This window comes from Crocodylus siamensis, chromosome 5 (genome assembly GCF_052110815.1).
Source record: "Crocodylus siamensis isolate JL-2025a chromosome 5, ASM5211081v1, whole genome shotgun sequence".
NCBI classification, from domain to species: Eukaryota; Metazoa; Chordata; order Crocodylia; family Crocodylidae; genus Crocodylus; species Crocodylus siamensis.
Window position 1 is genome coordinate 122,231,921 of NC_143399.1, and position 512,138 is coordinate 122,744,058.

General features: G+C 42.0%; 1 protein-coding gene across 4 annotated transcripts; it reads left to right on the forward strand.

Moving 5' to 3' along the window:
• Positions 1–31,310: 31,310 nt before the first annotated feature.
• On the forward strand, positions 31,311–481,942 carry ELMO1 (engulfment and cell motility 1). Of its 4 annotated transcripts, XM_090050152.1 has the most exons (23): positions 31,311–31,492; positions 32,837–32,909; positions 114,886–115,036; positions 136,920–136,960; positions 139,628–139,700; positions 153,712–153,762; positions 172,336–172,505; positions 186,532–186,567; positions 195,014–195,113; positions 203,540–203,691; positions 204,318–204,396; positions 207,797–207,847; positions 210,399–210,521; positions 210,820–210,951; positions 249,229–249,333; positions 266,854–266,962; positions 331,874–332,010; positions 440,771–440,934; positions 447,751–447,863; positions 461,439–461,546; positions 465,419–465,501; positions 475,733–475,810; positions 480,632–481,942. In XM_090050152.1, the coding sequence occupies exons 3-23, from the start codon at positions 114,959–114,961 to the stop codon at positions 480,830–480,832; spliced, it is 2,184 nt and encodes a 727-aa protein (XP_089906278.1). In that variant the 5' UTR covers positions 31,311–31,492; positions 32,837–32,909; positions 114,886–114,958; the 3' UTR covers positions 480,833–481,942. The 4 variants fall into 4 exon arrangements, with proteins under 4 accessions (XP_089906278.1, XP_089906279.1, XP_089906280.1 ...); XM_090050153.1 differs by lacking the exon at positions 32,837–32,909; XM_090050154.1 differs by lacking the exons at positions 31,311–31,492; positions 32,837–32,909; positions 114,886–115,036 and adding an exon at positions 128,055–128,081.
• Positions 481,943–512,138: the final 30,196 nt, after the last annotated feature.

Genomic DNA, 512,138 nt, shown 5'->3' on the forward strand with positions numbered 1-512,138 from the left:
CCTGAAAAGCCGAAGGAATTTCTAAGCTCTTGAATTATAAATATGAATCAATATCTTTTTTTTAACCGCAAGGCATCCATTCCTAGTCATTCTAATTTATTTTTTTTTCAAATGGCAGATATATAACATTTGTATTTAGTAACAAATTAAGTTGGCAGAGACCCGCTCTTCCCAATGTCGAGACTCACCTGCTATTGATAGTCTGTTGGTTTAATACTAATGTGAGTTATGTATTTGACACTGCTTCCTCCCAAATCCCCATGTACACACTGGGGGAAAATGACTCTCTAAGTCAGATTTCTTTCAGGATCTGTTTCTGCTCTAGGGTCAGGTTGTGGTTACAGCCAGAGAGTTGGTGGCTTTTTCAACAGCAGGTTGTAGTAGTCAAGTGGTTTGATATCAGGGATCACCATTCTACCACAGCACAACTTGTCTGGGGCTACTAGCTATCTGATCTTTAAAGTAAAAGGGAAAAGCCTATTGAACTATCTCCTCCACTTACTTCCAGTCCAGAGTTGCTCTCGATAGTGTCCTTTCTAGTGCTATAGCTAACCTCATTTTAAATGACTTAATAATTGACGGAGTTTCCACCTCTTCTCTTGAAGTACCAGTGCACAGTTTATCCATTACTATTAGGAAATGTTCCCTGTATTTTCCACAGAGGGAAAAGAAAATAGATTCACTGCTGTAGTCTGTCTAAAATAGTGGAGAATGTGGAAAGATTCTGTAATACTGTTATGAACAAAATGCATGACTTGGTTTGTGCCTACCCAGGAGTTCCTTGCCTTCTGGGTTTACAGTGGTCAGCTCCCCTCCAGGAACAAGGGATTGGATGGTGGCGTCATGGTAAGAATATGTTAGTGGGAATCATCAAGGACTGTAGATATGAATTAAGCAACACCTATTCAGGTGGAAACAATGGATTGACTAGAAACGGGAGAAAAGAGTTCACTGAACTTTTTGAAAAAGAAATGAACAAAGAAGAGAACAAATGGACAAGATGTTGATGCTGGAACTGAAAAAACATCACACACAGATAGAGAAAGACAGATTGAATTTTAGGAGAAGGGGGCATGTAGGGCTTGTTGATCTGGTTGCTATTTAAGTTTGTCTTGGCCACAGTAACCTAAAGGTGCTGTATGCTGTAATCCCTTGGACTGGTTTGTTTTGGAAAGGCTGCCCGCAGTGCTACAATTATTTATGATTGCAAAATTTCACTATAAACCTAAGGGCCTATCAGGACTAGGGCTAATTCTGATTCACTGCTGATCTATGTAGACAAACAGGAGCCATGAGGCCCAGTCTCAGAGTTAGCGGCTCTCCCGATTAATTCATGCAGGCCACTTAGAGGGGAAAAAGGCAAGGACTTGGAGCAGAAAAGCCTTGTAACTCTGTGACGAGTAGACTCAGGAAAATACAAATGCATTATAATTATCTGGGATAGCCAAAGTTCTGATATCCTTTGGGACTGATGAAACACTACCTGTACTTTTCCAACATCGTGCTTGGTAAAACGATGGAAGTGCAGCAAGTCCTGGAACCATAGGTGGCTGTTCCCTGAAGTTTTAATTCCACCTCATTTCATGTGCAAGACACCCATTGACATCACTGAGGTTGAAGACAGTATGGGGGAATCATGCTTCTATTAAAATACCATTTGACATCCAAAGCCTGCCTGAAATTGGGAGTTTTAAAGGATCAAGGTTATGTTGCACATGTCTTTTAAGGCTTAGTCTTATAGTCCTTTATATGCGTGGATTTGAAAGAACTGCTTTATAATTCCTGAGCAAATCCTCACAATATGCCAAGCAGAAATTATTACTCACCTTCTTGGAGGGCTGCACAGGACATAATGCAAATGGTACTCATTAATTCCCAGAAAATGTCAGCCTTTTAAAGGTTCCTTTAAAGAAAGGAATGCAGAATACAGCTGGGCTGCAAGAATTAAATCAATGTTTCCTCCATACTGCTGGTCTTCACTAGAAATAAGGAGGTAATTCAACAGACAAGGGGGTACCTGCCCTGAGCCATTGCTCTGTGCAATGACAGGTCAAATCCTAGACAACAGATCAAATTCTAGACAATCTTATGACCAGGGATGGCCAAACTCGCTCTCATTGCCCTTCACAATGCAGGTGAACAAATCATGTGGTTGTTACACAGGTGTATAAGGCCCAGGACCAAAGGAAACAGAATCTTCTTCCTGGTAGGTATAGACATAAGCAAGGCAGATCTGGCCCAGATCATTTCCATTGTGTTGGAGAGGATTAGCAGAGAGTCCCAGCAAGGTAACCTCAGCATATCTTGTCACCACATAGGCATTGCCATTATGCCTGCCTCCACAGGACAGTGGAAGAGAGACAAGTTTTGCAAACAGTGGTGTAGCAAAGATTTCCATATATAGTATGGATTGATGTGTAAATTGATTGATAAAAACAAGCAACATCACTACTTAGTCCCACTGCAAGATGCATTACCCACCCATGAGCTGGTGGCATTGGTGCCCTGGCCCTTTAATTTGTCTTGAAACTTAAGACTCCTTTGTCTGGCCCTAATGTGTTGCATCACAAAGGTAAGCAAGCAGTACTTGTGCTTTCAAAATTGGGCTCAAAGGGACCATGAAATACATTTTTAGCATAATGCATGAAGGGCTTAGATTAGCAACTCCAAATGGCACTGATTTTAATGATCCATGGTCAGATAAATACATGGGCTAAATGTTCTTTTTCTGAAACCAACGAGTTTCTTACATGTTTCCATGATAGGCACCTACACTGATAGCCTGTCACTCAAACTGCACACAGACAAGCTCTAAAGGTTACAGAGTTAGTAATAGGAAGTGAACCAAAATAAACTGCCTCTTTATCAGCCTTTTATTCCCTAACAGACTCACAGAACATTTTAGTTTCACTCAGGGAAGGGAAGTTATATGTAGTTAGGTATCTGGGGAATTATCTGGCTTTGGCTCAGATAATACATATGCTAGGCCTCCTCTCCCACATCTGCTTTCTTTCCCACCTAATGCTTGGCATCTTTTCCTTCTGGACCATCAGCACAGTTGGTCTGAAAGAGCCAGATTGCTTCTTTCTGGCTGCAAGTGCATATTGCTACAGCCAGTGCTGTTTTTCCCCCTAATTCTTCAAGGAATTTCCCTCATGGGGAAGTGATGTGTTCAGGCAATTCACACTTCCATAAACCACTGAAACCCCCCATGCCCCTGAATTTAGAGTAATGTGACACCATCTGGACTTAAGAGAAATTTCTGAAACAGAACTATTTTTAACCCATAATCTGTTTAAGAAATTAGTATTTATAAAGTTTGCACTGTACAAGAATACTATAAATAGGTTTAACTATCCATCTTTTGTCAGCTCATCTGAGCTCACCTGCTCTTTTACTCCTTCACACTTGCTGGAAGGGTGGCCTCTTTACAGGTTTCTAGCTTTCATCTTAACAAAATAATTAGGTCTTTATTTTTTATGTATCTTTGGACTCACATTTCCCTCAATCTGGATTACTAGGGCCTGGATAGAACTAAGTTATATATTCTATCTCCCTGGTAATAAAGAATAACATGCTGTTCTTAACATTTCATTTTTGGGTAGCTGACTGTATATGTATGCATACAACCCTCCCCCCCACCCCAGACAGACAGACAGACACACACACACAATACACTAAAGCAATACTGGTACTACCTGTTAAGGACTGAACTTTCCTGCCCAAAAGAAACATATAGTAATTGCAGAGTTCTAAAATATATGATGCATTTAGAGACAGTGTAACGTAATAGATCAGGGATAGGCAAAGCCCAGCATGCTTGCCAGAGGGTGGTATGCAAAGGCATGTTGTTTGGCATGCATGCCTTGGTACAGATGATGGGAGATCCATATGGGGCCCGATCCCTGTTGTTGCAGTGCAGCCCTGGCTCCTTCCCCACTGTTCACCTCGAGGTGTATGTGCACCTGCCACTGGCAACAAGCTGAGCCAGGGCTCCACAGACCCTAATGCAGCTTCCTTGCTGTCTGCTGCAAGCAGCCCAGGCTGCACAGCAGATAGCAGGGGCCTGCCTAGAGTCTGGGCTGGCTGTAGCAGGCAGCCAGGAGGCTGCAGACAGCTGTACCAGGGTTCACAGAGCCCTGGTCTGGCTTGTTGCTGGTGGCAGGTGCATGCATGCCTTGGGGCAGATGGTGGGGAGGAGGCCACGGCTGCATTGCCACAGCCAGGACTGGGCACCCTTGTGGTTCCTCCACCATCTGCCCCAGCACACCAACATCTTATAAGTCAAGGTTGTAGGTGTTTTTGGCACATTGCCAACCCCTGCAATAGAAGAGCCCAGATTCCCTGTACAGGTGAGCTTCCAAGCCAATACATAACAGAAATGTACAATGGTTAAAAAGAGTGCAGCTCTGGAAAAACATGTTTTGATATATTCATAACATTGATCTGCATCAAATCACAGAGTGAATGTTCTAACCTAAAGCTTTCTTCAGGTCTTTAATTTTTTGGGTCTTGAAAATAAGCATTGTGTCTGACGTTTTTTTAGGTGTGCTTTTCTGCTTGAGCTATTCAACAAAGCTCTGAGGAATTATTGTAGATGACCACTGTTGGTGAGTCATCCTTGTATATATTCAGAACCACAGTAACCGTAAGCATTGTGTTTTTCTCCAGACCCGCAAAGAAATGAGACTCAGCTCTGACTTGTTTCCCTCTCTGCATGCAAAGTACAGGTCAGTATCACTTGTAGCACCACCAACAACCTTCTCCTGAGAAAAACAGAGATCTGCTGCAGACTGTTTTTAAATGTCTTCCCCATGATCTGACAAGCACACTGTTATGGTATGCTACAAAGTTTCTTCCCTTCGTATGCCTTTGCTATGATTGCGGAAATGTATTCAGTTTGACTTTGGGAGGTCCTATTTTTCTTGTCTAATTTTTTAATTGAATACACATACTGAGAGAATGCCTGGTGGGCAAATTCTACATGAATCTTAACTTTTGAATCAAACTCTTAACACTTAAATAAAACCTACTGACCTGGTTTGTAGATGGCCACAGCAGGAGAATAAACTTGATTGAGTTGGGTGTAGATGCAATGAATCTGTGAATTCCCATAGTAGTCTTTGCTCTTGGCCATCCCCTGATACCTCAATTATACACCAATGCTTTTGCTTTTTGGGGACAGAATAGTAAAGGCAGTAGTGTCTTCACTCAACTTGCCTTGCTTTCCATGAATCTGGCCTCCTGCACCTCCCCATGGCAACAACAGTGATTCTCGATCACTCTATCCTACTCAGTGAGTTCTTTCTCCTTCTGGTGGTTTGACTTTGGATGAGGTTAAATATTATGCAGATAAACAGGTATGGAACTCTTGAGAGACAGGAGAACTGGCTGGTGTAATATGCAGTTGTGGTCAATAGAGAGCCCTTACTGATGTTTAGTAGAAGATTTCTCTATGGTATAGTTACATAATAGCCATAATTTCACAGGTCTTAAGTTATTGAATTGAGTGGCTGTAGGGCCACATATGAAATCATGTGGTGAAAAAATGACCTACAATTTCATATCAGTAGCTACTGAACATGGGAGTTAGGGGTACAGCCGCTGAATTAGAACTTCCTAGACCTTAAAATGCTGGAGGCTGCAAGTGAGAGAGGAACAGAGGAAAAACACCCTGGTCATATCCAGCTCAGTCTCCCTTTCAGCATCTATTCTCTGTCAGTGTGTGCCAAGGATACTGAGCAAGATGGACCTATGGTCTGACCCAGTAAATAGCAATTAAGAACATAAGAATTGTCATCTCAGAAGTTTGGATCTTATTCCATCTTCATCTCCATTGTAGTTTGGCATAAAATGTTTAGATTCATAGATAGATTCATAGATTCCTAGAGTTGGAAGGGATCTCACTGGGCCAACTCGTCTGACCCCGTGCCCCTGGCAGGCAAGAAAAGAAACACCAACCCTTAAATGGAATTAAAATAATTGTATATTCTAGTAACATTGAAGGCTTAGCAAAAGACACACTAAAACAGGCCAAATGACATAAATATCTCAAGCCAGTATGCTGGCATAAATGGGACAAGCCCAGTTGCGACAGGGAATTTCTGTTTTAAGCCCCTTCCCCCCACTCTGTAAAGTCTTATTATTTGGCAAAGCTCTTAAGCAGCTTGTTGAAAGCAATGCATTTATGCATGTGCTTCAGTGATTTCCTTAATTGGGACCCCAGAGAATGCCCTTATTTTTTATGAATTTTGAATTTATAATGTTTAAAAGGTAGGTTTTGATGTGAATATTGCCACCTTTTTACTCTGCGAATCTTTCCCCCCCATCAGTATATTTCCCTATTTTGACTTAACTAATATTTTCCCTATCTGAAAATACTACTGTATCTGTATTTGCAAATAGGGAAGAAGCAAGGACTTCTGGATGGGAGCTTGGAGACACGGGTTCTTATTTCAACTCTGCCAATGATTCACTGCAGGACTTGGGGCATTCTGTCTCAGGTTCTCTATCTATGAAATGGGATAATAAGATTGGCTTTGTAGCAGCTGTATGCGATGCTCATGATTAGCAGTAAGATCTGCTACTCATACACTGAGAAGTAGCTTATTCATCAGAAATCCCTGAGTGGGAACTGGTTATACTAGCACTGTATAATGTGCTATGCCAGTGTAAATTAGGGTTGCAGGATCTGGCCATAAACAATTGTAGATTTAGAACCCTTTGAGTTCTTTGGATGAAGGCTGCTGCGGAAATACAAATAGTTCATTACACTGTGATTTCTTTATTCTGTTTCCCTGTTACAGTGAATTGGATCCAGCATCTAATGCAGTCCCACAAAAATCAATGGGATACAGTAACTAATGCATTTACATTGATTTCTCTGAAGAAGCAGTAGTTATTGTACAAGAAAGTGAATGTCAAAAATGTTATTAAATAGTAGTTAGCCTTCAAGTAGAGTAACATGTTTTTTGCTTCAGCATAAAATCTGGCTGATTCCCTTCATTTACTGAAACTGTGTGCTGGAGCACGTCAAGTAGCATTTGGTCCATTATAGCTGGATTACCCAGAGCAATAGCATAGATTGAAAAAGAATCCTCAGTGCCTGGGAAATCTGGTATCTTAAACATCAGGGTTTTTGTTTTCTTTGGAGATGAGAAAAATGCTTCATGCAACTGTTATTTTTTTTCCGCTTAAAGCCACTTTTAAAAAGATTTAATTGTGCTCCTGTTGTACCTCTGCATGAACTGCTCTTTGTTTCCTCATCAGTCTGCAACATGCTTTATTCCCTTCTGTATTCTCTCTCCTGGTTTTCTCAATGCAATAAGCTGTTTTTAAAAAGATCATGGCCTTCAAAGATTTTGTTTAGCCACTTATTTATTAATATGCTCCAGATACAGATTAACCGTTTGGTTATTCATCAAAGATGATTCTAGTATTGAATATTTATTAATGTTTCATCTGCTTCAAAACAGGGAACAGCAAGTTCTTTGATAAATAGAAGAAAAGGTTGCCTAATTTCACTATAGCTTTGGGATATAGCTATGTATCCTATGCCCTTGCTGCTCTCATTTAATAACTTACTGTAAAAGACCTCTGCATACCTCGGGGATAAAAAAAATGGATAATTCTGTAGCTTCTATCAGAATAGAACACATACTGGATTATTTTTTCTTTTTTATCTGAAAGCAGAGGGAAATTCTCACAGATACTTTGATGAACCAAAGCAATAGGAATTTCTATTAATGAAAGTGCAGAGATTCTAAATCGGGGTCCTCAACTCCTGGCCCACAGGCCAGGATGTGTGATCCAGCCTACAGGGTTCCCAAGGGAGTTGCCATTGTTCCTCCCTCCCTCCTGCCCCCCACCAAATTTCCAAGACTCATGGGCCAGATAACATGGTTTCATCACAGGATCTGACCACAGCAGATGGGGCCAGGGCAATGGGCCTGATTCAGTGTGCACATGACTGGGGTCAGAGCCAGGGCTGGGGTGGCAGGCCCAATCCATGCCGGCCCAGGGCTATGGGCATGATATGCTAAATGGGCATGTGTTGGAGCCAGCCCTAGCTCTGTACATGCCAGATGGGGTCCATGGACCCCATCTGGCCCATGTACTGACTCTAACTCACTCTTCCAGTCTGTAGGGCCAATAGGTTGGGGACCACTGGTCTATATAGACCAAAACCTTACTTCTGTGACTGAAGCCCCATTCCAATGTACACTGAGGATGCCGGGAGTTCTGCACTACAGGATCCTATTAGGGGTAAGATCTGAAAATACTCATTCTTCTTCTTCTTTTATTATTTGCCTCCTATTTAATATATAAATACAACCAATACATTCAGCCTAGGGGGAAGATTAACAAAATTAAATTATAAATGCCTGAAAAGAAATATTCTTTTACCTGTAGCACCCTCAAGACACATTAGAACGAATAAACTAGGAGATCAACCAAACACTTCTCTGACAGATGACAGATTTTAGTAAATAAATGACAATGGTAATGATAAAGTCACAACATAAAATACAAATGAAATATATGCATTAACAACAACTTCATAAAAGATCTCAGTACCGTATATTCTAATTCAAGCACTAATCCTACAGACACGTCTGGGCTGGTAAAGGATTTGTCTGTGTGAAGGAAAGTCCAGGTGAAAGGTCTGTGTTCTTGGGTGTTCAGGACTGGCTCCTTCCTTATTCTACTGAAGTGACTGGGATTGTTCACGAGTTAGAACAGCAAGACATTTCCATAAAGTATTTCTGAATATGTATGTATGTATATTGTAGCAACTGTTGTTTCTTGTTAGTCCTGTTTTTGTATTGCAGGGCACCTGAAGTATTGCATTGGTAGGCTTTTTATTTTAGTATATGTATACAGAAGGGATGTTGACACTGGAGAGAGTCCAGTGGAGGGCACCAAAAATTGTTAGGGTGCTGGGGTGCATGACTTGTGAGGAGAGGCTGAGGGAAGTGGGCTTATTTAGTTTAAAGAAGAAAAGACTGAGAGGGGATTTAATAACAACCTTCAACTATCTGAAAGGTGCTTATAAGGAGGATGGAGCTAGATTGTTCTCAATAGCGACAGATGGCAGAACAAGGAGCAATGGTCTCAAATTGCAGCAAGGGAGGTTTAGGTTAAATATTAGGAAAAACTCTCACCAGGAGAGTAGTAAAGCACTGGAAAAGGCTTCCCAGAGAGGTTATGGACTCTCTGTCCTGGGAGATTTTTAAGACCCAGCTAGACAAAGCCTTGGCTGGGATGATCTAGTTGGGGATGGTCCTGCTTTAAGCAGGGGGTTGTACTAGATGTCTTCCTGAGGTCCCTTTCACCCCTAATTCTCTATTATTCTATATCAAGGGTGGGTAAAAGGTGGCCTGGGGGCCAGATGCAGCCCACCAGGCCATTCTATCTGGCTTTCAGGGCCCCTAAAAAATTTAGAAAATTAATATTAATCTGCCCTGAGCTGCCTGTCATGCGGCCCTTGATGGCTTGCCGAAACTCAGTAAGTGGCCCTCTGCCCAAAATAATTGCCTGCCCCTGTTCTAGATCTACCATATCTTCCTAAATCCAAGACTACTTCAAAGTTAAGATGACCCCCAAATAATTAGATTCTATATATGGAAATTAATAATTTTGTTACAATTTTCTGTGTATTGAATCTAATTACTGGAAAATTTATTAAATTTGTCCCATCCACCCCCACCCCCACCCTCATTGCTAAGGCAAGGAAAGAGCAGTGTGCAGGGGGCGGGGAGGATGAGGGGCCCAACCCCCACCCCTGGATCTCCTTCCCTTTGTCCTCATCTCTTGCCCCAACCCAGTCCTTATTCCCCCTGTACCTGCCCTCTGCCATGCATTCCCCAGCCACAGGTCCCTCTGTGCCTATGCCTGCCCCCCTGACCTACCCCCTGCCACCTATGTCCCCATGGCTGTCCCACCTAGTCCCTGCCCCACCCTCACTTACCTTCTGCTCCAGATCTGTTCTAGTTTTTTAACAGCAGCAGCCAGGGCCCAGGCCCAGTCAACACAGCCAGGTAAAGAAGCAGTGACAGCTCTTGGCTGGGTCAGGTAAAGGCTACAGAGACTGGAGTCAGAACAGAAGGTAGGGGGAGAGGGCAGCTGGTGTGGGGAGTAGGGGGTGAGGGAGGCAGAGTGTGGGAAGAACAGATACAGGCATAGGGTTTGGGGGTCAGGGAGCAGGCTGCAGGTTCCCCCCACTCTATAATCTCTCCCACATTCCTCCCCTCCAGCTGCATACTTCCTCCCCTGCCAAACAAGCCATTCCAGCCCAGCGTAGGCAGTAGTTGAGCTCCAACTTTGGTCCTGAGCCAATGGTGAAAGCCAGAGCTGAGCTGCCACCCGTCCCTGGCCAGTACTTGAATCCAAGACAAGATTTTTTTATTCCCTATGCTGTTGTTGTTGGGGGTTTTTTTGCAGGGGGCACCTTTTCTTGGATTCAAGTAAATGTAACATGTACTTACTAAAATTTATTAAAAATGTGAGCACATATGCAAATCTATAGATTTATATATGAGTATGTATTATGTGTATATATACACACACATGCACTTATATATATTCACACACACACACAGAGGGGACCTGGTAGCAGCTTACCACTACATTAGGGGAGTACATCAAGGGCTCGGTGAGCAACTGTTCAACATTTTTAATAGAAACTTCATGCTACAAAAAGGAACAGAAATGATTTGACAAGTGAAAGAAGAAAGGTTTTCAGGATAATAACTTTTATTGGATTGACTATATAGCTGGAGGAGATGTTAGACTAGCTTTTGAGTACAAACTGCCTTCCCCAACAAATGGAATCAGTATTAAGATTAATATCTATTTAGGAATGAATTGCCCAGCATAGCTGCTGCTTAAAGCAAATTGGGAAGAACAACCTTTGGGCAAATCTTGCAAACCTGACAAACCTGTGGCCTTATCACTACAACATATCCTTAAGGACCAATGTCATTAAGGTTGGCTAGATTTGGCCTTTTAAAACAAATGATTGCAGGGGTAAAGATAAGAAGTATTTCAGCTGATCACTAAAGGAGTCAGGAAAGAATTTTGTCCTTGCAATGAAGCTAGTTAGACAAGGGCATTATGTAGGGTTTTATCTTTTTCTGGAACATCATGAATGGTTTGCTGTCAAAGCTAAGAAACCAGCTAGAGTCTTATCTAGTATGGAAATCTTATCTTTATTTGAATATATGCATAAAAGAAACTAGCTTGTCAAAGCTCTAGCTGTAATATGTTCTTTTGATAGCATGTTCACAAGATGACAGGTATTTAGTACAGAGTTACTAACAGGACAAGAAGAAAGCTAAATATGCCAGCTGCCCTTGATAAATATGCCAGCTGTCCTTGTGACTCTTTCCAAGCAAAAGATGATCAAAGTCTGAAAAAAACCCTGCTTTGTTTTCATTCTTTTCCAAACAGCTAGAGTATCCCAAATTCTTCCAAATCATACTAGACATCCGTTGCGATAGATGTAGACTTCAACAAGCTACTGCAAAAGTAACTTATGAGTGCCTTTTAGGCAAGCAGTGGGGTTACTATATTTATCTGATATCTTAATTGTTTACAATTTAAGAACATAAGATGAGTTCTTAATCAGCTAACTATCAGTAATCCAAGCCTGGAGCTCAATGCAAATGTACCCCTAGAAATGCCACAGATAGGTTAACTTGCAAACATACATATGCACTAGTCTCCCTCACTCTGAATGCTATGAGAGGCTACTACCACCTATTCTTGAAATTAAACCTGTTATTTTACTGTCTTTTCTACAGCAGAAATCATTCTGATCTCTTCAGGGTCAGACAGGGAATCAAAAGAGAATTTCATATAGACTACTCTAGTGAAACCAGGAGATAGACTTTATGGAAGTGACTTTCTTTCTTTTTCACTTTCCAGAATATCTATTAAGTAACAGCAAAGTCATTACTCCATGACCTTGGTGCAACACATGTATCTGAATGCATCTTTTCCAATAACTTAAAATGAGGAAAGGTAAGAAATATGAAGATTGCTGAACTGGATATTATCTATACACATTAGTCCTACAGATAATCTGAAAACAATGAAACACAATTTCATTATCCAGCAATGACCTCTTATAGTGAAATCTTTATTCCCACACAGAGCAGCTCCACCATAAAAAGATATTTGCTGGAACAAGAATTATAGTCTCCTTACTATGCTTACTGGAAAATAATTTGTGATTTTCAGTTTCACAGTAAAAAGTTTCACTGTACCTGATGTTGCTACAAAGCAAATCTTGCTGTCTGCTTTGCAACGGCAGAGCACCTCCACAGAAGTTTTGTGCGGGGCCTTCCTGTATACCACTGGTTGTATGTAGAAGCAAGGCGGGAGCTGGGGATCCACACAATTTGAATATGATTGCCATTTTCTCCTGGACAACAGGAGGGACTGTCCTGTTTTGATGTTGCTGTTTGAAGGTAGGATTTTCTCTCTCTCTCAACTGAAATATACCCTCAGTGTACATCCCTTCTGGTAATATGATGCAGCTGGGCCAGGAGTTTCAGTTTTACTGGGGTCTGTTTCTCTTGTTTATCAGATGAGTAAATAAATGCCTTTAGGTTAGTGCCCAATCCAAATAAATTCCTCCTAACTTTCACTAAGGACACTAACTTTCCCTATTTAATGACCAGAAACTCACTGTTCTAACAGTTTTATTATTGTACTAGTTTTACACTGAAAGACAGTATGAAAACAAGAATTGATAAGAGACAGCGTGCTTTACTGGAACAAAATAAAAGAGCCTTAGAGAAAGCTTTCATTTATGTCAGCTAGTACATCTCACCTCAGCATTTAACAGAAAAAAATCCCAACATTTTAAATTTTGCTATAGCCCCAATTGGAAGTGTAAAAACAGTAGGGACTAAGTGTGTGATACAGCACACTTAGGCTAGGGATACAAAATTACACATAAACCAGTAAGTGATCAGAAACTGGTTCAAACCTGTAACACAACAAAAGATCAGTGCACATAAATTGTTTTTAAGATGGCTGAAACCAGTTTAAGATAAACCTGGATGGACGTAGTATCAGACCTAACTGATTTAGGTTAAATTGGTTTATTGAACTTCTGTCCCAGGTCCCCTCCAGATTCAAATTAACTCACAGTCCCCCAACATCTCAGGATGCTTTGCACTTCCCCTGCAAAACCCACCTCACAGGGTGGGTGGGCTTGCCTTGGCATAAGCTGTCTGATCCAGCTGAACAGGGAGATGTGCTCTTGTGCCCCCTGGCTTGTGACCTGGGCCACTGCAAGCATGTGGCTGCATTTCCAAAATCAAAATGAATGTCTGTTTACTTGCTTATTGGTTCAATCTACGCAACTCAGACTAACCTGCAAAGATTGAATAGATTCAGCCTCAGGCTTTTTGACTTTCTGTATTTAGCCTTAAGGAGCAACTCCATTTTACTCAGTAAGCATCCTCTAGACTGATATCAGTGGAAATGAGAGAAGAATTCAGTCCCACGGATTTCATTTTTTTCTGTTTACTGTACTGTCAGGACCTGGGCATGTGGGTCATTTGTATATATGTTTCCACTGCAGCACCGGGCGCTTTTAAAAGCACCCAGTGCAGTGGAGCATGCATTTGTATAAATGGTGAAATGTACATCAGCATTGAGAAAATGGTGGCCGTGCACTTTTGACCTAAAACACATCAAAGGTGTTTTGGTTCAAAAGTGCACCGCTGCCATTCTCTCAGTGCTGACGCGCATTTCACCATTTATACAAATGCATGAGATGCAGTGCTGGGAGTGTCAGCTCATGTGGGGAGCCATCGTGCCAGATTTCTGGCACAACAGAGCAGACAAATGTATATGTATAAATGCCCACAGTCATTTAGGGTGCCTATAGATGTGCGGGACACCTGCTGTGATGCGCTGTAATCCCAATGCACCACAGCAGATTCAGTTCATACAATCTGCTGGACTATGCTAATTAGCAGTCTTGGCATCTGGTGCATTCCATGCCCCCACACTTCAAAATGGTGATGGGGACACTTTAACTAAAATTTGTTAAATGAACTTTAGTTAAAACGCCCCCACTGCCATTTTGAAGCATGAGATGCTGAATATATGAGATGCTGTGGGCACTTTAATTAGAGCGACTCCTGAGAGCCACTCTAATTAAAGTGACTCCCTTTCCACCCAGAGCATGTGTAAAGACACCCCTTGAGCCTATCCATATAGCAGTCTGAACTCTGATTTTTGTCACTGGCAACATAGTTTTCAGGGCCTGGATGAGAGCTTTTTCAGATGTCTCACATTGAGCCCCTACAATCACTGGTAATATTAACAATAGGGCTATGCAGAGCTTCAGTCCTCTGATTCAATTCAGCAGATTCAGCCCGATTCAGTGGCCGAATCACTGAATCTGAATTGGATGAGAAGACCCTTTAATCTCTATGAATGAAACCAAGGACAGTGATCTGAACCAACAAATTGAATCACTGTCCCTGATTCGGGCAGAATCTGTATAGAATAGGGCCTGCTTCTCACGCCCCTAGTTAACAATGTTATTGGAAGACCTACATTTCCTAAAGTACTGATCCCTACTTTTTTTCTTTTTTTCCAATATCAAATGACAAAGCAGGCACTGAGGAACTAACCCTGATCCTCTCACGGATTTCTTTGGAGCTAGAATTGCACTTTTGATGTCTGTATTTTCTTTATGGAGAATTTTCCTTAAGGAGATTCTGCGTGTGCTGAAATCCAAATACGAGTTGGTAGGGAGCCTTATCCTTTGAAATCTTTTAAAAGTAGAAATCCTGATTGAGCTGAAAAACAGCTTCTCTTTCCAAGTACATCATGGCATCCTTTGGCTTGCCTGTGCTGTGAATGTACATGTTCCAGTTGGTGCGATGAGCATTTATCCACAGGAGAAACAGGGTGAATGTCTTCTACTGTTAAATATGTAGTTATGGTTCCAGGGATTGAAAATCTCATCACTTTATTTGAATGTATAATACTCCCCGCTCTTGAGGTTCTGTAGATTAATTACTAATTGTTTTCAACAGCACCCACCTGTGACCGTCATGATATGAGCTGGAGTCAATTAAGGTATCATTTCAAATTACACAGAATGGAACATGAGGTTAGGGTAGGACTGAGGACCTTTGGGTTTTTACATTTAAGAGTTACTTTTGTGTACACTCGAACTATCTTTGAAAAGTCTGTGTAACTGCTGCATTTCTTTAGAATGAGTAAAAATAAATTGTGAATCCTTTTCCTATGTGCTGTAAATCTCATTCTGCTAACCAGTTGTGGCTGCAAACTCATTGGCTGCATAAATTCAGCTCGCTCCATCTTTTTTTTCTGTCCTCAGCAGCCTTGCTTATATTATATAATTTAATCTGTTCTAGTTTCTAGTCCCCATTTTTTCCCAGTTCCTATTTCCCCACCTTCCCAACATCTAAGAAACTGTCCCTCAAACAGTCCCTTTCCCAAAGGATTTTACAGGACTTTTGTGTCATTCTTTCTGCCTTGCAGGGAGATGCAGATTGAAATGTAAAGCCTCAAAAGGAATTTGTTCTGAATTGCTCTCACTTAGTGGAAATATACAAATATGTTCTTGAAAATAAATGTGAGAGAGAAACTTGGCAGTCACATAGCAGATGTGGCTGTGCAGGTACTCCTAGGATACAGCTTTTGGAAAATGCATTGTACACTGCTGAAAAATAAACAGCTGCAAAATTGAGATCTTTTTGGCTGTATATCGTACTTTTTAGGTCAGAGGGGAGCTCTGTAAATCTTTCATCCTGAAAAAGACCCAGGAGACTGTTTAGTGAATAGTTTTGATTTGGAATAACAACATGATTCTCCAATCAGATGGAAATAGATTTTCTCCTTCTTGTATATGTTACCTGACTTTAGTCAGGTCTTTATAAGACCTGTGACTTCTACAGTTATCAAAGGCCAGATCCTTAGCTAGTATAAATTGATGTAGGCCCCATAACTACAGTAGAGCTATGCTGAATTGCATCACCTTTGAATCAAGCCTCCTGTTCTTGAGATGTGACCAATTACTGCAAATAATTAAGTATCTTCATCCTTTCCAGATCAGTTTTGTAATTTATTCTTAGTCCTCTTTGTATAGAACAGTCCGTTATCTGCATCCTAACAAAATAATCAGAAACCACTTCACTATCACGTTCTTTATCAAGTAACAGCTTATTCCTATTTCCAGTCTCACCAGCTGGCTAAAAAAAAATCCCAAGAGTTTTGATTTGTAAATAGTTTTGAAGAAGGAAAATAAATCTTTCAACTTCTTTATGTTTCAGAGAAAGCCTTCAGTTGTTCTCTCTCTCCCTTTTTATTCCTTATTAAGATTGCTTTGAAATGGTTGGAAAACCTGTAACAAAGCAGCCTAATAATGAGACTTTACAAAAGAACAAAAGTCCAGTAACTGTTCGCCTATTCTATCTCAGGGGACAAAAGCAACAATTTCTAAGAACAAGCCACCACACTTCTGTGCCAGGCACTCCATGTTAATTACAACACAGCTGGCATCGTTCAGGATCACAAACAATCTGCAATATGCAGTGCATCAAACCACTTAATATGAATGATTATGAACACTCTCTTCCTACCTTTTTTGAATTGCTTGTGTCTTGACACAGAACACAGACTAAATCTGTTGGCTATTTTTGCTTTTAACATGACAGCAGAACAACCAGCACTAGAAGAAATATATATGTGTAATATTTACATATAAATCTATACACTTATGTATACCATATACATATATGTTAGCGTAAGTATGTATATAGTTATTTAGATATTATATACATATTGATGTAGGCCCCTTAACTTCAGTGGAGCTGTACATATACACATACATATAGGAACACATATTTAAGTTTCTCTTTTTCAAGTCTAAGGTTGCAATGTTCTGCTGTGACAGCTAAAAAGGGGAGCATTTTGCATGCATTGAACCCAGTGTTGAACTTCTTAATTGTCTGCTGATCCTGGGAAGTAAAGACATGTTTCTTTCTGGTGGGGATAAGCGTAAAAGATATACTGGAAAAAAATGGGATTGAAATATAAAGACTCTCCTGTTGTCTTGTGTGGATTTATTTCCTCCCTTCACATGTCAGGCAGCTAATTCTAAATCACATGTAAGATGGATTTCCTTGAGGACTGCTAATTAATGCTTTCTGTGACCAAGCTGATTGATTGATTATTTTTTTATTTTTTTATTGCTGAGAATTATCAGGGTGTGCATATGACATTTCAAGGATGCTCCAGCACAAGCTCCTGGGTTTTTTGTTTTTTAATTAAAACAGATGATTCCTACAGAAACACCATGGGCAAGATGTCAAACTGAAGCATGAGGATAAAGAGTTTCCATGCTAGATAACAGCAGCTCGAGTGAATGGTCGAACCAGAAGAATAATTCAGGGGAATTTTAGTATAATAGCCTAAATCCTGTTACACCTAGTAAATGCTGGGAGTAGCTGGACAGAGGAGACATAAAGGAACTGTGCAACGTTCTTCACTATGGAGTCTAGTTCTGCATCATCCCTTTGTGTGGCTACATGGACTGGGGAATCCCTAATAAAACACAGTGCCATGACCCCATATAGTGGGGAATCCAAAATGGGTCAAATATAACTCGCCCTATACTAACTGATAAATTTGTACACTGGGCACGTCTACGTGTGCAAATGCTGTGGGGTGGGTTTCCTCTAGAATAAATTACTCTAGAGTAAACTCACCCTGGGCAGGCATCTACATGTGCAGGGATACAGGAGTAGATTTGCTGCTCCTGGCACCAGTCTATTCCCACCTCCTCCGGCCCTGCACTGGCCCCCTGCAGCAGCCAGGGGGAGCTGTAGGCTCTTACTGGGTGCTAGTTTAGGGTCTGGCAGGGAGCATGTGGCCAGGAGATTGCTCTCTGCCCCAGGGAGCTGCCTGCTGCCAGGGCAGGCTCCAGTGGTGGAGCTGAGGTGGGGACAATGTCCCCCTTCCAGCAGGGAGCTCCTGGACCTGGCTCCCCAATCAGGGGAAGAGGCTTGGAAAGAGCTGCAGGGGAGGAGCAGATCCCAGCCCCCTGCCCCCATCTGTCAGTTGGGCAGCTAGCAACAGGTCCCTGGCTGGGTGGGGAATCCAGGAATCCCTATCCAGCTGGGGACTCACTGCTAGCTGGGACCTACCCCTCCCCCAAAGCTCTTTCCAAGTCCTTTTCCTTTGATTGCCCAGTGGGGGGCAGGGGCCTGCCAGCTGCCCCTGACTGGGACAGTTCCCAGTCAGTCCCAGGAACAAGCTCCCAGTCCCCGCTCCGTGATCATGGAGCACAGGCTGGGAGCTCCCTGGCAGGGGGACATTGTCCCCACCCAGGCTCCAGTGGCAGAGCCCACCCTGGTATCAGGCAGCTCCTGGGGGTAGGGAGCAATCTCCCACTGCTTGCTGCCTGGCTGACTGGGAGCAAAATTGTTTCCAGCTGACTGTCTACACACTGCCGAGTAGAGGAAATTACTGTTCAGGAAGGGTCAGCATGTGCAGACAGTCATGGTTACTATGCAGTAATTAGCTCTACTGCACAGTAAAGCATCACATGTAGACGCACCCACTGAGGACAATATAGGAATGTTTTTGTCCCCTTGCACAACTGTAAGGGTAGAGTGGAGACTTAATTTGGGCCAAGATTTCACCCAACAGACACATGAAGAACCAGCTAAACTTAGAGTAATTCTACTGAAATCAATAGAGATACTGTTGCTTGAGTGAACAAAATTCAGTCCAATATGTTGACTAGTGAAGTTCTATTTAAGTTGATGACTAGTGGCTATAAGTTTTCAGCACTGTACACCTATGTGAGGAACTGCTCAACTGTCATCTGAAAAAGGTCATCTCAAGGAAACTCCAAACAGAAGCATCAGCCCACCTGAGGAGCCCAACAACTGGCCTGTAATTTGAAAGTGGACCGTGTCCAGAGAAGTGGTTTGAAATAACCTAACTACAGTGTCATATATGCTTATCAGTTGAAGAATGGTCCAGAGATTCAGATAACTAAGCAGCTGCCAGAGAGGCTGGCTGAAATCCGGTTTATGAAAGAATACTTGCTCAAGTGTCCAAATGGCAGCATTCAGAGCTCATTGCCACTGAGCAGGATGCTTCTGCCGATGCGTGGGATGAGCAGAGAGATGCATTTTATCAGCCGTGAAGACATGACTTGGTTGGATTTCATGTTCTGATGCCTACATCTTGCTATTTGTTGACGAGCACAAGTGTCTGAATGTAACAGCTGATATAACGGTATGGAAACAAGTCATGGGAGGGAGAGAGCTCAGGAGAAAAGGAAAAACAAGGATGGGAAATAAAATTAGATGGTACTTATCAAAACAACTGAGACAATCAGCAACAAGACTGCAAAAACACAAAGCATGCCACATGGCTGCTGCTTTTAGGAAAAAAAGTGTCTCATCATCATACCAAAAGCTTAAGGGTTCAAACAAATCTAAGTATTGGAGAAGAAAAAGGCAGATGGCTTGAGGGCTGGTAAAATACAGAAAAAACTGAGAACCCACTTTCCATATATTTGGGGAGACTAGCATGAGGGGAATGATTTTGCTTTCATTAACTTTGGTGCTGAGCAGAAGTAATCCCCCTGAAATCAGTGGAGTTAGCTTAGTTGAAAGAAAAATGAACCTCAGAATATATTTTCTACATCTGCTTTTTGAGGAATCTCCCAGACAATTCCAGTTTTCATCATCTAACCTGCCTGTTGCACAGTTCTCTCCTTTATTTGCTTTTAGTCGGAAATACAAAGCTACTTACAGCACTAGAAAATGATAAAAATTGGACAGCATCTAATTCACATGGAAGAAGGAGACTTGGAAACTAAGCAATGATTGGAAGGATTCACAATTGTATTAATCCAGTTTTGCCTTAGTTTACTCCACTGGAAGCAAAGCCAATGCTTCCAGAAGGGTTTCCCAAAGACAAATATAGGATGCAGGGGCTGAAATATTGATTGATGAAGTTGTGCGCATGTCTCTACTTGAGAAGACCAGGGAAATACACCAGAAGAAGGGGCAAAAAAGCCCAGGACAATCAGAACAATTATGGGGAATGTGGCTTGTGGAAAGCTAAGTGCACTTTGAGAGTAAATACTGACTGGGAAAGGTCTTCAAAGTTCAAGGAAAGACACTCTTTCTTGTTGTTTGATTCCTGCTGTGGTCAGGGAAATGGGACTTTGTGCATTCTTTGTAAATAAATGGGATTGCATTGAAGATCCTAGATCCTGTCATCTATTTTTCCTACTACCAGAAAAAAAAAAGCTACATGGTCCTACGTTTTTGGCTAACCACTTAGGGCAAAAAGAGATATCGGAAGTCAGAACTAAGAAGGTACAGGCAGACAGGAATAATTAAAAGGCACTTTGTTATGAATATGAAAGTCTGGTCAGAGAAGCTTACAGCTGGAATCCATGTTATAAAATCACAGTAAATTTAATATTCTCTCTGTGAAGGCAGTGATTTTTCAAGAAAACAACTTGCCTGATCTCTCACTATAACAGCAGCGAGGTGGAGAGGGTGATCATGCCATAGAAATTTGTCTTGTCTGAAGAAATACAGTCCAGTCCCAAGAAACAATAGATGGTGTCTGCAGTATGACTTGATACTGAGGCAATGGGATCAGCATTCAGGGACTCTCTGAACAACAACAAGCATTTTGTCCTGCAGCCAGACTGTTGTCTAGTAGGTGGCTATCAACTGATACAAGAGAAAGTTGGTGTCCTACAATATCCTAGATCTGTTTATCTCCTGCTGTCTCTCTTTCTTTTTTACAGTGCTTTCCTGGGAGATCAAACACCTCAATAGTTTCTTCAGGCACCACTTCCCTTTACAAAGGTTAGGAAAACCAGTCAGGGAGCACAGATCATATTTCATACTGTATGGTTTAAGAAAGTGACTACTGAATTCTACATAGGTTTCATTCAAAGCTAAAGTTGTAGTTAGCAGTTCCTGAAATGTACATACCAAGCATTTCCAAATAAGGACAAATTTGGAAGAAAGTTGCCCCCACCACTACAATTGGTTTGTAGCCCATTTGGAAGCAGAAAAAGAATCACATTTAACAGATAAATTGCCCCAAATGACCAGTTTTGATAACTCCATCCAAGGACACTTACATACATACTTGACAACAGATATTCTTGAGAAAAAATTAATTCAGTTATCAGATTTTATCATTTTCATTTTTTGTATCAGTAAGTAAAACCTTGATTCATCCTTGAGAAAATTTATTTTAATGTTTAATAATTAATCTAATATTTTGCAGATTGTGGGAGCTATCCTAATTCTCTTTAAACTTACTTTATTTCACTAAAATTCTTCTTGTTATAGCAGTTCTAGCAGTTAAGCACAAATATATTTAGCAAATTCAAGCTGGAAAATCCTTCCTGTATTTCTCCTAATTTATCTATCTGAATTACTCTATAAATCACAATTGACATGTAAGTATGACCCTGGGTTTTTAATGCAAAATAGATCAGCATGGCTAAGCCAAATAATAGAGGACCAAGTAAGTCTTATATTAAGAACAATCTTTGCAGTTAAATATCACAGGGTGGAGTTTATCATAAATCATTAGTCATTAATTATTACTTTTATCAAAGCCTTGACAGCTTGCTTTATGAATTGCAGTGGAATATTCCAAAGGATGGCAAAACAAGTATATACTCAAGGATCTATATAAAGGTTGAATTGCAACAGGATATAAGGAATGATGTGGAAACAAGGTTTAGTAGAGGCCTTTCATTCACTAATGATCAACACAGTTCTCCACAGCTTTGCATTAGATAAAAGCTTCCACATCTTTGAAAAGATAATGTGATACTGCTATGAGTATGAGTGTGAAGAAGGTACAGATCTGGTAGCATATTTTACACTGCAATAAGGCAGTGGCCTTTGGCTCATAAACTCTATGAAAGTTAACATTTCCTGTCTTAGAATATTCACAGCAAGATTAGTGACTGCTATCCTATGATTCTCCTACACAAAGCAATTTAAAATAAATCATCTGGTATTTGTGGACAGTAAAGAGAACAAATGCTTCTACCAAACACCATTTTTTTAAAATAGGCCTTCAAATTAAACTCTGTAAAACTGATGTACTTTTGACCATCTGTCAGGATAAATCCTAGTGTATATATATGCTATTCACCTTCAAAGTGTTTTACAAACATTAACTGATTAATCCTCACAATGCACTGGGCCTGATTCTCCCAACTCAGAACATAAAATCAATGGAACCTGTTTGCCTCTGGAGGCAGGAAAATTAGTCTCCTTGCAAAGTAGGATGCTTGTAGGCTTTTGGTTCCCCATTTTTCACATGGGAAAACTGAGACAGAGAAAAGGCAGTACACCAAATGTATGTGTGTAAAGTTTGGCACTTCTGTCCATATTGAGGTACTTGAAATAAACAAATGGCCTAATTTTCACAAGTGCTACACAACCGCCAGCTCCTATTGACTTCAGAAATGCTGAATGCTTGATTTTAACAGGAGCTGCAGGTGCTCAGACCCTGTAAAATATAGGTCATTTATTTAAGTGTCTAGTCAGAGCTATGCAAGTAATTTATTTGTCAGTTTGGTGGCCTAACCAATATATTTTTATTTTAGCATGACCCCAAACAAAAATGGTTGTGGAAACAAAAACCTGAAATATTTTAATTTTGGGAGTTAAATAAAATGTCTCTTGTTGCTGTTGCGGTGGTGTTTTTATTAAACAAGAAAGTGTTACCCTTAGTTACACATAGTTTTGAAATATTATTTTGAAAAGAACATATGGAAACATTTTATTTCAAAATTGTCAGAACAAAACTCTGATTTTTTTCCTCAAACATTTTTCTCTCTTTCTTGACTCCCTGATGCACTTAATACACACAGAGCTTGGATGTGAATTCTCATTGGACTAGTAGCTACTCCACAACTTTCTCATGTGGACTCTTAATGTGTGCTGGGTAGGGGACAGCTTATATTCTGCTTTCAAAGTGCAATAATCTACCTGGCACAAAGGCTACTATGACAATTAACTATGGCTCTAAACAAGAGGGAGGCCAGAGAATAAAGGACAACAAATGTAAAGGTTATGTCTACATGGTACAAACTGGTGCAGTACTAAGGTAGCTGTGCCCATTCTGACTCCTTAATAAGAAGCCACATAGATTCCATGGTGTTGCTGCAACCAGGCTAATTTACTTTGCCGAAAAGCAGGGCTTGTTACCTCCATGCAGTCTCATGAAAGTTTGCATGTGCTGCCTTTTAATGAGTAGGTGAATCCAAAATGTATATGGGAAACTGGAATTCAAAAGGCGGCAATATGTTGTAAATAAAATACAAGAAAGGGTAACCTACGGCGACACACATCTTTAAATGCAACTTCCAGATTCACGTCAGTCATGGTACACACATCCGTGGCACAAGGCAAAGCATGAAAAAAGGCATAAAAGTAGATGTCAAAAGAAAATGTATCTGAAGTGATGGATAGTCGTAGAAGAGAAACATCAAAATTGGATATTATGGAAATAGAGAATTGCCGTGATTTAACATTCATGCCACAACATATAAAGAGGCAATTTAAAATTATTTTTGCCTTAACCTTGAACTTCACTATCTAGCGACAGACAGTTCAACAAAAGCTGTAAACAGACAGCATTTATTATTGAAAATCTTTTTAATAGCTTCTCTTCAGGATTGAAGTAGGGTATTTTAATAAAGAACTTGATTCTTATTTGCCTAATGTTTTTTCTTTCTTTTATATTCTGCATCAATGTCACTTAGGCTTCCAAGTTATCTTAAAAATGTGTGTGCATTGGTTATGCCAATTTGAATAGATTTTCCTTTATAACCAGTTCAGTAGCTTTGAAAATTTCTTTGGCATGGACAGGAGTTTTCAGCCATAAGCATTATCTCCTTTAAGAAAGTACAAAATAAAGCATGACATAAGGACAAAATATTTTACAGGCAAAGTGACATTTTGTAATAGTAGGATAATAAATGCAGAGAGGAGAAAGGGTAAGTTCAAATGCAGACGTGCATTCAAAGGTTCATTCATATTAATTATGCAGCTGTTACTCAAATTGGGTAACACTTATTTATGTGAATTCACTCAACCAACTATTAGCAATCAATCAGCTAGTTATGTGTGTGCTAAGACAAAATAACTGTGGATAAGGAGTTGATCTCTTCATGCTGCGTTGCTGGCAACAATTACTGCCTAACAATTAATATTATTAAGAGGCTAAAATGAGTGGCAGAAAGAAATTGTGTGCTCAACAGCAAGGAAACAGCAAATCATGCAAATGAGCTGTAGAGTTGAAACAGGAATGCTAGTGGCACATGCTTCTACTCTTGTGTAAGGTGGGATGTTAGGCAGAGTGTTGTGATGGCTGTGCTGGGAGTAGCTATGTATTGTGCTACTGTTGTTCAGTCCTCCCTCCATCCACCTGTTAGAAAGTCAGTCAGTGAAGCAGTTACTATAACTTACCACATGTTTGTCTGTCACCTAACTGACTGGCAACTTTAACTAGACAACACTTCTATAAACTAGTGAGTTATAAATTAAAAGCAATAAAAATGATTACTGCTAAACAGGACAAGCACAGTCATTTCTGATTACATATCCTGAAACTCAACTACATAATACAGTCTATAGATGGATTATTTTGACTGAAAAATAGGAGTAAATCTGATATCTCTTATTAGACAAACTAAATAGTTGGAAGCATCTGTAGATGCTTCCTGAGCCTGATGAAGGGTTTTTAAACCTGAAAGCTTGCTAAGAAATTTTTTTCCAACCTAATAAAAGATATCAGATTTACCCAAAGAACTTTGTCTGCGTGTGTCTTTATACGAACATGGCTTCAACCTACACCACTGAAAAATAGGGGCACTTTAAAGGTTTATAAGCCAGGAAAGAAGCAAGCAGTCTATCTTTTAGAGTAATGTGCACTCCCCAGCAAAACAACAAAGTAGAAATTAAATAAAATTACAAACTGGGATTAAACAGTAGAAACATCTGTCCAGATTAAATCTACCCCTGAACAAGAGAGGATTGTTATTACTGTTAACTTGATTACAGTAGTGTTTCAAAGTGCCAGCTGAGATTAATGTTGCCGTTGTGGAGAGCAGGTACAAACACATAGTGATAGCCAGCCAGAAGATGAGAGGGAGACAGGCACAAGAAGCGACTTGTTCAAGGTCACATGTATCAGGTTAGTGGCAAAGCCTAAGTTATCTGACTCAGTGACAAATATGTTGTTCACTAAGTGAGCCTCCCTCAGAAGATGACAAAGTATAAGCTTCCAGCCATCCTTCCACGAGCTATGACAACAGCAGAAATGAAAGGAAAAGTGCACTGATGTTCAAATGCCCTTGAGAACAAGTGGCAAGCTATCATGAAGTTTCAGTACCATGACAGATATGTGGAATGCCACCATTTGATGGAAGACCCAACAAAGAACATATAACAGATAATTGTGATCACTTCCAAGAGAATGGCTTTAAAGATTTCTTTTCTCTCTGCAGTGGTTTATGTATGCTGCAGTCTTGCCAGGCCCTATAGCTGTTGAAGTATTGTATTTCTTTTGTTTTCTGTTGTACCCTTTTTAAAACATGAGTTGATAAACAGAAATGGCTGGTGGCAACACAGCATGAGGAGGATAAGCTCCCTGCCATCAATTGCATTCATGCTGTGAGGAACTGTTAGCAGACATTAGAGAGAGCAAATCCCTACATCTAAGGGATGCTGGAGAAGTACCATGTTAAACACTTCAGAAAGGAATGAGCATCACAGCTGTCATCAGCATGCATGATGAAAAGTTGTCAGCCTGACATGCATTTATAATCTAAAATGATCAATAATCAACTTTCTCTTCTGCACTTCACAAACACAGTCTCTCTCCTTGGTCACCTGGGGGTCTAATCTGGTGCCGTTGCTGTCACTGGAAGGATTCTCATGTCCTTCAGTATATTTTTAAACTTAAGCCCTTATGGAGGGGGTAGCAGCAGGGAGGAGACATCCATCTATGATGCTAGGTCTCATCTTGCATCTGGTATAGATGTAGCTACTGGTATTAATTCTTCCTTGATTTATTGTCATTTGGCCAAGCTGAAAGGCCATATGGTAAAGGCTGAGTAAGTGTCTTGCTATTAAATAATGCCAGGAAGTCTTGGGTTCTTAGCTGGACCAGCTTTCTTAGATTCATAAATTTAGGCCAGAAGGGACTATGGGGATCATATTAGTCTGATCTTCTATATAACATAGGCCAAAAGACTTCACTGAATTATTTTGTGCTTCAAGTATAGCATTGGTGATTGAACTAGAGCACACATTTTCAAAGAGAGTGCAGGCTTGCTTTTAAAACATTCCAGTGATGGATAATTCACCACAACTCTTGGTAAACTGTCCCAGTGGTTAAATACTATCAGTTTTTAAATATTTGTGCCTTACTTCTATTCTGAATTTGTCTCACTTTACGTCGCAACCATCGGATCCTTTTATACCTATGACCTTTGCTACATGGAAATGTCCACCTAACAAATTTCTGCTCCCCGCAAATAAACACTAACAAACTATAATCAAATTGTCCCCTGGACCTTCTCTTTGATAAACTAAACGGATTGAGTTCTTGGAATCTTTAAGTGAAAATCAGGGTGTATCTACTTGAATTTAGGCTTCCCTTGTAGCTATATTGTTATTTAATTAGCAAGTAACACACAGCATCTTTAAAATTTCCTCTTCTTTGGGACATTGATGTCTGTATAACAGTAAAAATAATTTGTAGTGATGTACCTTTCTTTTAAGCATAATGTGTTTTTTATTATGTGCTCCATGTAAGAGTTATTGTTTACCTATTCATTACCTTAGTTTTATGTGCTTAGATTTCATGAAGGATAGGATGTGTATGAACAGTGATGTCACTTAGCAACCTTAAGGTTCTTTGAAAAAAACCCAACATTTTCTCCTTTAGGAAATGTGTTGCAATTCTGTCTCAATAATATGAGAATGGCAGTATGAAAGTACTTAAGAGAGAGGAAGACTTAGGCTGTTTTTGGTTAATTAAAAAGCTATTACATACGTTTAAAAACTGGCCATTCTACAAAGGCCATAATCTCTTCCATGGCATTTATTATACACCTGTAAGAACACTATAGCAGATTTACAGTAGACATAATACTGAAATGGCTTTAGTCACAATAGCCTTTATAGTCTTTGATGCTCTTATTTAAAAAGCACTTCATTTAACATGCATTTATCTAACTGAACCAACAGCCATGGTTTAGGGATGTTTTAGAATATATGCAGATTTTTAAGCATGCTACAATACAGGGGATGAAGTGCAAGCCTCACAGGCAGCCTCTTTTAGAATGATTGTCATAAGTGAGAAGCACTTTAGGTCAAATTGTTAAAATCTATCACAATTTGTGTGCAAAGGCACTTTACCCAATGTAACAGCTAGCTATTGCTGCAGATGCACTAAAAGAAGATAACATGATTTACAAAAAGTCAAATATAATAATAAGGCTGACATTTTATAAAGCAACTAGCATCCCAAAGTGCTTTCAAAATTGTGAGCAGGATCTTGAAAATCCTTACTTACTCAAAGACAACAACACTACTGGCATGATGGAGGCTTCATGGAAGTAAGAATTTACAAGACTGGCCTTATGTGTATACAGCATTGCACCTATATCCCACTGTCTGTGGAACTCAGGGGAGCTGGACAACTGGATTAGTCATTTTTGAAGGTCTTGGCCTTATATTTAAGGCCACCACCATAACAACCACACAAAATAACTTGCACAGTTCTCAGTAGCTTATACTCCCTTTTCTGACTTTGTAGGACCATTTAGCAAGTTTGTTTTGTTCATGGAGTCTAATCCAAATTTCACTGAAATGGGAGTGATGTGAGGGTACAAAATCTACTATTGCAACTGGTATTAAAATGCACTTTTGGTAGCAGACTCAACAAAAGGGCTAGCATTTAAGTAAACATTAAAATGGAAGCGCTCTTAAACCAGTATGAGAGCTCATTCCAAGTCAAGGTTGACTAGGAATTCAGAGGACCAAATTTCCTCTGTACTCCATCATGTGTGGATAAACTGAAGATGTGAGTAGCTTCCTCTCCCAGACTGCTTCTCAGGCTTTTTTAGGTTGAGATTTTCCATGCATCATAATATGGATCAAAATAAATGTTGACCCACAACCTATGGCCAACACAAGTTCTTCTAGGCATCCTTTTCTAAAAGTCAACAGCAATAAATGTATTTTGCGTTAAAAAAACCCATGCTCCTGCAGTGTTTCAAATCTAGATGTTGAAGCAGTAAGAAGCTGAAAAAAATATTGATTTTCATTGTCCAGCCTGAGCAAAATAGGGAAAACGTGTAAAGAAATAAGTGGTAAAAATGATGAAACTGTGCACTTATATAAACATCTGCAAAATGGGGGACTGAGTTGGTGTGGGTAAAATGAGTAAACAAATATTATTTTTAAATTTGCAGCATTCCAGTATATTTACTTAAAATTAGAAAGTAATCTTTCCTTCTCAAACAACTATTAAATGATTTTTAAAAAGCACAAAAATCCCTGCTTAACACATCTATCTAAAAGTGGTTCAACTGTAACATGAATCTGTGCTTCTCTAGTGCTGACTGTCTCATCTTGAATAAACTTGAGAATAACAAGAAGAGGCTCTTGGATTGGCTTTATAATCCTTTTTTCTATTCTCTACAGCCCTTCTACTATCTTGGTTTCCTTTTGATTATGTCTTAAGTACAAACCAGACATGTATGCCTAGCATTTTACATCTGTATTTTTCATATATAGTTTTATGCATTATAGTTTTAAAGTTACAGTATGCTTAAGTTGAATACAAAACCAATGACATTTCTACTTGACACCTGTACTGATACATACACATACAAGTTGTAGCATTGGGCTAGATCATTCCCACTTTCAATAAATGCATCATGGGGAAGGAAGTACCAGTGAACATGTAGAAGGCTTTACTAGGAAACTGACAGTGGGGAATTCCCACCATACAAAAGAGAGATAACGCAGTTGTAGGCTTCCTGACCTCACCCAGTGCTCAACTTTTTATTCTCTGCCCCAAATTGCCCAATTCCCATCTCTTTTAGTCACACAACAAATCCTGCCCTTTGAGAACATTTTCCTTAGAGTTTAGGAGAAAAAAGTAGGGCTGCTTCCTTGCACGTGAGGAGGATAAGATTTACATGTAAAAGAGAGTTTCTGTGTGACCTGGGAGGTATGATCTGGCCAGTGATGTCCCAGATTGTGACCTGAGTCCTGTGAACATTTTCTTCTGTCGGTTACTTTGTTCAGGGGAGCAGGGAGATTGACTAAGTCACAGAGAATCTTGTGATCTGCTCTAGCACATGGTTGTTACTGAGAACTACATATCAACAGTGAGCATAAATGTTATTTCCTGCTTTGGCAAGTCCCACCATTTTTATTTGATGTGGAGGACCTATGCTGTTGTGGTATTTTCAAGAGCCTGGAGGTTCTCACACATTAGGCAATGTTTTACAGCTTTTTTGTGATCACAGGCCCCAATCCTGCAAGCTTTTATGCAATGTGAGAAATGTAAAGAGAGGCAGCCCTGTTTGTCTAAAGTCAAACAGAAGGCAGGGTAGAGATGCTTCTTATTGGATAACTGAATCAGAGATGCATAAGCTTTTGTGGGCAGATCACTTCACCAGGTGCATCAGATGCAAAAGAGCTTGTGGAATTGGGTTCTGTTATCAAGATGAAACTAATATTTTAGTTACAGCAGATGCATCTAAGCGAGCTCCTGCCCACAAAAGCTTACGCAGCTCCAATTCAGTTATCCAATAAGGTACATCCCTACCCTGCCTTCTGCCCGAGTAAAGCAAGTTATCAGCCTAAGTGCTTGGAAGATCAGTAGTATTTGTTTGGCAAATTTTTGGCATTTATCAAGTAAGTATTTCAAGCTCCCATACTATAAAAATAAGTGTTATTGTACTACATGAATCATTACATCTCCACCACTTCTAACTGGTACTACTGCGAATTCTGGATAGTCACAGATGTGTTACCTTGGACTTGAGCAAGGTCTGAGTAGCTAAGGACTCATGATATTTGAGGATAAGGTTTGTGAAACCGCAGTGAAATAGCTGTGGGGAAGATTTTCAAATGGGGTTAGTTTTTGGGCGCACCAGTTTGGAGAAGTCCAGTCAAAACTATCAGCAAGCTGGTTTTTGAAAGATTGAAGTCAGACACCTAAATAATACCTTTCAGGAGCTGGGCCTCAGTGCTCTCTGAAAACTGGACCACATCAGGTTTCTTAAACTGGGCATTCAAAATGCCTAATCAGTTTGTGGGGTATGGGTTGTAGCCACATTGGTCTAAGGACATGGGCAGACAAGGTTGTTTGGCTCAATCTGATATCTTTTATTAGACCAGCTCAAATAGTTGAAGAAGAGCACACACCAACTGCAGATGCTTCCTCAGCCTGACAAAGGGTATTTAAACCCAAAAGCTTGCTAAGAAGATTTTTTCCAACTATTTGAGCCGATCTAAAGAAGACATCTGATTGACCCAAAGAACTGTCTCCCTAACCAGTTTGCAAAATCCTGGCTGTTGTGAGTCTAGACCCTAGGGACTTGCTCTGGCTGGAGTCTCCACTGCTGATCTGTTTGGTTCACAGGTGTCCAAGGGAAAGATCAGAGCGATTCCTCCTTTTCCTCATGTAGTAGAAGCTGGTGCTTTACAGCAGGCTAATCTGAATCCTGTTTACCCTTTCTTTGAGTGGAAATTGTGAGCAACACAGTGACAGCTGTGAGGTTGGTGGGTGGTCATAGATCTATTCCAAATTTGGTTTTTGTTTCATCACAGAGACTCTGAGAAGTGCCTAAAAACTGTTAGAACAAAAGTACTGACAGGTTCTCTCTTTACATTATTTATAGTGTAGTCAGTTTTGGGGGGTTCCCCCCCCGCTCCTCTTCTTAAAGAAAAAAAAAAAAAGAGGTGGAAAATAGAGGAAAGAAACCTCCACCGGCGGTGGCAAGCACTTTGTGGGGCCAAGCCCAAAGGGGCTCTTGTGTGCAGGTGCTTGGCGAATATTTTGCCTTCCTCAAAAGAGACTTCGCAGATTATCTGAGGCGGGGTGCGTGTGTATGTGCATGTGTGGGGCTTTTTTTTTTTTTTTTTTTTTTTTGCAGATGTAAATTGTGTCTCTGGCCAGCAGGAGGAAGGAAGAGGAAGTGAGAGCAGCAAGCGGCAGCGAGAGTGTGTGCGCTCGAGTCTGAGGATGGGATAGAGTCTCTCCTAACACCAAAACAGCAGCGGCAACTTCCATGGTGGCAGAGGCGTGTGCGGCAGGGAGACAAACTTTCCCCGGGGGAAGGCGGCTCGTCGGGGGTGGTGAAGGTGCCTGAAGCCCGGCGCGGAAGGTACTTGGGGACCTGCTGGGAAGGAAGCGGGGGGGGGGGGGGGGGTGGCGGCGTGCGCCGAAGGGGCGCGGGGGATGCTTGGTGCGGGGGGTGGGGGGTCCCTGCACCTTGCTCCCAGCCCGCCCGGTTCTTGTAGCTGAGGGGGTGGCTGCAAGCACCCAAGCGGGGGGGGAGGAAATTGCTGCTGGTGCTGTGAGGAAGAGGAAGCGCAGCTCTTGGGCTGGGGGAGGGAGCCCGGCTCTGCCCTGCCTCCAGGTGCCCCCAGGAGTGAGGGCTGCCCCCGCTCGCCTTGGCGCGTGTGGGTGGCTCGTGTCGGCCAGCCCGCGGGCTCGTCCTCTGCCGCTCCTGCCTTCATCTGCCGCCCCCGCCAGCCTGCGGGAGCAGCTGTGCGGGGAGCCCCGCCGCCGCGGCACATCTGACCAGCTGTGTTTTGTGTCTCCCCACCCCCCACCCCCCCGTGTGGGGTAGGCGCTGGAGAGTTGAGGCGGCCTTTTTTTTTTTTGCTTGAAATGGGGGAGGATGAGAGCAGCACCCTGCGGGGCGGGGGTTGGTTTGCCCCGCCGCGTTTCTTAACGCGGGGCAGCTCCTCTGGACCGCCCGGGGGAAGGGGGGCTGTGTTTGCCGCCAACTTCTGCTCAGCAGCCGCCGGGCTGGGACCTGCCTCGGCCGCACGGGCCGCTTCCAGCTGGAGAGCACCCGGCTGCAAAGTTAGCGCACGTTTGGGAGGGCTGCCGCGCTAGCTGGCCGGAGCTTTTTGTGGCCGGAGGGGTCGGTTGCAGGAGGAGCTGGGCTTCAGGCGCTGGCCTGAGTCAACCAGCTCGTTGCACCAGACCTGGGAGGTGTAGAGGGGGCCTCGTGCTGAAGGCGGCAGGGAGGGTGCCTGCTCCGATCAAATGGATGTGCTCCACGGTGGGTGGTAATTAGGCCGAGCCACGATGCCTGAGCCCTTAATCTTAGCAGGAAAAATAGAGTCTGACTCTACCTGTCTGTCTACCTGCCTGCCTGTGTCGATCAATTGATCTATCTGTCTGTCTATCCACCTGCCTATCTATGGATCGATCTACCTACCTGTCTGTCTGACTGTACCTACTTGTATCTGCTTGCCTGCCTGTCTGTCTACCTGCCTGCATATATGTCTGTCTGTCAGTCGGTCAATTAATCTGCCGAGCCACCTGCCTATATGTGTATGTATATCTCTATATGTGTGTATCTAGCTCTCTACCTACCTGCCTATACGTGTATATATATATTATATGCACAACTCTCTATTGATAGGTGCACACGCACACTTAGTGAGGGCTGCTTCCATTAAAAATCTCATCTTGAACGTCTTTTTCCTTGCAGAACTAATGCGACTGTTTGTTTGCCCCCTGAGAATGGCATAAACAACATTTTAGAAGTTCCTTATAAAACAACAGTGAGTACTCTTGGGAAGAAATCATTTTACCATCAATTATATAAGCTTACCAGGGCTAGGAAGGTAGAACAAAAAACCCCGGCTAGAGAGCTGGTGATAACAGTCATGCCAAACATTTGCAAGGTGGTAATTTCTGTAGGATAAACAACATTGTAAGGTATGTTTCATGCTGCAGCGTTTATGCTGCAGATACACTTCAAAATATCTTTTTAATGCATTCATAAGCAGATGATTTTCCCTTCTTTGGTTGAACTTGATCTGCAAAAATGGTCCCTTATTAAAATGCTTATCATAAAGAAAATATGGAGTGTATTAAATACTTTACTTTCAACTTACTTGATATAGGACCAACTTGATATGGGTCAGGGAGTTGGATTACACATTTTGTCGTCCCCCTGCCTGTCATCAACAGTAATGTGAAACCGTGCTGATTCTAGATATTACAGATCATTGGCTATTCATGCCAATTCCTTTCTTTGTATCGTATACCTGGCAGGTTAAGGTACCTGTGCTGAATTCTTCACAATGAAGATAAATACCTGCTATTATCTGCCACAAAAAGCTCAAAGCAAAATTAATCCTAAATTGAATTTTTCTAAGGATCATGAGTATTCTTTTTTTCCCTTTACCTTCCCCCAACTATCCAGTTCTATGAATGAAAAAAATATTAAATTCTAGAGGTAGTACTAACCCAGTAATCTGGCTGAGTAATAATCGGGTGCGAAGGAGAAAGAGAAGTAGTGGCAATTTGTAAGCATCCCTGTGGTATAGTGTTAAGGAAGCACGTATGACAACGCACAATTTATGGTGTGATTAAATTGTCTTGCAGCAAGTTTTAAAATCCAGTAGAGTTGGTTGGGTAAAACTAAAGATTAACATCATATTGCTGCATTAACCATATTAAGCAAACATGTTTTGCTGGCGAGTGCTGCAGTGAGTATGCTCTTTGATTGTTTGGTATGACTTAAGTAGTGTTGAGGCATACCTAATAATTAGTTTATCTGTGCAGTGAGACTGTATTTAAATGGGCTAATCTTTTTTCTTTCAATACTTCTGAGAATTGTAGTGCTGTATTGCAAATCTGCTTTCTCTGTAGGTTGCAGTTTAGGTATGAGTGTAGCTGTCTGAGTTTCTTTACTAAGAAGAAAAATCAAGGCTTTCTACAACTAGTTTATTTGTTCAAGCATTATAATGCAAAAAATCATGATATCAATAAAATTGAAGTGGATTTTGATGAGTTTCTGGGTGGACTGATTTTATATTAGAGCCTTTTAATTTTATCATTGAAAGTACCTGCATTTTTGCAGTGCAATTTTATACTTCATTACGCAGAGAGACCAGGCAGTAGATTGACACAAAAGAAAACAAATATTTCTGTTGTCATCTACTTGGTTCTGTTTTCTTACTTTTAAGTGATGTATACTGTCTTCATGGGATTGATAGAGGTGACTTATTTTGGTTCCCTTCCCTCCCCTTGTTATCAACTTGTAATTTATTTTGGTCTTAACTGTTAGAGAATAAGTAACTAGTCCTAGAGGTATAACTGTTGCTGAAACAGGGCTACATACATGTCACTTCCTTACAATCATACCCTTCTGTGCACACTGCAGTATTGTTGCACTCCACCCTTCCTTCCGCTCTTTGTTTACTCTGCCCAGTAGAAATCTGCTTGGTTTTTTTCAAAGCTTTGAGCTCGCATATTTTTTTTGCTGTAATGTCCCAGTCTATTTAGAAGTGTTAGGATATGATATCATGTTTTCCATGCTGAGACACAAACAGCAATGGCTTCATATTTAAATGTGATAACATGGATAGGTTTATTTCTAAAGGTGAATTTAGTGTACGTGAGAGTGAGAGGTTGATAATTCAGTTAATAGCTAGAAGTAGTAAGTTTTCCCCCACAGCTATGCTGATGCACCTACACGCTGACATGCAGCACCTCCCTCTGTTAAATAGGTTGCCAATCATAGTACTAACCTCTTTTCTGGTTCTATGATTTTAGATAAGGCTCTGCTTGTGCCTAATGTCCTCAACAAATACTAATTATTCTCTCCAGCTGCGACACTGTCATCACTTGATTTCAGGGCTCTAGAAATAAATTGTATGTAATAGTTTAGGAACCTTTTTTTTTGCTTTTCTCAGGATTGTGTGCATGCTGTATCTTTTTATACATATATTGCCTATCAAAGGCAATGGAGTTTTAAGAATCCAAGAGACTGAACTATATGGCTCATCTGCAAAACAAGCAATAGCAATGTAGGCTTTTCCAGTCTGTCCTGCTGGTTTACTTTGGCCTTCTTCTTGGGGAAGCACACCTGCTGAGAAGAGAGGAATTTAAGGATGTGTGTCTATTTTATGCTTCTCCAGTTTTATTAGGATATTACTTATAGTTACAGGCTTTGTGGTCCAGACACCTGTACACTGGAAATTAACTGAAGCTTACTAATTTGTTTTATGAAAGCCAACAAGCCATTGTCTGGTAAAAGTGACTTTTATGTGCTCTGTATCTTTAAAGATTTCTCTGCCATGAACGAGTGTCTGAAAAAGGTATTCATGGCAGAAAAGGAACATGCCAAATACACATTGTTAAACCTTTGTCAGTTTAAAGAGAGCAACTGTTTAAACGTTTTTGGATAATTTTTCCTCACTTTGAGAGTGTAAGTCAGTTTGTTTTTTTTTTTTAATGTTTTTGTTTCCATATATGAAGCGCAGAAGTCAACAGGAGCTGGCAGAAAAAATATAGTGATAGTTAAAAGAAAAACTATTCATCTGGTGTCAGGTTTGCACTGAACAGGCAAGTGAAAGAAAATTCGCTCTTTGAGCTCTGAATTTGTCATTTTCAGCTTGCTGTATAAAATCTATAGCAAAGGTCCTGTTGCAAGTGATCTTTCATATCGCACGTTTTGCAAAACAAAAAGGGTTAATTATAGATGGCCTTTAATTCCTTTGTTTGTTTTTTAATATAAATTAAGGGCAGAATTAATGAGACTCTGAGGCCTGAGAATTTATAATCATCTTTTTTTGGTTCGTATCTTGCTTAATTTGACAGAAATACTTTCGTTTTTCTTATGGTTTTCTGTGGTTCCCAGCAATATAATGCTAGCTGGTAAGCCACTGATTTACCAAACTATGATCTGTGGATCACCATTTAGGCTAAGTACAGACAGTCAAAAAGCCCTAGACTGAATCAATTCAATCTTTGCAGGTTGGTCTAAGCAAGTGTTTCCCAACCTTTTCCAGCCCAAGGCAAACTTACATTGATAAAAATTTTCCGCAGTCCACCTGTTAAGGTATTTTTCATCCTCATACCTATTGTAGTGCGTTGTCATGGCAAAATTCCACGGCATACCTGTTCAGTGCTGACGGCCCGTTTTGGTGCTGTGGCACGCTGGTTGGGAAACACTGGTCTAAGCTGTGTAGATTGAACCGATAAGCAAATGAACAGACCTTCACTTTTGATTCTGGAAACGCAGCCACATGCCTGCAGTAGTTCAGGCCAGAAGCTGGGGGTAGGGAAGGTAGGGTACTAGCACACACCTCCCTGCTCAGCTGGAGCAGACAGCTTTGGGCAAGGCTAGCCTGCCCAACCTGCATGGGTGAGGGGTGTTTGTGGGGGAGGTAGAAAGCATCCTGGGATGCTGAGGGACTGTGAGTTAATTTGAATCTGGTGGGGATCTGGGACAAAAGTTCAATAAACCAATTTCACCTAAATCAGTTAAGTTAAGCTGATTGACTTTTATTAGTAGATGTTTTGGATGGGGAATCCAGAAAAAAGATGACAAAGCTGAGATGGAAATACAAAACGCCCGAGCAAGGGACTAACAATCGAGGGATGGGGAGAGGAGGGGAACGTGACTAGGTTACAAGCAATACAATGTTAGCCAACTAAGGCTGGGGGTGGGGGGATGTGGGAAGGGGGAAGAGGAGGGAGGGGTTCGCAGTGCTGAGAGAGAAAGGAGATAGATATGCACAAACCCGTTACAGTGGTCCTACATCCATCCAGGTTCATCTTAAACCAATTTCAGGCATTTTAAAAGCAGTTTGTATGCACTGACCTTCTGATGCATTGCAGATTTGAACCAGTTTCTGATCACTTGTACCAGGTTACGTGTAACTTTTGTTCCTAGGCTTACTATAAGCACTTGCTAGAAGGACACAGAGTACAGGCATCTTCTTGCTTGCAGTTGCCTTTCTACCCTAATGGGCAGCCTTCTTTGTTCTGTTAACAATGTATAATATTAATGCGTGCTTTGGAGTTGTTAGTACTTTAGGACAGGGGTCAGTAGCCTTTGAAGGCTGCAGGCCAGATTGAGTCAGTTAGGATTAGGTGAGGGATGGGGTCTAGGACCCAACTGCTGCTGCCACTTCCCTGCAGCAGCACAGGGAGAGGGCCTGCAGCGGATGTCTTTTCTCTGTGGAGGCAAGAGTAAGTAACTGCTGCTGAAGTCCCCCTGCCGCTGTGCACTTCTGAAGTTCATTGTCCACAGGCCAGATCAAATGGCTTTGAAGGCTAGATCTGGCCCCTGGGCTGTAGGTTGCTGATCCCTGGTTTAGTAGAAAGGCTAAAGGGATTGAACAGACATTCCAAAATGATGATAGTCAAGAATCGAGCAGAGGTGACTCCTGCAAAATAGGTTTGTGATGTGGTGGCATCTCTAAATGAATACCTCTTACACCATTTCTCTTTTCTTTTTCCTCCTTGTTCCTTTAGATCTGCAAGTAAATTGGGAGTTTGTCACTGCTTTTTTTGGATCTCTCCATTCATTGCCATACTTACTTCTCTGTCCCCTGGAACTTCTTATTTTGGGTTACTATGGCAGTCTGTGTTGCCCTTTTGAGTTTTTTAATAGACCTTGGTTTGGCTAAAAGGAAACTTGTGTGTCTGGCACATGTGTAAGGATTTTAGAATCTTCACTGCCATTCTGAGGTATTCAATTCTCTTTCTTTTTCAAGTAAGCAAGAAAAGACTAAATTATTACTGGAGGGAGATGGATGCATCTTCTTTGGAGAGAAGGGTCATAAAGTAGGCATAATAATCACCTCTCTCAACTGGCAAGAGTGAGGTCCATAATTCATTGACCAAAAAGCATTACAAATGGCCACAACAGTGAAACCTATAGTCTAAAAAGAAATCTGGGCAGCTTGCAAATGTGGAGAACCCCCCCATCCCCCAGAAATGGAGCTTTACTTTAAACTCGTCATGCTCCAGCACTGAGCTCAGCACATGTCCAGAAGAAGCAGCACATTAGTTGCAGCTGGCTTTCCCAATGTCTGAATAGATTGGGCTCTCTAATGGGGCTTTTCTGGTGCTTTTATTTGATAGCCAATTGAATGCGCTTTAGATAAAAGCTCCAAAAAGCCCCACCAACGCGCCTGATCTATACAGATGCTGCAGAGGTGGGTAGAGTAACACACTGCTTCTTCTGGTAAAGTGCGTTCCCTGTTTTCCCCCCCTAAATGCTTGTCAGCACTCCTGGTGTCTTTATCAGGATGTCGTTTACCTCTGTCAGAGATGAGGCTTATATTACAATGCAGTCAGGGCCAGCCAACAATTTTTTGGGGCCCCCTGATGTGAAGAGGCTGGCAGCAGTGTCAGTGGCAGGGGGGGTTTGGAGTGGGGGTGGTGAGCAGCCGAAGAAGCCAGTAGCAGTGGCTGGTTGGGGGGGTGGCGAGTGACCAAAGAAGCTGGAAGTAGTGGCAGAGGGAGGGGCGGGGGGGGCAACGGTGGCAATACGGAGTGGTGGCAACCGGCTGCACCCCCCCTTGCTACGGCACTGATTTGGAATGTTCACGGTCACAGGGAGCCCTTGACCGCAGGGCCCCCTGCAGCCGCAGGTTCCGCAGGATAGGATGGGCCACCCCTGAATGCCATTGCTTAACAAAAAAAATTAAAAATTAAAAATCTTGAGACTCATCATTATTTGCACTACAATTTTAGCTGTGTAGAAGCTGCTGAAGCTGCATGAGTGGATGCATGCTAATGGTGATTTAAGGGTTTAATTATTTTGTCAGTGTAGATGTGGCCCAGAACACATGAGGTGACATGCTCTTACAGGAACACTGGCGTTGCCCATTTAGTAAAGAGAAGAGCCATGGGTGAGGGTAAGGGAGCGAGGGGTAAAACTACCTTTAGTACAGCCTCTGGTAGCACCATCAGTTTTTAGATAATGTACTTTAAAAGAGTATTTTAGAGTCCTTAGAAATTTTTTGGTGTGAAGTCACTACTCAACCAGTTCTCACCTTTTTCTGCCTTCATTAATAATGCAGAGCTGTGCATTAATGTAGGTTGACATTTAACTCCTGGAAAAAAATTACATTACACTAAATCTTTATTTGCAATCAATGGGGCATTTGCTATTGTTGTTCCTTCTCCTGATACTGCAACCTACTCCTATTATTAATATGATTACCTTATCTGTAGCTTTAAATTCCAGACAAGTTTTCTTTGTACTTAAGTGCCATAAATATATAGAACCAAAAGATGGTTCTTACTCATAATGGAACTTAGAGATACAACAGCTAAGTACTGACAGAGATGACCGTGTTGGTCAGTGCCACTGGTGACCTACCTATTATCAGGTTTTATTGTAATCATCAGGGCAAAGGAGAACTCAAAGGAGGATTTGAAGAAGTATGTATACAAAGTGAAAGCAAAGCAAAGGCAGAATCTTCCTGTGCTTGTGTTGCTGAATAGAAGTTTTTTTTTTTTTTTTATATTTACTTTTACAATGAAGATATATCAGTTTATCATATATTTTAACACTTTTTTTTTTCTCCTCAGTGTATATGCTCATGGGTACTTTAAAAAAAAGGGTACTTTTTAAGGGTACTTTAAAAATAAATAAATAAATAAAAGGCTTCTGAAATCTTTAAAATTCTTTTAAATTATTTTCTATTCCATTTGACTACCATTTCCTTTAAAGCTGTTCTTTTCAGATTGTCAAGTCACTCCATTTAAGATAGTATTTTTTTGCCATTTTAGCTTGTATAGAAATAACCAATTTTGCTCTTCTTGAATATATTTTTTTTGTCTCAAGTAATCAGTTAATCCAAATGGTGGTGTTCATTTGTTTGTTATTTAATTGCGTAACTTAATTTGCCCCCATACTGTTGTTGTCTGCGGATTCGTCACACAAGTCTTGAGCTATTACATGCACTCTCTCTCTCGCTCTCTCTCTCTCTCTCTCTATATATATATATATACACACACATCTTAAGGCTAAGTACAGACATTCATGAGGTTAAATTGGGTTCAAAATGGCCACCCAACTTAAACTTAGCTCATCCCAGTATTCACCTTATACTTACAGACCTGGTCTTAGTGATCAGCAGTCAGTCTAAACCTGTAACAGAACAGAAGTTACATGCACAAAAAACAGTCTAACAATTGTAGAACCAAGTTTAAGATAAACCTGGATCTATGTAGTATCAGATGCATTCAGTTTAGATCAAACTGGTGCATGGAACTTCTGTACACATTCCCTGCACAGCCCCAGGTCTGGGAAAATCCAGCCACTGGCCCTAGCCCTGGGTCTGCTCTTTTCACTCTTATTTAACTCTCCTTTCTAGTTAAAGCAAGTGTAAGAAGAAATGTTAAGTGTTTAACGTATTTCTCTTAAAAGTACCACTGCCACAATTACTCAGCCGCTCAGGATGATGCAACATTTCAGACGTATGTACTTCTAGCTAAATACAGATACTCAGGTGCGTTGGGGGGTGGTTTAAATCAATTAAAAATGTCTGGCCAATATCAGGTAAGTCAGGATGGGGGGGGGCTACCTGGGTGGTTGGGGGTCCAACAGGATGGAGGGGTTTGAGGGTCTGCCAGAGGATGGGGGGCACATGACTTGTGGGTGGGGTAGGGGGAAAGGTGTGACTTTTGTGTATTGGGTGGGGGTAGCAGGAGTGACCTATAAGGGTTAGAGGGAGTAGGTGTGACCAACAGGTGGGGTGAGGGGGCAGGCACAACCTGCGAAACATAGGGGGAGCAGGCACAGCCCACAGGTAGGGTGGAGACAGCAGGTGTGACCTGTGAGGGATGGCTGCATGGCCAAGCTAGGGAAGAGCTTCCATGTACTGTGCTCTGGGATGGAGCAGCCTTAAGCAGTTTCTGACAGTAAAGGGGGTGGGGGGGAGTGAGGGGAAAAGGCAGAGGTTCGGAAGTTATGGGGGGAGTTTGAAAGTGGAGGGGGTGCAGGTCTCAGGGGGGCATGAAGGCTGCAGGGGGGAGAAATGGGGCTACTTGGCAAGCCCCCCTTCCCTCCCCCCAGCCACTGCTTTCCCTGTTGTAGCAGGAGTGGTCTGCTACAAGACAGGTCTCCAATAATTAAATTCTGTACCTGTATACATTTGTTGTAATTTTCCATTTTTTTTCATATATAGAATTTAATTATTGTGGGTCATCTTATAATCAAGGTTGCCTTATAGTTGAGTAAATAATAAGGTATCTACCTTACCTCTACTTTTGGTTCTTGCGCTATCCTTTTAGCAGTGGTGAGAGCTGGTGGAGGGATGTTAGTGGTGAATGAGGGGTTTTATTCTTATATCAGTGTAGATGCAGTATGAAGTTTTCATTTTTGTTTGTTGTTTATTTTTGACTTTCTTTAAATACATTTATGAGTGCTTTTTGGGGGGGCTGACAGTTTCATTTTGTGAACTTTTTTCTTTTTTTCTTTCTTGCATTGTTCCAGCTGTAACTATTAACAAAATACTTTTTCAAAATCTAGTTTTAAATCTGTTGGATTTATAAAATGTCTGTATTATCAGTGTTTTAAAATTAGACAAAAAAGTGCAAAAGATGTCAACAAGCCATCAAAGAGTCTTCCAGGATGAAAATCACATGCCTCTCCTCAATTTTTCTTCTTTTACTTATTTTATAAGCAATGTGTAAAGCTTTGTTTTCACTGAAAATGTTTTAAAGTCTTTTTTGTGTTTTGTAAATTTGTCAGTTTCACTTTTTTCTGATCATAAACATGTGGGCTTCAGTTCTGCCATCACTGACAATCATGCTTAAGGCTAGGAATGGAATGAGTTCCAGTAGCTTTTCTATGACTATACACATACTGAGGCTAGGGACAGAAATTGCACACAAGCTGGTATAAGTCATTGGAAACATTGAGTTCAGATATGTAACTCAACACAAGTTCAGCGCACATAAAAACTTTCCAAATGGCTAAACCCAGTCAAGATCAACCTGGATGGATGGAGTATCAGACTTAACTGATTTATGTTAAATCGTTTTTTTTGAACTTCTGTCCCAGATCACCTCCAGATCCAAGTTTAACTCATAGTCCCCCAGCATCCCAGGATGCTTTTCACCCCCCCTGCCAAACTGCCTTGCAGGGTGGGTGAGCTAGCCTTGACCCAAGCTGTCACCTCCAGCCAGCAGGGAGGTATGCTCTAGCATTCCCTGCCGTGTGGCCTGTGTCACCAGAAGCATGTGACTGGATTTCCAGAATCAAAAGTAAATGTCTGTTCACTTGCTACTCAGTTTAATCTACATAGTTTAGATTGGGGCGGGCAATTATTTTGGGTGGAGAGCCACATACTGAGTTTTTGGCAAGCCATTGAGAGTCATATTACAGGCAGCCAGGGGCAGCTATATATTAGTTTTTCTACATTTTTAGGGGGTGGATAGAATGGCCTGGTGGGCCACATCTGGCCCGCAGGCTGCATTTTGCCCACTCCTGGTTTAGATTAACCTGTGAAGATTGTATTGATTCAGCCTTGAGCTTTTTGACTGTCTGTACTTGGCCTGGAAGTTAAACGTATATTTAGTGTTTGTTGGTTGGGGGGGGTTTATATAGTTCCTTCTAATTTTACCCTGTCTTCTGTTACTGTGAGAAGAACTGAAAACATTATGAAATGAGAAAAATACGTTTTTAAAAACCCACAAAAAGCGGTAGAAGGATTTGTAGGCTTGCATGCAACTAAAAACTATTTTAACTTCATGAAACAATTGAGGCTTATGTTGACAGTATCCTTTTAACTTTGTTCACTCTATTAGATACTGCTTTGATTAAAGAATAATCTTGCCTAATATTATTTCCTGTCTCAAACTCTTCCTTCAAATACTCAGAAGCTACAGTTCACTTGGACAAAATTGTGCGGGTTGCATGGGGTGCTGCGTTCTCATGAAATCAGTGCAAATAACCATATTGGTCCTTGGGTTGGTAGGACTTGGCATAGATGCTGACTTTTTTATTTTTGCTGTGGGCGGAGATACTAAGATGATGGACATGTGGAAAATTTTATGCATTTTAGGTTTCCTGAAGGGGGCCAGTGCCCTCAGGCTCTCAGCACCTCTGGAACTTGAAGTCTTCTGTGTACTATATTGAATGCTGTTAGTGTGATCAATATCGAGGGTAAACCTTCAAAATGCTATTCCATATTTTGAGATATTGATAAATATGTTGTTTTTTAGATGCCATGGCAATAGGGTTTTCATAAATACTGGCATAGAATCCTCTCTTCTGCCTAAGCTCTGCTTTATTAAGGCAGTGACTTGTCTTGCATATCTCTTTGACCACAAAGAGGAAGAGAGAAATAGTTATGACACAGCTGGTATAATGCAACCTCCAGCCGTAGTGGTGTGGCACCTATTTATTACATCTAACAGCATCTTTTCCATCACTGTTTTCTGGAATACCGTCACACATTTAGTTTTCATAGCAACAGTTGTGGTTTCAGCTGGAAACCTGATAAATGTTGGTTCAGAGCTACTGAAACAGTTTATCCAAATGTCCATGTATAGAGCCAAACCAAGGTTATTTTTCTTTTTTTTTTTTTCAAAAGAACCTTATACCCCCAAACATAAATAGTAGTCTTTTCACTTAGGAAATGTAATGAAATATGTTATTTGGTCAATAGGCCTTCCAAGTACTGAACTGTTTGGGGTTTGTCCTGTCCCTCCCCACTCTCTCTACAGTTTTTTTTTTGTTTTTGCTTTTCCCCCTTCATGTGTCAGGTCACACAACTTGTTGTTTAGCTCTACCCCCTGTGGATACAAGTGCATTCCTCATATCACCCTTTCTGTGCCTCCTCACCTCCCCCACATGCTCCAAGACCCTGCTGCTTAGTAGGCTCACAAAATTAATTTCCTGGTGTGGGGTCTAGATCTAATTCAGGTTTTATGGATCTATAATCCCTCTCCTCTACATTACTGCTATACATGTCTCTTCTTGCTGTTAATCTTCCTTCCTTAAAGTCTAAACATTGGAACATGCAAACAGTTTCTTATTAGTCAGCAAAAAGGGAGAATTTGACTATTGCTAACAGTGGTAGTTATAGCACAGGGGATGTTTGTGGAAAAGTTACAAAACCCTCAAAAGTCTGATTTCCCCTTATTTTGTTTAAATGTCTCATAATTGGCCATACCTGTGGCAAAACTTGGAAAGTCTTCAGTTTTTGTCATGTTTAGCAAAAAAAAAAAAAATTTCACAGTGAAGCCGCATCTGTTTTCTAGAAAAGATTGTCTTTGGTTTAATAAAAGTGTCTAATTTATTTTTAAAAAAAATTACAGCCAAAATCATAAAAAATTAGATTGTGTGGTGTTATTGTAAAGGTACTAATTTTGAGGAAGCTTCACTTCAAATAACAATTTCTGACTGATGTGAAAATAAAAATTAATTTGTGAAACTTTGAAAGAAAAAACATTGTTTGTATGCAGTTATGTTTCATGACAACATACACAGCTCATTCCTAATATTGCCCTGCTCCCTGTCACCTTTATTTGGTCCAGATCTCTGGCTACTTCCCTTCTGTTTCTCTTTTCTAAGAAATGATGATATCTTCAGTCTTCATTTCTTTTTCCTATGTTTTTGGATGTATTGTGCATGGCTCCTCTCTCACTTTTCTGATCTGTCACTTCTTATATTCTTATTACCCAGCTTGCTAAAATCAACTTCTTTTTCATCTTCCTTAAAAGTTAGCTTGTTGGAAATACTGTTATAACATCAAGAAGAGCCGTGATATGATACTATAGCACCCTGGAAGGCAGAGGTTTCAATACTCCTTTCCCTGAAACTTGGAATGAATCAAAAAATGCATATGAAATAGGAAAAATATTGGGGGGGAGGGGGGGAATAGGTCTCTAATTTTAAGCCCAAATGCTTAATAGTTGGAAATTTAAGTTATAGTTTCATAGTTGGTAGGGTCAGAAGGGACTGAAGCAGATCATCAAGTCTGACCCCCTGCCACAGCAGGAAAGTATGCTGGGGTTAAATGACCCTGGCAAGCTGATTATATAGCCTCCTTTTGAAGACCCCCAGGGTAGGAGCAAGCACCACTTCCCTTGGAAGCTGGTTCCAGATCCTAGCTGCCCTGATTATGAAGTAGTGCCTCCTGATATCTAGCCTGAATCTACTCTCAGTCAACTTATGGCCGTTATTCCTCATTACTCCTGGTAGTGCTTGGCGGGGAACAGGGACTCTTCCATATCCTGCTGGTCCCCCTTGGCCAGTTTGTAGATGGCCAAGATCCCCTCTCAGCTTTCCCTTGTGGAGGCTGAACAGGTTCAGGCCTCTTAGCCTCCCCTCGTAGGGCCTGCCTTACTGCCCCCTGATCCTGAGTGGCTCTCCTCTGGACCCTCTTGATGCTGTCCACATCCCTCCTGAAGTGTGGTGCCCAGAAATGGACACAGTACTTCAGCTGTGGCCTGACCAGTGTCGCATAGAGGGGGAGGATCACCTTCTTGGACCTGCTCATGATGCATCTGTGGATGCATGACAAGGTGCGGCTAGCTTTCCTGATCACGTCCTCACATTGGCAGCTCATGTTCATCTTGGAGTCAATAATGACTCCAAGATCCTTTTCTGCCTCTGAGCTGACGAGAAGCGAGTTTCCTAGCCTGTAGGTATGCTGCTGGTTCTTCCTCCCCAGATGCAATACAACAATATACACATACAACAATATAAAGAACTTCCCCAAAAGTATCAAATAAGGAACTAACAAACCAGGGTGAAAAATCCAGCAGTTTCCCCATATCCTTTACTTACAATTACCTGCCATTTTTCAAGTGCCTCCAGCCTCAAAATCTGCGTAAATGGGTAGACATTCAGTTGTTGCTCTAAATAGTCTCACTTAGCCTATTGCCTATCAGGAAAGAAACCCCAACACTTTTTCATCTTTCCCACTCCACACAGTTGATTAGTAGGAAGGGCATGGGGGGCGCGTTCCCCCCTTCCCCCCCCAAGATTGGCCCCTGACTTGGCACCGCTCAGGAGGGGGCAGTTTTTTTGCTGTGCAGGCCAGCAGTGTGTTTGGCGGGGGGGCACTAAACTGTGACTGAGAAATATAGTAATGGATATGGGGCTTTTGGCCTGCCCACAAATTGTGCCCCACCCCAGACTTAGGAGGCACCAGTCACCCCTGCAACTGCCCACCCCCATGGCTGAAATTATAAGTCGCGGGCCCCATTGTGATGAATGCCTGTCAGTAGCAGCATCTTTTATAACAAAAGCTTCAGCTTCAGCTTTTGTAGTAGGAAGGAGAAGGAGACTCCCAAACAAATAGGTCCAAAAGTCATTTAGGCCAGGGGCAGACATTACACATGACCTGGTTTAAGTGATCAGAAAGTGGTTTAAATCTGTAACAGCAGCTGTTCCATGCACATAAACCAGTTTGAAAGTGGCTGAAACCGGTTTGAGATGAACCTGGTTGAATGTAGTATCAGCCTTAAACCAGTTTGAGCCAAATCAGTTATGCAGTGTCCCAGATCCCTTCCTGGTTCAAGCTAACCCAGAGTCCCCCAGCACCCCGGTTGCTTTGCAACCTTTGGTGGGGCTCTGCTCTCTGCTCCAGCCCAGCAGGATTGGCTCCGCTCCTCTGCTTTCTGGCTGCCACTCCAGCAGAGACTAGGTACAACAGTGTCTGCCTGGCTTCCTCCTGCACCACCTCTCCCTGTTCAAGCAGAGATCCCCCCACCCCTTTGTCTTACACAGGCACCTCTCAGCATTAGCTAGCATGAGAGATGCTGGTTATGGTCCATGCTGTGAGAGACGGGACAAAGGCAGATGGGACAGTGTCCGCTTAGGGCTTTTTGGAGCTAATTGACAGGTAGCTGGTAATTTCCTTTGGTTCCTTCCTTGGAAAAAAGTTGTTTAAGAAGAGGTTGAACTATGATAGAGGTTTTGTTTTGTTTGGGCTGGTAAATGCTAACAACTCCCTGTGTAACTCCCTGCTGTGCAACTAAGTGTTCTCCTATAAACTCCCTGCTGGCTCCCTCCCAGTCAGGAGGCGGGGGCAAATCCCCCTAATCAGAGCATCTTGCTGGGACCTGGATACTTCCTTCCCTCCCCACCCTAGCTTAGCAATGTGGAAGGGAAGGGAAGACACACCATTCAGCTCTAGCCTGAGCCACTGCAGGCATGTGCCTGCATTTTCTCAGCACAGAGGGGATGTCTGGGTGGTTACAAACCAGTTCATCTTAGCCAGGTTAAATTAACCTGCAAAGATTAATCAATTCAGGCTCAGGGTTTTTAAAGATCTGTCCCTAGCCTTAGTGCTTTACAAATCAGCATGTTTAACTCTGGGAACTAGAAGCCAACCAGTACAGTTCTTGGAGTACTGGTGTCTTCTTTTGGTAGTGAGATGCTTTCTGCTCATCTAGTGGGCTAATGCATTATACTCCTAGATCAATTTCTGAGCTAATGTGGAACCTGCATTGCAATAGCAGAGGGGTGTCAAAATCACTTTGTGATTTAGCCTGGATCTGAACCATTAGGCTCCTCGCATGCTGAATCCAGCCCAGGGCATGAGAACCAATGGCAGTGGTGGTAGCAGCAGTAGCTCTGGCTCTCACTGTCACCTGGAGCACATGGTGGTAGCCCCAGCCTTCACTGCACATCCCATGCTAGCCTGACACGTGTCCTGTGCTATAGCAGCAGTTTCAGCTTTAGCTCCAGCACTGGGATCCAGTGGGGAGAGAGAGGGTCATATCAGTGGCAATAGGTGAAGCAGCCAAAGGGCAGGTAGGGCTATGCCAGTCTTCACTTGCTTTCTTGTTGCTGATCACCTTTTTATACTAGGGCATGAGGGTCTTGGATTCTGCAGTAGACCGCTCTCCATGGTTATGACCCCCAGTTCTAGTGGCCTGCTGGTAATATGGTGGACTTCATAGAATGGCTCAGTGGGACAGATCTGGGCTGTGAGTCATCTGTTTGACATCCTGTAGCAGGATAATTTTCAGGTGACAAAGCCATGAACTAATAGTAGCAAGATGAACATCTGAAAGACACAGCTGGTCTGGATAAAGACTGGAACAAAGTCATTTTTGTCACTGCTGCTATGTAAAGTAGCAACAGTAACAGTGCTGAGCAGGGAAAGGAATCCAGCAGTTTCTAAATTCTAGTAACAAAGGGTAGCCGCAGCTCCTCAGTTACAAGGATATACGTTGTTTATGGCATCTTTCAGTCACTTTTCACAAAAGCACAATGGTCCATGTCTCTCTTCCATCCTTGTTGTCTACCTTGACAGTTCTGTATGCATGCTGGAAAGGAGGGAAGACATCGTTTAGAGAGCAAAGAGCCTTTGTTAACTATTGCACCCTGGAATGGATCTATTGTAGAGGAAGAACAAAGCCCTAAAAGAATCATCTGGTTCCTGCCAATTTAGGTTAGTCAGAGAATCCATAACAACCCAGCAGCCTTGGTAGTGAAAGCAGCTGATACATCAAATAGAAACAGCATGGACAATTGATCTCTATCCATTATCTGGAGAAGATTATCTACAAATGCTGCCAGGTCCAGGTCTGATTCATACTGAGAAAAAACAAATGACCTGAGGCAGCCAGAATTTTTTGGAAGTTCTCTCTGTAAGTTTCTCAGTAATTTTAAACCAGGAATGAAAGATTAATATTAGCAAGTAGTCAGTCAGATTGCAAACTTCAAGTCATTTATTTAAGTACGCCACTGTATAAAGAGCTTGCTTAGCTTCTCCTAAAGCAGACATAGGTGATGTGTACTAATGATGGGAAATCTGTTCTTCCCAACTACTCTTCACCATCAGGAAAAGGTATAGATCCATCGCACAATCGTGAAACTTTTCCTATGCCTGCAGTGCCTCAGCAAGATAGCTTTTCTCTTCTAGAGTTCAGACCAAATGTGTCTTTTTCAGATACTGACCTACACCTGTGGAGGCAAGCCACTAAGTTTTACTTGCCTAATTTTATCTGCAAAATAATATGAATTTTTATCACAATGGGGGAGAACTCTTGTCCCCACCTGCATTAAGATGGTGAGGATAAGCTAATTTTTCCTGTACTTGTACTAAAAAAAATCCCCAGATTTAAACTTGGGGGAAGGAAACCACAGTGAAGACAGTCTCTTACTGTAAGGTTTAAAAAAACAGAAGCGGAGGAGGAAGCAAATCTTTGAGATCATCTGTTATATTTAGATTATGAGGTGTGCTGCTAGCTTCTAGGTATGTTCCCTCCTCCAGTTGATATAGGTCATGTATAGGTAGTAGTGACCCATGAGGCTGAAAAGAGAGTTACTCTACTGCAATTCAGTTTTCATAAAATGTGAGGTAATAGCTGGCACACAAACCGTTACTGTGGAAGAGCTGCCTCTTTTTAACTTGCTGTAACTTGTTTTGTTAATCAGAACCCTTGATTCCGTTAACCTCTGGTTTAGAGCATCAAAATTGCTTTTTGCACTGATAGGAGATATGCAGAAAGGAAGACTTGACAATGGGCTATTCATAGCAATTGCCTTGAAAGGTAACTGTGCTGCACATTTGATTAAAACACTTTGCTGGACTGGAACTTTTTATGTTGTTGAACAATATGATGCAGCAACATTAATTCTTCAGGTGCACATTCATGTTTTCTATCTTTCTAACACTTCAGTGTTTGGGAGCAGAAAGCAGGCTGTGAGCTCAAGAATTGGTGTCTCTCTTTTGATGAGTCAGTGCTTTATCTTTACCCTTTTTATTTTGGATTTGCAGAGTGTTTTGTTTGAAACTACATTGGTGTGTGTTAGATTAGTGTTCTACAGTAAAAGTACTGGTACTATCTTGGCATAATGCCTTTTACCTGTAAAGCAGTAGTGCTTGATGTTTTAGTTCTGTGGGCTAAATCAGGTATGGGACCAATCATCCTAGTGCATTGGGACTGGGCTGAGTACAAGGGGAGAACAATGTCCCGGTATTTGCTTGAGAAGCATCTTTGGATGCAAGCCAATGTTTTGGTCGCTTTACTAGCTGCAGCATCGCATTGCAGGCTCATGTTCATCTTGTAGTCAATGATGACCCCCAAGTCTCTTTCTTCCATAGTGCTAGCTGGCGTAGCACTGCCGAGTCTATAAGGATGCCGCAGGTTTTTCTTCCCAAGGTGGAGAACCTTGCATTTTTCAGTTGTCAGAACCAAATTTTTTATTAAATGCTGACAACACAGAAGAGCTGAAACTGACATGCGCATTTGACTCTGTGGTGGAAAGTTCCAAGGCTCACCCAGCCCTTGGCCCCTGGGTGACCTGTGGGCCTGTCAATCATTGTTGACCTACTTTCCCCACAGATCCATGCTCAGACTGTCAGCTTCTGACTGAGAGCATGCTCAGTCAGAACCTGACATGAGGTAATCTGACTAGAAATTTCTCTGCGGAGAGCGTTCTGATTGGCCACTAAATTCAGATAAAAGTTCAGTGAGCCCCTCCCTCAAGGGGGAGACAGGGAGAGACCAGACCCAGTGTGAGTACAGAGACTGCTCTCAGCAGAGACTGTCTCACAACTGGGGGAGATCGCGCTAGCTGGGGACAGAGGCTGGTATTCCAGGGACTGTCTCTTAGTCAGGCTTTGGTGCCTATTGATCTCCTTTCTCGCTTGGCGTTTCGTGTCGCTTGTTGCTGGTGTATTGCGGTTTTGATTTCCTGGCATCTGACCTATCTTGGCATTGACCATCGACCACGACCCAGATCATCCCTGCCGGCTTTGACTACTTCTTGGCTTTTGACCTTGGCTTTGGATACCACCACTTCTCTTCGTTGTCCTTAATGGACTGGCGTCACGACCCCGTTCTATCCGACGTGTTACAGTTTTGTTTGTTCGTTTACTCCAATTAATGAGCTGTTGACCAGCCCTGGGACTTACGGAGTGGGCAGCCACCCCTAGCCCTCTGGGGTTAGATAGCAAGGGCTCACTCCAGAACCCCGTGGGCCAACAGATCCCTTTGTTATTGTTTGCATTCATTAACTGTAACTGAAGAAAGAACTGTGCCTCCACTTCAAAGTGTGAGTAAATAAACCTATCTAATTTTGAAACCAATACGCTTCCCGTGCCGCTCAGACTCCGCTGCCGCTAATCCCACCTGTTCCGTGATCCAATCGCCACCCCGGCCCACCGTGACCTTGGGGTCCGATTCTTCCGGATCTGTGCCCCGACATTGGTGTTAAACACCATCAGTCTCTCGTGCGCCCATTTGCTGAGCCTGTCCAGGTCAGCCTGGATCACCTGCCTGTCTTCTGGTGTGGATGCTTTGCCCCAAAGTTTGGTGTCATCGGCAAACTTGGCCAGTCCACTTCTGACTCCAGTGTCCACATCATTAATGAAGATGTTGAACAATATGGGTCCAAAGACAGAGCCTTGGGGGACCCCACTGGTCACAGGGCACCATGACAATTGTCTTCCATCAATTACTACCCTCTGGGTTCGACCACGGAGCCAATTTCCCAGCTAGCGGGTCGTGGTGGACCCAAGACCACAATTGGCCAGTTTCACCAAGAGATGATTATGGGATACCAGATCGTAGGCTGGTACCTCTGGTGCTTTCTTAATTGGGTGATAAACACTGTTATTAATTACCTGCTGGGCTAATCACAGCATCCTGCTAGAGCCTGGCCACACCCCCCTCAGCTCTATGCTGAGGAAGGAAGGGAGGGCTGCTCTAGCGCCCCCTGGCTTCTAGCCTGAGCCACCACAGCATGTGCCTGCATCTCTGGGATATCTGTCCAGTTACAAAACTGATTTAGCCTAGCCGGGTTAGACTAACCTGCAAAGATTGAATCAATTCAGGCTTAGGCTTTTTGAATGTCTGTCCCTAGCCTGCAAGTTCCCAAAGAACTACGTCTATAGGCATCAGTATTAGTAGATTACAGTTTCCTCTTTGTGTAAGCATTTTCCTCACAGTATGAGCATGAATTTTGAGAGGGAGAAAAATGTAGTCAAAGATGGAATGGGACCCCTTTGAATTTGGTGCCAAGTTGTTTCAGCTGTTTCTGGCACTATTGAAGAATATAATAAATCAGTGAAAGTTAAGGAATGCATGCTACACTAATTTGGGGGGTCCAGCACTTTCATTTTTTGCAGAGCAATCCTGATATTGTAAGAAAATGATCCGTCTGCTTGAATCTCATTAATATACTGTTGAAGTGGAATCATTGCATTCAGTAAGGGGAGTCGCTACTAAAGTAACTCTGTATTCTTAGGAAAGGCAGTTTCCTTATTATTATCATGGTATACAATGAGATTGGGGTGCTGAAGTGTTTGCATAATATAATGTGTCTTTTGGCGGTCATTTTTTATTTCGGACAAAAATATTTATTATCTTTTTTTGCAGCCAACAGTGGCTTTTGTTGTACTGCTGTCAAAAGGGGAGCAAGATTATTGGCATGAACTGTAAGAGATTTGTAGCATTAGCCCCCAACATTTGTTTCTTCAGCAATAGGGTAGGGTTGCTGGAGGACTAGTTGACATTGGTAGGTGTATGAATTCCACAAAATAATGTCTTTTTCTACTACTCTGCAGCACATTTACACTTGGAGGAGGAGCAGGTACTCACTGCTGGCTGATTACCACTCAGTCAGTTGCTTGCACTTTAGTAAGGGGATGTATTTTAATTTCAAATGGCTGGTGCAGACATCACTGGTTTCTCCCCACTCTAAAAATCCTTGCCTTGGTTTTTCTGTCTCTGTAGATGAAAAAAAAATCTGTCTTGGTCGCTTTGTTGAAACTGGGCTTGCAGAAGTTTGCCTCTAGCATTTTTGATAGGAAATATTACTTTTGAAGGTGCTGGTTGATTTGAGGTGGGTGTAGAGGATGGGGGCAGGCTGGTAGCCAAGAACACAATAGGTATATTATGGAAATTTTGAAAACCTGAAAATACTATTTAAAACTATGTAAAACATGGAGGGAAGTGGGGCATTGGGAAAACAGAAATAAAAGTGAAAGGGAAGCTGGAATTGCAGTGTTTTAATACAAGTATTCTCTTCAAAGTGAGTTCTCAACTTTTTCTAGTCCCCTTGTTAGTAGGGCTGTGTGAAGCTTCAGTCACTGATTTGATTCAGCCTGATTTGGTGGCCGAATCTCCAAATTTGAATTTAATCAGGAGACCCTTTAATCTCTCTGAATCTAATCGGAACCCTCTGAATCAATTCAGAGAGATTTGGAAAGATTTGATGATTTGGACATAAACATAGCTTTAAATGTTTTTTCTACATACCTCAAGGTACCAGGCTGCTCATGAACACTGAGATGGTGGGGCGGATGGAGCGTCGCATGGGATCCCTAGTGTGCTTGGCAGTGGACCGGAAGTACTTCTGGTCCTCTTCTGGGTCGGCTGGGGAGTGCATGGGGGACTCTTCCCTCCCCGCCCCCCCTGCCACCTAGCTTGGTGACTGGTACCTCCTGCATCTGGGAGGGCACCCGGGGTCCCCTGTGGCTGGTTGCTGAGGCGGGGGAGTGCAGGGAGGGGGCACGGTTTCCCTGCACGCTCAGCGGCAGACCTGGAAGTGGACCAGAAGTGCTTTTGGTCCACTTCCAGGTCTGCTCCGGAGTGCACTGAGGACCCTCCTGTGCTCCCATGGGACATTCCATCTGCCACACCATTTCAGCTGTTCACAAGCTGTGCCTGGTACCTCAAGGTATGTAGAAAAAACACTTAAAGCTGTGTCTAAGGCTGAATCACTGATTCTCTGAATCAGCATCAAATCTTCAGATTCGGATTTGGCCTGATCGTATCAGGACGGTGGTCTGAATCAATGAATTAAATCACTGTCCCTGAGCACCCCTACTTGTTAGTTTTCTTAAGGCAACCCTCAAAAATGCCAGCTTTTAGTTTTCACTATTTTTTTTTCACTATGGAAAAATAGAGCAATCTTTCTGTTATGAAGAACTCAGAAAGACTACAAAAAGTCATGATGTCTTTGATACTATAGATTTCTACTTAAAATCTCTGGACACTTTTACACATTCTTTAGGTGTGGTGCTGCAAGAGCCACTCTAATTAAAGTGCCACAGCATCTCATGATAGCAGCTGCCCCCTTGTGCCTCTCCACCAATCAGCACAAGGCGCAGGGCTGCACAAAGGGCAGCCAGCAGTCAAGATGGTGGCTGCCTCCTCCCCCCGAGATCTCTCTGCCAATCAGGTGCTGAGGGGCTGGGTTGCCTTGAAATGACTGTGAAATTGGCTCTTCAGGCTGTGACCAAGCCACAAAAATTGCTTTCTCTTGTTGTGAGTTAGATTCCTATTTATAGTCCCAAACTGCATTCTATACTATATGTGTAATATATACCTGCACACTGCATTTCTCAAAGTAAAGATCCTTCTATTGGGATTTGGACCCAACTTCTTTGTATGCTTGTACTTTCATCTGTGGATTGGCCTGGTAGGTGCAACACAGAATTTGTTGTCCATGGAGTATAAGGCAGCTTTTGTCAACCTTTGTGCTGTCTTAGTCTTAGACTGTTCTGGAGTATGGAGAAGCCCATGATATAATTTTCCTTTTCCGTCAGGATTGTGCAAGTCATAGCAGGAGACCATATTTAGGTTCCAGAATGATATTGGTGACTTATGCTGTTATTTCTACCCCTGGCACTTCCTTGTTGCACTGTTTCAGCACCTGTGTGTGATTCCCTGGAATTCAGCCTTGTGGTTACATTTCGTGCTGTCTGCTCTGGGGAAACACTCCCCCAGCGGAAGACTTAGCTTTATAAGCCCATTTCAGGTCAGTCTAGACCCTTTTACTCCATATAAAGGGGTCAGAATGGAGGTGAGGTTCTTGCCTGCTGAATTCAAGTGGATTGCACACCTAAGTATTTGGAGGAATGGAAGAAAGTTTTTTGTTAATAATTTTGCTTATGTCATGCAGGCTAATAACTGTATGTTATTTGCAGTACAAGCAAAGTAGAAAGAATATAAACAAGGATCAGATTTGTTTGGCAAGAAAGTATTGTTTTGCACAGTCTCCAGACTATCCTCACTCTTTAAACAGATTCTACAGAAGGTCTTGCTATGTAGGAAACTGGATCTGAATTTTAAATTTGAAGTTGTATTCAAAAAGCATTTCTTTACCAGGGGGGCTTGGTGTTTCCATATATTGGCACATTGTTGGCCAAGTCAGAGATCCTGTGGTGTTTTTTCTTTTTTCATTACTGTAATGCAAGAGATGAGCAATTAATGTTTGACCTGATACTAAGCACCTGCAGTTTAATGGGATTTGGGGGTCCCCAGTACCTCAGTAAACTAGGTTCTTTTATTGCAAAGTTTTGAGGTGTAAGGATTATGTTTATAATCTGAGAAAGAAACGCTATGATTGTAACTATACTTTCACCTGAAAATCTTGGTATGTAATTAAATGTGTAGGCTGCCATGTAGCAGTAGTAGATAATGAGCTATTTATTTCAATAATCCACTAAAGTACTGTGATATATTAGTAGTAGCCCCTAAAGTGACACACATACTGCAGTAACTGAATGCCTTAGGTGTGTTGTGAGGAATATAGGCAGCATCAGACTGTTCACAAATGCTGAAAGTACTCTGCAGTTGGCCTTGCTCTTCCCACTAGGCCTTTGGCATGCTATTATTGGACCTTGATTTCCCTGGTTTATGCTGCTTTTGTAAAACATCTTTTTCCCTTTGTGCCCATGAAAAACAGCTGAAATAGTAAGCTTTCCTATAGTAAGGATTGATTGATTTAACCTTTTTTTAACCGTGAAAGGCTATGAATAGTAAAGGGGTAATGTGAAATAAGTGGGAGAGTCTTAGAAGCCAGTGTACCTTTGACTTTTTCTTCCTTATTGAAAGAAGTGATGAGTTGTGAATAATAGAGAATGCAAGTGAATGTAACTTCTTCCCAACTCAAAATCATGCAGCCCCTGTTGAAGTTAGTGGGGTTGCATGAGCTTAAAGCCTTGTCTACACTTGCTGACTCTCTGTCAGCAGAAACTGGTGGCAGACAGCAGCTGTCACTAGCCAGCTGCCAGATCTTTCATATCTGTGTACTTCTGGCAACTCTGCGAAGTCCCACTGCAGCAGATGTGCCAGCAGGGCATGAAGTATACTCTGGGAAGTCAACTAGCAGGCGGCCTGGGAATACCGTCATGTCTTGCTAATTGGTAGTAGAAGACTTTTTGGTTGAAGAGGAGCTATAAGCAGGAAGAAGGGTCTCTACAGCTTCAGAGGAGCTATTAGTAGGTGCACTAATAGTTCTGCCAGCAAAATTACGTAATGTAGACCTAAGAGGATAAAATTTGGTTGTTTAACTGCCAGGCCATACACGAAGGGGAACATGATACTGGTAGAAGCCCAAATGTGAATTTAAGCTAGAATGTGTATGCATGTTCTGATACAGCTGTCTAGTTTATTTATCACTTGGGAAAGAGTTTAAACTAAATCAGAAAAACCTAAACCTGATGATATGCTCTTATTCGTTAGTCCACCTGGTGGAGGGTCAGTTTCATGTAACTGGTAGTCTTGACCATAGGTAGAAACCTTAGCATAGAAATGGAAAGAAACAGATGCATAATAAGTATATGTTTTTTGTATTTCTGAAGTGTTGTTATAAATATTACTGGTGTTACAGAGCTGCAGAATCCTGTATGCAGTCTTCCATTTCCTCACAATTGAGGCCCACAGCAGAACCCAGATGCTTAGTAGTAACTGCCTAGTCATATCTATCACACCTGCATGTGCCTTTCTCCCCACCCCCAAAAACCATTAATATTCATAAGAAATTATTAGACCTTGATGAATAGAATTCAAAAAAATTGTTCCAGTTCTGTCATCCTCTCTTTCCCTGACAAGTGTTAACTTTTGCTAGCTCAGCAAACTTTCATTTAAAAAACCAAAAAGCTAAAAAATCAGAAAAAAGAGAAATTAACTCCCCCCCCCTTCAAATACATGGCTGAGCTTAACTTTTGAAAGGAGGCGGGGGGCTTTGTTTGACAGTTGTTTGCTATTTATACCTGGATTTAAGGAGTTCAAAAAAGTTCTAATTTTTGTTTAATTTCATTAACATAACAGGATGGCTAGCAGTCAAAAGAATCTGTTCCTCATCCCATTTTGAACTTTATAGGCATCTTTCCACTGATGATAACGAAAGCCGGATGAAGGCTCATTGAATGTGCTCTTTCCTTATCTACCCTTCCTTCATTTTTATGAAGAGTTAGTTGACCCTCCTCTGTTGCTTTCTTTTCAACCTTTCTTATACTTGATAGGTTCTTTTTAAATAAGTTTTGAGCAAACTTTTAAATCCATAGTCATTCTGAAGCTCTTCTGTATCACTCAGTTCCCTGGAAATGTTTGGCCTGGCTGATTGTGTGGTTTGATTTGGCAGATTGGTGAATTGTAGGGACAGTCTGGTTTCTTTTGGAAATTCTCATCCCTGGACATTTTTAGATGTGCAAGTACCACAGCGCCAGGCACTCTGAAAAGCACCTGGTGCTGCAACGCTTGCAGTTGTATGATCGGCTGCATCAGCACAGAGAAAATGGCGGTGGTTTGCTTTTGAACTAAAACACCTTGGAAGTGCTTTAGTTCAAAAGTGTACCATCACCATTTTCTCTGCGCTGACGTGCATTTTGCCACTTATACAACTGCATGTGGCACAGCACGGTGCGTGTCAGCTCCCACGTGGATCTCTGGCACGTCCGAGAACTAAAAGGTATGTGTATAAATGCCCCATGATGCTAGAGTGAATTTGAAGTTTCCTGGAAACATTTCCTATTGAACAGAAGGTAGATTTAGTGTGAAGCACTGACAGGAGTACTAGTAATTGCAAAATTAACTGTCAGAATGATAGGCCAGCCGTTGCTGGTATATTTACAAAATGAGTAATTCTGACAAATGCTAGTGAATAATGTGGGTGTATACGTAGAATGATGAAGTCAGTAAGATGATGGACAGGCAGGTAAGGTGAGAAGGAGAGAGTATGTAATAAGGTCTTGGTCATGTACACAGTACTTTTTGATGCTTTTTTCTTGAGTTTTTCCTAGTTACAAGCAAAGTTCTTTCTGGCTTGAGCCACTCTGTGTTGCGCATTAGGTTTGATAGTAGGAACTGAAATTATAATATTAAATGCACAAATTCCTGGAACCTTTTTATGTTAGTGGGCCTATGTTATTCGAAGAGCCTATTGTGACATCACTGATACAATGAAACTGCAAGACTGGTAACTGTCTGCCAACTGCTTAGTTTGATTTATTGTTTTCTTTTAATGCAAGACATCTGTATTTATGAAGAGGGAAATTGTAAAGACAGAGTGAAGAGAATTCTGAAGACATAAGAACAGCAACAGCTACAAAATAATTTAACTTGATTTTTAACTTGATTTTAGATATTTATCTGAAGTATCCAGTATATTATTATTGACCCCAAATCTCATATTCTCCTATGATTGAGAACATCTCAATGCCAAAAATGGAAGATAGTAAGCATCTGGTGTAAAAGAGAACCACAGGTGTGCATTTCCCTATTTCTTGTTGTTTAGTGTGTTAGTGTAAAGATAAAGCTTTTAGAAGAGGTTTCATTTGGCAACATGCTACAGTGGGAGGTAGAAAGGAAGGAGATAAACATTTGAAATTGTACCCATCCCAGTTTTTTGCTTCTCTTGTGCCTACATATACATGCACTGCTGCAAGTGTTTGAGGGAGAGAGGTCCTTATTATGCTTCTAAGAGAAATGAGATGAAAGGTCTGATAGCTAGGGAAGAATTTGTCAAATCACAGTCTATTTAACATTTAAACATAAAAACTATGAAACTATAATGATTCTTATCTACACCTAAGTCTTCTTTCCACTGACAGGATGGTAGAAAGGGGTCTTTGTGGAAATGTAAACTGCAAATTTTCCTAAGCATTTAAAAATATATATATTTTTGGGGATGTGGCTATTTCATGCTTAAACTCAAAAATAAAACTCAACAGTACTTCTTATTGACTGATAGGCATTTCTTTGGTATTTTTTATCTATAAACCCGGTGAATTTACATACTTGGATCTGTACCATCTGGCACAAGTTAATGCACTGTAGCTAAACAATAAAAGAATAAAGTGATGAATTAAATCCTTAATAATGTCACTAATATTATAAATGTGGGATGTTTAATAAAATCATGGAAAGAAGATATACATTATTCCTTGGTAGGGTAGAAGGAATTGTGAAATAGGAAAAACAAAATTGCAAAAAAGTACAAATCCTATTTGTAGGGAGAGACTAACTGAAGAGATGTTTTAAGTAAAGGTATAATATGGACCATGTCATATTGGTCTGGTAAAGGAGTTTTACTAAGGGGTTTATTTGTATACAGCATTTAAAACTAAGTGTCAAAATATACTGGTAGTACCTGGTTTTGGAAAAGTGGTCTGCCCCAAAATGGGGAGGAGGGAATTGAAATAAGGTGTGGCCTGTGGTTTATACAAATAGTTTACAACTTCCTTGATAGCTGTTAAAGAAAATCAGTGTTATGTGTTTCAGAGGACAATGATTTATTCCTTCTTCTAAAAGGAGACAGCAGAGATGACCAAGTGCTCAAGGATGGAAATATTTACCAGACACTTACTGGCCAGGGATAGGTATGAAAGCTGATGTTAAAGGAGAGAGCATTTGCCATCATGGGATAGTTCCAGAACAAGGCATTTAGTTCCTTCTTGGTCTCCACTGTCCACAGCATTGGAAGGAGAGGAGTTGGTTCATTTACTGAGGTGTTGCCATGGGCTTTGCTTTCTTGTAGACCCAAGGCTAATAGGTCATAATAAATTTATAGTGCTATCCTCTACAGCTGATGAATGAGAGAAGCTCTTTGTTCTTTGTTTTATATCAGATGCCATTATTGTTGCTGTATTCCAATAGTGCCCATACAGCATAATAGGCAGTTTCCTCACATACAGAGGAAGAGCTTGTCCCTTCTCTGAAGGATTTATGGTAAACTAGGATTTCCTGTCCACAGTAAAGGAAGACTTTTTTTTTTCTGGATGGAAAATGGTGAGAGGTATTGCTTTCCTAGTGGGATGGAGAGATTTTTCCCCTTTCTCCAAGCTTCCTTTAAACATTGCTTTCTCATGTGCAAAACTCTATTGCCTGTTGCTTTTTATTGTGTATGTTTAGGAACATAAATATTGTAGTTCAGTCTTCTCATGTTAGTGGGTTTCTTCCTCTTCCCAAGTTTTTAGCATATCTTCTCTATTCAGTTTGGCGTACAACTTCATTCTGGCATTTTGTTTAATCCCTCTCCCCTTGTCCCCAATGTCCCCCCCCAAAAAACAAAACCAAAAACAAAACAAAAAACAAACCTATTGGTGATCCATAATGGCCATCAGCTTTTTTGTGTCACCATGATTAATGGCAACATTGGGCTTAGAAAGCAAAGCCCCTGATTAAAATATACATAGGGGTCTACTCAATTCTGGGAATGTCTGCAAAATCAATTAACACCCCCCCACCCCAATCAAAATAAAATACTGGCTCCCCAGAGGTCCTTGCTGTCACAGTCTGGCCTCGCAGCCCACCCATGGTGGGAAGGGGCTGAATGGCATGAAGGGCAGCAAACAAGATGGGGACTATCTCCTGGGCCAGGGCCTCCCCACCAACCAGCACCAAGGGTTGGCGGAGAACACCCAGGAAATACCTGCAAAATTTGCTCTTCATGCCATGACTATTTCATGAAGATTGTTTAGGATCATAGAGATTTAAGTAGGTCCGTAGTTATGTGGGATCATCCTGAACATTTGCCGATAAGATAGAGGTAATGAACCTATGGTGGTCTGTATTCCATGCCAAACATGGAGTTGTAAGAGACACTGGATTTTTCCACTATACCCATCTGCTCCCGATATAGGCATTGATGTTTTGATCTTAGTTGCTGCAAGTATTAAATTTTGACATTTGCTTAACTTTATTTCCAAGTTATTTTTGAGAGGTGTCTGTGTGTGTACAAAGTGGTTTGGCTCCTATATTTTATGCAGTTAGTGTACCTACTAATATCTTTAAGTAGTCCATACTTTCTTGTTCCTCTAAAGAGAAAGCATTGGTGATAAACTCCCTCCCACGAAGACATTTTTGAGTGGTGTAATATGCTTATATTCAATCCCAGTCAATGATCACTCTTGTCACTGGATTATGCATCTTTTAGAGAAATTAATTCTGAGTTACTGTTTCTGTGTCACTCCTGAATGGTTAACATAAATCAAGTTATTCTGGACTGCTGGTTTTTCCCTTTAAACTGTGTGCTGTGCTATCCCTAGCTAATGAAATGCATCTTTATTTTGCACACATTGGTCCCCTCGCCTGATGGCATTTAGTGGCATGGGGTAACAGAAAGAGATTTCTCTATACCAGGAGCCTGTAGTGTGGTTGTTCAGTACTGAAATGTTTGACTGGTTTTGTTCTCTTGAATGTTTATTATTTAATTTAGTTTCTCCCTTTCATTTTAACTTTGTTCTCCCCTATGTGCTATTCTGTTGTTTGCTATTTGAAAATCTAGTCTGATACTACAGGCTCAGATGGATAGCGTCTTAAGTTAGAAATAGATATCACCAATTAAGTGCATTAACTGTGCTGGATCACATCCTGGCACAGCTGGTCCACTTCATTGAATGAAACATGTTGCTTATTGTACTGCCTGTTGATGGTGCTGGACAGTGGGCAGTGTGGTCTCTCAGGGTTTGAGGGCCTCAGTCCTGTGCACCCCAGGATTTCCCTGGAAATGCCTGCCTGGTTTTTCCCACTTACTGAGATGTGCTACTGGGATCTCTGTAGTGTGTCTCCATAAGCAAGGGAGAGTGGGGGTTTCTGTGCTTGCTGAGACACATTTGTTGCTAAGACAGAAGTAATGAACCTTTTGGAATTTGTATTGCATGACAAACATGAAGCTGTAGGGGACACCTGGACTTTTCCACTGGTACCCATCATTTACTGATAGGCTTTGAAGTTTTGATCTGGAGAGCCTGGTGATACGTTTTGGTAAACGGGGAAACCCCACCATTCCCACTTATGGAGTTACACCCTGGGGAGTCCCAGTAATGTGTTTCAGTAAGCAGGGCAGGCTCTCCTAGGCTAGGGACAGACACTCAAAAAACCTGAGCCTGAATTGATTCAATTTTTGCAGGTTAGTCTAACTTGGCTAGGCTGAACTGGGTAGTAACTACACCTCTGGACTGAGGAAATTCAAGCACATGCCTGCAGTGGCTCAGGCTAGAAGCCAGGGGTGCTAGAGCAGCCCTCCTTTCCCTTCTATAGTGCTCAGCTTAGGGGCGTTATGGCCAGGCCCCAGCAGGATGCTCTGATTAGGGAGGGCTTCCCCTGACCCCCCATCCCGTTGATAACAGAGCATTTATCAGCTCTGTTATCAGCATTTAGCACCCCATCAGAAAGCAAGGTCTCTGTCATTAGTTTAAGCTCTTCTTAAACAGTTTTTTCTGAGGAAGGAATGGAGGGACATTACCAGCTACCTGTTGATTAGTTCCAAAAAGCCCTAAGTCAACACTGTCCTTTCTGCCTTACACAGACACCTCTCAGCATGAGCTGGCATACCACATGCTAGCTATGGTCCATGCTGTGGGAGGAGGCGGCATGGGAAGCCAGGTAGGCTCTGCTGTGCCTGCAAGTTGCTGCCAGAGCTCCAGTGAGGGAGCAGAGGGGAGGTGACAGCCTAGCTCTCTGGAGCAAAGAGCCCAGCCTAGTCCAGAGAGAATGCTGGGATGCAGAGGGACTCTGGTTTAACTTAAACCAGGAAAGGGTCTGGAACAGACATTGGATAAAATGGTTTGAACCAAATCAGTTATGTTTGATACTATATTCAACCAAGTTTATCTCAAACCAGTTTCAGCCATTTGCACACTGGTTTATGTGCACTGAATGTCAGTTCTGTTACAGGTTTAAACCAGTTTCTGATCACTTAAACTGGTTTATGTGTAATGTCTGTTCCTTTCCCTAGGGCTTGAGGGGCCCAACACTGCAGGGGAATTTGGGAATTCCCTGCAGTGGAGAGCATGGGCAGCTCTGCTTTTGTCATAAAGTAAATGGATATCTACTGCACAATAGAGGCACAGATTGATACCACCACTGTTGCAGCCACAAATTTTGGGTATTTCTTGTCTAACAAGGGTTACAGAGATCTGTTTGCATGGCCTCTGTGCCACCATAAACATGTTTATGATGGTACAAAGATGACATCTGTTTCCAACCCTAGTGCTAATCAGTTTGTTGAATGATGGGGAGAACCTAACTCAATAACATATCTCACTTTAACTTGTCTACTAATGGAGATATGTACCCAGGATCTGTAAACTCTGTCAGACTTGGATTCTTGGGTTAATGGAAGTGATGGAAATACTTTAATATCCCATTTTGTTTTCCTTTTGAGAATGTTGTGGCCCAAAGTTATAAAAATCAACAAGTTGTCAGGGTTTGAATTCACTTGCATTCAGTTCAATAGCAAAATACCTGTTGACTTCAGAGAGTGGAGGAGGAGGCTTAAAGCATGATGACTTCACTGCTGCATCATGTAGGAGGAGAGAATTCACTGTGAGGGAGACAACATATGTTTAAACCTAAATATTGGATAATTAGTAAAACTGGCAAGGGAAACTGTGAAAAACATAAGAAATACGTAAGTCCGTTTTATGGTGGATTTTAAAGCATTCCCCCATGCAGGAGTTGTTTACGCACTATACTGTTTAAATGTTTCTAAACTACTTGTATTAAGCTTCCTACACGGGTATCAATCCAGAGCAAACACTTGCAAACGAGAGAGTGACCTTCCTTTTTTTCCATCTCATTGCATAGATATTCATGTCATTGTGCTAGATATTCACCTGGTATGAAACCATCACTGTCTGGGGGGCTCAGCCTAAAAAGACAATAGGTGCAAAGGATAGGAGGGGAATGATTTCAAAGAGAAGTGACTTGACTTGCTTAATGTCACACAGCAGTTCTAGAGCTGAGTCTCAGGAATAGGTCTTTGGTCTCAGTTTCAGGGTACTGAAAGGTAGTTAGCTGGGTTTAATCTGGGGAATGAGCAAATTGCCTTTCAATGTATGCATGGATTTTTAGCATGGCAGATAGGTATACATAATTTCCCACATATATACTCTAGCTCTGTAGTAAATGAAATGAAAGAAACGTAAGCTAACCTTTTACTGCAGAGTAGTTGACACACTGTAACTTTGCACTGGCCTTGCAATAACTTATGCAGGTGTGTCCACGCACTACTTGCCTGTCCGTCAGACTATTTAGTTTTCTTTTATCATCTCTGCTACCAGTCCAAGGAACTTATTGTATCTACCTCTTTATAAGATGGGGAGGAAAAAGAGAGTTTGTTGAACTGCACAGAGATGGAGATTAAATTCAGTTCATTTGTGTAAACCACAGGAGTCTGTTTCCTCTGCCTTATGACTAGCAGTATCTATTAATGGGAAGAGAACTTAAGGCTGCAGGCTGAAAATTCTTTAGCACAGTGATCTTTTTACTATACGTTGATGGGGGATCTTCTGTTGCCCGATTTAAGAAACCTCTGCTGTGCTACAGTTTGTACAGGAGCAGCTGTCAACTTCCTCTGTCTTGGGTGCAAACTGTGCTATTTGTTGTGGATGTTGTCAGCTTTCTTTGCTACAGCCTGACTTGCAAGGTAGGTTAGTGTCTATGTCTTGTGGTGAGAGTATCACCTTATTTAACTTCAGTCACTTTCCCAAAATAAACCTCCCCCCCCAACTTAAGATTCATGTTTAAAATTTGTCAACTTGTCCCACTTTTGGATGGCTTCCATTGAAGCTGTCTGATCACTCCGTCTTTCTGCAAAAAAAAAAAAGTTGCCAAGGGATAGTTCTACCAGTTTGCTTCAATATATGCAGCAGATTTTTGTGCTCACTGATTAATAGAATTCTTTTGTAGTGAGGACAGATTGCATAGCACCTTTCATATTAAAAGCTTGAAAAAGAGCTTTGCAGAAATCCACAGAAAGGACTTTAATTTAAGGTTTCGTGTGAATGGTGGCCTTTTAAGCAGTCTTTCTCTTCAGTAATGGTTCGGAGCATGAAGCATGTTCCGATGTGGGTCCTGTGATTAATAAATAAACTTTACTCTCATTCTAGCAAGAGGGAAGTGTGGTATTTCTGGCATTACTTTTAGGAAGCTAGCCCCTGTCTAAGATGCATATAAACTGTCTAAACGGACAGCGTAACTTTACACACATAAAATTTACCAGTAAAATTGCTTGTGTGCTAAAGAAGATCATTTGAATACTAATCTAATTTTGACATTTTCTTTCTTTTTAATATCAAACTCTTTTTCTCCCCTTGGTTTTCAATAACTGAAACTTTTTTTTTCAGTTGTTTCTTTGGCTTCTGATTCCCAGTGTCTCTCTGCTTTTCAGTTCCTCCAAAATACAGTTGCTCAGATTATTGTTCTATCCTGATATCAGCTCTGTCTGTGATTTTTTTTTTTTTCCCCATTCTTTCTTCTGTTCCTCACTTTTAAATTTTAACTCCCTGTCCTGACCTTAAGAACTCTTGTCCCTGACTAACATTTACTCCTCCCTCTGCTATTATCCTTTCTCATCTCTGATGGAATTCCAAACCTTACCCATGAGCCTTTCTGTTCTTCTCAAATGCATAAAATGTCCTGCCTATATGGATAGACCTGGACATCATATGGCCCTGCACTGAAGCTCCTGCTAAATCCTTGATGTTCATGAGAAGGGGTAAAATTGAAAGCACAATGGGAGGTTTGTCATTTACCCTTGACTTCCCAATGCATCTAGTCTAATTTAGTCTTTTGTTAGTTCATTAGAGCATTAGCTATCTTTCTTCCTGTTTAGTACAGCACTGGGAACATGGAATAACCTAATAAACATAATCATGTATAACAATGTAATAGTTTGGTGCATTGGTTGCTTTTTATACCATTCATGTATACTTGTGTCTGGCTTTCCCCCCCTAAGGTTTACTCAGTGCACTCTTACAGCCACAAATCTAGTGCCTAAATCTTAGATGCTTGATTCTGAACAACGGATGATCTTGAATATTCCCATGGTCCTATGATATTTGTCATAAAAGTTTGCTTAGGCAGGTTGTTCCATTGGGATGGGATACATTGTTGCTGACCCCATACTGTATGCATTGTAATGACTTTTAGCTACTAAAACACCATTCTTTATTATACCAGCATGAGTTCTGTGTGTATTAATTCTGTATATTCAGGTGTATTGCTATAGGGAGCATTCAGGGACTACTGCTGCTTAATTCTTGCTGCTTTGTGTGCACACAGCCTTGCATTACTGAAACTTTTGCTGCTTTTCTCCTGGCTTGGTCTTGTAGACCCCTCTCAGTTGACCTTATTCCCTATTATTGTACATGACTGGATCATAACCTTGCATACCTTGCCTGCACTATTTTCAGATTACTGTAAGAAGGCAATGAATAGCAGCATAACAAAAAGAGATATGCTGATGATTCTACTGCAAAACAATGTCTCCAGTGATATTTCAGACGGCTTGGAGCTGAGGTTGTGGACTTAGGTTGTGGACAGAAGTTGCACATAAAGGCTAGGGCCAGACATTCAAAAAGCCTGAACCTGAATTGATTTCAGTCTTTGCAGGTTAGTCTAACTTGGCTAGGCTGAACTGGTTTGTATCTGTACAGACATCCCCTCTAGTTTGAAAACATTTAGGCACATGCATGTAGTGGCTCAGGCTAGAAGCCAGGGGGCACTAGAGCAGCCCTCCCTTCCCTTCGAGTGCTGAGCTGAGGGGTACGTGGCCAGGCCCTGGCAGGATGCTCTGATGTCCTGATTTCTCCCTCCCCCCTCCTCTTCTGAGCAGCCCAGCAAGGAATGTTAATCACTCCTAATTTAGTGTTTATCAACCCATTAAGAAAACAAAGGCCCTCTCCATTAGTTCAAGTTCTTCTTAAATGCTTTTCCAAGGAAGGGCATTACCAGCTGCCTGTTGATTAGCTCCAAAAAGCCTGCCTGCCTTGTCGTGTACCACAGCACGGACTGTATCCAACACGTGGTCTGCTAGCTAATCCTGAGAGGTGTAAGGCAGAGGGGCAGGGGGAATAATCCCTGCTTAGCAGGGAGAAGGCAAGCAGATGACTTCAGTCTCTGCTGGAGCTCTAGTGAGGGAGCAGAAGGGAGGGGGGAATTCCTGCTTAGCAGGGTGTGGGGATGGGGAGGAGCAGCCTGCAGTCTGTGCTGGAGCTGTAGCCAGGGAGCAGAGGGGAGGGACCAGCCCTGCTGTGGAGCAGAGAGCTCTGCCCAGCCCAGAGAGCATGCCGGGATGCTGGGGAAGTCTGGTTTATCTTAAACCAGCAAGAGGTGTGGGACAGACATTGCATAAACCAGTTTGAGCCAAATCAGTTAAGTCTGATACTACATTCAACCAGGTTTATCTCAAACCCATTTCAGCCATCTTCAGACTGGTTTATGTGCACCGAACATCTGTTTTGTTACAGGTTTAAACAAGTTTCTGATCACTTAAGCCAGTTTATGTGTAATGTCTGTCCCTAGCCAAACTGGTAAAAGTGTTTGGAAACTGGGTCAGAGCTGTAACACAGCAGAAGTTCAGTGCACATAAACTGTTTTCAAAATGGCCCAAACCAGTTTAAGATTAACCTGGATGGATGTAGTATCAGACTTTACTGCTTTAGGTTAAATCTGTTTATTGAATTTCTGTCCCAGATCCCCTCCAGATATAAATTAGGTCACAATCCCCTAGCATCCCAGGCTGCTTTGTACCTCCCCTGCAGACTCCCACCTTGCAGGATGGGGGAGCTAGCCCTGGTCCAAGCTGTCTGCTCCAGCTGAGCAGGGAGGCATGCTCTAGCACTCCTTGGCTTCTGGCCTGAGTCACTGCAGGCATGTGGCTGCATTTCCAGAACCAAAAGTGAATGTTTGTTCACTTGCTTATTGGTTCCATCTTTGCATCTAGATTAATCTGCGAAGATTGAATTGATTCAGCCTCTGGCTTTTTGACTGTCTGTACTTAGCCCTGCTGACAGATAGATGTATCACTGTCCATTCTTTGTTTCCATTCATTTTTAAAAGAGGAGATAAATAACATGCTCCTCCCATTTGCCTTGTTCCATGTGGCAAGTTGTATTGCTCTACTTTCTAGCACCAATCCCACATGTCACTGCGAAATTCTGATGAAGGGAAAAAGTATAATGTTAGGGAAAGGGTGAAAATGGAGAGAGGGAAAGAGGGAACTTGGATGAGGGACAAAGAGAAAATGCTGAAGAAGAGAGAAGGACATAAAAGAATAAATAGACATTGATGCTAGATCTTTTGGCGGCAGTGCATTGGAGAGAAATGGGAGCTGTACTTCAGGAATGCAACAAATATTTAAAAAACAAAATCCTTGTCCATGTGAGGAAAACTGGATTTAAGAGAGAACATACTGAAATGTCAGGAGAAAAATAAAACAAACCCCAAATCAGAACAAAAAATGGAGAAGAGGAAGGGAAAATAGAACTAGTGGGAAATCCATATCACCACTACATTTTAGGAAATAGTAGGAAAAAAAATTGCTTTGTGTTCCTTTCTCCATTGTTTTCCAAAAAACTATATATAAAATCATATGCTAGTTACAAGGGCTATGCAAATTTTTGACAGGTGTTTCGTTTCAAAGCTGTTTCAACATGCTTCAAGATTGAAACAGCAAAATTAAAACAAAACAAAAGGCTTTGAAACAGAATGATAGCACTCACAATGTTTTGAAACTTTTGAAATGTTTTGAAGCCAGGCTAAACAGAAACTAAGGAGAGGGAGGGGAAAGGGGGGTGGGTGGGAAGGACTGCTCTCATATTGACATGTGTAGTGTGATCCTTCCCTGAGGTCCCAGTGACTGTGGTCCTTCCCTGAGGTCCCTTCCAATCCCAGTGCTCTGCAGGAGGGGTGGAAAAAACAACATAAAAAGCATTGTTTGAACTGAGCTTTCTCTGTGCCTGCATACTTGCAAGTGACACGAGTTTTGCTCTGAACAGTTTGAGGTGCAGTTTCCTAGAAACCCCTGCACCCATCTCCTTGAAACCTGTTGGGCTTCATGGCCTCAACAAGGGCTACCATCCCTGCTGTTTTTATTCAAATCAGGAAACAAATGACAAAGTTATAGGCATTTTCATGATTCTCCGTTATAGCCTATGGGTGAAACGTAGAAACAGTGAAACAATTTTGACAAACCTAAACAGAACAGTGCTTCAAAACAGTGCAACAAAAGACTGTCCTTTCAAAATGGCAAAATGGAAGTTGAAATGAAATTGTGCTGTTTCACACTGCCCTAGAAGTTACAGGATTGCCTTTATCCTATGAATACTTGTGTGCTGGAGTAGTCCCATTGAATTCAGTGCGAGTAATCTTCCATTGAGAGCTGTGTGCTCACAGAATTGAGGCATAGGAGGGTAAGCTCTATCTCTGTGAAAAGGATTGGGAGAAGGATTCAAGTGGTTTGTAGGTCTTGACCTGGTCCTCTGTTCAGACAACTATTTCATTCCATCCTTGAAACTTTTCCACAATGGACAGGGTACCTCTGGTATGTGCGTTGATTTGGTTGGTTACAGGAATGTGTTTTAGGCTTGTTTTACAATATGCCTATACAGTCGGCACAAAAAATGCGCTCTGATATTCAACCAGCCATTGTGTGGGCTGTATTTGTGTGTGTGGCGGGCGTTTTAATAAGATGCCTTCAGGTTCAGAGGTCGTGCCCATATCTGGTATGGCACTTTTGTGTTGTGCCCATAGAATGGTTCTATGAAGTTTCCAGTGCTCATACAATACAGCTTGTAGTAGAATTACAGGCACATTGCATATGACATACAAGTTAGATTCTGATCTCTGTTACGCCAGCATAATTCATATTTGCACTAGTGTTATTAGTGTAAATATGAATTACACTGGTTCTACTGAAATCTAATGCATGTGGATACTAATACGTTTTTTGTTAATTCTAGGGTTGGCAGATTGTTTAGTTGACTGATCAATTGCCTTTTTCTGCTGGTCAGTGAACTAGTCAAATTGAGTGCATTTTTTTTTTGACCAGTCAAAGATATGTTAAATATTGTAGGAAGACTTTCTGTGATGATAGCAACTAGGGATGTAAATATTGTTTAAAACAATTAGCCACTTAAACTAAGATGGCCGCCCATCCCTAACTGGGTGGGACAATCATGGAATGAGAACCACAAGTCCTAGTCTTGGGCTGCAGGACTCCAGGACAGCATTTGTTGATTCATATATATTTATCTGAATTACATTTTCATTTTCAGTCCCCAGATCCTGCTCCCAATTTTTTTAATAGGTAATGGGTTCTTTACATTATGTTTTAAGATGTTTGTATATACCAGTATTTTAGAAATCATATAGTTTCAGCCTCTTTGACTCAGAGTTACATGTACAAGAGTAGTCAAGGTGGGGCTGTTTAGAAGTTGGTAGGACTTCTGGGTAATTGTTCTAATTTGCACATAGTGAAACATTTGACTACTAGCTAATATATGCTGCCTCTGAAATTGAAGAACTTGTCCGTTCAAATGCTAATTTGTTTGATAAATTCCCTGCTTTTCATATACTTAGGACGCCATGCGGGGTGCTTTGATATACGGTGCTTATCTTCCTAGGGAAACAATAGGCAAAATTTGATACTAAAATCACTGTCTGACAGGGATATTGGGAAAATAAATACTTAGAAAATTGTGAGGCCTTCACTGCTGTGGTAATGGGGCTAAACATGCATAGGAGTCTTTTTCATGTATTTAGTTAATAATGGATGCTTTTAACTGATTTGGAGGCATTTAGATAAGGGTGCTGCAGTCTACCGTGGCAATTTATTTTTTTCAGTATTTGCAAAGGTAGCTATGTTTGAATGAATATATAACATCTGTTGCTATTTTGTATTTAAACTGCTTCTGCTGTAATGTTCTCAAGACCTATTGCAATTTGCCAAGTAAATAAATAAATAATAAATAGCAGTGGTGATGCATTGCAAAACATTTCCAGTTTGACAGTCAGAGTTTTGTTTTAATTATGTGATACTTCATAGAGATTAGTCAATGTTCTACAGCTTATTGTGAAAAATAACAACATATTTTAACAAATATCCACTAAGGATGGTTACTATTAATACTTTTCTGGGAAAGAGAACTGTTTTGCCTGTTACTAGTTTTGCCTAGGACATTGCCTTCATTATGGAAAAAATGTGTTGCCTTTAATCTGAGAGAAAATCCTTGAGAACACAAGGCATTTCATAGCTCTTGCAGGGGAACTTGTTGAGGTAAAGCTTTGACATCCTAACACTTATAACTACAAACTGTCTGGGTCTCACAAGTTATGTGTAGACTCAAAAATGAGACTATTTGATAAAGCCTTAACAATGAAGAGTAGGCTCTTATACACCAGGTTGTATATTATAGGCTTACTGTAGGCTGGGTAGCATAAATCATAGAGCTGGAATAGTGTATAAAGCAATTGTGTTTTGAGAGTGGGATCTTCAACTTGGAGTACATGCTGACACTGTTGGATTCCAGTCTTATCTGTATACTGTTTGAACAGTCTGAATAACTGTATTTTGTTAAGTGATGATTTCCACTGTGATTTGTTGCTATTTGATATTTTGCTACAGTTTCTATCCAGTATTAAACACTATGCAATAAAGTTTCTCAGCAAGGTCTTTTTTTTGTTTGTTTGCTTTTTTATATTTAATATTGCTGCTTTATTTCATTTTAGTTTTCTAGAAAGAGAAAAGTTTCCATCTGAGCCAATATTGGCCAAATACAGTAAGTTATCATTACTTCTAACTGAGTATTTACATCAAAGTGAAATGAATTGGCAATACCTCCCTAAACCTCCCAGCAAGACAGAACCTAAGCATCTGCTACAATTATACAGATACTACAGGAGATTTTGGAAAAAATGTTTTTCTACCATGCTTCTGAAGGATAACTAAATTTGGCAGGAGTTGGAGGAAGCACAAGCTTAACCCAACTTTCTGGCGGGAAACCATTAGTGTGAATAATGGCAGATACATATACGGGTGAAGTTTTACCTGGAATCCTTCTGCTATTAGTTTTAAGAGATGGGAATTGGGAAATTAGAGGCTTAGAGGAATCTGAGGCTTAGAGGAATCAAGTTGTGTGATTGAACCTAAAGATCAGTGCACGAGACCTTGATGGTGTTTAACACTGAAAAATGCAAGGTTCTCCACCTTGGGAAGAAAAACCTGCAGCATCCTTATAGGCTCGGCAGTGCTATGCTGGCTAGCTCTATGGAAGAAAGAGACTTGGGGGTCATTATTGACCACAAGATGAACTTGAGCCTGCAATGCGATGCTGCAGCTACTAAAGCGACTAAAACGCTGGCTTGCATCCATAGATGCTTCTCAAGCAAATCCCGGGACGTCATTCTCCCCTTGCACTTGGCCTTGGTGAGGCCGCAGCTGGAGTACTGCATCCAGTTTTGGGCTCCACAATTCAAAAGGGATGTGGAGAAGCTTGAGAGAGTGCAGAGGAGAGCCATGTGCATGATCAGAGGTCAGGAAAACAGAACTTATGATGACAGGCTGAGAGCCATAGGGCTCTTTAGCCTGGAAAAACGCAGGCTCAGGGCCTGCCTATAAGTTTATCGGGGTGACCACCAGGATCTGGGGGAAGGTTTGTTCACCAGAGCGCCCCAAGTGATGCCAAGGTCAAACGGTCATAAACTACTACAAGACCATTTCAGGCTGCACATAAGGAAGAATTTCTTTACTGTCCAAGTCCCCAAGGTCTGGAACAGCCCGCCATTGGAGGTGGTTCAAGCACCTACATTGAACACCTTCAAGAACAAATTGGATGCTTATCTTGCTGGGATCCTATGACCCCAGCTGACTTCCTGCCCTTTGGGTGGGGGGCTGGACTCGATGATCTTCCGAGGTCCCTTCCAGCCCTAATGTCTATGAAATCTGTTTTTGTGAAGAGTGCCAAATGAAGATGCTGCATGGTCTGAGCACAGACTGCAGCTTGGGAGGCCTTGGTTCTATTACTTGGAGCTTATCCAAAAAGGGAAGTTACTGAGTGGTAACCTAGGTTGTGAATTTGCTTCTTTGCATGAGGTAGCTGGTGATGCACGTGCTTTTAGGCCTTGTTGAAATGACAATACTTTGCTGGCAGAGTTACGTCAGTGAAGGGTGTCAAAAGATAGAAGCAGAGCTGCTGGCAAAAATGCTTTCACATGATGAAGGGGGTTCTGTCACCACAATAAAAATGGTCACAAAACCATAATGCAGTGGCCTCCAAACTTTTAAAGTACCAGATCACTTTCTGAATTAAAGTCTAATCCAGGATCTATTGCATGCCACCTTCCCCCCACCCCCAGCAGGTTAGGCCCCCTCATTGAGAGAGGGAATGGGGAGAGGCAGGGGTAGGAGTAAGTGGGGCTCTAGCCAGTCCAGGTGGTGGGAAGATTGGTATCCAGGCACACGGGGGTGGGAGCTCCTGCCACTGCACGGACTCCAGCAGAGGCTGAGCCTTACCCTCTTCCCACCAGGTAGCAGGATGCATGTGGCATTGCACCGCTCCAGGGGCAGCTTCAGTAGGGCTCGGGGTACAAAGCGTAGTATGCAACAACTGTCACTTCCTCCACCCCGCATACAAATGGAGGGCGGGGGCATGTGCCCTCTGGGCCTCCACTGAGGTGTGCACAGCAGCAGGAGCCTCTCACACCCTTGAATGAGCCACCTGAGCTCTGATCATCTCACCACTCAGCCTGGCTGGGACCCTGCTCATCTCAGCGCCTGCTCCTGCCTGTGTGTGCCCCGCTCCCTCCCTCACCACAGAGGCCTGACATGGCCCACCCCCTTTTCCCATAGACTGACCTGCTGGGCTGGTGGGGGGTGGTGACATGTGCAAAGGTGCCCACTCAGCCCCCCCACCCTCCCAGCCTCAGATCAATTGGCAGAGGCTCCACCATCGACCAGCTGATCGTGATAGACTGGTTGGTGACCAGTGCCGCAGCGCATCTCTAAGCCTCTCTTGGAGATGGTTAACTCCACTTTAGAAGTGGCACGACTGCTTTGCATTGAAAGCACACTAACGGCCTATCTACATAGGAACACTAAGGAAGATTAGTCTGAATTAATTAAAGGTATGGCTTGAAATTATAAAGATTTTCTATGCATTGGTTCAATGCATTTAACTAAATCACCATTTAAAGTGACCTTAATTTGATTTAGTTTGATTACTTTCAAAGTGAAGTAAGATAAATAGAATAAAGGATGTGTTCATTCAAAATAAGATTGTCTGCACAGGGTTTGCAAGTAGTTTTAACAAATCGCACTTAAAAATGAGTGGTCCTGTGTAGGGAAATCTTGGGCAGGTCCATACAATGTGGAATAGCTTATACATTGTGAACTCGCATCTTGGTTTCCTGTATACTTCTCATTGTAGCCAAACCCTGACTGCCACTAGCTGGCTGAGTGACTTCAGGCAATTCACATCACCCTTCCAAGCATCTTTTCCCCTCATTTGTAAAAGGAACCCCCTCCCTCCTCCTTTCCCTCCCATTTCAGGGTGCTGGTATGATGATTAGAGGTTAAAAATCTTAGGCTTTGTTTCACTAACATAAAGGTGTTAAGAGGTGCTTTTGGCTTAGTTTTGGTTTTGTGTTTTATATAAACCGGGGAGATCAGGCACCTGTTGTTTTCATAATGTGGTAGCTGGGTGAGGTGAACACTATACTTTCCACCCTTGGTTAACTTCTTACAATTTATCTTTTGGTAAAAATACAGGTTATAGCAGAATAGGTAATATTTATTAATTAAGATATAGTAAAAGCAAAGACAAAGCCATTAGGGAGTTTATGTTGACTTGACTTATCTTTTAAGCTCCTGACAGTTACTGGGACTTTGACCTTTTTGTATATGGTGTAGCACCCAGTACGAATTGAGTTGCATAGTTGAAGTACTTGAGAATAGCAAATGTTGTTGGGCCTGAATGCAAATGATTGACTTGAAAGAATCCCACTAGAATTATGCCTACAGGCACTTTAGCAGGAGGCACTGAGAGCCGTTAACACCCTTATACGCAGAGACAGACAATGTCTGCAAGTGTTTCTTTTGAATATGGAGAGTAGTGGTTTCTGGGATGTTTTTCTGCTGTCTGACCACATATTGCAGTGGGAAGTTCTGCATGATGATGTAAATGATCAAATGATGCATTTATAATCAGGTCTGTAATGAATCAGCTTTCTTAGTTTCCACCCACATCCCATTGAAAAGGGAAGCATACTGAGTTGCAAAAACTATGTCAAATATGCATTTAAATGCCTTGCCATTCTGATAAGTTTTTTTTTTTAATATATAACGTGACTTAAAACAGGAGTGCCTTGTACAACACTATTAGAATTAGAAACTGTTTGATCTCTTAAACTGAACAAATATATTGCTTAATGCTAAGCAAATGACATTTTAAAGTTACAAATTGTTTTCATGCATTTAAAAAAAACCCAGAACACACGTGGTTTCCTTTTCCTTTTGGATTTACAGTGGAATCACAACAGATAAGAAAAATCCCTCCAGGCTGAGACTGAATATGTAAAAGATGGCAAATTGTGTGTGTATATATGTTAAGTCATTAAAACCAACTATTTTCTTAACTATTCAGCATGTGTCTAATAATAACTGTTAACATTTAACAAAGAAACTTAAAAAAAACCTGTTTTTAAAAAATTTTTGAGTTAAAACAGACTGGAATTAGCAACTTCTAGAGTGACCTTTTTATCTCTTCTTTAATTTTTAAAACAATTGGAAGAGTAGTGTTGGTGGCAAGCTGATGTTTATGCACTTCCCTGTCGTCTTGCTCGGGATGAAAGAGAGAACATGGTCTTATTAGTAAAATAATATGCCACAAAGTTGGAGTAAGGGGTTTCTGTATAAAATTACTTTGAAGAAATACACATGTGCACAGACAGACACATGCACACATTATCCTCCCATACTTAGAGTGGCTCATAGTGTATTTTCTATTTCATGTGTATCCAAGGGCAACATTACTGAGATGCTGTCTCTTGAATCAACAGGTATTTGCAGGAGGAGCAGGTAATAGGTGCTGAGCCTAGTTTAACTTTAGTAGAGACGGTCTTGGGTATGCTTAGCCCTGTTATGGAAAACTGTCATTGAAATAGGCTCTGAACAGAGATATCCTGCTCTTGTCAACTTGAAACCAATCTGGTGAGCAGCTCTGTGATAAGACTTTTTCCCAAAAGCTATTGCTTCTCTTTTTTTTCTGTTTTTGGAAAGCCTTATATTGAGGGCAACAAACTGGCCAATTTCCTCTGGATAGTTCTGTAATGTGAGCAGTGAAGTGAGAACTTGAGAAAAATGTAAATTCTCAGGGAAGCTGGGTATACTGTAAGATTTTCATCACAACTAGTATTTAAGATCTCTTACAGAACTTTGCCTGCAAAAACTTTCCTTGAGTTATTTAAGGTGGATTTTTGTTCATTTAAAAAAAAAAATTCTGAAAATGGTGGCAATTGTCAGTCCTCCTGGATCATGGTGTATGCATGAGGGCTACCCAGACCTTCAATGCATATGCTTGGCTAGGAATTTTCAGAGTGGTGGAGGCTACCCAGACCTTCCATCCTCCCTTTAGGCCACTGAGACAGAATCCAAATACCAGTCTGAGTCCAGATGTTTGGTGCCTCCATGGCTGTAGTTCCATAAGTGTCTGGGAATCAAACTCAGGTCTCCTGCATGCTAGACAAAGGTTCTACCACTGAACCACAGGGGGCTTTGATTAAGAAAGCAACTACATTTTATTCAAAAAACAATCTGACAGGGAATGTTGTTTTTTTGTGGGATTTTTTTTTTATTGGTCATACTCCTTCACTCCCACATGTTTTAGTGTTGTCACTAGAATCAAAATCTTCTGGCTGTAGTGTAAGTAGTTGTACAGGTGGTGTGAAATTCTCACAGCCATGAAGCTAAGACACACATCTAATTGATTTCAGTGGGGCTAGGACTTTTCATGGGTTCCATTCAGGCTCTGCCAAAACCAAGTTTTGTAAACGCGGACTACATATATATAGCAGAGTTGACATAAATGACTGTAATTTGCTTCTAAACATGTTGGTTGAGCTAGCTTAGTGTGTGAGCAGCCACTCTGCAAAACCATACTCTAGTTATGAGGGTTACTAGTGTTGAACTCATCTTTGTGTGTTACTAGTATTCTGGAGTGTCTCATCCCATTGTTTTTGTTTGAGTAAATTGAACAAGTTGATGATTATTGGCAGGGGGCACACATTGTCTGGCTTTCTGAGAGCATGGTGGAAAATGTAGGAAGACACTAGAATATGATCAATACTTATTATTAGCCTTAGTACTTGGTGTGCAATTGGACTAGGTTACCATTAAGAGCTGGACCCAAGATGTAACTTATGCCCCTGCCTAGCATTGTAGTCAAATTTATGTCCAGATTAGCAGGTTTTTTGAGGGGACAGAACAAGGGATTAAAAGCAACAGCCAAGTAAAAGACTAATTTAACTGCAGCGAACATGTATCTGGGGTCAATTCACGTAACCTATTTGTGAAAGAGAAATAGCACGTATCTATGTAACTCAGGAGTCATTGGCCTTTACAAAAGATTTTTAAAGCTCATCATCAGTACAATCAAAGTTACAAATTCTTGTTTTTATTTGTCACCCAAGTTTTATGGCAAAGATTTCCTAAAAGATTCAGACTCCATAATTGTAGTCAAATTGTGTCAACTTCTTTACTTGTTTTTCAATAATGAAATTTTTAGCTTTCATGGTTCAGTTAGAAAATATACTGGTACTTCTGTTCAATTTTCAAGCAAGGAAATGAGAAGACAAATAAAGAGAGAATATTTCCTCATTTTTAACCCAGTCTCATGGTTTGTGTTTGTATTTTTTTTGTTCTTTTTTTTTTTTGTTTTTTTGTTTTTTTTGAGGCCTAACATGATTTTTTTAATGTTCAAATCGGCAGTATTCTGTAAGGCAGTTCCAGTTTTGCTTTCAGTAAAAAATGTGCTTCTCAGTAAAACATTTATGTCCTGTAAATGTCTTTCCAGAGAAGGTACAGTTTGAGTATCTGTAGCTGGCAGGAATGCGGATGTTCAATACAGAATTAAGCAAGAAAAGAAGCTGAAGAAGCATCTTACAGTTCCATCCTCAACATTTTTAGTCTTATGAGTATCTCTGTGAATATAGTTTCATTGAACTCAGTGGAATTGCTCATGTGAATAGGAGTTTCGTATGAATAAGTGTTTCTTTGATTAATCTCTTCAAAATGATTGATTTTTATGGATGTAGTGCTGGCCTGAAACATGATGCATTGGTTTGCTTAAATAACAGTCACAGACTTACTTCAGAGCTCTTGCAAAAATCCTGAGAGATTAAAAATATGTTTTTTTGAGAAATAACCATATGAAATAACAAGCAAAACAAACTAATTACTTTTGTTTTGTTCATGTGTTTATTCTTAAATAATGAGGACATTGGAAATTTGGCTGTAGTGGAAAGGAGAATGAATGCATGATGATCAAGAAAGCAGTTCTGACTCATGTTTAACTATTGAAAGACTGTTGCTAAATTCGTAATTCCTTTTTATAATGTGACTTAATATCTCTCTAGCAAGATAGAAGGGAAGAAGAGTCTAGAAAGCCCTCTCCTTCATTCTTCATATTGTGAATTCTAGAGAAGAAAGTCTTTATCTAATTTAGATGGATAAACCTAGAGTGCTTGTCCTTGTGGATGTCTCTTGTGAGAGCATATGTGCCTTAAGCACTCAAGCTCAGAGATCTTATTTTATTTTTTATCCTAGCTTGCCTACTCACTGTGTGTATACTAGGCTTTTCCATGCACTCCATACACCATATTTCTAGAAATTGCAAGTCATTCACTTCCTAAGCCAGTAATTCTCAGTCAGGGTACTGTGCGGCCATAGGGTGCCTCAAGATCCTGTCAAGGATGCCATGGGGTACCACATAGTGTTAGCACTGTTGGGTATGCAAACATGATTCACAAGATAAACACAGAGATTTCAGACAGGAATCCATAGTCTCAAAAACCCTGACCTGTTGTGGCTTTTCTGAGTTCTTTGGAACAGAATTGCTCTATTTTTCTGTTGTCAAAAATGAGTGCAAACTAAGGGCTGGTGCTTTCCAAGGGGCCCTTGAGTCTAAAAAAGTTGAGAGCCACTGTCATAGGCCATGGAAGAGTGAAAAGCTGGGTACCACCTTTACCCCTTGGGTAGATGCATAGGACTGTTCTCTGACCCTTCGATGCGGTAGCCAGAACCGTATTGTGTATAGAACCTCTGGTGGCACAAGTCCTGTACTGAGTGAGTGCCAGACAAGTCTTCCTCCCATGAGAACCGGTCTGGGGCTAGATCCCTGTGCTGGGTTTTCTTGAAGATGCTTTTTCCATCTTCTTATTCCAAAACTTCAAAGTTCAATAGAAACCCTAGTGAAGCTCAGCAGACTTGTAGCACCCGCACCCCATACCCAGCACTAAGTTCTACAGCATACATCTCTTTGAATCCTAGAAAGCACAGGGATAAGCACCGGAGGTGCTCAGGAGGCCGAGAAGCCAGGAATCATCACAGGTCTGACACACTAGCACTAACTTCTACCTGGGCGCTAAGAATTTCAGCTCTGGCACTGAGTACTCCACCAAGATTTGGTGAAACTCAGCAGAACTTCTGCTCCTCCATATGCCTCTGTGATCTAACAGTCCAGCTGGAACCAGAGTTTTTGTTGCTTTCCTTGTCCTCCATTGGCTACTGTCATGGATCCATTAGTTTTACCAGTCACGTTCCTGTCAGGGAACTGTCCCCGGTTCTGGCTTCATAGACACAGCCAATAAAGGCCATCTCATCAAACTGGTTCTTCAACTCTTATGATAACCACTCTTTGCTTCCTTTTCGGCTATGATACCCTGTCAAAAGAAAAGCATTGGACCGCTGGTCTTCCACTCTATGGGTTATGGAGCTCTTCTACACTTGCTCTGTACCGTCCTTTCTGGTGGTTATTACAGGCAATGAAAAGGTGCAGCAGTTATGTACCATTCCTAGAAGCAAGCTGCTGTATTCACCAGACTTGCTGGAATGAGAGCTGTATTCTGCTGGTTTGCAGGAGGAAGCACTTCTGTTACCCCAGTGGGACTCTTCCTGTTGCAAGCCCTCCTCCCTCCCCCCAATATCCTAACTCAGTCTGTTTCTTGAGTCCCGAAACTGCAATGTACGCACAGGGTATTTTGTCATCCTTATAGATAGGAGTTTTCTTGGAAGAGTAAAGCCGTGGAGAGTACTGCATGGCCAATGTGTTAGGACTAATGTCAAAGGAAAATCAAAGTGGTTTTACAAATATGTGTTTTAAGTGTGATGTAAGTTACACTAATGCAAGTTATATACTCCTCTGAGGGGAGACAATGAAGTTGAAGGAGCAATGTGTACAGAAAAAAAGCCAGGAATGGTTTTACTGTGGTTTTTTCTTTTGAATAAAAAAACCCCTATTCATTTAAAGTCTAAATCTGTCTTCACTTTGAAGTGATGTGAGGTTTTGTTTGCAATGCAGCTAGGAACTATTATTGTATAAGAAGTTTGCGTATTGGGTGGAGTTGTAAAAGGAGCTGACTTTTCTTCAAAGCCTCAGGAAGAAAATATTTCTTTTCTTTTCATATGAAGAATCAAGTTATTCTGCAAAGGAGGCCATCAAAGCATTCAAAGTCTTAATTTGTATAAGTATGGCCTGAACTTTAAATGTGTATTTAATCCCATTGTTTTCAATGAGACATAACCATGGGCTGAAGCACTTTGAGTGGGGGCCTATGGCACCAAACAAGCAAAGGGCTACAGTGACCTCATTCAAGCTACTTCCAGTTTTACAGTTGTAAATCTATCCTGCCTTCTGCCTGATTAAGTACCAGTTAAATCAGTGTCTTTGTCGGCTAGAGGACCAGTTTATAGGATCATTGTTTCATGGATCAGATTATTTTTGCAATTCTAAATGATCTTTAAATTCATAATTCTTTAATTCACCACTTCTAGGGTATTTTTTATGATGCAGATTAGAATACCTTTTTTAAGTACGATTTGAAAAGTATCTCTTGGTAAATGAAAACAAATTCCACATAGTCAGTGCCCCTCTCTTTCCTCACTTGCGCTCTCTCGGTCACTCGCGTGTGCTCTATCTCCCCCTCCCCCCCATGTTTAAAATAACTGTTAGATTGCTTAGAACATAACACAGACATTTTACTTAAAAAGCTCAGTGTATAAATCTGAACACATGAATAAATGTCAAGACAAGTTTCTTCGGGTAAATCCAATATCTTTCATTAGACCAACTTAAATAGTTGGAAAAAATGTTCTTTGCAAGCTTTCGGGTACAAATATCATTCTTCAGTCTGAGAAAGCATCTACAGTTGACCTGATGTAGGGTATTTGTACCTGAAAGCTTTGCAAAGAAGAATTTTTCCAACTATTTGAATTGGTCTAATAAAAGATATTGGATTTACCCAAAGAACCTTGTTTGCCTATATCCTTAGACCAGTGCAGCTGCAACCTGTGCCCCTGAATAAAAGTAAAATACTTTTCTGGATTAATTTCAGATGCTAATTTGTAGATGACCAAACAACCATGTGATTACTCCATTACCCATACTGGTCCCCTATGCATATTCCTTCTGACTTCAAGTGGGTGAGCTGCTGAAACTAATTTTTGTTGGTTTGTGAACTAATTTAAGGCCTCATCCTTTAAAACTTTCTCTCCACTAGTCTCATTGAATCGAAAAAATTTCTCTTGTGAGAAGAGCTTCATGGTTGTAGCATTTGTTTTGCAACTTGATTGCGATGGACATTCTTGTGACCTGCTTTGCTGCTTTTGTATTTCCTCCTTTATGAAGTCTTCAAAATGCTGCTAAAAAGGTTTAAAATCTGTTTAAAATGTTGGGTGCGCCTATTTTTTGTGTTTTCAGACTGTAGCATGTTATTGGCTTTTTGAAATGGTGCAACGTAGCAGAGGCAAATTAATTACTGTTGTGGTTTACAGGCATGTAGGAGTTTAAAGAATTATGGAGTTTGTGTTGTGCTGAATTAGAGTGATGAAGTACAGATAACAGGGCACAGCTGTGGCCACAAATGAGGCCTCTTTAATTTGGTGCTGTAAAGTATTGCATTATAATTGCTCTGCTAGGATTACAATGTGAAAAGCCCAGTGAACAGAAACAGAGCTAAAATAGGAAACTCGAAGTTCCTAAAAATGTATGCAGCTGTGAATACTTACTGGGAGGAGGGGAGGTGGTTGTAGTGAACTATGGTGACTTTTTCTCTCCTGAATGAGAACAGCACTCAAGGGTTTAATGTATTTTAATTACATTAATTGAATTAACATAACATTAATGTTTGGAGTGTCTTAGTGTAGACAGGTTCTCATTACTCCGTTTGCACTGTAGATAAATATGACTATATTTTTGGAAGAGTTAATGCAATTTTTACTCCTGCTTGTATATCATAAGTAGTATTGTTACCTAAACTGTAGATGTTGAATCTTCACCCTGAGCTGTTCATTTTAGTTGCAGCCTGCTCTTATATCTTGTTATAGTTTTTGTATCTGAAAGAATGTTTCTTCTCTTCTGAGCTGTGTGGCTAGTAAAACAAAGAAAACACTTAAAAAAAAAAATGTTAAGCCATTATTAAAAGAGGAGAGGTCAGATACTCAGTTGGCATAAATAAATTTAGCACCACGTAAATTGTTTAAAGTTGTACTAGTTCAAAGCAGCAAAAATTCAGAACCAATATATCTGCACTTGTGCAATTTTTAGAGTTATTCAAAATGTAATTACTATTACAAGTTTAATAAAGGTTGCATCCTAAGTATAAAAAGAATAAACTAAAATGGGATAGATGCTTTGAGCAATTTGTATTGTGTGTGTGTGTGTATGTGTGTAATTCATTTCTCCTCTTAATAAATATACAAACTTTATAAATAGGAGGGTTCCCTGATCTTCTAAACTGGGAGGGAATACCCTAGCCTAAACTAAATGCATCTTGGATGAAAAAGTACTGCACTACAGTATATAACTCATCTACTGCATATAACTACAGAATATAACAATACAGCGGTGTCATTTATAACAATAGAAAAGGCTAAAAACTTACTGCATTTCAGCAAGTCTGCAACTGAAAACAAAATGAAGAAAATTATCATATTTGCTCAAATCCAAGATGACCATGAATTTAAGACTACAGCCCAATAATTATATTCTCTATGTGGAAAGTGTATAGTTTCTCTGTATGCAATCTAATTATTGGGAGTCGTTTTACATTTTCCCCCTCCCCTACTGTGGCATCAGGGCAGGTGGTGAGTGGGCAGGCAATAGGAGTCAAGTGGCTTGTCCCCCATCCCTTGCCACCTTCCCATCCCCGCTTCTACTTGCCACCTTGCTGCTTGTTTACACTCAGCTGATGTGTGAGGGTAAGTGGTGGCATGGGAGGGCAGTGGCTATGGCTGCAGCTCCAACTACAATCCTGAATCTAGGTTTGGATCGCAGCCACAACTGCCTGCCCCTTGCCTCCCCCAGCCTTGTACTCTAAGACAAGGAATTTTTCCCCTATTTTGAATGGGGAGGGGGGACCTCATCCTGGATTTGAGTAAATACAGGAACCTTTTCATGACAGACCCCTGAAAATACTAGAATGCAAGATTCTAGTTGCTCCTCTCTCTCAGTTCCTTCAACTTTTTCATCATTTTATATTCCAGATATACAAGGAACACTCATGATGTCTTGTATTTCAGTGCTGGGAAATGTTCTTCATGCCTGTGCTACTTTCAGTATGGGTTGAAGAAGATTCACAGCTACCACTTCTTTTTAGGTCATTAATTCTTCAAAAGGTGTTGTACAACTATTTTAATGGCATGTTTTTTATTTAAATGTTATGTGATTCATGTATTCAAATTTGAGGTGCATGACTACAGGGTAGGGATGGTGCTCAGATGCTTTTGTAAATTATCTTAACCTTTTTTCCTTTTTATTATTTTACTACATGTTATAAGTTGGAGGGCCTGGTGGCAATGTGGTGGGGCTACTCATGGCAAGGTGGCGTCTATAAAATAGCACAATGTTGCAACCTCCAGAGCAAGGTGAATATAGGGTGCCTCAACCCTAGCCGCTGCCTTTTGTGTACTCCTTGGTTGGAAAAAGGCTGGAAAACGGACATCAGCCTGACATACTCATTGAGGTGTTAGGCAGTCAGCAGCCATTCTTATCTGCTGTTCTCTGGCAGAAGCTACAACCATTGAGGCACTGAACATTTGGACTTGGTCTGGTCTTTGGATTCTGTCAGTGGTCTAAAGTGGGGATGGTAGGTCTTGGGCAGCCTCCACTTTGCCATGCTCTTGCCTACGCATACATATTGAAGGTCTTGGTCTGATGGTCACAGGCCTCCACAGAAATCTGGACCTGTCTTTTCTGTTACCCAGTGTGCTGGAGGTGGGGCTTATGTCTTGCCATGGCAGTGAGGATGGGAAGGGAAGGATTGCTGGGCTCTCTCCTTAGATAAGGGGGAGGAGGAATGACTACCTGGGAGGGTAGGTCAGGGGTTTCCTTCTTTTGGTGGACTGGTTTCTGGGATAGGTATACTCAGCATGACACTTCTTATGGTCTTACTCTCATCAGTTATGGTGTTGTATGCTTAATTACAGCAGCAGAAATCAAGTAAATAGTGCACATTTTTATTAATATTTAATTGGTGTTTATATTTTCTAAATGTTTCAGTTTGGCAGTGTTGCCCCCTCCCTCCTCCCCACATACCTCTTTGTTGAATACTGAGTGACTTTTACTGCCACAAATATTCAGTGAATCCACGTGCTCTGAGAACTCCTGGTTACATTGGAGTGTCAAGGCTCCTTGTTCCAGTTTTTGAGAGCAAATCTTCCATATGCTCTCAAAATGTCTAGGTCTCCCTTGTCTCTACTTTTTTTCTTGATCAAGTCAGCTGGCTGACAAGTCATCCTTGTGTGGATGGACCATTTGCAAAACAATCAGCCCAGTAAACAAAACACTAAACTAACTGTCTGCCAATTGCTGAGTTCCTAGGACATTGGCTGGGACAATTCCCCCAGCCCAAAGTATATGAATCAGTGACAGTCCCAGCCAAGTAGGACTACTGGAAGCTCTATATGGATCATGAAAGGACTATAAGGTATGTGCTAGAATTGTGGTAATGTTAGATACTCAAGGGAGACTGTGCAACTCCCATCTCTACAGCTCTGGTCAATGAATTTGAGTTTTGACTTGCAGCATTTGCACCTTGTCCTACTGGTAGGAGTTTCTTGAGTAGAAAGTAGAAATGAGACAAACTTCTTGATTTCAAACAAATATTTAAGGAAAGGGATTTTGCTGGAGAGGATATAACTCCATTCTACTTGTGGTCTTAATCCAGTTTTTCATTGTAGTGAAAAGTTTCAAAGTTGGGGAGCAGTATTGAATGTAAGAGAAAACACTTGAAAGTGTATGATTATTCCTTTATTTGAGGTCTATACACACAGAACTGAAGAATCCAATAACCTCTGACCTTTTGAAAGGTTATTTTTTGATCTTTCTTTTTTTGCTTTAATGCCTTTCAAATGCTAATACATCTGACCTGACATTCTGTATATAGGAGCAGTAACTATACTTTAAATTCTGGAGTCAACATTTCATCATTTGTATCAGCATGTTTTTTGCAACCTTCAACCTGGAATTCCCGTGTGATCATCTGAACACAGACATATATTTTATGGAGAAAGATTAATGGCTACTCTGGATATCTGGATCATAGGAATTGAACAATAAATTGTTTTCTTCTGAAGTTATCTGTTCCACATTACTTGCATGATCTTGAAAAACAAAAACATTAATAAATCAAAGTGGGTTAGAGATCAGGCACATGGTTTTATCTTAATAGGGGATAAAGCATAAATCTTACTGAGTGCTCATTGTTTACCAGTTGTTCTCTGGGGTGTATGATACAGTGCCTTTATTGCTAATTATTAAGTGCTTTCATTTGAGGTTACACTTTTGTTGGAAAATCATGTCTGGGATAATACTGGCATGTGTTACTTTTGGAGTATTCATCAGCATGTGAAAAGTTGAAACTAAAATGCAAATCTCTATTTGTAGCCATTTTAAAAATGAAGTTTTGACTTAAAGGTGGTTTACTTCTGCTTTCTATACCAGGTCTTGGTACAGAAAGGTGGTTTTGGTGGTGGGAGGTGGCTACAGTCCATACACAGACAAAGCGAAGTACATCTTGTGGTTGCAGTTACACTGAAGGTTGTACCTATCTTTCCAAAGGATCCACGGAAAAGCACTTAACAGTCTGCCTGGGAGACGCTGCCAGGCTAGGGACAGACATTCAAAAAGCCTGAGCCTGAATTGATTCAGTCTTTGCAGGTTAGTCTAACCTGCAGAGGGTAAACCAGTTTGCAAGTGGATAGACGTTTAGCACATGCCTGCAGTGGCTCAAGCCAGAACCCTGGGGGTGCTAGAGCAGCCCCCCCCGAGAGGAACCTGAGCTGAGGAGGCAGGGTGTGGCCAGGCCCTGGCTGGCCTGCCCCAGGGGCTTCCTGACAACTGGGATTTCTGGCACACAGCTGCCCAGCCCCAGAGGGGAACTCTTTCCCCCTCCACTGTCCCCCCACCACCACTGTGGGGAGGGAGCTCCTGTTCAATGCTGGGGGGGCCATCTCCTCCCTCCTTTGCCCCCCCCATTGGGGTGGGGAGGGGGGCTCTGTGAGACTGCCTGGACCTAGAAGAGGACTCTTTCCCCAGCTTCTCTCCCATTGCTGTGGGGTGTGGGAGGGGGGAGGCTGTATGGGATGCTGCCCGGCCCCAGAGGGGGACTTTTCCCCCCACTCTGCCCTCCAGGGGAGGGGAGGCTCCATTCCATGCTGGGGGGGAAGCATCCTCCTCTTCTTCCCCCCAGAGGGGCAGTGGGAGCACAGAGCTCAGCTGGGCAGGGTGCAAATGTGTGGGGTGGGGGGGGTAGGGACCCCCACACACTCCGCCCCCGCAGCCCCCCCAGCATGCAGCCCCTGCTGCCTGGCAGCAGCGGCAGGCAGGGAGGTTAGAGTGCTTGTGCCTGGTGCAGGTGCGGAGCCCCAGGGGTAGAAGTGGCCATGCTGGCTGCCTCATGGCTCCGTGCCACATGCCTGCAGCTTTGCATTTGCAGAGGGGAAGCCCTGCACTGGAGTCTGTGAGAAAGCAGGGAGCACCTTGCAGAGTGTGAGGACCTACGTGGCAGAGAGCGGGGGAAAGCAGCTGGCTCCAGTGTAGGGCTTCCTCTGCTGTAAGTGCTGGAGCTGCAGGCTTAGAGAGCCCCAGGTATAAGGCAGGCTCTGCCCCCTGTGCAGCACTGGCCAGAGCTGTGCCTGCACTGGACACAAGCGCCCTGACTTCCCTGTCTGCTGCTGGTCAGCGGGATCTGTATGTCATGGGGGGAGTGTGTAGGGTAACCCTACACTGCATACCCTGCCCAGCTGAGCTCTGCATCCCACTGTCCCTCTTGTGGGGGGAGGAGGAGGAAGAGTCCCCCCCAGCATGGAACAGAGCCGCCTCCTGCCTCCTCACTCCCACCCCCACTCTGGGGCCAGGTAGCATTGCATGGAGCATCCCCCCTCCCAGCCCTGCGCAGTGTGGGGGGGAGGAGGAGGAGGAAGAGTCCTTTTCTAGTGCCTTACAGAGTCACCTTCCCCACCTTAGGAGGAGGAGGAGGGGGAAGAGTCTCCCCCCAGCACAGAACAGAGCCCCCTTCCCCACCCTGTGGGACAAACAACCCAGCAAGGTCCTGTTAAGGTGAAGGGGCAGGGAGAAGGGTTAATTTTGCCCTCTGTCTCTGCCCTGCAGCTGGGGTCTGCCAGCTCCAGGAGCCACCACTGCAGACCCCAGCTGCAGTGGGGAAGGAGGGAAGAATTAACCCCTTCCCTGCCCACTTTGCCTAATGGGGCCATGCCCGGGGCAGTCCCTGCCCTGGCTAGAGAGCGGGGACTGGGGTCAGCCCTACGGCAGGAACAGAGAACCCCACCTAGCCTAGCCCAGCCCAGAGAACATGCCCGGATGCTAGGGGAATCATAGAATCCATGAGTGGGAAGGGACATAGACAGATCATCTAGTCCGACCCCCTGCCATGAGCAGGAGTGGGATGGGTCATAAGACCCCAGCCAGGTGCCTGTCCAGTCTCCTCTTGAAGATTTCCAGGGAAGTTGAGAGCACCACCTCTCTGGGAAGCCTATTCCAGGCTCTGGCCACCCTTACAGTGAAGTAGTTCTTCCTAATATCTAACCTAAACCTATCCTCCCTCAGCTTGTGGCTATTGTTCCTGGTGACTCCAAGGGGGGCCCTGGTGAACAGACTTTCCCCGAGTCCCTGCTGGTGGCCCCTGATGAGGTTGTAGGCAGCCACAAGATCCCCCCTCCGTCTCCTCTTGCGGAGACTGAAGAGATTCAGGTGCCTCAGCCTCTCCTCATAGGGCTGGCCACGGAGGCCCTCAACCATACAAGTTGGTTTATCTTAGATCAGCAAAGGGTCTAAGGCAGATATTGCATAAACCGGTTTGAGCCAAATCAGTTAAGTCTGATACTACATTCAACCAGGTTTATCTCAAACCACTTTTGGCCATTTTGAAACTGGTTTATGTGCACTGAATGGCTATTCTGTTATGGGTTTAAACCAGTTTCTGATCACTTAAACCAGTTTATGTGTAATGTCTGTCCCTAGCCCCAGTGTGGATGAGTTTGGGGGATGAGTAGAGCAAGTACTCTTACCTGTCATTCCTTGTACTTAGTAGCCACAGTTATAATACTATTTGTCTACATGGAGCAAACAACAGGAAAAGCCCTGGTGTCATGCTGTGAGGAGGAGGAGTTGCTAATAATAAGGCTGAACTAAACCACCCATGTAAACCCCTCGCTTTAGCTTTTATCATAATTGTTAAAGGAAGTTGCTGCATTAAGAAACCAGCTTCCCTTTTGAATTTTTAACCTTGAAACCTATTTGAGATGCTGTTTTGGATTCTGGGCTCCAGTGTTCTTATAAGCATAATGATTCAGAGAATATGCAAGAAGTAAGATTTCTCTTGGACCAAATAAATAGCCATGAGAAATGTTAGAGAAGTTTTTGTATGGAAAATGCCTTTTGCTTCTATAAAAGAAACAAGGACAGCCTAAGCTAAATACCATTACTTATGTTTAAGCATTTTAGGGTTAAATCTTGTTTCTTTAATATTAAGGACCATCAGAAATACAAGCTAAGATTTCATACTCTTTTGTAAGGGCTCCAGTTACCATTGCAAGTTTGCAAGAAATCAGAGAATCACACCCTGGACAGCTGCTTTCTTTTATCCCATCACTCTCTTTCAGCATTGTGAAACACACTAGGGCTTACCAAGGTGGGAGTAGGCAAGTACAGGGGCCTTTGGAAAAACTCAATTAATAAAAACCTGTAAAATGGGAAAGTGGAAAAAATATGTAAATTGTGGGGTGACAAGGAGCACCAAAGACTAGAAGAAAATATGGCAGCACAGAGGTAAGAGTCAGATAGAATGGAAGTAGATGAAAGAATTACTGCTTGTGTGTAGGGAGAAAAATGTACTTGAATATTTTTCTCTGGATTAAGAAAGAATTCCAATTAAAAATTTTAAAAAATGATTTTTCTACTTCTTCTCATTGTTTAAAAGACCTGAGTGAAGGGAATGCAATGAAAACCCTGACATTATCTGCTTTTTGAAAGATTTGGTTATATAAAACCTATCTTAAATCCAAAAAAGCAATGTAAGTATATTAAAGTCTAATCTATTCCCTTTGTAGGTTTTAAAGTACTAGTCATCTTAACAGAATACAGGCACAAAAAATAGCATCTAAAACCCCACTAACCATTTTTTTTCTCCCCTTGATGCTTACATTGCTGATGAAACACATTTTTTAAAAAGGGGTATCAAGGTGAAACCATACTTTTATATAAGGTCCAATCTAAAATGCTTGAAAACAGCTTTCATTAGTGTTGTTGCCGGTTTTGTATACAAAAATATTTGAAAGCTTAAAATGCAAGTTTAGAGAAACCTTACCTGATGGAGGCTTATGGGGGTTTCTTTCTCCTACCATTTCCGCGTTCCATTTAATTTGATAGCAATGCTGCATGCATCATCATATCACCATACAAAGAAGCAACATGCTCCACAATGCTTTATAGTCCTCTTTAAGCTAGAAGTAATCTCCAATCTTCAGCATAGTGGCTTTTAATTTTGATGGTCAGTACCAGTATGTATTACTGTTAACTGAACCTGTGGTATAAGAAGCATTTCCAGGTTGTTTCATTCTTCGGAATTTAAATGTAGATTAGTTGCTGAACCAAAGAATCCATTGGTATATTACTGTTTTATATACTATAAAATCTAGCAAGGATGACTTTTATTTTGATTTTATTGATAACACTTGGTTTTGGTTTGTTATAAACTGATGCAGCCTTTGCAAGAAGCTTTGAGCAGGTTTCTCCAGAACCTTGTATTGGAGAATGTTGCTATCCGTTCTTGCAGTAGAATCTTGCCCTTACCTGTGGCATTTATGTTTTCGAAGCAAGAGACAATCTTCTTTAGTGTACAGCTGTCTATCCCAATGTCTGTATTTCTACTTTAGTACATTAGATGACTCAAAGGTCCCCTCTACATATGCAGGTAAAGGAGCAATGGGATCTAATACATGATTCACACAATCACACATTAGATTCCATTATGTTTTATGGTGGTGCAGGGGGAGTCCAATTGTGGGCTCTCCCTGCACTGGCAAGAAGCAAGCTTTTGCAGCAGGGAGCCCTCTCAGCTGAGGGGCTCCTAGTTGCAGGGACATCCTATGTAACCCCGGTGGAATCAGGGGTGGCTTTACATAGCCTCAGGGTTGGTTTCATGCAGGCCCAGACTGGGAAGTTGTCGCAGCAGCAATCTCACCACTCTGGAGGTTTTGTTTGTCCCCTGGTACAGGGAGGTCATAGTTACATCCTCCTGGCACTAGGAGGCATGCTGCAGGGACCCAGCATCTGTAGCTGTGGGACTCTGGGTCCCAACAACTGTGGGGTGCCACTAGGATCCAGAGTCCACAGCTGTTGGGGCTGAGAGTGCTCAGCAGTTGTGGGACTTGAGCCCCAGTGGGGCAAAGTGCACCATGCACCTGTGTAGCTGAGAGCCCTGACAGCTGATGGGTCTGCTACATGTGCACGTTAAAGCTCAGCAGCAACCAGCTATAAAGTTGGTACACATTTTCCAGATCTAATCTTATAACTGGTTAGAGTTTTTTATTGTATGGCAAGTATTTTTCATGTGTAGGTGCTCTCAAGGTAATTGCACATTTAACTAGTTAATTGTATGACACCTGTAACTTGTAGAGGGGGGAAAGGGAAAGAGCAGGGAAGGTCAGCAGCTGCACACTAGTTTTTCTGAGTTTGATTAAGAGATCATTTGGGTGGGAAATAGATACCATCTCAGACAATGGTTTCCTCCTCTTAAATATGCCATGTTGATAATGAGGCAGTTATTGATAATGACCATTGAATTCAAGAGCCAGATGACAGATTATTTTTATGTGGTATAAAATTTTGTCACAGGATAAATGTTTAACAAAATTTTAATTGTAGAGCTGCTTCATTGAACAATTCAAACCCAAATTAAAATAGGCTGAAGAACGTGGTTAATAATCAAGTTGTTTGCTCCCTCAGTTGTGCACAGAGTATTTGCATTTTGACTGGCTCAGGTTTCATTTGTGTACCTCAGATAATCTGGAAGAGGGAGATACATTCTATTTGTAAATAACTACTGAAATTACACAGGACAGGCTTGTTTCCCTCATGCTTTGTGTTTTATTAGTTTAGGCTCAGTCTCCAATGAAGTGGCTTCTATCATTTTGCATGGAAGATTATTCCCCTTATCAGTTTTGATTTTTGAAGTCTAAGATCTGTCTAGATGTACACTGGGTGCCAGGATGGCAATTTTAAATCTCCAGTTCCCAGGAATGTTACCCAGCAAGGTAATACAATTAGAAAAAAATAACACATCAGCCAGTGATGTCAGCAACAAAATACTGGTTTTACCTTCTACCCTACCCCTCTACCCTTTCTTGAGCACGTGTCTGAAAAATGACTCGCTGCATGCTCTGAAAGGTAAAAATGCAAGCCACTTTGGGCCAGTGCAGGGAAGTTTTCTGTTATCCTCTTTTAACAAAGGGTGTCAGGACTGAATGCATCTGTTAATTTCAAGGATGGTAATAAGGCATTGGGAAGCAGGCAGTTCCCAAGCCACTGGGGGGCTGAAAAGATCAAAATGAATGCTTTAAACTCCATCCAGGGATCACTCCTGCAACCATGATCAGAAGGCTGTTTAATGGTGCTGTTTTCATGCATTCCCAGCAAGATACAGCATTAAAGATGTGGGCAGGCACAGAGTGAATAATTTTGTCAATTTGATTTACAGATGGAGGAACTGAAGCTCACAGAGGCTAACAGATAGACAGCTTGGGTACTTGGGGGCACTTATACACACGCAGTGAGGCTGATCGAGTAATCGAGTCTGCTGGAGCGTGGTAATGACTGCACTCCAACAGACTCCAGCACCATGTGTATTAGCATCCTGGTGCTGAAAAATGGCTTTTGAACTTTAGTTAAAGTGCCCTGCCACCATTTTTCAGTGCAGGAATGCTGATACACAAGATACTCCAGGCACTATAACTAGGCTGTTGCTCTTATTAAAGGTTCCCCCCACTCCTGGAGCACATGTATGAATATCTTAAGTGCTTCTGCTTAGGCAGTGCAACACCTGGAAGTGAAGGTCCCGGCCCCAGGAACTGTTACAGAAGGCCAGGGTTAAGAGACTGGGAACTTTTATATGGTCAATAGAGTAACTTGGGTGTCTCCAAGCAGCAGTATAGCCTTAAGCACCTAGACATACGGAGAGTGGGGAACGTCTGATGCTATGAAAGGATCATTTTAGATGGTGTAGAGGTTTTTATGGATAACCAGTGCATGGAGGGGAAGGGTATCGTAACTCTTTCCCTCCATTGGAACTAAAATGCCTGACTAGGCACCTCTGTTTAACTGAGATCCCAAATGTCTCATTTAAGGGATCACTAACTGGGTTGCAAAATATGCCAGTGAAAGAATTTACCTGGGAAGATGAGAGACTTGGGTCCTAGGCCTTCCTTAGCCATATCTTCCATTTGCTGGCAGCATGCCACAGCCACCAGGCTGGAGAATGACTTGAGTGGGGCTGAACTCTCTCCTTCCAGTTGCAGCCAGGAAGGCAAAAAGCTTGGGATCAAGGAAACGACAGACAAGAGGGAGCCGGACTCAGTAGTCCAGTGATGCAGGTACTGCCTTGGCAGTGGGGAAGTCTTAATTTTATTTGTTTTGTTTTTTAATCTAATGACAGCCTAATATAAAATACATAAACATTATTTTGGCTGGAGGGCCACTTAATGAGGTCTGGAGAGCCTTTGAGGGCTACATGGGTAGCCCTATCCTTTGACAGTTGCCCCACCCCCTGGTCATCATCTTGGAACTGAAAGTCCAGTCCCTGCCCCCCTGACCTTTCCCACCAGAAGTCCCTCCCCTTGCCTCTGGGAAATGCAACTTTTGGGAGGTGGGTCTTGCCATCTTAGAACCAGAAAAACAAAAACAAATCATGCACTAAAAGTCAAACACCTACTATAACATATTTTAATTGTATTACAAAAAATATTTTTTTCATGGTTTGTGTTTGCATACTGTATATAGAAGTGATTACATAACAACACAAAAATAAAGTCCTGAGATCAGGGACCAGAATCCAAGACCCCTCCTTCCCAGGGTATGCCTTGATTGTGAGGGCTACAGAGGTAATCTTACATTTATTTTCACGTTTCATAGATTTCATAGACATTAGGGCTGGAAGGGACCTCGGGAGATCATCGAGTCCAGCCCCCTGCCCAAAGGGCAGGAAGTCAGCTGGGGTCATAGGATCCCAGCAAGATAAGTATCCAATTTACTCTTGAAGGTGTTCAATGTAGGTGCTTGAACCACCTCCAATGGCAGACTGTTCCAGACCTTGGGGGCTCGGACAGTAAAGAAATTCTTCCTTATGTCCAGCCTGAAACAGTCTTGCAGGAGTTTGTGACTGTTCGACCTCGTCATCCCTTGGGGCGCTCTGGTGAACAGATGTTCCCCCAGATCCTGGTGGTCACCCCTGATAAACTTATAGGTGGCCGTCAGATCACCCCTGAACCTGCGCTTTTCCAGGCTAAAGAGTCCCGTGGCTCTCAGCCTGTCATCGTAAGATCTGTTTTCCTGACCTCTGATCATGCGCGTGGCTCTCCTCTGGACTCTCTCAAGCTTCTCCACATCCTTTTTGAATTGTGGAGCCCAAAACTGGACGCAGTACTCCAGCTGCGGCCTCACCAAGGCTGAGTACAAGGGGAGAATGACGTCCCGGGATTTGCTCGAGAAGCATCTATGGATGCACGCCAGCATTTTGGTCGCTTTACTAGCCGCAGCATCGCATTGCAGGCTCATGTTCATCTTGTGGTCAATGATGACCCCCAAGTCTTTTTCTTCTGTAGTGTTAACCAACGTAGCACTGCCGAGCCTATAAGGGTGCTGCAGGCTTTTCCTCCCAAGGTGGAGAACCTTGCATTTTTCGGTGTTAAACACCATGAGGTTCTCGTCTGCCCATTTGCTGAGCTTGTCCAGGTCAGCCTGGATCACCCGCCTATCTTCTGGCGTGGATGCTTTGCCCCAAAGTTTGGTGTCATCGGCGAACTTGGCCAGTCCACTCCTAACTCCAGTGTCCACATCATTAATGAAGATGTTGAACAGTATGGGTCCCAGGACAGAGCCTTGAGGGACCCCACTGGTTACAGGGCACCATGATGGTTGACTGCCATCAATCACAACCCTCTGGGTCCGACCACGAAGCCAATTTCCCAGCCAGCAGATCGTGGTGGAGCCAAGGCCACACCTGGGCAGTTTGGCCAAGAGGTGATCATGGGATACCAGATCAAAAGCTTTTTTGAAGTCAAGATATATGACATCAATCTCTTCTCCCTTGTCCAGGTGATAGGTCACCTGGTCATAGAAGGAAATGAGATTGGTCAAACAAGACCTACCCGCAACAAACCCATGCTGGCTGTCCCTTAGAATGTTAGCCTGGGCCAGTCCCTCAAGGATGGCCTCCTTAATAAACTTTTCTAAGAACTTCCCCAGGATAGAAGTCAGGCTAATGGGCCTGTAGTTAGCCGGATCCACTCTCCTCCCTTTCTTGAAGATCGGCACCACATTGGCCTTCTTCCAGTCTTCGGGCACTACACCAGAGCGCCAGGAGTTTTCAAAGACCCGTGCCAGGGGCTGGGCTATGACGCTCGCCAGCTCCTTGAGTACCCTGGGGTGCAGGTTGTCAGGGCCAGCTGACTTGAAGGTATCCAACTTCTCAAGGTGTTCCTTCATGAGGTCAGCATTGATGGAGGGTAGGGGATCCCCCTCACCCAGATTTCCCTGTCCCATAGCAGGCATGGGCATCCTGTGTGACTGATGAAAGACTGACGCAAAGTACCTATTTAATAGGTTGGCTTTTTCCTGGGCATCACTTGTCAGTTGCCCCATCTGGTTTAGCAGGGGTCCAACATTGCCCTTGCTTTTCCTCCAGCTCCCCACATATCTGAAAAAGGACTTTTTGTTGTCCTTGATGCCTGAAGCTAGTTGGAGTTCAGTTGCAGCCTTGGCTTTCCTGGTTTGCTCCCTGCAGGACCGGACCAGCGCGGAGTAATCCTCCTTGGAGGTGAATCCCATCCTCCATCCTTTGTAGGCTTTCCTTTTTAGCCACAGTAGGTCCGCTAGGTCTCTGGAGAGCCAGGGGGGCTGCTGTGCCTTCTTGCTGCCTTTCCTCCGTGTTGGAAAGGATTTAGCTTGTGCACTGAGGATCGCTTCCTTGAGAAGCAACCACTCTTCTTGAACTCCCATCTCCCTAGGGTCATGGTCCCTGAGGGCCTGACTGACTAGCCTCTTGAGCTTGTCAAAGTCGGCTTTTCTGAAGTCAAGGACTTCTGTGTTGCTGACTGACTTGCCAGCTTTACGGCGGATGGTGAAGGTGATCAGCTCGTGGTCGCTGTCACCCAACTTCCCATCGATCACTAGGTCGCCGATTAGGTCATCCCCCGTAGCCAGTACCAGGTCAAGCAGCGCTTTGCCTCTCGTTGGCCCATAGACCTCTTGGGTCAGGTAGAGGTCATCCACGCATGAGAGAAAGCTTTGCGCCTGCTCAGATTTAGCTGAGTGATCTTCCCAGGAGATGTCCGGGTAATTGAAGTCACCCATGACAACCAAGGTCCTGGAGCAAGCGGCCTCAGTCAGTTCTCGGGCGAACTCCTGGTCAAGCTCAGGACTTTGAGTGGGAGGTCTGTAGCAGACTCCCACCGTTGTGTCCCCTGTGCCGAATTCCCCACGAATTTTTACCCAGAGGGTCTCTAGCTGTCCATGCCGGTCGCCAACATCAGCTTGCAGGGACATGTAGCTTTCCTTCACATAGAGAGCTACACCCCCGCCCCTTTTGTCAACACGATCCCTCCTGTACAGGGTATAGCCCTCTATCCCCGTGGTCCAGTCATGGGTGGAGTCCCACCAGGTCTCTGTTATCCCAATGACATCATATTTCTTTGCAGTGAGCAGGAGGACGAGCTCGTCCTGCTTGTTGCCCAGGCTCCTGGCATTAGTGTACAGGCAGGCAAGTGTGCCCTTGGGGGCTCTTGCCTTGCCCACAGATTGTGCCAGGGCTGGGGCAGGGGTGAGCTCCCTTAAGTGCCCCCTTAAGTGCCTTGGTCCGCTGGCTTTGCAAGGGCCGTTCAGCGGGCCAGCAGGGGCAGTAGTCCCCCCATCCCCCAGCAGGCTTAGTTTAAAGCCCGGTGGAGCAGGTCAGCCAGCCTGGCTGAGAAGAGCCTCCTCCCCAGGGGAGAGAGGTGGAGGCCATCTCTTCCCAGCAGCTCGCTGCCTCTCTCTCCAAAGAGCGGGCTGTGGTCATGGAAGCCAAAGCCTTCCTGGTAACACCAGCGCCGCAGTCTTTGGTTCACCACGTGGATGCTCCTCTCCCTCCTCAGCCCATAGCCTGAGACTGGGAGGATCGAGGAAAACACCACCTGAGCTCCCAGACCCCTAAGCCCTGTTCCCAACTCCCTGTAGCGCCTCATGACCTGGCTGGGGGTGCTCCGAGCCGTGTCATTGGTGCCCACATGAATAAGGAGCATGGGGTAGTGGTCTGTGGGCCGGAGGAGCTGCGGGATCCTCTCCGCAATGTCTCGGATGCGGGCCCCCGAGAAGCAGCAGACTTCCCGGGCTAAGGGGTCGGGGTGGCAGATTGCCCCCTCAGTGCCCCGCAGTATGGAGTCTCCCACAACAAACACCTTACGCTTTGTCTTGGGGAGAGCGGGGCCAGTAGCTGCGGTCGAGCCTGGGTTGCCTGCGGGAGCTGGCAACTGCGTGGGCTCTGCTGGGGCTGCAAGAGGTGCGAACCTGTTGCTAAGCTCCAGCGGGGCAGTGGCCTTGGTGTGGCGGGCCTTGGGGCCCTTGACCACCTTGGTCCATGCCCCTGACTGGGCAGAGCGGGAGGTCCCAGAGTCCTCCTTAGTCGTGGAGGGAGACGGAGCTCTCCCCTGCAGCTCCCGGGGGAGAAGGGCCTGGCAGTAGGAGTCTATCTCCTGCTCGCAGTCTCTGATGGCACGCAGTCTCTGGACTGTGGCCTGGAGCTCCTCCAGCTGGCGCGCCAGAGACCCCAGTAGGGAGCAGACCCCGCAAGGGGAGGGGGCCATGTTCCCAGGCCCCGGAGCCTGAAAAAGGGACAGGCAGCCCCCGCAGCCAAGAGCCAGGGGCTCCGTCTGCGTGGCCGTCTCTGAGGTGCCCAGTGGAGGGGCCGCAGAGCCCGAGGGGAGCCTCGGGGTGCAGCGCGTGCCCATCCGTGTCATGCCTCTGGTAGGCTGGCTACGGCTGGGGCTGGCTATGGCTGGGGGGGGTCGCAGGCAGGGTCTCGTGCCCTCCCACCCCCTCCCCTGCACGAACTCCGCGCTAACTCGAGCGCCTGTTTACGCAGCCTGTTTGCGGGGCTCCCTGGGGGGCTGGGCCAAGTAGGGGCCTGGGCAGGGGCTTGACCCGGCCCGGCACCAGGCAGCGGCTTCCTCCCAGCAAGCGAGGAGTTAACCCCTTCCCACCATGAGCCCGCTTACCTCCGGCTGTGCTGGGGGTCAGCAGGGGGCTCGGCGGCTGCTGAGGGGGTGTCTGGGGGGCTTCGGGGGAGTGGGGGTGCAGCGGGCTTCACCCGCGCATCTCTCACCGCTCCAGAGCCTACGTTTTGCTTCTCCCATTTGCTTTTACACTTTGCTGGTCCAAGGACTCTTGCATTTCTTTCTATCCAGAGACGCAAATGCAACAGGAGGAGGTGAGGGCTTCTTTACAACCTCCAGTTCTGTGAACATACCAGTTCTACAAAACAACATGCTAACTTTCCAAATCAATGTGGAATGGTGTTCTCCATGTGCAGTGAAACCCTATGAATATGTTCATGTTTCCTGTATGTAAACTAAAAACAGTATTTAATGTACTTGGTTTTTTTAGGTTTGTTTAAGTGGACTAAAACCTGTAAACTACCATTTCCCTACACAGTAGCTTCCTTTTGGTGTGCATGTGTGTGTGTGTTGGGGGGGGGGGATGGGGGGAGGGCGGGTGCAGGGTCTCCCTCTGAACTCACCTCCCATGACTTGGATTGAAAGAAAAAGGATGTTCAATTTTATTTTTAGGGGTGAAACACCACAGACCACCCAGGTGATGAACTCACACCATGCATTTTATTCCTAGCAGTGGATTACAAAGTTGTGTTCACCTCACTAATTACCTCATTAGCGAGGGAAACCAATATAGCTGAGGAGGAAACTCTGGAAGCCTGAGTGTGCCCTGGATGCCTTAAGCTAATTCTGTACTGGGCTGGGCCTTCTCTGCTCATTGACTCATTAGCAGGGTGCATTCTCTGTGCCTCCATGGGTCCCGAGCAGGAAGCTGCCTCCCTTGCTTCCTCCCTACCTAATAGCAGATGGTAGCTCCTAGCTGTCCTGGTGGGGCGACTGACTTTATGCCATTTCTGCTTCCCGTTGGCTGCCCTGGAGCACTTTCCCTCAGAGTTCCCCTGGGAGCGGTGATCTCCTGGAGCCCCAGTTCTTCCCAGATTCATCGGACTAGCTGCAGGTCTCAGATGAGTACCCTGCTTTCTTACCAGCCAGGCAGGGTTGTCCTAGGGTCTGCAGTCTCAGAACTTCCCTGTGTTGTGGATCAGGTGTCTCTCTTCTTTTCTTCTTCTGCAGTCCTCCCTCCATCTTCCAGTGACCAAAGGCAAAGCGTGCTTGCTCACCACCAGGTTTATACTGGCTGCAGCAGGCTAATTATCTTAACCTTCTCCCAGTGTGTCATTCCCCTCACCTGTGCAAGGTGCTCTCTATAGTTATGCACTCCCATGGCTATCCTAGTAACAGGGCTCCTGTCTGAGCCCCTGTTACATGATATATGGGAACCCAGTACTAGAAGCTGTCAAAAGGCTCCTGTTCTGCTGTTAAATAGTTTGTTTAATAGCTAAACTATGTAATTTGAACAGTCAAGATCATCTGATTTTACCACTTAACATCAGCTGGAAACTGGTTCATCGTTCATACAGGGCTTCTGTGTTTCTTCACACAAATGACACTACTTCAAGATGAGAGCCTCCAATGATGTTCAGAATTGCATGCTTCAGTTGAAAACTTTTATTTTGAAACACCTCTCACTGGATGCAACTTCTGAAGGCTGTGCTAAATAAACAGCAATTTCTTTCAAACACAGTGGCAGAACTTAACTAGGAAAATCCGAAAGCCAGAATTACAAAAAATAGCTTAATTGAGAAGGGACTTGACAAAATTCTTGAAATACAAGTACTTACAATAATCCATGCACTAAAAATTGTAAGAGCACTTTATCCAAATACTTCAATCTTTATAGTGTGAATGTAATACAAGTACATTCGGTAATTGATTAATTCAGTGCATGTGGATCATTCCATTCTGTGATATGGAATCCTAGCTGCTCAACCAGATATCATAAACCTTGTATAGCAAAGGCAGGAGAACCTTCTTCAGACTTAATCCAGAGATCTGTTCTTGTGGATCACAAAGAATTACTTCAGTTTTGTACAACTGCAACAACAGTGGAATTCTAGATGGAGTTATTTCTAATTTTGAAATATTTTATGTAATGGTTAGGGTGCTACATTTTTAATAGTATAGCTCAGGGTTTGGCAACCTATGGCCCACTAAGCAATTGTGTCTGGAAGGTGAAGCTGGGCTGTCATTGGCAATTCAGTGGCACTGTGGTGGGAGGGGAAACAGTGGCAGCAGCCAGATTGGAAACAGAAGTCTGCCTTTGGACCTAGCTCTATTAAGTCTGCTGCTCATAAAAGGTTGCCAGCCCCTAGTTTAGAGATGCATACTTCACATTTTATTTTGACTGTTCTTTCTCTGTCCACATGAAGACATTGAATTTCTCCTGGGGAAGTTGCTGCTCTCCCAGGAGAAACCACAGGTGTACAGATGCTCAGAATTTTTCTCCCAAAGCAAAAATGGCCACTCCAAGAGAAATATAACCAAGTAACAACTCCTGGGAGTGTTTCTCCTGGAAGAGCAAATATCTTTATATGTTCTCTTTTGAGAGAAGTCACAGATAGATCTCCAGCGTCTCAAAATGCTTTGTTCCCATTCCTCTCCTTCCCCTTCCTCCAGCAGATAGTGTCATTCACTGGAGTCCACTGCTTTAGTTGAGCAGGGAGCAGAATGTGCCCCCTTCACAATTTCCACATTGTGCTGCAGGGAGACACAGGTAGACTCTGAGCAGTCTAGGTCAGCTGATCAGCTGTACACTGCTGCTATCTGTCTCCAGGCAGACTAATGAACCCTGCAGAGCATTCTAAATTATGTTTACAGGGGTCCCCAACTGCACAGTGTCAGCATTACAAGCTCTCTGCTATTCAGGGGCTCAGTATTTGAATATCTGTGGGTAAGTTTTTCTGCCAGGAAAACAAACTTGGAGAGATTCTTCCAGATCATTCGAGTGTGTTTGTACAGCATCTCTCTCATCTCCTAAAAAAAAAAAAAAAAAAAAAGCGGGGGTTTTATATCCCGCCTTGTATATTTGTAAGTACCAGACAGGTGAAATATTTGGTCACTGAAATCAAGAGAGCCCTGATCTAAATCACTGAAGCATTCTGTTTGTTTTTGTGATAGTATATAAAGTTATTATACAACCACTGCTGGTTCATGTTAACTGGTTTGATCCAAGTTGAGAAAACAGTACTAGCAATCAAGAGTGATTAACATTCTGGCATCTGAGAAGAAGTGCTTCAAGTAATTTTGTAGAATAATGTGGCTGGTATTGTCTAGTCCTCTGCATTTCGTGTGTACATATTGTGGAGAAGTTAAGACTTGGTTCTTTTAATCAGCCAGTTTGGAAACTCAGTGTTTTGTTCACTCCTGGCAAAGCTGCTTGTGTTTTCCAAGGTACCCGAAGCAGAAACTTTGCTTTGAGTTTGGAGACTGGGAAATATGGCTATGTAATCATCAGCTTGTCTGTGCATATTTGCTATTGTATGTGGGGGATGTTTCTAATTATAAGAGTTAAAAGCATAAGCTAGACAACTGGAAAAACAGAGACACTGTGGTAACAAGTACACCTTTTATTTAATTGGAAAGAACTATTTGAAATATTGTAACAGAAGTAATAGTGCCTAGCTTTTGTCTAGTACTTTTCATCAGTGCATCTTCAAGCCCTTTACAAAGAAGGTCTGTATTAGTATCCCCATTTTACAGATGGAGAAACCAAGGCACTCTCCATTTCCCCACTTCAGTCATTCAAGGTGTGCGATATGGAATATTGTTTGAAGTAAAATTGCAAGAAGGCTATGCAGTATTTTTGAGAGAACTTGAAAATGACCTATGACTCTCATCATAGTGTTTTATCTAGCAGAAGGGTGTGGTTATAACCCCTGAAATTTCATGTCTGAGTTATTGAAGATTGGGAGCATTCTTGATTGACATCCAAGAGCATCTCATTCAGGAAGGGCAATAGGGTATGATGTTCTTGGCCTGCATAGAGCAGGTTGGCAAAGGCTGCTTGCTACAGAATTATCTCTGTTGTACAGCTTCTCATCCTTCACATTTTGCACTTCCAGAATTACAGAATTAAAGGGAAGCTAAGACTTCAGAACATGATTTTGTTTAGAGTCTTTGCCTCAGGAAAGTGAAGCTCTTGTATGTGGAAAGTGGGCAAGGCAAACTCAAGTTCATTTATATATAAACATAAAAAAACTTAGAGTGTGTATCCACTCAATCTTCAAGACTAAGACTTTATTTTTGGGTTATTATGCAATCACCTCTATATATAGTATGCAAACACAAATCATGAAAATATATTTTTTGTAATACAGTTAAAATATCTTATAGTAGGTGTTTGACTTTTAGTGCATGATTTGTTTTTGTTTTTCTGGTTCTAAGATGGCAATCCCCCGTCCCAAAAGGAGCATTTCCCAGAGGCAAGGGGAGGGACTTCTGGTGGGAAAGGTCAGGGGGTAGGGACTGGACTTCCAGTCCCAAGATGGTGACTAGGGGGTGGGGCAACTGTCAAAGGATAGGCTCTCCAAACCTTGTTAAGTGGCCCTCCAGCCAAAATAATTGTCCACTCCTGTCCTAGTATGTAATGAGCAACGTGGAAAGATGAAACACAGTTTTGTTTTGTTTTTCCAAGGATGGTGCCATCAAAATTAGTATAGCTGGTGGCTCCCTTTCATTCTTGCTCTAAGTGCTAAGATGGTTGCATTGCCTGTAGTCTCTCCGAAATCAGAACACTTGCTTTGTCTTGAGTTCTCTTTAACCTCCCAAGTTAGCATAAAGCATATCACAAAAGAAATAGAATTTTACAGTGGCCTGAATGTATGAATTCCTTAGGGTGCTTTAAAACAGTAATTTTCAACCTTCTTGGTTCCATGGGCTACTTTCTCCCTCCTCCAAAACAGCCTCAATTGCAGCCCGAAGATAGCGTTGGCAAAATTCTCCCAACTCTATGCATAGCCACAGAACCCAGCTCCATCATGACCTCTTTGCTGGGCATGTTGAAGGGACACCCTGAGCTTATCTACACAGACTAGCTCCAGAATGGAAGCAGTATAACCACTAGGGCTGTGCAAAATTTCACCTGCTGTTTCGTTTCAAAGCCGTTTTGATGCATTTCGAGTTCGAAATGGCAAAATTGAAATGAAACTAAGCCTTTGAAACAGATTCAAAACAAAACAAGAGAACTAGAAACATTTAAAAAGTTTTGAAACATTTTGAGTTTCAAAGCCAGGCTTACTGGCTTCAGTGACAGTGCCAGAAGGCAGCACCTGGCTCCTGTCATCTGACATGCAGATCAGGGGCTTGCCCACACCCCCAGGAAGGCTGTGGGGGCTGTGCTGGAGTCCTCCAGGGGGTGCATCCCATCCAATCTGCCTGCCAGATTACAGACCAGTGCTGGGTACAGCCCACACCCAGCGCTGGGAAGATTGATGCTGCCGCTGGCCCCGGGGGGAGCACCTGGCTCATGTCACCTGGCAGGCAGATCGGGGGCATGCACCCCTGGGAGGACTCTGGCACAGCCCCTGCAGCTCTCCCAGGGGTGCCGACAGGCCCCTGATCTGCCTGCCTGCTGTATTTTATGTTTCCCCATAATAACCTATGGGCAAAACATCAAAATAGTTTTGACAAAATGAAACAGAACAGTGCTTGCAAAATGAAATGAAACTAAACTTGAAATGAAACAGCACCGTTCCAATTCAACTTCTGTTTTGATGATTTGAAGGAACACTGTTTTGCACAGCCCTAAACCTGTGGGGACAGCCCAACATCTAGGTTTGTCAGTAAAACTGTTCTGTCCTCCTGCATTGCTGCACTAAGGTGACTGCTGCTTTTTTTGAGCATAGGTATTATATATTGAACAGAATGGTGTTTTAGCACAGTTTTGCGTGGTGCCATGGGTATATAAGGAGAGGCTGGCTGACTCCCTTCCCATTCTCTCTTTATGGCACACCCACGGCATTTTCCACAGTTAGCCATTTGAGGACCACTTCCTTGAAACATTTTTTAAATGTTTCTAGCTTGATTTGGGCTATGTACATCATGATACTCCATATCTGCTTGAAGCTCAGGGCCTCAACAAAACTATGAGCAAGACAAATAATTCCATGCTTTTTCTCTGTATTGTTAGTCCAAAGGGAAGGAATTTCTGTTGTAGCCATTTCCTTGTTAAACCATGTTGGTGCCACCATCTTGGAAGGTTGGGGGAAGTCACTGATGAGGTTTAAGAGAGCATGCAATAAGCATTGGAGGGAGGAAGGCAACAAAGTTGCTTAGTTAAAGGAAAAAATAAAGATTGGTGAGTTTAAGCACTCTCCAATGCCTCCATTATTTTAAGGGAGTGCATGTGTGTGCATGCATGCATATGTGTTGTGTGGTACAGAATGACAGCCTGAAAGGAGATGGGCAGAATGAAAAGTAGTCCAGGCACCTTGACAATATCTAGAACCAAGTTGCTTTAATCCCTTCATACAATTCTATTGTGATAGGTCACACAAGACTTATTAGAAGTTGTCCTATTTTTATTTCCATTATTGAGCTTCACATATGATTCAGATGTATCAGTATTCTCAGGCTTGGGTTTCAGGGGGATGCAATTTGGTCTATGGTCTTAGAGACACTGAAATCCTGGATTTCTGAGTCAGGCTGAGCAACTGGAATTTCTAGCAACAGTCCAGTTCCCCACAGTAGCTATAGACTATGAACACTCTCTCATGTGTTCTTCCTGAGGTCTTTTGTATTTTTACAAAAGACCTCAGGAAGAACTCTTTTGCCCTCCTGAAGCACTGGATTGCAACTGCTTTCCAAATGGATATAATAATGCAGGTGATGGTGTAATGCCAGGTCATTACAATAAAAATTGGGGGCAGGTTACTTTACTGCAAAATAAATTAATCTAGGATAAATTCCAAGGATGATGGATAAGCCCTTAGTGTTAACTGTGTCACGTTGTCTTCTATGTTCTCATTGCTACTCTTCCCATCTTGGCTAGGGACAGAAGTTGCACATAAACCAGTATAAATGTTTGGAAACCAGTTCAAATATGTAACGCAACAAAAGTTCAGTGCACATAAACTACTTTCAAAATGGCTGAAACCGGTTTAAGGTAAATCTGGATGGATGTAGTATCCAACTTAACTGATTTTAAGTTAAATCAGTTTATTGAACTTCTGTCCCCGATCCCCATCGGATTCAAGTTAACTCATAGTCTCCCAGCTTCTCAGGATTCTTTGTAGCACCTCCACAAGCCGCCACCCCCTCCAGGGTGAGCAGGCTAGCCTTGGCCCAAGCTGTTTGCTCTGGTTCAGCAGGGAGGCGTGCTCTAGTATCCCCCAGCTTCTGGCCTGGGCCACTGTAGGCATGTGGCTGCATTTCTGGAATCAAAAGTAAATGGTTGTTCACTTGCATATCCATTCAGTGTACACATTTTAGACTAACCTGCAAAGACTGAATTGATTCAGCCTCATGCTTTTTGACGGTCCGTCTTTAGCCCTTCACAGTCTCTCTTTGTTTTTGTGAATGTATTTCTTTCAGAGCTCAGGCTATCCAAAGTTACCAAGTGAAGATGTAGATTGAAGAGTCAATGGGTGAGAGACAGGCTGGGGGTGGGGGTGAATAATGGAGAGATACCTGGGGAGTCAGATGTCAGGCAGGTTATAATGTGTTATAAATCCAATGTCTATATTTAGTCCATGATTTTTAGTATCCAGGAGGTTCATGAAGTGGAGTTCATAAGCTCATCTCTGGGAAGTGTTTTGTAAGTTTCCTTACATCTTCACTGACTACCTGTCTTGTATGCATACCAGACCAGCCTCTGGCTTCTTTACTTTTCATTCCATCCAGGAACAGCACATACCAACTGCAGAAACTTCCTTAGACTGATGAAGGGTTTTTGAACCCAAAAGCTTGCTTAATAATTGTTTTCCAACTATTTAAGTTGGTCTAATAAAAGATATCAGATTCACCCAAAGAATCTTGTCTGCCTATGTCCTCAGACCAACACAGCTACAACCAACACCCCTGCAATCATACATTGTATTTACTCTGGTGGCAGAAGCCAAAATGAGTCTGACCCTGAATGAAGCAGGATTAAAATTGAAGCAGTTTTGCTACTCTTCTATTACTATAGACCCGGGGTGTTCAACCCCTCTCCCATAGGCCATATTTGGCCCATGAAGCCACAGCATCTGGCAGATGGGGCTCATCATGGGTCTGAAAACTGGGAGGCAGGGGAGCAATGACAGTTAATACTACCGCCCTCCCCTGCTGTCAAATTCCCAAGCCTTGAGTGTCAGGTTTGGGGCTGGGCCATGCCTCCTCCCCTGCTGTAACTGGATTGGTGCTGGGGTGCTTCCTGCCTTTGTCTGCACAGCTGGCTTGGGACTGCAGACAGATCAGGTGCTGCCCACCCAGCCTGCAGGGGAAAAAAGGTTGAGGACCACTGCTACAGACTCTTGCAGATGTAAGTTGTATCAGTATCAAATGATACCAGTTGAATTTTTACATTTGTCTGTATCCTTAGCCTAATTAATGGGACCAGTTCCCAGTTATCCTAAAGTAATTCTAGACTGTCTGAGCTGTGCAAAGAAGCCCTCCTTGTGAGTGAGAATCAAAACTAAAAATTAGATCTATTCTGTCCCCATTCCTGGAATTCCTATTTTGGTCTGCTGTTATTTACTAGTTAATTCTACACTGCCTGGTACTTGCTCCTTCCTGCATTCCCCTATCATCCTTTACAAGTGCTGAAATTATAGCAGCAATATTAGGTACAAATGGGGTTTGCTCTCTCTCTGTTTCTCTAGAGTATATTTAAATAAGAACTGAAAGTGTGGGGTTTCCTTTAAGTTCTTTTTCTTTCTGCTTGCTTTCACTGTAGAAATATCTGGAATATCTGGTTTGATTATTAGAGGTAACTCTCAAAGCAAAACAGCACATCTTAATAGACTCTGAAAGGTCAGAACTGACTGTACGGTCTTATCTACTGTAAAAAAGCCCCTAGATTAGTCTGATCTTTCTTCTTTGTCAGATTTTGTAGCTACTCTTTAATTTGCTGAAGATCTCTCTTAAACATCCAAGTAAATGGTTTGGGGAACTATCAGTCTTTAAAACTGAATGATTGGTTCAAGAATTCTTTAAGAGAGATTTCTTCTTCCAACTATTTCTCAGGCAATTTTACACACAATGATGTTAATGAAATCACCGAGTTTTCAAAAGAGTGAATAATTCAAATTAATCAAGTTTTTACTTCTGTGATGCCATATTTTTTCTAGTAGCAGTTGCTTAATTGTCCATTCTGTCTTCCAGCAAACATTGGGTAGACAGGATGTGAATTTCAATTCCGTAAAAAGAAAAAAAGTCAGGAAAGAGAAAATTCAAGTCCCCTGCATCCCTGAACTTTCAAGTTTTTTTTCCAGAGCTTCTTTTATACCTAATATGAAAGAACATACAATTGTCCTACTCGCCCCCAAAGCGCACACACATCTGTTTTGCTTTCCTTTGCAATTCACCTTTTAAAAATGAACTTTCTATTTAAGGACTATGGTTTCTTTCTCTCTTCTTTTTTTTTTATAGCCATGCTTTCAGAGCAATAGAAAATGAAAGCATTTGTTTTGTCTTTCAGTTCCAACTATATGGAGCTATAAGAGTAGTGTGGGAAAGTGCTGTAATGGTGTGAAGAGTAGGAACACAGATATCCAGCAGGCAGATTAACTATTCAGATGTTCTTATTCCTTCCAAGCCAGTATCAGTGGTTATAAAAAGTCTCCCTCTCCTATTGCATTTCATTGCCATCCCATTCTCATGCAAATTCCTCCAAGAGCAAATTATAAGGATCTGTTTTTTTCAGTACAAAGATAACTGCAGGTTTATCATGTTATGCTAAATGGTGTATTTGTACACTAACTCTTGAGTTGATTATTTGGTGCGATATACTTGTTATCAGAGACCTGTCTTGGAAATTAAGGTCTGGTGCTGAACTTTGTCTCATACTTTGTCAAAGTCTCTTTGAACCTTGTTGACCTGGGTCTGTTGGGACTGTGTGCCTTGTGTCAAGTTCAGAGGTGAAAGGCACTGAGCTTGTAACAAAGTGGAGGTCAACATGAAAGCCTTTGTATATACATACAGTTTAAATTTAACTTACTGCCTTCAGTACTCTTTTTTGCCTTCTGTCAGAGAGCAGATGATTTACAGCTCTTTAGAGTTAACTGTTCAGTCATGCAGTTTTAAATCCAAAGATAGTTCTTTTGGGGATATTAATTTAGTGTTGGATTATTTTTCTCAAATTGTTAATCAGACTTGGTCCCCAAGGAGCCTTTCAACTAAACTTGCCACTTACCAGTAGTCTTTGTTTGTCTGGGACTCCAGAGCTCAGCAGAAGAAACTGATTAGGTTTGACAAGACTTGATTATGTAAGATCCCAAGAGGAGAGGAAGTTCTTTCTTTTTTTTCCCATCTAAATGTTTCCTTTAAATGACACCCTTGTATACAGCTAGTTCTGATTCCATTCTTTGCTCCTTTACCCATTATTTGAGAGGCACAACAAGAGTCCTGATGTATACCCACTTGTTCATTCAACCAGTTTCATCCATGCTTTCTTTAATAAATGCCATGGATAAGCTTTGTGGGATCAATTAACCCAACAGCCACAGCATTCTCCAGCTCCATGCGATTCTTGATTATTTTGTACATCAGAAAGAAATACAGAGTGTACTTTGCTATGGAAAATTATCAAATGCATGTGGTTTTGAATCATTAACTTCTTTACTTTTCCTGCTCAGGAAAATACCCCACACCAGCATTAGGACATGAAATCTTCTATGTAAAAGAGGAAATATGGTTTTGTAGATGAACAGAACTGAGAGTTAGGAACCCATGCTGATATTCTCAGGCTGCTTGTCTCTCTTTCTTTCTACGTAGGCTGCTTGTCTCTTTCCCCATTTGTAAAATGTTAATAGTTTCTATGTTGCTGGGGTGTTGTTATAATTATAAATAATTAATTGCTCCAGGTCCATTGAAATCCTTACACAGAGGGCACTATAGAAATGCAAAATACATATTAAAGATTCTAGAGGGGTACCCACCTCAGAAAAACTAAAATCCTATCTTCTGTGTGCAATGCACAGATGTAAGAAAAAATGAAAAAAGAAAAATTCATAAGTCAGTGACATAGCTGTGGATTTTATGCTGTACTGACTCACAAATTGAGTTAATCTCTCAGAGCCAGGTAGGTAAATTGGGATCTTGAGTGTCAGTGCTAATGCATTTTGCATTAAACATTACATCAGGGATATTCTGATTTCCAGCCTGAGTGTTAATTACTACAGCGTAGTAGACCATCCAGTGGGCTGCACAGGGTGTTTCAAATATACCATGCTTTGTCAGAGGACATTAACTTCTGGAATTTGCACTTTAATGGGCTAATTTTGCATAGTGTCAAACTTTATTGACATGAAAGTATTTGTTTTGCCAAATTATGGAATAGTGTAATGCACAATTCTGAAGTTGCACTACTGAAAACTGATTTAAGCATGCAAACTATCTAGTGTTCTGTTTAAAGTGAACATAGCTGTCTTCCTTTTCTTCAAACCTATGTAGTACCGGACACACCTTCTACCTCCTTAGATTTTGTCCAAAAATGTACCTGTACAAATAATTCCCAAGGTCCAATTTATATATCAGCTGATCTCTATGTCTGTGTTGTTCACTTTGCAGATTTGAGACTTTACTCAAAAGACTTTAAGAGAGGTTTCTAATTTTTGTGAGTTAAGTATGTTCTAGTTTCTGTTAGCACAGCTAAGTATGTATAACTGATTTAATTACTCCTAGTGGTTCAACATAGGGCTAACCTTGGGAGAAGTTAAGAGCTTTCTAGGCTGAAAAATAATTTTGGTACAAGGTTACATTGCTATAAACTGGCCATAGACAAATTTAGATTGAAACTGAGAAGATTTCTAACTATCATAGGAAGGGCATTTTGAAATGCACTTCTAAGTAAAGTGGTGGTAGCAAGGAACCTGCATCTGTTTAAGACTCAGCTGGATAAAATGTGGAAGGTCTGTAATGAAGAACAGGGAGTTCTGGCACACCAATTGTTGTTTGAGATATGGAGCCTTGTAGGTAGGTCTTTGGTGAGAAATGCATCTAGTAATCCCACGTATCAGGGCTTTTCTGGTCACTGGTTAAGGCTGTGAGGATTTTTTTTTTCCTGCTGTGAATGCTGCTGGTTTCTGCAAGGTCTCTTCGCTTGACTTTGAGAAGTTGGGAAGATGGCCACAGCTGAAACTGCAGGTTTTAGATGGAGATGTGCTGTGTTCCTGCTGGTACTTATAAACCCATGGTTTCTTGGCTAGTGGGGCTTGTTTTGTTCAGTCGTACCAAATGCTAAATTTGGGGTCAAGAATGAATTTATCCCCTAGGGCAGATATTTTGGTGGGAATGGAGATTGACTTCTGTAATGTGGGGAAGGGTTCTTTTTCTAAGATCTTCCCTGGAGACTAGCCAGTTGTTTCCCTGTCCATTCAAAGCCTGGGTATTACCAGTACCTTCCCAACTTCCGGCATGTATTGTGCCTGTAGTGGTAGGTAAGGGTGTGAAGTGCTAACTTTGGGGATTCCTTTGGTTAACAATAGCTTGTAAATGCAAGGGACTAGACTGAATTACCCCTTCCCAATCCTATGTTCCTATGAGGATTAATTTACTTGCAAAACACAAGCATTTCACAGCAAACTGGGTCATCTGTATGGACAGTACACAGCAAGTTGTGAGTGTTGCTGAAGGACAGGTAATGAATATTAATTCATAAAAGCAAGGTGCATCCCAAATGTGTCACTGAGGTCATATTTTGTCTGAAGTCAAAAACATGCAACTGATGGTCTAAGTTGATATCTTTAATATTGGTGATACTTCATGAGAAGGAATGAAACAAGCCTGGGTTTCAGGTACTACACTGAGTTTTTAATAGTAGCAGATATGAAAGATGCACTTTTTTTTTTCTAATTTGCCCACATTTCATCCAGAAGCCATTGAGGAAGAAAGGAAGCTTTCAATGAAAATTTTAGAGAATGGAACTGCACTGTAACATCTTGGTAAATTCTCAGTTGTTGGAAGTCAATCAAACTTCTCCAGTTCATATCCACTGAAGATCTACTCCACGTGCTGTGGGGGGGGGGGGGGAGCAGCATTTCAATTTGAGCAGCTCCAAGAGCTGATCTAATTAAAGTGCCTTTGCGTCTCTTGTATTGGCATCCCCATGCTTAGAAGTGGCAGTAGGAGCACTTGAACTGAAGATGGTTAGGAGAGTTTTAAATAAAGGGCTCCCACCACCATTTTTAAGCATGGGGATGCTGATACATGAGATGCAGGAACCTGCTGGAGCACAGTAATTGCCACACACCAGCAGCCTCAATTAATTGAGTCTGCTCTGATGTGCTGGAATTCCAGTGCATCGCCGCAGCAGCCTTCCTGCTCATATATAGGCTCCCTAACTGATTTATTTTCAGCACCTTAATTATGGTGGGGAACTTTTTAGTCCCAACCTTTTTAAGCAATTGGCAAAGATTTGGCTCTAACTTGGGCTACAAGGGCTCATTTCTTCCCCCCCACAATTAAATGCATTTCATGTAAGAACAACAACATATACAACTGAGAGCAAGACAACTTGTCAGTTCTCTTTTCTCAACTGTATGCAGGATTGATTTTCAGATAAACATTATTAGAAAACTAATATCAGGAGTTAGTTTCCCCATTAATACTCAAGAGCCTACGTTGATTTATTGCAGTGCTGTTTTTGCTTGGTAGTCTAAATTCACAGTCATGAATCAAAGTTTCCCCAGCATTCAGGGCTGGCCTTCCATGAGTAGGGCTCAGCAAAATGTGGCCCACGGGCCAGATGCGGCCCACCAGGCCATTCCATCTGGCCCACGGGACCCCTAAAAAATTTAGAAAATTAATATTTATCTGCCCCTGGCTGCCTCTCATGTGGCCCTTGATGCCTTGCCAAAACTCAGTAAGTGGCCCTCCGCCCAAAATAATTGCCCGCCCCTGCCTTAGAGCCTTTACTTCAAGCAGGCAAACTTATAATGAGAAAACAATTGCTGGTATTTTGTCGTGTTACTCCTACAGCCTCTAGGATATGACCCCATTGTAGTCAGCAAGACCTTCCTTTCCTGTCCCTGACCCCCTCAGTTTACTTTTCATGTTTTTAAATCTAGACCCAGCCAGAGAGCAGGTACTCCTTATCTGCACCCAAGATGTTAGGCGATAAACTCCAGGCTAACCCTTACCTCAGGGTTAAGGGCACTGAGAAGGCTTCAGGCAGAAGTCTGACAATAAAGAAGGGAGGAGGAGACTAACACATTTAAAAAAAAAAAGTATTGGTTTCTGTCCTCTTCCTAAAGCTTTCTGTAATGATGGATGAAAGACGGCTCTTCCTATGTGCCTTTGAGTAGCAGGGTGATCAGCTGCCTTGTTTTGTTTGTTTAATCCCGGATCCTCAAATCTCCCTAGCGTGTTTCTGTGACAGCCCAGATAGAAGAAACACCAAACTTCTCCTTAATTGTATTATTGTTTCTTTCAAGGTGCCTTCTCAAATCACATTATACCATGTTGCCTCTGTTTATTGCTTTACATTTTGTTTTGTAGCACTGCTTGTTCCTCCTAATACAGTGGTTGGTTTAATGTCACCAATTTTGGCAATACTGAATCACTTGAATATTCATATTAATGCAACACTTTCATCAGTATCATTTCAGGTATTCAATTTCATATATAATGTCCAGGGAAAAGATACTTACTGGATGCAGTGGAATTCTTGGAGCTAGGTTCCTAACTTCCCCCTGCAAATATGAGAGTTTGTGATGTATTGCTGCAGAGGTATGCAGAACTGCAGCAATCAGCTGCACAAAACCGTTGAGATACTCCAGCTACTTGCTGTGGCTTTCATTTCAAAGGGTGCAGCTTCTCTGATCATCTATGCAAGACCAGTGATAAGCTTCAGCCGAGTGAGAAAGCAGCCTCCTTTGATGTAAAAGTAGCAGCGAACAGCTGAGAGTCTTGTCATTACTTTGGCAGTCTGACCTGAACTACTTGGAGAAGAGTGATCTGGGTTCTGCTGTTCTTGGTAGCCAGGGAACTAGCCTTCTCAGGCTGGCCAGTAGAACGGATTCAGGGAGAGAGTGAGACTAGGGCTGGAGTAATGGCTAATTGAAATGGAAGGTGCAGATATTCTTAATAGGTATGTATTACTCTGTGGCTCTTGGGTATCTAATACATTCTTACAACTACCACCTTTCTTTAGGTTTTGGAAAGAACTTCATATATGCTGGAAGTGTGTATTGTGCGTATAATGGGTGTAAGTGACCATGTGTGTACATGCACACTTCTCTCTCTCTCCCTTCCTCCTGAATAGGTAGGGTTCTCTCACTGAAGGTCCCTTTTTTCTTTTTAGTAAAAGTTTTAGTGTTGTAGAGCAGCAACAAAAGTTAAGGCTCTTTACAGACCATGTCTGTAGAAGGCTTAGAAACTGCAATCTAAATGACAGGCTTGACAAACAATTAAAAGTATTATGCAATGGAAGAAGGAGAAAAGGTGAAGTTAGGTAGGTTATGGAAATATGATCAACTGGTTATTTCCAGTGCTTGTTTAGCTTCTACTAGTCAGAGGGGGAGTCATTGGCAAGGTCTGTCTCCAGACTCAGGGAAACAGTTCTGTACTAGTTCACGTTTTAGATCTTCTGTATTGAAGAGGTTAGAGATGAGCACAAGCACATGTAATAAAATAAGCATATAAATTAACATATATAATAAAATAAGAGAATCTGCAAGAATGGATTAACCTTGTTGCTTTCCCCTCAAAATTCGCGTCTCAGACCATTTCCCACAAAACCTTGGTGATAGTAATACTGTTGAAGATGGTGAGGCTGTATCTGATTACATACGTTGTGAATGTCTGTTGATATATTCCCAGTACCTATTTGCAAATTTCAAGTTTGCCTCATAGAAAAGAGCTTTTATGCAGGGTGTTTCAAAAAGTTAAGTGAGGCATTTTTGCGATTTATGAGTATAAAAACTGCTGTGCATTATGCCTTCCTTCTGACATCCTGGTTGCTATAGTGCACTGATCTATTTGTGAACACATAGAAGATCATTGCTGTAGTTAACAGAAACAGTGTTTCCTGGCCATAACTTCCTGGGCAATCTTTCCTTCTGGAGTGCTGACTTAAGCTCTAACTAATTTAATATACTTCTTGGATATCCGGAAGTGAAATATAACATCAGCCTCAGGTAGCTTGTAGCTTTAAACCAACCATTTTTAATAATATTTAAAATAGTTTTTCTGTTTAAATGTGTCCAATGCACGACTGTTATTCACAGTAGGTTCCAGTGCTTCAGCCATCTTTTTAACAGATTGCCTAGTTGTGTAGTGGGTGATAGCATTGTCCTGTGTTTGCTTTCAGAATGTGTATTCTCACTCTCTTGCACATTTTCATGCACCTGCCCAGCCAGGCAAAATATAGGAAATGAAAGAGCATTGTTAGAATTTTGTCTGAACTGCTGTGTTTTTTTTCTCTCTCTCTCTCTCTCTCCCTGCAGGTGTGAATGAAACAGAGTCTCTGCAGTATTTAGTGTCCAGTTTTACTGGCTTTGAAGAACAGCGGCATTGACAATGCCACCTCCTGCTGATATAGTGAAAGTGGCCATAGAATGGCCAGGTGCCTTCCCCAAGTTAATGGAAATTGATCAAGTGAGTGCTTATTTATCAATGCTGCCATGTATGTATGTGTACAGAAGTGTATTTGTATGTTGAAAGGTGTATGCTTGTGCATACCTGTGTGTTTACTTAAAGGCACATATAGGTTTATTTGAATATCTGCTGTATAAAATGTGTGTTGCTTATTTTAATACTTTTTTGACACATCGGCTGTTTTTCTGCCTGTTACTTAAATGAGACATTCATTAATTTATTCTGTCATCTACTTAACAGTTGTGCCTCAGCTTGCTCATCTGTAAAATTGTGATAATGCTGCTTTACTTATTAATGTAAATTGCTTGAAGATGAAAAGCACTCTATTAATGCAAGGTATTGTTATAGTAGATAGCTGCAGCAGGCTTTAATTTCTGGATACCTGATTGGTAGCGTGCTGTGTGGACAAGACAGTTTTGTTGCTCTACCCAGATGTCACTGAGGCAGTGACCTGTTCAATTGGATGACTATAGCTCTAAGTGAGCAACAGCTCAATACATAATATGCTGTCAGGAAAATGCTTTTTAAATTTGGACACAGATGGGCTGAAGGGATCCAGCAACAGAGGTGGACTGTTAAGGCACTATATAAAGAGAAACGTATTGCCTGTGTAGAATAAAAATATTTTGTTGCAGTATATTTGGAACAAAACTAGAGGGCACTTACTTGAAACCTATAGAATTGTAATGGTTGATGTGTGGAACTTGCATAAGATACTAAATATGTACATATATCAATATTAAAGGTGACCTCGTTCAATATATTACCATTCATTTACAATAATATGTGGAAACATGTAACATCACTTCTTTAGAAAGCCACATGGTGAAAAGCCATGTGGTGATTATTTCAGGCAAAAGAAAATGCTTCAGAATTTTTCACAATACATTTAATCTCTGATGCCTCCAAACACTTCACTAGCTTTTAAATAAATGTGTTCTGCTGAACTGGGATACTAATTCTTTGCTTAATTTTACCCTACCCTACTTCTCATCAATTGCATTGAGATATGCAGCTATCAGGCATGGCTGCTGTCATTGCAGAAAAATATAGTACTGTAAAATGGACAAAATAATGACATCTATAACTGCTTCCATTAAAGTCAGTTACCAGTGTTTTGCTCTTTGGAAATTCAGTAAATCAGACCTCAAGTTGTTGCTGCTGAAATCTTTCTCTTTCTCTTTTTTTTAACTTGACTCCTGCACATCAAAATCCCCTTCCTTGACTTCTGAGAGAACCTTTGCCTTTTTAATTATTTATGTTACAGATGCGAAACATGGTGCATTAATTAGCTGAGAAAGGAATGTCTCAGGTATTGTGCTGCAGGTACAAGGAATAGTGCTGCAGGTATTGAAAAACTCAGTCCCTCAGGAACAATATGGATAAAAATGAAAAAATGTAATTCAATCTTCTGTTGAGTAACAACAAAGCAAAACATATCCCGATTGTTGGATTCTCAAAATAGAGGCACTAAAATTAAAGAGGCACTGAAATGGCAAGAATTGCACATTAAGGTGTTTGTCTACAGTTGCAAAGATACTTTCTAACTATTCTTTGTAATAATGTTTGGAGACTTCAAACAAGATCAGTAAGGCTCTGTGAAGCTTTGGTTCCTGATTCGACTCAGCAGAGATTCAGCCTGATTCGGTGGCCGAATCTCTGAATCCGAATCAAATCAGAGGACCGTTTAATTTCTCTGAATCAAATTGGAACCCTCCGGATCAATTTGGACACAGACACAGCTTTTAATGTTTTTTTTCTATATACCTCTAGATAGCACGTGGCTCTTGAGTGCTGCGATGCTGGGGCTCATGGAGTGTCCCACAGAAGTGTGGGGGGCTCCCTGGTACACTCGACAGCAGACCCAGATGTGGTCCAGAAGCACTTCCTGTCTACTTCTGGGTTTGCCAAGGAGCAAGTAGGCCCCCCCGCCCTGCACACACGCCCCCAGCTTGGGGAAGGAAAGAGAGGCACAGAGGCAAGTGATTTGCCAAAGGTCAGGTCAGTGGGTAGAACCAGGAATAAAACCCCAGGTGTCTCTAGTCAGTCTGGGGCTCAGCCCAGTAGACCAGGGATTGGTAACGTTGTTTCTGGTGCTTGGCCAAATGACCCAGCTCAGATCAAAGGTGGACTGGTGCTAGGGCCTGGCTGCCACTGCTAGTGCTGCTTCTTGCCACCACTGCCACTTTTTCCTGCTAGTGCTTCTCTCTGTCTCCTAGCTACAGTGCAGGATGGGCAAAGTGCCTGGCCACATTGTGGCATGGGTGAAGCCCCCCATTGCCGAATGCTGCTGAAACCCCTGTTCAGTACACTAGATCTAGGGGCTGTCAAGCCAGATCCAGCTTAGCGGCCTTAGGTTTCAGTAGATGTTACCTTTCTGCAAACTCTTAAAAACCCATCCAGCTTGCAGAATTAATTTGGTTGAATAGCTTTTTCGTCCTGTTTATCACATGGAGACATATATACAACTTATCTTCGAGACAAGAAAGTATGTAAAAGTGTGGAGCTGTTGTTGCAAATTGCTCATCCTGTTAAGTCATAAACTTTATGGCAGGGACTTTGTGTGGAGAGCACCTAGACATTTTTGAGCACTATGGAATTATAAATAAAGAAAATTGAGAGAAACTAGAGAAGAAAAAATTGTGCATGTTAAATTGCTTGCTTTGTCCCCTTGACAGCAGTTTATTTATAGTCTGTTTCATAATAGCATGTACTATATCACCCTTCCTGTGTACCCTTTATTTACACGCAATTAGAGAGTAGAAAGTGGCATAATAACAGAGGAAAGTGATTGCAAACATCACAGCAACTGTCAGTATGACTTAGGTGCTATAGTATCTGAAAAATATTTAAAAGCAATTTCCCCAACAATGTACTGAATTTCAAGTTTAAACATCCCTCTTGAGAGAACATCTTCAGGGCTTCATATGCTGTTATACTCTAAGGTCAGTAATTGTGTTATATGTCTCTGTTCCTGGGAAATTGATATTAATAATAATCACCATCATAAGAAAATGTTCAGCACATGGATGAACATGACTTTCTGGGGAGGAATTGGGGAAATAATGCCTTACCAACCTACTAGAGTTTTTTGAGGGTGTCAATAAGAAGGTGGATCAGGGTGATCCAGTTAACCTAGGATATTTGCTCTTCTGAAAAGCCTTTGACAGGTTCCCCTTCAGAGGCTCTTAACTAAACTAGGTTGTCATAGGATTACAGGGAATGTCTACTTGTGGATTAGAAATTGGATTAAAGTTATTTCTATCTTCTGTACTTGTGCAGAGTGAATATAAATAGTCAGTTTTCAGGATGGAAAGAAGTAAACAGTGGTGTTCCCCAATGATCTGTGTTAGGACCAGTACTATTTAACATATTTATAAATGATCTGGGAAAGGGGGCGAGTAGCAAAGTGGACAGATTTGCCGATGACAACAAACTGTGCAGAGTGGTAAAGACCAAGATGGACTGTGATGAACTACAGAAGGATCTGGCACTATTGAGCAAGTAGGCAACTAAATGGCAGTTGAAATTGAATACAGATAAGAGTAAAGTGATGCACCCGAGCAATAATAACCCAAACTCTACCTACATTGTGATGGGCTCTACATTAGCTGTTACCACACAGGAAAAAGGTCTGGGAGTCAATGTGGACAGTACACTAAAAATATCAACTTGGTGCTCTGCTCAGAAAGGCACACAAAATATTAGGAATTATTCAGTATAGAATTGTGATCAAAAGTCAAAGTATCATTATGCTCTTTTAGTCAAAGTACAGGTGGTCAAAAAGCCTGAATTAATTTAGTCTTTGCATGTTAGTCTTAAATGCAGAGATTATATTGAAACAGAGGTGAACAGATATTTACCTTTGAATCAGGAAATGCAGCCACATGCCTGCAGTGGCTCGTGCCAGAAGCCAGGGATACTAGAGCATAGCTGTCTGGCATGTAGCCAGCATGGGCTGTGTGTTTGCTTCCTCTTCCTGTTGCCCCTGAAGTTGTTGGGATTTGTAGTCCAGACTCACAGTAGCAGGACTCTACAGGATTGCTCATCACTTCCTCTTTCTACTTCCAGGTGCCTCTGGGATTTATAGTCCACAGTCACAGCCAGCAGTAAGTGTGAGTGGGGGCAGGGGTGTTTAACCCCCCTCAGTGGCTGTCTCAGACCCCAGCTGGGGTTTGCCGGTTGCATCCCCAGCTGGGTTTGCCCCCACGCCCCACCTCTTGTCAGATAGTCCTCACTGCTCCAGCTAGGGAGCAGAGGGGTGGGGCTAGCACTGTTATCTGGAGCAGACAACACAGCTCAGCCCATGGCTAGAAAGCATATTGGGGTGCTGGTTGGGCTGTGATTTAACTTGAACCAGGAAGGGGTCTGGGACAGAAATATTATAAATCTGTTTGACCCAAATCAGTTAACTGATGCTGCATTCAACCTTAAGCCAGTTTCGGCCATTTTGAAACTGATTTATGTGCACTGAGTTTCTGTTCTGTTACAGGTTTAAAACAGTCTCTGATCACTGGTTTAAACTGGTTTATGTGTAATGTCTGCCCCATGCCTTATAAATCCATGGTGCACCCATACCTTGAATACTGTGCCCAGTTCTAGTTTACACACCTGGAAAAGGATATAGAAAAACTAGAGAAGGTCCAGACAAAGGCAACAAGGAGACTAAAGAGACTAGGCCTATTCAGTTTAGAAGAGAGCTGCTTAAGGGCAAGACATGATGAGAGTTTGGGATTTCCTACACCTTAAATGCTGGAGGCTGCAAGTGAGAGGAGGACAGTGCAGAGAAAACCCTGGTCTTGCCCAGTTTATTCTCCCTTTCAATGTCTACTCTCTGCCTTTGTGTGACACAGACTATTGGGCAGAAAGATGTACCTATGGTGTGACCCAGTAAATGACTGTGCTTTAATGGCTTGTCAAGAGGTTTGATGTATCTATTTTTAAACATGTGAAGTCTCAGTAAACTTCATGAGCCAGGATCTTGGTTTTCTCTGTTTAAAAATCCCAAATTCTCTGATAAACACCACCCCCAAATTTGTGTTTTTTCTGTTATTAAAATGAATGCCACTGTGTGTGCTTGTGTGTGTGTGTATAGCTCTGTGTGTGTGTGTGTTATATGTACATGTGTATATATATCAGTTGAACACAATGTTTTATTCATATATTTACAGTTTAAAAGCAATTTGAAAGCCTACCAGTGCCTCAATCATGATAATAAAACCTATATGTATAGGTTTTATATATATATTGGTGTTAGAGTTTTGTTTTGTTTTTTAAATCCCCCCAGGCATGTCTGTGCCCCTCACTTCCAATCCACAACACCCCTCCCCCCAGTGCCCCTCACTCTTGACCTACAGTCCCCCCAGCTCTGCTGGTGCCCCTCATTCCTTACCCACTGCCCCCTACCCCAAGGCCTCTGACCACCTGTGTGTAGGGACCAAGGTGGCTGTATGAGGAAGGGGGGATGTAGGCACAGGTAACACATCCAGAGGGTGGGTGGTGCATATACCTCCCCCAGTTTTCTGCACCCACACTGGGGTTTTGACCTGTCTGGACCAGCTCTGGGCAGGAGCTGCTTCTTCAGCCCAGCTGGCAGGACCTGATGCAGGAGAAAATGCCACATTGCCATGGCGACCAAGGTGAGACATAGCGGCAGTGTGGAGTTGTGCCCCCTGCCCACCCAGCAGCAGCAGGGGGGTTTGTCACCTTCATGGTCATGGTGGCACAATGCTCCCTCCCAGCCCCATGCCCTGCTGTGGGAGCAGAAATCTCGAGGGGTGTTTCCAGCCCCCTGGAAACATCATCTGTAGCCCCCTCACCTCCATAGACTTCCCTGGAGGGAACTGCAGAAGCCGCTCTCAACCATTCTGCCTGATTGCCATGCGCATATATGCGAGCACAAATGCATGTGGCACCCCCTACCCCATGTGTCCCACTTCCCTTAGCCCAAGCAGCCCCTTGCAGACTGGAACTCTGCCAGCCTCCAAGGGAAAACCCACTGTTCCCTGCCTCCTTCACCTTAAGGAAGAAAATCCTTTTTTTTTCCTCTTTTAAAGGGGGAAATTTGTGTTTTTCCATGGCAAATGGAATGTTTGGAATAAATGCCAAAAATGTTTGCAACTGTGTTTTTCCCTCAATATTGTTTTTGTCAGATGCTTCCCATGTGTCAGATGTATAAATCCTGGCAATGGGTAACTTCTTCTCAAATGTTAAAGCTGTAGTTTCATTTTCATTCTTCTCTTTCTCCTCATGGATACAGACTGGTTATGTCGACATCACCAGGAAAATATACCCCACCCACTTGCTTTTGTTCCACATGCCAGAAAAATGTCATACAACTGCTTTCTTGTGTGGTCCCAGGGCACCACCAGAATCACTGTTGTCCATGAGTATGCTCATGAACAGAGATCCTGGTTTTCTCTGTTTTAAAAATTGCAAACTCTTTGATTTAAAAAAAAAATCAAATCAAATCCCAAATTCTCTGATAAACCCCCTCCATCTGCCTACCAGTTCCTCAGTCATTATAATAGAATACATTCTAAATACCTATATATTTTGGCAGTTGATTTTTGGCTTTTTTATCATGGAAAATCAGAGCTCCCCCTGCCCCCTTGGCTCACCAGGAGCAGGTCCAGCTGTGCCTATCCCTCAGCTGCTTTGTGGTGCTGAATAGCCCTGATATGCCAGTGCTGTGCCCCTGCCCATGCTGGTGTCCCTCACTCCCAAGCCATAGCCCTCTGGCTGTGTCGATGCCCCCCCAATCCTGGCTGGTGTTCCTCATTCCTGACCCGCAGCCCCCTGGCCCTGCCAGTGCCCCTCACTCCCAGAAGAAATCCCCAAAATCCTACACATACTGGTTTTTTCTGGATATTAGAAGAGTGGGAAGGAGTTGTCTAAATCTGCACTGAGATCTTGCAAAAAGCTGTACATAGGATCCAGGATTTATTTGGTAGAGTGAGTGGAAAGCGAGCGGATTTAACTTTATGGGTTAAAACCAGTTACCATTACAAACCCTACAAAACTGTCACTTACAGTCTGTCAGTGTTTTTCCTTTGCTACTAAAACAGGTTGATCAGTACATAATTTTTAAAAATAAAGGGAGAACTTCTGCTTTCATTTATGCTAGTAGAAACTTGGAGAAATCCTTGCTTCTTGAAATTACTCTAGATATGCAGTGATACAACAAAACTAAATTTGTACTTTATATATACATTTGTTTCTTACATCCATAATCCCACAAATAAGAAACCTGAATAAAAAATATTTAGTATCACATATTTCAAAAATCTGGTACTGTTGGCAAAAGCTACGGCAGCCTTGTCAAGTGAGGTTTTTTTTATTGACACAATGTAATGAGGCACATCACAGGAACCATATGTATTAGTTTATACTAATACCTTCTCTAAGCTTTGACTTCCTAAGTCTCATCAACAGGCTTATTCTTTCTCAGTGGTTTCCTGAGTTTTGGAATAGTGCTTTTTTTTTTTTCTTTTGCATCATCATATTACTCAGGAATGCCACAGACTTTAATTTCAATGGATTCTCCTTCTTCCAGAGAAATCTGATTTTTCTGTATTGTGCTTTGTCATAAGGCAGCAGTTGAAACTGTATTTTTGCAAGATGACTTTTAGGCCAGAAATTTGGGGCCAAATCTTCAGCTTGTGAAATTGACTTAGCTCTGTTGAATTAAAGTGCCTGAAGCCAATGGAGCTTTATGGTGATTTATACAACTTGAGCACACAGCCTTTTTTTTAAATAATGCTGCAAGTACTTTATTTCCAGTTTGATTTTCTGTTGTGTGAAGTGAGCAAAAAACTTCACTGAATTAAAAAAAATTAATAAATAAAGTAGAAAGTAACCAACCTATATTCATTACTCAACCTGAAAGAAATCAATAAACAAACAGCAGAGTAAAAATAATTAACACTTCTAAAAGTATTTCTGTTTTAATCCCATAAGGGCTTATTAATAGCCCCGATAAAGAAATTGTCAGTTTAATTTACCAATTTGTTCGTAAGACTAACGGGAAGCTTTTATTTTTATGTTTCTTTCTTTGAGCGGCTGTCCTGCAACAAACTCTCATGGAAGAAATGATCCAAATGCTTTATGGTATTGGATATAATTCAGTGGGTTCATTTTGTAGTATTGTATGGCATTTTGATATAAATCAATCATTATTCAATTACAGTGGGTGATGAAAAAGTATTAGTGCTGCAGAGCTGAAGTGGTCAATGCTAGGGCACCAGAAATTCTTGGCTCTGGTGACGGGGAGCCATTCTGGATAAAAGAAGCAGTACTTGCATCCAAGTATTAAATTTTATTAGTCTGGCTGCATATTGTCCCGGCCCACACTGATTGCCTGGTGAGGACTCTTTTAAGACTATGAACCAACTTCTAGTGGTGCAGAGCTTGGAACTCATCACTGAAAATCCAGAATATGCCTCAATCCCTTAGATTAGATATGGACAGACTAGCAGAAATTATCAGAGGAATAACAGTAATTAAAATTAGACCAACTGTATGAAAGAGAAGTGTGGGATTTACATTTAATAGGTTAGAATCAAATACTGTAATAATTAGTGATAAAAGGATGGACATTAGTAAGCTACTTTTACTAAGTACTTTTTAGCAGTAGCTTGCTTCAATTTCCAAGGATTCTTTCCAACCCCAGCTGCAGGTTCTACCGAGTATAAATTAGTCCGTGTACTGTCAGTTGGCTGATCAAGCCAATTGGCAGAGGAAATAAATGCCAGAGTGCACAAATCCAAAGTTCTCCAGAAAATGTGCACCTACATTTGTACATGTGTACACACACACACACACACACACACACACACACACACACACACACACACCTCTCTGTCTCATTCTTAGTCACTTTGCAAGTTACCAAGGAAAGTATGCTCTGGATTACTTTTGATGAAATACTCAATAAAGAAATTAGATTGTGTGCGCAATAGTTAATTTTTAACCATCAATGCTTTTCGGCAATTCCCAGCTTTCCTAGGTTGTTCAACACTTTCTTGCATTTCTGGGTGTGTTCAACCATCAAACAAGCCTTAGTTTTGGGGTCAACCCTTTCCTACCACCTTATGAAGGCTGAACCTCTGACTCAGCCAGCATTGGGATGTTGAAAGCTATTATGCCCTAGGAAGAATGTGAGATGGACATAAACCTATTTGTAATAATATAATAATGGGCCTTGGACAATGGCAGTCACCAGAAACTGTTTCTTTTCATCCGTGTTGGAAGATTGTGGCTATCGCCAGATCTTTCCTTTCTAGCCCTCAGACTAGAGAGAGTGCAGGAATGCTTTTAGGAGAAAAAGAGAATCTGGTTCTAGTAATGTGTTTTCAAATTCAGTATTTGAATTTGTTGGTACTGTACTGTTTGCTGAGAACTTCCAGTAAGAACCTTGAAGTTGCTATATATCTGCATGTATGTTATCACTGTACCTCTTGAGGTAGAGCTAACAACATTAAGATGGTAGTGTATGTATGTGCACTTGCATGTGCAAAGAAACAAAAGCCCTGGGATAGCTTGCTTTCTAAAACAGCAGGAGTCCCTCTTGTAGCCCTTTAAAGTTAATTCTTCTATATTTATGGGAAGTGTTTTGCATACTAATGAGCTACTTGGGGGTATACATGAGTGAATTAATTACCAGGTTACCTATTAATTACCTAATTCACCTTCTGGCCAGCTGGAATAGCTGCAAGTACCTTATCATTCAATTATAACCTTCCTCTAGGACTTTAGAATCATATTCCAAAAGAGATAACAATTAAAAAAAAAATCAGCTTATTCGATTCCTTCATCCTTCATATAGAGACCCCCTGTCCTGCTGTCTAGTGCTTACCTGGACTGATCCAGTGCATTGCTCATGGAACTGATCCTAGCCCTGCTTTAATTTGGTTTGGGTCCTTCAGCAAGGAAGCCGATTAAATCTCTCAAGTGCTCTTAGTCCACTACTGACCTATCCACAGTTCTGAAAGAACACGGTGTTTTTCCTGCATTTGACGCAGCTGGCTAGGGGGAAAAAAAATCTTAGAGCATGTTAGCCCAAAGAGCCCTGGGGTGTAACCCTCACAGATGAATGCACAGGCAGAGAGGATATAGAAGCTGTGGGTAAGGCTGTGTAATGGTGGGTACTTACACCAGGTCTGATGATAATCCACATGTCCAGATACAGCAGCTGATCATCCTTTACCTGTTTAATGAAGACAGAACTTTCTCTGTCGAGAATGTGAAAACATTAATGCTTGTAGTAGCAGTGGTTATGTTTTATGGTTAGTTGTGGGCATAGCCACTGTGAGCATGTCGGGTGATCTTAGTGTCGTCTCTCCTCTGTACTCACCTGCCAATACTTAGATTGAAAGAAAATGGGGGAGATCAGTGATTTTCTGAAGGCTAGTGATCAATAAATGCCACCCAGATGGAACATTCTCACTGTGATTTTATTTTCTCAAAATAAAGTAGCTCCAGCAGAATAGCCTCACTAATTACTCCATTAGCAAAGCACTTCTGAGTTGCAGGACAGCTAACTCGGTGTCAAACACTTTACAGATACAATGTAGCGCTGAACATTTCAAGCGCTGATTGTCTCATTAACGAGGCATGTTCCTCGCATCTCCCATATCTGCCGCTTATCAGGAGCAGTACTGGCTGTTTCCCTGTTTCCCACGCCACTGCTCTCGGCAATGCTATCAATCTGGGGGTCAGGGTCTGGCATAGGCTCCTCCTGCCAGCCTGAAGTCTCGGGGTCCCTACTGCTGCTCAGGGTTTCCCTGCCATGATGTTGTGCCCAGCTCCAGTTCTTCCTTCACTCACTGGAGCTGCTAAAGTTTACAAGGTACAGGGCTTGCCTGGCATTTCTCAGATTCAAATCCCGGGGTCCTAATGGCTCTCTGAAGTTGTCAGGTGAGCCTTTTGTCTTTTCTCTCTCTGTCTCAGGCTTTGGCTGCCCCTCATTGTCCTCTCGTGCCTGAAGGCAATGGGTCTCTCCCCGCTGCTAGCTTTTATGCCGATTTTTTTGGTGGGCTAATCACCTGATCCTTTTTCAGGTGTGTAAGTTCTTCCACTGGCAGGGTTCATCCTCAGGTCAACTTTGCCTAAGTAACAGGGCTCCTGCCTGAGTCCCTGTTACAATCATAAATGCTTTTCTATTTCTACATCGTAGACCAAGCAGCTGTTACGTGACAAGTTCCTCAAATACCTCTTGTTTGGATTGGAACCAGTAATGTAGGCTATTCTTGAACAAAGTTGTTTCTGAACATGTTAACTGAAGAGTTAAAATCAAAGTATACTCAAAGTAATATTTTTTGAAGGGTTAGGTGGTTGGGATAGCCTAGGGCTTACCTTGACCAGTTATGCCATGTTAATATTGCAGCTTGCTTTAAAATAAGGCATAGTATAAGCAGGTTGAACTAATGTTAGTAGTATGTTTACAAGTGTGCTAGGTGGTCTCTTATGTTCTCATGTATATTTAAAAATAAATGTATTTTTATCAGTGAAAATCAGGATCAGTGGCAATCTCTCACAGTTGAAGATGATTGTCTTCCATGATTGTCTTATCTGTGGGTCTGAAGATGGTTGACAAGGCCCATCCAAGATCAACAGATTTTCCTGCAACTTGTGCACATTTCCTTGTGGGGTGGGTGGCTACAGATTCTTGATTTGGTCTGCGACATGCTGTTTTTGCCACTCTCCCACTTTTCCATCTCCTGTTGTTGTGAGGTCACAAAGTAATGAGATCTTGCAACAGACTCTTCCTCTATTTGGGGCAGTTTTGGGTGGTACTCTCCCATGAGTTGATGTCAATGTTGCATTTCTTTTTAAGTTGGCCTTGAGGATGTCCTTGAAGTGCTTTCTCTGACCTCTCCTTGAGTGTTTATACCTTGACTGAGTTGGGAAACTAAAACTTGCTTTGGGAGTCTGGACTTGAACATCTGGATGATGTAGTCAGCCTGGTGAAGTTTATGTTGGATGAACATTGCCTTGATGCTCATGGTGTTTGTTAGCGCTAATGTTGGTTTGTCTGTCTTTCCCACTGAACGGGAAGGATCTTCCACAGGCAGCATTGATGGTACTTTTCCAGTGACTTGAGGTGTCTCCTATACATTGTCCATGTCTCAGCTCCACACACTAAGGTAGGGATCATGACTGCTTGATAAATCATGAGCTTGGTTTTGGATCTGATGTTGTGATCTTCAACCACCTGTTTCCTTGGGTGTCCTAAGGCTGCACTTGCACATTTGAGGTGGTGTTGGATTTGTTAATCAATGTCAGCCTTCTGCAAGAGACAGCATCCGAGGTATGGGAAATCGTCAGTGTTCTCCAGAGTCTCACCATAAATCTGAATTACCAGAGCTGGGGACTGCTCGTTAAGAGCTTGTTGATAGAGGACCTTAGTCTTCTGAATGTTAAGCATCAGTCCCATTTTCTTGTGTGCCTTGGTAAAGATGTTCACAATTGCCTAAAGGTCTGCTTCTGAGTGACAACACACAATAGCTTCATCAGTGTAACTGGAGCTTGATGATTGAGGTCAGGATAGTCTTGGTTTTGGCTCAGTCAAGGATTAAGCAGTTTACCATCCATTCAGTAATTTAGCTCGACTCTGACTGGAAAGTTGTTGGTGGTCAGAATTACCATCACAATATGGCATATTGAGAAGAGTGTCAGAGTGATGACAAAGCCTTGCTAAACTCCTGTCTTAACCCCAAAGGGATCTGTGAAAGATCCATTACTGAGAATCACCATACATACTGTTATGGAGCAGGCAAAAAATGGTAATAAATTTCATTTGGAATCTACACTTCAGAAGGATTTTTCACTGCGCTTCTTGGTTGACAGACTTGAAGGCTTGTGTTAGGAGGCCATATAGAGACGTTTATGTTGTTCCTGGCATTTTTCCTGCAGCTGGTGAGTGGTGAAGATCATGTTGGTTGTACCTCTTGATGCCCTAAACCCACACTGAGATTCTGGGAGAAGCTCTTCAGCAGGAGGAAGTAGACAGCTCAGGAAGGTTCTTGCAATGATGAACAGCAAGGTGATCCCTCTGTCATTTCCACAGTCAGACTATCTCCTTTCCTGAAGATTGTCATGATCTTGGCATCCTTGAGGTCATCTGAGATTTTCTCATCATTCCAGATCCTTAAAATGAGGGCATGGAGCTCTGGTATAAACTCCTCTCCCCCTGCTTGAAGATTTCAGCAGGGATTCTGTCAGTTCCAGATGCATTGTCATTCTTCATCTACTTGATGGTTTTCCTCACCTCATCAAGGGTTGGATGGATTACAAGATTGTATCCGAGTGTTATGGGATGGAGTTGGGAGCACTCTTGTCAATAACAGACTCTCAATTTGAGAAGGTCTTCAAAATGCTTCTTTCCATCAAGTGTTGATGACTTCCCTTTCCTTGGTCAGGTCTCTTCCATCCTTAGAAGTATACAGAAATTGTTTGCTACTAAATTACTGTATGAAATACTGTTCCTGATACAGAAAAGTCTGAGATCTTGGATCGTGTTCTTGTAATCAATCATTAAACCAAACAATAATGAAGTGGATTTGTCTTTCAGAAATACATGCACAGTAGTCATATTTAAATTCAGTAACATAGATTCTTGAGTTGCATAATTAAACAATGGTAGATATAATGATTCCCTTTCCCTTGACACCATGCCAGTATTTTACAGCTAGATTAGAAAACTGGTACACTTGGAATGCATTGGGCAAAAGTTACTCTGGAGAAAACAAGAGAGCCTTTTTGCTGTTAATTTGACAGGGGAAAAGAAGTAGCTTCTATTGGCCTTCTATCACAAATAAGGTACTATCTGTACAGTAAATAGCAGTCCTGTAATTGTTGGTCTGAGCATAAAGGTTCTTCTTACCGCATGTAATATCAGGGTGCCAGAGGAATTCTTAACACACTTGTGAGATAACTTGGAAGAAGAGAGAGCAGTGAAGTTATTCCCTAACTCATCTGTCACTTTCAAAGAGAATAACTCTTCTGTTGGTCTAGAGGAATGTCTTGTGTGCAGAGCTTGTTGTAGTAATACTTGCATTACACTTTTGATATGTGGTCTGCCAAAGCTTTCCCTGCAGCCATGAGTTACTTAACTTTACTAGAGTGATTTCATGGGGAGAGTTGCAGCAGCCATCATATTTTTACAACATCTTGCTTACAGCTGTGAACATTTGAACTGGTGTCATTGCATCTGCCTTGTATGAAATGGGGAGAGGATTTTTGTCCAGTGTTGTTCATTATTATTTAGTGCAGCTAACAGAAAGAATGTGTTAGTAGATTATTAGCATCTTACTATCTTGTATTTTAGATTGGTTAATTTATAAATGCTTGTTTTACTAGTATCAAGTTGCTTTAGTGTGCTATATGGTAATTAATGGGTAGGGTAATATTTGTATTCTGGTGGAGTGCCAGTTATTCATTTTAGTGTTAACTAAGTTCCTCTGACAGATTTCACTAATACACTTCCACTCTCATGGCAGAAGCCATTTGTTTTTAAGTATTAGGGCCAAAGGTGACCTGAGCAGGGTGTGGGACCTGGGGCAAATCAGCCCATGCAGGGCCCCACCCCCGCTCCAATCCCAGACCCGAAGAAGCTGTTGATGCCATTGTAGCATCAGCAGCGGGGCTGGGGGGGAAAGAAGGGAGGGAAGTAGTGAGTGGCTGGAAGTGGAGAAGTGGAGCTGCTGCTCTGCCTGGCTCTGCGGGCCCCCCTAAAGTTCAGGGCCTGGGACATTTGCCCTGATTCGCACCCCTCCTAGGAACAGCCCTGACTGACTTCCTTTCTAACTGGTGCACAAGTCTTGTTACCTTATATTTATTTCATAGTTTAAGTATCAAATGTCAAATTAATTTATATAACTAAATGACCAGTGTGCAGTATAGTGAAAGTTGTGGTGGGCTAGTAGGGGGTGCTTCTGTGCTAAGCCACCCGCCTCACTGAGCCTGACCACCTTCCAGGCTCTGAGTGCCTCCCTGGGGGTGACTCATGGCTTGCCAACCCCCTTCCTGGTGGTAACACCACTTCCACCAAGGGTCTGGACTAATTTTGGCTCTGTGCCCCCTGGAAACACAGGCCTAGTAGTCCTTGAGGGGTACTTGACTCACTGCAAGAACTTGGGGTGGTTCCTTCTGTCTGAAGCGCATATGGTGGTCTCCCTTAGCTGAATCAAGGGGACCCCAAGGCATAATTTAGACTCTCTCCCAATAAATCTCCCATGCTAGGTGTACAGAGGAGGACTTTATTGGTTACAAGGAATAGGTTTGGAATAGGGTACAGGGTAGAGCAATATCAGAGAAATACCTTGGAGCAAACAGTGGCATGGTAGTTTTTGATCATGCATCTGAGTTACTATAAGCTATATATCTAATTAGATCTCAAGTAGCTCACTCACAAATACCATCCAGAGGTAGGTAATGATTCCCTCTGGAAGCAAGCATTTGATTGAACATGAGTTTCAAGACAGAGAGTGAGTTTTCAGTTGCTGCCCCTCCTCTTGGGCAGTCCTTAACTTATATAGACCTTATGACCTCATTTACCTGATCCAGTGAAGGCCAGCAGTTGTTGCCTGCCAGCCAACCAATTTGAAATGCATCACTGGTTGCTGGGTAGACTGGCAGGGTCTGTAGCCCCCTCCTGGTCTTGACAACATTGCTTAGAACAGGGGTGGGCAAAATGCGGCCCGGGGGCTGGATGTGGCCCACCAGGCCATTTTATCCAGCTCATGAGGCCCCTAAAAAATTTAGAAAATTAATATTTATCTGTCCTGGGCTGCCTGTCATGTAGCCCTTGATGGCTTGCCAAAATTCAGCAAGCGGCCCTCTGCCCAAAATAATCACCCGCCCTGCTTAGAATAATAGGGAGTTGAAGCCCCAACCCAGGTGTGTGAGGCCAGTCACATAGGCAGATGGAGCAGGTTTCCCCGTCCCACAGGAATGTATCCAGCTCAGTTTACAACTCAGGGTTACCTGAAGCTGATGGGGCCAGGGATGTCTGCCTTCTGCAGTGATCAGGGCAACCAAACTGCAGATTGATCATCAGCCTGGGAAGAGACAGAGATGGCATTCTGCTACAAAAGTCATGTAACTAAATTGGTTAAACCAGTACAACCCCAAGTATGGGTACATATATATTATACCGTATATTAGTGTAGCCTATGCCAGTTGAGATGGTTAATAAGTCATCTCAAAATTTATATAAAACACCTTAAACTCAGTGTAAATCTGTATGCACAGCTTCAATATTAGTGGTATAACTAGTGAAAGGACCTGTTCTTTGCCTGAATCGTTATTTTTGTAATTGCAGTGTTTGTTTATTTTCAAAGAACTTATTACAACATATTTAGGTAAAAAATTGTTTATTTTTAAAGAACATAATACAACATTTTTAACATTTAATATTTAATGTGGAGTGACATTTCAAATGACATCCAAATGACTAATCTTCATTGTAGAACTTCTTTGTAAACGATGTTTGTAGTGTTTCCTGTTGTAGCCAGTTATAGACAACCCTCTTCAACTACCACTTGTGAAGCAAGCCACATATAACTGTCGATGTAACCTGGGAGATAGTGACCATCACTTGGTAGAGTTCACTGTCCAGCAAAGGGTGGGAAAAATATCCAGTGAGGCTAAAGTGTTAGACTTCAGAAGGGACAACTTTAGTAAACTTAGAAGGCTAGTTAGTGAGGTAGTGAAACTCAAGAGCATTGAGCAAATGGGGGTCCAGGAAGGTTGGAGGTTTCTCAAGGGAGTGATCCTTGGGGCACAAAAGGATCCATTTATGCAGGAAAAGGGGTAAGGGAATAAAAAGCCCCCTTGGCTAAACAGGGAACCCCAAAAAGACTGGGGGAAAAGAGAGAGATTTATAGGTGGTGGAAGCAGGGGGCAGCCACCAAGGAGGAATACACCTCACTGGTGTGCTGTTGCAGGGAATCAGTTAGTTGGGCGAAGGCAGGTTTGGAGCTTAGGCTGGCTACAACAATTAAGGACGATAAAAAATCCTTCTGAGGATACATAGCGAGCAAAAGGAAGGCACAGAGTAACATAAGGCCCCTGCAGGACAAATCAGGAGAATTGGTAGTTGACACAAGGAAAAAGGTGGAGCTCTTCAATGAGTTCTTTGCTTCAGTATTCCTAAGTACTGACCAAGACAATCCCCCCACCTTGAGCATAGACAGATGTACAAAAGGCACCAGACCACCAAAGGTTAGTGCTGACTTAGTTAAGGAGCACTTGGAGGGGCTGGATGGGTAGAAGTCAGCAGCCCAGATAATCTCCATCCACAGGTGCTGAAGGAATTGGCCAGTGTCATAGTTGAGCCACTGGTACAGCTGTTTGAGCATTCATGGTGCTCTGGCCAGGTCCCTGAGAATTGGAAAAGGGCCAGTGTGGTGCCCATTTTTAAGAAGGAGAGAAGGGATGAGCCAGGTAATTTTACGCCAGTCAATCTTACCTCTATCCTTGGGAAAATACTGGAAAAAATAATCAAAGAACGCATTTGCGAAAGCCCAGCAGGCAAAATGATGCTGAAAGGAAACCAGCATGTGTTTGTCACAGGTAGATCCTGGCTGACAAACCTTATAGCCTTTTATGACCAGGTCACACAATGCCTTGACACAGGAGCTGAGGCTGATGTCATCTGCCTGGACTTTAAGAAGGTTTTTGACACAGTTTCGCATACTATTCTCATAGGGAAGATAGCAGGCTGTGGAGTGGACATTTACACAGTTGGGTGGGTGGCCAACTGGCTTAGGGACTGTACCCAGAGAGTCATGGTGGACGGGTTGTTCTCAGCCTGGAAGGAGGTAGGCAGTGGAGTCCCTCGGGGTTCGGTCCTTGGATCGGTGTTATTTAATATCTTCATCAGCGATTTGGATGAGGGTGTGGAGAGCACCCTCTCCCAAGTTTACAGATGATACTAAGTTATGGGGCAAAGTTAACACACTGGAGAGCAGGGAGGAGATACAGGCTGATCTGAACAGGTTGGATCAATGGGCAGAACGAAATAGGACATAATTCAACAAAGATAAATGCAAGGTATACTCCACCTAGGGAGGAGGAATCCCCAGCACCCCTATAGGTTGGGGGATGACCTCCTCAGTGGCTGAGAGGGATCTTGGTGTCATAGTTGACTCCAAGATGAATAGGAGCTGGTTGTGTAATGAAGCCATCAACAAGGCCAATTGCACCTTGTCATGCATTAGCAGATGCATGATCAACAGGTAGAGGGAGGTGAAGCTCCCCCTCTATGCAGCGTTGATCAGCCCGCAGTTGGAGTACTGTGTCCAGTTTTGGGCACCGCATTTCAAGAGGGACACAGAGAATCTGAAGAGGGTTCAGAAGGAGGGCCACTCTCATGATTAGTGACCTCCGTGAAAGACCCTACAAGGGAAGCTGAGGGATCTGGATCTCTTCAGCCTTCACAAGAGATGTCTGAGGGGAGACCCGGTAGCCGCCTATAAGTTTATCAAGGGAGGACAACAGAGAATTGAAGATGAGCTATTTACCAGAGCCACCCCTAGGAATAACTAGGAATAATGGGTGCAAACTAGTGGAGAGTAGATTCAGGTTAGACATAAGGAAGAAATTGTTTACAGTAAGGGTGGCCAGAATCTGGAATGGGCTTCCAAGAGAGGTGGTACTATCACCTAACTTGGAGGTCTTCAAGAGGAGGCCTGATAGACACCTGGCTGGGGTCATCTGACCTTGGTCCTCTTTCCTTCTGACTCTACAATCTATGAATCTATGAATGTGGAAAGCATTGCTCCATTAAATAGTCACTGGAAGCCCCAAAAAGGGTCAAGTGAAAAATAACCTACCTATAATTTTCCTCAGGTGGTATTCAGTGATTTTTGGAAGGTTTAGAGTAGATAGGACGAGCCATTCTCAAGTTATAAGTGAACATACATACAGACATACACTTCATTTTATATATAGATATAGTAAAAGCTCTGTTATCCGACATCTATGGCAAATGGGGGATACTGGTTAATCAAATATGCCAGTGAATCAAATATGCTGTGTCCATCCCCATGCTTTGCCCTGGGCCGTGTTCCACAAGGAAGAAGTGGGACTTGGCTTGTGACGAAACTAGAAGTGGGAACTCCGGTTTCACTTTTGCCGCGTTCCTCGGAAGGAAGATTTGTATCAACACATTCTGGTTAGTGGAGCGTTCTAGATGGTAAAGTGCCAGATAACATGGCTTTTGCTGTAGATTAAAGTGCCTCAGCTTTCTTCATTTACAAAAGCTGGAGTATACAAGTTCATGGGGTAGCTGGCCAATGTGATTGCAGAGCCACCAGCCATTACCTTTGAAAACTTGTGGTGATAGGGGGAGGTCCCAGACAATTGGAAAAGGGCAAATATAGTACTCATATTTAACAAAGAGAAGAAGGAGGATCTAGGGAACTACAGACCAGTCAGCCTCACCTTAGTCCTAGAAAAATCATGGAGCATGTCCTCAAGGAATTCATTTTTAAGGACTTGGAGGAGAAGAAAGTGAGCAGGAACAGTCAGCATGGATTCACCAATGGCAAGTCTTGCCTGACCAACCTGATTGCTTTTTATGATGAGATGACTGGATCCTTGGCAAGTTCATGGATGACACCAAGGTAAGGGGAGTAGTAGATATGCTGGAGGGTAAGATTAGGGTTCAGAGGGACCTAGATAAATTGGAGGATTGGGTCAAAATAAATCTCAACAAGGTTCAACAAGGACAAGTGGAAAGTCCTGAACTTAGGACAGAAGAATCCCATGTACCACTACAGGCTGGGGACTAACTGGCTAAGTAGCAGCTCTGCAGAAAAGGACCTGGGAGTTACAGTGGACAATAAGCTGAATATGACTCAACAGTGTGCCCTTGTTGCTAAGAAGGCTAACAGTATACTGGGCTGCATTAGGAGGAGCGTTGCCTGCAGGTCGAGGGAAGTGATTCTTCCCCTCTGTTTGGCACTGGTGAAGCCACACCTGGAGTACTGTGTCCAGTTTTGGGGTCCCTCACTATAGAAGGGATATAGACAAATTGAAAAGAATCTAGCAGAGGTCAGCGAAAATGGTGAAGAGGCTAGAGCAATGATATCTGAGGAGAAGCTGAGGGAACTGGGCTTATTTAGAAGAGAAGACTTGAAGGGAGATTCGATAGGAGCCTTCAACTACCTGAATGGTGGTTCCAAAGAGGGTGGAGCTGGACTGTTCTCAGTGATGGCCGATGACAGAAGAAGGATCAATGGTCTCAAGTTGCTGCAAAGGAAGTTTAGGTTGGATATTAAGAAAAACTTTCTAACTAGGAGGGTGGTGAAACACTGGAATGGGTTCCCTAGAGAGGCAGTGGAATCTCCATCCTTGGAGGTTTTTAACGCCTGGGTTGCCAAAGTCATGCCTGGGATGATCTAGTTGGGGCTGGTGCTACTTTGAGCAGGAGGTTGGACTAGATCAGTGGTTCTCAACCTTTAGTACCAATCGACGCAAAAAATGTGAAACCAGAAGTCCCACTGTGGCACTTCTGGTTTTACTGCATGAACCAAGTCCTACTTCTTCCTCACTGCCTGGGAAAGCAGCCTGCATGGGGCCCCCCTCCCTGTCCCCTAGCACACTGATGCCGGGGAGTCAAAACCCCAACATACTGGATACGACGATAGGGGCGGTGGCCAGAATTTTCAGCCCAAACAGGCAGACTTCTCTAACCTGTCCAGTGGGGGTGTGGTGGGAAGGACCAAACTCGAAACACAGCACCCGCCTACCCCCTGCTCGTGTCTCACTTGCCCCAAGGGGTGCATGTACCATGGGTTGAGAAACAGTGGACTAGGTGACCTCCTGAGGTCCCTTCCAACCCTAATTTTCTATGATTCTATACACAAATTGGACATTCAGGAGCCATTGATAGTATGTGAGACTTCCATGTGAAAATTTCATCCAGAGCCTTTTTTTAAGAAACAAAGGTTTGATACTGCAGTCTATACAGCCTTTTAGTAGAGAGGAGGTGAGAAATGCTACAACAGTGTTTCAAAAATTAGTTGAAGCCCTTTTATCTTTACCCACAAATACCAACTGCTTCGCAAGTGGCAAACACTTATTTTCTTTCAGCTGATGGTGTCTCTTTTAGAGATGTACGTTATGCCTGTAAAAGCATTCAGAGTATTGCAACATCACCAAACTAGACTGTTCCTTCTATTTTGGGAGCTAAAACAGTAAAGCCAACTTTATTTAGTCCATATGGTACCACACACAAATGGTTACATTGCAGATACATTATAAAGGAGAATTCACACAATTGGAATCTTAGCACCTTTCAATGGATGTGCTTCAGGGATAATGTCATGTGTACTTAAAAGGGAGCACTGCAGAATAAATTATGTTCTTTTTGCTGAATTTCCCAATCAAAACATGATTTTATCATCACCCAATATTGGTATCTGGAAGCAACAAAAGCTGCTGAAAAATAAAAAACAAGTTGCAGCTTTCTCCATGCATCATTCCTAAAAAATGCTCATGTTGGAATTTGAACATTCTGTCTCTGTTAGACCATGAGATGCAACATATACAACAATCACTTGATTCTTTTTTCCATCCAAAAAGCTTATATGATACTGCAGGGTTAAAGGTGACCAAAATCTCTCTTGACTCATAATGCTAAACAGCTGTAATAAAAAGGTCATTGTGATGATACATAGTATTAATATATGCGTGGGTCAGGTGCCCAAAATGCCAGAAAAAGTTCTTAATGTTATCAATCTAAATATTAAAAATTAATTACTATTAACTTCCATTATTGAATTGAACCAGAGGTATACATTTTGTTAAAATGCATATTTAAATGCAATGTTTTGATGTTTCAGTTCAGTGAATTTTCCTTTGTTTTAAACAGAAAAAGCCATTGTCTGCAATAATAAAAGAAGTCTGTGATGGGTAAGTTCTGCTCTGTATCTAGAAACTGGATATTATACTTTCTTTCATTGCTAAAATAAATAACAGGCATAGGTTTTCTGCAGGATCATTCAGATGTCCATAGATACTGCTGATTAGTTTAATAAATTTTGAAGCTGTTTTATCTTTAAACTTAGAATAGGTAATATCTATTGAATCAATTGCTTGAAAGGCTGTGCGTTGGCATGGACTTATATTTATTTCTGTTAAGATGGAGATTTATTTCTATGCAGAAAGCCAACAAAATGCCTATGCGTTGTACCAGTGGGCGTGTCTACATAAGATATTTACTGGGCAGTAGACTAATTAGCTCTGCGGTAAATGTCACACGTCTACACATGTGCCTCTATTAGGCTGCAGTAAATTAATTTACTCTGCAGCACGATAACATTTATAAATACAAATCCTATCCTGCTGCAGAGTAAAAAAACTGCAGCAGCACATATGTAGACACTGCCCTGGCTGGCTGGGGCATGAGGGCACTTCAGTGAGGGGGTGCCTGCCAGCTAGCTCTATGCTGAAGCACCCTTGTGCCCCAGCCAGCCCCTCTGCAGCACAATGAGCCAGGCAGAGCAGTCCCAGGCTGGCAGGTTGACCTGTTGATTCCCCAGCCACCTGGGGCTGCTCTGAGCTGGTTCAACGTGCTGCCATCCTGAGCGCACATGTAAATTCATTCCTGGGATCAATAAGTACTGGAGTTTTTTGCATTGCATTAATATGTAAGTGTAGCTGTGTCCAGTGAGTGGTATTAAGTGGTGAAGGGAGAGAGTTTACCTTAAAACTTTAGAGTGCACCTACTTTTATTGCCCAGATGTTCCAGTTCACAATTTAGGAGATTACTGAATAGACTGCAATATGTATTTTTAAGCTTAGCTGCTGTAACTGCTGTACAATTGTCTATTTCTTGGTAATAGTAGCATGGAACTGAAATATTGAACATAATAATCATGTTGCCAAGCTGGTGTAACAATCGAGTAAGAAGCAGGAGAAACTGTAGCATTTTAAATATTTAAACAGCAGGTTTAATATGTGTAAAATAATGCTCTTTTAATTAATTTTATCCAGTATTATAGCAGAGCTGAAACTTATTTACAGTCATTTAAACTATAGCTAAAATATAGTAAAAACTAATTATTGTATTATTATTTTATTATCTGAATACTAACTGTGTCCCTAGCACTGAGAATAACAACCCAAATTTTTCTTCAATCATGGTTCCAGCATAAGGGTCTGATATTATAGAAAAATGCTATTTATTGTAATGACTTCAGTAGGTCTCCCATGCTGATGAAAACTACACATAGCGTGCTTCTATACGAGACATTTTACTCTATTAGAGCCAATTACGGTGCAGTAAGTGTCACTGTCTACACATGCAGATGCTTACTGCATAGTAATTGGCTCTAATCATGAGTACTTTTGCTACCTGTAAATACAAGTAGCAAATCTACTCCTGATTATCTATTGTTCAGTAGTGAATGTGTAGACAGCTGACCAGGAGCAAATGTGCTCCTGGTCAGCTGGGCAGCAGGAGGTGGGAAATTGCTTCCTGGCCCTAGGAGCTGCCTGCTGCTGGGGTGGGCTCTACCACTGGTGCCTGGGTGGAGGCAATGTCCCCCTGCCCTAGCAGCAGGGAGAACCCAGCCCCAGCTTCATGATCACAATCTGGGAGTGAGAGATGGGAGATTCTTATCTCCTAGCCCTAGCTCTGTAGTTGGGAGGGGGGTGGGCTCTGGCTATGAGATGCAATTCTCCCAGCCCAGGCCCTGCAACTGTGGAGTTAGGGCTGTGAGATAAGAATATTCCAGCCTGGACCCCACGACTGTGGAGCTATGGCTGTAAGATAAGAATTTTCCATCCCCAGCCCTGCAATCACAGAGCAGGGGCTGGGTGCTCTCTGATGCTGAGACAGGGGGATGTTGTCCCTGCCTAGGCTCTCGTGGCAGAGCTCACCCTGGCAGCAGGCAGCTCCTGGGGGCAGGGAGAAATGACTCAGACGCTGGCAGGAGACAGCTGTCTCTTGGCCCCGTGTTCCCTGCCAGCCCCTAGCCTAGCATCCAGGGGGAGCCTAGAGCTGCTGGGGCCAGTGTGGGGCTGGTAGGGAGTGATCAGCAAATCTGCTTCCATGTCTCTGCACTTGTAGATGCTTGCCCATGGTGGGTTTACTCTTGTAAACTGTGGAGCGTTTGCATGTTTAGATGTGCCCATAGTGATGTTCATAGGAATGAGCCAAAAACTCAGATCAGATATCTTTTATTTTAAACAATGTGCTGCCATGCAGAATTTAATCTACTTCATACTTAAGCAATTTTGTCCCCACAAAAAGTTTTATATTGAATTTTGGTATTTGAAATAAGTCTTTGCATTTGTAGCATCTCCCTTAGTCTAACCCATGTGAAGCTTAGGTCTTTTGGTTTCAAATATTCAGACAGGGAGGAACAGAACTATATTATATTTAGCACTGGTGTTTGTTTTTATTTCTCTCTCTCTCACTTTCCTTTGTTCACTGGACCCATTTAAAGCTATAGGTAGATGTAAGAAGCATGCGAGTCAAATGGACTCTTGCTTGACGGCTGTAAATTTCTATAATGCAAACATTTCTTTCTTTTACCTATCACTTTCTGATTCCTTTATTTTCATATTTTTAAGGTGGTCTCTTGCAAACCATGACTATTATGCACTGCAACATGCTGATGGTTCTAATTTCTACATTACGGAAAAGGTATGTAAACTAATCCACCTTACTTCTGCATGTTCTATTAAAATGAATTTTGAAGCTCATATACAGAGGAGGAGGAAATATTTTTCTTTCTAAGTACCTAGACTAGCCAGGTTGGAATGAGTCAGCCTTGCATCATTCTGCCTAGCTGTCTGAATTCTACATGGAAACGTAATAACACATTTCCACATCAGAACTGCAATACAAATATCTGAGTGCTTTTCAGTGGAATTTCCCATTAGTTAGGACTGGTCAGTATGCTGCCACTGATTTCTTCTTATTAACTGAGATGACTCTGATCTGTAATTTCAGAAAATGTGTTGCATATTTAGAGCCACTAAACTACTGCTGCTATCAGTGGGATGGTACAAAATGTAAAACAACACAGAATTTGGCTCAGAGCCAAATAAGGATTATAGTTTAAGCTTGGGAGCTAATCATGACAACCTTTTTTGCTGAGTAGAGGGGTCTGTACACTTTGGCTATACTAGCAAAATATGGCCACTGTAGTTCACTCCTGCCGGTAGCATTTTTACCACTGACCCTGTAGCCCTGGTTAAATAGCAATTGTTGGATGGTTCTATGTAAAAACACCAGAGATGATGATTGTTGAATAATGACATAAGATTTTGTGTACTTTCTGTAAGAAATTCCAAGTCTAGGGAATAACATCATCCTAAATTGAAATTGACTCTTAAGATTGCAGTTCATTGGATATATAGCGTCACAGATTATTTAGTGCTTGCGTGAGCCAGTTCAGATAAAGGTAAAGTTAGTATTATCTTACACTAAATTTAGTATGATCTCTGAGCTTTGCCAGCTTGTAATGGTTTGTATAAAAACATTTCCATTTTTAAACACTGTTTTTAATGTGTACACATGAAATGGAAGGAACGGGAGTTTGCAAACTTTAAATGCTAAAGGGTAAGAGTCAAAATCTTGATTTGAACCTTACAATGTACTGCCTACAATGTACAAGGAAGATTTCAAGCCTCATTGGGAGCACAGGGTATAAATTAGTGGTTTCCAACCTTGGGTCCCGCCCAAATGAGGGTCACGGCGACAATGCTGGTGGTACCACACACAAAAGCGCCCCATATCGGGAGCTCCCCCAGCCCCAGGCCGCTGCCATCACCGCCGCAGTCCGCTCCCAGCAGTGGGTCACAGAAAACAAGGTTGGGAACCACTGGTATAAACTAACGTATATATTGTCCAACAGCATACACTCGATTAATTAAGAATTGCCACTCATCACTAACTTGTCAGTTGATTAAAATTTGTTTGGTTGTTTTTAGAATTGCTGGTGTAAATATTTAAAAAATGTGAAATAAGACTGCTGTTCAGAGCCTTGATGTCTATGAAGTCTATTCAGATTGCGGACATTCAATCCTTCAGCCACTGGCATGTGTACATAGTCAATATGCTATCAGGAGGAAGTTTACAGGAAATTAAAATATATAAGAAGACAGTACTTGTAGGCTAAAGAAAGCTTCAGCACACTACTTCTGTTTTTTCTCAGTAGCTGATCTAGTTGAAACTAAGTGCAAGGACTGTGTAACGCTTGCCACCTCCCTATTACAAGCTGCATTTCCGTTCCAGCATTGTATATGTTATTCTAGTCCAAATTTTTTAGATCCCCAGATGCCCTGGCAATAAGTGATTCACAAAAATAAACAATTATGTAAGCATAAAGAGTAATTAATTATTGTAGCTCTACTAAAACTGGGATATGTAGGCAGAAAAGGATATAGTCATTTAAACATTTCTAGATTCTACATGTATTTCCAGTGTAACTGCTGAGCTTGTTAAAATTACAACAATGAATTTAATCTAAAGCTTGCATGTGCTGTGGTGCTACAAAGATGGTATTCTTAACCTGGGCAGAAAAGGCCTGATCAGAAACTTGCTGAAATAAATAGGAAGATTCCATGTTTTCACCAGAGGACTCTGGAACATGTCCTGGTGGAGCTGCATAGATTTTTTTTCTAGCTGTTTTCTTAATAGCAGTTTGGTTTTGCCCCAGCTGGGACTTCTGAAGAATTGGGCAGATGCTCATTGTACGGTCACCAGCTGCTTAGTGTAGTTCCAGTTGGACCTTGAGCCCATTTTACTTCCTCAACATAAAATAGTGGGGGGATGGGGAAGAGGAGGAAGGTGGAAGAAACTTTGATGACAATTAAATGTGTAGAAAGACTGAATTTAGCAAGATGGTAGAGAGGCTGCCTACTAGATTGATTTGCTTATACTTTTTAAACAGACCACTTTCAGTTTTTCATGGAAAAGTTGTCACCCCAGGCAACTTTCTCCATGTCCCCCAGGTGATGGCGGGACCACCCTTCTTTTCTTTTGTTCCTCTTTAAAGATGTAAATGGATAACTACATCAAAGGGTTCTATGAAGGAAACTGTTGAAGTAGTTAATTTAGGGAGTGGCTGTTGTTCTTCTCTCTTCCTGAATTAAATAATGTGAATGCTTTTGTAAATCTAAGTAAATTGTGACACACATTTTCTAGCGAACAAGGCACAACTGAACTTGCTGATTTGCACTTAATTGCTCTGTGTTTTAAAATGCTTCCAAGAAGCAAAATTTGAGCAAATACATCAACTATCTGGGTGGATGGAGTTGGGGGTACATTTATTTACACCGAACTCCTCAGTCTCACCTCCACCCTGCATGATTGTGTCATGAAGATGATTCATGAGGGGTATCTGTTCTGTTCACTAGGAAGTTTAGAGATTTAAAAATGTTTTTAGTTCATCTTAAGGCAGGGAAGGGACTAACAGTACTCTTTTGGGTGTACTGAATGAAGATTTTGAGGAGTTCGTTTATTTCATCTTGGAAATATGTAGCGTGTCTGACGCTGAGTCACAAAGATGAGAGAGAAAACAGCATTAAATGCCACCAGTATTACTTGATATGACTGACTTCAGTAAATGTTGTTCACTGTTTATCACTGCCCGTTGGATGAAGGCTGTAAAGAGAGGCTGGTGCCCCTTCTACGTGGTCTACCCACCCTCTTCTTAGGAACGTGCTGTTCCTTCCCCAATTAATGCAAGAAAAACAATAGGGGTCATGCCAATCCTGTTCTTCAGGGAAGCTAATGAATAGCTGGACTAAAGCACTGATCACTTTAACTCTCATGCTGGACAATTTACACTTAACTCTTATGGGAGGTGAGCACTAAAGCAAATTATTTTGTACCTTAAATAAAGATGAATCCTGCCCTGTATAGGTGTTCAGAAGTCATTTTTGCAGGTCATATTTGCTGAGTTTGTTGCTTGTTAATTTATGACCTTTCTGCTCTAGATGCCTATTATAAGACTTGCCATATTTAAGTTTTTGGAAAGAAAAGAAACACAAAAGTCTATATGAAGTAACAGGAATCTTTTTGTTTCATGAATATGAGACTGTTCATGGCTACAATTATTTTTATTTTTGGGTGGTGAGTAGTACATAGGTGCCTTGGTTGTTATAAGGAGAACTCATATTTTTATATTTGATCTTCATTTTGACATGCTGCCTTTTTAAAACAAAAAACAAACAAGCTCTCCTTCCTCCGCAGTAGAGTTGCTGTATGTCTGGGTTTTCCCAGGCATGTCCTCTTTTTTTGGCCCCTTTCTTCATGTCCGGGCAGGTTTTTAAAAATGAGATCAAATGTCCAGTTTTTTGCTGTTCCTCTGCTCTCCTGGGCCGGCTGCAGGGGCAAGCTGCTGCGGGTTGAAAGTAAGGGGGTACTGGCAGGGCTGGGTGGCAGGGGGCTGTGGGTTGGGAGTGAGGGGGGCTGGCAGGGGTTTAGGAGTGAGGAGCAGAGGCAGGGTATGGACATATGATTGCCCTCCTCCCCACTTTTATATGCCTCTCCCTAAGATCACTAAGAATAAATCACTATGCTTCTCCCCTGCTGCTTTACACTTGAATAGCATACTTCCCCCAGCATACCTTGCTAGAAAGGTTGCTCCTGTTTTCTGCCTGCTTCTCTAGCACCAGCAGAGAATACCAGTCTCCTCTAACCCCCTGTCCATGGCCTCAGACAATGGTTCTGTACTGTATGTTTGACATGAATGGCTATGACTAGGGTCCTGCCAACATTTTGGGTAGGCCCTGCAAAAAAGCATGAGCTCTGTGAAAAAACATGGGGTCTGCCCTTTCGGCAGGCTCCATTGGGGGGAAAAAAAAAACCTCAGCTAAAATAAAATACTGCCTTCCTCTGGGTTTCCAACAGTTCTTGTGGCTGTTGTGGCCACTTGGACTAGTATGATAAAGTTTGTGGCCGGGTGGTGAAGCCAGCCATGGCGGGGGTGGGGGGTGGTAAGAGGTGAATGGGAGAAGGGGAGCTGAAGAAGAAGTTTGTTTTGCTTGAACTGGAGAGAGGAGCAGGTATAAGCTAAAGGAAAGCAAATCACCCTTTTATTTAAAAAGACAAAAAAAAAAAGTTTCTCCTGGAGTTTGTATCTTCTTTAAACATAATGAAACTTCATTCATTCATTTTTGGCTGCAGTCAGGTTTTAGTCAGTCACATTTTTTTTGTTGCCATCAAGCTTATTTCTGACACCTGCAAAGACGCCCCATTTCTGTTTCTTTTGTACCACCTACGGTTTGCTTTCATTTGTAAAAAATTCACTTACGAACATCAATGCATGAAAGAGGGAGTGGGCAGTGGGTTCTCTCCTTTTATTTTGAGAACATTTTATGTTTGTATTGTTTTGCAATAATGTCAATACCTTGTTTTTCAACTTTTTGCTCCCTCCCCCCAAGTAGTCAGCTCCATAGTCCATTTGCAAATGCAATGCTCTGTTTTGTGAAATGAGTATAGTAACCAGCATTCCTTTTGTCTTAAAGGTACTTTTACTTGTGACCTATTTTTCAGTGAATAAAACCTGTAATTGTATATTCTGGTGAAATTCCACCACACCATTGTAAGCTCTGTGTGTAGGAGGCTATGCAAATGATAGAACAAGAAATGAACCTTTTTGTAGTCTTTACTTTTTCATTACTGTTTCTGTTGAGCTGTATGCAAATTTGCTGAGTAACAGTGGGTTTCAATGGTTGACCTAGGACTTCCTATTCATTTTTAGAAAAATCTGAAAATGGGAGACAGCATGGAAATTATTTAGTCCTAGTTATCTAGACCAGGATATCTAGTCTTGCCCTTTCAGTGTTACTGGCTGCAGCATATTCCCCGGAGCATACTGTTAACTGCATGGTCCAGTTTGTATTACAAATGATAGGAAACAATGGGGGTTTCATCACTTCTTGGCAAACTGTGCCACTATTTGAGAAATCACTTTTAAAATTCTTGCTTGTGTTCCCCCTACAATTTCTTCTAGAAAAAAAAATCATTCTATTACTTGGACTAGTATGAGCAAGTCACATTCTTCCTGTTTTTTTGCAGCTTCTTAATGATTAGCTACTTGATTAGCTTTTTTAGCATCTTGGAGGAGGAGGTTGTTGTGGTAGTGGTGTGGATACATTTGTAAGCCTCTGTTTCATGTTTACTTCACCCTCATACACCAACCTTGGTAGTTTGTCATTTTTCCCTCTGCTCTTTGACTGGGTGTATCTTTCTGTTGCTTTCTGGTCCAACATTAATGCAGATGTGCGCCCTTGATTCCAGTTTATTCCATTGAAAATTTCAATAGAATTAACTTTTGTATTTATATATGTAAATCTTTAATGTGTGGAAAATTGTCTAATATATTGAATATTCATGTTAAATGCCTTGACCTTTATCTTTTAGGAGTTTTACCTAGGTTGATAAGGAACTCTGCCTTATTGGCAAAATTCTGTTGAAAATTTTCACTGATAGAATATTACCATTGTATCTGCCAATATATTTTGTGTGGAGCATGCATTTTCCACTTGCTTTGAAAATGTACTTATCCTTTATTTTGGATGTATGTGCAAATACTGTTTTTATCTCTGTAGACTGCTGTACTTTAAATAATAAAGCCCTCCAAATCGTTTCCAATTCACACCTAAAACCAGTCCTACCAATGCCACAAACTTACTTGGGGGAAGGGGAAGTCTTTCCTTAGCAGAATGGTCCATCCCTTAAAGAGGGAACAATCAGTTTTGTTAAGGAAACTCATATGGTCACATTTGGAGTACTGTATCCAGTTTTGGGCCTCCCATTGGCAGAAAGGATGTGGAGAAATTGGAGAGAGTCCAGCAGAGAGCAGTGAAAATGGTGAGGGGTCTGGGGGACACGACTTCTGAGTAGAAGTTGAGGGAACTAAATGTATTTAGTCTAGAGAAGAGAAGACCGAGAGGGGATTTAATAGCAGCCTTCAATTACCTGAAGGGGAGTTCAGAAGAGGATGGAGAAGGACTGTTATCAGTGGTGGCCTATGACAAAACAAGGAGCAATGGTTTCAAATTGCAGCAAGGGACGTTGAGGTTAGATATTAGGAAAAACTTTCTCACTAGGAGGGTAGTAAAACAGGCTACCCAGAGAGGTTGTGGAATCTCTATCCTTGGAGGTTGTTAAGACATGGCTAGACAAAGCCTTCACTGGGATAATATAGTTAAGGCTTGCCTTGAGCAGGGGGTTGGACTAGGTGACCTCCTGAGGTCCCTTCCAACCCTAACTTTCTTTGATTCTCTGATTTGGGTAAAGAGGGAGTATCTCACTGGGAGTTTTAAAAGCTCCCTGAAGAGAAAGCAAGCTGTGAAGGGAACCGTTGGCTGCAAGGCATAGTCAGGCTGCTATCGGAGCAGAAAGGAGCTTTTCTCCTAGTGTCTAGGAGAGGATACAAGGATGTTGTTGTTGTAGTTGTTCTGTTTATTTCTTTGCTCTAAGATTTGAATTTGCTTTGGAGAACTGGCTGAGGATCTCATAAGTGCTCAAACTCTTCTGCAGAAGCCAGCAGGTAAAAATGACCCATTTCCATGGACGTTTTAAATGACCTTGACTCTGAGGCTTACCTGAACCAAATTTTGGAATCAGCAAGATGGGAGAGGAGATGATATGAAATGATGAAAATACTTTCAATAGAATAGATTTCAGTACAGAATTTCTATGTGGATTGATCTTGCTATAAGTAACCTGCCCACTTTTTTGGCGCATGTTGGAAGTTGTATTTTTCTGAAATAACTGCCTTATTATGTAGTGTAATCTTAAAAAGACATGCTAAAACTTTTTAAAAATGTACTTGTATATTATACCACTGTTGCCCCTGTACAGAGCAATGAATAGTTGTCAACTTCCCATTGGATAGTAAATCAATGATTTAAAGTTTATGTATGTTCTCGTTTACTTTATCCTACTATAGCTGTTCTTGAACAGCTGTGGACAAATGGCACATAGACAGTTTACCCTCCCCCGACCCCCTTTAGAAACCTTGGCCAAATCACTGATTTTGGTTCTCAGAGGAAACATTCCTCCAAATGTTTCTAACCAGTAACAAGGTAGAAAACTTCTCTTCCTGTTTGCAACAGCTCCCTCAAAACAAAACTTTACAAAATGAGTAATATACTCATTTCTTCTCATTTTGTGCATTGCTTGTATGCCAAGAGAAAGAACTTGCAATTTATGTGGGCCTCTCTTAACTTCCAATGTAATAATACCATAGATTGATTAAAAAAAAATCCACAAAAAATCTTAGAAAACCTAAGTTAGTGCAAGAATGATGTTGTACCTGTGATTTTTCCAGAGAAACCTGTCTGTTGTTTTCAATTTATACTGTTTGATTGCTATTGCATTGTGTTCCATTTGGACACTGAACAGTGAGAAAGTCGTGGAGACATTCATTAAATATATTCCATAATCCCTAAAAGTGAAAAATGCTTTAGCATTTTGGAGAGAAGCTCAGTAAAAAGAAAAGACCAAACAAAGGAACAATTATTATTGGCTGTAAATGTATAAATTTGTAAATGTGTAAGTTCGGGATTTCTTAAAGCTGATCATAAAATGAGCCACGCTCAAAAATGTTTGCTCAGTTCTGAAAAATGAATTGAATGCTGAGTGAGCTATACCACAAGAACCAAAGTCTTTAGGTGGCTTTCCCCAAATATGCTAGGAAAGCATTCCATTCCAACCCGTTGCAGCAAGTGAAATCATGAGGCATTTAAGAGATGCAAGAGATTGATAGGACATTTACATGACAAAGTAAACATTTTGTTTGGCTTGGCAAATTTTAAGTGTCTTTCCAGCAAAACCCTTTCTAGATAGCTTGGATATTTTGATGGCATCTGAGTTCATATCTTCATCCTGTTCCAGGCTGCAGAGTCCACTTTTAAATTCCCCTGGGAATTCTAGGCATTACCTCAACTAAAAAAGCAAACCTAAGAACACATGTTAAAGGGATGGCACAGAAGAATAATGAGCATGGTAGCAGAGAAATTTTGAAAAGAAAATTTCACTCATTTGCTTGTGTATTCTTCCTTTGAACCTTGATTATAGCAAATGCAGTCTTATTTAGACCCCTTATACTTATGCCTATTTTTTAAACTGCAAGAGAAAGATTAAAACTTAAGATACTATTGTGCCCATCAGGGGAACTTGGCATTTGATTCCATCTGAAACCTGAAGAAATCTCTATTGGACAATAACATGAAATAAAAAGGCCAAATGTTTACAATATATGTAAGCAAAATATGTTCTGATATGTCACTATACAATGATACATACATTCCTCTTATATCCTGAATTCAAATACAAGTATAGTGAAATGAAGCTCCTTCCAAAGTCACTTTTTACATATTTTAGTTGGGGTATTCACATACATGATGACGAGAATAGGGATTGTTAGGCATTGCATAGTAGTACAATAGAGGGAAATAATGTACTTGCAATTAAGTCTTTAGTATGTCTGGTTTCCTAATAGATGTTGTTGTGTAAAAAGTGACTCCTTGTTTTGGCTCTCACATGACTGACTTACTTTTAGGTGACCATTTTAAAAAATCTCTTGCTGTCGAAGAATATTAAACTTCTTTAGCATTTTTTTTAAAAGCAATCTCCTCACTGACCAAGTTGCTGTTCTAATGTGGGTCAGCCATCTTAATGATATTATGAATCCAGTACACAGCTGAGAAACAGATTGTTCGTTTTCCAAGAATATCAAATGCATTTTACATTTTAGATTAGTGGCATATCCTGCCTAGATAACAATGACACTTATTCTGAGTGCCAAAGCCTGGATGTTGTGCTCAAATGGCATTCTGTTATCCTGAATGAAAACTCCATGAACAGCCTCCCTAGCACTAAGAAGATTAGCTGTATATAAATGTTTCAATTGAAATTAACTAACGGCATGATGCAGTACTCAGTATGCTAATGTAGAAAATCCTCTTGGTTTAATTGTGAGTTTACAGACTGTTTCCTTGTAGGCTCTTAAGTCATTATATAGAATGGATAAACAAAATTGGATTTTTGATTGGCGTATATCTAGCCTTTCTTAGGTTTTGGCCAGCCTGCTGTGTTTTTATAGCTGGTGCTTTGAATAAATTCAGCCAGGAGGTGTAAGCAATGTTCCCTAAATCCTTGTCTACACTGTGATTTTACAGACTACTAATTGTCAATACATATAGCTCTGCTAGTGATTGCACCAATACAAGTTGTAACTTAGGAAATGCACCTTGCTCTAAGAAAGATGTGATGGCTTTGTGTTAAAAATGTTTTTTCTTCATCTAGGCTACAGCTTCTGAATACTCATTGGGAACTTTTGGATCTGAAAACTTAGTGTAGGCTCAGGTTGATCAACAGGTAGAAAGGTGCAAAACAAAATCTCTTGTAGTACTTCTTATGTGGTATGGTCTCTCTCTTCTGTAAATTTGTTTCTTGTACTGATGCACATTTTACTTCAGCATATATTTACCTAATTGTTTTTTCCATCTGTACGACTATAGTCTATGAGCTGCACCCAGGCATCTAAAAATCATTTCAGCAATCACTTCCTGTCTTCAAAGACCATAAAAAAATTACTTGATTACTTGATAATGGATTTTTTTTTCTCCTGGCTTGCATGTTGGATTTTGGCCTTATCTAGGAAAAAATGTGTACCTGAGCATGAACTGATTCACTCTTTGCAGGTTAGTCTAAGCTGTGAAGCTTAAACTGATTAATAACTGCACAGACATTCTCTGTTAAATCAGGAAGTGCAGGCATGTGCCTGCAGTGGTTGAAACCAGAAGCCAGGGGGTGCTAGAGCATGCCTGCCAGCCACTGCCAAAGGGAAGGGTAGAGAAATGCCCTCCAAGACTCTTACCCCTCCCTGCTGGAGCAGAGGTGGCATGGCCAGGCACCAGCCTAGGGCTAGCACGACACAAGGGATGCCAGCCACCAGTCTGGGGGTAGAGTGGGGGGCAGAGCTGCTGCCAGACTGAGGAGTGGGTGTGGGGAAAACTCCTTTCTCTGAAGCAAGCATATATTGAACACAGCAATTTGCAAAGCATACAACAGGGAACTACCAAAAATCTTTGCCTAAGCTGAGATACTGAGATACAGCCCAGTAAAACACAGCATATACAACTTAATCTATCTTCAAATGTAAAGCAGGAAGACAAGAGAGAACAGTGCATAAGTCTTATTAAACCTGAGGGCAAAGTGTCTCCTGAGAGCCAGGCATTCAGAAATGTTTGTTTAGGTTTTACAGGTTCCGCTTTATAATGTATATGTATTTCTCTGCATTCTTTGGTCTGCAACTTCCAGCCAGAAGCTGTCTGCAACTTCCCTTAACTCCATCTCCAGCACATATGTGTGATGATTGTCAGGTCTTTGCCAACACTTCCCACCTCTTAGTCTGGTCCTGCAGGTCTTAGCTCTGGGATCACAGGTGCAGGTCTTGCCTCTCTCCCCTGCTCCAGGACCCCTGTGGAATTAATCCCCTCCCTGGCTGCAGGCAAGATGGACGGGGGGAGGAATTAACTCTGTCTTTGCCTCGCTGCAGGAAAGCTGTGGAGGTGTGTCTGGGACTGGCAAACAGGCTTTGCCAGCAGAGGGGAGAAGAGATAGAGGGAGGAATTTGCCTCGGGGGCCATGACAAGCCAGCATCTGGCTACGCCCCACACACAGGGGAGCAAAGGGGATGGGCCATTGCTGTTGTGGAGCAGAGCACCCCACCCAGCCCACAGAGCATGCCAGGATGCTGGGGGGGTCTCTGATTTAACTTAAACCAGCAAGGAGTCTGGGACAGACATTGCAAATAACTGGTTTGTGTCAAATCAGTTAAGTCTGATACTACATTCAACCATGTTTATCTCAAACCGGTTTTGGCCATTTTCAAACTGGTTTGTGTGCACTGAATGTCTGTTCTGTTACAGTTTTAAACCAGTTTCTGATCACTTAAAACAGTTTATGTGTAATCTGATCACTTAAACTGGTTTCTGTTCCTCAACTTCCTAGGCTAGGAGGTTGCAGGACAGAAGTGAGATTGGTGGGGAGCATAGAACTGATGTGATATGTAAGAGATGGAAAGGTCTAGGTGGTAAGGATAGTCAGAATTGAGTTTGTGGTTGGAAGGGGGTGTTGGGCAGATGTGTGGGCTGGGAATAGGTTGAATTGTTTGGTCAGGGAACAGGATGGGTCTAGAAGTGAAGGGACAAATGAATTGCTGGTCCAAACACAGTCCTGGGTGGTGGTGATATATAAACACTCTGAATAGTGTAGTATGGGAAAGGCAAAATCAACAGACCAAAACCATATTTTAGCTTGCTCATGTTCTAAAATAAAATTAGAAAAGAAAAAGGAAGGAGGGAGGTGGTGTGGGGTAGAATCCAACTCCTGAGCCACATCTGCAAGAGCAGGGGCATGCATTCACAACAGCATAAATAGTAGGAGCATAAATTTGCGCCACTGCTTTGTGCCACAGTACATGCCCCTGCCCATGTGCATTGCAGCAGGAAACATTGTCCCACTGCTCCATGTGCTGTGGGGGGAGTGGGTGAAGCTGGCTGGGGCACAGGGTGCCTCAGGTGGGGCTATCTAGCAGGCAGCCCCCATACAGAGGCACCCTGTACCCCAGCCAGCCTGAGAGCAGCATGTGGACACGGGAGACCAGGCCCAGGGCTCCCCCGTCTCCTCATGCTGCGGAGTTTCTGTGCTGAGGCACCCTGTGCCCCAGCCAGCTGCTCCCTAGCTGGCTGGGGTGTAGTGTGCCTCAAGATGGGGGAGCAGGCAACCCTAGGCTGGCTGCTCTTCTGAATCTTTCTGCCTCATCGTGGAGGCTGTGCTGTGGAGCCCCCATACTGAAGCACATAGAGCCCCTGTGGAGCAGCTGGCTGGGATGCAGTGTGCTTCAAGACAGGAGAGCAGTCAGCCCAGGGCTGGTAGCCAGCAGCCCAGGGCTCTGCAGTGCAGCCTCCGTGCTGAGGCATAAGGAAATTGGCCAAGGGCTGCCTGTTCCCCCGTCTCGAGGCACACTGAACCTCAGTCAGCTGCAGAGTGGCAGGGTGCCTCAGTGTGCGGGCTTTTTAGCATGTGAAGACATGGGAGCAGTCAGCCCTGGGCTGCCTGGTCCATCTCCACATTTGTCTTGGCACATGCTGCTTTGGCATGCTTTGCGCTGCTTTTTCTTCAGGGTTGTTTTTTGTTTGGTTGTTTTTTGGGTTTTTGTTACTGAGAAATCCCAGTAGCAAATTTGTCCTACTGCTGCACATTAGCAGTGCTGCACACAGTTTAACATGCAATGTGTGCAGTTTGTGGTGTCATTTAGGTTTATAGCAACGCAAACTGCATGTGGCTGCATGTCTGGATCTGGCCCTGATGTTTTGATCTCTTGAGGTGTGGCAATACTGGCAAGGCCTCTTATAAAAAGTAGGCACAATTTTAAACTGAATTGAGTTTTTTGAAGAGAATAAAAATGTCTGCTAGTTTAACCAAGAAGATAAACTTTACACTCAAGACAAAATGTACAATATTGTTGTGTAAACTTTGTGCTGAAAATGGCAAGGTTGGAAGTGATCTCCTACAAGAATGAAGGACATAGTCCAGCTATAACTTTGTAAAAGTGGTCTCCAATGCTCTTAAACCTCTCCCGTTATTCAGTAATGTAATTGTTGCAGTGAAAAGTAGCTGTTATGGAAGAACCAGCTCTTGCATGGAAAGGTGAACTCATGGTAGCTAACGCCAATTTCATGGAGGGCTTTGAATACTGGGAGTGAAACTGTATACTGGAGTGTGCCTAGGAGGCATTTTTGATTTGATGTGCATTATATGGGGGTGAAGGGAAATTGGGGAGAATCACTTTGAAATAAAAATCAGATTGGTTTGTATTGTAAGTCTATGAAACCATCTGTATCACACTTATTAGAACCTGCTTCTCTGGGACATATTGGATTTTTGATCAAGGGAATTGGATTATCACATATCTTTCAAAAACTGTTATGGAATCTTCAGTTCCCCCGGAAGCATCGTTTAGTTTAACATATTATAAGAGCTTAACCCAAGGCAAAAGTTTAATGTCATCTCTGTGTCTACCAACAGTTTAAGAGAATGACTTGCTGTATATTTCAATGTGCAGAGTAGCAATGGATACACATTGTGTTGTCTTAGCTCTTCAATATGAACTCTCTTTCTCTCCGTGAGGGTGGGTGCAAAGTCGTGGTGGGCAGAGCTCAGTGGTTGGTTCCAGTGGTTTAAGTCAGCATGTTCTTGTTATAGGAAATTGAGAGCCAGTGGGATAATTTTTAAACAGTGCAGATGTTTAATGATAGGTTTCAGCAAACTTACAAACTCCTCAGCTATGCAGTCCAAAATTAGAGCCAGACGTCGTGGAAAGTTATTTATGTATATTACATAGTATATTTTAAAGAAATATTTAAAATTGCCAATGGAAGCTAAATTCTGCAATACATGAAGTCATTCTTAAAGTCTGAATCCTAAAATGGTTCAGATTTGTGTTTGATATATCATTTGTAACTACATGCATACATGGGAGAGCATATGTTTATGCTGGGGTGGGTAGGTATTCATAGGCTTATATACAGAGAAAATACTGTTGTTCATTTAATGTTGCATTCAAAGTGTGTTGCATCTCTGGTACAAGTCTGAAATAAAACTTTTGGATTTTCTCTTTCAGAATCGTAATGAAATAAAAAATGGAGCTATCCTTCGATTAACAACCTCTCCAGTAAGTTACCTTTCCATTCCCTGTCCTTTGGCTCTTCCTTAGTGCTGTTTGGTTCAGGGATTCATTGTAACCTTGGGGTTGTCCAGGGAAAATTGCAATGAATTTAAGTTTGTTTTTTTTTTAAATTGAGAGCCTAAAAACAGTAGTTCTCTACCTTTTTGGGGGCCTGACTCAGAAAATGGTGTGAAATAGTGCCCTGTGACCACCATGTGCCATGGTCCATCTGGAAGGGACTGTGGGAGTTTGGCCACGGAATTTTTTTTTCTTTAGCCATGAAGGAAACAAACCTGTACATGAAGCTAGCAGAATAACATGCAGTTGGTTCTCTTTTTCTGGGTGTTTAGCCTTTTTAGCCTTGTATCGTGCACCTCTCCAAGGTATTTGAGCTTCCAAGATCTGTTAAGTTAATACTGCAGGCTCCATCAGAAACATTCCCTCTGTTCACAGCTGGGAAGGAGGGCAGGAGGACTGAATGCAATGATGGTGGAGTGATGAGGGAGGAAGGTAGATTGAGAGAGCTGTTCCTTAGCTCCCTTGCCTTCCTTGCTTTGACCTTGTGAGAGTGAGATTTTTGTCTTATTTAACATACTTCAGTGTCTCAAATGATGGGGTTGACCCTTGATACTTCGGCACAGAAACTCTTTATCTATTCTTTTTTTTTCCTTTCTGGGAGCAGGAGAATAGATTGAGAGATATGTAGAGCAAACTTTGTATTGTACACCTGTGCCACAGATACAATACTTAGCACATTGCTAGAGCTGATGAGACATTTTCACTTTGTTTTCCTGTTTTGGATCTGGATGAAACTGAGAATGTCTACAAAAAAGAAAAAAAAATTGGAAGTGGGGATGGAGGGGGGAAGGAAGTCCTGAGAGAGACCCCACTGAGAATAGATTTCATAGACATCAGGGCTGGAAGGGACCTCGGGAGATCGAGTCCAGCCCCCTGCCCAAAGGGCAGGAAGTCAGCTGGGGTCATAGGATCCCAGCAAGATAAGCATCCAATTTACTCTTGAAGGTGTTCAATGTAGGTGCTTGAACCACCTCCGATGGCAGACAGTTCCAGACCTTGGGGGCTCGGACAGTAAAGAAATTCTTCCTTATGTCCAGCCTGAAACGGTCTTGCAGGAGTTTGTGACCGTTCGACCTCGTCATTCCTTGGGGCGCTCTGGTGAACAAATGTTCCCCCAGATCCTGGTGGTCACCCCTGATAAACTTATAGGTGGCCATCAGATCACTCCTGAGCCTGCTTTTCCAGGCTAAAGAGTCCCATGGCTCTCAGCCTATCATCATAAGATCTGTTTTCCTGACCTCTGATCACATGCGTGGCTCTCCTCTGGACTCTCTCAAGCTTCTCCACATCCTTTTTGAATTGTGGAGCCCAAAACTGGACGCAGTACTCCAGCTGCGGCCTCACCAAGCCTGAATACAAGGGGAGAATGACGTCCCGGGATTTGCTCGAGAAGCATCTATGGATGCACGCCAGCATTTTGGTCGCTTTACTAGCCGAAGCATCGCATTGGAGGCTCATGTTCATCTTGTGGTCAATGATGACCCCCAAGTCTTTCTTCTGTAGTGCTAACCAACGTAGCACTGCCGAGCCTATAAGGGTGCTGCAGGTTTTTCCTCCCAAGGTGGAGAACCTTGCATTTAATCGGTGTTAAACACCATCAGGTTCTCATCTGCCCATTTGCTGAGCTTGTCCAGGTCAGCCTGGATCACCCGCCTATCTTCTGGCGTGGATGCTTTGCCCCAAAGTTTGGTGTCATCGGCGAACTCCATTCCTGACTCCAATGTCCACATCATTAATGAAGATGTTGAACAGTATGGGCCCAAGGACAGAGCCTTGAGGGACCCCACTGGTCACAGGGCACCACAATGAGTGACTGCCATCAATTACAACCCTCTGGGTCCGACCACGGAGCCAGTTTCCCAGCCAGCAGATCATGGTGGAGCCAAGGCCGCAACTGGGCAGTTTGGCCAAGAGTTGATCATGGGATACCAGATCAAAAGCTTTTTTGAAGTCAAGATATATGACATCAATCTCTTCTCCCTTGTCCAGGTGATAGGTCACCTGGTCATAGAAGGAAACGAGATTGGTCAAACAAGACCTACCCACAACAAACCCATGCTGGCTATCCCTTAGGATGTTAGCCTGGGCCAGTCCATCAAGGATGGCCTCCTTAATAAACTTTTCTAAGATCTTCCCCAGGATAGAAGTCAGGCTAATGGGCCTGTAGTTAGCCGGATCCACTCTCCTCCCTTTCTTGAAGATCGGCACCACATTGGCCTTCTTCCAGTCTTCGGGCACTACACTAGAGCGCCAGGAGTTTTCAAAGACCCATGCCAGGGGCTGGGCTATGACGCTCGCCAGCTCCTTGAGTACCCTGGGGTGCAGATTGTCAGGGCCAGCTGACTTGAAGGTATCCAGCTTTTCAAGATGTTCCTTCACGAGGTCAGCATTTATGGAGGGTAGGGGATCCCCATCACCCGGATCTCCCTGTCCCATAGCAGGCATGGGCGTCCCATGGGACTGATGAAAGACTGACGCAAAGTACCTATTTAATAGGTTGGCTTTTTCCTGGGCATCAGTTGTCAGTTGCCCCATCTGGTTTAGCAGGGGTCCAACATTGCCCTTGCTTTTCCTCCGGTTCCCTACATATCTGAAAAAGGACTTTTTGTTGTCCTTGATGCTTGAAGCTAGTTGGAGTTCAGTTGCAGCCTTGGCTTTCCTGGTTTGCTCCCTGCAGGATCGGACCAGCGCAGAATAATCCTCCTTGGAGGTGAATCCCGTCCTCCATCCTTTGTAGGCTTTCCTTTTTAGCCGTAGGAGGTCCGCTAGGTCCCTGGAGAGCCAGGAGGGCTGCTGTGCCTTCTTGCTGCCTTTCCTCCGTGTTGGAAGAGATTTAGCTTGTGCATTGAGGATCGCTTCCTTGAGAAGCAACCACTCTTCTTGAACTCCCCTCTCCCTGGGGTCATGGTCCCTAAGGGCCTGACTGACAAGCCTCTTGAGCTTGTCAGAGTCGGCTTTTCTGAAGTCAAGGACTTCTGTGTTGCTGACTGACTTGCCAGCTTTATGGCGGATGGTGAAGGTGATCAGCTCGTGGTCGCTGTCACCCAGCTTCCCATCCATCACTAGGTTGCCGATTAGGTTGTCCCCCTAGCCAGTACCAGGTCGAGCAGCGCTTTGCCTCTCGTTGGCCCATAGACTTCTTGAGTCAGGTAGAGGTCATCCACACACGAGAGAAAGCTTTGCGACCGCTCGGATTTTGCTGAGTGATCTTGCCACGAGATGTCCGGGTAATTGAAGTCACCCATGACAACCAAGGTTCTGGAGCAAGCGGCCTCAGTCAGTTCTCGGGCGAACTCCTGGTCAAGCTCAGGACTTTGAGTGGAAGGTCTGTAGTAGACTCCCACCGTTGTGTCCCCTGTGCCGTATTCCCCACGAATTTTTACCCAGAGGATCTCTAGCTGTCCAAGCTGGTCGCCAACATCAGCTTGCAGGGACATGTAGCTTTCCTTCACATAGAGAGCTACACCCCCGCCCCTTTTGTTAACACGATCCCTCCTGTATAGGGTATAGCCCTCTATACCCATGGTCCAGTCATGGGTGGAGTCCCACCAGGTCTCTGTTATCCCAATGACGTCATAATTCTTTGCACTGAGCAGGAGGATGAGCTCCTCCTGCTTGTTGCCCAGACTCCTGGCATTAGTGTACAGGCAGGCAAGTGTCCCCTTTGGGGCTCTTGCCTTGCCCACAGATTGTGCCAGGGCTGGGGCAGTGCCTTGGTCTGCTGGCTTTGCAAGGGTTGCTCAGTGGGCCAGCAGTGGCAGTAGTCCCCCCATCCCCCAGGGGGCTTAGTTTAAAGCCCGGTGGAGCAGGTCAGCCAGCCAGGGGGGAGAGGTGGAGGCCATCTCTTCCCAGCAGCTCGCTGCCTCTCTCGCCAAAGAGCAGGCTGTGGTCATGGAAGCCAAAGCCTTCCCGATGACACCAGCTCCACAGTCTTTGGTTCACTACATGGATCCTCCTCTCCCTCCTCAGCCCATAGCCCGAGACTGGGAGGATTGACGAAAACACTACCTGAGCTCCCAGACCCCTAAGCCCCGCTCCCAAATCCCTGTAGCGCCTCATGACCTGGCTGGGGGTGCTCCGAGCCATGTCATTGGTGCCCATGTGAATAAGGAGCATGGGATAGTGGTCTGTGGGCCGGAGGAGCTCAGGGATCCTCTCTGCAATGTCTCGGATGCGGGCCCCTGGGAAGCAGCAGACTTCCTGGTCTAAGGGGTCGGGGCGGCAGATTGCCCCCTCAGTGCCCCGCAGTATGGAGTCTCCTACAACAAACACCTTTTGTTTTGTCTTGGGGAGAGCGGGGGCAGTAGCTGTGGTTGAGCCTGGTTTGCCTGCGGGAGCCGGCAACTGAGCAGGCTCTGCTGGGGCTGCAAGAGGTGTGAACCTGTTGCTAAGCTCCGGCGAGGGAGGGGCCTTGGTGCGGTGGGCCTTGAGGCCCTTGACCACCTTGGTCCATGCCCCTGACTGGGCAGAGCGGGAGGTCCCAGAGTCCTCCTTAGTCCTGGAGGGAGACAGTGCTCTACCCTGCGGCACCCGGGGGAGCAGGGCCTGGAAGTAGGAGTCTATCTCCTGCTCGCAGTCCCTTATGGCACGCAGTCTCTGGACTGTGGCCTGGAGCTCCTCCAGCTGGCGCGCCAGAGACCCCAGTAGGGAGCAGACCCCGCAATGGGAGGTGGCCATGCTCCCGGGCCCCAGAGCCTGAAAAAGGGACAGGCAGCCCCCGCAGCCAAGAGCCAGGGGCTCCGTCTGCGTGGAGCCTGGAACCATGGGCTCCGTCTGGGCAGCCGTCTCTGAGGTGCCCAGTGGGGGGGCCACAGATCCTGAGGGGAGCCTCGGGGTGCGGCGCGTGCCCATCCGTGTCATGCCTCTGGTAGGCTGGCTACGGCTGGGACTGACTATTCTGGGGGTTCGCAGGCAGGGTCTTGTGCCCTCCCACGCCCAGACAGAATAGTCTGTGGACAGCTAATTAGGGCACTTGCATTGGATGTGAGAGAATCAGGTTCGACTGCCACTTGCAAGTCATTCCAGGTGAGTACTCTAACCACTGGGTGTGAGCTGTTCTGCTGAGTGAAAATACCTGTTTTGGATCCCAAAATTCTATCCTAACCCTTAGAATTTCCTGGTACGTTTGCTATCTATTCTAGGCTGTGGACTGGCTTTCATTTCTAGTGATGGAAAACTTCTACCATTAGAAATTCTTCCAAGACAGGAATCTGTACAGGCATTCAGCCTGCATCCATCCCCTCTTCCCTGCTCCTCACACCTTTCCAAGACTGGGGTTGTCTTGGTCTGGGGAAAGCATGGGAAGCAGTGACTGCTGCTGTCCTCCCAGTGGGGCAAATCCTTCCTCTTGCCTGCTCTTCAGACTGGGGACTCCAGGCTGGAGAGCTGACAGAGAAGCAGCCAGCTGCTCCTTTGCTCACTTCCTAGTGGTACCTCAGCAGGGTAGCAAGGGGAAGCCAGCTGGGGCTAGAAACCAGGCTTGGTGACAGCCTCTCCAAGCCTGATTTGCAGTCCCCAGGCTTTGCAGTCTGACCTCCTACTGCCCAGGTATGTGGTAAAGGCAACAGAAAGGGTTGGCAAAGCCCATTCCCACGTCTTTTCCCAAACTGGTGACTGTTTGGTTTAGAAAGGGATGGGGAACACTGGCTGCTTCTCCCATCTTCTCCCAGACCAGTCCAAGGAAGGAAGAAGAGCAACAGGGCAAAGCCCCCAGCATGCTCCTCAAACCGAGCAATCCCTGGTTTGAGGTATTATTGCTCCCATCCCTTGTTGGGGCTGATCAAGAGAGGCATATAAGCATTCACTCTTGAGAAAGAAACTCTCCCTCGAGATATCTTTCAGGTTGAGACCAGAAGATCTTTCTCCCGCAAAGGGCATGTTTCCCATAGGGGAAATTCAGTGAACACTTGTATGCTTCTCATTTCTACCAGGAGAGTGATGATTCTCTCAGTAGAAATGCAATGCCTGTACATGGCTTTTGTCTTGACTAATTAGCATTTCCTGACACGTGAAAAAAATTATCCAAAAATTCCTGACTAGTTTTTCATGTTCCATACAGCTAAAAATGCCGAAGTCTTTCCAAATGTAATTTAAAATAGTTGCCAGCAGGCTGGCATGAAACTGTTAAATGGAAAGGGATGTAAACCATTTGTTGGCTGATAGGAATAGTGAGATGACTGTTAGGATGTGGTCTTTTCTGTGGATACCTTGAATCATGTAGGGACTGTGGACTTGCTTGTGGTCTGTTTAACTGTAATTTTACTGTTTTTTAACTACAATATGTCGTTCATTTGAGCAGAGCAGCTGCTTTTAACTCCAGGTGAAAGTTGTGGGTCTTTTATCCCTACAGCCAAACTGCTTTTGTGGGAGTGACATTGAAGATTCCTTTAAATTAAGACTAGAAATCTTACATACTGACTACCAATTTTCTTTTTATTTTAATTGCCGCAATTTTTAGTTTACTTGTTTTATACTTGTGTGTGTGTGTGGGGGGGGGGGGGGTCTGTAACCTGAAGATGTACATAGCCTTTTCCCTAATTCATTGTACCATTACCATTACTTACAGCATGTTGCTAAATCATTATAAATGCATTCTATTAGAGATTTTTAACTTGTCTATTTTATATTTCATTCAGTTGGAACTTTGCAAATACAAGTTATCAGAGCTGTTGTGAATTTGACCTGCTTCTTTGTTTCCTTAGATCTGTTCACTAAGTGCGTGTGATTCTTTGAAGGGCTGTTTTTCTAAACAATGTTGTGGGTTTTTTCCTCCCCCACTCTTTAAAACACTTGTGTGCACACATATTCTGTTTCCTAGGTTACTTGAGTGTAGATTGGATTTCTTGCATATAAACTTTGCTCTCATCCCAGCTTTCTTATTTATTTTTACCTTGATATTACCTTTCTCAGCAAATCTTTGTAGATGCCATATAAAATTTTTGCCATTTTCCATGACCCGTTTTTTCCCTCATGACTCCCTTTGTGTTCCAGTGGAGCTCGTAATCTCTGTTTTGTCTACCATTTGTCTCTTTTATGTCTCTTCCCACATATTTGAGACCTGAAATGTCACTTTGTCAGATATTGACCATTCTCAGGTGTTTCTTCCCTTATGATTGGCAAGTAGGTTGATGAATGAATTGTAATCTTTGTATAATGTCAGAATATTTCTGAAGACAAGATGTTTATCCTTGCAGCAAGCCTAATTACCTGTAGTCTTTGTAAATGATGATTCATATATTTTATGGGATGGATCCTGAAAAATCATGTTCTAATGATGAACCCTTCCAAAAGGTGGGGGAAATAGTAATAGCACTCAGTTTAAGTAACTACTTTAGTATGTTTTTGGCCTGAATTATTTGCAAACAATTGGACATCTGTGTATTTGTTTGTTCAAAATTATGAAACAGTTTTTTTATAAAAACAGGGCTTGCTCATGAACAATAGTTGGTATAGATTTTAGTATTTGTTTTAATCCTGTGCTAGTCGTGATGTACGATTAACAGCTTTTCTCATGTGGTGTATTTTTGGCTCCCTGAAGAAGATTTGAAGAGTCCTGAACTTGCAAAATTGCTTTCAACCTGGCTATATTAACATTAATATTCTAAATGCACATAAGAATACATGTCCACATGTATTTATAATAATTTGGCATTTCCATGAGTGTTTTTACAAATGCAAACAACATTTACTTTGATTTGCACAAATTTTTCATAAAAATTAAAAAGGTTTCTTGACCTTTTTGCCCATGTGCAGTCCTTAATCATGTGTGTAGGCCCAATGTTTTTGCAGGGATGACTTAAGGCCCTCCTCATACATACTTGTTTTGATTGGGGTTATTGCCAAAGTAATAAAGTTAAGTACCTGCATATAGGTTTGCAGATCAAGGCTTCAGATTGTATGATTTAATAACGAACTAATTATTTAAAGGCAGCTATACTGGCAATTGTGATTAACTATCATAATATGCAATACACTACTTTTGTGTGTCTGCCTGCATATGATGAATGGATAGAGGTTTGTCTTAGGGTTAAGGTAAAAGCTTCATTTTCAAGTCTTTAAGGCAGGGGTGGGCAAAATGTGGTCCGAGGGCTGGATGTGGCCCGCCAGGCCATTCTATCTGGCCTGCGGGGCCCCTAAAAAATGTAGAAAATTAATATTTATCTGCCCCTGGCTGCCTGTCATGTGGCCTTCAATGCCTTCCTAAAACTCAGTAAGCAGCCCTCTGCCCAAAACAATTGCCCGCCCGTGCTCTAATAAAATTAAATCTTACAGAAATAAAACCTCTTGGGGTGCGTCCAGATGAGTGCACACGTGCCTCTTGCCCCATCTCAAACCCCTTTGAGACAAGTCAAGAGGCACATGTGGGAATGAAAAAATGTTCCCTGAGCTGCAAGTTTGGGGTGGGATGGAGTTCCACATTGCTTTAACACTGCAGTTATACCAATAAAACATTGCCCAACTGATAGCTGTCTCTGTCTTGTGCTCTCTCTCTCTTTATAGTGGTCTTTTGTTTTAATTGTGGAGGAACATGGATTTCGGGTATTTTACAGTGACTGGTATTTTTTTTAACAGGGCCTTTTCAGTTTTCCAATAGGGAAACACCAGAATTGATGCTAGGGAGGCCAGTAGCAGGACCCTGCCTGCTCAGAGTTGGCACCGTGGACCCAGCTGGAGGTGGCTGACCTCCTGGCCAGATAGGGCCAGGAGGACACACTTTGACAGTTCAAATCAGACCACCATGCCCAGAACATTTTCTGGGTGATAGCTGTCCAGATGGCCAGGCAGGGGGCACACATGGCAGTAGTGCTGCACAGAGGCCAATTCTGCAGCCACAGCCCACTGGCAGCTGGCCCAGAGAGGCGGATGCCTCTACTGGCTGTACAGTCTCCATCCAGGTCTGGCAGGTGCGCAGCAGGTCACAGCCAGGCAGCAGCCCCCACTGCCAGACTGCTGCAGTGGGTAAAGGGTGCAGGGAACTATTGGCTGCTTCAGCAGTCCAGCTGGCACAAGGGGTAGTGTCCCCAAGTACCAATTGGCTGGGCCCCAGAAGCTCCTGAGAGTGAGTAGCCCTGAACTACTTGCCAGGGCAGGTTTTTGTACTGCTGGGGACAGCACAGATACTGTCCCCGGGCTCTAGCTCCCCCTGGCTGAAGGTCTGAGAGAAGCCAGGCAGGGTTATTTTGCCCCAAATGGCACCATTTGCTCCACACCAAAGTGCACATCCAAGCACGTGCGCTGAAGCAAAAAGCCCCAGCTCAAATTTGCGCCACTTCTATTTAAGCTGCTGCAAGTGCACGTGCTTGCAGGTGTGGATGCGCCCTCGGTGTGTGTTTAATAAATGTAAAAAAAGGTGGTTACTGAAATGCCTTTAAGCACACATATTCTTTTCTGTGCTAATGAGCTACTTCTTCAATGCTTCTACCCTCTCATTCACTGTGTGACCTTGATCTAATCTTTTCTCTTCCACCTCAGTTTTTTCCTTTTAAAAACTATAAAATTATGAATATCACAGGTCTGCTTTGTGGATTATGTTTATATAGGTTGCTGTATGTATACATTCTGATTGCTAGCTATTATTATAAAAAATCTTAACCATTTTGTTAATGCTGATGCAAACTGAAATAGAATCTCACTGCTTGGTTAGCATAAGGTGCCAGTCAGTCTTATGTCAATTGTTGGACCTATTTTGCATATAGTAAAAATGAGATGGGATGTCCAATCAATTAGTCTTTTCTGGAGTGAATTGCGGTTGGGTAACTGATGAAGTAGTAGCATTAACACTAAATTTTCTTGCTTGGTTAGTTCATGTATTAGTCCTTAATGACCTATACACAACTTTGTTCCGGGGAGGTGAGCCATTCAGATTTTATTTTTTTAGATGGACATGATGCATCTAAATTTATCTGGGTAATATGCTGAAATCACATTTTACTTAATTCTTTAAAGGTTATGTCTTGAAAGACAAAGGGTAAAATTCTGACCCAGTTGAGTTCAGTGAGCATTTTCACAGTTGGGTCAAGGATTTCACCTCAAACCTGTTAGCATGTGACACTGTTTACAAAATTCTATTTCCAAGCCCAGCAGTCTTCATCTTCCTCTTCTATACAGATGTGTATTCATTATTATATGGTAAGTAAAGAATTCTTTGCTAGAGGAATGAGGATTTGGGCTCTGTACAGTAATGCTGTTTATCTGTGGCAGTCACTGGAGTCTTTTGTAGGATAACTTCAAGGTTCCTAACCTCTAAAGGGTTGAAAGGTTTTCTCTGCAACCACCCATCTTGAACTTAAATTGGTTCGTTTCTTTCTTTTAATCAGACTACCCTGTCAAGCTACCCCTCTTTTTAAGTATCACAGTTCAGACAGAGCAGCCTTTCCCGGCTGTCCTTGGAACAAGTCAGCCAAAACTGAAGAGGCATTTTAGGACTCTTGAAGGCCTTTTGAAATACTTAAGCTTTGACAAAGAACATCTTACCAGCTTCCTGTCCTTTCTTAAATTGGGAAGTTTATTTTTTTATTTATTTTTTTTACAATCCCCACTTAATTTTAAAAGCATTATTCTTGCTAATTCCCCTCATTATGTTTCCCAGTCAGAAAGGATTTATTTTTTGTTCCTACCTAGATGGTATTTTAATAAGAGCAGACCTGGCAGCCAGCTGTACTATTCTTTAATGAGTTGTGTTCTCTACTGTCCATCCACTGATGGATTATAAATCATTAAAAGAACTCACTGGTTACCACTCAGAGAATGCATCATCTGGGTTTCATTTTTTTAATACATTCATAAGCGAGACTCTACATTCCATAAGCACATATGAGCACTATGGCAACAAGAGCTAGGAGATTTGCAGAGAGTGCATGGGAAGTGTTTTCCAACAGGCACATAATGACAGTGGCCAGCATTACCTTTGGCAGGGTGCCATGTGAGACAAACACCAATATTTTTTACAAGAAAAATATTTTATAGAATCATAGAAAATTAGGGTTGGAAGGGACCTCAGGAGGTCATATAGTAGATGTTCCTGCTCAAAGCAGGACCATCTCCAACTAGATCATCAAAGCAAGACCATCCCCAACAAAGGCTTTGTCTAGTCAGGTGTTACAAAAGGTGTTACAAAACTCCAAGGATGGAGATTCCACAATCTCTCTGGGTAATCTGTTCTAATACCTACCTTCGTGGTGAGAATACTTTTTCTTAATATCTAACCTAAACTTCCCTTACTGCAACTTAAGACCATTGGTCCTTGTTTTGTTATTTGCTGAGAACTATCTGGTTCCATCCTCTTTGTAACCACCATTCAGATCACTGAAGGCTGTTATTAACGCTCCAGATGTGGCCTCGCCAGTGCTGAATAGAGGGTAATCATCCCTTCCCTTGATCTTCTGGCAACACTCGTACTGATGAAGCCCAGTATGCTGTTAGCTTTCTTCGCAACAAGGGCACGCTGTTTCCTAATATTCAGCTTATTCCACTGTATTATTTAGTCCACTATAACCCCTAGGTGCTTTTTTGTGGAGCTGCTGCCTAGCCAATAGTCCCAAGCCTATACCGTTGCTTGGGATTGTTCTGTCCTAAGTGTAGGACTTTTCGCTTGTCCTTGTTGAACTTCATAAGATTTCTTTTGGTCTGAACATCTAATTTATTGAGGTCTCTCTGAGTGCTAGCCCTACCCTCTATTGTATCTACTGTTCCCCCTAGGTTGGTGCTGAGGGTGCACTCCATCCTATCTTCCAGGTCGTTGATGAAAATATTAATCAAAACTGGCTCCAGAACTGAGCCTGCGGGCACTTGATACCAGCTGCCAACTCAACATCGAGCCCTTTGAGCTTGATGATCCCCAGTTTTCTATCCACCTTGCAGTCCATTCTTCCTTAGTTTGTTTGTGAGAATGTTTTGGGAGACTGTATCAGAAGGCTTGCTAAAGTCAATGTATATCACATCCACAGATGTTTCTGGATCCACAGAGGCAGTCATCTTGTCATAGAAGGCAATCAGGTTGGTTAGTCATGAATGATTTGTTCTTATTCACCTTCTTCTTCTCCAAGTGCTTAGAAACAGATTCTTTGATGAACTGCTCCATAATTTTTCCAGGGACTGAGGTGAGGCTGAGTAGTTTGTAATTCCCCAGATCCTCCTCCTCCTCTTAAAGATGGGCATTATATTTGCCCTTTTTCAGTTGCCTGGGATCTCTCCAAATCACTGTGAGTTTTTAAAGATAATGGACAGCAGCTTTGCAATCACATTGGTTAACTCCCTCAGCACCCTGTAGTGCAACACGTCTGGCCCTGTTGACTTGTACTTGTCCAGCTTTTCTAAATAAACCCTAACCTGTTCTTTTGCCACTGTCAGCAGCTTTCCTCTTCCCTGGACTGTGCTGCCAGGTGTGGTGGTCTGGTAGCTGACCTTTCCTGTGAAGACTGAGGTAGAAAAGGCATTTCAGCCTTTTCCACATCATCTTTTACTAGGTTGCTTCCCCCATTTCAGGGATGTTGCTGATGTACTTGTAGAAACTCTTCTTGTTACCCCATAAACTTATCCTTAATCTGTTCCTTTGCCACTGTTAGCTGCTTACCTCCTCCCCAAACTGTGCTGCCAGGTGTATACTCCTTAATCACAATTTGTTTACTCCTTAATCACAGTCTACTCTGCCAGTATGTGTTCTACTCTCTTTCTGATGGTAAAAGGATTATGGGTTTCTGCACATGCTTGATTTGCAGAGCTGTTCATTGACTTGCATTTAAGCATTCCTACTTAGAGACTTTATCTTTTGACCTCTTAATCATTGAGGTTTTCCAGGAAATCTGCCTGCGACCACTGGTCTTCAGCTAGCTGCTCCCTGGCGGCTCTGGTCTCTTGGCGGATGTCCCGCTCCTTCTGGGCTGGTTTGTCATCATGGTAATTCTTTCCTCCCGCATTGCCAAACCCGTTCTCGTCTGCCACATCTTGGTGTTCTGCAGTGGGCAGGGTTAGTTAGCAGGTCCCTTGGTGGCCCAGGTTAGGCCCGATGGTTGCTCATGGGGCTCAGCCACCCCTACACCCTGGCCTCAGGCCTCCGTTGGTGGGCCGCCTCGTTATCATGCTGCCTTCCTTGCAGATAACGCTCGCTCTTGGGGGCTTCCCTATGACCCGAGCACAAGAATGCCCCTACCAAACTCAGCCCCAGCTTGGGGTCCAACAACAACAAAAAAAACAGTGCACCTCCACCAGCCCCACCACCTATTCCCTGTCCCTGGACCCTTAAAGAGAAGGAAGGCCTCTACACTCTGTTTGTCGCCCCCAGGCCTCATTCTGATCCTTCGCTTGACCTCCTTGGTCCCGGCGGCAACCCCGCTCTGATTACACCCCCCGTCCAGGCTGTCCCTGGGTCTTTGCCTCTCGGCATGCCGTCTTCCACACCCCATCGTCCCAGCACTCCCACCTGTGTCCTGCCTCCAATCCCCTTTCCCTCAGCCAGCCATTCATTCCTCTGGTGTCTGGCAGGGGTCTTCAACGGGGTGCTCCTCTCCCTGGCCAACTTTGCCACCAGCTCGTTGGTCTCTTTGGGGTCTGTCCCTGGAGCTCCCCCTGCTACCGGTGTCAGCTGCAGCCTTGCCTCCTGGCCATCTGCCCCCTCCACAGCAGTGGCCACCATTTTTATTTTCGCTGGCTGGCATCTGACGCTGACATCACCAGCCGGCCACAGCTGTACATAGAGATGGCTAACAAGCCATGAGGGTTCCTCTCTCCCCTGCACGTGGGCTCTGTCCCAAGCTTACTTAGCTTCCCGGGACACTACTATAATGTTGCACAACTGCTAATGTGGTATTTACCTTGGAGTAGACAGATGAAGGTTAGAATATAACTGAGTTCTCATCTGTAGAGACAAAACTACTTTTAACCACCTTTGCATCACAGAAAGTTACCGCATGGTATGGCTACTCTATCTAGAAAGGACTTTGCTCCTGGGATTAAATACTGGCCTCACTGAAATCAATGGCACAACTCCTGTTGAGTTTATTGGGACCAGGATTTCACCTTTGACCTTTACAAAGCTGTAGTTTGATCTTGCTCACATTATATATACATCTGCTGAGGCATTAGCAAAGGATATCTTGTCATAGTAGGTTTGGAATATACATAACTTTTCACCTCTACATTGACTAAACTTGGTTAGAAAATGGGGTTATCCTCAGTCATGCAAACCAACCATCTGTCGAAAATGCATTTATGAATCTTTGTCAAACTTGTTGATTCCGCCCATGTGGATTGAGCTGTAACATTGTAGTTTTGTGCCTATTCTTGGAGCAGTAGTGATCAGAATTGGCTTCAAGGGTGCTTCAATGATGTCATCCAGCTGAATTACTTAGGAGCATTGAAGACCTGTCAGAGTGACCATTCTGTGATAAGTAAGAAATTGGAAGTTAAAATTATTTTGAGAGCTTTTAGTGGATGTAAATTCACACCAGCAACTAGACTTTCTTTGTGGATGTAATAGTATGAAATCTTAGGTGAGAGAAGGAAAAATTTAATGAAAGGTTGGTAAGAAAGGAAGTGATTTAACTTTTGTTTGAAGTAGATAGTCCTTGCACCCCCCACCCGATACAGACGATGTAAATTGTTAGTGCTAAAGACATAAAACAATATAGATTAGGGGTTGCCAGTCTGTCCTACATGCTATAAGTGCATAGGCAGCTTTTACATGTGACATGCAGCGGATTGGGGAGGATGCAGAGAGCGGAGCAGCAGCTGATTTGGGGAGCACAAGGAAGGGCTTGAAGAGCAGACCAGCATGTACAGCAGAAAGCAGAACAGCAGATCAGGCAGGGAAGGGGATCAGAGTGGCATTTTGGGAGGCGGGATGGTGGTGGAAATGCCTTAATTTGTCACACCTGCTGAAAAGTTTAGCCTCCACTGGTATAGATAATTATGTAGACTTGTGGTTGGCTTTGGCAGTGTTCTAGCATTGGGGGCTTCATTTGTTTCAGGGCTAGGCAGCAGGGAGCTGCACCCATGCTACAGCCAGGGAGTAGGAGAAACAGTGGCACTGGCAACAGCTGGACCACCTGTCTTTCTCAGACCTGAGTCAGGTTCTAAAACATTGCTGTCTATAACAGTATTATAGACAATTTGGCTCCTATTGGCAAAAACTTTTCTTTCTTGAGGGGCAGAGGTGTATTTTGTAGGAAAGTACTTATGAGATTTATGTGGAATTATGAAATGGGGTTGGAGTGTTGTTGTACCTGTGATTGTCCTGGAAATGTCAACACTTTTTTAAAAATGGTTTTGTTTAGCTCAGCTATATAGTTGAAAGAGCTGTTGGGCCAGCTTTTGAGCATCAAGTGCCCTTGTGAGACTCAATCTCATCTCTGCCATAAACTGTAGATTTCATGAATAGGATAGAGAAATCACTTAAACTCTGGACTGGCTTGTACTTTAAAGGAGGATGTCAGACACACATGAATTAGTGGGCAGGATCCAGAGCGCTGGGCTTCTCATAAGGCTGAAGACACACCCAGATCTGGCTGATTAGAGTTTTCACCATGGCTGTTGTACCTCAGCATCAGCCAAGGAGTTAATAATGCCTCCATTCAGTCCCTGTCCCTGTGGCTGCTGGATCTGCAATGTTTGCCTGACCAGCATCCAGAGGGTGAATGCTGCCAATTTTTAGTTGCCAGCATGACTAAAACCATTAAATTCTGCACCCATGTTTACTTCTTGGGTGGGTCGTGGCTGCACTGACACTGCAGCTCCAGCAGCCATGGTAATGGGGCTTGAGCAGCGGCAGTGTTAACACCTTGGCTGGTGGCACCTTCAGTAAAAAGCCGTGCAGGCCAGATGGCCTACCTTTGCAGACCAGATCCAGCTGACAGCTATATATCAGCCTTTAAACCCTCAGTAATACCAACTCATGAAAAAGTCATGAGACTCCCAACTTCCAAGTCAAATCAATTCTGACTCATGATCTCTGGATAGAGAGATCAGATCTTGGGATTTTTCTTCTGGTGCATGTAGAACAGTGCTGTGCTGGTAAGTCTGTGGAGGGGAAGAGGTGGTGGGGAGTGGGAATGAGTAGGGGGCAGTTCCAGGCCCCCATGGTGAGGAAGGGAGTGGGGCAGGGGCTGGGGTGAATGGGGCTCTGGGGCAAGGGCAGGATGTGTGACAGAGCTGTGGGTGGCTCATCCAGGAGCATCAGAGTTGCACACTGGCCACACCATGTGTCCCCTGCCTGCCCAGAGGCATTTTGCAGCTCCTGGGGCAAAGGCAGCAGGGGACAGAGAACCAGTGAGCAGCATGCTTTTGCTCCATGGACAAATCAGGGGGGTCATATTTCCCCATGCCTCCCCGATGGTGTGTGCAGTGGCAGGGAGCACACACCTGTACTCTTAGTCAAGCTGCCTGCTGCCTGTCCTGACCCGTCTATGCGCATCTGTCTGTGTATGTGTCTGTTTGTGTGTCTGCCCCTCATTCCCAAGCCACAGTACCCTGTAATCTACCAGGGTATGCAGCAACACCCCCTCCCCAGGTTCTAAACCCCCACCTTCATAAATAACCCCCCTACAAGCACACACTTCAAAAATAGCATTTCATGATTTACATTCCAAATCTCTTGATTTTAAAAAGTTTGTCTCATGATTTTTGACAAGGTAGGGTTGGCAATACTGAACCCTGCTTTAAAGGGTTTGCTGGTACACATGTGCTGGTGAACACCTCTGTTAGAGTTGCAACTTTATAAGAACACTCTTGCCAATATAAGGTAAACCAACACCTGAAATGGATAAGCAATATGGGGAAAAGGGTTTTGTGGTGGTTCAGTTGTGTCTTCAGTGAGACTTTCTATTATAGTCTCACCAGCAAGGCAACTCAGAGGTTAACTGATTTGCTATGTCTTTTTATTGGCACAAGTTGTGTCTACAGCTTAGGGTTTTTGCTCAGAACTATATCAGTTAGGGGGTACCAGCTTTTTACATTTCTAACTGACATATCTGTGCTTGAAAAACCTATTTAAATATAGACCAAGACTGTGTGTTTTAATTTAGTCATCCGGAAAATGAGAGGTAATGATCTGTGCCTACCTGGCAGGGTTGTTGGGACATTTACTGTATAAACATTAATAAATTAGTCTCTGATCCATGTATAGAAAGACTTGTATAAGTGCTTATTATCATTAATTAGTTCCCATTTTCCCCGTTCGAGAATGTTCAGTTATAATAACACCTTCCACTGCACATCTTAAAAGGTACAGCATGCTGTCCTTGAGGATATAGAAGGCTTATTGTATAGAAAAGGAATTGTCAGCCAAAGCAGCTTCTCCCTTTTTTCCCTTTTCCCTGCCTTTAGCTAAGGAAGTGTAAATATACCATTAAAGAGAGTAACTGTGCAAGACCCTACCATTAATTTGGTTTCCTAATAGCTTGCTGCTTCAGATTCACGGTTTGTTCAGTGCACGTCAGAAGTGGGCAGTAGGAAACTGAATAGTACAGGCATCTGAATAAAGCAGAGAAGACTCTTTGACAATTGGAAATATTGGTTTGTTATTAGTTGAAGTTTTTCGGACTTTGTGGCCAGGCAAATATTAGTTAGTGCATCAACTAAAAATGTGAGACTGATGTGTGTTAAACGATTTACTTAAATGAACAAAATGGATTTATATGGATTTTGGGCATTGTAATGTTTTAAATAAAAAAATTTTTTAGCTCTTTATTAACTATTTGGCAAGAGTGCTAATAAAGCATTGAGGAAAAACATTTTAAATGATATTTAAATTGAGCTAATATGAAGGTAGCTGTGAGATAAACATCACACACTGTAAGAGGAATTAATTTCCACGTTTCACATAGAGAATATTTGTATTTCTGGAGATCTGAGAATGAAGCAGAAGGAGGTGGGGTAAAGGAATGGAGGGAGAGAAGGGAAAAGAAAACAGTAATATGTATACTCTGCACACAATTTAGATGCATGAATCTAAGTACATTTCTGTTGGTTAAAAGAGATGGAAAAGTGCACAGAATGGAATAAGTATAGATTGAGAGAACCTTTTATTGTCCAAATTATGGTGAGATTACATTTTTTGCCATGTCTGGGTTTTTTTTGTTTTTTTTTTCTTGGGTTTTTTCCCCCCACCATTTACCCCCTAGCTTTATTATTGTCATTTTAGAGGTGTATAAACTCTTCAGGGCAAGGGCTGTTTTCCAGTATGTTAGCTAACACAAATGGGTCCTGGGTTTCCTGGAAGCTACCAAAATAGAAACTGTAATAAATAATAATAGTGGGCAGTACATTTTAAATAAATATTATAAGTAACCCATGGATGGTTATCTAAGTAGGAAACAGATGCATAGATTATGTGTGGTTAACTAATAATGTGTTACTTAACCACTTGTTAACTTATCATGAACTATGGGGAAATGCGTTCTTAATATTAAGTATGATGATTGTTACTATTTGTGCACAAATGTGTTCACTGTTACATTTATAACTAAGGTTTTGGTGGGTTTTTTATGTTTTCTTTCTGTCTCCAATGAGGCTCAAAATGCACAGCAGCTGCACGAGAGGATCCAGTCTTCTAGTATGGATGCCAAATTAGAATCACTGAAAGATTTAGCCAGTTACTCGCGGGATGTTACGTTTGCCCAGGAATTTATAAACCTAGATGGTATCTCTCTCCTTACGCAGATGGTTGAAAGTGGAACAGAGTAAGTATGTTGTTTGAACTGTCATTTTTTTTCAGTGCATAGTTGTTTTCTCTGTCCTCTTTATTGTAGCTTAAAGTATTTCCTTACAAAGTACTCGGTCTTATTCTCCTGCCATCCCCTAGAATTTAAAAAAAACCCCCAAACCTACCCCCTGTCCCAAAAACATCAACAAAAACCCCCACACCCTCATTTGTTAATAGTTCCATCTGGAGTCTGCTGTTAAATGGTGACTGAAGATAACTTTGTTTAAATATATGCTCTTTAATACAGCACTAACAATCCACTTCCTTTCGTTTTCTTCTTCTTTCTTAACTATTTTTTAAAAACTTTTGTGGTTGTGGATTTGTAAAGAACAAAGGCTAGTTGGAATTTTGTGGCAGTTGGGCACCTGACCCCCTCAGGGTATTTTAAAAAAACTCAGCCTTTTATCCTGGTGTTAATTGACCTAATCCTGTTCCATTAAAGTAAATGAGTTTTTGCTATTGGCTTTAACGGGAAGAGGAATGAGACATTTATTGTTAATACGGATGTTACAGGAAGATTTGCCCCAGCAGCCTGATCATCTTTATGTTAACTACTGTTTTAATAGATGTTATTTCTCATGGGATTTTGAGATCCTCCATTAAAAGATGGTGTTTCTTAATGCTTTGCAGTTACTGTATCAAGATCTACATGTGCTGTTGATGTAGCATCGCTGCCACAGGCACTTGGGAGGAAGCTAATACTGTAGAACAGCCTTGTTTTGTAGCCTATGTAGATGTGTTAGATCACTTCTCTCACCCTAGCTATAGTGAATTTTGGTTTGATTTTTTTCCACTTCTTAAATATCAGTTTTTCTGGAGTTACATTACCCTAAGGCCTTGTTTGCAATGAAGAATTCTGTACTGGTATAAACCATGCTGGTCTACAAACACAAGTTCTACTGGTTTAATTAAGAAAATTAAATAGATTTACTTTTTAGCATCCTAGCTTAATTTAATCACCAACCACACAAGCTAACTATGTTTAAATTCACTTAAGTTTCTACACAGTGGAATTTAACTAAAACACATATGTTTTTGGTTTAAAAGAATAGCTATAGGTAATGAGGTTCAAGTGAGGTTCTCAATCAGGGTACTACAGCATCCTGTGGTATCATGAAATCCTTTCAAGGGTGCTGTGGGGTGTCATATAATGTTAGCATTGTTAGGTGTGCAGACATGATTCACAAAATCAAATCCAGAATTTACAGGTAAGAATCTTACTTTCCTAGGAAAGTTCTCTGAAATCCAAAGTGTTAAAGATTTTTACCTGTTGTGGTTTTTCTGAGTTATCTGCAACAGAATAATTGCTCTAGCACTTTTCTGTAGTCAAAAATTTCTGAGGAGTGTCTGGAGTCTAAGAAGGCTTCCCAGAGTCTAAAAAGGCTGAGAGCTACTGCTGTAGGAATGTACTGTGGAACTCTAGCACTAGTAACAAAACTAAAACAAGTCTTCCATTAGCTAAATGAATTGCATTGGTACAAATCACTTATTTGGGGAACCTGTCTGCAATACAAGTTTGCAACAGTATAGCAATATTGACATACCTATGTGCCTGTAAAAAAGTCAGGTGTTAGCAACCTTAAAAATGATGTTACTTAATAAGGAATCGGGAACCAAATAATATCTGACAGGTTCATATATTTGACCTCTAGTTGCTCGCTGCATTTTTCCTACCCATTTGGCAATTTGGAGTCTCTGTAATTCACAGTGGTAACTGAAGTGAGTGTTCATTTTGTTTTTTGAGGGTAATTGGAAGGCAGGGATATCTGCACCACACAGGTTATAAACCTAATCTAGGTTTATAACACAGAACAGAAAATCCTCAATAGGCATATACAATGAATTTTGGGTATAATGGAAAGAACAAGTTCTGTACCTTACAACACACATACCTGAGCATAATTTCTCCCACATTTTCTAGTATCACTTCATTATTGACCTTCTTTGTTCTTGTTGTAGGCACATCCTCCTGGCAAAATTACCTCCACACTAAAGTTAATTTTTCCAAGTTAGCCTTGTGCAAATGAGAGGAGTCGCACCAAGATTAAACTCAAGCTGGGTATCAGGTCTGCGCGAAGCAGAAAGTATTCACTTTGGATTCGGAGGGACAGTGATTCAATTCGGTGATTTGAATCACTGTCCTGATTTGATCTGGCCTAATCCAAATCCGAAGATATTCAGTGCTGAATCTTATTTGGCCATAGATTATACAGATAGGTGGTGCTAGCAGGAGCAGCTGGGGGAGCAGCCACACAAGCCCTAGCTTGAGTCAGTAGTCCTGGGAGAAGCTGTGGCTCCCCTGGCTGCTCCCCCAGCTGCCCTCCCACTGGGGCAAGGCTGGCAGCCCTGGCAGAAGCTGCAGGGGCTGGAGGGGATGATCAGGGAGTTGGAGGGAATGATCGGGAGCTGGAGGAATGAAAAGGGACTTCCCCCTCACCTCCTGGTTCGATCCCCCAGCTCCCAATCATTCCCCCAGCCCCTGCAGCTTCTCCTGGGGCTGCTGGCTCCAGCTATGGCTTGTCTGGATGCTCCCCTGGCTGCTCCCCTGCCAGGCTGAGGCAGACAGTGCTGGCAGCCCTGAGAGAAGGCCCGGAGACTGGGGGGAATAATTGGGGAGCTGGGGAATCAAATGGCGAGCTGGGGAGAACCCCCTGTTCGTTCCCCCGGCCCCCAATCATTCCCCCCAGCTCCCCATTCGATTTCCTGGTTTGATCCCCACTCCCAATCATTCCCCCAGTCCCTGCAGCTTCTCCTGGGGCTGCCAGCACTGCCTGTTTTGCTCCAGCAGGGAAGCAACCAGGGGAGTAGCCAGATGAGCTGCGGCTTCTCCTGGGGCTGCTGGTTGAAGCCGGCATTTGTCCAGCTGCTCCCCCAGCAGTCTATGGCTGAATTTGTCCAGCTGCTCCCCCAGACAGTCTATGGCTGAATCTCTGTGAATCAATTCAGAGGCTTCCGATTTGATTTGGAGAGATTAATGGGTCTCCCGATTCAATTCAGATTTGGAGATTTGGCTGCTGAATCGGGCTGAATCTCTGAATCAAATTGGCTACTGAAGCATCACACAGCCTTACTGGGTATCCCTTCTTCTAAGACTACAGTCAAGACTTCTGGAGACACACATCTCCAAAAACCTGAGCTACTCCATGGGTTCTTTGACAATGAATTGTGGAAAAATGTGTCTTTTTTTTTTTTCTGAGCACTTGATAATGATTAATTGAGGGATGGCACCAGAGAATTAAGGACATTCAAATAGAGTTAGTCTGCACCCACAGAGATGTGTTAGCATTTGATGGTTTGTGCTTATTCTAGCTTTAGCCATGTCTCCTAATAGGCCAAATACTCAGCATCATCATGCTCATGGTAAGGATTTCTGTCTGTGAAATCAAGGCAGGGGTAACACTTATAATGCAGGTTAACTCTACAGGAATGATACATCCTTATTAACCTTCAGTGGACAGGTGCTGGATAGTGAGCACCTGGAGGTGCTGGAGGAACCTTTTAAAATCTTTATAGCTTATTTCTCACTCGTTTTGTGACAGTTACAACTCAGTTTTAGTGATCAGGTTCATGAGAATGTACACCCCTAGGTTTTACAGGTAGCTCTATAGTATTTTTTTTTAGGAATATAGTGTAATTTTAAAAAAAATGGCTCCTACTTACGTTCTCACATGTGTGCTCTACGTATGCATAGTATATTGGTTTAAACAAATTAGAAATTATTAGTTTGCTGCATAGCCTGTTGTAAGTGATGGTGGTCCATACTTTTGCAATTCCTGTAAGTTTGCACAAGTATTCTTTATAATGCTGCATAACGACCATAATTCTGCCAACATTTTCCATTGAAGAGTTTCTCGGTTAGAATAAAAGAGCTGTAGGTTCTGGATGTGCTGAGGTTTAAAATATGATAGTTACAGCATTCTGATCACAGTGTGGACAGATCCATAATGAAGCTGCAAATGTGTCCTGTTAATATCAATATTTTTAGGGTGGTTGCAGAGTATGGCATGTTTAGGATGCCTATGTCTAGCTGAGTCAGGCAGAGAAGGAGACCATCCTTCCGTGCAGTCATTTCTATGACTTTGATCCTGAATACAAATAATTTAATTGTTTTCAATCACACAAGTGCAAGAAATTATATACTCAATAAACATACTAGAGAACATGTTTGTTTTTTTTAAATTAGCTATTCCATCTGGACTATGATATTGCCAAGGGGTTTGTATTATCTTGTGCAAGCAGCGCAGATTGTGCATATAGCCATGGATAGACATGTAAGTGAGGTTCTGTGCTTTGAATACACATTTGGAAGCACAAAGGGGGCTCATATTAGAACAGTGGTCACCAACCAGTGGATCTTGATCCACTGGTGGATGTGAGGCCTGGGTGGGGGGGGCTGAGTGCCCTCATGCATGCATGCGTGTACCCCAGCCCAGCAGGTCTGTGGGAGAGGGAAGGAGTGGGGGTCAGATCAAGGCAGAGGGAGAAATATTATTTGGGGGCACGTCTCCCCAGCAGGTAAGTCCCACCTGGCCGGAGTCCCTCTCAACTTACCCCTGCTTGTGCCTTTGCAGCACTGTCCCTCACTGCTGGGGTCCCAATCTAGCCCCCGCATCTTCCCTCCCCACAGACTTACCTGCTGGGTGGGCAGGTTGGCAGTGGCACACAGTAGACCTTGGGTTGCTTTTAAATGTCAAAGGTGATCTACTTAAAAAGGTTGGTAACTACTGTTTTACAAGATAGGAATAGATGGAAATGGATCTTGATAAATTGGAAAACCAGGATTTGCACAAAAGAATAAAATTCAACAAAGACAAATGTAAGATGCTATAGCTAGAGAAGAAAAAACAAATTTCCACGTAGAGCACAAAGGATAACTAGCTGGGCAGTAGCACTTCTGGTGTGTGTGTCTGTAGAGAGGTCACAGACTCAACGTGATGCATTAGCAAAAAGAGAAAAGAAAACAAATGTGATTTTAGTTTTCACTAGCAGGAGTATTTTATGTAAGACGTAGAGGTGATGCTACTACTTTATGTGATGCTGGTTAGTGCCTGGATGGAATATTATGTCCTGTTCTGGGCTCCATGTTTTAAGAATGATGTAGAGAACATGGGGACACTCCAGAAGTGAGCAATGAAGATGGCAAAGGCATTGGAGTGCAAGCTTTTTGAGGAAAGGTTGAGATAACTAGGTGTGTCTAATATGGAGAAAAGGAGATTAAGGAGACACGGTAACAATTTTGTAATGTTTGAAAGGCTAGGCTACCATAAAGGAGAGGCAGAACCTTTGCCTCAGAGTGCAGGGCATTAAAACAAGGGGCTTAAACCTTAGCAAAAGACATTTGAAATAAATATCAGAAAAAAACTTCCTGGCTGTAAGAATAGTGTGATAGTGGAACAAGTTGCCCAGGGAAGTTATGGCATCTTCTTCACTGGAATCTTTTCAAGAAGAGTGTGGATAAGCATTTTTCAGGGCCAGTCTAGAAACAGCATATCCTTTATTTCTGCAGGGAGTTGGATTTTTAAATGATCCACCTTCCAACCTTATGTTTCTACTTTTCTGTATTGATGGTTCCAACTAGCAACAATTATATTAGCAGCAACAATTATATTAGCAGCAATTAACTTTGTTATGAAACTGTTCTATGTTTGTCACAATAAAAATTACTGCTTAGGACCCTGGTCACAACATAATCCTTGCAAGCATTCTAGCAACAAATGTTTCTAAGCTGTGTTTCAACATGGCTGCAACTAACATGGTTTCAGTTATACCATGGATAGGTATGTAATTGTTTTTGTGGAGAGATCAGAGAAGGAAATTTACTTCAGTTAACTACAGTAGAGGAGATATGCCCTGTCCTGACTGGAAATTACAAATGGAGCCAGACCGGATTAATGTGAATTTACTTTTAAATTAATATTTTAAAGCAATAGAAATCCTCCAGTGAACAAGTCAGACACAGTGTTCATTTAGCTATTATGTTATTGAAAATATATGAGATAACAACCATTCATGAGTTAAGCACAAATGAAACAAGTCATATTGTTCAAGAGCTGGCTTATAGGGGAATTTTCTAGCTCTTGTCTTCATTTTCAGGTTGTATGCCAGAAAACGCCAGTTAAAAAAAAACCTGTAGGAAGTATAGGTCTGGGAGTTTTCCTCTTTTTACACTCTTTATTCTTTTTTTTTCACCCTCCCCTTTTTGTGACTCACTAGAAGGGGCATTTATGTCAGAGTGATCTAGAAGTTGCTGTACTTTTAGTGCCCCTTTAGTGACAGGAATGCATGAAAAAAGCACCAGGCGGAATTGTCTTTTTCTAAAGTTGAGTGATCTTTTTACAATACAAAAAGAACAATAGTAATAGAAGAGAAGGGGGGAAAAAAGTCATCTGCCAGTTGTTGTTATTACTATTATTAGTATTTGCAATTGCTATATAAAGGGAATAGAGGCAGGGCTCCTTAAACAGAAGAAGTAATTTTGTTTGGGCTGTGTTTTCAGTCTAGTTCCTTGGATTCCCACACCCCGCCTCCCCTTTCCCCTTTTACAACCTGGGCATTGTGAATGACAGGAAAAGTCTGCTCTGCAGAATGAGATGGCAAAGAACAAATCCTGGAAGGAGGGGGGCTTTTTTTGTCTCTCTCTCTGTATCTATCTCAAATTTAAAATCCCCAAATCTGCTTTTTCATAGATTTGGCCTGTGGGTCTCTAGTGCACATGAATATGTGGCTTCTCTAAGAGTGCTGCTGTATATGTAGGAGTAGTTTTTAAAACTTCACCCAGTAATTTCATAATTAGACCTCTGGTCAGAATGTTTGTCAGACATTATTTTGCTACAGTATGTACGATAGAAAAAAGACTCGATACAAACAGAACCAGTAGGCATTTTCATATTTTTCTTTGGTTTTGCTGCTGCCAGGCAACCATATTGCAGGGCATTTTGCTTAGATTTCTTGTGTTTTCTATATTTGTAGAAGCTAGAAAAAATATGGGGCAAGAGTTACTATAACAAGAAACATTTCTAAAGCATAGTTTGATTGTCCTTTTGGTTTTAAACAGCATCAGCTATCCAGAATAGAGATACCTTGATATTTACCCAAAAAGTTAATGGCTTGATGCAAAATCAGTTTAGTTACATCCTTCATCATTCTAATATCAGATTTATCTGAATTTTCCTCTTTCCTGATACTGAATCCCCTCAGTGGTAGGAGCTTTTTCTGTGTTAATTACAGGTGCACAGATATATCGGTGGCATATCAGATTGGCACCAATAAAAGGAAAATTAACATTAGAAGCTATTGGCTTTTCTTGGCCAGTGTAGCCAATAATGACTGATAAATGCCTAAATACACGCTCTGCTGCCTTTCCCTTAGAAGCCCGGTGCTGGTTGCATAAGGGAAAAACAGCAGGGCGGAGCTGCAGGTGGGGATAGTGCTAGGAGGCTTTTGGGGGGCTATAACTACCCCAAAATTCCACATAGTGCCCCCATAACCCCACCACCACTGTCTGCCCCATGTGGCTTCTGCAGGAGCCTCCCCAAGATTCAGGAGGCACCAGTCGCTCATGCCGACAGGGCCAGGAGGGGCAGGGGGCTGTGAGTTGGGAATGAGGCTGGGGGTGGGGTACAATGGGTCAGGAGTGAAAGACAGCAGCAGGGTTGGGAGGGGTGGGCTGTGGCTTAGGAGTGAGGGGCAGAGGCAGGGCATAGAAATATCACCTCCCCCACAGTCATATAACCCTCCCTTATCCCTTACCCCCCCCATCTGGTTCCCCCTTTCTCCCCCACACAGGTGTCCTCTTTTTTGATACTGAAAATATGGTAGCCCTACCCTCCCACCCCCAAATACCTAAATAATGCAGCTTTTAAAAACACTGGAAGCCACGGAGTATCTGATCTGTTTTAGCACTCCCAAGAGTTCCCACAGCGGCAAAACTTCAGTTTCACTATCAATTGGTGACATTTTCACAAAAAACTCCCTGATGTTGATAAGCTCCTTTTGCATCCTGTAAATTGCCCTGGCTGAGGTTCAGATTTGGATCCTTTTGATCCTTAGACAGAAGTTTTATCACATGACCCAAAATGGGGTTGATCCAGTAGGAGCTGCACTAAATTTGTCTCAGGTTCAAGCTACTCTTGGCATATATTATAATACACTTTCAGCAAGCATTAAGGCTGTTTGGCTTGGGGAATGCTAATAGAACTGCTGCTGTTTGAGATTCAGCAAGAAATTTATCACAACACTGCTTTAAGGAAACATACTGTGGTTGCAGAAGTTCTCAACAAGTAACTTCTTGTTAATTTTTTAAAACATTTTGTTCAGCTTTGTGCTTTCTTCTTTTATGGAAATTACGATCAGGGCTCATGGTAGAGGTTTTATCATTTATTAGAGCAACAAGATTTTTGCAAAAAATCTCTGCAAAACTTACAATCGCCACAAAATTTTGAAAAAATCTTGTTGGTGTAATAAAAGATATCCCCTCTACTACAAGCCCTGATTGCCTTTTCCTCTAAACCAATGCAGCTATGACCTGGATACCTGGCTTTATGGAAATTAGTATGATAAAGATAAAGTACTTATGTAGCTCTCCTGACTGTTATCTGCACCCTTCACAAACATAATTCATTTTCCCATATAACATTTCAATGAATAATGGTGGTGATATATTTCCCTCCCATTTGCTTCCAAAAAGGCAAATATCAGCACCTAATTCTTTTCCTAACGAATAAGATTTTCAGCATAAGGCTATCACAAGTCCGATTTGTCCCTGTCTTTGAATCGCATCAAAACAAGTGTGGGGCAGGCCTGTATACATCTCTCTTGAATGACAATTCACTTGAATTAACACCCCCTCTTCCCCAGCTGTCAGCAAGGTGGGAACAGGGGGAAGAGTGTTATCTTGATATGTTACAGGTACTTAAATGGAAATCCTGTGAGTGTGTTCACTTAATTAGCAATAAGTTTGAACTGTGCATCCTGCTTTCCATCTGATGCAGTGACAATGCTCCCCAAATCATTTACAGTCGTAGATGACATCTCTTTGTGACAATCCAGCACCTCATATCTCTAACTCAAATCTATCCTCAGCACTAGGATTCTTATAAACTGCCATTCTGGTTTTAATCAGCTGAATGAGGAACTAAACGGAAATGATCTTTGACAACTCCTATTAACTACCAGTGTATTAGGTGCCTCTCAGTCAAGGAATGGTCTAAGGTCACATTTATTGTTCCAGGTGATGGATACCAACCGTCTGTAAGCAAGAGAAGCACATCTGTACTCCATCCTGTACAATCTCTTCACATTTGATGCAGTTGATCACAGTTACAGGCTTAGCTCCAAGAGAGATCAGGGATGAATAGAGGTATTATCCTAAAATGGCTAAGTTCCTTCCTCAAACTAAAATGGTCCTGTTCCTGGGTTTTTTCAATGGTAGGGTCCTCAGAGTCTTCTTACTCCAAAATTATTTGACACCTATGGGCTGGTTTATACAAGATATTATCTTGATCTTATATTAATTGATCACCATGTAAGTCTGTTTAGTTAAGGTTACATGACTACTTCCTAAACAAACATTTTGCTGAAGAAAAGTCCTTTGTCCATGAAGCACCTGTCAAGTATAGAAGATAAAATGTGCTAACATTTTCCTCACCCCCTCCAGCCTCCTCAGTGCTGTGTACATTTATAAATTAATCGTGGGTCATTTAAGTTAATTGCCAAACACTCTAAGAACAAGCCTGTTGCAGAGATAGCAATGCAGTTTAGGAGGCCTGTGCCATTTGTGTTTTAATATGGGTTAAAACCCTGAACGGTCATGACAACCTCAAACGAGACCCCTCTTTACAGCCTCTATGCTTGTCTTAGAGCTTAGCTCTGTGTGTGTGTGTGTGTGTGTGTGTGTGTGTGTGTGTGTGTGTGTGTGTTGGGGGAGCAGGCGAATCAGGATATTAAAAAAACAAAACACCCTGTTGATCAAAACAAGGTTCGAATTTGAAATACCATCAGTATGCAAAGCCCAGCCAGCACTAGATCTTGTTTATATATGTAAAACAATCCTATCTCCTAGTTTATTCATTACCTAATCAAAATCAACACTAAAATAGAAAGCTGCTGATTTAAAATTAAGCTGCAGTACAAAGTTTAGTTGCCAGAAGTTGCACGCACACTGGTCTTGCCACAAGTGTGTGTCCATCCTCACACAGGTTAGGTGTGAGCTGGCAAAGCATTGTCTTTGTATAACCTGAAGAACAAACCCCTCTTCTTTTAGGATGTAGCAGCTGTAAAAAAGGCCTATGTGAAAAGCACCCCATTGACACAGCAGTGTTAGTTGCTTTAAGACCTGCGCGTCAGTCCAAGGGCACTTCACATTCTCTGGTACAGTCTCTCAAGTCGAGGATGTGTGCACTGGCTAGAGTAGTTCAGCATGTATGCACTTCAGCAGCATGTGTTAGGTATCCAGATTGTATCCGTATTGGTTTAGACTAGAGGCAAAATGAATCAGAACTCATAGTAGAGCTGATATCTTTTATTAGACCAACTAGATTTTGCCAAAAAAAACACTTTATAAATAAATAATAAATACATTATAACTGAATACTTTTTTTTTTTGACAAAAATCTAGTTGGTTTAATAAAAGAGATCTCCTCTACCATGAGTTCTGATTCCTCAGCAGCATAGCATCTGTAAGCCTACAAAACTTCTGGCAGCCTAACTTCCTGAAGTAGATGTGGCCAGTCAGAAGAAAGAAGTGTTTAAAGAAACCTGCTTCCTCTATAACTTACCTACCTTCCTCTATAATGTACCTTGCTATTTAGGGATTTCCCTTCCCATTGATAAATTGACATACTGCATTGGGTTCCTTCTGGAGTTTTTCTTACTAGAAATGCTAGAAAACTAGTGTGCCCTAATGTCATTAGCCTGATGGTCTGTGAATCTTGAACAGACCTTTGATCCAAATAGTCATAACTGTAGAAGATTAAACAAAAATCCAGGAAAAAAAAGTCCCTTTTTTATTACAGCTACTAGGCAGATTGTGCCCTGTTTTAACAGACACATACCCAACCATAGTGATGCACTCTTTCAGCATCTCCAGGCTTGATTATTTCAGCTTCTTTCCAGGAGTGAGGCTGCATGCCCCCAAAAATGTCAAACTGATACAAAACTCTGTAGCTCATATTTTACGTAGCAGAGAGCGTTGTGAACACATCTCTCCTGCTGATATTCTTTTTATACTCTCTCCCTACCGAAAACAAGCATCCAGTACAAAGTTGCTTTTCTGATATGCACCAGATTCTCTCTCATTGCCTGAGAAATCAAGCCCCCTCTCTGCAACCATGACTTGTCACAAGGAACAATGAATCAGTCAAGCAATAGATGGAGGCTTGTACTTGCAGAAGTCAGAGAATTTGCATAGGAACTGAACTCAAGCTATGACACTCAATCCTTCAATTGAAAAGAAAAAGCAAGGACCTTACCTGTTTCAGGACTAAATCCAAAAAACATTTGTCTCAGCATGGCTCCGAACATGCAAAGAAACCAAAACAAACAAACAAAAAAAGACCCCTCCCTCCCCCTCCAAACCCACCCTTCTCTATTTCTTGCATGAAATGGGGGGGAAGAAATCAAAGGGGCATTTGTTTCATTTGTTTCTAAATAATCAGAAGGTGTTCAGATACCGTAGTAACAGGGGGTTATAAATACCTAGATTTTATAAATGGAGAAGTGACCCCCAAGGAAGTGAATGGAACTGCCCAGAGCTACACAGGATGTCTCCAGAGCTGGGATCTGAGTTCCAGTACAGGGTTTTAACCGCAAGGCCATGCTTCCGCTAGAATGCAGCTCTACTATAAATGTTGTCTCAGTGAAGAAAGTATGTCTGTCTGACTCTGGATGGGGGCACAAGCTGTCTCAAGAATGAGTTCACTTTTTATACTTCCCCTCGCATCCCTTGCTTCAATGACTGAAAATGAGAAACTTGCCCAGAAGAAATATAACATCGTGACATGCACACGAATGCTTATGTTTAACATATTGACTTTATGATTGGATATAGTGATGTGTGTACAACAGTGATCATATCTGGCAAGAAGCACTATTTATATAAGAGTACCGTATACACCCAAATCAAGATATAAAAGGAGAAGAGGTTGTGCATTATCATTGTATAGATCATCAAAGTTAACTCAATTGAAGTGTCAAAATTATTACAGACTTGGAACTGAATACTATTTGGATAAAAGCAATTGGGATGTTAGGATTCATCAGCATAGGTGGCAAAGCAGCTGATAACATTGTTCCAATCCCAACCCAGTTAATACCCCTACTGACCTAAATTGACATCCCTGTATTTCTTCTGCCAGGTGGCTGGGTAAAAGGTTGGCCCTGTGTGGATAGGTACCGCATTTTAACATGGAATTTGTCTTCCTTTTTCTTTTCTTTTTTTTAATTGTCTACTGGAATGAATAGTAGCTGCCTTGTGAGGATAACAGAATTGGCTTATCAAGCACCTTAGAGTAATTTAGGCTGTGGGACAGTGTATATCCGTCCAAATACAAACATGGAACAGCATCTTTACAAATAAACAAAGGTGCTCCCAAAAAGAGGATAGAAGGGATTACAAAGAAAGGCTACCGAGAACTACAAAATCAAGAGTTCTTTTTGCCAGTCGGATGAGGTATCTGTGCAGGGAAGAAGGCTGATTTTTGTTCTCTGGATTCTATGAGGTTTTCTTTTTATTTCATTTTGTCTGGTTTTGGATATCTCTGTCATCATTCGTAGCTTCTTTACCTCTTTTAGTAACATGATCAGCAGTTCTGGAACTGGTCATTAGTGGGATGATGATCTGCAAATCATGATTAGTGAACTATGGTTTTGAAATGCTCTTATTATCTTTCCCCCCAGTCCCCCTTAATATTTGCCTGTCAGCATCCTAAGTATAGTAATGTGATGCCATAGTTTCTGGTTTACTAATGATGCACAGTACCGCATGTCTCAGAAAAACAGGAAATGTCTAAATAAAACCCCCTTGGCTGTGGTATATAAACCTCCTCTCACAAATAGGAACCAAGTGTTTTTCAGAAGTTTGGAGGGAGAGGGGAGGGTATCCCAAAGGTTATAAGTGAAGATGGGTCCAAGTGTTGGATTCTGAACTCCATAAATACATTTTTCACAGCTTTCTGAAATGGGTTAATTCAACATCCTGGATTTTGTCAGGAATTTAGATGTATGAAATTTGGACCTACAGAGCCAGCTGGGATTTCAGAACCCTTTTTTAAAATAAGGCTCAGCGATACTAAAGCCTTGTGTCAGGGGAGCTGGCTACCATGTGGTTTAAAGATGTTGCGTAGACATGACCTAGTTATGTCCCTATAACTAGATTAAAAACCTAGGGTAAAATTCTGACCCCAATTTGAAGTCAATGGGCTATTTGTCATTGACTTCAAAGGAGTCACAGAATTTCCCCCCGGTCATGTTTTCAGAACAACGAGCTCCTGGCTACACCTCAGCTTTCAGCTACTTCTCTACCTGAGTATCATATGAAGTAGAGACTGAATTTAAAAAAAACAAAACAACAAGCCCTTGATTTTGTTACAGTGGCTTTCATTTCATAGCAATGCTAAGGCAGGAGGTATTTTATATGTAAACTTTGTATTTAGTGTTGAAGATGTCTCTGAAAGAACCCACAATAATGATGTTTAGATTTGTGTCTTTATCATTCAGGAATCTATATGCAACTTATCTTTACCTTGGAAACTGTTACTTTTCCTTTCCAATGGAGATTGAAACAAGTGTTTGAGACAGATCGTTAAAAAAGTGTTTTGAGTTAACTGAAGCCTTTTCCATCACCAGATATAGAACTGTTTCCTTTTTGAATAAATTATAGTAATTTACTGCTTTTTATTCTATATGTCTGTCCCTCAGGTGCATAAACATATATATATATTTATAATAGCTGAGTTATACATGTTTTAGAATGTATCACCTCACGTGGAAGTTTTTAAATTTTACAGACGATATCAGAAATTGCAGAAGATAATGAAGCCCTGGTAAGAATCTGATTGGATCATCACTTTGCACACTTCCTCTTCTTTTGCATGATTAAATCCAGGCCTTCATGCTAATTTTTTATATAAATACATCTGCGCATATTGATTCAACAAATCTTCAACCTCTGTTTCCTGCTTTTTGATGTTACCTGTCAAAAATTTCCTATGGAGCTTTTGTTTTTTTTTTCTTTTGTGCTTTGCTTGTGGAATGGGCACTTCATTTCTATAACTGCTTAACCTGTTATGCAGGAGTTCTGCTATTCTTTATAGGTTTGTTTGAATTTGGGCAAGCACCATTTTTGTCCTTTTAATGTCTGTGGCTTGTGTGGCTGTTCATAGTTTATGAATGGCTTTGCTTATTGATGTTGGTGGGATAAATTAAGATCAGTCATGTTGGTTTGATTTTTCTGGTGTTTGCTAGTCCCAGGTAATACAAGAAGGTTTTAATCTTTTCATATCAGAAAACTGAACATGTGTTGCTCAGTTAATTTCAAATGGGACTGCTTTGTAGGGCCGTACTTAAGCCAGGCTTTGCTGAATTGAAATTATACAAATTATTCTAATCAGTAGATTAGGCCACAAATGTGAAATGTCAAATATAGCTAAAAACCAGCCAAGCAAAACAACAACAAAAAATCAGTTAACTGTGCATCTGCTACTTCAGTAGCTTAATGTAGTTTTCCACATAGGAAATGCAGTTTCCCATTGGAATGAATGGTAACTCATCATTTCAAAAATGTCATTAAGAAAACTCTTGTCCATCTATAGTTCAGTTATTTCTAAATGACTGAAGAAAAACCCCAATCATCATTAACAAACTTGAATATATTTGAGTTCCCTTTCTTGTTCCAGTATAAAATACCAGTAAAATAAAATAATTCTGAATGAAATAATTAGGCTGTCAGAATGGCTTAAAATCCCAGGAGTTACAATTCCTGCTGACAGGGTGACTCTCATGCATGGAGATGTTTCATTCTTCTCACTTGTATTTGAGTAAGAGCTGCTGTTATGGTAAGAGTCAGTTGCATTTCCTGGGCCTCAATCTGCTTCCGAGCTGGCAGTCTATTTTCATGAAGTTTTGGCAAAGATTCTAATTCTGCACTTCCTCCCCAGTTTTTACATTAGACTGTGTATCCTGGCATCTAAACAGGTCCCTACAAGAGGGCTAAAGCATTACTCTGGACTTTCATCCAAGGTGATGACCTGTAATGTAAATAACTTTTATCTACAAAGTAATCACATTAACTTGTAGGAGTGATCCTTTTTACAGTAAATAAATCCACACTGGTATAACTATAGTGATATAATGGGAAGAGGAGATTGCTCCATTGAATTTTGATAATTCATGCATTTATACTACAACAGTTTAAGGCCCATTTTACATCAACCTAATGTGTTTTACATTATGGGTTTCAGTCAATGAAAATAAAATACACTTGTGAAAATTTTTTTAATATCCTAAGAAGAGGAGAAACTTGCTCTGTATGTCAGTACATACTAAGGTAAACACCAGAGTAGTCTACCTAAATCAAAGATTCATAAGCTTTAATGAGTAATGGCTCACTTTCATATGCTATCATAGCTGTTGCTTGTAAAAGCTTGGGCATCTCTGATTTCACTTTGTTTATAAGGTGAAACTCTACCCTGCCTTCTGCCGAGCAAATACAGGCCTACTTGTTTTGCACATTCAGACTGCTTGTTGCAGTTTTTATTTAGCCATCCACCTGATAGGACGAGGTCTAGGAGTAGGCATTACATCTGGAGACAAATTTAACAGCCAGATTTCACTATAAAAATTACCCTTTTCATACTTACAGCCTCTACTTCCTATCCTCATGACTTTAAAGTAGTCAAAAACTAATTTTAGCAGAGAGTCATATCTGCTTAACAGGATGGCTTGCTATTTCATAATATACTACTACTTCATTTTATCACTGACAGTATCCTGTACAGGCTTAGGGCATTGTTACATGTTGTATTTTGAGCTGCTCAAATGTTGCTCCAGGTTAGTTGCACTTTAAGGCTAAAAACCTCTGACTGTCCCCCACCTGCACAGCTGTGACTTGCCACTAGGGCTAAGGACAGACATTACATATAAACGAGTTTAAGTGATCAGAAACTGGTTTAAACCTGTAACAGAACAGATGTTCAGTACACATAAACCAGTTTAAAAATGGCTGAAACTGGTTTGAGATGAACCTGATTGAATATAGTATCATACTTAACTGATTTGGATCAAACTGGTTTATGCAATATCTGTCCCACAACCCTTGCTGGTTTAAGTTAAATCAGAGGTCCCCAGAATCCTGGCATGTTCTCTGGACTGGAGGGTTAGTTGGTTTGGTGCCAGAACTTCCCCCTGGGGAGTAGAGTTCAGGAGGTGGAAAGTTTGTTCATACAGAACAGGAGGGTGGGGAAGGCAACACTGCATCCTGGGATGCTGGATGACTGCAATTTGGATGACTCATCTATGGGGAGTGGCCACACATTAATGCAACACAAGCTGAGTAACACAGATCAAAGAGAAACCGGTCATGGAGTGACTTAACTTTTAAGCCACCTAAAGCATGCCTTAAAACTAGTTTCGGGTATTAGTGTGTGGACAATACAGGGCTTAAGAGCTCCAGGAGCTGCCTAAAATGAATGTGTAACAAGGCCCTTATTTAGGGAATGTGACACGATTAAAAATATTCCAATGCCCTGAGAAGTTCATATAATATTTTTCTTCTCTGAATTATTATTTTTTAAAGTGGATTGTATTGCCTGTGTCTAATCAGCCCTGTTGGCAGCTTTCTTATTTTCAGAGCATCTTTACTAACATTTTGAAGGGATAAAAGTAGTTCCCATTAAAACAGCAATATACACTGACCTTCAAATGGAACACTATCATGGAGTCAAATCACTAGTATAAGGGTGATTCCTTTTTCTGTGTTAAGGACTTGTGTACACAGAAAAGCTGATTAACACTGGCAAGTCAACCTGCTCTGATTTATTTATTTTTTTTAAGAACTGCACACACGACACTGCCCTTAACAGTAATTTTGGTCTTGGCCCTATAGTGTCATTTAACCCTGAAAGAATCAGGGCTACATTTGTCAGATTTTCAAATGAGTATCTTTCAGTGCAAGGCCTGATAGTTTCTGATGCATTTAAATGCAAAGCCTGCTTATTTGTGTGCAGCTGCTAGAGTGCAGCTAGCTTTTGGTTTATGCCTTGAGCATTTCCTCTCTGTTCACGTGTCCATAGTTTTAGCTGAGTTAAAAAATAACAGATAGAGCTTCCTTGAAAGTTTCAGCTAGGTTCTGTATTGGTTGAATTACAAGGATTAGTTATAACTTTGTGTGAGATGCTACTACTCTAGCTTGTAGTCAGCTGCACTACTGGTCTTATCCAGTTGGATATATTGCAGGGATAACTGCAGGAAAATTGCCTTGCCCATTTAGTCATTTTCTCCTGTATAAAGTATTTCTGTGAAGTGTTCCTGTTCCAGTTCGGTAGAGGTTAGGATTTGTTTTGAAACCAATTGATTACACAGGGTACAGAGTAGAAAAGAATAAGGCCTGTGAACTGTGCAGTTAAGTCATAAGAACATAAAATAGGACAGAGGGGACCTACTGGGTCACCACATCATTTCAAAATTCCATCTCAAAGCCAGTTAAGTATTTTTGCCCCCACTTCTATAGGAAGCCTTTTCAAAACTTCACTTCTTTGATGGTTAGAACATATTCATAGTGTATTTATGCCTATTTGTCCCTGTGCCAGCACTACCCTTTAGGCAAAAGAGCTCTCATCCTGCTCTGGTGTTAACCCCACTGAGACCAGATGCTTCCAGAGTTTTGCCTCAGGGTATTAAATATGTCTGAGATGTTGGTACTAATATGTATACAAGAGGATTCTATCTTCCTACTCTGTTTCAGTATGAAACACTGGTTGAATGGTGCCTACCATTTATTTTCTTAAATTACTATTGTTCTGAACAAACTTGGATTACCATGAAGTTTCCACAAGTGATGATACTACCTGTCTTGCTTAATAGTATGAAAACATATGTGTGAGTCTATATGTATGTGAATATAGTAACATAAAGTTCCAAAAGTAAATTTAATATTTTTAACATAAAGTTCCAAAAGTAAATTTAATATTTTTGTTTGGAAGTTGAAGTCCATTTCCACTTGCAAAAGTTGACTGCCATTTTGTAAACTTAAATTAATGATCCAGAATACACTGATCCTATTTTAACTTGCTGATTAACTGATTGCTTTCATTGCTTGGCAGTGCTATTTCCGATGCTTCTTTATTAAACTTACCTTTGGCTGATTGGTTTTTGGATAATATTATGCTTTTACTGATGTATGTTATATGGAATTCGGATTTTTATTAATTCTACTTGGTCAGTCCCCAACATTACAGTTTTATTCCAGTATACTATTTACAACAATGCTACAGTGACATCTGGTGGAGGTCGAGAGTTTTGTGGTAGAAGCTTCTACCTTCTGTCACTTCATGGTTAAGGAACAGGTTTATTAAACAAAGCACTACCAATGTTTTTGGGGACCAAACTTTACCCCTACTTCACTTTCCACAGGTGCAGATAGGTCTGGATTAATAATAACTAGTATGCTTTTAATAATTAATTTGAAAGGAACTGGAATAAACCAAATTAAGGCCTATACACAGGAGATGCTCTATGGCTAGGGACAGACATTACACATAAACCAGTTTAAGTGATCAGAAACTGGTTTAAACCTGTAACAGAACAAACATTCAGTGCACATGAACCACTTTGAAAATAACTGAAACCGGGTTGAGATGAATCTGGTTGAATGTAGTATCAGACTTAACTGATTTGGGTCAAACTGGTTTATGCAATGTCTGTCCCAGACCTCTTCTTGTTTTAACTTAAACTAGAGTCCTCCAGCATCCCCGATGCTTTGCAGCACTGGGTGGGGCTCTCTGCTCCACAGGAGGACTGGCCCTGCCCCTCTGCTCCCTGGCTGGAGCTCCAGTAGAGGCTGTAGGCACAGCAGGGTCTGCCTGGCTTCCCTATGCCCCCACCTCCCCCAACTACTCCCTGCTCAGGTAGGAATTTCCCCCTCCCCTCTCCCACAGCAGGACTGTAGCCAGCATGTGGTATGCTAGCTGATGTGAGGTGTCTGTGTAAGGCAGACAGGCCAGGGCTTTTTGGAGCTAATCAGCAGATTGGTTATGTCCCTCTGTTCCTTCCCTGGAAAAAGTTTGTTTAAGAAGGCCTTGAATGAGCGAGGCTTTTCTTGATGGGCTGATAAATGCTCTGTTATCAATTCCCTGCTGGGCTGGTCAGGAGCATTGGGGGGGGCACCCCTCCCTAATCAGCATCCTGTTGGGGCCTGGCCACACCACCTCTCAGCTCAGCACTGGAAGAGAGGGAGGGCTGCTCTAGCACCCCCAGCTTCCTGCCTGAGCTACTGCATGCATATCCCTACATTTTCTCAGTCCAGAGGGAATGTCTGTATGGTTACAAACCAGTTCAGCCTAGCCAGGTTAGACTAACCTGCAAAGATTCAATCAATTCAGTCTCAGGTGTTTTGAATGTCTGTCCCTAGCTATATGCCTGAAGAAAGGTGTTTGTGCCTGGAAGCTTGAAAACAACAATTTTTCCAACTATTTAGTTGATCTAATAAAAGATATCACATCTACCCAAAGAACCCTGTTAGCCTGTACACATGTATGTACACTAGTATGAAGTAGTTTGTGGTATAGGTTTACACCCTAGTTGCTTTGAAGTAACTTGTTTTTGGGTCCATAAACTTAGTTAATTCAGATTCTCTCCTGATTTGTCCTCATGTTAGGTAAGTCCTTATTATACCAAATATATAACTAATTAGTGGAAACAACACTAATATTGTTACATCCTCAGTTTAGGACTAGAAGAGTACCCTTTAATATATTTTCTTGACATTCCCATAGATGTCCTATTGAGCAGGTCGTTTCTAACTTGTGTTATGAAATTTAAGTTGGCTCCAGACATTGTAATTCACTGGGGTACACTGATATGAGGACATGGATGGTGTTTTGGAAACAGTTTTTGGAAAACTAACATTTCTCATGACATTAGTTTTAGTTACCTGATAACCAGAGTATCCTCAGTGCAGCAAGGAAAAGGTGCAGGAGGAGGAGACAGGCACTGAAGTTTCTTGCACATCTCAGCTGTTTTGTTTGTATTAAATTATGACAGCTATAACTGTGTTGTCATTTAAGATTTTTTAATCTGATGTGATTCCCAAAATGCAGGATGCACTGTGAGGATGCCAGTAATCATCCTTGCTCACTACTGGATTTTTAAAATTGTTTTGCATCTGCTTCTTTTTGCTATAGTAGCAAGATCTGAAAAAGATTGATAGCATCAAAAAATAATGCTTGACTTTTGCTTGAAATATCAGGAATGTTAAATGTAATATTCCACAGTGTTAGTGGAGTACTACTTGGAGGGAAGTTTGGAGATGAGCATTGTAAGTTTTCATGCCTGAACTGAAGAGGTAGGTGGCCTGAATCCTTAGCAATGATATTTTTCTTCCCAGTGCCAATTACATCCTGACATCAAGTTAGATGTTAACGAAGGGAACAGAAACTCCAAAGTTTTCAACTCTTTTTTTCCCTCAATGACTTGGTTTCAACTTATTTGTGATACAATTTCTCTATTTTGCTGGTTTTCTAGTTTCTATAAAGGCACCCATGGTAGATAAGGTAACAAAAAAAAGGGAGAAAATTCCCCCTAATTTATTAATGAATGACAAATTATATACATTATACCTAATCTAAGTCATAATATCAATAATATGATAAAATGTATTAAAAACTTGGGCTTGTCAGTTAGAATATATACATAATATCAGAAATAATTAATAAATGGGCTCCTCACTTATGGCTGTGGTCTCTATAGGTAATTTAGCCCATCTCTAATAGTCATTGATAATGGGTCCCATTTTAATGTTAGGCTATACAACGAAAAGGGCAAAAGAAGTAGCAGTGTAATACCACTACTACTATGTTAAGGCTAGTGGAGCTGTAATGCCTAGTGCTTAAATGAAGTGTCTCCCAGCTTTGAAAATGTAAGCACTTAGTCAAATTTAACAGAACAAACTGTTGTCCAATTTTTTGAAAAATTTAATGTTGTTCAATTTTTTCAACTTCAGAATCTAATGAAAGCTTTATATTTTTGAAAGTGGTTTAGTTCTGGATTCAGACTGATGTTCCTAGCATTCCAAGTAAAGGATGAGTGATGGCCGCAACAATGACCCTTCCAACAGTTTTTGTCTCGTATCCCTCTGTACCAAGATAACTTTCCATTTTGAGCAGATTTGTCCTAGGCTGGTGCAGGGTTTGCAAACTAACTTACCCTGTAAAGGTAAGGAATTGCTGTGTTCCTCACTATTATTTGGGTATTAGGTTCAGTTCTGCACTCTGCTGAATATGGTAGATCTGAACCAGTAAATCTCTTAATTATGCACTTTGCAATGTCTAAATCACATTAATCCCATCATATAGGGCACAGGATTCCTATCACTCCGTGCTTAGCCTTGTTCAAACTAGGGGAATGGCTGATGGACTTGGACTTGAAAAATCCATTTTTAAATTGCTAATAAATGGTGAAAAACCTTTCCTAGCTACTCTCTTACTTCAGTTTAAATGTGTGGTATTTGGGTTCAATTTAAACCCATGCCTAATTGAACAGATATAAACTAGGCTTATCATTTCAGCTTGAACATCCGCACAGCCTTTTGTACTGGTTGCACTAAAACAGTTTAGCAGTATAGCTTCAGTTAAATTGCTGCAGCTTTGGCTCTAGACTGCTTCTGAGGTACTACTTGATATGAGTAAAGGGTAGTATTATTTTCCTTTTAGGCAGCTTGGATACATGCCCTCCTCCTGTAAATAGATTTTTAAATGTTGATTATTGGAAAAATTGTTGCACAACAAAGATAAAAAATATTTAGACTGTGAGTCTTTTTCTGGTAATAGAAAGCATTAATAATTACTAATTTGCTGCCAACATGCTTGCCACTCTGGCATGAAAGCAAGATGATGTCAAATGGGAGTGTCCACATAATTGGCTAATAGACAGCTCAGCTAGCTTTTTTCCCTCAGCTCTTATACTGTGAAATGATGGAAAGGTTTGATCTGTACTAGCTGACTCTTTTTTTCCTTTTCCCTTGGGTGTTGCATGAAGTTTTCTCCCAGTGATGGGTGCTTTTCTTACTGAACTGTATCTTTTTCAGGTGACAGTTTTTTATATCTATGCTAAATTGTTCTGGAGCATCTTTGTTGCACGGCCTCTTTCACTCTGCTGCTGCCTCTTAATACATACCTGGCTTCGTTGTCTTGCCTTTCTAAAAGCTTTCTGCCACTTTTTCCATTGTCTTAACTGTGCTGCATTGCTGGTAATTGTTATGAATCTTGTTTCTTCTAGCTTTGGAGACATGTTGTCCTTTACACTGACTGCCTTTGTTGAGCTGATGGATCATGGGATTGTATCATGGGATACATTCTCTGTGGCATTCATCAAAAAGGTAAATTTGTATCTGAGAATGTGTCCATTTAATGTCCATTTATCTGTAGATTTTAATAATTTGGAGAGGGTTTCTTTTTTCAACTAGCTCATAATTATCTGGGCAAAAACCTGTTTCTGAAAGTGGGGAGATCGATGGTGGTATTTCAAGCTATAATATATTTTTACTGTAGCTCTGATATGATTTCTACTGAATTCAGTGTGTGTGTGTCGCTCTAGGTTTTGGTTGAACAAGGTGAGTTCCACTGTGCTTTCTAACACGTTATCAATATGAGAAAAAGTTTACTGATTTTTTTAGGACCCCTGAAAGATATTACATTAATTGTACAGTTAACTGTAACATGCTGCAAATTTAACCAATTTATCATCTAATAAAAATGGCAAATGAGTCACAATGATGATCTGCTTTTAATATGGAGCATCTTTGTGGGTGTTTTTTTTATCATGGTTTAATTTGCACGTGTGGCATGTTAAAGGGCTACCATGAAGCCTGCCCTGGAGCTGCTCCTTGTAGCTGGACTGCCCAGAAGCCTGTTTAAATTTCCTAGTGCACAGAGAGTCCAGGATATGGGAGCTTCTCCCTGGTCTTTCAAGCATTTGCAAGTTTAAAGCTGTGCCATGAAGCTCAGCATTGGAGACTGATTCCTAATATTGAGCTGCTCAGTATGACTTGAAAGATCCAGATATGCAATGAGATCTGAGGAATTTTATCCCAGATCTTGAAAACTGTGTGTCCAGCCATGCCATATCTTGAATATCTGGTGTGGCAGGATGAATTATTTTTGAGATCTGAGATAAAATTTGTCATATCCCACTGCATGTTTAAATTGACATCTGCCAGGAATCATTTTAGATTAGGAACTGACACCGTTAAATCAAGGCAACTCCCTAGTAATGAAGTTAATTTTAGTTTAATTATGAAATTGTGATTCATACCAACCTCACTTAATGGAAGTATAGATAAAGCTCTTTTTTACTTGAATCAAGAACAGTGTTGGAATGCTTTCTTTTTTATTTTTTTGTTTTGGTTGGGTAGACTATTTCCCCAGAGGGAGTATTATAAATGGAGACTATTAACATAAAATCTGGTCAGTTTGCAAAGTGAGTTAAAAGTCATTTGGGAATCTAGTACACCAGTTCAACAGAGAGCCCTGTAATTTTCTAACATTTTCCTATTTTCAAAAGTCTTTTGTCCCAGAATTTAAAAAACCAACAAACAAAAAAACTAGCTAGACAATAAAAAGTTGTTATAAAAAGGAATGTAAAATACACTAATAGAAGAGACAAAAATAGAGCATTTTTCTGCACAAATCCTTTTTACTTGTGACAATCTTGTGTCACTTGTGCCCCCATAGTTTAAGGAAAGCAGGCAGAAGTGTGGGGCTTTTTTATTACAGTGACCATGTCTCTTTTAAAGTGCTGTCAGGACAAATTGGGTCACAAATTTAGCTTTTATGAAATCTAAGACTAAAAATATTTTTGTGAAATAGCAGCAGGAGCAATAACATTAAAATATCCCATGGAACAAGACCTGCTCTTCTATCCTCTTCTTTCCAAATAAATATTTTTCTGGTAGTGTTTGCAATTTAAATTTGGTTTGAAAATGACTATCACTTAAGAGAAGATGGACTTGGAAGTTTGTTTCCAAGATGGAAGTAAAAAAGCAACATACAGAACTAGGATTTTAGCATTCAGTGGGCACGTCTACACAAGACATTTATTGTGGAGTTGACTAAATAGCTCCTCGTTAAATGTTGCACGCCTACACATGCACCTCATTAGGCTAGAGTAAACAAACTCCAAAGGAGGGTAGTGCTTATAAATACCAGTACTACCCTGCTTCAGTTTTTCACTCTTCAGTACCCCACACTGAAACCCTCATGACCCAGCCAGCCACTCCGCAACACATTGAGTCAGTGGGCAGCAGCCCTGAGCTAGCAGGCTGACCCCTGGGGGGACCTCCTGCCAGCTATGGCTGCTCTGACCCAGCTCAGCATGCTGTGGATCTGGGCAAACATTCAAATGGACCGCCCAGGAGAAATAAACTCTGGCATGATATGCACTGGAGTTTATTGCTTTGCATTAATTGCATGTGTGGATGCACCCAGCTTTAATTAACTTCTAATTCAGGTTGGGATAGTTGGTTTATAAAAAATATGGGCCTAAGCCTAGTTTTTTGTGGGGTTTTTTGGGGGGTTTTTTTGTTTTTTGGTCCTGTGGAACGTCACTGAAGGTAATGGGGTTAATTTGGTCTGTATTTCATGTACTAGAGAATATCCTAGGGAAGCATGACCTGTCCTTCCCATGTGTGCCCAGTATACCCAAAAGGTATGTAATATATCTGCCTTTAGTGCTGCCCTAGTCATATGCCAATAAACATATTCAGTGACACAGTAAAGGTGTTACATTGCATCTCTTTGAAGCATACAACACATGGAGTGAGTTTGGTGTGTTTCACTGCATGTCTATTGTCAACCTGGCATGGCCTGTGGTGGTGTAGACATACCTGCAGCAACTTCTTCAGGGAATTGCTGGAGTGTCCTGTTTGGATTGCTGTGTATAAATATTTATAGATAAGTGTGTATAGATACATATCTTGAGTATATAGTGTTGCATATTTTGCTTCTTTAAAAAAAAAAAAGACAAAAAATCCCCAACTTGATGGTTTCCAAATAAAATTATCAATTTCCTTTTACAACCCCCCCTCCCTGCCAACACCCTTCCCCTCAAAAAACCCAGCTGTTCATAAACACTTTGTCAAGGACAAGACCAAGTACAGTATATGCTTTTGGCTTGGAGGAGCCCATTAATACTTGTATATGAAAACCACAGAAGGATTTTTAAATGTTATCATAGATATCTTTGTCCAATCCTGTCACATCTTTTGCTTTCAGGGTAAAAGTAATTACAGGAAAAATGTGTAGGTATGCTCCTGAAATTGGTACTTCCCCATTGTTTTCAGTACTTGGCATTTGTATAAAGTAACTCTCCCTGAGCAGCCTCGTTTAAAAAGTAGAGTTGCATCTTCTAATGCTTCGTTGCATCATCCTGGCAAGGAGAAAGAGGAAAAAGTTATCAGGGCAGTGACAAACACAGTGAAGAAAGACATTGAGAAGACAGAAAACAAAAAAAGGAGGAAAAGGGTAGAAACAGAGGAAAAGTGCCTCTTCTGTTGATCTGGCAAAATATTTAAAGAGCTCTGCACTCATGTGGAATTTTCTCTGTCGTTGAAACCTGCTGCTCTGTTCTCCCATGTTAAGCCCTTTAAAGTTGCTGATGGTCTGATTCAGTCACAGAGGGTGCTGGTAAGGGGGCTGAGAAATGCTCCTACCCTTTCCCTACCAGACCGGGACCAAATTAATAATTATAATGAACGGCAGCATGACATTCAATGGAGTGCATACTTTAGCACCTGTCAGCCTACGCTTTGTATGGGTTTCTTCCAGTGTTGGATTTTAATAATCATTTCCCTTCATCCACTTCTCTTTTTTACTCCAACTGACAGATGAGTTCTTTTCAGCTGGCCAAGCAGCAGGGAAGATATCTCCGTATCTTTTACAACTCACAGTTTGCTTATCTTGTGCCAACTGGCACAACAGTCCTTTATAAAATAAAATGAAGCACATGCTTGAAAAGTTTGCTCGGCAGTAAGACTTGGCATGAGAACAATTCTGCATTGGTCTCTTTCAGTATCCCTTCAATGACATCAAAATGTTCCAGGCCAGGAAACTAATGAAGAGTGCGCTGTTTAAAGAACCAGATGCATTTTGCTTTCTGTCACCATTCTGTTATAATTGTCTTTCTTTTGTGGGGGTTTCCCTCCCTTCCCCCATAGCTGGTGATGGGATTAAACCATGGGGCAGTGGTTCAGATGATGTGATCCAATTTGCTACAGATTTTCTGTGTGCCTTGTGGCAAGACATTAAAGTCTTCATTATACAGGGCAGATTAATTGGCTTAATAAAAGATACCAGATTTACCCAAAGAACTTTGTCTGTCTATGTCCTTAGACCAACACGGCTACAATCTACACCACTGAAACAGGATGGAGTAGACACCTCAGCAGGACTATTCGGATGCTGATGGTTTTACTGTCTTGCTGAGACTTTAAACACTGAGCTATCCTTCCCCGACATGCGTAATCTAGAGCAATGTGACAAGCTTTTACTGAAAATTTAAAAACAATTGAAATTTTTGCCTATTTTCTGTTTGATGTTTTCCACTAGGACCTACTGTTTTATATAATATGCTTTGCATAAGCAACATTTTTGATAACTGTAGCAATTTTTTTCCACATGCTTTGAATTTGTCAAACTACATCCTCTGTCTGCCCCCCAAAATCCCATCTTTAGGTACAGAGTGGTCATCACGCTGTGTTCAGCAAACAGTGGCAACCATATGATGAATATTTTGTATACACTCAGACAGCTCTGTTTTCAGACAGATATTTTGGTGAATTCAGAATTTCAACTATCCTAATAGAGAGGACTGCTTTTGTTTTTTGCTTATTTTTATTCTCCTTGTCTAGTCCTAGAAATCTGACATGACTTATTTAAAGGGGAAAAGGAAAATACATTAGTTCAGGATTCACAACTGAGCAGCAGCTATTTCTGGCCAGCATGAATACGAATGGCTTTGAAGAGTGTATGCAAGTTGCCTGTCCCCCAGGGAGCATTGGGAACATAATTTAATGCAGTCTGTGACTGCAAATGGGCAAACCTGATTTATATGTTTCAACTCTCCCTTTGTGGCAATACAAAAATTAATAGGTCTGCCTGAGACTTTGTTTTCATTGGAATTTCACCTACCTGTATAGCTGGACTAGGTCAAATGCCTCATTATTTACACCAGTGAAACATGATTTGAATTGCTGTGATTTCAAAATGAGGTTACAGTAAAATGGAACAGGCTATATTCTGTTGTACTGATATATAAACTACATCATCACTTGCAGTTTGCAGCAATGGCTGAAATCCTAATGTAGGCAAGGGCTACTAGCACTGCTGTTGCTCCTACTCTTGATACTTCCTTATACTTTACAAAGATGACTACAAAGGTCACTTCCTGCCATGCTGATCTGCGTTCTGACTACTGGATCTAAATTCCATCATGCACACTTATGTTCCCCTCACTTGAATGCAAAACAATTTAAAAGGGCCTACACTCTCTTTACTGCCTTCCTGAGGAGCTGAGGAACTCAGATGTATGTATTAATCATTTAACCTCATACATTTGAGTCAGTGATCAGACTGCTATGTAAGGAGGAATGTTGCCCATTATGGGCATGTCCAGATAAGCACGCATGTGCTACCAGAGCATCTCCAAGGTTGTCCCCTCGCCCTGGTGCTGAAACACGTGGCTGGCAAGGTCGTGTGTTCAGCAGCAGGGCTCCAGTGCCGGTGAGTAAGGGATCGGCAGCTCTGCCCACTCCCCCAGCCCCCTGATCCCTGCCCTGCTCAGTCTCTCCCCCCGCCAGGCCCCCAACCCCTCAATCCCTGCCTGGCCCCTCCCCACACCAGCCCCCCAGACCCTCCCCGATCCTTGCCCAGCTGGGTCCTGCCACCCTCAGGGTCCCTGTACTGCCTGGTCGGGCTGGGCCAAGGGCGGCAGGACCCAGCACGGCACACAGTCCCCACATGCCATTCCCAGCCAGGCCCTGTTACCCCTGGGGCCCCTGCGCCACCTGGCTGGTCCAGGCCCGGGGCAGCAGGACCTGGCATGGTGCACAGGGACCGCGTGCCATGCCTGCTAGCTCCTGCCGGCCTTGGGGCTGCTCCTGGTGCCCGGCCAGCACATGCTGCACTTGGTCCTGCTGGCCTGGGCCTATCTGAGCAGCACAATGGCCCTGAGGGTGGCAGCACCTGGCTGGGCCTGGCACGTGGTCCTTGCACTCAGTCCTGCTGCCCTAGGCCTGGCCTGGCTAGGTGGCACGGGCCCCGAGGGTGGCAGGGCCTGGATGGGCCTGGCACATGGTCCCTACACACTGTACCCGATCCTGCCACCAAGGACCCAGCCCAGCCAGGCAGCACAGGGACCCCAGGGCTGGCAGGGCCCAGATGGGCTTGCACACGGTCCCTGTGCACTGCACTGGGTCCTGTCACCAAGGGTCAAACCCAGCTGGGCAGCAGAGGGGCCCCAAGGGTGGCAGGTCCTGCCACCAAGGGCCCGGCCCGGCAGCAGAGAGGCCCCAGGACCCAGTTGGGCCTGGCACGCAGTCCCTGTGTGCCATGCTGGGTCTTGCTGCCATGGCTCAGAGCACCTCCTGCTGTTGCTGCTAAAGGTAAGTTATGGGTCCTGGGTGGGGAAGCTAGGGCCCTCCAGGGGGAGCTGGGTCCCTGGGGGAGGGGGGAAGGGCTGTGGTCCTCCAGGGTGCCTGGGACCCTGGGTGGTGGGGCAGGGGCCCTGTAGGGGATAGGGGCTGTGGCCCTCTGGGGGGAGCTAGGGCCCTGTCAGGGGGGGCTTCACCCACCCTTCCTGAGCAGCCCCCCCACAAGGTTCCCCACATCTACAGTTCCCCCAGCAATTGCCCCACACCTACCCAAACACCAACCCACATCCCGCCACCCACCCCCCTGCCTTCCCTCACACCCCTTCCCAACCCCTTCCTGCAAACACCACATCCCCCCCATCACACACCCATTATGTGCAAAGAAAACCAAAAGTACACCTCAACACACATAGGTTTTTAGAATTTATTTTATCATGATGATAGAGACACTGGTAGGCTTCCACATTACTTTAACATTGTTAACATACCAATAAAACATTGCCCAACTGATTGCTCTGTGTGTGTGTGTAGAGTGGTCTTTTATGTTAATTATGGAAAAACATGGATTTTGGGATATTTTTAAAAATGGATTTGGGGTGCTGCTGCAGCAGTCCACCTGGCATATGGGTAGTGTCCCCAGGTACCAAGTGGCTGAGCCCCAGAAGTTCCAGAGAGTGAGTAGCCCTGAGCTGCTTGTCAGGGCAGGTTTTTGTACTGTTGGGGCCAAGACAGGGCAGCTTTTTATACTGCTGGGGACAGCACAGGTGCTGGCCCTGGGCTCTAGCTCCCCCTGGCTGTAGATCCGGGAGGAGCCAGGCAGGGTTATTTTGCCCCAAGTGACACAATTTGTACCACAACAAAATGCATGTCTAAGCATGTGTGCTGAGGCAAAAAACCCCAGCTCAAATTTGCACCGCTTCTATTTCAGCTGCTGTAAGTGCATGTGCTTGCATGTGTGGACACTCCCTATGTCAGGTGCAAGTGCTAAAACACATGCAGAGAGGAACAGGAGTCTGTAGCAGCAGGGACAGTTCCCACATATACTAGATTTATTTTTTCTCCCTTCCTTTTGTCTCTAAGTCTGTGACACAAGTTTTAAAACAGCAGGTTTTCCACATCTGTTTCCTCTCAAAATTTCGCAAGCACTAAACTAAGATTCTGCCCTTCATAGCAGCTTTTAATTGCAGTTGTGTAATCCAAGGCAGACACCTCATTCAGTTAAAGCTGAAATATTTAGTATATAGCTACAGAACAGCTGTTCTTCTACCCAAGCCTCGTTTGTATTTCCACATGGGCTGTTTTGCTAAGACATGTTTGTCAGTGCATTCTAGGAAATTGGGGAACTTTTTGAACACCTCCTCAGCAGAATGCAATGTTCCTAAAGACTGTGTACACAGTGTACCATCAGGGGTATCTGGTATGGTACACTCTGATGTGCTGTACTGCATAGCCAAACTTTTTATATGGCTTGCTAAAGGGTATTATGACCACACTGCACAAAACCAAGGCAACTGTTTTAGTTTAAGCAGAGATTAAATATTTACTAAGGGTGGGGAGCTAACAATGTTTTAACAACTTTGTACTATCAAACATTGTCTGGAGCCAGGCTTGGTTCCTTGATTTGTAAGTTGTAGCATGTAGAATTTTTCAATTGTTATCATGACAGTGAGAGAAATGTGCGTGTGTTATGTTAAAAGGAAGCAGCTTTCACTGGGGAGTTTGCTCTTGCTTTAGAATGTTCTGACCGTTAGTTGCTTTAATCAGTCATAGTGCTATTAAGAAAAAAAGAAATTGGAGAAAAATAACCACATTGCTCATTTATTATGAGCAATGTAAAAAAAAGTAAAAATCTCTTCTCTCTCTCTAAAATTTTCCCCACAAAAAAAAAACTTTTTTGATGGTGATTCATTTTGTATATGATGTCTGAATGTTTGATGAAATAGCTGGAGGAAACTGGGGATTTGAATCAATATTTGCTACAGAATGTTCATATTTCAGAGAGCAGATTGGTTGATCACTTTCCTGTATTCCTTCGTGTATGTTTAAGAAGTTGCTGCTACATAAACAGTTCCTTTGCTTTTGAACCTTGTGTTTCCCCCTTCTCTCTTTTCCCCATCCTCATAACAAGATATGAATTATCTGTGTATTTACATTTGCAGATAGCAAGTTATGTGAACAAATTTGCAGCAGACATCTCTATCTTGCAACGGTCATTAGCGATCCTGGAATCCATGGTGCTCAATAGCCATGATCTATACCAAAAAGTAGCACAAGAAATTACTATTGGCCAATTAATCCCACATCTTCAGGGGTGAGTATCTTGGATACTGTCTGATTCTCAAGTAAACTCAGTGTTTTAGGGGTAGAAATGAATATTAAAATAAATTAGCCCCCTCAATAGAGTTAGTTAATCTGTTAATCATGACTGAACAACTTGTAACCAATCCTGTAATATTGTTCATTGTGTATAACCGGGTTTGACCAAACTGACTATGCAGTAGCTGTTTACAAGGCTGAACAAAAGGGAGAAACCAAATGAAGAGATGATATTCCAGTTAAGGTGGGAAATACTGATTAATAGATAGATAGGTGCATTTACCTACCATTCTCTGGAAAACTGAGCAATGTCCCTTTTTGAATGCAGATAAAAGAGGAAAGAGTTTTAAATATGGCTGTGCCTTGTGTAAGTAATGGAAGTTTAGGTAGAACCTGTCCTCCATGATCCTGCATATTGGGTAATTTTTTTTTTTGTTGCAACACAATTTAGGAGCTTTCAGTCTAGTTAAAATAAAATATTTTAGTCATTTGCTATCTGGCTAGTTTAAAAAACATCTTTTCACTACAGTTTAATATACTGTTGTTCCCAGAGAAATATTTCCGGAAGAATATCTGTGTGCATGTCATCTGCCTTTATTATTACCATTTTGTTCCATATAGGACAGATCAAGAAATCCAAACATATACCATTGCAGTCATAAATGCACTTTTCCTCAAAGCACCTGATGACAAGAGGCAGGTGAGTCTTGGGTTTTGGTTGTACATCTACAGGCCTATGCTGACTATTTTTGGTTGCTTACATTCATCACTGTTATGTCTCATGCCCTTTTGTTGTTATTGGCTGGAACTGAGGAAGGGGCTAATTTTGAGCACACTCACACTTGCTTTACACTAGTAAAGAGTTCATTCACTTGCATGCAGTTACTTCTACCTTGCACGGGCATCAACAAGAGGCAAATCATGCTTTTCTGGCTGCTTCCTGCTGCAATGTAAAATGTACTGACAGTGTTAGGAAAACCACACAATATATTTCCATTTGCTGCTGTGAGGCTGGCTGTGTTAGTTGGTGCACTGAGTTTTTTGCCAGCAAACCCTTGCCTTTTTGTGATTTTTTTTTTTCAAAAGTGAAAGCCTTTTCATACCAGAGTTTTAAAAGAAAATATCCTGTCATATGGGAGTTCCTTAAATGTAGTAATGTTTCACTTAGTTAACTCAATGCCAAAAATCAGAAGCCTCAAATAGAACTATTTTAAGAATGTGAATGTATTGCATAAGGGAGCCATTTTATTCATTTAGATGACAGTTTAAATATAATATTTTTGTTGCTGGGGTTTATTTTTGTTTTTTACATCTCTTATTCCTCAGCAATGCTGAGCTAGGAAATAACCAAGGAGATCTATTTAAATAAAATCAAAATATTAGACTAGAAAAATATGGAAAATGTTCACAAGAAACAATTTTGGTAGTTTTTAAAATACTTTCCTTTTTAATGAGTTCTACTTGATGTGGTTGTAGGATCTGATCTCACGTTGTTAAAAGGGGAATCTATTGGTCCTTGCTTCTTAACAGTTCAGTTCCATGTTTGAAACCTAAAATTTAGGTAGAACTCAAGCTGAAAAGATGCCATTTTCATTTTCCAGGAATAAAAGCACCTTCATATATTTTACCTGTGACTTTGCATGCTTCTGAAATCAGTACTTCTACATAGTCATTCCATATATAGTGCCTTGTAGATGCCAGTTGAGTTTCACAACATCCCTGTGAGGTTGGTCATAGGTACAGGAGTTTCCTTTCACCCACTTAAACTGCTTCTACCATTGCAGTGCAGCTTTGCTTTTCTCCTTTATTACATACCGGGAAGGAAAAAAATAGCAACAGATTCATATGGAGGGTGTGTCTCAGGTGTGTCTCCATCAAAAGTGATGGAGCTGAAGTTTTAACACCCTGAAATACTTGCAGAAAGTGTCACAAAACCGTTAACAACTAAAAGTAGACAACATCTTGCTTTTTGTATCTTCTTAAGCATTAGGTTGTACATCCAAAAGTTTCTTCTGACTTTGAGTTATTGCATTCTGTTTCTCCGGAACAAAATAATGAGGTGATACAGTCTCAGCAAATTTAATGTTCTGCTATGAGGACTAAGATTTGCAGGTCAAATACCTACTGCAACTAGCTGATGTGCGAAGCAGTGAACTGAAAAATTATATTGTCAAAAATAGAAAATATACAGGTACAGTGGTCGAAGGAGTTTCAATAAGAATTCTCATGCCTGTAGTCTAGAATTTATACTGGGCTCTATAAAAGAGTGCTGCCTGGCTCTTCCTAATTGGCAATCACATACAGTGCTGTGACCTGGAGAATGTAGGAAACGCATACTAATTGTCTGAATATTTCACTGTAGGTTCTGTAAAGGGATTGCAGTCCACAGTTGTATATCAAAATCCTGCATGATGCCAGCAGCTTTGGCTAACGCTTGTAAACTGCATTTTTATGAGGATCCAAGACTGTAGTCAGCTACACTGTAATCAAGGAACAGATCTGAATTGCTGCTAGATGCTTTTGTGCTTTTATTGCTTTTTCCCCTTTCTTTTTCTGGCTCTGTAAGGAAAATGAAAAAAAGAAAACTCCTTCTTAATCACAGTAGAATAAGTAGTGTTAGGGGAAAAATAGTTCTTGCTATAGTAAAAGTCTGAAACACAAAGCACACATTTAAATAAAACTGTTTAAAGTGTAATATTTTCTCTTCATAGTCCACATTTATGGAGGTGATGCTGCAGAGAACTAGGTGGAGAACTTTTGTCTAGCAAATCTTGTTCACTTTTTTCACTATTCGAGTACCAGATGAAAGACCTCAGGATATTTTTTACCTGAGCCAGCCACTCAGTAGGTATAAATTTTAGCAGGTTTACTGAAGAGGCCTGATGATTTATTTCAATAACATTTTCCCAAACCTGTAAGGTAAAAGCAGTGACCAGAAAGAAGAACCTAATAAAAAATACTCCACCTTGGGTTAAATCTGGGAACTAACAAACTTTAACGAAAGCAGGTGTGCTGCTATCGCATGTTTTTTGCAATCATTCCATGATTTTCCCTTTGAATGGGGAAAGAATTATTCAATGCATTCCTGCTATGGCCTTTTTACTTATAGTGGGCAAAAGTTCTGACTAAACTGTTTTTTGCCTCATTCAGTCTCTGCATTGTGAAGCACATTGTAAGGCTAGCACTCCCCCTGCAGTTCTGTTGTACTTTCTAAAAAGCATCAATAAAAGCATTGCTATAATTTGAATGGTTGCTCTACTCATGGTCTGTTGTGTTAGCAGACTCTTGCAAATAAAAAAAACCATTTTTTGGTCTTCCGCCACTTTTTTCTTTTCTTAATTCTGCTGTTTGTCATAATGCCATTAGCTTGATGAAGAGAAAACTGTTAGCATCTTTAATTACATTCTCACTGTAAATTAGAATATTCTCTCTTTGTTCTCATCTAGGTTTTCTTCTAACACTTCTAGTACCTTTGTTTATGCTGCTTTGAACTTGCTGATGCATCTTTCCTGCAGTTCTCTGTTTCTCAATTGTCTTATTTTCTAGCTTCTATATTTTAATAGAAACTAAACAACTTATATTCTGAAGTCACTTTTATCTGTATAGGACCCTAGTGAGCATAATGGTTTTCTTAAATACAAAATATCAGTACAAATGAGATGCATTTTGTAAAGGAGTGACCTCTAATTTATGAGAGAGTCTCTTGACTTCTAGATTTAACCCGCTGAGGTGTTATCTCTTATGGAGACCACCTTTCTTATCCCAATGTATGTGTAAATAGTAATGCAAAAGATTTCACCCATATTATTACATAATGTATTTATGAAAAAAAATAGGTTTAAAAATATATGGAGCCATCTAACACGCAAATGGAAAATCATAAAAATACCCTGAGCCCCCTTCCATATATATATAATTCTGGAATCTAGATACTTCTAAAATGCCAACTTCATGAAGTTCAGACCTCCAATTTGTCGTCTTGATGACAAGCACTAAAAATATGCAACAGTAAAACACATCAGTAAAGAGAGTCAGCCTTTTTGTGGTTACAGCATGGAAATATATACTTCTAGCTAAATCTTTATGTTTTACCAATACAGGAGATGGCAAACATTTTGGCACAAAAACAGCTTCGTTCAATCATCTTAACAGTAAGTATTAGCGTAAAGTTTTGAAAGATTTTATTCATCAACATGAAGAAAAACCCAAGTGCAATTTTTTTGATAGGTGAAAGAATAAACATACCTATTTCTGTATTTCATTATGGTTTTTTGACTTGCTACCCTAGTCAATCTGCTAATGAGTAAGCTAAAATTTTTCTGTGAGAGAGGTTATTTTCCCAGCTTGAGTACATTTGGCATTTACACCACCAAGAAGTAATAATTGGGAATGGGAGGAGGGGGAAGAAGAGGGAGGCTCTGGCTCTTCTTTTCATGGAGGTTGTGAGCTCTATCATGAAAACCAGAAAAGGTTTCAAAAATGTGTAATGATCTGGTGTTAGTAATGCATTTCTAATAACAGGGCTTGAACCAACGACCAAGCATGCAAGGATGCACAGTTCTGCATGTCTTACCAAATCAGCCACTATGCTGATTCTATAGCTAATTTTTGCGTATCTCAGTTTAGATTATTTGCAGCCTGATAGATTGTTTGTAATGATGGTACTTAAATGGAAGAAACACAATACATGCTTCAAAGAGGAATAATAAACTTAATAATACATGCTTGCTCCTGTTCTCCCTGAAAAATCTTGGGAGTTTTGCCACTGGATGTTAACAAGCCCACAAAAAGGGAAGGCCAGGCTAAAATGTATGAGTGCAGCATCTGACAATAGGCAGGCTAAACAAATAATGCAGTTTGGAGATCTCTCTCTCTGTGTCTTTCAGATGGTCATTGTGGGAAAAGTAGACTGCTCCTATATATTTTTCCCTAAATGGCTATGTACATATTATACTAGATCTAGGAATAGATGCTTTTCCTTGCAGGGAGATGTTTATGTAGAAGAGACATTCACAGTCAAAAATGTTCTTCTGTATGGAAGAAAGAGCATCCTGTTTTTCATTGCTGTTGAACAGTACCATGTTGGTTAGCATACCCATTCTTTTCTACATTAGTGTGCTGACGGGTGGTGGGGATATGTGATTTATAACTTATGTGCAATCCCTTAAAATGAAGATTGTATCATTTAGCATCATGGATGTTCTTGTCTGCCTCAGTGAATTTTTAAAATTGTCCACCATTTTTAGCACCTGCATTGTAACAATAATGACTTCTTTTTGTGTTTTATGGGTGTTTAATTGTAATTTTAGTTACATTTTAAATCATTTTCCTCATGTTGAATGAGCTAGCCTGATAGAGGTAGGACTGCAGTGCTGCTCCCTTGCAGCAGTAGTTGTAATATTACAGTTATATCAGCAAGCTATAACCACAGCAGGAATAATATTAGGCTTAGACACCCATTGTCTGTTTTTAATATGCACTTTGCACATACCCTCTTGATGTGGATTCTCTTTAAAAGGATGCCCTTGGCTAGGGACAGACATTCAAAACACCTGAGCCTGAATTGATTTAATCTTTTCAGGTTAGTCTAACCTGGCTAGGCTAAATTGGTTTTGTAACCAGATATACATTCCAGAAATGCAGGCAAATGCCTGCTGTGGCTCAGGCTAGAAGCTGGGAGGCACTAGTGAAGCCCTCCCTTCCCTTCCACAGAATTGAGCTAAGGGGTGCATGGCCAGTCCCCAGCAGGACACAGTGATTAGGGAGGGGTCCTTCCATCTCCCTTCCCCCCCTCCTCCCCCCCCCCCCCGATAACAGAGCATTTAGCAGCTCTGTTCACAACATTTAAACCCCATCAGAAAACAAAGCCTCACTCATTACAAGCTCTTCTTACACAGCTTTTTCCAAAGGAAGGAATGCAGGGACATTACCATCGGAGCTGGTGATTACCTCCAAAAAGCCCTAAGCAGACACTGCCCTATCTGCCTTACACAGCATTAGCTAGCATACCACATACTGGCTATACTCTGTGCTGTGGGAGAGAGGAGGAAGGGATCCTGCTTAAGTAGCCAGTGGTGAGGGAGGGGGAAGAAGGGGGCACAGGGAAGCCAGCAGATCCTACTGTGGGCAGAGGGGAGGAGGGCAGCTTTGCTGTGGAGCAGAATGCTCTGCCAAGCCCAGAGAGCATGTCTGGTTTAACTTAAACCAGCAAAGGGTCTGGGACAGACATTGCATAAACTGGTTTGACCTAAATCAGTTAAGTCTGATACTACATTCAACCAGGTTTATCTCCAACCAGTTTCAGCCATTTTGAAATTGGTTTATGTGCACTGAACATCTATTGTTACAAGTTTAAACCAGTTTCTGGTCACTTAAACCGGTTTATGGGTCATATCTCTCCCTAGGTCTTGTTACTAATTTCTGCCCTTTACATGTGCAGATGCATATACTGTATCTAAGGCATTGGAGGAGAAGATTCCTGTGTACTTCTGTCAAGAAATTTAAGGGGAGGGATACACTATACCATCACAGTTCATGGAGTACCTGTGTACTTTGCTAGCATAAGTTTTACCTTTTTTTTCCTATGTTAAACTTATAGTATTACTTATCAGACACGGGAAAGGGAATACCTGAGCCCAGCTGATGGGAGGGGGTGATAGGAACATAGTAGGTAGTGCTCACTTGTTTATCTTTCTTTCATAGCACGTTATCAGAGCACAGAGGGCCATCAATAATGAAATGGCACACCAGCTTTATGTTCTGCAAGTGCTCACCTTTAATCTTTTGGAGGACAGAATGATGACCAAAATGGATCCACAGGATCAGGTAAGTATCGATCACAATCCAGTTAGAACTGTTAGAGGATAGCTATAATACCAGGCTTTGTCTCTATAATGGGGAAGATAGATGCATCATATTGACACTCCTTGTTACTCAGTGTTGTTCTTTTGTGATTGTTTTAAAACAAACAAAATGTGCATGCACTCGAGTACACACACATGCACTGTTCATCCTGGACTCTGCAGTTAATACTACTTTTTTTGTCATTTGTTTGAAAAACAAGGGACATTTCTTTCTTTCCCGTTTTTAACTGACTTTGTTTTTTTACGCCACAACCCCCCAGGCCCAGCGAGATATCATATTTGAACTCCGAAGAATTGCTTTTGATGCAGAGTCTGAGACCAACAACAGTAGTGGCAGTATTGAGAAACGCAAATCTATGTATACCAGAGATTATAAAAAACTTGGATTTATTGTGAGTATTTTCTTTCTTAAAACCAATTGTATTAACCTTTTGAATCATGTTTAATACTTGCTTTTGTATGTCCTTAATCACTCCATTCCACTATTGCCTGACATGTCAGATGCTTCTTTTTCTTTCAGTTAAGTGGAAAGTTAGTAAAATAAGTTTTAGTTTCTATTTGTTCTCATACAAATCTGATTAGCATATGAACTGTATTATTTTCATAGCATATAAGTTGGTGAAAGTCAGTTTTAGAAGACAAAGCCGACTATTTGCTATTTAACTCTAGTATTTATTATATGAAAAAATCTATTAAGGATATTTTGAAGAAACAAACACAACCAAATATAATTTAGTGTCCATGGAGTAAATAGCTAGTGACATAAAAAGAAGGAACACCATAAATTGCAAGGAGTGTTTTGTTTAAAGAAAAGGATCCTGAATCTGCTTACCCTTCTCTTTCTCTTTGTTTCTTACAACAAAAGGGTATAGGATATCTAACCAGCTCGTAGTCAAAGGAACAGGAGTTCTGTTGTTGACCTCAATAGGAGCAGGTTTAGGTCCAAACTACTGTCTGTCTAAAGTGATGTAGTATAAATGTATGCTGGGGCTATGCAAAATTTGGCAGATGTTTCATTTCAATACTGCTTTGACTCATTTTGAGCTCAAAATAGTGAAATAAAAAAGAAACAGAGGGCTTCAAAACAGCCTTGTAATGAAACGAGGCCAGTTGAAACCTTTCGAAAATTTCAAAACATTTCGAGTTTCGAAACAGCAACCGGTGGTGGAAGACAGGGGAGAGCCAGGACTGCGCTCAGAGCTGTTCCGTGCAGTCCCATGTGGCTCAGCCCAGCAGGGAGCGCAGCCCCGGATGCCCTGCTGCCTGCTGTCCGGATGCCCTGCTGCCTGCCACTGGGCTGCACTTTGTAGGGCTGGCAGAGCCTATTGGAGTGCCTCCCACTGCTGGGCTGCGCCCTGATCGGCTCCATCAGCCCCATGGAGCTCAGCCTGGTGGTGGGAGGTGGGCAAAGCCAGGTCTGCATTCCACCTCCCACCACCGAGCTGAGTTCCATGGGGCTGCAAGGTGGAGATAGGTGGAGTATAGCCCCAGGGCTGCACCCCACCTCCCTCCAGCAGGCTGCAAGTGCCTGGAAACCGAGCTCAGTGGAGGTGGCCCAGGAGGCAGGCTCCTTCCACCGGGCTCAGTTCCCAGGCACTTGCAGCCCGGTGGAGGGAGGTGGGGCACAGCCCCCAGGGCTGCGCTCTTCCCACCTCCACTGGGCTCGATTCCCAGGTGCTTGCAGCCCAATGGAGGGAGGTGGGGCACAGCCCCCAGGGCTACACTCCACTAGCCTCCACTGGCCTTGGTTCCCTGTGGCTTGCAGCCCAGTGGAGGGAGGCCGCTCCACCCATGTCCACCGGGCTTGGTTCCCAGCCACTTACAGCCCCGTGGAACTGACCCTGGTGGGGCTGTGGTCCACCTCCCTCCACTGCTCAGCTCCCAGCGCTGGTCACAGGCAGCAGCAGCAGCCTCCCGCCTGCACCCCTGGGAGGGCGGTGGGGCCCTGCCTGACTCCTCCCCAGGGTGCGGGCCCTTATCTGCCTGCGATCAGAGGAGAACAAGAGGTTGAGGGCACAGCTGGGAGGTTGGAGCTGAGCAGGCTTAAGTCAAGGAGAGCTAAAGCCTGGAAAGGGACAGAAGCCCAAGAAAGGCAGAAGACAGGCCAGGGGCCCAGAGAAAAGAGTCTTGCCAGGACTAGGCACTTGGCAGGCTGGATTTTGGTGGATTTTGTTGATTAACCAACAGGGCCATGAAGACCCATGGAAATTTTAAAGAGACATCTATAACTGAGGGATGAATGAAATATTCCCTACCATCTTTCCCAGACTGAAGGGGCAGAAGAAGGCTGTGACTAGCCCATAAGGCCTCTAGTGCCATAGGGGCATGGACTGGGCCAGTAGAACTCCTCTTAAAACTCGAAGGGCAAGATTGAGATCAGCTGAATCTGGGAGGGACTCACTGGACAAAGAACAGAAAAGGCTCACTCTGGGACCCTGGGGCAGCCTCCCTCTTTTAAATCAAATTATTCCATATAAGGCATGGCAGGAAAAGGGAAAGAAGGTTATCCTGCCCAGACAAAGCAGGACAGGAGCTGCATGGCCACCAAAGAGCGTCACGGGCTGCACAAGCTTGTGATGCTTGAGGTCTGACTCAGGAATTTTTGCATACTTGGGACTAGGCCTCAACCTCAACAGTTTGTCTGTTTGCAGTGTAATAATTCTTGCCTGGTGCATCTAATCAGTTCCAGGCTTTCTGGGATGTTCTGGACATTAATCAGCATAGGCATTTTAATTTGGATGCCAACCAGAACGCCAGGAAAGCTTAATTCAGAGGAAGATTACACCCCTGTGTTGCCTTGTGCTATAGGCAGGGAATCTCACTCCTGGCACTTGATGCTGGCAACAGAATCAGAGACTGTAGCTTAACCTGTGTGTTTAGCCTTGACTTTAACAGGAATGGAAGAGCGTTATAGAAACTGTTTATGGGGAGGCAGTAAGAATGTTGAAACAGTAAGAGGAAGTAGTGGAGTAGGAAACAGGGATGGGGAATGGAGTATTGGTAGTATGGGGGGAGGCAGGAAGGAAAGCGGGGGTCAGGGCAGGAGAGAATTGGGAACATTGCTGGTACTGAGAGCCATGATCTTGAAGAGAGGAAAGTAGATGGGTAAGTGGCACTGCAGGGACCCGTAGGGTATTATGTGTAGGAGAAAGGGATAGAATGGTGCAGATAGGGGCCTGGGTAGAGAGGAGTGGGTGGGCAGGTTGTCACTGAGGTAGACCACCAGGGGTAGGGATGGGAAGCGTTGAAGAAGGAAAAGTGGGAACTCAGGTCTGGGAAAGGTGGTAGGGAGTGGGAAATGGAGGGAGCAGAGATCCTGTTGGTGAGGAACTGAAGGGTATGCAGAGCTCCCAGTGGGGGCACACACAAGCTCATGCCTGGGTGATGGGCAAGGGATTGTAATGGAGGTGGGGGAACAAAAGACAGAGACCTGGCTTGTGGGGAAGAGTGGGATTTTCAGGGAGCTTGAAGGTGGAGAGAACTGTAGAGTGAAAAGAGTTCCTGGTGCATGTAATGAGCTCAGTCTACAGCAGAGCTGTCCAGCTGGCAGCTTGCACCATGCTGTAACTGCCCCTCTCGCTCTGGTTGCAACAGCATCTAGAGTTGTTGGGCTCCCCCTCCATCCTCTGACTTCCATGTTTTGTCTGCTCCAGGGGACAGTGTGCTGCAGTGTGGTATGGCACAGGGCACTTGAGGTGAGGCTGGGGCTATGTAGTGCACTCACAGGGTGCCCATGTGGGCATGAGCTGCAGTGGTATGGAGGGGAATGTCTATACAGAGTCACTGCAGAGGTCACGGGGTTGGCATATGCTGCAGTGGAGGGAGAGCATCAATGTGGTGTGAGGTCTGGTGGCCTGTGACCCCACTGGTGTTGTCTGCAGGGCATGTGGTCCTCATTAGTGCAATCTTTTGAGTTGAAACTACCAAGTATTTGACTTCCATAACACTGTATTTCATATCTGTAGACGTTCCACAAGCTGTTCTGGGTACAGCCACTTTTACCAGCATTCACTGCCGCCTGAGCCAACCAAGCAAGTCCCAGCGGGGGAAGGGGCAGGAGGTTTGCTGGAGAGGGCCCACCCCATCTCCCCACCCAACCCGTGGGTTATGCCTGCTTCCCCTATCCTTCTTGGGTCGCACCTGCCTCCCCCACCCCATACGTGGGTTGTGCCTGCTCCCCCTGCCCCTTGCGGGTTGCACCTTCTCCCCATCCCCCAGCAGGACCTCCTATCCCTTCCAGCCTGCTAGACCCCCAGCCTCCCAGCTATGCTTACCCCTCCCCCTGCAAATCCTGACTTACCTGATATTGGGCAGCCATTTTGAATCAATTTAACTTCCCCTGAATGCCCCCAAATATCTGTACTTAGCTCTGCTCACTTGATGCATTTATGTGGCCTATAAACAGTGCTCAGATTTTGCAGACTTGAAGGTTTTTCCTTTGTAGGGGGAAAAAAAAAAACCAAACCTTTTAACCCATGCATGCATGGTTTAAAGAAAATCTTCCAGTTGCAATTTAGATGCAACTGATAAAATGTCTGCCTGAGTTGGGAAAGAGCCTTTAAAAGGCTTTACAGTGTCAATTCTCCTCCAACTTCCTTATTTTTGTGGGGGGTTGTTCATTTTAAAAAGTAGTGAAAACACTTTGCTGTCAACATTTGCTGTTGAATTGACAGTAATTTATCAGATGAAATGGGCAACAAATCCCTTAATGAGGTATAAGAATTGGAAGTCACTTAAGTGAAGGAATTGCAAGGATAAAGTTGAGGAGACAAAAAGATGGGCAAGGTGGAGAGAAAATTAAGAAGCAGGGTACAAGAAGAGAACCATAGCAAGGATCCCAAGGGAAAAGTGTGTTTTCTCACTAAGTGTTGCTGAATGAGACAACAAGGTATTGGACAAATAATGGGCAATGTTAATTCATAAGTTCTGTAGTCCCCTCTTGGTTTCTAGGAAAACGCCCATTGCTGCCATCATAAAGCTTGCAAATGCTCTGTTAGTTTACAGGGAACTACCACATTTCTGTATCAGTCAAAAATGGAATTTGTCCCATAGGGCTTAACAGAGGAAGGAGGAGCCTGTCAGGGAGCAAGTTACAGTTCTCAAGTTTTCTTCCTCAAGCACTTTTGAAGGAGTAACTTCCTTCTCAAAGAACTGTATGCCAGCAGGAGATTGGGAGCGTACATTGAAACTGGGTTCTGTTACTCCCTACCTTTTCCCAGGCTACCTCCAAACCGCTTTCTGTTTTTTAGAGGGAAAGAGATATAGCAAACTTATTTACCTACTCTGTGCCCACAGGGAAGTTATGAAAGGGTTCCTTCCCCCTATATTTGCTACTTGCACGTGTTGCTCAGGAATTGGGCTCACGGCAAAGACTGTGCCTTGGAATGCTTCTTTTCTCTCTACATATGTATATCCTGTAAGCATTCATCCATGTGCCAGAAAGGTAGTTTCTTCTCCCTCATTAATTGACTAAACACTTTCAGATACAAAGAGCAAAGTTATGTTTCACCAGTATTACATTTTCCCTTTCTGTATTTAGAATGCAAGTGTACTGTGATGTCATTTCTCTGCCACGTCAAAGTTTTACCACATTGTGAAAATAGCACAAACTTGGGTTCAGGGGATTACCACAACATCTGTAAAACAGCATAGTCAGAAACCCACATTCAGTTGCAGAAGCCGCAGGGCCTTTACAGATGTCTGTGCTGGTTCAGATGACCTCGCTCTCTTTGATTACATTTCAAACAGCAGCAATCAGTAAAAAAAATAAAAAAAGATGATGTACAATACAGGACATCCTTAGTGGTCTGAATTCCATTTCTATCAATTTGTTTCAGACAATGAAATTTCAAACAAGAAGCAACAAAGCCTTTGATAAGTTTTTCCACAGTTTCAAAAAAAAAGTATGCATCAATCATAAAAAGACAATTAAGAGTTACATGCCTAACGTCAGGCCCATCACTGAGAAATTATAATACAATTGTTTTCTTATAATGAGGTAGCTCTCGCCAGGTTCCAAGACATTTCAACTGATCAGAGTGATTTGAGCTGCTCTTTTAGGGCCAGGTTTTCAATTTTTTTGGAGTGCAACAGCTCCAGTTGTGTTTTGTGCATTTATATGCTGTGATTGTAAATAGCACAAAGCTGGAGGCATCATTAATACAGAGGAGGATTGAATGAACATATGGGAAAATCTTAAGGATGACCTTGAAAACTATCATAATTAAAATGAAAGGGCATATAATTACTAGGGCTGTTTGAGGCTTTGGTTCCTGAATCTAGGTAGCAGGGGCTCGTGATTGTTGTGATGCTGGGGTGTATAGAGTGTCCCACAGAAGCATGGGGGGCTGTCCAGTGCACTTGGCAGCAGACCTGGAAGTGGACTAGAAGCACTTCTGGTCCAATTCCGGGTTCACTGGGGAACATGCTGGGAGGCCCCCCAGCACCCTCGTGGCTTGGCGACTGGTGCCTCCTGGGTCTGAGGAGGCACCTAGGGTCCCCTTGCGGCTGATCGCCAAGCCAGAGGGTCCATTTCCAGGTTCACCGCTGTGCATGTGCCCCGCCCCACCCTCCGTGCTTCTGTGGGACACTCCATGTGCCCCAGCATCATAGCAATCATGAGCCACACTGGTACCTCCAAGGTATGTAGAAAAAACATTTAAAGCTGTATCTGTGTCTGAATTGCTGATTCTCTGATTTGGACAGATTTGGCCAAATTGAATCGGGGATAGTGATCCGAATCAAATCACTGCCCCCAATTTGGGCCAAATCCAAATTGAATAGGGCCTGTTTCACACACGCCTAATAATTGCATCAAAATGTGAGGTTGTGCACATACAATAATGCAAGAATGTTGGCTATCTAAGCTGGGAGCTCATTGTTTGGAAGTGACAGGGTAAGAGGAAGGTTTGGGTATAGCTCGTACAGCAACTAAGAGCCGCCTATATGTTGTGAAAAATATGATTAGGTGAAGTATTTCAAGTACAGAAAGAGGCATATTAGTACCATTGTATTAATGAGACCTCATCTGGAATGCTGCTTATAATTCTGGTTTTACCCACTTTTAAGAAAGGTGAATTCAGACTGGAGCAGGTGCAGAGAAGTGCTATTAGGATGATCAGTGGAGTGGAGAGCCTGAAAGAGGAGAGTGGAAAAAAAACAGATTTGTTTTGTTTAGCAAGATGAAGGCTGAAAAGTGAAATGATTGTTCTCTTTAGACAGGTTATGAGGCGCAGCAAATATCATGGAAGCAGAAGAGCTGTTTGAAATAAAGAGTGGTGTCAGCATAAGAACAAATGGGTTATGACTGTTCTATGAATAAATTTAGGATGGAAATTAGAAGAAACTTTCTAACCATCAGAGCAGGCTCTGGAAAAGTCATTGCATAGGAGTCAGAGATCAAATGCTAGAGACAGACATTACACACAAACTGGTTTAAGTGATCAGAAACTGCCTTAAACCTGTAACAGAACAGAAATTCAGTGCACATAAACCAGTTTGAGAATGGCTGAAACTGGTTGGAGATAAACCTGGTTGAGTGTAGTATCAGACTTAACTGATTTGGCTCAAACCAGTTTATGCAATGTCTGTTCCAGATCCCTTGCTGGTTTAAGGTAAACCAGACAGCCCCAGCATCCTAGCATGCTCTCTGGGCTGGGCAGAGCTTTCTGCTCCACAGCAGGGATGGCCCCTCCCCTCTGGCTGCAGCTCCCCACCACCACTCCCTGCTAAGGAGGAATTCCTCCCACCCCTCAGCCTTGCTGAGGAGGTGTCTGTGTATTAGCTGTCAGATCACATACCGGCTATGGTCCTTTCTGAATCAAAAGGCAGAATCAACAAGTAGCTAGTAATGTCCCTCTGTTGCTTTCTTAATTGGGTGATAAACACAGATATCAGTTCCCTAGTGGGCTAATCACAACATCCTGCTGGAGCCTGACCATGCTTCATGCTGTGGAAGGAAGGGAGAGCTGCTCTAGTGCCCCCTGGCTTCTAGCTTGAATTACTGCAGGCATGTGCCTGCATTTCTGGAGTGTCTGTCCGGTTACTGATTTAGCCTTGCCAGGTTAGACTAACGTGCAAAGATTGAATCAATTCAGGGTCAGGCTTTTTGAATGTCTGCCCCTAGCCAGAATATTTGGACAAAGTGGCTGGGAACTGAGGGGAAAGATCAGGAGCTTTGGTGTAAGAGGGGATGTTAAGATCAAATGGCATTTATACACATGCTCTGTGGAAGGGGGGGAGCTTTAATTAAAGCGGGTCCAAGAGCCGCTCTAATTAAAGTTCCCTAAGCATCATGTGTATGGCAGAGAGGTGGGGGAATAGTTCCTGCTTAGCAGGGAGAAGCCAGGCAGATGCTCCGTGCCTGCAAGTCTCTGCCAGAGATGCAGCCAGGGAGCAGAGGGGAGGAGCCAGCCCTGATGTGGAACAAAGAGCTCCACCCAGCCCGGAGATCATGCCGGGGTGCTGGGGAAGTCTGGTTCATCTTAAATCAGCAAGGGGTCTGGGACAGACATTGGATAAACCAGCTTGAGCCAAATCTGGTGCAGCGGGGCAGGCCTTATGAGGAGAGGCTATGGGACCTGAACCTGTTCAGCCTCCACAAGCGAAGGCTGAGGGGGGATCTAGTGGCCTGTTACAAATTAGTTAGGGGGGATCAGCAGGCATTGGGGAAGTCCCTGTTCCCCCGAGCACTGCCAGGAGTGACCAGGAATAACGGTCACAAGCTGGCAGAGGGTAGATTTAGGTTAGATATCAAGAGGCGCTACTTTACGTCAGGGAGGCTAGGATCTGGAACCAACTTCCAAGAGAAGTGGTGCTGGCTCCTACCCTGGGGGTCTTTAAGAGGAGGTTAGACAAACACCTTGCTGGGGTCATTTGACCCCAGTACTCTTTCCTGCCATGGCAGGGGGTTGGACTAGATCTATTCAGGTCCCTTCCAACCCTAGAAACTATGGAACTGTGATACTACACTCAACCAGATTTATCTCCAACCAGTTTTAGCCATTCTTAAACTGTTTTATGTGCGCTAAATTTCTGTTCTGTTACAGGTTTAAGGCAGTTTCTGATCACTTAAACCAGTTTGTGTGTAATGTCTGTCCCTAGCATTTGATCTCTGACTGGCAATGAATTATAAATGTTAATACCACACAGCCAAGTGGTGCTTACTGTGCCTACCAGTGTGCCAGATCAGGATCACTGGTTGGATCCAGCATGACTGGGCACCACCAATCCAGCCTGCCAAGCAGAAAGGTAGAGAGCACCACTGCTTTAGTTGGATCAGTTTAGCTGAGAGTATGGACAAGGGCAGATCAAGCTTGGCATTATTTGAGCCAACTAAATGGACAGAAAGCACTTGCATTTCTGGGGAATTATATAAAAATGTCAAAGGAACTGATGTATGGATGAAGCAGAGGGATATAAAGGATGGCAAGGATTTAAAATACACCAGCTGCTCTGTGGCAACTGCCTATGAATACTTACCCCAGAGTAGCTTCCCCTTTGATGAAAGCGGACTAAGTTGACGGAGGTCAGCTTTCATCTACTGTGGGGTAAGAGGATGTGTGCTGGCAGCTGCTGCAGAGCAGCTGCAAATCCCACCCCTCCTTTTCTGGTAATTTGTTGATGTGTCCATGCCCTAAACAGCCAGTAATTTGTAAATTTGCCATCTTTATACTTCCTTTACATTGTTACTGTTAATTGCATTTTGATGAGGAATTAAGTTTTGCCAGTTGCATATACCCATATGTTAATTTGCACTATCCCACTCCTCATCCAGTGAAGGGCTGACGACTGATGTGTTTCCCTTTCTAGCACTCTCTAGCAAACACTACAATAAATATCCAGAATTGCTAGCTATAACATTTACCAAAAATTGGTGCACTGGCTTGGTGGTTTACTTCAGGGGTTGCTCTACCCAAAAGCTTGAAGCTTTTCCAAGCAGGTGTTGTTTTCTGGGCATATTGTTGCTATCTGATTTAGATTTCAGTTATGTTGCTGTAAATTCCCTGAAGCCAGTGTTTTTTTACTCTGGATTTACTTTTGGCTAACTGATGCTGCAGTCAGTCTCAGAGCCTGCCAACTGAGAATCTCTCAGTACCTCTAGCAGCACAGGGTATACTCAACAAACTTTTGTTCATATTACCAGTGGTTGTTTGGGAAGAGGTTTTTTAGAACAGTTGGGTGGGGATGGCACAACTTTTCTGGAAGATTGTTTCATGCCAGGGGTTCTAGGCGAGGCCTAATGTCAAAGGCCAAGTAATTTCAGTCACACTAGAATGATGTGTGTTCACTCTCTAAATTGCCCTGGCTCTGCAATTACTATCTTGAAGAGGGAAAAGTCAGCATCTAATTAAATCTTATTCTGGAGCTAACTATCACAGGAGTTCTGGCTTTACTTTTCCACTCTCCCTATGAATGTGGGGAGGTGAAAGTTTCATTGTGACTTAAATTTATATAGCCTGGTTAGAACTAGACTTGGCCTCAGTGTCATAAATTCATCCTATTAAATCTCTCGTAGGAATTTAAAGAGTTCATCATGAAACAGCTGGGAGGTTCCACCCCCTCATCCCTATTTCTACAACATGCTGATTGTAGATGGGAAAAGCAGCAGCCAAAATCTCAGTTCTGGAGTTTATTGGAACCAGGCCTAAGAACAGCTGTACATAGCAGAAATAGGTGACTAAAAGAAAGCAAAAATCTTGTTCCTTTTAATGATTCAGACAAGAAAATATGAATTGCAAAGACTAATGGCTGATCAGTCTCAGAGCTGCAGGCCTCTGTGTTACATGTCTGCTCTTCTTTGCCTAGGCTGTTCTGCTTGGAGAAACAACATTTGTCATCGTTGTGGAATGTAGCTGATCCCCATTTGTCATGCCCATCTCCTATGGCCTGACCTTTGCTGGTCCCTTCATTTTTCTTCCGTTGATAGCTTTAACACTCAGCAGTTTTCTGCTGCTTTTAAGAAGGAGAAAAAATTGGGGGAAAGGAACACTTATTGTAGGATTTAACTGTACCGAATTAGAAACTTGAATGTAACAGTTGAATTATAATCCAGAATGCTATATGAACATCCCCAGTTCATTTTCCCCATGTCATTACCTGTTTCATAAATGGCTTTTTCCATGCCTGGGTATAGCTACAAAATAAGTCCAGCTAAGAAGAAATGCAAGCTGTTTACCAGACAGGCTGAGATTGGTTCAGTGTATTTGGGACACTGAATTTTTTTTTTTTGTCAATCTGTATACAAATAGAGAGATTCCATGGATAACGTATGCTTCATCTATACATCAATGCCCTTAACTGCTTATAAAACAGTACAGGAAACCCTCACTATTTGTGGATTCGGCATTCATGGTTTCAGATATTTGTGAATGCCGAACCCGCATTTTAAATACACTTTATACACTTACAGGGGCTCCTCGGGAGCTCTGCGCTTGCTGCTGCTGAGCTCCTGCCACCGCAAGGCTCCCACTGTGCCCCCTACCCCAGCCCTCGGGGGGAACTTTATTCATGAATGCAGACTGGATTCATGAACGCAATACCTTATTCACAGATTTTGCCATTTGCGGGGGATACGAGAATGTATCCCCTGCAAATGGTGAGCGTCGCCTGTAGTCTAAAGGAAGGAAATAAATATAAAATACTCATTTGCTCACTTTTTAAATAAGAATATTGAACAGTATTGTTAATGGTCAGGGTGGCAAATTACTCGGAACAACTTTAAAACAACCTCTGAAACAAAAATAGACATAAGTATGTATACAACATCAAGCTTAAGAAAAGTCAGCTTATTTTGGTTAATGACTAAACTTTGATAATATGTTAACCACTGTAGAATACAGAGGAGGTTGTAGGCTCTGATTTGACAGACTTTTAATTTAAAAGATGTAAAATTTCTTGTGCAGATAATAAAATGTCTCTTCTGAAAAAAATAGGTCTTTTTTTGGTCAGTGAAGCTCTATTTAATGAACAGTACCATACCATCCAAGTCAGACAAAAATATTACTGACAAGCATTTGGTTTCTATTTTTCTGACCACTAGAGATTGCTCCTTTAGATTCTGTAGTGCAAGATTTTGGTTCTTACATACTGTAATCCACTACATGTTATAATGGAACATGCTGAGTAACGTTATCTATAGGTGACATTGTTCCAGCTGCAATAATGCACATTTCTCTAGTTTTCTTTTGCTTTTGACTGTTAGTTCACATGTTGGTGCAAAGTAATGAAACAAGCTCACAGTCAGTGAGGATCTAGTTAGGGAACTTCTGGTGGGACTAGATGTGTTCAGATCAGCAGGTCCTGATGATCTGCACCCCAGAGTGCCGAAGGAATTAGCAAAGGTCATTGGGGGACTCCTAGCATGGCTTTATGAGCACTCATGGTGCTCTGGCAAGGTGCCAGAGGACTGGAAAGGGGCCCATGTGGTCCCCATTTTCAAAAAAATGAGGAAGGAAGACCCAGGAAACTATAGGCCTGTTAGTCTTACCTTGATCCTGGGGAGGCTCTTTGAGAAAATTATCCAGGTGCACATCTGCGAGGGGCAACTAGGGGAGCGTATGTTTAGGGGCAACCAACATGGGTTCATTAGAGGCAGGTCCTGTCAGACCCACCTGGTGGCCTTCTACAACCAGGTCACAAAAACCTTGGAGGCAGGTGTCGCATTGGGCATAGTCTATCTGGACTTTAGGAAGGCCTTCGACACTGTCTCTCACCCCATTCTCATTAAAAAATTAGGTGATGCCTACACAGTCAGATGGGTTGCCTATTGGCTGGAGGGCTGCACCCAGAGAGTGGTGGTGGATGGGTCATTTTTGACCTGGAGTGATGTGGGCAGTAGGGTCCCCCAGGGCTCGGTCCCCAGGCCCACACTGTTTAACACTTTCATCAGTGACTTGGACGAGGGGGTGAAAAGCACCTTGTTCAAATTCATAGATGGCACGAAGATGTGGGGAGAAGTGGGCACACTGGAAGGGAGGGACAGGCTGCAATTGGATCTGGACAGGTTACAGGGGTGGACGGATGAGAACAGGATGGGTTTCAATACTGAGAAGTGCAAGGTATTGCACCTAGGGAGGAAGAACCAGCAGCATACCTACAGACTGGGGAACTCCCTTCTCGTCAGCACAGAGACAGAAAAGCATCTTGGAGTCATTATTAACTCCAGGATGAATGTGGGCCGACAATGTGGGAACGCAATCAGTAAGGCTAACCGCACCTTGTCATGCATCCATAGATGCATCACAAGCTGGTCCACAGAGGTGATCCTCCCCCTCTGTGTGCTACTGGTCAGGCTGCAGTTAGGGTACTGTGTCCAGTTCTGGGTGCTGCGCTTTAGGAGGGATGTGGAAAGCATTGAGAGGGTCCAGAGGAGGGCTAATCACATGATCAGGGTGCAGCAAGGCAGGCCCTACGAGCGGAGGCTATGGGACCTGAACCTGTTCAGCCTCCACAAGAGAAGGTTGAGAGGGGATCTGGTGGCCATCTATAAATAGACCAAGAGGGACCAGTAGGCAGTGGGAGAGTCCCTGTGTCCCTGAGCACTACTGGGAGTAACGAGGAATAATGGCCATAAGTTGATGGAGAGTAGATTCGGGCTAGATATCAGGAGGTGCTACTTCACCGTCAGGGTGGCTAAGATCTGGAACCAACTTCCAAGGGAAGTGGTGCTCACTTCTACCCTGGGGGTCTTCACAAGGAGGCTAGATGATCACCTAGCCAGGGTCGTTTGGCCCCAGCATTCTTTTCCTGCTCATGGCAGGGGTCAGACTTGATGATCTGCTCAGGTCCTTTCTAACCCTACCAGCTATGAAATGATGAAGCTAATTTAATACTGTTTCTTTGCCTTCCTGAGAGAGCAAAGAGGTTTGGTTTAATTTATATGTATTTACATTTTGCTTTTTATGAATTGGGCATTTCCCACTTAGTATTTTGTTTCCACTTATCCTAAACATCCTGTTCTAATAAAACCCTAGAAGTGGTTTTGAATGATTTACGGCCATGTGCAACATAATGCCAGGAGTGCAGAGAACAGGGCACTTTTCTGGATGAGTGACTGGTTCCTCCTGAATCTGGGGGGGCACCCACAGAAGCTGCCAATGGCAGCGGCTCTGTTAGGGGGGGCACCAGCCCTGCCGACAACATCAGTGTCAGCCATTGTGGGGGGGGACACCAGCCCTATCAGTGGGGTATATGCACCCCCTACCAGTTGCCTATGATTTTTTTGCAGCATTCCCAGTGTGTATCCCAAAAGACAGAAATTGGCATGTTAAGCTTTGTAAGGCTGGTAACTCCTCTATAAATGTCTAAACTATACTCCAGAGCTTGACAACTCTGTAAAGTTTAGTCCGTATGCATATACCAGTTGAGCTCTGCCAGTAAACTTCCTTCCTTCACCAAGACAAAGTACACACTAGCAAAATAACATTTTGTTGATACAACTGCACCTATGTTAGGTTTTATTAAAAGTATGACTCCCCCCTTCCCCTCTAACTCTTAATTGACACAAGCAGGGTAGTAAATCTTTTAGAAGTAAACTAAGGATCTTGTTACATACTAGTTTTAGGTGGCTCCTGAAGCTGTTACCCACTGCATTGTTCCCCACATTTAACACTTGAAACTAGTTTTATGTGCACTTTAGATGGCTTAAAGTTATGCCAATCCAGGGTAGATTTATCTCTGCTCCATGTTAGCAAGCACCCCTTCTATTAATATATGGGCACTCCACATCAATGAGCTGCCCAAATTGTAGTTTTCCAGCATCTCAGGATGCAGTGTTCCCTCCTCCACCTTCCTGTTTTATGGCTTAGTGGGTGGTTCTGGCACCAAGCCAACTCCCCTTCCTGGAGTTTTCCAGGGGTGCAGTCCTGTGGAAACAGTCTACAGAGCACTTGCCAGGTAGCCAGGTTGTAGGACATGTATGAGTCCAAGAGTGGGATCGGGGGGAGGGGAGAGAACAAGATAGGGAGCTGGATTTGGTCCCCATGAGCTAAGGCTTCCTTCCTGGGGCAGTAACTCCCCCAAAAGTGCCTTCCTTTACTTTTTCCACCCCCCAGTCACCCTGGGAACCATGAACAGCACCCCCCACACCAATCCTACATCTCAGTTTATTAAACCATGAGACCTTCTTTATTTCTTTTTAAATTCTTTTTAGTTTAACTTTTTTATTTTACCCTTCAGTAGCTGGCTGACTGACTTCATTTCAGTACCCTTTCCAACTCCTATTTCATTACCCACCCCCATCCCATTAACTCTCTGCCTCCCAGCTTCACGTCCCTTTCCCCCTCCCCCCCCCCCAAGCCCATCTCTCATACATCTCCACATAGAGCAGGGACAGAAGTCTGCCCTTACTTATCAGCCCTGTAGTGGCATCTCACAGCTGTGATTCCTAGTCAGGTCCCTACTCACCAGCTGTCTATTGGCAAGTCACAACTGGGCAGGTTGGGGACAGTCATAAAAAGTTTTTAGCCTTCAATTATGACTGCTCCAAACTTGAGATAGCACAAACACCAAAAAACATTTGAGCAGTACAGTGTGTAACAAGGCCCCAACAACAAGTACAAAGTGTCGCAGACACCCCAGTATGTGATGTCCTTGCATGGGATAAATTGGATTGCAATATGCTTCCCTGATCTTGAAAAAGGGTGCCCTTTGGCAAACTTGTTCAATACAAACAGGTTCTTTTTCTTCCAGGATAGAGTGGGTGTGGAGAAAGTGCTATCCATTTTGCCTGGTGAGGATGTGTCCAGATGTGTGTGGATGTTTGGTTCCCCAGGGACAAGTACTGGCGGTGCACCTTTCACCGCTGCTACTTGTCCATGGGGAGTGTCCATGCCATGCACACTTTGGTGCACAGCAGCTTGCTGCGGGTGGGGTAGGGGAGGCTGAGGCCAACACTGGGCTGGCCTCAGCAGCCTTACCTGGGGTCCTAGGGCCTCCTGGAGCTGCAGCTGCAGTGATTCTGCCATGCAGAGCATGGCTGTGGGAGGCCTGGCTCCACTTTTCAGCAGTGCACATTGCCTGTGCTTGTATTGCTTCTTTTTTTGTTGTTTTTTCACCTTTTTTTTTTTTTTTTTTTTACCCCTGGATATCCAGGGGATCTTTTAATTTGAAAGCTGTTTTTCCATTCTATTGTGTACAAAGCAAAGAACAACATTTTAACTTCATTAGTTTCCTATTTAAAAATAGGAAGCATAATATACTTTTCCACATCATGTTGTCACTTTCCCTGCCCATTTTCATTCTGGAAGTGGATTACTTCAGATATTACTACAGATGTAATTATGTTACAGATTATAATACTGTGGTTTTAAATGCAAGATTTAACCTTATTTTTCGTAGCTATCACTAGAGGGCACCAACACCACAATAGATTTATAGTGTGCATAGGCACCATCAAACAGATCATATAGCATTTGTTGTACAACATTGTTTCAAATATGGTAGGAATTGGAAACACTTTGGCTGCTGTAAATTGTTTACTCATCTGAGCACTAGTAGGTGGTGGCTTGCTATTTATCTGGTCTACATTAAATGAAAACAAACTTGTACTGTATTCATTTGAATGCAACAAATATTTTTTCTTCTGGAACATTAATTGTATTTGTGGCTTTTGTATCAGACTTGTTTAGATGCAATATCAGATTCCTTCTGCTGCAGATTGGATTTTCCTTCACTGCTTTGTATATAGCATAAAATAAATTGAAATACATGAAATAATATAGGGACATGAGTTGGGTATCACTTGATAAACATTAGAGGTATCTTTTTAAAAACAGCATCTCTTACTTCTTGGTAACAGTAAAAGATGAGAGAGAGAGAGAAGAAAAAAAAAAAACCCTTGGTGGAGCTCTTCCTGGGTTAACCAACATCTGAAGACAACTCACTGAAGTCTCAGTTCAAGGTTTTGCTGCTGTTATGAATAATTAATTGTTAAGAATGGTCTGCTCTGAAAAATGGCCTTGTAAAAATTATGCCAGCATCCCCAGTGTATATCCCTGAGGCTAGGGACAGGCATTACACCTAAACCGTTTTAAGTGATAAGAAACTGGTTTAAACCTGTAACAAAATGGATCTTCAGTGCACATAAACCAGTTTGACAGTGTCTGAAACTGGTTTGAGATAAACCTGGTTGAATGTAGTATCAGTAAATCTTAACTGATTTAAGCCAAACCAGTTTATGCAATGTCTGTCCCAGACCCCTTCCTGGTTTAATTGAAACCAGAGTCCCTCAGCATCCCAGATACTTTGCAGCCTTGGGCAGGGCTCTCTGCTTCAACACAGCAGGGCTGGCACCACCCCTTCTGCTCCCTTGCTGGAGCTCTGGCAGAGATGGCAGGCACAACAGCATCTGCCTGACTTCTTCCTGCCTCTTCCCCCCACCACTTCCACCATAAATACTACCCGCTCACACAGGGATTCCCCCACTCCCCTCTCCCAGAACATGGACTGTAGCCAGCATGTGGTTTACTAGCTAATGCTGAGAGATGTCTATGTAAGACAGACAGGACAGTGTCCGCTTAGGGCTTTTTAGAACCAATCAACAGGTAGCTAGTAATGTCCCTCCATCATTTCTTCCTTGGAAAAAGTTGTTTAAGAAGAGTTGGAACTAATGAGAGAGGCTTTGTTTTCTATGGGGTGTTAAATGGTAAGAACAGAGCTAATAAATGGTCTGTTATGCGGGGGGGGAGACCCCTCCCTAATCAGAGTGTCCTGCTGGGGCCTGCCCCCCACAGCTCAACAGTGTAGAAGGGAAGGAAGAGCTTCTGTACTGCCCCCAGCTTTTAGCCTGAACCACTGCAGGTGTATGCTTGCATTTCTTCAGTCCAGAGAGGATGGGTATATGGTTACAAACTGGTTCAGCCTAGCCAGGTTCGATTAATCTGCAAAGATTGAATCAATTCAGGCTCAGGCTTTTTGAATGTCTGTTTCTAGTTTGAATGTATTCAGCATGAAATCTCCTTAATTTAGGGATGAATTTTTTAAAATTTCTTTTCACTTATGATTACTTAGTAGGACACTTCACCTGAGAGACAGAGAGAGAGATTTTCTAGTCATTTCTGTGCATCATCCACAGAAATGCTTATTAAAAACCAATAACTTATGTTTGTGCAAACGTATTGAAGAAAACAGCCAAATCTGGCTCTTAGAAACTCTTGCTGATGGCAGTCCAGTAGATGAGAAGAACTCGGGCTTAATTTGTAAAGTGTAAGTCCAGTTCACAGTGCTGGCATTTAGAAAACTTCATTTTTGATTTGTAAATCGGTGTACACTGAATAGAAAAATCATTGCAAGATTATGATGCCCTCCAGTGCTGGGATACTTGAATTGTTTCTGTATGTTATTTATTATTGCATTTGCCTTATTGGTAGCATATTGCATGTCAGTACGTTTAACTGAATGGTTTTTTTTTTTTATTTTAATACGCTCTGTGGCACAAACAAAGTGTTCCTCACCTTTGTAACATTCAGAGTTAAGTTGCACATGCAGAGTTAACTTGTGGGATTTTTTTTTTAAATACAGCAAAAGCTGTGTTAACTGGCACTTTATTAGCCAGAAAACTCTACTAATTAGTATCCGAGGGACACAGCAAAAATGAAACCAAAAGTCCCTCTTCCAGTTTCACTGCTGCAAGCCAAATTTTTATTTGTCACTTCTTCGGCCCATGACCTGGGGACAAAGCAGCCTGCTCAGGGCCCCCTCTCTGTCTCCTAGCACACTGACACAAGGGAGTGCATCAGACGGTGCACATTTGATTAACTGGCATATTTGATTAACTGGCATCTCCCATTCCCAGGGGATGCCGGATAACAGAGCTCTTACTGTACTACATTGTATTTGAGAAATTGCATGATTAAGGATTGTGCTAAAATATGTAGAATTCATATTGTAGCTTCAGTGACAACACTGGTATTTTCTGTGTATACCAGTGTTGACACTGGTTTGGCTACCACAGGCATTTCTCTCTCTCTTCCTCCCCTATTCCCCTTTCTTTGTATGAAACTTGAAGCTATATACATATAATTATTCTCCTCTCACTTCCAGTCCTCCTTAGGGGCACATTTATTTTGGAATGTGTGGCTTGGCTTTACTTTTGGTCTATTGGGAAAGGGTTAAATAGCAATAATAAAAAAGCTCGTATTAAACCAAAAATAAGAGAAACCAAGAGTTCAGCTTTATTAGCATAGCTGTCATGCTTTTCTATGTAAACAAGGCTAGAATGTTTTTACATTTCATTTTCTAGGTGGGATTCTGTCCTTTCCCTCTTCCCCCCACTTCCTCTCCTCTCCTTTTTTTCCTCCCAAGAGAAAGAAGTAAGGAAAGGAGGAGAAAAAACACATTAGGAACTTATTCTCTAGGACACACAGAGAAATAGTTGCAGTTAGCATATACAAATTCCACTCTCTACAGCTGTTTAGGTGAATGCCATCTAATTCTGTAATTCTTGAACAGTCACAGGCACCCTGCTGCCCTCAGCTGCAGATTCTTAACTACTGTGGAAATATGTAGTTTAATCTTTATTTGGCAGGTTTTTTTAATTCTATGGGTTTTAAGTCTACCTTTTGAGGGCCTTTGATTCCAGTCATCTGTTACTGGGATTAATTGAAAGATCCATGCGCATTTGAAGAAACTCAGTGGAAATTTACATGAATAAATGAAATTTACAATAATGCAGAAATGAAGCCTTTGAAGTTGAAGGGAGAATCTGAGCTCAGAGGATACTCATATGGGTTCTGTCTCACTTGAAAACAAAATTTGTTTGGTTTTTTTGGTTTTTGTTAAGGTTTATCAAGAGTTTGTTGAAGGTGGCAGATGAACTTCATGGTGTAGACACATAAAATTGTACCAATAATAAATGATAACTGTAGATATCATTTATAATGTAAATCTTAACAACTTAATGTGCCTATAACCATATTAAGGTTAGTCATTTTAACTGTAACAAGCACTGGATAGACTATCAAGATGCTCAAGAAGGCTAGATTTTGTTTTATGAATCAGAAGAGATGTCCATTTAATTTGAATGCCTGCAGGACTAATGAAACAGCACATTTTGATTATTTTTATCGACTTTGTTGTGTTACTTTTGTAATACGATATGATTACACATTACACTATACCACATTCCAATATATAAATATTTGGTTTTGCTTCAATCTTAAACTGAATAATATATCCCTAGGCCACTAGCATATTACTAAAGCCTCTAGTTTTTGTAAAGTGATAAAAATACAAAATGTATTATTTGTAATGATATACCACACCATCTGAACACCCTTTTCAAAATCCTAGATCTGCCCAAGGTTAAAGGTAGTGATTTGAATCATATGTGCTTATACATGCAAATGTAAGGGTCACTGCGAAAGAGAATGCAAGCACCTGAGCATCATCTCCTGCCCCTGTGCTGAAAGATAGGTCTGCCCCCAGTTTCAGTACACTTAATTTGCAAGATCCTGCAATTCAGGATTGTACAGTATTCCGTGTTTTGACAGTAATGACATTGTAGTAAATGTGGGACTGGGATTTGGTCCAATAGGAAAAAATAGTGTTGGCTACCTGATTACTTTTATTTTAAATTGTTTTGACTTGCTGTAATCCATGTGTTAGAAATAGATAATGAAGTTGTATAAATTATTCCTGCCCTTTCTACCCATCCTACATACTGTTTAAAAATCCATACTCAATCCAAAAGTTTTCTATTTTATTTATTTAACTCTAGAAAAAAATTGTTGGGAAATCTCTCTCCAATTGTAATATTGAAATATATATTTCAGCTGCAGTTTGAATTCCTGGACATATCTTGTGTTTAATATTGCTAACCACTGTGTTCAAAAGTCAGAGGCTATGGCCTAAAATTGAGATTTTTTTGAATCTCACAATTTTTCAAGTGTGTGTGTGTGTGTGTGTGTGTGAGAGACAGGGAGAGGGAGAGAATTTAAGGTCCTGATTCTCTGTAGCAATCAGGTCTAAATACTTCCTTATTTTATTATTTAAAAAAAAAAAAAGGAAAGCCGAGGTTCTCGTTTACTTATCTCACCTGGAACTTTAAAAAATCATTTAATTTGTTAAGGCTGTGATCAGATCAGCAGATGATCATGAAATCCAGACAAAAACATGATGTGATTTTCCGTGAATGCGGCATCTATTTGTTGACCTAACTGGTATTAAAATGACAAATGGATGTTTGACAGTTGTGGGCTAATGTAAGATTTCAGGTACATCATAGAATTCTAGAAAAACAAGGACAGAAGGGACTTCAAGAGCTCATCTGCAGCAGCTCCCCATTCAGGACCCCAGTCAGCTATGCGCTAGTCTAAAACATCTTTGACAAATGCTTTTCCAACCTGCAATTATCATTTGCAAGCACATCAATTCTTCTTCTGTCCCTGGTAGGCATAGAGAACAATTGATTGCTTTCCTCCTTATCAAAACTCTCCTATTTTGAACACTTATCAAATGCTTTTCCAGTCTTTTTTCTAAACAGTCTCAGTTCTTTCAATTTTTCTTCATGTGTCAATTTGATGGATTTCTAGTCATATTTGTCCTTCTCTGGATTCTTTCCAGTTGGTCCTCATCTTCCTTGTTGGGGCAAGTTTCTCTTGTCCCTTGAAGTTTATTTTATTTTAAAAGATTATAAAAATACATTTCAAGGATGGAAAGCCTAAGATTTGTAAATCTGCTGCCGTCTTCTAGTACAAGGTTGTTTGCCTTTTGTCCCAGTGCTAACAATATGTAAAGCTTTGAGGAGGAGTTTCTGAACTAATAATCACCTGAAGGGAAGGTTGATGGTTCAGAAATATTGTTGCTAGGACTGATGATCATGGCTAGAAAATCCATTTTAAAACCATTGGTTTTGTTTACCATGCAGCTGCATGCAGTTTGCCAAATTGTGTGCATCAGATGGAAATGATCAACTTACAACTCGTAAAGTAAATCATTAAAATAAACCATTCTTTAAGCTCATGTTGATGATTCTCGGTAGCTGTGAGTATTTCACAAAGGAATGGCTCATTTAATTTTAGCCACAGTTTAATGTTGCATTGTGTTGAGAATAAATTCTGTTGGAAAGAGAGATGCTGATGTGTTGCCAGTCTGCTGTAATCTTATTTTTACTTTAAAGACTACATTAAAAATAATGAGATTTTAAATATCTACAATTTCATCTTTAATGAACATTTAACAGAAGTCTGTTCACATAAAGTTGTTCTTTGTGCACTTTTGGTTGTTTTAATTCTTCATTTGATTGCTTTTGGACTTTTATGAATATTAGGTGAAAGCATCATTTAAATTGAGTCAAAATTATAGAGCTTTTTAATGGAAGAAAAAACCCCATGCATTTTGTTGGAGTAAAAATACCATTATCTTTGAATATTTAATTCATTACTCATTATGAGTTCTGCAGAAAAAACATTAAGAAATTTAAAATTTTTATTTGATGTAAAGTATGCTTCTTCTAAACAAAAATAAATATGAATGTAAAGAAGAGTAACAAAATTAAAAATGTTATGATGTTGCTATTTTACACGCATACCTTTTGTTGCCTTGTTTACTTTACATGATTTCATTGTATGCTTTAACACTGTTTTTGTGTTATCCTATCTACAGTACAGCTACAGCCTTGTTGGAAAAAATATGACTTGGATATAGTATCTTTTGATATGGTATAGATGAGAGACAAAGTTATTTTCCTATACAATCAAATAGACATATTGCTCATCTGTGACAGCATGGTAATTTCTTAATAATTTTCTAACCTCCCAAAGTTAAGAATACATCTTGGAAATCTCTCTCAGAACTGTAGAATATATTTTTCAGACATGGCATAAGAGTGAAACAGTCCCTCAAAATCCATTAGTTCTTAGTTTTTACATGGAATATCAGCCTTACTTGTCTTGCAAGACTTTTTCATCACTGATGAAAGTATCACAATTATCCAAATATTCCTACATCATTTCCCTGTGTGTACATGAACACACCTCCCTCTCTGTTAACATCAGAGAAATGTGAACACTTTACCAAGAACAGTGTTTTGGGTCATGGTTAGATCTGAAGAGCTTTGTCAGGGTGAGAGAAAAAAATCATCTTTAATATTTGTTCCCAAGCTTCAAAACTTTTTGGCTTGAACAGTAATTAATAGTAGGGTGGGAGGAAAGACGGATACAGAGAGACAGAGAAGAAGTGCAATGTTTTTGTTAATTCAGGAAACTTCATTTCCAAATTCCTAGTACTGTGCTTTTGTATAGTCTGCTCAGTTAAATATCCCAAGGGGCCAATAATGGAATACATTCTTCTAAAATGTTTTATAGAATATCCTATATACTATTCCAAAATGTAGAACAAATCATGTTCTTTCTAATGTCTGGAGACAGCTGTAGAAGCCCTGGTTTTCCAGTGTCTAGGCTGCAGGAAACTCAGGGTGAAGGTACATATATGTTACAGAATCCTGCTGTATGCAGGACCTATCTTCATTCTTATATGGTGACCAGGAAAGAGGACAAGGTTAGGTTAGTTGAATTCAACAATGCATCTGACACCTTTGCCCGTTTGCCATGCCCTCACATCAGGTAGGCATAGTTTCTTGCACAACTGGATACCCAACTCCGGGCCCATGGGCCATATCTAGCCCTGGGTGCATTGTCATCCAACCCACAGCATTCCCCATGGGGCCCATTGCCCTGCACCCTAGATCCAGAGTGCACGGGAACTGATTTCAGCATGTGGGACTGGGCAGGGGCAGCACCGGCCCCCCAGAGCTTGATCCCAACACATGGAGTCAGGCAGAGGCTGTAAGATCCCAGAACAGGATTTGCCCAAAAGAGTAGTAGTTTCATATAGTGACTTAAAATCAAAGCTCCTTAGGATGTCATAGGTTTTGATGGTTACTTTGTTGTAGAAGACTTTTTGGCCTGTCTTTCTTAGTCACTGGAAAGTTGACTAGGTCACAGATAAGAAAATAAATGGCACTGGGTGAACCACATGCTTTGTTACCTTTTAGGCTTTGTGTCGGTATGTCTAGCCATGGATAACATTTTAACTTGGTTGCCTGGTTTTGAATTTTGACAGCTGCTGTATCCATCTCCCAGGCAGCCAGTAAATTCACATGGCTGATTCATTTTAAAATGAAGTATTCTGAAGTACAGGGCTGACATATCTTTGAACTTTTGTTACAAAGCAATTTGATCCATTACTTTTGCACACAACAGCAGTATTAGCTTGCTTGCAATAAATAGTAAAACAGAAAGAAACCCCTCTTCCCCCTCCCAAAATAAGAAGCCCCACCTTACCTTTTCTTTGCAGAAATCTCTGAATTTTTGTGCCAATTTTTATTTTCAATAACTGTCACTGAGCATATGGACATATTTTGCAAAACTCAAGCAGTCTAGAACAGCAGTTTTCTACCTGTGGTCCATGGACCCCTGGGGGTTCTTAAACTATGTCTAAGGGATCCGTGAAAGATGACTATGATCAATCAAAAGTTTGTGAACACCCACACCTACAGTTCAAAGGAATCCATATCTTCATTTAAAATTTCCCAAAGAGTCCACACTGCCATTTGAAATTTTTTTAAGGGTCTGCAAATTAAAAAAGGTTGAAAACTGCTGGTTTAGAACATCTGGATTAAGTGTTCTCCAAAGCAACACTTTCTTTCCAAAGGAAATTCAATCCTGTGACAAATAATAATCAATAATATTCTGTGCTGCATTTTGTTCCATGCCAGTATAGTGCTTAGTAAGTTAAGTTTAGGGTCCATCATTGAGGTTCTCAGTGAAGGATAGTAGTAGAGGGATATGATCAATCCACAACAGACTTGTATCCAGATTCCTGTTCGTTAGCACTTGGAAGAAAAACAACTGCAGCAATAAACCTGTACATTTCCTTTGTGAGTTCCTGATAGATATGTGCCTTCAGAAAAATTATAATTATTAAATTTTACCCTTGGTTTGTTAGTACTAGCATTTTAGCCATTTTTCAGATTTGACATCACTGTGCTTGTACACTGAGAGATGCTGTTTATACAAAATCTTAATTCTCTAACAATAAATAATCTCAAATATATTCAACTAGGAGCATTACATTTAATATACAAATAAATGATCTCTACTGGCCTCTGTCCCTAAATAATCGGTTAATTGGAGGGCATGGTTTACTTCAGTCAGCATAAAATTTATATTAACAAAATCCAGAAAAGGCTTTCCTCCTTCAGTCAGATTAAGCCCCCAAATCCTATTGAATGTATTTAGATTCACTATTAGATTATATTTAAACATACATTTAGTTGTGCCCCACTTGACCCCCTATTTGTTATGAGTACTTACATACTGTGAATAAATATAGTTTAAAACTAGATAGTTTTACCATGCCTTTTTCCTCTGCTCTTGCTGATGATGAGAGTCGCACCATATGTAACTTCCAGCAATGGTATATGTTCCTGAATGTATCAATTATGGCAAATGAAACAGAATCCCAGACAGGGATCTTGGCAAAGAACCTTTTTCCATTGCCTTTAACATAGTGAGCACAACATATTTCCTTATCTAAGGCATATTTGAAAGAATTTTGGTTTTCAGTTCTTGAGGTGATATTATTTTAGTGAAAGTCTGAGATTCCTTTTCTTGAGGGGAAAGTAAGGGTTGAGGTATTAATCTAATTTTTGTGAATGTTTTTACAATATAATGTATTAATTTAGAATAATGGGAAAAATATTTCACCAATTATGATTCCTATTGCCCCAGTCAACATCTATGCTCTTCCCTTGGAAAAGCTTTGGAAAACAAGTAGGCCTTGCAGCCTAACCAAGTGGTGCTATGAAGGACCAGAGAAAGGAAGTAGACTTCAGAGCTCTCTACTAAAATACCCAAATAATCCATCTAAAATAGGCAGATGCTACTACAAGCAGATGCCGAAGAGCTGCTTATGGGAAGCCATTTGCCAGTTCAGAATGTTGATTTCTCTGAACCATGTATACTGATCTCTCTCTTATAGGAGATTTTAGTACAGCCACGTTATTAAGTACCTTTTCTCAGATGCACGGAAGGAGACAGAGCGAGTGAGCACCTCTGAGGCAGGCAGAGCATAAGCTCTGTGGAGTTTGGTTTACATGAGATTTGCTGGTTATCTCTGTGACACTCTTGTTACCATTATGATGATTTTTTTTGCATCCTGTTGGCTTCAAGTCTTTGTTGAATCAGAATCAAACCATATAGGAAACTGGGGGAGGGGTTTGAAACAAAGAAAGCAAGAGGCAGTTCTTTTTCTTCAGGTGTGAGTTCATCTCTCAGGGTGTACACAGTCCATCCTTGCCACATGCAGTCTGTCAAAATACTCACCTGAATTATCCTGTAAATGTTTTTCTGAGGAACAGTTTTGACACAGGGTTGCAGCAATTAAAAGAAAACAGATGTAAAGCAGATTCACAGTTGAAGTTTCCGCTGTGTCCACTAAATTTAAATCCCTCCCCTCAACCTACACTAATTCTTTGGTTTAGGATGATATGTTAAGTCTTCTCTAGAAGATTTCTTCACAAGAAATGTACTGGTATAATTACAATGGTATATGTAAAGCTAGATTTAGTTACAAGTAAAGCATCTCCTCTAGTATGGACACAGTTGTCACATCTACACATGCATTACTACACCACAATTACTGTGCAGCAGTGCCAGCGCACATCTTTGAAGTGATGCTAATGTGCAGTAGACTAATTCTACTAATGCATTAACACAGCTTTTGCTGTGCTAATGCACAGTCACATTAATCTACTGTACTTTTAGTGTCTCGTGTAGATGCGCCCAGTTACATCAACAAAAACTACTTATATTGGCATAGCTATTCCTGTATAGGAAAGGCAATAAACAATACTGGTGTGAAGCACCTGTCTACTAGAATAACCATACTCACTTGAGGGGCAATATCAGTATGATTACATTGAAAAGACTTTGCATCTCTAATCAACATAATTGCAGGCATCACAAAAACTGTGCAAGCTAGATCTTAGTTACTCTAGTGAGCTCAGTGGAGACTACTATGTGTTTAATGATGCTGCTTTATGCTAATGAGAAAACAAAATGTAAATGTAATGGAGATGACCCTTGATTTGCTTTGAACGTCATGAGAATGCGTGAGCTGAATTCAGTCTTCCTTTCAGTGAAACTAGTTGTTGATTTGAACATCAAAAAGCCAGTTCAGATGGAGAGTGCAGGTGCCTGTCAAATTCTAGAAGTCAGCCATTTATTTGCTAACAGGCAGATGAAAAGGTGATCAGTAGCTTTAGCATAAAAGACATGGCCACGTGAGTGAGCAGAAGTCCCATCTTTTTCTTTTTAGAAGTTTTGTTGTAGTCAGTAAGTTTAGAAATCCCAAGACCCAGAAAGTTAATTCAGCATAACTGTAAAACGATAGTATAAATTGTGTGGACAGCTGAACCCAGGCCAAAAGAGAGTTTTAAAATGTGCTGATAAAGTCAGTTAGCTAAAGTCAGAAACCTGCGCAATGCTCTTTGACCTGCACTAGCATATTTTGTCAGATGGCTCTAGAACCTTACTTAGATCACGGAAACATAATATTCATATTTTCAGAACTCTGTTCTCTTCTCTTCAATTTTCAGTGGGCATTACATGATGAATCTTCATGTATTTCTATGCAACTATTCTGACTTACGTTAGAAAAGACTGTAGCCCAATGAATTGTAGGATTTCGGATGACAGATTTTCAAACTTCAGTACTTTTTGTGGGGGAAAGATGGTGGTGTCAGTCATGGTAATGCCCTCAGCAAATGAATGGTCAGTATTGTGGGTGTGGACAAATTGAAGAGAGTCCAGTGGAAGGCAACAAAAAAGCTGTGTGGGATAGGGCACATGACTTCTGAGGAGAGACTAAGGGACTGGGCTTATTTAATCTGGAGAAGAGAAGACTCCAGAGGACAGTTTTAAAGCAGCCGTCAACTACCTGAAGGGTGGTTCCAAAGAGAATGGAGCAAGGCTGTTCTCGTGGCATATAAAAGAACAAGGAGTGATGGTCTCAAGTTGCAGAAAGAAGTTTAGGTCAGATATTAGGAAGAACTTTCTCACTAGGAGGGTAGTAAAGCACTGGAACAGGTTACCCAGAGGTTGTGGAATCTGCATCATTAGAGGTTTTGAAGACTCAGCTAGACAAATCCTTGGCTGGGATGATCTAGATGGGGATGGCCCTGCTTTGAGTAAGAGGCTGGACTAGATGACCTCCTGAGGTCCCTTCCAACCCTAATTTTCTATGATTCTATGGGAACTCTCACACAGATTTACCATCCCAGATAGAGGTAAATGAAGGGCCAATTGATTTCTGTGATTCTACTGAAGAAAATAACCATGTTCTACTTGTCTTTAAAATGTCCTTGTGTAAGTAGGCAAACATAATTTTTTTAAGTCCTAGATAAAGTTTTATCAATTAGGAACATGGGAGATTGCATTTCATTGTACATCTGTGCACACATGGTCATGCATAACTACTGTTAAATAGCTCATGCTAAAAGTATCTTAACAGAGTTTATAAATACATAATTTAAAATATTTTTAGATGGCTTCAAGCTCATTTATGATTTTTATTTAGTGGTCCTTGAGGTAATTTATTTTTTATTGTCAGATTGTACAAATGCAAAAATCAGATAAAGCTTTGAAATATCAAAGTACACATTTGCATAGTCTGAGAGTTGATAAGAATTTTCTCTTGATGTTTCTCATTTTCATTTTTCTAGAATGTTCAGAGGTTAAAAACTCTGATACTGCTGTCACATCTCATTACATTGAATAGCGAAACTTGTGCCTGACCTGTTTAAGTGCTATTAAATAAAAAGCTCTGATTATTTCTTCCTTAAAAGCTTTAACTAGCTTTGCACAAATACATTTGTATGTCATATGTTCTCCAGAGCTACATTTCCTTACTACAGTCAATATACTGGTGTGGGATGTATATCTAGGCAAAGGGTAATTTATGGAATTAGAAATTCATTGATAGTGTGAAATATTCCCTATGCCATTATATCAATGCACTATAAACCTAATTTGTAACATTTGTACCTTCTGTGTTCTGAGCTCTTCCTTAGCAAAGATCAGTTTGCAACCATGTGCGTGTCAATGCTTTTCTTATTTTACTTAATAAACATTTGAATGTAGGTGCTTCGGCAATGAGGAACTGATTAACTCTTGTTTCCTTCTTATTTCTTAAACATTAGCTTGGATTCGAAAGAAACATAACTAGAAAAAAATTAGGATGAAGTGGGGAGGGAGAATGATCAGCTAATTTTCACAAAATGCTAGTCAGAAAATGAGCTATTTTAACCATTTTTAAAAAGACAATATACCTTTTTCAGTAGGAAAAATAATATCAGTCTAATCCATAACTAACAACATATTCTTCTCAAGGGGTTTGGTGGTTCCATTCAAATTAGACCTCTAACAGTTTAGGCTCTTATTTTGAAAAGTCTTATCCTTATATAAGGGCTGTCCAACTTCACAGTGGCTGAGGGCTTATGACCTGTGTAGCATGCACCCTGAGACCCCCTTCTGGGTGCTGTCCCACCTCTCTCTTCCCTCTCCGTTCTGTACCATGTGAGCCTCTCCCCCACCCCCCAGTATTGCTGCCAGCACTGCATGGATGATACCTACTTCCCAAGCAGTATGAGCTTCTTCCTTGCTGCTGTTTGAGCTACTCCCTGCTGCCACCACCACATGGATGATTTCTCCCTCCTGTTGGTGCCACCCAAGCTTTCCACTGGTGCCATTATATGGGTAGCGAGGTCACTGGGCCTCCTGCCATGCAGTCCTATTTTATATAGTGACTTTACTACTACTACTGTCTAGCTTCCGCCCTGGAAAAACCCCATAGCTCATCTTTCATGTCTCCCTGTTCCCACCAAACCAACCTTTTTTTTCTTGAAATGAGACAAACTCAAGCCTGGTCTTCATGCACAATGGTGATAGAGTCCAGCACCTCACTCAGCCAAACTGCTCCCTAATTCATATTTAATTCAACCTGGGAATTGATTGCAAGAAGTGAATAGCTCAATAAGGTGATGAATTTTCTGATGGTTCAGAATTCATGGTAGCTTGTCAAGTGGGAAACAGCTGGTCAGTCATTGAGCAGAATCTGAATATAGGAAAATAAATTATACATTTAACTGTAAGGTAATATAGGGATAACATAAAGAACTAGAGGTAATAAATGATTAATAGTTTTTAGTAAACAGTATACCATGTAGTTATGTATGCCATGTGTAAGGATAGATAATCAGGTGTTGGCAACATGCCTACTTGAGGCTGAAGGTGATTATTTTAAAAAAACAAATTTATGAAATACAGCAGGTCAGGCCAGGAAGTGTGGACTACAAGAATTTAGACTACAAGAATTAGGCAAGAATTTGTCCATTATAACTTGCATCTCATGAAAAATGGACTGGAACTCTTAATTGTATAATTAGTCAGGATTTGGGATTTACATCTCTTTGAGAAGATAGCAACGCCAGTAGCACTGTACATTATTAAGCTAACAAATCCTCAATGTTTTTAATATTTTAGCATGTACAGCACACGTTGTTAATGCTGAAAGTTATGCAGATACATATCTTTCAGGGGCTGATAGATGCTCTTCAGTCTATTATCCACAAGTAATAAATGATCTGAGATACCCTAGGCTACAAAGTAAATAGGTACAGTGTGTGCTTCTCACTCTTGGCTCTCTACAAAGAATAAAATGCAATAGACTTTATGCAAAACAGATGTAGCTAATGTGCCTGGAGCATTGTGTCCTGTATTTTTAATAAATAAACTGGATCTTTGCATACTTTTAAATTATTCACTATGCTATTTTGCTCAGTATCTTCAGTTTAAACCCAAATCTTGTTGGGTTTTTATTTCATCCATAAACAGGCATTATGTTACTGTTTTTAAATAAAGTGCCAGCTATACTGTTTCCTGATTTTAAAGAAATGATTGAAAATAATACACTGTTTCACACATGCCACATTACCTTTCTCTTTGGCATCCTCAGTTGTTGTCAGTTGCCTAGCTCCAGAGATTTGTGATTTTTCTCACGGCTAATAATCACGCCTCATGTGTCCTACAGTCAAACGAAGAGAAAGCTTAAAAATTAGGAACCCTAGGTTAACTGAGCACATAGGTATGACTCAAAAGTAATAAAACAATGAGTGATAGAAGCCTGGCTGTGTGACTGATCAAATACTATCAAGTGATGCTGTCAGGAGAAATGAGCCATGAGCATAAAGTGTGGTGAGATTTTTCTTGCTTATGAGTTCTTTGCTGCAGTCTCCATGTTGTTTAAGATCACAGAATAAGGTTGGAACTGCTTTTCCACTTTGAAAACTGATTGTAAAAATGGCACTTTATGGTTTCTGCTTATGGCTTCTCAATAACTTTCCAATTAAAAGTGCTAAGTTTAGCTGTACAAACATTTCCATGCACATACGCTCTCTCTCCCTTCCCTTACTCCCCCCTCATCTCCCCCCCACCCCCACCCAAAGCACCAGTTCTGTAAATCTGCTTTAGGATATGACATTTAAGACGTGTTCTCCAGGGCTCATGTCTCCTTCTGCTCATGTGGAACAGTGTAAAAAGTGCAGTTGAGATGTTCATTACTTCCTTTTGTGCCTTACACTCAGCTACCGTTCATGGTACTTAAATTTTTCCTGTACGTCTGCCAAAATTAGGCTTACAAGCAACATCTTATGTAAGGGACTCCTTAACTCAGGCATGGAAGATACTGAATTTTGCCATTTGAAATGGAAACTTCACAACATGAAGAAGAAAGAAGCCCATCTCAACAGCAACATGTATCTTCTCTGATTCTTACTGCCACGCATTTGCATTTTCACAGACCTGCATTTTGCATATTGACTTCTATTCCATCCAGGAGAACACAAAACAACAGCAGAGTCTCCCTATGCCTGAAGAAGGGTGTTTGTGTCAGAGAGCTTGCAAAAAACAATTTTTCCAACTATTTAGTTGGTCTAATAGAAGAGCTCATATTTACCCAAAGAATATAGTCTTCCTAAGAACTAGGCAGGTCAGGCTTCAGACACTATCCTTTATTTGTTCGCAGAGGCTGAAGGCTCTTTTGCCTGTCTACAGTTGTCTCTGTGAAATTACCAAGCAGTAAGCTTGCATGAAGTGGCTAGTATTTGCTTCAGTATCGGCTGATTTGGGGGACAGTGATTCAAGTCGGTGATTTGAATCACTGACCCAAATTGATTTAGCCAGATCTGATTCAATCAGGCCCACCCACACCTGTTCTCCCAGCCCTAGCAATGGCTGCCCCCCCCTCCCCCCACCCCAGCTTCTGGCACTTTGAAAAAAAAAAAAGCCCCAACTCACCAGGTGCTGCCAGGCAGAGGGGCATTCTCCACTGGTCCACACTGTGTGGGGGGCTCTGCATAAGACCCCCCCCGACCACTGCTGCTGTCCCAGACTCCCCCATGGCTACCCCGCCTGCCCCAGCTCCGACCCTTTAAGGAAAAATAAACAAACCCCAGTTTCACCAGTTCCTGCCTCAAGGGGGACAATCCCTGGTGCCCCCATTGTACCATGCCATGTGGGGGGGCTCTTCCACAAGTGCCCCAAGTCCACTGCAGGAGCTGATGAGTTTGGGGGGGGTGGTTTAAAGGACCAGAGCTGGAGCTGGAGCAGGCAGGGCTGGGGAAGTGGTGGGAGAGGGGATCGGGGGGCTTGTGGCAGAGCTCCCCATGCAGCATGGGGCAGTGGGAGACAGCAGGGATCACCCCCCCAATGGGTAGCACTTGGTGAGTGGGGGGGTTTTTTTGGGTTTTTTTTAAGCACTAGGAGCTTGGGTCAGGCATGGCAGCTATGGGGGGTGCTGGGGGAGCAGGTGGGGGGCACTCAGGGGAGCTGGGGAAGCAGGCAGGGGATGGAGCCTGGCAGGGGTCCCCCCATGGTCCCTTCCCCCTCTCCAGCCCCCCCTCCCCTGCCCCCTACTTACCAGCTCCATGTCTGGCTCGAGCTCACTGCTGCAGCGGCTGGGGATTCTGAATATTTTCCGAATAGATTCAGACCTTTTTATTGGTCCCCTGATTCAATTTGGATTCAGAGATTTGGCCGCCAAATTTGGTCAAATCTCCTTCAAATCGAATCAGCACCCAAAGCCTCTCACAGCCCTACCAAGCAGTAATCTCCAGTTTTTATACTGGTTTTTAACTTGCATATCAATTTAGTTAAAGCCTCACAACACCCTGAATTTATACCAGCATAAAACAGTTTATCTTAATACAACTTATTTCTCTGAATTGGCCCAAGTAAGATAGCCATGTAATGGTATTTCTGCACTGCCCATATTGGATGGAAAGGCATGGAGTTAAATCATGAAACTGCACCTAGGTTGTAATATAACTGTGCTTACTCTGGGGGAACCATGCCTCTTTAATTCCCTATTGAGTAAATTTAAATTGGTAAAAAAATGTTTGTAGACAAGACCTGAGACTCAAGGGGTCTAAAAATCTGACTTTATACATAGCTTTAAGTCCACAAGAATGCATTTAGTATGAAACTATGCAAGGTTTTTCTACCATTGTCCCCTTCAGATTTAGCTGGCATGACACAGTAGTAAGTGTGTATGTGTTGTCTGCCTGATAAAAGGAGGATAAGGGGATCTGTTATGGTTCTCAAATTGAGGGACTGGCACTTTAGATCAATCTGTAGCTTGCTTATGCTTTTAGCACTGGATATCCTTCCTCTCTTCCCTGGTGTTGGCCCAAGGTCATTGCTGTTATGTGAAGAAAGCAATTTTTCCTTTTCTTCCTTATGTCCCTTTTGGATATTCATTTTGTCAATCAAATTTTCTGCCTCTGCCTCTCTAGCTCAGTCTTCCATAGTCTGTGACCCTTTTTTATGTTAAGAGAGAGCCAGAATTCATTATCATTCAAATAGTGGAGGTTACTTGTATCAACATTTCAGAAATATCATATTTGATCCAATGCATGTTTTGTAAAGAGCCAGGAAGTGTAAGAAGGGGAGTTGGTCAAAAATAGAACTTTTATTGCCATGACAATTTTGTCCTCATTTCGCGTCAGTTATTAAAAAAATTAAAGAATAAATGTAGCCAAAAAAAAAAAGAAGCATTTTGGAAAACTTTAATCCGATATCCTAACTATCTTTGTTTTTGATGCAAAGGTTATTGCCTTCTGTGCCAAGATGCATTCCCTCTCTTCCTTCCGCTTTATACTGCTTAAGGGATATTTCACAAATTCCTTTTTCATTTTAAATGTCCCCTTGATCATGCACATTACTCAGCCTAAAATAGCAGCTGACTAGATCCATGGGTGCATTTCAGTTGTCTTGGGCTAGGGGCATGAAAGTGATTCAATTTTTGTGTCTTTACAGAGACACAATGGACATTTTAATATATAGTTTCCTCTTGCTAATAGTTCTGCTCTTATACTGAATATGAATTATTGACAGGTTAAAACCAACCTGTCAAATATCTAAAGACAAGAGATTCTGCAGCTTGAAATTAGTTCCAATGATGCATGAGAGTGAATAGAATTCCATCTCAACCTCCTGTAGTTTTATTGGCCCTGCAGAACCAACCAGAATAAAAGTAGTAAAAACATGTTTTTGTCAGTAAAGTTAGTAGATAGGACTCTGAATACACACAAGGAAAAGATTGTTGGGGTAAAAATCTATCCTATTCTTATATAGGCACTTTTCTGATAATAAATGCACTTTTAAAGTGTCTCACAGCTGGGTCTCACACAATGAAAGTGCGATTGCTGAGTGACTGGGGACATCTCTGCATGTCAGAATGATGAGTGGAGATGAACACTGAAAAGGCGATTCTGATAAGAAAGTGTGTAAGGCAAGATAAGAATTTCAGATGAATCCATACCCCTGGGTCTTGGTCTTTGTGAGAGATAGCTATGCATGTTGCTTTTAAGAGCCTGTTTAGAACTGCAAACATTGAGCTGCATGAAATTCACCCTAAGCAGATTTCATACTATCTGATCCAAGGCTGGATTTGTTAACAAAACTGTTGAACAAACCTGGGGCAGATTTGTGGTTTTGCATCTAAGGGTGCCTATACACATGCAGCAAGGCTGTAATTACAGCACATTGAAGCAGACTCCATCACATTCATCAGCATCCCCATGCTGAAAAAATGGTGGTGGGGATGCTTTAACTAAAGCTTATTCAATGAACTTTAGTTAAAGTGCCCCTGCTGCCATTTTTCAGTGCAAGGATGTTGATACATGTGATGCTCCAGGTGCTTTAATTAAAGCGGTAAAAATGCTTTAAGGACCTTATTGCACAGTAATTTTGGGGAGCTCTTAACCCTTGGATTGTCCAGACATTAACACCTGAAACTGGTTTAAGCATTCATTATGCAGCAAAATCCTGCCATTTCAGGGCAGGATTTTCTCTGATCCATGCCATCCAGCTCATGCTACACTAAAGTGTATGCAGTCTAAGTTACACCTTAGTATTGGGCCTGCTTCCCCCTCCCCCCACCGCCCTCCCTAATACTCCAGATCCTTGCTCACTGCCCCTTTTCCACTCTTCCTCCTCACTTGTGGCTGCTTGTGCTGTCTGTCCCGGGGGAGCAGACAGGGAAGGGCTAACCTGCCACTAGCTCTCTGGGCAAGCTCAGCCCCTAGAAGAGCAGCAGGTTGGGGCAGCAGGTTAACCCTTCTCTGCCTGCTTCCCCTTGGATGGAGAGGCAGGCAGCTACAAGTAAGTGACTGTGGGGTGGAGGAGCAGGGAAGAACCCCAAGGAGCAGGGGGAGATCCTCAGAGGTGATGGGGTGGAGACCAGGGGGAGGGTGGGAGGCAGTGGGAAAGTCACTCAGAATGGGGGTGAGGTGTGGGTGGCAATTCTTACCTTTCAGTCCTCAAGGTCCCCACTGGCCTGAAGTGTGCTGCAAACTAGAGAGAGCACTAATATTGGGCACATCTACACATGAATTTAAGTGCGCTTAAATTTAATGCACATTAAAGTAATGCACATTAAGTATTTTTGGCAGGTGTCTGTCTACATGTGCTGGAATTTGAGATTAACTTTAGTTCCAAATTGCTCCAGCCCTGCCAGGTGACCCTATGACCACCATGGGAAGCTCCACCCTCAAGACACATAGCTGCCAGCACTTAGCAGCCATCTTGAAACCACACCCACTGCACTGTTGCCTCTGGGCTGATGCTTCCTATGTCAGAGCAGCAGCATGGCACAGACACAGGTAGAACATACCTGCCCTGCTCTTGCCATCCTGTGCTTCCCATCCCTGGCTGCCCCAACTCCTGACCCTGGCTCACCTGCCACCATTCTGAGTGCCTAGCGCTTGGCCACCTTGCGCCACCTGCCTCCTCCACCCACTTTGGCCACTGGCTGGATGACTAGTATATAGTGTTCTGGGGCACCCACTGCTGCACAGTTGCAGCGGCCAGCCACAGTAACCACAGGCTCCAGGATGCCCCCTCTGGGACTGCTGTCACCCTCCTGTCCCACAAGCCCCACCACGCCAGCCAGGACTCGTGGCAACATGTTCTGCTGCAGGAATGGGATGATGACTAGTGGGTCAACACATTCTGGATGACTTGGGTGACCTTTGAAGACCTGCTGCACCAGCTTCAGCCCTACCTGGAGTGTTAAGACATGGAGGTGCACCTGACTGTTCTCTCTGACACCTGCCTGCCGCACTACCCACGCACACCTTACCCCCTGCCCACCCCCCAGCACTACTCCAGGAAGATTGGATTGATGATTGAACTCAGTCATGGCCACCCACTGTGCCAATAAGACCTTGGTCTTCACACGACTTGACAGGGATGATGTGCTGGACATGCTACCTGCTTCAGCATTCTGGGCCCCTGTGCAGCTGTCCCTGCAATGATGCCCCTGGAGGGTGGACAGGGGCATGGCCAGGGACAGGGAGCTGTGCAGCAGAGATGCTTCACCACAGTGCCTGCAAAGAGACTGCTGGGGTTGTATAGGAGCAGGGAGCAGGGCCAGCACCCCTGGGGGAAATCTCAGGGCTGGGCAAAGGATGCAGCAGGCTGCAGCCCTTTGCAACATTCACCTGTAGCCAAGGAGCAACTCTGGCTAGGGGACAGGGTGGGCACAGGCTGCCTGGGTCTTGTCCAGGGGAGACAGTCAGGGGTTGGTGGTCTCATGCTGACAATGCTGGCTCCTTCAGGATACCTATGCTGTATGCCCCAAGGCACAGAATGGGTGGAGGCTTTTATAGCTCAGCCCTGGAGGAGGAGGAGAAAGTCAGCCAGGAACTCTGGCTGGCCCTCTAGTGGCTGGGCAGACCCAGCACTAAAGTCCCTGCATTAATGTGCATTAACACATTAATGTGCTTTAATTAATTGCACCGAAATTTGATACTCGCTTTATGCAGGTATCAAATTTAGGTGGGATTAACCTAAATTTGCCATTTTTAAGGTGCATTAAGGGCACGCACATGTAGATGCACACTCTTAATGTGCCTTAGATTGGACTGATGCACATTAAGTGTGCATGTGTAGACATGTCCACTAATCAGCATTTGTGCAGCTCACACTGTAAGGTGCAACAAGGTCCTAAAGTCCCTGAAATTACAGATTTTTACAGCTTGGTCTAGAAGCTTCCACATTTTACCTAATTTCCATTGCCTTGCCATGCATTCTTGGGTGCAATCAAAGCCAAAATGCAAATTTGAAATTCAGGTGTGTAGAACTTCCCTAAATGAAATTGTTGAATTTTGGAATACTTTGCTTATGACCCTTTACGTCAGGGGTGGGCAAAATACGGCCCAGGGGCTGGATGCGGCCTGCCAGGCCATTCTATCCAGCCCATGCGGCCCCTAAAAAATTTAGAAAATTAATATTGATCTGCCCCTGGCTGCCTATCATGCAACCCTCTATGACTTGCCAAAACTCAGTAAGCGGGGCCCTCCACCCAAAATAATTGTCCACCCCGCTTTACCTTCAGAAGTCCATGAGATCCAAAACAGTTTATATATGTTACCTTCTGAACTCAGTTACTTTCTGTGCTCTTCATTGCACCTTTGATATAAAACAATATGTTCTATATAGATAGATATTTTGCTGTGCACGTACGTAGTATGCAAGTATTTCCAATTTCATGTTCAATGTAAAAATGATACCATGGGTGGGATTTTTATAAATATCCATGTAACTTAGGAGCCCATGTCCCATTGACTATAAGTTTTGTGTTCCTGCATTATTTGAGCTTTTGAAAATTTACACGGTGAAATTTATGAAACTGATGGATCAATATGCCCACCAGATAATAATTGTACTTAAGCTTTTCAGAACATGGGTCATCTCGTTATTTCTATACATTACTTAGTTGATTCTGGACTGGCACCCTAGGGTTTTACTATGACCCCTGCTACACATGACACATTACGCAATTATGTGGTTAATCATGCAAAAAAAATTACGCTGGTGACATGTACAAAGTAATTATCACACGATAAAAAGAACTATCCAGTTATAAAAAGAGCCAACCAGCTGTAAAAGTAGTGCTTGAAAATGTATAACAACTCTGTAGCTGGTTTCTCTGCATCTTCAATTTGAATGCATAGCAGGGCCTCATGATACATTTATTAAAAGATAATAGTAGATACTGATAACTTTAGCACAGATGTTTACAGAGTAGTCTTTATTATCTTTCCACAGAACCATGTAAACCCAGCAATGGATTTTACACAGACCCCTCCAGGAATGCTAGCCCTTGACAACATGTTGTACTTCGCTAAGCATCACCAAGATGCATATATACGGGTAAGGTTTGTTTCTCATTTAACAGATTAGATTCCCAGTTTACATGCTTTATATAATTTCTGCGCATAATTTCAGGAAAATAGATGGGATCCTGACACCGCGCATAGGGATTAACTACTGGAAAGAATACCTGACAGCATAAAACACCACCATTTTAAGCTTTGGGTCAATGTTCTACTGTTTGTATAACTAGTTCAGATAATCTAAAAAACTCTTTATTTTCTAAGATTATGTACAAAAAAAGGTGGGGAGGTGGGAATAAGCATGTGCCTTATGTGATGTATGAAGGAAGGCTTGAATGATAAAAATATATGTATGTATTTTTGCATATTTTTACACATAGCAGCATGATTCTGTGCCCTTCTCCATTCCCTTTACCTAGTCAAAAATGCACCTCATCTCTGCAGGTAGGAATTTCTCCAGTGCTTGACTAATAACCACCTTGTCAACTGACCTTATCAACAGTGTCCTAAGAATGAAGATAGTCCTACTGGCATGGCATTGGAAATGATGCACTTCATTTGGCAAAGTGGGAGAAAAGGAGTATGATTCACTTTGCACACCCTGCTCCTGCCCCCAGTCCCTGCCCACTCCTCCTCCTACATTGGTTATTTTAAAGGCAGTTTGGTAACAACCGTTTATATGTTGTCTCCTTATGTAAAGAGTCATATAACGGAATAATTCCAGCATCTAAATAGAATCAGTTTTACTGATTTTTAACTGAAACTGAATATTTTGCCTTCAGTAAGCCTTCCTAGTATGAATGAGAACAGAGGATGTGGAAATCAATTTGGTAGAAGACCCATAAGTCAAATGGTCCTGAAATAGCTGGGACAGCTAAATGGTGCAGTTCCAAGGGGGTTTGGGGATGGGGAAAGAAGTCTATTGAAGTCTTCCTTAAATACATCCAGAAAATAATAAATGTATAAATCATTGCTGGTAATTTTTTTACGGGAGCGCTGTAAAATATGGTGCATAAAGGTGCTAATAAAATGTGAACTTTTAAGTTATGTTCATTACCCTACAGCTGTCACTCAAAGAAGATGCCTTCAGTTGTTTGCAAAAGGGCATGCTGACATCCAGTCCAAAGCAGACCCATAAGCAGAATGTCACCATAATTGGAAACAATAAGGATACTTGTCAGATTTGCCCTTTAAAGACCTCTCATACACAGCTCAGCTCTAATGTGGCCATTAAAGAAGCAGGGGTAGCATGCAATGCAATGACTATTATGTCTGTATTTTAAAAAAAAAAAAGAAATCAGGACCATTATTATATATTAAAAGATCAACTTTAAAAAATGACCAAACAACTAAGTTGAATTCTATTTTCTTTCATCGTCTAAGAGAAGTAAATACTCATTGTCTTTGAAATGTATTAGAAGCTGGATGCTACTGTCCATAAACTCATTTTTGAACATCCTGATCTTGAGAGATGAAATACTCTTTGCTGAAGGAGCACAGCATCTGTTCCCAGTTGAGACCAGGCCAATTTTTTTGAATGTAGGAGTAAAGTAGTACAGTTGGAGTGGTATTGTGGCCATGGTGGTTTGGGGAAATATATGAAGCAAGATTTGTTTGGTGATATCCTTTCACTGGATCAACTGTTAAGTTGGGAAAGGTGTTAAGTAAGCTTTTGGGCACATAATGCCATTCCTCCTTTCTCACTTCCCTTTTTCGTCACATGATGCCCCATCATCCTTTCTTAAGTGACTGTTTTCATGTACATAATGCAATGAAACACAAGGTTTTTTTTTTATTTGCTCTTTCATATAGAGCCACATCTGTGTCTTTCCAATACCTGAGGAAAGCATTTTGTGCTGAAAAGCTTGTTTAATATCTCTCCTGATTATTAAGTAGGTCCAATAAATTTTTGCAAAAAAGGCTCTTGCTACTGAATAAAAATCATCACGAAATTTCATCTTTTTCTTTAAATTCATTTTTGCAAGTACTTAAGAACTAGGTTTGCAAATTCACCACTATTTAAATGCTACTCAGCTTCTTGGTCATGGCTTTACTTGATTCTGCAATGTAAATTTTTTTCTAATACCATTCTGATTGACAGGAGTCCTTGCATTCACTGTATACATTATTCCCTTGTATATGCGTGCCTGTTTGTATATAATCTATGTTATTAGGGTCACTAAATGCTTCTTGTGCATTAATAAACTTGTTCTCATGGCACCTTGAGAGGCAGCAATTTTATTCTCATTTAATGAACAGGGATTTGTTGTACAGGGTGATTTAAATGACCTGCTCAGGTCATAAGAGTTTGCAGCAGTTCTGGAAATCCACCCCAGACCTCATGAGTGCCTTCATCACTTGAACACTGTCTCTGCCATCCCAGCTAACCACATTGTTCCAATGTACCATGTTAGCATTGTGCCCAAACAATTCTGGGATCAAAGAGTTGGGAATGTAACTGGAGTGCTGCAACTCTTTGATCATAGGAAGACATCTGGCTTTCATGTCATTCATCTCCTTGTCTCACAGACCCTGATCTATCCCAGCAGGCCACATTCGTCTTAGCAGGTCCCTGTTGGATCTTCCTGTTTAGCTCTTGCTTGCTTGTTTCCTTCTCTTTTTGCCATCCTCATGCTCTTTACATGTCTTTTAACATGTTATTTCACAGCTGTTCCTGAACTTTGGCTTCTGGTGCTCATTTCTCTGAGTCTCACTTGTACGCACTCCACTCCTCAATCCTGCCAGACGTGATCAGTCATAACCCTACAATGGATTTTTATGTGATCTCAGTAACCATCTATTCCCAGCTGTCTCTTCAAACATACCTCTGCTTCCCCACACACCCCTTGCTCTGGAATTTAAGAGAAAATGTCACAAAAGTGGAGTTTAAGAATGTGATGCTCATACTATAGATGAAAATCTTTAAAACTCCTCATATATGAAATTCAATATTAATGAACTGCACTTCTGTTTTGACATCAACACTGTATACATGTTATCTCCCCTTGCAGATAATAAGGATAATAAGCTGATTGAGAGCAAAAAGGAATGGGGAGGGTATGAAGAAGGGTGATAGAAGGAAAATAAAAAGGAAGATTTTAATACATATGGCTTGATTTTATGCCCATTGAAGACAATGATAAAGCTCCTTATGATATTAATGGTTCAAGATGAGGCCTGTAGTTACTCAGTCTTTTAAGTAGCTGAGCCAGTGTTCCTAATCCAACAAGATAATTAAGGATATATTTAGTTCCAAGCATATGAATGGTTCCATTGAAGCCAATGACACAATGCACATGCTTAAAAGGTCAAGGTACATTTGTACTATTCTGGATTGGGGCTATTCTCAGCACCTTACAGGATCATCCTGAACCCACAGTGAATGTCTGTGGTCTCAGTGACATTACGTGAGGATTCGGAGCTGAATTACTGGAGTGTAGGTGACATTCACATCCATGCCTTACAATTTACTTTGTAAAATTCTAGCCTTTGCTGATGTACCTATGAAACTTTTATTAGTAGCTGCAGTCCTGGAGCCTGTTATGATGTCTAGAGGAGTCTCGTCCTTGGTTATGTGGTAACATTCAGGGACACTTAGAATTGTCAGCAAATAAAAATATCCATTGTGGCCAATGCTTTTTTTAAACCTTCCTACATTATGATTGGAACACAGTGTCCTGGAAGAAGAAATTTTGTAAAATTGCCCTTTGTAACAAAGTTAATTACTGTACATTGGGTTTCATTGAGGGAATATCCATGCCCTGGACTAATTACAATCTGAGGCTCGCAACCAGAGCTGATGAGAAATAAAGTTACAAGCCAGACAGATTCTTATCCCAGGATGTGGGGAATTAAAAGGTGTATCATCAAGAAATTGTGCTAGTTATACTGAGGGCACCTTCTTCCTATGTCCAGCGTTGTGAGTGGCTTTACAAATCCCTGAGCTCTAAATACACTTTATAGCTCCCCATCAATATGGCTACAATAAATGTATTCTCCTCTACTTACTCCCTTCCTCCTCAGCCTTCTGACATTGCCTGTGTCCGGTTTCATTTGGTGATTGAAGGAAGACTAATTTTTCTTCCCTTCAGTGAGTAATCTGTTTAGAATTAAACTGTAGGTAACAAGTGGAATACCTGGGTGGAAAGCTAAATTGGCTATGATTATGGGTATGTCCCTGGGAAGACTAGTAGCTAATCAGGTTGCATAATCAGGGTACATTTTGTACAGTCCTCAGCTGATTACAAATCTCCGTATTCTCATTAGTAATGGATGGTAGCCAGCCAGGGTACAGTGATTTTTATAGCTGTGTAGTTATTTCTCATCTGTACTATGAAAATGCAAATCAGTAGCTCTCATGTACAAAAATTCCATGTTTTTTCTCCAAATAGATCTAACCTCAGCTTGTCCTTCCTGGTAAAGCGGAAAGCTCCAAAATAAACCCAGTATTTAATGTGCATGCACATATCACCATAAGTGTGTGGTACAGTCCAAAGGGCATGAACAACCATGTCTGTAACAGGAGGAGCTTAGTTGCAAAAAGTCACACAAAGTTTTGCAAAAGCACCCGCATTCCGCTCATGTTGAGCAGATTCTTTTTGGTATTGGTTGGTGGAACTGGAGCGTGCTCCGTCCACTCCATGCATTCACCTGGTATTCCAGTGCTTCCAGGACCGGTGCAAAAAAACCCAAAAAACAAAAAAACAAAAAAACCCCATTGTTTAAGGGAAACTGCACGGAAACAGCGCTGCTGAAGTTGATGATGTTAGCCTGATTTTTTTTTCAGATACTTTGCTTATGCCTCTCTTCATGCATGTAAAGCTCTCCAAACATGCTTGTGAACATATGGAGCTATTGAGACAGGGCAGAGTAGAATTTATAGGCCTTGTGCTTCGTGAAAGGGTGGAGGAATGATATGCTGTGTCAAAAAAACCCTTAAAACAAAGGAGAATGCCAGGTGATGCATGGCAACTGCAGATGGAAGAGATATAGTTGTATCTTAAAGGACGAAAGAATCTCAGGAAGAAAACAGGACTGTCATACTACTGAAAGAGAAAAATTAGAGACAAACTTGAACAATAGTTTATTGGAGTCATATTGCCCTTCCTTTTACCCCTCTCCCCCATTCTGCATTCTTCCTTGCTTACTGTTCAGCAAGACTGTTGTTACTCCAATAGCTGTAATAAGTTTTTGTCGATGTTTTATCCAACTCTCTCTCTTCCTCCTTTCCTCCAGTTCAGTTTTTAAGCTCTGAGTTGGTTTTTCATTTTGGCTTTTATGTTAATTGTTCCAGAATCTTGCTGTCTGTTTGTTTACCATTTAAAATGATTGTGGTCTCCAAGGGGGAAAGGTTGTTTAGTAGAAATAAACCCTGGTTTCTCTGATTATATGGTTTCCTAGTTACCTTATGGTTTTGAGAAAAAAAAGTTTGCTGCTGAATTAGCTTTTCTTTTTTCTTTTTTTTATTAATTACTTTGGCAAGATTAGTGATTTAAGTGAAGCACACAGCAGTTATTCATGTTCCACTTAAATCTATTGCCATCCTCAGAGGGCCTGCTTTTAAAAGGTGCAGACACATAATAAATGCTGTATGCACCAATGGAAGTAACACTGAATCTCTGGAAGAAATTAAAGAACTTTTAACATTCCACAGGAAAAATTGGCAGTTTCCCAAGCTACATAATTACAGGACAGTTCATACTGTATAATTAAAGTTAACAGTGAAGCAAATGATTGGAATAAAGCTTTGTGACAGATATTCTTTTTGTTCTTGTGGAGCAGACAAGTTCTTTCCCCCTCCCTGTTCAAAAACCACTTCAGCAGCAATTTTGACTAATTTTTAAAAATAAAATTGTAAGTTACCATTTAAATGCATGCTATACAGAGCAGAGATTTTTTTTTTATTAGAGTGGCAATTTTCCTTACAGGGAACCTGCAGTAATATAGATCAGAAACTTTTCTGATGTGTAAAAAATAGCTTGATGGAGAAACCTTTCCTTGAATTTTTTTTTTTTTGGTGTTACAGCCTTTGTAGTTTATTTAATCTTTCCATTACCATTGCGTTGTCAGAAAAATTCAAACTTTCTCTAAAAACATTGTTCTTCTGGATACACTTAAGAGTGAATCATAGAGCTTTGTGTCCATTAGTATACACATAATTGCATACTTGCTAATATTAATAAAATGAGGACTATTGCTTTTCCTATAGTCTGTCCATGCATATTGGTAAAACTGAAATGATTGTAGGCTATTGCAAGGGATAGTAGTATACAATGGACTGACCTCTCTACATGCGTGACATTGTAAAATACGATGATCACTTATTATCCTCAGTTACTAATATGCTGGTTTATTTTAAATCATTCTCATGCTTCACTGTGGGTGTATGAGGAAAAAAGTCCTAAGCTGGGACTATTGTGGAATCACAGAATGATCTTGGCTCCATGATGGTGTCCATAAGTTTAATCTAATGCATGTGTTTTGGGTAATGTGCAGCTTTTAGAAATGGTTTGTACTTTTTTCCTCTTAGATTATGAGTTAGATTTTCATGGCTTCCTAAGCTCAGATTGTGTCTGTAGAAGGCAAATGCTATGTCTCCTTTGTCCAGATTTCAACAGGTCTCACTGGTGGATGGGAAATTAAGGCTAAATCCACAAAAAGACTGAGGTGTCCCAGTGCTGAACTTTGCAGTGCCTAACTTTTAGGGGCAGCTTACTACAGACCTGAATTGTATACCTGGGTTTTTTATACAACACCTGGGAAGAGTTAGGTGCTTCAGAACTGGATTCACAACAACCAGTACTCTGAGTTGGGACATGCATAAGGTATCTAGCAGGAAAGTCAGAGGCGTAAGCGTCTTGCTCTGACCTTCAGGGAGACACCTCCTGTTCACTAAGGATTCATTGTCCTGAACCACCTCCTGGAGGTAAATGCCCAATCTTGCTCTTCCATAAACTGGGGGGGTGCTTGCATGTATGTGCAAGTTCTTTGTATTTAGCTACAAATGGTGGGCACAATGCCACCCTTCTTTTATCTACAAGCTTATTGGGTAGATCCAGGTTTTGAGAGTCCTCAGTTAAGTTTCTTCCTCTACTTGTTAGAGTCCAAATGCATTTCACTGCTCTCAGGAGACTGCCCTGCTCATCATACAGTAGGCTTTTCTAGGTGCTCTTAGTCCCCCTGTTATTGTTCCATTTTACTTGCTATGCTTCAATAGTTATCAGACCAAAAAGAAAAAGTTTCTAGCATCTGCTCCAGTAACTGTTGAGTTATTTTATCCAGTGTCAATTTAATATAAAATATATCCTGAGCGATAGGAAATCTGAGTCCAAGTTTCTGTTCCAAATCCAGCAGGAGGGTTAGAAACCAGATCTCCGAAGTGGCTTGATGTCCAGGTTAATCACTTTGCTCTGAGGAGGCCATTCCTATCATCATTTCATTGTGAAAGCTAGCCTTTATTTTCTAGATTTCCTTGGCTTTTCATAAAAGTGGTCAAAATGCCCCAAATCAAGGGGGCACATTATTTTTCATTCACAATGATCCCCACCCCCTGCCCTCCCATCTGCTGAACGTTTCAGTAACTTTAAGTTTTGGGCCAACCTGATTTTTTTGTTTTTTGGAACTGCCAGTGAATTGACAACTCAGGTATTCACACACAGCAGTAATACAGATGTAATCTTTCTGGCAAGCAGTTACTTGAGTCACTTTTTTCTTTTTCTTCTTTGAGCCTTCAGAAATGATGTGGAGGAGTAGGTGTCATTTCTGAGCCACAGTGATGCAGATGAAGATTCTATGCTGACATTCTATGAAGACCATTCATAACTTTAATGGGTTGAGTCAGACTGTGTACTGTATATTTTATAACCCGTACATTTGTTGTATAGGAGGCTGCCTCCACATCCTTCCGCCAATTCACAAGTCTCCTTGTGCCTACTCATCTCACTCTGATCAAACATGATTAGTCCAACATATAATCAGAGCAGTTTCTCAAAGTAAAATTCAGGTTGATTCCTTTGATTTTTTTTTTTCCACCTGCCCCCCTTCTCCCCCCCCCGAAAGGGATGCAGTGTATTTACAATTTGTTCAAGTCAGTAAGAAAAACAGTCTTTATTGCATGCATTTTTTCTTGTATCACATTAGGGAATATGATTTAATATATACAGCCTGTTTTCTAGGTTAGTAGTTCCCAATCTTTTTGATTCTATTGCTGTCTTCAGTCCACTTCACTATTTGCTTTTGTCTACTCTTTTCCTCTCATCTTCATTTTATTTATTTTTCTGTTATCTATTTTTTTTGGACATTTCGCAAGGTTTTAGATGACTCTTCTTCACCCTAAAAAGCTATTTTACCTACTCATTCCCTCACTTATTAGAATGTGTCTCCCACTCTCCACCATTTTCTTGTTCTGGTCTCAGCAGTGCATGCTGGACAGCTGAGGGTGCAGGGACACAATTCTATTTTTGTTAGAGCTGTCCCATTTTAAACACCTGTCTTGAGCATTCTTCTGCTTCACCACATTTCCTTTAAGAAGCTGACTGCATGGCAGCCTTTGTGCAGTACATCTATATCCACCTGGACATTGTTTCCAGTATCCCTGTAGGATGATCCCTCACATTGCTGCTCAAGCATACCCTTAAATTGGACTTGTTATTCATTCAAAGCAAGCCTCCCTAGTTATGTCCCCTATGGTGGTCAAAGGCTCTGCTTCCTTGAGGGCTGATCAGCCTTTCTTTGTTTCTGCCCTTTTAATCAAAAACCTCAACTCCTTTCTCCAGCTGCTCTAGCTTAGAATCAGTGGCTGTGATTCAAATCCTTTTCTCTAGGAGGCGGTATCTGCTTTTTTTTGTTTGTCAGAATTTATGTAATTTCACAGGAACATACAGTAGAAGGCAAAGAAGGAAAGATGTGGACCAGAAGAATGGGAGAGAGAGAGAGCACAAGAACCATGGGACAAGTACCAAGGAAGGCATGGTCAGAGAAGGCAGCAGGAAAGGTTTAGAGGGGGCACTGGGTAGAGGAACAAGTTTAGAAAGACATTAGGGCTTCTCTAAAAACAATAAATAAATAATAGCCTGCCTTTGATAACAAGAAAATTGTGAAAATGGAAAGGCAGAAAGTTTAGTCTTTTTATGATCTCTTATTCTTCTCAAGTAATAAATGCAGCTTCTAGAGAACTCAATGGACATTGCAGGACTTATGGAAAAGCCCACCACATACCAACTGTAGGGAAAATTAAAAAAATGCAAAAACAAAGAAGACAAGACAAAATAAAATTAGGTTTCTTTTAACATTTAATATGCTCCCTAATTGTTCTGTCCTGGATCTAGGGAGATGGATGTTGTTATTTTAACCAACTCCCAGAATATTTTGAAATTTGCCTATCACAGATTGTAGTAGAAGCAAGTCTTAGTATAGGATCAAAGCAGGTACAAAACTGTTAAAGAAGTCTAGAGAAATACTAATTTCTAATAGGCAGTGAAGCCTGTTAAATCCATCTGCTTTGGGACTCACTATAAGTATAGTTGTAGTGGATCTTGTCATTTTTGACTCTGTTTTTTCTTCCCAATTGTAATGAATCTCTGTTGTATTATCTAGCTCAAAGCTTGGTGCGGAAATCTAAGACATACACCAGCAGTTGCTTTGGGGCATATCTTGGCTAAGTTTAGTGTTGTTTTTAAGATCATGAAATTATATAGTGAAAAAATTTGATTGAGTCTTATCAACAAGACCTATATCTTGTTCTTCAACTTAATGGGCTCAGTGGAAAATTCAGCTAGGAATCACAGAGACATAATGTAAAGTTTCCTGCAACCATATAAAGCAAATCAGACAAAATTTTATTTCCTCTTTGTTGCCAGAGGCTACATTATTTCCCTATGATCTGGCATTAACTTGAGTTTTTATTATGTATGATTTCTGAAATTTTGAACTTTTTCCTGCAAGTATTGATTTCTTGTAAAAGGTCTTTTTTTGTTTTGTGTTTTGTTTTTTTAGGGGTTCTGGGCACAGTTGTAATGAAGATTTCTATTTATTATGATATACTGTAAAGTGTGTACATAATGGATATACAGAAAGTCATATGTACTGAGAAAAATATATTTTTTTCTACATGTTTCTTAATCCCTAAGTTAATTGCTAGGGAAAAAAATGTCCTTTTAGACTGTGACAGCATTTACATCTTTGGTGTAGTTGGCTCAGGGCATGGGCAAATGACATTTTACATTGGTACAGTCACCTTTGCCATTTTACCAGGATAAAAATGTAGCAGACAGATAACAAATCCCAACCCTAGAGAAATTTTGCCCAAACTGGTAGAGAATAGACCCTAAAAAATCAGAGGTAAGAAGTACTCGACTGCTGGTCAGTTACACTGGTGTAGGTTTTGTCTGTTTTCATCTTATCCTGGGGTTACTGATTCCCAGGTAAGCAGGCTGTTGCTTGCTCCCTTGTCACTGAGTGGTTAAGGACAATAATAGGAACCGACAGTCTGAGTGACTTTTAGGGTAGTTGCATTTCTGTCCACTGTATATCATAGTGTGATTTCTGTTGGTGAACAAATCTGATGCAAATTTTGTTGGTGGAAATGTCATCTGTTTGTGCCCTCTGTGCTGATCAAGTCTTAGTTGGAAGCATACATAGTCAAATGTATGGCCAGCACCAAGTCAGCTAAGCCCATTGCTGTGGACCAGAAGCTAAAATGATGCTATTTCCTAATGTTGACAATGCCTTCATTACTATTTCTGACACCCCTTAGTTTTGTTTACTAATTATTATGAAACCCTTGCAATAAGCAGACCACAGGAAAAGATGTTCCACCAAGAATTGAACAAAAAAGCAGTTGTTTTGCATATAGACCTTCCAACCAAGAAGGTGGAAATATACCATCTAAGTCTTTTTTCTATAGCACTTCGCTATCTCAAAGGGCTCCCTCTACACATTACATGAAAGGCATGATTAACCAAGCAATCGCATCTTAAGTGTGATATACAAGCAAAAAGCTACAAAGTTATTCCACAAAAAATGTGCATTAACTTTGTTGCTTATTTTAATTATGTCATTAATTGAACACATGTCTAGGTGCTCCCTGGTGGCCAGGAGCCCCCAAAACTGAGGGTCCCCCTGCCACAGGTGAGCACCACTTGCCCCGCAGCTAAGAAGGCTTGCAGTGATGGCAGTGTTGTCAGCTGTGGGGCTTGCAGTGGGGAGAATGCTGCCCCCCTGGCTGTAGGGCTTGCAGCCTTCTGCTGCCACTGCAAGCCCTGTACCTCAGCATTCCCCGTACCTCAGCATTCCCCTGTGCTGCTCCTGCTGCAAGCACCATAGCCACCATTGCTGCAGGCCTCACAGTGGGAGCAAAGAGGAGAATGCTGCCACTGCTGTGGGCCTTGAGGGGTGTGAGCTGCTAAGGGGCAGCTATGGGAGCTGGTACAGGGAGAGTTGAGGATCGCAAACCCCAGCTCCTCCTACACCAGTGATGAGGCATGATGGGATCTTAATGCACAATCAGCCCTCCTGCCATGTATGCATGGCATGCCAGGAGGCGTAATTGTAAATTGTGCATTAGATTCCACCCTGTCTTTCCCTGCACACGTAGAGGGGCCCAAAGAGTCTTACACAGTGAAGAACCATAATTATCCACTTTTATAGATGGGGATAACTGAAGTATACTGAAGGTTAATGAAGTTGACAGGCTGACTTGTTTAAGGTCACTCATTGGAGGAATATGACTCAAAAAAGATCTTTCAAATATCAGTCCAATATTCTAGCTCAGCGGTGCTCAGCCTCCAGCCTGCAGAGTCATCTTATCTGGCCCACAGGGCTCCCCAGGGGTTTGGACATTTGGCAGCCGGGGAGCAGGGGTCATTAAGTTGGCCACCTTCCTCCCTACCAACAGTACTATACCTACAGTCCTGGCAGCCCCAGGCAAACTTTTAGTATGGGGCTCCCCTTCACCAGAGATAATGATAATAATAATCAGACAACGGGAAAAAAAATTACCCTTTTGGTTCCCCTTTCTATCTGGGCCCAGATGGCTGTCCAGTTCATCCATGCAAGTGTCTGGATCTGGCTACCAAATTCCAAGCACCGTGCAGGTCAGGTCCAGGCCAGAACCCCTTCCCCCACGGGACAGGGCCATGCCTCTTCCCTCCTTCTGGATTGGGGCTGGGCCATACCACCTTCCCTGCCTTGTTCCCAGCAGTACTGGATTTGTGCCTCTTTCCCTTTCTGCAGGCCTGTGTTTGGACCTGGCTATGCCCGATTCTCCCACAAAGCTTCTCCCTACCCCCATGCAAGGCTGGGACCAGCACCTTCCCTCCTTGCAGGGCTAATCTGGGGGCTGGCCATGCACCCTTCCCTTCCCATAGGGTCAGGTCAAGCTCCTTTCCCCTGTGGGGCCAGCCTGCCCCCGCCACCCTCCATGCAGCCAGATGGTGCCTGCCATGCCTTCCCGTGCACCAGATTGGGAACACCTCCTGGGTCTGGCCAATCCAGCCCACCAGGCAAAAAAGATTGAGCCACCACTGTTCTGGCCCTGTGACCACACCACCTCTCTGGGATTCAAAATTAGGGTGAGGGAAATGGTAATTGCTGTGGCAGAAATAGTATTTAAAAATCCTCAGCGTTACAAAGTAGTAGGAGACCTATCTGAAAAAACAATATTCTCTAACCTTTTCCTTCCTTGGCTGTAATGTATTGTTGCTTCCCTAAGAATTGCTGCCTCTTGCCCCTTTTTACATTTATTTTTTCCCTTCCGCTATCCTTCTTCCAGTTGCTCCTTAACTCATTTCTCTTATGCTTTTTGTCTTTCTGTCTGTGCTCTCTTCTGTATTCCAGACTGCCACCAATGCTCCTTTCCCCTTCTACCTTTTGTTATTTCTTTCCCGTCCACTTTATTTTTGTTCTCCCTGGTTCCCCATCTCCCTCCCACCCCACTTCTTCTGTTCTGGTTTCTTGGGCTTGCTTTTTCTCTTTAGTGTTCTCTTCTGCCCTGGTCTCTCTTTTTTTCCCCTTTGTATTGATCTCACCATTTTTCCCCTCTACTGTGACTTTTTTTTTCCTCCACCTTTTTTTGTTGTTAGAGCATTGTTCATTCCAGTTTCTCTCCTCTCAGTCTCTGTAGCTGATCGGGGGGGCGTGCGAGCTGGTGATCAAAGGGACTGTGAGACCAGAATTATCAGGGTATAGCACTCCTATGGGTGTTCAGCACCTACCACACTGAAACCTCCAAAGCATGATTGAGGCCTACGGGTGCAGTAGCAAAGCAAATCCTAAATATTCACATAGATAAATATTGGTGGAGGTGTTATCAGACAGTGAAAGGAGATATCTGCCAGATAATGCAGGGTCAAGATTGAGGCAAGAGAAGATGCAGTTAGCAGTTAAGTGGGGTGGGTGACATCATTACTACTAAATTTTTCTTGTAACAATAATGCCATAAAAATGTCATGTATCAGACCAGATTACATATACTGATACAGAAATATTTTTGGTTGTTACAGCTGAGCTTTCTTTCCTTGCTAGTATTTTCAGCAACTTGCTAAGCAAACATGCTTATTGTCTGACTCTTTTGATTGCTGGCATAACCAGGAAGATCAGGGAAATAAAGATAAAATAAAGTTATTATCAACAGAATGTATGGCATTCTGTTTTGCAGCAGGATAAGATTTGCTAATCCATAAAAAGTGTATTATGAATATACTAAGGAATGTATAGAATTAGGAATTTTTTTCTTCCTTTTTTTGTAGTAAAATCAAACACTTACAGTAATCAGTGCCTCTAAAACATCAGTTTCTGTAACTGTAAAATTTGCATCCACAAATTTAGCTTGGCAAAGCCTCTTCCATCTTCTCTGCTTGTAAAAACACAGTATGTGTCATGCCTTCCTTATTCTGCACAGTGCATGTGAAAAGACGGATGCTAGAATGGAGGTAGAAAGAAGAGCATTCTACAGCTGTTTTCATATTGATTACTCAAATTGCCATTTAATTTGCTGGATAGTACTACACGGTACCTTAACTATTTTTCATGCATTCTTATTGATTGTAGTAATTGTGCCTTGCCTTATATGCATATATGGTGTCACCATTAAATATTTACGCACTCATGAAATGTTAATATGTTGAGTTAATATGAAGCTCAAGAAAACATGTTTTCCAAGAGCAGTGATATTGCTGAGAACAATGCCCTTCCTCCCCCCTTTTCATTTTGCCTCCTCATTCATCTTTTTACCTGCTCTCCTTAGCTGTATCTAAATCTGTGTGAGAACTGTCCCCCCTTCTCACTTATGCAGATTTCATTTTGTATGATAAGAGAAGAAGAAAAAAAAACATAAGTCATTTCAGTGATGTGAGACATAGCGTTGCAGTTTATTTACATCATTCTACCACGACTCCTATACTTGGGTAAGGGAGTGGAGTGCTTTTCCTTTGCAAAGATCTCTAAAGCAGGATGACTCATCCTCAGTGCACAGTGGAGATGTTCACATGTTCCTGAAAGGTGGCTATAGGAATGCAAAAAAGAAATTGCAGGGGTGTTTCTTTGATTTAGTACAGCTGCTATCCAGGTATTATACTGAACAATTAGATGTAATTTAAACCCCAACTTTTAGCATAAAAAGTAATTCCACTAGGCAAAGCACCGAACCACTCAGTAGCCAAGAGACTGCCTGCCTTTCTTTCTATCTACCACTGATACTGTCTCAGTCCTGTTAGGGGTCATAAACAAAAGAGTCTGAATGCCTGGAGGGATGTGGGAGAGTGTTTTTACATGAGCTTGGGTCCCTTTTTGTAGATTTAGGGTTGGAATCCATAGAGTTCTATAGAAATTTTAATAAGAACCAATATAATCAATGAAATGTAGGGTTTGTCATCCTACAGTGTTCTCTGGCTTCATTCTTTATATATATACACATATAATTTTCTATGAGGGCAAGGTGATACTGATAGATGTTTTTTAAGATAGGAGGCAAGAGTGAAATCCTGCTCCCTGCAAGTCAGTGGAATTTTTGTCATTGACTTGAACAGAGCCAGGATTTAATCCCTAAATTCTTGCCTTATATTCATATATGGTATATATGCATATACACCCTTCTCCACTTGTCTGAGGGTGGCATGGTTCTTTGGGTAGACGTGATATCTTTTATTAGACCAACTAAATAGTTGGGGAAAAGTTCTTTGCAAGCTTTTGGGCACAAACACCCTTCGCCAGGCATAGGGAGACTGCTGCTGTTATGTGTTCTCCAAGGTAGAAAAGATTTACAACATGCAGGTTTGTGAACATACTCAGAGAAGTGGTATGATTAAGGGGTTGGACCACTGGACTGGTGCTTAAAAGACGTGTATTTTGCTTATGTTCATGACTGGGTGACCTTAGGCAAGTCACACCACTGTACCTCTGTGTCCTCCATCTGTAAAAGTGGGTAATTATGGTTTCTCAGTGTTTAAGACACCTTGGCTAGAAAAGGACATTGACAAATGAAGCATGTCAGCTGGGCTGGGATGTGTCCCAGCATTGGAGGTGATCCACTTTATAGGAGGAAATGCACATTGCCTTTTTTCCTTCCTGGTGAGGCGAGACAGGGCTTTAGGGGCCCAGTCCTGTAACCCTCAAGCCCAGGAAGTTCCTGCCTGGCTTTCCCCATTTAGAGACATGCACCTGGGATTTCCAGGGTGCATCTCCATAAGCAGAAACATTCAGGGTTTCACCACTTAAGGAGCCATGCTCCAAATATCCCAGAGATGCATCTTGGTAAGAGGGGAATCTTAGACTTTCCCTGCTTATGGAGACGCATCCTGGGGAGTCTCAGGGGCGCATCTATGTAAGAGGGGGAAAGCCGGGTAAGTGCTCCCAAGTCTTTAGGGGCCCAGTCCTTCATGGGAGTTACTGGGATGTGCAGGATTGGGCACTTTGAGCCCCCAGAGCACCTACCTGGGTGGGATGCCTTCAGAGTGCTGGCAGCTCAGAACTGCGACTGCCCTTGTGTCATAAAATAAACAGAGGTCTGCTGTTAAATAGCAGCACAAATTAAAAACCTTTTGTCATGGACACAAACTTTGGGCATTTGTGGTATGACACGGGGTGTGGATGTCTGTTTGCTTGGCCTTTATGCTCCCATCAAAATGTTTAGGTCAGGAGAAAGGCGACCTAAGGCAGCTTCTGTTTCCAGCCTTTGAGATCTACTGATGAAAAGTGCTATATTGGCGGTATATTTCCATCTTCTGTGTTGAAGGGTCTGTGTGAGAAGCAACTGGTTTTCTGTTCATTTCTTGATAGAACATCTTTTTTTGTGGTTTGTGACAAAAATAGTCAGGGGCATGGTGCAGTTGCCACACCACAGACATTGAAAAGGCTAAAAAACTGCCCTGTGCTATTTTAAAGAAGCCTTTTCAAACAAGGGACATAACAGATAAGATGCATTGGGTGGGAAAGTGAATTGGGGAAAACACTACCAAGGGGAGTACAGCAGATAAACACCTGTTTATGAAGAAAATTCACAGGGCCTCTGAGGTCCTATTGTACTTCAGAAAAATCTGCTTTTGAAGTATTTCTTCCTCTAGCCATGCAGCAGCTATTCGGGACATGTGCTTTGTTTCTTTGTTAAAGCTTGTAGGAGAGGTTTTATCACAAAGCCAATGCTTAGTACAAAACCTACTTTGAATTATTTTCTTTTCATTTTCAGTCCTTAATCTGTCTTCCCTGTCTTGTACCCAAATGAGAAATGAGCATCTCATAATTTAGGCAGACTCCATGGTATATTCAGAGAGAATACCTTTATATGCTGGACAGTGAGATCCTTGGTTGATTTGCAGGAGTGGGGCAGGTTCTAGCCCAAAGAAAATAAGTTGCTTAATTTCACAAATGCTATGTTCTGTTGTTTTTGCACAGTTATCTTGGATATAATAAGACTACTTGTTGAAGTTCGATTTGCTTACATCCATAGCATTTATACAATTACAAATGTTTTGTGCATCAAGAAAAGGTTTATTTCACCATAGATGCAATAAGTACATCTTCTTACCCTGTTACCTTGTCTAAAATAGGATTTTTGATATGTAGGCCTTTTAGATTCTAAACCCAGGTATATTCTTATTTTTAACATTTCTTTCAGTTTATTAAAACGTAACTTTTTACACCTACCACAACATTAGATTGAAAAAAAAATCAACTTCTTGCTATTGACTTCTATCTCAACTTCTTCATGCAGGGAGATGGAACCAAAGTATCGTGTTGCACTGGAGTGACATGGCTTCCAAAATACATGTCTGTACATTGAGTGATATTCCATGTGTTTTGTTCAATCTACCAGCTCCATGAGGCAGTGGTGGTGACACAGAAATAGGGGGATGTCTTCCTCCCCCTCCCTCTCCCCCGCCAGAATTATTCATGACATTGTTTTAACTTCAATTTTGCAGGAAGATTCTTAGCTTATGATAACAAATTAACTTTATAATCTACACCCCTAATACAGATGCTTACTAAATATCCTGAAGAGAGAGACTAATTCATCAATACCTGTATCTTCTGCATAATTTAACTTCCTTTCTGATTTCCGTTTTAGATTGTCTTGGAAAATAGTAGCCGAGAAGACAAACATGAATGCCCATTTGGCCGAAGTAGCATTGAGCTGACAAAGATGCTGTGTGAAATATTGAAAGTAGGAGAACTACGTAAGTCTGACCTGTTTGTTTGACCAAATTTTGTTTCTGTGGTGATTATATGGTGCCGGATAATCGTGGAATAGACTGAATGGTGCATGAATTGAATTCCAAGAAAAGGTTTGCATTTGTTTTGTATGTGCTCATATGTAGAATGTTGCTTGTATTCCAACTTAATATATTATTTCTTGTTTTTGACTAATTGTGGGTATTATCAAACGTAAATCTAGTGGGGCAATTTTGCACCCTGGCTGTGAAACTTTGCTGTCTGATGCAGTATGATTACCAGCTTTTCTCCAGAGATGAGTACATTTCAGGTGCTGTGGGCAATATTTATACTCTCCAAATAGGTGGCGTAATTTTTTCATCCTCAGGTAGATTGATGACCATTTACTTGTGTGAGTTATCCCACTGAAATTTGTGGTTCCCATCTAAGTTTGCACAAGCAATTCCATCATTTGTAAATTCTTAGAGTATTTATTGCTCCACATAAATGTTATATATTTTGTATGTAAATTACTTGTAACTATGAAATGAAAAGCGACAAAATAATTATACAAAAGTTAGCAAATTTCAAGTTTCAATTCGGTTTCAGGGGTGTACTTGATAGCCGTGTTGGTCTGAGACAAAAAGACATACATAAAATTAGAACTCTTGGTTCCAAAATGATGCCTTTTATTAGACCAACTGGAAAATGGCAGGAAAATTGTCCTTTTCTGTAAGCTTTCAGGATCAAAGGCCCTTTGTGAAGCTCTGGGAAAAGTACAGATGGTACAAGATGGTAAAAAGTCCCCATAGTTAAGAAATAAGCCTCATTTTTGCATAGAGGGAGCTGAAGATGGAAGGCCATCCCTCTGGGTCCATGAGAGTGTCTTTGTGAGCTGTGTTGAGTAGCGATTTGATGTGTTGATCAGGTAGAATTCCTTCCCTGTAGGTGTCAGATGGCAGGCAGGGAGGTAAAAAAAATTCCTTCTTGTTCTGCTGTGAAGTTTAAAGTCCAAAATAGGCTAAAATTCAGCATCTTCCATGCTTCAGGGGTGTACTTGGTAGCCATGTTGGTCTGAGACAAAAAGGCATACAAAAAACTAGAACTCATGGTAACAAAATGATACCTTTTATTAGACCAACTGGAAAATGGCAAGATGGAAGATGGAAAATGGCAAAATGGAAATACCAACAGCCTTCCATCTTCAGCTTCTTCTCTGCAAAAATGAAGTTTATTTCCTACCTATGGGGACTTTTTACCATCTTATACCATCTATACTTTTTCAGAGCCTGACAAAAGGGACTTTGATCTCAAAAGCTTGCAGAAAAGGACAGTTTCCTTGCCATTTTCCAGTTGGTCTAATAAAAGGTATCATATTGGAACCAAGAGTTCTAGTTTTTTGTATGTCAATTAGATTTGAGCACCCTACCTTGATAGTATCTCACTCAGTATATGTTTGTTTTTCTCATTTCTTAGTACAGTGTAGCAGTATTCAACTCCTAAGTGTATATGTATCACTGTAGTTACTGATGGCGATTATCACTATTACTGTCCTTGCCAACACATATTGCCCTGAGTTTCAATTCCATGCAGCACAATTTTGTCCTTTGATTTCTTCTGCTCATGTTCTTTCTGCAATCTCTGTGATTTAAGTCTTTCCTCTACCCTTGTCCCTAAGCTCACTGCAGTTATATGCAACCAACCTAGACGCAATGGAAAGGAGGAAATCAGGAGAGGTAACGTTTTAGGTATTGCTTTGGTTCAAATGTATGATTTGGGTGACATTTCAGCTAATGCTTCTAAGTGCAGCAGGCCAGAATAGTTGTTTACCAAAGGCAAAATTATCTCCTGTGCAGCGTGGATGCGCGTTACTAGAAACGTTCAGAAAGTAACATACTCAGAGGAATAGCATGGTGATCAGTTTTGAATCGCACCATAAGAAGGTCAGTAATACAAGATTGGGGGATAGTAAATGAAGAGTTTACTGAAGGGAGTTTAATGAAGGGACTGTGTTAGACGTACTAAAAAGACATAACAATGGAGTGGGATATGAGATAGAGGGTGAGTGTCTCCTCACAAACAGTTTTACTGGTGATGGCCATTGCATATTTTTATTGTACCGCTCCTGATGCAAAGTCTCCTGCTTTTAAATTTTGGGAAAACCACATTGTATATGTTTTGACGGTGTTTCTCGTTCTGTACCTTAGTCTCATCACATGCAGTTGTTAGCCTTCTAACAGCAAGTAAAAATCATGTGCAATAATATCAGTGACTGTTAGCACTATTATTGCTCCTCCTAACTGTGCTGTAACCACTCCAAAGCAGTCTAAAGGTATGGGGCATTAAAAAAAAAACTTTTAAAGGTGGTGGTGGTGGGGTGCATTACAACAGAAAGAGGACAAGTTTTTCATTAATTTAAAAGCTATTTAATAATAATTAATTAAATATTTTGAGAGATTTTTCAAAGAAGCATGCATCCATTTGGTAAATATTGATAGGAGAATGTTTCAGGAAAAGAAAAATACAGAAGAGAGGAAGTAGTGAGGGGTCTGAGCTGGCAAAAAGCTTAACAGAGACTGGCTAGGCCAGGGGTAGGCAAAATGGCAGATCCGGCTGGTGGCTGGACTCCATTTCCCAGCAGCCCCCTGCCTGTGTGGCTCCCAGGCAGTCTCCATGGAGACCCTAGGAGCATGGGGTCATGACAGTGCGAGGCTGCAGAACTGGGGCTCTGCCCCAGCCCCACACTCCTGGGGACTTCATGGAGACTGGCCAGAGCTGCAAGCAAAGGACATGTGGCTGGGAGGGGAGCTGCTTCAGGGCCAGGGCCAGGGCCAGGGCCAGGGCCAGGATCTTGGTGTGGTGACAGCATGGAACCCAGGTCATGGCAGAGTGGCAATCTGTTCCACACACACCCCTGCCCACGGCATCTACACTCATTGCGGGGTTTTGCAGATCATGACTCTGTCCCTGCCCCAACCCCACATTATCACCACCCTGGCTTCACTTGCCCATCTCCCTCTTGGCTGCATGCCCATCCCAGGTGCCCAGCCTTGCCTGCATGGGTGCCAGTCCTGGTGTGGGTTGGATGGGCCGTGGTGCTTCAGCAGTGGGGCTGGATGCAGTAATGGCAGCCAGAATGAGCCATCACCACAGGGGCTTCTGGGAAATGGAGTCTGCCACAGACCTGATCCAGTCCATAAGCTGGACTTTGCCCACCGCTATGCTAGGCAGTAATAGGTGTAAAATATCTATAAGGAGGGTTAAGAACTGGAACAGATTACATGGGGAGGTCATGGGATCCTTTTCATTGGAGAGTTTGAAGACAAATATCTTGATCCTGCTTAGAAGCAGGGGGAATGGATTAAATGTCCAGGCAGGCTGGGTCCCTTCCATTCCGATGTCCTAGGATTGAATGGGAATGTTTGAGATGGGAGCTAACATGTAGAGGGGCGTAGTGGGGAGCAAGGCCAATTTTGAAGGCTTACAACTTTGAGTTGAATTTTTCAGTGTCTGGGGTTCCTTTGTTCATGAGGGAGTGAAGTTTGAGCAAAAAAAATTTTCTTTTTTTCTTCAAAAAATCAGCCTTTATGTGTATAAAGGGAACACATTGTTGTCATCTTAAAAATAAAAAAGGCATCATTTTTTTGGAGCTGTAATTATAGTTTAAATGTGTGGGGGTATAAAAATTAGCATTTGTACAAAAATAGCTATGGCTGAAAGGAATTACCTTTTAAATTTTCTAATGAAATTTGATTTTGCTTTGGCCAAATAATGACCTCATTGGAAAATAGATACTGTGCACCCAGTTTGAGTTTGTGCAAGTCTCTTTGCTAAGCAAGCAGCCAAAGTCCAATATTGAAAAACAAAGAATCAGTTCTTCAGTATATGGAGATCAGAATAGCACCAGTGTCATCAATTAACTGAACAGTTTATACCAATCAAGGGTCTAGTCCAGGAAGTGATTGCATAATTAGAGACCGCATCATAGTGTGTGCCCACAGGGGCCAGGGTAAGGTGGCCTAGGCAAGCTTAGATGTAACATTCCTTGCATCTTGAGTGAGTATGTATATATGTATGTAGAGTGAGTATGTATATATGTATGTACATTCTTTTAATGTGCTTTGTTTATGTTGGGTACATATATGTCATTTTCAAAGATATGGTATCCAGTTTCTAATAATACCATATTTACTTGAATCTAAGATGACCCGGAATTTAAGTCAACCCCTTAGATGCCACACAAGAAAAAAATAATTTGGTATTTTTAAAATAATTTTGGTATTATTACTCTTTTTATACCTAGTCAGCCAATACCTATTTTTATACCAGACCTACTGACAAAACTATAGCAATACCAGTAAATTATCAACTTCAATTCAATTCAAACATTAACTTAACTTAACCTATATTAGGTTCTGTCCAGAACCTGGGAAGTGCTACAACTCTTAGATGCTGCAATTTAGGACCAGTTTTGCATGCATCTTCACTCTTCACTGTTCTCATCTTCTCTCTCATCTTCCCACAAAACGTTTTCTTTAGTTCCATCCATGGCACTGAATACACAGTACTTTTTGAACCCTTTGATAATGGATTCTGAAGACATCCTTCCTTAAGAAGTTGGAGTCCATTGGTAAAGCAATGCTATGGTTGGCTTAATCTTCCCACCAGGTGTAAGTGCATAGTTCCCTGCCAAGAGCCAGTCCCAGTACTGATACTGAAAATGGCCCTTAAAGAGCTTATTCACTGGCATTCAGTACTTGGAGTTGAGATGTCATACCAGGAGGTATGACTACAAGATCACAATTCATTGACCAAATTTTTGCTTTTACATCTAACACAGAGGGTGTTATACGCCCTTTCACTGAATCTGACACTAACACTCCTTTTTTCTTTAGCAGTAGCCCAGGTCTCCATTTCCACATAACATCTAACCAGTCATTCATCAGTTCACTTGACATCTGTCCTTATTCCTAGCATCTAGCCACTATTCCTAGTGGCAGTTTTTATTATGGGAGAGTTCTGTGTTTCAGAAACATATACGGTGGCAATTTTCTCCCATCTGCCAATACTGCTAACATCACTGTAATTTGTAACTCTTCATTTCTTATATTTCTCATAATTATGGATTGTGCACCTTTTCATGGATGGTGACATTATTTAGCATGTCAAAATAGATTAGAGTTCAGCAGGTAAGGATGAGTTTTGCATAGACCAATATCGTACCACTGGAATTCAACAAGTTTTTTACTGCAATCTGATGGTAACTTTTGTGCAAGTGATGTTCTTCATCTCAGTCGCATCATTCAGATACACCACCCACTACTTACTTTGCATTTTTGAAGGGGAATGTTCAATTCCTTTCTATTTCTAATACTTTGAATTGAATCACTTTGCAGGTGATTGACATTTCCTCCTTTCTCTTTTCTTGAACACACTTGACAACTTGCTTATCACTTTTTCATAGATTTCATAGACATTAGGGCTGGAAGGGACTTTGGAAGATCATCGAGTCCAGCCCCCCGCCCAAAGGGCAGGAAGTCAGCTGGGGTCATAGGATCCCAGCAAGATAAGCATCCGATTTACTCTGGAAGGTAGTTCAATGTAGGTGCTTGAACCACCTCCAATGGCAGGCTATTCCAGACCTTGGGTGCTTAGACAGTAAAGAAATTCTTCCTTAAGTCCAGCCTGAAATGGTCTTGCAGTAGTTGATAACCGTTTGACCTTGTCATCCCTTGATGCCAAGGCATTCTGGTGAACAAACATTCCCCCAGATACTGGTGGTCACCCCTGATAAACTTTTGGTGGCCATCAAATCACCCATGAGCCTACGCTTTTCCAGGCTATAGAGCCCCATGGCTCTCAGCCTGTCGTCATAAGGTCTGTTTTCCTGACCTCTGATCATGCACGTGGTTCTTCTCTGGACTCTCTCAAGCTTGTCCACGTCCTTTTTGAATTGTGGAGCCCAAAACTGGATGCAGTAGTCCAGCTGTGGCCTCACCAAGGCTGAATACAAGGGGAGAATGACATCCCAGGATTTGCTTGGGAAGCATCTATGGATGCAAGCCAGCATTTTGGTTGCTTTACTAGCTGTAGCATCACATTGCAGGCTCATGTTCGTCTTGTGGTCAATGATGATCCCCAAGTCTCTTTCTTTCATAGCACTGTTGAGCCTATAAGGATGCTGCAGGTTTTCCTCCCAAGGTGGAGAACCTTGCAATTTTCAGTGTTATACATCATCAGGTTCTTGTCTGCCCATTTGCTGAGCCTGTCCAGGTCAGCCTGAATCACCCTCCTGTCTTCTGGTGTGGATGCTTTGCTCCAAAGTTTGGTGTCATCGGTGAACTTTGCCAGTCCGCTTCTGACTCCAATGTCCACATCGTTAATGAAGTTGTTGAACAATATGGGTCCAAGGACAGAGCCTTGGGGGACCCCACTACTCACAGGGCATCATGATGATTGACTTTCGTCAATTACTACCCTCTGGGTCTGACCATGGAGCCAATTTCCCAGCTGGCAGATCATGGTGGACCCAAGACCACAACTGGCCAGTTTTGCCAAGAGATGATCCTGGGATACCAGATCAAAGGCTTTTTTGAAGTCAAGATATATGACAGCAATCTCTTCTCCCTTGTCCGGGTGACAGGTCACCTGGCCATAAAAGAAAATGAGATTGGTCAAGCAAGACCCACCCACAACAAACCCGTGCTAGCTATCCCTCAGGATGTTGGCGTCGGCCAGTCCATTAAGGATGGCCTCTTTCATAAACTTTTCTAAGATCTTCCCCAGGATAGGGGTCAGGCTGATGGGCCTGTAGTTTGCTGGCTCCACTTTCCTCCCTTTCTTGTAGGCACCATATTGGCCTTCTTCCAGTCTTTGGGAACTACACTGGAGCGCCAGGAGTTTTCAAAAATCCATGCCAGGGGCTGGACTACGATGCTTGCCAGCTCCTTGAGCACCCTGGGGTGCAGATTGTCAGGGCCAGCTGACTTGAAGGTATCCAGCCTCTCAAGGTGTTCCTTCACAAGGTCAGCATTGATGGAGGGCAGGGGATCTCCCTCACCCAGATCTCCCTGTTCCATAGTGGGCATGGATGTCCCATGGGTCATTTTGAGCTGTGTGTAGGGTTTCCAGCCAAAGGGTACCAAAGAAGCTTGGCACATGCTCACAGGGAGCATCTTGGAGTAACCGTGCACCAGCTGGCCATGAACCCTGCACGCTAAGGGAGCGGAGGTGCCCTGCTGGCTGGCCATATGCATTTTCTGGTTTTATGTAAGTTGCATACGATCATAAGACAAAGCTTCATTTCCTACCCCGCTCCCCCACCCCAGGTTGAATGAGGAAAAAAATGCATTTCATTATCAAGTGAATACGATACCTACTAGATTACAAAATCTGCTAAAAAGAACATAGAAAGCTGTTAGGGTGACCAGCTGCCCCTGATTGGGCAGGACAGTCCTGTAATGAGACCCTCAAGTCCTGGTCCCAGGCTGTAGGACTCTGGGACAGCATTTGTCCGAGATTTGTAGTGTCCACAGGGATTGGGAAATGTAGGGTTTCCCCTCGTAGGCTGGCAGTGTTTCAGCCTGCAAGAAGCTGCCAGGAGCAGGATCCAGGGGATGTTATGTGCATGTATGCACCTGCACACATGCATGTGGCCAGTAAATACAGCCAGGAAGTATAGAGAGCAGCTCCCTGCATGTAAATCTATGGGGGAGGGAAGGTATAGGAGGGTGGGAAGGGGGGCAGATCAAGGCCCCCCACAGGGAAGCAGAGTGGGGCAGGGGCATGGCATGCTGGTAGGACCAGCCAGAGCAGTGCATGGGGCTGGGGCAGGGAGCAGGACAGAGCCATGGGCAGGGGACATGGGGGTGGGGGGATGGGCAAGTGCCTCCCCAGATTTGTGTGTGGGGCAGGGGACCGATATAGGCTGCCCACTGTGCTCTCAGGGCTCCCCGCCCTGCCTCTGGGGATGATATGCCCCCTGCCCACCCAGCTGCAGCAGGGGCAGCGGTGGCTTTGAGTTGTGCCGGCTGTTGCTGCTGGGCATGCAGGTGGTGCATAGGTGGTACAGGGCTCCCAAGGGACAGGCAGCAGGGTGGGCAGCCTGTATCTACTGTCCTACTCTGCTAGGCTCTCATCCAGTTGTGGGGGTGGCAGGGGTGGGGGGAAGGCAGGCATGTGTCCTGCCTTCCCTTTTGAAAAGGTGGTCACTCTAGAAGCTGTATGTGTCAGCCATCAAGACACAGATCTGGTTTATCTTGTTAGAAAGTACAAACTAGAGATGACATTTTTGGAAAATGCATATAAAGCTTTTCTTTGATTGAAAATAAAGGCTGTTGCTGAAAGAGATTGTAGTCTTAAAATCAGCTGCTACAGTTGAGGGCAAAGGTGGCTCTGACAGTTCTTATGTTTTATGTTTTAAACTATACATTCAGGCTGTAACGGTTTCTTTAGAAATTCATAGCTAGCCATTATTGCATTGGAACATAGGATACTTTTTACAGTTGCTGAAGTGTATAATTTAAAAGGCACAATGAATTACTTTCTGTTCATGAAATATTCAATAGTAGAAACTTTCTTAAAGTGCAAAGTCGATGAAAGCTGCTAGACTGCATTATTTATTAAGAATGTTTTAATGCTGATTATATTCTTTTCTCAGCTGCATTAAATACCACAAGATGATCAAAAGGCAAATTTTGTATTTCTCAGTGATATATTTTAATATCATCCCGGTAGGTGTGGTGGTAGAACAGTTAACATGCAGCTCAGCGGATCCAGAGGCATGTTTGAACCTGGCTCCAGACTCGGCCAGTTGCCCCTCTTCAGTTAATTAAGTTCTAAATAGGTGTTTGATCATCTAAGCAGAGGAGGCAAAGGTATGCAGATGTGATGCTAACTTGGTTGCTCCCTTCTGTGCCATAGGTACAAAAACCTGAATGTTTTTAACCATGGAAACTTTATGGACCACTGAGATTAGGAATGGGCCTCTGAATTTGATTTTTGATTTGTTCCAGCAGAGATTCAAGAAAGAGAGGGCTAAGGGCATGCACTGTTTGGCTTTCGCAGATTTCCCTATTCAGATATCCAGTTTTCTTTTTTCTTTGGCACCAATCTTAGAATGACTTATGACTTCTGGAATTAGTCTCCATTTTAGTAATACTGAAGTAAACACAGGTTGAGCATGCACTTCAAGTTCAGCACATACTAAGTGCTTTACTGCATCAGAGCCTCAAAACAAAGTAACTGAAATATTAATAGAGCTAGATTAGCGCAAATATGTCTCTGTCCCCATTTTTCAGTCACTTCAATGATGCTTAATTACTTGCTGGATTGTAAGAATGGTGTCTAGGCTGCATTCCTGAATAGGGGTAACTCTCTGAAACAGGGCTACAACAAACAGGGATATTTTCCATTAGTTGTTAGTCTTAGATTATTGTTGCTTTTAAGGGAACTGTTAAGATTCTAAAATTAGACCTACCCTTGATAAGAACTATGGTAATTTTTGAGTTCCTCAGGAAGCGAGTTTCACAGATGTGAGTCAGCCATGAGAAAGCTCTCCTAGTCTTACGGGCTGCCACATGTCTTCTATAGAGAAATGAGTAAGAGAGATCAGATGGAAGGTAAAAGTCCCATCTAGCCAAGATGATTGTCATTTTTCCCCTTTTGGTTCTATGCATCTTGGAATTGCAAACAGACGATAACATTCCTAAATCTGGCAATCTCAGTAATCCGACCTGGTACTCCCACAATATTTGCTAATATTGTTCTAGACTCTCAAATAGATTTCAGATGAGGGATCAGGAAGAGCAGATGAAATTATGTATTTCCCATTTTCTCCCCACTGGTTGTAGAGGTTGGTTGAACTCCTTCGCCAGCTCAGATGGTGAAACACAGCCAAAGGAAAGGAAACTTCTTTAGAGTTTAGTTTAAGGTAGGAAACTGTTAGAAAGAACAGATTTGGATTTAGTAAATTAGTGAAGATTAGTGGTTTCTTAAAAACCTAGGATTTGCTTCTAGCAAGGTTTACATACTGAACATTTTGTATGGAACTTTCTGCTTCTATATAGTACAAACATTACATAACTTTTCTATCTTATCACCCTATCTTGGTAGATTTGGGTTTTGGGTAAGCAGGATATGCTCGTTGCTAAACTCTGTCCTCCACAAAAAAAAAAAAAAAAATTGGTTGATGCTGGGGTAACCTGTGCAATGTTTTACTATCCTCCTGGTGAGAAAATTCTTCTTAATATCTAACCTAAGTTTCCCTTTCTGAAGCTTCAGACCACTGCTTCTTGTTCTGTTATCTGCCACCACTGAGAATAGCCTAACTCCGTCCTCTTTTGAACCCCCTTTCAGGTAGTTGAAGGCTGCTATTAAATCCCACCTTGGTCTTCACTTCTCTAGACTAAATGAGTCCAGTTCCCTCAGTCTTTCCCCAGAAGTCATGTGCCCCTGCCCTCTCACCATTTTTGTCACCTTACACTGGATTCTTTCTAATTTGTCCGCTTCCTTTCTGTAGTGGGGGGCCCAAAACTGAACACACTACTCTGGATGTGGCCTCACCAGTGCTGAATAGAGGGGGATAATCACTTCCCTTGATCTGCTGGCAACACACCTACCAATTCAGCCCGGTATGTTGTTAGCATTTTTGGCAACAGGGGCACACTGCTGGCTCATATTCAGCTTACTGTCCCCTGTAGCCCCCGGGTCCTTCTCTGAAGAGCTGCTGCCCAGCCAGTCAGTCCCCAGCCTGTACTGGTGCAAGGGATTGTTCTGTCCTAAGTGCAGCACTTTGCACTTATCCTTATTGAACCTCATGAGATTTCTTTTGGCCCAATCCTGCAATTTGTCAAGGCCACACTGAATCCTAGCCCTACCCTCCAGCGTATCTACTGTTCCCCACAGAAACCGTCTAGAGCCCCTACCCCTCTTCCTATTGCCTGCAGTATGTCCTGGGCCAGACCTGTACTCACCTTCATGCTGCTGCTGTGGAGTGAGGTGTTGGTCCTTCTTGCTGCACCATAGTCCCAGTCCCAGCTGGTGGTGCAGGGCAGCATGTGGTGCTCCAGCTGCTGTCTGTGCTTCCTCATGAGGTGTGCTGCATACACCTCGTGGTGGGAACAGCCTCCAGCACGTCCTCGCAGACCACCATCCTATGAGTCCACACAGAGCTGGATGGTGTGGGGGGCTGCAGACTGGGCATCACCATGGCCGGGGGTGGGGTGGGAGACTGCAGGCTGGGAATGAAAGGCACCAGCACAGCCAGGGGGGCTATGGAGAGTGAGGGGCACCAGGGAGAGGGGGCTGTGGCTTGGGAGTGAGGGGCACCAGCAGGGATGGGGGGCTGTGGGTCAGGAGTGAGGGGTACCAGCATGGCTGGGGGGTGAGGGACTGTGGACCAGCAGTGAGGGGCGACTGTGGGCAGGGGCAGGGCACCAACATATCAGGGCTGATCAGCACCGCAAAGCAGCAGGTGGGACAGTCAGAGCTAGATCTGTTCCTGGTAATCAAAAAGGGTAGGGGGAGCTTCTGATTTTCCACGATAAAAAAAACCAATATGAAAGGCCACAATATATAAGTATTTAGAATTTATTTTATAATAATGATTGAGGCACTGGTAGGCTTCCAAATTGCTTTAAAATGGTAAATATATCAATAAAACATGGTGTTCAACTGGCACCTGTATATAAAGTGGAGTTTCATTTTAATCACAGAAAAACACACATTTGGGGGGTTTTAATCAGAGAATTTTGGATTTTTTAACAGAGAAAGCCAGGTTCCTTGGTGATAACTTGCTTATTGGACCAACTGCATGATTGGGATAGATTTAGACAAGCTTTTGAATGCAGAACATTCTTCTTCTGGTCACCCAGATATCACCCACAAAAACCCATGCCTCTTGCATTATTTCATGGACCATCACAACAACATTACTCCAGTACTACCGCATTTATAAGCAGTTACATTCTGACCCTTTTAATTATTCTGCAGTTAAGTCTTGTCAAGCTTGGACTACTTTTTGAGTGTGTTGTAACAAGAGACAGATGTTGTCATTTGATTGTTTTGGTGAGTGGTGTTCAGGATCTTTATTAAAACATAAGCATAGATCTTTTATAGAGGCCATGTGGGTTTATAACCCTTGTGGTGTATGTCATGTGGGAGCTTGGGTTGAGCGAACACATTTTTATTGTTTCTTTTCCCCCAACTTTTTCTAAGCCTTGTTCAGTCTATAGCAGCTGTGCTCAACCTTTTGGCCATGTGGGCCAGATGAGTGGCACGAAGCCCATCTTCAGGCTGGATTGGGCTATCTGTGAGCCAGGTGGTGGCCTACGACCACCTCTTCACTGCCCTGTGCTCTGGGATTGGGTCCCAGGGGGTTAGCACCACCCCCACCCTGCTCTGCATGCTGGGTTTGTTCCAGGGGGCTGGCAGTGCCCTATCTCACCAACTATGCACTGGGATTGGATCCTGTGTTCCAGGGGGCCAGCACCTCCCCTTCCCATGTTGCATGAGGATTAGGTCCTGGGGGCCCAGCACCATCACCTTCATGTTAGGATTTGGTCCAGATGACCTGGCAGCACCCTGGCCTGGCCCCCACACCAAGATCTGGTATGTAGACTGAAGGTTGAGCATCCCTAGTCTATATATATATTTCCCCTTAACAAAGCAGGCCTAAGTCTCAGTATATTATAATCCCCTTCTGATGTGAAATTGGTCTTGCTAGTTCATGAACTTTTAAGAGATTTCATTTTAGCAGTTATCCAAGCTAATGGAATTCCACATTGCTGAACTGCAATGGTTTAGAAATTCTTTCAGATCATTATCCCTTTATCATATAGAAGGTGCTGAGTGCTTAGGAGGTATGCAGTAGTATACATGATTATGTAGGCTGAGTTACAAAGGAAATCAAATCTCATGCTTCAGGGAGTAAGCTGATTGCTGCAGGGGTCAGGAAGCAATTTTTCCTCTATGCACAATTTTTCCTCTGCGTTGCACAATCAACAACGTGCATTATGATTGTATTTTTTCTATGTTTGTCTTTGATACATAAAGTTCTGGTCATTGCAGTAATTAGCACACCCCACTTGATGGTTTGATTTCAAACAGCAGATCTTATTTTTAAAGCCAATGCCATGAATTTTAAGTCTTTTTTTTCTTGCTTGTAACCTTTTAGCTCCCCCCCTTCTCAATGGGAACAGTATAAAATCTCCAGAAATATTAAAAAAAAAGGGGGATTCTTAGTGTTCTCATATTCCCTCTTGTAATTATGGATCCAAGAGGCTATGAAATAATATGCAAGTCCATAAATGTTTGTTAGTAAGGCAAAAAAAAATCTCCTATTGGAAAGTGGATGAGGGCAGTGAAGCACTTACTGGTTTCATTTTTGAGTTCTTAGTTATGTCACTTTAGCCTGGTGAAGAGGAAAAAACTCTAGTACTATTTCTTGCTGGGTTTTGTTGCCAATTTATTTGTATATCTACCTATTGTCCAAATCACCATAGTATCAAGTACCTCCAAGCAGTAGCAACAATTTAGTAGTAATTTAAGAACAAATAAACCAAATTAGACTTGTCATAGTAACAGTTACTAACAGCCAAGAACATGGATAAACTACAAAGTAATCTAGGCTGAGCCTGCATTTGAAAAGTTTTTCCCAGAAATTTAATTACAAACAATGTAGCCATTGTGGATTGTTTAAATCAGTGGAGGCACCTGTTTCAGTAAGCATGCCCCAAATTAGCCTTACACCTTCCCTGAGTACCACTCTAATCTCTTTCCTCTGTCTGATACGCTGCTCTATTTTCTGCTTTCTCCCTTAGGCTCCCTCCCCAGTCTGCTGCGTTGCTTTCTCCTTTCTTCCCTGTACTCATTGCCACATCTGCCACTCTGCTTTCTGCCCTATACAGGCATACCTCATTTTATTGCACTTCACTTTATTGCGCTTCGCAGATATTGCGTTTTTTACAAATCGAAGGTTTGTGGCAACCCTGCGTCAAACAAGTCTATCGGCACCATTTTTCCATCAGTTAGCATTTTTTAGCAATAAAGAATTTTTTAATTAAGGTATGTACATTGTTTTTTTTAGACATAATGCTATTGCACACTTAATAGACTACAGTATAGTGTAAACATAACTTTTATATGCACCAGGAAACCAAAAAATTCGTGTGACTCGCTTTATTGCGGTGGTCTGGAACCAAACCCGCGATATCTCCGAGCTATGCCTGTATACCTCTATGCTGCTTGCCTGCTCCCTCTTCTGCTGCATGCCACACAGGGTCTCTCTGCGCAGTAGTTTATTAACTTGGGTTTTATCCAGCATGCTGCTGCTCACTGTTATTAGACTACTGCACAGTTAGCGTCTCAGGTAGCCACACCACGGAGGCTTCCCATGTCACTTGTGACGCACATTCTGCATGTTGACTCTCTCTGGTTTAAATGATTCTGAGGGGAGTTGTCTGTACTAGGACGCTTGAGCACCCCCCCCATCACTCCCATCTCCATCTGCCGACTGGCTTAAGTGGTAGAAGTTTGCCAGAAGCTGCTTATATTTGTCCCCAGTGCCCATTCTCAAGCCCTCAGTTTCTACTGGAGCTATGATTGGCTTCTAGGAAAGAGTCTGCAGTAGACTCGCAGGTGAGGTTATGGCTTTGGAATGGGTCAGAGCAGTGGTGCTCTGCGGGCCACATGAGTGGCATGACGTCAGTCTCTGGGCCCAATCCTGCCCTGCCTGGATCTGGCTGAAGGCCTCCCACTGCCCAGATCTGTCTGTGTGCAGGTGTAATCTGGTGTGCAGGGCCATGTTATCTGAACTACAGGGCTCCTCAAGTGTCCATTGGCACTGCTCCCCTCATGCCAAATTCTTGAACCCTTGGAGAGCCCTGTTGGCTAGATGATCAGCTTCCCAGGATGTATCTGTCCTACAAACCAAGGGATTGAGTCCCCCTTGGGTCAGGACATTTGGCTATGCAGGGTATGCCCAACCCTCTACTGCATAAAACCCATTACTGACCCAGTCTAGAAAAACCCTTACTCTCTTGACCTTTTAGTTTTGCTCTGATGTCCTGCTGTCATGCTATGGTGAAAGGGTCTGTGTGATCTTTGGATGTATAAACAGGAGAGTTTTGAGTTAGAGAAGGGGGTCAGTTTTTACCTGTGGACACAGTTGGTTAACCAGATGCTGCATTCACATCTAGTATCTACATTTTAGGCTGTGATGCCTGTGACAATTGTTGGTTTGAAATTTCTTCTTGGCCCCATGCAGGATCCAGAAAAGCCTGGAACCACGGGTGTCACGGCGCAGGGTCCTAGGAGCAGCTGTGATCTCTCCTGGCGCCCCCTACCGTGCCAAGTTGGTGATCAAGCACTCTCGTTCTCGCCCGCCACGTCTTTGATGTTATCTAATTTTATAATGGAGGCTGCCTTTTGTCCCCTTGGACACAGTGCTCTTGTTTATCCTGGCCCCTGTTCTGTATGGAGTGACTTGGTGCACCCCAGCCTTATGGGCTATGCGTGGCTCCTACCACCCCTTATACCATGCCCCAAGCCTCTCAGGTGTACCGGACGTTGTTGGGTCAACTATTGCCCGCGCCCTTACAGACGTCCTCCAGGCCCATCTCTCTCTGAGTTCGCGCCCTCTCCGGGGCTTCCCTGTACACTCGCACCCTCTCCAGGGCTTCCCTGTACGCTCGCACCCCTAGGCTATTTGCCTGACTTCTCCCACGGCTGCTGCCCACCCTGGGCCTTTTCTCCACGGTCTATGTATGATCACCCTCCCGGGGCTTGCCTTTATACGATCGCCCTCGCTGGGGCTTTTCCCTCACAATACTGCCCACTGGGGCATTGCTCACGCCCGCACCCGCACTGGGACTTCCCACAATTGGGCTCAGGTGGCCTCGGCCTTACCTGGCCCTTAGTCCACCGCACTCCCCTCTCAGGGTTGGGGTCGGTGCACCCCCTGACTACTGTGCCCTGTCTGGGAACAGACTGCTGTGCCCTTTCTGGCACTAGGAACCCCCACGCTACTGGGGAGCTCCTATGAGGCCACCTCCAACCCCTTATAGCCTCATCCGGTCCTCCGGTGTAACAACAAACAAGCAAACAAACGGAATAACACAAGCCCACCGGCTGTAACTCAAATGAAGCCTCCTGGCTAAAACGAGACCCTAAACCATCTGGTAGTTTATCCTCTCAAATCCCTACCAGGGTTTCTTCCTCACCCAGGAGGTGTTTCAGGCCCTTGGGCTTCTATAGGCTGCAGTGCTTCTGCAGAGCTCCCACTCCATCAGCTGCCAGAGGAGAACTGCCTCCCTGGCCTCAGCCTGGGCTATATTTATAGTTCAGGCCCTGCCCCCTTCCAGTCAGCTGACCAACTGTTGTTGCCCCGGCAACTGGCACCTGTATCCCTTCCTAGGTGCAGGGCACCAAAATGCCCCTGCGACAATGGGAAATACCCATAGGAGAGCATAGGCATATCTACTTCTATATCATCCCTGACCAACGCTTGTCCAACCTCTTCCTGAACTCCTCCAATGACAGAGGTTGCACAACTCCCTAGGCAGTCTATTCCATTGCTTCACTGTTCCTTTCTTTGCTACAACTTCAAGCCATTGGTTTGAAGTCCTCTACAGTTTTGTGTCATCTGCAGACTTGCTGATGAAACTTTCTGTTCCAGCATCCAAATCATTAATAGGCACATAGAATGGCAATGGACCCAGGACAGACTCCTATGGGACTCCACTTGAAACCATTCTAACACAGACCCATTTATAATTATCCTTTGCTTACAGCTATTGAGGCACCTTACAGTAGCTTAGTCTAGTCCACCTTTCTCTAATTTATTTATAAAAAGGTCATGCAGGGCTTTGTCAAAAGCCTTGCTAAGTCTAAATTCTCTGTGTCCACTGCATTCCCTTCTTCCACCGATGTAGTTACTTTTTCAAAGAAGGAGATAAGGTTGTTTGGTGCAATTTGTTCTTAGTAACTCCATGCTGGCTGCTTGTGATAAGTTTTACCTCAGCCACATGTTTCCAAATAGATTTCTTTATATGCTCCAGTAACTTTCCAGGTGAGTCTAACCAAGTTATAGCTCCCTGGGTCCACCTTTTTGCCCTTTTTAAAGTGGGGCACCATGTTAGCCCTTTTCTGGTTCTCTGTTACCTCAAGTGTCTCCCGTGAAGTTGTAAACATGACTGAATTCTCCTTTGCTAGTTCCTTCAGTACCTTGGGATGAATTCCCAAGTCAACAAGCCCTGCTGACTTGAATTCATTCAGATCCATCAAAAGTTCTCTGACCATTTGTTTTATCATCTCATCCCTCAGCTTATTGCATTCCTTATCTAAATAATTCTCATTGGGTATCTGCTTGCAGCTTCACTTCTTTGTGAAGACTAAGGCAAAGTCGCTGTTGAGTAGCTCTGCCTTCTTTGCATTTTGTTCACCCTGGCTATTTAACAGTGGACCCACAGCTTCCTTGGTATTTCTTTTCTGGACAGCATACTTAGCATACTCCTCTTGTTGTCTTTAAATTCTCTCAACAGGTGCTGCTCATTTTTTACCTTTTCCTTCCTGTTTTTTTCCCCTGCAAGTCCTGGATGTTTCCTGGCATGCTTTCTTGTTGCCCTGTCCATCTTTTCATTGCCTGCATGCTTTCATTTTGCATTTGAGGCAACCTAGATTCTCCTTGTATAGCCCACTGGACTTTTTATGATTCTTTTGCTTCCATCAGTTTGGAACATTTTCTTGTTGGGCTTCCAATACCATGCCCTTTAGAAGTTTCCAGTCCTCCTAGGCACCTTTATCCTTCAATCTGTCTTCCCATAGCTTTAATAGTTTTGAGATAATTGAAACCTGCCTGGAATAGGGACATCTCCAGAGGTGGCCATAAAACCTCTGGAGTCCCTTCATCCCTTACATCATGGGGTGACTGCCCACAGAGACTAGAGTGGGTATTTACTTATATTATAAGGGAGGCTGCCCAAGGGCTTTCCAATCTGCTCTCATCCTAATGACCATCAGGTATCTGTGGTCATTGACTTATGAGCTCATTGAGTGGCTCCATCCACCCCTACACCATGCCCTATGCCTCACAGGTATCATCACTCACAATGGTTACCTGGGACCCACTGTCCAAAAGGGCTGCACATACTGTGATTAATTTCTGAATTTAGTGTTATTAAAAATAGTCCAACTCTCCATATACTTTGCAGCAAGATGGAGCTAAAGTATGTGGTTAATTCCAAGGATTTCACTGCATTTTTTTTTTATGCTGGACTAGAAATTTTGTGGCAGCTTCACTTTTAGAATAAATCTAGTTTGCTAGTTAATTAAATGTGAAATTGAACAGAACATTCTGTACAGTAACCTCCTGTTGTTTAAAAAATTAAATTTAATGCATTTTGAGGCTAATTTGGGGATATCAGACATGTTATATTAACACACAAGTTTTCAAGGTAGGAGGTGAAGGATTTACAGCTGGATAGAAGAATCTTGGGACTCCTGGTATGTGGGAAGGCATGGAGCACAGTTTGGTATTTTGGAGCAAACATACTAGTAGTTGTTTCTGCTAAAATGAATATCAGTGTAGTAATAAAATGTGGATTCTGGTGCACAGCTTTCTGGTGAAGAGTGAATTTTACAGCAAATTTTGGGGCATGTACAAGCCCTAAAAACAATCCCAGTTTCAGTGGCTTGATTTCCACATCACACAAAACACTTTTGCAGTTGGGCCCAGCTAATGGGCAACCTTATCATGTATCTCTAGATCTGCAGGCACATGAAAAAAAAAAAAAAAGGTCTACTGGTTATCATTGGATGTAGTGCTTACAAGATAAGCTTCAGGCATGTTTGCAGGACACTGCAGGAACCTTGATGTTTGCAGGAAACTGTAGGAGCTCTGTACATCCAATGTTTGTGCAATAACTGTTCTGGAAAGGGAGACAACTTCACTGTTTGAGGTACTTAATCTGGCACTATAGCTTAACAGACCATGCATGAGAGATGTACTAGATAATTTTATCTTTATATTTTCAGGCAGATCGCTGTAACAATACCATAGTAACATTTAATAATGATATTAATTTATTAAGCAAATGTCTTAATTGACATATTTCACTTCGTTTGAGTTGTAATCTATGGATTCCTTGTGTTTACATTTAAAATTGTGGTGGGATGAATTTGTGACTGATCAGACTGGTGACAAGAGTTTATGTTGCTTGAGTGAATAATGTCAAAATTTCCTGCATTAGACTCTCAGTATTTTTATATTTTTCTGTTGACCAATATAAATATATTCATTTTCCAGCCTCACAATAGATTGTGACTACAGCAAATCATTTACAGGATGATTGAACAGTGATTAAAGGCAGTAAAAAGATTCATTGAGATTTATTTATTTATGTGCAATGGGTGTTATGTTTTCTCTTGACTCGGTTACCTATCTGCTAAATAATTATTGTAGTTCTTTCTGTTTCCCAAATTTGGCCTGTCTAGATTGCATACATTTTGTGATATGGGTAGTCTTTCTACTATGTATGTGTTAAATGCCTGGTACAGTGGAGTGAAAACTTGGTGGAAGCCTCTAAGTGGCATGGTAAGTTAAATAAATAATAATGAATAGCCTTGAAATTTTGCTCAGTGGCTAAGTACAGAAAGTCAAAAAGCCTTGGGGTGAATCAGTTCAATCTTTGCAGGTTAATCTAAGCTACATAGATTGAACCTACAAGCAAGTGAACAGACATTCACTTTTGATTCCAGAAATGCAACCACATGCCTGCAGTGCCCGAGGGTAGAAGCTGGGGGACACTAAAGCATGCCCCCTTGCTCAGCTGGAGCAGACAGCTCAGGCCAAGTCTAACCTGCCCACTCTGCAAAGGAGAGGTTTATAGGAGAGGGTGGGGGGGTGCAAAGCATTTTTGGGTGCTGTGGGACCATGAGTTAACTTGAATCTGGAGGGGATCTGGGACAAAGGTTAAGTAAACTGATTTAACCTAAATCAGTTAAGTCTGATACTATATCCATCAAGGTTTATCTTAAAGTGGTTTTGGCCATTTTGAAAGCCATATATATGCACTGAACTTCTGTTGTGTTACAGATTTGAACCAGTTTCCAATCACTTATATCAGTTTATATATAATTTCTGTCCCTAGCCCCAGTAAATGTTTTTATTGGTATAATATTCAAAGAGTTCAGAGAAGGAAGTGGAGACTTACCAGATGTTTAAAAAAAAAAAGACTGCAAAATTTGAATATATTTTCCTTAAATTATCTTTCATTTGGAAGCAGTGCTTAGTTTTGAAATACTATCTGACCTTCATGGCTAGGGACAGACATTACAAATAAACTAGTTTAAGTGATCAGAAACCAGTTTAAACTTGTAACAGAACAGTGTACATAAACCCATTTAAAAATGGCTGAAACTGGTTTGAGATAAACCTGGTTGAATGCAGTACCAGACTTGTCTCAAATTGGTTTATGCAATGTGTCCCAGACCCTTTGCTAGTTTAAGGTAAACTAGACACCCCAAGAATTCTGACATGCTCTCTGGATGGATGGGGCTCTCTGCTCCACAGCAGGATCTGCCTGGCTTCCCCCTGCCCTACCTCTCACTTGCTGCTTGCTGGACAAACAGGGATCCCCCCACTCCCTCCCTCCTATCTCCCACAGCACAGCCCCCAGCCCCATGGACCCTAGGCATGTAGTATGCTAGCTAATGCTGAGAGGTGTCTCTGTGTATGCATTTCACTGGGACAGGCAAACAGAAGAGTGACCCCTTAGGGTTGTTTGGAGCTAATCAACAGGTCTGCCAGTAAGCTGTTTAAGAAGAGTTTGAAGTAATGGAGATAGGCTATTTTTTTGCTAATGAGGTGATAAACACTGTTATCAACCTCTTGCTGGCTTGCTCACCTTTCAGTTTGCTGCAGACAATATAAATAAGTAGGGAGGGAGATTGAAAGCTCCATATAATCAAGAGATGCCTGCACTGCACACACCCCCTTGCCCCAGGTTGTTAGCAGGTGTCTGGTGTCTGGCAACATTCCTGCATCTTGAGCAGCAAGTGGGGAAAAGCTTGGGATGGTGCAGGCAGACCTCTCTAATGAGGGTGTCCTGCCTGGGCCTGGCCATGCCCCCCCTCAGCTCAGTACTATGCAAGGAAGGGAGGGCAGCTCTAGTGCCCCCCGGCTTCTAGCCTGATCCACTGCAGGCATGTCTGTGCAGTTACAAAGTGATGTAGTGTAGCCAAATTAAACTAACCTGCAAAGATTGAATAAAGTCAGGCTCAGGCTTTCTAAATATCTGCCCTAGCTCATGTGTTTATATTGTTAGAATTCCTTGACAATACATTTCTTTGCCTTTGTGAGTAAGCATACAATAGATGAATAATCTGAAAAGTGGTAATGTACCCTGAAAGTAGCATAGCAATTAGCCTGAATTCTTAGGTCTAGGACACTGACATTATAGTATATATACTGGTCATCTATCATTTTCATTTCTGACACTCTTGCAAATGAAACGCTTAAGAAAATTAGCTTTTAATGATTAAACTTCACTTGCCTTTCTCAAGGATCCATTGATCACTGTTAGCCCTGATACGAGAAAGTTTTACCCTCAGGCTTCTACCTGCCATAAAGATGTTCATGTTCAGCTTGCACTTCATTTTTTGTTTTTTCCTTTTGGACCTTTGAGCATGGGATTCAGAACACCAAGGCTTGTGTGATTTCCCATTTTAGTATTAACTCCCTTTTTTTTTTCTTTTTCTTCATATCTCCCACCCAGTCTCTGCATTTCACAGACTAAGACTGTCAGTTAGTAATTATAAATAGGACTCTGGTTCAATGATTTCATGGTAGTTTTGAAAGAACATAGTACTAATTCATCTCTAGAGAATATACTTTCTTTCATGCCAGCTGCTCCAAATATGTCATTAAGTATACACATGCTTTGAGGACAGGCTGTCAAGTACAGAAGGATCTCCCATAATTCTGTCTTGCAAGCCTTTGGGCCCGAGAATCAAACAGAGCTGCACCCCAGATAAGCATTAGATATATGACTGGCTATACTGCTAAGTTATTCGAGAGGTATAATTATAATTTGCCTACTGCAGCTGCCTCTCAGAGTAAGCAATATATCCAACGTGTGTGCCTGTACATCCTTTCACTCTCTCCCCCAGTCTCTCTCAAGGGAGGCTGTCAGAGGAATTCATGCTTCTGTGATTCCTTCCAAGCATTAGGAGATGAGAACAAAACAGAACTGAAACAAAACATACCCTCTGGTCAGTTAAAAAAAACCTGTGCCCAAGAAATACCTGATTTAAGCCACCAATTTTTCCTCCTAACAGAAACAATTGAACAAGGCCCCAAAACTGGCTAGCTGTTCAGCCGAAGTGGCATCAATGCATTCATTTGTACTTATATGCAGCAAAACTTCTCTGCAAGTATATATAATGCTCTATTATTATAATGTAGAGGCTACTTTTGCTTGGGCTCACAAAGAGATGACAGGATTGACACTGAACCAAAGCATGACTTTTTATGAAACTGCTGTGCTCAGCTGGCAGGGCAGGGTGACTGTTCTTATTTGTGAGAGAAAAAAATTAATATGGCACTTCAAAAATGACATTAAATTTTAATTAGAGTTTAGTGCTATGCCTTTTGGTTTAATCTTTGTACTCTCCCTCAGCAACCATTATTCACTAAGATATATGGCACAATGATTATACAATACAGTCCCAGCAGTGGCTAGCTGAAGGTACTGATAGAGCCGTGAAATAAAGCAGTAAAGAGGATGTAAACAAGGATAGACTGGACCTGGATTACTGCAGTCAGGCATAATCAGCATGCAGGCCAGATACGTTGCTAAACTTTCATATAATAGCCAGTGATGAGGGAAGTCTAGTCTGGAGAGGTCAGGTAAATTGACCCATCATCAGCTCATGCTGTTATTTCATTTGTTGTGCTCTTTTTAATGTATTTAATACATTTCAGGAGATAGTTTGGGAGGTTTCCCTGGCCTTCATTTGCAGAGGGAACAACATATCACTTCAGAAAGGAGATTCACAAAGAGGAATCCCAGCAGCTTTTTCTCCATATAGTTAGGAAATCTTGTTAGTTTTCAGGAAAACAACAACCTATTTAATTTAAAATGCAAACCACACGGATACAGGGTTTATAATATGGATTCTGTAGAAATATTCAGCTCTTATACTGCTTGATCTGCTTTAACAGTGCAATATTAATGTTCTGTTAAAGTTTTTGTTTAACAGCATGTGTTGGTTTTTAAGAACACTGGAGCGGCATTTCCAATCTTTAGGCTAATATTTGCATATTAATGGAATTGGGAAACATTATGTAAATCATGCATGGTGGTGAATATATTATCAAATCAAATAGCCTTTAAGGGTAATTATAGAAGATGCTATCAGCCAGGGAGCTGAAACTTGACCATGTTTAACATTTCAGATTGAGCTAAATGTTGATGGCTAAGTGTTGTTTTGGTCCCTGGTATTGCCAATGGAAGGTTTTAATATTGTACAAAATAAATACATTAATTTAATTAGAGAGGGGATTGTTTTTAATGTTTTTCCTTAGATTTTTTTTTTTACATTGAGGGTTTAAAATTACTCTTGGATATGGTAGCTTTTGCTAGGTCTTGATCTTCCAGTAATCAAGCCTCTTTTCTTCTTTCTTTCCTTCTTCCTGCTTATCTGCTACCCCTGGAAATTTCTTTTTCACAGCTGTACATACTGTTCTTAAAAATCATTGCACTTGTTTTCCTCCTAAAACCTGAAGAAGAATGCTTGCATTTGAAAGCTTGTCTAATTTTATCCCAGCTATACAGTTGGTCTCCTAAAAGATACCACCCAAGCCTTCTCTGGCTAACTTGTGAATTGGAGACCAATAGTTTAGAAGCTAGATAGAAGAAAAAGTTCTAATCAAATTCTAGCAATCAGGGCTCATGGACAGAGGTGATATCTTTTATTAGACCTTCAAGATTTTTGCAAAAAAAAAATTTAATTGCAAGCTTTTGGACACAAACATCCTTCATCAGGCATCAGAGAAAAGAATTGTAAAAGTTCTCCTGGGTAGAAATTAAAGTTCACTTTTACAACCTTTTCTCCAATGCCTGATGAAGGGTGTTAGTGCCCAAAAGCTTGCAATTAAATAATTTTTTTTTGCAAAAATCTTTTCAGTCTCATAAAAGATACTATCTTTATCTACAGGCCCTGATTGCTTTTTCCTCTAAACCAATATGGCTACAACCTGGATACCTAATCACATTCTAAGCATTATATAAATTCAAATCATGAGTGCCATCTCAGCAATCATTAACTTAAAAAAATAGCCAGAGAATATTTGCATGCCTCCCAATTATGAAGCTTTTGGATACATTTGTCATATTTTTCAGTGGCCTCTGCAAACGAGATATTTTGTTACTTTTCTAACAAAAGCTGAAAATACCATGCATTTATAATCCTGAAAAAATGGGTTTTAAGGAAAACACTAAATATCATGGCACTAGAACACAGCCATATCATGGGTAGAAGTAAACCATGTGGTTTTTTACTGACAGAAAGATAAGGGGTAGGTGGTTTTCAAATGCAATTATAAAACTTAGAAGCATGAGACTGAGTTTATATTCTTTGGTCTCTCATGAGGGCTGTAGTCACAGCATTACCTTCATTGTTTAACATAGTGTTGGCTGACTTGTGGCATGGGCAACCTGTGTGTGTGGCATGTGATAGATCTGGGAGGGGGCAGGAAGCAGAAAGCAGAGCAACAGATTACACAGAGGAAGGGGATGAGAGTGAAGCTCAGAGAGGTTTTGGGAAAAAAATTGTAGCAGCCTGCCAAAAAGGTGGCTCCCACTGGTTTAATTGTTGAAAGAAATGACCGAGAGGTCCTCAAATGAAGAGGAATTTGCACATCATCTCAGACACACCGGAAGTTTTATTTCTTTTGTTCTTCACCAAAAGTGAATAAATAGGCAAGCAGTCCCATCATGAGCGTTTTCTTTCCACCTCCTTCCCACCCCCACGTTCCAGAGGTGGGTGGTGACAGCTTGAAGTGATTAGATGTATTTTCAGATACCTATTCATTTTGATGATTCAAAGAAAAAATGCACTGCTTCTACTTGTCAGTGCTAGATGATGATAAGTTTTTTTAGTCGCTTTGGTAAAACTAACTGCAGTAGTTATTGTTGACTAGAGCTGAGCAAATACTGCTTTTTTCCATGACTCTTCTCTTAAGTTTAAAAATAAATTGCCTTCAACTGTGTTCATGCCTCTTTGTTTTCCCATTAAGTGAACTTTCAAGTGATTGAATGTTACTTGTGCCAGTGTTAATGGAAAGCAAATTTTTGAACACTCATGCAGTGAGACAGGAAGTAATATATTTCATCGTGGATGGAACACAACTTGACAAAGCAGGGGACAGTGTTCCCAAAACGCTTTGCCAAAGGCAGACAAGAGCCTGACTTCATTCTTAGCAACAAGGGTTGCCTACATGCACAGACATATATGCCTCTACTTTATAGGAGAAAATTAAAAATAAATATTACATTAGCCCGATATTTCTGGGTCATGTAATCTTTACATAGGAGAGCTACTAGAAGGTTAAAGTGGATTAAAATGCTCTGTTTTTGCTTACTATTATCTCCACCTGAGAAATGCAAAGCCCCAGAAGCTTCTTCTTTGTCATTTGTAAAACTTGCATTCATCCAGCCAGGAAAGATGATATGTATCTCATGACTTGCATGTCTAATCAAACCTTCAGAGCTTGCATAATTGTTGGAAACCACTTGTGACCAAACCATATAGAAGTAAAAATTTGCCCTTACATTTCAATAACCAAATCAAGGAAAATGTGAGTTATTCATAGACACTAATGAAGCAGTAATGTCACTAAATTTAATAAATTCTCCTCCCATACTTCCCAACCAACCAAATATATAAATAAAAAATATATAAATCAAACTAATAATAACAGTAAAGAAAAAAATTAACAAAATGTATAGGGACTGATCTACATACACAATAAAAATACTACTTTTAACTTAACCAGTTTAGTTAAAATGGTACACAACCATGCCTGATGTGCACAGTTATATCAGTATCAAAATGCTTATACTTGTATAGGCTGTTCCAGAAAGGGGAGAGCAGTAAACTCCCCAAGCATCAGAAACCTTTATACCTTTATAACTATGTTCATAATACAGGTTATACCAGTTTGACTGTTTTGCTTAAGCAACAATCACATCCTTAATGTACAATTATATGTGTACAAAATCTCTGTGCACACCAGGCCCATTTTATCAAGCCTTCTTTTAGAAGAATATGTTTCTGCAAATCATCTCATTAGCAAGTATGCATCTGCTTACGCTCTTATCTCCAAGATAATGCATTCAAGCTGCTTCTCAGGGCGCCCAACATGGCAGATAAGCTCTGTCAGGTTTTGATTCTTGTTAGGTTTTTAGGTAAAGAAAAATGGGAGAGGAGGCCAGAAATAGAGGACTGATTTGGGTTAAGGTGGGGTTGGGAGCATCTTTGCACAGCTTTTCTAGAGCAAACTGCCTTCCCTCCTGTGGATCCTGCTCACTCGTAATGTTAAAGCTCACCTAATTGCATTGTTGAAGTCATATTCTAGAGGAATAACAATAAATAGCACTGTGAGCTGATGATGGAGTAAAATGGTTGTTGCTATGTTTGCTACTTAAATTAAAGTTTCTTATCTAATTTGGGCCTTTCATATAAGATCTTGATTATTAGTAGTGAGGGTTACAATAAAATATTTGTTAATATATCTACAGTCTTGTAGAACTTCTATAAAAGCAAGTGATATCAAAGACACTTGGATGGCTGTACCCCTTTTACTGTAGAAGAAAGTTTTCCCTCAGAGATTTGGGGTATAAACATTTCCCTCCTTTCTATTCATTCATATCTGTCTACTTTAAGAATAAATTGAATAAAATGGTGCTGAAGCCTTTGTTTATTTGTGCTTTTATTACTTGGACATTTTAGAGCTGATTCCAGTTGTGGTTTGAGAATTCCCAGTAATAAGAATGCAGCATTTTTCCCTTTACCACCTGTGCTCCTAAACTTCCTATTTTATTACAGTCCTATTAGAGGTCTCATGAGTTCCATTCACTTTGAACAGATTGATTACTGTTTCTACTCTGGATGATGTGGTCTAAGGAATATGTATTTAATTTTTTGCTTGTGCATGAACAAAGAGAGTGCTGTGCTTTCAGATACAGGAGAATCTATTCCATGACAATACATTTAATGTTGATGAACAACCTTTGTACCGTGCTCACAGATGTGGTATCTTTTAATTACAGCTTGTTTGCTTTGTTGGCTGTGAAACCTTAAGCCAGTAAGGTCAGACTGAGGACATGTGCAGTTAATCATCTTTGGTATTACTGTGTTAGTTTCTCTGTGTAAAGCATGTCTCACCTTCTGAGACCTACTTCTAGAAAACGAGAAGTTAGGTTACCTATCTCTGTCAGTCATGATAGGCAGAAAAACATGACTGGGCTCAATCCAGTTCCCAGAAGATGTGTTCATATCACATAAGCCATGTTTCTACAGTCCACTACCTCACTGGGAGGCCATGGACTGAAACAGAATCACCTGTTCACTTTGCAGAGCATAATAGGTAGGGTATGGTCACTCTTTTTAAGGCGATGGTAAGGATGCACAGTCAAGTAACTAAAAGTCATGCAGTCCTAAAGCTGAAGTTGCACCTGTCCCTTTTTGTTGCATTACCATTGTGTTAATTATAAAGAAGTGATTGTTAGTGCTCTACTGAGAGATAGTAAAACATGCTTGTACTATACTTGGTATGTAGCTACAAAATTTTCTGTATACAAAAGGCTAGGTGCTTCGTAAGTATGTACACACAAAAGCATGGTCCCCTCTTGTACATCTAAACTCTTATATGGTGCATGTAAGTAAATATGCCTACAAAGGCCTAAGCTTTTACATTGGACTGAACTCTGAATTCTGAATTGGGAGCTGCCTACAAATCAGATTTTGACTGGTATAAAATACTGTACATTTTTGTATATTTGCTTCTAAAATCTGGCCTTTTAGTATGCATGGACAGGGCATATTTTTTGACATTGACATTTGTCATCTTCATAATACATTTGCTGTAAGTGCAGTTTTTAATCTAGCAAGAGTTTAACACTAAAAATATTAAAGAAGATGGAATCATTTCTTTTGTTGGTGAAGTACCGTCATTGTACCAGATTGAAATCTTACTGCTGAGACATCACTTTCAGGAAAGATACATGAGCTTGTCAGTATCTCATTTCCTCTTGGCTGGTGAGAAGAACAGATCCTATAACATATGGAAATGTCCTGGATAACCCTAGACACAAACACTGATGCTATAAATATTTTGGGGAAGAAAAGGTGTTTGTGGAGGGATGTTTAGAGAGGACACATGCTTAATTATAAGCCTTTATCCCTATTGACAGGTGTATATAGCAATGAAAGGAAGCTGCTTATACCTTTATTTTTATTTTCTCTTTTCTTTCCTGTCATCTCCTGCTTGTAAAATGATTCTGTTTTGAAGTCTTGGTTGATCTTTTGGCTTGGGATATTGATTTCTGCAAGCTGACATAGCCTTTGTGCAAAGTGAAAATGGATTGGACTGGATAGACAAGGATAGAAAGGAAAGAATGACTGGCAGGTTTTTAATGGTGGGAATAGAAATCAGATTAACCTGTTCCATCCAAAATAGAATAGTGAGATCAGCAGGCATGATGGAGGCACATCTGGAAGAGTAAATAATGTAAGTAATGACTGGGATGGCAAAAAGGAAGAACTCTCACATGAAAACACTGTAGTTTTCCTAATGCTGGTTGCCTTTGTTTTCTACTAGATTTGTTGGACAGTGTAATTTGCCAGCTTGAGCCCCTAAATTCCATCCCACTAACAAAACTTTAAAGTGTTTTTGCATGTGGCTTTTAATTGGTGAATATATACCATTCCTGAAACGGGCAGTCAATGGCAGAAGCCAGATGTTGCTGAGGCAGGTACTGTGAATGATGCTCTCAACTGAATCTCAACTGCTTCTGCTGCAGTACTACAGGAAATGGTGTACATTTATATAATGATTTCTGAGGAATGTGCATGTACTACCTATTGTATGCATTAGCCTCAGACAGATGATATGGTAAAAATGCCCAATATTGGGCGTGTCTGTGTAGTTGTCTATGCTACAACTTCCCTGTTGCTACTAGTGTAGCAGGTCAAAAATTTCCAAGTGTTCTCAGAATAAACACTGCCTTTTAACAAACATGTTTAGAGTTTTCATCTTTTCAATGAAAATAATTTAAAAAGATAAATTTTTCATTTTCACCTAAACTTTTCACAAAAAGAAATAATTTCCTCAAGGTTAAATTAAGAGATGATGATGACCACTTGTACAGCACTTTCATCTGTTTGTCTCAGGAGTTAGAACCATTATTCCCATTTTCGAATGGAGAAACTGAGACGCTATGAGGTGAAGGTCTCCTTGCAGGTCAATTCTAACTCTGTCACAGGATGTAGCTATACACATGACCCCACCATGGTCCAAAGAACTTAAGGAGGAGTTCTGCACTCTCCAAGGTCTAGGCTTGAAAAAAGATATATTTAGTAACATGAGTTGGAGGCAACACTCAGAAAACACATTTCCTTAGTTTCCCAGGGGGCTCTGAGCAAATATAATGGAAAATGAAGAACCCATGAGCAATTCCTGGAGAGAATTGTATATTAAGGGTGTTTCCCAAAGGTGCAGTGGCAGAATAGTTCATGTGTTTTGCTCTGGCTCCAGAGGAATGTAAGGCCCCTCTACACATTACAGATATTGAACAATTAGCTGGTTAATAGGCCTGTGCAAAGTAGCTAGTATTCACTTTGGATTTGGATTCGGATTCAGCTGATTCAGGGGACAGTGATTTGATTCCATGATTCGAATCTCTGTACCGAGTCAATTTGGCCGAATCTGATTCTGCAGTTTGGCTGCTGCCAAATCAGCCAAATCTCCAAGTCACACAGGCCCCATCCCCCGCCGCTGTACATGGCTGCCCCACCTGGCCCCAGCTCTTCGTGCTTTAAAAAAAAAAAAACCTGCACTCACCAGTTCCTGCCAGGAGGGGGGCAATCCCTGCTGCCCCACACTGCCCCACACCATGTGGGGGGCTCTGCCATGAGCCCCTTAACCCCCACCCACTGTCCCAGCCCCCTCTGGCCATGGCTGCCCCATGTGCCCCAGCTCCTGGCCCTTAAAAATATAAAACCCATTCACTGGCTGCTGCCTGGCAGGGGGACAAACCCTGCTGCCCCCCAGTGTGCTGCATGGGGAACTCTGCCATGACCCCTGCCCACTCCCCCAACCCCCCCGGTCTCCCTCCTCCAACCTCCACTCACTCCCCCCAATCCTGCCATGGCTACCTCACCCACCCCAGCTCCAGCCCTTTAAGAAAAAACAAAAATCCCAGACTGACTGACTGCTGCAGTGGCCTTGGGACTTCTGGGTGCTCATGGATGAGTCCCCCACCCAGCGTAGGGCAGTGGGGAGTGCTCAGGGGGGCTGGGGGATCAGGCAGGGGATGGGGTCTGGCAGGGGCCCCCCGTGGTCTCCTCCTCTAGCCTCCCCTCCACTGCCCCCTACTTACCAGCTCAGAGTCCACATCCAGCTCCCTGCTGCATCAGGTGGGGACTGCCCAAATCACCAAAGCACACCAAATCTTTTCTGAATTGATTCGGAGAGCTTTGAGTCAATTTGGACCTTTTAATTGGTCCCCTGATTCAGTTCGGATTCAGAGATTCGGCCACTACATTGGGCTGAATCTTCTCCAAATTGAATCAGCTCCTGAAGCGTCGCACAGCCCTACTGGTTAATTCTGCAATTAACTGAAACCAGCTACACATGCAAAGTACCTATCACTCCATTAAAAGATCCAACCACCTATGTAGTTAGACCTAAAAATGTGCATTGTGTTGATAGCTGGTTGCTATCCATCTGTAATTTGCATGTGTACCAGCATCTCCCCTATGGCTGGGTTCCCAGCCACAGGGATGTACCATGCCCAGTTTGGGTGGGAGTCTTGCAAATGAGGGGACTCTCAGACCCATCAGCTATGGATGCTGGTTCCTAGCAGCATGTCTCCCAGTGCCAGGAACCAGCTGGGTCCTGACAGCCCAGCTCTGGGGACTTCATGCATCCCCAGACCTGGGAGATTGCAGCAGCTGCATCTCCTAGATGCAAGGGTGTGTGGGGCACCCCATTTAAAAAGGACCATGAAGAGGTTCTCTAATACCTCTCACTTTGACACTTTAGATATGCCCACAGTATGCATGGGAGGCATTGCCAGGACCCAGCGAACCTTGTATGGGAATTTTGAAATATGGATGCTGTGTAGGTGATTTTTTTTCATTGGTATGGACTGTTAAATGTATTGCAGGAGTCGTGTTTGTGGATGCTGCCTGTCCCACACATTTTATAAAGTGCATTGATGGAGAAGGAGGAAGAGATGGATGGGGGGAAGTCTATGGAAAAGTTACAGAAATTATTTGCCCAAATTCATTTTATAAACAGGTTTGAACCTCTGTCATCTGAAATGTCCCTAGAAGGAGAAAATAGTAAATAGTGAATTTCAAACTGAAGTGATGCTGCCCTAAATAATTGACTGCCTCTTCAGCAGAGACAAATACAAATGTAGCATTTAATAACCATTATGGAGACAATGAGAAAAAGTATTATTGTTCAGGTATTAAAAACATTATTAACAGTCATAAGGCATGGAAATGAAACCTTTCTCAAACTGAATTCCTTTTTAACATTTTTTTTCTCACTAGTAAATATAGTCCACTGCCTTTTAAAAAAGCAAAAACCTATATTCTTTTTTTTCACATTCTGCTCTAACTTGTAAAACTTCCTTGAACTATACTGCATGAAACCCTGGACAAAATAATTGCAGATAAGAAAAATTCCATAATGCAGGGGGAGAGCGGGGGCAGGAATTTGTAATTCTTCAAGTCCTTTATAAAAATAAAGGAGGGCATAATTAAGGAAACTCACTTCGGATTAAATCACAAACTACATGAGTTTTGCTTTTATGGCTACTTACTAGAAGTACTCTTAACAAGAATGCATCACCACATGAGTAACTTTTAATTATCTAGAAAGTATTGACTTTTAAATGAAAGACAGGAACTTGTGGAAGTTTGCAACAGAGTTTGTAGGATTAATTTCATAATATGCAGTTCTACACAGCAATAATGTTATTTCCCTTAATTTTAGAATTATTTGGTGGAATGTTCTATAATGTACTCTAAATAGTACAGCATTTAATGATTGTATATTGTACTATACCATACTAGGTAAAATATTTTTTAAATCACCAATGCAGTCAATGTCTATCTTTTGTACTCATATTTAGGTAAGTTAAGAGAAGTGGACTGATATTTTCTCATTCCTTTCAGATGTCCACATATCAGCAATGCAAAACTATTTTTTTTCTTTTGCTTTAACACAAAACATTCTCAGAAAACCACAACATAGTGGGCCAGATTCTACCATTCCTCTCAAAGGGTATTACCACACACTGCAGTCAATCCACTGAAGTCAGTAAGAATGTTCACAGAGTTGAATTGTGGTCTGGGCCACACAGCAATATAGAGATGCAGGAGGATACGGTCATCTCGTTTATTTATAAGCAATGGTAATCTACAGAGCTGCTACATCCCCTTCTTGTGGAGGAAGAGGAGGGGTGGAGTGAGTAGGTGTAGCCTTAACTGTCCCCCTCTATGGGTGCCTGTAGACATGCCCAGAGGCTGGTCCAACGCACTGTAAAACGCATTGGAGCTGACTGAATTCATTGAGTCTGCTGGGCTAAGTACAGGCAGTCAAAGAGCCTGAGGCTGAATTGATTCAGTCTTTGCAAGTTAGTCTAAGCAGAAATTAAGCTAAGAAACAATTGAACAGACATTCACTTTTGATTCAGGAAATGCAGCCACATGTCTGCAGTGGGTCAAGCCAGAAGCAGGGGGGCACTACAGCACAGATCTCTGGCATGTAGTCAGCATGGGCTGTGTGTTTGCTTCCTCTTGCCCCCAAGGTCTCTGGGATTTGCGGTCCAGACTTGCAGCAGCAGAATGCTGAAGGGTTGCTCATCATTTCCTTTTCCTGCTTCCTGTTGCCTCTGAGATTTGTAGTCCACAGTTGCAGCCAACAGTAAGTTTTTAGCAAGGCAGCTCTATACTTGGGGGAGGGGAATTTTAACCCCCTCCCTGGCCCCAAAGCCCAGCTGGGGTTTGGTAGAGATGGCGCAGTCCCTGCCTCTGCCCCCCACCCCTTCAACCTTTCTCTGCTAGAGCAGAGAGAACAGTCCAGGTGACTGTGATTTAACTTGAATCAGGAAGGGGTCTGGGATAGAAGTTCCATGAACTGGTTTGTCCAAAATTAGTTAAGTCTGATACTACATTCAACCAGGTTTATCTAAATCTTCAGCCATTTTAAACTGGTTTATGTGCACTGAACATCTGTTACAAGTTCAAACCAGTTTCTGATCACTTAAACTGGTTTATGTGTAACTTATGTCCCTAGCCCTGGAATGTGGTAATTAGTGCACTCCAGCCAGCCTCTGTGTCTCATGTATCAGTGTCCCCACACTTCAAAATGGCAGTGTGGGTTGCATTAACTAAAGCTCATTGGAGCTTGTTGAACCATACATGCCCAGTGATGTAATTCTGCTGCTACTGTCAGGGTCCAGGTAATAAAATCCCTAGAGCATCAAGGAGGTATGTGTGTGTGTGTGTGTGTGTGTGTGTGTGTGTGTGTGTGTTTGAGAGAGAGAGAGAGAGAGAGAGAGATGGGATAGATTCGTAAAGTGACAGCCCCCCTCTTGTATTGCTATAGGGGCAATATGCTGACTCTAACATAGATTTCACAGTAAAGCCACAATGCAGCTCAAGAATATGGTTTTGTTGTAAGTTAGGATAGTGGAATTTGGTCCCGTTTTATTCACTTGTACAAAAAGGACTTTATTCCTTTACCAAGAAATAGATATTTCTAGATGCACAATTTTACATTGAAGAGTATATGGGTGACTGTGTTTATTACTTATTGTTTGCATACAACAGAATACTGTTATTTTTGTGCACTTGCTTTATGCAGCCCTAAAATTACTAAAAACCTCAGGAGAATTGCGTTAGGCTAGTGATGTAGAAATTCTAAGTACTAATTCTAAATACTGCAACAGAGAACATAATCTGAAATTGTAGCATGGCATAGATGTAGACAATTCACTTTCAGTTCTAACTGGCATCTTATTTGCAGAAATGAAAATAAAGCCAACAATGGAATTCTTTAAATTCAGAGGTGGGAACATTAAACACGGAGGGTCCAAGTTGCACATTAGTAATTTATTCAGGTTCCAATGAGGCTTTTGTGCATTTTAATGAATTCATTTGCCCCCGGTTTCAGTCTAGGAAGGTTAAAGAATACAAAGGCTAAATGCCTACCTAATGGCTCTGTGATTTGAACATCAAGATGGGATTTGCCTTTCATTCCAAAGTGCAGAAAAAGATATACCTGGTGTTTTGCCATACAAAATGTTGAGGCAAATGCTGTTGTTTTTCAAATAGTCCATCTTCATATGCTGACATGCAGCTTTTATTCCCTCCCTTGACAGCAATATTTGGATTATTCATTTGGGTCTAATAAATCATATTGTCCCATACATTATAAAGGAAAGAGAATGCTACAGAAACCTCAGGCATCAATTCTTGACTTGTATTTTACAAGCTTCAGCAAAGAGCTGCAAGACAAAGCTTTGTCAGTATTCTCCAAGATTTAAGGGCTACTTCTCATGTGATATGTCTGAATTCAATACAGGAGAAGACAGCAATGTTTAGTAGTGCTAAATATACTTGTCCTGTTTGAGTTTGCATGTCATGTGCTCCAATTATCTCTTGTGGGATTACAAACTGCTTGCTTTTGCATTTGCTGATGTCTGAAGGAACAATGGGCAGGCAAAAATCTCTAGTTGACCTATTAAAAGTATGTTCTGGAGTTACTGAATCAGGCCACACTTGAAATATACCAAATTGTGTCCCGTCCCACCCCCACCACACACTTCTTGCAATTTCCTGAGTTTAATTCACGCTAGAAATTCCAGTTTAAACCAACTTTTATATTGTAATCTTAAAAATTTTAGATACTATGTTAATTCTTTTAGTAGAATTTGCAATTTAAAAAAACACTTTATTTCTGCCCTAGGATCCCTGGGCCCAGCCCATTATCCTACATCCTGAACAAACGCATAATTAGTGACAATTCCTATCCTGAAACACTTAGCGTAATTATACATTAAGGACACAATTCAAAGTCTATCGAAATCACTACAGAAGCTCCTTTTGAGTTCTATGGGAACAGCACAACTCAGAATCTACTCTGTTTTACAGGACCATGGGTATTTCAAGACTTAGTGTCCTGTGTCTGTCTCTCTGGAGAGCCGAGGTAGTTAATCTATGAATACTAGGTGGAGGTAGGAGGTCCCTGGTGAAGTTTTTTTTATTACTGAAAGGTCCGAAGCCTTCTGCATGCGCAAGAATTTCAAAGAAATGTGCTTTAGGGCCCAGCTCAGGGGTATCTGGGTTCTTCAATGTAAGTTTTCCAGGTAGGAGTTTTGCAGAGTTTGCGCTGGGCTGTGGTAGTACATAAAGCAAAACCCCCAGAAGCACACTTTTTAAATAATATGCTGATTAAGATTAGCTCTAGCTTCTCCTGTTAAAGAAAAAAAAACCTCTTCCATCTTAGAAGATATGTAAATGTTAATTAGGTAGAGGGATTGTAATACTTTATGAAATGCTTGGGGTGGGCAGGAAGTCTAGGGATCTGACAATTAAACTGGATAAAATGAAGGCAATGTTGGCAGGAATGGAAAGTCAACTGGAAGACTGGGCAGAATTTTCTACTTTCCTCTTTCATTGAGGATGTGCAGCCACTTTGGTTGCTTGTAGTTTTAGGGCAGATTTGCCAGATGTTGTTGGAGCAGTAACCGGAGTAACAGATTTTCATCATTTGAATATGCTACCAAAACAATTTGTCTTGGATGCAGACCTTGGTATTGTGATCCGTGCATTGGTTACCTCCAAATTAAACATTTTTGTGCACAAACTTGAAATATTCAACCCAGAACTTGAACAGAATGAAGATTTTTTAGATGGAAAGTGAAAAAGAAATGATTATTTGATTGTTTGGAGACTTCAGGGCAATATTTAGGTCTCATAATTATTTCTGGTTGGTTTTCTTTCTGACTTTAGACAGAAGGCTAGTTTTATTTTTAGTATGGCTGTTTTCAGTGATGTGAAATACACCTTTTATTACCGATTTCAAGCATTCAATAATACTGAAATTTGCATAAAAATTAAAAAAGACATAATTCTGGGTTCTTTCTGTTTGTCTTCTAGTTTTTGAGTCTCTAACACTTATGTTTTCAAATTTTTCTTAGCAATTACAAGGACTAAAAATTAAAAAGGAAGACGTTATTCTTTAAGTGTGGGCTTTATTTAAAACACCAATTATTGCCAAATTAATAAAAGCAAGAGAGTTTATAATCTTTACTATTAAATTGTAATTACAGAATAATTACCTAAATTGTATACCTTTAGATAACAGCTTATCAATCGAACAGTACATTTTAGTTTTTATCAATGGTCCAAATGCCTACTTTGAAAAGAAGAAAGTATATTTTTGTTAAGGCATGATAACAGACTGCAGACTGCCAAGTTTTCTGGTTATGTTTAAGTAGAACCAAACCAACTGTTCAGCCTAGCTTTTCAAATATGTTCTCAGAGCAGTAATGCAGGTCTGGTGAATATCAACAGCATAATTCTCAACCTGTAAGGCCTACTTGTGGAACAGTGTATGAAAAGACCCAAAGCAAAGGATGCAAAATAGTCATGTACATAGGAATCCTGAAACATCAGTGGAATTATCTCCCTTAGTGTCATAATTTCTATGGCTTCAGTTTCATCAGTCTCCATTTCTGCCCTAGATAGATTGCATCAAAACAAAACAAAACAACAAAGTACATGGAAAGTAATGGGATTAAGATGAGCGATGTTTCCCAAAATGAGTGGTAATGAGTGATATGCACAGCAATATAAGGATTAAGATGGAAGGGGAAATGATAGAAAAATGCTGCCACAGGAAAATGGTCTGTTAGTGTATCGATGCTGAGATATTTATAAGTAATTAATGTCAAAGCTGAATTGAGATATTTGTGTTTGGAAGAGGGAGGTATTGATCCTATGGTACTGGACTAGCATACAATGACTTTATTTCCCTTGTTTCAGTTCATTGACGTACACTTTGCGTTTTATCTGGTGGATGTTGATTCAACAGGGTGACCTGTTGACATTCGCATTTCAATCCGTTTAAACCAACCTTGATCTGTAGCCAATCATAGAGTATCATCTGTAAAAGTACAGTTATTATATGTTGTAGCTATGTTGGTTAAGGACGTAGGTGGACAAGGTTCTTTGGGCAAATCTGATATCTCTTATTAGACCAACTCAAATAGTTGGGAAAATTCTTCTTTGCAAGCTTTCAGGTACAAATACCCTTCCTCAGGCTAAGGAAGCATTTGCAGTTGGTGTGAAGAGCAACTTCAGATGCTTCCTCAGCCTGACGAAAGACTATTTGTACCCGAAAGCTTGCAAAGAAGAATTTTTCCAACTATTTGAGTTGGTCTAATAAGAGATACCAGATTTACCCAAAGAACCTTTTCGTCCTTTTATTCAGGCATTCCATGTTGGTGATTTCCCCGTAGAGCCTTGTTTGGATTTTAAAGTGGCCTTCCTTAGGCAGCCTCCCTCCTCTGTGAAACTGGTCCTATGGGGCAAATCTCATTTGCTTTGTATCTACCTGTACATACTTTAAGGGAGTGTAGATGCTGAGATAGGGTACACACATTTTAAAGGAGCCCATAGGTCAGGTCTACATGTGATAAATAAGGTCTTCATACAGTTCAAGCTTATGGCTAGATGCTGACAAATGTTCTTCATTATTTCTAGTATTTTTTCTCTTCCTCTTAAGATTCCACAGGCACAGCCAAGGTCCTTTATGCAGCACAGTTAGAGACCTCTTTCCTTCCACACCTGCTTCAATAAGTGCTGTTGGCTCCCTTCAGGCACTTTCTCCCATCAGCCCTAACTTCCGTTTGGCTCATGCTTGTCAAAATATGAGAGTTATGTTTCCCAGCTGATAATAGCTGTGAGAGTAATGTTTTAAAATCCTTGCTCTGCAAGCATTTTTTTTCTAGTGAAAGAACTGTCCTTTTAAAAGATGTAAGCAGCATCTTCATGACTGGCTTCTGAATGACCCAGCCAGATATGGAAACCATTTAAGCATTTGTAGACAAGTTGAAATTTTTCCTGAAATAAGAAAACTTCAAAAAAATTGGAAATGGAATGATTTTCAAACATTTTTTTAAGATGTTGTTGAAACATTGAATCTTATCTTAATTGGAATTTGGTAGCCCACATGGTCTCTTAAAGTCCCATATTCCTATGAAATTTTTAAAAAGTCCTCCAAGGAACAATATTTTTGACCAGCTGTACTCAGAGGATGTTCACTGAGCAAGCTCCAAATTTAAATTGTTTCAAATGTTAATGAAAATATATCACTTGCCCATGGTATTTTGTTTTATGGTTTGTTTGACAGATTTCCTGTACATAAATTGTATCTGTTCTCTCCTGGCTGGTGTGTGATGCCTTTGCTACTCATCCTGATTTCAGTGAGACTTCTTCAGTATGAATAAAGGCCTGAAATCTAGATCTGTGTAGTGTGACTCAGGTTGAAACAGTAGCCCACTGTCTTCATGAAGGCTAAGCTTATAGATGAGAAGCACTATAGAGAAGGTACCTTTTAAAGAATTTAGACCATGTTTTATTTGCAATAATCCTTCATCTCAGGGTTTGTGAGACATGGAGTTGGAACCAAATACACGGCTAGGAAAAGGCCTGCATGGATATGTATGTAAAGCAGTGTATTAATCCATTGCTTTTAGGTAGTGTTGTTACCAATGGACCTTTTGCACTTGTGAATGTATTCACGAAAGCCAGGTTTTTATCTGAATAGTCTCTTTTGATCCCTGAACTGTCTCTGAATTAATTAAGAAAAGCTTCCTCTGAACATGTTTGTAGGATTTGCTGTTTCATAACAACAGTTCTGATTGGGGCCAGATAAAATTTCGTTCACCCTTCCTTTGTCCTATGTCATTTCTTCATAGCTTGTCTTGATTTTTCAGGTCTCTATCCACAAATGCCCACCCATGCCATCTGCTGTTTCCTTCTGATAATTCTATATCAAGCAATACCTTTTGCCATGAATAACTGTCTGTTGTGCCTGCTGGAAGAGCTGTGTAATTATTTTTTTAATGTCTTAGCCAGGAGGGGTTGACTCATAGAAATGGCTTGTATCCAGTAAGTAAACAGATCACTTTCTTTTTTTAAAGTGAACAGAGAGAAAATAGGAAAAAAATTAAATATAGTATTTAGGAACAGATAAAGGATTGAAAATGACCTGGAAAAAAGGAAGCATATCTTACTCCCCCATCCATACAGCTATTAGTAAGATTATTGCTAATGTCTCCTGGGTGCTTCATGAAGCATGTCCAAGACTTAGCCAGCACTAAACAGTGGGTGAAATCCTGGCTCCACGATGCAAATTAAGGCTGTAAATGTTTTGTGATGCTAATTTCTGGCCTCCAAGAAATCAAATAGTTTATTAATTTGCTAGGTGGATGGCCATTATTTGGTGAATTTCATTCATAGTTGGTCTTGTGTGCAGATTTCAGTGGAGTATTGCCATAGAGTTTGGGGGTAACAAAATGCACCAAAGGAAAGAACCAAACATATTTCCTGCAGCTCTGTTCCATATAGCTTTAGTAACTTTGATATTAAACATACTTAGCCACATGTTTATCCTCTAACATGGATCCTTTTTTTGACTTAATGTTACTCACTTAAAGCACTGGCCAGTTTTGATGTTGTTTTTTGAGACGGGGACTACAGGGATCTCTTCCAGGAGAATGCTGGGATTTTGACCCCAGGGGGTAGATAATGTGGGTGAAGAGGTTGAGTTTCTTTACTTCTAAGAAAACAGCATGGTGTGGCAGTACTTAGCACTTGGATTGAGAAACAGTCAAGAAAGAAGGGTGCAGGCAGGAGCACTGCAAGAGAGGAGGTGAACTAACTCTGTAGTAACCTGTAGCAGAAAGAGCTCTAGTTCCAAATCCTACTTTTTAAGTGAATAACTGTCACTAGGCAAGAATCCAGGGATCCTTTCAGACTTGTGAAATCTTCTTAGTTGTTGGGTCTTAGGCATGCCTTTATGGTACATTTCTAATAGAATTCTTAGCTGGGACTGATCATTCACATTGTAAAAGAGGAAAGAAACAAATGCCAACAAGGTAAAAAATAACTGGAAACTGTCTTTTTAAATCAAGTTCTCCAAGTTCCTTTCCAAATAAGGAAATTTTTGATTTCAGAGTATGTTAATGCCAAAACAGAGCAGGTGAAGGAAAAGCACACTAGGAAAAAGATCTGATCTCTCTTTTCAGTCCAGACAGTCAAGGATGACTGTAAGTGGGCCTGATTTTGCCTCAGGCAGGATATCTCTTTTAGCTAGAAATCTTGTTTCAGTTGACTTCTGACAGATGTCTGAGGGTGTGGGGAAGGAAGATGGATCTCTTCAGACCTTCTTTGAGCCTCAAATGACAATGAAAAGCAAAGAAAAATCTCTGACTTATACACGTGGCCATTATAGAAGCCGCCCCCAAAGACAAAACACATAAAGTTTTGTTATTCCACTTTCTTTAGAAAAAGATCCAGTGAGGACTATCTCATCTTAGACATCAGGATGTTGAACAGGTCAGACTAGGATCATTTTAACCTGGACAGTCACTCTAATCTCTCAAGGGGACATTCTGACATTATAGGATCTGCCAGAGCTTTAGTTGCATATTCCAAATCGACATTTTCATCATAGGCAGTTTCTTCATTTTTGCTTGCAGAAATTATCACTGTCATTAGAAACCTTTACTGTTTGCCTTGATCTCTGCTCTTGGGGTGCTCATAAGGGTACACATGATGATGATAGCCTTACTGAAGAGTCTGTAGACCCACCTAAATCATCCCCAAAAGCAGTGGTGCTCAACCTGTTTGGCTAGCAGGCTGGATGGATGGTGTCTGGTCTCTCTGTGAGCCAGATCTGGTTAGTGGACCCAATCCAATGTCCAGGGAGACAACCCAACCCTGATTCAGCTGTGTGGGGTAAAGGGGCATGGCCCAAGTCCAAAGCAGCTCCATGGAGGGGATGGGGCATGGCTCCTCCCTGTGGAAGGAAGGGGGAGTGGCTGAGTCCCAACTTGAGTGGGTGGGAGGGAAGGGGGGCTGGGAGGGGGTGTGGCTGGGCCCCAACCTGACTGGGCAAAGGTAAGGGGGTGTGAGCTGGCCCCAAACCAGCTGTACAGAATGAGGAGGTATGGCCTGCCCTAGAACCAGCTGTGCAGAGGGAAGGGAGCATGGCCTGGTCCTGATCTGTGCATGGGGAGGGTTGTGGCCTGGCTCTGACCCACCGTGTGAGACTTGGATTTTGTCAGTGGGGAGGGGTGGCAGTATTAACTGCCACTGCTCCCTGCTGCCAAATTTCCCAACCCTTAGGGAGCCTTGCAGGCCAAATTCCAGGGTTCTGCAGGCTGCGCTGCTTTAAAGCATCTACTATTTGACACTGTTGGAGAAAGGGTGTAGGTTAGATGGGCCAAAGTCTGATGCAGTTCAGAACTGTTTCTGTTCCTGTATGTACTTGGCTCCCCATGCTGGGAGGGGGCTTGCTTTTGACAGCTTGGTTAGAGCATGGTGACCAAGGTCACAGGTGCAATCACTGGTTGAACTACATTATTTCTTACAGTCCCTTCCAGCTTTAGTTCTCTGTGAAACCTGTGTTTTGATCATATTACAATACCATCCCTATTGATCTTGCAGGAAGCTCTCTGGAGGACCCTCTTCAAGTGGACAGGTTTCTGATAAATGTTAAGAACAATTATCCCTTATCCTCTGTGAGATAATGCAACCTGGCTTCTAGCCTGAGTCACTGCAGGCATGTGCCTGCATTTCTGGGATGTCTATCTAGTTACAAAACTGATTTAGCCTAGCCAGGTTAGACTAACCTGCAAAGATTGAATCCATTCAAGCTCAGGTTTTTTGAATGTCTGTCTCTAGCCACAGAAAGCAAGAGTTTTCTGGGCACAAGAAAAGTTTGAGAAGACCCAGATACTGATTTCAGAGATGGCATGTGATGACAGTGAAACTTACTTTCAGCTCCTAGGCCTTTTGGACCCACATGTAGATTGATACTACTGTTTTTAAGGAGTGAGAAACACTCTTGCATCCCACATTCTTCTCACCTTGCCTCTTCCAGATCAAGATATTTCAGCCACAGTGAGAGATTTCATGTTCCTAATAAACCAGGGGTGGGCAATTATTATGGGCAGAGGGCTGCTTACCCAGTTTTGGCAGGCTGTTGAGGGCCACGTGGGTAGCCCCACCCCTTGACAGGTGACATGGCCCCTCGTCACCAGTGGGCCCAAAGCGGGGTGCAGGCTGGCAGGGGTCTATGGAGCTGGGCTGGGCTGCACCAGCAGAGAGGGAGGAGCTGGCCCAGCTTCATAGAGCCCCTGCCAGCTGGGACCCCATGCTCTGGTCCCTGCTGGCACTGAGCCTGGGGCATCAGTGCAGGCCCCATGCTCCCAGTGGCTCCCCGCCCACTTGCACCCAGTGCTCCCCAGCCTCACGGTACAGACAGGGAGCAGCGCACAACCCCAATGCCCTGCCTGCCAGCAGGGAAGAAGCTGGTGCTAAGTGCAGGGAAAAGAGGCCCCTTGCCCGCCGCTCCCTGCTGCAGGTGCTTGCAGCCTGTCCAAGGCTGTCCAGAGCAGGCACGGGCAGTCCCAGGTGGGCTGCGAGAGGCTGCAGTGTGGGGTACCGGCCATGGGACGAGCGAGGGGCCACTTTTCCTTGCTCTCAGCACCAGCTTGTAACCCGGCCCCACTGCCAGCCTGGCAGTGGGGCCGGGTTACAAGGTGGTGCTGAGTGCAGTGGGAGGGAGGAAGCAGCCCCTCACTCATGCCCAGTGCCCCACACTGCAGCCACTTGCAGCCTGCATGGGGCTGCCTGTGCCTGCTCGGGACAGCCCCGCGTGGGCTGTGAGTGCCTGTGGGTAGAGAGCACTGGCCATGGGGTGGGCAAGGGGCCACTTTACTCCAGGCAGAGAAGGAGGCCGGGGAAAAGTGGCCCCTCCTCCACCCCATGGCTGGCACTCCCTGCTGCAGCTGCTTGCAGCCTGCACAGGGCTGTCCGGACTGAGCACAGGCGGCCCCACACAGGCTGTGAGCAGCTGCACTGTGGAGCACCTGCCACAGGGTGGGGAAGTGGCTACCCTCCCCCCACACTCCTTCCCTGCCCGGGGTCCCCCCTGCCCTTCTCCCTCTCCCACTTACCTGCAGTTCTGGCACAGGGCAGCCACATGCTCCCAGGCGAGAAGCCCCGGCTCAGGCTTCCAGCGGGGGGGGGGGAGGCAGGGCCAGGTGGGCTCTGCTGTTTTTGGATCCCGTTGGGCTTCCCCTGGGTCCTACTACTCTTGGTTCCTGTCATTTTTTACAGGAATCAAGAGGAGAGAAATATTTATTTTCTACATTTTTTAGGGGCCTCATGGGCTGTATTTTGCCTACCCCTGCAATAGACAATATGTTCCCTGATATATCGTCCTTCTCAGAACAACCTCTCACTTCATTCAGCCTGACCTGAAGCAAGTATTTTGGATGCTTAGATGATGGGTCATATGATTGTATAATAATATATATTAATATAATGGTTGAATAAGGTGCAACTCTCCACCTCTAATCATATCCTGATATCCTTTTTTTGTATTTGGACATAGACTTAGACATACTCATCTGACATGAAACTGGAGCTCCTGGAACAAGTCCAAGTTGTTTCCATTATTTCAAGGGCAAGGCTTATTCCAAATGTCTGTGAATGGAGCTTGACTCCTCCCAGAATGGAAATCAGATGACAACTTTATTGCCTGCTAGTTTTGCTGTATGCCAAGTATGTATAGTGGTTTAGGAACCCCATAACAATGGGGTTGTACATGAGAAAGAGGAATAATAATGAAGTCCAAGTCATTAACGCTGGACTCATCATTATCACATACACTCATAGGGTTTTCACACTAATAGAATATTTCTGACAGTGACTCCTGCAGGGCTGGGATCAGGAACCTACATAATCAAAAATGGCTAATAAGATATTTGAAATCAACGTAAAATGGTTTTCTTCATGGTACAAAACATGACAGTCTCTTAATCTTTTTATATAATAAGCCTGTCATAACCCAGATAGTCCTTTAGAACATAAGCACACCAGAAATTTCAAAAATAGATTGAATATATGAATGTATGGATATGTTGTTGCTAGATATGTTAACCAGGAGCTGGTTAAGAAGAAGTTTTCCCACTTTTATACCTATTTATTGCAGACATATGTATTTATTGCAGACCAGATGTTCCCCTGTGGTGTTTAAAACTGGCCTCCCTTCTCCTGGTTTTATACGGTTTCTTTCCACAGCAGCTATTTTAAGACCCAGCAAGTATTTTGTTTCTCATCTTTCCCAACCTGTATAATCAATGCAGGATAAAAACTGGGTCTGGTTCATTTGTGTAACTCAGCTCATGTAGGCAGTTCAGTTGGAGGCAGGACACTTAAAGCCTTGTAATGACTCTTATCAGCAGGATCATTTGTGGGCACAAAGGTGGTTGTATGATGCATCACAGAATTGTACAATAGTCTTGCATCTGGTATCTGCATACCTTGGCAATGGAGGCTTCTGGTGGAGTGGAATCCTTGGCAAGTACTTTGATTTTCCTCTTTTGAATCTAATCTTGAAGTAACGTACATAAATAAAGCACTCATCCACCTTCTCAACTTAAGTATTTAATAGATTGAATTATGTAAGTACATGGGAGCTGCATACTCTTTCAGTCATAGAAATCTTTTTCAGCAATCTCTTGGATGACAGAAATTATTTTTGAGCCAGTTCTCCTTATCAGCAAGTGTCTAAGTTTAAAAGTATAATTCTCTTTTTGCATCCTCTTTCTGGCACCACTGAGAGCATGATATTCAGTATGTATACGTTCGCCTGCTCCAGCAGCATTTGAACTGAGTTACCTGACCCGAAAATCAAGTATAATGGTCTATAACACATAAATAACCCATTGTCATTACAGACATTTTACACTAACACACTGCTCCAGTAATGACATCATCCTGAGCACCTCAAAGCATTCTGCAAGTTATGAACTATATCTTGCAAGATTGCTGTATTAGCCCAGTTGTATGGCTGGTACAACTGAGTCTGCAGAAGGCTGTACTTTGTGCAACATCATACAGGAATTCTGAGAGAAAGCCATGAATCGAACTAAGTTCCCCTGTGGCCAGCCCTGTGCTTCAACTCTGCGCCCCCACCCTTCATAAAAGCTTAATATTTGCTGCTTTCTGTCATTCCCTATAATGGATTTTGTATGGCAAAGTGTGAACTAATAGACCAGGGGAAACTGATTGATGGAATGCTGGCTCGTCTTTTGCAATGTTTAATTGGAATTTCAGCTACTTCTATTAAAAGCATATAGTATTGATTTCTAGTAATAGGAAATCTCCAGGTACAAGTATTTTAAATGGAGCTATGGGAAAAAAAAATATTTAAACTTCTACAGTGAGGAAAGAAGTGACCGGGTAATATTTAGTTTTATAACTGAATTACTGCAGTGTCAGTTGTTACTTTTTTTTTTCCGTGTAGTTAATTTTTCTCTCTTGTGTTTTGAGGTAAGCAATTGCCTTTCATTAGAAAAACATATGCTGTAGTCACTATCTAGACATGTTTAATAAGATTCTGTCTCTAACCTAATTTTTCTGGCCAGAGGTGGAATATCGTGAGTAGTATGTTTGTTGCATTAAGCAGCAGAAATGTCCGGTTATAATTGGTGAGAGTTGTTGAATGTAGAATGAGGAGCTTCTCTCGTTTGAGAGAGAGTGAGAATGCTCCTCATATATCTACAATAAATTAACACTGTCAATGAAATTAGTCCAGAACAAATGAGTGGAGCGTTTCCATAAGAGTAATCACTAAACGGTAATCAGCTAACATTATGTAGTTGTAGTTTGTTATATGTAGTTGTATCAGGAAAGGACCTCCTAATATAGTGAGTCCAGTCCTCTGCTATCACAGGAAACAGTTTTGAATCCAAAATCAGGTATCCACATTAAGTGACCCGCTCCTTAAATAAGCTAAGCACTTTTAGCTTCTACAGTAGTTAGTAAAAAATTGCTGAAGCAATCCATATTTGGGAACATACATTTAGAATCACAGAAAAGTAGGATTGAAAGGGACCAAATGAGGTCTAGTCCAGCCCCCTGCTCAAGGCAGGATTGTCTCTGATTAAACCATATCAGCCAAGTGTCCTAACCTGCTTTTGAAAATTTCCAGGGATGAAGATTGCACAATTTCTTTTGGTAGCCTGTTCCAGTGCTTGACCGCCCTCATAGTCAAAACATTTCCTAATCTCCAACCTAGATTTCCTCTGCTGCATTTTGAGGCCATTGCTCCTAGACCTGCCCCCTATAGCCACAAAGGATAATCCATCTCCATCCTCTTTATAATTGTCTTTCAGGTATTTGAATAGTGTTATCAAAATAACCCCATAATCTTCTCTACTTCAGACTAAATAACCTGAATTCTTTCAAAATGTCCTTTTAATCATGTTTTGCAAACTTCTAGCCCTTTTGGTCACTTTTTGCTCTACTGTGTTCATATCTTTCTTGAAGTGTGGGTCTCAAAGTTGGCATAGTACTACAGGTAAGGTGTCAGTGCCAAATAGAGCAGAAAAATCACTCCCCTTGATTTGCAATAGCACACCTGTTAATACAATCCTGTATACTGTTGTCTTTTTTTAAGCAATCAGCAAGAACACAAATATGAGCAGTAGCCTTATATTCATCTTATGATCTGTTGTGACCCCCAGGTCCTTTTCTGTAATATGGAATCCTAGCCAGTCATTCCAGAGTCTGTACTTGTGCATGCAGTTATTCTGTCTTAATTGCAAGATTTTGCATATGTCCATGTTGAATTTCATCTGATTGATTTTTGGATTGTTTCTCCAGTTTATTTAGGCTATTCTGGATCTTAGCTCTATCCTCCAGAGCAATGATTCAGCCTTTATAGACTTGAGATGCTCCTTATTTGACTCCAAGCACCTTTCTGTAGTTTTTATGGATTGAGCAGCACACCTTTCAAAAACTAGTTTATTTATAACAGTGGTTACCTCCTTGCAGTTAGGAAGTGGGGCAGTGGTTGGGCAGGAACAAGCCTTTATCTTCTCATGCCACCTTTCAAAAGATATTGTGGCATCCCAGGGTGCCCCTGGTTGAGAAGCGCTGCTACCACTCTACACAGCTTGGTGTCATCCACAGATTTGCTAAGCATGTACTCAGTCCCATTCTCCAAAGCATTAACATGGATAAGTGGATCTACTTAATATGGATATGTGGAATTTAGGTACCTTGACACATCTTTATGAAAGTACAAACTAACTGAGGCCTTTTATGGATACAGGCACTCTTAGGCTAGGGACAGACATTATACATAAACTGGTTTAAGTGAGCAGAAACTGGTTTAAACCTGTAACAGAGCAGATGTTCAGTGCACATAAATCAGTCTGAGAATGGCTGAAATTGGTTTGAGATAAACCTGGTTGAATGTAGTATCAGACTTAATTGATTTGGCTCAAACCGAACATTATGCAGTGTCTGTCCCAGACCCCTTGATGGCATGCTCTCTGGGCTGGGTAGGACTCTCTACTCCACAGCAGGGCTCCCCTCTGCTCCCTGGCTGCAGCTCCCCTCTCCCCCTCACCACTCCCTCCTAAGCTGGAATTCCCCTCTGCCTTGCTGAGGAGGTGTCTGTGTATTAGTTCGCAGACCACATGCTGGCTACAGTCTGTGCTGAATCAACAAGTAGTTGGTAATGTCCCTCTGTTGTTTTCTTAACTGGGAGATGAACACTGTTATCAATTCCCTACTGGGTTAATCCAAGTATCCTGCAGGAGCCTGGCCACACACCCCTCAGCACCATGCTGTGGAAGGAAGCAAGGGCTGCTCTAGCACTCCCAGCTTCTAGCCCAAGCCACTGCATGCATGTGCATGCATTTCTGGGATACCTGTCTGGTTATAAAACTGATTTAGCCTAGCCAGGTTAGACTAACCTGCAAAGATTGAATCAATTCAGGTTCAGCCCTTTTGAATGTCTGTCCCTAGCTGTAATGTCACCCACTATCAAAGACAGAGAGCTCTGATGAAGAGAATTCCATCACCTGAGAGAAGATAATACTGAGTACATCATACAGAGTACAACACTGTCTTACAGATCCATGTGCTTAGCTAGATTGCTATATGCTCCAAACTGGCCATCTGTATTAACAATTCTGAGAGAGAACTTGCACCAGACCCAGCTACTTTTCATGATGTTGGATATGAGCTGCATTCTTATGTGCATTATTAACTGGTTTGTTAGAAACTTTGAGTCTGAACTAAGGCGATTCTTAAAAATCTTTTAAAAGGAATTTACCTCCTATTTTCCAAGTTATGTGAAAAACTAAGTCTGACAGGTTAACTACTTGATTATATCCACTGAAGAACATAGATATATTAGGGTAAAAACAGATGTCATCAAATAGAAGTAGATGAACTTCACTGGTAAGATGTGTCCAGCTGCAGCTGATCTACTTTATTAAGCAAAACATGCTTCAGAGGCCCAATGCAGGACAATGGGTGATGTGTTCCACTCGCCCAGAGTTTCCCCACATCCTTCATTGCCCTCAGCCTCCTTGCTGGGTCCCATGCCACCCTCTTTGTTATGCAGCAGCACAAGTCAGTGAGGGTCCCATTGCAAAATAGCAAGGAGTAGTATAGGAGCCAGAGAATGCCTGGCACCCCATGCTTCCACACCAAAACATGTGCTGACTTGTACTTCACATGAAGGCATAGGGCAGCATGAAGGCATGGGTTAGTCAATCAGGGAGCTTCCTGCCTTCATGTGGGACCAGTGCCGCCTTGTGAAGCACAGGGTTTCTCCATTTACCAGACATCCCCACAGAATCTCAAGAGAGGCATGTGTGTAAGTGGGGACACACCAATTTTCCCTGTTTATCCAGATCTCAGAGATCCCAGGAATGCATCTGAGCAACCAGGGAAGCCATGCTCACCCAGACATGTCCTTAGATATCCTGGAGGTGCATCTTAGCAGGGAAAGTCAGGCAGGCACTCCAAGGGCTTCAGGGGCCTGACTCTGCCCAGGAATTTCAAGGGTATGCAGGATTAGGTCCCTTAAGCCCTTACAGCAGGCAGCTGGAGAGTACAGACAGCCATAAGCAAGCAGACATCCACTGTATTAATAAAGTGGCACAAATTATTACTAACTTCTGTCTGAAGGATTTTGGGGGGCATTTGTGGTGCAATAAAAGGTAGGGGTATGTATTTGTGTTCACTTTGTGCTGCCATAAACATTTTTGTGGCAGCACAAAGCTGACCAAATGTGACGTCTGTTTCTACACTTAGTACTTCGTTAGTAGGTACTTAGCTTCTTCATCACAATACTAGATTGTATCTGTTCAAAGAGGAGTGAGTTTTCACTAATTTTCCAAACTCTGGGAGAAAATATTCACTTTTTCTCATGCTATTGGTCTAGTAAGAGCTGCTTTCCACAAGGAAGGCAAGATCTGCCGTTTTGAAACCAGTGTTTCTAATCTCTCCCTTTGGTTATAAAAGCTATTTCAGTATTTCTAAATTAGGCATTTAAATCTCACTTGCTGCTATTTTTTGTTTTGAAATATTGGTATTTTAAATTCTTATGACAGCCTCTGAGGCAATTTTTTCCCTTCCTTCTAGTGATGTTTATTCTTAAGATTTTAGTAGATGTTAATTACTTATACAAATAGGTTATTCATACAGTTGATTGTTTCAGTCAAGAGAGAACTGAAGGACCCTTTTCTAGTGGAGTAGTGGTTTGATTTTTTACGTTTCAGGATGTGCAAACTCTAAACCAATTTGTGGAAATGTTTATATGTAAAAGCAGGTTGTCTTAAATCACACTTTCACATAGTACTGAATTTTGAGAACTAATTTGAATTTAATGTAAGAACAAGGAGAACCCTGGTCTGAGATGGGTTTCATTTTCTCTGTCTGAAATTGCCAAGTGTCTGCTGAGTAATAGGATACAATTTCTAAGCAACTTAACTCTTAATTCAGATAAAGCTTAATTTTGATAGGGAATTTTTAACTGAAGGTTCTTGACTCGTATGTCATTTAAGTTTTGAGGAATCATTATTTTCATCTTTGTTTCCCATTATTTTGTGGTACTCATAAATACTCTTCCCAAAGTGAATTGTAACAAGATGTGGAAAATAAAATCTACAAGGAAAATTTAGAAAACTTTGTGTGATCAGAGTGAAACAGAGATGTGCTTACACATGAATGAATGAGACAAAGATGACTGGGTTCGGTTAGTCCTTTTAGTTAAGAAGCAGAAAACAAATAATGGGCCTGAGACACAGTACAGAAGGAGTAGGTCCAGTAACAAAAGAGACTTTGAGATGTGATAAGCAATAGAAGCAGCTTGTGGCAGAAGTTATGGAACTGCCTCCACTACAATCTTCTGTCAAGATTGTTTTTAGAATAATGAAATTACTTCTGCTGTGTTGCAAAGGAAGGATCTGTATCAGTGGTGCATCAGGTCATTTATTTTCTGGACCACTGTTTCTCAAACCTTCGCTGAGTTTTTCTTCAAGACGTTTTGTTCCCTCTGCAAGGAAGAGTGAAATGTGCTGCTTAGATCATGGTTTAACAACTGAACTATATAATTCAGTAAGCTTCCTTAGAACCTAAGTGCTTCTGCAGTTATAATGCAATACACACATTCATTTTACTATTCACTGCATATGCCCCAGGATATAGAAAGCCGGTAACTGTTTAAAAATATTTGCTCTCTCTCAAATACTTTTGAGGCAAGAGATTAGTTTCCTGGATTGAAATATAACATTTTAAAAAATTGCAGTAGTATGACTAAAACATTGGCTTAATGTTTCAACTCTATAAAGAAAGGCAGTAAAATAAAATAGAGGAATATTACAGCCCAATTAAGCATCAATATGCACAGCTATTGACTACTATATCTTAACTTATCCTAGGGCATATGCAAGAATATATTCCAAGCAGCTGAGAGTAAGCTAATGACTGAATTGAGATGAAGTGTTTTGTGAATGGAGTGAGCCTCAAAAATCTGTAGTGAAAAGGACTCAAGGGCAGTTCAGTGTATAACCTAATTAATATGCTTTTCTACAACTCTTTCAGGAGATTAAGTTTTACATTGGAAGAGTTAAAGCTAACTATTGTTTTTCAACTGACTGATTAATGTTTGCAAAGCCCTGTAAAGAAGTAAGGTACTGCCTAACCACTATTGTGAGGCTGATCTCAAGAAAAAGTATTAACTATGTGTAGGAGATTTCATTTATATATATGTAAATACTATATTTTTTTCTTGGCACTTTGGTCTCTGCTGTTGCCATCCCCATGCCTTGTGAGTCATGATTATTAAATCAGAGATACGTTACAAAGTCTGCTTCATCAGTTTGGTTTTGTTCTGCTGACCTAGCTTTTAATTTCATAGCCTGAATAATTTGAAGTACCACCTGAAGATTATAACAGTTTGTGGGAAAACTCTTCACCATGCTATGGCTTCCCAAAATGTACAGTTGAGATGACAACTGAGAGGCAGTTTCCTTTCCCCTCAAGAAGATGCATTTCCAATCCTGACAGATTTCACAGATGAATTTAAGGTTTGCCTTTCCATCCTAATCACTTCCCCAAACTTCTTTAATAATTAGGCCACTGTGATCAAATATTAACAGTGCCAAAAAATGGAACAGTAGGGGGACTTCCAGTCAGAATTGTTAGTACATTGGCACAGCTGAATGGGGAATCCTGCAGAAGACTGGCACATGCTATACTACTGTCCAACCAGTAGTTTGTTTTTTTTAACAGACATTTTACTTATAGCAAGGGAGAAAAACCTATAAAAGGAATTTTGGAGTGAACATTTTTTGTGGGGAAAGTTGAAAAGAGGAATAGGGGAAAGATTAAAGTTGCTAAGATTAATCATCTTGATTGGAGCTCTTTCAACACACCAGCAGCCAGCTCATATCTTCAAAAGCAGGGATTGGTGATCTAGGGCACATAGGCTGTATTAACCCCGCTGAGCACTTTTACTTGGTCTGAGACACTTGGATATGGATGGCAGTTCAGTGGTAGGGGATACTGCAGTGATTCAGCAGTAGACAGCTTCGGTGGTGTTTGCCAAGTCACATTTATGGCAGTGATATGGAGAAATAGTAGCAGCCAAATTGGAAGTGCTGACCTGTCTTAGATGAAGCTGTGTCCTTTAAGCCCATTGTTCCTAAAAGGTACCTAACTCCTGTTTGGGGAGATCAGATGCGAGTAAGTGATATTGGTGGATCACAGCTCAGAATTATACCTGATGTGAATGAGGAGCCACCAAATGGTTTAGGATAAGAGCAGTGTGAGATCTCCCCATTCTACACTCCAATTAGTATACTAATATACAAGTATACTAACTCCATTAGTATACCAATACTACCAGACTGAGATTTTCTGGGCATTTTTGTCCGCACCTAATTCCATTATTTCAGTGATGCTTTAACACTCCAGAATTAATTCTACCCAAGAAAGTGCTTGAGAATTCAGAGGTTTTGTCCTACTACACTTCATAGAGTTTCTATAATGAAAGAACAGCTCTAAACCATAGTGGAGGCTCCTTAGGATTCCTTCTGGCGGAAGGTGCTTTAGTTTTATGCTAAATCTGTGTATTCATGCTCAGGTATTTTCCCTAGTCACTGCTGTTCACTTCTGGAGACTGCTGGTTGACCCTGAGCAGACAGGATGTTCAGGCACACTACAGCCATTCCTTTACAGCTACAATTCCTGGCCTATCAGATGTCTTGCATGATATGTGCCAACACCAATCCTATGGAAGGTTTATGGCAGTGGGATTCCTGCAACATTTTGTATCATTCAGTTGTAACTGGTTTTTTAAGAGATGACTTTGAATGTTTCCAGGAAAAGTGTTCTCTTCCTTCCTGGCTTGATTGCTTGTTTGTTGCCTTTCCCATCTGCTCATTTGTTTTTCCTGTGTGCAATTCTCCTGCTGTTGCTCACTTATAAAATATTTTTTTATTTGTCTCTATTGTTTTTCCTGCTTATTTTACATAGTGGCCATATCTGTTTTACACTGACATTTTTAATAGGCATTTTTAGTAGGGAGAAGAGGTGGATGGGCAATAAGGGAGGGAGGGACTGGACAACAAGGCAAAGGAATGGACTATAAAATGCCTGCAAAATTTACATCTTCTTTGCAGAATTCCTTTACAGGGGGAAATGATAAGCTAGTAATGTTGAAGCTAGTCAGGTTTTCAACGTGAAAAATCTCCACTCCTGTTACTAAGAAAGATGAGATGTATGGAATCGGGATGTGGAAAGGAAGGCAGACTGGATTGTGTTAAATATGGTCTAAACAGAGCCTCTGGATTTGTATCCCATTACCTGAACTAGCTTTATAAACCCTATGCAACTCAATGAGTTAATGACCGTGTTTATCCCTATTGACCTATTCAACCTACCTTTACCTCTCTCAGCAGTAGCACTTCTCCTTATCCTTTCTTCTTAAATTCCCTTCTGTTTAGAACCCCTGCTTTCTGCAAGTCCATTTGTAGCAGCTGATGAAGTACGCAAGCTTATACCTCTCTGAATCAGCTTGTCTAAAGTGGCATCCTTCTCGTCTTCAGCCTAACATGGCTAGCTACCTAGCCCTTTATATAGTTACTGAGTACTCTGGAATCCATTACTCTTTTGAGTTTCAGCAAGCACTTGTCACAGTAGTAGTATATCTTTGCAGCTATGCCTTTTTTGTATATGTGAATTAAACATGATTACATACAAACCCCACTGTGCTGCTGAGGTTCTTACATATTCTAGATTAGAGGTGTAAAACTTATCTAGCTGTCTGGGCTGGATGAAGGTGCCTGGGCTAGTCTACAGTTTGGACCAGGACCAACCCCTGTGCAACATCCTCAATGCTGGGTTCAGCCCATTCACTGCACAGAGCATGCACCAGCCCTGGGGCTCACTGTGGCCATGGAATGGTGTGCTTGCATATGGCATATAAACTGGACCCAACACTGCAGGTAGCGGTGGGTTAGCCCAGTGGGGTACTATATGCCATGTGTGGAGCCAAGGCCAGCACATGGGGTCAGTCCAATAACTCATGGGCTGGATCATACAGCTCCACAGGGTAGATCTGGCCCACAGGCAGTATGTTTGCTACCCCCCATTCTAAATCTTGTTTAAAGAACAAGGGACACAAAAGTGAGGTTCATAAAAACTGTCTGAGGGTAGGGGGGGAACCATGTTTTCTAAAACAGTCATAGAGGCTTGAATAAGCCCAGAAAGCAAAGATATTCATGAGTTTCAGGAACACAGCGGTGCCAGAGTGATATTGGAGTAAAGAAACAAAACCTTACTCTATATGTACCTGAGCACGGACACTTTTGTAACTAGTCTCTTCCAGTCCTACTTCTCAGCTCTGAAAAGTACAGTGCAGTGAGAAAGTCACCACAGTGGTCATTCCAATGTGTATTCTCTTTGACTAGGGGCAGACATTAAAAAAACCTAAGCCTGAATTGATTCATTTTTTGCACATTAGTCTAACCTGCCTAGGTTGAACTGGTTTGCAACTGTACAGATATTTCCTCTGGACTGAGGAAATGTAGGCACATGCCTGCTGTGGTTCAGGCCAGAAGTGGGGGGAGGGGGGGGTGCACAAGAACAGCCCTCCTTTCCCTTCTAAAGTACTGAGCTGAAGTGCAGGATGGCCAAGCCCCAGCAGGATGCTCTGATTAGGAGGGGTTTTAAACTCCTGCTCTGGTCTGCACAGTCTCAGGCTTTTTCCCGCTCACTGCTCAAGGGGCAGGAGTGTTGCCAGACCCCTGCCCTGGACTAGCATTCTGAAGCAAAGGATGTGTGTGCAGTGCATGCATCTGTTGATGATACTGAGCTGTTCAATCTCTCTCTCCCTGCTTCTTCATACTGTCTGCAGCAAACCTGAAAGGTGAGGGAGCTGATAACACAGCCCATCAACAAAACAAAAACCTCTCTCATTAATTCAAGCTCTTCTTAAACAGCTTTTTCCAAAGAAGGAATGGAGGGACATTACCAGCTGATCTGCTGATTAACTCCAAAATGTCTGTCCCTAGTCCTTCTGTCTAATCATACAGTTCTAACCAAGTTAAATCAGGGGTATCCAAGATACAGGCAATGGAGCACTATCATGTGGTCCATGATACTACCTGCCTGCTGACCCAGACCCACAGGCCAGGTCCAATGTACAAGTAGTGTACAGGGCCGGATCCAACATGTGTACAGTATGTGGCAGTGGTACATGTAGCATGTTACACACATACATCTCATGTGTGGGGCTGGTGGCCAGGCCCAATCTGGCCCAGCCCCACACTACTCATCTGGACAGTGGGAACTGATGGGTTTGACACCCCTGAATAGCTACCCTACCCTAACTCTCAAATTAAAGTTTCTTCAGAGAGTACGTCTGACAATCTTTTGTTATGAGTTAGATGAATTGTAGCACAAGGACATGGGGCCAGGTTCTCAGGAGGGACATTTGTATATCTCCACTGACTTTAATCAAGCGACATGCATGCCCACTAGCTGAAGACCTGACCCTTAGTACTTGGGGTGTCAGACACGCATGTCCAGTGTTCCACAATTAAGTAACTTGTTGTGAAGGGGGAAAAAAGAGCAATTCAAATTCAATGAGTAATTTATTTCACTATAGCTAATTTATAGTAATTAGCTAAAGTCCTCCTAAGTTTTTATTCATGAGTACTGTAAATTATGCTGGGGCAGAGGATACTGTGTTCCTCCTAACAGATTTTCATCTTGATTAGACAAAACAACTCCAAGTCACTGTTTGTCACTCCTATTTCCATTCTCTAAATGGCCTTTCCATGTCATAGAAAAGCATGACTAATCTAAATGAAACGTCCCCTCATCCCTGAAAGCAAAACTCAGATGTCCACATCAGAGTTTAAAGCCATATTCTTTATTTATAAGTGTTTTTACACTCCTGAAGTGCTGAGGGGGTATAGAAGGCAAAGGAATACTTTTCTGTGTGGCTCGCACAATGCTCTGACATGTAACAGGCAGTTCAGAATTATTTATCTCCAGTGGCTGTCTCATTACAAACAAATTTTTCAGGGTGTAATGAGAAACCCTTAGCAAGATGGTATTGGTCTTCCTGTCTCTCTTTTCTTATTGACATAAACTCTTCAGAATGTAATGAATTTTGTCTTTGTTCTAAGGCTTTCTGTCTACAGTTCTGAACTAAAATTTTCAAGTAAGGTTGGTTCAACTGGTTCTAGATATTTATCAGTATCTACAGACTGAATTCTTCTGACAGAATATGCTTAATGTTGTGGACTCCTGATTTTCTGGATTCCTTTTAATTCAGTTTTGGACCTGTATGTGACATAAGAACAATATAGATTTTATCCTTTGATCTCTGAGATAATGGACAAAAGATAAAAGGTGGTGCTTAATTTTTTTTGGAGCCTTGATGCAGTCAATTTCTAGGTCCTGCTGACCCAATCTTTAATCTTTGATGTGGTAGGTGAGATGACTCTTGTGATAGTTTCTTTGTGAACTGTCAGAGAAGATAATTTTGAGTAATAACTCTTCTGTCTTATGAAATGTTTTGGGACAAGTTTCTAGTCTGACAGTATTCATCTTCAGTGCGTGTGTGAAGCTATTTGAGAGAAGTAGTGGGAATGGGTTTACAGCTCATAACCTCATTCTATCAGATCTGAGAGTATGTGACATATCTATCTTGCATTGGCTGAATGAAGCTGAATCTTAACTAAGACAGAAGAATAGGGATGCTAATGGTGGGGGGTGGAATCTACTGACTAGTTAGTTATTTCAGTCCCTTCAAGTACAGCTAAATACTTTTTGATGTAGCAAACCTAGGTCAAATCTATTCTAACCCAGGCTTTTTTCTGGGTAATTTGGTATGGAATGTTCAGTAAATATGCTTCTTTTCTTTAATTATATTTATATATTTATCTCAAGACATGTTTTCTGTTTAACCTTTTCCAAAATAATTGTGTATGCAACTTTTTTGGCTAATTGAAATGGGAAATCACTAATACAAGCAACCTGTGGTGCATTTAAGCATTGCACAACCTTCTCTAGCCTCTTGACTATTTTAGACTGATTCTCTTTTGGGCAGAAACATATAGTGATAACCAGTATATTGGTGCTTTGCTGATGAGAAAAGGAGACTAAGATGAAAGAGCATTCGTACTTTTCATCTGAGAATTTGAAGCCAAAGTCCAGATTCATTACTGCTGTAATACAGTGCAACCCTACTCATATCAACAGAGTGTGGCACCTTCTTAGATCTGTTCTGAGATGGGTCCCAGATCTACAGTCGAAAAGCTAGTTCAGTGACCTACTGAACCAGCTTATCCTCTGTGTTTCATATCACAGAGAATGACACCTCAGCAAATTATTTCTTGATTTGGATTTAACCAAACCAGGTTATCTATTAATAATATTTTGCTCTTTGTTTTGTCGTATGCTTTTATCTCATGCTGTCAGTTTCTAAGGAAAAGATCACTGGCTTTTGTTCTAATGGCAGTTGAGCCTTCTAAGTAATGAGGTTCCTAGGGAAAGGAAATTACCCAATTGGCAGTGATATTACTACTTTATTATAGCTTTTCTGCCATAGCCCTGTTGCAGTGACCTTTCCTTGTCTTAAATTACATTGTTTTCCTGTCATGTGACAGAAAGGTAGCAAAAGGTTTACTGCAGAATTATTGCCTATAGACTACAAGGAACAGCAGTCTATCTAGATAGCTTGACATATTGCAATATTCCTGCAGTATTAGGTATGTGGGTTTTTTCCTCTTACGTATTGTATGTGTTATTAGGACCATTTTCAATATTATGGGTAACAGCTGCAACAGCAGTTGTTATTTTAACAATATCTTTTCTTCAGGAAAAAGCAAAAAAATATGATGCTCTTTCTCCTGAGTCAGCTGCTCTTCAGCTTGTATGCTGTTATTGTCAAATGTTCTCCAGAAAAGCAGGCTGTATATAAATACTATATAGTATATATTTCTCATTCATGGATCTTGCTGCACCTGAGAAACATTTGTGGAGTCTCCCAAAACCTTTTTCCAGTTAAAATATTGCCATTGTGAAATTTCATGAATTGGAAAACTAGAAAAGATGTACAGGGAGAATAAATGACCTGTCCAAAGTCATGCAATTAATCAGTTGCAGATCTGGGATTAGATGCTATAGAGCCTAGTCATCCTCTAGCCCCTTTACAAATCTTCATTCTCCCTTATTGCTGAGACTTCTCTCAAACAAGTTTTCCAGCATCTTGTTCTGGCTTTTCACTCAGCTCAACAACTTGCTGATGAAGAAAAGTTTAGCATATTTCTCTGACAGACGTGATGAGCTTCTTGAACAAGGGATCCATAAATAACTGGTCCCAAGGAGACAATGACTTATTACAAAAAGTATCTCTCACCTTTTGAGGGTGGTAACATGAATGTCAAATGATCATATTTATATGGCTGAGTGAATGATTTGACTGATTTAACTTCTCTTTTTGGCTCTTGGAGTATCTGTAAGGCAATATCAATTTTATCAGATTTCACTTTTTATCCATATGCTTTCAGTAATTTTTTTTCAATTTATTTTGTGGACTGATTGTGCATTCTCTATATTCAAACTGAGTAATTTTATGTATGATTAAACTTTGATTTTCCCTCCTGATATGATGGGTATAACCATTACAGTCTGCTGGAGAGTTTGAGATAACCACTGAAACTTTTGGCATCTCAGGGGAAGTTCAGCTGTGAAGGGAGAGGTTGCAGATATATTGGATTATGAATTTGACAAAACCTTGAACATTTTCTGCCTCGTATACTTTGTCCAATTTACCATTCCTGGAAGAAGTAGACTTATATGTAGTGTCTGGAGGTAGAATTTTAGATTTTAAATCTTTATCCTCCCTACATTCACAGTAGCAAAAGGGGGTGAGTGCAATGTTAATGGTGCTGTCAGCTCCATATTTAACTTCTGTAAGTGCTGCTGTGTACTGTTGGGTTTTGTTGTCTGTTTTTGTTTTGTTTTTGGAAGGGCTTGGGAGGTCTCTGTCCTTATGTCTATATTGAATAGCCAAACATAGAAATAGCATGGATATGTGAGCAAAACTAAATGGCAGGGGTTTTTATATTTTAATATATATTTGTGGGATCTTCTTTTATCAGCATTCACCTCTGTCAGCTTTCTGTTCTAATATAGGAATAATACAACCTTCAAAGTTATTCTTACTTTTTGGTCATGTTGATTTTTCTCATTCCATTAGAAGACACTCTTCCTACTAGTTTATTCTGCAGAAAGGAAGGAGATGGGGAGGAACTGAGGCACTAGCCCTGGTTTCCAACCCTGGGAGGGTGAGAGGGCATAAAAACAGCAGGAGCTGTGCTGCTGGGCCAGCTGCTGCCAGCAGCACAACCATTGACAATGTTGCATGTACTGCTCAGGGCAGTTATGCCTCTGTTACTCTGCAATATGGGCAGTATAGTCAAGATTATCATAAGCGAATAGCAATTTTGGATGTCCAGTAGAGTCATATGCAAGAGTCGTTGCTAGTCAGGAGGTTCTTAGTGAGTCCTTTTGCAAAGTGCTGACAAATACAATCTGAAAAACAAGCCCTTTCAAATTGTCCCAAGTTTGTTGCATAGGGTGACCTATGAAAACAATGGTCTGTACATTTTCCATTGGTAATGCTTTCTTTACATGCAGTAATAATATATTGCTCTTATAACACTTTTCATCTTTGCAAAGACCTTCAATGTTGTTATTCCCATGTTTTCTTGTGGGGAAACAGTGGCACATGGAGGGTAAGTAACCCTTGCAAGGTCATCCAACAGATCATAAGTTTTCTAAGCCTTAGTAAAGTATCCCATCCACTTGGTCATACTGCTTTGTCATTGCCCAGTGGTTGGTTTGGTGCTTACTTTTCTATTTTCTGTCCTAGTATTACTAAAATTATACAAGTAATAAAAATTTCTGCCATCCTCTCCTCACTCCAAAAGAAAGAGAAAATCCTGTTATGAATAAATTTATGCAAATAGTTTATATCCTGGGGGGGGTTAAATTAAAAAAACTCATTTAACTGGTAGCCCTATAGCCTACAAAAGTACATGTATTTATACAAGATTGGTAGCAACTTGTATTAAACTGATGGGCTTAGATTTAGGTTAGTTGGAGTTGAGAACCAGTCATTTTCCTGTTTCCTTGCTTTCGCTTTTTCTGGAAACTGTCCAGGGTGCAGAAATGTATAGGTCAGCTATATTTGCAATGCAAAATGGTGGTGTGAAACATGTAATGCTATAAACACCATCATTCTAAAAATAGGCTGGTGTGGACATGCAGATATCTACCTGTATTTGGTACGATTAAGTAAAACCAGGGCCCTTTTTTTTTTAAATTTATTGGCTAAAAAAAAAGTTGGAGGTACAGTAAAACTTTTTTTTCATTTTTCCTGTTTCCTTTTGTTTTCCACAGAGAGACAGCAGAACACAGCAAATATGTTTATAGTCTGAACAATCTGAAATGCCTGTCTTTTTAATATAATTTCACAAATGAACTGACAAACAGAATGTATGTGGATAGTAGCTCTGAAAAAGCCAGAGTGTAAATAATACAACCTCCCAGGTAGAAATGAGCAGCTTTCCCAAGGGTCATTTCTCAGTGAATTAGGCATGCTTCCCTTCCTGAAGTCATAGTCCTAGAGAAGGCAGTGGTTTTGAAGGGCTACTTGAATCCCAGTAGGTGGCACACAGTGCTACAACACCAAGAATTGTGCCAAAGAGAGAGAGATACTAAGATCTTAGCCTGATTTATACTCACAAGCCTTTTCTTCTGACCTGTCTTTCAAAAGTGGTCTTTTAGGGGTATCGTAAGGAGTGATAATGATATTAGCGTTCAATGAGGATAAGCAATCATGATGATTTAAGTCCCTGAGCTATAGCCATATGCTTGTATGTTTTTGTTTTGTTATAAATTTGGTTAGCTCCTGCTTGTGGAAATGAGATTTTGACAGTGCTGGGCTTTAGGCCAGAAATTTTGCAAGTAGGCTCTGTAAGAGGTTCCCTAAATTGTTCAGGCAGTGTGCTTCAGTTTTAACTCGCAATTAGAGCAAAAGGTTCTTAATAAAATCTTTAAATTTTCCTATTAAAAATGAGCAGGCGCTGATAAACAGAGACGCCATTAAGGCACTGACCTGGGACTCGAGAGAGCTCCTTTTTTCTCCCTACGATGTGAAATGTGGCCAATGTTGTGTGTCACTTGATTTCACTTTGCCTCAGTTCCCCAATCAAAAATGAGGATAATAGAATTTCGTTTCTTCCCCTCCTTTGTTTTTATTTGCTGTTTAGATTTAAAAAATGTTGGGAGAGGGATCATCTCTTACTCTGCTTTAAGCAGCACTAAGCAAAATGGGGTCTTGACTTTTGCTGTTTGGATACTACTGTAATATGAACTGATTTGTGGCACTTCCATGAACATAGATTTTTTGCACAGAATTTTCCAAACAAGCAAAAGATGTATCTGAGGTTGTGTGTGTATTTTTTTTATGCTAATTGATGTTGGAAAATTTTGAAGAGCTTCTTTGGGATAGACATTGAAATTTAAAACATTGACTTTGGTCTTCTGATTGGATTATGCTCTCTGCTTTGTTCTTTCTCTGGGTTGAGAAGATATAGATAGAGAAGCATTAGGTTCTCCCAAGTCTTTTGCAGTTAAAGAAATTATAGAACTTGCAAATGATTATCCTGGGTAGTATGACTGAGAATTGGTCAAGTTTCTGTGAATCCACAGACTTACTAATTTTGCTAGATTCAGTTATACAAGGAAGAACAGACTCTGAGAAGAAACAGAGAGAGAGGCCAGTCTATCTCAAGGTTATTTCCTTATTTCACTGTGTGATTTATACAGCCAAAGTACTGGCTGCATTCTCTTCTGTTTGACACTATTTTATTTCTTCTCATCATTCTGGTATTTTATGACTTAAGGGCAAGTGCCCTCTGAGAATCTGTTCTGCTGAACCTCTGACATTATTACAGGCTGGAGGTCTGACTATTAAAAGTGCTGGGCACTGGTAGCTTCAGTTGAAGTGAATGGAAGCTGAAGGTGCTCTGAAAATCACATCCATAACATTTTAGTCTTTTGGGGATTGAGTCATAAATTTAGGCCACTGCTTGGACTAATTTCCCCTTGACTATGCTGCTGTGAAAAAAATGAATGGAGTTTGTTAGATTAGAATGAAACTTGCAGTCCTAAATTAACTTGTGCCATTGTTACATAGCCAAGAAATTGATTAGATGTTAATAAAGCTGGCTTTAGAATTAAAACCTCATATGTATAATTAAGCTTCAGAGATTTCGTAGTAATTGGAACGTTGCACCTCTGGAAAGATCAGGGACCCTTTTTCTTTGAGGCATAAAGTGTTCCCATGCAGGGTATGTTCTTATGGCAGCAGCTGTTGCTGCAGGAGCTGCAGCAGGATGTAACAAGCCAGGCCCAGGAGAAGATGCACATCTTGTCAGTGGCTAGCTCCTGACTGGCCGGGAGTTGTTTACAAAGTCCCACAGAGCATCTTACATCTAATTTGCCAAGTTTAATCGGGAGAAAGAAGTTGTTTAAGGATAGTGAAATACGGGTTGAATCATAGGCTAGGGAGCAATTGCTCCTGGTGTAGAGGCTGTTGTTCAAGTTGAATGTGGAATAGGATACTTATCGAAGCACTAGCCATTTGTTCTTGATGTAGGTTAGAATGCTGGAATGTCTGTGAATTGCTAATGAAGAAGACCAAGAGGACATGAATGTGGAGGAAAGATGAGGTGAATTGATATAAAGGTTTCATGAGCTCAGATTACATGACGCATGAAAGGAGAGGGTAGGTTCAGGCTACAGAAATAGTCAACAGCTTAGTGGTACATGGCATTCATAGCATGCATATGTGTGGTAAAATATCCTGTTGGGCATTCTTCTGGTTGGTTAGTGACCAGATTTGCAACAAAAAGAAGTGCTCAGTAGCCAGTGGCTTCTATTGACTCCATATTTGCTATCAGATTTTGGAAATTTGACCATAATGCAATTTATTCCACAGAAGAGAACAATTTTCTTTTAACAGATTTTCTTCCTTTTGGTGTCTCATAGGCCTTTATGTTAAATGTGTTAAATGTCTAGTTTATTTTAGGGCTAAGGAAGGATTATAGCACAGAGAATTTGCATTTATCTCCTCCCAGCACACTTTTATGTCAAGGCAATGGGGAAGGGATCCATTTAATACTTTCTTTCCAGCCATTGTTATTATACACATTTAATCATCTAAACCTTTATGTGAAAATTATTGTCTCTGATACCTCTGTGATATGCCTCCATAAACTTGACAGAGCAAGGCTTCTCTACTTATTGTTTGATTATACATTGTCTTGTTGCTCTGTGACTGCTTGAGTTCACTGTCCAGTCCTCAATCAGCAGAGCTTTGGTACACATGTTACTTAATGGTTGGGAAGGCTCTGTTATTTTTTATTACCAGGCTTGAAGATTTGCTTATGTTTTTCTTATCCTGCTTGGGATATAATCAGCAAACACAGGTAGTTTGTTGTCCTGTCCTTCCTGCAGTTTTCCTGGAGGAAGATTTTATACCAGGAGTCAGCCACATTTTTGGATCAGTACTGGCTACATTATACTTGTCAATCACATAATAGGAAAATACTCAATTTATGGTCAATAAACAGCTTGTGATTCTACCAAACATCTCAGCTTCTTTTCAGTATTTGATAATCCCTTAACCCATCGATTGGCAACATTTTTGGGCGGAGTACCAAAATTACCTGCAACCTTGACTTTTAAGATTTTGGCATGCCAGGTGTGGCATGCCACAAGGTGCCCATTCCCTGTTTTGGCAGGGCAGCCTCAGCCCTGTCCCTGCCAGCCGCCCATGCATGTGCAGCCACCGCCAGCAACAAGCTGAGCCAGGGCTCCACAGACCCCGGTGCAGCCACTTGCAGCCTTCTAGCTGCCTGCCACAGCTGACCCGGGCTCTGGGAAGGCCCCTGCTGCTAGCCATAGAGCATAGGCTGCTCTCAGAAGGCTATGGGGAGACTGCAAGCGGCTGCACCAGGGTCTGCAGAACCCTGGCTTGACTTGTTGCTGGCGGCAGGTACACATGCACCTTGAAGTGGACAGGGGGGAAGGGGCCAAGCTGCACTGCCACACAAGGATTGGACCTCTTGTGACTCCCTTGCCACCCATCCCACCACGCAAAATGTCTTTACAAGCCATGCTCTGGCATCTGTGCCAGGGTCTGCCTACCCTTCTATACTGTCTCATGTTTCCTTTCAAGTTGCAGACAGCTGTTGGTTCAATGGCATAGTGTATGTCCCACCTCCCCGCCCACCCCCCCCCCCCCCACACACACTTCATCCTGATAAGAAATATAAACCCAGGGGTTTATTGTTATTTCCAAGTGTATGTTTGGGGTTTTTCTTTTGAGTCCTGCCTGTTAACATTTTCTTTTCCCTCTGTTATGTCTTCAGCCAGTGAGACCTGCAATGATTTCCATCCCATGTTCTTCACACATGACAAATCATTTGAGGAGTTCTTCTGTACCTGCATCCAGCTGTTAAACAAAACGTGGAAGGAAATGAGGGCAACCTCTGAAGACTTCAACAAGGCAAGAGAGAGGGGCAATAAGTTGGCAGAATTGGCAGAAATAAGGAGCCGAAATCCTGAGACAAGAAGTCTGTGCACCTTTCCATTGAGGCTTCAGGGAATTGCACATACCCATTTCACTTAATTCCTCCAAATTGTATCTGCGTAAATTCCTTTGCACATCAATGGGTTACCATTTTGAAACCAAAGACTAGGGAACAGGAGGGGCCAGGGAGGTTGTTTTAAACCTTATTTAGTTGTTTTACACCGCAGACTCTGAAGATAAAAATGTAGCTTAAGGGTAAATTCTGACTTTTTATATGTTGTTGTTATTCTGAACTGCTGAAGCCTCCCAGGTTGTAAATAATGCAGGGAGAATATGCAGCAATGATCCTGTGCATCCTTTCATTTCTTGTTGATGGCCTGAAAGCTAAGGTGGTAAAATATTCAAGCATGGGCATGGTCCTACTGCACCTTCACATGTTGTGCAGCTCATAACTTGCAAGTCAAAACCTTTTGAAAATATTTTAGCATTTTAAGCTTTGTTATTAGAAGATATTTGAATTTTGAAATCTTGGAATTTGTGCTCCAGCCAAAATACTGTCATGCAGCAATGCTGTAGTAGCAAGAGCTGGATTTATGAATGATCCTAGATATCCCAGCTAAACCCTTTTATCTGTCAGGAAGCTGGGCAATGTCTTTGGGATGTTGCAGGAATAACTGGCTCAGACTTTGGCTGCCAGCCAGCATTGTCTCCATTTTTGGCCCCTTTCATTGACTTCTGTTGCCCTTGCCTAGGCTGGGAATGGAGAATTGAATGAAGGATTAACACTGAAGCATCTGAACAATCCCAGTTTTCATTACACAGATTCATGTTTACATCAGGCATGGATGTTGCATGCCTGATGATTATGAACTAATAGTACTTGGTTCATAATGGATAATTAGTTTCGCTGGAAGAGGGAGTTGGATGTTCAAGTGAGGAAAATAAAGCCCACCAGACTGAAGAAGAGAGCAATCCTCAGGGCCCAGTGTGGACAGGACATTATTTACATAATTTTGGTACAGGTAGCTGCCAGGCAGGACCTATGACCTGGTAAGAGGAGGAAGGGACATCCACAAGAAAAGCATATACTTTCCTTACACATATGAGATTTCCTTGACATGATTTGTAAACAATCAGCCAAGTGGTACAGAAGGTAAGTTCCCCCAAAATCTAAAATAAATAAAAATTCAATAGAAAGGCAATTCACTGGATAACAGACAGACTTTGAACTCATGAGTATGCAGGTGTTAATAACGTTTAATGGGTGTTTTATAATGTGTGGGTATGTGTTTTGTTTTGCTCTGTTTGTTTTTTATTGAGCCATAGTATTGTCATTTCTAGGTCTTTTAACTTAGTGCAGAAGGGATTTTGTGCACGTAATTCCACACACATTGAGTTGATTATATACCATTACAATCCTAAGAGATAAGCGTAAGAAAGCAGTGTCATTTCTAACAGCAGACAGCCCCACAAAAGATTTAAGGGAGGGTAGAAATTAATAATTTACTTTTTGGTATTATGCATTGCCCTGCATTGAAAGATCAAGCTGAGTTTCATCTGTTTTCTACATGCTATTTATGCTTTTTAAAGGGACACATTTTAAGTCTTTAACAATCTCTCCTTATTATTCAAATACCTATGGGCACTTTACCTTGTTATAGGAACCCAGCAGCTCTTATAAGCTAAGCAGGGGGGACTTGTTGAATGGAGGACCTCCAAGAAGCAGATGCTGCAGGAAGTTATGTTGAAGATAAACCTTAACCCACTTGTACAATATTCAAACAATTCTGCACTATATTAATAAGGGATACTGGGGTGGAGCAGGCGCTGTATCTTAGATGAGCAAGATCTTTACCAATTGATATCTGTAACAGTCCCATAATGTTTTTGTAAGGGGTAGAGGTGGTGAACTCTGGTAACCTGGCCATTTGCATACTCTGCTAATTAGATTCTGCTGACCTAAATTCTCTCTTATAGTTTCAGATAGATTTATGCTCTTATGCACTTCCCACTTTAGTGACATGGTATGGTAATGTACATTATTTTGCTTGACCTGTAGATTATGCTGAGCTAAGGGGCTGCACTCCTGGTGTGAGTAAAGTGACATTTGCAAACCTTTTCTATATTCTAAGGTTGTGAAATGCTTTTGGATTTCTGAGGGAAGAAATGTTATGTATTATCCATGGTTTCCTATATCCAGGTGGAGCACCCCTTTGATACCAGCTCCAGCACTGCTGGTTTCTCACAAATCAAATAGTAACATTGTCAATTGTTACTATCTGGTGACTGCAGTTATCAGCTCATGCCTGCAAATGATCTTCCCTGCATCTTTTCCCCTGGCTAGAAATACCCATTTTTAATTCCTGGGTTCTGCCTCTTCTTCTGAAGACTGGGTTCCAGCAGAGACCATCTGAAATAGGGACCTTTCAGCTCTCTTTTAGGAGTGAATACTGCTTTGGTGTCATCAGAGCACAAAAGCAGTTTCTTGGCATCTATGAAAAATTCCTCATTCTTCCTTCCTCAGTCTTCATAAGCTTTAAGATAGGTTCTCACTTGCAATAACTGTGTTGCCAGGGTAATGCATACAGTTTGTTAGTCACTGGAGTAATGGGATTCTTCTTCCTCAAGAACACCTTCACTGGAAACTCGGTATATTGGATTGCAACTCCTGAGGCCTGAAGTTTCTGTTTGAAAACCTCCCTGTCCACAGTGGTCTTTAATCATAACTGAAGAGGGGAGAGACCGTGTCATTTAAATTTTCATTAATTGAAGAAAATTGCCCATTTTAGATGTTTTACAGTACGGTGGAATCTCTGCACATTGGTAGATTTATTTCCCCCGTGTCTTGCCCTGTAGCATAGCTTCACAGTAGGACTGCTTGAGGTGGGTGTAGCTGGGCACTCCTCACTATTTCCCCACTGGTTCATCACTCCCTTCTTTATTATAGAGAAAGATTTCATGTTGGGGGCAAAATCTTATACTGAGCCACTGATCATCTGCACTCCATGTTACAGAGATACTGCCACTGTTCATTTATTTTAAGATTATTTTAATAACAAAACAAGAAAAGGTATCTTCTAGATTGGTTGAAGAGTGTTATGTTTCTATGAGATTTAAGATTTCATGCTTTTTCCCCTTTAAATCTCCTTCATTAAAGCCGATACCTTTTGTCAGCTCTAGGTATTACACTAGTGTGTATTAGAATGAAACTCGACATCTTAAGGAAGGTAGGATGGTGCTGACAGAAGTAAAGACTTTTCTGTCTTTCAGTGTATCCATAGATGTTTTCATAGAATAATTCAGTCAGGCAGCTAAGTTTCTATTATACCTTTGTGACATTCTAGGGCATGCATTATTCATACTTGATGTGTGTAGTAGAAGAATTAAAATGCAGCTGGATAGAGACAGCAAAAACTCCTGTTTTCTTGAAGCCTTTTGTTTGGTAGAATTTGAGTGCACAGGTGATCAAAGGGCCTTTTACATGTGTTGCCATCAAGAATAGTTTGCACAAGTGTTATGTTGGCTTGTCATTGTGTAACAGACTGGAAGAGAAGGGATAGTAACCCATAGGGGGTATCCTGCAGTGAGCCTACACCAGGCTGAGCCTGGGAGATTTTTGGCCCCCTGAGGACACCAGAATGAATGGACTGGAGCAATTCTGCCTTCAGGCCCTGGAAATAGGGTCCTTCTCAGAGCCCCAGAATTTGGCAGGAGTGGCTGGCGGCCAAGATCTGGTGTGGAAGGTCGGCCATTGGGAACAGTTGGGGAGCTGAGGGAAGGACAAACTGCCGGGGGGATACTGCTGCAGGGATCTCACTGGGGGGCAGGAGTGGCAAGTGTGGGAGGCTGCAAGAGCGAGCCACCTGTCACATGAGTGAGGGAAGCTAGCAGAGCCCAGTGGTGAGCCCCAGATCTGATTAAAGGGGAAGCACCCAGGGCTGGGAGTTGGTGAGTGGACATAGCCCTCTCCCCTTGTAGCAGACCTTGCGTGGAGACCAGCCTCAGCTAGCGAGAGCGCAGATGAGGACAGTGGGGGTGGGGAGTGCTAGAGAAGTCCTAACTCTGAGTGTCAGAGGGCTGTGGGAGTGAGCAACCAGGAAAGTAGATCCACCAGCCTGTCTGAAGGGCAGAAAAGGGTGTCATGGGGAGGAGGTTGTTTGTGTTACAGGAGGCCGAGCAAGGGCACCAGCCGTTGTCAGGAGCAGAGCCACAGGGCCATCGAGGGAGCATCCATTGCACTTGCACCTGACTGAGTACACTTGGCTGAACTAAGGTGACTTCAAGTCAACAGTAGCCAACTGAAAGGCTGTTATCCTGGCTGTCTGTGACAGGCCTACTGCCGCTGTATCATTTTTTTACAAAAGAGGGGTGTCCCTGTTTTGCTTTTTAGGGTTTTGGACATATATAAGGTTGCCTGACTATATAGGAAATAGACCTCCTGTTACTCTACTGGGGGTGTGATCACCTACTTACATGTGTATATATGTTGTTGCAAAGTTATATATATTAATAAGCATTGAGTTCATTAGTACTATTCTATAAGTTAATTGAGTTACAAATTAAACCTTAGAATAGATAGTGGTGCATGTATACATATATACAAATCTGTATGTATGTAAGTCCCTGAATGTAAATTCATATGCATCTATCTATCTATCTATCTATCTATCTATCTATAGATATCTATATATAGATATATATAGTAAATAATAAATATTGTAAATGGCTAGGTGTTCTGTCAGGGTGCTGTTACAGGAGGTATCACCGTACCAGGACCCTGAGGTTCCTCGTTAGCCCAAAGGAACCAAAAGGACGGGTCTGGTTGGTGCCCCAGGTTGCACAAATTGCCACTGGCAGCAGTTAGCGCCCCACGGCGGGGTGTGGCCGTTGTTTTTAGCTATACATAAATCATACATGGTCAATGGAAGGTAGTGTCTCAGCTTTCACCCACTTGTGTGGTTAATGCAAATCAGCAGCAGAAGGGTTGAGGTGGCCAGGTGGACTAGACTCTTTCATCACCAGGCTGCAGGTTCAAATGGGGTTCATTCAGTAGGGACTAAAAGTTGTATCCGTTTAACACAGCTGTTTGGTGCCTTAAATGAAAGATGTTTGGCTCATATTAAAGCACAAGCAAAAAAAAACCCCAGCCGTGAGAGCTCGTATTAATCAGTCCCTTGTTGCTAGAGACTGTCTTTGTTGCTGTAATTAAACGAGTAAATATATAAATAAATGTGTGTCCTTTACGTCAGGATAGCAAATTCAAGATGACTTCGACTGTGTAAAATCTCAGTGGAGAAACATCACAGGTAGTTTTAACTTCTGTGTATGCAACTGAAGTAAGCCAGTTTGGGACTGCAGTGCTGACATCAGTAGGTTACATCCCAGTAACCTTTTCTTAATAAGGATTTTCCATTGGCATAACTATCTTGAAAAATCTAGTTTTGTATGAAGATAAAGCAAGAGAAGCTAGGAATACAGAGTTTGTGAGGGAACAGAGTAGCCTCTCTTATAATCTTCAAGGCTTTCTCTCTAATTATCCTTTTTAGAGACTTCAGCTTCATTTACTGTCATCCAGTAATGCCATCAGTTGCAGTCTTTGTAAAGTTTGGTCTCAAGTTGTGTAGACCAAAGGTCTGCCCCGCTGCCTTGTGATCCACAATTAGCAGGCCTGCATAGCTGTGACTGTATTGACATCTGTTTATCAGGGTAATCCTTAGTACTAGATGCCAGTGCCAGGAAAAAACCTAAACTGATAATTTATTTATATGAATATATAATGATATATATTACAGGCATACATCTAAAAACTTTCTGTGTTGTACAATAGTAAATGTAAGTAATGACATTCACAGCAGCAGCAGACACAAGCAATAAATACCTTGTGTGAGTCCTATAATTAAATCCTAAAACAAATACTAGGGCATTTGATAACCACAGATGATGTTTATTGTTCACACTCCAACCGTGTGAGCATTTTTCCTCATTTTGTGACAAGATAACAGAAAAGGCAATGGCTCTTAACATAAAAATATTGGGGGGAGGGTGTTGTTTGTTTGTTGTTGTTTTTTAAGAGGGCTTGGAAGTGCTGTGCTACCACCTTCCCTGATAACTTCACATTGTAGGCATCATTAGGATGAATAATTGCTCCAAGCAGGTTTAGAATATGACTAAGTGTTCAAGGGCAGGATTTAAAAATGAATAATGGTTTACAGTGGTATTGTGTATGGAAACAAGTTCTGGGGTTCCTCAGTGAATACTAGTGTGTTCCTTGGAAAGTGGTGTTTTCAAATGCTGAGTCAATGTAGGGTGCTTAAAGGCAGAGGTCCGGGGGGGGTGATGTTAGCAGCCTCATGCCATTGTGGACAAGGAAGGTAGATTGGTCATTGGGCTTAACAGGCCTTCTGAAAGGAAAGCTGTTACCAGTGCACCATTGGCATTGAGAAGTGAGATGCACAAACCTGGTCTGAAATCAGAACTTTGCTTTGAACTTCTTGGTGAGTGCTAATTTCAGAAATAGGATGACAACAATGGGGTAGTCCATCTAAAGGCAGCTTGGTTCCAGTTTGCATTCCATCTTCCAGCTGATGGAGAAGATGGGGAAAGGCACATCCACAAAGAGATTTAGACCCATAACCTTGTGGACCAGTAGCAAAAAACAGATTGTCTCCTTATGTTCATCTCACTAAGGCATTGACATGACTGGCCCCAAAAGGATGATTCAGAGTACCAGAATTAGGAATGAAGAATCTTCCTTTTCAGTCAGTGGGGATTGTCTTAAGGGGTGATTCAGAGAATTTAGGAGACCGTAAGGTACAGGGGGTATCTGAACTCAGTTTAGAGGCCTGAGTCAGGTCTACACAATAGGTATTTCCTTTAACTTGCCACCTAGATTGCAGAGCCCTCTTCTTAAGGCAAATACAAATGCATAAGTATTTGCTTTAGAATTTTGTGGCAGTTCTCACTTCTTCTGTAATTCCCTAATGGTGAGAACATTTGCCCAGGAAATGAGAGGATCTGGATTTTTGGGGTGATTTAAACTCATATCTTTGGCTGCTTATAAGTGCCCTGATTTCATTGGTATAGCATAGTTTGAGTGGGAACACCTTCCACCATTCATTAAAGCTGTGCAGCAAAAAATTCAAGTGTAACAGGGCAAGAAAGGCAGCAGGCAAGAGGCAACAGCTTGCTAGAGCACTTAGTGTGGAGAGTTCCAGTCCTGCTTCCAGGATTATTTCACATTTCGATCCAATGACTGTAATGTAAAGGCATGACCAGTCCTGGGAACAGAGCCAAGAACCCAGGCCTCTTCCCTTTCAGCTAAGTACCCTAGCCTCTAGGCTAAAGATCTGAGCTTCCTCCCATTTCCTATGTGATATTAGCAAGCCAAGGGCAGAGCCAGGAATAGAAAATAATCTCCTCATCCAGTTGCTGCTCCATTTCATTACCCTTGCCAAATTTGAGGCGCAGCCCATTCTTGTAAAGGGGTGCAGTGGAAGAGGTTTGGAGGTACCTTGCTATGGCTTCAGATTCATGAATTCAAACGTCATGTTGAAATTGGGCTGAAGATTGCCCCAGTAGTTAATCCAGTTGAAAATGGGTACCTGGGTTGGGAAATCAAAGGTAGTTAGCCACATCACCGTCTTAGGAGTTATCGCTATGTGAAAGGGCAAAACATGCTTTATTGGGCAAATAGAAACTCAGAAGTAAAATCCACTTTACAGAAGATCAAGCAGGCAATCTCTTTCTTTTCCTCTTCAATAATGGTGCTGAGTAGCTCTTCACAGACGTTTATAGAAGTGTTTATTGTTTTTTTTTATAAGCATCTTACGGTTAGTGAAGTAGGTGAATGTGATTTCTTTTTGAGAGAAGACCTTAGAAAGGGCATTTTGTTAGCATTTACCTAAGGGAAATCCCAGGAAAGCTGAATCACCACGCATTTCTGTTACTGTTGTTAGAATATCATTTGGCATTGCTTTGTTTATATTGATCAGAGATGCTGAAAAATGAATAATTGTCATGTAGAGTAAATTTTGTATTCCTCAGGTTTGAGCAGACGAGCACAAATTACATTTCACATTAATCCACCTGGGGCTGTTAGCGCTCTATTAATTTTTATTGGAAACAGATAATTGCTATAAAGATATTGTTTCATAAATTGTGTGATGCATGAATTTAGCTACACTATTTTTTTCTGGTAATTATAACTCATTTTGCAAGTATTCTGTATGGCTTATATAGAGGGTATGAATTTTTAATTGAAAAACCTACTATAAAAATACAGCAGAAACCTTTTTAAATGGTATAATTGAGTTCAGTGAGGTTATCAGGTCTATTCCATTAGCAACCATTTGCTTAAAAGAGCTTTGTTGTTAAGATGTCACCTTGATGTATTCATTCAAGAAATTTCTCCTTGCAGATGGTCAATGCCTTATTGTATCTATCATACCTGAGTACTGGAAATCTATTCTTTTAGCAAATTTATTCTCTCACCAAAGATTCATTTAAAAATAGCTGTATTGCATCTCTTCATCTGTTTGAGTTTATTCACGCTGTTTTGATCTCCATATATATCACACAGTATAGATCACCAAAAAAAAAACCCTCTATAGAACAGCAGGAAGTTGAGGAAGGAATTTTTCTTACAATTTTCTGGATGGATTTTTTTTTTTAATAGGTTCAATGGAGCTGTAGCTGTGTTCCCAAGCATGTGGGGTACTAAGACATTTTTTTCCTTAAAAATAATCTAGGAAGCCAGAACACTTCATGACATCTGCATCCAGTTGCAAAAAACTGAAGAGAACTCTGAAAATGGAAGAATACCACTTTGGCTTGGGTTACTGACTTGTGATATCTATGTCCTACAAAGTCCTTGCAAATATCCTCCCTTGGCAAGAGAAGATTTTGTATTTCTAAAGTGGCTGTAGCAGGGCAGAGGATAAGTTGAAAAGTCCTGGATGCTATAATTATCAGAAAGGAATAGCTTGGGGGAAAACATTTTAAGGGTGAAAGTCAGTGGAAGGTTTGCTCCTGATTTTAAGAGATCAGTATTTTCTCTTTTCCTTTTTTGTCTATTTCACCCATAAATTAAATGGCGAAGAGGAAAGAGAGAGTATAAGGAAATGTTTGAGTAGGGACCACCAGCATCTGTGGATTTTTCTCCATAGATAAAGGTAAGTAAATACATCATTGGGTTCCACTGAATGAGGTGGGGTTTTTTGAGAGAGACTGAGCTGGTTGATTATGAGCACAGGCACCATTTAGAAAGAGGTAGATTTTCTTGAGCAGAGAACAAAGGGCATGGATCAGCAAACCTTCTTGATAAACAAGGCATGAGGATTAATGAAATCCAATCTTTGTTTCAGGCGTTCAGTATCGTGCTTTGTTTTTGTTGGCTTACTATGCTTATTGCATTATATTTATTTTTAAATATTAAGTTTATTATTTAGTTTCTATTAAAAATCACAGTGGTCAACTAAGTATATGAACCTGGATAAGATGGCATATATTTAACTCCCCCCCTCCTGCCTTGCAGTAGCTCTGATTCAGCACCAAAATCTTGTACATATTTGCAAAATGATGGTAGATGTAGAATCCCCTGAATGAATGGATTTTGTCCTCTTGTTCCCTAATTAAAACAATTTGTTACTATAGTTTGCATACAGCTCATTTTAACACCTTATCAATGGCAATTTTAAAAACTGTTTGCGCTTCATATTTTCAAATCACTCTTCATTGTCATCTCTGTGGGTGCAAATAGGATCCATAAACATCCTCTGCTTTCTGTAAGATGATTGAATGAAGAACAGGGTAGCCAGTGGAAAAATATTGGGTGTAAGTTACGTAAGCTAACCACAGACTTTCTTCTGTATATAAAAATGCTTTTACATTTAGGTAGGGTGTATTAAGTCATTAAGTGAAATGATATAACCTAACTATAACTGTCACCAGAATAGAATATTTTGTGATATTGCCAATGTCATTCGTTGTTTAAAGCACTAGTAATAATCAGATTCTGGGAACCCCTCTTGTCTCGGTACTTTTATTTCTTCTTTCTAATATGCGTTTTCATAATTCAGTTAAATCGAGGTGCATGGCATATGGCTTTTTGCTGCATGAATTGCTGCTGATGGAAATGTCAGTAGGCATATAATACCAGATTTTCATTTCGTGAATCACAATGCATGGAATTCAGCCTGAAAGCTCCCTAGACTATAGACCTTATTATAGGCGAATAAAAGCGGGGTTGGTGGAATGATGTGTTGGAGATTTTGTTTCAGTTAAAATGAGGTTATCCTGATGAACGATGCAGCTGACAATGAGATTTTTATAGCATCTCTTAGCATAGCAGAGAAACTCATATTGTTTGTTCACTTTAAGTAATTGTAATCTAAATAGCACTGTGGTTGAAAAGAGTGAAAATATTTCAGATATTTTTTCTTTTAAACAAAGCACATTTTTCCCCCTGCTTCATTTCTTTATACAAGTGTCCTTGTTTGTCATCTGAAATTTACCTCTCTTGTATTGTCTTGATTAAATATAGGCCCTTGCTTAGATGAGGCTGCCTTTTTCCATCAGAGGTACTGCGGTGTTTCCTGTTCTTAGAGCATGAGGTAACTGCACAGTGTTTTGAAAAAATAGGCAGCAGGACACCCTAACCTTATCGCTGCTCGGCCCCTAGTACCGTAAGGTAAAAGGGTGTTAGACACACAGTAGTCTAACTAAGGCTGAGAGAGCAGCTGAATAAGACAGTGAGATGTCTGAGTTAACCCACTCAGAACTACGGTTGTGTATGTAGGCTTATTAGGTTCCTATACACGTTCAGGGAGGCTGCTTCAATGTGCTGTAATTCCAGCGCGTTGGAGGAGACCCAATTGACTCTTATGGAGTATGGTAATTACTGCTCTCCAGCAGACTCCAGCGTCACATGTATCAGTGTCCCTGCACTGAAAAAATGGTGGTGGGGTGCTTTAAACTAAAGCTCATTTGACAAGCTTTAGTTCAAGGTGCCCCACCACCATTTTTCAGTGCGGGGATGGTGATGCACATGATGCTCTAGGCACTTTTAATTGGCACAGCTCTCTGAGCTCCAGTAGCTGAAGTGCCTCCCAGAGCACATCTGTAAACCCCCATTGTTTCAGGATAATAGTCTCAGGCTATAACTACATTGCAGTCCAGAGGCATGACTGCTATATATGTACATATAACCAAGCCAGCCATCATTTTGCTATGCTACCATCAAATACCACTTATATGTGGTGCCAAATATTTTGATCATTTTGTTCCCTGCCACCTTGGAAGTTTAATGTGTCAGTTCAACTCTACTTCTGACACTCCATCCTCTGCCATGAGTTTATCAACCTTACCATGTAGTCCTGTGTGTAACGCACTTTTGAGCAAATCCACACAGAAAGGATGACACAAAGACCATTTCAGGTCATTGGAAAGTGGAAATCTGATTGGATATCAAAATTTTTCTATGAAGTACAAGAACTCTGGGTTTTTCTGAATTGTTTAACTTTTTGATTATTTTTGCAACCATCTTATTATATGTTTTACTAAGGTCCACTTACCTGTACAAATACGAGTACTATATATCTGGCATCAGTGACAAAACACAGTATTGCAGGCACAAATGTGTGCTTGTCTCCTCCCCCTGATAAAACTTAATAGCCTTTTGAACAATAATACAGATATAAAAATAACAGCAATAAAGATGTAGATTTTTAGTGGGATCACCCTTAAGTCTAAATTCCTCAAGAGCTTCAGCGATGATACCCACGTGTCCAGTTCTTAGCAAGCAGCTCCAGTCAGCATCTGAAGTCCCCCTGTGATTTTTTCATTTTTCAAATAAGCAACATTGTTTCATTTTCAGTGAGGAAAAACCACAGCAGAACTGCACATGGCCACCAGCTTTGCCACTATGTCCCAATAATGACTCTTTTGGAAGTGTTAACTTTGGCAAGTGCTGTATAAAGGGAATCTATTTTAGCCTGGCATTTGTGCTCCTAGCCCATGATGCTATTTTATTTGTATTGCACTATTGTATAGAGGCCCCTGCTGACATTGTAGCTTTGTTGTATGAACTGGATGTGAAATATGAGTCTAAATAGCTGATAAATGTAAACCCGTGCAAACCATGACTGTAGCAGGGGACAAATTATAATACAGTATAACCTCATAAATCTGGCATGCTCAGGACCAAGCACCTGCCAGAAATATGAAAATTCTGGATGTTTTAAATCAGACTGGTGGCTAGTCACAGTGGGGGTAGTGGTGGCCAATCCTGGAGCAGTGGCTGCATGTGGAGCAGCGGTGTGTGGTGGTGGATCGTGGTGGCAGCCACTGCTACTCCCTGATCTAGTGTATTTTTAAGAAATGTTAGATTTTTGAGAATTCCGGATTTTTAATATCCAAATTTATGAAGTTATACTATAGTTTGATGCCACATGGATTAATTGCCCAGAGAACCAGAGTTAGGTACAGAAGTAAATACTGAACACTGTTAAAATAGCTGTCATGTGTCCCAAAACATCAATTGAAAAACTTACTGGGTCATGAAAGATGATAACAATGTGACCATGAAAATTGAAATATTCATGGACTGTACTTGCCTCAAAGATGTTAGACAGTTCAGCAGTTTCAGTTAGCAGCATGAGGAAACAGCTTCCACATGTGTTTTATTCTTGTGGTAGATAATTCACTCTAGAGATGTATCTTATGCTCTTCATGTCTGATATACATCGCTACATGACTGACTCATTGCTTTTTCCCTTGCCGTTCTATTGACTCTGCATGAATCCTTATAATGAGGCCTTGAAAACCAAAAGTGAGTCTGGTCTCTATGGACATTAAAATGCTCCTGGCACTGTTTGTAAGTGTATCTACCCCATTATATTTGAACAAATGTCCGAGGAAAGTTGAGAAGCACATTTTATCCCAAGGAAAGTATTAGGATGTTAGTCACCTTCTAGTGCTTGTTTTAAAAGAGCTGATTGAGTTTGCTTCATAGTGAAAAGAATATCTGAGAAACACCAGATAAGCTACTGCAGTATTGTTATAATTTGCAAACATGATATAATGTGTAATAGGGTATAATTACATAGTTGTCAATATTTTAAAATATTTCTGAAAGACTCTTCTCTAAGTCAGTGTAGGAAAACTGCCAAAGGGCTCTGTGCCCCTCCTGGTGAATTTTAGGTTGCTTCTAATCTGAATTGGTCAGATTAACTCATTGCTGATGCCAAGTCTTCATTCTAAACTTCATTCTGTGATTTTTTTTATAAAGATGTAAAATGCTAGTGGTTTGGAATTCAAGATGTTCACACCAGAAATTCAGGTACTTTTCTATGCCTTCTCTCCCTATACGCCACGCTGATTTCTGATAAGTTTCCCCCCGTCTGTTGCTGTCTTCTTGAAGGAGAGGATTTGCCTCCCATCAGGAAATGCTGCACAAGATTCTTCTCACACTTTGTAGATATTTGATGGAGATATCCTCTGAACATAAGAAATACCATACTGGATCAGATCAGTGGTCTAACTAACCCAGTAATCTGTCTCTGACCATGGCAGTAGGGGATGCTTTAGAGGGAGACCATATGAACAGAGTATCTCTAGAGTGATCTGTCCCCTGTAGTGTTCATACCCTCCTGGGGTATGAACCACTGTTGGTGGTTTAAAGAAGTCAGAGGATACATACCAGGGAGACAGGGAGGAAGGTGTTCCTTTTTCTTGCTCTTTCTCTCTCGTGTGTGTGTGTGCATGTGTGTGTGCACGTGTGCATTCATGCCGTTCCTCCAAGTGATTCTATGCATCCATCCTTTTCTACACTCAAGTATTGTCAGGTAGAGCATATGAGGGACTCTGCTATGTCACCTCTGCTGATGAAAGCTAGGAGAGACCCTGTTGCAGCAGCTGCCAAAGTCTCTGTGACCAAACATCTGAGCCCAGGTTAGCTCCAGCCAGGCTGGGACTGTGGCAGCTGTGCATTTTCATTACTAGCAAGGAACTGAAGGGTGTTTTAATATATATTCAAAGACAAAATAAAGAAAATATTATGAATTACATCTTCCCAGATATAAACTTGGCACATGACCAAGCAAGGTATCCCTTAGGAGTATCAATATGCATAGTTCCTTCCAATAATAAAGAAATAGAATAAGCTCTTCTTTTATGTAGCTCAAGGCCAAATGTAGAGACTGTATTTGTTTGAGGACAGGAACTTTGCCACACAACTTTTGCATAAATCTCAGGCATATGATACTACATCCACCCTGCAAATGGATTCAGATGCACCCAGTGAAGACGACTTCCCATTTTCTAAAACATTTAGATACCCAGGTCAGGAAAACTTTTTTTAAAATCTCTCTATAGAACTTTGTTTTACTAGTTTGATTTTTTTGGCTTGCTGCCCCTAAGCTACAAAGAAGAACAGAACGTGTTGTAGCTGCTCAATTTGCTTTAGTTATTACCATTTGAGAGAATTTGATTATTCTGATTTCCTTCTCTTCGCTTCTTGATTTTAGTACTATAGTAACACTTCAGTATTGCTTATTGATTTTATGATGGCCAGGACTTTCTAATTAATTTCCTGCTACCCCCCATGCAGTGGACATACAGTCATAAGCTACAAATTGCAAACCTGCAAACATTTTAATTTCACTTTTGCCAAGTTAATAGTAAACTTTGCATGCTGCCAATGCTTACAAGTTGCTTACTGTTTTTAAGATCAGTGTGTGTGATAATTGTAAATGGTTTGTTGTCAAATATGTAACGAACAAATAATGTCATCTATTTATATGGAAACAAGTAAGACAGATAAGTATAGGATGGGCCAATCCCATGGAAATAGTCTAATGGAAAGGAGGGTGAGAAAAGTCTGCTTCTGTTCATTTAGCCACCATACTAGAAAGTCAGCATTTTCTGAGCTACTGCACAGTGGCATCAGAGGGCATGTACAATCATTATGTAAGTGCCCCCTCCAAGACTGATACTTGAAAAGTCTCCCCTGAGAAACCAAGTTTGTCTTACAAGAATAAATACTTATAAGCTCTTCTACTCCTCCATGTTCAGGAGGAGACGAGCAGCAGCTTCCTCTGTGCTTTCTCCAGACTGGGGTTCTCTGGTCTGAGAAAGGTAAGAGAGCGTTTACTACAGTTTGACTCCTCCCAGTCATAGAGGAGTTGAGCTGCTGCTGCCCCCAAGCCTTTCCATGACTGGGGATACCCTGCTCTGGGGAAGTCATGGGGTGGGGGGTGCACAGGGTGTACAGTGTGAATTAAAAACAGGCAGGAATAAGGCATAATGCCACATTTATTGAAACATAAAGCATGCAACATAAAAAGAATAAAGAACAGTAAGTTTATTTGCTTCACTCATTCCCATGCATGTTCATTCATTCATACAAAAGAAACAAGCACACACACACACATAGCTAGACAGTCCTGCAAAGATTAAGGTGTTATCAAGTTCTAAAGTTGCTCAGGTCTGTCTAGTGGCCAGCCAGACTGACCATGAGTGATGGAGTCAGGTCTTGTTGGATGTGCCCAAAACTGCTTCTTGCAGGTGGAAAAGACCCAAAGTGTTGCCTTTGTGTTCATTCTTCACAATCTTAGCTATCCATACAAGCCTATGGATTCCACTGAGTCAGACACAAAGGTCATCCTCCTTGAACTGTTGGCAGGCTGGGATTGGTAGGACATGATCTTCTGGCTTTGTGGTCTGCAATCTGCAGGGGGGGTTGTTGCTTGCAGTCTTCAGCAGTCAGGGTGAAGCATGATCTAGGATTTGCTAATCCTTAACTACTGACTTGACATTGCTGCAGCCTTTAACTGTTAAACCATAAAAGGCTATTTTTACCTGGTGCAAGAGGACTGTCTTCCTTCATGTTCTCACATACATACATCATTCACTCTTTTGTTACCTCTTTCCACATATGCCAGACCTTGCATAAGCATTTTCCTTATACTAAATTTAGGTTCTAAAATCATGAGACCAATTGGTCAAATATATCTAAAATCATGAGACCAGTATGTCCAATATATTTATGCTAAGCAATAAGAAATTAAAAATAGATGGTTAATTCCAGAACACTAATAATGACTGATCAAATTATTATAAAAAGTAAAATATAACAAGATTAACTTTATGTTAATGGTATATTTCATTATATGAAAAAGAAAAATAACAATATAAGCAATCAAAGCAATTACAGTTGCTGCAAAACTACAAAGGGGTATTGCCCCACTGCTCCACTGCCCTCCCATAGACTGGGAAGGAAGTGCAGGACCAGCTGCCTGCTGTTCCTTGTCCCTTCCCCAAACCAAGCTGTCCCTGGGCTAGGGAACGTGAGGTGGGGTAGTGAGGGGTATTGCCCTGCTGCTTCACTCCCCTCCAGATCCAATCTCTAGGAGAGGAGTGGTGGGGAAAGACTCCTGCATGTTCACCAGATTAGGGTTTTCCCAGTCTGGTGATGCAGGGGAGTTTCTCCTTGCTACTTCACCTACCCCCATGAACAGGAGGAGTGGAGCAGACACTGCTCCCCAGGCCTTTCCCTGATTGGGGTTACCCTGGTCTAGGGAAGATGTGGAGGCCAGAAAGAGGGGGCAGCTGCAGGCTGAACTGCTTCCTCTCTCAAAAAGGATTCTAGCAATGGAAGTTTCTGAGAAATTTCCACTGCTAGAAATGAACATCGTCTGTTCATACCCTGAAATTCAGTTCTCATTTACACTTAGAACAGGATTCTTACACAGCAGCTGTATAGTAGGAGCTGGCAAATGTTGATTTATGTGTTTCTATTGTAGCCTGGCCTTTGTGTTCCCAGCCCAAACCATTATTTTATTTGACATCATGGTTTTGCTGTGCTGGGTGTAGTACAAGCATACAAACAGACATGGTTGTGTGCAGGTACATGGGAAACTTCATGAGCCATAGAGAAGATACTCTGACTAGGCAAAACAAATAAAGGATGTCAGAAAGCAAGTATCATTATCCCCATTACACAGATGGGAAGAGAGAGAACAGTTTGCTGAATGCTATTCAGGCAGCCAGTAGCAGAGCTGGGAATTGAATCCAGATCTCCCTGAGTCCCTGTCTAATTAAATGTTAAGCACAAGGCAGTCTGTCTGTATTTTTATTTTACATATTCTGACCAGCAGATATTTATCAGCATACAAGAATTTTTTTTCTGTTGAGGCAACACCCTGAGTATACATGTAGAATGTTTTCCTTTATTTGCATAGCATTTAAAATTATGCAAATAATCTATCAAACCAAGTTGACAGATGCAAGAAGCTGGATTTTTGTTGTAAGTTTGCAAAATGATGATGTGTTGGGATTTGGAGAGCAAAAGAAAATAAAGATGAGGAAAAAATGAAGAGAGAGCACTCATAGTATCTTTCAGCACATTATCTTTCTTGAACAGCATGTGTAATCAGGGAAAATCAGAGGGTACGTGCAAGAGAACTTGAGCTTGCAAATTAACATTTAGGTTAAAATGTTTTTCTCTATTTTTAAAGGACTATGAAGAGTATAGTTGTAAATGGCAAATCAAATATTTATACACACATGCATGCATGTAAGCCCATTATATGCTTGGCTGTAACACCAAGACTCCACCCACATTTAGCTATAGTCCTACAACTGGAGTTACAGAGACAGACCCCTGCGTCTGTCATTCACAGCCCTACTGATGTACACTGATGCTGTGTGGGCCTAGGACTCCATTGCCAGATTAGGCCCTTGAATTAAAAGGGCAAACCTGCCAGCTTGCCTCTCTTGTTTGCCTGGTTGTGATGCAGATAAGGTTTTAAAAGCATAAGGAGAGTGTACTTTCACCTATCTAAACAAGGTGCCCCACTCTCAGAGTGGGTTATGAAGATTGATGCATGCTGTCAGTAAATGTATCAGGCCTGAGTAGATAGGACAACTCGGGTGAATAAAAAATGCAGGAAGAGTTGAGTAAAGGTTGCAGGATCTACCCATTGTTGCTATTTCAGAGAGAATCAGAATTGTAAGCTATACATTTTAAAAGCAAACAGTCTGACTATTAAAATGAGAATTGAAATACAAGGGCTGCTCAAGAGTTGCAAAAGCAGCAAATCATTTTTTTCCAAAACAGTGCAAAGTAGTATTGGAAAAAAATTCAGAGTTGCTAAAAATAATTAGGGACTGGAGGAAGAGAAGCAGGCAGGAGAAAAAAGTGCAGGCTCCATTAAGCTATAGAAATTTTCCTTGAACACGTAGCAGTACATTTCCAAAGCAGCATATGGGGGTTTATTCTGGTGGCTCTAATTTTAACATGAATGGGAGTCACATGGCATACTCCCTTGCATGCTGCTTTGAAAGTATACCCCCAAATGGGGTTTAGGAAGATTGAAATCTCTTTAGAACAGGTTGTTTTTTGTTTTCCGGGTTTTTTAAACCAATTCTGAAATGTTTATAAATGACAGCATGAATAGAATTAAAGCCATCCTACACAAAACACAGTGCTAATGTAACAGGTGGAAAATGTTTGACCAGGCTCTTTCAATATGCTGGTGTTTCAGTAACTGGAAGCTGAAGCTGGTAGCATTTAACTTGTATGCTATTTCATCTTATGCTACTGTCTCTGCATTCAGCTTGAGTTTTTAGGGAGCCTGTTTCCCAATCTTAAATGAGTTAATGATGCCTGTATACTTTTGTAAAGGGCTTTGATACTTAGTAATGTATGGCTAGGGAAAGATTCAAAAAGTCTGAGCCTGAAATGGTTAAATCTTTGCAGGTTAGACTAACTTGGCTAGGCTGAACCAGTTTGTAACTGTACAGACATCCCCTCTGGCCTGAAGAAATGCCAGCACATGCCTGCAGTGGCTCAGGTTAGAAGCTGGTGGGGGGGAGCGGCGCTAGAGCAGCCCTCCTTTTCCTTCCACAGTGCTGAGCTGATGGCAGGCATGGCCAGGCCCCAGCAGGGCATTCTGAGGGAAGAGTCCACCCCCACCACCAGGAGAGAGCCAGCAGGGAGTTGATAACAGAGCATGTAGTTACACAGCAGGGAGTTACACAGAGAGTTGATAGCATTTATCAGCCCATCCAGAAAACAAAAGCCTCTCCATTAGTTCAAGCTCTTCTTAAACAACTTTTTCCAAGGAAGGAACAGAGGGACATTACCAGCTACCTGTTGATTAGCTCCAAAAAGCCCTAAGCTAGCACTGTCCCGTCTCCCACAGCACGGACTGTAGCCAGCATGTGGTATGCTAGCTAATACTGGGAGGTGTCTATGTAAGGCAGAGGGGAATGGGAATCCCTGCTTGAGTGGGGAGTGGTGATGGGGAGAGGGAGCAGGGGGAAGTCAGGCAGACCCGGCTGTACCTGCAGTCTCTGCCAGAGCTCCAGCCTGGGAGCAGAGGAGTAGAGCCAGCCCTGCTGGGTTTGAGCAGAGAGCAGAGCCCCACCTAGGGTTGCAAAGCATCTGGGATGCTGGGGGCTCTGATTTAACTTAAACTAGGCAGGGTCTGGAACAGACATTGCATAAACCGGTTTGACCCAAATCAGTTAAGTCTAATACTACATTCAACCAGGTTTTTCTCAAACTGGTTTCAGCTATTTTCAGACTGGCTTATGTACATTGCACATCTGTTCTGTTACAGGTTTAAACCAGTTTCTGATCACTTAAACCAGTTTATGTGTAATGTCTGTCCCTAGTCCATATATTCAGAACTGTATGCCAGGGCAATTTCACGGTCATCATATCAATGTATCCTGGTTACTTTCTGTAGTCTGCCCCACCCACGTTCACAAAGCTCTTCTTGGGGAAAAAGAATATTTGTGTTCTATCTGCCTCACCTTGACATCCTTCCTTTCTTTAGTTCTGGTAAGTCTATAGGTGACTATAGCAAGGGGAAAGGCTGCAAAGCAGCTGCCAGGTTACCCATATTTCCTGCTTCTCTGAAGTTCAACTGAAGGTTTCAGTTGACTGGACCTGGGTCCTTGTTACAGTGTTATGTTCCAGTACATCAATGTAGCTTTGTGCACTGGTTATATTAAATTGAATGTTTGCTGTGTGATGAGAATGAAAGGGTGGTCTTTCAAACATTTTGCATTACTGTAGATATAGATCTTAAACAGTTGTAGTTATAAGACCTCCAGAGTATTCTGACTGATGATTTTAAAAGCTGGGTCATTTCAGATGTCCTAAAGGAAAATTCCTAGGTCATCATATGAAGAACTAAGATTTTCCAGGTACATTTGGACTGTGCGGTCTCTCTATACTGATCTGGATTTACTATGTGAGTGCTTGAACTTACTGTTTTAAAATATCAGCTGAGTGCAGCCTTTAGTACCCAGGAGTGTTGCTTTTGTTATTCTGGTCTCAGAGGACTTGATATAGTGCTTAGATCAAATGTTTTGGTTAACAAAACCTGATTTTATAATCTCAATGGCTAGGGACAGAAATTACACATAAAGTGATTGGAAACTGGTTCAAATCTGTAACATAACAGAAGTTCAGTTCACATAAACTGTTTTCAAAATGGCCAAAGCAAGTTTAAGATAAACCTGTATCAGTGTAGTATCAGACTTAACTGATTTAGGTTAAATTGGTTTATTGAACTTCTGAACCAGATCCCTTCCAGATTCAAATTAGGTCACAGTCCCCCAGTATTTCAGGATGCTTTGCATGTCCCTCAACGCTCCCCCCCTCCCCCCCACAGGGTGGGCTGGCTAGCCTTGGCTATGGCTGTCTGCTCCAGCTGAGCAGAGAGGTGTGCTCTTGTTCTGGCTTCTGGTCTTAGCTCCTACAGGCATGTGGCTGCATTTCCAGAATCAAAAATGAATGTCTGTTCGCTTGCTGATTGGTTCAATTTATGCAGCTTAGCCTAACCTGCAAAGGTTGAATTGATTCAGCTTCAGGCTTCTTGATTGTCTGTATTTAGTAAAGAGCTTTTTTTTCTTTTTAAGCATTCACTCATATACAATAAGAAAGGCAGGAAAGTTAGCAACGGCAAAAAACCCACAAAGCAGAGAGTAAAATCTTCGTAGAAAATTAATGCTATTAAATTAGATTCCTGTAAGTGCTCTTTTAATTTTTGATGTCTGCATCTGCAATCAAGAATGGCAAAGAACTGAAAGCAGAGTAATTTTAATGGACTACTTGCTGCTTTGCCAACTGAACCATTGACATCTAAATTAAAATAAAAAATCTTTCTGGGGAAACTCTTATCAGCAAATGGTCACATGGCACATACAACTGACACGCAGCACCCAGGAATACAGCATACATCTAAGCAGCATAATTCTTTACACTTCAAAGGAGAAGCATTTTGATTGAAGAGGAGTGAATGTATGAGGTAGGGTTTGCCTCTGAGATGGCAGACCTGGTGGTGCTGCTGCAGTGTTGATGGCATCTTTAGCATGGGGATGATTGAGACAGAAGAAAAATGCACTCAGAAGATCAATTAGAGGAAGACTCATTATCTGGAAGGAAGTTCTGAGCAGACGCGACAGCCTTGACAAAATGAGCCAGAACGCAGATAGAGTTGGGACTGGTGTGTGGGATGAATGTGAAATAGGTTTGTTGCAGAGCAGTTTCAAGGCATGCTTTCCAACAGTGAGTCCTTCCTACTAGTCTTGAAAGAAACAGTACCAATAGTTGAAATGTTGATTTAGAGCACAATAACTATAAAAAAAAATATAACAGTGCATAAAGCTGGTTTTATAGTTAGTCTGTGCAGTCAACAGTTGTATTTCCAAAGCACAGTGGAAAGGAGGGAAGTTTGCTTATTCTTCAGTACCTTTGAGGAAACGCAGCTTTTCTCTTTCAATGAAGAATGTGGGATTTCTTTTTTCTTCTTAATTTACAAATTTTGCATGGGCTTCCACACAGACTGCCCCATGATTTCCTCTAGGTCTTTGGGTTGGTTGTTTTTTCTTTTATTATTATACACTTGTAATTCTGTGAAATCAACAAGATCAATTGCTTTTTTCTTTTTTTCTTTTTTTTTTTTTTTTGATTTCATATTATCTCGTTGGTTGAGGACATGCCCTTTACCCCTCATATTTCTTTGTTTTCAAAGCAGACTGTCTCTTTCTCCTTAGTCCTTGGCTAGGGACAGAAGTTCAACATAAACTGGTTTAAGTGATCAGAAACTGGTTTAAATCTGTAACAGAACAGAAGCTCGGTGCACATAAACCAATTTCACAATGGCTGAAACTGGTTTCAGATGAACCTGGCTGAATGTAGTACCAGATTTAACTGATTTGGTTTATGAAACCAGTTTATGAAACTTCTGTCCCAGACCCCTTCCTGGTTCAAGTTTAATCACAGTCTCCCAGCATACTTTACAGTCCTGGGCTGTGCTGTGCTGTGCTGTGTGTTCCAGAGAACAGTACTTGCCCCACCCCCTTGCTTCCTAGCTGGAGCAGTGAGGGATGATGGACAAGGGGGTGGGGGGGAAAGCCCAGGTGGGGATGCAACCCAGTCTTCATGGGGGAGAACTTTCCCTCCCCCCAGGCAAACCCTGGCTGGGGTATGGGGCCAGGGAGCAGGGTTAAACACCCCTTTCCTGGCTCAAACTTGAGGAAGTGATGAGCAACCCTACAGAATTCTGCTGCTGTAATTCTAGACTACAAATCCCAAAGAGCTCAGGGCAGCAGGAAGAGGAACTGAACATGCAGCCAGAGATCTGTACTCTAGTGCCCCCCTGGCTTCTGGCCTGAACCACACTGCAGGCATGTGGCTGCAGTTCCTGAATCAAAGGTAAATGTGTGTTCACTTCTGTTTCAATTTAATCTGTGCATCTTAGACTAACCTGCAAAAACTGAATTGATTCAGCCTCGGGCTTTTTGACTTTCTGTATCTAGCCCTTAACTTTCCCTAGACCAGAGATAGCTAGGACATGGCCCAGAGAGCTGTATCATCTGGCTCGCAGTGCTGCTAGTCACATGCAGCATTCTCTGGCCTCTTCCCCACACACTGTATGTGGTACATGGAACTTGTCTGGGATGGGCTGCTCATAGCACTGGGCTGATTTGAGGTATGCAGGCATATGGTGCCTGTGCTGGACCAGCCTTGCGTGCTGGATCTGTGGCCAGTCTGGATAGGGCCCATAGACCAGACTTGCTTACTGAATCTCATGCACAGGACTGGTCTGGTGCAGACACCACATACTGCATGTACTGTACATCAGTGCATGCTTCATACAGTACATGGGGCTGGAGTCAGTAGTGCATGCTACAAGCAGCACGTGCCTGCCCAGCCTAGTCCTGCAGGCTGGATCCAGCATGTGGGACCAGTCTGTGGGCCTGATACAGCCCCTCCCCTAGACCATCTCTTACCTAGACCAGCTGTTCTGGTTGCAAGTTCCCGTTTTAAAAACAGAACACTTTAAGCCATATAAGAAAAAAGGAAGTGCACAGAGGAGTAGACATGGATAGTTGCATGTAAATAGGCATGTATGTGCTATGCTCATGGACATTTATTTACACATGCGTAAATATTACTATGCTGGGGTTGTTTGAAAGGTACGTTGCTATTACTTATTAGCAAGTTAATCATTGCTCTTTATGATTTTAATTCAGTACAAACCTTTTCCTCTGTAGTACAAATTTAATAAAGAACCTAAGTTTTAGTTGGTGAGTTGTATTATTTGACATTCAGCTTGTTAAGCATTAATTGTATTTGTAAGGCAGAGGTTGCAGTGAGAGCGGGAGCTTTATTCATACAGTAGTTTCATAACTTTTAGAAAAATACTGTTATAATCATTCACAAATCAGTGAGGAAAAGTTCTAGGTTCTGTTTCCAGCTCTCCCTGTAACTCTAGACTTGAGTAATCCCTTTAATCTTTCTGTGCCTCAGTTTATCCTTTCAGGTAAATGAGATTAGTGATATCTACCTACCTTTTCAAAAGCAGTGTCAGGTTTCCTTAATTTCTAAGTCTTCCGGTGAAAGGGACAATGGAGGGGCAAAGCAGTGGTGTTAATGAAACATGCACAATCACTCTCGCATCATTTCTCCAAAGGTTGCTGAACAGTTGATTGTTGCTTTTAAACATGGAAGAACCTAAACTGTTGACAGAAAAACAAATAAACAATTTATCAGAACCTTCCTTTTTTCAGCATTCATAATAGAAATATACGTGAGATTTTGAGACGTCAGAGGGCATGCATTGATGTCGTGGCTGTTCTGAAGGTTGTGCTAGGTTAATACTTTAAGCCTCTGCCTTCAGGGCTGTAAAAATTCTCGCACTAGGAACCTTTACCCTCTTCCCCCCCAGAAAAAATGAAAGACTTCTGATCAAATAGATGTAATGTTCTTATATAGTAGATGTGCTGACACCTGGACTGCTGCAGTCTATTGGGTGAATAACCTACTGTTTAAATGGTTCCTAAGTACATATTTATGAAATTAACATATTAAAATATCCATAAATGATTATTTTCTCAGATTAGCTTCAGAGTTAACTCAGATACTTCTGTGAACATTTTTTGTTTTTCTCATCGTGGATAAAGCATAATAAGTAAATAGCATCCTTTTGCTGTTTTACATGACTGAGGTAACATCAGCCTCATCCTCAAGATGAGCATAACATAATGCTCAATGGAATAGATGGTACTGCTTACAGTGTTTACCCATATCAAACTTAACACTTAGCAAGAAGGCATGTGTATGTGAGAGGGAGGGTGAGTAGAAAGTGAATATATAGCTTATTTTCTTGCAGTGCAACAGCATCAGTTCAGCATTAGCATCTTGTGTACTCATAACTTTTTATCTTGCCAACATTTAAAGGGAGTTCTTAAACTATTTATAGTCCATGTAAATTTTGTCCTCATCATTAACTCAGCAGCCTGGACAAAGGGAGCATTAGGGGGCAGCGGATGCCAGGTGCAGCATACAACATTGGTAATTACTGAGGTGCCAGGGGACCAAAAGTCCTCTGTATTGGCCAGTAGTGTTCTGAACACAGTGAGTGAGTGAGGTCAAGGGATTTTTTTTTACCTGATTAACAGTCTTTCTAAATATGGTAGTGAATATTTTGGTGATGACCAAATTTACATAATAGGTTTAATCCAGAAGCCCAAGTACAGGAAATGATTATTTGGAAGCTTGGCTTGCAGCACAAATAGGGAATGTTTCAGGTCCTGTAATGCTGCAAAGAACATTTCCATTGGCCTTGTAATATTCTGTTTAGAATATAACCTAGTGACAGAAGAATGGATGATGGAAGTAGAGAGAAGTATTTAAATGTGTTTAGTCTGAAATCAGTATTTAGTCTGACATCAGTCAGAATGCAGGGTAGATATGCACCTTCATAGGCTAGCTAAATAAGAGAGAGAGAGAGAGAGTACAAGCTTTTATAAATCTAAAGGCACAGACAGAAGAGCAGCTCCCCATTGTAATGCATGGTGCTAAACAGGAAGTGCCATGAGTTACAACAGTCCCCCAGACCCAACAGAAGTTTAGTGTTGGGTCCTGAGGGTTGGGGAATCCAGCAGCTGCTGATCCACATACTTGGATTGATTTTTCATTCATCTGTGGTTCTGGAATGGACTGCTATTGTATATTATTGTGACGGCTGGGTTGTGATTCCCCTTTCTCAGGTAGTTCTAATCCTGTAGGTAGATGTCACTATCCTCTTGGGACCGCTTCAGTATCAAAGCAGCTCTCTTTCGCCCAGTCCCCGACCTTGTTCTCGCCCACCACAACTTGATGTTCTACAGTGTCAAGGTCGGTTCGTGGTACACTCCGTGGCTCAGGTCCCTTGGCGGTCACATCCCGGGGCTCTGCCACCCCTGCACCCCGGCCTCATGCCACCTCTAGTGCGTTCTTCTTCTGTGGGTCCGATTTCTCGGTGGTGGGGTAATATTCCCTCTCCGCCTGGCCTGTCCCTGTCAGAGTGCTCACCAACCAGCTTGACCCACGTTCCCCCTTTCCTTCTCCCTGTTTGACCCTATACGAGGTCGCAGCACAGGTTTGGACTCACCTAAAGCACCCTCGACCCTATTTCTATGAAGATGCCCCCTCAGCTATCCCAGCTAAGGCATCCGCCATCTGGAAAACAAAACCATAAACAAACTTAAAGACCAGCTCCTCGGCCCCTCTACAGGCTGAGGATCCTATCTGGACCTCCCCAGTCCTCCTGGGCTGTCCCTGGCCCCTAATCTCCCTAGTGCCCCTACAGTTTTCCTGGCATGGTGGCTCGGCGGCAATCCCCGCCCCGGCTACACCCTCTCAGGGCTCTCCTGGGTCTTCTCCCCCTTTGTGTGACAGAGTCTCTGCACCACTGCCCCGGCACTCCACCTGTGGGTCACGCTGTCTTCAGGTTCATATCCCGTTGGGCCCTCCGTGGCCATGCTTCCTGCTCCTCTTCTGTCAGGAGCAGCCTCCAGCCACACTGTCTGCCTCTGCTCCTTCGGCACCCCGCTGTTGGCCGCTGCCTCAGCTTTTCTCCCTGGTAGAGCCGGTAGCTGCCCCTCCCTGGGGCTCCCCACCCCTCTCGCCGGCGGAGCTGTTAATTGCTCTGTCCTGGGGCTATCCACCTCTTCCGTGGCCACAGCTGCCGCTTTTACCTTCCCCAGCTGGCGTCCTTCCGTGACGTCACCAGCTGGACACACCTGTATAAACAAGCGGCTGACGCACCGCGCGGGTCCTCTCAGCGGCGTCGCATGTTCCTCCTCGGGTTCTGCAGGTAAGCCCAGTTTACTAGTTGTCTCCCCAGAACAATTATATATCACCATTTTGTGTATTTGAAATGGCTAGACTTAAATGAACTATAGAAATGCCAACCTAAGTCAAAGTTGTTTTACAAATAAACATTTGATATGTCATTTGCTCAGGTTAGGCACCCTCTTCATTAAGCCACACCCAATATTTAGTGCCAAAATCCACTGAACTTACAATTCAAACAATGTGAAATGGAATATCCATCATTTAAGGATGTAAATTTCTTTCTCCTCCCACCCCCATACACAACCCCCTTTTTTTTTCTTTGTCAATACTTTGCTTCATTCTGTTATGTAGTGTATTTATTTCTTTTAATCTGTTCATTATCTACTCCTGTTACTCCAAAATCTACCCTTAAAAGATGTTGTAGGTTTCTAGGCAGTGAAGTCGTACATTAATCAGGGCATGTGCTCTCAATAGAGGTAAAAAGTTGAAGAGTATACTTGTTTCTTATAGTATTGACCAAAAACAACCTAGTCTTTCCATTCTTCTTATTAATAATAATATGACTATTAATTTTATAATTCCTTTTTTCATCCCAGGATATGTGTATTTCAGATGATGACAAGTCATGAAAGACCCTTTCTAGATGAACAAGTATTATTTTTCCAATGTATAGGTGAAGAGATGGAGATATAGGAATGAAATGACGTGGCCTAGATGATTCAACAAGTCAGCATTGGGGATGCAAATACTCTTCCAAATTTTCTCATAATCAAATATATTAGAGATGAGAAATGCCTAATAGGTGTTTATGCCCATTCCCTAGCCAATACAGGATTGTTTGTTATGGTCTGCTTACTTATAGGATCTCAGTTGTCAGAAAAGATGAAAAAACACTGAAGTTTCAGAACCACTAGGCAGACCAGGTTCATATTTGTCTAAAGTCTAAACAATGTCAGCTTCTGAGAAGGTCAGAGATCAACATTAATTTGCATAAAATTAAATGAGTACTCTTCAATATGAAGCGTTCTTTGGAGGGTATAAGTCCCTGCATCTGAAGGGAAGGCTGCACTGATTAAGAAGTGCCACATAGTGGGCATGTCTATATGAGCTATGTAGTCATTTGAATAAACTCTGTAGCTTATTGCTTTGGAGTTTATTGCTCCTGAATGCTGTGTCTGCACATGTCTCCAGGAGCGTAGCGCATTGCGCCAGGTTTGACCAGCCCTGACTGGCAGGGGCCTGGGGGATCAGCCTGCCAGCCCAGGGTTGCTCCCTCCAGTTCAAGGGGCTGGTTGGGGCACAAGGGTGCTGCAACATGGGGCTAACTGGATGCAGCCCTCACACTGAAGCATCCTTGTGCCCCAGCCAGCCAGGGCAGCATTTACACATGCACTGCTGCAGAGTTTTTTACCCCACAGCAGGATAGTACTTGTATTTACAAGTGATGGCTGCAGTATGGATCCAATATGCACATGTAGGTGCACAATGTTTACTACACAGCTAATTAATCAACTGTGCAGTAAACATCTTGTGTAGATGCACCCAGTGAAAATAGTAAGCTTTCAGCAATAAAGTAAACTGGAGAAGGGAGGAGCTGGCCCAGTAATACAGGAACAAACTGGCACACACACTGAGTTCTAAATACTATACTTTCCAGGGTGGAAGCCTTGAATCAGTGGATACTGGGTGCAGTCATTTGTCTCCCAGTAGAAAGGTACAGGGTGATCCAAAGATGGTAGTGCAACCTTTCCATTCAGTGCTAGGATATTAAAGGCTCTGTATCTTTGCAGTTCCCATGGACTTTACCGGAGCTATGGTTACAGATCACCTCTGAAGGTCAGGTCTAATCTTTGCAAAGCTGTATTTGTGATTGTGCTTTAGACAGTTTATATGACCAAATACATTGGCCAACTCAGATGCACACATTGTGGCTTGTAATAGGGCTGACCAAAAAATCAAGGTGAATGTATTATGCCAAACACACATAATAATTAGAGCTATACAAAATTGGTGAATGCAAAATCTTTGTGCAAGCAAAATTTACAGTTTTGAGGCCCATGTTCCTTCTCTTCCTACTTTTTTGTTATATTTCATATATTCTATGCTAAAACCTTAAGTTTTAGTACAAAACTAATGTTTGTGTGAAAGGAAATTCTAAGGATTTCACCCAAAATCAGAGCACTTTTGGTATAAAAAATTGTCCATTTACAAGTGAGAAATGGAGGTTTTCTTCATGGATTTGGAAGAAGCATCAGGAAATCAAGCACAATACAAAAGTGTCAAGCTTGAATGCCATTGCTATGTGTGTAAATGTTTCTCATATTCTTAGTAATTAAATCCCCTGCTCAAGAAGGGGTAGAAAGGTAAGAACTGGTTTTCTTCTAGACTGAATATTTTAGATGATATCTCCTTGCATATAGATTGTTGGATGAGTGAAACATTCACCCAAAATTTGCAGGTCTATCTACTGTCCCTTTGAGAAGAAAGAGCTTTTTTCACCACAAAGGGGAGAGAGAGAGGCATAGTCAGAAGAGTTAGCAGGTTCTGTGACTACTGAGAAGCCTGTGTAGATCCGAGCTCATCCCAGTAGGTGAATATCATCTTGTGTGACTACCTAAGCTTCTACATTAAGACACCAATAGGGGTTGTATTCCATTGATTGCACCCTCTGCTCCAATGATAACCTGCTGTCATAGGGTGGGGAGACGGATATGAGAATTACTGCTGGATCAACAAATTGTAAATTGTTTTTCCTTGAAAGCCCAGTGTCTTGCGGGAGTATTCCATACAGAGCCATTGCTATCTAATTCTACTCCATCCCATTTAAAAGACGTGTTTCCTTTCCCCAGCATCTATTTATTACGTGTATTCAGTATAATACATTCACCTTGGGGTTTTGGATAGCGTAGGGCATAATGCATTCATGAATCTCTCTTATATTGCATCCATTACTGCACTATTGGAGCATATCACAATTTTTTATGTACTTATATCACAGTTTTTATGTACTTATCCTTGCAACACCTATGTGAGGAAAGAAAGTGCTATTATCCCCATTTTCCAAGTAAAGAAATGCTAAAACTCAGGGAGACAGTGTGAACTTGCCAAAGGTCACAGCAAGAGACTGTCAGAGAAGGGACTAAGTGTAAGTCTTCTGAGTCCTACACTGATTTCCCTAATCAGTAGCACTCTTTGTTCTCATCATAAAATAAGTGGGAATATTTTTGGAGGGGAGAGACCAAAGAACATCAAAACAGCCCAAAGAAAGGTACACCACATACATTAAACAATCTGATCATCATCATGTTTGCTTCCAATGGCGGTTTGTTAGACAAGCTGAGAGCTAATTAATGGTTTTGTACTCTGCATATCATACCATGGTACTGGCAAAGAGAACAATTTATTTGATTAGGAAATTCTCCAATTTAATATTGCCTTAAACACTAAATTACTGTGTAGAGGCTCACTAAGAAGGTGGCAGAAGATTCTTCTTTTGTCTAATTGTGTTTATTTGATATTACTGTGCACTTGTTTATTTCTGTTCTGCACATCCATCTGCAACTCTAGGGGCGAACAAAGCTTTAAATTCATACTGTCCATAAAACAGCAAAAAAAAAAAAAAGAATTGAACTACTGACACTTGTGAATAACAAGATATGCCCCTTCATCCAGTTCCCTTTGCCCTCAAACTACTCTGTTCCCAAATGCCTGGGGAAGAAAAGATGAGGTTTTCAGCAAATCCTGACAGCAAGCAAATTTGGGCTATAAATTAGCAAATTAACTACTTTCCTCAATTTAATGGATTTAAAAACTAAAAGACCAAACATAAATTACTAAGATGGCAGGAGAAGGATGATAAAGAGAGTTGCCATCAAGAAAATGACAGGATATCGTACCTTATGTGTCTAGTAAAACAGATGCTGGAAAAATATTGAGATGTGAAATTCAGAGTGATACATTTTGTACAGAATTGTGAAGTAATTCTGACTTCTTTTGTGACCTTAGGCAAACCACTCATCTTTTCCGTGACTCAGTTACTAAGTCTGCAAAATGGCAATATTGGATATATGCTGTCTATACACCCATGTCTATACATTGACTAAGATATATAGATGTGGAACCAGGGGGTGGCAGAAACTCAGCAGTGCTCTAGTGTATATTGAATACAGTGAATACATTTGAGGAGCAGGTCACTAGAAGTAATACACTCACACCTACAACCATGACTGAAATAAGTGGTTATTTGAGAAAGTTGGTCAGTATTAATAAATATCCCAAGGTCATGTTGTGGATCCTTTTTTATCCTTGTGACTTTCCCAGTAATATATTTTGTGGCTCCCGCAGAATAGCTGGAAAGCTAAATCTAACACTTTTATAGCCTGTGGAGTTGATTTGTGCCAGAATGCATACAAATGAACAGGACCAATTATCAGTGTATACATATCTAAGCTGAATATACTTACCAGGGGTTGACTATCGGTGTACCCATGTGCATATATACATGCCAGCACGTCACATGCTTATACATGTGCATGCAAAGAGAAAGCAAACCTGCACGTGTGTGTATCTGTATACGAGTGTGTATTTCCACAGTGTGCGTGTGTGGGGAAGGCAAACTCACAATCAAATAAGTAGTGAGAGTGGAGGAAAAAGATGCGATTGCAGTTGATTATGAGTCTGGCAGCAGATGTTCTACACAAATCCAGCTCGCTGCATCCAGTCTGTTTCCATGGTGATGGAATCAGTAATTGTTGAGCTCCAGCTTTCTCCCCTCCTCTTCTCCCAACAAGGTAGAAGCTGGAGATGAATCTGAACTCCCTTAAGACAATTGCCAGGCCCCTTAAAATAAAAAAGGGGGGTGGGGGAGAGGACAATGGGGAGACCCAGAGACAGGGAACTATTATTTTCCCCATTATGATACTAAAAGTGAGGCATTCTTCCTAGAAAATATGGTCTCCAAAGATGCTAAATAAATGAGCAGGAGTTTCCCTGAAATGGAGGCTCACTGTGATTGGCTGCTGTTCCCTATGTTCTTGCCAATCGGAGCACAATTGGGCTTCAGCACTCTAAACATAAGCAAAGCTACATGCTTATTCTTTTGGACTTGAACTGTACACCAGGCAAAGGTGAGCTAAGGGGGGGGGGTCTCCTTTCACATGGCTAAACTGAAAACGGATCTCATTAAAGAGCTTCATCGGAGACCATCTGCCATTCACACACATTGTTCCTTCCACAGAAAGCATTAAGTCATTTTCTTGCTGTAGTATAGGAGGCGATTTGTCATCCGGAACTATGGAGCTACAGGATCTCTGTAAGTAAATCTCTGTGTATACTTATCGTGGTATTTTCAAGATGAGAACAGATCAATAAAGTATGCATCTGCCAAGAATGATGAAGGCAAATTAGCTATAACTGCAAATAGCAGCAAGGTTTTTTTCTTTCGCATCTAGCTAGGTAGGTTTTTATTAATGGATCTAGAAACAGTACTTATGAGATGCTTGTTTTGCCTTGAGTTGTCTTTTATCCAAATTAAGATTAGTACATGGAAGGGCTCTGCATTTTCCTAGGCTATTCAAATTGTTTCTGTGTTTATTTAAAAAGAAAAGTAAATGTTTCAACCCAATTCACATGTAACAAAACTGTAGGCACAGGATTCTGAGCTGCCCATATGTGGTCACCAGTGCTTTTATTGTTGACAGGCACATTACTACAATGGGCTGTAAAACAGACACTCAGCTAGAAAAGCATTAATTGCTGATCATCCGCTGTTGTTCCCAACACGGAGAACTGTTGCTTTCTTGCCATTCAGTTATTTTTAAAAATACATTTCCCATGTTGGAGGGGCTCTTTTAAAAGCTATAATACAGAAGCCCTTTGTGTCTACACTGAACAGGTGAGTGTAGTGCAAGCTCAAAGAGTTTCTTTTCCTACCCCCCAAGGTAGGGGCGTAAGTTGGAACTTGATTCTCCTACCTGGTGTAACTCTCTGGTTTAGATGCTCTCTGGTTTAGATAACGTAAAGCATAAACCATACTTTGAGAGGCACTAAGGCAAATCTTTCCCTCCTTTGAGGTTTGATTCATGAATTTGGCCCAATGTTCTTTGCATTTGGTTGGGTATTTGCCATCAGATTGAGAGCACTGCTACACAGAGCTCATGAATGAATCTTTCAGGTTGACCCTCTCAAAGTGTGTAGTTCATTTTTTCCAGTTGAAGCAGTTCATAGGAAAAACGATGGAAACAAGAGGAATTGGGAAAAGTTTTATATTTTTGCTATGTGGCTTTATCTGGCCATGCACTTTGGGGGATATAATAACCAGACTGCAAATACAAGGTGAAGTTGAGGAAGAGCCCAATTTGGGTATAGTGTGTCCATATGAGAAACTAAGCACAAAACTTCCTATCCCAGCATTGGGATCTGCTGGGAGTCTGCCTGAAAATTTCATCCCAAGACTCTCCTTTTTAAATGTTGCTAAACCAATTGGTTTTGCTCTCTAGATATTTCCTTGCATGTTGTGGCAGGCAGAGGCACTGTGCAACTTACTCCTTCAGCTAAAAAAATAGAATCCAACAATGTTGATGCTGAGAAAGGAATTGCATGCATTAAGAGCTCTCTGATTAAGATGACATAATTATATTTATACAGTCAAAGAGTCTGTTAATGAGAGGTGTTGTTGGCTCTTGGAATTATTTGTTGCATCGCCAATTCAGGAAGACTGCTGGTTAAGTATGAATGATTGTTTTTTGTGACCACTCTCTAAATTTACCAGTAATGCTTGGGGCACCTTTTGCTGACATAATGGTCCCTGATATCCTAAGACAAATGACTAAAAGCTAAATCACTTCCTAATCTGTTCAAAGAGAGGGATATTCTGTTGACAACCGTTGGCTATTATTGGGAAATATTAAGCTGCTGTAAGTGATGAAAATTAAATCCTTGAAATGAGGCAGTAATTTATCTGATATGCTACCAAGCAGTATATTCCCTTTTACTTATTGGTGTTCACATTGCTAGAAAAAAGAACTATAGCAAATAGCAGTCCAAGCAGAGACACCTACCACTCAGACTGAGAGGGGGACTCCCCAGGTCAGGGCTAATACATATTAGTGGGACACTTGGGGCATGCTTACACTTCCATTGCCTGGGGCATCTCTCTCCTGTGGAGAGACAGCTCCAGCCTCCAGGGTTATTATTTTGTGCCCCTTCCACAGGCATCAAAATGAACTTCTAATTTAATGCGAGAAATTAATTTTGTAGAATGATGGCTTTAAACCTTTTGCTGTGTCTGCTGACTGATTGTACTTGGATTGAGAGAGAAATAGATCTGTAGGGTTAATGTAATACTAAGACATGATTTTAATTCTTACTAATGCTCTAGGGATATAGTTCAAATGAATGTAAATCTGTCAGATTCAGTCTCCTTCATTAGCCAAATACTGTTTGACTGGTGGAATGCCTATTTCTCCTATAACCTTGTTTGGAGGATTTGTTTACTTGTCTATCCCATGCATTAGCAGATAAAAGGAGAGGGAAAGGGGTGAGAAAGGGAGTGCTTTTTAATTGCTAAGCCATGGGTAGTGCATCATATCTATCCATTTTATGGCTTTAATCTGAAGTGCTGTCCAAATCAGAAAAAAATTGGTAATACAATTAAATTCACGTTTGAATTAGATTTTTGGCCTAATGATGTATGAAACAATTTTTTGAGATCAGAACAGGTAAGGTGGATGGTCTCTTAGACTATAAAGAAACAACTGCAGAATCACTGACCATAAGGATTCTACCAGCAGAACAAGGAGACTTCAGTGAGATTTGTGACATATTAGCAACAATCAGGACATGCAGTAGCTGAAAAAGGCAGTGATAATGTAGCTTTAATTGTCTGCATGCATTTGGAAGATACTTGCTTCAATGAGCTCTTTTATTCTTTTTGAGGGAGGGGATCAGATCCCTAGCTTGATTAAAATTTGCACAACTCCAGTGACTTTAGTAGAATGATACCACCTTCCTCCAGGTATGAATTTCACCCTTGTTCTTCTGCTTACATTTCTCTGGGGAGACAGAGGTCCTTACAAGGAGGATCGATAATTTAATTCCACCCCCATCCCGTAACACCTTAACCCAAATAGAATAGACATTGTACGGCTGATTTCTCTTAGCCGTTGACTTGAGTTAGTTTGCTGTAAGCTATGTGCCATCTACCTTGTGACACATTTCTCTATGTTTCTGGGACACTTGCAGAGCATCGTTTATATAACTGTAAACTTTAGTGGGAGAGTACAGCAGAAGACTAAGAGGGATGCTTTCTTTACCAATGAAATGATGGTACAGATGGTTGTAGGTTTCAAATAGTACCAGGCTAGTCAGAGATTATTTATTTGGAACATTGCATTTTTCTTTGGAATTTACCCTTTTCCTACTTCAGTGTAAGCTCTGTTGTCAGTTGAGGTGATGCTAATACCAAGACTGTTATTTTCCCCCTAAATCCATATGTTCATTTTTTGTCCCATTTATCACACAGGTTGATGTAACTTGCATGTAGCTTTTCATAGTCAAATTCCAATTGCTGGGTCCTTAGAGTGGGTTTGCATATAGAGACTGGAGGAAATTAAAGATGTTAACTCTGTTTAAGGTTGCCATCAAATTAAACTGACTTCTTATTTTTGCTTATTTTTGTGGTGGGAATTTTTTTTAGGGAAAAGCTACTTTTGTCTAGTATTAGGACCTGGCTAAGGAAAAATTTGAAATCTAGACTATTAACAAATCATTCTCCCTTTCCACACAGACACACACCCACGACACTACCTCACGGAAATAAAATGAAAATGAAACACATAGAAAAAAAGTATGATTGAATTATGAAAAACCATTGGTTAGTTTGACATCCATTTTGTTCAGCATTTTGAAGTGTTAATCTGAAAATTCTGTGCATCACAGAAGTTTTCTGAACAATAGGAACTGTCAACTCCAGCAGATTTTACAGAGTTGCCATTGTTCCTCCATTGTTGTGAAGCTCTAAGTGGCATACAAAAAGATTTTTGGCAGTTGTTCAGGAATGGTCTACTAAAGAGGTGTCACATGTGGCCTGCCTCACATATGTTGTCATTTGCAAATAGAATGTAGTTAGCACAAAACCCTAGGTGCATGGCTATCCCTGTCTCATTGTTTTATTTTACAGCTTTCATCTAATTTATCCTCAAAAGCTCATTTTGGACTTTTCTTAGTTACAAAGGTGTGTGTGTGTGTGTCAGAATTCCAATATTTTCACCCACATTGGGTCTGATTTCCCTCTGAGATGTGTTTGACAGTGATGGGACTCCACTGATTTCAGTGGAACTGCCATTCATTTACAAGTATGAGAAGGAACTGATGTTCTTTGATGATTTTTTGAGGGCAGAAGACCACACACCTTTTTGTTACTGATCCATAATGACCTCCACCCATCATTACCACCTCATGGAACATCAAGTTGGCACCTGCTTTTTGATCATCCTAAAAAATACAGTCTGTGTTGTGGGGTAGCTTAAATACCCCATGCACTTGCACAACAAAGAAAAGCTATTTTCTATCAGCCTACTGTAATAATCCAGAAACACAAAAAAACAACTCATAGCCCCATTCAAAGAAAAATGTAAAAAAACAACAAAACAAAATAATTCTTGGACCTGACCATTTTTCATCCTGATCCTCCACTCTGTCTTGCCCTACCTTTCACCAACTCAAATTATTTTGCATCCTTTCATAGAGGGCCTACCCATTGCATTAGTAAATACTGTCAGGGCGCGAGAAGCAGCAAACCTAGTTTTATGCAAGGAAGTATGGTGCAGTAGTAAGCCATTAGCCAAGATTTAAGATACCTCAATTCAAGTCCTTGCTCTGGTGTCAGGGGCCATATAAGAATTTTATTTTATGGTGTTTATCTTTTTTGCAACACTTCCCAGTGAGCTATAATATGTATATATACCATCCAAAAATATTAAGTTATCCTCCAATATAAATAGGGACGTGACATGTCTAATGCCAGACGTATTTGGTATAAGTAACATGCAGGGTTTACAAGCTCTGCTGGGGAAGTCACAACACTTGCAAATTCTGAAGGAGAAATCCTTTCCCAAGCAGACTTTATCTGGCTAAATTAACCACTTAAACCTTCAGTGCATAAATGTTAATGCTTAGAAAAATATGCCAAAGTCCCCCTTTGAGGGTCATATATTGCCTTCACATAATCATAAACTTTGATTAGCTAGTGTTTGGACATGCAGGACTCTGCTGTAATGTTCTAATTCAATCTTGCACTGCAGTGAAAAGGAAAATCTTCATATTAATATTAGTTTACTGTCAAATTGATATATCAAATAATGTCCTCTTAACCTGAATTGGTGGACTGCATTTGTCAGTGCTATTGATGTAGTAAAGAAAGTGTTCATTATATGGCTGGGAACCATAGTCTAGTAGTCTTCATTTCTTTTTTCTGCTTCAATTTTCTATATATAAAGTAGAGCATCATTATGGTGAGATCAGCTTTTATACAGGTATGTGCTTCGAGATTCACACTCAAAGCATGTCAGATGCTACATAAAGGATTTTTTTAAGTTAGCTTTTCAAATATAGGTAACCTTCCATCCTGACCTATGTATTCACTTCCCGCTTGCATTTCAAAAAAGGTTGCTGCCCACATACAGTTACCTCTGATAAAAGCACAATTAAACACCATGTCTGCAGCATTGCCATTTTATTCTGACATCCAGAAGAATGAATGGTTAAAAGTGGAGAAGATGGTGAAAAGATTTGAATGAGTTCCCATTTATAAAAGGAAGGCACCCACGGTTCCTGGAAATTAATGGAACAGCTTCAAGATAAGCTACAGCTCTCTTACACAGAAGCGACAGAACATTTCTTTCTTTCTTTTCTTTTTAACCATAGCCTTACCATGGTAATTTTACAGTGTTGAAAAATAAACAGCAAAGCATTTCATATATCCTTCCAAATGTGATGATGGCAAAAGTATATTCTGGAAGGAGATAGGAGGCTAACTTTGGGCAGGGCCATCCATTTGTGAACCTAACCTACTGTAAGGGGCAGACTTATATTATACTGTTCTGAAGTCACCAAAAAAGCCATAATTTCCCTCCTGTTCTAGGAATGGTGACAATTCATATACCCTAAAGCACTGGAATAACCACTCGGGCTGTGCAAAACTTAGGTCCCTGATTTGATTCGGTAGAGATTCAGCCCAATTCGGTGGCCAAATGTCCAAACCCAAATCAAATCAGAGGACCCTTTAATCTCTCTAAATCAAATCAGAACCCTCCAAATCGATTCAGAGAGATTCAGAAAGATTCAGAGGTTTGAACATAGACACAGCTTTAAATGTTTTTTCTACATACTTCTGGGTATCAGGTGGCTCATGAATGCTGCAATGCTGGGGCGCCTGGAGTGTCTTACAGGAGTGGGGGGGGGGCTCCCCAGTGCACTCAGCAGCAGACCCAAAGGGGACCAGAAGCACTTCTGGTCCAGTTCTGGGTTCGCTGGGAAGCACACATGAGGGACCCCCTCTGTGCCCACCCAGCTTAGCGACTGGTGCCTCCTGGGTCTGTGGTGGGGACATGGCCAATCGCTGAGTGCTATTCTGGGTTCACTGCTGAGCATGTGGAGGGCCCCCCTGCACTCCTGTGGGATGTTCCATGCGCCCCAGCATCGCAGTGTTCACAAGCCAGGCTGGTACCTCAAGGTATGTAGAAAAAGCATTTAAAGCTGTGCCTGTGTCTGAATCGCTGATTCTCCAGATCAGCATCAAATCTTCAGATTTGGATTCAGCCAATTCGAATCAGGGACGGTGATCCAAATCAACAAATTGAATCACTGTCCCTGATTTGGGCTGAATTGGAATTGAATAGGGCCCACTTTGAACACCCTTAATAACCACCCCTCTTGGGAACATGTAGACTGACCCTAACTTTCTTCCTTTCTCAGTCATCTTCATGCCAGGAGAGATAGTGACTCTGCAGAATCAGTTTACACCTTGGTACAGGAGGTGGATGTTTGGCATAAGGGAGTAAAGTGTGAATGAGTTGCTTACTCATTTGCATCAGCATGCCTGATAAGAAACAGTATAGCCCTTTGATTTCAACCATTAAGGGGGAGGCAATGTGTACTATAGATGCTTTTCCAGTGGAATATATTTGGAATAGTATTGCCATATTAGGGACAAATCTTATATGCTAACCAAATCAGAGATGCATAGCATAAGCTTTCATAAGTAGAGGGCTTACTTTAACAGATTCTGTGACCTCACAGCACCTAATGAAGCTGCTTACAAAAGCTTATGCTGTGCATCTCTGATTTAGTCAGTCTGTAAGGTGCAAATCTAGCCTGCCTGATGCCTGACCTCAGACTAACACAGCTAAATACTTATTGCAGTATTAGTCAGCCAGGAAAAACTTGTCTGCCAAGCATACAGTTTGAATAAGCCCATTAGGACTTTGGGGCACTCTGTTACTATATGCTCAGCAACAGCAAAGCCACTTGATGACCCTGACCTTAGCTTAAGTAGTAGAAATATAGCTGCTGTGGTTCTAGTGCCAGCTCTTCATCCAGCAGGAGGGAAGGAAGCAAGGACTTACCTACCGACACTCTTTATGCCCCGATTCATGCCCTACCTCTGTGTAGGAAAACTGAAACTGTATTCCTGAAACACTCTATATCTGAGGAGAGGGGATCAGGATTTGCCTGTCTGCCTGTCTAGTTTTGGGCTTTCATGTCTGGTGAAACTCTCAGGCTTACATGTGAAATATGTGCCCTCCACATGTATATGTTGTGCCCCTAAAACCCTACACATTAGCACCACTGGTGCTCTTGTACACAAAGTGAGCAGGCACATGCAAATGCAGTTTGCACCAGAGGTATTTATGGTTGTCTGTGGCTGTAATTAGAAGCTATGTAACACTGTTGGACTCTCTCCAATTTGTCCACATCCTTTCTGTAGTAGAGGCCCCAAAACTAAACACAATACTCCAGATGTGGCCTCGTCAGTGCAGAATAGAGTGGAATAATTATTTCCCTTGATCTGCTGGCAGTGCTCCTACTAATGTAGCCCAGTATGCCATTAGCCTTCTTGGCAACAAGGGCACACTGTTGGCTTATATTCAGCTTATTGTCCCCTGTAGCCCCCACATCCTTTTCTGCAGAGCTTCTGCCCAGCCAGTCAACTCCCAGGCTGCTGCGGTGCATGGGATCGCTCTGTCTTAAGTGCAGCACTTTGCACTTGTCCTTGTTGAACCTCATGAGTTTCCTTTTGGCACAATACTCCAATTTGTCTAGGCCACTCTGAATCCTAGTCCTACCCTCCAGCATATCTATTACTCCTACCTAGCTTGGTGTCATCTTCAGACTTGCTTCCATGTCATTGATGAAGATATTGAACAAAACTGGCCCGGGACTGACCCCTGGATTGTCAGCTCCAGCCCCTGATCTTACCCAGTTTGACAGTAGCTGACAATCAGCTGATTGTCAGCACTAGCTGGACCTGCAGGCACTCCTTTTTTAACTTGCCAGAGCTGGGGGAGACCAGGACTATGATTCTGGGCTCCTCCTGTGCTGGCCAGCAGTAATAGTACAACTGGGATCTGAGCCCAACAACTGAATGTCCTTCCATGCACATAGGAAGTGTGATTGTTGGGACTAGGGATCAAATCCCATTATACCATTAAATGATTATATGCCAGGGGCCTCAGTGTCCTCACTAGTGGCAGTGGCAGAATTCCCATTAACTTCAATGGACCCAGGAGTTGACCTACAATCAAAGGCTTTTCTTTCCTGTGAAGGAAGGCAGTTGGTTAGTACAATACAAAATGCCAAACTATATTTCCTGTTAAAGCAAAAGGAAGGTTTGGAAGTGTTCAGTGTTCAATTAGTAGTAAAGCAACCCGTAATTTTTATAATGAATGAAAAAAATGTTTATTTTGCCATTCATAAAGGTTTGTAGTGGCTATTCCTCAGTGCAGAGAGAAGGGTGGGGGCGGGGAAGTATTTCCAGCCAAACTAACGAATATGATTTAGTGGCATGGTCAATCAAATTGCTTCATCATCCCAACCAGTTTTTTAATTACATTGATTTATCTGGTCCATCTTTGCAATTTTCCCTTGTTGATGATTCTGGTTTTGCCAAGGGACAAAACCTTGCTGAAACACACGTGTTCATCTTCCTGGCAGTTGATAAGAGTAGAGCAGAAAAGAGTAGAACTTTTATTGTTTGAATCAAATAAAGATCACTGGCATTAAAAACCTTAGAGGCTTAGGAACCTTTGTGGCAAAAAACCTCTTGCAACCAGTTTGCTTGAACCAGTTCTAATGTAAACACCTGACAAGTGATCATCCCTTGTGCCTGAACTGTAGAGTGCATGAATGCCAGCCAGGCAAAAAGCTGTAGAACCTAGAAGCTGTTAGAAGTCATTGGCTCAAACAAGCAAATTCCGCGATGTCATTCTCCCCTTGTACTTAGACTTGGTGAGGCCGCAACTGGAGTACTGTGTCTAGTTTTGTGCCCCACAATTCAAAAAGGGCATGGAGAGCCTTGAGAGAGTCCAGAGGAGAGCCACATGCATGATCAGAGGTCAAGAAAACAGATCTTACGATGACAGGCTGAGAGCCATGGGGCTCTTTAGCCTGGAAAGTGCAGGCTCAGGGGTGATCTGATGGCCACCTATAAGTTTATCAGGGGTGACCACCAGGATCTGGGGGAACCTTTTTCATCAGAACGCCCCAGGGGATGATGAGGTCAAATGGTTATAAACTCCTGCAAGACCATTTCAGGCTGGATATAAGGAAGAATTTCTTTACTGTCCAAGACCCCAAGGTCTGGAACAGTCTGCCATCAGAGGTGGTTCAAGCACCTACGTTGAACACCTTCAAGAGCAAATTGGATGCTTATCTTGCTGGGATCCTATGACCCCTGCTGACTTCCTGCCCTTAAGGCAGGGGGCTGGACTCAATGGTCTTCCAAGGTCCCTTCCAGCCCTAATGTCTATGACATCTATGAAATCTAAGACTTTATTGGTCAAAACAGAGATAATCACATAAGCAATACAGATGTATATTAAATAACGAATTTTACTTTTCATATTAGCTTTGTTTTCAAATAGGAACTGCTTATGAGCATCAGAATCTACAGTCTCTCTAGTACTTACTCATATGAGATATTTTTCTGATTTCAATGGGAAAAATGCTGGCCAACATGAACGGGGCTCTAAGGAGGATAGATGTGGTAACAGTGATCAGCAGAACCACATGTGAGACACAGAGCAGAATTTGCTTTTACTATAGTTTTAGATTGTTGATTTCCAATGCAGAATTGTTTAAAAAGTATCTGCCTCATACTTCATGACAGGGAGAAAGAAGAAGAAAGGCGTTTATTAAATGCTGTGTAAATGCTATAAATAATCTGTTTATATTATATGTTTTACTTAGTCCTGGAAGTGTCCTTATTAAGATGCATGCTTGCCATCAGAAATTCAAACTTATGCAAAATATATAAATCTGTACCACTGCAAGTTATTTTTAGCAGTCTTTTTCTTTGCAAACACAAATGTGCTAGTAGGACATTTTTTCTAATATTCTCTTTCTTTAAGAGGCATCATCTAAAAGAGAACTTGGTTAAAATAATGTTAATGAAGACTGACAAAAATATAAATTAATTTAACAGCTTTCACAAAGAGCCAGTTACTAGCCATTCAACTTGTTTTGTTTCCTTGCTAATAACAGTATTGAATAACAACAGTATTGAGTGCTGAAGCTTTTTGTGCAAGGTTTATGTTGTTTGCTAAAAAGATGGGAAGAAACAGATAAAAAAAAGTAGAATTGTACTGTATGATGTATATTTGTCAGGGTAGATGGAGCTGATGATTTAAACATGTTTGACAGCAGTATTACACCAGTTGAGTGAACTTTTATCTGTGCTGCTCTTAATCCTGTGGTAATTCAGAACGTGTAACTACTGATTTACAAGTTCAATAATTCAAGCACTTTATGGTCAGTGTTCTCTTTGGCTAGGGACAGACATTCAAAAAGCCGAAGACCAAATTGATTCAATCTTTGCAGGTTAGTCTAACCTGGCTCTTTGTGCCTTGAAGACTAAGTTTATTGTAGATGGTTCTGCCTTTTGTCTCTAAGAGGGGAAGAGGGACCAGGACAAGCCATCTCTTCCTAGAAAATCCACTTCAGCTGACAGGTTCAACCAGTACCATGCATAGAGGCCATTAGAGGAAGGCTGTTTCCTCCACTTCCTGATCTGAGGATCACCAATGGCACTGGGGGTTATGCCAGAGTAAGGGGTTTTTTCTTTGGTTGGTTGATTTTGGCAGGTTTTGTTGCCATAGGAAAAGGCCACCACGGAAAGGAGAAATATCGGACAGTGATGCATTGCCTAAATGTGCAGGCAAGAGCTTGATTGTATATAACCCAACTAGCCTTTTAATGCCCACAGCCTGGCTGTCCATCCCAGTGCTTTTGTTTGAGGGAAAGAGGATGAAAGCAGGTGATAAACATTGAAGGGACATATACATTGCCAAAAGCCCTGGTTAATAATAAACATTCTTGTCATGGCATGAGGGCACAACCAAGAATAGAGGTGGATAAGCCCTGAAAAACTTAAAAAAGAAAAAAATGTCTCCTTAATTACTGTTACCTTTTAACAACTTCTTGTAAGCTAGGGTTTTTTTTAACATGTCTATTTCTGATTTGCTGGTTGCTGGATATGTCTTGATATTTCTTCATAACAAAAGGAGAGCTCAGAATTTCATATACTTAGATTGGCACCCCCAGTTGACACCCCTGGTTTTACCTCCCTTCTACAGGCAGCATCCCCTGCCTCCCCCCCCCCCACTTAACATTGTTTCGTTTAGTGCTATTTCACTATAATGCTCATTTTAAATTGATACGTGATTTCACTTAGTGCTCAGTGAGTTTCATTATAACACTCGCGGTTGCCATCTTGGGTCGTCAAATACTTTTGGTTTCGCTTAACACTCATTCGCTTAATGCTCGTTTTTTCAGGAACTAATTAAGAGTGCTAAGCGGGGTTTGCCTGTATTGTGTGCTGTAGAAGAGTTGGAGCACCCAAGGGCAGTCAGCAGGAAGGGAGTTTGTGGTATCCTTACACCTATCATGGTAGCTTGAGGAGTCCAACTTCCTACAGCCAAGGAGCAGGCTAGCATCTCTCCAAAATACTTTTTTTTAAATCCCAAAGTCCTGACCTGTGTAGTTCTGATGAACTATGCTTTTAGGAAAAATCAGTGTTCAATCCTAGATTACATTTTGCTTCTGTTTACTTTTTCATGTCTATCTTGGCAAGGGAAATAGAGAACTGCTACAAAGGGAGGGAGGGAGGAATTTCTTTCTACATTTTAGGTCCCTTAAATTAGTGAGAGAAGCTTTATGCATTGGTAGTAGAGTGGGTGTCCCGGTTAGCTGGAAAGTGGCTTTATCAGTGATACTATGAAATGTGTATGAAACCTTTACTTAAATACTGAAGTAGGTTATACATGTATATCTCTTTAAACATGACAACATGCAAAAATCTTCTACATATTTATTTTAAACTGTCACTGTTGAGGCAAAGCAAGTTAGGTACAGAGCAACAGCTATGCTCTCTAAGTCCAGTGTCATGCATTCTCTTGTCTTCAGCCATGTCAAACAGGAGGAGTAAATGACAGAGTTCATAGTAGTCTATTTTAACTTCCTGCTGAGGTCAGTGTATATTGGAGAGGCCTCAGATTTTTCAAATGGACACTCAAGAAACCCTGTAGTGTTCAATTTTGGCATTACATGCCTGTAGGGGATGTTACTTCATGTGCCTGCACAGGAAAAACTATATACCATATATTATACTATAGGTAATATACTTTAAAATATGATAGTAGATGCACATATAATGCCGTATTTCAAAATGTTTATACATTATATCCTTGTTGTGTATTTTGCAACAAGAGGTCCACTTCCACTGGAAATTTCTAGTTGTGCACACTTATTTTCAGCTGGAAACCACTATTTAAGTGGAGCTTTCTAACAATGTAGAGCCAAATGCAACATGTGTTGGATTTAGGAGACTTGGTTTCATTCCCTTGCTTCAGGGCACACTTCTGATGTGTCCTTGGGCAAGCTATTTGTTCCTCCAAACCTTAAAACAGCATCCATAGCGTGGAATAATAACACTTTTCTACTGCACAAGGGTATTGTGAGTATAAATACTTTAAAAATTCAGGAGGCTCCCGGTGCAAAGAAACCTCAGTATAAGAGACGAGGTATTGGATGTCATGATATAAAGTACTGTAGGCAAGCAGAAATATAATGCCTGTCTGCATCTGCTTTCTTCCCTGCTCATCCACATAACTTCAGGAAGTATAGCCAAAAGTGAGCCCTTAAAGTTGACAAATTTCATGTTATAACCAGTAACGGTTTTTTTCAACCTTCTGATTGTGATTGTGATCTATTTCAATTCAAGAGTTGGGGAATGTTCATTTTAAAGCAGTAGCTGTGTTGACTGATTAAAGGGGATATGAAGCTAGCCTTGACACGAATAATTCCACCGAGAAACAAATATGCTTACCCTCAAATCGTCCTGCATGTTAAAATTAAGCTCATCTTTGTTCCACATTGGTGCAGCTGTGTGCAGCACTTATTTAAAACTATAATTTACCAATTTTAGAGAGGTCAAAGTTGGAGACAGAAGTAATTAAAACATGTGAAACTAGACTGCACAGAATGCTTTAAAAAATGCTACAGAGACTATTCCTGCACTGATTAAAGGATTATATTAGATGACTGTTGAATAGCCTTTTCTATCTTGCATTCCAGTGAGGGAATGGGCTGGAAAACTTTACTCTTTAATCAGTTATGTTTTACAGACCCTCAATTTGTTCTTACATAAAAATCATGTATTAAAGGATGCTGCAGCTTCTCAGTTTTGTTGCCAAAGTAACTGTACTTAAGAAAAAATGAATGAAATTATAGCAGTACAAAAGGAAGATGAGATCTTTGTGTTTGAACCCATGGGGTTTCTTCCTTCAACTCTTTATTCCCCACCCCATTTTTTTGTTGTTGCCTAACAGTAGCAGTTGATATACTACTGGGATGCTGCACATTGTTAAGCCTAAGGTACACAGTCAGATTTAGAACCTGAGAGCTTTATCTTTCCAGAACAGGAACATTGCTTGCCAGCCTACATATGAAACAATTAACTATAAAACAGAAAGCTGCTTCATAAAAATGTAATTGTTCTCCAACTAAAAGAAATGTTTTTAGAATTTGGCAAAAGGTTTTAAAAAGCAAGTAAAAATTAAAAAAATAAAGGTTAAAGTGCTTTGTTGTGTAGCCAAATTTCTTGGGCCTATGTTTCAGGATCTAAAAAGTCAAATTACTTATATGAAAATCATTTGAGCTTGTAAAATAAAAGAATAGGCCACTACTTTGATGACCCAGACTGATGCTGCCAAGTGAGAGGCAAAACATAAAAATAATGATGTGACCCTGTGAACCCCTACTAAAAATAGCAAGCAAAAAGAGAAGCTGACACTCATTTAAGTTCATGTTGATCTTTGGTTTCTCTGTCTTATGAGATATTCTGCTGTTCTTTCAACCTCCCTTGACTTTTTTGTGGGATCAAATCAATCTCTTGCGCAGTTCAGCTGAAAATAGTGGCGTAAGCCCCCCTTGCCCACCCTCCAGGTGAAAATGTAGTCCTAGGGGCCCAATCCTAAGAGGTGCAGAACACAGACAGTTTCTTTTGTCTTTGGGCTTTTTCATTTGTATTTGGTTGATAAGGACAGCACTAGTTTCTCGCATTAAGCCAGTGGTTCTCCACCTTTTTAGACTCAAGGCACCCTTTGAAAAATGCGAGCTCTTAGCTTCCACTCAGTTTTTGCCTATAGAAAGAGAAATGTTTCTGTTTACAAAGAACTCAGATACATCACAATAGGGAAGAATATTAACACTATAGATTCCTATTTAAAACATTTGAGTGTACCTTGTGAATCATGTTTGCACACCTTACAGTGCTAACATTGCATGGTACCCTGCAGTACTCTTACAAGCACCTCAAGGCATCTCAGGGTGCTTTGGCACACTGGTTGAAATCGCTGCCCTAAGCTCATGCTCTGTTGCCCTCAAAGCCATGGAGTTTCAGGTGTTCTGTACATGGTGGTTGCTGCAGATGAGCACCAAGGTCCTTATCAGTCCTGTTTGCTTCTGTGAATGGCTGGAGGTTTCACTGGTTGATCTTGCTTGCAGTTGCAGCCCTCAACTTCCTAACTGTGTGTTCTGCTACATCATTTTGGCTTTTTAGGGTCTCCCCCCACAATTATTCATTATTTACCTTGCTTGGAGCTATATTTATTGCCAACATTCAGCTTTGGTCAGGAAAAAGAATGTTTTAAGGAAGGAAAAGAGGTTTTTGAATATTTTTCAGTGCTAGATGTGATTTAAGCAAGGTTTTGTTTTCTTTTGGGGAGGGTGTGTTGAAGGGCAGGGTTGATTGTTTCTGAAGGAGTGTTGGGGGATAATATCTTTTATTGGATCAACTACATAGTTGGCAGAGATGTTAGATAAACCTTTGGACCTCACATGCCCTTCCTCAGAGTACTTTCATCTTGCATATTTCCTGGATCATCATGACAACAGCATTGCTACCCTATTATATTACAGATGTGATTTAATGCATTTTAGCGTTTAAAACAATTTCCCAAGACATTTACTAGCACCTTAGCATGCAGGTGGCTCCTCTTGTCTTCAGGGTGTCCTTTACGGGAATAAAGTATTACTTATGCAACCTGAGTAACATAATCAGAAGTTGACCCAAAGTAATATTGGGCATTTATACATATACTTTTTTTCCAGTGATGCACTGCAGATCCACTGCTTTGGAGCAGACTCAATTAAACAAGTCTGCTCCGTATGCAAGGTGAAGCGAACTGCACTGCATCATGTGCAGTTGTATATGCGGCAAAATGCGCGTCAGTGCACAGAAAATGGGAGTGGTGGACATTTAAACTAAAGCACTGCCTCCATTTTCTCAGTGCTGACATGCATTTTGCTACTTATACACCTGTATGCGTCACAGTGCTGGGCACTTTTCAAAGCTCCCGGCACTGCGATGCATACATGGGTAAAAATGCCCATTGACATTCCTTGCTAACATAACTTTCATCAAACTTTCCATAAAAGAATGTACTCCCTTACTGTCTGCCCCCAAGATATCTCTTTCCTGTTTTCTTCACTCTGGTTTCTCTCCTTTCTCCCCATATATTTTTTCTGCATCAGTTTTTCCTCCTGATACTCTTATAAACAGTTGCATTTAAATGTTATGTTTTTTTCCTTGAAGACTCATAATTATCATGCTTTTATGATTCTCCACTTTGTTGATGTTGTTTTCCCCTTTTTTTGTTCCTCCCCATGCCAATCTCTAACTGCCCAGCAGAGGATGCAGCTGGAACTCCTATTCAGGTTGATTAAGGCCATATTTTCTGGTCTGTCCTCTGCAGCTTGGCGGAGAATGCAGAACACTAGTTCTGTAGAAGGAAGCTACTCATATTTGATCAGTCAGTGTAAGGAAGGGTGTGGCTCTTCTAGTAGGGTGCATAGACAAAAAGGGACAATTTCCTGCATTTCTACCTACCATTAAATTCTCCAAGACTTACATTACCCAGATTTAAATAGCCAGTGGGTACGAATTTTTCCCCAGCTGATCAGAAGTTTGATATTCTTACATTTTCATGCAGGAGTTTTGTTCAGAAACAACAGAGACAGATTGAGAGGCAATGGTTGTGTACAGGTGTTACATTTCTACTGGGAGAATCGCTATTTTTCTGGTGGAAATGACAGGCCTAGAAGCTTTCATTCAGTTTCTCTCAAGAGGAAACATGCCCCTTTCAGGAGAAGGATCTTCTGGGTGTGAACCTGGAAGATCTCCCTTGTAAGAGACTTTTGCAAGAGTGAATGCTTATATGTTCCCCTTCTGGTCTGGTCCAGGAGGGATGAGAGCAGCTCCCTGCATCTTCCCCAAACTGTGCAGTCCCTTGTTTGGGGCTGAGGCTTTGCCCCACCATTCTCCTCCCCTCCAGTCCAGAAGAGGTGTGGAGCAGCAAGCACTACACCCTGTCTCTTTCCCAAACTGGGAATTCCCACACTTGCAGAAGAGGAGGAGGGCTTAGATCTGCTCTGCCCCCAAGGGCTATGGGCACATGGCTTTTTAGTGCTATACAGTGGAAAGTTTCCTCTTCCTGCCCTCTTCCAGCTGGGGAAACTTTCCTCAGCTCAGTTCCCATCTCCACAGGCTTTAAACACCATGCGTGCCACCCATGGACTGCATGGTCTGGGAAACAGGTTGGGGGTTTTGCCCTGCTAAACCACTGCCTTCGACGACCAGTCTCTGAGATTGTTTGGAACAATGGGGAAAGGCTCTCCACATATTTCCCAGACCTGGCTGTCCCTGGAGGCCTTTCCCCACTGCTCCACTCCTCCATCCCTTCCCTCAGGGGGGAGTGGAGCAGCCATTATTTCCCACATATTTCCCAGCCCAGGTTCACCCTCTTCAGGAAGGCACAGAGAGCCGGGCAGAGGGGGTGGCTGCAGGCTGAATACCTGTACTCCTTCTCCTAGAAACATTTCTAGAAGTGGAAATTTATCAGCAAACACCACTATTTGCTACTCAGGACAATGAATAGCTTTTGACAACTCAGTATCCCTCAGAGCTAGTAAAAATGGTTAACTTATAAATGGCTTTGAAGTTTGAATAAGGTTACATGAATTTTATTGTCAGTATAAGTCTGCGATCTCCACCGAGTATTTCCAGTGCCCTCAACAAATGCCAGTGATGCTGTTTCATCCTTTGGTTGCTGTAACACATTATGTAGCCAACCTGCAGCCTCTGTCATACAGAATAATTTTTAAAAGGAGTAGGCTAAGCAAAATGTTGTTTAGAGCTACATTAGGGTCAAATATGTTTTCTGGTGATTCTAGAGTCTTGATTAGTTTTAGTCATTTTCATTTCTTTTGTGCTGCAACACATGACTAAAGTCTGTAATCAGTCCAGTACTGGAGCTCAGTCTGTTTTAGAGGTCTGAGGGTTAAGCAGTATATTCAAGGTGGCAAGGCCCTTGCTGACAACCTGCTGGTCAAAATCATATTGATTCTAAAAAAGAAAAAAAGGTTAAAATTGTTCTGGGAGTTGTTTTGTACAATGGGCACTATTACATCCGTCATAGTTGTTACACAGGTCATACCAGAGACTGCAACTGAGATCAGAGCCGCATTTAGCTAGCACTACAAAAACATATCATTGGGACCAGTATGTGCCTTGAAGCACTTATAATCTAAATAAATAAAACAGACAAAGATAGGGAAAAGGTAGTGTTTCTCCCAGATAAATGAAGTGATTTACATGAGTTTACACTAGGCATGTGTAGTCAAGCTGTAAATTGGACCTTTGTGCAGCAGGTTACATAAAAAACCATCCTTCTACCCAGTCACACTGAATGAAAGTGTCTGGGGCCACATCCTGAATAAGGTCCTTGCTTGGTTTTTGACTCGGTCCTTATTCAAACAAGGAAATTTGTTCATACCATGTAGTCTACTTTTAAATCGAATTCCCTTGAAGTTCCCAAATGGATGGCATAATATAGTGTAAAAGCAGTATTGACCTTGGGATTTGACTTCTAATTTTGGAGCAGACCCTGAACCTTACCTCAGGGGTGTCACGGCCACTTACATACCTCAGGATATGCCTTCAAATGCTATTAAAGGTTAAAGTATGCCCCATTGTCATTACTTGCCCCAGTAAAGCTAGTCCTTCATGAGAGAAGTTCAATATTAAGAGCATTCCTCAGGGTTGAAACATATGCTGAACATCTCCGGTTCAAGTCCAGGACTGTCTTTAATTTGGCACTAGTTCCTCCTTCATCTCATCCTGTACCATGGATTATCTCTTCATTCTGTTCTTGCTGCCAACATCTTAGCTATCATTTTGTGTGTCCTGTGAAGTACTGAGTGCTTTCAGGTCTCACTGACGTCAGTAGAAGTTACTTTTGGTTAGTTCTTTGCAGGATCTGGGCTCTCAGTGGTAGAATTGAACTGACTCGATTTTTTTTTTTTTTTAATTTATCAAATCCATGGTATGTAATGGAAACCAAAGATTTGAAAATCTTTCAGCAGATCCCAAACAGTAAAAATCAATCTCTACAGTTGCCTAGTATGGAAGACTGAGCAAAAAAGAAAAAACATAGAAAGAAAAAGGGCTCTTGTGTTGTATAACTATGATGGAAACAGCAGTTCCCCTAACTGAGCCATCCCTGACTTCTTGTTAGAGGATGTAAAACATGTCATGTCCCCACTTGCCACAACAAAGTATTTGTTTAAGAAATGGTTTTCCTGTGGACTCTCTAATATGTGTCCTGGGGCAAACTGTACACTTCATCTAAAAGCAGAAATTGTTTTGACATGCTTTATACATAATATTGATGAGTAATCCAAAAGCATACTATCCAAGTAGCAACCCTCTTATGCATCTCAGTGAAGGAGAAATGTACTCAGCACGGGTACTAATTTCCTTGTGCTAATTTCTGCCTCTGCTACTATTACCAGATTCATTCCCAGATACTCATTTGAGTAAAATAACTAATAACTAATATTAAAACAAAAATAAAGAATGCAGATAGAGCTTGTTTTGCTTTTCACTGTCCCTATATACCTGTGGTCCATCCTTTAGAGGAATCTTGTGCTGGAATGTTTGTACCAAGCCCTGCTTACACTGACATTTTTCTGCTGATCATTGGCTATACAACTAATGTGACAGTCATTTCATCTCTATTTTTAAACAGTTTTTAAAATGCTGCTGTTGCTTCTATCCTCATCCTCTTTATCCAGCCTTAGTCTCTGAGATCCCTGAGTCTATAAAGATTGCTAACAGGTAATGTGGCACGATGCTTACCTACTGGTATCAGAGAGCTCATTTAAATCTGAAACTGCAAGAGCTGGTGGTGAAACATTAGCTATTACAGGATTGTTGACAGCATTTATGATAGCAGAAACAAAGCATGATAAAAATTTAGCTGGTTTATACTGATTTTCATTCATTATAAATCTTCTTCTGATTTACAAAATATTCTTCTGGTGAAAATCCCTGATTCTAAAAGGGTCTGAATGATTAGTCTTGAGAAATGAAGCCCTTCGGTTAACCAGAGTAGAGAGGAAAGGCAGGTGTACCCTACAGTGCTTCATCAGTGTGCCTCAGCCCTGACTTGAAGGGGCGATGTACAGGGGTGAGATTAGTTCTTTCCACCACATTCACTTCATCCCAGGCCTGGTGTCTGGAGTTCTCAGTACTGGGGATAGCCATGTGTTTTTCTGATGCAGGCACCTGACCTCTAGGAAATGGAATGAGATCAGGGACTCGTCTATTTCATTCCCACCCCTTTCTTTCAAAAAAAATTTTTTTTCCAGATTTTTCTTTTTCACAGGCAAATATGAGCGAGTTTCTCATGAAAGTTTCCTAATATGAGAGAGTTTCTCATGAAAGTTTCCTCTGTGCTTATGCTTGCGTTACTATGGCAGTGTACTCAATAGTGATGACAGTAGTCAGACTTTCAGCAGAGAAAACTCTCTGGGTTTTTCACATAGAATCTCAGTTCGGTCTTGGCAGGGAAATGCCATGGAGCTGCTGTTGCTGCAGAAACAAGAGGGGAGTGAATTAGCCTCTAACTTTGACGGCACTTAGCTTCACAGCAATTTTGAAGGAACCCAAAGGTCCTGTGGAAACCAGATGCACTTGTAGTGTAACAATTAATGTGACAGGCCTTGTGGGGAGAGGACGTGTGTGTGTGTGTGTGTGTGTGTGTGTGTGTCAGGATGCAGGGGGAGAGGGGTTGCTACAATATTTTCTTTAGGAAATTTCCATTATTGATATGAAGAGTAGGAGAGTAATGGCAAAGATGGATTGCAAATTTTGACAGCACCAACAGGTAAATATTGGCTTTGTGCAAACAAGTTTCTATAAATAAACCGTCTGCTCCAGAAACTCCACAGATGGCAGCAGGGCTGCTGGGGTATTGATTTACCCAGTGTGCTCAGTGCAGAAAAGCACAGCTGTCAGCTTTGCTGTTCTTCTCATTCAGAGGGTTGCTGCTGCTCCTGCTGAGCGTTGTGTGCCTGTTCACCATCTTTCTTGGGCAGGTAAACATAAAGATTAAGAGCCCAAAGCAAATAATTTGAAGGGAAAAAAAAAAATAAAACCCCCAAATAAACGAGCAAGGGAATACTGTCTATATGGTCTATGGACTTAAGGCTTCCAAGAGCCTATCAATAACACCTAATCTATGTTAGGTAATTCAAAGCCTCTCACTGTGGTAGACAAGAGTCTATTAGGCTACTGGTATTAAGAAGCAAAAGGGCACGGGGAAGCGGAAGGGATTTCAAAGGGAATAAAAGTTAGTGGTTCAGTCTTAGAGAGTACAGAAACTTGTGGTAGTCCATCCTGGGCCTCGCCCATGAATACACGCTCTTCCCAGAGTCTTATAGCAGTGGGATCTGACTGGCAAGTGAGTAGTGGCAAAACACACGCGGCACGTAAATTGTTATTGTCAGGTTTTGGCCTATACATCCCATTTAGGGGAGCAGGACCAGCCAGACTTTCTCTTAGACTGCATACAGACATTCAGGGGGGTTAGGTGGAGGTTACACCATGTTAAAAACGACCACCCAATCTAACTTAGTATGCCCAAGTGCGGACCTTACACTAGTTAGGTGGATCTAGGTGTGAACTGTACAGAAGGTGAAAACACTTAGATCGGTCTAAAAATGGCCACCCCTAAGTTAAGTTAGACTACTTCAGAGCTACACTTATCTCAGGTCTTGCCTGGGGCTGCGCTTTTGTTATCCCTGTCTCGCCCTAAGCTATTTTTAGCCCCCAGCCTCTTCCCCCTACCCCCAGATGTACAACCCCTCCATGGGCCATCCACCTCACCCCAACCCACCAAACCCACCATCCTGCAAGCTGCTCCCAGTACCAGTTTTATCAGCATTTACCAGGAACTGAGGAAGTAAGTAGTTGGGGGGAGGCATAAGGAGGTAGGTTGTTTAGCTGTGGGTGGGGGAGTCAGGGGGCTAAAAATAGCCCCTGGTCCTAGGAAATGGGGGAAGAGAGCCTCTCACCAGACCCTGTGAGCCCCCCCGATCCTGTCAAACTCTCTTGGACCCCAGTAACCCTCCTGAAGACCCCACCTTCCCTCCCAATCCTCCTGCAGACTCTACCTGCCCCCTTATCTCACCACTTGCCCCCCGATCCTGACTTACCTTAGATCGGGTGGCTATTTTTAACACTGTCTAAACTCCCTGAATGTCTGTATGCAGCGTTTGAGTTGCAACTTCAGACTGCTGAACTGTCCAGCCAGCCCATCACTAGATCATTAATAAAACTTTACAGATGTAATGACTGAGCCTTTACATTTTTTAAACATCATAAACCTAAAACCCCAGTTCACTGAAAATGTTTTCTTTACTGTAATCAGTGGTCCTCAAGATCACTCAAAGGACTTATCTATACCACTGTGTCAGCAGAGATCCCTCATGGTGATGCATTCTCTGCCAGCATATCTATGCTGACTTCCCAAACAACTCAGCCAAGCCAACCAAAACTCCTTCTGTCAGCATAGCAGATTTTGTGAGCATAGTAATGTCAGCTGAAGAGATTCTTTGTTTTCCCTCCAACCCTAGCCAACATTGCTATGCTGGCCTGAATTTTTCATTGTGGACTGAAAGAATTTGTTAAAATAATTTTTCCTTTTTGTTTACTTTGTGGATTTTCCCAATGGTTTATTCCCAGTTAGTTTTATTCATTCTCCTGTAGAATATGTTAAGCCTCATTGTAGCAAAGAATGTGGTAGCACTTGCTAAACTTTGAACGTGCAAGTAGTCCTACTGTCTTCAGATTGCTCAGTGTAGTTAAAGTTAATGACATGTTTTAGTGCTTTGCTAGATGGAGGCCTGAATTAGTCAGCTTCTTCTGTTGTTTTTATGGGGCTTTCACACAGCAAGAGGAAAAAAAGTGTTTAAACATAGAAAAATATATAGCAATGTTTTGTCATTTCTTTAATAACTGAGTTTACTTTTTTATCACTTTCTCTGAAGGAGTCCTAGCAGAAATAGAAAATGCTGAATCAGGAAACATTACTCATATCAGGAATAGGAAAGAGCCTTGTATATAAAGAAGGGCTAAAAAGATTGGGCTAAGGGAAGGCTTATACAAATAACTTAGTAAGAGCATTTAAAAGCAGTTGACTTGTATATGAATAAGAATACTATCTGAATCCTCAAGTACTTTCAAACACTTGTTGAAAGGAAATTTTTAGCCAGTCTATAGTGACATTTACTATTAGACTAAACAGAACATTTCCAGGAAAACTGTTTCTATGTTTTACTGGCTTTTGGTTTTTCATACACTAAATTGGTTGACAGGAATATTAATATGTATACCTTAAGAGCTTTCTCATCATGAAATTCTACTTTTAATTTAATTTTTTAAAAAGCAAGCAAAATGTAGAATCTTGAAAACATAGGGATCAGGGGCTCCACAAAAAATGAGTCCAGATGCACAGATCCATACTGCATACTTACTTGCTTCTGTAGTTGTGAGCCCTGTTGAACTTCTCTTTCAGTTTCTCAGAGACTTGTCCCATCTTCATCACTTACTGCCCCCCAGATCTACACAAATTCTCAAGCTTCTTCTTATTTTCCTTTGGGATAAATCAGTGCCCTTGACCCAGCGAATAGCAAGCTAACCTCGGTTGTACAAGTATATGCCCCAGGAGGTCTTTGAGTTCTCTTCCCAGAATTCCTTTCACTTATCTGAGTTCATTGTTCTCCACAGCTGCCTCTTTTCGTGATATGTCACATTTCCCAGGAAGACGCTCATCAGCCATTATACCCAAGCTTTGTACCGTTCAGTTTCCTAAGGTTAAACAGCACAGTTAGTAGCTTCTCCTATCTTTCAGTTCCTGTGATATCTAAAAAGTCTTTGACTTATGTAGGATGTACTGAAGGTGAAAATTAATCTAATAAATTTATTTCAAGGCTGAATGCATCATACTGCACCTGAAAACATTTCAGTTTCTTTCTCCAGATTTTTGTACTCATTCTGTATAAATGTTATTTTAATGTAACCTACATGATCACAAGCCACCCCTGAAGTCAGACTCCTTTTTCTCTTTTGAAATCTCACTTGTCATGTTACAAGGTTCTTCAGAGGAATAAAATACCACCCTATAACTCCCCCGAGATGAAGAAAAAATGCATCTTCTAAAACTACAACACAATGTGATGTCAGTTATAACTACTTTGGGCTAATTAGAGGTTTGTTCACAGATATTCTAACACAACAATGTTTTTCTTCTAATCTCATTTTAAGTAGCATTTATAGCATTTTAAAACTAGGTGGAAGAAACTTTTGCAGAAACCAAGGATTAAATGAAAGTACCTAGATATCTACCATTGATTGACTCTCTTACCATGTTGGCTATCATATATGTTTTTCTTAAATCTAATTTAGGGGTAGGGAGGCAGGGGAGGACTTTGTTCAAAGAATATTAGATGTAGTGAGTCAAGTCTTTAGCCGGTATACACTGTTGTCATTGGAGTTATGGTATTTTATACCAGGGGAGCATCTGTCCTAACAAATACATGCATGGAGCAGATGTGGAACTATATTTAGGAAATAATTTTGTGATTCTTAGTAGATATTAGTTCACAGTCCTGGATCTTTACATTTGGATACAATTCACCATGTTTAGCAGTCTCAGAAGTACTTTGGGAAAGCTGATGTGGGTTATCATTGAGATGTCATTCTGGAAAAGCTCCTCAGGAAAAAAGTCCAAAAGAGTAGGTAGGGACTGCTTTGGGAGCACTTGCCTGTGGAGCTGTACAAGATTGCATATAATTGTTAATCCCAAATGGAAGATTGTTGAAGTGCTGTGGACTTCAGATTAAGGACACGAATTCATCATCTCTCTGCCTTTACTCCAGCCACCAGCTCTACAAGTGCCCAAGCAAGTTAAGCACTTAAATGAAGAGTAGCTTGTTGAAATTAAATCTTGATAAAGCAGAAACAGAGATGGCAGGAAGAGGAAATTGTGTTGCTGACTTGTAACTTTGCACCGTTTTGCATCCATCCTGGCCCAGAATAGCTATTGCACACTAATTCCTTTTATAGGCATGCTTCATCCAGAAAGAGTGTTTCCTTACAAGAGGTTAATGCAGAACAGCTCTTATACCTTAAATTCACACCCTAACTTATTCTGCAGTAAATTCCCCAGGTAAACTAACATTCAGTAGAATTACTCCTCTTTAATACTAGTGTTAAAATAGAATATTTAAAAAATGGAAAAGGAATTAATTCAGTATTGGTACAGAATAAAGTTCTCATTTTAGTGGTCCTTAGTTTTGAAAAGTCAGACTCGCTATTTAAATGAGGATCCTGACACCCATTATAGTTGCATCATAATTTACATGTTAAACGCACCATAAATGGCAAGGGTGCTACATGTGCACCAGTTTAAGGTGCCATAAAATGGCAAACCAACCATAAAAATATTCCACATGCAATGTGGAACATTTTCATGGCTGATTTTGCATGGTGCCTTAAACTGAATGTATGCCATGTCCACACACTGGGGCTGTCAGGGGTGAACACCCAACAATCAACGGATTATCAGAACCAGCCCTGGACAGCCAAGTTCTCTAACCTTCAGTGTCAACAGTCTGCATGGATGTGAGATTAAAGTCTTCTGGTAAAGGGAGATGAAAAACAGGGCCTCTGCAGGGCTACCAGGCCCTGGGGATCAGAGACAACTCTGGCTCTAGTGGAGTTTTAGGGCACAAGTTTTAAAGTCCCCAGCGAGTATAGCCCTTGGACTGTCTGGGGCTGGAACTGACAATCAGCTTTATGTCAGCCTAAGCCCTGGACAGCCCCAGGCCTCAAACCATCTTTTTGACAATCATTTGACAAGCTTTTTCACAATCACCTGATTATCAGCACCAACCTCTGGTTTGGAATTAGACCTGGAACTGTCCAGGCCCAATGCCAACAATTGCCAGGTTGTTGGCACTGGGACATGACAGCCCCCGGTCCTGGGACTACCCTTAACATGATCCCCAGGATCTGGTTGAGGGCAGCCTGGCAGGATTGCAGGATTTTGTTGGGGGCTTCTCTGTAGTGGTGTGGTTGGGCTATTCCAAACATTGTACTTTCTGCCATGCATGTCTAGTGCGTTCGTTTGATCCCAATCACACCATTGTTTTCATGTCCACCAGAGGCCTGAATGTATTGCTTCCATCTTTTTATGTAACAGAAATTCAGGCTATAGTTTGGTCACATAAATAGCTTATTGCATTAAGGAACATTGGTGTTGGGGCATTGGTGTGTTCTAAATGCGTATGTATTATCAATGGCTCTGTATTATCTCAATATTTTATTTCCTTGGCAAACAGAGTGCGCGATGTTTGTCCATCAAAACTTGCTATATGTAACAATAAGATAGTGATTAAGCTCAGAAAACATTAATCAGCCTGTATATTTAAAAATATGTTGCCATGGGCACTGTAATGACAGATTTGGAAAATGATGTCTCACTCTGGAGTTGAGAAATGATTATTTTTGTGTTTGGTGTTTATTCCCCCAGTTACAAATGAGGTTAAGGGGACAAAGAAAAATATCCATATCTCTAGAATTTCATTGTAAAAACATAGTCAATGTGTATTTTTCTCTATGCAAATAATAATAATGTTTCATATATGAATTAAGTGTAGAGTTTCAAAAGGGAAGGGAAAAAAAAAAACATCCTCCTTACTGGTTTTTGCATTACCTTACCAGATTGTTTTGCAAAACTTACGTTCTTAGATATAATTAGAAAAGAGATCTCATTTCTTTTTCCTTACTCCAAAGGAGCAAAAACCATTTTGAGTGTTGCTGTCCCCTGTGTTTTATTTATAATCCCACCACCTTAAGTTTTATACATTTCTAAAAGCAATATCACCTTGTAAGTGCTTCATATTGAATTATTTAGGTGCACAGATTCAAATCCAAGACTGACTTTTATTCTTTATTCTATTTATTAAGTTAAAAAAATCATGTTAAGATTAAACTATATAAATAGGAACATCAGTATGGTTGCTTGTACTGGCATGTGTGTTATGATGTTTAACCTACATTTCTCCTGCCATATTCACTTGGCCTGTATCTGGGCAATAAATGTCATAAAAACAGGATGCCCCCTTTTTGAGATTCCTGAATGTTTCTTGTATAAAAGGATTTGATTTCAGTTTCCTCATTAGATTCACCTTGAATTCATAAGGTCCAGAAGGAAAGGCTGAGATATAGACAAGTTGATTATTTATTCAAGGCTATTTAGAAACTGTTTGCATAAAAATACATTGCTTCTGGATTCCTTGATTAATAAGCCCATATATGTCTACATTGGGTATGCACCTCAGCATAATTAAATATTCAGAAAATCGTGGCACCTATGGGCCAGAACTTATTTCACCTATAAAGTGCATAAATGCAGTTGTTGCAGTCTGCTCAAGTCCCTGAAGAATTTTTGTCAGTGTAAAAGGTGCATAGGTCCTCTTCCTTATTGCTGCTTTTTTGTGATTTAGCCGTAGAGCTAAAAAAGGAGGCATACACCCAATGGAAAGGAGGGGCCATCACCAGGGAGGACTATACCTCCGTTGCTCGGGATTGTAGGGGGGCTGTTAGGAAGGCCAAGGCAGAGATGGAACTGGGACTAGCAACCCGGATCAAGGATAACAAGAAATCCTTTTTTAAATACATAGGGGGTAAAAAGAAGGTTCCGGGTAATGTGGGGCCTCTGCAGGACACGCTAGGAAATTTGGTGGTCTCACCAGATGACAAAGCTAACCTATTTAACAATTTCTTTGCCTCCGTTTTTCTGAGCAAGGACCAGATCATCCCCCCGACCACGATCCCCAATGGTCCCAGAGGAGGCACAGCCAGGCCCAGGGTCAGAGAGGACCTAGTCAGGGAATTTCTGGTGGGACTGGATGTGTTCAAATCAGCAGGTCCTAATGATCTCCACCCCAGAGTGCTGAGGGAATTAGCAGAGGTCATTGCAGGACCCCTGGCACAGCTTTACGAGAACTTGTGGTGCTCTGGCGAGGTGCCAGATGACTGGAAAAGGGCCAATGTGGGTCCCCATTTTCAAAAAATGGAGGAAGGAGGACCCAGGAAATTATAGGCCTGTTAATCTTACCTCCATCCTGGGGAAGCTCTTTGAGAAAATTATCCAGGTGCACATCTGTGAGGGGCAAGCAGAGGAGTGTATGCTTAGCGGCAACCAACATGGGTTCATTAGAGGCAGATCCTGTCAGACCAACCTGGTGGTCTTCTATGACCAGGTCACAAAATCCTTGGACACAGGTTTTGCGGTGGCCTTAGTCTTTCTGTTCTTTAGGAAGGCCTTCAACACTGTCTCTCACCCCATTCTTATTAAAAAAATTAGGAGATTGTGGTGTCGATGCCTACATAGTGAGGTGGGTCAACAATTGGCTGGAGGGCTGCACCCAGAAAGTGGTGGTGGACAGATCATTTTTGACCTGGAGGGATGTGGGCAGTGCTGTCCCCCAGGGTTCGGTCGTCAGGCCTGCACTGTTCAACATCTTCATCAGCGACTTTGACGAGGGAGTGAAAAGCACCTTGTTCAAATTCACAGATGACACTAAGATGTGGGGAGAAGTGGGCATGCTAGAAGGGAGGGACAGGCTGCAGTTGGGTCTGGACAGGTTACAGGGGTGGGCAGATGAGAATAAGATAGGATTCAACACTGACAAGTGCAAGGTGATGCACCTAGGGAGAAAGAACCAGCACCATACCTACAGGCTGGGGAACTCCTTTCTCATCAGCACAAGAGGCAGAAAAGGATCTTGGAGTCATTATAGACTCCAAGATGAACATGGGCTGCCAATGGGGGGATGCAGTCAGGAAGGCTAACCGCACCTTGTCATGCATCCCCAGATGCATCACGAGCAGGTCCAAGGAGGTGATCCTCCCCTTCTATGTGACACTGGTCAGGCCACAGTTGGAGTACTGCATCCAGTTTTGGGTGCCACACTTCAGGAGGGATGTGGCCAGCATCGAGAGGGTCCAGAGGAGGGCCACTAGCATCGAGAGGGTCCAGAGGAGGGCCACTTGCATGATCAGGGGCAGCAGGGGAGGCCCTATGAGGAGACGCTATGAGACCTGAACCTGTTCAGCCTCCACAAGAGAAGGCTGAGGGGGGTCTGGAGGGGAAACTGGCCAAGGTAAATCATCCATAGATGCTTCTCAAGCAAATCCCGGGACGTCATTCTCCCCTTGTATGTTATGTATGTATGTATGTATGTATGTAAGCTGGAGTACTGTGTCCAGTTTTTGGCTCCACAATTCAAAAAGGATGTAGAGAAGCTTGAGAGAGTCCAGAGAAGAGCCACGCGCATGATCAGAGGTTAGGAAAACAGACCTTATGATGACAGGCTGGGAGCAATGGGGCTCTTTAGCCTGGAAAAGCGCAGGCTCAGGGGTGGTCTGATGGCCACCTATAAGTTTATCAGGGTGACCACCAGGATCTGGGGGAACGTTTGTTCACCAGAGCACCCCAAGAGGTGACGAGGTCGAACAGTTATAAACTACTGCGAGACTGTTTCAGGCTGGACATAAGGAAGAATTCCTTTACTGTCCGAGTCCCCAACATCCGGAACACCCTGCCACCAGAGGTGGTTCAAGCACCTACATTGAACACCTTCAAGAGCAAATTGGATGCTTATCTTACTGGGATCCTATGACCCCAGCTGACTTCCTGCCCTTTGGGTAGGAGGCTGGACTCAATGACCTTCCAAGGTCCTTTACAGCCCTAATGTCTATGAAATCAGCAGGCAATGGGAGAGTCCCTGTTTCCCCGAGCACTGCTGGGAGTAACAAGGAATAAAGGCCATAAGTTGACGGAGAGTAGATTCAGGCTAGATATCAGGAGGCGCACTATTTCACAGACAGGACAGCTAGGATCTGGAACCAACTTCCAAGGGAAGTGGTGCTTGCTTCTACCCTGGGGGTCTTCAAAAGGAGGCTAGATAGACACCTAGCCAGGGTCGTTTGACCCCAGCATTCTTTCCTACCCATGGCAGGGGGTTGGACTTGATGATCTGCTCAGGTCCCTTCTGGCCATACCAACTATGAAACTAAGATGACAACTTGTTACAAAGGTTAGATATACTAATTTGCAGGAACTCAAGTGGGATGCATTAGGATTACATGTACCAAAGTTCACTTAGATGTCTAATAGGTGGAACCAAAGCTGACCTTACATCTCCTCTGAAATGTTAAACATTTTCCTCCCATATCTAAAACACATTTGTAGAATTAACAAATCAATCTGAGGAGTGAGGCAGCATTTCCTGGACACTAAAGAAAGTTCATGCCAGCCTCCTTATGAGAGCTTTTTGTAAATTAATATTCTGAAAAGGGTTGTGTACATCCATTCATTTCTACCATAAGAAATTTCTTCTGATAGAAAAATAGTTTGGAAGCTGGACTGTACAGACATTGCTTCAGCCCCCTGGCTGGAGAGCTTCATGGGCAAACTCTCCAGCCAGTGGGCACTAGAGGACTGCTCCCTGGCACACCCCTGCCATTAGGGAAGCCTATTAATTGACACTCTGTCATCTCCCCAGCCTGGGAAGAGGGCACGTTCTCAAGTGACAGTTGGCAACTGCAGAAAAGCATCAGCTACTACAGACAGCTGAGGTGGCTTCCCACCCTGAGAGAATGCCATCCTTCCCTCCCATCCAGCCAATCAGTTGATTGGCAGGAGTGGGGCTTTCTCATGTGGTGGGAACCCTCCCAGTTCTCCCCCCCAGTCCTTGCACTTCTCTGAGCTGACCTGGAGGAGTGATTGGTAAGGAAGGAGCACACAGCTAAGCAGAAGCGCAGCGCCTCAGCCTGGGCTGACCCACAGCATGTAGGGTGAGGCAAGGGCGTTTTGCCACAGTAGCAAGGCTGTCAAGCTTTGCTGCTATGGTACAACAGCCTGCCTTGTCCTATGCTGCTCTGGGTGAGCTCAGTGGCAGGGGTGGTGATTGGGGGTACATGGGCTTCACCCAAGCAGGACCCCTAGCCACTCCAGTGCTTAAATTACCTCTCTGCTGCATAGCTGAGTTGCAGAAGGAGACAAGAGGAGGCCGCGATGGACAAGAGGAAGCTGGCATGGGTTTGCAAGTCCAGCTGCCAGCCATTCAAGCTTTCCATTTGCACTCTGCTGCTCAGCTGAGCAGTGATGGGGCAAGGGGAAGGAGGCAGAGGACAATGCTCCCTGTGCTTGGCTCCCAATGTCCAGCAGCCAAGCAAAGGTAGTGGCACAGCAAAGCCCTTGCTTACTTCTCACACCAGGAATTTGGGTATAAGAAGCAAGCAGGGAGCAGGCAGGAGATGCTGTCCTCCACACCTTCTCCAGACCAATGACCCTGGTCTTGGGAAGGTGTGGGAGCCTTTTCCCTGGCTCCACTCTTCCTGCTCTGCAGGAGTTAAGCCGAGGGAAAATATGCATACACTCAGTCTTTCAGGAGCAACCCACCCAGGAGCAATTTAACCCTGGTTTGTTGTGGGGTATTTTTTTCTGGAGCAGCTGTCTTTGTTTCAGGAGAAAAAGCCTGAGTGTCTGCACACTTTTATTTTCTACAAGGAGAATTCTGATTTTCTGGGTAGAAACTGAACATCTCAAGGCTCTGTCCTGGAACCTATATTATTCAACATCTTCATTAATATTGTGGACATTAGAATCAGAAGCGGACTGGCCAAGTTAGTTCACTGATGACACAAAACTCTTGGGTAAAGCGTCCACACCTGAGGACAGGAGGGCAATCCAGGCTGACCTTGATAGGCTTAGGAAATGGGCAGATAAGAACCTGATGGTGTTTAACACCAAAAAATGCAAGGTTCTCCACTTTGGGAAGAAAAACCTGCAGCATGCTTATAGACTTGGCCATGTTATGCTGTCTAGCGCTACGGATGAAATGGACTTGGGAGTCATGATTGACCACAAGGTGAACATGAGCCTGCAATGCAATGCTGCTGCTAGTAAAGCGAGCAAAATGCTGGCTTGCATCCATGTTTGCTTCTCAGGCAAATCCCAGGACATCATTCTCCCATTGTACTCGGCCTTGGTTAGGCTGCAGCTGGAGTTCTGCATCCAGTTTTGGGTCTCCACAATTCAAAAAGGATGTGGATAAGCTTGAGAGAGTGCAGAGGAGAGCCACGCGCATGATCCCAGGTCAGGAAAACAGACCTTATGATGAGAGGCTGAGAGCTATGAGACTCTTCAGCCTGGAAAAGCGCAGGCTCAGGGGTGATCTGATGGCTGCCTATAAGTTTATAAGGTGTACTTACCAGCATCTGGGGGAACATTTGTTCACCAGAGTGCCCCAAGGGATGATAAAGTCAAATGGTCACAAACTCCTCCATGACCGTTTCAGGCTGGACATAAGGAAGAACTTCTTTATTGTCTGAACCACCAAGGTCTGGAATAGACTGCCACGAGAAGTGATTCAAGCACCTACTTTGAATACCTTCAAGAGAAATTTGCATGTTTATCTTGCTGGGATCCTATGACCCCAGCTGACTTCCTGTCCCTGGGGCAGGGGCTGGACTTGATGATCTTCTAAGGTCCCTTCCAGCCCTAACGCCTATGAAATCTATGCAACCTGTACATAGCCAAAGTTTGCATTCAGGAAGCACAAACTCAAAGGTGAGTTGATACATTCCCTAGTGATATATTTTCTCTTCTGACAAGAGTGCTAAAATGATGAACAGGGGAAGCTTACATATGTAATCTCCATTAATGCTGCTGGTTTTTGTGCGCTGAAGTGAGTGTCTATATTATTGTTCAGAGCTACTGTTCCCCCACCTTGAAAATTGCTACTTGCAAAAACACATTTTTGAGAGAGTTTTCCTTTGACTCATTCTTGTGAATTGCTTATTTATTTTTTATCAAGATCCTCTATGTTAAGGGCATGTGTACACACATATGTTCTAGTAAATATGGGGGGGGGGAAATAATTGTATGGTTTTGTTTTTAAATTATTATAACATTTATGATCTACTTTCCATTTTTTTCTTTAAAATTCAAATATTAAGATTGAACTTGTTTTTAAAGAATGCAAATATTATTCAAGAGGACTAGCTGTTTATGTCACTGTCTTTCTCCTGGGTCAAGCTATTTTCAAACTTTCCTTTTCAGTTGAAAGGTCAGAAGTTTGATATTTCTAGAAATGCATGCTGATTAGAATCTGTTACAGAACAGTACATATACCGCTGGCAGAAAAATGTTCACACCTCTGAGAAATTGGTAAAAGTGGTCTTTTTCTTCCTCCTCATATTTATGAGCTGGCACCAAAATAAATAAATAAATAAATCATTTAATATTAATATTAGAGACTTGTTTCTTTTCTTAGTAATGTCCAGGAAAGATCTTCCCGCCTTGATTTTGAAAGAAGAGAGAGTCTTTGAAAGATGTAACCTGAGATGGAAATCAATGTATGCTTACTTGTTTACTTAATTTAGGATTACTAAATGTTGTAGTCAGATTAATAGCTCTGTTTTGTTTTTTAATCTGACTCCAGAGCCATGGTATATCATTTCTAGTGGTCTGGGATATTGTACTTCCTTGCTAGCTATTAATAAGAATACATCCTGAAAGACATTGGCTAGTGAGTGAAGATGTTAAGAAAACAAAGGGAAATACCTACTCTGGGGACAGGAAAGGGTCTCAAGGAAATTTTATTTTTGATGGTGTTGTATATGAATCAAAGTAATTTATAGCAATTGTAATTTTAAAGGGGGGGGGCTTCCCTCCTCCCCAAAAGAAAGTTTACAAGAAATTTTTTGTCCTTTTTTGACAAATTTGAAATTCAGAACTTTTCTACCAACTTTAAATGTCATGTTTACAATGCTCCTTGGCATTTGCCAGCATGCATTGCTACAGACAGGTAAACAACTTGTCAGTTGTCTGTCTCTCTTTTCGTTCCTCCCTGTTTTTCTAGCGGACTTCCATGTCAGCCTGAAAAAAAACATTTTCTCTCTACCTTCACTGAGGTTGATTTTCACAGAATTTTTTCTTCAAAGCAGATATTTAAATGAGATGGCCCACTGGTCATTGTAGCACTCCTCTACTGGGGAAAGGTTTGCCCAGTTGTTTGTGTTTTGCATTGTAATTTATAAGAGTGACGCAACATATATTCACCCTCATTTCCTTGTAGCAGAATCCAGTAGCTGGGTTCCATTTATTAAGACTATCTCTGATTTGACTTGGGCAGGCTTTGTTTCTGAGTCATGAGCTGCATTGTATCTTCTGATCGTAATGTTCCTTAGATAGGGGGAAGAAACGGTCCTCTTCTCCCTTTGACACTCCTCCATATCCAACAGTGATTCCATAATTGCCTTATCTGAAGCTGTGGATCTGAAGATGCCTGATGAGGCTGATCCAGGATTGACAGACTGCTGCAACTCAGGCACAGGTTACCATGCAGCATGGGTGGCTCTGGATTCTTGATTCTTGCACTGTTTCTATAGCTTCCATTTTTTTGCTCCTGTTATGGTTGTAAGGTTTCAAAGTACTGAGATCCTTACAACAGACTCTGCCTCCATTTGGGGTAGTCCTGGGTAGTAGTCTCCCATGAGTTGATGTTGATGTTGCATTTTTTGGCATCAAGTTGGCCTTTAGGGCTTGAGGAACTTTTTCTGCCCTCCTTTTGAGCACATACCTTGACTGAGTCATCTGGATGACATGCGTGGCCCGGGAAAGTTGATGTTGAATGATCATCACCTCAAGTCTTGTGGGGTTTTTTTGTGAGAGGAATGCTAATGTTAGTGCATCTATCTTTCCCACTGAAGTAAAAGGATCCCACTGAAGTAACAGGATCTTCTTTAGGTACTGAATGGTACTTCTCCAATGACTTATCCACATCTCATTTCTGTACATTAAGTTGGAGATCAACTGCTTGATAAACCATGAGCTTGGTTTTGGATCTGATGTCGCAATCTTCAAACACCCATTTCCTCAGGTGTCTGAAGGCTGCATTTGCACATTTGAGGCAATGTTGGATTTCTTCATCAATGTCAGCCTTCTGTGAGAGAGAACTTCAATGTACAGGAACTAGAACTCTCCAGTCTCACCCTGAATCTGAATCACCGGAGCTGGGGACTGCACAGTAAGTGCTTTTTGATGGAGAATCTTAGTTTTCTGAATGTTAAGCATCACCCCCATTTTCTTGTAAACCTTGGTGAAGACATCAACAATTGCCTGAAGGTCTGGTTTTGAGTGAGCACACATGACAGCATCATCAGCATAGTGGAGTTCAATGACTGAAGTTGGCGTGGTGTTGGCTTTGGCTTGGAGTTGGCTAAGATTAAACAGCTTACTATCAATTCAGTAGTTTAGCTGCACTCCGACTGGAAGCTTGTTGGTGGTCAGATTTAGTATCATGGTAAGTGATATTGAGAAAAGTCTTGGAGCAATGACACAGCCTTGCTTAACTCCCATCTTAACCTCAAAGGGATCTGTGATGGATCCATCATTGAGAACCACCACTTGCATACTATCATGGAGCAGGCAAAGAATGGTAATGGATATTGGTAGGCATTCATGCTCCAGAAGGATCCTCCACAGTACTTCTCAGTTGACAGCTGAAGGCTTTTGTGATGTCAAAGAAGGCCATGTAGAGACGTTTATGTTGTTCCTGGTATTTTTCCTGAAGCTGGTGAGCTGTGAAGATCATGTCAGTTGTGGCTCCTGATGTCCTATACCCACACTGAGATTCTGGGAGTTGCTTTTCAGCAAGTGGAAGGAGACAGTTCAGGGGGGTTCTCACCATGATCTTTTCTGTGGTGGACAGCAAGGCAATCTTTCTATAATTTACACAGTCAGACTTGTCTCCTTTTTTGAAGATTGCCACAATTGTGGTGTCCCTGAGGTCATCTAGTATTTTATCACCTTTCCAGAACCTTAAGATGAAGGCATGGAACTGTGATGTGAGTTCCTCTACCTCCTCTTTGAAGACATCCATGGGGATTCCGTCCACTTGATATGCTTTGTCATTCTTCATCTATCTGATGTCTTTCCTCTCCTCATCAAGGGTTGGAGGGATTCTGAGATCATCTCTGAATAGATGTTGCAGGATGGATTTGAGAGCACTCTCATCAATAACAGAGTTTCAGCTGAGGCGGTCTTCAGAATGCTCCATCCAATGGGCCTTGATGGCTTTCCTTTCCTTGATCAGGTCTCTTCCATCCTTAGGTCTCAAGGGAGTTGGTCCATGAGTGCTCAGACCATAGATGGTTTGGTGACATTGAAAAAACCATGCTTATCATGGATGGCAGCAGGGTTTGAATTACACTTTGACTTTTGGGGGTAGGATCTGCAAAAAAAAATTGGTCTGCCCATCACGATGCCCTAATAAAATTGGAGATTCCCCCCCAGGTTATGATTTCAAATCTTAGCAGATGAGAGCCCCTCCTGTATGGGGGGGAAGGGAGAAGGCTCACTCCACCCCCATCCAAGGTCCCCCATAATTCAGATCCTGGATGGCGGTGAGATGTTGAATCTCCTTTGACTTGACTGTTCTTCATATTGCAAGTTCTCCTTTTGACCTCTGCCTTGTCTGGTTAGAGATTTGATTTCTTTTGCTTGGAGTTAATGTCATTCTGCCAATCACAAAAGGCCATGTGCTTACAGTCGATCAACTCTTGGATCTCCCAGTCATTCTCATCATACCACTCTGGACGTTCCCTCAGAAAGAATCCAGGAGTCTCTTTGCAGGCACTGATGATGAGTGAAGGCAGGTGCTGCCAACGTTCTCCCATTGTTGTTGATTAGAATTCACCAGTTTTTTTGCTGAGGCACTGGTGGAAGATGTCTCGCTCGATTGGGTCCTTGAGTCCTTCAGTGTTCATATTTTGTTTGCTTCGCTTCTGCTGCAGCTGTCATTTTGGAGCTAGCTTGAGTAACATAACTGAGCGGATAAGTTGGTGTACCTCTTGGTAGCTGGATATGGTGCCCACCTATGATATAAACATTTTTGTAAGATGTTAGAGAAGGAGAATGGAGAATGCAACAGGACTCAAACTCGCCGAGCAGCATAGCTAGTGCCTTCTTTGTGCAGCAACCATATAAAAATGTGTATTTAATTAAGAGCCCTTAAATCAGTGCGTGAGATTGGATTTTGTTGTTGTCGTGTGTGTGGTTTTAATTTTCTAATGTGAGCCTTTATGTTAGGAATCATAAGGGACTCAATTTGGTTAATTGCATATTTATGTGTTGAATTTATTGGATCCTGTGCTGTTTTGAGATTGTGGGAGACCTGGATGATGGTGGTAGCAAAATTTAATTTCACAATTTTTTCTCTAAAGAAAAGCAAATGTAGCCCTTTGCCGTTCAAATGTTACAAAGGGAAGGCAGAAAGCCCTGGCTAGCACCAGCAGGTAGATTTAATTATTTTCTTTGACATAATCATCTCAAGCACCTTCCCATTTCCATTTCACTCATTTAAATTCTTGCATCCAGGACAATGATGGTTGCAGATGTTAGCTTTTATAGTAGAAGCAAACAGCTGAGTGTGTTTTCCATTTACATATGGCTCACTTAGTTCCATTTTCCTCTTACAAGTGGCTCTAACTCAAGTGCTTTGACAGTATATGTATGCAGTTTGTAGGTCATGAGAATCAATAAAAGGCGATAAGGCTTTTGGGCTAAGTCTTTTCAAATCTACTGATTACACATACATGCTCTATCCGACTTATGCATGCTTACACTCTGTCTCTCTTTCCTTCTTACATATTCATTATAAAATGATTTTATAGGATACTTGTATTTTAAAAACAATAATACTGACGATAAGTACATATGGATGGAAAACTGATTTTGTAGCCATATTTTTAATTAAATCATAATAAGTTTTGATGCACATTAACAATGAAATGCCTATTAGAAACTTATTGTCTAAACCAAATAAGTGCAGAAATGCATAATTAAGTAGTGAAAATAGGTTGTTAATGATGGATTATATTGCTTTGGAAGATAATTATGAGCATGAAGTGCCTAAATAATACTGGAGACTGAATAGAGTGAAAACTGTCAAAAATTAAGGCAAGAAATACAAATAATAAGAACACACCAAAATGGATATCGTAGATGGAGAGAAGATCAGAAACTAAAAGTGGGAAGCAAAAATCCAGTCTTTCCAGAATTTGGGGTACATTCATGCAAATCTTGGAGCAAACTTTTAAAGCATTGGCTCCTTATTTGCCTGAGAAAAACACTTTTGACTTCTAAACACAAATTAAGCACCCAGACAAAAGTGGTTTTATGGAAATTGGTCAGCATTTGAGGACAGAGCACCTTTGGAAATTGGTTCTCTTTTCTTTATATAACTAAGTTATAGATTTCTGAACAGGATTTTAGGTTTGCCATTTTTGGCTTGTTTCCACATAGCATGTGTGAAAAGATCCAGTGACCATTATGCTTGAATAAAAATGAACAAAACTTGAGTTCCAAGCTTAGTCAAAACTTCCAATGAGAGTGGAGTAGAAACAGCCCTGGTCTACACACAGTTTTTTGTACCAATTTTACTATTGCACTGCAGTTAGTAGGGCTTTGTGAAGCTTCAGTTGCTGAAGGAGATTCAGCCCGATTTGGCAGCCAAATCTCCAAATCCAAATCGAATCAGGAGACCTATTAATCTCTTCAGATTGAATCAGAAGCCTCCAATTCAATTCAGAGAGGCTTGATGATTCAGCTATAGAAACAGCTTTATATGTTTTTTCTACATACCTCAAGGTACCAGGCGTAGCTCATGAATGCTGAGATGGTGGAGGGGATGGAGAGTCCCATGCTCGAAGGTGGACCCAGGAGTGGACCAGAAATATTTCTGGTCCAGTTCTAGGCCCATCATGGAGCACGCGGGGGACTCCCTAGCCCCCTGGCTCAGTGACTGGTGCCTCCTGGGTCTGGGGGGGCACCTGGGGTCCCACCACAGCCAATTGCTGAGCTGGAGGGGTGCTGGAGGGGTCCTCTGTGTGCTCAGTGACGGACCTGGAAGTGGACCAGAAGCACTTCCAATCCACTTCCACCATCTCAACATCCACAAGCCACACCTGGTTACCTCAAGGTATATAGAAAAACACAGAAAGCTGTGTCTATGGCCAAATCACTGATTCTCTGAATCAGAGTCGAATCTTCATTTTCAGATTCAGCCGAATTGAATTGGGACAGTGATCTGAATCAGCGAGTCGAATTACTGTCTCCCAAATTGAGCCGAATCTGAATCAAATACTGTCCACTTTGCACACCCCTAGCAGTTATTGGTATGATTTTCTTCTGAAATTGGAACAGTCCCCTAATGTGGAGTTGACTATACTGGCATAAAGGCACTATTTACTGGATAGCTGATTTACCTTTCCTGATGAAGGAATTTAATTTACAGGAATAAGAAATTACTTCTACAATCACTTTTAAACCAGTACTTCCATGTTACGGAAGAGGGTGTCATTAAAGAAGTACTTTTTGTGTGGGGTGACTCTGTGTGTGTGTGTGTGTGTGTGTGTGTGTGTGTGTGTAGGGGGGTTGTCTAATTTGAGAATGTTTGCAGTAATGTGGTGCATTTCTATTCTAGTCTTTATTTAGTTTCTGGATAAACAAAGATTTAGGATGTTCCCTCTTCAAAACCCACTTATTTTTAGAAGCATAAAATCTCTCCTCCTGTCTTTAGTGTTGTTGAAGGAGGAAAATATTGCACCCCACAGTCGATACTGTTGTTCTGAAGAAAAACAAAAGTGAAAAGCTTCTCAAGTAGGTACAGGAAGTATAAAGAATTGTTTAGTGGGTGAGTTAAATAATCTATAAGAGCTGTGTCCTTGCCAGACTGCAGGGAATTAACTGATCATGTAGGAGATCAAAAGAAAATTTTCCCCCAATTTGTTGCACTATGATTAATTACCCTCTAAGTATTTGGCATTGGAGACAAGATAGCAAACCACACTGGGACTTCATGTCACATGGTCGCCCCGGATGGTGATTTCTGTAAGGAGAAGAGAAATTGTTTCTGAACTAATGTTGTTTTATGTTTTTCATGTAGTGCTACCTGACAACTGCAATAATCATTGCCTTTTAAATGCTTATAATGATATTCTTATGTAGGCTTTAGTTCCAGAAGCACTTAACAGATTGCAGCCACATTTCAGCAGAGCCTGAAGCCCTTTCTGCAACTACAGAAAATAGCAGCAGTTGTCCAAGTCTTCAGGCTAGCAGAATGTTTTTTGGAAGGCTTCTTCCCCCTGCTGAGGAACAAGAAAATCTGAAAGAAGTGATTAATGGGGTCATTTTCCAGCATTCATATACTTTTGTTGAAAGCTACTGTTTTGGAATCTAAATGCTTCTCAGAGAATATCACACTGAAGCAGCAATTCTGCCAACCCCACTTGGTATGGAGATTATAACACAGCAAGGCTTAAAAGATTGGGGCATAGTTGAGGCCAACTAATAGATGGTTTATTATCCCAATTAAGTAACTATACCAGTTAAGTGAAGAAGTCATTAAACCTAAGGTAGAAATGGCATCACATGATGGCAAAATCTACAACCCCATGCTAAGTAAAAATACAAAATCAATAGATCATTTTATTTTTATCTTTCTTTGACCTTTATTCTTCTGGTATGCTTTATTTGGTAGATTCAGTTATAAAAATTCTTTAAGTGTAGAATTTCATACTGATATAACACAATTACTTGGCGTTGGCTGAACGTGTCTCCATTAAGTGGAATTTATGCTAAATGTGTCCCAGTTAAACAGCATATGTTGTTATTGGCTGTACTACTAAATTGGTTCCCTGAGAGACATCCCATTAAATCAGCTTTGCACCCAAAATGAAGTATAATGGATTACATTTTTTACTAAGTTAATATCTTTTGATATTTGTAATTGGTGCAGAATTACATACACTAAAGATGAGAGGGAATTTTGAGGTCACGTTGCCCAACCCACCTGTAAAATACAGGATTGTTCTTCCTAGTGCAGTTGCCAGTGATTTGTCAAGCTAGTATGTAAATGACTCAAAATGCATGACTACGTCTGTTTGCCTTGGGAGATGGTTCTACAGTCTCCAGGTCTCTTTCTGCTATTCAGCCTGCATGTTCGTGTCTTCATTTTTATTCTCTCCCTTTCTAATTATGCAGGGGACCATCCTTGTGGATAATCCCTACCTTAATACTGAATTCTTCACTAGGATTTGAAATCAACAATATATTTAAGTACATAACTTTGAGCATGTGGGCAGTCCCACTTAAACTCATTCAAGTCAAGGATAGTTGGACATATCCAAGTCTAAATTTCATATAATCTATGAACTTCAAACACTTATTGCATATTCCACCCCTTCTCTAGCAACACCTTTGACAAGCTAAAGGAATTACACTGGCTGGACTGTCAAGGAGTGGGTAGTAGAGGGATTGTCATAACTATATGGGGGAGGGTGAAACAAAACAGTAGTTTACTTCCTAATGAAAGCTGCCATCCAGATTCTGGCATTATGTATTAATCATTATGCTTTACAGCCATGTATAACAGCACTTGCACTATATTTCAGTGTGCCTAAGGAAGTTGTGAAATCTCCTTCACTGGAGCTTTTCAAAAAGAGGCGGAATGAGCCTTTATCTGGGATAATATAGGAAAAGTAAATTGTACGTCTCTGCTGAGGGTTTGACTAGATGACCCTTGAGGTTCCTTCCAAAAGTCTGATTCTGTGATCACTATCTCATGTAAAATAGAGATGGGAAGAATCGTATTTCCGGACTTCTTTTGCCGGGCAGCATGCATTCAGTCTTGATTACAATTCAGAGCTCTACGTTTCAAAGCATGCTACCCACGGATTTAACAGTATGGCTCCTGGTGATATCTCTTTGAAAAATTAAGGCCAAAATTTATGTCTTCCAAAATGCTTTTGATCTTGATTTTGCAGTGAGCCAAAGTGAGCAAACTTCAGATCTCACAGTATCAGACATTTGAGTTTAGTCATGTTGTCACAGGAACAAGGGTACAAGCAAGGCACTAACTGCAGCTCAGTATAGGTTCCTACCATCTGTAATGCAGCAGTGTCCTTCAGTTTTGTACAGAGTGCTCCTTAAACTTCTTCAATTCTAGCTTCAGGAGCAGGAGAAAAATGGGTGGCATAGGTCTACTCTACCAGCTATCTGGCTGTGTCAAGAAGTATTTGGAAAGTTAAATTCTTGAAGTGTTTAACACCCTACTGAATGGGAAGCTAACAGAGAAGCCAGCCTTACTACTACCATCTTTTTTCTACTTACCTCACTTTCTTGGCTGAAGAAGAGGCCTCTTGGGCACCTATTCATGTGCTTGATACCTGCTCAGATGCATTCTAATTAGAATGCATTGGAGCAGACTTGATTAATCGGGTTTGCTCGAGCATTCCAGTTAGAATGCAGCCTCAGTGTCATGTGTATTCAGCATTCCCACATTTCAAAATGGAGGCAGGGGCACTTTAACTAAAGCTCATTTGACGAGCTTTAGTTAAAGTGCCCCTGCCGCCATTTTGAAGCGTGGTACGGCTGAATACACGAGACGCTGCGGGCATTTTAATTAAAGCAGTTCTTGGGAGCTGCTCTAATTAAAACACCCCCCTCTCCTGCCCCCCCACTGGGCACGTGTAAAGATCCCCAAACAGGGGCTTTCTCTGGAGTTACAGAATTGGGAGTGGTTAACAATAAGATGAATCACTCTAGAGCTTTAGAACTATTCTAGCCCAAGAATGTAATTATTCATGAAGTGCGGCCAGCTGTGCCTCATGTCCAAATTATAATTTAATAAAACCTGTCAAAAATTAAAGGAAAGAACCCCAAGATGGCTATTTTCCTGCTGAAATACCCAATTCCCCATCCACTTCAAGAGTTTTCTGCCCTTGTGCTGATTTTTCAGTCTTCTGGCTACTTTGGGGATATATATCATTTCAAAAGCTAGCTCAGTTGTCCATCAATCTTACAGTGCGATTCACTGGAGTAAAAACTACACTCCCAGCTGAATATTAGGTGGAATTCTGTGGTGCAGTACAAGCCTGTGCGAGGAGCTTCTGCAAAGATACAGCTCACCTCCATGCTCAGTTTGACAGATGATATTTTACGATATCCACTGCAAAAGCAAAGGCAGTTCACTTCCATGTTCAGTTAGGTTGACCAGCTTAAGCTAGTGTGACTCCACAAATTTCAGTCACCTTAGGTTGTTTAATATGCTTCATGCGCAATGAGACCTGCATAATGCTCCACAAGCAGTAAAGGAGACAGAGTGATCCAGCAGTGAGGACTCTGATCCTGGTGCTCTTTTGCCCCATCTTGCCAGGAAGACTGTGAGCTCCTTGCGACATAGACAGTGTCTTACATGTTTGTATGGTGATCAGAACACTGGGGCCAAAATTGTAATTGCTATTTCTAGACACTCCTATAACATAAAGGAAAAGAGGCTCACATGGTCATTTTAGATGGTGGAGTCAGAGCTGTACAGTGGTCCATTGGAAAGCAATTGCAAGGCAGTTTCAGCTGTTGTCTTTCATGGAAGATGGAGTTATTGACCTGAGTATTTCATGCCATCTTTCTTATTATCTATATCTATATCAGGCCTTATCCTAAGAGGCAAAGACAGATTTTTGGTGCTATTTTGGTATGTTTAAATATATTTAGGAATCTAGCACTTTGCTTCATGGATGAAATCCTTGTTTCATTCTTAAATCTATACAGTAAGTGTTTTTTCATGGAGATTATGACATTATATTCTTTACTCCTGCTTGTTTGTTGAGTCTGGCTATTGCATCTGTCACTGTTTCTCTGAGTGGATGTAATGCACTGTAGAACAGGATTGTGAAGTGTTTCATTCTGTGAAGGCCAAGATACAGTGCCATGACATTGGTGGAATATCTTTAGAGCAGGGACTGTGTAGTCTTACCTAAATGTACAGCAGTTAGGACAGTAGGTCACTGATTCGGAGTTGAGCTATTGCAAGTACAAATAATAAGTAATCAAAGACGTGTGTGTGTATGTATTAGTCCATAAATGGTTTTGGAAGGTACCATCAGGGAGTATAGGAAGATGAGAAAATGTCTCTGAAAACTAAAATCCAAAAGAGAAAAGATGAGATTTAGCATGCTATTTTGGTAGTCGTGTAGTGAAAGTCACATTGCAAGAGTAATAAAAATAAATGACATGTGACGGTGTTGCTGTAGACCACAGCCTATTTTGTTGGGGGCAGAGTGCATTTTATACCATAGGCATGACACTTACATATGGGCCTGCTTCATCTCGAGGTGCTTTTAGGGCTTGAAAATCATAAATCATGTTGGAAGCTCTGAAGCATGTTTTTATTGTTTCTGCATCTTTATGGGGGGAGAGTGGGAGAATCTATTCATTCAAGCTTCCTCCATAGATGCAACTTACCTCTTGCATGTCACGACACTTCAGCCATGAAAGGGCCTGCTTTCTTTTCCCCTGAGTTTTAAAGTGTCTGATATAATTTACACTTTTTATAGTATTTCTGGCCTGAGTCAAGCCACCAATTGTGTGTGCGCAAACACGAGGAGGAAGATGCAGATGAGCAGGTCACAACTCTTGAATGCTATTACAGGTTCCTGGAAAACCCCAGTGAGTTAGCTCACCACTGATCATATGTGGTCAGGATTGTTGAGGAGCTTCTGAGGGGAGGACAAATATAAACACTACATTTTAGCATGAATACTTCTGCATCTCATGCAGATTGCTCAAGCGTCCTGGCAAGAAGGATTTGTGTGGGAAGAAGAGCTCTACATAGGGCAGCATCTACATCTGAATATGTTCCCAAAGGAAGACCACAGTTGCAGCCTTCATACATATCCATCTGTGGCTAAAATGTGAAGAGTGCCTGAATTTGGCTTGCCATATTGTGTGTGGGGGGAAGTGTGTGTGTGTGTAGCTATATACACTAAGTGTGAACTCTTTTCTACATAGTCATATCTGTAACTTAGGTTGACTCTAGAAAGTTATCTCTGTGTCTAAGAATATGCAGCTCACTCAGGATGAAATTCTTCATGTGCTTCACATGGATACTCTCTTGGGCTGGAGAAATGAACATATGAGCTCCATACAAACATGAGAGAGACAGAATCCTAAGGAGAAAAAAAGAAAACCCAGGCATGGAGTACCAAAGCTCCCTGCCATCCAGTAACAGTAACCATAAAATTGCCAGCTGCCCAATTTTCTTGTATTGTGCCAGCCACAATGCTAAGATCTGCAACCTTTATGTGTTTGTACAATGCCTAGTAAAGTTGTCTGGTCTTATAACTAGGACTCACAGATGCTACGGCAGCCCAAATAAATAATAATCATTTCACAAGTGGAGCCATCAGATTCCTCCTTGCTAGCAGCCAAATTGTCCTCTAAAGCCAAACTTTCCTAAAGTACACCCAGTCTGATCAATGCCTCCCTGTGAGCTACAAGCTCTAAATCCAGTTCTTGAAAGGTGCTATAATACTGTAGTTTACATTTTAGCACACTGTAAATTTGGTAAAGAGATCAAACAGATGGAGGGGATTAGACAGTTTTTAAAACTAAGTATCAAAATGTGTAATGTAGCCATTATTAATTTGATGAAAAAGCATTTTTTTAAAGTGTGTTGCCTCTTGGATTTTTTGCAACCATAAGGGTCAACAGGATCCATTAGGTGGGTCACAGACATGGTTCTTTCCCACTAGCGTCCTACCATATTATAATCTAGCTTTGCTGAACTCTTGGAACAGACTTTGCTGAAAGTAACTACAGCTAGATAGCTGGAAGGAAGCATAGCTATGACCTGCCTAATGGATCCTGTGTTTGACAAGAATTTTATATATTTTCCAGGAAACCCCTTAGAGGTGACACCCCAGTGGTTTCACATCCAAATCTGACAAGGACATTCCCTCGTTGCATCTGTCCTCTGCTGTTTCTTTGGTGTTGTATTGTGAATAGTTGGGAAGTACATGTGGTGTTTTATTTTGCTCTCATCAGCATTTTGATTTTCCAAACAGAAAAAGGTGTTCATGATTTTACAGTCAGTCCTGGCTTTAAACCTGCATTTTTCCTACCTTGTTTATAATCTGTTCGTTTCACCTCCTCATACAAAATGATTGGCCTCATAGGTTTGCTTTTCTTGTGATGTACCATTTTAGAACGTTTTACAGCATTATGCAAACCATAGGCCAAAAGCAGCGGTAGTGTAACATCAGTGACTTGTTATCACTCTTGTAGCTCCTAGAGGTAAGCCTATTAATTCATGTTCCCAGAACCAGATCGTCTGGATTGAATACTGAGTGTGATTAGTCAGAAATGGCTTTCTCATCTGTTGATGTTTTCATCTCAAGACTGGGTATCTTTCTGAGACGTATGCTTAGTTTAGTCTAAACTTACTCTAAACTTAGTTTAAACACAATTTATTCAATTCAGTGTTACTACTTGGCATGTAATAATCTGTTTTGTACAGGAGTTCAGACTAGCTGAACCAAGGATCCCTTCTGTCTTTAAAAATCTCTGACTTGGGTTTACCAAATTATTGAGAAGACTGAAGATTGTGAAGCCATGATAATGTAGTCAGCAGGCTTAATAACTAGAGAGACTGTGCTCTCCTTTGTTTCTTCAAGAAGAGAAGGGAAGACTGCAGGTTTCACACACTAAGGGCACGTCTACACATTGCCCCATGGTGATGTTGTTACTGTGTCATGCCTTAGTACTTCCTTTTGGAAGTAAAATGGATGCAATAAGTTATTTTGGAAGTACTAAAGCATGGCTCAGTAACTACTATGGATATTTTTAGCTGCTACTTCACTGTAGCGGTGCGCTATAATGGGAGTGTGCTGCTATGGTGAAGTAGCTGCCGGTCACATATAGATGCATGTGGTTGCTATGTCACCATAGCACCTCACTACGATGACATAGTGTGATGCATAGAGAAATGCCCTAAAAGGAGCCTTTATCAAGCAATATACCACTCCCTTTTAGTCTTGAAGCCAACTAAAAGCAGTAGCAGCAGCAGACTAAATGGTAAAGCCAGCCTTATTTCATGCAGTGTTAAATTTGGGAGCATAAAGATAGGGATAATTTTCTGTTTTCATTTTCTAGAGTTGTCCATTAATATAGTTGCTCAAAGTGGAACTGGGGCCTTAGATGGAAAAGCAAAATCTAATATTCTCAGACTAACGTTTAGCTTACGCATTTAGCAGAAGTTGGACAAAATTCTCAGTTGGAATAAGTGACTTCCATTGAATTGCATCCAGCGGAGCTGCACTAATATACCCCAGAAGAGAATTTTGGCTGCTGTATTATAGTGTTCACAGTAGAAAATGCGTTAGCTAGAGTGGTTCCACTGTGAGAAGTGCGTATTTAAACATAGCACTGCCTTACTGAATGGGAATACATCTGTGGGTATTTAGTGGCATAAAGCTTATAAAATGGTATTCTCTTGCTTTTGCAAGCACTGCCGAGCCTGTATAGTTATGAGAGAGTGAGCCAGATTCTGTTCTGGCTTTGCATATCATTAAGAGAAACTGTCCACCAGATTGACTGAAGATTCTTGGTTGTACAGAGCTCAGAAATAGCCCATATTACCTTTGATGTTCCAGTTTGTAGAAGCTGGCAGTTAAAGTCAATGGGAGTCAGGCATGTAATCCCTGCTTACATGCTTCTGTAAATGCTATTAGATGCCTCTCTTCATCTTTAGGTGCCTTTACAAAGGTCATTCTAGGGATCCCTAGAGCCTCAAGGCAATTTTATAGTTGCCTTTTTTGAATAAGTTTCAAATCACCTCTGCTTTCACAGGAAAGTTTTCCTACTGCAAGAATCGTGGATGAAACCAGTAAAATGAATAAGCATTTATCAGACATTTGAGATGATAAATATTTCTGTCATTGTTAAGATGCGTGAGTGCCAGTGGTTATTCACAGTGCAGCAAGAACACTCAGTTGTGCATGATGGATGTGGAAGCTTGATCAATGACAAATATTCCCTCTTCTTAACAAGTTGCTGGGAATTACCCATGTAATGTGGCACAGTACCCTTGAAAATAGTACAGCCTCATTTATTTTACTGCTTCTGACACATTTGAGGGTGCATATGGAGAACTGCGCCAAGACTCTGCTTTACTTTTTCTATTTAAAGGACATAGACAAAAACACTTTCAAAAGTCTATACAAATTCTATTTCTGGACTGTTAAAAAAATAAGCATCCTTTCCCCCTCTGAGGAATATTTTATTCTTATTTTCAGTGTTAGGTTCATGGTGGGAAATAATAATGTAGTACTTCTGAAAAGGGGGGCAGAGATGAGCATCATAAAGGTGGATGGGATGGTGGCCTCTATTGTCAGAAGGAAGAATCTGTCCCCAGTATCAGCTGAGAATAGCTATTTATCACATTTGTGCCCTTCATCCATCACTCCCTCCTCTTTCCTGAAAGTAACAGAAAACTCTTCCTTTGCTAACTCTGGATGTGAAATCTTGCTTTCTTACCCATTTATCATAGCAGCTTTCATTTTGTTTGTGGAATATTAATTCAGTTTTTCATAACATCCAGTAAAAATGGAAGGGCCTGTTTTGTCTCAGTAAAGTCAAATGCTTTACTTCATTTCCATCATGATGTGTAACATGTCTGATGTTGCACAGATGTAGCACACAGCCAAATTCTTTTTGTAGTAGATTTGCTGTGTAGACAAGATCACATAACTGTGTTTTTGCAACCAAGCCAGCCAGTCATACTTCCCAGTTTTCTGTCTGGAAAGATACTCCAAATTATATTGGGAAAGGTTTTTAATTAAGTCTTCCCTGATGAGTCTCAGCTGAGAGCAATTTTTAAAAAAGAAAAACCTACTTGGGAGTGAATAGGAGTATGCTGTAAAGTTAATAACCGTCCTCTGTACCCAAGTGGGAGTTTAATTCATGAGAGGCCAGTATAAAGGCAGATGATGTAGTAGTACCCTGAGTGTATAAGGCAAATGTGGGAGTCTTGATATTGATGAGGTTCTTGTCTTTCATTGCATACTAAGGGGCAAAGGAAGAAAAAACATGATCTTTGCAGCCAAGCTAAAGTAATGTGTGTGTGGGGGGGGGACAGCTGGGGGATGAAAACCCTAAGCGAAGGCTGTGGAGGAAGTGAGAATAAGTAAAACAAGATTGATTTATCGGGTCTAAAACGTTCATCTGTATTCCATTCTTTGCTGTGCTGCAGAGGAGGAAAGCTGCTCTGGCCCTGATTGGGGAACAGAACAGGAGAGGGGGAGGAGGAGAATATCTATCACAGGCACACCACGAGTGTTTAATTTTCCAGAGACTATGATTAAACAAATGTTGCTGCTGCCTGGCAGCCCTTGCAGACATTTGTTGGGACAAAATTACAAGTAGGTAATTTGTCTGTAGTAATAGGCAAGATGGCCTGGCTGCATATTCTTTACAATGCCTGTTTTCTATGTTGCTTGATATTGAATCCATCTCCCAAGGTTTCCTCAGTGACTAAAGTAGTACCTGCACATTTTCTGATGCTGGGAGAGAAATTTTGCTGCTGCTGGCAAAATGTGGCTGGGTGGACTGTATGGCTTTAGTAGCTGATTTTGGAGTTTGGTTAATTAAGAAGAAGGGACCTATAAAATACAGTGCAAAAAGGTGAGCCTGGCATGGATGAAATACATGATTGTTTTCTATGGCACTAAGCAAGGGGTGAGGCTCTGAACCATCCCCAGCGATATCAGCGGTTTAAGCTGATATCGGATGGATTTTTCAACAGCTGTCCTCCTAACCCAGATACCATTGCATAACCTGTACGGGAACTGATGTAATCGGGGGGAAAGATATATCTAGGTAGATTCAAAATGTAGACTGCGTATGACTTCTAAAGGTTAATTTACAATGGAGATTCACCACGATTCAGCAGCAGCTCTAGTTGTACCGATGCTAACTACTAATGGTGGGTCATACGAGTTTAAGAGTGTGTTGACTCTGGTTGTAATCAGTGTTAAACCTCAGTTAGCCAGACTTTGTCTTGTGCTGATCCATATTTAGGGGTAAACACCCACTTGGCTTCCCAGGGTAAATTACCCCAATTCTCAGTCAGGGATATTAGTGAGTATAGACTAAGCTGCAAAAAAGCTCCACTTCACTGCATTCTCAGAAATGTTCATGAAACTGAGAGACTCTAATAGGATAGCTGTGCTCCTTGAGGTATAAAAATGGTTTTATTCATTGACTTGAATTTTCATGATATCCAGCCAAGGATGTGCACCAAGGGAGTGGTAATGATGTGAGTGAACAAATAGATAAGCTTAAAGTACATTACTTTAAGCCTTTGCCCTCACTTCTTTCTCTATTACTGCCTTTCTCCCTTTATCTGAACGCATGCATGGGGAGTACATGATGGCATGGCAGAACTGTTGTCAATGCAAGTGTAGAACGGTGCCACCTATGCCATGTGTGGATTATGTGAGCCATTCCCAAATGACTGACTACAGAAGCTTTATGCTTCGGTATGTTAGGGTACATAATTTACAGAAAAGCTATTTCAGCAATAAATCTAAGTATTTAAAAATATATATAATCAGGCCTTTTTTTATTAACTGTGGCTGCTTATAGACCTGAAAAAGAACCAAAACAAAACAATGCTTTACTTTAAGCTCAGCATGCCCCTACATCTGAGCGTAGAGCATGCCCAGAAGAGGCATAACATTAGTTTGACCCAGCTTGCCCAATGTCTGCATAGATCATGTGCTTCAGCAGGGCTTCTTGGCACTTTTATCTAACAGCTGATTGAATCAGCTGTTAGATAAAAGTGTCAAAAAGCCCCGCTGAAGTGTACAATCTATGCAGTTGTTGGGTGAGCTGAGTCAAACTAACGTGATGTCTGTTCTGGTAAAGCACTGGGTTTTTTGTGGAGGGGGGTTCAGGTTTGTCAGCAGTCTGTAAGTCCAGCTGTCTCAGGCTTAGAGAGAAGTAGTTAACCTAATAAATGTAAAATAACTTGAAAAATTACCTAACATTCCATCCACCCAAAATGTTGCTTTTTTAAGTTGAGGTATCTCATGCTCCTACATGGCTTGAAGTATGTCCTGTGTGGACTGAGGAGCTGAGAATCTTGCTCAATTTTGCTCAATTCAGGACAGATTTGGGCAGGATGAATAACATTTTTGTGGCGTGAAAGGGAATTCTACATTTCTAGGATCAAGGTAAACTGACTTCATACATAAAAAAAAAAAAAAAAAAAAGCTGCTGCCTGCAGCTGCTCAGGGTTTTAAAATGTTACAAAACAGTCCAGGAGGAAATGGATCAGTGAGCACAGGGTAAGTGATGCTGTCAAAGGAGGGTTATAAATAAATGTATTATATGCCCAGAATCGCATGGATTCTGAGTGTGTGAACATGGTGCTAGTTGTTACAGATGTACAGAGCTGTGGGAAGAGGATCCACATATACATAGCATAGATCTTTCTTTAAGCTTACATATGCACACTTGCATTATTCTGTAAACTCTGGACTTAAGAGGTGGTCACAGGTGGCCAAATCTTCAGGACATCAGTGTCTTTTCCTTTCCTCCTCTCTTTGATAAGATAGAAACTAGAATTCTCAGAGCTGCTCTCTGACACTTCCAGTAACTAGATTCCACTGGTTTTAGATGTCTTCTGCATGCTGGTTTCTGTCCATGGCTCTTTCAGCACTGAGCTATCTGTCCCACCTACTGTTTCATTTGATATCCAGTGCAGCCTCAAAATTTCACTTGTCTAGGAACATGAAAGATAGAAACTGTTGTGCAGTCTGCAAAACCCCTTTGTGAAGATGATATTTTTTTGTTACAACCTCCCTGGATGAAATGTTGGCTGCATAGTAATTACTGAAGTTTTGAACAGCCTGACTTTTCGAACATAATAGACAGTAGCAGGGCACAGGGTGGGTGAGCAGGGCACAGAGTCTATGCTCCAGCAGCAAAAACAGCCTCATGGTGTTGCTTTAGCTACAGCAGCTAAGTGGCAGGGACACTGTGCTGCTGCTATATGAGCAGCCACCAGAGCAGGCAGATCATGCTATGGCTGCAGCAGCCAGGGATGGGTTTGGAGACCCTGGCATAACTATGACTTCTCCACGCCTCCCTCTAGCTCTTGGAATTCCCACCTCTCTATCACTCAGTGGCCCAGGCCACAAGCCCTGCTTGCTGCACCACTGATAATAAAACATGCAAATCCCAAATTAGAGCTCTGAGTTTAGTAGCTAAATTTGCATAAGTGCCCAAATGTAGAACGTGTGTGTCCTGTTAAGAGACACACATCCACACACAGATGCACACATGCATATGCACTCTTGAAAATTGGGATCTCTTTGTTCAAAGAAAAAAGGCATATTTGTAACCTGCATGTTTTAATGTTCTCAAATTCGAAACGTAGTTTACATTTTAAAAAAGAAAAGGAAGGAGACAGGGCAGGAGGAAAGAATGATTTGACATCATATGACTCATGTAACATGTATGTACCTGTTCCAAGATGATGCTTCCTTAACCATTAACAACATTTGGACAGTTAGATTGTCACATATTAAATAATTTGTATGGGAGAGAAAAACACCTGGGCTCATTTCTATCGCTGTAATTTTAGAAAGCAGAAATAATTGGAATGTCAGAGTAGCAGATTATTGCAGGTTGAGTAAATATTTTCTTAATGAATCTTAGCTACTGCTGTTAGGGTGGTACAAAGGAATTGCCAAACTAAGCAACTCTGCTAATATCAGAGGGAGGTGGCACAATTTACTGTAAGGGCACCTCTTCCTAATCTCTTCCAGAAGGAGACTTATGAGAGCCCTGTATTTAAAAGCTCTTTGCCTTTGTTGCATTCCTCTTTCCTTGCTACTTCCTCATGTAGAAAAAATTAGAAGGACCCAAACTTGGAAGGGGAACCTAGCTATCGAGCACCCTAGCAACAAGCAAACTGCTGTAATAGCCCTCTCCCCTAGTGCAACACTTCCTTCCCAGGTGTTCAGCTGCCAAGGGAGCAAAAAGTAAGCAGAGGAGTTGAAGACATCTGTCATTCCCCTGCTTTAAGTGTCAGCATGAGAGCAGGGAATGCCTGTGGAGGCACCTGTCTGGTGTGTTCCAGCTGCAGGTAGTGGCCTTTGTTAACAGAGGGATCTCCTGAACCATATATGCCTCCGTCCTGGAGCCTCAAGACTCTCAATATAGCAGTCAGTCTCAAAGTAAATGTGGAAAGAGGGAACTGCCAACATGGAGGCAGAATATGAGGAAGGGGTCACTTACATGGGAGATGGAGGAGCCTGGATGGGAACTATATGGAAAGGGGTCTTTGGAGAAATGTCTTAGGAGCATCAGGCCATTCTGCTGATCGGTAAAGCTGCCACTTGTCTTGCTTGCCACATTCTGATATAAATGATTTGTGCACTGATTTGTCTCATGCAAGGAATGTTACAGCTGCTGCTATGGCAGCTAAACCTGTTGCCTTGTTAACACTGCGCTCTATTGATATTTGAGGAAGTTGACATCACAGCCTAATCATCATTTCATCAGAATTGGAGTCACTTCATGGAGAGAATCATCATCACCTGAAATTAATCTGGCCCAATAATGCCCTTCTATCTCTCACCAGAGAGCTGCTTAAAACAGACACAAGATACACTGAGGTTGAAAGATAATCCTTGTATGGTGTTTCAGCCACCCTACGTCCCTTTATCTCACACAGAGCGTAATAGAGCTCCTGTTGGCTCTCTCCCCTTTCCCTTCTCTCTGAGCAAAATGAGGTTCCCCCCGCCTGCTTATGGCTCTCAGAAAAACCCTTACATGTGCCTCCCTGCCAGATTTCTGCCACTTCTGAGCAGCCTGTGGGCTCCATGCTGGTTTTCCCTGTCCTCTGTCCTTGTTATTGGCATGCTCCCTCTCCTCACCAGCTGATTCCCAATTTGACAAGCAACATCAGAGAGGGGCTTATCATCTTGAGAGCAAAAATTACAGCAGAAGGAAGAGGCATGGTGGGGCAGGGCTGAGCCTATTTCACCACAATGAGAAACACACTCTGCACTGGCACAGAATCCTCCTACAGTTCCTCAAGCAAAGTCCCTGATGGTCTGCAAATTACTTGGTACCAACCACTTTGCAGACTTCAGAAGGAGTTGAGGGCACCCTCTACTTCATGGGATTAGACCTATGATAACTTGTACTAGGTGTCAGCAACCTACATCCCATGAGCCACAGCCAGCCCATGAAGAGATTGTATCTAACCTGTCAAGCACAGCATGTTCAGGTATCTGCCATAAATAAGTTTTGCACAGGAATTTGCCATCTAGGCTAGGGACAGACATTCAAAAAGCCTGAGCCTGAATAGAGTCAATCTTTGCAGGTTAGTCTAACCTGCAAAGCTTGAATCAATTTGGAGGTGAATAGACATTCCCTTTTCATTCCAGAAATGCAGGCACATGCCTGCAGTGGCTTAGGCTACAAGCTGGGGGGAGGAGCTAGAGCATGAGGTGGGCATGGCCAGGCCCTGGCAGGGACAGTCATATTATTCCCCCTCTTCCTCACCCCCCTCCAAGCAGCCCAGCAGGGAATGTTTATCACCCCTAACTCGGTATTTATCAACCCATTAAGAAAACAAAGCCTCTTTCCAAGCTCTTCCTAAACAGCTTTTCCAAGGAAAGATGTTAAGCTACCTGTTGATTGGCTCCAAAAAGTCTGTCTGCCTTGGTCATCTCCCACAGCACAGACTGTAGCCAGCATGTGGTCTGCTAGCTAATGCTGAAGTCTCTGTGTAAGGCAGAGGAGTTGGGGGAATAATTCATACTTAGCAGGAAGAAGCCAAGCAGCCACTGCTGTGCCTGCAAATCTCTGCCGGGGTTCCAGCCAGGGAGCAGAGGGGAGCCCAGCCCTGCTGTAGAGCAGAGAGCCCTGATCAGCCCAGAGAGCATACTGGGATGCTGGGGGGAGTCTGATTTATCTTAAACCAGCAAGGGGTCTGGGATAGACATTGCATAAACCGGATTGAGCCAAATCAGTTAAGTCTGATACTACATTCAACCAGGTTTTTCTCAAACTGGTCTCAGCTATTTTCAGACTGGCTTATGTACATTGCACATCTGTTCTGTTACAGGTTTAAACCAGTTTCTGATCACTTAAACTGGTTTATGTGTAATATTTGTCCCTAGCCCATGTGATGAAATATCTGAAAACTGCTGCCTTTACCTTCCTTTAAGACTAAGCTGCATTAAGTCATTCTGCTCTTAGTGAAAGGGTGCCAAACCCTGACTTTTACCTTGAGTTGACTAGTAGAGATAGGCCTAAACCAGGACTCTAGCTCCAAACAGTCTGATGCTGTGAGATCGTTCTTAAACAGTTTTATATTTCGCTGTTTGAGTTCACCCCCATCAGCTATTTGCCATACATAATAATAACAGGACAAGTAAGAATGTTTTGCCAATTGTGAACTTCTGCTCTTGGTTCAAAGGTATAATGTTAACATGTAAAACACACCAACAATAATACTGAAAGAAGGATTTTAAAGATTTTTCTTCCCTTTCCTCGAAGGGCTCTAACAATGAGAGTGTTCATACTGTTTCTCTGTAAGTAGCCCACAAGGTTAACATGAGTGAATATTTCTGACGCCTTCTCTTGACTAATTATTTCTGGTTTGTGTTTTTCTTTATTTTAAGAAGTGGGTCTGGAGGCAGAAGCAAAAAAAGATTAAAATGACAAATTGACCAAAAAGAGAAAAATGACAAATAATATGTGGGCTGAAATCTTCCAAAAATCCAGGAATAAATAAAGCTCCTGGTAAAGTGCCTTGAGGAGGAGGTTGATAATAGTGTCTCCCATTTTTTTAAAGTAAGATGCCTTACTTTCTCTAAATGAAAGTTAAAGCTTTTTAAAAACTATATCACATTTACAGAAGAATACTAAAATAGATTTTACCGTGTACATTCTTTCTTTTTTTTTTAGGTACAATAGTTTGACTGAGAGGGAAGGGAGCGATCTCATCTGGTTGACTGTTACCTGTACTAGCTCCTATTGTTTGTTGTTTATATCACAGTAGCCGCTAGAAGCACCAGTCAAAAATCAGTGTCCCAACATACTCAGCTCTGAACACAGGCACAGAAGAAAGATGCTCTCCAGCCCAATGAGCAGATAATCTAAATTAATACAAAAATAACTGTGCTGAAGACAATCTCAGCTGCCCTGCTGCTTTCCAGGATTTGTTAATTCAGTTACAGATAAGTGGTGAAGCTGCTTGTTGATTTTCTTCCTAACTATCAAGGATGCAGACCAGTTTCAAACAGGCCAGATACAATTACTATTGTTGGGCTTCATCAGTATTTTCTGGGGAGAGAGAGAGGAGAGGGTTTTTAGAAATGAGGCTGTACAAGTTAGAAGGAAAATTATTTGATTCCTTGTTTTAGAGCCTGTATTCTGGACAGCTCCTGCCTTTTATTCAGAGCCAACTCTTCACTGAAGTGATGGAGTTTTTCTATAGACTTCAGTAGGAGTACGATGAGTATCCACAGGCCTGGATCTCTCCTTTGCACCAGTTTACCCCATTGGCTCTAGTGGAGTTGCATCCTGATTTTACACTGGTTTTAGTAACATAAGGATCAGGCCCTTTGAGCACAGCTGTGCTGGGATTGTCTAATTACAGCTTGAGAGCTGGTGAGAGGGAGGAAGATCAGGCCCTGAAATTGAATCTGTTGCTTCTCTCTTAGTATCTCACACAATGAATTAGATATCTAAAATATTTTCCAAATGTTCATTTCCCCCCCTCCCTTTGCAATGAAGTTATAAATGGAAAGGGCTCACACAGAGTCTTCAACTCTTGCAATACAATATGTTCCTGTGGGGTTTTTTTCTTGTTTTTGAAGATACCAAATATTTCTAAAGTTGAAATACCTGAGTCTTCAAAGCTTACTTGATTTGGTTTGAAAGAAGTAATCGACCAGTTGTATCTTTCTAGCACTTTTTGCTTGTCTAAACTACCAATGAGAATGAGGGAGTATCTTGGAGTCTCAGCAGAAAGCACCCCAATACTCCAGCAGAATTCCTCCTAGATAGCTTGCTTATGGAGTATTTACAATGCAGATTTACTAGCCCAGTTAATTGGTTGTGACTCCTTTTTCATCACTCCTTTTTGATCTGAGGATATGGAAGCTTTTGAGCTATGAAGCTACTAGGGCTCTAATTCAGCCTGACCTTTTAGCACCTGCCTGACTTTCACTTACTTTCTTAAAGTTGAGTAGGTACCATGCTGAACAGAGACCTTGAGCTATTTGTCTGTCTTACGTTACTCATCTTCATCCACTTTTATAGGGGGAAATGAGACTTAGATTCTAAATTGATTGGGATGGCTTAGTCAGAAATTAGCTTACTTTGAGCAGGAGGCTGAACTAGATGATCTCCTAAGGTGTGTGCCCATGAGCAGGAATGTGCATTCCCTGGGGACAACAAGCAAAGGCACATATTTATGCCACCGTTAGTTGTCCCCAGGGAACCCCGCTGCTTGCACACTCTGGTGGGGTAGGGGCCAGCACCTGGGCTGGATCCAGTAAATGTACGTGGGATCCTGGTGGCCTCCTGGGGCTTCTGCAGCAGGATGTGCATTTTTCCTTTGTAACTTGGTTGATGTCACTGAATGAATTTGTCCTGTTGTTTTCTCTCTTTGTCCTTTGTCAGGGCCAGATATGTACTCATTTACATTAAGTGCCCTTAGTCTTTGCAGTGCTCTGACACTGTAAAGGAGGCCTTTACCCAGTGCCCATGAGAAATTGGCCTCTGGGGCATATCTATACCTTGTTAATGTATTTTGTACAAAGAAAGCATGTCATTTATGTGCAACTTAAACAGCACTATGGTAAAACTCTGCAGACAAATCAAGTGCTTCAGTTCCCCTTGCTGTTGCTGAAGGTTATCCCCACATTGCACTGATTGTAAAGTCTGTTACAATGGACCTTTCCTTATCTTTCTTTAAGAAATGTGTTAAATCGGCCTTTTTGTCTGCAGCCATTGGAAACCGTTCTGTGTGCAGTGAAGAGTACAATAGTTTTCCTTTTGTCCCTCTTTTTCAGAGCAGTTAGCTGTGACTCATATTTAGTGCTCCCAAGGGCCAGTTTCCATTTGGCAGTTGGGCTGCTTTGCTTAACTCCTAGGAGCTGATAGGAAAATCGTTGTTAAAGTCTGAGTATTCACAAGTTTCCCTTTCCTTTTGGTGTTCTCCATTCAAAAGAAAACAATACGTGTGGGCCCAGTCCAGGACAGTTTTCCTAATTAATAGTTATATTTTTCATGTTGTACTGTGGGATGTTGAATTCCAAACTGGCTGTATTGCTAACTCAGCCAGTGTTGCAAGGTGATCTTACTGAGAAAGAAAGACTACAGTATTGCCTACATTTTTAAATTACTAGTGATTTTTGGATGCCTGTGCTCTGGAGTAATTTATTTACGTTACTTAGAAGAGACCTGATTGTCAGAAGGCAGGAACTTAGTAGGGCTGTCCGAAGCTTCAGTCGCTGATTCAACTCGCCCCGTATTCGGTGGCTGAATCTCTGAAACTGAACCAAATCAAGAGACCCTTTAATCTCTCCAAATCGAATCGGAACCCTCCAGATCTATTTGGAGAGATAGGGAGGGATATGATGAATTGGGCATGGACACAGCTTTAAATGTTTTTTCTACATACCTCAGGGTACCAGGCAGCTTGTGAACACTAAGATGCTGGGGCAAATGGAGCTTCCCATAGGAGCATTGGGGGCGGGGGGGCGGTCCCCAGTGCGCATGGTGGAGGACCCAGAAGTGGACCAGAAGCACTTCTAGTCCACTTCTAGGTCCACCACAGAGTGCATGGGGGTCCCTGCTCCTGCCCCCTGGCTCGGCGTCTGGTCCCCCCCCACGGCCAATCACTGGGGCCAGTCAATGCTCAGCAGTGGACCTGAAAGTGGACTGGAAGTAATTCTAGTCCATTTTTGGGTCCGCCATTGAGCACGGGGGGTCCCCCCTGCACTCCTGTGGGACACTCCATCTGCCCCACCATCGCAGCATTCACAAGCAATGCCTGGTACCTCAAGGTATGTAGAAAAAACATTTAAAGCTGTGTCTATGGCCAAATAGCTGATTCTCCGAATCAGCATTGAATCTTCAGATTCAGATTTGGCTGAATCAAATGGGGACAGTGATCCAAATCAACAAATCAAATCACTGTCCCCCAGTTTGAGCCGAATCTGAATTCAAATTGAATACAGTCCATTTCGTACACCCCTAGTACTGAATACTTTTGAGGGCCTCAGTCTAGGACCCCAAGTATCTAAGAACCCCAAATTAAGAGTCACTTAAAAAATATAAGCCTGTATCTTTCTGTATCCATGTTGCCATAAAAATGAACTTGATTTAAACCAAGGGTGGGCAATTATTTTGGGCGGAGGGCTGATTCCTGAGTTTTGGCAAACCATTGAGGGCCACATGATAGGCAGCCAGGGGCAGATAAATAATTTTCTAAATTTTTTAGGGGCCCTGGGAGCCAGATAGAATGGCCTGGTGGGCCGCATCCAGCCCCTGGGTTGCAATTTGCCCACCCCTGATTTAAACAATCAATAAACAAATTAAAATCTTAAATTATCAGGCATCGTTGGGTTTTATTTTGCTGCCAACCACCCTGCTATGTAAGGGCCATCCACATAAAACTAACAGCAATAACAAAGTCTTTCAATTTTACATGGAAAGTAGTAAATAGTTAATCATCCTTATAACCTTTGTAAATTCACCTCAGTGCTTGTGATCTTTTAAGAACAATAATAGTCCAGAATTTCAGTGTAGTTTCCTCTTCCTGAACCCTTTCTGACAGCTTTTAAGAATGGGAGCACAGCAAATGAATAATACTTCGTCTATCCATAAATCATTTCATCCAGGGATCTCGAAGTTATTTATAAACACTGAATGAGTCTTTCCATACTACCGTGACTTAGATATAATCAGTGTTGTTGCCAGATTTATTTGACCTAATATGACCAAGAATACAAAACAAACCTCCCCACAACAATTAGATTCTAGATATGGAAAATGTATAAATTTGTTATAATTTTCCAGGTACAAAACCTAATGATTGAAAGTTTGCCTTGAATTTGTTCTCCTCCTACTGCTACAGTAGGGAAAATAAATCTAGGGGGATCAAGTGGCCCTCTTGCCCTCTACCACCCCCCAACTTCTTTCCTCTACAACCCTCCCCACCACTATACATAGCAGAAACTTGAAACCAAAAGGCTCATGATTTACTATATAGATTGTTAGGCTGGGCCCCAGCGGAGTCATAGTGTTTCAAGTGATGGTGACCCTGCAGCTCAGCACAGCTCAGTGTGTGTGTACTCCAGATACTCCCCCACAAAGGATCCACATGCTAATTAGGCCCCACACATAACTGGAACTTCGTGTTCTTATAATGAATCTTAAGACTCTCCAAAAACTTATATACAGGTAAGGCACAGGGCATCCTGGTCTGGCTCAACCCTGCTAATCTAATGAACAGGCTGAGAGAGGAAGTGACAGAGGGATTTGGGGAAAAACTTCATCCTGTATTCAAGTAAATATGGTATATCCATTCTACGGAGGGGTAGAGGGAAGTGTGGAGTAGCTGCAAGTTACTTTTCCAAAGTTGCAAAGTGAGAACAAAGAGAACTCAAGAAATCCCAAATGCCAGTCATCTTCTGTCATTATTAGACCCTCTGATTCAAAAAGGTACAAGTAAAGTAAAGTAGGTATAGGCAATCTGTTGCTATTTTCGTTCTTTTGTGTGAGTTCATAGCCAGAATTGATCCACATTTCTTCCAAGCATGTATCAAATTCATGAAGGGAGGAATTGTTTCATTGTTCAGAGTCCAAATGATTGGACTTTATTCACAATAACAGTAACAGAGAGGCACCTCCTCAAAGCTAGCATGAAGGAGCAGAGATGCAGTACAAATTCTTTCAAACGTCTGCAAGGATATGTATAAACATGAATCATGACCCTTCACTCATCTTCATGCTGCCACCTACATTGCTCTTTGTAGGCTAGTCATAGACAGTCCTATAGTTATTTCTTATAACTTGTGATTTTCATTATGATAACATTTAGAGGCCTCAACCATATAAAGTGCTTGGGCTTTTGGTGCTAAGCACTGTGTATGAACATCATAACAGACATCCCTGCCCTCAAAAGATTACAACCCAAACAGACAAGGCATGCCAATGATGCCTCCAGACAATCCTCTACATCAAATGGGAAGATCACTGCACAAATGCCATCCTTGCTGAAGCCAATGTTACCACCATTGGTTTGTGATCCTCAAACACCAACTTCACTGGACCAGACATTGTGTGGGGATGCCTGACTCTCGACTCCCTAAACAACTGCTCTACTATGACCTTAGTTGTGGCCTGAGATTTCATAGTGGCCAGAGGAAATGCTGCAAGGACACATTGAAGGCATACCTTGAGAAAATGGATGCTGACATCAAGAGCTCGAAGAAGCTGTCTGCTAACTGACCGCAGTGACACTGCAACCTCAACCAAGTGGCAGCCTACTACAAGGTCAAACATCTTGCTCTCAAAGCAAAGAAGAGAGGGCAAAGGAAGCAAAAGGAGAGAAATCCCAGCCTACAGACTACTCTCCACTGTAGAAAGACTTGCAACTTCTGCAGATGGATCTGTGGCTCAAGGACTAGACTCTTAAGTCACCTTGAGACCCATCAACGAGCCATGGGAAAGATCATCTTCCAATTGAAGGATTGCTGATGAGACAAGCTGGACAGTGGGTGGGAGCAGGTTATCTCCATGTTGCAGATAGAGTAGTGAGTTTAAGTAATTTGCCCAAGGTTATAAAATTCAATATGACAAAGGCAACCATTAAACTCAGATGGCCTGAGTTCCCAGGCAAGTGACCTAGCCTGAGCATCACTGTTTGTTTGTGTGGTGATGGGGATGCTGAGAGTCCCCTTTCATGTGCTCATAGCTTACAACAGCAGAGCCCGCAGCGGCCTTTTCACAGTGCAGGTGCTGCCTTATGAAGCACCAAGATGAATGTGTCCCTAAGCCAGGGGTAGGCAAAATACATCCCGCTGCCCGGATCCAGCCTACCAACTGATTGGATCTGGCCCACGGGCAAGTGTCCACTAATTAATTGCATCTGGCCCACGGCTACCCCCGTGGCACTCTGCATGGGGCTGAGCTTTGCCTGCTTCCACCCAGGGCAGGCTGCGCCATACTCACACTGGAGGATCCTGGCCCTGGCCAGCATGCACAGCTTTAAAGCAGGGCTGCTCCCACTGCTGTCACAGCCCCCCAGGTACTGCTTGGCTCCCCTCACCTCCTCCTGCCTCTGCTGTGCTGCTCTGGGCAGTAGATAACGCGGGGAAGCAGTGGCGGGCAGTGGGGAAGCTGCAGCCATGTGGTTCCTGCCTCAGCACATGGGGCTCCAGCTTCAACTCTCAGCTGCCTTTTACCTACTCCACCTACCCAGCACCTATGAGTGGTCGAGTGAGGGGGGAAGGCAGTCTTGCCAGGAAGCTGTGTGTCCTGGTCAGGGCTGGGGTGGGAACAGATGGAGATTGTCCTCATGCAGAGCATCATGGGGGTAACCACAGGATGGATGGATGGATGCGAGTGGGGTGGGGGTGGAGCACACTTACACCTGTACTGCCTGGGTAAGCTCTGTTGCACCCACCCCCTATCTCCCCTCCCCCAGCTGGCTCCCAGGACCTAACGCACAAGCTGCCCACCCCCCCACACACACACAGAGTGCACAACGGTAAGACTATTTTGAGTTATTATGCAATCGCCTCTATATACACTACTTAAAAAACGTAAACCAGAACAGAAAATATTTTTTGAAATAAAATTAAAATATGTTAGAGTAGATGTTTGATTTTTAGTATATGATTGTTGAAATGATAGCTTCTGAAAGATTTTGTGTGTGCGGCTCTCAACAGTTCACCCAAACCTTAAGTGGCCTGCAAGCTGAAATAATTGCCCACCCCTGCCTTAAGCAAACCAAATGCTCTCTCTCCTCTGAATGCAGAAAATACCTGAGCTTTTTTATTTTTTAATGTGGGAACTGGATAGTGATGTCAGCTGTACTGACTCAAGCAACAGCAGCTTGTTACTTTCCGCAGATCAAAAAGTGTAATAGTGAATTCATTGACTACTGTTCCCTGCATGCTGTCTCTTCAACAACCATCATTCTTGTTTGTTTATTAGGTAATGGCAGTGAGCTGTACCACCAACCGTGCTAAGATCATGTTTAGTTTGGCAATGATTAATGATGCGTTGGGGGAAAAGGAAAGTTGTTTGAATCTCCTTACAGAACTGATAAACCACAAGCCATGGAGTAGTCTGAGTTTTGTGCTCATACTTGTCTTCTCTCTCTCTCTGAACCCAATACCATACTTATTTGTCCCTATAAATCACTGAAACCCATTTATAGTGCACATATGTGCCTGTGTGCACAAATGCACATGCATGTCCATACACACATTATAAGCCTCTTTCCCAAAAGAAACAATTTGCAGGAAGTAGATGCTTGCAGGCAAATTTAGTCTTTTGCAGACTGGGCTGCTTGACATGGCTGCGAATGGCAGGTGAAATGACGTTGGGTATTTCTCCTCCTCTCACCAGCTGCCAGCAACACTTCCCCAAAGAGGAGCAGGTGCAGCTGTGAGCTCCAGTTCCTTCTGTCTTCAGGCAGCTGTGTTTCCCACCTCCCCTTCTTTTCTGGCTTCTTATCTTACACTTCTGTAAAATAACCAGTTTGATTCTCACTCCCCTAACTGATGTGTCTTTTGGCTATTTTCCCAGTTCACAGCTGTCACACAGTGTTTTGCAGTGCTCTGTTATTTTTCTCCATCATACTATAATGCTTCCCTTGTAAGGGTTTCTCCTGTATGTATCTTCCTTGAAATATAAAGTTACATGTTTCCATGCGTGGTTTGGGCTATGATATTTGGTATCATTCTTGTATGTTCATGGAAGCACTTCTTAATTCCAAAAAGAGAAAGAAGAGGAAGTCTAATAAGCAATGGAAAAAATGGAAGACAATAAAAAAAACCAGTGTGTGTGTGTGTGTGTGTGTGTGTGTGTGTGTTACATACCAAACAACCACTACCACAGTTAATATCACAAGGAACCCACCTGTTTGTCTGTGCCTGTCTGGGTAGACATATGAATGCAAGTTTCTGCCCTCTGCTGGATGGAATTAGAATGAGAACTAATAAAAAAAAAATACTGATTCAAAACTTTTGGTGAAAAGCAGAGATTGGGGAAAAAAAAACCCCAAAACACCCTCACCTGTCTGCTAACATCTCACGCATCTTTGGTTTAATATAATTGGTGTATTTCTGAAGTCTGGAGTAGTTTTTAAAAGATCAATATTCATAAAACTGCTGCGGGCTATCATTTCACATTCTGATGATTGTACGATCAAATGTTAGCCTTACCAGGGTACTCTTGCATATTCTGCTTTTTTCAGCCCTTGCTTAAATTTTACCTCCTACTTACTCCCATGCAGCTCCCACTACCTATCAGCGGTTTCATGCTGAATCTCTTCTACTTCAACACTTTCCAAAATATATCATTCTCAACTGTCCACTCACAATATGTGTGATTTTTTTTTCCCCATATATGTTTTAGCTTCCTTCTGTCCAGGACTCGGTGTCTCCCCTTGACTTTCTTGTACTGCTTGTACCAGAACGCCACATACATCTACCAGGCAGCACTGGTTGCTCCGATTGCATCTTATTCCCTGCCCCATGTAAATTCCCTTCTTCCTTCTATGTAATATTCTCTAGGGACAAGCAGTAAATCAGTGTTGTGGACCCACAGGTTTCACAACATCACATGCTCTTGCCCATGTTGCCAGTTCTCAACACAGTTAATGATTTGAAGGAACAGGAATACTAGTTCAATTCACTTAGCCCCAGCTCCCCACCTCCCCATATTGAAATCCTGGTGCCTGAGGCACAGTGTGTGTGCGCAGGCATGGGATGTATCTAACTATAGCACAGCATGTGCTCTTTGAATGACTGTGGGCTCAAGAGAGTTTATAGAAAAGAAAATCCACTGATTAATCACATCTTGAGGTATTAGGGGATTTTCAGAATGACTGAATTTTCCTTTTTTTTTAATTGCTACGTTTTGGAGCCTACAGAAGTTGACAGTATCTTTTTAAAGGAAAACAAACAGCTTGCAATTAATTCTGAAAAGATTGTTTTCTTCCCCAAGATGGACAGCAAGTCACCACAAAGTTATAGAAAAGGAAGGCTGTAGGCTTATTAGATGTCAAGATTTACAACAACACGGACAAAGTACAGTGACTTTATTACATTAATGCCATTCAGGTTACCATAGTTAAGGGTCTTTCAGCACGTAGATTATAAACCCTTCAGTCCGGCCATCTGCAACTCCACAATTGGTTCCAAGATGTAGCATTATTTTAAAAGTTGTCAACTCAGGCTGGAATGCTCTGTGTGTGAGTCTGTATGTGTATTGTTGGTGCATTTAAATCACTAATGGAAAATGACTTAGTGTCCAAAGGATAATATTTTTTCAAGCTTCCTTTGGGCAAATTCCCACAGATTTCTGTGAAAGTTATGCATAAATGAGACAAAAAATCTAAGGTCCTTAGTAGCTGGCCTGGGAGTGTCGTGCTTGGAAGGAAAAAAGTTATACTTTTAGATGTTTAGAGCTGAGTGTAACATAATCTAGTGAAGGGACTGACCACTGGAAGAAAATTAAAACTGACTGCTATTACTGGCCTTTTGCTTAGTGTGTATGTTGTATCAGATCTATTATATGTCATGCCCTCTTCTGGGGGGAGTATTTCCTGTCCTAAAAGGCAATAAACTTAGCAGTTTAATATATCCATTCCACCTCTAATTTATGAGACTCGCATGTTATTGTCAGTTGCACCGAATAACCTATGTACCTTTGGGTATAGATATCTAGCAGTTACTCTAGTTATTAACTGTATGCTGAATCAGTAGCACCTATCATTCTGGGCTGGTAATTTCCCTGTGTTATATGTGAGTCTTAAACAATATTCATTTTGTCTAAGAAGACTTCCTATCTCCTCAGCAGTCATACGCAGAAGTCTTGCATTTTAAACCATGAGAGTTAAGGCAGTTTTGGTAGCAGGGCATGGTAAATTCGTAATTTTTTTTAATTTCTCTTCCTGAAAATAGCCCAGAGAAGAGCTTTGTTTGCTGTGCTCCTGCTTTGAGTTCCAGGATGCACAAGAAAAAAGAAATAATGTGCATTTTATTACTTGTACTACAGATACAGAAGTGCTAGAGTGTTCCAGCTGAGGACAAAGATTGGATTGTACTTGACAGTATACAAACAGAGTAAAACAAAATTATTAGTTCCTGCTGCAAAGTGGGTTTATTATGATTATTGGTAAAGACTATTTTTAATTTCAGTTAAAATAATTTTTCCTAGCACATAAGCATATTGGACATCGGAAGCAGATGGATTCAGATTCTGGTCTGTAATAGTCCTGAAGGTGCTTATTACAATTTGTCAAGTCAGTAATTTGCCAAATCCTTTTACAGGCACCGTGAAGATCGAGCAAGTCAGAATGAGTTTAATGTATTTCTTGCTTCAGATGTTTTCCCAAATTATTTAATTAATTTGTGTAACTGTTTTTCATTATTATTTTTCCAGCACTGTTTGGACCTTTAAATATCATTGATACAGCTGCAATTTAAAACATACAGTTGTTAATCTAATGAGTGTTACCGAATTGATATTCCGTAGATATATTATGAAACTCAGTACTTCTCTTTGGCGATCTGACTATTGAAATAAGTGTTTGCCTAAGAATTAGTATGGTATATATTATCTTGCATAATAAATACAAGTTTATGCAGATTAATAATACATCTCTGCAGATCCTTGACTACATAATTTCTAAAACTGGGGTTAGGTCCACAAATGACAGAAATTGCCATATTTCATTGAATGAAGCAACTCCAATTTATATCAGCCGAAAATTCCTGGCATTTATCCAAAAAGTCTTTTGTTGTGTGTACACAGAACAGAAGACTGGGTCCCTCTGGTAGACTCTGTAAGATGCATAATTGCAAAGTTTTCTCTGCTTATTTAAAAAAAAAAAAAAGAGGCAGTATCATTAACAGTGTCCAGGAAACTTAAATGTAAATTACCAAAAAGTCCTTGTCATTTTCTTCTCCTTTTTCATGTAAATTAAAATTTAAAAATTCCTGCTGTGGTTGGGTAGTGTTAGACCTATAAGCTCAGAGTGTTTACAATTCATTAGATGAATTGTTCACAATTATTTTACCAAAAGCTTTTCCTGATGAACGATGAAGTTTTGTATCTTCCCACTCCCCCAAAAGCCATTTTTTTACACGCACGTCTATTTTCATGATTTTTACATTATTTTACTATGGGATAAGGAAAATGGGCTGTTTCTAATTCTCTTGAAACAAAAGATCTCTTTTTGGTTAAAATTGCCAAACTATTTCATTTCAAGATTTCTGTACTAAAATGTTTTGGAAATTACTGGCCTGTAAACGTTTTCAGTATTTCATCTCATCTCGGGGCAAAAACAAATGTAAAAATATAGAAAATCCCCCATGATAAAAAGTCTGCTTTTTGAACATCTGTATTCCCTAGCTCTTTGTGGTACGAAGTGATGGAGCTAAGAGCAGGGGGGCTGGTACTATTGTTTGTGTGAAGCCGACATAGGGTATTATCAATGTGAAGGCTTGTCTGAGATTCCATTCATGCCCATAATGAGAATCTTCTCATGAAGAGCCTTTATCCAGGTCAGCTAACAAATCTCAGCCACTATGCATGGGATTCCATAAGTTTGATCTTGATGTCCATTACATTTCTTTTATTAATATGTCTGCTATAGTCAGGGGAATAAGTAGGTCATTAGAGCTGTAGAATTTGCTGCTCAAATAGAGATAGACTTCACTGTCGACACAGGGGAGTACTTAAAGGTTAGTTTGCTTTGGGGGAAGACGGTTAACAGAATAGAAAAGGAGGAAGAGAGAAAAACTCAGCAGGGCGAGAAACCTTCTTTACATTCCCTTGTGACCTGGGCACTGCCATTTCAGATAACTTGTGTTAGTGGCTGTATTCCATACATCCTTAACCATTATCATATTATGCCATCACATTCATAGAGCTTTCCTTATGTGGGCAATTCTTACTACAACATAGCCACCAGTGAAAAGCGGCAGGCATTGTGCACCAGACAATTGTTTTTAGGAAGGGAAAGGAAGAGTGCGTATATCTGATTGAAACGATTGAAACGGAATGGCAGATAGACAAATACGGGCACAAATTCAGACCACTGTGTGGCCCCGTGCAGTTATCTTAATTGGAATTTGACTAGGATGCTGGGGTCATGCTTATCTTCGCAGAAGGGGCAATGGAATTTTTTATGAATACAAGGGGTTGGGACCTTGATTTCACATCTTAGATAAAGGAGGAGGAATATGACTATCCAGGATTCTAGTCTACAAAATTTAATTCCTTTTTAAGGTTTTTTTTTTCAGATTTACTAAATAGTCTCTGTACCAGAAAGAGAGAGACTCTGCAGGCCCTGATGCACTTTTTTAATGAATTTCTTGACATATGCCTTCGAGTTCCCCATGTAGAAAAAGACCCAGATGAATTTCATAACTTCTAGTCTGTTCTGTTCATCATTAGTCCTCTAAAACTGTAAAATCTCCAATGGAAAGACCTGCCCAACATTTAATTTTTATCTCCTTTGCTGTTCTTCTTCCTTTCCCTAATGCCTGTACTTGTTCTTCTGGTGAATTTTTAATTATTTTTAAAATTTATGCTAATTAACATGTTTGTGAATCCTTCCCAGTCATGTTTGACTTGCCTATTTGTGTTCTTTTCTATTATAATTCAGACTTGTGCTTTGTTAGTATGTTGATTATCACATTAAAGCATGACTAAAGCTTCATAGTCCCGTCCATCTCTTCACTCTCACTTTCTATTTTTATTCCTCTTGTCCTCTTAAACATTGTTTGAGTAGCTCAGCACATTTTGTTTGTGAAAGCTCTAAATTAAATGCCACTCTCAAATGATTTGTGCATGTTTTATTTTGCTAAGGGGATATTGTCAGATGTTGGGGGAAATAATGTAATGTTGGCTGACCTAAGACTTCAATTAACTAACAAGCAAGTTTACAGAAACTGTCACATTAACTTTGTACATAATTTTACTTGGGCTGAAAAGCTTTGTCATGCAGAAGTCATCTCTTGCTTTGTTTGCCCAAGGGCGTGATGCACTGAAAGGAAACTGATTTAACTTGCATTTTTTGGTCAAATATTGACCTGCTTCTGTGAGTGTTAACTATCAGGAAAGATGTTTCTCATCTGTCAGTAATTTCTATTTAACTCAAAGTTGAATTAAAGAAGTGCTGTTCAGATGATGTTCAGATTAGACTGAGACAGTGCCCTCATTTGCCTGCTTAAGCTATGACAAGTCAAAGGTGTTTTGGAAGTTCTGGTCATTACACCTGGTAGTTGGGCATGAGGGTTGTTCCGTAAGCTTTTACAAATAGTTTAGACCAGTGGTGCTCAACCTATCTGGCTCCGCAGACTGGATGAATGGTACAGGGCTAGTTCATGAGCCTGGTCCAGCCATGGAGTCAGCTTGTGGGGTTGGTCCGCAGGTACAATCCAACCATGCTGGATCTGACCATGGTGTGACCTGCTGCAGAAGGCTCCCTGCAGGTCCAGAAATTTGACAGTGGGGAAATGGCGCAGTGTTAATTGCCATAGCAAAGCAAGCTGGATAATATGGCTCTGCAGGCCATATTTGCAGCCTGGCCCAGCCCCACCCCCCACCCCCTTTTCCCCCACACCAGACTTATCAGCCTGACACTGGTCTTCAAGCTGCCCAGCTGCATATCAGAATTGGATCAGTATCAGCCAGTATGGCTCCTTAAAAATCAGCCATCCGTATTGGCCCAAAAGATTTTTATTGATATACCCCTAATTCCTGACCTGGGTCAGCCAAAAATAGAAACAGATTGGAGATCTTAGTGAGAACTGGCACAGATCTGTCAGGATACACAGGTGGACATGCATCACCAAGGGAAATTAATCAGTGCAGTAAGCAGGGTGTACTTCTGATAGCTACTTTGGAAAATGTAAAACTGACTAGTCACATATTCAGCTCCCAACCGACTCTCTTTCCTTTGTCTGCAGATGTAAAGTAGTGCAGAGCTATAATGTACCCGAGTGCAACACCTAATGATCCATTTCCTCTCAACTGTATTTACAGAACGAATACACTTACACGCCGAGCTGTCTTGGAATGTTTCTAGGGAATTGAACTCCTGCTTTACCTCCATCAAGAATACTCAAGTCTCATTCGCTCATCTTCCCTCCGCTTCTCAGCCTTTCTGCTTCCCATTTCTTTAACTTATCACAGGATATCTTCTTTAGGGTGCTTAGACAGAGAGTTGCCTCACCCCTCCCCACAGCCCACAACGTAGGAGAACTGGAGTAGATCTTTTATTCTCTGTCTTCTTCTAACCTCTGACTAATCTCGCTCCTCCTGTCCCCAAAAATTCTATGTCCTGTCCAGCTTCCCAGCAGGCCTAGGAAAGCAGCAATTAGTAGGGGATAGCAAGAGGTAAAGAAGCCGGGACAACTGTCTTAGGGAAGTTAGCTATCACATCTTTTGCCTCCCAGACCCATCTATTTCTATCTCTACCACCATCAAATGTGCTTATGCACAGTGAATGTTTCTGCTAAAACAAGCACTACTGGAATAATTGACAATGTTGATGTCATTGTCACATCAGGATATATGGAGATGCAACCTTCTCAAGCTCCTTGCTTTAGTTTGCTTGCCTGCAGACTTAGAGATAACACCTATTTGGTTCATACTGGGAGGATCATGGTCTTCCCAAGCAGAAGAGCTAAAACCTTTATTAAAAATGAAATTTAAATTCTAATATAAATTATAAGAAAAAATGTGTTGGAGGGTTATATGAGAAAGCATCTCTTAAAACTTCCTGTTTAACAACTAAACCACTGAAACAACATATTCTGAAACACAATTAGCTTTCCTGGGGCTCTGTACATTCTTACTTAGGTAGAAATCTCTTTTTAGCCCACATGGTCCTAGTTACTATACTTCTGTTCTGGAATAGTTAAGGTTCCTGGAAACTACTTCTTGGCACTTTCAGAAAAGGCATTATAACATGTAGTGCTTATAGTACAGCATGAGTTATTTTGTCACTAACCAGACATGAGCCAAGATTGACATTCTTTGTGGGAGACAGGCTTGTGTTAAATTATATTGAAAATGATTCTGATGTGAGAAGATATGGTAAGATGAGGCTAGGAGGGTGAAATCATAAACTGCACCAGGAGGCAATAGGAGGTGCTGGGGAAGAAAAAAAAAAAAGTATCGTTATTTTCCAAGGACCTTGAAGTCTCAGGATGATTATTCTGAATACTCTAAAAATGTAACCAGAGATTTATTGAAAACAGTTCACTCTTCAAAATGGCTTAAAAAATGTCTTGAATCACCTGCTGCACATTTTAATCATGTAAAGTTTTCTCAATAAAGGATTTTTGCAGGTTGATTATGTAGCCAGCACCTTTTTCTTAAGAATTAGATTTTTCTTTATGGCTTTATTTTTCATCAGCAAATGCTCTCCATTAAGGCTGTTTTGGCTATTTCCTTCTAAACTCTTATTCTCAGTTCCACTACAGTTTTAAACAAAAGAACTGAAATCAGCATGCTCATTCTCAGTGTTTTCTTTTTCTTCTAATTTCTTTTAATTTCCTTTCTTAAAAAATGAGTGGACTGTTTTGAGGATCATTCAGATAAATGGGCTCAATAGGTGTGCATTATTGAGAAAATATCATTAAAATATATTCTTTCTCCTGCTCTTTTTTTAGAAAGGATATTTAGCTAGGGGAAAAATGTGTTAATGCAGCTTAAATCTTCCCACCTCTCCCACACACCAGAAATGGGCTCCTAGAGCACAGATGCTTCTTGAACGGCTACAGGGATGGGTTTGTGCAGCCTGCGGCCTGGTGTTTGTAGCATGCTAGGACATTAGTGCTTTGCAGTGCTCTTGCTTTCTGAACAAAACTGTGATTGAATTAAGCTTGCTGTTTTCACGCAGGCTCATAATTTGATTTATACCTTATTTATATTGGGGAAAACCACACAGACTTTTCCCATTCAAATTACTGAAAGCACCCATAATATTGTTGTTGTCATTTCCCCACCACCACCACTGCACTGATTGTTAGATAGCCACTAGTGGAAACCAGAGCACTGACAGTTACCCTTCCTGACCTAGACTATGGAAGGTTCATCACAGTGGGACATGTAAACTGTGACATACAGGTAAATAGTCGCAGATGGGGTTACAGAGCCAGAGATGGATGGCATCCCTAGAGGAGGAAGGAAGTTTGTGGGGGGGAGGGGAAGGACATAGATATTCTGCAAAGAGGGATACCATAGAGGAGGTCAGTGCCGTAGCAACAAAGTTGGGCACCCAGGGCAAAGCCTGCAGAGGCAGCCCAACTTCACCCAGTGCACAGATCCAGTGGGCACACGTCCCCCTTTGCTTGCCCAGGAGTGCACACACTGGCAGGAGCTGCCCTTCCCCCATCCCTGTGTTCCCCCCCCCTCCCCCCCCAAACGAGCTGCTCACAGGTCCATCCCACACCCTGCCCCGGCTACACAACACCTCTTGGCGCTCCTTTGCTTCGGCACCCAGGGCAGTTGCCCCGCTCGCCCGCCCACCCACCTTGGTACACCACTGGAAGAGGTAAATAAGTGGACATACAGTTCAGCTTTAGCTAGCGTACCCCAGATATATTGCTACAAACCTGGAGCACATCAGGATAGAAACATGCTGAGAGCCACTTCTGCAGGTGAGGGATTCTGTAGGGTCATAGATGAAGGGGGATGTAATTGGGGTAACTTTTCAGCTATAAACTTGAAGAAGTTTGCAAGCAATGATAGGTGTCAAAGATCACCTTCATCCTTCCTAATCAGTGCAAAACAATCCTAGTATGGATATGAGATGGACTATACCATGGTAGGGTGGTAACATGAGTGTGACTGAATATTTATGCTGTACGTTGCAAACAAAATGTTGATAACTATCATTTGAGTTTTCCCGTGTCTTTCAGGCTTCACAGCCGGTTGCTTAGTAGCCTAAATTTAGTTGCATGAATAAACTTCAGTGCTAAAAATTGACTCCTTAGCTTATTTTTCTGCATGTTGTAGAGCCTAAGTATCCAGTTTTGATCTGTCTTGAAAGAGATCATCTTGATTTTACATGTGTTAACAGTTTGTATGGAAAGTGATAAGACAGTAAGGAGACACAGAAAGAGAGCATAAGAGAAAAAGATAGGGAAAGAGTGCTAGGGAGATAGAAATAATTCAAATGTCTCATTACAGAGATGAGGTCCAGTGTGAATATACTTGAAACTAGCTAAAAAGATAGGTATGCAGTCAGAGTTCATGCTGTTTGCTGCTTACTTATATGGTAGGTAAAAATGAAATGCATACCCATCTTATTGCAGGCAAACAACTGTTCTTAAGTCACTGCGCTCTTTATCTTTTGTATTAGAAGAAGATGCATATTTCTATGGCTCTGAATAGTCTCAGTTAACCTGCCTACCTTTAGCAGAACACTCAACCCTTAATTCTGCCTTACCACATAAACGGGCATCCGACTGGGGGAAAAAAACCAAAGAAAAAGGACAAAAAATGAGTAAACATGCCCTCTCAACTTCTATTCTAGCAGCTAGACTATTTAAAATAGAATGCGTTTAAAAACACTGTGTATAATATTAATGTCTAACAATGCTGAAATAAAAAAAGGTCTCATTTATAGATGTGTTGATCTATGGTAATCAGGTGCTGGCACTCAGCTGAAGAGATTTTGAGCATATGATAAATTCTTGGCAGTAGTTTCCAGTGCTAAGGAAACTCGACTCAAGCAGCAGCTTTGATGCTTAGGCCAACTAGTTAAGCACTATTGACTAGAACAAACACTAAAGGAAAGCAATTGCCCCAGTAGTTTTGCTACAGCATGCACTAGGTTTAAGGTATGCCTGTTGATTCTCCCACCTTCTGCCATTGGGACAAGAAGTGTCACAGCGAGGAAATTATAGACTAGGTAATTCTTTAACAATTCCCCTCTGAATGGCTTTCAAAATTACAGCGTTGGAGAACAACGCACACTGTTTGCATTACAACTGCTAAAGTGAATAGGGGAGTGGGAGGGTGAGATTTTAAAAGAATGCCATGGCAAAATATATAAAGAGATAAATGAAAGCTCTCCAAACTTACAGAACCTGGACCAATCTGCCTTCTTTTAATCAAATATACAGCATAGTCTCTTAAGGCTATAGAAGTTAGACCGAAAAAAAAAAAAAGAATTTTAGCTTGCAGTCCTCCAAAACAGAACATGGGTAAGGGTTGATTTTGTTGATTTTTTTTTTTTTGAAGGGACCCCCACCTGTACACATATATGGCAGTCACAGTTAAAATTCGGTCTAGTTCTTTATATAAATCTTCATTCAAGCAACTAAGTCTCAGCTCCTGCAAGCCCTTTCATGCATGCTTAACTTTATACTTGTTTCACATCAGTGTAATTGTTAAGGATGCTGAGCACTTCAATACAAGCAGGCTGTTCTAGATACCTACCTTTAAACATCTACTTTAAGATTGGCCATTCCATGATGCTATGTTCAGAGTTGATACCCATAGGCTGAATGTAACACCAGTTGCAGCAACCTAAACTGAGTGTAATATTTTAAAATCATGTTCTTTCCAAGGTTTTAAAAGTTAAACAGGCTCAGCTGAATTCTGCAACAATCTGATAAATAAAGGTCATCCCCAAGGCCCCATCCCCAAAGTGGTGAGTTTAGGCAATACATTTTTTCTGACTTCCAATTATTGCTGAACAGACACCAAGAGAGACAAGGAGAAAGCCAGAAAGAATTTAAAACATCTGGTTTGTCTAATAGGCAGTGTTGACTGTTTCTAAGTCATTTCTTTTGCTAAACTTCCCTGGATGTTTCTTTCATTACATTCATAAATTCTTCAGAGCCTAATTTAAAGCCTGATGAACTCTCCTCAACTCTAACTGGCTTTTGTTCAATCCTTTAATATTCAAACCGAATGAGCATCAGCCAGAATTGCCAAATATGCTAACAAAGAAATGGATCTTATTCTATAAGTATATTCTTAAAGCAAGGTATTACTCTGAGTGAGGTAGGCTAGTTTAGAAGGAGGGGTTAAAAAAAGAGAGGTGGAAGTGAGAGCATTAAAAGAAACAAAGAGCATTATTTTTGAGAAATAAATGATTGAGAGAAGCTCAGGAGGGGGCATTCATGCTTTCTGGAAATGGCAACAAAACTAGGATGGGTGCCTAGATCATATCTAAAAGGAAGATGGCATCTCAGGAAATGAAAGTCAAAGATATAGCACAGACAAGGACAGTTTTCAAGGTTGATACAGCAATAATACACACACACTCACACACACGTGCTTAGGAAAAGAAAAGTTTTCAAACTGCACAGAATCAGGCTTTCATTTTTAGAAACATAGTGAATATCAAAGAATAAAAGAAAAGGGGGGAGGACAGTTCAAAAATTATTTCTATTCTCTCTTTTCCTAGCTGTTAATTTCTATCACAGACCTGCTTTGATCTGAGCTGAATGTTACTATTTTTTCCTCCTGCTTACTAGCCTGCTTTGGTTGTGAGGGAAGAAAAATCTTTTTAAATCTGATAAACCACTTCTTCACCCAACCAAAAGACAGAATCAGAAAAAAAAAACCTTTCAAAGTATATAATTTGCACCAGAACTGAGGAAGCCAGTAGAGAGTAAGAGAGGGGAAGGGAAAGCCATCTCATATATATTGAGTTGAACTGATGCCAAATAGACTCCCTTAGTTAACTGTTTCTCAGCAGTTTTCTCTAGGCATCCTTCATTGTTTAAAAGCAATCCTATAATAACCCTAGCAAATTGATCTCTGTCTCCTGATTTATATCCCTTGTTAGTAGATCTATTTCCTTCATTGCAAATTGTTGTAATCCTGCTTAAGAATGAGTAACTGATGTCTGGGATCATGCGAAGACCAGCAATACACAGACTAAGGGTGTCCTGAGAAAGAAAAAGGGAGTGAAAATTGGAATGAAAAGCAAACAATAATGTTTACATATCTGTAACATATAGAGCCAACTACTCCCCTCCCTGTATACAACAAGGAGTGAAATGGGGGGACTACATTTGTCAGATTATGACATCATTCTCCTCCAAGGAGAGCAACCTTAAACTCCAAAGAACTATGGGAGCTTTCCTGGTAAATGGCCAACTCCAGACTACCAACCCTTTATACTGTTGTGTTTCAGTTCCAATCAGATTTTCAGAAGAAATCCCCAGCCTCCTTTGGCAGACGGCAGGGAGAGAATCCGCCTCTAGACTCTTATTCACTCTTCCGCTTTTTTACAGTGACACCTATGCTGGGGCACCCATTTCAGCTGTTCACTTGTTTACATTATTAAAACATAGTCTGTCATATAATGTAGAAGAGACCTAGCCATTTTGCTCATCTCTTTCCAAAATAAGACTTAGACTAAGTAGAGCAGAGGTGTAGCCAGGTACTCAAAGACAGTAGCAGTCCTATAGTAATTATATCAGGAAGAAAGGTTATTGTAAATGGGTTCTCCAACAGGGCTGTTTATTTTAGGAGAGAGAAACCTCTGTTGCTAGCATGTAACAATCCCAGTTAGAGATCAGCTGATTTTCTGAGAGTGGTACCTGCCAAAATTCCTTCTGTAACTAGTTTGATAATTGCTTTTATTTTTTTGTACCAAGGGGTACCTAATTACAACATGTGCTAGAACATGGTAGTGGGGGGAAACAAAATGAAACAATAATACTCTTATTTTCATCCACAGGTAATGCAGGTGGTGAAGGAACAAATAATGAGAGCACTCACTACCAAGCCTAGCTCTCTGGACCAATTCAAAAGTAAACTTCAGAATCTAAGTTACACAGAAATTTTGAAAATCCGTCAGTCTGAGAGAATGAACCAGGAAGATTTCCAGTCTCGTCCAATTCTGTAAGTGCTTTCTTCTCCCCTAGTCACTTCTTGCATGGAAGGACGAACAAATGTGAATGACATTTGTGAGATCTTCAGGGAGAACTGGGGGAAAAAAAACTGTCGAGGGAACAGGGCTCAAAAAACATTGGCATAGCATCTGCTTGAAGTCACGCGCTGTCTTCTGCAGGGAACCACTACTGTTTCTTTTGAGTTCAGTTAAAACAGATTCAGTGAATCCCTATGGGGACCAGCATGACTTGTTTGTAGCAAACAATGCTTTGACATTTTGAGGCTTTGTGTGGCTGTGTGCACACATTTTTTTTGGTTAAATTTTGTCTTCTGTCCAATGCTCCTTTAAGATTCAAAATGTCACTGCTCTGAGCCAGGCAAAGTAAAACGCAGAGCCATAGCACCAATACAAATTGGATCCATAAAATGTATGTGTTTGTGACTTGAGGATGGCGCTCTTTTTCTTTTGTGTTAACAAGGCAAAGTTCTTTATATCTAGGTGATTTCATATCAAATTCAGAAGATGCTTGGTGTGCCACTCTTTTCTTCTGGTCTATCTCTGTTACAGCTTCAGTTGATTTCTAAAAATGCCCTAGACTCCATTATATGTGAAAATATTAGAGGTGAGCCATGGAAGTAGTGGTTGGCTCTCAGTTGAGGTTGGGCTTGAGGACACATCAGTGACATAAGGCAGGTTCAGATTCCATGGTGCAGTTGTATCATGCTCTTTTGACTAGAACTAGAAGCCTTTTGGGGGAAATTGTGAGAGATCCAGCAACTGCAGCTGAAGTGTCATGTTATGCTTGTCTCATTTGGAACTGAACAGGACACTAGAACACTTCCAACCCTGACCTTGAACCTGTGGGGATGAACTTGGATCTGAGTGTCTCAGTTCTGTCGCTCTGAAATTCAGAGGAATTAGGATTCAAGAATGGTTTAGTTTCTCCCTCTAAAAGAGGAATGAATGCCTACTCCAGGGACACTTTTCTCAGGGGGCAATGGTGAAAGCATGAGTCAAACAGACTCACAAATTTAAATTAATAATGCTACTCAGGATCAAAGGGAGAATGTTTCTTTTATGTTTGCAGTACAATAGAGTGATAGGATGTGAAACTCGATTAGAACTGATGCCATGCATAATAATGCATTAATTAAGAGCTCACCTCTAAATGGCTACTCTCAATTTTGTGTCTATACTTCATAGCAATTATTTACCACTCTCTGCTAGTACTGAGTGGTTCAAAGCAGCACGGTAGTACTAAGCCTGTCACCAAAGCTTCTTGCTTTTTCTTGCTTTCCTCATTTCCCATGTGAGTCAAGTATCTAGCAGTGATACCAACTATTTATATTCACTTTGAGCCCTTAGTAGGGGAGTGAAACTTGTCATTGCCTGCACAGTATCCCATTCCAAATATCAATTTAAATAACTGTTGTCACAGCAAAAAAACCACCCTTCCACAAAATGTGATGAATTCATGTCTTAACACAAGCAATTAAAAGCTGTGGAAATATGAGAGACTCATCTCAGATCCAGGGCAAAGGCTAAAAGTGTTTAAACAACCACAGATGCATTCATGACAACTTAATTTTTTTTGCCTACATTCCTGATCATTTTACTTGTAATACTGAATACAAATAGTTCTTTCAGTTTTAACTCAGTGTCATGTAGTGAGCTCTCACAGATTATTTAGATGTCACAAAGGATGCAAGTAACAGAATCATGAATTCATTGTATACGAAGGAGAGTGAGACTATACAAAAGGAAACTTTGCTTCATCACAGAGATCTAGAAGACTTACAGATATGCTGAAAGAAATTGCACACGACAATTTAAAACTCTTGGGTACTTTTACACGTGCTCCGGGGTGGGTGGAGCAAAGGGGTGCTTTAATTAGAGTGGCTCCAAGGTGCCGCACCGTCTCGTGTATTAGCATCCCTGCACTTCAGAATAATGGTGGAGGCACTTGAACTAAAGCTTGTTCGACAAGTTTTGATTCACGCTCCCCCGCCACCATTTTGAAGTGTGGGGACGCTGATTTGCAAGATGCAGAGATCTGGCTGGAACACCGTAATTACCACACTCCAGCCGACTCGATTAGACTCGATTAATCGGGTCTAATTAACATACTGGAGCATGTTAATTACCAATTAATTAATTACAGCCCATTGTAGCAGCCTCGCAGCACATTGACAGGCACCTCTTGAGCCTTGTTGAATGCTGCATTAGAATGTAGCTAATAGACGGGAGCAATACATTACCTGAGCCCTTCTTGCTGGTGTTGTCCATATGGCATACAGAAGTTAAAGGCCTTCAAAATTTTGAACAAAAGAACTCTCCCTTGGGCTGAGTTTTGGTTTGGAATGGCCACATTATTTATTTATTTATTAGATTTCTACACCTCCCTTCCCAACAAAGGCTCAGAGTAGTTTACAGTAAGTGAGTGAACATAATACTTTTATTTTTTTTAAAAAAGAAGACTAAAATAAAATATAAAACTAAACCCCCCTGAACTCCCCCAAGCTTAGCCTGGCTTGGTAAACACCTGCCCAAATAGAAAGGTTTTACATCTGGAAGGTATCCTGGCTTGGGCATTAGTAGGCCTCAAGGGGGAGGAAGTTCCAGAACTGAGGAGTAGCTGCCAGGAGCAACCTGCCATGGATGATGAGGATTTTTCATTTGGGCTCATGTGATTTATAATAACCCAGCATCAAGTAACTGCTTTGCCAAAGATCACAGTCTTTTTGCAACATTTGAGCTGAAGGCTTATCTATTTCCATTTTTGGGCCAAACAAATTCAGGACCCAGTTTGTTTGAGTGTGATCGGTTTTGAATGCCACAGCCTCCAAGCTGCACAGAGAAAATTACCAACCCATTTTGAATGTCTGTGAAAGGCAGTATCCAATTCCACTGGGAATTGTCCTAGCCTGCAAAGAACCAAGTCATTTCTTTGATACATTAAAGATAGAGTTGGACAAATAATGGGTAAGATGATGATATTTAAGAGAAAGCTTGAGTGGTGCAGAGAGAGTTTGTCTCTTCAGGAGAGTTGTATGTGAAGCAGCAGAATAGGGAGAACAGTTGGAGGGATTTGGCTTTGTGAAATTCTTTTATTTTTAAGCATTTTCAACAAGGTTAAAAAGTATCAATAGTTTCAGGAGGCATTAGTGGATAGGTAGGATACAGCTGTGAGCCAGGAACATAAAGGAGAAAAACAGATCAAAGTGACTTTGGGATTATTTTCCAATTGCATTATAACGATTTACATTAAATATAAAATGTCTCACTCCAGAAAGCATGAATGTATTTGAACTATGAACTGGAAGGGTGCAGGGCCAGGGACAAATGAAAATGGAAGAAAAACTCCATTATTTCAGTCATTTAAAAAATAATTTTATAAAGATTATCCTCAAAATTCTGAGGAGTTAAGGTAGATTTCTCAGAATCAAGTAGCTGATCCCACAGTTGTCCCTTGAGCGTTGAGGCCAATGAGAAGAAAGAGAAAAGTTAGTAATAACATATGACTTGGTTCCATCAAGTGTGCAAGTCTTTTTGATTCATTAACTTAACTCCTGCAATTATTAAATCACTGAAATGCAATAGAAACCAAGAACAAAAAAAATTTTAAAACTGTTTTGTCTCTTATGCCTCTTTATGCTAATTTCTGTCTCTCCCACCTTTACAGGAATAATAGTGAATAGCAGTTTCAGAAAAGCATTGTGTAAATTATTGTGCCCTGTTTGCTTGTCATTTTTCAAATGTGTTTTGTAAATAAGGCATCATGAGTTTTACCTGTCATTGCTTGTGCTAACTCCTTTGGTTTTTGATCCAACCCTACAAGGTATAGATAGAACTCCATCATCTGCCACTGCCTTTGGTAGGACTTGAAAAAAATCTAATGCTTCAAAGGCCCCAGCCAATTTTATGTCATTTAATAGAATTAAACATTCCTGATGGTGAGATGGATGTCTTTGACTATGGAAAAGTGTTGTATAAGAAGACTCAGAGCCTGATTCTTTGAGACCCAATAGCATGACAATGGGTGGGTACCTAAGAGGGGAAGAGTGGGCACTAGAATGAAGCTAGGAAAGCACCTCACCTTCCTGTCTGCATTCAAGTTAGGCAAACGCTTAACTGGGATAATGTAGACAAGAATGATCCTTCCTTAAGCTGGCAGTTAGATTAGATAACTTCATGGGATTGCTTCCAACTCTATTTTTCTGTGATTCTGTGGTCTTTTTTCTGCTCAGTGGGTGTGTCTACATGAGATGCCAACTGCTCAGTTGTTACTGCACAGTCATTTAGTACTTGCATAACCAGGTACTAAATGACTGTGCAGTAACTGGCGTTACCGTGTAGTAGCATCCTGGCACAATTGCCTAGTGACGCTTACTGTGCAGTAGCTCATTACTACAGTAGCATCTTGGTTCATACCCGGCAACATTAGTGCACAGTAGTAATGAGCTCAGTGTAAGTGTCTCGTGTAGACACAGCCACTGTATATTTAAGCTATAAGTTATTAAAAGCAAGGACTGTGTTCCATGAAGCAACTTGCAAAAATGTTTTTGGCATTGACTAAGTAAGAGTTGCTGCTATTACAATACATGTACCATGTCAGGAGTGTGATTGTGTGGATTATGCATTAGATCCCACCATGCCTTTACCTGCACATGTAGAGTTGCCCTCCATGAAAAATCTATAGTATTTGAAAATAAGCATAATTCTTGTAATACATTTTCTAAAGGTATTGTGTTTTTATAGCTATAATAGTTGCTTGATATTTGACTGATACACAAGTGAATTAGGTATCAAGAACTGCAGTCCTTGAGCATTTTAATGCATGAACATTTTACTGCTATGTGAGAGTGTTATGTCTAGGGACTTACTGAAGCTGTGATTTTCACAGATACCATGATTTCAGGCAGACTTTGTGAATGCAGGCTCCACACTTTTCAGGCTCTGTGGGGAAAAAAAACACAAACCCAATTTACCAGAAAAAAAATGCTGGCTCCCTCTGGAGATGGCTGCCACCCCTCACCCCATACCACTGATTGGCTACAAGGTCTGTCTGCCATATGGCCCTGCCCCTCTCCACCAATTATCAGTGAGGGGTGGAGCTGTATGATGGATAGCCTTGCAGCCAGTCAGTGGCAAGGGGCAGGACCACTGGGGCCCCTCTACCAATCAGAGGTATAGGGGGACCCCACAGTGCTTGGCCAATGAAAATGGCTGCTGGCCCTGTGATCTGCATGGAAAATTGGCTGGCAGCCACCACAGCCCTTAGTTATGATAGGCATTTAAACACATAACTTTATCTGCTCCAACATGCCAGAAATTGAATCTGCAAATTAATTGAGTCTGTGAACCATGCAAGCTGATGCTCTTGGCGCTGCATTGCGTGCATTTGTATAAACAGTGAAATGCACATCAGCATGCAGAAAATGGTGGCAATGCACTTTTGTACTAAAACACCTTTGATGTGTTTTAGTTCAAAAGTGTGCCACCACCACTTTCTCAGCACTAATGTGTATTTTGCCATTTATACAAATGCACACGCCACAGCACCAGGTGCTTTTAATAGTGTCCAGCACTGCAGGGCATGCATATGTCCAAATGCCCTTGACATGTCTAATTAAGGCTACAATCTTTATTCAGAAACCTTGCAAATATTTCCATGTAGGTTTTTATAAATGAAGAACGTGGTGGTTGAGCCACTAAATGAACATCCGGTGTTTTCCAGCAGAATTTTGCTTTATCTCGGAAATAGCACTGCTTCTATGTCTACAAGTGTTGACCACTAGGAAATACTTCTAGGCAGAATGATTTTGGTATTACGTATTGACACAGCAATCTAAAATTATGGACCTGACACGCGTCATATTTTATAGACCCTCTACACTTTCAGTTGCATGTTAATCTTACTAGATTTGCTGCCATGTTGATGTTTAAACCTGTCCTTTACATATTCTTACTGAGTCTAAGTGAGGGTATAACTGATGAATTCAGACACCTGTGAATCCTCACGGTAGCATATAAAACCAACTTTCAATGCTAGATGCATGTATTTTCTGCCTAGTGCTTGAAACACTGAGCCCATTTGTCAAGACCAGGATGAAGGAAATGCATTAATTTGACAGTGTATACAGTAATATAATTTCTTAATATACTATGGGTTTGTGTGTGCCTGTGCACTGGACAGTTTGGATGCCTGGCAAGTTTCAGAGCTTTAGGAATTTTTCCACAAAAACCATGCAGTAGTAAATTGTAGAGTGATACAGAAATAAAAGTAATCAAATGACATCAGCTGTTACTTCATCTGAGCTAACATTAGAAGTGCTGGTTCTGAGTATGTTTGGCACTATCTGTTTTCACTTCTACTAACTAATGATGATATGGTGCATCTGCAGAAAACATTGCATTCCTGGATATCAATCAACCAACTAGGCTTCATAATACTCTCATTAAGAAGTAGCTCTTACTTGCCTCACGGTGCCTTTTGGAGGTACAGTAATAAGTGATATTTCATGGATGAACTAAGACACAAATAGGTTATCTTAAGCCATTTACCAATTTAGTAGCAAAAGGGGACAGAACATAGGAATCCTGACTACCATTCAGTGCTCTATTTGTGAGTCAGATTTTGCTCCCTAAAACGGCTCATTTCTAGAGTAAGACTGCATGACTCCTTCTCTCTTTGGACCTTCCCAGAAATGAGATGGATGGAACTGAAATGTCTCGTGAATATCTCTGAGTGAAAAGAAAGCGGTACATGAATAAATCTAATAAGCGTGTGGTTTTTCTTCCCCTTCCCTTCCCCCGCTTCCCAGGGAGCTAAAAGAGAAGATTCAGCCTGAAATCTTGGAGCTGATCAAGCAGCAACGTCTTAATCGACTTGTTGAGGGCACCTGCTTTAGGAAACTAAATAGTCGGCGGCGACAAGGTAAAGCTCAAGGCTGAAGAGTCTGGCATTTTGTTGTTTCTTACTTCACCTTTAGCTAATAGCTCTTCTGCTATTGTCAGGTTGAAGTTTCCCCACATATAAAGTGAATGATGAAGAGCTTTATTTAAGGGGGCTTTTAAAAAATTTCTAGTAATTAAATTCTTCCTTGGGTACTCTTTATGCCAGTGGGTTTTTTGGAATGTTCCTCCTGAGGACCTTGTGGAATAAGTCTAATCATATTATCTTTTGTTTAAAGAAGATCTCAAGTAGCTGCTTTCCATCAAGAACTAAATACCTTGATTGCTTCCTTGGTCTTCAAGCTTCTTGCTGATGACGGGGTCAAAATCTCTGGTCACTAAAATTGCCCATGGATAGCATGCGACTCTCATGATATTCAGAACGTTAATGCCACAGACATTTGGGCACATTTTAAAAAGAATTGCTTTTAAACTATGCTACTAATTATTTATATACCTCATCACAGACTCATCACTTCTTAATTGTGGTGAGCACAGTTCACCACATCTATCCAGTCACTACACATCCTTAATCTTCTTCTTTTATTATCATTCATATTATCATGTTTAAATATTTCATAAGCTAGCAGATTTTAAAAAGTCCTTAAATCCATAACTTGTGTGCCTGGGGGTGAATACTAAATGGACATAGAGGAACTTTCTTCACAATTATATGGATCATTGCTCATTTTTGGATTGTACAGCTTACTTCACCAAACCATTTTCTTTCTAATCCTTTTCCTCCTAAGAGTAGAACCTTTCCAATCCAGGAACAAAATGCAGCAAACCTGGATCTGTTTTGATGAGATTTTAATGTCTATCCTTTTATTTTTTTCCGTAACTGCAATATGAATTACAATTAGGGTAAGGACTCTCAGAGATAAATATTTGAGAATTGGGTATTGATGAGAAAAGCAGATTTGTCTGCATGAGAATGATTCCTACAATGCTCTCTGCCTAGCTGATATACAATGCACTTTTCTTAACTACAGTTTGAAGATATTCTTGACAATTCCAGGTTTTTAAATTGTTCTGTTATAGTGGAAGGCAACCTTTTTGCCAGACCTGCCACAAATTAGTCCTGTAACCTCCCTGTGTGCCTCTCCGATCCCCTTCCCTTACCCAGTCTGCTCCTTTGCTTCCTGTTTTATCTACAACTGTGTCCTGCCTTATCCCTCCCTGATCTGAATGTCACACACAGAGACTGCGCATGCTACTTTGGCACATGTGCTTCAGGTTGACCACCCCTGTTCTGTAATAAAGCTGGCCACTGCAGTTTGCCAAAATGGCATTGTAGTCCAGTATGATTTTTTGTAGAGATGTCACAGGGGTTATAGAAATCATAGAAATTAAGGGCTGGAAGGTTCCCTGAAAGATCATAGAGTCCAACCTCTCCTACTCTGGGCAGGAATACTGCTGAGATCAAATGATCGTAGCAAAATGTCTATCCAGTCTCCTCTTGTACACTTCCAAGGTTGGTGACTGCACCACCTGCTTGGGAAGTCTGTTCCAGATTCTGGTCACCCTTAGATGTCTAGCCACCAGGATCTGTGGGAACGTTTTTCACCAGAGCACCCCAAGGGATGACGAGGTCAAATGATTATAAACTCCTGCAAGACCATTTCAGGCTGGACATAAGGAAGAATTTCTTTACTGTCTGAGCCCCCAGGGTCTGGAACAGTCTGCCGTCGGAGGTGGTTCAAGCACCTACATTGAACACCTTCAAGACCAAACTGGATGCTTATCTTGCTGGGATCCTATGACCCCAGCTGACTTCCTGCCCTTTGGGCAAGGGGCTGGACTCGATGATCTTCCAAGGTCCTTTCCAGCCCTAATGTCTATGACATATGTTCTCTGCAGCAGTATGTTCTGCACAGTGGGAGAGTAGCTAAAAGGACTGCCAAATCAAAGCAAAACCTATAATCAGGGCTCAGTTTTACTAAGCCAAACTTAATTCCTACAGTAGTTTAAATCTGGACTTCATTTTAGTTGATCCATTAATACTCTGGAAGGAAACAAGTCTTAGATAAAACATTCTTGTTAGGGTAAATTTCCAAGGGAAGGTACTTTTTTTTAAAGTACTGTCAGTTCAAGCAATCGGGATCCTTAGCTGAAGTAAATTCGTGTTAGTGCCTTCCCTTTAAGAGGTTTAAAGATCTGGCCCATCATCAGAAAGTGGCCCAGAAAGCTATAAATCAGGGCTGTCCAACTTCTAAGAGGCTGGGGGCCACACACCCAATGGAGGACTATATCAGCAGGGACTGTGGGCCCCCAAGGCTGTACTTTGCATGGGCAGGTGAATATTCCACCACTCCACTGCACTGCATGTGTAGGGCAGCCCCCCACTCCCTGCCTCACCTGCAACTTCCTGGAGACTCCCTCATGGCATCGCATCACACAACTGCTCTAGGCTGCCAATACTTCTGGCACTGCAGCTGCACCATAGGCTGAGTCAGGCAGGCTGCCCCTTGCCATGGGCTGGGTCAGGCAGCAAGAGTTAGGGGTGGGACAGAGAGCCCAAGACCCCAGATGCTGCTTCAGACAGAGCAGTCAGAGCAGCAGCAGCCAAGTGTGAGCCTGGGGGCAGTAGCAGCTGTGCAGGAGCCTAGGGGCCATATGTTAACTCCTTTCAGCCTACATGCAGCCTGAGGGATGCCAGCTAAACAGCCCTATTGTAAGTTAACAATTAACATGATGATTAACAGTAATAGACCTGGAACAGTAATAGAGAAACTATAACAAGAGGATAGGACCAGGATTACCACAGTAAGGTTATGTGACTGCTTTGGATAATAAGGCATGCATCTTGATTTACCTCTTTTTTCATTATATTTTTCCGAGGAAACCCTAGGGCAACGGCTCCCAAACTCTGACAGACTGTACACCATCAATTTAAAATAATAGAACCTTAAGTATCCCCTGCAAATTTTTCAGTTCAGTCTTAAATATCATCAGCAGGTTGCCTGCGTACCACTGGTAGTACATGTACCACAGATTGGGAACCTCTGCCCTAGGGCAAATGTTCCAAATCTGTGGGAATCTTCACACAGTCTGCACAGGCAAAATTGAAATAATCAGATCAACTATTTAAAAAATAACTAACTGGTATTACCTGGTGACAAAGACTCTAGCACATCAGTTCCCAATCTGTTGTATGTGTACCGCTGGTGGTACGCAGACAGTCTGTCAGTGGTATACATTAACTGATTTATTATAATTACTTTATGGCTAGGGACAGATATTACACATAAACCAGTTTAAGTGATCAGAAACTGGTTTAAACCTGTAACAGAGCAGATGTTCAGTGCACATAAACCACTTTGAAAATGGCTGAAACTGGTTTGAGATAAGCCTGGTTGAATGTAGTATCAGATTTAACTGATTTGGCTCAAACCAGTTTATGCAATGTCTGTCCTAGACCTCTGGCTGGTTTAAGATTCATCAGAGTCCCCCAGCATCCCAGCATGCTCTCTGGCTGGGTGGGGCTCTGTGTTCTACAGCAGAGCTGAGCCCTCCCCTCTGCTGCCTTACTGGAGATCAGCAGTCTCTGCAGGCATGTGTCCGGCTTCTGCTCTCCCTCCCCACCTTCCCTCCCCACTCTGTGATAAGCAGGCATTCCCCCATCCCTTACAGACAGCTCAGCATTAGTTAGCCAACTACATGCAGGCTACAGTCCATGCTGTGGGAGATGACAGAGGGAGACAGGCTTTTTGGAGCTTATTAACAGGTAGCTTAGTGTCCTTTGGAAATGCTGTTTAAGAGCTGTTTTCTCTCCCCCTCCCCCTCACCTCTCTCTGCTAAGCAGGAATTCCCCACTGCCCTCTTCCTTGCTGAGGAGGTGTCTGTATATTAGCTAGCAGACCACATGCTGGGTCTGTGCTGAATCAACAGGTAGAATCAACAGTCTTAATGGAATGAGAAACACTGAGATAAGGGTGAGAAACACAGTTATCAGCCCCTCCCAACCCTGGCTTGCTTGCCTGTCAGTTTGTTTCAGGTAGCGTACAGAATCAGGGAGGGAGAGTGACAAGCTCTGTATCATCAACAGATGCATGTGCTGGACACACACCCTTGCCTCAGTAATAGCTGGCAACACTCCTGCACCTTGAGTAGTGAGTGGGGAAAAGCCTGGGACAGCAGGCAGGCTGGGGATTTACACACCTCCCTAATCAGAGCCCTGCTGGAGCCTGGCCACGCCCCCCTCAGCTCAGCTCTGCAAGGGCAGGGATGGCTGCTCTAGCACGTTCTGGTTTCCAGCCTGAGCCACTGCAGGCATGTGCCTGAATTTCCTCAGTCCAGAGGGATTGTCTGTATGGTTGGAAACTGGTTCAGCCTAGCCAGGTTAGACTAACCTACAAAGACTGAATCAATTCAGGCTCAGGCTTTTTGAATGTCTGTCCCTAGCCTGTATGACAATAATTTGCTGGTGGTACTTAATGTTAAATTGAAATATTTGCTCGTGGTACTTACAGTTGTATTGTTCTAAATTGGTGGTGTGCAACCTGTCAAAGTTTGGGAAGCACTGCTCTAGAACAAAATTCCATTATGAACATTTCCTGAATATGTGGTAGGACGCATGGTTAGTCAGAGTAGGGGTAAACGATTGCTTTAAGAAAAAATGAGTAAAGGTCTTTCCAGGCTTTTCAAACCTGGAGCACTGAATCTTTATCATATTTGGTTGCAAAGCCTCCAAGCCAAGGCACGTCTCTCTGAGATGATCTTGAAGCTGAGTTTGGGTCAACTGTAGCAAGTTACTGCTTCTTACCAGCTTGAAGATGGAATTATCATATCAGCATGATTGTACTACAGCAATAATTTTTTGATGGTTACCCTAGCAGTATCTTTTGTGTGCTTTGTTTATTTAAAGTAAAATAAATCACCTGTTCAAAAACTTCCAGAGAGCACAAGGCCTTTTTCCTGCTGTCTCCTACAAGGGCATCTCTTCACTTGTATCCTTATCTTATTAGAACAGAAAAATACATTGTGGTCATAGTTTTGTTAAACCAGTGACTGTCAATTGACAGGTAGCCTGCTCAGTTCTAAAGGAAAGGGTTAGAGCAAAAATCCATGAAGCGTTTTACTAATCAAAACTGTTATTTCCAGTGGAGCAAAGTACACTAAAAGCTCTGTTATCTAGCATTCCCCAGAAATGGAGGATGTCCGATAACAAAATATGCTGGTTAATTGAGCGGCCTGAACAGGCATCCTTGCCTGTTCGAGCCACTGCTTCTCCCACCGCATCCAGGGTGTCGCCATCCCTCCTGCAGGCCCTGCAGGACAGCGAGGCGGGCCCTGCATAGCCTGTTATGCCCCCATGCCATGGGGACTCGGCAGCGCAGGCTGCTTTGCCCTGGGCCATGGGGGCTCGGAGAAACCAGAAGTGCCACGGTGGGCACTTCCAGTTTCACTTTACCTTACAAGCTGGCATGCCGTTAATAAAGCGTGCCGGCTTGTAAGGTGCCAGTTAATGGAATTTTTACTGTAGTAGCTAAACCTGCCTCTGTCAGACAGTTTTATTGAGCATAATAGATATATCACTAGTGTCGTACAAAACATCTGTGGTTTATGTTGCTGGGTGCACCCTTTTGAAAGAAATGCTGTTTTATCCTTATAAAGATTAAAGAGAAATGATGTGTGATTAAAATGAGAAACTACGTGCTAAAACCATAGACAAGGTCTCTTGGGTAGTAATTTTTGCAAGAGGAAAGAAACTTGTTTACATACCCTTCAAATTAACACCACAATTTTAGCATGCGTTTTCAAGGTGACTTGAAAAAAGGAATATAAAACACACATATTTCTTAAACTTTTCATTATGTTCTAAATGTACCATCTAACCCAGGCAAGAGGTGAATTAGCCCGCCAACTGAGAAAATATTCTTTTTCTATCTAGTTTCTGCAGAGTTTCCTTTTCTACATGGGTCTGCTCCATGATCATTTTTTTTAAGACACAGACAAAAGTAGTGATGTGTGTAGCTCAGCAGCAGGCAAAATACAGCCCGTGGGCTGGATCCAGCCTGCCAGGCCATTCTGTCTGGCCCATGGGGCCCCTAAGAAAAATTAGAAAAGTAATATTTATCTGCTTCTGGCTGCCTATCAAAGATGACAGGAGACAGGGGCAGTAGGACCTAGGGGGAGCCCATTGCAGACAGCAGCAAGACCAGCCTGCCTGTCCCTGCCCCCTCAATCCCAGCTGGAAGCCTCTGCCTAGCAGGGGCTGCTGGAGGTTTCTGGCCTGGGACTGTTCCTGCCTCCCTGCACCAAGGGAAATACAGATAAGAACAAGGAGGTGGGGGGGACAGGGACGCCCCAGTCTTCCTGAGGTCCCAGCCCTGCAGCTGGGAGCCATGTGGTACCAGCTAGTGGGTGGGGAAATGACTGTGGCAAGTGGGAGGAAGGGGCAGCAACCAGGCATGCAGAGCACAGCAACAGCTGGGCAGGAACATGGGCCAAAACTCAGTGAAGTGGCCCTCTGCCCAAAATAATTACTGACCCCTGGTATAGCTTGTGAAAGTGGAATTGGTTAAGCTAATTCTACATAACAGTTGAGTATGGTTAGGCTCTTCCATTTGCAATGGGGAGGGGTTAGGGACCAGTTCCCCTCCTAGTCCTAACAATTGCTTCGATGGAAAAATAATGCTACAAGGGGTCCAATACTTGTTGTGATCCTTCCCCATCATCCACCCCAAGGTATGGGTATGGCATGCATGCCAACTTGTGGTTTAACATATACCAGCTGTTTTCAGTTGCAGGCTTATGTGAATGGCCATCAGTATATGGACCATCAACAAAATCTCTGTGAACACCAGTGGATCACAGTTTGAGCTGCTCTTTTAGTTGAATTACAGCCAACTTTTTATTTTCCTCTCACTAAGCTTTAACAATGTGACAAGATGCTATTTATTTAACAGGCTCTTGCAGCTCTTGTTTGAAGATGTAAACAATTTGCATAGCATCTTTTGAAGTTGAAAATTAGAGAATGTAATGTTAGTCTTTTTCTCTAGTAATTTGGTTTAATAAAACCAGCCACCCTGTACTTGGAAGTGGGGTGGGTATTTAATTTATGGGATTTCAGGGAAATGTAGAGCTAGCAGGTCCATTTTCTACTAGTGGCAAATTACTGTCACTCAGTGACAGCAAATTTGCCCAGAACTGAATCAGAGAGATGGTTGGAGGTCCAGAACAAGTCAGTGCAAATCTAATATAGGTGGGGCCAAACAAGCAAGAGGTTCTATTGGTGCTGAACAGGGCCTGTGGGAAATGCACTGGCAGAGTATAAACTCAGTGAGGCTACTCTTGCCCCACCCTGGCAGACTGCCCAGTGGATAAGTGCTCGCTCTTCCACAATGAGTTGATTTAGCAAATGGAGCTACAGATTTTACCCACTGGTACCCACAGAAGTGACTCAGGTCCAGAATATGGTTGGAATAATGAAACAAAAAGTGCAAGTGGAAAATTAATTGATTTACTTTTTCCAATTTACAGATCTAGAAAGAAACCGTGCAGAAGAGAACTGGGCGTCCGGTGATCTGTTTCTTAAATTACTTTGGACAAATGATGTTGCTCTTGCTGTCTTTCAGTTTGCCAACTGTAAACAAGGATAAAATAATATTTATCCTACTTCATTGGCAAACTACCTTCACTGAAGCATTAAAACTCTCTGTGATCCTCAGAAAGATGGGAACTGTAGTATTATCTATGGAGCTGTAATGTTAATAATCAAGCTAGAATCCATAACACCAGTTCTTGAGTCTTAGTAAGTAAAACAGACTTAAGAACTGCCTAGGTTTTAAAAACCTAGTGACTGAGACTTCAGTTAAATCATGAGCCTGCTTTGCCACTCAGTTGTTTCTAATTTTAACAAGATATCCTCCTAGAAACCACTCATTGCATAAAAGAGATAAGATCAAGATATGTATGATGTCAAATACAAAGAGTACTCTATTACACAGAGACATCCAGCATCTCAGGGGCGGGTCCTGAACTATGGAGCATTTCTTCCAGAAGAAATCAAGCTGGTTAGCAGTTAACAGTTTTCCTGGGCACACACAAGCCACCATTTATCGAGGTGACCATTCACCCAGAAAATGGATTTTTCCAGTTACATGCACACACCTACAAGTCCGTGAATTGGGTTTTCATTTCTGAAATTCCTCTCCAGATTTTTAAATTCCAGTATATGCTATGGAATCAATTTAACAGGCTCAAGGTGCCTTCTGAGCTAGAATTTCCTAGTTTAAAACCACCTCTTCTTAACACTGATATAAAAGAATAAGACTTTGTACTTGCACTTTCTTTCTGATTGTTTGTAGGGATTTATGGTTGGAAGCAGAAATTGCATTGTTGACATCATAAACTTTCTTGTGCCCATAGACATCATTTCCTCCTTTTTATGTTTGGCTCTACTTGGCCTGGTTATGGCTTTAGCTATGCTGTTAGTTTATCACTTCTTGCATAAAAATATGTGTGAATCAAAACATTTGGAAAACCTGTGCAGTAAAAATAGCAGCACTCACCAGCTCTGCTTCACAGCAGCTCCTGTAAAACAGCAGACATGTGAGTTATTACCTCTATATATGATACATGCATTAGCGGAGTCTCAAGCTGAAACCCAAATAGCTGTGGATGTGATGGTGTGTGGCAGGATCCAAAAAGAAAACTGTGTGTGTTTTTTTTCATTACTAATGTACTGATTGCCCTCGTCTCAGCTTGGACATTCAACAGTTACAGCTGACAAGACCTCATTAGTTTCATTTGCAGGTTTCAATTAAAAGAATTCCCCCTGACAGCAAAATTTTGTTATGATGGCAGCTATTAGTGAGACTGCTGAAGAGTTATACTGGGCATGCTATGAACTGCAGCCTATGGTTATTAGTTCTTTAATTATCCTTGTGATATTGGGAATTGTTTTAAAAGGCTCTACAAGCCTTCTGAGCTGTAAAGGAGTGAGGACTTGCACTCTTTTCCTCTGTTTTTGAAAGGGTTCATAGCTAAAAGGTTATCAAAACACCCTAGTCTTGAAGTACATTACAAATCTGATCCATTTTAGTTTTTTGCTAACTTCAGCATACAGTCTGATTTTCCTCAGTGTTTCATAGTAATTGTCTTCCACGACACCATCCACTTACTCATTGCCCCAAGGTCTTGAGATGACAGTAAAGCCAAGCTAAGTTTTATTAGGAAGAATGGGTTTTCTTTAATGATAAGACATTGCAAGTTATGTTCCTTCGTACTGTCCAAAATTAATAAGCTGTCTCCTAAATATCCTACTAAAGATAATATCGTGCTACTGCATTTAATAGGAACTCAGAGTTATACCACTATTGGAAAGGGACATTTTTAGCATACATTTTTAAGCATTGGAGTGCCAAGGAGTTAATTATGTGGGATCTTTCATATGAGTCCGTACAAACTGAGGGTGAAGTCTTCTCTGTTATTAAGTCCTTCTGACATTCTTGTAAGTATAGAGACTCCTGGTTTTCTAAAATTCCCGTGTCTGTAGTGATGTGCAACACTGTGCTGGCCTATATTCCAGGGATGGCTGTATTTCAGTGTCACATACGAGCATAGGAACTTAAGTGCTATACTGTGTCAGATCAGTGGTCCATCTAGCCTAGTGGCAGAAGTGGAGAGCATTAAACTGGATAGATGTAGAGTGATCTGTCCTCTATCCATTACCCTATCGATTCATTACTCTATCCATTACCCTCCCTTGCATCTTCCATTATTTATTTAGAGAAGCCAGGGGAAATATCTCCAACCATTCTGTTCAACACCAATTAATAGATCTGTCATCCATAAAGTAGTCCCTTTTTTAACCCAGCTATGCCATCTGCCTCTACTACCTCCTCTGGCAATGAAATCCACAAGTTAAACTAAATATTGTGTAAAAAAGTACTTTCTCATGTTAGTTTTAAACCTGTTTTCTACTAATTTCAGGGGGTGCCCTGAAATGTATACAGGTAGCACAAGATTCTAGTCTCAGGCATCCCAGAATAAATTCTTTCATGTTGGGATTCCTCCCAATTTGCGTTTGCATATCAAATCAGAATTCCCCTTTGTTGCTCCTGAGGAGCTTTGAGATCCTTCAGTAGAAAGTATTACATAAAATTCCAAGGTATTTCTAGTTATTTTTCAAGTCTCTCTGTACATTTCTGAGCCACATTCTTTAGAAAGAATATAGCTAAAAATGGAAAGTACATTGACAGTTTAAAGATACCATTATGTCAAATCACATCTGTCTATCAAGAAATTTTTATATTCTGTCAAGAGGTGGCTAGCCATGCTAGTCTGAAATCAGGCAGCAGGTTGTCAGGGTGCTACTTTAGAGGCATATAAATGCTGTCATTAGGGCTTTAGAGGATGCTTGGAAATATTAAACTTGTGAAGCCAGCATGCTAGTGTGGTACAGCAGGGCTGTGCCAATGCTAGTCTTACCCTCTCAAATTTCCCACCAGTGATAGAAACAATAGAAGCACTAATGTAGGCAAGCCACTAAGCAGCCCATTGGTATTTTAACTGCCATTTCATCCAGCCCTGCTTAGAGTGTTAGGAGAGTTATAGTACAGCTGTAGCAAAATTGTGTTTCTGACAACTTAACATTATGTGGCCTATCTATTTAGCAGACATGCTTTGGCAAGAAGAGTAGCACAGTGTTTATCATTTCAGAAATGAAATTGGCAAGCAGTGACCTTGCATGCTAGCTAGTGTTGTAGCCTAACTCGTCAAAGCAAATGTTGTTAGTGGTAGCAGTTCTTGACAAATATTGTTAAGGGGAATAATAAATAGAGAACTGAAAGGTGGAAAGAGAACTAATACACTTGGGTTCCTAGTAAGAGCTAAATAGGAATGCAATATGCATACTGTAGCAGGGCACTAGGGTACCTGCTACTGGCATTGGGAATCGGGCTGGGCTGCCAATCAGCAGGACAGCACACCTGAAGGTGGCTTAGGCAACAGATCAGGTCAGCTGACAGCCAGGGGGCGGGGCCTGGCCCATATAAACAGAAGAGCCTGAAGCCAGATCCAGTTCCCTTCTGGCAGCCTAAGAGGCAGGAGCCCTGCTACAGAGCAGAGCAAGGCAGAGCTGCCTGAACATTTGAGCACCTAGATGTTGAGACAAGATGGAGAGGCCTCTGTTACGAAGGCTTGAAGGAGAGCCAGGGTAGCGCGGAATGTTCTGGCCGGTAGGTTTATTTTGAGTTAGAGCCAGTTGGCTGATAGCTTTGAGTTGCTGTTGGGCTGTTTGTATAAGACTGGAGGACCGGGAGAGGCTGTAGGGGACGGAAGAGGCCGAATTAGGAGCTCCCCAGTGGAGTGGGGGGGTTCCTGGGTGCCATGGGAGGGCACAGCGATTGGTGCCGGAGCTGGCACTGCGGGTGAGTGCTGGAGAGAGGCGCGATGTTGTGGGGTGTCATGACCCCGGCCCCGTGGGGGGGGTGGTATTTAGCCCAGTGGGGCGTGCGACCCAGAAGGAGGGTCAGGGAGCCAGGCATGGCTATAGGCCACCTGAGCCCGAGCACAAGAAGCACGAGACAGGCCCCAGAGAGGCCAAGGAGCGCGAGAAGCGCCGCGTAGGCCCCAGAGAGGCCAAGGAGCGCGAGAAGCGCCGCGTAGGCCCCAGAGAGGCCAAGGAGCGCGAGAAGCGCCGCGTAGGCCCCAGAGAGGCCAAGGAGCGCGAGAAGCGCCGCGTAGGCCCCAGAGAGGCCAAGGAGCGCGAGAAGCGCCGCGTAGGCCCCAGAGAGGCCAAGGAGCGCGAGAAGCGCCGCGTAGGCCCCAGAGAGGCCAAGGAGCGCGAGAAGCGCCGCGTAGGCCCCAGAGAGGCCAAGGAGCGCGAGAAGCGCCGCGTAGGCCCCAGAGAGGGCAGGCACACAGGAATAAGAAGCCCCATGGAGGGCAGATTAGAATAGGAGGCTCCAGGGTGAGTGATTGGCACCCTACCAGCACAAAGTCCCAGAGAAAGGCGAGCACGCAATTAAAGTCCCGGAGAGGGGTAGGCACGCAAGAACAAGCCTGGAGAGGGGCAGACGTGCAGATAGGGACCCAATGGAGACAAGGCATGTACAGAATAGAAGCCAGAGAGGGCCGAGCGCGCGACTAGAAGCCAGAGAGGGCTGAGCGCGCGGGCAGGAGCCCAGACAGGGCCGAGCGTGAGAGTAAGAGCCTGGACAGGGCTGCACATACATTTTGACAGGCCCAGAGAGGGCGCATATACAGTAAGGGCGTGAAGGGCGCGTATACTGGAGAGGCCGCAGGAGAGGGGTGCTTGTATTGGAAAGACCCCGGAGAGGGCATTTACAGGAGAGAAGCCCGGAAAAGGGCGAGAGGGTAAACAAAAGCCTGGGAGGGGCGAGTATATTGGGCACGCATACTGAGGGACCCCAGGGAGAGGGGGTGCGCATATTGAGAGACCCCAGGAAGGGGCGAGCATACAGACACGAGAACGTCCAGCACATCTGCGAGGCTTGGGGCATGCTAAAGGGGAGGTTGGAGGCACGGGGAGATCACGGCCGCTCCTGGGCCGTGCCCCATGACACATACATTTGAGGACATGCATAATATGGATCTATTATGGTTCTCAACTATTTTGGACTCAGAAAACACCAGCTCTTAGCTTTAACTTGTGTTTTGACTACAGGAAACTAGAGCAAATCTTTTGTTGCTAAGAGCTCAGAAAAACCACAGCTAGTCAGAATGTCTTTGAAACGATGGATTCCTATTTGAAATCTTTGGATTTGTCTTGTGGATTATGTGTAGGTGTTCGCACACCTAACAGTGCTAGAGCAGCCCCCTTAAAAGGATCTCCTGGCAGGGTGTGTTGGAACCCTGGTTGAGAATCAGTGATCTGTAGGCTAAGGCAGTACAGGATGTAGTTATTAAATTCATAGGATATTTATTACTGTTTATATACTGTTACCCCTGTAAAAGGTACACAGTGCTTCATAAGGCATATAAAAAGGCTAGGACCACAGTTGTCAAACATGCCTATTTTTTTTCAGGTGTCTCACTTTGAGTGTCCCAACTGAGACATCTTAAACAGGCGTGCTCAGTTAGATGTTCAGAACTTTCAGAGAATCAGGCCCATAAAGTTGTCTTGGGTTAGCCATCAATACTTACCGTTGAAAACCTTAGCCCAGGGCTTTGCCTGGAAGAGTTTATTATGTAACTCAAGGCTTAGAATCATAGGTCAAAAGGACCTCGGGGATCTTTTAGTCCAACTTTCTTGTACAGTTTCCGGTTTGCTATTCCTAAACCTAGAATGACAGACAGATGCCTACCCAGCCTTGTCTTGAAGGGCATTCTTGTTTAATATTTGTGTTCCTCCTAATGGATGAATGAAAATAGGAAATGGTTTTAGACTCCAAAGACTCATTTTCATCATATGAACAATTGAGAGCCTTTTCCTTGTTTCCAGCACAGCACACGCACTTTCTCTTTTTAACCATTTTACAGTTTTTGTTCTTGGCCACTATGCATTTGAATAGATTTATCTCTTATAGTATCAATAATCATAACAGGGACAAATGGTAACCTTATGTGTAATGTGTTTTATTAACAGACAAATTCTGGTATTGTCGACTATCACCAAATCACAAAGTCTTGCACTATGGAGATTTGGAAGAAAGTCCCCAAGGCGAAGTCCCGCATGATTCTTTGCAGGATAAATGTAAGTCATTTAAACATACTGCCTTATCTTTGTGAACTTTGAAGTTATTTCTGTCATTTACTTTTAAGATGATGCAAGAGAAATACCTCTATTGATAGACTCGGTTTACTATGCCTCTGCTGGTTAACACATATCTTAGCATAAGCATTTGAGCATTCTCAGCAGGTACGTAGTTCCACGTAGTCAGTAAAGAATCTGTCAAAATGCGGCAATGGTGGATCTTACAAATTGCCTGTTTTTTTTTTTTAATGCTCCCCTTTCCAGGAGGAGGGAACATTTCCAGACCTGACTCTAAACAGGTCCTGTTGATCTGAATCCTCCTGTTTGTAAAATCCAAGTTGAATAGCCAGATCTTGGCATTGTGAATGCAAGCTGACCTAATACTCCTGAGACTGTTCTTTGATGTGCCCACCTAACCCCTGAATCAGAGTGAGAAATGTGATTTAAAGCTTGCCTTCTTTTCTGTTTCCATTATGCCCACACCATCTCCACAGTGCACAGTGATAAATGACCTCGGTCTAGTCAAATTTTGGTGATATCAGTGTTGCTGGACACTTGTCGAATTGCAAGCTCATTTGGTTATAAGTGAGCACAATTCTGAGCCATAGGGCTCCTGAGGCTGTTCCAACACACTATAAGTTCAATCGAGTCTGTTGGAACATAGTAATTACCGTGCTCCAGCAGACTCTGGTGTCATGTGTATCAGTGTACCTGTGCTGAAAAATGTGTTGGGTCACTTTAAATTAGGCTTGTTCAATGATCTTTAGTCCAAAGGGCCCCACATCCATTTTTTCACATGAGGATGCTGATGCACATGACAATCCAGGCATTTTAAATTAAAATTTAACTAATTAAAGCATGTGTTTTTCCCCACCACCACCTCCCAAAGCATGTCTATAAATGCCTATAGTTTTTCAGCCTGGATCCGGTTTCCCCAAAATGGGTAATGATTAGTTCCTGATTTTTTTTTGGCTCAGGCCACTGCCTAGTTATAAATTTTAATTCTGGTTTTTAATTTGGTGCAATGAGAATTTTGGCACGTTTGTCAATAGTTTCCTGAACTGAGACCTCTGCTTCTGTTAAGGAACTGTTGATCTTTCTGGGAAAGTGAATATGTCCCTTATTTTTTACATTCCTATTTTTGAGAATGTTCTTTGAAAAGGACAGTTAACTTCATACTGACTTCATTCAATTTTTAGAGTTGATTTGTTTATTTTTAAGAAACTGAGCAACAAGGAGACACCATCGACAGAACCAACTGTAGAGAAGGAGCTGCCATCTAATAAAGTAATTTGAGGAAGAGGTGGCATTAAGTAGCTTTCTGGTGCGAAGTAACCATGCTTACAGGCTTCCTGTGCATCTTCAAGCAGATCATTTAATCCAGGGGTATGGAAAATATGGCTCCTGGAGGGACTGAGAATTCAGGGGTGTGGCCTGCTGCTGAAGTCCCCATGTCAGCAGCTACTAGATAAACAACAGCTGCATTAATCCTTTCAGCTCCATGAGCTGGCACCCTTCCTGCCTCTGTCGCTATTGATCTGCCACTAGAAATGGGTCCAGATCATGGTCCAGATCCACCCCGGGTGGGGGGGAGGGGCAGGCAAATTTGATACTGCTCTTTGTCATTCAGTTTCCCATCCCTAAATTAAGGACACTAATGCTTTCAACCCTGCTGTGAGATATAGGCCATGTAGTCATTAATGGCTATGAGGCCATGATGAGTGCCTGTAGCACCAGCGCTTGGATCAGAAATCATTTTCCTCATGTACTTTTCATTAGTAATAAATATCATTGTTGGCATTATTTTATTAGTTGCATCTATATGCAAACCAGACAAGTTTATTATGCTTCTTTAGTGAAGTCAGGGAACAATTTTTCAGGTGTCTAATTTCTCCAGTCTGAGAGAAGTAACTTAATGATTCAAACCTTTTAATGTATGAATAAAATAATTCAAATGCAGCACAAGCATTTGGAATAACAAATATAAGCTCTCTTTTTCCCTCCCTGCTGTTCCTCATAACCTTTCTGAGTATTCCCTGGTGCTGGGCCAGGTGAGGAAACAGGCCTAACTAGAGCCCCATAACAGTAGCAGTTTGTAGTCAGATTTCCCTTATTCTCAGTGCTTTACAGAATAGCCTTAAGGGTGTTTCAGGCCCTTACTGCAGTCCTTTGTTGGAATCTAGGACAGTGTTTCTTATTGCTACCTTGGCATTGAGAGAAGTGATTTGTTTGCATCACAGTTGGAAAAATGTTACATTAGCTTTGGAATGAAAGATGAGGCATTGAATCCCACACGTGAACACTGTGACCAGCCCCTCACCTTTAATGCTGATCAAGTGAAGTAGATATGGACACAGTCTGAAGAAGGGCCACTCATTCCTTGAGTGCCCTTTTGGACTTAGGTCCTGTGGTCAGTCTCGTTTCCTATGTAAGGAGTTAGCTGAATGGAATGGGAGGATCTTTCAACAGATAAATAGAGCCTACTTATAAGGTGTTAACATTTTGAACATATCATAATGAGCCTGTTTTGTGAGCAGGAGTTGGCTATAGTCCAGTATAGACTTTGCTTTTGCTACTGATTTTAAGCAGAAGGTGTTCAGATACTGCAATGATGGTCAAAATGTCAACAGGTTTACTTGCATATAAAACACATTCAGAAGTTTCATAGTCATTGAGAAGTAGGACTGGAAATGACCTGCAGACCTCATCTAGTCCAACGCCCTGCCTGAGGCAGGATCATTCCTATCCAAACTATCCTATACAAATCCACGGTCTAACCTCTTAGCAAAACTACACAGTCAACCCTGACACAACACAAGACTCAAATACACTAACCTGCCACAAGTAAAGCATGGTGGGCAACATTCTGCTTCTGTAAAGGGCTCAAGAGATCCCAAGAAGAGGGCCATGCTCCTCATTACAGAGGAGGGCAAAAACCCCTACAGCCTGTACCAATCTGATCATGTTGCCTTTTCAACTACACTGCTGTGAGTGATGCAACAGGTTGTTGTCCTGATTTATGAAATGCATAACATGTACCATGGTGCTGAGCCCAGTGCCATAAAAGATGTTTTTCTCTACTGCAGACTTTACATAACTATTTTAAATGATCAACTAAAAACAGACTTAGATATTATTATCCTGTTCCATATGATGCTTTTCCAGTCACAAGATAATTCATTTATAGATTGTTGAAGCTTCCTCTCACTCCCTGACCATATTATATTCTAAAGTAGATAGATTTATAATTACTGCTGGAAAATTGACTTCCAGTTGAAGCAAGATACATTTATCTTGTGTTCCAGTGACCTCGTCAATTTTGCTTTCATGATGATTGTGATAAGTGAAACTTTTAAGAACTTTTTAAAAATGAGTTTGTTTTTTAAAAAATCTTGTTTTTAAGCGTGTTTATTTTAAGCTTCACACTGTTTCTATATCCAAACCCCCAAGAATGATTGAGTAGCCACTTTTGACAAAATTGTAAAACAGCATGAAAGACTACTGTATAAATTAATATATACAGTACTGGTTGTATAGATTCACTGGTGTAAATAAAGGCTACCCAGACAGACGCATACACATATATACATACATATTAAATGTATTTTCATGAAAAGCTCAACAGGAAACAGGATGCAGAATCCTTGGTCACATTTTCTTTTGAAAATATAAACTTAATGGGTTTTGTCAAGGTCTGTGATGTCTATTTCAGTTGCTTTGCTTACTGTTTCCTTTCTCAGAGCAGGCTCTGGAAATGGCAAAAAGGGTGGCATTTTTGACACATTAGCTTTGCCTCTTGTTTGGCGCATCTTGTTTGACACCAGGACATTCGCACCTTTCACTTGTGCTCATTTTCTGTCTTCTTAATGCAGTGCCTGTGGCAGATATAAAAGCAGTTGTGACAGGAAAGGACTGTCCTCACATGAAGGAGAAGGGTGCTCTTAAACAAAACAAGGTTTGTTTTTCAAATTATTATAATTGTTCTTTTTGCAGAATGCAGATACTATGAACTTGGCCTTTCCTGAAATAAAACAGCTATTTCTCCTTTCCAGAATACACACATACAATCTCTTTCTTTCTCTCTGTTTTCACCTTTTGAATTAATTCATGTGAATTCAGTCATTTGAATTAAATGATTAGACAAGCATTCCCAAATGGGCTCAACCGTGCATTTAACTTCATAACATCTGTGGATTATGATAATTATAGATAAGCCTAAAACTTACTAAGATGGTCTTCAGTAGTATGGCTCCTGGATGTTATCCATATTTGAATGGATTGCATAGATTGCAAAAGAATAAAAATATCTAGGCTAGGGACAGAAATTGCAAATAAACTAATTTAAGTGATCAGAAACTGGTTTAAACCTGTAATAGAACAGAAGTTCAGTGCACATAAACCATTTTTAAAATGGCTGAAACTGGTTTAAGATAAACCTGGTTGACTGTAGTATCAGATTTCACTGATTTGGCTCAAACCAGTTTATGGAACTTCTGTCCCAGACCCCTTCCTGCTTCAAGTTAAATCAGAGGCCCCCAGCATCCCAGCATTCTTTGCAGCTTTGGGCTATGCTGTGTGCCTAAACAGAGCAGGGTTGGCCCTGTCTCTTTGCTCTCTTGTCGAAGCAGTGAGGGCTGGCTGACAAGGAGGTGGGGGTGGGAAACCCAGCTGGCACAGCCTAGTCTGCCTTGTGGGGGCAGAACAGGCCCTGCCAGACTTTTCTCCACTGGTAAGGAGGGGGCAGGTGAATGGACCAACAGCTCAGGGAGAGGGTGGAGAATTAAACTCCCCTGTCTCCCTTTTCCCCACAGGCATGGGGACCCCAGCCAGGGTCTTCCTGGCTTTTCCCCTTGCTAGCTGCTCACATGGCAGGGGTCATGCCCAGAGCCAGGCCAGCCCATGGAAGAGAGGGGAGACACGGGAATTTAATCCCCCTCCTTTCCCCCCTCCCCCTTTGCCTGAGGCACTCCCCTGGTTGATGTCTGGCCATGCCCCACCCTTGGGGACAACCCTGGCAAGGGCTGCTTCCCCCTTTCCCCTCCAGGCACACCCCAGCTGGGGTCCCTGTGGGCAATTTGGTTCAGTCTGCGCAGGTTAGACTAACCTGCAAAGATTGAATCAATTCAGGCTCAGGCTTTTTGAATGTCCGTGCTTAGCTCTATTGACTGAATGTTGTCTTTGCTAGATGATATAGTTTTGTTGACCGTTCTTGCCAGTGATTCAGTGTTTGTGGCACTCTAATCACACAGCAAAATTTCAGTAAAGTGCAGCTGCTAGTAATTTCTGACTGAGCTATTCAAGAAAACACAGGAGGGTAAAGAGTAGAAATTTAAGGATTTGAATGATCATTATATCTCTCAATAGTGTTCCAGCTAGGAGTAAGATCCAAATTAGGTTTAGGATATCTTTCTGAGTTTAGATTCAAACGTCCAACCCAGGATTGAGGTCCCTTGATGCCAAAATCTGGCCAACTCCTTCCTGTGACAATTTGCCTCTGAATTGAAGGAAGCTTGAGAAGTTGGATGTGACAAAATCCTTCCATCTTTAGTAGTGGAAATCTCTTGCTAATAGAGGCACATTCATGAGATTTATATCAACTCATGCTGCACCTAAACTTGAGTAGAGACAAGAATCATGTGTTTTGCATCCCAGCAGTGGGTCTTAGAGAGGGTGGGATTGAGCATGCCTCAACCATCCGAGTCCACTGGAAGTTCACCCATGATATGGCTTCAGGCTTGTCTCCATCACCTTTTCTCATACCTAGTGAAGACTCAGGGCTTAAGTGAAGGCATTGGGACAAGTCCAGAGCAGTCTTGCAGGTGAACTTCTGGTTTTGGAGCCCATCAGCAGACTCAGGTGGGCAGGATTTTGAGCAAGGTGTGCTCAGTCCCATTCTTCCTAAGATGTGGTATTACAAGGTCTGGGACGTGTGTTGTTTGAATTCTGTCCTGAGCAGTGGTGTAACTAAGGGGTGGGGTGATAGGGGCAACTGTATTCTGGGCATTGACTTGGTGGAGGATGTGGAAAGAGTGCAAAAAGAAAATGGGTGCTGCTAGCAGCCATGTGTTTATGAGTGTAAACTGTATGTCACTGCTTCCACTTTGCCCTGGGTGCCCAATGTGTCCCATCCTCTAAGACCCACTCCTGGAATGCAGAAGACTTGACCCTTGTCTCTACTCAAGTTTAGGTGCAGCATGAGTTGACAGAAATCTCATGAGTGTGCCTCTGTTAGCAGGAGATTTCCACTTCTAGTCCTGAAACTACCGCCAGGGAAGAGGATTCAGATCTGGGGATTTGAATCAGAATCTATGATTCCCCAAAACTGGCAAGATTCTGTAGTTTTGGTTTGGGTCCAACCCTAGCTTCACTGTCTAAACCTTATAGAGCATATGCTATTAAAAAGAGGATTTCTATACCTCATTAATTTTGAAAACATAATGTGTTTGTTTAATGTATATAAAAGTGCAGGACTTAATCATCTTCTGTCTAAAGCTGTACATAATGCAGATAGGTGCTGTGAAAGCTTAACATAACCACTGCAGTAGTGCTCTGTCAGATCATTCCCCACTCTAGCTTTTTTGCTACCATTGGAAGGAGATGTGACACGTGAAACTGTCTCCTTAGTGGGTGAGCCTCACATACTACAGAGTGGCAGAAATAGGGATGCACAGACCCTATAAAAATGTTTGCATCTATTTTCTCTGTGTATAACTTGTATCAAATGTATCTGGCTCATAGGGAAGTAGTAATTGTGACACAGTTTTCCTGTCTTTGCTTTCAGTATAGAATATTCCTGGATGAAAATGAAAAAATCTAACTCAAGCAGGGATGGACGGACGGGTTAGGGGGCGGGGCAAGGTGGGAGAGGGGAACAAATAGGCAGGAATATCTTTCTTGTTAGTTTTTGGAATCATACCCATGCACACAACTCCTGCCTATTGTTGAAACATTTGGCTGCAGCAACTATATCATGCGGATGAAGTATTTTTAATGTTTATTTATCTTGGTATTCATTTGTCCAGAAAAAAGAGAGTGAAGGGAGAGGGAGGGAAAAAGAGAGAAGAAAAATAAATAAATAAAGGGAAGCAGTGGGTGGCAGTGATGGAAATATGTCATGCCTATGAAGCAGCAATGTCTAGATACAATTTAATGCTAAATAACAGCCCTACGGATTTGCATGTCCTTAGCTGTCAGCATTGCCCCATTTTCTGGGGAAAAATTGCTTTGGACTGGCAAAAAACTTGCTGGCTGAGGATGTGCAGTTAAGGGATTGATAAGTAGCATAATTACATCCACAGCTGAAACATTCAATTTTTGATACAGACAATAGCAATTATTATTTTTGTCACTACTCCAGTTCTGTTGATGATTTTTTTTTTCCCTAGTCCTTATTTTCTGTCCTATGAATCACAGAATTTGGGAAGTTAGTTATCATATAAAGCAGGCTTTCTTATTAAAGAATATGTAGTATTTGCAGCTCCGTAATGGTCACTAGAGAGTATTACAGGGCTGCTTGATAAATATTGAATTAATTTATTCATGAAAATAACATGCATCTGTAATATCTGGATGCATTACATCAGCATCTTGCAAAATCTGTGTTGTTTTGACTCACAAAATCATGCTGGTTCCTGAAAGTTCACAACTGGCGAGAATTTTCAAAAGGACATTTTCATACCTTTGTTCTCTTTGATATAAGTACCAAGCACCTTAATGTTTATTCATTGGCAGAAAAGAAATTGAATGATAGACTGTCACTGTTATGACCAGGGACTGAATTGGCAGAATATTCTTAATGGTTGCTTTATCATTTCTTCATTTGCTAGCACATGGCTTTTACTCTTCCAGTGAGATCATTTAGAAATATACAAGAGCAAATCTGAATTGGAATCTGATGCAATACAAAGCTTGAATACTTTAATAGGACTAGACCTGAATCCACTGTCATTCATTCTTGCTTGTATTTTAAATTTGGTTTGATTTTTTTTTAAGGCCTCCTGTTAGGGTCTTTTATGTCTCTTATATTAATATATTATATGCAAATAAATTGTGTTTGATTTAAAAGCTTTTAAAGCAAAGAAGGATGAGAAAAATAGTCAGGTAAAACATTTTCTTCTAGCCACAGGCATTTCTTTAGTCTAGGGTAACCCAGCTCACCTTCCAGTCACTGACTTGTCAGGTCTAAGTCACAGTGCACTCCTGTCAAACAGAAAGCATTCTGCTTCCTTCTCCGTTCTTCAGAAATTTCTGCTTCTTTTCACTGGCCTTTGGTTACAAGGTCCTGAGAGCTGAGAGGACTGAGAAGAGTGGCAAAGCCCTCCCCCACTCCTCACACAGGGGACTCCAGTGTAAGGAGCGGGTGGGGAGCAGTGGCAGCTATTCCTCCCCTTCCTTGTCCTCCCTGTCTATGGGAGTAGTAGGAGCAGATAACCCCTGTGCCTTCTTCATAACTGGGGTGACCCCAATCTGGACAAGGCATGGGTGCCTTTCTTCACCACTCAACTCCTCCTGAGACTGGGAGAGGCAAGTAGCAGCTGCTCCCCCTTCCTTCTCCATACCAGAGTTACCCTGGTCTTGGGAAGGTGTAGGCAATATTTCCCCATGGAGTCAAATGGTGGGAAGTATACAACCATTCATTCTCCCAGGAGAAATGAATCCAGGAAAGGATCTCTACCAGCTCACACATGGATTATTCCCCCCACCCGGAACCAAAGTTCTTGTTCCTGGAGAAACAGTGTGAATACCTGTACTCTCATGGTTTCTACTGCAAGCGCTATGATTCTCCCACTAGAAGTGGTGAATGAATGAAGAGTGGGAGGGAATGAAAAACAGAGCTGGAAGTAGGGAGGACTGAGAGAGGAAGGATCTGAGAACAAGAGAAGTTGGATTGGAAAGATGAACTTTGAGAGAGAATGAGAACTGGGCCTTCACAAGGAGGTAGAGAGGGAAAGACAGTTAATTCGAAAGTAAAAATCCATCTCGAAGGAGAAGAGGCAAAAATGGCAAACAGCAGAAAAATGACAGAAGGGGGCAATAATAGAGCAAGTGGATGTGAGATATAGCAGTGAATCTAAAGCATGTTTTGGAAGAACACAAGTGATAGCTGGGTATGGCAGTGAACTGAGAGGAAGGGATATAGCAAACTCTTGAGTTCAAAGAGGGCTGCTGCACAAAAGTTCTGATGGACACTAAGCAGGTGTCCAGGGAAACCCACCTTACCAGGCAAGATTGCTTTTGGAAACATACCTGGTCCTCCTCATGGAAGGCTATTAGGGAGCCTGGGCTCCTATGGTTTCTCATTATCTTGGGCTCCCAGGACTTCCTGGCTCTCAGCAGCCCACCAAGTGGGATGGTGGGAAGACAGGTCCCTTCTACAGGCTTTCAGATCCTTGCCTGAGATAGGAAGTCAGGTCTCCCTGGGAGACTTGTTCCTGGTTCCCTAGGTTGTTCATCTCCTTCAGTTCCCTTTGGAATTAAACAAAATTGGACAAACACCTAGCTGGGGTCATCTGACCCCAGCACTCTTTCCTGCCCAGGGCAGGGGGTCACACTCAATGATCTAATAGGTCCTTTCTGACCCTAAAAACTATGAAATCTATGAAAATCTCAAGCCCTCGGGATTTTCCATGGAGCATGGAAATATGTTAATTTCCAACTTGATAGGGTATGTTTTTGATCTTCACAGAATTCAATAGCTTTCTGGTACAGGACTTAGTGGGGGTAGCGGGGCGGGATGTGGGACTGAAAGGACACATTTAGTTTTCATCCTCTCAGTTTCATGACTTGGCATTTTCTGATATCAGTAATTTATAACATGCTAAGAGGAGATAATGCCAGGTTTGTGTGGGTAGAGGTAAAGTTGGTTCTCTAATGGAAGACATTAGTCTTAATAAGATACAGTTAAGAAATAGGCCTAAAACAAAAAATAAGAGCATGAGCTATAAGTAACTTGACATCTGAATGCACCAGAGGAGCTGCTGCTGCTTCCCGTGGGAGTTAGCGCAGGAACTGCTTTGATCTGTTCTAGAGCACAGCAAATTTGAAAGGATAACCACACCTAAAGAGATCAAGAATGTTTGTTATGTGATACTGAAGTTTCAGATCATTCAGGAAATATAATTTAAGGTGTTTGATCCAGATCCTGGTTAGAGAGCTTCTGGAAGGGCTGGACGTGTTCAAGTCAGCGGGTCCAAATGCTCTCCACCCCAGGGTGTTGAGGGAGCTAGCTGGGGTTATTGCAGGACCCTTGGCACGGCTTTACGAGCGCTCATGGTGCTCGGGCCAGGTGCCATATGACTGGAAGATAGCTAACGTGGTCCCCATCTTCAAAAAAGGGAAGAGAGAGGACCCGGGCAAATATAGGCCTGTCAGTCTTACCTCTATCCTTGGGAAGCTCTTTGAGAAGATCCTCAAGGAGCACATCTGTGATGGGCCAGCTTCAGGGATGATGCTCAAGGGCAACCAGCACAGTTTCATTAGGGGCAGGTCATGTCAGACCAACCTGATTGCCTTTTACGATCAGGTCACAAAGGCAATGGATGCAGGTGTCGCCGTAAACGTAGTCTTTCTTGACTGCAGCAAGGCCTTTGACACCGTCTCCCACCCCATCCTCATTAAAAAACTAGGCGACTCTGGTATTGATGTCTACACAGTCAGATGGATTGCAGATTGGCTCAAGGGTCATACTCAGAGGGTGGTGGTGGACAGGTCATATTCAACCTGGGGGGAAGTGGGCAGCGGAGTCCCCCAGGGCTTGGTCCTTGGGCCTGCTCTGTTCAATTTCTTCATCAACGATTTGGATAATGGTATGAAATGAAACCTGTTTAAATTCGCTGATGATACCAAAATTTGGGGTGAGGTGAGCATGCTAGTAGGGGGGGAAAGATCGCAGCAAGATCTGGATAGGTTACAGGAGTGGGCTGACATAAACAGGATGCGTTTCAATACTGACAAGTGCAGGGTGCTGCACTTAGGCAGTAGAAACCAGCAGCACACTTATAGAACGGGAAACTCCCTTCTTGAGAGCACAGAGGCAGAAAGGGATCTTGGAGTCATTATTGACTCCAAGATGAACATGGGCCGACAATGTGAGGTCACGGTTGGCAGGGCTAACCGGACCTTGTTGTGCATCCACAGGTGCATCTCAAGTAGAGCCAGGGAGGTGATCCTCCCCCCCATGTGACGCTGGTCAGGCCACAGCTGGAGTACTGCGTCCAGTTCTGTTCCCCATTTCAGGAGGGATGTGGACAACATTGAAAGGGTCCAGAGAAGGGCCACCCGCATGATCCGGGGACAACAGGGCAGACCCTACAATGAAAGACTGCAGGACCTAAACCTGTTCAGCCTTCACAAGAGAAGGCTGAGGGGGGACCTGGTGACTGTCTATGAACTCACTAGGGGGGACCAGAAGGGTTTAGGGGAGACGCTGCTTCCCCTAGCGCCCCCTGGCATGGCAAGGAACAATGGACACAAATTATTAGAGAGTAGATTTATTAGAGAGTAGGTTTAGATTAGACATCTGCAAGAACTACTTCACAGTTAGGGTGGGTAGGAGCTGGAACCAGCTTCCTAGGGAAGTGGTGCTGGCTCCTACCCTGGGGATCTTTAAGAAAAACCTTGATGACTACCTGGCTGGACTCATTTGAGTCCAGTCTTTTCTCCCGCCCAGGCGGGGGTTTGGACTTGAAGATCTACAGGGTCCCTTCCGACCCTACTTCTATGATTCTATGATTTATACTAGCAGAAGTCTAGAGACCTCCAGATAGTGAAGTCAGCATAGTAGCTCCTGATATGTCTGCTCCAGCCAACACGAACTTGCCATTATTGCATTTTTACTCCTCAGTGTAGTAAATGTAGAAAGCAGTGCTCTTTCAGCTGCTAGTAGCGTAGTGACTAGGGCCGGATGTTTCTGTCTTACCTCCTTCTTCAGGAGAATGAATAAAGAAAATCCATGTAATGGGACCACTGGCCGAGAACAGTGAAGTAAGAAAAACAAGGCTCGTCTGCACAGTAGAGTAGTTTTGAATACACTTGAGTGCAGTGGCACAAATACCTCCCATAACCAGTTTATTTTTCACTGACTTTTGTTTTACTAACTCGGAGCAGATGTTTATAATTATTAAAAGTTCATTGGACATGTACAGTAACTGTTGAATATGTAAACCACATTTATTTCTTAGCCTAAATATAAGGATACACACCACAGTGCCTTCGATAACAGTGTGGTCATTGTTAGTAAATACTATGTATATTTACACATGCAGTTTACTGTAGAGTAAACTAATTAGCTCTGCAGTAAAGCATCACAGTCTACACATGCACCAGTATTAGGGCACGGTAGATTAACTCTGCTGTAAGATCATACTGTCCATGACAGTATGATGGGGGCAGTCGTCGACATATGGCGGGGTCATTTACTGTGCTGAAATGCATACGTAGATGGTGACAGAGGCTTGCTGGGTTAGCTAAAGTGCAGGGGCTGCCCACCAGCTAGCCACCCAGCTCTGTAGGCACCCTTGTGCCCCAGCCAGTCCCTCCACTACCCGAGGCCACCATCCGGAGCCCTGGCCAGCCCAAGGCTGTTCCACCCTTGCTCCAAGTACTGCTGTGCTGGGTGCATGTGTAGATGCAGTGCCCAGGAGTAGTGTACTCCAGTGGTGTATTCCAGAGTTCATTGTCTCCTTAATTTTATGTGTAGATGCACCTGCTGATATATATCTACATCAGTGGTTCTCAACTTTTTAGACCTGAGGCACCCCTGGAAAATTCCAGCTCCTAGTTTTCACTTTTTTTTTGCTTACAGAGACATAGTAAAGAAGTTTTTCTCTTGCAAAGAACTCAGAAGGACCACAACTATGGATTTCTGTTTGAAATCACTAGGTTTATCTTGTGAATCATGATTGTAAATCTAATGGTGCTAACATTGTGTGGCATCGTGTAGCACCCTTGAAAGGATCTCAAGGTGCCCCAGGGTGCCATGGTACCCTACTTGAGAATCACTGATCTACATAGATTGGAATTTTCAATGGAAAACTGCCTATTGATTTTCAATGTAAGCAGGATGCCTAACTTACTTCGTTACGCTTGTTTGAGGAAACAAAATCGGTCATCTTTCTCCCCACTCCAGACTTATTTGAAATTTGCAAAACTAAGTATAGCAAACAAATCTCTCAGGCTCACACAGCTACAACCATCACATTTTCTAATAGGAGGAACCAATGTTTTTATTTGTAGTACTGTCTGATATCTAGAATCCTTTGAAACTGAGAACATTAAGAAGTATCATTATTTATTAAATTATTCATATATCTTTATTTTTTACAATAATTATTAGTCACTAATTATTTGTCCAGTTTTGTTGACTGGTGAGGGACATTATGGATGAAGATGTAGTCAACATTAGAAGGAGTTAAATAAGGCAAGGGAGAGAAAAACTTAGTCTGGAGCACAGGCAGTGGGGGAAACAGAAGATGGAATGTAAGCACAGATAGAATTAGGGAGGGCTTTGGAGGAGTCCCAAAATGTCTAGGCAACTCAAGAGCTAACATGTTGCAGAATCTTGTAATGGCCCTCTAAAAGGCACCACTGTCATACCTCCTTAAGCAACATGCCTTCTACCCTGTTGAGGGTGATCTCAAAGAAGGGAGTGCCATTTTTGTGCTCCTGGAGAATTTACCCAATGCTTGCTAGTTCTTTGCTCAATGGCCAAAATGACAAAGGCATCTTGAGAATGGATAATTTAGTAATCCCAACAGTAGAGGTGGCACAGATGCCACAAGATACAAACTAGCCTTATCACAGAGCCAAAATGCTTTAAGATTTTGGTGCCTTAGGACTCAGTTTTAGCCATGGGAGGGCTCAGATTTGAATTCAAATACTAGCCTAATCCAGATTCCAAGACTGTCACTACTAGTCATTTTCAATGTATCCTACTGCTCTCACTGCCATTGCATCTGCATTATGTCTGCTGTTGCCCAATCTGTTATCCATTGCCTAAATCTGGAACCATTGCAATGCTGGCGAGGAATGAAGGGTGCCAGGGGAGCAGCATTCCTTCCTGGTGGATACTACAGAGCATTTCAGTTTTCTTTGACACTGTTGGTAGAGAGAGAAGAAGGCTAAAATATGAACATGTGACTCTATTTAATGGAATTTTAACCTGTGTTTCTGTGTGACTTTTGTTCCAGGAGGTGCTCGAGCTTGCTTTCTCTATATTGTATGACTCAAATGGCCAACTGAATTTCATTGCTCCTGACAAGCATGAGGTAAGCCATAGACCAAATAAGGGGAAATGAAAGTGAGGTTACTTCCTCTATAAACACTGTAAGCATTTCTGGGGTAGAGGCCATGTAAGTCATGATACAAAAGAAGATTTCCTCCCCTCACCCCCAACCTCCACCCTTTTCTCTTTGTATTGGAGAAGCAGTTGCTCACTCGGAACTCCTTCTCCTCCTTTTCTAGAGAAACAAGAGCTCCTTTTCCATAAATACTGAAGGGCAATTAATTCCCACAAATGGACACAGAGTAAGAATTTTCTCTGATATATTTAAAAGTATCCCCTACAAGGTTTCAAAATAATCAAGTTAAATCTTAGTAGGACCTTCCTGGCCTATACTGTGGAAATTCTTAAATGGTGAAAAGGCATCATCAGCTGAACTATACTCCTATACCATCAGGGGAGTTTGTAGCACCCATGTACAAAAATCACATTTATGGTTTTTTATTCTTCTGGCTGTCATATCTCCCTCTTTGCCATTCAAAATTGTTAAATATGCATCTGGTACACAGTATTATAAATTATTTTCTACTTGCACCCTCACACTGGTTTTGTGTGCAGTGGGGTCAACCTCTAAGAGACCGCGAAAATAAGCCTTGTGCAAATAAAGTGAAACGAAGCAGCCACCCTTCCTCTCTTCCCTTCTCCACCTTACCTCTCCCCCTCACTCCTCTTCTACCCAAAGGAAAACATGTACCTTAAAAAGTAATGGAATATATTTGCCAAAATGAAGGTGGAAGCGTCACAACTGGCTATCCAAAAGAACTTGGGATTTTCAGAACCAAACTTAGGAAAATGTTCAGCAAAATTTAGCAAAAAAATTTCTCCTCTTTGTCTTTGAAGTGACAAAGCAATGTGTTTACCATCCAAACAAGGGGCGGGCAATTATTTTGGGCAGAGGCTGCTTACGGAGTTTTGGCAAGCCATCGAGGGCCACATGATAGATGCAGCCCAGGGCAGCTAAATATCAATTTTCTAAATTTTTTTTAGGGGTCCCGCAGGCCAGATAGAATGGCCTGGCAGGCTGCATTATGCCCACCCCTTATCCAAATGCATGCCCTGTCACTTCATTTTTGGTCTTAATTCCAGACACAATCTTAAAGAGAAAGAAAACACATAAGATTGCATTAAACTGCATTAAATTGTAGTGTTCTTAAAGTGCATGAAATTGGATTGCAAATGAAGTGGATTAGTTACATAGCTTTAACATTTGCAACTCTGGATAAAAGAAAACCTTCAAATAAATGTTAATTCTGAGAGAGGAAATGAGTTATGTTCCTTTGGCTTTTCCTAAGGTTTAATTTTTCAATGTCACTTTGAAGTTTGTTTATTCTATGAAGTGATTTGCTGGCAAATGTTCAGTTAAGAGCAATTGACAGTAAGGTTCCTAGAGCTTCAAAACAGCAGCCACCGTTAAGAGTTGTTGGTTTAAGCCAAATGCATTCTCCTTTATTCTCTGAGTTGGACACATGTTGGTGTCCATAAATTTTGCAACAATTTAATAAGAATCCATTCTGGCTCAGAAGGGCAGGCTGCCATGGAAATTAGCTAATGTTTCAGCCACACTGTATCTGAAACATGCGTACTAGCAGTTTCTAGTGTACTAACAATAGTTTTTTCATCTTCACCGAGACATTCTCCTCATTGATTAAGTTCAAACTTGCCTTTTTTAAAAAGCATCTGCAAGTCTGTAGAGGACATGAATCTTGCATGCCATACTTTGGAATACATGTTAATAAAAGCTCTACTAAGCTTGTTGAGAGCTTGTAGCAAATGGCCAGCTAAATTCTTGATTTGACCCAAAGTCTCTCACTATTTGGTACATGTTCTATATAGAGTCATAGATCCTGGCATTATATGATGATGTTGAGCACCTCAGCTTTTACTTTTTAATAAAGTAAGTTTCTAACCCTTATGGTTGCTGAGACATGAAAATGCAATTCATTCTAACACTGTAGAGTGTCAAAAATCAATGGAAATAAAATTAAACCCCAAACCATTATTATCATCATCTCCAGATTTCTGAGCCAGTATAATTGTTTCAGGCCTGATTCATGATTTCTAGACACTAAAGCTAGGGACAGAAATTACACATAAACAGATATAAGTAATCAGAAACCGGTACAGATCTATAATACAACAGAAGTTCAGTGCAGATAAACCAGTTTCGACCATTTTGAAAGTCGTTTAAGATAAACCTGGGTGGATGTAGCATCAGACTTAACTGATTTAATTAAGTCAGTTTATTGAACTTCTGTCCCAGATCCCCTCCAGATTCAAGTTAACTCTGTCCCCCAGCATCCCTGGATGCTTTGCAGGGGGAGTAAGCTAGACTTGGCCCAAGCTGTCTGTTCCAGCTGAGCAGGGAGACATGCTCTACTGCTCCTCATTTTCTGAGCCTCTGCAAGCATGTGGCTGCATTTCCAGAATCAAAAGTGAATGTCTGTTCACTTGCTTACCTGTTCAATCTACACAGCTTAAACTAACCTGCGAAGATTGAATCAATTTAGTCTCAGGCTTTTTGACTGTCTGTACTTACTTTAAATTTGATAATGCTGATTAGCCTTCTGTCAAGGCTTGCTCCTCTCTGGGGGACTCAGTACTAGGTAAGCTAGCATAATGTTTGCTTTTCACTTGAATACTGATAGCTGTTTCTTAAATGAATAGCAAAAAGGTAGATTATCCTACCTGTGTTGTGTCACAGAAGAAATAGTAAGTGAGGTTATAACTGGGTTTTACTGGAGCTTCCTGAAAGTTAATCTATAGTAAACTGATATTTTCAATGGCTCTGAGTCTGCTTTTACATTTTACATGTGAATTAACACAGGAATTTTTTCACCAGCTCATTAGGATTTCTAGTTATTGCAGAATGTGTAAGAGTAATTAGATGTACTTACCTATGTGGAAATAAGAGAGGAAGTCTTTTCACCCATCTGTCAGGCTAGCCAACTGCTGGAAAGAGACACACTCTCAGTTATGTCTGCACCAGTGGAAGGACCATGGGTCTGTCCTCCCCAGCATGCTGAGATTTTTGCGTGAGGGAATACTGGCTATACCTGCTGAATGGGGCTGCAGACTTCCACCCTCTGAATAGCGCCGTTTCTTTTTTCTAATTCTTCCTTTTCTTTTCTTTTCTTTTCTTTATCAAGAAAATTCCTGGCAAAACGTTGTCAAGAAATCTTTCCTTTAAAGGCTTCCAGGAAACTGTAGATTTGAAAAAACGTAGTGTAGAGTACGAATTCAGAAGAAATATCATCATGTCAGGGCAAGTGATCATTTTAGTAGCTGTTAGGTGGTAATGTGAACCCTAAGCCGCCTCCTATGAAACTAGCAGATAATGAAGGTACAATTTTCTATGTCTACAAAAGGGTGACATTCTTGCTTCACTAAAGTTTCACCATTAAATAAATGGAATCAGTATGTCTGCCTAGGGATTAGAAGTGTATTTCCTATTTTGTTTTAAAAACTCACTCTATTTTTCTCAGTGTATGTTGTTTTCCTCACAGTCCTATAAGTATTCTTTTTCTCTTTGGCAGCTTAGCTGTCTTTCAGCTTGGTAAGATCTTGTAGCAAATGGCCAGCTAAATTTTAAAATCCATTCTTTGGCATGAAATCTAGCAGAAGAGTTTGTAAGATAAAAATGCAGTTATAGTTGATTTAATTCTCTCCCCCTCTTCTCCCCACCCCCCATGTCCATGATTGAAATATTTATTTTTAGAGGACCTCGTTCAAGTGCTTTTGTTCATACTGGCATAGATTGCCAGTAATAAATAGAAGAGACTGATTCGCTAGAAGTTGACTTGCTCACCAATCTCCTGTGGGTTTGTTGCTTATTTAAACAGTTATTCAATCAATGTTTATCTCAAGCTGTCAGCTTCAGAGTGAGATTGCATTTCTCATTAACAAAAAATGGTGTGAGAAGGGGGCTCTTGTGGGCTAATCCAGCATTTACAATGGTTTTTAGCATTCTTGACATTTAATTTTTATGAACAACAGAACACTGATTGACTTCATATGACTGAAAATAGATCTATTTTCATCCTCTGTCAGCAAAGGGTAACTAGCACCGTGTGTATTGCTACATGTAAATGAGATCTTACTCGTACAATGTTCTTTAGACATACACACATGCATAAATATTTATGTACCCAGGCACTCTATGTAGTTCATTCATATTCAGAAGCATGTGTTTGTGTACAACCTCACTTATGTGCAGTATGTGGTTATATAAAGTATACAATATACCATTAGGTGAGCCAGTTTATATGAAAATACATTGCATGTTTGCTGTTGACCTTTAGGTAGAAGTGACTTGCTTTACTGTACATGCTTTTATGATTTGTAGATTTATACATATGGCTGGAAGTTTTGCCAGTTCTTTTTTTATAAGAATGGCATTTTTGGCAATTAGATGTCAGGAAAAATTTTCACTATAACATTTTTTGAAAGGCCAAAACCTTGTCGTTTTCTGAAAACCAAAACCAAAATATGTCATTGTTGGTGTGCAAATGAGGAAACTTGCACAAATTATTTTTGAAAAAAAATTGGAGGATTTGTCTTTTATTTCAAATTTGAAATGGAGCTCTTTTTACTGTTTTCTGACTAACTCTACCCAACAGGCTTATTTCATTGTACCAGCTAATAAACATGCCTTAAATTGAATCAAAGACACTGTAAAGAATCTACGTCTAATTTTAGCAAGATTCTTAAGTCTCTGAGAGAGGAGATGACTTGATGGGTTAATTATTTTTTTGTATGGGAAAAGGAGTTTAAGCTGCAACTTAACTGAACTTCTTGTCTTCCCCTATAGTACTGTGTCTGGACTGATGGGCTGAATGCCCTTCTTGGGAAGGATATGATGAGCGATTTGACGCGAAATGACCTGGACACACTGCTCAGTATGGAAATAAAGCTTCGTCTCCTCGACTTGGAAAACATACAAATTCCTGATGCCCCCCCACCTATCCCAAAGGAGCCCAGCAATTATGATTTTGTTTACGACTGTAACTGAAGCTGCTTGTTGAAACTCACGTTTAAACTGGAAATATTATAACTGGAGAGATTAACAAAGAATGAAAAAACACAAACGCACCTTGGATTTTGGCTTTGGGGGTGTAAAGAAAAACACTCACTTCCCTTCCTGTTCCCTGCATTCTTCCTTCTCTCTGATCCCATCTCCCTCATTGCTTGTCAGAGCCTACATTGCTTTAATTCACTTCTAATTGCAGTCCCTTGGACACAGCTAAGGCGAAGACAACCACTGCAAAATGCCCCCCCAGATGAACATTTTAATTTTTAATACTAGAATAAACATTCAAATATGGACAGTGCTTCCCAAATGCATGTCTGCGAAACCAAACCCAGCACTGCGAGTGCTTTAACTGGAAGTAGAGAGATAGAGAGGAGAAGCAGCTACTGTAAGCGGAGGCTGGAGAAAGAGAGAGAGATTCCCCTTCATACTCCCAGATGTCCATTCGCAATTGATTCCTGTCAGACAATGAAAATTATAGACTGCTTTCGACTTGAGCACTATCATCACCAGCACCATCCTTTGCATTGGCAACATCATCTCCATCATCTGTACCTCACCCAAAGTGATTGTTTCCTAGAATGAGTAGTCTGCAGGTTTTTGCTGTACCATACGCTGTAATGCTGCAACAGCTTCTAACTTCTTTTCCTGCTGTCTCTTAAAGTCCTTCTCCTTTCCCAGATTACTAGCGCACATTGTGAATGAAACCACTAGTTGTATTCTGTTACCATAGTGAATTCCAAACCTTGGTTGCCTCTAAAACTGGGTTGTTGATACCAAGGTAATTACTTTTTCATTTTGGTCCAAAATTTAAACTGCAGTTTCTACAGATTAATTAAAGCTGCCAGACATCCAGGTTTACATCATTGTCATTGCTACAGTGTTACTAATTTGCAGGGGAAATTTTTTTGTACGGGTTCTAGTTTTTTTTTAATTTTGCCAAACAAAGATATTTAATGAAAAATAATTACGTTGTGAAGTATTTTGGGGGATGATGATTTTATTTTTAATTTCCATTTGGAACATTTGCCCTGAAGAGAAAAAAACTATTCCCTTCAACTTTGCTGTTGAATAAAATTTGAGTTGTGATGATTTTTGGAACGTTGTTTTTATTTTGAAGTTGCCATTTATTCTTTGGTGTTTCTACAACTTCTGAGGCCTTTGGTGCAAAGAAAAGGGGATAAGCTTAACCTTATGATCGACAGTAGCAACATAACAGTCTAATTTGCAATTCTTATTTATTTAGTCAGTGACAAAATTGCATCTGGCATGTCTAAAAATCTGCATTGCAGAGGTGGATGAGCCTTTCTGAAAAGGATCCTTTGAGAAATGTAAGTGCAAAGCAAACCAATACATCTGTGGTCATCTGAAGGTTGCTATTTTTAGCTTTTCACCATTTGGAATATCTGTATGCTTCCTGGCTGCAAAGACACAGTATTAAAAAGCTATAACTGTGACATTTTTTCCATGCTCTATTTTCCAGTTTTGTGGATTCCTATCAGCCCTAAGTTTAGACTCTCTGGATCTGGGAAAACAATATTCTACTGAGATTGTTTCATCCTTCTTCCAAAATTCACAAGTCAGGAACAACAGCAACTTGCATGTTTTTCTTCTTTATTATGTAGGTCTACTTTAGAATGACCCCAATGTTTTAATCAGGGCCTGTGTTGCTGCAGCAAAATGGAAAGTGAAGGAAAACAATGCCTGTTAGATGGGAGGAAGAAGAATCTCTGAGTCCACCTATGAGAGTCTTTAAACACCAAAACACTACTCAAGAAGTTATGAAATCTCCATCCCTGGAAATTTTCAACAGCAAGTTATACAGACACTGGACTGTAATGATTTAGGCAAGTTGATCCTACCTTGATCGGGGAGCTGAACTAGATGACCTCATGAGGACCCTTCTCGCCCTACTTTCCTATGATCCTGTGTGGGTACTAAACTACACACCTTTATAGGGCTGTAATTACAATGTACCTACTGTACTTGGATAGGAATTGGTTTAGTAGGCAAATAATGGTAAAGGAAAAAAGGGGGAAATCTTTAGCCTTACTTTCATAGGATCATAGGAAAGTAGGGTTGGAAGGGACCTCACAAGATCATCTAGTTCAGCCATGCTCATGGCAAGATCATCCCTGACTAAACCATCCCAGCCAAATGTTTGTCCAGTCTGCTCTTGAAAACTTCCTAGGGTGACGATTCCACACATTTCTCTAGGTAGTCTGTTCCAATGCTTGATCACCATTACAGTTAGCAGGCTGCTCCCAATCTCAAATCTAAATTTCCACTGCTGCAGCCTGAGGCCTTTGATCCTAATTCTGTCCCCTTCAGCCACAGAGGAAAGTTTGTCTCCGTTCTCTATAATGGCCCCTTCAGATATTTGAAAACTGTAATCAAATCCCCTCTCAGTCTTCTCTTCTCCAGATTAAATAATCCAGTTCTTTCTGCCTTTCCTCATTGGTCTTGCTTCCCCTAATCATTTTTGCTCTTTGCTTTACTCTTTCCTAACTGTCCACATCCTTCTTGAAGTGTAGGGCCCAAAACTGGACACAGTACTGTGAGTGAGGCCTCATCAGTGCTGAACAGAGCTGAAGAATCACTTCCTTTTATTGGCAAGTGACACTCCCGTTAATACAATCCAGTAGGCTGTTCTTTATTTATTTTATTTTACTTTATTTTGCAACAAGAGCACAGAATTTATTTGTATTCAGTTTATGATTTACTATAACCCCCAGGTCTGTCGCTGTAGTACTCCAGCCTAGCTACTCATTCCCCAGTCTATATTTGTGCATTCGCACTTGTTCTAGTTGACTCTCATCTGATCGATTGCAGAACATTTCTCCAGTCTGTTCAGGAGAAATGGATCCTAGCCCTTTCCTCCTGAGTATCTGCAACGCCACCAACTAAGGGTTGTGCACAGATTTTCTAAGTGTGCACTCAATCCCATCATCCAAATTATTAATGAAGATATTAAACAATACCAGACCCAGCGCAGACATCTGGGAAGCCTCACTTGATACCTGCTCCCAAATAGACACTGAGTTACTGATGATTACTCATTGAGTATGATGATCCAAACGGTTATGTACTATCCTTGCGGTACTTTAGTCTAGTCTGTATTTCCCTGGCTTGTTAATGAGACTGTAATGAGAAACAATATCAAAGACTTTGCTAAATTCAAAGTGTACTATATCTACTGCTCTTCTCGTCCACAGAGCCTGTCACCTTATTACAGAAGGAAATCAGAGAATCTTAGAATTTGGGGTTTTTCATAGATTCATAGATTTTTGGGGTTGGAAGGGACCTCAGTAAATCATTAAGTCCAACCCCCTGTCCTGGGCAGGAAAGAGCACTGGGGTCAGATAACCCCAGCACCACCTCCCTTGGAAGCCCGTTCCAGATTCTGGTAACCCTTACCATGAAGAAGTTCTTCCTGATGTCTGGTCTAAATCTGCTGTCAGTTTGTGGCCACTGTTTCTAGTTACTCCAAGGGGCGCCCTGGTAAACAGTATCTCCTCTCCCTCCCCTCCCCCCAGTGAATTTGTAGATGGCCACTAGATCACCACTTAGCCTTCTCTTATAGAGGCTGAAGAGATCCAGATCCCTCCCTTGTAGGACCTCTTCTGCAGGCCCTTAACCATATGAGTGGCCCTCCTCTAGACCCTCTCAAGGTTAGCCATATCCCTCTTGAAGTGTGGCGCCCAAAACTGGATGCAAAATTTCAGCTGCACCTGTTAATGCATGATAGAGTGAAGTTAGCTTTGTTGATCACTTTGTCACATTGTCAACTTATGTTCATCTTTGAGTCAACTATAACTCCGAGATCCCTTTCTGCTGCTGCTCTGTTTAGAAACTCATCTCCCAGTCTGTAAGTGTGTTGGGGATTCCTTCTCCCTAGGTGCAGTACTTTGCACTTATCTTTATTAAACTGCATCCTATGTTGTTCTGCCCACTTCTCCACCCTGTCCAAATCTGCCTGAATCCATTCCCTGCCCTCCAATATGTTTTTTTTGCCCCATAATTTGGTGTCATCCATGAATTTGGACAGTGTGCTCTCTACAGTCTTGTCCAAGTCACTGAAGATATTGAACCGCACTGGTCCAAGGATCAAGCCTTGAAGGACCCCACTGCCCACATTTTTCCAGGTCAATACTGACCCGTCCACCACCACTCTCTGGATTCATCCCATTAGCCAATTTGGCACCCACCTGACCGCGAAATCATCTAAGTCACAGCTGCTTAGTTTCTTATGAGAATGGGATGTGAGACCATATCAAAGGCTTTTTTAAAAATCCAAGTATATGACATCCACTTTGACTCCTGTATCTAAGTAGTTTGTGATTTGGTCATAAAAAGAAACAAGGTTTGTCAGGCAGGATCTGCCTGCCCTTCAGCATTATTTTTCCTGCTGGACATCCACAAATAGAATCCTTAATAATTTTGTCAAAGGTTTTCCCAAGGATAGAGGTGAGACTAACTGATCTATAGTTACCTGGATCCTCCTTCCTCCAGTTTTTGAAAATAGGGACCACATCAGCCTTTTTCCAGTCCTCTGGGACTTGTCCTGAGCACCATTTATGCTTAAACAGTCCTGCCAGTGGTTTTGCTATGACTGGCCAATTCTTTCAGCCCCCTTGGATGAAGATCATATGGGCCTGCTGACTTGAACACAAGCCCTTCCAAGTGTCTCTTCACTATGTTGACACTAGCCGTTGGTGGGCCGGTGTTCCTCCCGTGCTTGTCTATAGTCCAATTTGGAGATATGTCATTATCCATGTTCAGGAATACTGATACAAAAAATGCATTGAAGAGCTCAACTTTGTCCCTCCTATCCATCACTAATTGCCGTAGCCTGTCCTGTAAGGGTCCTATGTTACCATGCGCCTTCTTTTTGCCCCCTACATACCTGAAAAAGGACTTTTTGTTGTCTTTAATTTTTGTTGCCAGTCTGAGTTCCATTGCTGCCTCAGCCTTTCCAACTGACTCCCTGCAAGTGCAAGCCAAATAGGTATAATCCTCCTTGATAGCTACCCCCTGTTTCCACAGTCTGTATGCCTCTTTTTCTCATCCCTAGCTTTTTCATAATATCTAATTTAAATGACCCTTGCTGCAACCTGAAACTATTGCTCCTTGTTCTGTTATCTGCCACCACTGAGAACAGTCAAGTTCCATCCTCTTTGGAAATACCCTTCAAGTAAGCTTGCTTGCAAGAATGTTGTGGGAGACCATACGAGACCATATCAAAAGCCTTGCTAAAGTCAAGGTATATCACATCCACTGCTCTCCCTGCATCCACAGAGCCAGTCATCTCATCATAGAAGACAATCAGGTTGGTCAGGTATGACTTGCCCTTGGTAAATCCATACTGACTGTTCCCAATCACCTTCTTTTCTTCCAAGTGCTTAAAAATTGATTCCTTGAGGACTTGCTGCATGATTTTTCCAGGGACTGAGGTGTGGCTGAATGGTCTGTAGTTCCTTCTTCCCTTCTTAAAGATGATCACTTTGTCCTTTTCCAATTATCTGAGAGCTCTCCTGATTAACAGGTTTTCAAAGATAATGGGTAGCAGCTCTGCAATCACATCAGCTAACTCCTTCGGCACCCTTGGATCCACTGTACATGGCCCCAAGGACTTGTACATGTCCAGCTTTTCTAAATAGTCCCTAACCTGTTCTTTCACTACTAAGGGTTTCTCACCTTCTCCCCAACTACACTGCCCAGTGCAGTAGTCTAGAAGCTGACCTTGCCTGTGAAGACCAAGATAAGAAAGATATAAAGTACTTCAGCCTTTTCTGCATCATTTGTCACTACATTGCTTCCCCCATTCAGTAAGGGACCCATGCTTTCTCTAATTTTCCTCTTTTTGCTGACTTACATGTAGAAGCCCTAATTGTTACCCTTTCCATGCCTTGCTAGCTGCAATTCGAATTGCACCCTGGCCTTCCTTATTTCATTCCTGCATGCTGAGCAATATTCTTATAACTCCTTCCTAGTCATTTGTCCAAGTTTCCACTTATTGTAAGCTTCCTTCTTGTGTTTCAGCTCCCTGAAGAGTTCCCTGCTAGGCCAAGCTGGTCTTCTGCCATACTTGCTAATATTCCTGTGCACCAGGATGGTTCATTTCTGCATGCTCAGTAAGATTTCTTATAGTATGACCAGCTCTTGTGGGCTCCTTTTTCCCCTCAGACTGACCTCCCAGGGGATCCTGCCCATCAGTTATCTGAGGGAGTCAAATTTTCCCTTTCTGAAGTCCAGGGATCTTACTCTCCTGTTCTCCTTCCTTCCTTCCTTTCTTCAGGATCCTGAACTCAATTGTCTTGTGGTTGCTACTGCCAAGTTGCCATCCAGTTCTACATTCCCCACCAATTCTTCCTTGTTTGTGAGCAGCAGGTCAAGAAGAGCACAGTCCCTAGTTGGCCTCTCCAACATTTGCACCAGGAAGTTGTCCCCAAAGATCTCCAAAAACTTCCTGGATTGCCTAGGTACTGCTATATTGTCCTCTCAGCAGATGTCAAGATGACTGAAGTCCCTCATGAGAACGAGGGCCTGTGATCGGGAAACGTTCACTAGTGGTTTGAAGAAAGCCTCATCTACCTGATCTGATGGTCTATAGCAAATATCCACCATGACTTCATTCTTGTTGCTCTCTCCTGTGACCCTAACCCAAAAACTTTCAATAGGCCCTCCTCCAGTTTCATACTGGAGCTCTGAATAATCAAACAGCAATTTTACATGAAATACAATTCTTCCACTTCTCCCCTGACTGTCCTTCCAGAACAGTTTATACCCATCCATGACAGTACTCCAGTCATGCGAGCTATCCCACCAAGTCTATGTTATTCCAATCATGTTACAGTTCCATGACTTTGCAAAGACTTCCAGTTCTTAATGCTTGTTTCCCAGGCTCTGTACATTCATGTACAGGCACCTGAGGTAACTAGCCAATTGGCCTACTTTCTTAAGAATAAGAAGGCCTCTCCTCTTGCCCCTTTCTGCTTGTGTTTCATCCACTTCCCTATGTACCTCAGGGCTTTGGTCTCCCTTCTCCAGCAAATGTAGTTTAAAATCCTCCTCACTAGGTTAGTGAACCTGTCTGTGAAGATGTTCTTCCTTCTCTGCATTGGGTGGATCTTCCTAGAAATCCTCTCTCTTGGAACAACATCCCGTGGTTGAAAAAGCCAAAGCCCTGCTGGTGACACCACCTGTGGAACCATGTTTTGATCTACAGGATGCGTCTGCTCCTGCTTGGCCCCTTCCTGTTGACCTAAAGGAAATCAGTTTGGTCAGGTATGGCTTGCTCTTGGTGAACCCATGCTGGCAGTTCTTGATCGCCTTTTTCTTCTCTAGGTGCTTCACGATGGTTTCCTTGAGGACCTTCTCTATGACCTTTCCAGGTACGGTGGCCAAGCTGACTGGTCTGTAGTTCCCGCTATCTTTTTTCTTCCCTTTCTTAAATATTAGCACTGTTTGCCCTTTGCCAGTTATCCAGGACTTCACTTGAACTCCATGTGTTTTCAGAAAGGATAGCCAGGGGCTCTGAAATGACCTCAGCTAGTTCCTTCAGTACCCTAGGCTATATCCCATCTGACCCTGCTGACTTGAAAGCATCTAGCTTCTCTTAAGTAATCCCTAACCTGTTTTGCCATTCCTCTAAGCTGTTTGTCTCCTTCCCTATCTTTGCTGCCAATTGCGCTCAACATCTGATAGCTGCTGCTATTTGTGAAAAATGAAATTAAAAAGGCATTACATTCTTCAGTCTTCTCTATATCATCCATGCAGAGCTATGGGCCACAATCTTGGGGAAATTTTGTTTAAAACACTGAAGTCTATAACAGGGCTATAGACAAAGATAATGTTCAAAAGAGTCAGAAATAAAGGCCCTGACTGATTTAAATAACTGGTAATGGGTTCTGGATTGTGGAACAGTATTGCAGATTGGGCACAGAATTAGGAATAAAGCTTTAGACTGTATGGACTGAATTACCACATTCTAGCTGAAGCTGAGACTTCTTGGAGTATGACATGTTTTTATATGCCCATGTATCCTATCGAATGCATTTCAGTTGGCTTAATTAGCATGTCATTGCTTACCGTTTGCTCTATAATAATTTTGATTGACCCATAGTTAAAAATATATAAACGTAGCAAAAAAGTAAATACCTGTCATCCCAAAATCAAAAACAACCCAAGTAAGTAATGATCTCAGTCCTTTTGTTAGTGGAAAAGTGTCTATTCCCCCCCACACACACACACGAGAAAAACTTTATCCTCAGAATGGGCAGTTACAGCAAGGTTGAATGGTTAAGATATTCCCTACTCCCAGATTAAGATGACACCTCCAAGAAGATGAGGGAAAAGTTGTAGTGCAGCTGTCCCTTTCATATATTTTTGGTAGACAGACACCAAAGACTCACTCTTTTTTGCACTGCAGGGTATTTGCAGCATTTCATCAATAGGGAAGGCCCTTAAGATATATGCAATAATATATATACTCAATTTAAAAGCACTATCAGATCAATTGAAAGGGTCCTAAGTAAAACAGTATCATGCCTTTTCCATCTTCAGAGCTCACCCACACACTCCTTTCACCATGGAAAAATTCACAACAATTTTTAAAAGTTAACATGTAAAAATGAATAAGCATCCGCTGCTTCCCATTCATTTAAAACAATGAGAGTGAACATAGCAAATTCTTTGCACATGGTGTTATGAGCAGGAAAGCTTTCAAGGTTCAGCATTCACAATTCAGCAGAAAAAAATAATCTTAGAGAGAGCATAATTTTCAAACCAAAAATGGCTAATTGCTTGAAAAAGCCAGACAGAGACAGAGGGAGGGATGTAGCAGAAGTCTAGTATTAGTCTCTGGTTTTGGAGTTGTTTTTCGTTTTAAATGGAAATGATTTTACACAGGAAAATCCAAAATAATAATAATAATATGTATCTTGGAGGGTCAGAGGCTTCAAACTGAGTGGAAGGATAAGTAGAGACATAAAAATACTAAATGATCTGTGACAAGAGAAAGTAGTGTGTGTCATAGGAAGAGTTCTCTAGTGCTCTTGATTTTTTTTTTTTTTTTTGGTCATAATTCCCTCTTTAATCTAGAGATTTGTTTTATAAATTAGGATTTGAAAAGAAAATAATATTCTCTTTCCAAGAAACAGGTGATGAGTCTCCAGATTTCCAGCAAAACTGTTTAAATTCTATTTTTTTTTCCTTTTTCATATTTTGGCTGGTTTTTGATAGCTGAATTTTATAGAAGTAGATTTACACTACCCATAATTTTGCTCAGAAATGGCCTGATTAGAAAACATACCATCTTTATGGTATATAACACACAACTCCCTTCCTCCCACAACCAGCTGCCAGAAATTCCTGTGGTTATAGTGTGCATTGTATGTGAGGGAGTACAGTAACTTCAATTTCTGCTGCTTAAGTTTCCGCCAGGCAAAAGCAAAACTAAAGTCTATAGGGAGCTGAACAATGAGCAGGCTTGCCTCCCTAGCTGCTCCTAAGTAGTTAGTTACTGCAAAGAAAGATCTTTTTTCTTCTTTCTGCCTTTCAAAAACAAAATGTATCTCTTATTTCAGAGTATGTTTGTATGCAAGAAAATACGGTTTTATTCAGACAATCCACCTATTGCTCCACAGCCTCAGACTGTAGTATGCAGCTCAGCATGCAGTTCTTCTAGAATCCATTACCCAAGTATATTTTTTCAGTCTGGCTTTTTGCAGACAAAGCAAGCAGTGTGTGAATGCCCAAGCATGCTCATTATGCTACTTGCAACTAGGCAATAGGGCCACTGAGATTCTTGCATCCCCTTTCCCAGAACATACCTGTAGAAATTCATAAAACTTCATCCTTGACTCTTAGGAGCATGATGATACAACCGCATGAGGTGGCTGTATTGCTATGATGCAGTCATTATATAATTGGATTACAACGTTCTGTTCTGCGAAAGCTTTGTGTTTTTCTGTGACTCCACATGAGTTCAAAATGACCCTCCTGCCTTACAAAGTTGGGGATATCTATCTTGATTAATATACAAGAGTATTGATCTACCAAGTGGTAGGGGAATGCTTTTGTTTCTAGCCTCCCTGTCTTCCTCTCCTCCTCTTTTTTTCTGCTGTTCTTTACTTGATGGGTAAGACAGAAGGTAACTGGCATGTGAAAGTTGTTCATCTAATAAAACTAAGTAGGCTAGACATGGTTTTTCCTCTAATTTTTCTTCGTATTGGAGAGGTTTATTTTTAAAAAAAATCTTCCTTTTAAACACCAAGTCAGATGGTGGGATGCAAGTTTGGAAGGCTAACCATTTAACACAAGAAAAGACACATTCTTCCTATACTGCCATGCTTTTGTGCACATGCACACACATTGACAGAATGTTTTTTGTTAAATGTACTAATGCTGACCTCTGCATGGCCATTGGAAAATTGAAATGCATGGGTGATGCTTTTTTAAGGCTGTTTCCTTCCATCAGCTTTGGCCAAGGTTATCATCTCTACCCCCAATGCTTGCTAAGGCAAGGCAACAGTCATTCAGTTGTCCTTCACTGGATGACCATGCTATTTAAACATTCACACAATGAGTGTTTCAGGTGCCAGTTATTGCTCCGATTAGCAAAGCATTTAAATCAATGTTTATATATATTTCTCTTCGGAAGCAGGGATATGACTACTGTAGGATTTACATCACGTTTAACATTAAGCATATACTAAAATGCTTTGTTCAGTCAGCTTTGACATGAGTGTACAATTCTATCAATTACTGGCTTTCCCTGGGTAATTTGGAATATTACTAATGAATACCCAAGTCATTTTACTCATTAAAATGTCATCTGATTCGTGTTCTTTCAGCTATGTAAAGGACTTTACCATAATAGGACCTGATTTTTTTTTTTTCACTGTGGCCCTGCTCAGGCAGGGACCTTAATACAGATACAGATACAGATATAAACGTGAAATTACTGCTACGTAGAATATAAAAGCCATTTGAAATGTGGGAGCATGCAAGCAGCAGAAATGCCAGAAGCGGTCTGGCTGGTACACAATACATGTGAGTAGAACTCATGCCTTTTTAAAATAAGTTGTCTTCAAAATGCTGCTCCAGGCACGTTAGTTTCTTCAGGGCTTTCCAAGTTCAAGGTTAAATGAGTTGTCGACTGTTTCAGTCTCTGCTAATAACATACATTTACATGATATTTTAATTTTTACGTAGAAAGTGAAGAAGGTCTTCCGTCCAAGAGCAGAGCAGGTCCAATGCTGTTTAACCTGGGAACTCTAAGATAAACCTATCCCAATGTGACATGAGACTGGACTTCTCTAGTATGTAATAGCAATTTGTTCTCAAAGTATAAACATTTCCACTGAACCAAAATTGGTTTTGTGTGTGTTCTGAATAGGAGTTGATCTCAATGTCTTACTGTAGCATCATTTCTCTCCATGACTTTTGTGGATGTTAATAGTTTATGTATTTTTAAAACACCATGAAAAAGGCAAGAAAATTTTACCATTCTGAGAACCTTATGCTGGCTTTCTAATTTCCATTTACTTCCTGCTTCCAGTCCATGTGTGGGAGGAAACATCACAGGAGTTGTCAGTTTGCAGTGCTACTGGCCAAAACCAGGAAAGTGTTGTAGAGTTGAGGCCCAATGAAGGTATTGCAGTGAGCACTCTATGTAAAGAAGGAAGAGGATAAAAACATGTCTGATACAGTTTTGCCAAATGATTCAGCCTTGGAGGGACTTCATCTTCTATGATAGCTCTGGATTTGGTTTGAGTTACTCTGCTTATATTGTCATTGTAGGGCTTTGGGGACTGATTGAGCACTGCAATTAAACTCTCCCTTTGACGAAATCTTATAAGTCTAATTTTAAATTTCCTTGTTTATGTGGCTTTCAATCTACACTGTTTTTGAAATAAGAGGCAGTGATTTTCCCAGAGATGTCAGTGTCAGATCAGTTCATCTCTAAATGTCATGTAGTCAATCTCCTCTTCCCACTCTCCTCCCCCAAAGATGCTAGATGCTCCATGGGAACATTGCTTGCGGGCTGGGCATTGTGGAGTGATTTCTCAGCTCTTTGATGTGTGCACTGAGTTGATGCTGCTGACCTGAATGTCAGGTTGGGGATGGGGAAGACAATGTACAAATGTTGTGCTGGGTGTGAATATCACCATAATATGTCATTTCCTTTTAACAGTTTATATTCAAGTACCTTTCTTTACAACCCTGTTTCTGAATTAAGATTACTTTGGGTAGAGATTTTCTAGGACATCTCTTAAAACACATTTAGATAAATGATTAAATGTAGAGTAGAGTAATTCAGGGTTGGGGCCTTGAGAAAGAGGCTCCAAAGCTAGTCGTGTGTTTGTGTGCATACCTTTTCCATTTATAATAATTCATTCCCAACATCAAAAGTTTTTGCTAGTGCTCCAACCTCTTTCTTCAAAGTTTAGCTTTCTTGTCCCCTTTCGCACAAGGCAGCACAGCTCTAGCAGTTCAAAAAGCTCTGAGCAGTGCTCAGAAAACATGAGTGTCACTTAAAGCTTCCTCTGATGGGTGCAGTATGTTTAAACAGTAAGGCTGTGCGAAGCTTTGTCCTTGATTCAATTCAGCAGAGATTCAGCCCAATTCAGTGGCCAAATCTCCATATCCAAATCAAATCAGAGGACCCTATAATCTCTCTGAATCAAATCAGAACCCTCTGAATTGATTTGAAAAGACATAGATACAGCTTTAAATGTTTTTTCTACATACCTCTAAGTAGCAGGGGCTTGTGAGTGCTGTGATGGTGGGGCGCATGGAGTGTCCCACAGAAGTGCGGGGGACTCCCCAGCGCACTTGACAGCAGACCCAAAAGTACTTCCGGTCCACTTCCAGGTTTACTGTCGAGCACATGGAGGGTTCCCCCGCACTCCTGTGGGATGGTCCATGTGCCCCAGCTTTGCAGCAATCACGAGCTGCGCCTGCTACCTCAAGGTATGTAGAAAAAGCTTTTAAAGCTGTGTCTGTGTCCAAACCACTGATTCTCTGAATCAGCATCAAATCTTCAGATTCATATTCAGCCAAATCGAATCAGGGACAGTGATCCAAATAAATGAATTGAATCGCTGTCCCTGATTTGGGCAGAATCCGAATTGAATAGGGCCCGCTTTGCACATCCCTATTAAACAGAGCTAACACACTTTTCCCACTTACTCCTTGGCTAGGTCCAGACATTCAAAAAGCCTGAAAAGAAATTGATATAAGTTATGTGGTTTTCTGTAAGCAGCTTAGTTTAGATTGGTAGCAAACAGAACACACATTTGCCCTTTGGCAAAATCTTAGATTGAGTTCTGCCATTTTTAAATCAGTCTACGTTTGCCAAACTTCTGTTCTGTTACAGTTATAGACCAGTTACTGATCACTTATACTGGAAAACCAATGTCTGTACCTGGCCCTTAGTTTCCATCGTCTGGCTGTATGTACAGCTCTACACCTGAGCTACTCAGTCCCTATCCCTTGCTTTAGACCTCCTAAAGGCTCCTTCTATGCAGCATCCATTACATAATCCAGCATCAGCACATACATTATAGAAATAACATTTTTACCTGTAATTGTTATGCTTGCCAAAACTATACGTGTAGCATTTGATACGACTATACTAAACAGCATATAAGCAGAAGACAAAAAGAGGTCACATGCACATGCACTCGGCCTCCCAAATTTTTTCTCCCTCCACCTATGCCCCCTCATCTATATAGTAACATGGATTATACAATCTAGGGTTCATTTGCCTACAACCCTACCAGCATCACATATGCCATCACTTCCTTACAGTGCCCCTCTGCTGTCTACATTGGACAGATGAAGCAGTTCCTACATAAGAATGAATGAATGCCAGTCTGACATCAACTCCAGAAAAACACAGAGGCCTATGGCAAGACAATTCAACCTTCCTGGACACTCCATCACTGACCTCCAGGTAGCTCTTCTTAGGCAGCAAACTTTTAAAAGCTGAACTGAATGGAAAATTGCAGAACAAGAAATGATTCATAGACTGAACTGTGTTAATCATGGTTTAAACAGGGACTACAGATTCTTATCCCATATCTGGATTAGCTTTTGTGACCCCTTTGTTCTAATGGGTTCTTTGTTTGCCTCTCGGCACTGCCCCCACCCCTCCTTTCTCTACCCCCTCTTTCTGCCTTTTGCATTCAAATCACTCTCTTCATTCTATATACTGCTCTGTGCATATCCTTTCACAACATCTGATGAAGTGAGCTCCAGCTAATTTAGTTAGTTTATAAGGTGCACATCTATCCTACCTTTAGATGGATTGTCTGCTACTATTTAAGCAAACTACAGTACACTATCATTGTAACAGATCTTGTTTATAACAAAGCCCTGCTTTTAATACCCCCCCCCCCCACCAACTGGTTTTTTTCCATTACAATGCTGGAGCAAATTGATAAATGCTAATATAGGGAACATCCTCTTTCAGTAATTTTTTCTCCATGTCCCATAGGTGTTTATTATAATGAGGTGTTTGTGTACATCTTCTGACACATTTAATTAATGGGCAAATGCTGTACAAGAAACTTTACAGTGTAAATAGGAATGGCTATGCATTCATTGTGTGAATTCATTTTGTGAATTCATTATGACTATGTATTCATTAAGCACAATTTTGTATCAGGAAAAGTGGCAAGCGTCTTTGATTTTAGAATCATCTGCAATTCGCTGTTTAGTTCTCAAACTTCATCAATTTGTTTGCTAGAAGGTTCTAAAGAAAAGTTAGACTCGCCCATAAACTCTGGAGTTGGTGTCATCACGCCAGATTTGGCTTCCTGGACCACGACCCGCACTGCAGAGCAGAGGGCGTCCTGGGGCATGATGGTCTCCATCTCTCCCCCAAAGGTAAGAGTTTGTTTTCTTACAGGCTAGTTGACCTCCTCCAGCAGGCTTTAAACTAAGTTCGTTGGGGGATGGGGAGCAAGAGAAAACTCAACCAGGTGTAGGACCTGCCCAGGTAAGAGCTCAGGTATATACCAAGGGACTAGTTGTCTCTCAGGAAGGGGGGGGTGCCCAGGGCTCTCTCTGGGGGATTAAGGTGTCTCTTCACTAATGCAAGAAGCATGGGGAACAAGTAGGAGGAGCTTGCTCTCCTGCTTGCAAGTGGTAAAATTGACCTGGTTGGCCTAGTGGAGACATGGTGGGATGAAACTTTTGACTGGGCAGTAGACATAGAGGGCTATAGGTTGTTTACAAGAGATAGGAAGGGGAGAAAAGGTTGGGGGGTTGCGCTCTATGTTAGATAACAGTATACCAGTTGTGCCTTCCAAATGGGACCAGAGGAAGGCTTAACTGAGACCCTGTGGGTCAAACTTCAAGGAGGAGTGGGGAGAGGGATCTGGTGGTAGGGGTTTACTACAGGCCACCACATCAGGAGGAAGAGCTGGATCTGGAATTTTCCAGGCAGCTTGGGGAGGCCATGCATGCAAAGGATGTTGTGGTAATGGGTGATATGAATTACCCTGACATCAACTGGGAGGGGCAGTCGGCCAGGTCTAGCCACTCATGAAGGTTCCTGACATGCGTACAGGACCTACACCTCATGCAGGAGGTACACGTCCCCACTAGAGAAAACTGGGTCTGGTGTTAGCCTCTGGGGGCGACCTGGTGGGGGAGGTGCTAGTACAAGGGAGGCTAGGGGACAGTGATCATGAAATGATCCAGTTTGCTGTTCAGAGAAAGGTGGGGAGGGTAACTAGCACTGTGCAAATGCTTGACTTTAGGAAAGCCAACTTTGATGTGCTCAGGGCAGTAGTCAGGGTGGCACTTGGAGCCCAGGGGGTAGCTAGTATGGGGGTCCAGGAAAGGTGGTCCTTCCTCAAGGAGGCTATCCTTGGGGCGCAGCAGGACTCAATTCCTCTGCGCAGGAAGGTGGGAAAAGGGTCCTAGAAACCTTCATGGCTGAGCACGGATATCCAGGCTGGCCTGAGGGCAAAGAAAAAAGTGTACTGGCGATGGAAGCAGGAGGCAGAGACAAAGGAGGAGTACACCTCCCTGACCTGAGCTTGTAGGGATTTGGTAACAAAAAGTCCTTTTTCAAGTATGTATATAGATAGCAAGAAGAAGTCTCGGGGTAACATTGGACCCCTACAAGGCAGGGCAGGGCAGTTGGTGACGGACACATGAGAGAAAGCAGAACTCTTCAACAGGTTCTTTGCCTCCATGTTCCTGTCTGCTGACAATGGGGTGCTCCCAGGTGATAGCATAGAGAGGCCCAGGAAGGATGTGAGTTCCCCGACTGTTATTTCAGACCTAGTTAAGGATTACCTGGAGGGCTTAGATGTGTCCAAGTCGGTGGGCCCCGATGACCTTCATCCATGAGGGAATTGGCTGGTGTCATCGCAGAGCAATTGGCACAGCTGTTCAAGGACTCCCAGTGCTCGGGCCAAGTCCCTGAGGACTAGAAAAGGGCCAATGTGGTCCCTATTTTCAAGAAGGGGAGGAAGGAAGAGCCTGGCAACTACAGGCCAGTCAGCCTCACTTCTATCCTGGAGAAGGTCTTTGAAAAAATTATCAAGGGCCACATTTGTGAGAGCCCTGCAGGGGAAGTGATGTTGAGGGGTAACCAACACGGGTTTGTGTCAGGCCGATCCTGCCTGACTAACCTGGTCTCTTTCTATGACCAGGTAACAAAGAGCTTAGATGTGAAGGAGGAAGTCGATGTCATCTTCTTGGACTTCCAGAAGGCCTTTGACACAGTGTCCCACCCAATTCTGGTGGGCAAGCTGAGGGACTGTGGCATTGCCAAATGCACAGTCACATGGGTGGCCGAGCCCTGGGGGACTCCACTGCCTACACCCTCCCAGGTCGACATTGACCTGTCCACCACCACCCTCTGGGTGCACCCCTGGAGCCAGTTGGTCCTTGGGCCGGTGCTGTTCAACATCTTCATTAGTGACCTGGACGAGGGTGTGGAGAGCACCCTGTTCAAGTTTGCTGATGACACCAACCTGTAGGGTAAAGTGAACACACCGGCAGGCAGGGACCACATCCAGGCAGACCTGGATAGGTTGGAGAAGTGGGCAGAACTGAACAAGATGTGGTTCAAGAAGGACAAGTGCAGAGTGCTGTACCTGGGGAGAGGGAACCAGCATTATTGTTATAGGTTAGGGGCTGACCCTCTCGGCAGCACAGAGGCAGAGAGGGATCTTGGAGTCAGGATTGACTCCGGGATCAATATGAGTCGCCAATGTGACAAAGCAATAGGCAGAACCAACCTCACCCTGTTATGCATCAACAGGGGCATTGCTAACAGGTCCAGAGAGGTCTTGCTCCCCCTCTATGCAGCACTGGTCAGGCTGCAACTGGAGTATGTGTCCATTTGTGGGCGTCATACTTCTAGAAGGATGTGGAGAACCTGGAGAGGGTCCAGAGGAGGGACACTGTTATGGTTGGGGGCCCCCGTGGCCAGCCCTATGAGGAAAGGCTGAGGGACCTGAATCTCTTCAATCTCCACAAGAGGAGACTGAGGGGGGATCTTGTGGATGCTTACAACCTTATCAGGGGCCAGCAGCAGGGACTTGGGAAAGTCTGTTCACCAGGGCCCCCTTTGGAGTCGCCAGGAACAATGGCCACAAGCTGACAGAGGATAGATTTAAGTTAGATATTAGGAAGAACTACTTCACTGTAAGGGTGGCCAAAGTCTGGAATAGGCTTCCCGGAGAGGTGGTGCTCTCACCTTCCCTGGAGATCTTCAAGAGGAGACTGTATAGGCACCTGGTTGGGGTCTTATGACCCCTCCCACCCCCAGTGCTCCTTCCTGCCCATGGCAGGGGGTCGGACTAGATGATCTGTCTAGGTCTCTTCTGAGTCATTGATTCTATGATAAAAAAAAATCAGTAAAGACAGTTTGAGGAGCCAAGTCACTAGTATACATCTATTTGTCATACTCATACTCACTGGGTGTTTCTACAAGTGCATTTACACTGGCTTAAATTTACTGAGCGGTAAGCAAGAATAAGCCAGCATCTACATGTGCAGGCAACCTGGGCCTAAATTAAGTCTCAGGTCAGAGCAGCCTGCCATGTGCCTCTGTGGCCACTGCGGCGAGCTCCAGCCTCTGGCCACATGACTGCCAGAATTAGGGACTAACTTTAGTCCCAAGTTGAAGCCAGGAGAGGCAGCCAGCCACAAGTCCTGGAGCTGGGCTCAGGCTGGTCCCCGAGTGGACAGACCAGCAAGGAGGCCCCTTGGGGTACTCCACAGGAACGTGTCTACACATGCATTACTGCACAGTAATTAAATGGGCATAAATTTGATACTTGTATGATGCAGGTATCAAATATATGTTCAAGTCAGCATAAGTCACCTTAATTACTGTGAAGTATGGGCATGCACATGTAGATGCATGCCCATACAGCATAGTAATTTTGGTTACTGCACAGTAAATATGCAAGTGTAGATCCACCCACTGTGTCCTGAAAAGTAAATATAATCACATTAAGGAGGATACAAAATATATTATTCATCCAGGCCAGCAAACTGACCTCTGGATTGCAATGCTCATCTTAATGAAATTTAGATTATGGAGAACTGCTGGCATGTCCATAATAATATAAACTTGGACAGAGGGCAAAGCTACAAGGGGAGGGGGAGGGAGAGAGTGCGCTTGTACTACACTGATGCACTTGTACCACCCTCCCTTTCCAACCCACTCACTTTGATTCTTGGTCTACCCAAAGTTTAAAACCAACTGCCTGGCTGTGGTGGCAGCATTTCTAGTCGGGCAGTACTGGGGAGTCAATTGATCTCATGGCTCAAAATCTAATTGATCCCTTCTAAACTCTTCATTCCACAGGTATCAACTACCCTCTTTTCTTTTTATTGGGCTTGATGTTCCATCAATCAAGCTATTCTTTGTTCTGCAGTTCTTCCTATTGTTCTCTGTGCCTGGTAATGAAGTTCCTATTTCACAGATTGTTTTTAATTCATTCCAGTGAAGTTATATTTGTTTTTGCTGCAATCATGAACTGAGTAATATAGCCCCAAGTGCTTGCATATCAGTAAAGCTTCTAGTTTGTTTTTTTAACTAGAGGATATGTGTTGTTCTGTATGTCATTATGTACCACATCACCTCTACCCACCTTTTCAAAATTCTAGATCCACCCTCAAGTGATGAACTTGTGTAGTTAATCACCTTGAGCTGAAATGGAGTAAGTCTAACAAATGGAAATGGTGATGTTTTTCATCCAGTTTACAACTACTTTACACATAAGGTAAATGACTGTAGGAGATGCAAGGGAATGGAGAAACATGTTTCTTGCCCTCCCCTTAAGGCCCTATACAACATAATCCCACCCTTCATCTCTCATCACACTGCTCCCCCTGTACTTTGCCAATTCCATCCTCCAGTTTGTTCATCTCCTCTGTCTCTATCTTTTACTATAGCATCTGCAGCAGCGAGAAATGCTCTCCCAACTGTGATTCATCCAGCCACCATTTTCCTGTACATAAATTCTTCATTAAGAATTGATTTTTTCCATGTCATTGAAAAGTGAACCTAACCAATTACAGCTGGGATTTTGAAAGAAGCCCAAGGTGTTGGTGTCTCCCTTGAAAATAAATGTTCAGCCTCAAAAAACAAAAGGCCTAATGCTATTCCAACTATTAGACATAAAAATGCTTAGATGTGACGGTGCAATCTGATTACCTCCTACTCAAGTCCTTGAAAACCGTTAATGAATCTATTTTTGTGACATTTTAGGCTTACAGCTAAGTCATAAAAAGTGATGAGGACCCACTTGCCTTTGTTCTTTAGAGTAGAGGAGGATTACATATAGATATTTTTAGACCCCTGAGAGCCTGATCTGGGGAAGGCAAAGGGAGGCGTGCTTGCTCTACTCCTCCTGCTTCCTGGGCTGCGAGTGGAGCAGTGGGAAAAGACTCCCTGCACTCACCCCAGACCAGGCTCTGGAGAACAGGGCAGAAGAGGAGCCTCCTTCTCTCTGAGACTCTTCGCTTGGGGAAGAGGCAGGCAGTAGAGAGGGCTGCTCCTCTCCTCTCCTGATATGGTCCAAGAGTGGAAGGGAGCCGTGAGACAAAGCCGCCAGCCCTTTCTCCAAGATGGGCACTTTTCTGGCTTGGGTAAGGAATGGGGGGAGTGCCTCATTGCTCCCTTCCCTCCTGGAGCCCTCCCCGCACCCCCACTATTCAGCATGGCCAGGAGCAAAACTCAGAGAGGCTTTCCCCAGTCTGGTTTTTCCCCAAGCTGGCTTCTCCTCTCTACCCTACCCTCCTCCCTGTGGTGCTGAGGAGCAAGGGGACAGGTGCAAAGAGAAGCCTGCAGGAGACAGTACTATTTCCTGTGCTTGGCTTCCAGTGCCCAGGAGCTAAGCAGTGGGAGCAGTGCAGGAAAGCTTCTCACAGGAGCCTCCAGAATGAAAAGCAGATACAGCATAGCTGGTGGTGCCTCCTCTACTCTGCTCCTTCTCTAAGGGTTAGGAGGAGAGCAGCTGCTTCCTGTGTCTTCTCAAAAGTGGGGTGACACCAGTCTTAGGAAGTCAGGGAGCCTGTCCCCCAACACGACTAATCCTGGTCCCCTGCCTGAGGAGTTAAATGGGGGGGGGGAAGACTACAAACATTCAGCCTTCCAGGAAAAACTCTCCCAGGAGAGACTTAACCCTGGTTGTTCCAGGTTTTTCTCCTGGGCTGGCCATTTTTTCTGCAGGAGAAAAAACCTGAATGTTTTGGCAAAGAGAACTGGGATTTTTCCAGTAGAAAGTGAACGTCTGTACCTAGCCTTATTTGACTGTATGGAAGGCAGGAGCTGCCTTCATTTTGTGTTTAGATGAGCACCTAATACATTTCTGGAAAATAAATTAATATTTGTAATACATCCTCTGAGCTTGTTGGAGAAGCCTGCCTAATCAAGATGGCTCTCTGTGCTGACAGCCAAACATCTGGTAGTTCAATCCAGCCCTTGCCATCAGGAATTGTTACTTGTCTTCTATTTTTTTAGTTCTTTGTTCAGTTTAGTTTTACAGAGCTTTGTACAACAATCACTAATCCTGTAAAGAAGCCAAAAGGAGAAAAAAGTGACTCTTCTTACCCACTTTTATGTGTCTTAAATCCTCGTCACTGACTTCTACAAGAAAATGGAGCCACTGATCAAGGGGATACTTATACAAACAGTATTGCTAGACCTTTTAGCACCGATCACTCAAAAAACAAAACCCTGACAGATTATTCAGAGCACTGGCTTGCTTGATGTTCACCCTCAAGGGGAAGACTCTTTAAGTGGCTTTGCACCATCTGCCCAATGCACTAATTCTTCTATAAGTGTCAGAACTACAGGCTTTTCCATGCAAAAGCCTTCAGCAATGTGTCTGCTTGCACATGATGTACTGACACCAGTACTTCTCACTGTGGGTTGTATTTCTGAGGAACTTCGAAGGAAGGCCTTGCCTGAATGAATTAAAAGATCTTGCTGCTTTTGACATATTTCTAATATGATTTCTATGAAGTGAGAAGTGACACTCTTTACATACTGGATAGAACCACACTAGTCCATATCTGAACTACATCTCAAAGAAGAGAGGACTGGTACCCTGTTTTCTACGCTTTCTGGAGGGGCTCAGGATTTGCTTTCAACAGCAATAACGGGATGGAAAGAAGTCTTCTAAGTGACTGGCTGGATGAATTCCTATTTCAAATTATTAAGTGCTGGTAAAACATATTAACCAGTTCTTTATTAGGATGCCTAGAGCCTTGAATAGCTATGTTACTATTTACATATTGAGATAATCATTAATTAGCAGAACATTAGCCTGCTCCCTATTGCTGACATCTTAACACATTACAGAGCTATCTTCAGTTAAGTTGCATTTCTTTCAGACTTCTTTCAAGCCCAACACTAGAAATACTGTAACGTCCTCTGGATCAGATACCCTGTTTTCCAGCATGTTTTATAATGTGTGACATATACATACAGCGCTCTGTGACTAATAAAAATAAAGAAAACCACATTTAGCTTGTGCTAAGTCATATTCCATGGTCAGGAACATCGCATATATTTCAGATGAGCAGCGCTGCAGTGTCATATTGTACCAGATTTATTCACGCACCTGCACCTCATTTTGAAGATGCTAAATGTACCTTTACTTATTAATCTAGTGAGACTTTCAGCCTTGCCGTAATTTATTTCTGAAGTTTTCTGGGATGAGAAATAGGATTTAGCAATTTTTCAATGGTTAGGTAGAGTTGTCTAAATTAAAGGAATGTTAGTAGCAAAGCAACATGATTTGATTTTGATACAGTACTTTAGGTAATAAATATTCTTCACATCCATGTATGTTAGGATTATCAAGCAGATGCACAAGACTAGAATGACAGGGCATGAATGATTCATGATCTCAGCTTGGATATTTAGTGACTGCATCCTGAACTGTGCTCCCTTGCATTGCACCTCATCTGCATACCGAAAGAGAATAAAAGCTTGTTCTGTTCCTATAACCCCCCACATTATAAGCCATCAGGATGTGTCGTGAGCAACCTGTTGTACTTGAGACAAAGACACCATTAATAGTTTATAAGGTTGGCACACACTACAATGTATTGTTTGTTCTGTATAGCTCTGGTGGAGGGGAAGAACTCGCAAAATAATTCTCCTGGTTAAAGCATCTGTAACTGATTTATGCATTTCAGAGCATGATCCTGCATGATGCCAAGTTATTTGTGAGGTGCTGAGCACTCCTGGACATAGGAGTTTTTACACCTCACTCTTAAATACCTCCCACATCCTAGGTATTTGAAGAGTTAAAAAATGAGGAAGCCTGGCTTGTTGTTTTCACCACTGCAGTTAATGCAGGTTTTGATAATCCTTAGTCTAACCAGGTACTTTGCTATTAGAATTATTTTTTGTAGTGCAACAATGCCTAGATGTTCCCAGTGAGATCAGGACGTCTGTGCTAAGCAAACACTGTCCCTTCCCCAGAGGTCAGAATCAAAATAGACAAAACAGACCAAATGGTGGGATGGACAACAGAAGGGTGAAGTAATTTGCCCAAGGCCATGCAGCATGTCAAGTGCAGAGCAAGGGCTCCAGCCCAGGCAACATAGTCTACTGAGTATAGTGGGTGGTATCTTCAGTGTCCTTTACCAATCAGTGAAAATGGAGGTGGAGAGAGGGGGGAGGAGAAGTGAGAAGGAGCAAAGTCTTACCTGCTGCTGCCCTCCATACATCAAATGTAGCTACTATTGCTGCCACTGCTGTGGTAGCAGCATCAGCTCAGGCATCAAATCCGAGGGTACAGGATCCCTGGGAGCCATCCCTAGTGCCTCGTTTACTCCCCACCACTCCCCTCCCACAAGATCTGCTATTGGGCCCAGGACTGTGCCTGCTTTGGTAAAGACTTTGGAGAAGGGTAATGGGGGAGCACTATTTAGCTGGCCCCCTGCCCCCAAATACACTGCCAGATGTAGGGCTGCACCTGCTGGATCCTATGGCTGGGCAGTGAAAAGCTGCCCTTGTTGTGGCAAGGACGCCTGAGGGGGTCATTCTGCTGCCCCCTCAAGAGTTGGCACCAAAGGCTGGTGACCTGCTCGTTCCCCTCTTAGTTACACTCCTGGGCCCATGATCTCTTTCCTGGTTCTTTGTTTCTTTGGATTGGTTTGTTTGTTTGGCGGGGGGCTTTTGCAGTGAAATCTCAGGTTTGAAATTCTTGTTGAATTTGATGCTGACAAGAACTTCTATTGTTGATTTATGTGACTGCGTTCTAGATGATGTCGGGAGGAATTGAGTCATGGATCCGGAGGGGCTTTTGCCACCGGGGAACAAGAAGTCTTGCTGCTTAGCTCCGCACAGGGAAACAGGTCTTCGCTCCACACAAGGCCAGGGCAGGGGAGGGCTTGAACTCTCTTTTTTCCCCTGCCCCGGCAACTCCCGCTTGCAGCTAGCTACCATACTGAACGCTCCTCAGAGTCTACCGCTGCATCCAAAGCAATGGATAGTGTTAGCTGAATGGTTCTGCTAAAGCTATTAGTGGTTAAATAGTTAGCACTGTTTCTGGTTTATGTTGTCTTTGGGTTTCAGAGTAATTGATATGAATGTGGAATTAAAGCCATTGGCAACGCGTGGGGTGTGCATGTGGGCCCAGCCCGGCCACACAGCAGCAGTTGTAGTGGCAGTAGCTTCAGCCTTGGCTCTGGAGCTGGGACCAGAGCTGCTGTTGCCTCTGTGGCTGAGCTAGGACTGGAGGTGGCAAGTGCTCCATGCTCCTTGCCCTGGGCCAAAGCAGGAGTTGGAGCTGCAAGGGGAAGGCAAGCAGGGATGGGGAAGCAAAGTTCAGGAGCAGGGGAGCAGAGGCTGTTGGGGACAAGTGGCCGGGGGGCAGTGGCTGGGGCTCTAACTCCAACCCCAGTCTCAGGGTTGGAGCCACAGTCACTGCCACTGCCCCCTCCCTCCTGACCCCACTTGCACTTAAATCTAAGACATGGGGCCTTTTCTCCCACATTGAGTGGGCATGGGAAACCTTATCTTAGATGGAAGTAAATACAATATTTCAGAGGTACCATTATTTCAGGTTATATCTCAGACCTGGGAAGATATTGTTGAATCAAGGCTCAATTGGAAAGTTACCCCTGTCCCTGCAAGGACAAATGATCTATTTTTTAATAAATGAAAGTTTAAATCCCGCAGCCCATGGGTGGCTTCTGCAGCTCATTCACAGTCCCACTGGCCTGTGAAAGCAGGAGGCCTTTACACAGTCTCCTAAATGGAGAGTTTTGCCTTTCTTGTCTGTCTTAATAATTTTAAACAAAGCCAAACAAAACAATTGGGTAATATTTTAAAATGAGAAGTTACAATGAAGAGTCTAGAAATCGGTATGCCCTGCCAGGTTTGTGGCTACTGGGACTCATTCTGCTGCTTGACCTCTCTTCTCCCTGCAGGGATTATCCCAGGACCCAAGGAGCTGCTTCTATAGAAGTCCCCTGCCTGCCCTTGTTCACACTTGGTTGGGTCTTCTCAGAACTGTTTACCCTGCCAGGGGCAATGCTGTCATGTCATGCTCCAAGTCACTGCCCAATTTTGGATAAGAACTAAGACAAGTGGAGCTCACTCAAAGGTAGATTTAGCAGGTAAACTGACCTACTTTAGCAAAGGAGTTCACGTTCCCTGTGAGCCTGGAAGGAACAATCTGAGCACAAGAATCCACTGGTCTGCAAGCCCTCCAAGGTTTGTGAGCATTGAATTTGCCTTGTGACTTTTCAGCCCAGGTAGAAATTTATTCCACTAAGGCACATTTGTTGTTCCATTGTAGAGCCCAGGTGAAACCTTTGCTTTGTTAGAACAGGGATGCCCATGCTTTGCCCAAACTGTCTGTGGAAATGTAAGAAGATGTGTTGAATGAACATTGTGAGGATATCCAAAAGGAAATGGATTTCTCTGTGCCCAACAAAATGAATGTTTATTGGAAGTTAAGAGCCTCCACACAAAATGCAGGGGTATAGAAGGGGAGAAGACAGAAAGGGGCATGTTATCTAAGAATTAAATGAAGTTCAACAGGGGAGCTGCTTCACTTTTGACACTCTGTCTTTCCCTGTCCAGATGCTTGTACTTTTTCAGTGACCAGTGCAATGCTCCGAGTACTTTTTCAGGTATCCTACAAAAGCTGTAATAGAGCTTTTTGGTCTGATCATCTCTCTGGAGCTAGCTGTTGTTCTGCAGTCTGGGAGAGCCTTCCCTAGCATCAGTGATTCCCAGTTTGATCAGGGCTGTATTTGATCTGGGGATGTCGGGAATGGTATGAGATTTGGAAAGTCCGACAGCTCAAGCCTTAACCAAAACTACCAGCTCTGCCCAGACTGCTGGGTGAGAATGCCAGCAAAAGTAAAGATGGAAGGGAGTTAATAAAAATACAAGATGAAAAGGATCAGAGCAAAAAAAGAAACATGCCCATAGCATGTATAGCTAACCCATAGTAATATCAACATTTGTAATAAAATTGTATGGACCAAATCTTGAGCACTTGTGACCTCCAATGAGGTAGGGGTTTGGAATAGTCTAGTAAGGTCAGGTATTTAAAATTAATTATTTCTTTGAACTGATACAAAGCTTGGTATTAATTTCATTTCATGGTGCCTTAGGTACTATGATAGTTCATACCATATTTAGTATACATAGATAAAATACAGAATAAAAGATTTTTTCTTTACTAGAGTTAAAAAAAAATCTTCTGCTCCAATTCTTTTGATCATTTAATGTGACCCAAAAAATGTCATCATCCTTCATCATCTTTCAGCAAAAACAGACAATAATTCTGCCTGTCTTAGTGACCTTTTCTAAAAAATGCCAAAGGGTAGGATTTCTGTTATGCCAGTGTTGCTCTGCAGCATGTCACAAGTGCCCTAAATAGAAGTAAGCTGCTTAAAATGATTAGCTATTTACACACACAAAAAGTTAACCATTAGGTCAACCAAAGTAAGTGTGTTTTCATGCAGGAAGAAAGCTTTTGGTACCTCAGGAACAGCTCATAACGTCAGACAGTATTTGAAAATGGTACCTATGTGTAGGCAATGTGAAACGGCAATCATCTCCACAAAAGATGGTTTTGCCCTATGGGAGTAGTATCACTTCTATCTGAGCCAAGTGCAGAATAATGATCAGATGGAAAATCATTTATAAGTTATTTACTTTGCAATCTGTGGCAATTACCACGTAAAATTTTAGTAACTACAGTTTGCTTTCTATCACTCCTCTCATACATTGTAAATGCCTGTACCACATTTAAAGAAAGAGACACAAGTAAGCTCCCACAATTTGAAAAAAAAAAAAGGGTGATTGTCTTGAGTGGCCAGACATTTTTTAGGATGACAGCATGAAATCTTATAAATTTCTCTGAATCCTAAATAGGTCCTCCTTGACCAATCTGTATTCAGAAGGAGTTGAGGAAGTGAATAATTCATTTACTTGCAAGCAATAATCTTACACCATCCCAGTTTGGCTCAGGACCACAGAACTTTTGAGAGAGGTTAGAGTGACATGGCCGTTTTCTCTCTATCCCTTATGATCAGAACATATATATTAGGGGTGTGCAAAACGGGCCATATTCGATTCAGATTCAGCCTGAATCGGGGACAGTGATTCAATTCGTTGATTTGGATCATTGTCCCCAGTTCAATTTGGCCAAATCTGACTCTGAAGGTTCGATACTGATTCAGAGAATCAGTGCTTTGGCCATAGACACAGCTTTAAATGCTTTTCTTAGATGCGTCATGAACACTGTGATGCTGGGCAGATGAAGCGTCCCACAGGAGTGTGGGACCCCTACCCTGCGTGCTCGGCAGCGAACCCAGAAGTGGACTGGAAGTACTTTTGGTTCAGTTCCAGTTCCACCAGGGAGTGTGCTGGAGGGCCCCCCCCATGCTGCTTCTGGCTTGGCAGTTGGCCATGGGGAGACCTCGGGTGCCCCCCCAGACCCAGGAGGCATCAGTCGCTGAGCTGGGGGGCAATGAGGGGAGCCCCTGCATGCTCCCTGGTGAACCCAGAAGTGGATTGGAAGTGCTTCTGGTCTACTTCTGGGTCTGCTGCCAAGTGAGCTGGGGATCTCCCCTGACCCCACGCTCCTGTAGGATGCTCCATCTGCCCCAGCATCTCAGTATTCATGAGCCGCCTGGTACCTTGAGGTATGTAGAAAAAACATTTAAAGCTGTGTCTATGTTCAAATCTCTGAATCTTTACAAATCTCTCTGAATCAATTTTGAAGAGATTAAAAGGTCTCCTGATTCAATTTGAAGGTTTGGCCACTGAATCAGGCCAAATTTCTGCTGAATCGAATCAGGGTCTGAAGCTTTGCACAGCCCTAATATATATGGAGAGTAAACACAGGAGAACGCTCAAGCCTTCTTTGCTGCAGAAGTGGTCTACAAAGGGGCTGCTCCACAGGAAAGCCCTTCAAATGAGAGCCTCAGATAGCATATCCACAGACTGGTTGGGGTAGATTCTATCTTCCCCTCCTTCCTCCAGCCCCAGGCATGCTTATGGCCTGTTTGCTCAAGTTTTCTCTTGAGCGGGGGGTGAATTTCATACTGCACATACAGACTCAGTGATAATTGAATGCTAGAGCAGAGTATGAAGGAGAGAGATCTAAATATACCAGTCCAAAAATTACACGATTTAGGACAACAGTAGAGAATAACCCTCATATCTTGCACTCTGACAGCATCTTCTATCCAAGGCCTAGCAAGACTTTAACAAACAGTAAGAATTAGGTTATGGTTTCCCAGCCTGTGAGTGGCTGAGAATGAAACACTGCACTATTCCAGAACAGCTGAGGAGAGGAATTGTATTGCTTATGTTCCCCTTTGCTCTAGACAGGATCTATTATTTTCCCTTTCCAGGTGTGGGTGGCTATCCCCTTTCATGCACTGGCTTAGCTGATTGGCATAATGGGAGCAAACCCTGTGCTCCCAACTTCTCAAGGTGCAATAGCAAGAGCACAGCTCCTCGCTGTCATTACAGAACTAAAACCAAGGTCTGGGAACATCCCATAAGGACAGTCCCCTTTCAAGTCCCCTGCAACACTAATCAGCTTCAGCTATCATCCAGACCTTACTGATTAAATTCCATTACTTCTCTACTAGAAAAGAGTCAGGAGCTTAAAGAGAACAATGTGGCCCTGCCGAGCAGATAATGTTGGCTAGGGACAAAAAGATATGGGGGAGTAGATTGATCCACTATCTATGTACTCCTTCCTTGGTGAAGATTAAAGTTCTCCTGCCTCAGGAAGTCCCTGAGCATGTGTAATAGGAGCAGAAACAGGTCATCTCTTTGAAAGCATAAATAGTTGTTTGGTACACATAGATACTGAATTTTAGATAAGTTACAGATTCCTTTTATCTCCAGTGACTGTATTCATTTCCTCTGCTCATCAAAAGAAACTGATGTATCTAGGATTAAAGGAATGAAATGATGAAGACACATAAATAATGAATTTTTCATCACTGAAAATTATTTTCAAAAACAGTATATGCCAATAGATTTAGAGCAAGAAAAGAAGGAAATGACACTGATTATATGTATAGGAAATATTTCTCATAAGTTTTCTTGTAGTCTTATGTAAACTTCTTTTGCTTGTCCTGCTTTAGGTAGTATCTTCACTTCTCTGTGTAGTTTAAAGAAATTTCCTTGTACAGTATAACCTTATAAATCCAGCATCCTTGGGACCTAGCACCTGCTGGAAATCTGAAAATTCAGATTTTTTAAACTGTGTGGCCACTGCTCTGGGACTGACCACTGCTAGTTGTCCCCATCCCCTCCCCCCACTCCATGGCTGCCCACCACTACCCCCCCGAGACACGGGGGGGGTGGAGCTTGCACATGGTGGCTGTCACCACCATCCACCACCACACGTCAACATTCCACGTGCGGCCACTGCTCCGGGTTGGGTCACCGCTACTCCTGATGTAGTGTATTTTTAAGAAGCGCCTGATTTTTGAGAATCTGGAATTTTGAAAACTGGATTTATGAGGTTATACTGTACACAGAAACATGAAATGCCCAAATACAGCAGACTGACCAGACATTTTGGGTGTCCAACATAAAGCACTCTGGAGAGATTTGATTTTCAGAGGACCAGAGCTTAGCACTTTCTGATGCTCAGATTCATTTTAAGATATCTTTGATTGCTCAGCCAGAGGCAGGAAAGGCTAATCTGTGTAGGCCTTGAAGGAGCATACTTTACAGAGTCTGACAATCTGTAACCAAAGATCTCCACACTGCGCAAACATTTGTGCCCAGTCCTGCAAGTTACAGCTTCCTCAGTGTGGCAGGGCACTGTGTGTGCCTGCCACTTTAAGACCCTGGAGCTGGCAGCCGCCAGGTGCTTAATGAGGACAGCCATTTTAGATTTAGGGCTGCCCATATAAACAGGGCAGTTCAGCTGTGAGAGGGCAAGCAACAACATCTCTTGGCTAGAGGGCTGCTGATATGATCTGGAGGTAAGGGAGGAGCTGTAGGGGATGGCTAGGAGGCTCCTGGCCCTGGGCATGACCTAAAACTTCACCCTACTGGGAGTGGGTGACCTGGTGAGGCTCTCAGTGGCACGGGAGCCCCCAGGAAATGCCAGGCCAGTGATCACCCCAGTGAAGGGTGGCTCGGGGCACCTTAACCGCTAGCTCCCACCAGTAGGTGGGTAACCCCTTTATGTGGAGGGCCCAGAGGGTGGACCCCTGGAGGGAGTGAGGGGCTAGAGTCTCCACCTTATCAAGAGAGTACCCTTGACTGGGCCATGCTGGGGCAAGGACCAGACCAGTCTAAAGGGCCAGGAGCCCACTGTGAGGGACTTCTGAGGGCCAGGGCTGGTAGCCAAAGGTCACAGGGGGACCACACCCAAGAGGGGAAAATAGTTTCAGGGAGCTACATAGCCTGAATGAAGGCAGGGTAGGCTGCCTGAAAGGAGGGATTTTGGAGGGGTCCTGATAGAAGGATTCTGGGGCCCAGTGTGGGGCCGGTGATGATGAGAACACCTAGATGCCATCTGCGAGGCTTGGGCTGTAGTGTAAGGGAGGAACAGAGCTGCAGACAGCACCCCCCTGGCATCGGGGCAGAGAATGGGCAGCCTCCTGCTTAATTTACATCTTTATTAATCAATTAAGATCAAAGCATGGTGGGCGGTTAGCCCAAGGACAAGTGGGTGGGCCATGGTTGGACCGGCCTCGAGCAGGCCCCCTGTTACACTCAGAAATGGAGAAGGTAAGAAGAGGGACTGCCTTGGGCAGAAAATGGATGTATCTGAAAAGATCTGGATAGCTAATCAGCTGGCCATCTGTCCAACCCACATTATTTATTATGTGTTAGTGCACCCAAACTCTTTCTAGGTCATGCCCCTCATCTTGATAATAAGACATTAATCTACAACTTACTTTCTAGGACATTACTGCTTTAACTAATTAAGAGGAGCTCTAAATGCAAAATTGAGTCCCCTAACACTTCCTGTCTTGTACACCACCTTTTATGTAGACAGACATTTCTGTTTCTTCAATGGTCAGAATCAATCCCCTGTTGGAAATCTGATACCACATAAATTGTTTTAAATTAAACCCAGCTATCAAACCAATAGGGACTTTAGCAGTGTATATAATAAATGCTGGTGGACACAACTTTATGATTATATTTTGTTTTCTGTAAGCTCTCCTCTACATTTCTTGGGTTCTTCTCATTGTTGGGAAGCAGCTACCATACTGACGTGCATTTGCTTCTTGTTTTAGCCTGAGGGAGCCCTGATGTTCAGTGACATGA

Excerpts from the sequence above, each read along its gene's own strand:
- ELMO1 (XM_090050152.1), top strand. The coding sequence starts at position 114,959 with ATGCCACCTCCTGCTGATATAGTGAAAGTGGCCATAGAATGGCCAGGT. Across the intron at positions 153,763-172,335 it reads TTCGATTAACAACCTCTCCA|GCTCAAAATGCACAGCAGCT; the intron begins GTAAGTTACCTT and ends GTCTCCAATGAG. Across the intron at positions 266,963-331,873 it reads ATTGAAAGTAGGAGAACTAC|CCAGTGAGACCTGCAATGAT; the intron begins GTAAGTCTGACC and ends TTATGTCTTCAG.